The sequence below is a fragment of the Homo sapiens genome, chromosome 11 (assembly GCF_000001405.40).
Source record: "Homo sapiens chromosome 11, GRCh38.p14 Primary Assembly".
NCBI lineage: Eukaryota > Metazoa > Chordata > Mammalia > Primates > Hominidae > Homo > Homo sapiens.
In genome coordinates this window covers 128879347-129456062 of record NC_000011.10, presented here as the reverse complement: position 1 = coordinate 129456062, position 576716 = coordinate 128879347, and the positions used below count along the sequence as shown (strand labels likewise).

The 576716-nt window shown below is 40.5% G+C and overlaps 4 protein-coding genes, 5 long non-coding RNA genes and 3 pseudogenes across 39 annotated transcripts, besides 24 other annotated features; 9 read left to right on the top strand and 3 right to left on the bottom strand.

Moving 5' to 3' along the window:
* Nucleotides 2245-2746: an enhancer, noted in NCBI's record as "NANOG hESC enhancer chr11:129323212-129323713 (GRCh37/hg19 assembly coordinates)". NCBI's record gives its function as "activates a minimal SCP1, AML or CMV promoter by ChIP-STARR-seq in naive H9 embryonic stem cells {active_cell/tissue: H9 hESC(naive)}" and the evidence as "EXISTENCE:reporter gene assay evidence [ECO:0000049][PMID:30033119]".
* BARX2 (BARX homeobox 2) lies at nt 3784-80830 on the bottom strand. 3 transcript variants are annotated; one of them, XM_011543044.3, is made up of 4 exons: nt 80745-80830; nt 19012-19312; nt 13144-13228; nt 3784-4927 (listed from the first exon to the last, which is right to left on the bottom strand). In XM_011543044.3, exons 2-4 carry the CDS (start codon nt 19062-19064, stop codon nt 4661-4663), a joined length of 405 nt encoding a protein of 134 aa, XP_011541346.1. In that variant the 5' UTR covers nt 19065-19312; nt 80745-80830; the 3' UTR covers nt 3784-4660. The 3 variants fall into 3 exon arrangements, with proteins under 3 accessions (XP_011541346.1, NP_003649.2, XP_011541345.1); NM_003658.5 differs by lacking the exon at nt 80745-80830 and adding an exon at nt 79841-80215; XM_011543043.1 differs by lacking the exon at nt 80745-80830 and adding an exon at nt 37206-37269.
* Nucleotides 14879-15403: an enhancer, noted in NCBI's record as "H3K27ac-H3K4me1 hESC enhancer chr11:129310555-129311079 (GRCh37/hg19 assembly coordinates)". NCBI's record gives its function as "activates a minimal SCP1, AML or CMV promoter by ChIP-STARR-seq in naive H9 embryonic stem cells {active_cell/tissue: H9 hESC(naive)}" and the evidence as "EXISTENCE:reporter gene assay evidence [ECO:0000049][PMID:30033119]".
* Nucleotides 37932-37981: an enhancer, noted in NCBI's record as "active region_5747". NCBI's record gives its function as "activates an Ori minimal core promoter by ATAC-STARR-seq in GM12878 lymphoblastoid cells {active_cell/tissue: GM12878}" and the evidence as "EXISTENCE:reporter gene assay evidence [ECO:0000049][PMID:35858748]".
* Nucleotides 55936-56132: a silencer, noted in NCBI's record as "fragment chr11:129269826-129270022 (GRCh37/hg19 assembly coordinates)". NCBI's record gives its function as "represses an EF-1alpha promoter that drives an FKBP-Casp9 reporter gene in an ReSE screen in phorbol 12-myristate 13-acetate-treated (for megakaryocytic differentiation) K562 erythroleukemia cells {active_cell/tissue: K562(+PMA)}" and the evidence as "EXISTENCE:reporter gene assay evidence [ECO:0000049][PMID:32094911]".
* Nucleotides 110492-111374: an enhancer, noted in NCBI's record as "NANOG-H3K27ac-H3K4me1 hESC enhancer chr11:129214584-129215466 (GRCh37/hg19 assembly coordinates)". NCBI's record gives its function as "activates a minimal SCP1, AML or CMV promoter by ChIP-STARR-seq in primed H9 embryonic stem cells {active_cell/tissue: H9 hESC(primed)}" and the evidence as "EXISTENCE:reporter gene assay evidence [ECO:0000049][PMID:30033119]".
* On the top strand, nt 124848-148738 carry LOC105369572 (uncharacterized). Its single transcript, XR_948175.2, has 3 exons — nt 124848-124985; nt 130239-130316; nt 148556-148738. It is a non-coding gene; the product is annotated as an uncharacterized LOC105369572 (long non-coding RNA).
* Nucleotides 139878-140383: an enhancer, noted in NCBI's record as "H3K4me1 hESC enhancer chr11:129185575-129186080 (GRCh37/hg19 assembly coordinates)". NCBI's record gives its function as "activates a minimal SCP1, AML or CMV promoter by ChIP-STARR-seq in naive H9 embryonic stem cells {active_cell/tissue: H9 hESC(naive)}" and the evidence as "EXISTENCE:reporter gene assay evidence [ECO:0000049][PMID:30033119]".
* Nucleotides 139975-140269: a silencer, noted in NCBI's record as "tiled region #8920; HepG2 Repressive non-DNase unmatched - State 4:PromP, and K562 Repressive non-DNase unmatched - State 24:Quies". NCBI's record gives its function as "represses a minimal TATA promoter and a strong SV40 promoter by Sharpr-MPRA in HepG2 and K562 cells {active_cell/tissue: HepG2 | K562}" and the evidence as "EXISTENCE:reporter gene assay evidence [ECO:0000049][PMID:27701403]".
* Nucleotides 148739-153156: 4418 nt separating the features above from the next.
* LOC105369571 (uncharacterized) lies at nt 153157-156394 on the top strand. Its single transcript, XR_948174.3, has 3 exons — nt 153157-153205; nt 153322-153381; nt 156192-156394. It is a non-coding gene; the product is annotated as an uncharacterized LOC105369571 (long non-coding RNA).
* Nucleotides 159448-160860, top strand: ZNF123P (zinc finger protein 123, pseudogene; annotated as a pseudogene).
* Nucleotides 160905-171103, top strand: LOC124902791 (uncharacterized). The gene is made up of 2 exons (XR_007062950.1): nt 160905-161345; nt 169259-171103. It is a non-coding gene; the product is annotated as an uncharacterized LOC124902791 (long non-coding RNA).
* Nucleotides 172531-173032: an enhancer, noted in NCBI's record as "NANOG hESC enhancer chr11:129152926-129153427 (GRCh37/hg19 assembly coordinates)". NCBI's record gives its function as "activates a minimal SCP1, AML or CMV promoter by ChIP-STARR-seq in primed H9 embryonic stem cells {active_cell/tissue: H9 hESC(primed)}" and the evidence as "EXISTENCE:reporter gene assay evidence [ECO:0000049][PMID:30033119]".
* LOC399975 (uncharacterized) lies at nt 172899-222285 on the top strand. Its single transcript, NR_145484.1, has 2 exons — nt 172899-173037; nt 218815-222285. It is a non-coding gene; the product is annotated as an uncharacterized LOC399975 (long non-coding RNA).
* Nucleotides 176431-491003, top strand: ARHGAP32 (Rho GTPase activating protein 32). Of its 15 annotated transcripts, none has more exons than XM_047427927.1 (23): nt 176431-176572; nt 291636-291744; nt 331169-331260; nt 332134-332175; nt 332533-332617; nt 362356-362442; nt 389195-389332; nt 391130-391222; nt 392039-392161; nt 393706-393783; nt 415054-415135; nt 457595-457744; nt 467938-468040; nt 469395-469539; nt 469978-470060; nt 474127-474234; nt 474502-474647; nt 475315-475510; nt 477148-477293; nt 479429-479500; nt 481061-481939; nt 482631-483610; nt 484904-491003. In XM_047427927.1, exons 2-23 carry the CDS (start codon nt 291640-291642, stop codon nt 487154-487156), a joined length of 6186 nt encoding a protein of 2061 aa, XP_047283883.1. In that variant the 5' UTR covers nt 176431-176572; nt 291636-291639; the 3' UTR covers nt 487157-491003. The 15 variants fall into 15 exon arrangements, with proteins under 15 accessions (XP_047283883.1, XP_047283885.1, XP_047283882.1 ...); XM_047427926.1 differs by having other exon boundaries at nt 176545-176640; XM_017018595.3 differs by lacking the exon at nt 176431-176572 and adding an exon at nt 176893-176917.
* Nucleotides 195972-196116: an enhancer, noted in NCBI's record as "145 bp enhancer 230 fragment used in the MPRA reporter construct; PK_construct_1569". NCBI's record gives its function as "activates an SV40 promoter by MPRA in HepG2 cells {active_cell/tissue: HepG2}" and the evidence as "EXISTENCE:reporter gene assay evidence [ECO:0000049][PMID:23512712]".
* Nucleotides 196037-196050: a transcriptional cis regulatory region, noted in NCBI's record as "HNF4 motif; enhancer activity is reduced when this motif is scrambled". NCBI's record gives its function as "necessary for full MPRA enhancer 230 activity {active_cell/tissue: HepG2}" and the evidence as "EXISTENCE:site-directed mutagenesis evidence [ECO:0005528][PMID:23512712]".
* Nucleotides 202936-203436: an enhancer, noted in NCBI's record as "OCT4-NANOG hESC enhancer chr11:129122522-129123022 (GRCh37/hg19 assembly coordinates)". NCBI's record gives its function as "activates a minimal SCP1, AML or CMV promoter by ChIP-STARR-seq in naive H9 embryonic stem cells {active_cell/tissue: H9 hESC(naive)}" and the evidence as "EXISTENCE:reporter gene assay evidence [ECO:0000049][PMID:30033119]".
* On the bottom strand, nt 252993-253097 carry RNU6-874P (RNA, U6 small nuclear 874, pseudogene; annotated as a pseudogene).
* Nucleotides 312122-313321: an enhancer, noted in NCBI's record as "CDK7 strongly-dependent group 2 enhancer chr11:129012637-129013836 (GRCh37/hg19 assembly coordinates)". NCBI's record gives its function as "activates an origin of replication core promoter dependent on BRD2, BRD4, P300/CBP, MED14 and CDK7 cofactors, with strong dependence on CDK7, by STARR-seq in HCT116 cells {active_cell/tissue: HCT116}" and the evidence as "EXISTENCE:reporter gene assay evidence [ECO:0000049][PMID:35650434]".
* Nucleotides 393747-394946: an enhancer, noted in NCBI's record as "MED14-independent group 3 enhancer chr11:128931012-128932211 (GRCh37/hg19 assembly coordinates)". NCBI's record gives its function as "activates an origin of replication core promoter dependent on BRD2, BRD4, P300/CBP and CDK7 cofactors, and independent of MED14, by STARR-seq in HCT116 cells {active_cell/tissue: HCT116}" and the evidence as "EXISTENCE:reporter gene assay evidence [ECO:0000049][PMID:35650434]".
* Nucleotides 456161-457360: an enhancer, noted in NCBI's record as "BRD4-independent group 4 enhancer chr11:128868598-128869797 (GRCh37/hg19 assembly coordinates)". NCBI's record gives its function as "activates an origin of replication core promoter dependent on BRD2, P300/CBP, MED14 and CDK7 cofactors, and independent of BRD4, by STARR-seq in HCT116 cells {active_cell/tissue: HCT116}" and the evidence as "EXISTENCE:reporter gene assay evidence [ECO:0000049][PMID:35650434]".
* RNU6-876P (RNA, U6 small nuclear 876, pseudogene) lies at nt 462723-462826 on the top strand (annotated as a pseudogene).
* Nucleotides 484574-485073: an enhancer, noted in NCBI's record as "H3K4me1 hESC enhancer chr11:128840885-128841384 (GRCh37/hg19 assembly coordinates)". NCBI's record gives its function as "activates a minimal SCP1, AML or CMV promoter by ChIP-STARR-seq in naive and primed H9 embryonic stem cells {active_cell/tissue: H9 hESC(naive and primed)}" and the evidence as "EXISTENCE:reporter gene assay evidence [ECO:0000049][PMID:30033119]".
* Nucleotides 485074-485575: an enhancer, noted in NCBI's record as "H3K4me1 hESC enhancer chr11:128840383-128840884 (GRCh37/hg19 assembly coordinates)". NCBI's record gives its function as "activates a minimal SCP1, AML or CMV promoter by ChIP-STARR-seq in naive and primed H9 embryonic stem cells {active_cell/tissue: H9 hESC(naive and primed)}" and the evidence as "EXISTENCE:reporter gene assay evidence [ECO:0000049][PMID:30033119]".
* Nucleotides 513192-521332, top strand: TP53AIP1 (tumor protein p53 regulated apoptosis inducing protein 1). 10 transcript variants are annotated; one of them, XM_017018115.3, is made up of 5 exons: nt 513192-513269; nt 518229-518385; nt 518826-518923; nt 519230-519301; nt 519414-519519. In XM_017018115.3, the coding sequence occupies exons 1-5, from the start codon at nt 513220-513222 to the stop codon at nt 519427-519429; spliced, it is 393 nt and encodes a 130-aa protein (XP_016873604.1). In that variant the 5' UTR covers nt 513192-513219; the 3' UTR covers nt 519430-519519. The 10 variants fall into 10 exon arrangements, with proteins under 10 accessions (XP_016873604.1, XP_016873606.1, NP_001182124.1 ...); XM_017018117.2 differs by lacking the exons at nt 518826-518923; nt 519230-519301 and adding an exon at nt 521019-521332 and having other exon boundaries at nt 519414-519525; NM_001195195.2 differs by lacking the exons at nt 518826-518923; nt 519230-519301 and adding an exon at nt 521019-521332 and having other exon boundaries at nt 518169-518385; nt 519414-519525.
* Nucleotides 514849-515349: an enhancer, noted in NCBI's record as "H3K4me1 hESC enhancer chr11:128810609-128811109 (GRCh37/hg19 assembly coordinates)". NCBI's record gives its function as "activates a minimal SCP1, AML or CMV promoter by ChIP-STARR-seq in primed H9 embryonic stem cells {active_cell/tissue: H9 hESC(primed)}" and the evidence as "EXISTENCE:reporter gene assay evidence [ECO:0000049][PMID:30033119]".
* Nucleotides 516887-517387: an enhancer, noted in NCBI's record as "H3K4me1 hESC enhancer chr11:128808571-128809071 (GRCh37/hg19 assembly coordinates)". NCBI's record gives its function as "activates a minimal SCP1, AML or CMV promoter by ChIP-STARR-seq in naive H9 embryonic stem cells {active_cell/tissue: H9 hESC(naive)}" and the evidence as "EXISTENCE:reporter gene assay evidence [ECO:0000049][PMID:30033119]".
* Nucleotides 517388-517888: an enhancer, noted in NCBI's record as "H3K4me1 hESC enhancer chr11:128808070-128808570 (GRCh37/hg19 assembly coordinates)". NCBI's record gives its function as "activates a minimal SCP1, AML or CMV promoter by ChIP-STARR-seq in naive H9 embryonic stem cells {active_cell/tissue: H9 hESC(naive)}" and the evidence as "EXISTENCE:reporter gene assay evidence [ECO:0000049][PMID:30033119]".
* Nucleotides 526322-526371: an enhancer, noted in NCBI's record as "active region_5746". NCBI's record gives its function as "activates an Ori minimal core promoter by ATAC-STARR-seq in GM12878 lymphoblastoid cells {active_cell/tissue: GM12878}" and the evidence as "EXISTENCE:reporter gene assay evidence [ECO:0000049][PMID:35858748]".
* Nucleotides 526382-526481: an enhancer, noted in NCBI's record as "active region_5745". NCBI's record gives its function as "activates an Ori minimal core promoter by ATAC-STARR-seq in GM12878 lymphoblastoid cells {active_cell/tissue: GM12878}" and the evidence as "EXISTENCE:reporter gene assay evidence [ECO:0000049][PMID:35858748]".
* Nucleotides 528675-529675: an enhancer, noted in NCBI's record as "H3K27ac-H3K4me1 hESC enhancer chr11:128796283-128797283 (GRCh37/hg19 assembly coordinates)". NCBI's record gives its function as "activates a minimal SCP1, AML or CMV promoter by ChIP-STARR-seq in naive H9 embryonic stem cells {active_cell/tissue: H9 hESC(naive)}" and the evidence as "EXISTENCE:reporter gene assay evidence [ECO:0000049][PMID:30033119]".
* KCNJ5 (potassium inwardly rectifying channel subfamily J member 5) lies at nt 534900-564707 on the bottom strand. 3 transcript variants are annotated; one of them, NM_001354169.2, is made up of 4 exons: nt 564342-564707; nt 546123-546211; nt 543853-544799; nt 534900-539654 (listed from the first exon to the last, which is right to left on the bottom strand). In NM_001354169.2, exons 3-4 carry the CDS (start codon nt 544787-544789, stop codon nt 539332-539334), a joined length of 1260 nt encoding a protein of 419 aa, NP_001341098.1. In that variant the 5' UTR covers nt 544790-544799; nt 546123-546211; nt 564342-564707; the 3' UTR covers nt 534900-539331. The 3 variants fall into 3 exon arrangements, with proteins under 3 accessions (NP_001341098.1, NP_000881.3, XP_011541112.1); NM_000890.5 differs by lacking the exon at nt 546123-546211; XM_011542810.4 differs by lacking the exons at nt 546123-546211; nt 564342-564707 and adding an exon at nt 549883-550725.
* Nucleotides 549832-556498, top strand: KCNJ5-AS1 (KCNJ5 antisense RNA 1). 4 transcript variants are annotated; one of them, NR_045767.1, is made up of 4 exons: nt 549832-549914; nt 551452-551632; nt 552552-552696; nt 553350-556498. It is a non-coding gene; the product is annotated as a KCNJ5 antisense RNA 1 (long non-coding RNA). The 4 variants fall into 4 exon arrangements; NR_169217.1 differs by lacking the exon at nt 549832-549914 and adding an exon at nt 550034-550153 and having other exon boundaries at nt 552609-552696; NR_169215.1 differs by lacking the exon at nt 549832-549914 and adding an exon at nt 550034-550153.
* Nucleotides 550898-550967: a silencer, noted in NCBI's record as "silent region_4065". NCBI's record gives its function as "represses an Ori minimal core promoter by ATAC-STARR-seq in GM12878 lymphoblastoid cells {active_cell/tissue: GM12878}" and the evidence as "EXISTENCE:reporter gene assay evidence [ECO:0000049][PMID:35858748]".
* Nucleotides 553675-554433: an enhancer, noted in NCBI's record as "NANOG-H3K4me1 hESC enhancer chr11:128771525-128772283 (GRCh37/hg19 assembly coordinates)". NCBI's record gives its function as "activates a minimal SCP1, AML or CMV promoter by ChIP-STARR-seq in naive H9 embryonic stem cells {active_cell/tissue: H9 hESC(naive)}" and the evidence as "EXISTENCE:reporter gene assay evidence [ECO:0000049][PMID:30033119]".

Here is a 576716-nt window from a genome sequence, read left to right as displayed (position 1 = left end):
CAGCTTCTCCACGTCAGATTCCTGAGAACTTGTCATGGCTCTCTCCTTTTTCTGGAAAACTTCAAAACAGCAGCAGGGTGTTGCGTAACACCCTGAACTTGCAGGGGCCACTATCCTGGATGCCGGAAAAGGGAGAGGATGCTTTTGTTTGTCAAGGCCTGGAAAGGTAAATGGCCGTGGGAAAGCAAAAATTGAGACACCCAGAGAAAGAAGCTGAGAGAGGAAAGTGCGCTCCATGCTGGAGATCGCTGCGTAGCCCTGCTCCAGACCCACACAGGACTGCCTCCAACTCAACATGCTTCAGAGCAAAGCTGTGAAGCTGGTTTCTGGTTGCCAGTCACAAGCCTTGGGAACCGGGGGAAAAAAGGGAAGGATGAAGTTGGAGGAGCAGGGCTTGGCTCTTAAGCAGGGCTCAGACAGCAGGGTCCCTATTCACATTCAAAAGGCCAGCCCTTTCCTCAAAAAATTAAAAGTGGAACTACCATATGACCCAGCAATCTCACTCCTGGGTGTACACCAAAGGAAATTAAATCAGCGTGTTAGAGATACTTGCACCCCCATGTTTGCTGCAGCCGCAGTCACAATAGCCAAGCTATGGAAACAACCTAAGTGTCCATCACCAGAAGAATGGAGAGAAAAAATGTGGTCTATATACACAATGGAATGCTACTCAGCCTTTAAAGAGAAGGGAATCCTGTCATTTGTGGTGACATGATGGCCTGGAGGACATTATGTTAAGGGAAATAAGCCAGACACAGGAAGATAAATATCTCATATTGTCACTTTCTTTATTTTTAACTTTTAAGCTCCGGGCATAAGCGTGGGTTTGTTACAGAGGTAAACTTACGTCATGGGGGTTTGTTATACAGATTATTTCATCACCCAGGTATTATGCCTAGTGCCCATTAGTTGTTTTTCCTGATCTTCTCCCTCCTCCCACCCTCCACCCTCTGAAAGCCTCCAGTGTGTGGTGTTCTCCGCCATATGTCCATGTGTTCTCATCATTCAGCTCCCACTTATAAGTGAGAACATGTGGTAATTGGTTTTCTGTTCCTGCGTTAGTTTGCTGAGGATAATGGCCTCCATCCAGCTCCATCCATGTCCCTGCAAAGGACATGATCTTGTTCTTTTTTATGGCTGCATAGTATTCTATGGTGTATATGTAACACATTTTCTTCATCCAGTCTATCATTGATGGGCGTTTAGGTTACTTTCATGTGGAATCTAAAAAAGCTGAACTTACAGAAGCAAAGAGTAAAATGGTGATTGCCAGCGGTAGCGGGTAGAGGGAGGTTGGAGAGATGTTGGTCAAAGGGTACAAAATTTCAGTTAGGAGAAATAAGTTCAAGAGGTGTATTGTACAACATGGTGACTATTGTGAATTATGTATACATGAAAATTGCTGAGAGAGTAGATTTTAAGTGCTTTCACCATAGATAAATATGTGAGGTCATGCATATGTTAATTAGCTTGATTTAGCCATTCCACAATGCATACATGTTTCAAAACATCATGTTATACCCCATAAATATACACAATTTTTATTTGTCAATTAAAAAAATAACATTTTAAAAGGCCCAGCCTGGCCTCTCTGGGTCACCAGGCAAAGCTACGCATAACTGAGGCTGGAAGACAAGTCTTGGGCTTGGACCCTCCAAAACACAAGGAAAGATCATCAGAGGTCTTACCTTCACCAATGAATTCAACCCCTACAGGCAAGACACAAAAGCACAGGTCACATGCCAAGGAGTGAGAGTCGGAGGTCCGAAATAGCTCCCAGAACCCAGCGCTCAGGAATACCACTGTGTATGGACACGTATATTGTGCGGTGACAGTCACTGTCAGGCACCTCAGAAGAGGACATCATGAAAACACATGGACACATAGAGGGGGAAAAAAAATACACTGGCGCCTACCAGAGGGAGGACGGTGGGAGGAGGGAGAGCATCAGGAAAAATAACTAATGGGTACTAGGCTGAAATACCTGGGCAATGAAATCATCTGTACAACGAACCCCCATGACACAAACTTACCGATGTAACAAACCTGCAGATGTACCCCTGAACTTAAAAAAAAAGAAAAGGACATCATGGGAGCCCAGGGCAAGAGATGGAACACCATCCTGGGAAGCCAGCATCCAGACAGGAGGCCTCTCTGGGGTGGCGCGAATGGGACAGAACACTTCCTTAGGATTGACACAGAACTAACACTGACCCACCGGCTTACTTTGGCCATTGTGCACATTCTTTGGCTCATTGTGACACCACCTGGTAGGCAGATCATAAAACTGTACCATGGGGTGGGCTACAGGTGGAGGAGACAGCGTTCTGCCTGCTTGGTGCAAGCAACCTCGCACAGGCAGCTAGGTGTGGTCTGCTCAAACTGGTTCTCAGAAGCCAAATCCTCCCCTCCTTTGTCTATTCACAAGAGTTAAGAAAAAGACTGCTTTCTCTGTTGATCTCAATAACAAAGGGGATGAGGCACTGCCTTGGCAAAGTCAAAATTGCAGTCACTTTCTGATTGTTAATGGAGAAAAGCAGGCGGCCTGCCAGGTGATGGAAAACACGCGGATCTTTCCTGTTTAACTTTGAAATGAATTATGTGATTGTTTTACAGAAGTAGTAACAGATTTGGCTTCCTTGTTGAGGCCACTGTTGAAAGTTGGTATTCTCCAAGCCTGCAACTGGGCAGAGTTTGTGTGTAATTAATAACTGAGAGTCCACTAAATGGGCACTCGGCCCTGTAAGCCATCACAGGTGAGCACGCTGGGGCAGTGATCATAAAGGTGACCCCTCTGAGATCAGGCTCTGGGCCAGAATGCATGAGAATCAGACAAAAAAAAAACAGAGGCAGAGTCCTCCTGCTAGGAAATCTAGAGCCTCCTTCTTTTTGGTCTTAAATTAACGTGGAACACAATTTTTAAATTTAAAATCACCCAGCACATCTAGTCAAGTAGTTCTCAGGTCTTCTTTTGTTAAAAGTTGCAGAGCCCATCATCCAAATGAATACTTAGTCAAGAAACCCTGGAAAGATGAACAAGAAACCAATAAAAATAATTACCTACCGGGGATTCAGGGGAGGAGAGGGCAGGGTGGAAGCAAGTTTTTTTTTGTTTTTTGTTTGTTTGTTTGTTTGTTTGTTTTGAGACAGAGTTCCGCTCTTATTGCCCAGGCTGGAGTGCGATGGCATGATCTTGGCTCACTGCAACCTCCGCCTCCCAGGTTCAAGCGATTCTCCTGCCTCAGCCTCCCAAGTAGCTGGGATTACAGGCATGTACCACCACACCCAGCTAATTTTGTATTTTTAGTAGAGACAGGGTTTCTCCATGTTGGTCAGGCTGGTCTCGAACTCCCAACCTCAGGTGATCCGCCTGCCTGGGCCTCCCAAAGTGCTGGGATTACAGGCGTGAGCCACTGCTCCCAGCCCAAGACTTCTTTTTTTATAGTTTTGACTTTTGAAGCATATACATTTCTTACCTCTTTAAAAAAGTAAGACCATTGGACGCCCCAAATGTGAAGCGGCTGAGAAGGGAGCTGCTCTGGCAGAAGGCGGTGGGAGAGGTGGAAGGGAGAGCCTAGCTACTCTGCCCTGTCCTCATCCCGGAGGCTCGGTTCCACTCCCACAGCTCTCAGCACTTGGACACCAATGGCCTGGCCCAATCCTTTGTTTTATAGATGGGGAAAAGGTGGCCCCCCTAGTTTGGTTCACTCTCTGGATCTCTCTTCCCATAGGACACATTCAGGAAGGGTTAGATACACTCCTCAGAAGACACAAAACACTCAATCCTTTTGAAAGATTTATTTTTAATTAAAAAATAAAAGTTATCTGAACATATCTGCATTGCAGTTTCAGGGATGGCACCTTAACCCATTTATGCCGAAGGTCACAAATGTTTTTTATGAAAAATCAGATCTTGGTGATGACCTTGAGCAGTAGGATAGAAATAACTCCCACAAGCTTAGGGTTCCAATAATGGAACCCTAGGCATGAATGGGTAAATGAAGCAAAAAACAAAACAAAACAAAAAAAAAACCAAAGCTTATCAGTTCTTGGGTCTTATGACCATCTTATAATGGGTACAAAGGCACACGTGTCTTCAAACAAACTTGATTCAGAAACATTTCTAACAACTCAGAACTACCCCCATGTTTTTGCCCACCCTCACCCCCCCAAAAAAATACAACCAAAAACATTAAATTCTTTTTTAAAACTACAGAAATAAGTGCTGAGTCAGCAAGGAACCTGGGCATGCTGCCCACATGCCGCCACGTCTCTCTGCTTTGATGACTGGCTGCCCAGAGGTCAGGAGGGAGAGAGCTAAGCACTTTCCACTGCATGCTAGGATATAGGGCTTGCAACATAGACCCAGCCCTACAGCCGTCACCCCAGCTGGGGCAGGCAGCTCCTAGGCGCTCTCTCCCTTAATCAAGGGCATCCACAGCTAAAGCAGCCTTTCAGGAGGTGACAGGCCCAAGACAAGCAAGTCTTTGTCAAATGCTTGCGATGACAAGGCCAATGGTAACTGTGGGAGGGAGGGAGACGGGTAGATCTCTTCGCCCGCAGTTTACTGGGCTGCTGGAAGGTTTTCTCTCCCTACTCTCCCTGCCTTCTCTCTTTTCCCTTCTCCCCAGTCTCCCTCTTCCCTCAAAAGGGTTTTACTTTAGCTTAATGGTGGGGGTTCCGAAGAGGGTATTGGCAACTCCTGGGGCGGGTCTGGTGGCTCTGCCATCTCTAAGGGGACATCACGTGCTTTCGGTTCCTGTGCTTCACAGAGCTCCTCCTGCCCCTGAGAGGGCTCCAGCTGCTCCTGACCCTGGGCCTGGCTGTTCATCTTCTCTTCAGCTTCAATCTCTTCTGATGTGGGGATGGAGTTCTTCTTGGGGCGACCTTTGGGTTTTGTGGGTGCTTCCTGTCCACCTTTAAGAACCTACGTGAGTAAAAAATTGTTATTGAATCTAAGAAATAATTCCTTCCCTCCACCTTTCCACTCCCAGTATAACCTCACGTTGCATCTAAACCATCTGTTCCAGCAGTGAAATTGCAGGATTTGGCAAAATATATTCTCAACCCATCACCTCTGGTCTACAAAGACACCTCCATTTTTTAAATGCTCAACGCATTTTTGGTCAACATTATATATTTTGGCATTTAATACAACAATCATAGGCAGCTTCAGAATTCAACTTCAACAATAAGGAAAGAAATGAAAATTAAAATGTTAATGCAATAACTATCAAGTTGACAAGCTAAAAAGACAACAATAATATTTGTAGCAAGCAGGAAAAAAAACACACTGTATGAAAGTGTGATTGTTACACACTTTTCAAGACAACCTGAGAGTTCAAGTCAAAAGCCTTAAAATGTGCATGGCTTTTTGACACAGAAAGTCCTTAGGCTAAATTCTAAAAAATTATCTAAGACTGAGACAAAGATTGATCTGCAAAAATATTCATCACAATATTGGTTATAACAGCAAAAGTTGGAGGGGGGTGATATCCTAAAAGTTTAGCCATGTAATTGGGTAGAATTATAGTAAATCCCAAAGACAGAATACTTGACAACCATTACAATTACTATATAGGAGAATGTTTAATAACACAGAAAATATTATTCATATAGTTTTGTAAAAAACAGATTCTTAGCATAATCCAGTTTGGAGGCTAGACAACCTATACACCACCTTGTCTGCAGTGATCTGTACACCACCTTGTTTGCAGGATCATGAATCATTTTTAATCTTTGTTTTTTCTATATTTTCTAAACTTTCAACAATGATCAAACATAAGTATTTCTGTAATCAGAAAAAATATGTTATAAAACATGTAGTCTTGTAGCGTTCGAAGAAGTAGTACAGCAGAGTTTAAAAAGCATTTTGGCTTTGATAGTAGAAAAACTGGGTTAAATTCCAACTCTGCCACTTATCATCTTTGTCTTTGGGAAGTCCTTTAAAGGCCCTGAGTGTCCGTTTTCTAATCTGTAAAATGGGAATAATAATACCTTGTATTACAGGGTGACAGTGAGGGTGACCAACAGATAATGTGTATGAAAGGACCAGAACGGCACCTGAATGGTAGGTTTCCTTTGCCCAGAATATATATACCATCCGCCCTCCTTCTCCTGGCTAACTTCTCCTGGAAGCCTTCCTCATCCCCCAGGTCTAGGTTAAATGCCCTCTGCCGTGTGCCCTAGGAGCAGCCTCTACTGTTCTGGCCAGAGCACTTTTCAGAAACTATGGTCACTGCATGTTTACCTGCTGCCCCTCTCACTCAGCCCCTGCACATAGCAGGTGTTTGACAACTGTTACCAAATGAACTAGGCTTTCTCAACAAACCTTTCCCTAGAGTCGAGAAAAGATATAAAGCAAGCCAAATAACTGGACCCTAAATGGCCTTGGCTGACTTCAAAGGCCTGGCACCCTTATTATCCCAATTTGTGACCCACACAAGAGTCCCAGGAGGCAGACAGGGATAATTTTAAAAATATTTATATTTTGCTTTGGAATGTAGTAGACACTCCTTCCTCCACTGGCTTGGCATAGTTCTTGATTTTCTGGGCAGTTAGTGAGAAGGGCTTCCAGAGGACCTGGATTAGCACAGATGATTAGGGGTGGGAGATATTTTCGCTATTTATAAACCTAGCCTAATCTTCTTGTCTTCTATATTTGTATATAAGCTCCTTGAAGACAAACCCTGCTTCTCTCCATTACTCCATGCTCCAAGAATCAAACTTCCAGCTAACTTCTATGCAGTCCCTAAATATTTACTGACTGTTCCTCTTTCCTTCAAGAGCAGCAGAGGACCTCCAGGTGCTGAATTTTAAGGATAAAACCATAACTTACTTTGTATACAGCTCTGAGATATAATTCACATGCCAAATCCATTTAAAGTGCACTATTCAGTGATTTTTAGGATAGTCACAGAATTGTACAACTATCACCACAATGCAATTTTCCAACACTTCTATCACCCCAAAAAGAAACCCCATAGCATTAGCGGTCAGTCCCTATTTTCCCCCAGCCCCTACCCGATCTGCCCACAGCCCTGGGCAACCACTAGTCTGCTTTCTGTCTCTACAGATGTGCTTATTTTTGGACATTTTATATAAACAGAATCATATAATATGTGCACTTTTGTGACTGGCTTCTTTCACTTAGCATAATGTTCTCAATGTCTATCCATGCCGTAGCATTTATCAGTAAATAATATTCCATTTTATGGATATACTATGTTTTGTTCGTTCACTCATCAGTTGATGGACACGTGGGTTGCTTACTACTGTGAATGAAGCGGCTGTGAACATGGGAAAGAAGTGAAATTGAATTGCTGGATCATTTGGCAACTCTATGTTTCACATTTTGAGGACTGTTTTCCAAAGCACTATTTTACGTTCCAGCCAGCTGCATATGAGGGTTCCAATTCTCCACATCCTCACCAACACTTGTTGATGGCTGTTTGACCACAGCCATCCTAGAGGGTGGGAAGTGGTATCTCATTGTGGTTCTGCTTTGCATTTATTTCCCTGATGACTAATGAAGTTTAGCATCTTTTCATAGTGCTTATTGGCTAGCTGTATATCTTCATTGGAGAAATTGTCTATTCAAATCTTTTGCCCATTTCTAAATTTGGTTGTCTTTTTATTATTGAGTTGTAAGTGTTCTTTAAATATTCTGGATACATGTCCCTTATCAGATGTAAGCTTCTCTGATTCTGTGGGCTGTCTTCTCATTTTTCTAATGATGTCCTTCACAGCACAAAATTTTTAAATTTTGAGGAAGCCCAATTTATGTTTTCTTCTGTTGCTTGTGCTTTTGCTGTCATATCTAAGAAGGTTTTGTCTAATCCGAGGTCATGGATACTTACTCATATTCTAAGTTTTATAGTTTTCACTCTCACCATTTAGATGATGATTCATTTTGAGTTAATTTTTGAGTATGAAGTAAGAAAACCAAGAAGTTCTCAGTAAACACCTCCTTTTAGCTAAAACTCTGCTCAACCACTGTCCTTTCCGCATCAACAGCTAACACACAGATATTAAGGGGACCTTTAACGAGGTAGAGATGCTGACAGAAACCAACCCTGGGGAGAAGACGTTCCCTGTATTTCTTTTCACGTAAGTCATTATCTGATTTTGATTTCAGTCTGAGTGCAGGCTTTTGAAAGCACCCAATTGTGCCAAGATGGAATTTACATGTTGAAAGCAGATCCACTCAGTATGAAAGAGGTTATACAAAAGTAAGTTGCCCCATGTAGTAATCAAACTAGAAAAGGGCAGGTCTATGGAAGCCACCTAATTGGCAAAAGAAAGTCCAGCCCAGCAATTAGAGAACACCACCCACACGGTTTGGACGGACCCCACCTGGCTGTTTTCCTACTGCATGAAAAAAAAATCCCCAAAACAATTAGACCATTTTCTAAATGGAATAAAACATTCCAGCACAAGCAATAATTAGGAGATAACTACCCTCTTGGCTGCTTTCTGCACTCAACCTCTGGCCCCTTGCCTTCCAGCACACCTGAGACATGCAATTATCTCAGAACCACTCTCCATCAGGAGCTGCCCATTCACATGCACCCTGTGGCCTTCCTCCTAGGAGCCCTCTCCCCATTTATTCTTAGAGCCAGTTTAGTCCCGTTGGTCCAGAGAAGCCAGAGAGCTCCTTGTCTAAGAGGTCACATGCCTCCTTCTGCCTCTCGGAAGAACACCTAGGACACCATCCACTTTTATTAGCCGTGCCTGGTGACAGCCCTCCTCCAAACTCTGCAACGAGGTATTCAGATGTTCTGTTGCTGAGGGTGTTAAGACCGGATCTTTTGCTTCCCTCCAAGCAGCCTGGGTAGGGGGCAGGGAATGTCAGTGCAGGAAGGAACTCTCTCCTTCCCTCTACTTTTCAGATAGGAAACTGAGCTGACAGAGTTTGTCAGTATCAAAGAGCAAGCCAAGGGCAGAGCTGGGATTTGAACACAAACCTCCTGACCATTTGAGTCTAACAGTCTTAGCAGTATTGCATTCAGCATAATGCGCGAGGGATATGTAAAATGGGCCACTGTTCTACGTCTGGTTATTTATTTGCAATTACCCAACCTCCCAGCAGACTCCAGGCAGTAGACTTATTAGTGGGGGTGATCTTTGTTCCTTTTTCTCTGTCTCTCTCTGCAGCTTTATAGGGCAGCGAGGGCCACATAACTGATGACTGTTTCCATGAAGCTGAGAAACAAGTTTGGATTCCCCAGCATGAATCTCCTCCCAGACACTGCTGCTCCCATTAGCTGACTTTCTCAGCCTGAAGATGTGATGTTCCACTGGACCTCAGGCAAGGCCCCAAATGCCAAGGCGCTGACTTGGAGATGACTGGGGAGCAGGGACTGAGAAAGGACAAATGCTCAGGGCTGTGCGGAGTCCCTGAAACTCATAGAATTCACTTTTGGCTTATGTATCCTGGCCTCCAAATATTTGGATTCTCTGAAGACATGGATTTTGTGGCTAGGTAATAAAAATACTAATAATGATAATAATAACGGCAATAACATCTCTTGGCTGTATCCTATATGGCAGGTCCTATTTACGTGTTTTACAGAGATTAGCTCAGTTAATAACACAACCCTACAAGGTACGTGTTAGGCCTTTTACTGGAGAGGAAACAGGCACACAGAGGTTAAGTAACCTGCCCAAGATTACACAGAGAGCTACTGGTAACAATTCATGGAGTTGTTAACTATTTGGGGACTTTTCATGAGAAAGATAATGACCATGAATAGTGTGGGGCCCACGCAATTCTGTCACTAGGAGAGAAAGGAGGTATCTGTTTGGATCCTCTCATGGAAGAGAATTGCATTTTAGAGCTCAAAGAGACCACCAAATAATGAGGCTCTTTCAGCCTGTTGCAAAACACTGTGGGTCCTGCGGGAACTAAAGCCAACAGACATGGAATAGAGGGTGCGCATCCCATCTTAAATATGCAAGATTAAATTTACCCAACCCGCTATAGGTTACCAATGCTGACGGGTCAGAATTCGTCAGAGATGCTATCTCGGTTCTGGCAAAGTTACCCTTGGCAGCCATGTGAATAAGTCTGAGAATCAACTGCTAATCTTTTTCCAGTTCCAATTAGGTTACTAGCCTTGAGACATCTTTATTACTCAATTATCTTTTTCTTTTCCTCCCTGGTACCTAAACAGATAGCCTTGAAAAGAGTTTTACTGGGAAACTAGATGAAGCAATCAGGATCACAACACAGCCTTGCTATTCCACTCTCTGCGCTGATCCTATAAATTTCCCTGCTGCTGCCCTGACCGCTCCGTGAAATAATAATACCAGTTTGCAGATGTGTCTTCTGCACTTGACTGAGTACCTTTTTATAATTTTATTTTCTGGTGGACAGGCTCATGTCTTATCTTTGCATCTCCATGGCCTGATGAATGTTAAATGCTCAATGAATTATCTCAAAAGTGAACTGACAGCTTGGGCCTCTTGGCTCCTAAAGGGACCTGAAGGTGACTGGCTTGCAGAATGTTCTGAGGTTAGATCTGCTAAGTTACTCTTCCATTTTGGTTTACATGGCATTGATACCCATCAATAACTGGCCCACAACCATGCCAGCAACGCTGTTGCTGGTGAAAAACAAGTGACGTCAGAGACGAAGGCACACGCATTGGCCCACGGGCACTGGGCGGTGCTGGCAGAGGAGGCTGCCTGTCGATTCCTTAATCATCTGACTCACGAAAAGATTGCTGATAACCAATTTAAACAATGCCTCTGCTACTTAGGAGGCATTGATTTCAATGCTGATGACTGACGAGGAAGAAGGTGGGTGGTGGATCTTGCACAGAAAGCAGTGAAGGGACTTGCCCAAAATCAGCCAGGGAAGGGCAAGCATGGGAACACGGCCGGGTGCTTCTCACTCTCAAGTCTAGTTCTTTAGAGACCAATCCCCCAAAAGGTGTCCATGTGTGCTTGGCACTGTAGAGTTTTTGGAAGACTATTTAACCGAATCCATTCTTCCTTCAATTTCTTGGTTTTTTATTTTATTTTTATTATTTATTTATTTATTTTATTTTTATTTTTTGAGACGGAGTCTTGCTCCGTGGCCCAGACTGGAGAGCAATGGTGTGATCTTGGCTCACTGCAACCTCTGCCTCCTGGATTCAAGTGATTCTCTGGCCTCAGCCTCCCAAGTCGCTGGGATTACAGGCAACCAACACCACACCCAGCTAATTTTGTATTTTTAGTAGAGGCGGGACTTCACCATGTTTGCCAGGCTGGTTTCAAACTCCTGACCTCATGTGATCCACCCACCTCGGCCTCCCAAACTGATGGGATTACAGGCGTGAGCCACCGTGCCGGGCCACTTCCTTCAATTTCAACTTCTCCCGGCCACCTTCTCCATTACCTCTCTTCTGAACTCCGATGGGCTTATAAATCCGTAACAACCAGCACTTAATTATAACATGCTCGGCAGCTACCTCCTGGGCCTTGTTTCTCTGACTACATCATAAATTCCATGAAGGCAAGGGTGATATTTTATTTAATTACTTCTTATAGTGCCTAGGACAAGGAATGGCTCACAAGAGACACAAAATATATATTTGCTGACTCATGCAATATCCATATGTTTGAACACATAACTGGCATCTCTGTCTTAATTCGTGGGCACTTCATGAGCCAAGTCGCCTCCATTTTGAAAACCCTTTCATTTCAGGGTCAGGTCCCCCCAGAGGAAATTACAAGATTTGCCCAGGAATTTCTTTTTTGGGAATATAATAATTGCTGCTTGTTGACTTTTTTCCTAATTTTTCCCATTGATGTTCATCTGCAATTTACTTATTTTGTTTTTTTTTTTCTCCTCATTGTTAGCAGAAAATAGCAAGGAATAGCAAGAACTAAAAGCTTAAGAAAAAACAATATTGGACAAAACCACAACATTGAGAAAACATCTATCCACTGACTTTTTTTTTTTCCTGAAAACTGGGGTTGGCAGAACCCCGTAGTTATTTGATTATTGTGAAAAACATCATATTTTAGCCCTGAAACACCAAGACATAGGGCCTGTGACCAGACAGGTTAGCAAATTAGAATGTCATCATGAAGGCATGGCATGGACGAGAGGAGAAAGAGCCACTAACGTTTGGTGAGGGGGTAAGAAGCCTATGGCAGGTGGCATGGTGGCACCTGGGCTCCAGAGAACAGCAGGGCTTCTTCCCTTATCGCCACCCCTCCTCGTTTTCTTTTGCTCTGGGCTTTGACCTTGTCTCAGTGGTTTACAAAGCTGAGAAAGGAAACACTCAACTACTTTGGAAAATTTTGATTTAATAGTGCCCTTTTTAGTGAAAAGAATAAATGATAATGAAATTGAGTTCCTCACAACGTAGGGATGTATCTATTCTAATACTTAAAAATCAAAGATGGAAATATTCATTAGCTAGGCACTAGAGCAGGATGATGGAAACTGTGGTCATCATACCAGGCACTTCAGAATAACCAGGGCTCTTGTTAACACGCACATTCCCAGCCTTGGCCCAGACCTCTGGGACCAGAATCCTGGGAGGGGGCCTAGAGTTCTGCATTTAACCTGCTACCCAGGGGACGCTAATGCCCACCAAAGTTTGAGGATCACTGCGTTAGAGGACGCACAGCCAAAAGAACAGATGCATCCTCTACGTCATTATAAACAAAGAGTACTGACTTCTATTTTTAGCTCTTGGTGGGAGGAAGAAGGAAGTTGTTTGAAAAGGCTAGCAGGTAGGGTTAAAACTAGCAAGTTAGGAGAAATACCTAATGTAGATGACGGGTTGATGGGTGCAGCAAACCACCATGGCAAATGTATACCTAAGTAACAAAACTGCATGTTCTGCACATGTACCCTAGAACTTAAGTATAATAATAAAACTAGCAAGTTAAAAGCCTGTAAGCTTTTTTTCCTTTGATTTCTAAGGAAACAGAAAAAGAATATCCCTCTGTTTAGGAACTCCAGGTCAAGAGGAATAGCTCAACCTACAGATCCAACAGCTTCCCCGCAAGCCAGCAGCATAGAAGGCCTTCCAATCTCTGCAGCCCAAACTGCCAAATGGTCCGGCCTCCCTCCCAACAGCCCTGGAGTAAAAGTCCTTCCCATCAGGAAGGGATCATGGTTAGTCACTCCTTTCTTACCATTTTCTTCCATTTCATCCTGCGATTCTGATACCAGGTCTTCACCTGCAGCTGAGTGAGTCCCAGAGACTGAGCCAAGTCCAACCTAGAAGGCACAAGATACAAAGGAAAGGTGAGCAGAATGGGAGGCAGCAGGAGAGATGGGATCCTGCTGGCAGGCTCCAGACAGGCTCCAGCACTGGCTACCAAGGCTCGGACCTCCCCCATTAAACGAGGTCTTCCCCAAAGCGCTTTTCTTTCCTTCCAAGAATCCAACAGAGGAAACTCTGGGAAGCTGAGAAACAGATGCCCATGCCTGAGGACACCTGGGCCAGTCCCCATCCTGAAACATTCACGGTCTGCAAGGGACCTGAGAAGGATGCCTGGGGCTTCTCATCACACAGTCCTTTTCCTGGCTTGACAAGAGCATTCACTCTGACCCTCTGGCCCATCGTCCAGACTGGAAACAAAAGGCAAAGCCAGATGTTGCTGATGGGAATCCACTCATCATTCCAGACCCAGCCCCGGTCCCACCTCCGGCAGGTGATTCTCCTGGCTCCCACAGCTCGTCTCCTCTGCACCCTCCCACAGGCCAGCAGTCACCCAGATGGTCCCACGTTTCCTGCTGTTCTCTGATCACTCCAACTGTGTTATTTCTGCCTCCCTAACTCAGTAGCCAGGGCAGCGTATACCTTCCACTTCTTTTCTACCCATGAAAGTGCCCATCACACTGCTAAATCCAGAACCGGTGCTCAAAAAATACTTCTTAATGGATTGATTCAATCGCTGTAGCTGTCCTAAATTGTTATAACAATTAAAATGTTATAAATAAATAAATATTATAAAGATTCCAAAAGAAACATTAAATCCACAGCCCTTCCTGTTTTCCATTCTACTGCTAATCATGGTGCTGTACTTCTCTGTAGTCTTCTGAAAAGTCCTAAAAGTCAAAGCCATTTCTGGGGCTAAATCTAACACACCCACCATTTCCTGAGCACCACGGCATCCCAGGGTACATGCTAAGCCCCTGACATGCTGTCTTATCTATCCCATTCACAACGCAGTGAAGCAGTGTAATTGTTCCCATTTTACAGATAAGAGAGTTGAGGCTTGGAGAGATTAGACTCTCTCAGCAACTGTGGCCAAATCCTGTCTGCTACCTGGTTGTGTAAATAAAGTTTTATTGTAACAGGCCAGGCACAGTGGCTCATGCCTGTAATCCCAGCACTTTGGGAGGCCGAGGCGGGTGGATCACCTGAGGTCAGAAGTTGGAGACCAGCCTGGCCAACATGGTGAGACCCCCATCTCTACTAAAAATACAAAAATTAACTGGGTGTGGTGGCAGGTACCTGTAATCCCAGCTACGAAGGAGGCTGAGGCAAGAGAAGTGCTTGAACCTGGGAGGCGGAGGTTGCAGTGAGCCGAGATGGCGCCACGGCACTGCAGCCTAGGCAATGGAGTGAGACATTGTCAAAATAAATAAATAAATAAAAATAAATTACTTCTGTGCTACAATATCAGAATTGGGTAGTTGTCACAGACCATATGGCCCACAAAATGTAAAGTATTTACTGTCTGGCTCTGCCCAGAAAACCTTTACCGACCTCTGGCAGATGATCGTAGAGTTAAGAAGTGGGGCAGGATTCAAACCCACGATGTCTGACCTGTACACCAGCTCCTGCATTGGGGCTCACACCCACTCACAATATATCTGCACAAGTTGAACCTGTCAAAGGGGATCGCAGGGATGCTTCATCCCAGGAAGCAGCAAACAACCGGGTGGGACAAGTAGAATGAGAAAGGGAAGTCTGCAGTCAGACTTCCAACATCAGTCCTTGAGACAACAACCATTGACCTAATAGGATAAGAACCCCAGGTCTACCTCAGCACCAACTGGAGAGCCACCTCCTTAAGCCAACATAAGCTGCCTCACTGCCACGCCAGCCCTGCTCAGCAAAGCAGTGTGGACTTCGAATGCAGCAGCTTGGGACAATCACCCCTGACAGAGCTTGGGCAGCAACCCCCACTTTTTGAAAGGCCCTAGGTTTCTGAGGATTGCCGTCTGTGAATCTCGGGCCCACAGTCAGTCTCACTTGCCTGCTCCATGGGGAGTCTCAGGTGTGGGTTTTCAGCTGCAGCTCTCCACCTGGGGAGATCTAACTATCAGGGAGGCCCACAGGGACCGGCCCTGATGATCTCAGGTGCAGCTGCCCAGTTGCCCTGCTCTGACCAGGCTGCATAATTTAAAGCCCCAATAATACACAGAGTCTTCCTTCAGGGGACCCTGGAAGTGGTCTTAAATCAGTACTCACATCCCTCTGGTCATCCCTGTAGAAGAGCTACTAGAAGCTGGCAGTTTTATTGAAAGTGATTAACAGGCTAAAGCCAATAAATTCCCAGTGCCAACAGCACTTGGCTCTTCCCACAAATGAAGCACTGCTTCCCAAGCAGTCGCTCATTGAGAACCAAGAACCCAGGGGGCCACCCCACAGACTTCTGGTCTCCCAGGCCTCCCTGGAGACGGGTCCTCCATGGTTCTGGCTGGCGGTGCCTTCCCGAGCCCAGTTCACCTGAGGCCATCAGGTGCATTAGTCAATGGAAGGCTCAGTTCACAGCTCTGCAACTGCATTAGCAAACAGTGTTAGCTCACTTGGGAAAAATGCAGCCCTGACTCACTCTGGCTACAGAAACATGCTTCACTGTCATCAGCTTTCTCTCATTACCTGCCACCGTTACAAATTCTCACTTCCCTGCATATTCGCTTAAATGGGGTCACCTAGGAAACTGGAGAAACAAACACAGAGGAGGAGGGTGAGAGCTGTGGGAGGAGGGAGTGCTCATGGCCCTGGTCACGTAGGGAGGCGAGGAACATCTGAGAGGGCAGGTGAAGATGGCAGCTTCCATGCCAGCCAATGGTGTCCTCCCAGATAAGTGAATCAATCCTGTGTAGGTGACCTGAGAGATGCCTGGGCAGGTATCAGGGAGCCCCAGGAGGTTTAAGAAGAACTAATATTTCTGAAAAAAAAAATTCTCTGACTTCTGAAAAATCAGCCTAATATGTTAGTCATGCACGCTGAAGCCCGTCTGACATACCACCGTGCTACCATAGACAAAGGTGCCCACTCCACTGGGTGCACAAGTTCATGAGGCTCTCAATTATATGCTAGGGAAGTGGAAACAGCCATGTCATACCTGGAGAGCCCATCTACTAACCTCCGGTTCACAGACCTGTCTCCATCATCTGCCCAAAGACACTCCAAATGCACAGGTCTAGAACAGAACTCAACCTTTCCCCACCTAAGTCTACTCTGTCCTCTGTCTTCCTACTTCAGTTCATGGCGTCCCTATCCACCTGCTGGCCCAGTCCAGAAACCACAGAATTCTCAACTCCCTTCTTGCTTCCTTCCGCAATGTTGATTCTGCCAATTCTCTCTTCAAGATTGTCCTCTTCTCACACATGGACACAGGGAGGGGAACCTCACACACCAGGGCCTGTTTGGGGGTGGGGAGGATAGGGGAGGGATGGCATTAGGAGAAATACCTAATGTAGATGATGGGTTGATGGGTGCAGTAAACCACCATGGCACGTGTATACCTATGTAACAAACCTGCACGTTCTGCACATGTATCCCAGAACTTGAAGTATAATAATAAAAAAAAAATTGTCCTCCTCTCTATTCCTGCCTCTCTGTTCCCACTGCCACCCTTTAATTCAAGTCTTCGTGATGATCACTGGATTCTCTCCTAACTGGTCCCTGCTCCGTCTCTGGCCTCTCTCATCCATCATTTATGGTGCCACCAGAGAGACAGTTCTAAAATGTAAGTCTGATCATGTCACCTCCAGCTCATAAAGGCAGTGCCAACTGCTTAAACAACCAAGTTCACATTTCAGCCAGGCATACGAGGTCCACCATTTGCCTGTTCACACCTTAAGCTGGAGATGTCCTGGCTACTTGCAGTTTCCTCCACATACCCGGCGAGACACGCTTCTTTGCCTTGTGTGTGCCAACCCCTCAGTGCGGGACTTCCTGTCCCTCCTGGAATCAAAGCTCTTCTTAAATGTTACCTCCTCTGAGAAGCCTCCCCTAACCCCATCTCCCACGCTCAGCAATATCCTGTGTTCCTACTGCACTCAGCAATGCACAGGCACCAGCGCCTGGCTTGCTGCGTCTTTGTTCCTGTAGTCGTTCCTTCCCCATGATCCCTTTCTGTCACAACAGGACTCTCTCGACTGCTTTCTGGACCCGTAATCCCTGCCACAGTGCCCCAGTGGCACCCAGAAGGCCCTTACCAAACAGCTGACGGTGCCTCATTAACAGAATCAGAAGCTAAATTCCCTTTTAGTCGGTGATATGCAGACTCCTCTGTCACTTAAATTTGTATCAAAGAGCTACTACACAGCTTAAGAGATTCATTTGAGGTTCCTTCCTTTACTTTTTGATAGGACTGGTGTCCAACCTGGTATGTCCAAGGCAGCAGGCAAAAGAAGAGGAAGAAGGACCTGAGAAATCTCCCCAATAAATAGGATCACACATTATTAGCTCAGCCATCTCCAGAGTCAGTCTGAAAGAACAAGATGAGACACTGAGATACACACTTTTTTTTTTTTTTTTTTTTTTGAGACTGAGTCTCGCTCTGTTGCCCAGGCTGGAGTGTAGTGGCATGATTTTGGCTCACTGCAACCTCCACCTCCTGGGTTCAAGCAATTCTCTGTCTCAGCCTCCCAAGTAGCTGGGATTACAAGTACCTGCCACTACACCCAGCTAATTTTTGTATTTTTAGTAGAGACGCGGTTTCACCATCTTGGCCAGGCTGGTCCTGAACTCCTGACCTCGTGATCCACCTGCCTCGGCCTCCCAAAGTGCTGGGATTACAGGCGTGAGCCAACACACCCGGCTATTTTTTTTTTTTTTTTAAGGAGACAGGGTCTCGCCTAGAGTGCAGCGATGCAATCTGATGCAATCATACCTCACTGCAGTCTCAAAGTCCTGGGTTCAAGTGATCCTCCCATCTTAGCCTCTTGAGTGGCTGGGACTACAGGTGCATGCCATCACACCTGGCTCATATTTTAATTTTTGTAGAGACGGGGTCTCACAACGTTGCCCAGGCTGCTCTCAAACTCCTAGCCTCAAACGATCCTACTGCCTCAGTCTCCCAAACTGCTGAGATTACAGGTGTGGGCCACAATACCCGGCCCAGACACACACTCTGGCATATGTTTCAGTTAAAATAGTAAATTAAAGAAAAGGAGGTGAGGCATTGAGGCCTCCAAGAAAGCAAGGGTCACAGCCTCCCCAACATGGATCTCAGAGGGGTTCAAAGAAGGGGCTCTCAGCCAGGTCCTCCTGGGTCTCAGTCAAATGGTTCTGACTTGACATCCAGCAAATTCACTAACATGTCTGACCTCCTCAACTGGATCCCTCCAGTCCTTCCCAAGCAATAGCCAGGCCAGCAAACTGAGTCAGTGGGGAATCAGCTGGAGGCTGTGGAGAAGATTGAGAAGATCATGAATCCCAATTCCAAATCTAGTCCTGCTGCCTCCAATCCTAAGAGTGAGTGGCTTAAAAACCAAGCCTGTTTCCCAGCTGACCGCCTGAGCAACCATTTGCTAAACTGGACCTTGTTTATGATACTGAAATAGTTAAGTTCAAATATGGAGATAAAGTGGTGAGTTAAGTTTAGCCGCAGGCAGGCTCCAGGGACCGTGTGGTGGATTCATGTGGGCTGGGTTCTGTTAACCAAGGTTGAGATGATTTGAGCCAAGGAGTGGACTCCGCCATAGTGTCCTGCCTCACTGTACCAGTGCTGTGGCTCCACGGCCCACAATGGGAGCAAGTCTCCCGTTCCCAGGGGCCTTCACTGCGGAGAGTCCCTTCCCTGCGTCCTCACCTGTCTGGGGTTGACAAATACTTCTGCTTCTGGAATTTCTTCTCCAGGCCCATGAGCTGCAGCTCGGTGAAGATGGTGCGACTCCGGCGGGGCTTCTTCTGTCGGGGCGTGGGCTGTTCCGTCTCTGACTCGCTGCTGGCTAGGGCCTCGCCCCCTGGGGCCTCAGCAGAGACCGCCTCGGTGACCTGGTGGCAGGACAGTGCCTGGGCGATTCCCGGGGTGGCAGGGACCAGGTGGGAGATGACAGTGGGCTGGCGGGTGATCACCGAGAGGAGCGGATATGCCCGCAGGGAAGGGGAGCCTGGAAAACAAGCAGGGAGGCAGGTCACCACAGGGAACGGTGTGGGGAAGCAGGCCAGGACCTGCGGAGGGCCGCTGGCTGAGGTCTGTCTGACAGGGAGGGCCCTGCTCTTAAGGAGGTACAGATGGAGGAAGGGGAAGGAGAGGTAACTCAAGACCTACAGCTGCAGGGCAGGCACAGAGGTCTGCTCTGCTCTGTGTGGGAAGATGAAGCCCACGGCCCAGAAGAGGTTCCTGCAAGTCCTCTGGTTTTAAGCAGATCTTTCCCCTCTCTCCCTTCGGAATCCCTAAATTCTTGGTCCATGGGACCAGGCAGATGAAAAGAAGTAGTCAGGAAAAGCTAGAGACACATATTTCAGAAACCCGAAATAGATTTGTAATATGCAAACTTCCTGAGAACCACCTGTGGTCTTTATAAAAAGACATGCTTGTAGCTATGAATTCTTCCTGAGAAGTCTGTGTACCTTGAAGCATAGCATTTTTCAGAGCTTGACAGGATGCTTTCGGATTATTTAATTCAACTTTCTCATCTCAGAGGGAGTAAATTGCCCCAGGAAGGTTAAGTGAGTTGCCTAAGATAACGTAACTAGGAAGCAGCAGATGGAGGAGTCAAACCAAGTTCTTCTGACTTGAAGTCCCATGCTATCAGCACATCATGAATCACATGGATACATCATTCAGAAGAGGGAGGCAAACAGATTTTAAATCACATGAAAGCTCAGATCGGTATGACTGGCGCCTCCAGCACTATGTTAAGGAGGATTCTCAGGCTGGCCAGAGCTTGGCTGAGGAAAAGGTGCTGGGTCGATTAACAATGTCTGCTATGGGCATGTGGCCGGGGCAGGGTATGGTGGCATACATACCAGTTATATGCCACTCCTGCGTTAGGAATTTCAAGGCAAGAGTTCTTTTCTGTCCAACAATCTGTTAAATCTGTAAAGTTCAAGTAAAGAGCTTTTCCCTTTGATTATTCAACACAGAGCTTAAAATGTCTGGATCATTACCTATGTGAATCATTTTATCTCTCAGTTTCATCATCTATAAGGTGAGTAAGAAAACTAGCTGATTCTAAAGAATCCTTCAAACTCTAATATACTGATGCCACGAAAGGACCTCTCATCCTCCCCATTTGATATCTGATGAAAATGGAGAAGACCCAGGGACTGCCCTTTGGGACTCAGTCCAGCCCTGAAAAGTGACTTCAAGGCCACAGCCAGCATCTGAGCCAACCAACATTCACACTAGCTCTGAGTTGAAACCGACTAACATCACAGAAGCATCCAGGTACTACCTGTGCTCCAGCTCTCTTCTCTGGGTTGGCATTTCTCTTCTTATTCCTTCCCATGCCTTTGTTTGGCCCCCAGTCACAGTTGATAAAACAAATAGCTTCTCTTATTCTTTGAGTACACTTCTAGCTAGGCCCAGCAGAAACCACAAAGTGGTTAAATAACAATAAATCACCACTTGCTACAACTTCCATTAACTCTCCAGCCAACTCCAACACTTGATGTTTTGTGCTGTGGATTCTTTTTAAGAAAAAAAAATCACCTGGGAGTGATATTTTAGAGCAAGAAAATGAGGATATGTGGGCTTGTGGTTTGGATCTCACAGCACACATCCTGAAATGATACTTCTTGGAAAAGAAGTTGGAAGCTTCTTAAAAAGGCATAAGATGTTTCTCATCTTAAATCACCTTACTCCTTTAAGTCTGTCACTTCTTTCAAAAGAGACTATCTTTCTTTAGCAGGCTAATGTGTAATCTAGAAACTAAGAAGCTTATCATTATAGGAAATGACTAACAATCCACCTGTAAGGAAGGCTTTGTATCACCTTTCTCTTTTGTAAGAGAGTTAAATATTTTTTTACCCAACATTGAATAATATTTTGAAAGTGTGGTAATATCTAGCATTGGCAAGCATACGGGGAAATAGGCATTCATATATTGTTGGTGGGAGTATAAAACAGTATAATCCTTGAGGACAAATTAAGCAGTATCTACCAAGTCACTGACAGGGAATTTCGTAATTTGAGGTCTATGCGTACAAAGATTTATATACAAGCATATTCACTGCAGCCTTGCTTATAATCATGAGCAGGGGAAATAACCTATATATTAATATCTCTCAACAGGAAAATAATTAAATAAATTGTGGTACATCCATAGTATGAACTACAATGTAACCATTAAAAAGTACTATCTAGTTCAGGTGTGGTGGCTCAGCACTTTGGCAGGCTGAGGCTGGAGGACTGCTTGAAGCCAGCAGTTCAAGACCAGCCTGGGCAACAGAGTGAGACCGTGTCTCTGTTTTTTTTTTTTTTTTTTTTTTTTTACTTACTTTTTTTTTTTTTTTAAAGTAGAGACAGGGTCTCTGTTGCCCAGGCTGGTTTTGAACTCTTGGCCTCAAGCAATCCTCCAATTTCAGCCTCCCAAAATGTTAGGATTATAGGTGTGAGCCATCGTGCCCAGTCAGAGATTCTGTCTCTTAAAAAAAAACATATAAACTGATGAGAAAGAGAGATGAATAGATGGATAAACTATATATAAACTAATACGAGAAAATACCTAATATATTATTGAGAAAAATATGATGTAAAATCATTTGTATTATTCTTTAAAACTATGATTTTTTTTTTGTCTGCCTTTATAAATGCATTTTTAAAAGTCTAGAAGGCTAGTTATCAAACTGTTAACAGTGATAACCTCTGGGCTTGGAATAAAACAGGGTGAAAAGGAATCTACACATTTGCATCTAATCCTGCATTCAATCCAGCCATGAATATTTACTGAGCATCTACTATGGGCTACACTCCGCTCTGGAAGCTGGGGAGATAGCAACGAATACTATAAAGTCCTACCTTCATGGAGCTTACATCCATTTGGGGAGGCAGACAGCAAACAAATAAACAAGTAAATATGTAAATAGTGCCAGGTAGTGATAAACTATGATGAAAAATACAGCAAAGTGTGAAGATGGGGCAGGTGGGGCAGAGGGCAGTATTGGGGATGAGGAGTCAGGGAAGGCCATGGTGGGAAGATGACCCTTCTGCAGGTAAGCACCCCCACGCAGAGGAGAGCCTGGAGAAGGTACGGGACAAGCACCCCAGCCCCAGAACCAGCACAGGCAAAGCCCTAAAGGCCGAATGAGCATGGGTTGAAAGACCAGCAGAAAGGCAGAGTAGGCAAGGGCAGAAGTCACAGGAGAGAAAACTGGGAAGAGATCTGTTGGAGCCCGATTACGCAGGGCCCTGTAGGTCAGGGCAAATCACTTGGATTTTATTCAAAATGTGATTTTTAAAAAAGCCATTGGCAAGATGTGAGCTGAGGGAGGACATGATCTGACTGATGTCTTAAATGATCCCTAAGGAGGTTGGACTGCAGGGGCCAGGGTGGGAGCAGAGAAACCAGTGAGGAGGCCAGTAGACCAGAGGCAGCAGCTACAGCAGTGAGAGGGGGTGCATTTTATAGTTAAGGTTGAGAGGACTTGTTGAAGGACTGAATGTCAGGTATGAGAGAGAGAGTTGCCAGGAGAGGCCTGACGTTTTGGTCTTAGCAACTGGAGGAAGGATGGTGCCCTTTACCAAGATGGGAAAGACTGGGCAAAAAGCAGGATTAAGTGAGAAAACCATGATTTCTGTGTTAGGTAAGTTGCTATTAGACATCTTGCACATGTTGAGGAGTCAGTCAGATAGAGGTTGGGTTAGAGACACAATTCCTGGGAGTCTATGTGGCATATTGGACCATGGGATTGCATGAGATCACCAAGGGAGTGGGTGGAATAAAAAAATGAAGAAATACAAGGGCTGAACTCTGGGGCACGCCAACATCTCAGGTCACAGAGAGGAAGACGAGCCGGCCAAAGACACTGAGGAGGGGACAGAGAAGCAGTAGGAAAGCCCATGTCCCTTGGCATCCCCAAATCTAGATGATACTTCTGCATTGTTCACATTTTGCACAGGTGCGTATCTTTTTTTTAAAATTTTTTAAAAAGGAAAGTTACATTAAATGAGTTATAAGTTTCATTCCCATTCTAAAGTTTAATTTTATGTTCAGTTTGTCAAAAAGAATAATCTTTCATTGACCCTTGATCCCAAGGAGTGGTTAAAACTTCTTCTAAAAGCTAGGCAAAGAAAATCAGTCTAGAAATCCCAGAAATTGAGTATAAAATGTGTTTAGTTTTATGACACTTCTAGTAAAACAAACATTGTGGGTGTTCTCCTGGGAAAGGGGGGCTCTTTAGCCCATTCAGAATCCAAAGGTCTAGAGAATTTTCTCGCTTTATGTCAATTTTCTCCCTTTATGTCAAAAGATGTTTGGGTTCTTGAATCACATTCATTCTTTTAAAAGAAACATCATTTAATGTGGAGAAATAGTAGTCTTTTCAACAAATGAGGCTGGGTGTGGTGGCTCACACCTGTAATCCTAGCACTTTGGGAGGCCGAGGTGGGCAGATTACTTGAGGTCAGGAGTTCGAGACAAGCCTGGCCAATATGACGAAAGCCCGTCTTTACTAGAAATACAAAAATTAGCTGGTGTGGTGGCACGCACCTGTAATCCCAGCTACTTGTGAGGCTGAGTCATAAGAATCCCTTGAACCCGGGAGGCGGAGGTTGCAGTGAGCTGAGATCATGCCACTGCACTCATAACACTCCATTTCAAAAAATAAATAATAAGTAAAATAAAAATTTTTAAAAATAATTGCTTAAAAAAATGGTGCTGGAGCAATTGGACATCCAGATGCAAAAAATAAAAATAAAAATAAAAATAAATAAAATAATAAGAGCCTTGACCTCATAAATTATTTTAAAAATTCACTCAAAATGGATCATAGACCTTCAGTAGAAACACAAACCTATAAAATTTTTAGAAAGAAACATTAGAGAAAAATCTCTGTGACACTGGGTTAGGTAGAGAATTCTTAGCCATGACACCAAAAGCATGATGCATAAAATAAAAAGGCAAAAAACTGGTCTTCATCAAAATTAACAATTTTTGCTCTGTAAAAGATACTGTTAAGAAAATGAAAAAAGCTGCAGACTGTGAGACCTGACAAATCTCACACCTGACAAATGATTTTTACCCGGAATATATAAAGAACTCTCAAAGTTTGACAATTAAAAAATAACCCTATAACAACGTGCCAAAGTTTTGAAAAGACACTTTACCAAAGAGGTTCTACATATGGCAAATTAGCACATGAAAAGATTCTAATGAAGGAAATGCAAATTAAAAACCACAGAGAGGTACTGTTACACAGCTGCTAGAACAGTTGACGTTTTTAATGAACTGACAATATCAAGTGCTGGTGAGGATGTGGAGCAACTGGAACTCTCCTTCATTGCTGGCGAGAATGCAAACTGGTACGGCCTCTTTGGAAAGAGAATTAGTAGTTTCTTATAAAGTTAAACAAACGCTTACCATTTGACCTAGCAAAACCCCCCAGATATTAACCCAAGTGAAAAGAGAACACAAAACCCTGTATACAGATGTTTATAGCAGAATTATTAGTAATTATCAAAAACTAGAAACAATCCAAATGTCCCTCATTTGGGGATGGATAAACAAAAACTGGTACAGACACACAACGAAATACTACTCAGAAATATAAAGCAATAAAACGATTGATGCACACTGGGAGGCCGAGGTGGTAGATCTCTTGAGGCCAGGACTTTGAGACCAGCCTGGCCAACATGGCGAAACCCTGTCTCTACTAAAAATACAAAAGTTAGTCGGGCGTGGTGGTGCGTGCTTATAATACGAGCTACTTAGGAGGCTGTGGCATGAGAATTGCTGGAACCCGGGAAGTGAAGGTTGCAGAGAGCAGAGATCATGCCACTGCACTCCAGCCTGGGCGACAGAGCAAGACTCTGTTTCAAAAAAATAAAACAAAACAAAAAACTTGATGAATAGTGGATGAATCTCAAATGACTATGCTTAAGTGAAAGAGGCCAGACTCAAAAGGCTATATGATTCTATTATAGGACATTACAGGAAAGGCATAACTAGGAATAGAGAATAGACTGCCAGAGGTTAAGGGTCGGGGAAGAGCTTAACCACAAAGGGGAAGCACAGGAGAACTGGCTGGGACTGGAGGAGATGCCAGGGGAGGTGCTAAGATTGTTTTGTATCTTAACCACGGTGGTGGTTATATAATTTTTTGCATTTGTCAAAACTTGCTCTTCTACCAAAATAGTGAATTTTTACTAAATATAAATTAAAAGGAAATTTCAAAAAAAATTAAAATGTTACACACATTTGCTACAAAATAAATTTAAAACAATTCAAAACTACATAAAGTAGAAGACTCCCCTCACTGCTTTCAACCCCAAATCTTAGAGATAAACTTACAGAATTGTTCCTATGTACATATATATATATGACCTAAATCCAGTAATATGTATATTAATCTATTGAAACATATAGTTACAAAATGGTTATTTTACAAAATATAAGTATGTCACATTTTTTCTGAATGGATAGCCAAAAACCCTAACACCATATATTGACTAGTTCAGTGACTTAAAATGGCAGGGTTAAGATACAGTAAATTCCCAAAGAAATGAAGTTGGGAATTTTTGCTCATCAGAATTCTGGGAGTCTCCTGGGGAATTTCCATCAGCAGAATTCCGGGAATATCCCGCTCTCCAGAAAAGCAGCCAACTGGGGAAAAAAACTACCCTTCCCAAGGGCTGCCCTCTGTGGAGGTGGTCACAAATTGGGAACACAATGTATGGGGGGCAGGGAATGGTGGGGGAAGAGAAAGTTAGAAAACCACGAAGACCAGAGAGATGGGGACACATTTTTAGAGGCTGCCGTGAGTTTGCACCTTGCAGGAGAGTGAAGGCTATTTAGACAAGATTTCTGGAAAATATTTTAGGGAGTATACTTTGTGAAATCCATGAATATACTCCTTTAGGAACAAGTAAAATAAAGATCTTCATATTCAAGGCTTCCACAGTCAGATTTCTGATTTACATCCACTAGGCCATATGGGGCCCTAGAAATAGTTGGGTTATATTATGTATACATGGGTCTATTCCCAGATTTTGTCCTGTTCTACTGAACTAATATATGATCCTATTATAGGATCACTCCACTTTAATGATTGTGGGGTTTTAGGGAGTTTTCTTATCTGGTAGAACGAGTCCCCCCTTTATTTTGCTTACAGAATTTTCTTGGCTATTGACATTAATTTATTTTTCCAGTTGAACTTCCGTTTTTTTTCCTTAGAGACAGGGTCTCCCTCTGCCACCCAGGCTGGAGTACAGTGGTGCAATCATAGGTCACTGTAACCTTGAACTCCTAGGTTCAAACAATCCTCCTGTCTCAGCCTCCCAAGTAGCTGGGACTACAGGCACATGCTACCACACTCTGCTAATTTTTTTTTAGAGGCAGGGTCTCCCTGTGTTGCCCAGGCTGGTCTCAAACACTTGACCTCAAGTGATCCTTCCACCTCAGCCTCCCAAAGTGCTGGGATTACAAGTGTGAGCCACCATGCCCGGCCTCCAGTTGAACTTTAGAAATCAACTTGTTAGACTCTAAAGAAAGCAAGTCCCATTAAAAACTTGATTAGAGTTACACTAACCTTATAGATTAATTTATAGAAATGATTCTACTGATGATCCTATCCTTTAGTAGGCTGAAAAGCAATTGCTGGTTATTTAAAAATGACTTCCAGAGATTTGGGCAATTTGGTTCCATAAAGCTTAAACCTAATGAAAAATCTTCATGAAAAAAAAAAAAAAACACAACTTCTAATAAATAATAGTGACTTAAAGCAACATCCTAATCACCAAAGTCCATTGTTTCAGCAATCTTGACCCAACGTTCTGATGCAAATTCCGCTCTAAGAGTGTACTCTTCCCCACTGGCTGAGAGCGCCCCCGTGAAGTTGGAGGCGCACACACAAAGCTGCCGTGATGCTGAGAAACATTTCAGGATCTTAAAAGGATCACCATTGTCAACAAATAGAATCGCAATGAGGCACTGTCTTGAGCTCTTGGTATTTGATATGTGTCTCTAAAGTTCAGAAGAACAGGCACGGCTGGAATGGGAGTTGGTGGGTAATGTGTGTGCTACAAACCACTGGATCTCTCCGAAAAGCAAGCCCATGGGGAGCAGAAAAGTGAGACAAAATATACTTGAGCCAGCTGCTTGCTGTCTTTTCTAATTTTAATATATGACTTGATTTCCAACAAAGTAGCATTGACCCAGAGCTTTAATTTCACAAAGCGCTTGCATTCCAACATTTCCTACTCTTGCAAAAAAGTACTGTGAAATAAATCCCACCATAAATCTGTATTTTGACTAAAAATCAAACCCAGGTTTTAAAAACAGTGCCAAATTATAAATTAATGCATACATTAGGAGACACTTTGGTTACTGAGAAGACAGATAACGTACAACTCTTAAGTATGTCTTTCTCTTTCCTGAGAATTATCACAATGTGAAAACGTTGACTGGGGACAGCTGCCCTGCTACCCTAGATCATTTACATACACTTGTGAAATTCAAGCACATTATCTGCTACTGACAGTGTGATGACTGTAATAAACCAAAGACATTGTTTAAACACACAGTTTTAGTTGACAGAAGGAGCATAAACATGACCCCATTGAACACATTTTCTAATAGTTGTTTTTCTTCAACCAATCCTCTTAGCCAATGTTTCCCTCTGGGATGGAGATCACATAACTGTGCATATCATTTACCTAGAAATACTTCCCTGCCAAATGTTCGGCCTTTTTGAGAATCTGTTTTTGGATTCTGGAAAACCTGAGTACATGAGTGGTTGGTGGGTGCCGGAGACATCCTGGGAGCTTGGGGAGATGTGGAACATTTGGTAGGCTAAACAGAGTATTTTCAGTCATGCTGGTTCTGAAAGCTGTCAGTGAACTCGTGCATGTGAACATGCTTGGGCCAGGCATGTACCCACTCCAGGGTTGCTGGTTCTTGGCACAGCTCCTCCATCTAAGTCCTCCTTCATGGCAGAAGCCAGGTCCCCGCAGCTACAGCCATACTTGAACCTCAGGGCAAAATCCCCCAAGTACAGTTTCTGCCCTCACACACCTCCTGTGGGCTTCTCTTCTATTCTTCCAACATTCTAGTCCCCACATTGACTCTCCACACCCACATTTCCAGTTTACACAAGCAAAGGCCAAAGGTCTGAATGGATAAGAATTTCTAAGCTGCCTGCTTGACTGATTTACATTGCAGGAATGTGTGACCTATATATACACAGAAAGCTTCAGAGGGACATAAACAACGCACACACAAAGACACTGGTCCAGAAGTATGCAGATAACCTGGAAGATGTACGCCATGGATAACTGGGCAGCTATAGCTGAGTTTCCTAGAAAAAAAACATAAAATCACCCACACCGAAGTATTCCCCTAAGCTCCCGTTCCTACCAACTGGCTGGTAGTTTGAGGTAGTGGAAAAAATAAGGCCTCTATTCCTGACTCACACAGTGAGCAGGTTACCAAGTCTTTCTTGATTTCAATGTCCTATAAAGTTAGGCCAATAACAGTTCTCCCTCCTGGATTATCGTGAGGATTAACGGCATTAATGTATGTGAAGTGCCCAGGGGGCACTTGGTTCCCTTTCTTTCTCTCCCTTCACTTAGTTTCATAATGCTCAGTGATTGAGCCAAATTAAAGTAGATTAATTTTCTTATCAAGAAAGCACACCTACTTGTGAAGCATGCATACGTATCTTCTTATCATCTGTGCATTCACATGCAAAGCAAGATTCAGCAGTAGCAGAGTCGGCCAGTTTCTCTTTGCTCAATGGAAGTCTTCCAATGCCCTTGCAGCCATATACCGAGACTGACAGCAACCAGGGAGCTCAGAGAAGTCAGAGGAAGGGCTCACCTGGCTGGACATCTTCCTAAAACTACCAACACTCCCCAAATAGTTACTTGGGTTTAGTAGATCTGTTAAAAAAAAAAAAATCCACAGAAAAGTTTGAGGGTCCCAAGGCACAGCCCTTCTCAAGGTTAGTAACAGGCAAGGAAGGATGGAGTTGGGGGTCACAAGACAGAACCAAAGCCAATTTCTAAAAACTGCAGGCAGCGGGGCCAGGTGTGGTGGCTCACGCCTATAATCCCAGCACTTTGGGAGGCTGAGGTGGGAGGATCACCTGAGGTCAGGAGTTCAAGACCAGCCTGGCCAACCAACATGGTGAAACCCCATCTCTACTAGAAATACAAAAATTAGCCAGGCGTGGTGGTGCACACCTGTAATCCCAGCTACTTGTGAGGCTGAGGCAGATGAATTGCTTTAACTCGATAGATGGAGGTTGCAGTGAGCCGAGATTGTGCCACTCCACTCCAGCCTGGGCAACAGAGTGAGACTCTGTCTCAAAAAAAAAACAAAAAAAAACCAGCATGGAAAACAGATACAGGGTGGTTAAAGTAAGTTACTTTGCCCTGTCTTATGCTGAGAGCGAGCTGAGTGTTGGTGGTCACCAGATGTGAAAGTTCCATGACCGTGTCCCCATACGCATAATCTGTAAGCCTAGGAGAGAGGAGGACAGAGGGAGGGAGGAAATACAAAGAGATTCTGAGTAGCCTTTTAACTGTGATTCACCAAGTTTCTAGTCCAGCAAGAGTGAATGAAACAGATGCACTCTCTACAGATTCCAGTTTTGTGTGACTGAAGAAAACAGAAAATGTTTTAAGAGGCCAACTCAAAGGCTGACAAAATGTCTTAGCAACATTAACTACCTCATTAAAAAAAAAAAAAAAAGGAGGAAGGGCATTTTGTGAGTTAAATGTAAATGAATTAGAAACACGGAATAAATTTATTCTAAAATCCATATTAGACTACCATGATAGAGACTCTGGAATAACCCTCCAGTTAAATAAAAACTTAAGAAGTTTACAAAGGTTTAAAAATAAAGGGCAGAGAGGTGGAGTGGGGAGAAAAGATTGGGGAGATTTAGAAAAATGAAGAAAGTTTGGAAAATAAGCAAAGGACATCAGAGAGACCTTGGAAGCCTGATTGCTTCACACCTTCTTTTCATATTCTTCACTTTGCAGAGACAAGCCAAGTCTTATCACCTTATCCCTGCAATATCACTAGAAATGTAGACACCCACAAAACCACTCAGCAATGCTGGAGCTAAGTGAGATCGATTAAGCTAGCCCAACAGGTAGGTTTCTAGACTTTCTCATGCTGCCTAAAATGTCACATCACCTAATTCAGTCATCATCCAGCCCGCAGCCTCCACCACCCTTCACCTCCATTGGCCAGTTAGCACATGGACATGGTGTGGTCTTTCTCCTCCCGGCCATGCTGTTTTCCATATACACCCACACCTGCTTTCATCCATGCTTCACAAGCACTCCCTGACGGAAAGCTGCCAGGAACAGCTGCTGTTTAGTACAAAGACAGAATCACTCACTCCTACCTTCATGCACCCACACATTCTGTTTGTGTCCTGATTCACTCTTACTTAATTCAAACCTTGAATTAGGAGTTATGTTGTTTACCCATCTGTTTCTCACGAGATTGAAAACTTCTTTAGGAAAAAAATTTGAAACTCCATCTTCCTGGTGCTTAACTCCATGCTTTGTTGAATTGATTTTACCTGGAATCAGGATTTCAGGGCTAGAGATGTGGTTCTGACACCTTTGAGCTCTATGACCTTGGTCATATTTCGAAGCTTCTGTTTTCTCTTCTATAAAAAGGCAATAGTAATACTTCTCTACAAGCTTGTTGGGGGATAACATTGCAAATGAGTATGAAAGACAATGAAGAACTATTCCAAAAAAGGCACTGATTTTTTTCAATCACCCAACTTAGCAGATCCAGTGAATGTTCCATATTGTAAAGATGTCTCTATTCACTAAGAAGTCACAACACTGCTTTGTTGTGCTAACCTCATCCATCCCTCTGCCTCATAGCTTGTGCTCAATCATTTCTAGCTGACATCCTGGCATTCACAGAGGCAAAGTCCACACACAAAATTTCCTGGGAGGAATCCTCTGGTTCACTGTCATCATCATTAGGGAACTCTGTTGAACAGCTACTCAGCTCTGTGCTGACTGGTAGAGACAAGAAGAGAAGCAATTCCTGATCTCTGCCCTCAAAAAAACTAATTATTTAAAGGTAAAGAGGGAAATGAAGAAACATGTGGCAAAGGCTGAGTGGTGTAGGAAGTGTAGGAATTCTAGAGAGTACAGTGCCTGGTGACAGGGTGAGCTGTGAAAAGAGCAGGAACTGAGTTCCAAGAGGGGAAGGAAGGGATGGATTCCAGAGGCATTGTCGAGGAAAATCCAGTAGTATCTGGAAACAACCTGCAGGGTGGGGAGAAGACAGGCAGACACACAGGAAGGGGAAGACTCAAGACGCTCGAGGTGACTGCTGGATTTAGGGCCATTGAGAGAAATCTGATGTCTGCAACGTGGGAATGTTTTGGGAGAAAACATGAGGCTTACAGTTTGAAGTGACAATCACACATCCAAGTGTCAGAGACAGTCACAAGCTGATGCTCCCCAGAAGGGCTCTGAGATGAATGCATAAATTCACTCAAAACCAAAGTTGAAGGGTTGAAAGCAGAATTCATCTCCCAAGAAGAAAGATTTAAGAAACAAGAGGATGGACTGGGCGCAGTGGCTCATGCCTGTAATCCCAACACTTTGGGAGGCCAAGGTGGGAGGATCACAAGGTCAAGAGTTCGAGGCCAGCCTCACCAATATAGTGAAACCCTGTCTCTATTAAAAATACAAACATTAGCCAGGCATGGTGGCAGGCACCTGTAGTCCCAGTTACTCGGGAGGCTGAGGCAGGAGAATCGCTTGAACCTAGGAGGTGGAGGTTACAGTGAGCCAACTGCACTCCAGCCTGGGCAATAGAGTGAGACTCCATCTCAACAAAAAAAAAAAAAAGGAGAGAGAGAGAAAGAAACAGAGGATGAAGGACTGGACCTTGGAGTACATCTTCATCAACAGGGCTGGAAGAGGAAATCATCAATAGAAGAGACAGGCATTATATAGCATAAGAGGCAGCAGCACAAGCCAGAGAGTACAGGACTAGTAAAATGGCCAAAGAGAATTTCAAGAATGATAAACATTCAATGAGGTTACTCATTAGCCTTTTCACATAAGTTTTGAAACTTTCTCCCCTTCTCTGACTATGGCCCTGGAAGTGGACTATAGCCCTGGTTTAGGAATCTCCACCAGGCATGCTGGGGAGATGTGCACAATGTCAGGGCACTGGACCCAGTTACTAGAAAAAGCCACTGGAGATTACCTTTCTGCATGTGGCCCCCTGGGTCCACAGGCAAGTTCCTGATTACATGCAAAAAAATATGTAATTTTAAAAATCCAATCTGGGCCGGGTGCAGTGGCTCAAGCCCGTAATCCCAGCACTTTGGGAGGCCAAGGTGGGTGGATCAAGGGGTCAGGAGTTCGAGACCAGCTTGGCCAACATGGTGAAACCCTGTCTCTACTAATTATACAAAAATTAGCCGGGCGTGGTGGCAGGTGCCTGTAATCCCAGCTACTCGGGAGCCTGAGGCAGGAGAACTGCTTGAATCTGGGAGGCGGAGGTTGCAGTGAGCTGAGATCACGCCATTACACTCCAGCCTGGGTGACAGAGCAAGACTCCGTCTTGGGAAAAAAAAAAAAAATCCAATCTGATTTCATTCTTCTCCCTACACATTCTAATCCTGACTTAAATCTCTCTATGGCTTGACTTAGTTGCAAAGAATTAAAAACAAAGGGAGATAAAAGAGAATAAAATCTGGCTGGGCAGGGTGGCTCATGCCTGTAATCCCAGCACTTTGGGAGGCCAAGGCATGTGGATCATCTGAGGTCGGGAGTCTGAGACCAGCCTGGCCAACATGGTGAAACCCCATCTCTATTAAAAATACAAAATTAGCTAGGTGTGGTGATGGGCACCTGTAATGCCTATGACTTGGGAGGCTGAGGCAGGAGAATCACTTGAACCTGGGAGGTAGAGGTTTCCGTGAGCCGAGATGGTGCCATTGCACTCCAGTCCGGGCGAAAAGAGTGAAACTCCATCTCAAAAAAAAAAAAAAAGAGAATAAAATCCAATTCAACTAAATAAATTGTGGAATCCCTACTGTACACACAAGAGATCTACACACTAACTGGGGATAAAACAATACACGAGAAGACCATGTCCTGGCTGGACACGATGGCTCACGCCTGTAATCCCAGCACTTTGGGAGGCTGAGGCAGGAGGATCGTTTGAAGCCAGAAATTCGAGATCAACCTAGGCGACATAGTGAGACCCCATCTCAATGGAAATTTTAAAAATTAGCCAGGTGTGGTGGTGTGTGCCTGTAGTCCTAGCTACTTGGGGGGCTGAGGCAGGAGGATCACTTGAACCGAGGAGTTGGAGGAGGCAGTGAGCTACGATTGCACCATTGCACTGCAGCCTGGGTGTCAAGAGTGAGACTCTATCTCTAAAAAAAGGAAAAGGAAGAAAATTTAATTAAATAAATGCATAAAAGACAGACCAGGTCCTTGTCCAGCGTAGGGTCTAGCCAGGATGGCAGATGATTTAAAAAGCAGTAGTTCAGGTGCTATAAAGAGTGTTGAGGGGCTGGGCACAGTGGCTCATGTCTGTAAAGCTAGCACTTGGGAAAGATGAGGCAGGAGATCATTTGAAGCCAGGCAATCGAGGCCAGCCTGGACAACAGAGCAAGACCCCATCTCTAAGGGGAGGAAAAAGAGTATTCAGGAAGATCTAACCAAGTATAGGCCATCAGGATTCTCATGAAAGAGTGGCATTTAACTGACATTCTAAGAATGAGGTTAGCTGAGATTCCAATGTGATCCAAACTGAATGATATAAAGCAACAGGTAAAAGTTTAAGATATGCCAGTATAAAAGTATACAAATTTGCCAAATTATAACTGTCCAAAAAAAAAAGTAAAACCAAAAACCTGAGGAGTAGAGAAAATAGAGGAAAAGGCATTTGTGCCTCATTTCAACTTCTGATGTTGGAATTGGTTCCACAGAGTAAGGACAAGCAGGAAGAGCTCGTTGCTGGAACATGAAGGCAAGTCATTAAACCGGAGCACCTGCAAACAAACCAGTGTCTGGCAAGGCCCCCAAAATATAGTCAGTGATCGGAAGATTTCCCATTACTGTGATGACTGGCATCATACAGGCATTTCCATCAGGATGTTTCCATCTCACGCAGTCAGTTATATGACTTCTATGGAATCCCATTGATTTTCTCTTTTTGGTATTCTATTCATTTCTAATAGATGTGTATCCTTAGTGATTATGCATCCAATGCACACAGGGGTCATCAAACTATGTTACAAAAAGGATTCCAACTTTGAAGGAATCTACCTGTTGAAGTAAGGAGGAAAGGGAAGCTCTGTGTTTGATGGAAGGATTTTGTTGGATAGAATGAGAGTTCCTCTCCCTTTCTCTTTTATTTAAGCTGTTAAGAATAAATGGCAGCCAGTGCATCCCCAAACAGTTGAGGGAAAATTTTTACATGAGACATCAATATTTACTCATGTTTGAGTCTTCCTCTTGAAGACACTACTATAATAAGGGGTAACCACAGGAATAACAGCAATAAGATTTTGCAACACAATGCACATCGGTTCGCAAACCACGGTATCCAACTGGCTACCAGGACCAAAGACAGTTGCTCCCTACAGCAAGAAGGCCTTTCTCTTCCCTTGCACGGAGCCAAATCCTGTCTATGAAGGTTGAACTCTGGCCTTGACAACCCCGTTAAACTTGCTCAGCCTCTGGGCCACAGTGAGGTCTTTCTTGCTCTGAATATTCCTCATCCGTAAATGAGGGAATGAGATGATTTTGAAGGTCCCTTTTTGGTACCAAGGTACAATGATTTTATGACTAATATTACACTAGGAAACAATATGTCTCTCTAATATTTCTCAACCACATTTAAAGTTTTTGCCTTTTACTTCTATCTCCCACAGTGTTCTTCCTGTACTTTGCACAGGGTATCAACTGAACAAATATTAGTTGAATACGTGTGCAAAGAACAAAATATTAATGCATGCATATCAACTTCTCCAGCTCTGCTCAATCATCTCAGTTCACAAGGAGGTGAAGTAATAAACTATAAACTATTTACTTACCTGATATTCCCATGGGTGATCCAGACTGTAACTACGAAAGGCAAAAGACTATATTTGCACCATGCACAATTAAGACTTTGAGATTAGGTGATTTATAGCTAATAACACACTAAATAACAGAAGAGAGATTATTTTTTCTAATCCAGTCTTTGATGGATGAGGCAGAGGGCATTAAACAAAGTCACACAGAAGAAAGCTGAGGTCCGAACTAGAAACAGAGCTCAGGCCTCCAGAGGAGAGAAAACGAGTGTTCTGTTCACATCACTGTATTGCCTTTCTGGGCAAGAGCCACCAAATACTGAGTGCTTGCATGGCCTCGGGTTCTTATTTTCCTCCTTCATGTGGTCTATTTTTGGGAGAGCTTGAGTGTATCCAAGATTCACAGCTAATGATGTGATGTATTAACAGCCAATCCAAAAAGCTTCTGCTTGGAAAATTTCCCCAAATTTGGCTAATACATGTTTAGGAGGAGGGGGGAAAGGAACAGTAGACCTTGGATTGCGTTACAACCCAAAGGCCCACAACACTGACACTGATTTGTTCACTAAAAAATAATATTGATAGGCCGGGTGCAGTGGCTCATGCCTTTGTGCTCATCCCAGCACTTTGGGAGGCCGATGCAGGCGGATCACCTGAGGTCAGAAGTTAGAGAACAACCTGGCCAACATGGTGAGACCTCATTTCTACTAAAAATGCAAAAATTAGCCAGACGTGGTGGCTAATGCATGTAATCTCAGCTACTTGGGAGGCCGAGGCATGAGAATCGCTTGAACCCGGGAGGCGGAGGCTGCAGTGAGCCGAGATTGTGCCACTGCACTCCAGCCTGGACGACAGAGTGAGACTCCATCTCAAAAACAAGAATAATAATAATAATATTGCCAGTAATGCTGCACCTGTGGTGAGGGCCTCAGGAAGAGTCAACCGCCCACAAGCAGAGAGGCTCCACAAGACCTAAATCAGCCTGGTGTCTTTTAGATTCCCCCACAAGTCTCAAGGCCAAGGACAGAGGGACAAAAGGAAGGAACACTCACTGGGCACCACTAGGGGCTGGACTTTGCACATACATCCTTCACTCCACACAGAAACTATCCCATGATGAGGTCACATGTCTGAGATTTGAGCAGAAGTCTGTTGGATTCATGGCCATCCTCCTTTAAGTATATATCACGCTACCTCCCACAATTCTAAAATAAAGTCCTCACTTAATATTATAGAAAGGTTCTTGGAAACTTCGGCTTTAAGTGAAACCAATATAAGAAACCAATTTTCCCACAGGCCAATTGATATAAACAAGAGTGAAGTTCCTACAGCACGTTTCTAGCGACAAAAACATCAAACTTCCAAACAAAGGCCAAGAGATTTCTAATATGAAACACTGAAATAAATATGAACTACATAAACATTGAAGAATGATTAATAAAATGAAGTAGGGTAAGTATTTACCCAGTTTTTCCAGTTCAGGGGTGCAGGTGGCCAGAAGCTTCTCAGCAGCTCAGGGTGCCAGGCGGGGGCCGGCCCTGGACAGGACACCCCCCAACACAGGGCGCACTCACATGTACACCCACACTCACTCACACAGGGACCATGTAGGCACGCCTGTTCACCTCATGTGCGCAGCTTTGGGACATGGGAGGAAACTGAAGGACCCAGAGAAAACCCACGCAGACATGGAGAGAACGTGCAAACTCCACACGGACAGTGGCCAGGCCAAGATTAATGTTTTTCATCAACGTTATAATGAAACAACATTGAATGAAACGATGTTGTTTGAGGACTTTCTGTACAACTTACCAGAGACTTTCCTTTCTGACATTCTGTCTTCCAGGCAGTTGATGTGCATTCCAACATAGTTAAAACCTTGTAGGGTGTGTTAATAATGAGCTATGCCAGGCGTTCGTTATACTACTTGAGAATAGGCCCCCGTAATTCTCATGACAGGGTACCCAATTCCCAAAAGAAAAAGGCAGTATAAAGGATATGTTTTCATTCGTGATAGAGATCACATCAACTTCTTCCCAATAGGAAACAATATGTTTCAATGTAGAAAATTTCAAACTGTAGAAATGTATACACTAAAAAAAGCTATGTATGTTCCCACATACAGAAAAGCTAAGCAACTTCTACAAGATAAAGGAAGCCCTATTTGGAGAGGTTTCTCCCTGACTGGGAGAAAGAAGGCACTCTAGTTTCAGTGCTGGGAAGAAGAGGGCAAATAGTTGTGTTTCCTGGGGAACCGCTTGGGCTGAAATAACATGACATTCTGAAATCCATCGAATACAGAAATAATGACCCCATTACCAAGTCCAAAGAACTGAGCCAAGCCACACCCGTGGGCAGAGAACTCAGATTTACAGCCAGCTGTTCAGGTATTTTCTCATTTTCCATGAGCCATTTCCTTATTGACCACATGAGAAGCAGAGAGGCCTTTTTATAGAATTTGCAACCATTACGCCTAGAGATAGATATCAATAGTGCTTTGGGTTTCCCCTGATTAGTCAATTTACTTCCTCAGCTGGTAACAACCTACCAAATGTGGTACAAAACAAAGTGCAAAAACAAATAAATGCTTCCTCTTCTCCCTAGGTTCTAAGCTCAGGATTACAGGGTCAAAAATCATCATTCTCTCTACAGAAAGAAAAATAAGGTCAATAAGCTGCAGTGTCGAATTTTACCAAGATTATTTCAAAGCACAGAATTTTAAAGTATCTATTTTTAAACTGCAGGATCTCTTCTGCCTACTTAATAAGATGGGTACCAGAACAAGGTTTTGAAACTGCATCAGAAAATAGAAACTTACGAAAATGACAATGTAATATTTGACATATTTTATTGTATAGGCACTATTATAAACTGCAAAGGCCATACAAATGGAGGCTACTGTTATGATCTGACAGAGGAACTCTGGACTAGCACAATCCTTCGCCAAACATCTCCTCTCTTGCAGTCAGCATCGGAGAACCCAGTTCCCACACCAAGTGTAACAACCAACACAGACTCTGATTCTGCAGCAGACCTACACCCCTCCAACAGCTGTAGCGTGCTTTCATCTCTGCTATTCAGGTTTGGCACAGAAAAGAGGATTTTTGACAAAAGCAACTTTTAGGCCCTGAAAGAGAAGAGTTTAAAATGCAGTTTGCCCTGCAGGCACGCGTTCCTTTCGTTGGGCCCCAGCTCTCTTCTAGTGACCCAAGCCCACCACTCTCCATCCAGCTGCCACCTGATCCTTTCAGGAAAGATCTGCCTTCCCTCTTCACCGCACAGCTGAGAGCAGGAGATAAGAAATATTCCTGGGACGTGGCCTCCCTGTCCTGGGGAATGGAGCTGAGTCAGGGCAGAGCAGTGACCCTTCCCATCTAGCTGTGTCCATTTTATTATCCCACAACTTAGCAAAGCACTGGCAGAAGACAGGAGTGCTGTAATATCTTTTAAAATAAAAATAAAGACACTGGGCCAGGCACGGTGGCTCACACCTGTAGTCCCAGCACTTTGGGAGGCCAAGGTGGGTGGATCACGAGGTCAGGAGTTCGAGACCATCCTGGCTAACACAGTGAAACCCCATCTCTACTAAAAATATAAAAAATTAGCCGGGCGTGGTGGCGGGAGCCTGCAGTCCCAGCTACTGGGGAGGCTGAGGCAGGAGAATGGCGTGAACCCGGGAGGCGGAGCTTGCAGTGAGCTGAGATTGCGCCACTGTACTCCAGCCTGGGTGACACAGCGAGGCTCTGTCTCAAAAATAAATAAATAAATAAATAAAAATTAAAAAAAAAAAAAAACAAAGACACTGGATAGATGTACTCCTACGATACTCCAAAAGCCTCCAAAAATAGCCTCAAGCAGCAGCCGAATTACACCAGGCCAAAATCTCAGTGGAAACCATCCATCCAGTCGGTTACATTTGTGGGTCCATAATGAAGCTATGAGAGTCAGGTTCAAGTTTTCACATCTCTAAGGTAGTATTTAAATATAAACTAAAGGTGACAACTCATTAGCCCATTCATGACTCATTAGAGCTTCTAGCAGGTCAGAGTTCAAGGAGGAAATGACCAGCCCCCAACATATCAACAAACTCCAAGCATTTTTAATGGACTCTACTATTTCTTAATATTCAGAACTAGTAAAAGCTATAAATCCTTAGTGTCAAGATTCTTTGGGCATCATAGCCAAAGATAATCCATTGGAAACCCTGAGCCAACTCCTTCCTCCTGAGAAATTTCTGGGAAAGTTTCTGTAGGAAGAGGCTGTCATGCCAAACTTTTCCATGCCCAAGCACTGTTCCTGTTACTTCTCAACACACTAACATTTTGGTAGTCTTTCTCAACCAACATTCCCACCTCCGCCCCCTAGCCACACCCTCCTCACTCCTCAACAACCACTGAGTGTCAAGGCTAGGTCAACAATCTACGACACGATTCCCAAACACTGCAAGGTGAAATGGCAAAACTCAAGTCACAGTGCTAAGATTTAAAAAGCACATCCAGACTTCCTCTGTGTACAAGTCCCTGGCCCTGAACACACCCGAAGGCCAAGTTCGAAGGCCTTACCTTTCAAGTGCCCACACAGAGAACAGCCAGCCCATCCAATCCAACCTTTCCTATAAAAGTCAAAGATGAAACAGGGGTCTTCAAAAGGAATCCATATCTCTGAAATTGGCTGAGTCATTCTCAGCATGGACTCTGAGGAGCCTAAGAAGGGGGCTAAAAGCCCCAGTCACGTTGGATCCAATCGGAAGCCTCAGGAAAAAGTGTCATTTGGAAGACAGAGGAAAACTGGTGGGACTTGAGTCACTAATTTACTTCTAAAACACTTAGGATCATCTATGATTTCAGCTTAGACTTAAAGTGGAATGTTGGCACCTTTTCTTCAGGAGGAGGGTTACAAAGTAAAGTTGGAGCAAGGGAGGAAAAGTTCATTAAATTAAGTCTTGATAAATATCTAAATGTATTTTGTGCAACACAGGATACATTCATTCCTTGGCCTACAACTCTTTGAGCAATCTAGTCTTAAGAAGGGGCCCAAGAAAGATTCCAGGGCCCGGTGCTCTGTGATATGGAAAATGGTTTGCAAGCATCTGATGTTTCCTGGGGAGAAGGGAGACATATCAAAAGTAATGGGACATGCATTAATTAGACAAGTTATGACCAGTGGGCCCAGCAGAACCATTCTTATTGCTTATCCAAAATCTCTGAACCACTGTATGAAGAAAACTTGCTGCCTAGAATAGTCCTGTAAGAGTATCCCCCCATGGCATCCTGCAGGCTTTGCTGAAAAAATAAGGTGAAAGGCTTTTCCCGATGGCTTCTGGGGCTTAAAGGGAGAAAGGGCCATGAGGAGAACTGGCCAGGCTGACCCCATACAATGAAGTCATAGAGAACACCAGAGAATCTGTATTATTAGGCAACAAAAACGCACCTGAAACTCATCATGATCATCAATAACACCATCAAAACATGTAGTAAGAGCCTGATTACAGGACCTATCATAGGGAGTGAACTGAGAAAGTTCCAAAGCACCAAAACCACTCTTGCTTGTAAAGTTTATAATGGGGGGAAAGGAGAGGATCATTCCAATTTTTATATTAAAATAAAAGATTTAAGATTAAATAAAAAGTGAAATAAATTAACAGTACTAAATAAAAATATAAATGAGCAATATTGCACTACTTACCACAACTTTTAAAATGAGATGCTTAATGCCTAGAGCCAAAAAGAACAATGAGGCCATTCGTCCATTAATTACTATCTCATTATTGAGGAGTTTTATTGACAGCACTATTGTTCTCTTTAATTATTTTTGGCCTAAACTCTTTAGCCCTTATGAAAATCATTAGTAATAATGTATTTGGGCTTCTCACACCTAGCTTAGGTAGTATCTTCACATACCTTTGATGCCAGTCACAATGAAGGCACAATATCTTTCTTAAGCAAACCCATGGCTGTAATCAAAACAGAGCCATCAACAGGCTCTGATTCACTCCCTGCTTCTCCCCAGTGCTGTCATTTGCATGTAATGCTAATATGGGATTTGAGGACATGGGTTAGGTGTAACCATAGGGTTATGGAAGCCTAGGGAAAGGATTTATGGAAGTTTCTCATCTGAGACTTGGAGAGAATCTCATCCAGTAGAGAACGGCCTTGAGATCTGCACCCAACCTAGTGGCTATCATTAATACTAAAGAAAAGAAGGCAGGGGAACGGGAAATAAGGTTTATTGGCATACTGAGAAGTATTACCAGAGTCCAACATTAGAATGAAAGACTATACTTATGTAAATCCTTTATCTCGGTAGCTCTTAGATAAGCCATATAAAACAGCTTAGTCACAGGGCCTAAACTAAATTATATCCAGAACTGAATTGAGTCAAAGGTCATACAATACTTACAAGCCTAGAACTAATGTAGACAGAACTTAAACCGTGTCAGAAAAAAATCACAATTTGCCTTTTCCTTAAAAGTCTCTGAAGAATGTATTAATACATTCTGAACTCCAAAACCTCCCTTCCTCACGGTAATGTAAGGAAGTTCAAACTGATATCAAACCTAAATAATCCCCGAGCTATTACTGTCCGCTCTCTCTTTTTTTTTTTTGAGATGGAGTCTCCGTCTGCCTCCCAGGCTGGAGTGCAGTGGCGCGATCTCGGCTCACTGCAAGCTCTGCCTCCCAGGTTCATGCCATTCTCCTGCCTCAGCCTCCCCAGTAGCTGGGAATACAGGCGCCCGCCACCACGCCCGGCTAATTTTTGTTTTTGTATTTAGTAGAGACGGGTTTTCACCGTGTTAGCCAGGATTGTCTCGATCTCCTGACCTCGTGATCCGCCTGCCTCGGCCTCCCAAAGTGCTGGGATTACAGGCGTGAGCCACTGCGCCCGGCCTACTGTCCATTCTCACATCCCTGCTGTCTCTAGAAATAAAGAAGATTCTTCTCCAAGGTGCCGATGACACCTTTCCCCACCATTTTCCGTTCCACCCGCCTCTCTCAGGCCCCTAAGCTTCATGCCTTGACCACTGAGATATCTTTTTACCTGGTTCCCCTATCTCCGGCCTTTACGGTTTCCTAGAAAATGCTTTCCAACATTGTATCCCCTGCCTCAAAAACCTTCTGGACTCTCCAGCGTCCAGAAAATAAAGTTAAATTCCATGAAATGGTAGTCAAGACCCCTGACAAATTGAACTGGGCCCCAATTCACCTTTCCAACCAAATATCTACTCAGCATAACCTGCCACTTACTCAGTATTCAAGAAATACATTTGCCACGCTCTGGCCTCTCTCTGCTGCCGACTCTGGTCCTACAGATAGTGGTTACAAGCCCAGCTCAAGAGCCATACAGCTCTGCTTTTGAGTTTGGCTTCACCACTTAGTAACTTGCGTGGCTTTTGACAAATTCCTTTAAGTTTGATAAGCCTTGGTTTTTCTACCTGTTGAAAAGAGATAATAATAATGCATAGCTCAAAAATATATTACGAGAATAAGATAATTCATGTAAATGCTTAGCACGGTGCCTGGGAAGTAGCATGTACCCATTATTCACTTTTTAAATTACTAAATTAAATGAATTATTTGCAGTTCTTTAAGGCAAAACTCAAATTCTACCTACAGCTAGAAACTTTTTCCAAACATACCTAAGAATTCCTCTTCAAACTCCCACTGCACGTAAGTTTCCAAACATAATTTAGCATCAAATAGCTCTCCGGTTCTTTTTAAGCTTTATATTTTGGTTTTCCTCTACCTAAAATAGAAGTTTCTTGAGAACATATACTGTGTATTATTCTCTGAACCTCTTCAGAACTTATTTTAGGGCCAGACACATCATTGGCACTCAATTAATAGTCCCTAACTGAGGTAAGAGGTGGGACCTGGATACAGGACCAAAGTGAGGACTAGCTGCAACAGGGCCGAGACAGAAGCAGCTTTCCATAAGACACACCCACCAGTGTGTGCCACGTGTTTTCCATTGCCATGGCAACAGCTAGACGTTACCACCCCTTTCCACAGCAATGACCAGATGACCCAGAAGTTACCGCCCTCTTCCTAGAAATTTCTGCATAAATTGCCCCTTAATTTGCATATAATTAAAAGTGGGTATCAATGTGAGTGCAGACTGCCTTTGAGCTGCTGCTCTGGGCACACTGCCTGCTCTGCAAGGAGCAGGACCTCTGTTGCTGCTGTACACTGCTGTTTCAATAATCGTTGCTGTTTAATACCACTGCCTTGCCCTTGAATTCTTTCCTAGGCAAAGCCGAGAACCCTCCCAGGCTTAGTCCCAATTTGGGGTCTTGCCTGTCCTGAATCATAAACATTCCAAGTACCAAAGTAACTCCCTATTCAAAATCATCTACCTATATTTTATAAACTACTTCTTTTTTTGTTTGTTTTTTTTTTTTGAGATGGATTCTCGCCCTGTAGCCCAGGCTGGAGTGCAGTGACGCGATCTCGGTTCACTGCAAGCTCCGCCTCCCAGGTTCACGCCGTTCTCCTGCCTCAGCCTCCCGAGTAGCTGGGACTACAGGCGCCCGCCACCATGCCCGGCTAACTTTTTGTGTTTTTAGTAGAGACGGGGTTTCACCATGTTAGCCAGGATGGTGTCAATCTCCTGACCTTGTGATCTGCCTGCCTCGGCCTCCCAAAGTGCTGGGATTACAGGTGTGAGCCACCGTGCCCGGCCATAAACTACTTCTTTGGCACTTATAAACACTTTATATGTTGCTTAAATTTTGCATGTTAAATTTCAAGCTCCAACCGAGTTCCTCGAAAGGACAGGAGTCCTATTTTCTATCTGATGCTCTTCCAGAGAGGCGCCATTCCTATGAGTCTCGATCCCAGCTGCAATTCAAAAGACCTTGTGAGCCTTTAAAAAATATTAATGCTGAGGCCCCACCCGCAGAGATTCTAATTTAATTGGCCTGTGGCCGGGCCTGGTGATTCTGCCGTGTGGCCAGAGCTGAGAAGTAGCTCAGCTCCCAGCACACATCAAAAGTCAACAAATTCTTCTTGACTTGCTAATTGGCAAGTTGCAGACTATAATGAAGTCTCTCAGTGCTTCTGTCTTTGGGTATGTAAACCCTTTTTCTCTAACTTTCCTTTACATGGGCTTCATCCCGATTCTTACTATTTTCTTCCTGATATCATCCAGCCCATGAGCCCGCAATTCACTTACAGAATTGCCATGTAAGCAAAGCTCCCCTGAAAGTGCTATTTGCTGAGCATAACTTCTTCATGTCCGTATTATTTTCAGTAATATCCACTCTGCTAGTCTTTTAATTCTTTTTTTTTTTTTTTTTTTTGGAGATGGAGTCTCACTCTGTCACCCAGGCTGGAGTGCAGTGGCACGATCTCAGCTCACTGCAAGCTCTGCTTCCCGGATTCACGCCATTCTCCTGCCTCAGCCTCCCGAGTAGCTGGGACTACAGGCATCTGCCACCACGCCCGGCTAATTTTTTGTATTTTTAGTAGAGACGGGGTTTCACCATATTAGCCAGGATGGTCTCGAACTCTTGACCTCGTGATCCACCCGCCTCGGCCTCCCAAAGTGCTGGGATTACAGGCGTGAGCCACTGGGCCCGGCCCACTCTGCTATTCTTTAAACACTCTGCTCCACATAGAGTGTCACCATAGCACCAACAGAGAGACTGGGACATCTGTGTATTACAGACCTATTTCAAGCCTGTCTAAGAATGTACTTGGAAACAATCTTGTTATAATTTGGGCTTGGCTATACTGTGGCTGCACCGTGTATACTGTGAGGAGAACATGATCTCAATAGTTCAGGATCTGAAGAGGGTCTGGACCAGGCAGAGTCAGGCACAGCAGAGGGCAGAGAGTTTAATGGATGGCTGTGTGCAGAACTGTGGGGTGAACCCTGCTGTGACTCAACCCTCTCAATCCCAGAAGCAGACATGTATCTTCACCCCACCTGCTGGCAGAAAACTGGGGGATTCTTCTCCAGTGAAACCAAATGGCCACCGTAAATGACCTACTGGCTCTGGTGTTTATAGGCTCCCAACTAACAGCTTGCTCCCTGCCTGGACCCTATAGGGAGGCCTGCTGGCCCACAGGGTGTGCACATATTCATTCATGTACACACAGCCCCACACACCCCTCCCATTCAGTGTCTCAGAGCTTCATTCCTGCAGATAAAGAGACGGCCCAAGTCACTAAACATCTGAGGAAAGCCTCAAACATGAAAGACAGAAATCAAACAAACAGGTGGAAAAAAGGAAACTGGCATAATCAGAGGGAATTCAGGGGGTAGAAGAAAAACTTATAAAGAAAGCTGTCATTAACATCCTCAGAGAGATGAGAAAAAATACTGTATCCAGGAAATAGTATGTGATTTCAAAAAGGAAACAATTCGAGAACAAGAAATAACTTTTGGAAAATAAAAATATGATAGCTGAATTTTCAAAGTAGAAGACAGCTGGAAGATCAAATTGAGGAAAAAATAAAAAATAGATTAAAACGCAAGGATATAGAATATAATATTAACAATAGTAGAGCAAAGACAAATCTGTAGAAAGTAATATTAACAACACTAGGTACTGTTCCATAAACATTTTCTATTCATTTGTAAATGTACATTGACATTTGATCTTTGTAAAAAGGTACCATCAATAATTCCATTTTATAGATGAGGCTATTAAGGCCCATATAAGTTAAGTCAAGGTTCTAAGATAGGACACAGAGTCAGAATACAAAGTAGAGAAATGGGAAGAGAAAGATAAGAAAATTAGTGGATCAACCTAGGACTTGTAATATCCAATTGGTAGAAATTCCAAGAAAAAATAATGGAGGAAATTATAAATAAAAGACTATAACAGAATATTTCTTAACTGCAGGTGAATAAGATGAATTGGCCATCTTAACAATGAATGAAAAAAGACTCACCAAAATGCAGATCATTTTAAAGTTTCAGGAAACAGGATGGAAATCAAGTCCTAAAAGTTTGCAAAGAGGGGAAAAAATCAAACCAGGCCACGTGCACTTTTGATATCACAATAAAAGCACAATAAAAGAACAGCTACTGGTAAAAGTTTCTCTAAGGCAGAACTTAACCTTTACCAGCTCTTCCAAAGTTATCAATCCTAAAAATGGTGAATGGACAGCAATTATCCCATCAAATATATTCACTTTTCACCACGTCATCTAAAAGATGTTCCTGTTTCATAAAAGAGAAACAAGCCTATGGTTTAGTCAGCTTGGTTACCAAGCCCCTGGAGGGTGGGGGGAATGTGTATGTGGTGGGGGATGATAGAGATCCTAGAACAGACCGTTTAAAAATTGTGCTTGAGCCCTTAAAAAAAACACACTGAAGAATTCACTAAAAGCAAGTATTTGGTTGCTTTACTTTTCAGTAGCATCCTAGACTAGTAGATAGACTATCACTCACATCCTTAAACACAAGGCAGAGAACGGTGGGTGGGATGGAAAACATGAATCGCTCGCCTGAGAGAACATGAAATTTCAGAGCATGCTGACATTTGAGAGGTGGGGAAGTTATTCCATTATACTTCAGTTTTGAAAAGTAAATTAGCAAAGGGAGAGAGAGATTGCTCAAAACTTCCATGATTTCTCTGAGAGCTCTTGTATTATCATATGGGTAGCTAGCTCCTGGCCCACAAGGTCTAAGTTATTCTAGATTCTGGATGGTGAATATCACTCCCCTTTGATTAGTTTGAGGGCAACAAAGGTCACAGCCCATCTCTTAGGGTTCAAGTTCAATCGTATTCAATGGGTGTTTGCATGGAAACCTTCTCATGTAATAAATAGTCAAAAATATTTATTGAGCACCTGTGGTAGACAAAATAAACATGGTCTGCTCAAGGAGCTTGCAGTCTAGAGAGAGAAAAATAAACAAATAATCCAATAAAGAAATATATAAACAGATATTTAATCATGACTTGGGGTAAATACTGTACCATGAAAGGAATAAACAGGCTTCAGTGATGGAGCATGTATGGGGGAGGCTGAGGGTGGGGAGGCCGAGATAGTCTCCAAAGAGGAGACATTTCAGAAGAAATCGAAAGGCTGAAAAGCACCAGCCAGAGAGTGTTCCAGAGAGTGGAACAACATAGGTTAAGAGCCAGAAACACGGAAAAGCTTATGTTCTAGGAACAGCAAAGAGGATGTGGATGAAGCACAGTGAAGAGACAGGCAGGGCCAGGTCATGCAGGAACAAAACCGACGCACTGTGAGCTAAGCATCCCTGTGCGGGTTGATTAATGGCTATCTTCTAGGGCCTGTGAGGGGCTGTGGTCCTTGTTTTATTATTCCTTTTTCAATATTTTTACTAAATTTTTACTAAAATGTGTCTAGAAACAAAAAAGGTATTCTATCAAATCTCATGTCACAAAAAAAGTAATGTATTGCATGACATCATCGGGATTTTTAAAGCTTAAAATGGACTAACATCAACAGAACCGAATATATCTTCCAGTGGCTTTCAGGAATCCAATCTCTTTAGCTTCTTCTCTAATCACCAAATGTATTGTTCTAGTCCTTCTGTCAGTCCCCCAAATGCCCCAGGCCTTTCCATGCCATACTCCTGCAGAGGTTGTTCTGTTTGCCCGCTTCTCCTTCTTCACTTGGTTAGCTTTCATCTGTGCTCCAACTTTTTTTTTTTTTTTTTTTTTTTTTTTGAGACGGAGTCTGGCTCTGTCTCAATCTCCTTACCTCATGATCGGCCCGCCTTGGCCTCCCAAAGTGCTGGGATTACAGGTGTGAGCCACCGCGCCCAGCCTGTGCTCCAACCTTTAACAGAGGCGCCAAATCCTCCAGGGTGCTTCTCTGACCCCATCCACACCCTCCTCCACTGCAAGTGAGGGGTAAGAGCCTTTCCTCCGTGTTTGATGAGCATCTTGCATGCATTTTTATCACACCCCTACCACACTGTATGGATAATTTCTGTTTATGCATGTCTTTCCTACTGGACTGAACTTGAATCCAAAAACTGCATCTTAGTCCAGAATCATATTTTCGAGACAACATTTAGTAGAGTGCTGCATATTTAGTAGGTACTCAAAGTTTACTGAACTGTATTATCCACTAATAAGTATAATATGAAAAACATCTGATTTCACAGCTGTCTGTGAAGTGGGGATGAGTAAAACATGGGATTTGGGCTGATCCTAGCGCAAGTCTCAACAGAAGTGCAAAGCATAGACTGTGCATAAAGTGTTATGTCCAATTTTGAAGTCAGGTTTTAAATGACCTGTAACTCTGCAAAAGAGGGTATTGAGAGCAGGGATGGGTTTGGAAACAACGTCATCTAAGGAATTGCTAATAGAACTAAATGAGCCCCTAATGAGGGAAAGCTGTGTCTTCTTCAACTTGTATCACTAGTAAATAGCATCATACGCAAAACAGGTGCTCAACTGAGGTTTCTCAAATGTGTTACATGAAGATGTAGGAGTTTGGTCTGATGTGACTGAGTAGGGTTATAGGAAGCTGTCCTCTCCACCAGCCGTATTCAAGCAGAGACTGAGACCACCATGGAGGCTCTGAGGCTCTGTGGGTGAAGGCTCTACAGCATGCAGGAGGTTAAACAAGTGACTTCTGAGGTCCCATTCGCAAGCTGTAGGACTTAGAGTCTATACTGGAATATACGCAAGAGCAGAGGTGTGTGCCCAACATATCCTAGAATATCCTTCCCGTAGTAGGATATAAAGTAGACCACTGTCAGCTTTATTAATTAGCTGCCCACTAAGTGCTTCCAACTCCATGGGTTGGATACTTGAAAACAGAAGAAAGTCACAGTTGCATTTTTTTAACCTGATTTTTAAAATATTCCTATAAAACCAGTTCTTTAATTACTCCAGTGGTCCCTTTGCTCCCATTCTGTCATCATCAACATCATCATCATCAATTATTTCATGTGAATCCAAAAACTGAGGGTCGATGTCCTAGTTTGCCATGACATGCAGGCTCAACTGAACTAAAGAGGCAGTTATGAACTCAATCACCGTTGAGGCTGGTTAGCCCAGGACTGGGGGGTCCACCTCCTTCAGGGTCCCTTCTCAGAGAGCAGAGCCTTGGGAGGTGCCTGCAGTGTCCTCCCTCCTCCACCTCCCCAAGCACTGTCACAGCAGCCACCTCTCCTACACTAGCTATGTTACTGCAATACAACTGTTGCTTGCACATCTGTCTCCCCACTAGCTGGAGGCTCCTTAGAAGCTGGAACTGTGCCTTATTCACCTTGTATCTCTACATAGGTCACCCAAGGAACAATACAGCCCGGGAATATGAGTGTGCACTCTGGTGTCGGGTAGACCTGAATTTGTGTTTAGACTCTGCTACTACCAAGTTGGGTAGCCCTGAAGGAATTAATCTCTTTGAGCCATTTTTCTAAACTGTGAAAATGAAGACAAAAGTAATAAAGACAAAAGAAACTTGCTGTAGGATTACTGTAAGAATTAAATGAGATTTGTGTGACTTTTATGAATGAAGAGCTCCTTAAATGTTTGTTTAAAACAATGGGCACAAGGAATTTCAGATGAATGTGTGTTTATCATGATTTAGTACCATCCATTTATTATTTTTTAAATATTGATTTAGAGTTACCATAGGCGAGGCACTGTGCTATGCTCAGTAGGTAACAAATATGTTTAAGAAAAAAACCTCTTTGTCCAGGAATTCATAATCTAGTAATGAGATAGATAAGTAACATACATAGGTACCTATAAAGCAAGACAATCACTTAAATGTGGACTAAAGAATATAAGCATTCTAGAAATCAGCAGCAAGAGCAAATACTTCTGCCTGGAGTGGTCAGGGAAGGAGATGGTACATGATCTGGACTCTGAGTAACAGAGATAACTCTGATTGGTAGAAGAAAGAATTGCAAGCATTCTAGGCAGAGGGGACATCGCAACAGAGGCACAAATACAAAACCATGCATGACGTGGAGACTAGGGTCAGAATGCAAAATAGAATTTCTAAACTTTAAACCATTTTTGCCTATTGAAAGTCATCATTTCTTCTATGTTCTCCCGAGAGCCTAAAGGATATGTCAGTACTCTCTGTTCTGTCATCTGTATTCCCCAAACAATCACATTTTATCTATCATCTTAAAGTGTAAAGTTATATTGTCAGTTATGGAACTGCCACAATACTAGTGCTGGTAATAATGGCCTGAACTAAAAGTATCAATGAAGAAATAAACAAAAAAGAACTATAGTTTATAAAGACTAATCAGAGGTAAGGAGTGAAGGAGATAAATAAAGGGTACTTGGAGCCCCATGCCTATGTGAGGGGACAAATGGGGATCCCATTAAATAAATAGGGATGGATGTCAAAAGAAAGGGTTCCCTAGGAGGCAGCGGTAGCAGAAAGGTGATGAGTTTGGTTTCAGACTTGCAAACTCTATCATCACCCCTTCTAGAAAATTAACCCAAGTCAACTACCCTCAAGAGTGTGAGTAGCCTACTCTTGGCACATTAAGGAGAGTTATTTTATTGTGCTGTAGTCGGGATATCCCAGAATTGAGCCACATCCAGAGGAAAGAAATGCTTCTGTCCAAATGCTCTGAGGCCTTAAATCCCTTGGAGCATTAAAAGGGACTGGATATCATTGCATCAGATGGAAATGTCTCTCAGATCAAGCGGTGGTCACAAGGATGCAAAAGTCAGATCAAGAGGCTATACGTATGGATGTATATATAACCCACATATTTTTGCATACTTCCAAATTGCATTGTTTATGCAGCTGTTCACAAACTCAGCATCTATGTTTATTTTTGTCCTCAGAGGAAAAAGAGAGGAGAGTTCTGCCTATTAGGCACAGCAAGATCAAAGAGCCCCCTAAACAGGCTGAGAGAGTGCTCCATTCAAGTCTTCCATCTGAGAAAAGATCAAAACAAGACTGATGCCCTCGGAATGGCTCCTCCACCAGGAAGCTTGCAAGGGCACCTGTCGGAATCCTCCATTCACTGCTCACACCAAATGGACAGGCTTTGTGTCTTCCTGGGAATGAAACATGAAATAACAGCAAGGCCCTCAGAAGAGAAAAGAATTTCCCACCAGGCTTATTAGCCAACATTACTCTCGCAGAACAGGTAACATCACTGTTGTTTTATCAACCAAGTGGGAGGCAGGGAAAAGCCCGGAAAGGTCAACTGACAAACTAAAGGTTATCCAGCAATTTGAAAGTGGACTTAGGAAGTGGGCAGATGGCAGACACTTGCTTTCTCTCTTGGGCAAAAGGGGAAAAACTGATGCCCTTGTGTTTTCTTTCTCCATCTCTGCTATGTGTCACCCTCTTAATTGGTTCTAATCACCCAAAGCAAGGTGATAAGTGTCACATGGAGTGATACTGAGTCCCACCATCATTTTGGTTGGCGCATGAGACAGGCATGCCCTTGTAATCTGTGGATGGTGCACTGTTCACCCCGTCAGCCTGCAGCCTCCCTCGCTGCCCTCTCCAAGCTGACTGGGGTTTTCTTCAGGACGTGGCAACGTCATTCAGAACCGTGACCAAAATGGCTGTGTAGCAATGTGTGTAGGTATGGGTGTAGCAATGAGTGCAGCAATGTGTGTAGGTATGGGTCTCCACAGTGGTCCTTGTTGAAAATTTCAGGACAACATAGATACTGGATTATTTTTCATGAAATCTTTGATAGAATCATTCATTAGAGTGGATTTCCAGTGCAGGACTCCAAACCCTTGTTCTGGTGGTGTCCTTATACCTGCTGACCTTTCTGTGCCTTTCAGAAAAGTACTAGTTAGCCTGGGCAACATAGCAAGACCCTGTCTCTGAGATAAATCTTAAAAATTAGCTGGGCATGGCAGCACACATCTGTAGTCCCATCTATCTACTCAGGAGGCTAAGGCAGGAGGGTCACTTGAGCCCAGGAGTTCAAGACTGCAGTAAGCTATGATCACACCACTGTACTCCAGCCTGGGCAACAGAATGAGATCCTGTCTCTAAAAAATATTTAAAAAATACAATTTGCCATGTGATCCAAACTCCAATTGTAATGAAAGCAACCAAAGACTATTTCAGCAAGAAGCAGGATGAGGGCTAAGTTACTGTTTTCCCATCCAGGCACTGGAAATTCCACATAAAATCTATAGTAGGAAATGCCAGCCAGTTGTATGGCAAACGTAAAATGGACAGTCATAAGGGGAAGCGGGGCACCACCACCTCTAGCTGGGGAAACACTCCCAGAGTGCCGAGTGGGGACTGTGGCCTACGGTATGTTGGAAAATGGTGGTGCAAGAGTAAAGGCTGCCTCTCCTGAAGGCTGAGAAACCAGTAGCAGCCTCCTGGAGGAACTAGGAATAACATGCAGAGACATCTAGATTTCACACAAGCCTTTAAATATGAGCCAGTGCAAGGCCATCTCATCCCCATGATAAAAATTAAGTTTGCAACACTGCCCTAATATATCCACTTCAATTTCTTCCACCACCTATTTTATAAGCAATTAGGAGTGCAGTAGAAGAAACAATTTCAAAGTAAATGACTGACAGTGGCCACCTGACTGGGGAACCCAAAGGGGCTGGAAAAACCCACTTGAGCTGGGAGCTCTGTAAAGCAGCAGAGCCGCAGGTGAGGCCATTGCAACACGAGGACAGCTGAGCCTTCTTTCAAGGACACCATTAGTATTCCACCTGGTCTTACTACATGCCTACTTCTCCAAATATGCATTTGCATATAGAGTTGATTTGCAAATACCATTCTCCTCATCTGAATACCTTCTTCACTGTGTGCTGTTTGGCTCCTCACTTGGCCTGAATCACTTCCTTCCTGGAATGTCTTATGTTATGATAGACTTTAAGCTCCTTGAGGACAAGGACTCCCAGGGTTTTTGTTGTTGTTTGGTTTGGATCTCCCTCTGTGTCTACAATGGCATCTTCCATAGCTTAGGCATTCAAGTAGCAGTTGTTGACTGAGTGATTAATTCACTGATTTCTCCTTTAGAGGATCTGCTGGGAACCTGAGACAAAGAGAGTTAACCAACCAGTTAATCCTCTGACCACTGAAGTCTCCCCAGTATTTACAAAATAGTGGATTGATTGCTTTAATTTCTGAAACATTAAATTTCATTAACAGCATTTTCATGAATAGCTCATTTTTCTCTGTATAAAATACTATAAATGAAAGGGCACCATTATTAGCCCTTTTTTTTACAGATGGGGAAACAGTGACATTTGAATATTAAACGGCCTGCCTAGTCATGCACTGATTTTTACATTCACTCACTCATTTATGCATTCAAACAGCTGTTGGATGCTTATCAGGCCTATAATAGTATGATATCCCTGACAGTTTACATGCACACTTTGTCTTTTAGTCATCATAACAATCCTGTGTAGTGAGTATGCCTTTTTTTTTTGGAATGGGGAAACAAATGCTCAGTGTGTCTAAGCAATGTGCCCAAGCTAACATGCTAAGAAGTAAGGGACTGAGAATTCAAGCCAGGTCTGTGCCCCCAAAGCTGCAGGCTTCTGCTGGTATACAGCGATGCCTCTTAAGGAAACCCTGAGACACATAGTTGGATGGAAAGCCAAGCTTCACACCTCTAAAATGGCAGTCATTTCACCTCATCCCATACACTACGATGATTTATATTTGTTCATACACTTCTATGTAAGGATATTTATGTCTTTTGCATATTTATTTTATCTGAAAAAAAAAAAAACCACTGTCAACCACATGTTCTGGAAGTTGGCCTTCATTTCTTTGAATGCTTTTTTTTTTTTTTGAGACAGAGTCTTGCTCTGTTGCCCAGGCCGTAGTGCAATGGTGCAATCTTGGCTCACTACAACCTCTGCCTTCTGGGTTCAAGCGATTCTCTCACCTCAGCCTCTGAAGTAGCTGGAATTATAGGTGTCTGCCACCACACCTGGCTAATTTTTGTATTTTTCGCAGAGACGGGGTTTCACCATGTTGGCCAGGCTGGTCTCCAACTCCTGACCTCAAGTGATCTGCCCGCCTCAGCCTCCCAAAGTGCTGGAATTACAGGTGTGAGCCACCGTGCCCGGCTTCTTTGAATGCTTGATCCACTTATCACAAGTCTCTACCTACAAGGTGCTATGGACAACTTTGGCCAAATGGATCAACCTTGCAGAAGCCACTGTGTGTAAACTGCAGGCTGGAGTTAGTTGCTCTTTCTGATCTTGTGTCTACATATCCTATGTCAATTTATAGTCACTACAACCTCTTTCTAACCACAAAATTGCATGATTAAATTATTGAAGTCTAAAATTTTTAAAAAATAATTTAAAGAAATAAAGCCACTTTACCTATTTTCCAACCCCTCTGGTTTCCTCCAGGACTCACTATCACCCATTATCCAACTTCCTCATAAACCTCAAACTGTCTATACTTTGCTTTAAGCTAAAAAACAGGTGGTCAAGTCTCTGCCATACTAAAACTATGTCTTAACTTATATCCATCTCTAACAATTTCTCTCTTTCCTACCTTAGCCAAGTTTCTTGCAAGACTATATTATTTCCACCGTCTCATTTCCCATTAACTCCTAAATTTACTGCAATGTTGATTCTATCTCAACCATGCCAATGAAGATGATAATGTCAGGGTCATCAACAACCATTTTTATATCCAGAATATGTTTCTTAGTGAAGAGCAGGATCTTGCACTCCTAACAAGTTCCCAGATATCACTGGTACTGCTGGCCCATGAATCACATTTTAAGGAGCACGGCTCTGACCACTTTTCAGTCTTTATCTCATTGGATCCTTCAGCTGCCTTTAACACAGCTGATCACTTGTTCCTCTGGAAATTCTCTTCTTGACTCTCTTTTCTAATCTTTCTTTATCTCTCTGGGTAGGCTTTTGCTTAGACACCTAATTTTCTCCTGCCCATTATATGCTGGGAGTCCCTCTGCTCCATCCTTGACCCACGCCTGCCACCGCCCTGGGTCATCTCTTGCCTGGATGATGGCAGAAGCCTCCCAACAGGCTCTCCTGCCTTCAATCTTATCCCTGTCAACGTCATCCTCCACAATGATTCTCCCCAAACCCAAATCCAATTATGTTATTCTCTTGCTTAAACCCATTCAGTGATTCCCCAGAGCCTACAGAATAAAATCTCCACGGCACAAGCCTTCTTGAGTATAGAATGTATACTTTACATTCTATTAATATTGGCCTACCCTTAGTTCCCAGACACATACTATCTGTTTCCAGCCACTTTATCTTTGGTCACATTTTCCCCTCTTCTCAGAATGTCCAAAGCCTCACTCCAGAAGTCTCGTTCTCCTGGTTAACTCTCATTTATCCTTTAAGATTCAGCTTAGGTTTTCTCATCCAGAAGATCTTCCCCAGCCTCCCCTACAGACTGGGCTAAGTCCCACTTCCTTCATGGTCCCATGGTGCCGCCATGCTTATTACCTTTTTCACAGCACCGCCCAGGGTATTTAAATTGACTTCTAATATGTTTGTACCCCTTTACTACTCAGGAACTCTTTGAGAGGATAATGCATCATTATAGCTGCTCCCTCAACCTCTCAACCTGGCAAAAAGTAAGCACTCAACGAATGTTTTCAGAGCTGAGTTAAACTTCTACTTCTCCTCTCCCAAATGAAGGTGCTCACTAGATAAGCAGTCATAAGTACCCTTTGGCTCTAAAGGTCTACGGTTCTAATCAACGACCAAGTCTCAGCTGGGCATGGTGATGCACACCTGGAATCCTGAGGTAGGAGGTTGGACTCGAGGCCAGAGGCAGGGCTCAGACACCACAGGTGGAAGTTGGACATCAGACCAAGTTGAGGACTAGCTAAAACAGGTCTGGGGTGGGAGGCAGCTTCCCATAAGACATGACCACTAGTGTGCCAGGTCAGTTTACCATTGCCAGGCAGCACCCAGAAGGTACCACCCCTTTCCATGGCAATGACCCAATGACTTGTAAGTTACTACCCTTTTCCTAGAAATGTCTGCATAAATCACCCTTAATTTACATATAATTAAAAGGGGGTATAAGTGACTGTAGAACTGCCCCTGAGCTGCTATTCTGGGCACACTGCTTATGGGGTAGCCTTGCTCTGCAGGGAGCCGTCCCTCTGCTGCTGCTGTACACTGCCACTTCAATAAAAGCTGCTATCTAACACCACCAGCTCACCCTTGAATTCTTTTCTGGGCAAAGCCAAGAACCTGCCCAGACTAAGCCCCAATTCTGGGGCTCACCTGTCCTGTGTCAATCCTAGCTGCTGGAGAGGCTGAGACAGGAGGATTGCTTGGGCCACAGAGTTCAAGACCAGCCCGGATAACATACTGAGACCTCATCTTGTTTAAAAAGAGAGAGAGAGAGACAGAGAGGTAGAGAGAGAGAGAAGGTCTCTAGATTCAAGAGAAGCAGAAAGCAGCAGCCAACCTAAAGTCAAACTTGCTCTGTTGACATTCCAGACGACTTGTCATCCCACTTTGCCTCTCTGGTCAATATGAAGGTCTTCCCATAAGAACAGCAATCCAATTAAGAAGCTGCCTAATTAACTGCACTCCCAGAGAGCCTACAATACTGAAGTTCTAAATATTATGAATTCAATATTCCACTGACAGGCTAATCCATTGGGCCAATCTGAGCTGACCCAGGGGACCATCATATAGGTAGTCTGTCATGATGTTCCTTGAACATTGAGAAAAGTGTTTATGCTTTTTCCCTTGCTGAAAATATCCCTACGTTGAACTGCAATTCCAGAATGGTGCTCATGGAGGTAAAGAGTACAGCATGACTTTCTCTGAGCAACTGTATTATAAAGGAACAAAACACAGTTATCCCCAGGCTTTTGAGGTCAAGCAAACACAGCCACGTAGATCCCTTCTCTCACTGCCCTGCTTAGCTAGTTGGTTCTCCTAAGGTTCTATTAAGCCAACTACTGGAACTAAATCAAACTTAGCTTTTACTAACAATGCTGAACTGTGTTCTACACAAAGTGAGCTAACACATTTCCTGACCTCCCATGCAGAATTTTGATAAACCTAGCTAACCAAATGATGGATGAACCAGAATCGAAAATACTCAAACACAGGGTTCTAAATTTCCAATGGGAACAGCAACAAGATTTATTTTTTAGTTCACCTGTTGCAACTATTCCAATGCTTTGCCATGAACTGTGAATGTTTAAACTCTCAATTAGAATTACTTCAGCAAATATTTATTGAGCATGTGCTTGGAATAGGCAAATTTTACACATAATCATATCTGGTGTTTTCCTAAGTGTCTTATTTGATATTTAAGAATCTTCAGGCACTTCAGCAATTAGCATGATATCTCTGTCCAAAAAGAGAAACAGAGTTCAAAAGAAGTGAAACAACTCATCCATGCTACTCCAGGGGCGCATTACAAAACTAGAAGTAAACCCAGCCTAATCGAGTGAGCCTCTTTTCCTGGTAAAACACAAAGCCCTACCTAATTTCATCAAGACACATGGATCATACTCTGACCCTCCAAGGCAGCAATGATGAAGAGAAGAAAACAAAACAGCTATAAACGTATGGAGCAACAGTAAGTCCAAAACCACGTAACTACAGAAACACCCAAGTCACCATCACAGTCTGCATCATGCTTCCATTATACAAGTATTAGGTTGAGTTTACACAGGTTCATTTTAAAAATGCAACTTCTAAAGATGCAGTTGAGATCGTGTTATCAGTAATAGCCTACTACATCTTATACAGTGACATCCACAGCACTAGATAGCTAAAGATTGGTGATAAAAACAATTACCCTGAAGGTCATGAGATCCTCAACCATCAGAAAATGTTCAGCTGTATTCAACATAGTGTTCAGAAAAAGAACTCATTTCAGAAATGTTCTGCCTCTGCTAGATCATTCCTCTCGGCCTTCCTTTTCATCTTGTAGGTCTCAACTTAGAGGCTGCCCTCCCTGGGCCCTCACCAACTGCTCGGCCAAGTCTCAGTCTCAGTTAGGTGTCCCTCAGCACACCCACCTTCCCCCATCATGGAATTGGTCGTATGATTCTGGTAACTGCGTATTTACTCATCTGTGCCTCCCACAAGAACGAGGGCAGGGGCTCTGACGCTCACATCACCATCATCTGTGCAGTCTTCACATAGCGCCTGGTGCGTAAATGGTCCACAATATTTTTTTAACGAACTCTAGTTGAAACGATAAGTGTTGTTAGCTTTCCTTTGTTTTAATCAGAAAGTTCAGTGCGGATCACTGCATCATTTAAGGGTTAAATTTAATTCGTGAAAGCTTTTAAGGTGGATACTAAGTATTTGATAAACTTGTTTAGAATCCAATTTTTTATAAAAATAATCATAGCCACCTATACAATCTCCTGTGCACAAAAAGAGGCAAGTGAGCTCATGAATAATTTTATTTCAAATGGGTCAGCACTGTTAATTACTTCAGTTTCTTAGCACTTTTCATCTCTGAATTTTTTTTTTTTTTTTGGAGACAGGGTCTCTGTCCACCCAAGCTGAGTGCAATGGCATGACCACAGCTCACTGCAGTCTGGAACTTCCAGGTTCAAGAGATCCTCCCCATTTAGCCTCCCAAGGAGCTGGGACTACAGGCACATACCACCACGCCCGGCTAACTTTTGATTTTTTGTAGAGATGATGTCTCACTATGTTGCCCAGGGTGGTCTTGAATTCCCAGGCTCAAGCAATCCTCCTGCTTCAGCCTCCCAAAGTGTTGGGATTACAGATGTGAGCCACCGTGCCCAGCCTTGTAAGTTTTTAAAGGTTTTCTAGTTATTCTTATCATCAGCTTTATGGGACACTAAGGTGACAAGAACTACTCAGCCTCTACTTTATGGGAGTTCATTTGTGTGTGAGAATAGATAGGATGTAAAATCCATGAGCTGGTAACTCCACCAGTCTTTCTTCTGGGGCATCTTGGGGCAAAAGAGTTCAGGGGTTCTAGGAGACACAGTCATTGTCTACAGCTGCAAGTTCAAATCCCACGTCCTGTAGCTCTCAGTGTCCTCATCAAATTCCAGCATATTCTATTACTCCAATTCCTTTTTCATGTTTAAACTGTTGTGAAGAGTTGCTATGCACTGTTGAACAGCTGCCACCTCACCCCGTCCCCCCACCCACCACATGGGTTACACTTGAGTCGTGTAGATTAACTTGAAATGAACCATTATCCCTCATGATGAAGTACAGACAATATGAACTTAGAGAGTTTTCTTAAAAAGTAGACTGTTTACTACCTACAAATAAATCCTTTAATTTAAGAATTCCCAAGCTGGAAGAGATCACTGCAGAAAATATAGTCTACTAGCTAGGTGTGACAAACTGCATATTATAAATACTTAGACAAAAAAAAAAAAAGGTGAGTGGGGAGGAGTGGCAATATCAGAAAGCCACAGGTGTGGGGCCAAGGCGATCCCTAAATCCCAGGGCAGGGAGACGTCAAGTAAGAGAAAACATATTACCTACATCAAGTAAGAGAAGAAAAGTGCTGTAAAGAAACACGAGCAGTTTAGTAAGGTTCAAAACCATACTATTTTGACCATCTACTAAGTGCAAAAATGTATGCTGGTGTGAGGGGCCCCAAGATGAAGGAACAGTCTTTGCTGGAAGGAAGCTCAGAGCCCCATGGGAGAGACAGTCGATGTCATGCATTAAATAAGCCGGTGCTACCGGAGCACACAGAGAGAGGGCAGCTGACGGATGGATCTGGTGGTTATTATTACACCCCTAGCTTCTTGCAGATTGTGTTTCCTGGCTTTCTGCTGTAGAAACAGACAGAAACATCTAAGATTCTATATTTTTCAGAGGTGAAATCTTTTGTCCACACGAGATTCAGGAGACTGCGCTCAATCTCTATAGCAAACCCTGAGCACGGGTGTCGCTATACCCATTTCACCATGAGCAGCCTGCCCAGGTCACCCAGTGAGCGGCAGAACTGGAAGCTGAATCCACACCATCAGGCTCCAAGTCCTGCTGCCTTCCTATTACTTTCCTGAAACAGATTTTACACGTGCAGAGATTCTCTTTAAGGAGAAGACAGTCAAAACCCACCCCCAGGCAAATGCAGAGCTGACCAGCACTGAGAGATGAGAGGAGTGGATTTCTTCCATGCTGAACCATGGCTATTTCAGGATGGGTGCAGAGAGAGAGGGCTGAACGTGGCACTGGAGGGGTGTGACCGGGAGGGCCGGAGGAGATTTCAAGAACACGAAAAGCCTCACACACAACCCTAAATGCACGGAACTCACGGCCCACTAACTCAATCTAATCCAAACGACCTCACTAAAATCACTCTTGCAAAGCTGCTGCTTCCTTCAGACAGAAACCCTCAGGAGAGTTTGTGGACAAGCTGTCAGAGAGGCCTGTGCCATTATTTGTTGACACAACAGCAGGATCCTTCAAGGGTAGTGCTGGTCCTCGAACATCACTGGCGACAGCAGAGTTGTATGACAATGGAAATATTGTCAATCCCAGAAACCAGCCTACGGGAACTAAATAGACTCTCTAGGCTCGGCACAGTCAACAGGGTAGAGAAAAGCATTTTAAAAATCAAATCCCAAACTGTCATTATGGATTTGATTAGTGACTTTGTTTTTTAAATTATATAAAATAAATTAAGATGCACAGAAGCAACAAAATATATATTATTATAAAAAGCAACTTGTGGCTTCTAATTTAGAAATGGTAGTACAGATTCATATAGCTAGTTTAGAGTCATTGTATTTCAAAGGCATTGCAAGCCTCCGAGTGATCTTGGTTGAGCAATTTAATTACTCTGGGCTTTGGTTTTCTTTCCAGTCAAAAAAAAAAAAAAATGCTGAGTGGACTATAGCTTCCTGCCTGTCCTAAACCTCGGTGCCTTTGCACAGCTCTGCAGATTATTTCAAAAGGTTTCTAAAGTCTTTTGAAGCTAAAAATATGTTAGAAATAAACATTACTTTTCCAGTCCGCAAATAAATGTGAGTAGGGCAGAGGCCATTTTACCTATATAATGCAATTCTTTTGTTGCTCTGGATGAAAAAGCTTTATTAATGTTTAATTTAGAGAAGTACTTCACATTCTAACTAAAATTATTTAATATTTTAAAATTCATTTTATTAAAATATTTATAAAACATATGCTGTTAAATTGGGAAGACTTATTTTCTAGTGGTTTTACAATAAATGCCTTGATTTGGTTTAGAAATTAAAATAAATCATTGTTCAACTCTGGGGAAAAAAATTTAACCAAAAAAAAGCCACTAAAAATAAACCCACTTCATAGGTAGTTAGCATGCGTCCTAAAATAAAAACTACATCTGTTTGTTCAAGGCGCAGATATTACAATTTTCATTAAACTGTAGAACTATTTTTCTCATAGAAAAACTATTTCACTTAAGTGAGTCCTCCTGATCATTAGTTTTCTAAAAAGGAATTTAACAAGCATGTTCAAAGCAGCAAAAACAACCGCAAAGCCCATCAACAAAACAGATAAACAGTATGGTTTATGTACACACTGGACACTCTATCAATGAAAATGAGTGAACCGTAGGTACACACAACAGCAGAGAGGAATCTGGGAAATGCAATGCTATGAGAAAAAAGCAAGTCACAAAAAGTATAGTGTGATTCCATCTATATAAAGTTCAAAAATGACCAAAGCTCAACAACATATGATTTAGGGATAACACATGGCAAAACTACAGAGAAAAGCTGAGAACTGAAATACTGGTGACCTCTAATGGGGGAGAGACGCAGACAGCATCAGGGAGGGGAACCCAGGCAACCCAGAAGAAATGTTCTTTTTCTTTTGTTTAAATTTATTTCTTAAATGTTTTATAGGGATGAGGTCTCACTATGTTGCCCAGGCTGGTCTCAATCCTGGCCGCAAGCAATCCTCCTGCCTCAGCCTCCCAAAGTGTTGAAATTATAGGCATGAGCCACCCTGTCTAGCTGAAATATTTTTCTTAAACTGGGTGGTGGGTAGACACAAGTGTTCATTGTATTACTATTCTTTTTATCATACATATATTTTATAAACATTTTCCTTACTCAATATTTAATTTTTAAAAATATTAACAGTAAGATAAAATTCATTTAAATCATAGCCATTCTGGAATAGTTCCTAAGGTTGTGGATAAAATATTGAACTGTGTCCCTGTCATTAACTCACTTTGCAAATTTGGACACTAATACATTCCCTAGAACTTCAGCTATGTAAGAACTTTACTGCTCCAGGAAAAAAAAAAAAAGGATATCCTAATCATTCTAGGGATAGTTTTATATGGCCTACAAAGAAAGAACTAGATGAGGAAAATCAAATCAGTAATAATAGAAAATCAGAAAATATTTAAATATTTAATATTTAATATTTTTAGAAAGCATTACTGAGGATCTATCTACTCTGTACCCAGCACCATACTTTTCAAAATAAGAAATTCTTGAGTCTAAGCCACATTAGACAATAGAGTTCCCAAAGGGTGATCAGGACCGGATTTGTCTTCTGTTCCTCCACTCTTTTTGTTGCTGTTGTTTTTAGATATAGGATTTTCCTCTGTTGCCTAGGCTGGAATGCAGTGATGCAATCATAGCTCACTGCAGCCTTGAACTCCTGGGCTCAAGCAATCCTCTGGTCTCAGCTAATTTTTTTTAATTTTTATTTTCAGTAGAGACAAGATCTCTCCATGTTGCCCAGGCTGGTCTCAAATTCCTGGGCTCAAATGATCCTCCTGTCTTGGCCTCTCACAGTCCTAGGATTACAGGCATGAACAACCATTTCTGGCCTTCTATCTGTCTCTTTACCTGTCAAATGAGAATAATAATAGTATCTCCTCATATGACTGTGGTATAATTAAACAAGTTAGCCGGGCGCAGTGGCTCACACCTCTAATCTCAGCACTTTGGGAGGCTGAGGCAAGTGGATCGCTTGAGGCCAAGAGTTCAAGACCAGCCTGGGCAACATGACAAGACCCCGTCTCTACTAAAATACAAAAAATTAGCTGGGCACGGTGGCACGCATCTGTATCCCAGCTACTCAGGAGGCTGAGGCCCAAGAATTGCTTGCACCCAGGAAAGAGAGGCTGCAGTGGGCCGAGATCATACCACTGCCCTCCAGACTGGGCAACAGAGCGAGACTCTGTCTCAAAAAACAAGAATCAAACAAAAAAAAAGTTAATTCATATAAGAGCATTCAGAGCAGTTCCTGGCACATAGTATTATACCAGTGTTTCCTGTTATGTGTGTGTATTGTTATTATTATTGTTTTTTCAACATCATCTGTGATTTGGAGTAAGAAAATCAGGTGTCACCTGTACCACACATACTTTTCTTGGAAGTGGAATTTTACCTACCAACATCAGTCATCTCCTCTGACATTAATCGACCTTGCACTTGTGCACACTCCTCTCCATTTTATGGTAAGGGCCAGATCTCAAGGGTTCTTCAGCCTACTGGCTGGTAAGCCCGACAGTGCACAGGAAGTTGCAGCAAATCAGGTTAATTTCGCATCTCTCACCCCACAGTGGGTTTCATTAGCTCAAAGGCTACCTTGGAGACGCAAAGCCTCACCCTGACCCAAGGGCCTCAATGTAAATAAGAGAGCAACTAGAGAGAGTCGTGCTTCATCCTTCCTGAGAGGTCTGGCAGTTCCTGACCCTGAAGAGTTGAAAATTCCAAAGGCACATAGTCTCCTGCACTTCCCCAGCAGAGTGGACCATCCCAATTAAGTGTTCCATCCAGCTATGCAAGCCCTTCAGGACAGAGCTGTGGCGATGTGATTGTGTAACTTTTATTACCATTACTATTACTTCTAGGGATGGGCAGCAGGTTAAAGTCAATTAAGAAGCATATAAACTGTCATCCAAATCTCAAACTGAAAAATGCCAGTGATGCTGACACGCCCAGCCTCTCCTCAGGGGCCATCCTCAGATTCCCCCTGGGAAAACCGGTCGGGGCTGCAGCAGCAAAGAGAAAGTCCCAAAAATACTTTGTTGAATTCTACCACTTTACTATAAATATTTTTGACCCCCCTCTCCGTGCAGAAAATCCTGTGTTACTTCTAGAAAGGTCTGGAAATTTATCCTTAAAGCCCAGAGCCTGATCTCACTTTAAGAGAGTCCTTGCAAAATTCCCCACTAAACTCCCACTGTCGGGTCTTTCTCGTGTCACAGGATGACAACAGAACCCTGGATCAAAGGAGGTATTTTTGTGCCCTGGAATGACATCATAGTTTATGGATCAGTAAAAACCTTATTTCGTAACTGAGGAGCTCTGCTTCCAACAGTCTAGTGGAAGGGTTGGCGAACCTTCCTTGTAAAGGGCCAGCAAGTCAATATTTTAGGCTTTATGGGCCATGCTGTGTCTGTCACAACCTCTCCCTCCACTGTGACAGCATGAAAGCTGCCACAGACAACACGCAGACTGGTGCATGTGCTGTGTTCCAATAACATTTTTATGTACGGACACTGATGTCTGAATTTCACATAATTTTCACAGGTCACGAAATGTTCCGCTTTTGATTTCTTTTCCTCGGTTTACGAATGTGAAAACCATCCTTAGCTTGTGGTAGTAGAACAATTCGTAGTGGGCCAGATTTAGCCAATCCCTGGTCTAGCTTTCTGTGGAAACACCATAATACATGTAATCCCCTGGAGACTGCAAGGAGTCCCTCCCGAAAAGCAGCAAATTAATCCTCCTTCATCAATCACTGCTCCCCAACATACTGGGGAGGTAAGATGTGTTTTACCAACAGCAGAAACTGACGTATTGAAACATCACAGAATGAGGCAGTGGAGGCTCTGGAGGAAAGGTTTTTGACAGGAGTTCTACTTTAAATCCTGCTTCCACACCGCCTGTGCGTCAAGTACACACAATTTTCTGTGCGCCACTGCATGAATACCATTATTGTATTATAATACAGTCGTCATGATCTTTTGTGACCCAGGATGATGAAATTTTTGAATGCACCATTAATACATATGATGATTGGGCTACCTGTGTGGCTGGCCAGGCCATTGCCCAATCAGAAGTCATTGACTGCTGTCAGTTATGGGGAACGCCTCTGAAAATAAGCACGTACTCACAGGGCCATTTCCAAATGAAATCTTCCATTCTCATTTTTCAATTTGTTTTTCTCTTGGAGACAACAAATGCTGAGTAAGCATTTGGATCCCTGTTTCAGTGGACTAACTTGTTTCCTTACCCCTCACTCTCCCTTCCCCATTGGCCAACATTCCTTTTCCACTCCCACCCCATTCCTGCCTACTCCCCTCCTACTGGAACACAAACATATGCATTTTGTTTTTCTGAATCCACAGGCTGAATAGAATATTCTCAACAAGATGCCAACGATCCATGTCTCTGACTGAGTCCTATTTTCAACAATTCAGAAAACTCAGACTCTATGGTTCTGAGGACCCTAGGGGACAAAGTCAGCCTTCTCACTCTTCATAAATACATGCCACTCCGTCTCAGTGGTGATGACACATCCACCTGTCTTATCCCACTTGGCCCCCACCCACCACAGAACCTGGATGAGGCCACTAGAGATTGCCTGTCGGAATCATCATTATAAATGGCTGGACAGAGGCATCACCCTGTTCACTGGCGATGCCTTTGCACCATAGAAGGTGAGAACTCCTCATCAAGAGAATTCTTCTCACACCGTGGAGGGGATTCATCAATTAAAGTATTTCACCAGCAGATACTAAACTTCATAAGACACTAGTGACCAGCTGAGAAACACAATCCCAAAAAAATCCACATGGAACTCTTCCTCAGGCAGTTCCTCCACGTGACAGCCATCCATCATTACCACTTAGAATACATTCAGAAGCTAGCCCCACCAGTAATTTAAAAGCTGTCACAAAGGCACTTCATTTGGAACTCACTCTGAATCACAGACCCAATAATATACTAGGAAAGTGATTAGTTGTCATACTGCTACCATTTTCCATGCTACCTAATTGGAAAAGAACATCTCAGTGGAGTTATTTTCCTCTCTCAGTGCTCGAAAATAAGAAAAAAAGAATAGTTTCATTTTTTTTCAAAAAAAAAAAAGACTATCCCTAACTCTACTCTTGAAAGAAGAAAAGAAATCAAACGTGTTGAGAAATTCTGCCACTTTTCTAGGACAGTTCTTGAGACTCTTACAGCTGTGTGATGAAACATTTCCTAGGGGCAATGAATCCTAGGAAACTCTTGTTAAAAAAAAAAATAAAGTAACAAAGCACATCTTGTGATGTTGTAGCGCTGACCTGTTTGTGCCACTCATTTATGAATTTATAAAATTCTGAATTCATATTACAAAACAGAAAAGTGGGAGGAATGAAACATACCTAATTCATGAAGACTTGAACTCAAACAATTCACAGACCACCCAGGTTGCAAGGGGTCTTAAAAGCAGCTAGTGTCGCTGTAACCCAGAAAAATGCCCTGGAGTAAAGTGGGGTTTTTCAAGATTTAAATTTTTCTTAAGTTTAATTCACCAATAATGGTAATCTTTCCCTAAAGGGTTGTACTTCAGTGATGAGGTTACTATTGTAAGATAATTATTTTTAATAGAAGCTATCAAATACTAAGCACTTTGTTACCACAAACTATACTAGGAGTTTTATATACATTATCTCATTTAACCTCCACAACTAACCCTATCATGTGATTATTATTATCTTCATTTTACAGATGAGGAAATTACGTGTCATAGAAGTTAAGTTTACCTAAGGTCACACAGCCAATAAAATACTGAGAGCTTTATATACATTATCTCATTTAACCTCCACAACTAACCCTATTATGTGATTATTATTATCTTCATTTCACAGATGAGGAAACTGAGTGTCATAGAAGTTAAGTAATTTACCTAAGGTCACACAGGCAATAAAATACAATAAAACCCAGGACCGTCTGACTCAAAACCCCAACAGTAGGATTACTCCACTAAATGGTTTCATACATTTGAGTCGTGGGGTGCAAATTACATCAATCTCATATTTAAGCTGTTATCTACATTATTGTGGTTCCCAGAGTTGACTTTTCATTGCAATCATACAGAAAGGTTTTTAAAAATAGAGATTCCCAGAATCCACTCCAGCTCAGCCAGATATAATGTGAAAAAATAATCTCGTTCTTTTAAGTGATGCCAATCAACGACCAGACATTTTTTCTCACTGAACCTAATGAGTATTCCATGAAAAATATCCGAAGTGTTAACTCTCAAGGCATTTGGTTGGCTTTAGTTGTTCAGCACTTTCTCTCTAGTTGATAATGAATGAATGAGTAGGAATTCCACCCTTGATTCCCCTAGGAAAGCTTTATTCAAAGAATGACAGCTGATGGAAGCACCGTGACCCAGAGATTGGTAGCGAATGCTACACAGACACGGACACAGACCCCAGGGCAGTGAGGAGTGGAGAGTCACACAGCCAGATGGTAACAGGTCTGCAATCTCCCAATCACCTCCCTTCCCCGCAAAACCCCACCGCCTCTTGGAATCCCTCTGGAATCATTCAGAAACCCCAATCACCACAGGAAATGAAAGACGAACTGGCACACATTAAATTAGTATAAATATGTGTAAAAGAGTTGGCAGGTTCAAAATAAGTTCCAACAGAGCTGATGCATTAATTGGACCTTACCATATATATTTTTTATATCTACACACACACACACACACACACACAGTATGTTGCCTATATGTAATGAGACAGACATGTTCTAATTTACACATTTTCATATAATCATATCCAGTACTGGAGTCTATATTGAAAGAGACAGATGCAAGTTCCAATCTCAACCCTGCCACTTATTCGTGTGACCCCGTTCCCATTTCTTAACCTCCTTGAGATTCACTTTCCCTGCCTGAAAAGCAGTGGTAATAGTAACTATTTCACTAGAACACATTTATGTATACAAGCACCTAGCACAGTGCCGGGCACGTGGTTGCCATTTATTATTGTTGTTACTCCTATTTAGCACCTCCCTAAGAAATGAAATATGCTGTTTAGCCCCTGATTGTTCTAACCAGCAAAGGCCCAATCTCCCAGTAGAAAAAAAAGCAAGCACTCCAATAGGATGTTCCTTCATGCCTTGCTCTGAACTGATGATTGAAAACATGCTTCCAATAGCCACAGCTGTCTAATGTGCTGAGGTTCATTAATGAGTTACCATGATATCCAGGGATAACAATATTAACAACACCTTTCCGAAATATCTCCTCTGGGGTAACTTACCAATTATTTCAGTAAAATGTTTAGTCATGGAAAAGAAAGGTCTTAGATTGGAACCATATTAAAACACCTTCCTCTCTCTCTCTTTCAGTGAAACACATTTAAAATTTACCCTAAATATCCTAAATCCTTGCTTGTCTTTTCCTAAGTAGTTCCAGACAGAGGATTCAAAAGTGGATCTGTCAGATTTGTTGCAAGTGAACAGACTCCCCTGGGTTGCAGGAGGAAGTCCTCCGCATTTTTTCTGACTTATGTAGTCCCACGGCAGCTCTTTGGAATATCTTCCTTGATAATGTTTCCTATATTGACAGCCCCAAGCCTGGCTAGTTCATTTTACGAGGAATAAGGTTTCACTGGAGAGTTCCAGGAGGTCGAAAGAGTAAGGCACAAGCAAAAGTGTCAGTCTGTTTAACTGATCCCAGCCAGAGTGTGCGACTATCTGCGTATAATAAAATGCAGAAGGACTTTGTCCCGTAACCCGCGAAAGTCTGAACCCTGGTAATGAAACTGATAGAGCCACCATCCTTTCCATCACGTCCAGTTTGGGCACAGTCCTCGTGCTTAGCACCAAAGAAAATCTGGCCACCCTGGCCACAGATCCTGTGGGTGGGGTGAGGCCCCCCTCCAGAGCTTTAATTTGTTTATTTGTCTATGTATTTGTTTAGGCAGACAGGAGTGGTGGCAGGAAGGGAAATGCTTTGGCAAACTCTTGATTGTACAAACTGTTTCCTCCACACTAATACTTTCCCTTTGGAAGGACACAGAAAGATAGAGCTCCCAAAAGGCCACGTTTTTGCCAAAATGTCTAATAGCAACATTTCTAAATTGGGACTACTTTGCTGAGAAAAGAAAAACGTCTTTGGTGTTGGGCTGAATAAAGTTTCTGCCACTATGGTTGTCATTAGGGAGTAAAATGTGGTCCAGGTTTACTCCTCCAAACAATAGGATGCCCACTGATTGCTGGTAACAGACATCTCTGTGAGATCACCATGGTAACATTCATCCCTTCTAACAGTCCCCAATACCATATATTGAACAAACTTTTAAAATCAGATCATGATTATGGACTATAAAGAGAACTTGGACAGATAATAACATGCCAATATCAACATTATTCTTTCCTGCTAAGAAGCTACACGTTAACATTTTTAGATTATTTGGTTCAATCACAGCTGTCCTTAGATAATTTCTGTAAATGAAACTGTCAATAGCAAAGGACCACTGGTGAAATGCTAAGGGTAGTATATTGTCATATCAACAAATACTCATAAAAGCAAGGTGCAATCAGAGGCAGTTTATAATGATTTTAAACATCAGTAAGAAGAAGCAGAAAAACCCTGACAACTCTCTCTTGCACGACTGGGGGACCAAATACTTCACTAGTCATCCTTCAAGAGCATGTACCCAACTCAGAGACTATTTATTCTATGCCAAAGCATTACTGGAGAAACAGCAGTTATCTTGGTGATAAATAATACCCTCAATCAGCCAGGCAAGGTTAGTAAGATCCAAAAGCCACTTTCAGAAGCCACAGTGGTTGTTTCAGTGTGAGTTGTACATATGTTTAGTTATAAAGTGTTCTCAGTTTCCCACTGTGAGACTATGTACAACAAGCTCTGTATTTAAATGCTACTGTTTCAGGATAGAAAAGCTATTAAGAAAAAGATCAAAAGTTCCACAAGATTAAGAGTTCTGTGGACATGTGCGGTCTCTTGTGCTATCACTTTTCAATCTTCATGTTATGAAAAATTTCAGATATATGGAAAAGTACAAAGAATAATGTCATTAACTTCTATGTAGCCATGACCCAAGTTTCTTCACATCGTAATACTTAGCCATATTTACATTAGGCCTTTTTGTCTTAATAAATAAATAAATTACATAGGAAAATAAAAACCTGTGGTTAGCACTCCCCACTCCCATGCCCCTGCCTCTCTAAACAATATGTAGTATTAGTTTGTGCCTTTTCAACCATTTAAATAAATGGTATCAGACAGTAAGTATCAATCTACAACTTTTTTTCTCAACATTGTATTCCTAAAATGTATCCATATTAATACAAGTGTATCTGGTTCATTTATTTTAATTGCTGCATAGAATTTCATTGCATGGATATAGCATATATTATTTTAACCTTTTTCCTTCTGAAAGGACAGCTAAATTGTTTTTTATTTTTTACTAACATAACACACAGGTGAACATTTTTACAGGTATCCTTTTACACTCATACACTGGTTTCTCCAGGCACATACCCAGGAGTGGAACTGCTGAGCCCTAGGGTATGTGCGTCTGCAGCTTTGCCATTTGTTGCCAAATTGCTCTCCAAAATAATCGTACCATACAGCACTCCCGCCGGAGTGTGGAGAATGCCTGTTGCTCCATCTCCTTGTCATCAACCGATTTTGTCCTTTCATTTTGGGCTACCCAGTGAGTGTGAAATGGTATCTCATATTAATTCGGGTGTTCCCACTTATCAGCGAGGTTGAGCATCCTTTCATGTTTACTGGCCATTGAGATCTTCCTTTCTATGAATTGCCTGATTGTAGCCTTTGCCCATTTTTCTTATTGCTTCATAAGAGCTCTCTTTATATCTTGTGACTTTAGGAAAGTCATTTAGCTTCTAGGATTCCACCATTACCAAAGGAGATGATAAACCTATTTCATAGGGATATTTTGAAGCTGATCAAAAAGCACTGAGTCTAGTGCCTATTACATGTTAGGTAATTTCTAAACAGTCGCTATTACTATTATTGCCCTGTCTATGAATATGGTTTAGGGTATAAAGTATTTCTAGCATTTCTCTCAAGTTTGTGGCTCCCCTTGGATAAGTACTGTAAGACTCAGAAAAAGGAGTCTCAGCAACTCTTCTTGCCCATGATATTTCCTCAAGATAAGAAGATGCAATATCAGCATTCCATTGTCTATAAGTTACCATTAGGAAATGTGCAAAGTCAGCTCCCTTAGATATTGCTTAAACTAAGCATGGAAGTTACACTTCCTTCAATCCACACGAGACTGTGACCTCTTTTGGGAAAAGCCCATCATCCTGAGTCTCAGTGATGGTTAATTCACCGAGTGAAAAGGACTCTGGGAAAGAAAGGTGGGCAGTGGAGGTTGGCAGGTTATCAATATCAGGGACTTGCCAGTACCAGGTACTTCCCAGGACAGAAATATAGCCACTATTTCATGAAATTTCATCAGGCCCAAGACCACTCCATTTCTCCACATGGTAAGTAATCCTTGAATAAGAAAAACCAAAGGATAAGCATCATATCACTTACCAAATGCATATGTTGGTTTTTTAAAAAAAAAAAAAGATCAGAAATGATCTGACATCACCTAGGCAGCAGCCAATCCTATTCTATGCACATTGTGAAAATACTCATCTGGCCGGGTGCGGTGGCTTCCAGCACTTTGGGAGGCCGAGGCAGGTGGATCACAAGGTTGGGAATTTGAGACCAGCCTGGCCAACATGGTGAAACTCCATCTCTACTAAAAATACAAAAATTAGCCGGGCATGGTGGCAGACGCCTGTAATCCCAGCTACTTGGTAGGGTGCGGCAGGAGAATCACTTGAACCCAGGAGGCAGAGCCTGCAGTGAGCCGAGATTGCACCATTACACTCCAGCCTCAGTGACAGAGCGAGACTCTGTCTCAAAAACAAACAAACAAAAAAACAAAAAACAGAAAATACTCATCTTTCCTCAATACCCAGAAGAATATGTTCCTAAGGACATGTTGGTAAGCTGGAAAGACGCGGTAAAAAGGAATCCTGCAAGCGTGTCTGCTTGTACATGGAACGTAGTTAGTTTGGTGCTGAGATCCTCCCAGCTTGGCTTCTCTTCAGTCGTCTTTTGACCTGTGCATGGAGGAAGGCTGTGTCATCTGTGTGCACTCTGCCAGGAGGAAGCTTACAGAGCTGCCCTCCAGACTTCTCAACTAGCCCTGAAATCAACTTCAACTGGTGACTGGCAGGGGCCCTTTTCAGATGTACTTGAACATCACCTAATCTTCAGAATTCTCTCCCTCTGTATTCAATTTCAACTGGCACTCAAGAAACCAGAGTCTCTCCTTAGTGACTACGGACAGAGGCCCTCTCTTCTCTCTTCTTCAGAGCAATCATATGTAGGATTCAACTCGAGCCCAAATATAATTATACCGCCTTCTGATATCTATCTAGGTGCATGGCTTTCCTCCTTAAACGTGTGCCAAGTTTCCACTTTCAAGAAGTTAAATTGCCATATAAAAATGCCCTGGTGATGATGAGTAATTAGACATGGTAATGGAAAATTAACTGTGTTTTTATTTAGAGCATTTATTTTAACAAGACTTTCCTTCTTCTAACTGTTACTAAGCTGTAATAAAAATAAATTAAATCCTGAGGGTTTGCAAAGGTTTTCTGGTTAAAAAACAAACAAACAAAACACCTCTCTTCCTGGAGAGTATTTGTGAATGCCACCAAGTTTGTACAAAGTCCTGGTCTGACTCCCGTTACTAATAAATCCTAACGTGAATTCTGATTTTGCCATCTGTGCTGTGGAAAGAAACTACCGTTCCATCCTCTCAGGCAGCTAAAATGGAGGCAGGCACCGACAGGCAGGCCCAAGGTGCTTCTCCACGCTTGCAGTCTTTGCACGAATGCCCTCAATGCTTCTCTTCTTCTCGTCGTCATGCTGCTTCCAAGAGAGGGTGCCACCTGCAGCACAGTGGTCTTTTGCCCATCCTTTGAGCACCTGTGGGCTTTAGCAAGTTCTCGGGGAAAAGGTGGTTAATCCAGCTGTGAGTGCGTCCCTAGAGCCACACTAGAAACACCCATTCCACAAGACTGGAGTGTAAAACAGAACTGCATCCCCAACAGAAGATGCAAAATGAGGTGTTAATTTATGCATCCCACCTGAGTCCTTGCAGCCCTCTAACCATATTCCAGCTGAGAGCTTGTCAATGGGCTTAGCCATAGACCCACCAACTCTAGTCTGCTAACTACAGTCGTGGGCAGGACGTGTGGCAAGGAAGACCCTCAGGCTCCATAGCATGCACGTTCACGAGCTCAGTACAAATTAAGAGGCCTCGGCTGGGTGCAGTGGCTCACGCCTGTAATCCCAGCACTTCAGGAGGCCAAAGCGGGCAGATCACCTGAGGTCAGAAGTTCGAGACCAGCCTGTCCAACATGGTGAAACCCCGTCTCTACTAAAAATACAAAAATTAGCCAGGCATGGTGGCACATGTCTGTAGTCCCAGCTACTAGGGAGGCTGAGGTGGGAGGATCGCTTGAACCCGGGAAGCAGAGGTTGCAGTGAGCCAAGATCGCCCCACTGCACTCCAGCCTGGGCAACAGACCAAGATCCTGTTTCAAAAAAATAAAACAAAAACAAAAACAAATGAAGAGGCCTCAGCCCATGTGACGTACCTACCTTTGCATCTCTGCTGCTCCTCCTACCTGACCTCAAAACAAAGTGCAAATAACACCTAAAATTGCTTCTGGTTTAACATTTACTCAGTCTTCCAGAGCGAAGGCTAAATGCTGTGCAGAGCTTAAGCTCTGGATCTCAACCTTGAAGAGGCCCCAGCACGCGTCTAAGTAGAATCAACTTTAGCCATTTAGTACCCATGGAGCGACAGAATTTCACAAGCCAGCTTTGTTTTGCCTGTACAGCCCTTCGGAGGAATGCTGTGCTATGAGGCTGAATCTGTGCAGCCTCAAGAATTTCAAAGAAACCCACTCTTACTTTCCTTCTTCCCTTCTTTTTTTTCCTTTCAATCTCTCTTTATAAATAAAATAATCCTTTGCAATCCTAACTCCTTTTCATATAGATTTTTGGGATATGTTACATTTAATCTTTCCACTCTGATTTCTAGGATATGCTAAAACTAACAACTTTATACTATCCATGTTTCTATCACAAATTCAGTCTTGGATCCAGAAATACAACCAGCAAAAAACAAACATATCTGTAGGAAATCAGCCTCATAATAGAGTTTCATTTGAGTTGTATGTAGCAAAGTTGATTTGACAGTTTTGCTGGTGATAACACCCTGTAGGTAGAGTTCAAAGAGAAAATTCCACATAGTAAGCAAAAGTATTAGATGTTCCCCTATCCCAATTCCGAGCTGCCTCTCACATACACTAGGAAAAAACAACAACAAACAAACAAACAAAACAAAACAAAACAAACAAAGAAGGGCTTAGCAATGGTTCTACAAGTAGTTGAGAGGGATTTTTTAAACACCCTAACTGCTAGTCAACAGTTAGATTAAGTTTCAAAATAATAGACTCAATGACAATGCCATCACCAAGCAAATATAAATATTTGTTGCATGAAATTACTGAATTAAATGATAGTGAACAGTGGACATTTGGAGGGGCATTTCAACCCGTGAACGAAATTTCTAATCGTTTTTTCATTTGCTTTGAGAAAAATCAGAGCCAGAGAAGACACCGCTAATGAACTATTCATGAGTTAAAACCGACTTCACAGCGGGCGCGATGGCTCATGCCTATAATCCCAGCACTTTGGGAGGCCGAGGCGGGTGGATCACGAGATTAGGAGTTCGAGACCAGCCTGGCCAACATGGTGAAACCCTGTCTCTACTAAAAATACAAAAATTAGCTGGGTGTGGTCATGGGCGCCTGTAATCCCAGCTACTCAGGAGGCTGAGGCAGGAGAATCATTTGAACCCAGAAGGTGGAGGTTGCAGTGAGCCAAGATCCCGCTATTGGAAGAAAAAAAAAAAAAACTGACTCCTAAGGAATCCCTTGGTATCTCTAGCAAAAGAGTAGTGAGATAACAGTTAAGGATCCCAAAAGAGCTCAGTTCCAAATATATACTGACCCTGGATGAGTCCCAGATCCCGTGCATCCCTCTATTTATTTACCCTTACAATGGGAACAGGAGAAGCAGTTATGAGTAATTGCTACTAAAAGCCTATGTGCCTCTGGCAGAAATACAAATGCTTGTTGATAACGATCATTTTTCCCAGACCTTGGTTTATGTTTCTCCATTAACATTCCAGTATCCAACTCTCAGGTTCCTAAGATCCTATGAGTTTGGGTCTCTGACTGAAAAAGACCAAGCTGAGATTTGGAGAGTCACCAGAGCTAACTCCATGAAGCACTAGCCAGCTCCCTAACTCCCAAACGAGACACTATACATACCTGCACCGCATTTAATTTTTTGCTGGGATGACACCCAATGTTTGTGATAAAAACGCACCCAAGGACACTACCCCAAAGGACTTGCTTCTCTTGGATCCACCACAGGATAAAATGTTCTTGATGCCACCTCCTAAAAGATAAACACCCTTCCCCAAATGTCCCTTCTAACTGGCTGGTTGACTGTCCCCTGGGTGTGACTGCACGGGTTAGTCCCGGGTGTGTAACCAAGTTGGAAAAGTCTTCCTGATTTCTGAGTACTATGACAAGGAGGAGAGTGGCATACAGTGGACTGAAACTATAACGAAGCACTGACGTGACCCTGGCACTTTGCAAAAAATACCTTCTGCTTGAGGATATTGATCTATGATTTTATGAGCCTCTCCAGCTCTGTAGGTCTAACCACCAAAGATCAGACAGGTAAGAGATTCAACAGACCCATTCTGCCAGAGAAGGGGAAAAGAATTAGATTATAGGTTAGTGGAATAATTAAAAGTCTCATCCTATTCGCAGGCTGTAAAATGTCCAAGTATCTACACTCACCTCCCCACAAATGTGCATGTGTAAATGTAAGGTAATTCTAGGTTCTAAGTAGAAAAAATTGTAATAAAAGTAATTAGTACCATAGGTTCATTTATCAGTATCTTCATGTGAAAACCCTTAGGGTAATTGTAACAATCCTTATTTTTGTGAAGCAAGTTATCCATTTTTTCTCAACACGCCTCAAATTTAGAAACTGCCTGATTCTAAAGATCAGACAGAAAGGCAGAGGCTTCAAAAATGACCACGCCGATGCTTCCACAAACTATTCTACCCCAAGAAACCAGCTTTCTTCAAGTGGGCTTTTCCACCAAGAAACATTAATCACAACCGGAAAAAGAAAATAAAGCATCCTAAATGAAGTGTATTTATGATATCCTAAAATGCACCTCTCTTTTGGCCTTTGTAATGACGGTCAATGCTCTGAAGTTGGAGAGCTCATCGCTGATTTCTAAATGGCATTACACTGCCTTCTGAGTAGGGATTACTGTTTACAGATTTAAGAATAAAACCAACTTTTTATATACTAACTTAATTCTAAGCATATTCCACCCCTCACCAATGGCCTGAATGACACAACTCTTTTCAAATGGAGGCATTCTTTTGGGCTTAGCTGTTTAAATTTTAGTTTAAATGTGATGATAAACCGTTCTGTGGTGAGGCTTACAGGGAAAGGATTCCCTTTTGCAGTGTCTATTAGGATGATTTACGAGACGTACTAGGAAACCGAGAGAAATTTAGAGACATCTTTCCAAGACTAAAATTATTGTGTTTATAATAAGAAAGCGTCTGTTAAACAACAATTTTTGGAAGGTGAGGATTCCATCAAGGCTAGAATGTCGAACAATAAATTCCTGTCAGGTGATTATCTGCCTGAGATGAAAACTATTCCCATTTCTCAGTTTGCTTGAATACATGCTATTCTGCCTGATATTTGGTACCATAAATTGACCTTTAGGTTACTAAATCCACAGAGCATGAACTGTTTCATTATGCAGTGTTTTTTTTTTTTTTAATGCTGTAGTTTTCTTTCCATCCCAATTTTATGCACTTATTGTACATGCTGGTAACTTTTTAATTTTGAGGCCTTTTTTTTCTCTTAGTTTTCATTATTTTACCTGACACAGTTCACTTCTGTTACACGTCTTTAAATCTTAAATCAGCAAATGAAAGGCTGAGAAAGTTCAGTAACTTTAATTCCAATGTATGCCTTTCACTTGAACTTTTTATGCATTGCTTCCACCACCAGTGCTCAACATTTAGTTCCATCTAGCAAAAAAAAAAAAAAAAAAAAGAAAAAGAAAAGAAAAGAAGAAAATTACAGTGTCCTTTGGGATGCCAGCAACTTATTGTTGTTGTTTTTAATTAATAAGAAAAAAGATTACATTCATCTAATCAAAGATTTTTGTCCTGACCTTAACTGTTAAAAACAAAAATGCTTTGAAAGTATGGTATTTGCAAAACCCCTGAGAAGACACTAATGGGATTCCCATGATCTAATACATGTAAGGCTTTAACTGTAACTGTAAACCCACTGAAGGCTTATGATCTGAAAGTATGAACTATTGTAGCCAGTTTTTATGGGTTTAATTCCACCAGCAAATCCCAGTTTCTATATTTTAATTCTCAACTAGAGCAAAATAACGACACATTTTCAACTAACAATCCGAAAGAAGAAAGTACTGGAATAACGGAGCCAGAAAACCATTGCCAACAGCCACCCTCTACCACGAACCATCAGTGAACTTCGAAAAGCACAAGACTGAGCAACACTTAAGTCTGTGAAATACGTGCATTTCACTTATAACACTCACAAAACTACATATGAATCATTTTTTTTTCCTCTGATTTATTTCCCACACAAGGTTCAATAAAACACGACACTTACTCAGCCACCTCTGACTGAATGACTATTCTCTGCAGCTATTTATTACTCCTCTTCTGCCACGTTTTCTTCTATGATCCAATTCTGTGACTCCTATAAGCCAGGAAAAGCTGCCTTCAAGTCAACACAGCACAAAGTCACTGAAAATTCTGCCGGCACTAGGCTCTACCTAGGTGCTTAGAAGTTGTTCTGTTTTGTCCTGGGAATGTCCCATACGCAATGTTAATGACTGAAACAGATCCTCTCTTTTTCCTCGAAGGGAATTGAGTTATTATAACAAAGGATGATTTGTGCTCAAAACAATATTCAACTTATCACCCCTATTCAGTATGTATGTGTCCAAGGGTCCACAACCACCTATACACAAATGTAAAAATATCAGTTCTCAGGAGATCTATCTTGTTTCTAAAATTTCTTATTTGTTCCTTGTTTCATATATTTCTTGGTTTTAAAAATTCAGTATTACAAGGCTTGTTATGGGACATCAGGCCTAATTCTACCTTACAGACAAATTAACTTTAAAAAGGCATAACTGAATACAGTATACATTTTACAACCAAATACATGTAGGAACAATTTGGTTTTAAAAGAACTTCACTGTATGTATTTATCATATGTTTACTGATTGTCATATAGGGACTATCAATGGAACCAAGAGAAAATACAGGATTCCACGCATTGAGCATTAACAACTCAAATGTTCCAAAAAATATCTTCCAAAACTGTTGGCCCTTCATTTTTTCATTTTAAGTGTAATTTAATTTATCTCATGCCTCTCATGCAACTAACAATCTCAAAGGTTCTTTTGGTTTGGAAATACTTTATGCTTACCTTTAATGGAAAGCACACTCAATAACTTTTTTCTGATAAAAAGTGCTCCTACTTCTTTTTCGTTTTATTATACCCATGTTCCATAACCTAAATCCTAACAATGCCGAGATACTTTGAAACTTGGATCTTCTCTTAATGCATTCAAAATTTTAAAAGTACCTTGGATTTATTTTCGATAGAAACTCTACTACGTTTTCAATATATGTATTAAGTTCTCTTTATCTTTACTATTGCTCTTACCTCCCGTGAAGAGAGAAAACCAGGTGTGAGTAATGTTTTCATTGTTACCATTGCTGGTTTTGGTCACTTAAGACAAACGAGGGTGACCTTTTCGGCTTGACTTAAGACAAACGAGGGTGACCTTTTCGGCTTGTGCCACAAAGACAATGTACTTCAGAACTACTTTCTCAGAGGGCGATCATTGTAAGCAAAGCTCAGTGAATTCGAGATTTTGTTGAGAACCTCAGGATACTGATTTACTTGCAAAATTCACAGTGGAGACAGTAGGAGGCTGGACAAGTTAACTCAAGGTGAGATGCAAGGCCGCCAAGCTCAAGTTTGAAATTCACACACACCACCACTTCCTGAAACAACGATTTAGACGCTGAACCTGCTCAAGTGTTTGAACTTTCAGCAGGAAACGAGGAAGCGTTCTCCTCCGAGCAGGACAATCAGGCGTTGCGCGAGCAGCCCACTCCTAAGGCCCTGCCGCCTTTATTTCCACTCGTGCCATCCACACCTTGCGTGGTCCTTCCCGGCCACGTCGCAGATGCCTTTGCAATGCCCACCGCTTGCTGAGGCGCAGGAAAAGAATCCCTTAACTTAACCCTTCCTCTCGCCCTCGGATCGCAAAGCACAGGCCACCTACACGGACGTGAAAGCTACCGAACCCCACTTATCCCCTAGCGGAGCGTCTTACCCGTACAGGAATGCAGGGGCTTGGGTCGCACGACCAGCGACGGGCACACGGAGTAGAGGGAAAGTTTCTCAAAGTAATCGCAGGTCTCCTTGGAGAGGATCTCGTCGATCATGAAAGTCTTGTAGCGCCGCCTGGCTGCTTTGAGCTGGCCGGGCGAGCTCAGCCTCAGCTCGGCGTGGCAGTGCATGGTGAGCCGGCGCGAGCGTCCGCCGGCCCGAGCGCGGCTGCGAGTGCCCGGCCCGCTGGGGCCGCGGGGCTGGCGCGACGGCGGGGCCTGGGCCCCGCTCCCGGCAGCTGGGGAGGCGGCGGGGCTCGGGTGGCGCGCGGAGGAGAGCGGGTAGCGGGCGCGCCTGCCGCGCGTCTAGACCCACCCGCAGATCAGCATCTTCGCTGAGCCTTTTTGGGACAACGCAGCTGTCAATCAGCGCGAGCTTCCTGCAGGGCCGGGTGCGGAGTGTGTGCTGAGGGGCGTCCGCGCCCACCCCGCCCCCGCCCGCCCGTGCCACTCCGGCGCCGACCTGCGCGCCTAGTGCCCGGCGGCTCTCAGTCGCTGCCTCCCGCTCTGGTGTCTCGCGCTCCTCTGCCTGGCTCTCTATTTTAAGACGCTCGTTTTGGCTCTCCTCCCCCTCCCCCCCGGGACGCGCTCCAGGTGTGTGTGCAGGAGTGTGCGCGCGGTGCGGGGAGCGCGCACCGCCCCAGCCCGCGGCCAAGGCCCAGGCCGGTAGCTCCCCGGGGCAGTGTTCCCCATGAGCACCTTACTGCCTGTCCTGCCACCCGCCGGCCCGGCTCCCAGTGTCCGCAGCCCAGCGGGAGGGCACGTTCAGGTCTCTTACTAGAAAGAAGTCTAGTCCTCACTAGGCTCCCGGGACTTCGGGCCACAGAGCCAGTGCCCCCGAGGACCCACCGTGCCTTTCTCCTTCCCCGCGTGGACGGTTTCCCGAAGACCGCGGCTTCCCAAGCCCTCCACTCGCAGTCTCGCAGCCCGCGCTGAGCCTGCGCGCTCCGAGCGTAAGACTTTTGAGCTGAAGTTGCAAACTTGACTGCCCCAAGATCCCAAATCATAAATGACCCTGGCCCCGTCCGTTACCCTCATAAAAAACTGAGAAAAAAAAAAAGATAAGAAAAGAAAAACTAATAAAAGTGTGAGTTATCGCCGGGCGCGGTGGCTCAAGCCTGTAATCCCAACATTTGGGAGGCCGACGTGAGACGATAGCTTGAGGTCAGAGGTTCGAGACCAGCCTGGTCAATATAGGGAGACCCTGTCTTTACAAAAGAAAAATTAAAAACAGGCATGGTGGTGCACGCCTGTAGTCCCAGCTACTGGAGAGGTTGAGGCAAGAGGAAACCTGTAGTCCCAGCTATTGGAGAGGTTTAGGCAGGAGGAAATCTTGAGCCCAGGAGTTCGCGGCTGCAGTGAGCCGGGATCTCGTCACTGCACTCCAGCCTGGGCGACAAGAGCGAGATTCTGACTTTTTAAAAAAGTGTGCGGTTTTTTTTAAAACATTGTTTATAAAAACATTTTTTCCTCGTTGGAAAGGGTCAGAGCTGCACGATTCTAGGGAGCCGGCGGGCACTGGGGCAGCCTGTCCCATGCGGGCTTCTCCCAGCGCCCGAGTCTTCCGGCAAAGGGGCTTTCAATATCCGGATCCCTCGCGATACGACCGGGTTAGAGAGTCGCGAAGACAGGCGTTTATTGGGTGATTTGCCTTTTTCTTTCCAGGCTCTTAGTCTTAGGGTCTGTTCCAATCAAAATCTGTACGGACTTTAGTTGTTCATTGGAATTGCTGCGTAAAGGGGACCCCGCCGAGCCTCCGCGCCCGGGAAGCCTCCGGCAGCCTGAGTCGCGCCCGGTGTTCGGCGGGAACAGCCCAGTGCACGCCCGTTTCCACGACTTTATGTTGGAATGAGTGTGCATGGGGTTGGAAGGAAAACGCACGACAGGGACACTGAGAAGTATAGACGCGGATGGCCTTCCCTAGGGCCGAGTTTGGGGCCGGTGACATTTCCTCCCCGCTCCCAGCCTAGAAGCGTCCGCGAGTGCCGGCGGGCTCTCTGCGGAGCTGCTTGCCCAGGGGGCCCTGGTGGCCGCGGAAGCAAGTAAATGAGGGCGCCTGGGCCGGTGATTAAACTAGGAGGGAGGGACACGCCCAGAGGACTAATCATTAGGCTGTTAGAGAAAATAGATTTTTTCTTTTTTTTTTGAGACCGAGCCTCACTCTGTCGCCCAGGCTGGAGTGCAGTGGCGTGATCTCGCCTCATTGCAACCTCTGCCCCCCAGGTTCAAGCGATTCTCCTGCCTCAGTCTCCCGAGAAGCTGGGATTACAGGCGCCTGTCACCGCGCCCGGCTAACTTTTGTATTTTTTAGTAGAGACCAGGTTTCACCATCTTGGCCAGGCTGGTCTTGAACTCCTGACCTCGTGATTCACCCGCTTCGCCTCCCAAAGTGCTGGGATTACAGGCGTGAGAAAATAGATGTTAAGAGGCCAAGTCACAGCCTAGCATTAGACAAGGCCCGCAACGCGTCTTTGAGGAACTTCATTCCCGAAGTATTTGCAAACTGGCCTCCCCTCCCCTCCTCTCCATCTAGAATTGTTTTCTTTCATTCTCTTTCTCCATGCAGAGGCGGCTGCAGGGCAGGCGAGAACTGCTGCCAGGTGTCCGGGTGGCGCCGGGGGTCCTGCCGCCGGACTCTGGGGTCTACAGGCTGGCCCCAGGCGCGCCCCCTGCTTCCGCGGCGGGACCCTGAGGCTGGTCCGCGGTCAAAGCGCGGGACCCGGGACAGCTCACCGCTCAGCCCTGGCATCGCCGTCCGACGCCACGACGGAGGGGGTTCTCCCGGGCGCAAGCCGAGAGGGAAACCGCTGCGCCGAGTCGGGGCTGGGTCCCAGGGGCTCAGCGTTCGCTCCCGGGGCAATGCCGGGCGGGGAGCTTTAGGCGCCCCGAGGAAAGTGAGCCGCTGGTAGGCAGCCGCCAGTAAACTGAGTGCTTGCGGGCGATCTCACCCGCAGCGCCGACTACGAGGCGGGCTTGGAGCTGGGGACCAGCACCTGAGCGACAGCACCAGGACCCGACGCCCGACGAGGGGCCGAGCGCGTCGCGTCTATACTTTCTATCTGCCCGGCGTGTGCCCACAGAATGCGGCACTATTCGGGGCCCCGACTTTGCATTGCTCTTCTTTTCCTTAACCTCTTTTCTTCTCTCTGGTTCTTCCCCTTCCTTCCACCGCCACTGACTCCTCTCCTCTTCTTCCCTCCCACTTCTCCCTTCCCCGCATTGCTCCCCGCCCTTTGGGCCTCTCCTCCTCTGTCGAATTTCCCGCTTCTGTTTTCTCTCTTCTGCCCTCCCTTCTCCCCATCGTTCATCCTTGTTTTCTCTCTCTCTTTTTAACTTCCCTTCTCCTCCTCTCCTTCTTCCCTTTTTCCAAACCCGGGTCTGGACTCGCGTTCGCGTGTTCCTGGTCGCGGTGCTGCCCCTCGGAAGGCTGCAGGCGGCTCACGCGCAGGGACAGAGCCCAAGCCCGGGAGGGACCGGCCTCGCCTTGGCTGGCCGCGTCGCCCAGCGCTCTCACTCCTCTCCGCTTCCACTCGGCCACAGGCACAAAACTCACAAAATCCAGACACTCCCGCAGACGAGTTCTTTGATTTGAAATCTGCAGTGTTTTAATAGGTGAAGAAGTAAAAATTCCAATTCACCTCCTTGGATTTTCCATCTTTTCTATTTCGCGCTACAGAGGCAAGAAATCTCAGAAGGGGTCTGCGGGCACAAGTCCCCTGTGCAGTGGAGAGGGAGAGATGCCCGATCTTGGAGTCTAGAGCCTTGCGCTCTCTTTTGCTCCCTAAGCTGAGCCTCAGTTTTTTCATTTGTAAATGGTGACCACAAAACCTACTTCACAAGGATGGGCTTTCATAATCCATGCCTTTATACAAGTTTGTTCCCTTTCACTGGAATGCCCTTTACATCCTATCCCCTCCTTCTCTGCCCCAAAACCTAGAGACTTATCTCAAATGTCACCTCCTTTGTGAAGTGTCTCCCCACTCCCCAAGGCTGCCGATTCCTACTTCTGTGGTGGCATATCCTATACTGTATTGTCTTTTGCATGTTTATTTCACTCACTGGACAATGACCAGGTGGGCCTACGCCCTATGTTATATTATTCATTTGTATCACCAATACCCATAAAGCACACAGTGGGTTCTCAGTAAATGAGTCATGAATAAATGAATGAATGGGAAAATAATATGTTAGATGGGACATCAAATCTTAATTAGTTGTACTCAGTTTGTCTTTCTCTTTAAATGAGCCTCTCTCATTTCGGGTGTTTAGCAATGGCATCTAGCCCAATTCCCTTTTTGCCCCCCATCTCCCTTTTCTTTTTCCCACTCACTCTTTCCTGCTTTCAGACTGTAAAGGGCTTCTGTGGGAGGAAGCACACCCCAGCTGTCAATCATGAAGTGGGGCTTTGGTCAGAATAGTGAGGGGTTTTGTTTCCAACATTAATGAAGTGGCTGGAACAGCAAACATCTGCCAACAGGACTCAAACCTTTTCCAGCTGCTGGAGACCTACAGACACTTCCCAGCCTCCTGTGACTGTACCCAGGCAGCGTCTGCTCCTGCACCCTGGGGTGGAGGAGTGGGGACACACCACACACGGAGGAACAGGCGGGTATGCCCTGAGCCACACATAGGCAGACATGGAAAGGATAAAAATTCACACCCTCCATGGAGCTTCAGGGGAAGCTCCAAACCCCCAGCCCCTCACACTCACACCCCCATTCTAGCACCTGATTCCTAGGGACACAGCCCAACCAGAGAGAAGGGGACAGGGACATCTTTGCCAAGTTAGGACTGGAAACTCTAGATTTGGTTGCTTTGCTTTCTGTCAACTGGAAACCAAAGAATTTCCTCTTTAACATTTCAACTCACACAAGGCATCTCCACTTGGTTAGAACTCACGAAGTTTAATAAAACAAAATGGTTTTTAAAAATCCTAGGGTGACACTTAAGTTGCTTCTAGGATCTAAGTGTAGATGATCTTGGCTTGACTTTTAATTTAACTCTCCTTGTGTAATTTTGGGCTATGTGTCGATAGATATAGATATTCAGAAGCAGCCAGGACATGTCTTATAAGTACACTAATTCACTCCCCAACCATCTTTTCTCCAAAGAGTAGAGAGGAGGTAAAATACTTCTTAAAGTCTAGTAAAGTGTACTTAACAACTTGTATTTCAGTCGCTACGTTTTGAAATAGTTTCAGACAAGTAAAAGCAAAATAGGGAAAGCCTTGTAAGTTAATATTCCCCTGGGCCCCAGGGCCATGCCAAAACTGCTGTTGTGGAGCTCAGCACAGCAGCCTCAAATAACAACTTAAAGGAGGTATACATGGAGGCCAGCTTGTTTTTAATGATGATATTAATTTACAAAAACTGCTCTCATACACTATAAACCATCTTTTTAAGAGAAAGCACAAATGCGATTCACTTGACAAATGGGCTTGGAAAGGACTGAATAGATCTTTCTTTCTTTTTTTTTTAGACCCAGTCTCACTCTGTTGCCCAGGCTGGAGTGCAGTGGCACAATCTCGGCTCACTGCAACCTCCGTCTCCTGGGTTCAAGCGATTCTCCTCCCTCAGCCTCCTGAGTAGCTGGGATTACAGGTGTGCACCACCGTGCCTGGCTAATTTTTGTATTTTTAGTAGAGATGGGGTTTCACCATGTTGGACAGGCTGGTCTCAAACTCCTGACCTAGTGATCGGCCCACCTCGGCCTCCGAAAGTGCTGGGATTACAGGCGTGAGCCCCTGCGCCCGGCGAAGAAAGGAATGAATAGATCTTTCTATCCTTTCTCAAAACATCTTTCTGGAGAAAAAGTCTAAATTGAGAGAAAAAAAAAAGGCAATGGCTGTTTCTACAGAGCACCAAACATCTGCACAAAGAACAAAAATGCAATAAATCATTCAGATGTTTCCAAATTATTAGAAGCTTGGTATACAGATTAAAATTTGCTGAGTATCTCCCTTTTAAATTTGTGCTATCCTGACATCAAACAGCCATATTTCTGCTAATACTCCATGTCTTTATACTATTCCAACAGTTATGGCCAGGAAAATAAAAGTTAATCTCTCCTAAGTTTCTCATGATATTGTGAAAATAAATATGAATGTTTGGGGCATCATTGGTTTTGACTTTTTTTTTCCACCTGATATCCTTTCACTAATGAGAAAGCTGCCACAAGAGAGAAACAGCACTTTTATAAAAACACAACCGAACAGCGTCCTGGCTGCCTGGGGTAACAGGAAAGAACTTTTGAGTCAGGCAAACCTGGGTTCTATTCCTAGCACATTCCCTTGGTAACTTCCCTGACCTCTAGTCCTCAACCATGTCATGTGGATAATGACAGCCAACTCAGGGTTTGCTGGAGGATTTCACGGGAGATTGTGTACAGGACACTAACTTATGAAATGCCAGTCTCCTCACCACCTTTACTTTTTCAATAAAATAAGCAATTTGCTATCAGAAACCATGACAAAATAAAACTGCATTTTAAAAAGTACCAAAACCAGCTTCTGCTGATACTTAAGTGTGTGAGGCTGGGTTTGGTTCCATGTTCAAAATGCAGGATCAACCAAGAAATAGTGAGAGGGTCAGGAGTAGGAGGGTAGGACTATGGTTAACTGAAGGAAATGGCCCTGGCCGTGAGAGTCCCTAAGTGCTATTTAACATCTGGCCCCACAGCCACAGACTCAGCACATTTGCAGGTGTCGATTAGTCTAACCAGCACTTCACAGGGGACTGGGTCATTTGTAGTGCTGATGTTTTCTGTCTGCCAAAAAATGCCATGATCCTGCACCCACTGGGTGACAGCACATTAAATCATCTCATAAAGCATTTTCATTCTGTCCTTGGCCTCAAGCAGTCCTTGGTTAGGTTTTGTTTCTCTGTAGCCTTCCCTCACCCGGCAAGACAGGATTTCAAAGTGAACAAGCGGTCAGTCAGTCATTAGCATTGACTGTTATCAAGGACAAGAAGGCTCCCATGTCAGGCAGCACAGGGAAAGACTTGCAGAGCCAGTCTGCCTTCTGAACACATGAAGGAAAAACAACACTCAAAGAGAGCTTTGGATGATTAATGAAATCTGCTGGCATAATTGTTACTATGCTGATACAAAACAATATTTACAAAGAACACTGGGTGCAATATGCCAATCAGAGAACATAATGGTCTCTGCACTCCAAGCCCTTAAGAAGGAGGAAGTTTGTACAAACTCCTGGACACAGGTGCTAATCATCTACTTAGGTCAAAGTGTAGACACATGTGTGTATATGAGTGTGTGTGTCTCTCTCTGTATGCCTGCACATATACGCCCTGTGCATACTTCATAACTTTTCTTTCTTCTTCTTCTTTTAAAAAAAAAAAAAAAGAATGAAGAGAGGGCAAAAGGAAGTGATAAAAAGGGAAAAGAAAGACACTTGAAAATCGTGTTTATTAAACAAATTCAAGAGGAATCCTCAGTCTCATAGGGGGAAAAAAAGAAAAGAGAGCTGAGGGAGCCGTCCAGCCTGAGGTTTCACATTTGTAGTATCTTTCTGTCTTGTGCTCAGCCATGGTTAGCAGGCTTTCATGTGTGCAAAGAAAAGTAGACTGTTTCCCTTTCTAAGAAATATTCCACAACTTGAAATATTTCTTACAATTGTAGGCTTTTAAGAGAAAATTGATCTCTGTGAGCTATTTATAAAGAATGTTTTTATATCAGCAGAAATTATAATAACACAGCAAATATGCTAGAAGCAAAATAGAGAAACAAAAAATGATATGGAAAATTCTGGTATTGAATATTCTTAGGCAAAACACTCAAAAACTTAAGAAAATGCAAAATGTCATCAAGAAAATGATAATCTGAGTCAAGTGAATATTTGCTCAAGTTTTTCCATTTGGGGATTTTTACGTAGATAAATATTTTACCTCACTTTGAGCAGACAGCCACGAGGACAGTTTTTATAGATCTCTAATGCTGTGGCATTTCCTTCATTACTTTCCGAAGTTGCTAGGATGCTTGGATCTAAAGAGGCTATAAATTACTAAAGTAAATGAATGATATGGTGCCAATTTCTCTGCGTTTCAATTACACAAGCAGCCTGCCTTTTAAAATTGAATTTGAAGTCATCACAGAAGAGAATCCCCAATTCTATTGCCAGTCCACATCCTGATACGTTTACTTAAGTCAATTATCGAGTTGCTTAGATTATGTCTACAGAAGCTGCCAAAACATCTGGTCATTTCAATCAGTTCAATAAAAGATTCTGCCAAGTCAGGGGGGAAAATTAGTCAAATTACTCATTTGTATAGGCAGAGCAATGGGTTGTTTTCTCTGGGTAGACTGTACATGGATATAACTCAAAAGGTTTTGGTTTTCTCTTCTGAAACCAGAATACAGTTTATAGTTCCTGAAGGAGGTTGTGATATTTATCAGTGTTTGGGAGGTGCTCTGACAGATCTATAGTCCAAAATGTAATGGATATGAAAAGGACTTAATCACGTCTCTGAGACAATTCTGTACTCATTTGAATCCTATGTTCTCAAGGTTGGGACCAAGTCAGAATTAAGCCAGTGGGTTTTTGCTAAATTTTGAAAAATAAAAGTACTAGTACTAGAAATCACAGAATAGTGCCTTTTCGCCTAAAACCCACCGGCATTCCTGTGGATGTATGTCCTCACTTTAACAAAATCTGACACATGATTTGAATTACCAAATACATATAAATATACGGTGTTTCACGGGAACCTCCGCTGCATAAAATGCTGCTCTATAAAATCAAATTAATGCGGTCCTATTATTTCTTCAGTCTCTTCTATGGCGTCTTCGATGGATATTTGAAATTTCAAATGATTATCTTTACTGACCACATAGTGACAGCCCCAAAGAGAAATAAATGCTCAGAGACGGGGAGGAAGAGATTTAGGAGCCCGGCAAGGCTCCTGTTCCTATTACCCTGTTTTTCCTGTCGCATTTACATACTCACTCAATGTTTCAGATCAGAGGATTTTTAATGAAACATTCTAAATAATGATTTAGTTCAGAAGTCTGTATTAGAATACGAGCTCTCACTTGACTAAACATATTGGAAGAAGAAAACAGTTTCATTATTCATTTGGAGCAACATTAAGTACAAATAACCTACCCATGTCTAATTTTATGCGACTTTGTTCTCTGTACATAGATTTGAAGTTTTTTGAAACCTGAGATAATTAGGAACAATTATTGTCATAACTGAATAATATAAACTTTGTATTATGTCTGAGGTGACTCACCCTCCTACTAAATATTCCAGAGTACATGATCTGTTAGGCTGAGGTCTGTGTGTAACTTGTTAAATGTCTATAGCTTAATTGTTAAGAGTTGCTTGTTAATGAATTAGCAACAAAGTCTTTCTGTTTCCTTTAAGAGAGAAAATAGCTCTTTGTTTCAAGAACAAAGAAATTTTAAAAACTCAGTTTTCTAGGTAGGAGGAAGGTAATTTTTCTAAAAGAGAAAAAGGTTTATTTAGAATCTCAGTAGGAGTAGACTCTTGCTTTATGAAGAAAAAAAAAAAAAAAAAAGCCAGAAATTTTACTATAGCTCAACTGAACTGAAGAGTAAGATCTGGGGTCCAGTAAAGAATAATATTCAAGTAGCCAAAAGAGGATTTTAGTTTTGACACAGACAGATTAGAAGTCGGTAGGATCAAGACTTTTTGGAGAATGAGCAGAAGGACCCTGCACTAAGAATGGGATAAAACCAAGGTGGTCAAATGGGGGTTCACAGGGGTAGATCTTCGTTAACTTCTTGTGGACAGAAATAGAATTTGTTTTTCCTTTGTAAGAACTAATGATGCAGAGTTTATGCTTTTATTTATGCAGTATAATTTTGGAAAAGTAAGTTTGACTTCCATGAATATGATGGCTTGGAGAACAGAAATGGAGCAGGGCATGAAGAGAGGAGAGGGTATGACATTGCAGAAAATATGCAGATTCTGGGGTTCCAAAGAACCTCAAAATTATTAACACAAATGAAAAAAAGTGCCCAGTCTTGAATTCAGCTTTGGAATATACACACCCCACATACTTGTAGGTTAACAAGTAGTTTACTGTCCTGATGACAAACTAAGAAGTCATTTACAAGGTAATATTTTGGAGTGCAAAGACCCACATAAAAGAGACTGAATTAGTCACAAGCTGTTTGTGGGAATGTAAATTGGTATGATATTTCTGGAGGGCAGTTTGGCATTATATCTCAAACACAAAATCGATCCAGCAGTCCCAACCTAGGAATTGAAACCAAAGCTGTGGTTCTCAAATATGATTGTACACATAATTTCCTAGGAGTGCTTGTTTAAAAACTGCCCATTCCTAGATTTCCTCCCTCCAGAAATGTGTAGGTGTGACAGTTGACATTTTAAAACCAGCAGTCCTATTGATTTAGCTGCTGTTTAACAAACAGGTTGCCAAAGAGATAAAAATGATAAAAGTGGGACAGGCTGTAAGAAGAAAAAAATGTTAGTTGTAAGAATTCTTAAAATTTAAGGAAATTAGGAAATCTGTCATTTTACCTCTCTGAGCCTCAGTTTCCTTGTCTTTGAGATAAAAGTACATACCCAATAGTGTTATTGTAACACTAAAGATATATATAAATGGTTTAGACAATGACTGACACGTAAAGATCAATATATGTTAACTATTATTACTGCAATGCTGAGTGAAAAAGTCATTGATATAATAGAATGTGCAATACAATTCCAGCTTCAAAACATTGTTTATATACACATGTATATAGGTGCATATAGAGATGTCTAAAAGCATGTTCAAATACTAACAGTGATAATTTATTTTTAAAATGTATTATTATTATTAGAGATAGGTGTCTTGCTATGTTGACCAGGCTGGTCTTGAACTCCTGGCCTCAAGCAATTCTCCTGTCTTGGCCTCTCAAAATGCTGGAATTACAGGTGTGAGCCACTGCACTCAGCCCAGTGATAATTTATTCTATGTAGTTTTGAATATTGTTTACATAGTTTTACAATTGACATTTATCTTTTTTCCTACAAATTATATTTAAGTTCAAAAATATTATAATATTTTACATTCAAAAATAAAAAGCGAACTTCAATATCTTACATTTGCATAACATTTCCCATTTACAGAAAATTTTCAAATGCAGTACTTCATGTGAACTTTATACAGCCCTATATATGAAAAAAGACAAGTCTTACTATCCCTATTTTACGAAAGAGGAAACTGAGGAAAAGTGGTTTACTTGAGGTTACCCCACACAGCCACATCTACACTTGCAGAGCCAAGTCTCAAACCCGAGTTTTTTGAGTCCAAGTTTCCCATACCCTCTATGGGACAATGTTTTTTCACTGATCTCAGTTATATTTTTCAAAAGAAATGAAATTCCAGTTTTATGAGTTTCTATTTTTCGCTCATCCACCCCCTCATAAAAAATGCTAAGCATTTGATAAAACCGAGGTAAACTGAATATTAAGAGGGCTGACATAAAAACATATTAAAGTCAGGAAATATCACAGTTAGGTCTGGTAGGAAAACTTAACCATCTCATGTGTCATGAGCTTTGGTTACTAGGTAATCCTCTAAATATAGACAGTCCCAATCACTTGTTAAAAATTAACAGCAATTTCACGAGCAGGGAAAGTGAGTTGATAATTATGTGGAACATGGACTGTCCATTGGATTGCTCTGAGTTCTCGAAAGTTTTTCACCTCCTAGCAATCAAGCCCCGGCGTCTCACGGAGCCTTCCCAGCCAAGCCGCTTTGGCTCTGGACCACGTCTGCAATCAGAAAGGATCCTAAGGTACCCGCCACTTCTCAGGGTTGCAGCGTGGCCGCTACTGCCCTCTACCGGACAGCAGGGACGCATGGCGTGTGTGCTGTGGAATCCGGTCTCCCTCTATCGGCACGAAGCAGGTACATTATCAAAGACAGGCTCTCCAGAGGTGCTGCGTCGGCGCTAGTGACTGTCCCAGAACATTGTCTTGGGAAGGCCACCTGGGGGGCTCCTTGACCTCAGCACTGTCAGAAGTGTCACCTGTTGCTATTCTTCCCTAAAACAGATCAAGGGACTCTCTAGACTGGACAGGGAAGCCTCTTTGCCCGTCCTACACTCTAGGGTTAGTTCTGATCATTCTCACCATCAAGGACTTGAATTCTCCACCGAAAATCGTTGTACATGACTTAGCTCTACTTCTGATTAATAAGGGTATTGAACAAGGAGGATTTGAAAGCAGCACATAATACCGGTAGCAACTCTGTAGCATACAACTCTAAGATCTAGGACTGTGCCCTGATGTCACCATTTAAGAGCAAAGTCAGCTCCAGTATAAACAAGCTTTGTGGACCTCAACCGTGAGTAAAAGCTCCGCTTCTCTGAGTTGGTCTCAGGGATCTAATTAGTTTATGGTGGTAGATCTTGAATATGATCAACACTATGTTCATATATTGCATTTACATTAACTCCAGTATACATTTGCCTGCTCTAGATCATGCTTAAATATTTCTGGCTTTTATGGATTAGGTGCACTTACAGTTCCCTGAATTTATAGATGACACCTGGTCTCTTTTAACTTAGGATGTAAACCTTCTTGAGTAAAGGGAGTGGAGGGTCTGGCTGAAAAAGGAAAATGTAAAAGGTAAAATCTTAATAAGAGGATGAATATAAAAGAAGAGAAATAGAAATAATTCAATTTTTCCTGCCATTGATTTTTCTGTCCTGACTCTATGAATTACAAATACAAAGTCATTTGTAGTGACTTTGCTATTTTCCTATAAAAATATATTTCCTTATTTCCCCCCTGCCTGCAATAGAACACACAGAGCCAGTCAGTCTTGCCAGGTATGGAAAACAAGTTTATACATAACTAGAAACCTTTCTTCCCCCTAAAAAATCAAAACAAAACTCCACTTCATGGGACAGGCTGAAACTACCACAAAACTATGGGGAATGATTAAGAAGTTGGCTGAGGTGCTTTCTAATGACTGTTTAGTCAATCAGATAGCTGAGTTTGGGAACAGGATGTTGTTATATTTCTGGATATTTAAATACCACCTTCTTGAATGGCAACATTTTGTTCTTTGTATTACATTGCATTGTTTTCCTTGTAGCAACGTGTTGTAAATCTGTAGTGGAGATAAGTGTATAGAAATTGAATATAGAGATAATTCATCTAGCATATATTTATTGAGCATCTACTTTGTCCCAGGAACTGTGTTGGTCCAAGAAATGTGGTGGTGAACAGCACACACTCCCTTTCCTCACAGTAACAGACCTGTAGTGGAGATAGATGAGTCAACAGGTGCCTACACCCATAGTTAGGAACTGGGAGATTTAAGAGCACGAAGGAGGGGCACTTAGCCCAGTCCGAAAAGAAATAAGGGAAGGATTTCAGAAAGAATTGTTATATAAGGTGAGATCTGAAGGAAGAATATGAGTTAGGAAGGGGTAGAGAAATTCGAGGCAGACAAGAAAAACATCCAAAGCATAGAGGCAAGTGAAAGTGTCTCATGAAGCACCTGCAGTACTTGAGTGTGGCTGAAGTGCAGGTTTGAAGAGGAAAGTGTCCTGAGAAAATGAGAAAGAAGGGCCAGATCATAAAGCATCTTTTATGCTATGTTACTGATTTATATTTTATTCTGAAAACAATAAGAAGTGCTAAATGATTTATGGTAGGAAGGTGACATAATCAGATGTGCTTCTGAAAGTCCGGGCCATAATGTTATAGAGTGTGGATTCAAGGAGAGCAAAATAGAGAGGAGGGAAACCGGTTAAGAAGTTACTGTAGGCCGGGCATGATGGCTCACACCTGTAATCCCAGCACTTTGGGAGGCCAAGGTGGGTGGATCACCTGAGGTCAGGAGTTCGTGACCAGACTGGCCAACATGGTGAAACCCTGTCTTTACTAAAAATACAAAAATTAGCTGTGCGTGGTGGCAGGTGCCTGTAATCCCAGCTATTTGGGAGGCTGAGGCAGGAGAATCGCTTGAACCCGGGAGGCAGAGGTTGCAGTGAGCTGAGAGCATGCTGTTGCACTCCAGCCTGGGCAACAAGAGCGAAACTCCATCTCAAAAAAAAAAAAAAAAGTTACTGTATTTCTATGTTAATCCAAGGGAGAGGTAATTGACTTCTGAAGCCATAGGATGAAGAAAAAGGAGAGACCGAAATGATTTCAAGGAACTAGAATCCATGAAACCCAATAATTATTTTGAGGTAAGAAAATAAAGAAGTCTAAGTCAAGAATGACCCTATTTAATACCCAGAACATAAAAGCTCCTACAACTTAATAAAAAAAATGACTCAATTAAAAAACTGGGCAAATGACTTGAATAGAAATTTCTCCAAAGAATATATATATAAATGGCCATAAGCACATGAAGAGATGCTTAACATCATTGGTCATTAGGGGAATGCAAATCAAAGCCACGATGAGACATCACTTCACCCCTACTAGGATAGCTATAATTAAAGGAGACAGAAAATAGCAAGTGTTGGCATGGATGTGGAGAAATTGGAACCCTTGTACATTGCTAGCAGAAAAGTAAAATGGTACAGATGCTGTGGGAAACAGCTTGGCACCTCCTTAATAAGCATAGACTTAGCATATTACCCAGCAATTCGACTCCTAGGTATATGCCCCAAATAATTCAAAAACAGAAACAAACATATTTTCAGGCAAATGCTTATTGCAGCATTACTTACAATAGCTAAAAGTAGAAACAATCCAAGTGTTTACCAACAGAAAATTAGATAAATAAGAGGTAGTATATACATACAATGGAATAATATTTAGCCATAAAAGCAATAAAGTTCTGATACATGCTACAACATTAATGAATCTGGTAAACACTATGCTAAGTGAAATAAGACAGACACAGAAGGACAAGTGTTATATGATTAAACTTATACATAATGCCTGGAATAGGTAAATTCATAGACACAGAAAATAGAATTGTGCTTACCAGGAGCCAGAGAGAGGGAAAAGTGGCAAGTTATTGTTTAATGGTTATAGAATTTTTGTTTAAGGTGATCAAAAGTTTTGGAAGTAGATAGTAGTGATGGTTGTACAACATTGTGAATGTAGTTAATAGCATTAAATTATACCCTTTTAAAACTGCATAAATGGCACATTTTATACTGCATATATTTTACCACAATTTTAAGAATCAGTAACATAATAGACCAGAAAAATCTCACATTGAATTTGTACACCTTCAATGGGTGAATAATGGCATTGTATGTAAATTATCAATAAAGTCATTAAATTATCAATGATTAACAAAGTCATTAGAAAACAAACAAATAGCAACAACAAAAAGGAATAGAGCTCACATTTCTGACTTGGCAAATAAGTCGATGGGGCTACTATTCACTAATATAAGGTGAGAAAATAAGCAGTTTGAGGAGGAAGTAGTAAGGTCATTTTGGGTGTGTTAAATTTGAGATGTCCATCAGACATACAAATGGAGATGCACAGTGTACAGCTGAGTATGTGTGTCTGAAATTTGGAAGAGAAATCTAAATTAGAGGTACAATTCAGAGGCCATCAGTATGTATATAGTAATCAAAGCCCTGAGAGTAAATGGAATTATTTGGGGAGTATGAAAATCAGAAGATACAAGAACCAAGGAGAGAATCTCAAGCTTTATTAATATTTAAGGGGTGGGCAAGCAGAGACATCCACAAAGAAGTCTGAGGGGTAATATAGGAAGCAAAGCAATTTAAAGAAAAAAACACGTTGTGGGGAAAAGGGGCATTTTTTCCATATCTTTTACCACTGTAAATAATAATTTCCTTTATATTTAATGAAAGAAAACTAACTGCAGAAAAGGCTTAAATAAGAAGAAAAATCTTTCTTACCTCTTTTTGTCCTCATACCTAAAGTCCAAGTTGTTTCAAATTAGAAAGCTTGGATTATAAACCTTCAGAAAAACTTTGCAATGTGTACCAAACAAACCTAATCAGTTTGCTTATTCAGAGAGAGACAGACTGAGAATCAGTGGGAGAAAAAAGCAGGCATGTCACTACTGGTTGCAATGTAAAGAAAAAGAAGAAAAAAATGTCCTTTAATCTAAAAATCTTTTCCTTTTCTGCTCCTTGATGCTTGAAACTCCTAGAACAGAGAGTAAAGTATTTTAAAGTTAGAAATAAGGTCTTACAACCAAATACTCAAATCAGGAGACATATGACATGAAGAAATGCTGACCAAGAATGGATGAAAGACATGACACCACAGATTCGAGAAGTTCAGTGAACTCAAAGGAAGATAAATACAAAGAACCACAACTAAGCATGTCGTTGTAACATCCTAAATACTAAAGATAAAGAGAAATGTTTAAAAACAGTCAAATAAAAAAAGACACATTACTTTCAAAGGAACCATTATAAAAGAGAAGGCTAAAACTTGCAAATAATAAGAGACAAGCCTAACTTTTCAATAGAAACCATGAAAGGCAAAAGACAATGGAATGACAACTTTAAAATGCTGGGAGAAGATAAATATCAACCTAAGATCTAGCCTACAAAAATATTCTTGAGACTTTTCAGTATCTGCTTTGGGCCATTTCCAGCAATATGGATGACCCTGGAGGACATTATGCTAAGAGAAATAAGCCAGGCACAGAAAGACAAATCATCTCACTTACATGTGGAATTGAAAAAAAGTTGAACTCGTAAAAGTAGAAAGTAGAATGATGGTTACCTGGAGTTGGGGGGGTGGTGGGGAGTGGGTGGTAGAGATGTTGGTTAAAGGGTAAAAATTTTCATTAGACAGGAGGAATAAATTTTTTAGACCTATTGCACACCATGGTGACTATAATAATGTAACGTATACTTCTAAATTGCTAAGAGAGTAGATCTTGAAAGTTTGTGCCACACACAAAAAATATGTGAGGTGGTGGATATGTGAATTAGTTGGTTTAGTCATTCCATAATGTACACATACATCAAAATGTCACATTTTACCCCCATAAATACACACAATTATTATTGTCAATTAAAAATAAATAAAAACTTAAAAATTAATTTTGGGCCAGGCACAGTGGCTCATGCCTGTAATCTCAGCACTTTGGGAGGCTGAGGCAGGTGGATCACGAGGTCAGGAGATCGAGACCATCCTGGCCAACATGGTGAAACCCCGTCTCTACTAAAAAATACAAAAAATTAGCCGGGAGTGGTGATGCGCACCTGTAGTCCCAGCTACTCTGGAGGCCGAGGCAGGAGACTCACTTGAACCCAGGAGGTGGAGGTTGCAGTGAGCCGAGATTGTGCCACTGCACTCCAGCCTGGGTGACAGAGTGAGACTCCATCTCAAAAAATAATAATAATAATTTAAAAATGTTCTTTTAAGGAACATAAGGAAGAAAGGGGAAAATGGAATTAAAAATCATAAGATTCTAGTATTGATTGGGAAAAATATGTGACAGAAACTATCTGTGCCCTGTCAAGCACAAAATAATTACTCTGTGGTCTTTTAGAGAAAAATGTAGTCAATCCCTATTCTGTATAATAAATTTGGTCAAGATACTTAGATTTTAGTTGTGTTTTTCAAATCTTCTATATCATTACCACTTTTTCTGTCTTCTTATTCTGCCACTAAGAGAAGTCAATCAAAATATTTCAATCTAATTGTAAAACTCAACAATAGAAAGATGAATAACCCTACTTTCTAAATGGACAGATTTGAGTAAAACTTTTTTCCAAGAGAATATGCAAATGGCTAATAATCACATAGAAACACGTTCAACATTGTTAGTCATTAAGGAAATGTAAGCTGAAACAGCAATGAGGTTACCACTTCATACCCACTATCATGGCTATAATATTAAAAGAAAAAAAAGCACAGAAAATAGCAAGTGTCAGAGAGGATGTGAAGAAATTGGAACTCCATACATTGCTACTGGGAATGTAACATGGCATAGCCACTGTGGAGAACAGCCTAGTAATTCCTCAAAAAGTTAAACCTAAGAGTTACCAGAGTTACCATATGATCCAGAAATTCCACTGTTATGTATATACCCGCCCCCCAAAATTAAAAATCCATGGGGATACAAGTCTTATTTATAGCAGCATCATTCTATTTTTTTTTTTTTTGAGATGGAGTCTCACTCTGTTGCCCATGCTGGAGTGCAGTGGCACGATCTCAGCTCACTACAACCTCCACCTCCTGGGTTCACGCCATTCTCCTGCCTCAGCCTCCCGAGTAGCTAGGCACGCGCCACCGCATCCAGCTAATTTTTGTATTTTTAGTAGAGACAGGGTTTCACCATGTTGGTCAGGATGGTCTCAATCTCTTGACCTCGTGATCCTCCTGCCTTGGCCTCCCAAAGTGCTGAGATTACAGGCATGAGCCACCGGGCCTGGCCAGCATCATTCTTAATAGGAAAAAATTTGAAATACCCCAAATGTTTGACAACCAAAGAATGGATATGTAAACGGCATTACGTTCATACAATGGAGCACTACACAACAAGGATAAATAATTAACAACGGTTGGGTAAAACAACATGTATGAATTCCACAGATAAAGTTCTGAGTGATAGAAGCTGAACACAATTGATTGACAAAGTATAATTCCATTTCTATTATTTTTAAGAAGAGGTGGCCGGGTGCAGTGGCTCATGCCTGTAATCCCAGCATTTTGGGAGGCCGAGGCAGGTGGATTACCTAAGGTCAGGAGTTCAAGACCAGCCTGGCCAACATGGTGAAACCCCATCTCTACTAAAATTACAAAAAGTTAGCTGGGCATGGTGGTGGACGCCTGTAATCCCAGCTACTCAGGAGACTGAGGTAGGAGAATCTCTTAAACCTGGGAGGCAGAAGTTGCTGTGAGCCAAGATCGCGCCATTGCATTCCAGCCTGGGTAACAAGAGTGAAACTCTGTCTCAAAAAAAAAAAAGAAAGAAAGAAAGAAAAGAAAAGAAAAAGAAAGAAGAGGCTAAACCAATCTATAGTGAAATAAGGTAAAGAGTGTTTATCTTTGGCAGATGGTATTGCCCAGGCAGTGGATAAAGCAGCCTTCTGAGATGCTGGAAATGTTTAATACCCTAACTTGGATGGAAATTAAATGAATTTATACTTTTATAAAAATTCAAGGAGCTATATGCCTGAGATTTGTGCACTTTGTGTGTCTTATAATTTAGTTTTTCTAAAAAAAAAGTTTTTAAATGTCCTTACAAGTTAATGATTGGCTTTTTAAAACAAATTACAGAATGAGCAAAATATCCTAAAAAGGAGAGCCAACTTCAATTTTGTCTGCTTCTGACTTTGCTGATGATCTCTGTGTTAGGTTCTCAATTTAGAGAAGTCTAAAAACAGCATGGGGAAAAATAAAAGAACCAAATGACTCATATTATATAAATTCAAGAATACTTACTAGATGACACAAAAAAGTAAAATATTCCTTGGCAGGTGTGGTAGACAGACTTCTCAGATGTCCCCAAGGTTCCTGCACCCTGGTATACACACTCTGTAGTATACCTGGCACTGCACTTATGATGGGCTATTACTCCTGTGATTATATGGCAAATATGATTTTGCAGGTATAATTAAATTCCCAATCAGATGACCTTAAAATAAGGAGATAACCTGGGTAGTCCTGGCCAAATCACATGAGACTTTAAATTGGGGCCTGGGGTCAGAGACAGAGATTTGAAACATGAGAAAAATTTAATGCATTTTGCTGGCTTCAAGATAGAGAGGGCCATGTGGCAAGAAATGCAGGCAGCCTCTATAGGCTGAGAGAAGTCCCTGTCTGACAATCAGCAAGCAAACTGAGACCTCAGTCCTACAACTGCAAGGAACTGAGTTCTGGCAACAAGAATTGAGCTTGCAAGCAAATTCTTCACTAGAGCCTCCAGACAATAACTTAGTTGCCACCTTGACTGCAGCTCTGTGATACCTACAAAATGCATTTTGTAGAAACATTGTTACATTGTTGTCTAGTATCTGCCCATTTACTTGGGGGGAGGGGGGTAATAGCTACCACCTGTTGAGCACCTTTATTGTACTTGGTGTTTTACGTATATAATCTTTAAACCTATGACCATCTTGCCGCTTTAGCTTTCTTTTGATGTGTAGAAAATTGATACAAACTTAACTGCCTAAAACAGCATCCACATATTAGCTTATAGTTCCATAGGAGTACCGACTTCTGACCTACAGAACTGTAAACTAATACACGGATGCTTTTTGGGGCAGTTTAGTTTGTGGCAATTTGCTACACATCAAAACAAAATGAATACGGCAAGATGGTCATAGGTTTGGAGATTATATAGGTAAAACACCAAGTACAATCAAGGTGCTCAAAGAGTGGTAGCTATTCCCACCACGTAAACTGACAGTTACAAGACAATGAGATAACAACATTTCTACAAAATGCATTAAGTGAAGGGAATCCTATGTCCTTCTGGGGAATTCATGAAAAGTTCCCCTGAGAAAGTAGAGTTGGTGTTGAGATGGATGAACAAGTGAAGGTTTGTCAGTTACCTCAGCCTGCTTTGGCACTAAGGCTCAGAGAAGGAGAAGTTCCATATGCATAGAGCATCGAATGAAAAGTGTTGCTAAGGAACAGAAAGTAGGAGATAAATATAGTCAGGTTTTCAGGGTCCAGATAGTCCCTGCTTCAATCCTTCCTGTAGAATAATATCAAGACTCCTTAGGCACTACATGATGTGGTTTGTGCTTTCATCTCCCACCTCACATTCTTCCACTGTATTTTTCAGGTACTATTGTAGGTTGCATTATTAGCTGCCGTTATTCACCACTCCTCGTATTCATGCCACATTTGTCATGTAATTTTTCAGTACTGTTCCACTCAGCAATGTAATTTGGCCAATAAAATGAAGCAGAAGTCATGCCGTGACTATTCTATGTCTGTCTGGACTCAAGAGACCTGTCCCATTTCTACTTGTGCCTTTCACCTCTGATATCGCCGTGAGAAAAATATGGCTAAGCCACTGTTCCCAGAAGGAGAAGAAGGGGCACGCAGAGAAGAACCAAGTCACTCCACCAAGTTCAGCCAAAATTGGTCAACCCTCAGCCAACCAGCCAGCCTCTATGCATAAATGATTCTTGTTTTAAGCTACTAAGTTTTGAGAAGCTAAGTGTGGAAATAGCTGATGCTAAAAGAATTGTGGAAATCCAAGCCACCTGCTCATATAATTTATTTGTGGTGGCCACAAATTCTTTGCTGTTTCTCCTATCAAGAAGTGGAATTTATTTCCTTTTTCCCACGAGTCTGTGTTGGCCTCTTAACTCACTTTGACCAGTAGAATGCTGCAGAAATGACGCTGTCACAGCTCTAGGCCAAGCACTTAAGATAACTGGCAGGTCCACTTTTTCTCTCTTGGAAGCCAGCCACCATGTAGAAGTCCAGCTGCCTTCAGAGACCACTATGTTGGGAGGAGACCCAGACCAGCGATGTGGCGAGAGAGGGGCCATGTGGTAGAGCACCAGGCATGTGAATGGAACCCTTCTGGACTACCCAGCCTAACCAAGGTAGTAACCTCGCGACATAGAGGCACAACAAGGAGCAGATGAACCTCCCGGCCGAGCCTGCCTGAATTCCAGACCCACAGAATCTTGAGGAAAAAGAAGTCATTACTATTTTAAACTACTAATTTCTGGGACAGTTTGTCACACAGCAATAGAAAATGAAAACACTTGTGCCTTCTGGACCTGTTCAGGTTTGGCCTCATATGATACTATTTCCCTCCTACAGTGGCATGCTATTCTGCAGGTCCAGTGTTATAACTTAGTCAAGCAGTTAAGAATTAGTTCAAGGTGGGTCGTTCAGGTTGTATAATCACTTCATGTCTCATAGTCAGACATTCAGTCTCTGCCAGGGCCCAGTAGCAAGTCAAGTGCTGGTTTCAAATGGAGGAAATATTGCCCAAAGGAGAGGGCATGGTCTTTTCCTGTGGACTCCTATTAGAACTCACTGGATGATGCTTAACATAATTTTAGGTCTGCTGGATTTTACAATGAAATTGGTGGGGCAGTTTGAAACAGTGCCTGGACCTCCACCAAGACATTTCTTGTGCTGGGTCCCATTCAAGATTGGCAACTGTATGGATAACCCAGGGCTCCGGTCAGAGCAGCATAGCCCAGTGTCATATGCGACACTCCAGAATCCAAAGAGGCCCACAGACTGTGTGCCTTTTTCTTGTGGTGAGTAGTGCAAGGTGCAGCAACTTATGTCTCACCTAAAAAGATATCCCAAAAAGCCCCAGACCATTAGACTCCTAGTACTTTCACTGAGGCAGTGAGGACTTTTGAGCTCTCACTCTCTGACATGCATGTGTCTTACTAAGGCACTCAGCATGCTGGCTAATTCCTTTTTCCAGATGCAACTTTAAAAATGTCATCAATGTCAAGGGCCAGCATGATGTTCTGTGGGAGAATAAGATGATCAAGTTTTTCCAGATTATTTTATGCCACAGAGCAGAAGACTTGACATGGCTCTAAGACGGTCAAAGTAATGCTGTTATTCCCACAATGAGAAGGCAAATTGCTTCTAATTATCTTTTTTGGAAAGAGAGGAAAGGGGAAATGTGTACAGTCAGTAGTTGCCTGCCAGGAGCCAAAGATTATGTTGATTTGCTCCGGCAAAGATGCCAGATCCAGAAACACAGCCGTGATTGACATCACTACCTGATTAAGTTTGCCCTAACCTGTAATCATTCTCAACTACTCCTCTGACTCTTGCATGAACTAAACAGGAAAGCTTGAAATGGATATGGAAATCTGGAAAATATTACATGTAGTGACAGCATTGTTTTTTATTCTTTCTAAGTCTCTACATAAAAACAGAAAGAGGCCAGGCATGGTGGCTCACGTCTGTAATCCAAGCACTTAGGGAGGCTGAGGTGGGCAGATCATGAGGTCAAGAGATTGAGACCATCCTGATTAACATGGTGAAACCCTGTCTCTACTAAAAATACAAAAATTAGCCAGGCGTGGTGGCTAATGCCTGTAATCCCAGCTACTCAGGAGGCTGAGGCAGGAGAATCTCTTGAACACGGGAGGCAAAGGTTGCAGTGAGCCGCAATTGTGCCTCTGCACTCCAGCCTGGGCAACAGAGCGAGACTCTGTCTTAAAAAACAAAAATAAAAACAAACAAACAAAAAAACACTAAAAGAGAACTAATAGAAAAGCCAAAAACCCATAGGCAGCATATGCAGGGAAACTAAGTGACAAGGTATCCCCATGAACTACAAAATGCAATTGACGAGGGCAACCCAACAGCACAAGGGTGCATGGTATGGGCACATGTGTGACAGAATGCAGATGGAAGCAATATGGTATTTGACAAGTCGAGAACAGGTGAACTCCAAAATAGCAACTGGTATTCCCCAGAAAGCGTGGTGAGCTAACTTGAGCACAGCAGCTGAAACTGAGCAGTTCTTCCTAACCCAGTGGTAGGTGAGCAAGAAGCCCAAGGTAAAAGCCAAAAGGTCTGCAGCAACCTAGCATCTGTCACTCTCAAAACTGGCTCTCCAAGACCCCCTCCCAGAACTGGGCCCACACTGAGGAGAAAGTCCTAAGAGTAAAATCCACATTCCACAGGACAGGGATAATACAGACAAAGGGAGAAAAGTCCCAGATAAAGTGGAGGGAAAGAAAGAGAGAAAGAAAATTTTCAAAAGCAAGCCACCATATATTTGAACACTACTGTGAAGTTAGAACAGGCACTCTGAACTATGCCTCCTTCCAAAATTTCAGGAAAACTAATTTCACATAAAAATTAGCAACAGAGAAAGTATCAAGTTCAAATCCTTGGAAATTCTGACGAAGAAAAAAAGAATAAGGAGCAGAAGAAAACCTCCCACAGACAATAAAACATGCTACATCTTATCCACAAAAGAGGTCAAAACTTGCAAACTTCTATTTCAGAAGACGTTAAAAGACATTTTTAAGACAATACAAACTTCCCTCCTTCTTAAATAATTGAGTCTGAGAACCATTCATCAGGCCCAAGCAAAGGAGATTGAGCAGAGAGGTTATTTGGCAGGAACTGGGAACAGAGTGAGGAAGGTGGTCAAGTCACACCAGTGAGGTCCAAAGATTGGTAACAGAGGGCAATTGAGCAAATAACCTCAGTGAGAACCAGGCTTCTGATTATCAGAGAAAGAAGTTATAAACGTGTAATGAGGGAAAGCTAGAAGGAATACTCTGTTGTTGAACTGGAATTGGAGGTATTGGTGTGAACTTCTGGTTTTCCATATATAGAGAATAGGCAAACACAGGTGTGTGTGTGTGTGTGTATCGATATAATTCCTATCTCTGTCCACTAGGACTGCGTGAGAGCAGCAACACCCAAATTTGCAATGAGCGCACATAGCACACCCAGACATTGGGTTCCAAATGCCATTCTCCACTAAAAGGAGAAGGGGCTAAGTCTAGGACGGTGGCAGAAAAAGTACAGGATGAGCCTGGAACATCCTATTGTGATCAAAAGTAACAGAATTAAAAGAATAATGGGACACATCAAAAGGGCACAGAAACCAGCACAAAGGGGCTTCCACTGGACAAATTTGAGGCAAATTGAGAATCAAAATAAATAACGATAGTAACAAATAATACATCCCATTGCATAATACAGAAATAACTGAGCCAACACAATACATTATAATGTATATAAATATACACATTAATAAATAAATAAGGAGAAGAGAAAGCCCTTCTTGTGGTAAATGCTAAGTAGTAAATGTAGAAGGAATGACGGAATAAGAAAATCACTATTTGGGAATCATCATGGTAATAATTAATTCAGATAAGAAGCACCAATACATCCTAAACTGATGGATTAACATTGAACGAGGAAAGGGACATTTACATAGGTTCAAAATATCTCATCACAAAATAATTATTAAGTACAGAGGGGAAAAGTATAACTTTGCAGTGGAGAAACTTGGTAGATATCACTTCAATCAAGGGGTCAAAGTAACACCACCAGAGGTGCAGCAAGTCAATACCAAGTGCTACCTGATGGAATGCAGAGAGAAGAGTGCAGCATCACTATTGTGATGTTCCTAACACTTCCAAGAACACACGGAGGATCACTCTCATGAGCCCTGCTTGAAGACCCTGCAAGAAAACCAATTTCAGGCAACGGTGATGACTAGAGACATTGATAGAAGCACTGGTGGTCGACATTAAACATATGCTTACTTGCAGAGTGAAGGCTAAATGAAGATTGAATGGAAGAGGATAGTATGTAATGGTTATGTGCTATATTAGTCAGAATTTTCCAGAGAAACAGAACCCGTAAGATATATACAGAGAGATAAATAGATCTAAATCTACATCTAGATCTAGATAAGAGGGGTTTTAATTGTGAGAGTTGACCCACTTGATTATGGAAGGTGAAAACTCCCATGATATATTTTCCACAAGCTAGAGAACCAGGAAAGCCAGTGGTGTAATTTAAACTAAGTTTGAAGATGGGAGAACCAGAGTAGCCAGTGGTCTGACTCTCAGTCCGAGGCCAAAGGCCTGAGAATCTGGGGCTGTAATGTCCAAGGGCAGAGGAAGATAGATGGTGAATGGCCCGGCTCCAGAAAAGACAGCAAATGTGTCCTTCCTCTGCCTTTTGTTCCATCCCAGACCTCAAGCGGATTGGATGATGGTCACCCACATTGTTGAGGGCAGAGCTTCTCACTCTGCGCTAATTCAAATGAGAATCTCTTCCAGAGCATCCTCACAGACACACCCAGAAATGGTGTTTTACCAGCTATCTGGGTATTCCATAATCTGGTCAAGTTGGCACCTAACACTAACCATCACATATGGGTGAAAATATAGTACAGCTATATGAGGACATTTTCAACTCGTTTTCAGTAATTAAATATGTGGTGATCATTTTAGTGTTGTTATTCCATGACTGTAAAGTATATAATGTGGACTAAAGCTTACTTAGCCCTATTAGAGAAGTCTAGAAACAGTCACCTAACCTGTAGCAATGAGCATTAGACTTCAATTTAAAACATCATGTCCCACTAAGAGAAACTAGGGCTTCTTGGAGAAATCGCTGAATTTCAGATCTAGGGAAGGAAATGTACAAGAGGAGCCTAAAACATCTTGTCTTTCTACATAGCAAGGAAGCTATCAAGTACTGCTAGGATCCTGCAAGGAAAGAATCAGGAATCAAACTGAAGAAGCTTTTATCGGCAAAAGAAGGTACATTCAGAGCTTCAAAAAGGAAAATACATAATTGCAAGTGTCTGGAATTCCTCAACTATGTTCAAACCTATAAGTTCAAAGTGATATTTTAGAAAACTAAAGCATGTCAAAGAACAAATTCATTATACTGAAAACTGGTAAATAAAAGAAAAGAATCAAAAATTTGCTCTGCCTTTCATATATCAACTGTGTCACTGGGTAACAGATAGTAGACGAGGGGAACTGTCTCCTTATAAAAGGAGTCTAATAAGTAAAAAAAAAAAAAAAAAAACGATAGAATATCACCATTGGGTGGGCACAGTGCCTCACACCTGTAATCCCAGCACTTTGGGAGGCCGAGGTGGGAGGATTGCTTGAGCTCAGGCGTTCAATACCAGCCTGGGCAACATGGTGAAACCCCATCTCTACAAAAAATACAAAAATTAGCCAGGCATGGTGGTGTGCATCTGTAGTCCCAGCTACTGGGGAGGCTAAGGCAGGAGGAGCGCTTGATCCCACGAGGCTGGAAGCTGCAGTGAGCCGAGATCCCACCACTTCACTCTGGCCTGGGCAATAGAGCGAGACCCCATCTCAAAAAATAAGATAGAACTTAAAAAAAGAATATCATCATTTAGCCACACCCAGTGAATTAATAGATCTGATCTTTGAGCATCAACAACTGCTAACATTATAAAACGGGATACTACCAGACCCTATGGTCTTCATCATGAAGACCACAACACTTCCTGTACCCTTGCTGAAGGGATCAAACCTGAAGGAGATCAAGCTCTGTATCCAGCTGTAAATGTTTAGGAAAACAGAGGAATATTTTGAACTGTGCCTGAGTATTCAGCCAACAAAATCTAGATTGAGAGAAACTCTACAGGAATCTATGGGTCAGGAAACCCATGTGAGGACTCTGCCACTTACTAAGTATGTCTGCTCCCTATGCTATACATACAGTCATGCATGGCTTAACTATGGGGACATGTTCTGAGAAATGTGTCATCACATAATTTCACTGTTGTGGGATCATCATTGTGTGTACTTACACCAGCTGGATGAAGTAGCCTACTACACATCTGTGCTATGTGGTAGAGCCATACAGGATACAAATCTATACTGCATGTTACTGTACTGAACACTGTAAGAAATTGTAACACAATGGTAAGTATTTGCATATCTAAACTTACCTAAACATAGAAAAGGTATGGTTAAAAAAAAGGGTATAAAATATTTTAATGGTACATCTGTATAGGGCAGCTTCACTATAATCTTATTGGACTATAGTCATATATATGGTCTGCTGTTGATCAGCATCGTTATGCAGAAATGACTGCACTTGGACTGGGAAAATAACCACAGAACGGGACTGCAATCCCAATGGACTCACAGTGAGACAGACTAGGGCAAGACACCATCATTTATCTGTCTGGAATAAGTTCCCCTTCAGACCAGTGGACCATAGCAGCATTTCAAATCTCAGTATTAGCATCAGTTCAGAGACAATATCTAACAGCCCCTGGATCTTCCTTCCCCTAATTCACAGTTGCCCTGGCAAATGGCTGACGATCCTACTGGAAAACACTTAAGATTCATAGTACACAACTGTGGAAGGTTACATAGTGCTTTCTCAAAAATACCTGGCCAAATTCCCAGTCAAAGGGTTCCGGTGGTTGGGAAGTGGTTTAGGCCTGGAAACCAAGAAAGAAGCAATGAATGCCCACTACAGCAACTCAAGTTAGATTTATGCCCAACAGACCCAGGGTTTTTTCATTTATGCTTGCAGTACCTTAGTGGGCTGTCCATCTATTTCATTTTACATGTCTCATGATTAGTTAGCTATCACTATACATCTTTTTGAGACAAGATGCTCTGATTACTATTCTGATTGTGTAGCTTTTGGGGTAAAGTTGTCCACGTAGTCTGATGTTTAAGCATTTCCACTGGCCTCTCCCACTTTGAGACCCTCATTGTTCACACTGAGATCAAGAAATCTAATTACATTGCAGCATCTCCCCACATCATCTACAGTCTACAGAGGACAACTGGTCATTAAAGAGATTCTCAAGGATGGCAGTAACCCACACCATTGTATTTCTTTTTTAACAGCCTTATTGAGGTATAGTTCACATACCATACAATGCACCCAATAAAGTGTAAATTAAATGTTTTTGAACATATTAGAGTTGTGCAACCATCATCCCAATGAATTTTAGAACATTTTCCTCATCACCGCAACCAACCCCTAAAAAACCCATAGCCATTAGCAATCACTCCCTGTTTCCCACTAACCTCAGACAGAGGCAACCATTAATATACTTTCTGTTTCTATAGATTTGCCTGTTCTGGACATTGCATGTAAATGAAATCACCTGATAAGATTTCATAATATGATTCAAAAGATCACAGTATGATCTTTTGTGACTGGTTTCTTTTACTTTGCATAATGTTTTCTAGATTCATCCATGTTATAGAATGTATCAGCACTTCATTCCTTTTTTATGGCCAAATAATATTCCATTATGGATATACCTACCACATTTTGTTAATCCATTCATTACTTGATGGACATTAAGCTCTCTTCACTTGTTTGCAATTATTAATAATGCTTCTATGAGCATTAGTATACAAGTTTTGGTGTCGACCAAATATATGTGGACATATATTTTCATTTCTCTTGGGCATATAGGAGTGCTGAGTAATATGGTACCTCTATGTTTAACATTTTGATGATCTGCCAAACTATTTTACAGAGAAGTTGCACCATTTTACATACCATAAGCAACATATGAGGGTTCCAATTTTTCCACTGTCTTACCAATACTTGCTATTATCTGTCTTTTTTTTTTTTTATGATAGTCATCCTAGTGAGTATGAAGTGGTATCTCATTGTGGTTTCACTTTGTATTTCCCTGATGACTAATGAAGTTGGGCATCTTCTCATATGCATATTGGCCAGTTGTATATCTTTGGAGATGTGTCTATTCAAATCCTTTGCTCATTTTAAAATTTTGTTCTTTTTTCATTATTGAATTATAAGAGGTTTTTTTGTTGTTTGTTTGTTTGTTTTGAGACGGAGTTTCGCTCTGTCACCCAAGCTGGAGTGCAGTGGCATGATCTAGGCTCACTGCAACCTCCACCTCCCCAGTTCAAGCGATTATTCTGCCTCAGCCTCCCAAGTAGCTGGGACTACAGGTGCGTGCCACCATGCCCGGCTAATTTTTGTATTTTTAGTAAAGACGAGGTTTCACCATTTTGGTCAGGCTGGCCTGGTCTTGAACTCCTGACCTCATGATCTGCCTGTCTCAGCCTCCCAAACTGTCAGGATTACAGGCGTGAGCCACCACGCCCAGCCGAGTTTCAAATATATATTCTGGATACAAGTTTCTTATCAGATACATGTTTTGCAAATATTTTCTCCCATTCTTTGATTTGTCTTTTCACTTTATTGAGTGTCCTTTGAAGTACAAAAAAGTTTTAATTTTTATGAAGTCCTAGTTTATCCACTTCTTTCTTTTGCTACATGTGCCTTTGGCGTTGCAGCTAAGAAGGCATTGCCTAACCCAAGTTCACAAAGATTTAGTTATGAGTTTTATAGCTTCAGTTCTTGCATTTTGTATATCGTGTAAGGAAGGAGTCTAATTTCATTTTTTTTTTTTTTACCAGTTATCTACATCCCGTTGCTCTAGTATCATTTGTTGAAGACTATTTTTTTTTTTCTTTGAGACAGGGTTTGCTCTATCACCCAGGCTGGAGTGCCATGGCGCAATTATGGCTCACTGCAGCCATGACCTCCTGGGTCCAAGTGATCCTTCTTCCTCAGCCTCCAATGTAGCTGGGACCACAGGTGTGCACCACCACACCCAGCTGATTTTTTATTTTTTATTTTTATTTTTGTAGAAACAGGATCTCACTGTGTTGCCCAGGCTAGTCTCAGAGTCCTGGGCTCAAGCAATCATTTTACCTCAACCTCGTAAAGTGCTGGGATTACAGGTATGAGCCACTGTGCCTGGCTTGAAGACTATTCTTTCCACATTGTATTGTCTTGCTGCCCTTTTAAATAGTCAGTTGGCCATAAATGTGAGGGTTGTTTTCAAGACTTTCAATTCTATTCCATTGACCTATATGTCTACCCTTATGAATATCCCACTGTTTTGATTTCTGTAGCTTTGTAGTAAGTTTTGAAATTAGGAAGTGTAAATTCTTCAACTTTGTTCTTATTTTTTCTGTATTTTTGGGGTGGGGGGGCTGTTTTGGTTCCTTTGCATTTTCGTATAAATTTTAAGATAGGCTTGTCAATTGCTGCCAAGATACCAGCTGGGATTTTGATAAGGATTGCACTGAACCTGTAAATCAATTTCAGGAATGTTGCCATTTTAACATTAGGACTTCCAATTTATGAACATGCAATGCCTTTCCATTAATTTAAATTTTCTTTATTTTTCTTTTCTTTCTTTCTTTTTTTTTTTTTTTGAGACAGATTCTGACTTCATCGCCCAGACTGGAGTGCAGTGGCGTAATCTCGGCTCACTGCAGCCTCTGCCTCCTGGGTTGAAGCAATTCTAATGCATCAGCCTCCTGAGTAGTTGGAATTATAGGTGCACACCACCATACCTGGCTAATAACATTTTCTTTCCTGTATTTCAGCAATGTTTTACAGCCTTCAGAGTACATGTCTTGTATTTCTTTTACTTTTTTTTTTTTTTTTTGAGACAGAGTATCACTCTGTCACCCAAGCTGGAGTGCAGTGACACAGTTGGGGCTTACTGCAGCCTCCACCTCCCAAGCTCAAGGGATCCTCCTGCCTCGGCCTTCTGAGTAGGAGTCCCCATGCCTGGGACTACAGGCATGCATCACCATGCCCAGCTAATTTTTAAAATTTTTTTTGTAGAAATGGGATCTCGCCATGTTACCCATCTGGTCTCAAACTCCTGAACTCAAGTGATCCTCCTGCCTCAGCCTCCCGAAGTGCTTACAGGCATGAACCACCACACCTAGTGTTGCAGAATTTTGCTCCTTAGTTCAGCTAAAACCGGGTTTTTGTCACACGACCAGGAAAGATTAGGAATGCAGACACATTGGAGGGAGGAGCCAAGATGGCCGAATAGGAACAGCTCAGGTCTACAGTTCCCAGCGTGAGCGACGCAGAAGATTTCTGCATTTCCATCTGAGGTACTGGGTTCATCTCACTAGGGAGTGCCAGACAGTGGGCGCAGGTCAGTGGGTGCATGCACTGTGCGTGAGCCGAAGCAGGGAGAAGCATTGCCTCACTCCGGAAGCGCAAGGGGTCAGGGAGTTCCCTTTCCTAGTCAAAGAAAAGGGTGACAGAGGGCACCTGGAAAATCGGGTTGCTCCCACCCAAATACTGCGCTTTTCCTACGGGCTTAAAAAACGGCACACCAGGAGATTATATCCGGCACCTGGCTCGGAGGGTCCTACACCCACGGAGTCTCGCTGATTGCTAGCACAGCAGTCTGAGATCAAACTACAAGGCGGCAGCGAGGCTGGGGGAGGGGCGCCCCCCATTGCCCAGGCGTGCTTAGGTAAACAAAGCAGCCTCCGGAAGCTCGAACTGGGTGGAGCCCACCACAGCTCAAGGAGGCCTGCCTGCCTCTGTAGGCTCCACCTCTGGGGGCAGGGCACAGACAAACAAAAAGACAGCAGTAACCTCTGCAGACTTAAATGTCCCTGTCTGACAGCTTTGAAGAGAGCAGTGGTTCTCCCAGCACGCAGCTGGAGATCTGAGAACAGGCAGACTGCCTCCTCAAGTGGGTCCCTGACCCCTGACCCCCGAGCAGCCTAACTGGGAGGCACCCCCAGCAGGGGCACACTGACACCTCACACAGCAGGGTAATCCAACAGACCTGCAGCTGAGGGTCCTGTCTGTTAGAAGGAAAACTAACAAACAGAAAGGACATCCACACCAAAAACCCATCTGTACATCACCATCATCAAAGACCAAAAGTAGATAAAACCACAAAGATGGGGAAAAAACAGAACAGAAAAACTGGAAACTCTAAAAAGCAGAGTGCCTCTCCTCCTCCAAAGGAATGCAGTTCCTCACCAGCAACGGAACAAAGCTGGACAGAGAATGACTTTGATGAGTTGAGAGAAGAAGGCTTCAGAAAATCAAATTACTCTGAGCTATGGGAGGACATTCAAACCAAAGGCAAAGAAGTTGAAAACTTTGAAAAAAATTTAGAAGAATGTATAACTAGAATAACCAATACAGAGAAGTGCTTAAAGGAGCTGATGGAGCTGAAAACCAAGGCTCGAGAACTACATGAAGAATGCAGAAGCCTCAGGAGCTGATGCGATCAACTGGAAGAAAGTGTATCAGCAATGGAAGATGAAATGAATGAAATGAAGCAAGAAGGGAAGTTTAGAGAAAAAAGAATAAAAAGAAATGAGCAAAGCCTCCAAGAAATATGGGACTATGTGAAAAGACCAAATCTATGTCTGATTGGTGTACCTGAAAGTGATGGGGAGAATGGAACCAAGTTGGAAAACACTCTGCAGGATATTATCCAGGAGAACTTCCCCAATCTAGCAAGGCAGGCCAACGTTCAGATTCAGGAAATACAGAGAACGCCACAAAGATACTCCTCGAGAAGAGCAACTCCAAGACACATAATTGTCAGATTCACCAAAGTTGAAATGAAGGAAAAGATGTTAAGGGCAGCCAGAGAGAAAGGTCGGGTTACCCTCAAAGGGAAGCCCATCAGACTAACAGCAGATCTCTCGGCAGAAACCCTACAAGCCGGAAGACAGTGGGGGCCAATATTCAACATTCTTAAAGAAAAGAATTTTCAACCCAGAATTTCATATCCAGCCAAACTAAGCTTCATAAGTGAAGGACAAATAAAATACTTTACAGACAAGCAAATGCTGAGAGATTTTGTCACCACCAGGCCTGCCTTACAAGAGCTCCTGAAGGAAGCGCTAACATGGAAAGGAACAATCGGTACCAGCCGCTGCAAAATCATGCCAAAGTGTAAAGACCATTGAGACTAGGAAGTAACTGCATCAACTAACGAGCAAAATAACCAGCTAATATCATAATGACAGGATCAAATTCACACATAACAATATTAACTTTAAATGTAAATGGACTAAATGCTCCAATTAAAAGACACAGACTGGCAAATTGGATAAAGAGTCAAGACCCATCAGTGTGCTGTATTCAGGAAACCCATCTCACGTGCAGAGACACACATCAAAATAAAAGGATGGAGGAAGATCTACCAAGCAAATGGAAAACAAAAAAAGGCAGGAGTTGCAATCCTAGTCTCTGATAAAACAGACTTTAAACGAACAAAGATCAAAAGAGACAAAGAAGGCCAATACATAATGGTAAAGGGATCAATTCAACAAGAAGAGCTAACTATCCTACATATATATGCACCCAATACAGGAGCACCCAGATTCATAAAGCAAGTCCTGAGTGACCTACAAAGAGACTTAGACTCCCACACATTAATAATGGGAGACTTTAACACCCCACTGTCAACATTAGACAGATCAACGAGACAGAAAGTCAACAAGGATACCCAGGAATTGAACTCAGCTCTGCACCAAGCGGACCTAATAGACATCTACAGAACTCTCCACCCCAAATCAACAGAATATACATTTTTTTCAGCACCACACCACACCTATTCCAAAATTGACCACATACTTGGAAGTAAAGCTCTCCTCAGCAAATGTAAAAGAACACAAATTATAACAAACTATCTCTCAGACCACAGTGCAATCAAACTAGAACTCAGGATTAAGAATCTCACTCAAACCACTCAACTACATGGAAACTGAACAACCTGCTCCTGAATGACTACTGGATACATAACGAAATGAAGGCAGAAATAAAGATGTTCTTTGAAACCAACGAGAACAAAGACACAACATACCAGAATCTCTGGGACGCATTCAAAGCAGTATGTAGAGGGAAATGTATAGCACTAAATGCCCACAAGAGAAAGCAGGAAAGATCCAAAATTGACACCCTAACATCACAATTAAAAGAACTAGAAAAGCAAGAGCAAACACATTCAAAAGCTAGCAGAAGGCAAGAAATAACTAAAATCAGAGCAGAACTGAAGGAAATAGAGACACAAAAAACCCTTCAAAAAATTAATGAATCCAGGAGCTGGTTTTTTGAAAGGATCAACAAAATGGATAGACCGCTAGCAAGACTAATAAAGAAAAAAAGAGAGAAGAATCAAATAGACGCAGTAAAAAATGATAAAGGGGATATCACCACCAATCCCACAGAAATACAAACTACCATCAGAGAATACTACAAACACCTCTATGCAAATAAACTAGAAAATCTAGAAGAAATGGATAAATTCCTCGACACATACACTCTCCCAAGACTAAACCAGGAAGGAGTTGAATCTCTGAATAGACCAATAAAAGGAGCTGAAATTGTGGCAATAATCAACAGCTTACCAACCAAAAAGAGTCCAGGAGCAGATGGATTCACAGCCGAATTCTACCAGAGGAACAAGGAGGAACTGGTACCATTCCTTCTGAAACTATTCCAATCAATAGAAAAAGAGGGAATCCTCCCTAACTCATTTGATGAGGCCAGCATCATTCTAATACCAAAGCCGGGCAGAGACACAACCAAAAAAGAGAATTTTAGACCAATATCCTTGATGAACATTGATGCAAAAATCCTTAATAAAATACTGGCAAAACAAATCCAGCAGCACATCAAAAAGCTTATCCACCATGATCAAGTGGGCTTCATCCCTGGGATGCAAGGCTGGTTCAATATACGCAAATCAATAAATGTAATCCAGCATATAAACAGAGCCAAAGACAAAAACCACATGATTATCTCAATAGATGCAGAAAAGGCCTTCGACAAAATTCAACAACCCTTCATGCTAAAAACTCTCAATAAATTAGGTATTGATGGGACGTATTTCAAAATAATAAGAGCTATCTATGACAAACCCACAGCCAATATCATACTGAATGGGCAAAAACTGGAAGCATTCCCTTCGAAAACTGGCACAAGACAGGGATGCCCTCTCTCACCACTCCTATTCAACATAGTGTTGGAAGTTCTGGCCAGGGCAATTAGGCAGGAGAAGGAAATAAAGGGTATTCAATTAGGAAAAGAGGAAGTCAAATTGTCCCTGTTTGCAGATGACATGATTGTATATCTAGAAAACCCCATTGTCTCAGCCCAAAATCTCCTTAATCTTATAAGCAACTTCAGCAAAGTCTCAGGATACAAAATCAATGTACAAAAATCACAAGCATTCTTATACACCAACAACAGACAAACAGAGAGCCAAATCATGAGTGAACTCACATTCACAATTGCTTCAAAGAAAATAAAATACCCAGGAATCCAACTTACAAGGGATGTGAAGGACCTCTTCAAGGAGAACTACAAACCACTGCTCAAGGAAATAAAAGAGGATACAAACAAATGGAAGAACATTCCATGCTCATGGGTAGGAAGAATCAATATCGTGAAAATGGCCATACTGCCCAAGGTAATTTATAGATTCAATGCCATCCCCATCAAGCTACCAATGACTTTATTCACAGAATTGGAAAAAACTACTTTAAAGTTCATATGGAACCAAAAAAGAGCCCACAACGCCAAGTCAATCCTAAGCCAAAAGAACAAAGCTGGAGGCATCATGCTACCTGACTTCAAACTATACTACAAGGCTACAGTAACCAAAACAGCATGGTACTGGTACCAAAACAGAGATACAGATCAATGGAACAGAACAGAGCCCTCAGAAATAACGCCACATATCTACAACTATCTGATCTTTGACAAACCTGAGAAAAACAAGCAATGGGGAAAGGATTCCCTATTTAATAAATGGTGCTGGGAAAACTGGCTAGCCATATCTAGAAAGCTGAAACTGGATCCCTTCCTTACACCTTATACAAAAGTCAATTCAAGATGGATTAAAGACTTAAACGTTTGACCTAAAACCATAAAAACCCTAGAAGAAAACCTAGGCATTACCATTCAGGACATAGGCATGGGCAAGGACTTCATGTCTAAACCACCAAAAGCAATGGCAACCAAAGCCAAAATTGACAAATGGGATCTAATTAAACTAAAGAGCTTCTGCACAGCAAAAGAAACTACCATCAGAGTGAACAGGCAACCTACAAAATGGGAGAAAATTTTCACAACCTACTCATCTGACAAAGGGCTAATATCCAGAATCTACAATGAACTCAAACAAATTTACAAGAAAAAAACAAACAACCCCATCAAAAAGTGGGCAAACGAAATGAACAGACACTTCTCAAAAGAAGACATTTATGCAGCCAAAAAACACATGAAAAAATGTTCATCATCACTGGCCATCAGAGAAATGCAAATCAAAACCACAATGAGATACCATCTCACACCAGTTAGAATGGCAGTCATTAAAAAGTCAGGAAACAACAGGTGCTGGAGAGGATGTGGACAAATAGGAACACTTTTACACTGTTGGTGGGACTGTCAACTAGTTCAACCATTGTGGAAGTCAGTGTGGCGATTCCTCAGGGATCTAGAACTAGAAATACCATTTGACCCAGCCATCCCATTACTGGGTATATACCCAAACGACTATAAATCATGCTGCTATAAAGACACATGCACACGTATGTTTATTGAGGCACTATTCACAATAGCAAAGACTTGGAACCAACCCAAATGTCCAACAATGATAGATTGGATTAAGAAAATGTGGCACATATACACCATGGAATACTATGCAGCCATAAAAAATGATGAGTTCATGTCATTTGTAGGGACATGGATGAAACTGGAAATCATCATTCTCAGTAAACTATCTCAAGAACAAAAAACCAAACACCGCATATTCTCACTCATAGGTGGGAATTGAACAATGAGATCACATGGACACAGGAAGGGGACTATCACACTCTGGGGACTGTTGTGGGGTGGGGGGAGGGCGGAGGGATAGCATTGGGAGATATACCTAATGCTAGATGACGAGTTAGTGGGTGCAGCGCACCAGCATGGCACATGTATACATATGTAACTAACCTGCACATTGTGCACATGTACCCTAAAACTTAAAGTATAATAATAAAAAAAGAAACATTAAAAAAATAAAATTAAATTAAATTAAAAAAAAAAAGGAATGCAGACACATTGAAGAGTGAGGGGAGTGGAATTTATTGGGCAAAAAGGAAAAAAGGGAAAAAAACCTCTCAGCAGAGTGAAAGGAGATCCTGCCAGCGGGCTCCCATCTCACAGATTGAATACCAGGCCGCCACGTAGGAACTGAAGAGGCCAGGCTCCTCCCCTCTGCGAATTTCCCACGGCTCCTCCCTGTTCTCCCAGTACACAGGCCGGTTAGAGATTCTCCAGGGATGCCCCCCTTTATCTTCCTACTACAACTATCACTAGCCTTGTATTTCTTTTGTTACCAGTGCAATTCTTAATGCTTTAGTGAAGACAGTGGCCTTTTGGATTTCCAAGGACACGCGATTAGTGCATGGACAGGCAGGTTGTGCAAACATTCTATCTAAGCTTTCATATGCTTTCCTTTACAACACTCTTAGTAAAGAGTGGTTTTATCAAAATCACAACAATGGACTCCTATAGGAATTGTTGGAAATACATATCTCAGGTACTGCTCAGATCTACTGAATCAAAAACCCCAGCTCACTCGTGCATAATTAGCAGTTGAGGTACATTTCTATGCAGTAACCTAGGGAAGCTACAGCATTTGAACCTCATTGACCATGGGCTGCCTCTGCTTCAGTTAGCCAGACTAGCAAACTGCCAATGCCTCTTTCAAGTGCCTAAAACAACATCTTAAATATCAAATATTGAGCAAATAAATGCATATTAACAATTTTGCCTGTTCAAACTTTATGTTTCATAATCCTTAGTTTTCTTCTCTTAGTATCCACTCCTGTGCCTGCTCCCCAGATTCATGACAATGTCAAGAGCCAAGATCGCGCCATTGCACTCCAACCTGGGCAACAAGAGCAAAACTCCGTCTCAAAACAAAACGAATCCCTGAATGATAGTATTCAGAGACCTTCTGGATTAGTGAATGCATCCATGTGCTGCCAGGAGGGTGGCGCACTCCAACTCCATGGGGACAGGAGCCCCTATGCTCAGGACCCTTCTGGATCTTGCTCTATGTACCTCTTTATCTGGCTGTTCATTTGTATCCTCTAAAATATCCTTTATAATAAGCCAGTTATAGTAAGTAAATGTTTTCTTGAGTTCTATGAGCCATTCTAGCAAATTATCATACCTGAGGAGGGGATTGTGGGAACTCCTGATTTATAGCCAGTTGATCAGAAATACAGTCAGGCCTTTGTATCCTCTGGTTTTGCATTCCTGGAAACAATCAACCAAAGTTTAAGAAATCAGTCTTACCCCTTAACTTTGCAACAAGAAAAAAAAAAGAAAAAAGAAAAGAAAACAGAAACAACAATAAAAATAACAATACAACAATTTTAAAAACACAAATAAAAATACAGTATAACAGCTATTTATACAGCATTTCATTGTATCAGGTATTTTAAGTAATTTATTTATTTATTTATTTATTTGGGATAGTCTCGCTCTGTCACCCAGGCTGGAGTGCAGTGGCATGTTCTTGGCTCACTGCAACCTCTGCCTCCCAGCTTCAAGCGATTCTCCTGACTCAGCCTCCTGAGTAGCTGGAACTACAGGCATGCACTACCACGCCTGGCTAATTTTTGTATTTTTGTGGGAACGGGGTTTCCCCATATTGGCCAGGCTGGTCTCGAACTCCTGACCTCAAGTGATCCATCTGCCTCAGCCTCCCAAAGTGCTGAGATTACAGGCATGAGCCACCGCACCCGGCCGGTATTACAAGTAATTTAAAGATGACTTAATGTATGTGGGAGGATGTGCTAGGTTATTTGCAAATACTACATCATTTCATATAAGAGACAAACGTCCAGTGGATTTGGGTATCCATAGGAGGTCCTGGAACCAATCCCCTGTGGAGAATGATTATACAGAAGGCCCAGGCTTTGATTGGTATCTGAAATAGTATCTATAAGTATTCAGTCTTGTAGACCTGAGTACTTAACCTGTGGAGTCTGTACCAATTCCAGGAAGTTGGCTTCAGGATTGAATTGTAAGTTACCTAGTTGGTGTCGATAGAGAACTGGAGAATCTCTTGGTGTGGAAAATCCACAGAACTGATGTCAGAAATGTTGTGCGAGAGTTGAGTGGAAACAGTTTTTCCTTTTAGTAATTATGGGTTTATAAGAGAGTTTAAGTGCATAGTTTTTTCTACTTTCTTCTATTAACTGATTTAAAAATTAATTGGATAAAATTATATATATATATATAATGTATTGTTGGGCCTACAACATATAAAATCTATTGGTTGGTGCAAAAGTAATTGTGGTTTTTGCCATTGCCTTTAATAGCAAAAACCATAATTACTTCTGCACCAACCTAACCTGTGTAATATATCTGTCAACTACAGCACAAAGGTGATGGAGGAAGCAAAACTGTATGAGACTAAGAAAATGACCACAGATGGTAAAGTAATAATTATAACAATGTATTGCTACATTTATAACATTAATAGATAGAATAAGCATATCAATAATAACACAAAAAAAGAGGGAATGGACAGATATATAGCAGTCACATTTCTATATATCACTGGAATTGTATATATCACTGCATAAGTTAAGATGTACATGCTAAACCCTAGAGCAACCACTAAAAAATAGAGTAGTTCCCCCTTATCCACAGGGCATATGTTTTTTGTTTTTTGTTTGTTTGTTTTGTTTTTTGAGACTAGCTCTGTTGCCCAGGCTGGAGTGCAGTGGTGTGATCTCGGCTCACTGCAACCTCTGCCTCCCAGGTTCAAGCAATTCTCCTTCCTCAGCCTCCCAAGTAGCTGGGACTACAGGCGCCCACCACCATGCCCAGCTAATTTTTGTATTTTTAGTAGAGATGGGGTTTCACCATATTGGCCAGGCTGGTCTCGATCTCCTGACCTGTGATCTGCCCGCCTTGGCCTCCCAAAGTGCTGGGATTACAGGCGTGAGCCACCACGCCCAGCCACAGGGCATATGTTCCAAGACCCCCAGTGAATACTTGACACTACAATACTACTGAACCCTATATACACTAAGTTTTTTCCTATACACTAATGGGCTGATAGCATATACGATGTGGATACACTGGAAAAAGGGATGATTCACATTCCAGGCAGGACGGAGCAGGATGGTATGAGTTTTCACCATGCTACTCAGAACCACACACAATTTAAAACTTATGAATTGTTTATTTCTAGAATTTTCCATTTAATATTTTCAGACCATTGTTGACTGCAGGTAACTGAAACCATGGAAAGTGAAATTGCAGATAAAGGAGAACTACTATATCCTAAAATGAAGTGAAAAAATTACTAAATAAATCATTAGGGAATACATTAGAAAATATTCACTTAATGTAAAAAGAGAAAGAACAAAGTAAGTAAGAATAAAGGGGAAAGAAGGCATGACATATATAGAAAACAAAAGTAAATGGCAAATATAAATCCAACTATATTAATCATAACATTAAGTATCAATAGATTAAGTAATCCAATCAAAAGATAGAGATTTTCACCAACAAACATATGAAAAGAAGCTCATCATCATAGGTCATTAGAGAAATGCAAACCAAAACCAAAATGAGATACCATATCACGCCAGTTAGAATGGTGATCATTAAAATGCCAGGAAATAACAGATGCTGGAGAGGATGTGGAGAAATAGGAATGCTTTTACACTGTTGGTGGGAGTGTAAATTAGTTCAACCATTGTGGAAGACAGTGTGGTGATTCCTCAAGGATCTAGAACCAGAAATACCATTTGATCCAGCAATCCCATTATACACCATGGAATACTATGCAGCCATAAAAAAGGATGAGTTCATGTCCTTTGCAGGCACATGGATGAAGCTGGAAACCATCATCCTCAGCAAACTAACACAGGAACAGAGAACCAAACACTGCATGTTCTCACTCATAAATAGGAGCTGAACAATGAGAACACATGGACACAGGGAATGGAACATCACACACCAGGGCCTGTCCAGGGGTGGGGTCAGGGGAGGGAGAGCATTAGGACAATACCTAATGCATGCAGGGCTTAAAACCTAGATGACAGGTTGATAGGTGCAGCAAACCACTGTGGCATATGTATACCTATGTAAAAACCTGCATGTTCTGCACATGTATCCCAGAACGTAAAGTAAAATTAAAATAAATAAATAAATACAAATCAATAAAAAGATAGAGATTTTCAGACTGGATAGATGAATATGATTCAACTATATGCTGTCTACAGGAGCCATGCCTTAATTCCAAAGAGATGAAGAGATTAAAAGTAAAAGAATAGAAAAGAGATATATCATGCAAACAACAACCATAAGAAAGCTGAAATGCCTATACTAGGCCCCATCTCAAAAAAAAAAAAAAAGCCCACCTCTCAACTGTGGCATTGGGGATTAAGTTTCCACACATGAACTTTGGGGGACACATTCAAACCATAATACCTTGGCTTTGGCAAAAGATTCTTAGCTATGAGACTATGAGCATGGGCAATAAAAGAAAAAAAAATAAAATGAACTTCATCAAAATTAAAAGCTTTTACCGAAAGACTGAAAGAAAATATTTGCAAATAATGTAAAGAACTTGTATCCAGAATATATAAAGAACTCTTACCACTCAATAATAAAAAGATAATTAGATTAAAAAGTAGGCAAAGATTCTAAATAGACATTTCTTCAAAGAAGTTACAGAAATGAGAGGTAGCCACATGAAAAGATGCTCAACATCATTAGTCATTTGGGAATTAAAACCACAGTGAGATGCCACTTTGCACCACTAGGATGACAGCCCTGCTGACAAGGTCCCCACTGTGGGAAGTGCCTCTGAGAGTTCAAAGAGGGTCTCATAAGTACTCACAAATAAGTCCACTTTAACTGGGTACTTTAAGGCTCTTCATAGAACTAGGCAGGCAATAAATTCAAGTGACAGGCATCCTGTACATTACTTGTCCCATTAGGAGGGTGAGTAGGGCTTTCTTATAGGGTGAAGCCTGTGGCTGTTTTCTTTTCTTTTCTTGCCTTTTTTTTTTTTTTTTTTTTTTTTTGAGATGGGATCTCACTCCGTCACCCAGGCTGGAGTGCAGGGGCACAATCTCGGCTCACTGCAACCTCCCCCTCCTGGGTTCAAGTGATTCTGGTGCCTCAGCCTCCCGAGTAGCTGGGACTACATGAGTGTACCACCACTCCTGGCTAATTTTTGTATTTTTAGTATAGATGGTATTTCACAGTATTGGTCAGGCTGGTCTCAAACTCCTGGCCTCAAGTGATCCACCCACCTTGGCCTCCCAAAATGCTGGGATTACAGGTGTGAGACACTACACCTGGCCTGTTTTCTTCTTCCTTAGGATAATTTCTCTTCCAGGAAACTCCTTCTAACTCCCTTCATACTATCCCTGGAGGAATGAATCTCTGACAGGCTTTACAACCATTTACCAGATATTCCCAGCACCTCTGAACCCCAGGACTGGCCATAGCTCCTGTTCCCTTCCAGCAGTTTCCTAAGCTCCAACACAATTACTTTCTGTCTTTCCTGATGTGTTCAATCAAACATATTTCAACTCTACTTAGAGACAAACTAAAACTCCTCCCACTCCATGGTCCCACATTACTGTTTGTTGTTTGTTTGTTTGTTTGTTTGTTTGTTGATATGGAGTCTTGCTCTGTTGTCCAGGCTGGAGTTCAGTGGCAGGATCGTGGCTCTCTGCAGCCTTGACCTCCTGGGCGCAAGAGATCCTCCCACCTCAACCTCCCAAGTAGCTGGGATGACAGGCCCATGCCACCATACCTGGCTAAATATATATATATATATTTATATATATCTCTACAAATATAGATGGGGTTTTTGCCAAATTGCCCACGCTGGCCTTGAACTTCTGGACTCAAGCGATCTGCCTGCCTCAGCCTCCCAAGTAGCTGGGACTACAGGCCCACACCACCACACCTAGCTAAATATTCAGACATATATATATAACATATATATTTATATTTATATATAAAATTATATATATATGGAGAGAGAGACAGGGTTTCACTAAGTTGCCCAGGCTGGTCTTGAGCTCCTGAACCCAAGCAATCTGCCTGCCTCAGCCTCCCAAAGTGCTCGGATTACAGGCATGAGCCACCATGCCTGGCCAGCAGCAGCTTTTATATGCATGATTATCTAATTTTATTCCTGCCTTTCCCAAGACGGCGTTACAATTTTTGTGGGTCCTGGAGAATTTTGCCTTCATGGACTTCTTCCTCCATAAAAATATTAAATGTTATAATTTAAAAATACTAAAATTGTGTTAAAAATTTGCATTGGCATAAAGATACTCATTTTTCTTGCACCTAAAATTTCATGTTTTCTTATATTTTAAAAGAAATTAAAACATCTTCATGGGATTCTAAAAATATTGTGGGCTTCGGGTACTGGGCCTTCTGTAACCATGAATTAAGTTGGCCCTGGTCTTTCTGTCTTTGTAACCGTAGTTCCCAGTCTGAGTACAATCAATATTCAATAAATTTTTGTTGAAGGAGGTTAATATTCTAGTCCAGCACACTCGAAAAGTTGTTTGACTATCAAATGGGAGAGGAGTTTCAGAAGCAATGTATAAACTGTGAGGTCTATGCAAATAAAATAAATTTGGGGCAGGGAAAGAGGTGTTAATTTGTGGAACAGAATTCAAGATTTCATCCAGAAGAGGAAGCACACCAGGCTGTGAGTATCGCTGATAGGGAAAGCAGCAGAACACCGAAGCAAATGTTTGCCTCCTTCAGTATTCTGCCAAGGCCTGGGCCTGCATGGTGCTCGCCCCTGGATTTGGACAGCTGTCAGGAAAATCAGCAGGAACCGGGAACAAACATATGTCGAGACACAGGCAACATCAGACTGTGAAAGCTGATCCGCCCGCCCAGCTCCACCAGATGGCAGTATGTCAACGGGGAGTCTGACGGAGCGTCTCCAATGGGCACCAATTAGATGACCTTGTGCTCATGCCAGAGCCGGGGAGCTGCTTGTTAAGATAATTGCTGATAATTTTTCTTCTCATTATCGAATGAGGATTTTTTTTTAATTAACAGCAAAGGATGCAAAATTGAGTATGTTATTGTACTCCTTGTCCACAATGAGGCTACAACCAAGATAGAGAGTTCAGACATGCAAAAAAAAAAAAACAAAACAAAACAAGAAAACCCAAAAAAACAAATAAACAAACAAAAAAGTAATGGATATTGATAATAGGTATTGATAGTCATTGTACACAAATTAATTCATCATCATCATCATCAATTACAAAATGCTACTGACGTTGAGTTTTCATTCAGCCGACCTTGGTGCATTTCTTCAAGTCTTGTAAATAGAAGTTAATTCATTGGTGGATGTAAATTGTGCAGACATGGTCTGTGATAATACTCACTCCAAGAGTCACCCAGGGCTGGAAAAGTGCTTCCGTGTCAGAGGCCACACCCTGCAGCCAAGCACAAGGTCCAGCCTTCCCTCAGCAGCTGAGGACTTGCAGACAATGCGTGCTTGCGTTCCAGCCACATCTTACTCACCCTGGAGGCTGCCAAGCAGCTATGAGAGCATGGGCCTTTCCATTAGGACACCTGTATTAGTTTCCTCAGGCTGCCATAACAACCTACCACAGATGGGGTGACAAACAACAGAACTTTATTTTCTCACAATTCTGGAGGCTGGAAGCCTGAGATCAAGGTGCCAGCAAGATTGGTTTCTTCTGAGACTTCTCTGTGTAGCATAGAGAGAGCCTCCATTCTGTGTCTTCGTGTGGTCTTCCTTCTGTGCTTGTCTGTAACCAATCTCCTCTTCCTATAATGACATCAGTCAGGTAAGATTGGGGTCCACCGTAATGACCTTATTTTAACTTAATTATTTTTATAAAACCCTATTTCCAAATAGAGTCACATTCTGAGATACTGGGGCTCGGGAGTTCAACACTAAATTTCGGAGGGACATAACTCAGTCCATAGGAGCACCCAAATTCTTGTCTTGGTTCCCCCACTTACTAGGTGGGTGAAATACTAACGTTAGGCAAGTCATTCACTGGGCCTCAGGCTTATTGGCTATAAAAACAAGGCTGTTGGATTATGTCATCTCTGTGGTCTAAAAATCTGTGATCACTACAATCAATACAAGGCTGAATTTTGCAAGACCAAGAGCAGGATGATTTCCAAGCCAGCCACAAAGGACAATTGTCTCCTTGCATGGATGTCAGCATGTATATGCACATACATGTTTCTATACACTCTTTAATCTGTAAAAACAGCTTTCATCGACTTACGAAGACCACCTTCCACACATGCCCATGCACTTAGTGCTTAAGGATAGTATCAGAACAAAGCATCATAAAAATGTATTTTCTCCAAGCAAGTTGGTCATTTTTCTTTTATTCCATCTTTGAAAGAAAACTGCAAGCAGAGAGTCTACTCCATTCTCTCTTTTGAGTCCTTGTCTATGTGGCTATTCTCTGCATGGATTTTCCACTTCTGCACTCACCCCTGCCCTATTTCCGCAGGACAAGCTGCTATACCAAGGCTCAACTCAAATGTCACCACCTCCATAAAACCTTCCCAACATTCCAGAAAGAGCTGTCTGCTCTTTTCACTACCTCCATAGCATATGGTATACTTTTCTATGATGATAAATAGAGCCAGACGGCAATGCTACCCAACCAGGCCTATGCAATTATTCTTCCTAAGTCTAATTTATTCACTTAGCAGGACTCCAGCAGCCACCATACTAAGCTTCACTGTTTAGGCTGACACAGTGTAACCAACCCAGACCTGGCCTCAGTAAGGAAGAGCCTTCAGTGATCACTCAGGGCTGCATGCTTTCTTGTCAGAGGCTAGCAGCGTATTATTTCTGAACATGCCAAGGAGATTAAAGGTAGGACAATATTCCCAAAGGCCCCTTCTGCCGAGAACACCGATGAGTAATGGGACCAGTACTACATTCGCTACCAGTCATCCAAGGAACAAAATGAAAAACACAGGGGTCTTATTCTACCCTCTTCCTGCTCTCTCCTCTCCCGCTGTGTACAGCAGATAGAGGTACCAAGAGAATAGCCAGAGACATAAAGCACACCCAGATACAAACCAGGCTACTCAATACACTCATCTTGGCTTTTTCTCTTGAGAGTCCTCCTCACCAGTCCTCCCCTCCAGTTGGAAATAGGCCCTACCAGTGGCTCACACCTGTAATCCCAGCACTTTGGGAGGCCAAGGTGAGTGGATGACTTGAGGTCAGGAGTTCAAGACCAGCCTGGCCGATATGGTGAAACCCCATCTCTACGAAAAATACAAAAATTAGCTGGGCATGGTGGCTCACCCCTGTAGTCCCAGCTACTTGAAGGGCTGAGGCAGGAGAACCTGGGAGGTGGAGGTTGCAATGAGCCGAGATCGCACCACTGTACTCTAGCCTGGACTACAGAGTGAGACTCTGTCTCAAAAAAAAGGAAAAGAAAAAGAAATAGGCCCTACCTCTGGGCTCCTTGTGGCCTTCACATTTCTCACAGAAGAGGCAGAGCCATGATTCAGCCAAGGTGTGTACATCTGTGAAAATTAGAGAAGGCCACACTGGAGCTCTGGAGGAGAGATGGAGGACTGTCTTCTAGCGTGGAAGACAAATTACCTGAACTTAAACACCGGAAGTCCAAGAACTAGGAGTAGAACATTCTCTAAGGGATTAACACTTGGCTAGCAACTAACTGTGTGACTGCAAGCAAAGCAAATCAGCAGCTTCTCTGGCTCTTTCATCTGCATAAAATAAGGGTTGAACTCCATGATCTGCAAGATATCTCCTCCAGCCATGGCAGCCTGATTCTACTAATCCATCCCAGGCAGGTTTTGCTGAAGAGAAATTTTCAAGAGAAAGGAGAGGGAAAGAGTGTTAGGGAATTACAGCCCAACAGCTTTCTCTTGATGAAAAGGGACCATTTAAATTCACAGCAAATTTTCCTACCAGCTGACTTGGAAAAGAAACATAGATGTGAAAACACATATTTATTTATATTTCAGCTTTTTGCTAGTGAAAATTCTTGTCTGTTTCAATTAAATTGAAAACTGAATTTGCTTAACTAGTGAATTTGCTTAATAGGCTGACCTGAGAGAATAAAAGATTAACAGATATCTCTAGATATATCACTTTTATTCTGAATTTAATCATACATTTTGCATAAGTGCAAATGTAAAACATTTTGAGATGAAATTCATAGAACAGAAGCATATTAAAATAAAATTAAAATGGAATCATTTTTCTTTGACAGCTAAATTCAGAAACTTGAGTCTTAGATTTAGTTCAGAAGCTGCCATTTCAAATAATTTTTAAGCATTGGACTATGGAAAGTCGAGGTAAAATTGTGAGTTAGAAAGGTTAACCTCCCACCCTTCACCTTTCCTGGCACCCATGCCATTTCTCTCAGCAACCTCCCTCTAAACCCCCCTCCAAGCATCCACGCCTCATTTTGCCCTTCATCTATGAGGGTTCCGCTCTTTTTTCCCATCTGTTCACCTATTGTCATTCCCAACCTAGCTTTGCTTTCCTCAAAACATCCAGTACCCAGCGATTTCTTCATCTACTTTCATCAAAAGTAGGCTGCCCTGTCCTCCATTTCTGGATGGCTACGTTCCTGAGAATCGGTGGTCAGCTGTGGTGGCCTCCTGGGAACCTAAGTGACCTTACAGGACACCAGGAGAGGCAGAAAGCACACAGCAAAGAGGGGATATGTCCTGGGCAGGCCATCCTGAAGCATGCAGGGCAACTCCTGGAGCTCACCTTAAAAGGCTTACGCTATGGTATGGCTCTGTGTCCCCACCCAAATCTCATCTCAAATTGTAATCCCCACATGTGGAGGAAGGGGCCTGTAATCCCCAGGTGTTGAGGGAGGGAGGTGATTGGATCATGGAGGCTGTTTCCCCCATGCTGTTCTCATGACAGTGAGTTCTCACGAGAGCTGATGGTTTTATAGGTGTCTGGCATTTCCCCTGCTTGCACTTCTCCCTCCTGCCACCATATGAAGAAGGTCCTTGCTTCCCCTTTGCCTTCCGCCACGGTTGTAAGTTTCCTGAGGCTTCCCCAGAATGCGGAACTATGAGCCAATTAAGCCTCTTTCCTTTATAAATTATCCAGTCTCAGGCAGTTCTTTATAGCAGTGTGAAAATGGACTAATACAGCTTAGTAATAATAGGAGTCATTTCAGGACAGTGCTCTGACATGGGCTCATTAGCACGAAGAAATGTTTAAAGAGAGCCATCAAGAAAATTTTGGGGTGGGATTGGGGAATGGGCAATGGGAAGAAGGTGACCAAAGTCTATCAGCTTCCAGTTGGATAGGAGGAATAGGTTTTCCAGATCTATTGCACAGCAAAATGGCCAAAGTTAATAATAAATGTATTGTATTTTTCAAAATTACTAAAATAATATATTTAAAATGTTCTCACTACAGAAAAATGAGAAGTATGTGAGGTGATGGCCATGTTAATTAGCTTGATACAAACTTTCCATAATGTACACAATATCAAACTATCACATTTTGCCCCAAAATACATAACATGATCATTTGTCAAGTACAATTTAAATTTAAATTAGAAATTATCAACTACGAGAAAAGTCAAGGAATTAGAAATGTTTAACATGGAAAATAAGAGACTTAGGAAAACAAGTATCACATGGGAAGACATAGCTGATTTTGTTGTTTTGACCCTAGAGGGTAAAGTAGGGAGAATGTTTAAAAGTTACAGAAAGGCAGATTTCAACTCTCCATAACAGGGGTCACCAACCCCTGGGTCAGACTGGTGCTGGTCTGTGGCCTGTTAGGACCTGGGCCACATAGCAGGAGGTGAGTGGTGAGCAAGCAAAGCTTCATCTGTATTTACAGCCACTCTCCATTGCTTGTGTTATCTCCTGAGTTCCACCTCCTGTCAGATCAGCGGTGGCATTAGATTCTCATAGGACAGCAAATCCTATCATGAACTGCACATGTAAAGGATCTAGGTTGCATGTTCCTTATGAGAATCTAACGCCTGATGATCTGTCATTGTCTCCCATCATCCCCAGATGGGACCATCTAGTTGCTGGAAAACAAGTTCAGGGCTCCCACTGATTCTACACTATGGTGGGTATGTAATAGTATGTAGTAGTAGAAATAAAGTGCACAATAAATGTAATGGGCTTGAATCCTCCTGAAACCATCCCCCACCACCCCCTGGTCTGTGGAAAAATTGTCTTCCATGAAACTGGTCCCTGGTGCCAAAAAGGTTAGAACCACTGCTCTATAAGAAAAGTCTCCCAAAATGTTAAAAGTGTCTATTAATGGAATCGGCTAGTCAATGGAATGGGTGGATCAAAAGCCTGCCCTTGGCCGGACACGGTGGCTCACGCCTGTAATCTCAGCACTTTGGGAGGCTGAGGCAGGCGGATCACGAGGTCAAGAGATCGAGACCATCCTGGCTAACACGGTGAAACCCCGTCTCTACTAAAAATACAAAAAATTAGCCATGCGTGGTGGCAGGTGCCTGTAGTCCCAGCTACTCATGAGGCTGAGGCAGGAGAATGGTGTGAACCTGGGAGGCGGAGCTTGCAGTGAGCCGAGATCGTGCCCCTGCAATCCAGCCTGGGAGACAGAGCGAGACTCTGTCTCAAAAAACAAAAAACAAAAAAACAAAAACAAACCAAAAAAAAAAAAACCCTGCCCTTTGCTGAAGATGATCAAGTAAAGGCTAACTAGTTACCTGGAGGAATTATTTTTGAAGAGGAAAATAATCCAATCATTATTGAACACTTTCTGTGGTCAAACAGGGGACTAGGCCCTGGAGACATAAAGCTAAACAGGTTGCAGTCTTAGACAGGAAAAAGATATCAACAGTTTACAAGAGTATGAATAACTTATATATCACTGGCCTCACCAGCCTATAACAACAAAATAAAACTAAACTTACTTTTTATATACTAAAATTATTTTAGCACAAACTCCTACCCGCTCTGCCCCCTCAACCCCCACCTAAATTCTAGAAATTAGCCTCCTATAAAGGATCTGCAATTATTTATCTGTCTCCTGGGGTAAAGCCTTCTTATCTGACCAACAGGGGAAAGAAGGAGCATAAGGACAGAAGGCAATGACAATCATGACAGAGCAAGCTGTAGAATTATAATCACGGCTGGGGGTAAGCCTGTTTTGGAATTTGGCGCAGGGTTGGAGGGAGGCTACTTCATGGGTGAGGTCGATCAGGAGAATTTGAGGGTGGCAAAACACGTTCAGAATTTAGGGGCTGAATGCATCGTTTTAACCTGGAACTGGGCATGGTACCTGAATATGAACCCTAAAGGACTTGATTTCCCCTAGAGAAGCGGGCCAAGAATGTTGGCATCGTGCGGGAGAAGCGTGGAAGTGAGAAAGGCACCTGTGCCTGTTAAGCTATGTATTAGACTGTTTTCAAGTCAAGAAGAGTGATTGATCTCTCTCCATAACCCCAAGTCCCTCCCTCTTTTTTTTTTTTTTTTTTTTTTTTGAGACAAAGTCTCGCTCTGTTGCCCAGGCTAGAATGCAGTGGCATGATCTTGGCTCACTGCAACCTCTGCCTCCCAGGTTCAAGTGAGTCTCCTGCCTCAGCCTCCTGAGTAGCTGGGATTACAGGCGCCTGCCACCACGCCCAGCTAATTTTGTATTTTTAGTAGAGATGGGGTTTCACCACGTTAGCCAGGCTGGTCTTGAACTCCCAGCCTCAGGTGATCTGCCCACCTCAGCCTCCCAAAGTGCTAGGATTACAGGCGTGAGCCACTGCACCCGGCCCCTGCCTCTTTTGTCTATTTGTTAGCAGCTAAACGAGCAGAAATGCACTAATGACTCCATTCTGCTAAGGAAGGTTATGGGAGGAGATGAAGAGAACAGGCCTCATTGGAAGGTACAAGACTAGTGAGGGCCAAACGCTGACAGCAGAAGAACTGGCCAGAGACCTCATCTGAAAGGCTGCTGCCATTTGAGGTTGCTTGGGCTCAGTTACTGGGGCAAGAGAACTGATTTTCAGAGGAAGCCTCTGGAGGCTTTTCTTTATGCATGAGCCCCAGAGCGTGGGTCCAGCCTGTGCTATCCATTCCAAGTTCATGACACTCCCTGGTGAACGGCATGTCATTACCTCTGGCCCTGTCTGCAACGTTCTTGCTGGTGTTTACTCACAGTCACTACTCAAACATGATCCTAAAAGGTCAGCGTTGACAGTGCGAGTGAATTTCCCTGCCAGTCCCAGCCCTGTCCCCAGGGCCAGGATCTGATCCAGGACAGATGGGATTCCTTCAGCAGAAGTGTCCCCGAGGTTCAGCTAGTGATCCTGAGGGGGATTTTATTTTACTGTTTGCAGCACAAACAGGATGCCACATACTTCAAGCACAACCGAATAACAAACCTCACGGAAATGCCAAGAAGTCCTTGCGGGGGGAAAACAGCCTTGATTCTGGAGAAAAGGAAAAATTGTAATAATGTTATTAGCCCAAAGAAACCGCTTAGAGACGTCAGATGATTTTCTAACCCAGAGAGATGAAAGTAAAACACCATGAACTAGACTGAATGCCAGAAGGAGGTCCCTTGCAATAGTCAATATTGCAACACGACTCTCCAGATGGCTCTCTCTGGGGCAAGCGGACTCTGTCGGAGAAGGAAGTGGGTAGGAGGGAGAGGGAGAGAGGCCACATTCACACCAGGCAAGGAAAGGGAAATGAGCATTTAATTTTAAACTATCCTCATGGGCTCCCCACTGCTCGAGCCCACCAGAGAACAGAGAGAAGGAAAATAGTCGCATTGTGCACTGTGTATGTGTGTGTTCTTCTCTCTCCAGCTCTGTTTATACAGTTCACACATGTTACTTCAGGGCAGTGTATTCCAGAGGGGGTCCTACCGATCGCTGCTTCTTCGAGATGTTAAACTGTGTTATCAACAGTGGAGGGGGGCAGAGATGTCCTGTGATCAAACTAGTTCCGAAACACTGCATTTATCAAATATTGACATGTTTTTCTACTCTAGCGCTTCCAGGCTCTTTTAGCCTTCTCCTGTACAGTGTGACTTTCCAAAAAGGGAAATATGTGGTATTTCCCAAATTTATTGGTTTTATTATTATTATTTTTTTAATAGAGATGAGATCTCACTATGTTGTCCAGGCTGGCCTGGAACTCCTGGGCTCAAGCAATCCTCCTGCATAGGCTGGGACCACAGGCCCTCACAACCACAACTGGCTTAGACGTTTCCCAAATTTAGGTAAAAGGATACTTCTCTCATGAACTGTTTTCTGGACTTAGTGTTCCAGCAAATCTACCTTTTATGGAACCTGTCATTCGGCCTTAAGATCATTCTCATATTTGTCTTTTCCTTCTAATGTCGCCCTCGCTACCCTAGTCCCAGCAGCTGCCTCCTGCCTGGCTGGCCAGCTCAGGATCTTCAACCTGAATTCTATTCTGTATGCTACTGACATATTACCCAGTCGCTCTCCTCTCTCTGCCTTTGAGATACCACAAAATCTGCACTCATATACCTCTGCTCTTGTCCCAAAATAAGAATGACCACTTCTTGAGTACTAGCTATTTTAAGCACTTTACTTGTATTACCTCGTTCAGTGTTTTCCACAACCTCATGCAGTAAGTGCATTCCTTTAAAATTATACAAATAAGAAAACAGAGATATAGAGATAGATGTTCAGTAACTTGCCCAAGGTTACATGGCTAATCAGCGGCACAGCCATGGTATGCACCTGGGCGTTCTGGCTGGAGAACTAAGACTCACTTGTAGCTCCCACCTGCGTGCCTCTGCAGATCAGCCCCTGCAATCCACCTGCCTCATCTCTACTTTCCAGGCCTTGCTGACGAAGCGTCCCCAGCCTGGAACGCCATCTCTCTGGTGCCTCATTTACTGCAAATGCAGGGTTAGCCCGGGCAAGGCTGGAAGGCTTAGCAAGTCCTGTTGAGGAGTTTGGACTCTGTCCTGAGGACAACTGGGAGCCTTTAGCAGATTTAGGAAGATGTGTGACAGGATTAGATTAGAAAGAGTGCAGAATAGATTGGTTTAAATTTGACAAAATCAGAGAAGGGTAAAGGATAATAATGAAGGCTAACACAAATAGACCTAAATGAATAAGTTTAATTCTCACAAAAACCTATCAGAGGCCAGGCATTGTGCTCATGCCTGTAATCCCAGTGCTTTGGGAGGCCCAGGTGGGAGGATTACTTGAGGTCAGGGGTTTGAGTTTGAGACCAGCCTGGGCAACATGGTGAGACCCCTTCTCTACAAAAAAAAAAAAAAAAAAAAAAAGCTCTATAAGGTTTATACACTGCTCTTGTCATCCCCATTTTCCAAATGAGGAAACTAAGCAGCAGAGAGGTTAAGAGCTCATCCAAAGTTAACCTGTCTAGAAAGCAATCTGAGCTGAAGCCATTTGCTTCTAAGGTGATCCTCTCTTAATATTTCTAAAGTGAGCATTACTGCTTCTCCTGAGTGTTTTTTCACTATTCTCTAAACTTTCATCTGTGCTCGGAATATTCCAAAATTGTTTTAAAATGGTCTGGGAGGGGACAGATTAGATGCAGCGAAGGTGTGAGGCGGCTGTTGCAGGGGAGCCCTCATGGTGTCCTGAATGTGGGCAGAGGCCGGGAGGACACAGACAAGTGGACAGATTTGAGAAGGGTCCAGAAGGAGACCCCGCAGGGACTGGTGCTGAATAAGGTGTGAGGAGTAAGGAAGAAAGACAACCCCAAAACCAGTCCAGTGTTCAGTTTGGAAAACTGGGTGCTACTCCAGGTTTCCATTGCTTTATGTGGGATTAGCACAGCAGCCTTCTGGATGGGCCACCTGGCTCCCAGTACTTCAACCTAAACTCCATTCTGCAGACTACTAATAGCCTTCTCTTTACCAGAAGGGCAGAAACTGTCATGGGAGCTGTTTAAGGAGAAATTACTTGCTTAAAGCAAATGAAAAGTCAACTAGGAATATTTACAAAACATCTCATTTTTTTTTTTTTTAAACAGAAACCTAATTACCAGGAGGCATATGTTATATGTCAGGCACAGAGCTAGGAATCAGACATAATACATAAAGTACATCAAAATATATTGATCAAAAAAATCTGTTCCACTGATAGCCTGGAAGATCAGTGAGAGACAATGTTGCCTACCTATGATTAGAAAGGGAAAGGAGTCCTCTCTGCCCCAAAATATCCCCCTGTGGATATTTGCAATCCATCATTAGAGATTCCATAGAACCTCCAAATAAGAGATCTTGGAACTGACATATTCAAACATTCTAGTATTTCTTTCGAGAAAACTGGACTGTGAGAGGTTAAGTGATTTGTCCAGCATTACCCAGGTTGCGGCTGGTCCCCGGTCTAGGGTCCCCGAATTCCCCCTGATATTCTTTCGAATCTTCTTTGATAATTGAAATATGGGAGGGAAGGCGAGGCAATACTTTGGCATCCCTAAGGCCTTGGAGTGACAGTCCTACGACCTCCTAAGAGGCTTTCCTCTGTTACCAAAAAGAATTGCACAGGAAGCTTTGCTGAAGAGGCCACTGACATTTTACTGTAAGAATTTCTTTCTTCACTGCAGGCAGCTAGGATAGTGCTTCCTGGTTTCTCTCCAGGTTGCAAAGAGACATTGTCCTCAGGGACACTTTTGGTGCCTCTCCTCACCCATTTAAACATCCGGGGGCCAGCTACTGCCTTTGCCCAGAGCAGATGGGCCCCAAGTTACTGAATCACAAAACTTTAGCCAGAGCAATCTCTATCTAGTCCAGCTCCCTGCCTTGAGATCAGATTTTATTATCCCAAATTTTGCACATAAGGGCCTGAATCCCAGAGAGTTTAACCAACTTGCCCAAGGTCATAGAGCTAGTAATTAGAACAGTCACTTAAGGCTATTACCTACTTAGAATCCTAGTGGCTGAAAGTGATCTGAGAAATACAGTGACCATATTTTCAGAACCCAAAACTAGGACATTTAGCCTGACAAACCCAAGTACATTTACAGGGACAGTGAACAGATTATGTGAATTGGTCCTCTCCCAGAAAAGGGGATTTATGGCTGTGAATGTTAGAGATCATACAGTCCAATCCCCTCATTTCATAGTTGAGGCAACTGAAGCCCAAGGAGCCTGAGTGACTTGCTGGAGGTCGTAGGCAGAAATGTTTTCTGTTTTCCCAACTCTGAAGGTTGAGTCAACAGGGCGTGGGTGGGAGAGGACAAAAAGGGGCCATTGATCCAGGGCGCCTTCCCTCACACGGACTGACCTAACCCCACAGTGCCTGCTTTAATCCCGTATGGGTGCGGCTGTCCCCTAAACACCAGAGAAATAACATATGAAACCAGATAAAGCTCAGGGTCTTCAGCTCTTGCAGGCCTGGGCAGCTAAGGAAAAGGAATTTGGAGACCTAAAGTACTTTTTCTTCAGAAGCATAGCACTCTGTGGTAAGTAGCTGTAGTTTTCTAAGGTTTTCTTTTTTCCCCCAGAAATAGGATGCTAAAATGACAAGATATAAGCTAATTACCCTCCTGGCATTCTAAATTCTAGTGTAAATCAAGGCAAAATGTCAAACAGGCAGGTATTTTAAAAGGATCTGCATAAGCCCTGTAATGAGCTCGGCACCATAAATGTTTATTATTAAGCCTTCAATTTGCTTCTGACCCCTACTTCATGCACCGTTTGACCTCATTTTATATTTAGTAAGAGGAAAGAAGGCAGCATAAAGAATCAGCTCCAGGGCTCAGGGCAAGTCCATTTCCAGCCAGTGCCTTTGGCCTTGAAGCCCCCAATCTCTACATCAATACTCCTTCCCAATATTAAAAAGTGCTCTTCATGGTGTCCTTTTAACACTGCGGCTATCCAAATTAGGACTCGAAGGAGCAGGTGGAATCCTTCCAACTGCCAGCCTAACCTCTCCTCTATGCCAATGCAGAACTACTCTGCTGATAGAGAAATTGCTTCCCGGAAAACCAATTTCCTCCTTATTGTCCTGCAGGCTGCTGTGAGACACCCTGTTGGGTGGGGTGGGCTCCTGGCCTGTTTATTCCACCAAGAGAGTGAAATTGCAAAGAACATGTTGCTGGGGCCGAGATTTAGAAGACATGTTTGAATGGGAGTTGTGTTCCTGAGCTCCCAGTTTAGACATTTTTTTCCTGATGCATATTTTCCATTGATCTAATTGCTTTGCATCCGCCGAGGGATGAGAGCTAGCGTTCTCAAAGCCTCGCTGCCCACGATACACCCACTATTATTAAGGTCCAACAATTATTTCATTCATTGCTTCGTTCATTCATTTCCTCTAAATTTGTTTCTAAAGAACTGTAACCTGCCATTCAAGCTCACTATTCCACTGGCAAAGAGTCCAGATAGGCAGTGAATGGCCAGCCTCTACAAAGTGCTCCCAACATGCTGTCCAAATTGGAGCACTTTTCTATGCCCCGCTCCACCCAACCTTCAATCCTGCCTTGGAGGAGAGCAAGTGACAGTGAACTTGAGAAGAGCTAATAAAAACCTGATCTCCCTGATAGCATCTTCTTTAATTATTTAAAGAAAGGGACAGCCTGTTTAAAAACACTTCCTGTTCCAGTTCTTTTGTTAAAACTCTCTTAGAGTCAGTGACAGGTTTTAGAGCTGAGAGTAGGAAGGGCTGGCATTGTTGAGAGAGTATGCAGAAAAGATGCTTTTAGATAGAAAAAGAAGGACGATGCAAAACACCCTTTGATTGAAGAAAGTTATGCACACATTTTCTTTTCCAACCAAAAATATCAGAAAAGACAGCTTACATATTAAAGAGTCGATTTCAGAAGGCCAAGAGAAGGGTCAAGTTTAACTTGCTCTTACCTGTGAATACAGCAGAATGAGTGCAGGATTTCAAGTCAGATCTGAGAACTGCGTCTATCACTCAGTAGTTGTGTGACCTAGGACAAGCTATTTAACTGGCCTAGCCTTCAGTTTCCTCATCTGTAAGACAGACATAATCACAGCTACCCTATCAAGGTAATTCGAGGATGAAATAGGGGTTGCGGGGAGGCATGCAAGAGCTTAGCAAAGACCTAGTACTTAGTGAATACACAACACCTGTGATCTTAAAACAACTAGGGCACTGAATGAATTGAGACGAAAGAAAGGCAATAGGAGTAACTACCCGGACTGCTCCAACATGGTTTCTGGTGGATTTATTTCCCTGCTGGACTTTATTCCCTGGAATATACATTTCAATTCCTCACACACATTTAATGAATAGGTACTTAATTAGGATTAGACACTGCACTCATTGGAACCACTGGGTCTTTTTGTTTTGTTTGCTCGTTTGTTTTTTGAGACAGGGTCTCACTCTGCTGCCTAGGCTGGAGCACAGTGGCTAATCGCAGGTGTGATCATGGCGCACTGGGCTCAAGGGATCCTGCTGCCTCAGCCTCCTGAGTAGCTGGGATTACAGGTGTGTACCACCATGCCCAGCTCTCTGGGTCTTTCAATCAGAGATCACAAAAGAAAGTTTAGATGGAAGCTGGACACTAGGAGAGAGACACAAAAGGTGTAGGTAGAGCTATGGTGTCTGCTCGGACTCTTTCTTAGTAAATGTGGGGCCTTTGGGAATCAGTTTCTGTTCCTTTTTTGGAAGAGGAATTATGGAGCAGAGAGAATACAGAGCCAATAGAAATGGATCTGTCTTAGTTCATTTATGCTACTATAACAAAATACCTGAGACTGGGTAGTTTACAAACAACAGAAACTTATTTCTCACAGTATGGAAGGCTGGGTGGTGAAAGATCAAGGTGCCAGCAGGCCCAGTGTCTTGGTCTCTGCTGGTCCTCATACGGTGGGAAGGCAGAAGGGCAAAAAGGGCTAGTTCCCTCCAGCCCTTTAATAAGGAATGAATCCAGTCCATGAGGTCAGAGCTGCCATGGCCTAATCACCTCCTCAAGGCCCCACCTCTCAATACTGTTGCATTAGGGATTGAGTTTTCACGTGAATTTTGGAGGGAACACAAACTTTCAAACCACAGCAGGGTCCGAAATGAGAAATCGGTAATAGGAAAATAAACAAGGAGAAGGGAGAAACAGAAGTATGCTACTCAGCCTAACCACCAGCTTCCTCTTGTGAGTATCCACCCTTGTCTGTTTCCTGGCTCTAGCATATGCATTGGACTAATCTCAGCAATATTTACAAAGCACTTACCTGGGCAAGGCAACGTCTAGGTATTGTGGAAAAGAACAGGATGATTCATTTTCTTTAGTAACACTTGCACAGAGCTCACTGTGTGCTAGGCACCTTTCTAAGGACCTTATAAATATTAACTAGGTTAATATTCAAAACAACTCAGTGAGATGGGTATTTTATTACCCCTAATTTACCAACGAGGAAACTGAAGTATGATCATAATAGCTACTTTTTAGTAAGTATCTAAAATGTGGGCAGGGCTTCAGTGGTTTTTTTTTTTTTTTTTTGAGACAGGGTCTCGCTCTGTCACCCAGGCTGGAGTGCAGTGGCGTGATCTCGGCTCACTGCAAGCTCCACCTCCCGGGTTCACGCCCTTCTCCTGCTTCAGCCTCCCGAGTAGCTGGGACTACAGGTGCCTGTCACCCACCTGGCTAATTTTTTTTGTATTTTTAGTAGAGACGGGGTTTCGCCGTGTTAGCCAGGATGGTCTCGATCTCCTGACCTCATGATCTGCCCGCCTCAGCCTCCCAAAGTGCTGGGATTACAGGCGTGAGCCACTGTGCCCAGCCTCAATGTTTCTTCAATGTAGTCCTCAGAGCCCTATAAAATAAGGTTAGTATTGCTTGTATTTTACAGAGGAAGAAACTGAAGCTCGTTAAGCTTAGGTGACTTGTTAACAGCCATGCAGACACTAAGCAGTGGAACTCCACTGCATCACACCAACTCCTGGATCTCCAAGTCACAGTCACTATCTTCAGGAAGCTGAGATGAGACATGGGATAACCACGCCTTATAGACAGATGCAAATGCCCAGCAAGAAGTTCCTAAGTCCTATCCTTCCTCCCCACTCCCATCGCCACAAGCGTCTGGGATTGAAGCTCCCCGTCTTGCTGTGGGTGGAACAGAATAATCAGACTTTCAGAAAAACTTACAGAAAAACTGAAGTGAGACCCCCACCCTCCAAACGTGGCCTCAGGCCTGGAGGTTTAAAGACAGACTCAGGTTTTATTCTGTTACTGCCACCTTCTTAACCCCTGCCCTCAGCTGCTCATGCCCCAGCCTTTCTCTGCCCTTACTCTTCCTTTATCTCCAAGTCTACGTGATTGAAAAATAATCATCCCTGGAAAGGAAAGAAAGGGGTCTCAATGAGACAAGAGAGGGAGGAGGTGAAGGGTGGCTGAGTAAGTGGGGAGGTGGAGGCCCCAGGGGGGAGCTCAGAGGCCTCATTCCCCCGGAAGCCCACCCTAGGCAGAGGGGCCATGGCTCAGGCTGTGCAGGGCAAACAGCAGCATGGCTTCCAGAACCTGTGCTGGGGATTTGCACTGGCAGGTGCCTTCTCCAGGGTCAGGAAATTCTGCAGCTCCAGGGCAAAGGGGATGGAAGCTGGGAAGAGCCTGTGAGTTGAATGCTGGTCCGACCTCTCCCCACTCTCTTCCCCTCAACACAGGAGCCAGAAGCCCAGTGTTGTGGCCCAAATTGCTTTGAAGTCCTGCCCTTTGTCCTCTTCTTCCTGAACAGATCCGTCTTCCTGGGGCAGGACATGCATTCCTCACACCATCCTTTTTGAAGGGGGTGAGGTAAACCTGGCCGAGCCGGTTAGTGCTGGGGTGGAGCCCAGCGACGGCCCTGATCCGGAGCCTCTGTTACCTGGGGCAGCAGAAGCGAATGAGAGGACAGCTGTAAATCATGTCTGGCCTGCTGATGACATTCTCCTCTCTCAGCTAAAGGACTGAGGATGGTCCAGCCCCTTGAGTGACTCTGGGCAGGGCTGCGAGAGGGAGCCCCCTAGCCAGTGCTTGGGGAGGAGGAATTCAGATCCTGGGAAAAACAGCAAGCAGCAGCAGGTGTGGAGTAAGCTGGGAGTGACCCATCTGGGACAACTGCCTAGAATAAACACTATTGTCTGCCACAGGCTTTTCTCTGCCAGCCTGGGCCTGCTGAGCTGACCGTGTTTGAAGGGCCAGTCGTGGGCTAAGCTAGGCAAGCTGAGATCAGTCCTGCAGGAACCTGAGGTCATCACAGGATGTGAAGACAGAGGGCAGGAGCTTGTGGGACCAGGAATGAGCGAGGAGATGGAAAGGAAGTCTCAAGGGAGTGAAGACCCAGGAGGAAGGCTGGAACAAGGCTGGGCAACATTCGTTCTTACCAAAGGCTAACTTCCTGGTGTCATCTTGGATGGTCCAGTTTAAAAGAACAAGACCTGACCAGATACTGCAGAGCCTCTCTCCAGACATCGGGGCTGGCTTCAGTCACACCCACTCTCTTCCACTGTCTTAGCCCCTGGGATGCACACGTTCATGCAGCCACCCCTGCTCCATCTGTCCCTGTGACCCTCTGATTTTCACCCACCTCCTGGTGCTATTCTTCTCTATCACAGGAAACTTGCATCCTTCTATTATTATCTTCACTGTTCAGAAACCCAACAAAATTTTAACCACATGAAAATCCACATTATACCCTCATTCTACCCAAAGTGATGTAATTCACCTTGTCCTTCGGAGATGGGGGGAGACTTACAACCTCATTCTCTCGTCTACCTTTAGACACTGAGCTTTAGGAAACTGTTACCTGGAGGAAAGGCCCATTGTGGAGGGTACCGTGGTGACCCAAAAACAGCCCTGGAGGAAACATGCCATCCAGAGCAGGCTAGGACCCACTGATGGGTGTCCTGGGAAAATGGCCCCACTCCACTCCCCACCCTGGGACCTCTGTGAGGTATTTTAATTCAGGAATGATTAGCACAGATCTCTAGCAAAGCTCTTTCTTGACCACAGCCAGAGTTAGGTAAGAATGCAGCCACAGGGAAGAAGGGAGCAGCAGGCAGAGTCTCTGGCAGCCACCAAATTGAAGCTCTTACTTCTTCTCCTCCAATCGTCTCTCGTGGAACCTAGGCCATCTATTTTCATTTGGGAACAAAGAAAGCAAAAGAAAGGAGGGGGAGGGAGAGGGGAAGGGGGAAGGGGAAGGGAAACGAAGGGGAGGGGGTGGGGGAGGGGGAAGGGGAAGGGGAAGAGGAAGGGGAAAGAGAGGGGGAGGGGAAGGAAAGGAAGGCAGGGAGGGGAGGGGAAGGGGAGGGAAAGGACCGGAAGGAAATTGGGGAAGAATAAAAAGGTGCAAGACAGTGGTCATGGAGCGCCCCCTAACTATAACGTGTCCACATTTTCTCAAGTTGCTGCTTTCATCTGAGAGTTAGACAGTTATAGATGAATGAGGAACAGGGACTAAATACAGCCAAGAAAAAGGAAGTGGAAGGGAGAATCATGGCTGAAGCAGTGGGGGTACATTTCCTTTTACTTATTTCCCAGGCAAAGGCCAATTGGTACAAGTCTCCATGATTGCCTTTTGTTCATGTATTAGGAAATGTGTATTACTTGCTCTGCTGTCCTAGTGTTTCAGGTTTTTATTTGTATTTCTTCACATAATGTGAATAACACATAGGCCAAGAGAGCCTGAATGCATGTTTGTGACTTCCTGGAAGGCAAGGGCCCACCTGCCCAGCCTAATACATTGCACACAAGCAATTAATAAACATTTCCAACTTGAAGACTTTTCATTGCTCCCTGAGCTCCTGTAATTTGGTTCCACAGTAGCCTCTGTTATGACATTCCTTGGCTGCTGCTCAAAATCACCATTGCTGTGTGTAATTGGAAGGCCAGTGACAGAAGGAGTAATAGTTTCCTCATTAAGCCTTGTGGTGTCTCCTCACCTACCGAGGCAGGGTACTTCCAGCACAGGGGTGGCTCCTCTGTTGTTCAGGAACAAGCAACCTCAGAGTTGTTGACAGAAGTTCCAACAGCAGCAGCCTCCTAAAGGCCCCGCGTGCTCATTATTGTACTAAAGTATTGCACTAAAAGGGGAAAACTAAATATGGTGTCTGGTGCCCAAAAAGGCTCTTGGAAAAGTTTTTGCTGCCAGAAATGGGTCTTTCCTTGAGGATAGACTCAGCCAATCAGAGTTTTTTCTGATGATGTAATGCTTTGCAAACAAATTGTATTGGTGGGAAAGCTCTTAGTTAATTGTGAGGTGTAGAGTTTCCACTGTAGCTCAGGAAAAATTGTCTGTGGCTTCATTTAAGTTTCGACTGAATTCCATTGTGCTTCTATTTCCAACCAAGCTGAACTTGTGTCTGACACTTGTTAAAAAATTGGGAATCAAGAAACTTTCTTTTCCTCTGATGTCGAAAGCTGCTGATTCCTTGTCTAAGATGTGTCCGTTTAAAAAACAAAAAACCAAAGCTAGCTGCTGATTAATCAATGTCTGCTATGTGCCGTTGTCATCATCTCACAGCTGTACTTATCGTCAGCAGAGGCCCTAGGAAGCTGACCAGCAGAGCATCAGTACGCAACAGCGGGTAGGAAATGATGCCCCGACAGGTTAGGCTGTAGAAAAAAAGAATCTTTGGGGTGGAAAAGAAGTTAGAGCGCAGGCTACACATGCCTGTGTTTCCATCTGATGAATTCGCATGCACGCGCTTGCCATAAGTCCGCTACGCACAGCCATGCAGCACTAAATATAGCTCAGAGCTTATTTCCCTCCTTCAGAATGTGTCGTCCCCAGCTCTAGAGCTTTTCCTCCCCCAGACAGAGCCCCTGCTGTCTGCCAGTCTGGGCTGGAATTAGCACACCGCCGCTGCGTAACTGGGTGTCTCTGCTGCTGGAGGCTGATTCGGGTGCAGGCGGCTATACCTGCAGTTGTGTTCCTTGGTTACCTGCGTCCAGGAGCCTAGGCCACCCACCCTTCACCACATATGCAAAGGATGTCATCGCCTGATTCACTGTCTCTGTTATTTCAGACAGCAGGCTGTTCCTGTCCCCACCACCCCTCCGCCACACCACAGCCTTTCTCTCTGGATCATCCGCCACACCCTCTCCTCATCCCGGAAACCTCAGGCCGGCTCCACCTTGCTTCAAATCCTCCCGTCTCTGCAGTCGATTCCTTTTTCTCAGCTTTTATCTTTGCCACTCTTCCCAAATATGGGACACTTAAGTATGGCTGACTCAAACTGTGTCAGTGACTCACAAATATGTTTCTGTATTTCATTCTATGTACCACCTATGTTTCTTCCCTCCGCTCCCCACCGCAGCCTAGAAGAAAGAGCGCTGGGCTTGAATCCAAATGCAATGTCCTGGGAATCAAAATTGGGATAGTAAAACTTCTACTGCAGGGATTTTGTAAGATAAAATAAGATAATATATACCTGGCACATAGTAGGAGCTTCATAAAGATTGGTTGAATCTGCCCTGGCATATAAACTCTTTAGACATTCTCCTTCCCTTATGTACAATGTACATACTTTTCCATTTCCCCAGCACCCAGTCCCTCTGAGAATAGGGACATGTATCAGTGCCAATTGACATACCTTAATTTTTAGTGCACCTTTTTGGATCAGGAATCCTTAGCAAATGGGTAATTTTAGGCATCAACAAATTACAATGACAATGAAATAACCTCATAGGTTGGGAGGGGAAGTGGGAGCTACTTTCAGTGAGATATTCAAGGCCGACACAGGCAAAACTGCACGGGGCACACTGCGATGCCATTACTTGTCACTATAAAGAAACTTTCTTCACCTATTTCCTCTTACTCCTCTGGTCTGTTCTTACTTTCAGCTGACATTCAGCTAATTAATTCCTACAGGGGTGTTAACGGATAAGGCAGTTCTGATAGGGTGTCAGCCGATAATGGCCCTAAGGGCCCAGCCTGACTTGTTTTGCCAGGCCTCCTATCACATCTGAAAAGCAGCCTCCAAAAGATGGAAACCCTTTGCAGGCCCACAGGAAATGTTTTCCTTGGGATCAGAAAGGATCAGAAAGGAATGGGAGTCAGGCAGTGCTGTTCACCGCTAAGGCCAGTGATGATGTGGCTTGAAGGCAGAGAGGGGTTTCTTGGGCTGGAAAGGTAGGCAAGACCTCGGCTCCTAACCACCCCACCTTTCCCATCCTCACCTCACTAGCATCTTTTTTTTTTTTTGAGACAGAGTTTCGCTCTTGTTGCCCAGGCTGGAGTGCAACGGCGGGATATCGGCTCACTGCAACCTCCACATCCTGGGTTCAAGTGATTCTCCTGTCTCAGCCTCCTGAGTAGCTGGGATTACAGGCGCCCGCCACTATGCCTGGCTACTTTTTGGTATTTTTTAGTAGAGACAGGGTTTCACCATGCTGGCCAGGCTGGTCTCAAACTCCTGACCCCAGGTGATCTGCCTGCCATGGCCTCCCAAAGTGCTGGTGTGTCCAGAATTTATTCATTCCAGTGGGTTCTTGGTCTCGCTGACTTCAAGAATGAAGCTGCGGACACTCACGGTGAGTGTTACAGTTCTTAAAGATGGCGTGTCCAGAGTTTGTTCCTTCTGATGTTCAGATGTGTCTGGAGTTTCTTCCTTCTAGTGGGTTCATGGTCTCGCTGAATTCAGGAGTGAAGCCACAGACTTTTGCAGTGAGTGTTACAGCTCTTAAAGGTGGCACGTCCGGAGTTGTTTGCTCCTCCTGGTGGGTTCCTGGTCTCGCTGACTTAAGGAGTGAAGCTACAGACCTTCGCAGTGCGTGTTACAGCTCATAAAGGTAGTGCGGAGGAAAGAGTGAGCAGCAGCAAGATTTATTCTGAAGAGCAAAAGAACAAAGTTTCCACAGGCTTGAAGGGGACCCCAGCACATTGCCGCTGCTGGCTCGCTTATTTGGCCCCACCCACATCTTGCTGATCGGTCCATTTTACAGAGTGCTAATTGGTCCATTTTACAGAGTGCTGATTAGTCCATTTTACAGAGTGCTGATTGGTGCATTTACAATCCTTTAGCTAGACACAGAGCGCTGATTGGTGCATTTTTACAGTGCTGATTGGTGCATTTACTATCCTTTAGCCAGACACAGAGCACTGATTGGTGCGTTTTTACAGAGTGCTGATTGGTGCATTTACAATCCTGTAGCTAGACACAGAGCGCTGATTGGTACGTTTTTACAGAGTGCTGATTGGTGCATTTACAATCCTTTAGCTAGACAGAAAAGTTCTCCAAGTCCCCACCTGACCCAGAAGTCCAGCTGGCTTCACCTCTCACTGGGATTACAGGCGTGAGCCACCGCACCTGGCCGGCATATCTTAATCTGCTGCCAGGGGGCCAAACGACAGGGACACAGGTGATGGGCTATTCACAGCATCCCAACGACCTCAGTTCTCAGCAGCTTCTGGAAGGGAAACTTTTCAAACTCTGACCCTTCCAGACAACCCCCATCTTCCACCTTCCTCCTTGAGTATCAGACAAGGGCAGCTTTTGTGAAAGACACACTGGTCTTGCTGTGCACAGCTCTCATTTTGCTGGCTGGGTACTTTGCATAATCCTGAGAGTGAGCAACCCCTAAAGCTTACACCCTAGACACCTCGTTTGTCTCACCCCAATCCCAGCTCTGCAAAGTTGCTAGATGGGGAGATATATACATGCAATCTCATTTTTCATTGCTTCGGGATATTTAAGGCACATTCCTAATCACTTTATTTGAGCTGCAGTGAAGCCATATTAGAATTTGGAATCTTTGACTCCTATTCTAGAGTTTTCCCTCCATACTAATGCTCCCAGAGGCACTGAAACCCAGCATCCATACACAAACGATGCATTTAGCTACAACGGTAAAAAGTTCACACTTTTTTCTAAAAGTTCTCTGTGTTTTGAAACACATTTCAAGGAGGCAAAACATGGGGTTTTGAGTTTTCACCCAAGGGGCCCAATACCTTGGTGATATAGTTTGGATGTTTGTTCTCTCCAATATCATGTTGAAATGTGATCCCCACTGTTCGAGGCGGGGCCTGGTGGGAGGTGTTTGGATCATGGAGGCAGATCCTCATGAATGGCTTGGGGACATCCTCCTGGTAATGAGTTACTTCTTGCTCTATGAGTACACGTGAGATCTGGTTGTTTAAAAGAGCCTGGAAGGCCGAGGTGGGCAGATCACAAGGTCAGGAGATTGAGACCATGGTGAAACCTCTACTAAAAATACAAAAAATTAGCCGGGCGTGGTAGCGGATACCTGTAGTCCCAGCTACTTGGGAGGCTGAGGCAGGAGAATGGTGTGAACCCAGGAGGCAGAGCTTGCAGTGAGCCAAGATCGCACCACTGCACTCCAGCCTGGGCAACAGAGCGAGACTCCGTCTCAAAAAAAAAAAAAAAAAAGAGCCTGGAACTTCCTCCCTCTCTCTCTTGCTCTCCCTTTTGCCATGTGACACACAGGCTCCCCTTCACCTTCCAACATAATTGGAAGCTTCCTGAGGCCTCACCAGAAGCAGATGGTGACATGATGCTTTGTGTACAGCCTGCAGAACCATGAGCCAAATAAGTCTCTTTTCTTTATAAATTACTCTCTCTCAGGTATTCAGTGGAATAGCTGATATTTATAGCAATGGAAACCGACTAACACACTTGGCTAATCTAGGTGTTTCCCCCATCCTATTTCTCTGCGTCACTAACTAACGTTACCTGTGCACCTGAACACTGCTTTTCCCAGTAGAAAAGGGCAGGTGGGCGAGCCGTGTACCTGTTTATGAGGCTGTCTTAGGAAAGCCTTTCTCAAATGATGTGCAAGTTCTGTTAGCAGTTCCGCATCCAGCCTCACCAAACCTGCTTTGCTTCAGGCACTGATGCCTTCAATCCATAGGCTCAACACTACATTCTCAAGCTAGTGCAGACCAAGTTAGGCAAGAGAAAAATTGTAGGTCTTTCTGTCCTAGTCTTGGCGTTCACTTTCTCAGAGGTGAGGCCCCAGGCAACCACATATCCCCAAGGCTACAGTCTCCTTCCCTTCTTCCTACGTGCTTAAAATGACTATTTTCCTCGTTTTCATACCAGTTCTACTTCTGGAGCGCCACCTGTTGTGAAGCCCTGTCCTTTAGTGGGGCCCCAATCACAGTATCTCTTGCTAGATCCTTCTTTCGAGGGGCTGGACTTTGCTCTCGCCACCCCCAGCCCCCTTGCTGAGATCCTGATTCATCCATTCCTATCATCTGGAATACCTGCTGCCTCCCTGATGTCAACCATCTTCAGCATGTCTCCACTGCCTGTCCCCAGTTTATGTCTGGATTTATGCCCAGTTCAGCCGGGGATTTTCCATGCAGCGCTGCTCCCTAGTTTAGACTGTGGGCTCTTTCTGTGGGCCATGGTACTGCTGGGGTGCTTTCTGTTGGCTGTCTTACCCCATGATCATTTAAATCAAACTGACTACACATCACAGCCTGCTGTTTCTTGAGAAAAAAATTGCTCGAATCCCACTTCCATCCACACCCTACATTCTTGGCTATCTATTCTGACTGTAATTCCTGCCTTTGGCACTGCCCAAATCTGGCAGTCTTCCTTTCTCCGTCCTCTTTGGACCTTGGCTCTCCTCCCCACTTTCTGGCTGGTTCACCGTTCTTCCTGGTATTCTCACTGTCTCAGGGGAGAGGTCTGTATCATGCTTCCTGGCCCCTCAGAAATCCTCATTTCTTCTTCTGGTCAGCCCTTGTCATGTCTCAGTCCTCGGTCTTCCATCTTCTAACTCCCACTATGGTTTGAAACCTACTTTTGTGCATTAACAGGAGCATGATGCATGGGTAGGTTGCTTAACTTAAAGAGTCAGGAGGGAGAAGAGGGCAACTTTTAGTTTTGGCCTCATCTCAGCCCAATTTCCTCCTCCTTCCTCATGGACAAGTCCATTTTTGACTATTTAAAAACCTGTAGCGGCCAGGATCAGTGGCTCATGCCTGTAATTGCAGCACTTTGGGAGACCGAGGCAGGTGGATCACCTGTGGTTAGGAGTTCAAGACCAGCCTGGCCAACATGGTGAAACCCCGTCTCTACTAAAAATACAAAATTAGCCTTGCATGGTGGTGCACACCTGTAATCCCAGCTACTTGGGAGGCTGAGACAGGAGAATCACTTGAACCCGGGAGGCCAAGGTTGCAGTGAGCCGAGATCGCGCCATTGCACTCCAGCCTGGGCAAAAAGAGTGAAACGCCATCTTAGAATAAATAAATAAAAACCTGTAGCAAATATGCAACCATATATTCAGTTATATGCATATTTAAAAAAATGAACCCTAAACCCAACTATTTGCTTATCCTCCCATAAATTTAATTTTTGGTTGAGAAAACATAATCACTGAAGGTGTATGTGGCAGAGACTGTGCAATCGAATCCTGTACACGTCCTCCAATGTCCCAGCAGCCTCCCTTGCAGTTAGGTGATGTAAACTATGGCTGTAAGTATCTTCTTCATCCCTCTCTCCCGCTGCAGTGACCTTGATAGCTACAAGTGGAGATGGATCTTTGAGCTATCAGATGGAAGGCTGTCTCTGCAGACCCACACTGGATTCTACATAAATAAGAAGTATAAGTGTAACTTCGTTGTGCTAAGTCACTGAGCTTTTCGGATTTGTTTGTTATTGCAGCATAGCTTAACATTGCTCTGACTAATGCCATATACAAACCTTAAACATGTGCAAGGGTTTATTTCTTCATCTGCCCACACCCAAGAATTGCTTTCCTAAAAACTTAAAATGTATATAAATTATATGTGTTTATTATGGAAAATTATGAAATACAAATAAACAGAAAAGAAGAAAGTAAAAATCATCTATAATCCTCTTGGTCAGAGTTATCTACTGTTAACATTTTCATGTCTACACATCATGTTTTTTCTATGTATATAGAAATATAAATTTATGTATATATGCACATAAACTTATATGTGTGTTTACATATTATTGTAGAACCTACTTTTTTTTGAGAGAGGAAGAGAGCGTCTCTCTCTGTCACCCAGGCTGGAGTGTAATAGAGTGAGCACAGCTCACTGCAGCTTCGACTGTCTGGTCTCAAGCAATCTTCCCGCCTCAGCCTCTTGAGTAGCTGAGATAGCTGAGACTACAGGCATGCACCACCATACCCGGCTAATTTTTGTATTTTTTGTAGAGATGGGGTCTTGCCATGTTGCCAAGGCAACTTCTGGGCTCAAGCTGTCCGCCCGCCTCGGCCTCCCAGAGTGCTGGGATTACAGGCGTGAGCCACTGCGCCTGGCCACAACCTACTTTTTTATTTGACAAAATATTCTGTTAATTTTCTCAAAGCAATAAATACTATTCTAGAACTCAATTTTTTTAATTTTTTTTTCTGAGACAGAGTCTTGCTCTGTCGGCCAGGCTAGAGTGCAGTGGTGCGATTTCACTGTAACCTCCCCCTCCCGGGTTCAAGCAATTCTCCTGCCTCAGCCTCCTGAGTAGGTAGGATTACAGGCTTATGCCACACATGCCAGGCTAATTTTTGTATTTTTAGTAGAGACAGGGTTTCACCATGTTGGCCGGGCTGGTCTAGAACTCCTGACCTCATGATCCACCCGCCTCAGCCTCCCAACATGCTGGGATTACAGGTGTGAGCCACCGCGCCCAGCCTAGAACACAATTGTTAATCATTGCATAGCACTGCATTATGACAGCACCATGATTTATATACTGTTAGACAGTCTACTATTTTCTTCTACTGAAATTGCTGCAGTAACATTTCTACTTCTTTTCTACATATTTTATCACTTACTTCCTCTCCTACTCACAGACCAACTCTTAATCATCGACATTCATAGAATGCAAATGAGGTAATCCAAAAATAATAAAAATGTTCATGAAATTCACAGTGTGATCATTTGGATGGGGAAGGAAGAGGCAAAGTTTTTGCAGTGCATTCATCCTCATAATCGTAATGACGATTATCAAATTTTGGGTTTCATTCTGTGTAGTAATAACTGACTTGGCGGTTGCAAAGGAGATGGTACAGTAGGTAACAATAGGAAGCTGCTTTAATTAGCATTCCATGAGGCTGCAAGAAACAAAAACAACAATGAACTCAAACTTATAGTAGCTTAAACAAAGACAGAAGCTTATTTCACTCTCAGATAAAAGTCTGGAGATAGACATCCCCATATCGCACTCCCTGGGGTATCAGAGACTCAAGCTTCTCCTACTTATTCCCTGTGGATTTTTTCCATTCCCAAGGTCACTGAGCAAGATCTGAAATGATTGCTCTAACTTAAACCATCACATCTATATTCCACCCAGAGTAGAGGATGTAAAGAAAGACGAAGAGAATGTCTCTTCTAAAACGCATTTTTTTGGAGGTTGAACATACCAAGTCTAGTTAGACACTTGGCCATATGTGGGTCCAAGGGAGGCTGGGAAATGTTGTCTTTATTCTGAGTGTCCCTGTGCCCAGATAAAAATTGGGGATGCTGGGCCGGGCGTGGTGGCTCACGCCTGTGATGCCAGAACTTTGGGAGACCGAGGCAGGTGGATCACTTGAGATCAGGAGTTTGAGACCAGCCTGACCAAGATGGTGAAAGCCCTTCTCTACTAAAAATACAAAATGAGCTGGGCATGGTGGTACACGCTTGTAATCCCAGCTACTCGGGAGGCTGAAGCAGGAGAATTGCTTGAACCCAGGAGGTGGAGGTTGCAGTGAGCCAAGATGGCATTATTGCACTCCAGCCTGGGTGACAGAGTAAGACTCCATCTCAAAAAAAAAAAAAAAAAAAAAAAAAATTGGGGATGCTCTTGCAATAGGAGAAGGGAAGAACGGATATTGGGTGACAACCACATATCGCTGACATAAGAACCACCAGGTGACTTATAATGCCCACAGGTAAATAATTCAATCCAGCTTCTGATGGAGGAGGATCCAACAAAAGGAAAATATCTATTACATCAACAATAAAATGTAATCAAATTTTCACAATGAACAGATGGACTAAAAAAAAATACACATTCGGTACTTTAATTCCTGCTGGATTTCTGAAATCAGCCAGCTCCTTCTGAATGAACATGTGCTAAAGAGAAGGGCAGCTGATAACCTCTTGAGCATCTTAATTAGCACTGGATTTCATCAGAATGGTGCTGTGTAATACATCAGAAGCTGAGCACAGCAGATTCCAGAACACCTAGGTCTAACTGCCAAGTCCCTCAAATAAAGCAAGTGAGAAGAGCAGGCCATATACGTAGGGGGAGAAAGCTAGTCACCTTCACGCTTCCAAGCTTTTGCTCTCGTGGCTTCAGCTCCCTAGAATCCGTTGTCTCTTCTCTATGTGAAGAAGTGCTGCTCTGCCTTCTCATTATTTATTTATTTATTTTTTTTTTTGAGATGGAGTCTCGCTCTGTCGCACAGGCTGGAGTGCAGTGGTACCGTCTCGGCTCACTGCAACCTCCGCCTCCCGAGTTCATGCCATTCTCCTGCCTCAGCCTCCCAAGTAGCTGGGACTACAGGCGCCCGCCACCACACCTGGCTAATTTTTTGTATTTTTAGTGGAGACGGGGTTTTACTGTGTTAGCCAGGATGGTCTTGATCTCCTGACCTCATGATCGGCCCGCCTCAGCCTCCCAAAGTGCTGGGATTACAGGTGTGAGCCACTGTGCCCGGCCTCTTCCTTCTCATTCTTGAAGAAACTAGTCAAATATTTCTTGGGATGCCTGTTCTTTGACCCTTTAGTTTTGTGTGTCATTCATTCATTCATTCATTCATCAAATACTGATAGAATCTACCATGTACCAGGCAATGTACTAGGCATTGTGGGGTGGAGTGGGGAGACTCAAGGACAAACTAGTTAAGACTGTGGCCTCAGGCTGCATATAACACTAATTCAATTAGATTTGTTTAGTCAGACAGCCCAGCACACTGGGGCAAGGGCTAGTAGCCCCGATATGCTGTGCTCTCTGACTAAACAAAGAATAGATAGCTCCAAGAGGGCAGAAACCTGGTATTTTAATTAGCACATATTTACAGAGCTCTCACTATGTGCCAAGCACCTTTCTGCTCTATGTGCTTAGAGTATATTACTCTTCTAAATCTTACGACAATCCGTGAGTGTGTACCCATCCTCACCCTATTTTGCAGATGGTGAAACTGAAGCATACACAGGTTAAGTAATTTGCCTAAGGACATGTGGCTAGGAAGCAGTGAATGTAAAACTGAATACAAGGAGACTGGCCCTAGCGTGCATGCCTAACTCATATTCTTCACTTCTTTACTATTCACACTTTTCTGCATTTCCAGTATTGAATAGGATGCCTGGGATCTCGTGGTTATTCAGTAAACGTATGTTGAATGGAAGTGAGCTGGCTGCTCAACACTGGCCAAGTTATCCTCTCTGAGCCATAATTCCTACAAAGATAAAAAGAAGTTAGACTGGAAGACCTCTACGATCCCTTGAAATTCTCAACTATGGAATTGTAATTTTTTTCCTTATTCATAGCCTAAATAATCTTTTAGCTGAGGCCGGGAAGAGATCTTGTGGGATCATATGTGGAATTCTGGATTTTAGCCAGACTTCCTCCATAGTAACTAGGTGAGAATTCTTTTAGTTTATCAAATCCTTTAAGATGTCCCACCTTTTTGAAGCTAAGTAGTAGGTGATTCACAGATTTTATGAATAATGATGATAGACAAGATATCCAAAAAGTTTCTTCATAAGGTGGAAAGGTAAACTGCTTTCCTCCTGCATATACACCAGTTTGGTAGCAAAGAGTATTTTGGTAACACCTTATTTCAATTTTAGTAAGATTGTGTCCTTAGCCACAAAGAGGTATCTAAGAGTGGACACTGTAATATTTCTCAGGCCAGTATTCTTTGTAAATATGGCTACTAACAATGCATCACCTCCAATAAACTGCTCTAAATTACTCTTTCAGGTTATGCTATTGCATGACATTGTTTCCAAAAGACCTAAGCGTGCAGTGCCAGGCGTTTGAGCAAAGGGCCAGAAAATCCCCATGATCTGACCAAATGCCAGTTTAGGTCATTATACTTTGGCCAGTTCTCTCCTCCCTACGGTGTCAGTTGGCTACTTTAGCCTTCACCACCCAGCGCATGCTGCTTGGTAATCACTGAGTTGGCTGGACTGTCTTCTCTGGTGAGTACTGTTCAGAAAGGGGCATTGAGTTGGGCTAACACTGACTGTAGGGAATAATATTGCTGGTAATAAGCTTCTCTAAGCTGAAATCAACAGAGGTATTATTTTCTCCGTAGGGCTGAAGTCAACAGGGAGCAGGACTGTATACTCTTGCATTTGAGGATTTAACCTACTGCGTATGTTTTTGACTATTTGCTTGACTTTGAAAGTCCCTGATGTAATGATTTATCATTTTGCTGAGGCAGGGATTGAACACAAACACTGTGAGAGTGGCAGAAAGTTCACAGTGAGTCACCTCACCAGCTAGGGAGCCTAGTCAACCACCTTGCATCTGGGTATGTCTCCACTTGGGTATCTAATATATGATTTCTTTTAATTTTCTTGACAGCCTTGTAAGACTCTTATTATTATCCCCATTTTATGCATGAGAGAATTACATGTTCTAGTGCTGCTCACACATTTAAAAATATTTGGAGATCTAAGAATGTTTTTCCCTTAAAGGTTTATTTTGTGGGAGGAGGGCTGGAGGCAAACTTAGGTAGAGAGATGTGAATTCATAGCACACGCATCATAATCAATGTATGGGGGGTTCCTCTCTTGACTGACAGATTGATTTCTTCCTTCATCCCCAATCTCTGCTCTCATTCTCTTCCCTTATGAATTCTTGCAAATGATCCATATAAATACAGAATTCAATATGTATGTGTTTTTAATTTACATAAATGACATTGTGTTTACATCTCATTCTCTTTCTTGCTTCTGAAACTCAAAACTATGATGTTAATGCCCATCCAGGTCACTAAATGTGTATCTAGTTCAATGCTTTGAATTGCAGAGTATTATTCCATAGTATGCATGCCTGATATTTTATTTAAATGTTTCCCTTGCTGTGGACACCAGGATAATTTCATATACATATATATGATTATTACTCTATGTAATATATGTTGTATATCTCCTATCTATATATGTGGGATTGATGTCATAGCACATATGTACATTCACTTCATTAAGTACTGCCAGATGGCTTTCCAAGTGGTTGTACCTGTTTACACTCCCACCAACAATCCATGTCACATTCTTGATATTATTCACCAAAGTTTTATTTGAGCTGATTTACTGATTTTCTTAAGTCTTTGTATAGTGGAGCAATTAACTGGAAATCTTAACAAAAGAAAGGTAGGAAGGAGTTAGGTGAGCTGTGACTTTCCTGGCCCCCTCCTCAATAATTTCCCTCTCCCATTCTCCTCTCCTGTCCTGTGTTCCTTATTCCTTTCAAATTGTTCCAGAACCTGCTACAGGAAATTACTCTGAACTTTCTCCCTGAACCACTTCCTTCCTTTTCAACAGCGTTCTTTTTTCCTTCCCTCCCTCCCTCCTTCCTTCCTTCCTTCCTTCCTTTTCTTTTTTTTTTTTTAACAGAGCCTTGCTCTGTCACCCAGGTTGGAGTGCAGTGGCACTATCTCAGCTCACTGCGACCTCCACCTCCTGGGTTCAAGCAATTCTCCTGCCTCAACCTCCCGAGTAGCTGGGACTACAGGCATGCACCGCCATGCCCAGCTAATTTTTTTATTTTTAGTAGAGATGGGGGTTTCGCCCTGTTGGCCAGGTGGGTCTCAAACCCCTGACCTCAAGTGATCTGCCTCCCAAAGTTCTGGGGTTAGAGTCATAAGCCAATGCACCTGGCCTCATCAGAGTTTTCTACGCACCTCAATAGAATTTTCTCCAACTCCTTTCTAAGTATCCAAATTCCTCCTATTTTGTGAGGTACAACTTAAGAACCAGTTCCTCCATGAATCCCTCTCTAATTACTCCAGCCTACACTTGTCTCTCCTAATTTTGACTACATATATCACATTTGGGGGTTTTATTTTTATTCAGTTTAACTCTATTATATTCCATGTTGTTTCCAAAAAAGAGAAATTGGGCAAATAAGATGTATAGTGTTTGGTTAGCCTCATTCTTCCAGGAGGTCACTAGTTTTGGACCACAGCCTACATCTGACTTACACTCCCCAAGTTCTTGTGGGAAAATCAGATACATGCACCAGGTAGTCTTACCTACCACCTTGAGTCAATCTTCTATAGGATTATAAGAAAGATTTCACCAATAGTAGAAATACATAACAAGCATTACATCTGCAAAATACATAACCAGGCAGTCTTACAAACTCTCTCTCTCACTGGTTATATATATCTTTATTGACTTCGAGTTTGTGGAGGTAAAAATATGAGGTGGATCCCAGGAGCATCTGTGGCACTCTCTGCAGAGCTGTAGCCTGTTCCCAGAAGGTGCTGTCCTCATTGACCTTTCAACAACCACCTGCTCATTACCTGAACAACAAGGTTCCTAGAAGACACTGATCTTCTTTTTTCGTCTCTTTCCCATAATTGAGCCACCAAAATTAAATGAATTCAGGGAAATACTCTTACCCACCACTGTTACACTATACTATTTTGCATTCTCTGTTTTCCACATAAAAACCCTACATTGCAAAGGAAATGACTAATTGCTTTACCAAAATTTACTTTCTTCTTTCTTACAGTCAGAACTTTGACGTTATCCAGGATGGCATGGGTCTAGCCATAAAACCACCTTTCCCAGTCTGTTTGGCAGATGGAAGTCTATGTGACAGTTGTTGCCATTAAAATAAAAGCCACAGATATGGTGTAAGACTTTCTAGAATGCTATTTTTCTTTTGCTTTTTCTTTTTGAGACAGGGTCTCACTCTGTCACCCAGGCTGGAGTGCACGATCATGGCTCACTGTAGCCTGGAATTCCTGGCCTCAAACGATCCTCCCACTCAGCCTCCCAAGTAGCTGGAATACAGGCATGTACACCATGCCTGGCTAATTTTTTTTGTTTGTTTTTTAGTAAAGATGAAGTCTCACTATGTTGTCCAGCCTGGTCAAGAATGTTCTCTAAAGTGAAACAACTCAGTTGGCACCCACCGATGCCCTTATCCTTCCTTTTTCTTTCTGCTTAGAATGTGGTCATGATGGCTGAGGATAGAGGTGGAACAGGTGCCATGCTGCTATCACAAGACGGAGACCACATACTCTAAGAATGCTGAACAGAAAAATAAAAGGAGTCTGAGTCCCTGATGACATAATAGAGCTACCATAACCACCATGGATATTGTCTAGGTGCTTTGTAATATAAAAAGAGTAAACCCTCTAATTGGTTCAACCACTGTGTTTGCATGTTATTTACTGCATGCAGTCAAACTCAAATCCCGATTGTTATTTGTTTGCTTTTGACAAACCTGTACTCCCAAAGAATCTTGCAGTGGTTCAAAGGCAGCCTGATAGGGAAACCATCTGTTCATCCTTAAGGAGAGCCCAGTAGTTCTGCAGGTCAGACCTGTGGTGCTCATTTATCAAGCTTGTGAGCTCTGCTTCTCTTCCATCTTACCAACTTTCTATGGCTGATATGGGATATCACCCCTGGTTAGAGGTTTGTAACAGACTTTCTTTCTTACTAGTGGAGACTTCCTTTAATGAGAAAGACATTAAGTGCCACATGCTTACTTTCCTAGTTTCCTTTATGGTGAGGGTATAGACATGTGACTTAATCTGGTCCAAAGAGACCATAACGGAAGGCAACTGGGATACGTGGAAACAAATGTCCTTTCTTCTTCACTGGAAATGATGCCTAGAAATGCTGAGTCATCTGTGGTCAGTGGCATGGACAGGATGGCAAGACATCAATGGGAAGCACTTGGATGCCTGGCAGACCTCCCTGTCACATCCCCAGCCCCAGATGCCAACTGCCTTTGAACATCTGCCTATTGTTTACACCACTTCTAAGGATATTCTGTTCTTGGCACTTAAAAGAACTCCAATGATACAGGGGTGTCAGAACAGGGCTGGTCACCTGCTTCAGCATTTTTTTTTTTTGAGATGGAGTTCCACTCTTGTTGACCAGGATGGAGTGCAGTGGGGAGTGCAGTGGCGCGGTCTTGGCTCACTGCAACCTCCACCTCCCGGGTTCAAGCAATTCTCCTGCCTCAGCATCCCGAGTAGCTGAGATTACAGGCATGAGCCACCACACTGGGCTAATTTTTTTGTATTTTTATTAGAGACAGGGTTTCACCATGTTGGCCAGGCTGGTCTTGAACTCCTGCCCTCAGGTGATCCACCCTCCTCAGCCTCCCAAAGTGCTGGGATTACAGGTGTGAGCCACCGCACCTGGCCCCGCTTCAGCATTTCTAGGTCTCTTTATTTAAAGTAAGCTTCTCAATGCCTTAGCCAGCTAGACCTCTGGGTACCTGCTTGGCTGGTCATTCAAACATACCCAGACAGGTCTGAATCTGCAAGAAGTATAGGGTAGACGTCATGCTAGGACTCCTCCTTTGCATACTTAATGTAACCCCCATTTAGTATTGCCCATTTTCATACAATGACCACTATGTGGTATGCTGTTATTTTTTAAAATAGTAAAACAATTTTTATGCTTGATGAAAAATATTTATAAGGAAAACTAATTGTTAAAAGAAACCAATAGTTTATTTTAAAAATCCACAAACATGAATTAAAATATGTGGAGTCAAACATAGCCCTAAACTTTTATCACCTAAAATATTTGAAAATACTTTTGGGGTTTTTTAGGAACAATCCATAGCACTCAAAGAGGATACCAGAGGATACATATTTTAGTTGCTACAAATAAGTATTGTATTACCATGGCCACACTATAATATTTCTTCAGATGAGATATTTACTCCTAGTCAATCTGGTGGTATTAATTTGCTTTCTAAATCAGGTAGGGACTGCAGGACAGATAGGCTGAATATTTAATATTTCTGTTCAAAACTTCAAGATACATGTACCTTTCAAGTTGCTCTTCAGCCTCTTTCCTGCCACAGCAGGAGTGCTGCTTAGATGGTCAATTCTAAATGGAAGAACTCCAGCCCTCTCTAACTCACACAAAACACTTGGTTGAAAAGAGAACCTGGCCGGGCATAGTGGCTCATGCCTGTAATCCCAGCTACTCAGGAGGCTGAGGCGCAAGAATCACTTGAAACCAGGAGGCGGAGGTTGCAGTGAACCGAGATCGCGCCACTGCACTCCAGCCTGGGCGGAAGAGCAAGACTGTCTCACAAAAAAAAAAAAAAAAAAAAAAAAAAGTGAAAATTTCAGCCAGTCATCTGAATGGTGTCAGCCTCATAGCAAAACATTGGAATGATTATTTTCTTTTACTTCTCACAGAGATTTGGGCAAGGTAGAGATACAGTTTTTGTTTTTGTTTTTTTACCTGAAGAAGATACAAAATGACCAAGAGGAAATCTCTGATTTGAAATTGCTAGAGAAAATTAGCCAATACCTTTGTGTATTATAACTACACATTGTTATCAAGAATGTTAAGACTTCTGAATGATGAAGTGGTATACCACGAAGAAAGACTGCTAAATAGCAATGTGAGGATTCTCTTTTAGAAGAGACTAATTTGGTAAGGAAATAGTTAGACTTGGATTCTGGGTCAATCAGAAACCAACCCTGGTCCAAATAAGAATGAGGTAAATTCTTTGTGTAGCTATCACTAGAGAGCTTTGACCCCCATTCAGACTGCATTTTGATTTTTATTCTATTTGCAAGAACCCTGGGGAGGGGAGAGTCACTGGCATCCCTAACGTAGCTCCCAACAGGGACACTGCCCATATTAAACAAGTGCAGGAGGGCTGGGAGGAAAAAGAGCTTTTGAGAACATCATGTGCCTTCCTTAGCGGTGCTCAGGGCATCGGTGGACATGTGACTGGAGAACAGTACTCACAGAACCAGGGCAGAAAGGAATCTGAAAAGGCAAATCATCCTAATTTGCACAAATGAGATCAGGGTTTTCTCATTATTGGCAGATTCTGGGTGAAATCTCAGATCTCCTGATTCTTTCAGTTCAGTTTTCTTCCAGGATATCATTTGGTCAAAAGCTATTGAGAAAGTGAAGAGGAAAAAAAAAAAGATGTTGCAACTTTGTGTATGAATGATGGGTATGAGTTTGCTCCTAGAAGCAAGGGAAAATAGGTATTTGCTACGGGTCTCTAAATTGAAGAAAAGACTTCACCAAAAATGCCAAAATAATCCTCAAAATAGCAGTCTAATTTGGATGAGAAGGACTGCTACAAACATGATGACTGTAAGAAATGTCCCTCACTCCTCCCCACCTCCAGCGCTCTGGCCAATGATAAAGACAAAGAACTGGGTTAAACGGGAGCCAAAGCATAAGCATTATTAGGGCCTCAGTGGGCTTTCCTTGTGTCTGTGCCGCATGGGGTCAGTGGATGCCATGAAATGGACTCAGGGTCCGGTCTTACTTCTCCCAACTCCAAAGGAGAGTGTGAGGTGGGGATGCCAGCCATACTCTAGACCACTCTGCCTAGGAGCCAGTGACCTTTGAGGAAGCACTTGCATACCTCACCAGATTGAAAGGGCCAGCCAGGACCCTGTGCAGAGGGCCCTATACAGAGAGGTGATGCTGGAGCGTTATGCAGGGGTGGCTTCCCTGACTTTTTCATTCAGCTATCCTGTTCTGGTCTCCTAGCTAGAGAAAGGGGAACTCCCATGGAACCCCTATCTCTGAGAATCTCAGAGTGAAACCATAAATGAGAAGGAAGGACTAATTCCAAAGGAGCATAGGTCCAAAGAAACAGAATCCCTCCGACTGACACTGGGAGGGCTGCCAGAGAATACTCCCCAGCACCTAGATTTTGGGAGCAGCCTAGAGCAGCCCCAAGGTCACTGGATGGTCAAGATAAAGTCAAAGAGGGGAGATTTCACAGATGGGTCCACCAGGCATCAGGAGGCCTGTGCTGATGAGAGAGGGGAAAGTGTGAGAAATTAGGAAAAAATGTTAGCGTCAGCACACAACTCTACGAATCAGACAACTCCTACCGGTCAGATAGCTTATGAATGTGGAAAATGTGACAGGTATTTCAGTCAAATGGCAGACTTCCACTGACATCAGAGAGGTCACGGTGATGAAAAGTTTTGAATGCAAAGAATGTGGATGACTTCAGATGCAGCACATTACTTGTTTGGCATCAGATAATGCACACTAGAAATAAACCATTTAAATGGAAAGAATGCGGGAAAGGTTTAAATTCAGATGCAGCCTTGATTCAGCATCAGAGAATCCACGCTGGAGAATCGCCCTCTGAACGTAAGGAGGGTGGCAAGGCCTTTGGCAATAGCTCAGTCTTCCTTTAGCACCAGAGGTTCCACACTGGGGAGAAACTCTGTGAGTGTAACAAACATTGGAAAACTTCTAGTTGTAGCTCAAGCTTCATTGTCCATCAGCAATGCACACTTGGAAGAAACCCTATGAATGTAAAGAGTGTGGGAATCTATTAAGCACGGCCTTGACTCAGCATCACTGAATTCACACTGGAGAGAAGCCCTTTGCATGTAAGGGTTGCAAGAAGGCATTCGATCAGAAAATAACCCTGATTCAGCACGAGGGAGTTCACACTGGTGAGAAACCTTATGAGTGTAGAAGGTGTGGGAGCCCCTCAGCTGGTGTGGAAACTTCGTTATGCATCAGAAGCCACACACTCAAAAGGCACCCATTTAAGCATAGGGCTAGCCACTATCAGGCTCACTACACCCCTCTTTGTTTCTCCCTGTTGCATGATTTTTAAGTGTCCCCACTGTCTCTCCTGGACTGTGTTGATTCTTAACCATATGCCTCTGTCCCCACAGCTCTGCATATCTGGAATGCCCACTTCTCCACCTGTCCAGTCATATATTTAATTCAGACTCTTGGCTTCCATCATGAAACGTTCCTCAAATTCTCTGAGCCCTTGCCTCCCCAACATGAACTCTCTTCACAGTTAGAAAAGAAATAAAAAACAAACTCCAGAACTTTCAAACATAAGAGGAATGTAAGTTTCCAGATTCAAGAATACACCGAATGCCCAGCAAGATGGATTGGGGGAAACCTACATTAAAGAACAACACCGTGATTTATGAAAACACCAAGCTTAAAGAAGAAATCCTAAAAAGTTTCTAGAGAAAGGAAACAAAAGATCAGAAATGAGCATGGCTTTAGATTTCTCAACAGCAACCTTGAGAATTAGGTGACAATGGTGTATGCCTTCAAAGTTCTAAGGAAAATGATTTCCACCCAGAATTCTATGCCTTCAAGGGTAAGTATAGAATAAAGGCATTTCAGACGCATTAGTTAGGCTCATGCATCCTTTCTCAGAGAGCAACACTAAGTAAGGGATAAACCGGGAAATAAAAAGACAGATATGTGGACACCCTATTTCAGTCTGTATATCAGAAGTCTCCTAAGTGCAAAAACAGAGGGGTTCTGTCCATGTGGAGCTGTATGCATCTTGCAGGACACCCTTAATAGGGTGAAACTTTCAGAGATCTACCCGGGGCACGGTGTCCACCCACCCTTCTTACTCTGTGCTACTCAATCGCAGTCTGTGCCTTTGTAAAATTCAGGGTGTACATATCCTTTGAATTAGATGCAAGGCCCTATTTGTCTTAATTTTTTTTTTTTTTTTTTTTTTGAGACACGGTGTCACTCTGTTGCCCAGGCTGGAGTGCAGTGGTGCAATCATAGCTCACTGCAGCCTCCATCTCCCAGGCTCAAGAGATCCTCTCACCTCAGCCTCTCGAGCAGCTGGGACCACAGGCACATGCCACCATGCCCCGCTAATTTTTGTATTTCTTTGTGGAGATGGGGTTTCACCATGTTGCCAAGGCTGGTCTCAAACTCCTGGATTCAAGCGACCCACCCGCTTCAGTCCCCCAAAGTGCTGCTGGGATTACAGGCATGAGCCACCAGGCCCAGCCTGTCTTAAATTTATCTCACCGCTCTTCCAAGTGACCTCAAGGCAGGAAACATTTTCTTGCAACTTCATCTAGTTATTTTTTATGAACAGGGAAGAACCTGCCATTATTTTCTGTTACCTGCGGAAATGAGGGAAGATGTGAATGTACTCTTTTGCCCATCTGCCACTTTTGCAGGCAGCCTGATTTTGCCCATTGCAGGAAGCAGAGGGTAGTGGTTAGTATAATAATAATAATAATACACAGCAAGGATGACTTTGGTTTGAACCCAGGTGCGTGACCTTGCTTAAGTTATAGCAACTCTGTGTTCTAATTTCCTTATCTGTAAAGTGGGGATGACAATTAATCTACCTCATAGGTTTGTGTTGAGTATTTAATGTATTGATGCACGTAGAAGTGCTTTGAACAGAGGCTATATGTAATAAACCAAAGTGTTACCTATTAGGGCTTTAGTGATAGCTAGATTGGAAATGGTGGGACTGGGTGTAGAGGAAGGGGTAGAGAGGAGAGCCAGCTTTCTTGATGGCAGCAGTTCTAAGTAACAGAGAGAGAGAGAGAGAGAGAGGGAGAGAATGAGAGCGTGCTATGCACGGGCAAATATCCATTGCCCAAGTTTCAAAGCAGGGATGGCTGCTGAAAACGGATGCCAGACTTTCAATAATTTCGAGAAGGTAAGACTGTCATCCTCCTCCTTTTATTACCAGCCTTGTTTTAATAAGTAAAGCAAATTGTTCTTCCTTTGTGTTTGCTGTTGTTTTTCAAAAATTACCTAGTGACTCTCAAGTTGATTTTTTTCAATGAAATTTAGAATTTTTAGAAAAATTCAAATTCTAGAAATAAGTTGAGCGCAAGCAGCACATCCTTTTAATGTCATATGGGAACAAAGGCCACCTTAGGATTGTAGGGAAATGTACTTAGTTCATTGTTTACTATTGATTAAAGGTCCCAGACTAATTACCTGCTAAGTGAAGTGCTTGCTAAATTGTACGGAAGTTACCTGCTAAGTTGCAGATTTCTGTCCGGTAGAGATGCAGATAATTTCTGTCATTTGAAACAGATCACCTCAAAGAGTTATGGTCTATTGGGCAATAACCAGTTTGTTTGTTTTTTTAAATCAAATTTGGCAATCTTATCCTAACATTTCTTTGTTAGATTGCTTATAAGAAATGAATTGTTCAAACACTCTCAGAATCAGTCTTAATACCTTACTGGTTTCCTCATTAACTAATGAGTTGAATAAAAGTTTTGACATGAGCTTAATATTTGCTGGGTAGTCAGGATGTTACCTTTCTGAAAATTATCTGTTAATAGATTATGTTTTTCCTAAAAATATCTTACTGGGATTTTGATTGGAATTCATTCCATTTATAGCTTCACTGGGGAGAACTGACATCTTTACAATACTGACATTAACTATTCAGCACCTTGTCTGTTTTTCCCTCTCCTCAGAGTTCTATAGTTTCCTTCATTTAAATAATACACATTCTTGGGTAACTTACCTTTTGGTTGTTGTTAATAGGAGTTGTTTCAGTTTTTATTTTCCAACTGGTTATTTTTTGGAATATAAGAAAGTTTTTTGGTGTGTATAACCTAACTTCTTACTGTATTGTTAGGTTATTTTTAATAGATTTATTAAAGCATTTCCATATTTGATTATAATAATGTTATAATCAAATAATGATAATTTTGCTGCTCCTTCACCAATATTTGTAGCTCCTTTATCTTCTCATGAAGCACCTTCAGAACGGTGTTGAGTAATGGAATGGTGGGCGCTGTTGCTTAACATTATCAGGCTTATTGTGAGGTAAAATGTTTAAAAGGCACTGGAGGAAAAGCATATTTTTAGCAACTTAGACACAAGAGAAAGGTATCTTTACTAGCTCCATCTCTATTTTCACCTAGTTCCTTTCTCCTGCCAATATCTCCAGCCTTGAGTCCCCTATGTATTGGAGACAGGAAGGAAGTTTCATTAGTTATTATTGTATTAACCATCTCCATATGTAGCAACCGTAATGTGCTCTGAATTTACCCGGCATCTCAAAAAAAAAAAAAATGCTGCTTTGATTGAGAGATAAAAGGAGGTGATTTTTAATGTTGGAAGTGAACTTAGAGGAAGTGAGTTGGAATAGGATATACAATTCCTGCAGGACAGGGCACCCTGTCCAGGTGAAGAGAAGGGGCCAAACAGCATTCCTGTTCCTGCCAAATGGCCCTGGTCATTGCTTTGGCCTTGCCAAGGGCAGGGCCCCCACTACAGACTATGTGGAGCTGCGAGCTGAATACAGAGCACTCTTCTGTGCCTCTCGCCTGTGGAGCAGGCTTGTCTGTCCCAGATCACACTTGAATAGATGAAAAGAATCCGTTTTTCCCTTGGCCCGAGGCCTGCAGTGGAGGCCACAAAGGCGCTTACAGACAAACTGGAGTGGAAGTGCAGCAAAGAAAGGCTAGAGAAGACTTAGGAAAGTTTAAGAAGACATCAACAAGAACATGTCTAGCTAATGTAGATAATGAGTTATTCAAATGGCCCCTTTGCTCTCATTTGGAGAAATGAACGTTGCAAAGAAACTAATTACGGCCAGCTCCTGTAGTTTTACTGGAATCCTATCTCTCAACATCTTTAAGAAAATCTAGGTAGAAAGAAAGTTATTGGCCCTAAAGGTGGGACCCTGGGAGATGGGAAAACACATCTTGAGCAAGACCGATTTCTCTCCCTCAAGCTTGATACAGGAATTCAAGAGTTTAACCAAAGGAAGAGAAATGCCGGGTTAATGCATGATAATGACACCCAGTTGGGAAACCTAGTAGTGATTTTTATCAAAGCACTTTGTTTGGTGGGTAATTGTGAGAACGGGTCCCTTTGTTTAAAAGTCGTTTTGGGGAATAGCTGGAAAGACAAGTCCTTCCTCTCGTTCTACTCTGGTTAGAGCCAGTGAAATGGGACTGTCACATCTGAGAAATGATCTCTCCTCATGTTCCTGTCCTGAGTGCTTTTTAAAGTACAGTCCTAAGATGTTTCGGAGACATCTGTCTGTAGTCCTAACCCAGCGTTCAACAAGGAGTAGGATCCACAGGACCTAAGCTGCCAAGGAAGCCTGATTTTTCTAGGTACCAAATGAGTTAACTTTTGGAAACACGTATTTTGAGAAAAAAAATAAGTAGACTATCAGGACTACCATAGGGTATCAGGTCTACGATTTTAAGGGTGAAAGTTCTTCTACACTTTTTCCTACAATTTTATTTCTGCCCTTGTTTCCTAGCTGGCTGTTTCTGGCCTTTGGTGGAGGATGGTGTTTTGGAATGTCTGGCTTAGGGCACCTATGTCGACACCACTAGGGATGCGTGTTAAAGTGCAGACCCCCGGGCTCCACACTGGAACTACTAAATCAGAATATCTGAGAAAGAGGAGCAACGTGTGTGCCTAATTCTCTCAAGTTTGAGGAGAACTGGGGTTCTGAAGGCACAAAGACCTGAGTTTAAAACACAGTGTTACTGGTTACTGTATAATGTTAGGCAAATTATTTAGCCCTTGTCTTCAGTTCTCTGGGCTGCAAAGCAGGGATGATTCTATCTACTTGAAATTGTTCCAAATACTGTCATATTTATAATTAACATGAACCTTTAGAAGGAGCAGAAAATGTTTGATACACGTTATTGATTATGTTTGCTATCTTACATCAAATATTTACTCTGCTTCATCCCTAGCTGTTAACATTGATGCTATTCTCCCAGCCTAGCTGCCAGAGACTCCCGAGTGGCTGCAAATCAGCGTGGTTTATTTACATCTTACCCGTCCTTCCTTAGCGCTAGGTAATGAGTCTTCCTATACACCCTGCCTTATAAGCAAAGAAGAGCCAGTCGATGTGTCCCAGGGTTACCCAGGACCCACAATAGGGACAGGCTTCCCTATTGCTCTTGACCCCACAGTTTCCTGCCTTGGTTTTCTTGTCTCTGCCCACTGGCTCTGTTTCTATCCGCAGCTATGCTCAACTTTTCGGTCCCTTCAGGCTCCTTTTGCTGGCCCTTGCTGCTCTTTGAAGTGCAGGCTGTAGTTATTTTCTTCTTACTCCCAATTCTCCCATCCAAGTACTAACCAGGACCGACCCTGCTAGCGAGATCAGATGAGATCGGGTGCGTTCAGGGTGGTATGGCTGTAGACATATTCACAATTCTCTATTAAAGACTCTCCCTTGTTCATTCCCTTTCCTGTGGAACTCCCAGTGGTGCAACAAGGTCCTGCATGTCAGAGGAAGGGGATCCAGATAACCCACACTCAAATTCCCGATGAACACATTCAGAATGGCAGACATATTCAGAACGGCAGAAACATTCAGAATGGCAGGAAACAACTGGACTATTTGCTTAGAAATACTGGTCTTCTGGAGTTAGAGACTTTCGTCCTTACTCCATTTTATGAAAGTCTTCGTGTTTGCTCAAGTCTACTCTTTTGTCTTTCAAGGCTGAAAAGTGCGTCTGCGACAGCCTTTTCTGGAAGGAAGGTGTGTTCAGTGGGTTGTGTGGGAACAGTTCAAACAGCATTGTGAGCATGACAGCTTCCAAGTCAAGGAGTTGGTTATTAATTGCTCAAAGCTTGAAATGCCAAATATATGTGAGTGGGAGGTTATGATTTCTCATTCTCTGTCTCTCTCTTGCTCTCGTTTTTCATACGTAAGTTTCAGCAGTTGGACACTCTCCCCAAGAGAGCAGCGTAGAAAAGAAACATCCGTGGCACAGTTGTCCCTCCTTAATGGTTGAGTGCACAAAAGTTACATATAAAAAAGGTAGCATGAAGTAATAATGCTCCCACAGACTCTCAAAACACCAACTGTAAGCTACTTCATTCTTATGCCATTGTAAGGGAAGGAGTTGGGCAATATTATCATCCCCGGTATTCAGGTGTGAGATTGGAGGAATGGAAGCATTCAATCATTTCCCCAAGGTCGCTCTGTGAGTCTCTGGTGGAAACTGAACTTCAGTAACAGCGCAATTAGCACTTCATAAGCACCTGGTAGACCTTGACACTGCTGATCCTGGGTCCCTGGAGATGTACAGCTATTCTCCAGATAAATACTCTCTCTCTCTCTCTCTGTCCCTCTCTCTCTCTGTGTGTGTGTGTCTCTCTCTCGCTGTCTCTCTCTTCTTCTCTTTGTCACACACACACACACACACACACACACACACACACGTACATACCTATGGTTGCATAGAAACAGGAACCTTCACTCTTCCTGGGCTCTGCTTTTCACAGGGTAACCAGGTATGTTATACTGTGATAACACACCTCACAGACATGTGTGTTGGGTTAAAGAAAATCCTGGATTTGTAGATAAAAAGAACTATACCATCTCTGTGGGGATTACAGTACCAGTCCTGAATTCTGGGATATGACTGATCACAGTTATATTGCTTAGAAGTGAAATGAAAAATTGAGGTCTGAATAAGTTTAATTCAATGAACATGCAGTAATAAAGATAGGCTACAAGGTAAATAGATTTATATTTACAGAAAACCATACAAATATAAAGTATTTGGGAGTAAAAATTAATGAATATGTGGACCAGGTCCTGAGGGAATATGCTAAGAACTGAACCTATTTCCTATAATAAACTGAATTTAGGCAATAATTAGTACCAGCCAGCATTAATTGTGTTCCCAACTGCTCAAGGAGTTTAGTCAATTATAAAATTGTAACGGTTCTACCAGAACATGCGTGAACTTGGGGACTTTTCTGGTTTCATCAGCCAAGGCCCAGGGCCAAGACCTCAGCATAAAACCAGTCTTTGCGACTCTCCTCGGGACTTCCCAAGGAAAAATGGGAAATCAGTGTCAGATAGTGTTTTAAGAAACAGCTCTCCTGGGACTCACTTTTTAACTAAACAAAATCCTTAAGGCAAAGGACTGAGGCACTAGGCATGGAATTCTAAGTATCAGCCGGTGGGTGTGGGAAGAATTCTGACTCTCAGAAGTCTGTGTTGTGCACACACCTTTAGTGATAAGATTGCTCCACCAGCCATTACAAGTTAGAGAAAAAAAAAAAAAAATCATGACACTAGAAATGTCCAACAACAGGGGACTAAAAAAATATGGCATAGACATATGATTATATACAAATAATGTAGAAATATTTATTGGCAAGAAAAGTTTAAAAAGCATTAAGGGGAAAAAAGCAGATTGCATGCATTATTTTCAGTATGATCTTGTTTCTGTTAAAATTTTTTATATATATCCATGTACATGAAGACATGTAGAAGATATGTACCAAAATATTAATAATGATTACCTCTGAATTGTAGTTATGAATTTTTCCATTTTACTGCCATTTCTAATTTTTTTAAACCAGGGGCTTGTGTTGTTTTCTCTCTTTTTAAATCTTTTTGTTTTCCTCAAATATAGAACACTATACAGGCTACTCTGAATAAAAATGGTATTTTAATTTAACATAAACACAAAAGGCTATCCTCCCTTTTATCTCCTAAAGTAAGGAGAGATTCATGAGCTGCTTAGTAGTTCATCAATCATTCATGTGTCCTATGTTCCAGGTGTAGAGTATGGGAATCTAGGCTAAACAAAGCTGCGCTGCATCCTGTGTTCCTCCATAGAGAAGACTGAGGAAATTTCCACAGCAGCAGGATACCAGGCAGAGTTTCCAATGGCAGTGGGCTACTGCCATTCATTTTATTTCTCCCACCCTGGACACATGTAGAATATCAAGGTAGTCTTTGAGGTAGGACAGTTCTTGTGATCTCTTAGGTCATCTCATTGGGTTCCTGCTGTTGCTGGCCATGGGGCCATCCCTGACACTTTAAAATTAGTTACTGACACAGATTCCTAAAAGCATAGTCTGAGATATAAAAGTTATTTCTGAGAAACAAAGTTGCTTCATTCTGAAGACTACGTTTAGAGGTTGTGCACCAGCAGACAAGAGTTTATGTAACAGTTTGTCTTTGTTCCTCGAGCCATGTGTGACCTTTCTGCTCCTTCCTGCTGACACCATCCCCGACCGAAAAAGACAATCTGCTCAGCTTAATGTCCCTCCTTCCCTCTGGAGCCTTCGTGGAGTGTAGTAACAGCAGCTGCATGACTTGTACATAATGTAAATACTTTATTTACTTTTGTATTTAATTTATGCATCTGTCCAATGTTTGCACAGCTGTTTGATGTCTGTATACTCGGAGATTAGCTTTTGTGGGTTTTGTCGATCTTAAACCCAAAGCATAGAGAAATGGAAGGGTCTCATTATTTGCTTTTCTTTGCCCAGCCTCCAGCATGGTACCATACAGATGAGAACTTAATGAAGAAGGATGCTTCTGAGTAAGATTTAGTCATCTCCTTGAAGATACTTTTCTCCTTTGGAAAAGGAAGAATCAAACTTTCCTGAACTTCTCAGGGAGAACATGGTGGTTGACTTTGTTTCTTCTGTCAAAGGACATCATTATAGTACCAAGGTGACATCGAGGAGGTTTTAACTCTCCCAAAAAGTTGCACCAGAGGATTTGGGGAGGTGTAGGATGTGACAGCCAGCCCAGAAGCAGGGCTAGTAATTATAAAATGGGTGACGATGGAAAAATTGCTCTCTTCTTCGGGGTTACTTGCCCATCAAAGAACAGCAAGGACTGGGCATGTGAAATGCCAATGGTTTGGCTAATCAACACGCCACAGCTTAGCTGGAGTCACTGTACTTGAATGTGGTTTTGTTTTTAATGCTGTGTTCTTGTGGGCATGGAAAGAGTTACAGCCAACTGCCCCAGGTATGGTAACTAGAGGCGGTGGTGGAAATGTAAATGTAAGGACCCTTTGTCTTCTCCCCTCCAGTAGTAAAGGGGACGAAAGAGAGTGGAGAAGGATTGCACTCTTCTGGTGGACTTTCTCCTGTGATGCACAGAAATGCACGGATAACGTTAAAAATATTTTAAATTGTATTTATTTATATATTTTAGAGATGGGGTCTTGCTATGTTGCCCAGGCTGGTCTCAAACTCCTGACCTCAAGTGATCCTCTTGCCTTGGCTTCCGTGGTACCTACCTGTAATCCAAGCTATGATCGCTTGAACCCAGGCATTTGAGATGAGACTGGGCAACACAGTGAGACCCCCATCTCTAAAAAAGTATCGTCTTGTTTTGTGTGACCTGGCCATCAACACATATTTACAAAAAAGAGATATCTCTCTTTTATTATCATAAAGCATAGACTGAATTTTAGATAGGTTTTGAATCTCTCTGTGCCTGAATTTCTCTCAAAATTAATAGTGCCTCATATTTGATAAAGCACTAAGTTTTCTTTTGAAAGGTGCACAGAAAACTCTGCATTGCCTAAATTATAATTTTCTCAACTATTTGACCCAACCTATCACTGTTGTAGTATTCTTTAACAGAGCATTCTGTTACCATGAGTAAGGGAGTTGCTGCTTTTTTTTTTTTTTAAATCAATCAAGAACTACAGATAAGTACTTTTAAAATCAGACCATGACTGGGGAAAGCAGGAGTCAACGAGTCAGTTTGAGTCTGTTATCAGCTCTGCCTGAGACTGGCCTTTTATATCACTCTGAGGAGTAATGCTGTTTGTTTTCAGCATGAAATACATAAGAGAAAAAATTAAGTAGGGAACAGGAGAATAATATTTGGATAGGGTAGTTTTATTATTTTGTCTGACACATTATGTCCCCTAGCCCTCAGTATATCCAGGGATCATCTATGCTTAAAGTTAAATACAAGATAACTTCCCAAGCCAAGTACAAGTGATTTTAAAAAATAATAAAATGCCTTATAGGATTACCTACTACAGTTCTTAAGTTGCCCAGGAAACATCACATCACTGCATGCAGTGTCAGAGACATCGGTAAATCCTCCGCCAACAAGTATTTTGAATATAGCAGAAAAACACAGATGTTTTAGACCTTCTGAGATGCATTAAGTTCTGGAAACTGGAAGCCATAAAAGACAAAATCGTGGGAGGGGAATTGCTGGGAGCACCCTGGGAAAGCAGCCACCCTGGAGTTGAGTGACCTCTCTTTGATCTCTAGCTTTCCCAAGTCACTTTCCCATGCATTTCCTCAACACTGGTTTCAGTTCTTTAGATCTAATAAAAGCCTTTGGGGTTGGGAGCATCACTGAGTAGAGTGCTGATTCAGGCCAAGCTTGGAGGGAGGAGTGGAGCATTCAATGTGTTTACAGTAAAGTGTGTGTGTGTGTGTGTGTGTGTGTGTGTGTGTGCGCGCTTATGAGTAATAGCAACTTCTCACCACTGTCACAGCCACCAATGGGAGATTTAGCTTCCTCCAAGTCACCTCAATTAAACATACGCTCTAAATAAAGCAGCATGCTTGCTGGAGACAGAGCTTCAAAAAGTCCCCTAGATCTCTTTCTCCTTCCAAACATTTTGCTGCCCTGAAGCATGTCATATATAGAAATGTTATAGTTGCCTCTTTGTTCATTCATTCTTTCAAGGATCTCCACATTATATTGTTTGATAAGAAGTGGAATTAATACTTTACACAAATGCTTGCATTTCCGTGCTATTCCTTTCACTTCCTGATCATAGTGCACTCTGACTATAAAATGGATTACGTGTTGTTCCTCCTAATGCTTCAGTATATAGAGCCTCCCATGGTAGGTGATATACTTGGGTGACTCTACAGGTTGCTTCGCGACTTCCAAAAGTTTTTTCTGATAATTTTGGAAGTGCTGCATGATTTAGAAATGCTGATTCACTTCAGTCTTTAGACACATTGAAAAAATATATTATTTCTTCCTCATTTTCAAAATATTACACAAAGAAGTTTGGAAAGTAATAATAATCACTGTTCACTTGCAAAATTCCTTTCTTCTAAAACATTTTTATAATAATTAAGTCATTCTATCTTTATGATACCCAACTAAAGAGGACAGCGGGCAAGCCCATTTTACAGATGGGAAAACAGATGTTAATTGCCTTGTCCAAGACTACATAGTGAGATAAGATAAAAAATGAAAGGGAAACTTGTCCTCCTAAAATTTATGTTCTTTCTCACCATGGTGATTATTTCAGTTTGGATTGAGAAGCCAATTCATATAATTTGGCTTTTTCTGTGCCTTTAATTTCTACATATTAAAACCTAATTGCAAGGTTAGACTGTGATTTTGTCCTACGGGCACTAAATTCCTCATGTAATATGTACCTTTCTCTGCTGAATCTTGATATTTTCTTAGATTTTCAGTATAGTTTGTCTTGATTTGACTTGCAGTGCACTGCAAATGATATAATTTTATTGTGGAATATATGAGGCTGGAGGGCTGGGGAGAGGTCAGAGCTGAAAGTACAGGAAATTTAAATTACATAATGTTACACTTTGCAATTGTTTCCACTTGTACTAAGTATAAAGATAGATCCATGGCAATACACAACAGCAGGTAAGAAGTGTGTATAAAGACTTTGCACCCTGATAGTACCATTTATGTATTCATTTGGCATAAACATACCCATTTGTGAATAAACAAAGTCCAGGCCCTCATGGTGCTTACATTTTAGGAACAGAGTCCAATAATAAATATTGATTACACAACATAATCATGTAGTGATAAGTGCTATGAGAAAAAAAAGAAGCAGAGTAAGGGGACAGAGAAGGCAGAACTATTTTATATAGTAGTAGGAAGGTTAATTTAAAAGCCAGGAAGGTGGAGTCTTCCTGGCAGGTCTGAGAAACCTCAGGAGGGAGGTGGGTGTGGCTGAGGCAGAGTGAATGGCAAAAGGTAAAAAACTGAACTGGTGAGTCAGGGCTGAAAGGACTTGAAAGGCTGGGAAAGGACTTTGGATTTTATTGCAGTGTGATTAGAAGCACAGGGCCCTGGAGTGTTTTGGGCAAGAACAAGGACATTATCTTACCAATGCTTTACAATAAATTCTCTGGTGGCTGTGTAGAGGCTAGACCGTGGAGGGGAAAAAGTGGAAGCAGGGTGATGGTTCGTCTGTCCCAGTCACCCAGGAGAAAGATCACGGGGAGGGCAGACATGGGTGTTCGTGGTTAAGAGAGAAGGATGCGATTGGCTTCCGTACCATTTGAAGGTAGGCTAAAATGAACGTGGTGATTGAAAGGAAGAGATATTTTTTGTCCTGTGATGAGGCAGACTTGGAGGAATCAGTTTTGGGTTTTGTTTACAATATGGAAATCAAAAGTTCTGTTTGAGACACATTAAGTGGGAGATATTCAAATGGAGATGCCTGGAGGCAGCAGGATATAAGAGGGTGGAGTGCTGGGGAGGGGCCAGGGTTAAAAGTAGAGGCTACTTAAAGCCTTGCTGGAGGATGCTGCCTAGGGTGGCAGTGTAGAAAGAGAACAGGAGGGGCCCACGGTCAGAGCCCTGGGGCAGGCAGCAGATAGAATCACAGAGGAGGCCAAGGACCCCATTCAAAAGTGGACATGTCAATAGGTGGAGTTGGTGTTAAGGTTTAAAGACTGAAAAAAAAAATTTCATAGGAGAATAACACAAAGTTCTGAATTACTATGATAGAGGTTCATGATGAAAATGTGATAGGGAAAGGAGAGAAGATGGAAAGTTTATCATTTCAATGAATGCATCAGGGATTAATAACATCTCAGTGAACAGCAGTACTGGTGTTCCTTAAAATGTTGCCCATGGTAGTGGGCATGGATTCCATGTTTACAGGGGCTGTTTCACGAGCGTCAATATTAGCAAGGAGTATGCTACAGACAGACAACACATCTTTTTTTGACATCTCTTTTTAATAGGGACACAATATGCAGCTGGCGCTTTGGCCAGGAAAGAATAAATAAGCAAGACAATGTCAATTGTCGCTTTGGGAAAATTCTGTGTTAAAATTCTCTATGAAACCTGGCCTACTTTCAGCAACTTTTCTCAATACAGCTGTTGAGCATTCTCAATTTGGGGATGCAAATAAGCTTCTTCTCTCTCCCTTGCTCAATTCCCAGGCCATCTTTCAAACTCAAGGTTAGGTACGTATTGCAGTCCTCTGTGTGGCTGCCCTCGTCACTGGCCCTACTTGTCTGCACCGTGACGCTGCTTCAGCGTCTAGAGGGGACTGCAATGCAACAGATCTGAGATGCCAGGAGTGAACCCAGATGCTACCTCCTGGCAGACAGCAGTGCCAAGACTGAGAAAGGAGGCCAGCCTGAGGTCTCCAATAGCTTCGGCAAGAGGGGGAATTTGTTTTTTCCCCTCCCCTCCTACCCCTCACCTTGTACATATTGAATCAAACCATACATAAGCTACACATTCAGTTATTTAACATTGGACAGACTTTTTCTTGTATAAGGAATGTTGCAATTTTTTGTGATTTATGTATTTAATCATTAAGGGTGTTATTAGGACAGAGGTAATTGATTACAAACATCTGAAACGCCAAGGGCAGATGGCTGCAGAGTTACCCAGCAATCACAACTTCCAGTTCATATGCAGGTTTGGCAATAATAACTAGGACACAGGACATTTGGACAGTGTGGCCCAAGGAGAGGGAGTGCTGGCTCAGAATGAGGTTAAGGAGCATCACCAGCACCCTTGAACTTGCTCAAACACCTCTAATCTTTGGAAAACACACATGGCATCCCTTTGTTCTCTTCTATAAACTAGATATACTACATATAAGGAGAGAAAGTTACCAAAATGTTTAGAGGCTCTAAAGTAAAATATCTGTGTCATCCAATGTATGCATAATCCTAGCTCTTTTATATATTATGTACCTCCACCACTTAACCATAAACCATTTAACATCCATTCAGCTGCTGTGGCTGACTTTCAGGGTGCGGTGGTGAAACTGTGGGATGTGAAGGATTTCTGAAAAGAATGCATATTGTCATCGAGTAGCCAAGAGACTGGGGCCTTGGGCAAAACTTGCTTCTCATAGTGACTTGGTTTTCTGTCCCACACGACTTCCTCTTGCTATCACAGGATGTTTGTGTTTAATGCTCAACAAACCCCTAGAACAACAAAAGCTACCTAATCCATACCTGTCCCTCTCTGGCAGAGATGGCTCTCTGTGGCCCAAAGATGAACCCCAGGGAATTGCTGCAGTTTGGTGAAAGAAGAGTTTTAAACTATGGCCTTATTATGCTGAAGTCGAAGGTCTCTAGTTTTTGTTCTTTACCTTGCTGTTTCTGTAGCACTTAGGAGGTATCCATGAAGACCCTTATGAATCTCAGGTGCACCTGACTATTTCCAGCAGAGGGCTGCCATGCATTTATTTCAAGTTGGCTTCTTTCAAATTTTCCCATCCTAGTTTGTGCTTCTAGGCAAATCTTCTCATTCCATCCCTTCCCTAGTACTTGTTCTTTAAAGCAACTTTGATTACACTGAAGCTGGAAGAGTGGGATTATTGTGCATGTTCACTCTCTAATTTCTCTCCAGGATGTGGTGAAATCCTGCTTCACGTATGCCCTTGACATTCTGCTAATCGCGGTCAAGGCCACGTTTTATATTCAGTGACTCCCACTGAAATGACTAAATGCTGAGTGGACCCAAATTACTGCAGTGACATTAGATGATGCAGTATTTGGCATCGGTAGACTTGAGAATAAGAGTGAATTCTGTAGGTTAATCACCCCCAACATTTATTTAGATACCAAACTGAGTCAGAAGTGAAAGGTACACGCTTGAAAGAAAAAAATGAAAATAGAACGCGGTAGAATGTCAAGATATCTTTCCTGTATTCTGTGACACAGATGGTCGTTGCAGGTGGAAGTGCTGCACCGCCTTTGGGGGCTGAACAAAAGGAACAGGGGAAGCACCAAGGGCAGTGCCATCCACAGGCAGGGGGTTCCCAGGGAGCTCCTTCCCTTGTCTCCAAAACCTCTTTTCAGTCTAGCCACGCACCTTCAGTTTGGCCACTCTTTCACCCTTTCTTGTCCTTTCTCTCCCCTGCCATGCCACTTTCAATTTTCTGGTCCATAACTCTGAATGAAGAAGCCAACTGAAGGAACTTTTAGGCCCCCGGATTCCAAATAATAACCGGGGCGCGTCCATTCTAGACCCAAATGTGCAAGGGATGGAGAGGCGAGGATCTTCCTGACTTGAGGCAAAGCCCCCTCTCCTCCGCGGCGCGGTGACAGTGTTCTGGGGGTCAGCTGGGAGTAGAGAGGAGCCACTGCCGTAGTCTCGGAGGATGCCTCTTCCCGGTGCTACTGCTGCTGCTGCGGCGGCGGCCGGTTTTTTATTTTTGCACCGCAGCACAATGCCGGGGCCGAGGCAACAGCCTACGTCGGGACCTCTCAGGCAGCGTCTCTACCCACTTCGCGTTCCCTGTCCCCCAGTCCCCTAGGGGCACCCGCCGAACGCCCCTCGGCGCCCCACCGCAGCGCACGTGCGCTCCCGGGACAACAGCAGGCGAGGCTTCGGCGCGCCCCCGCCCCCTCGGCCGCGCGCGCGCTCCGCCCGCCGCCCGCCCTCCTCGCGCGTGCTCGTGCCCGCGGCCGCGGCGGCGCGCCTCTTCTCCCCGCTGCGGGCGTCGCGGGTGCAGGAGGAGGCGGAGCGGAGGAGGCGGAGGCTGGGCGGGCGGCGGGCTCCGGCGGGGGCACGCGCCGGCCAGCTGGGCGGGGGCGCTGCGGGGGCGGCCCGAAGGCGTCAGGGTGAGAGGCTCTGGAGCCCGAGGACCCGCGTCCCCGGGGGCCGACTCCGCCGCGGGAGGGCGAGCGCGGTGCGTGCCGGAGGTGGGGACTTGGAGGCCGCGGCCCGGCGCCCCCGCCCCCGAGCCTGACGGGGCGCGAGGCGGGATGAGGCGCTGGCGCGGGGGACGCCCGGCCGAGCCCCCGCGGCTGCCCTCGGCGGCCAGGCGCTAGGCTCGGCGGCGCGGGCGGCGCTCGGCGGCGGCGGCGGCGGGCGGAGGGCGTCGGGCCCGGCCCGCGGAGGGCAGACACGGAGCGGCCAGCGGGGCGCAGGGACGCCGCGGCGGCGCGGCGGGGCCGCGGGGCTCGGTAAGGCGGGCGCGCGGGAGGGCCGGGGGCGCCGGTGACGTGGGCAGGCCCCGCGGGGAAGGCTGCGGGGGGCCTCTCTTTCCTTCTTAAAATATTCTTTTTAGAGTGAGGGTTCCGGATCGCATGCTCCCGGAGGAGCCTCTCGGTTGTCCCCCCGCCCCCGGCCCCATCTCCCCGGCCTCCCGGGGCGGACGGCGCTGCGGGCCCACCGCCTCCCGCGCCCGCGCCCCGCGCTCCCCGCGGCCTCCGCGAGCCGGGCGTTCGGACGGCGTTCTGGCCTGCCGCAGCGCTCTCCGCCCCGGGCCCAAGGCGGGCGGCAGCCGCGACTCCTGGGAGCGGCCGAGTGGGGGCTCCAGGGACACCGGCGCTCCCGGAGGAGCCGCGGGAGCGTTTCCCTCCGCTGCCCGCGGGCGACATCGCGGGTCCCGCCCCCAGGTGTGCGTGGGCCCCGCGGGGCCAGAGGTCTCTGCTCCCTTAGGCTCCCGTGGAGTTCCCCCCTCGTCTTTCCGATTGACTGAAGTTGCCGCTGCATGTTGGACGACGGTGGTGCATTAGTGCCTTTTTTCCCCCTCGCTTCCTCGCCACCCCTGTACCTTGGTTTCCCGTTTTTTGACTTTATCAAATATTTATGTTAAAGATTTTCTTAAGCAGTACACAAGAAACGGTAGGGAGAGAAAATCAGACTTGGTTTCTTAGCTTTAGTCTACCTTGGACCTTTTGTAGCTTCACCTTCTGTTTGTGAAACTTGAAGATGGAAGGAAGGAGGAGACCCAAGCAGAATGCTTGGGATGCAGTTTAATAGTCATCTTTTAGGAAATAGAATTTGGATAATTATAATTTTGATCTGAATGCAGAGTTACAATCTGTCTTTAAAATGCTTGGGGCACTGCGTGATGCTACATGGCTAGCTGGCAGCTGGGCCATAGCATTGTTGTCAGCATCTCTTTTATTTTCTATTCTTTCAGAGTTTTATTTGGCACAGATTTAGACCTTTTAAGTCAGTCTGAATGGGGATAACTTTTCTGATACATTGGTTGCTTTTGTAAACATTGTCTATGTTTGTATTTCTATTGGAAGAAGAAAAAGCAAATGGTGCTGGAGTGCGGTGGCTCTTAAGAGTCTCCACAGTTTGCTAGTTTGAATCAGTGACTGGATTTGTTGTAATATTTTTGAGTATTTATGGTTGTGACTCAATATATCCTTCCTTATTGGATACATTGAAGTCTAACTGAGAATCGATATTTGTTCCTTGGACTTGAGTGTGAAGGAAAGAGAAGCTTTAATTACTACTACAACATGACCTCAAAGTTTTTCAAGTACTCAATGTTGTGTTTTCTTTTTAATGGGGCTGTTTGTGAAGATGAGGCATTAGGATGTTGTGATTTCCATTTTCAGGAATGTCTGGAGTCTGAGTCATTCTTGGAATTGGATATATGGTGATGCTTCATAGAGCAGGTGTCTCTATGGAAATGTCAGGTTGGAATTGTGTTTAAGCCAGTTATCTTCGTACCGTGGTCCCTATAGCAGTCCGTGTATAAAGCAGCACTTTGGACAGAGACTTGTCTGGACACAGCTAAGGTGGAAGCCCAGTTTACTGTATGATCGTTCACATTGAGGTGGGTGACAGGGTGAAGTAGTGGGGGAGAAAAACATAAGTGGGACAGAGAGGAAATGTTAGTTGGAAGAACCTTCTCCAGTTATGTAACTGTTTTGTTTTCTAGGGAGAGACTAAGAACCAGCAAGACAGGCTCAACTGTCTTCTTTAGAGCCTTTGATGTTGGTTTGAATTCCAGTAGTTATGTTCCTTCTGTGTTCATTTCCTAACCTCCGTATCATTTTCCAGTCACCAAAAGCTTTTCTGAAGTTGGCCTGCGACACTAATGGCAATACATTCATCTCTACTTTCTCTCTCTCTCGGTGCTATATAAACGATGTTTTTATTGTTGCTTGTTCTCTCTTGACTTATTCAAGTGTTTTCCTTCCCAAGCTGACCTGAGTATATTATCTGCACACTGTATGTTGATCGTAGACGCATGTAATAAATGTTAAGGACTAGGCATCTGTTTTCTTCATAAGGCTGTGGTAGCAGAAGAATGAAACAAAAAGGAACTTAACATAGTTGAACTTTTAAAGAGTAAGACTAATATTCTTGAGAATTTTTCGGATTTAACCCATGATTGTGAAGTCCAATGTCCATGGAAGTAGTCAGGAGGCAGCAAGGACTTGAAGTTAGGTTGTGGTTGCAGTTCTGCCCCATAGTAGCTGTGTGACAGCGTACCTTCCTTGGACAAGTTATTTACATTTCTGAGCTTGTTTGCATTTTATAAAATAGGGATCAGAAGGCTTGCATTGTTTTTCTTACAGAGCTGTGAAGGATCAGATGATAGAAAGGATATGAAAATGCTCTGCAGAACTGTTTTTAAATATGTAAAGTATTGTCATTACGTATAAACTTAGTTACTAACCTATGTTACCTGGTAAATTGGCCTAGCAAACTCTTTTAAATGTTGTAACAGAAATTTAAAAAACATGCATATAAAGGCTGGGCAGGGTGGCTTACACCTCTAATCAAATGCTTTGGCAGGCAGAGGTGGGAGGATCCCTTGAGGCCAGGAGTTTGAGACCAGTCTGGGCAGCATAGAGAGGCCCAGTCTTTACAGAAAATCAAATAAAAACCATTAGCTGAGTGTAGTGGCACACACCTGTAGTCCTGGCTACTCGGGAGGTTGAGATGGAAGGATCACTTGAGCCCAGGAATTAGGGGTTACAGTGAGCTATCATTGTGCCACTGCCCTTGAGCCTGGTCAACAGAGTGAGATCCTGTCTCAAAACAACAACAACAACAACAAAAACAGATAAGGAATGAGAACGTGTTAGATTTCTTCTAGTTCCAAAATTCTGTGCTCTGTCTTATTTAGAAAATCCACCGGTAGTACTTGCAATTTTGAACTCTCTGGAATTTTCAATTACTTGGAGACAGATCAAATTTATTGAGACTGTGAGCTACTGCTGCTGCTGCTTTTTAAAATTTAATAGAGTCAGGGTCATGCTATGTTGCACAGGCTGGCCTCCAAATTCTGGGCTGAAGCGATCTTCCTGCGTTGCCCTCCTGAGCAGCTGGGACTACTGGCCTGTGCCAAGGCTGGACAAGACTTTGAACTTCTTTAAAGTATCAGTTCACAATACCAAAGGAGGTTACAAGTTAATGATTTGTAAGAACTGTTTAGTAAAAAATATTTTAAATTTGTCTGCATTATTTAGGGAAGGGATGGGCAAACTGTAGCCTGCAGGCCATATCTGGCCCATGGCTAAGAATGATTTTTATATTTTTAAATGGTTGAAAACAATCCAAAGAAGGATAAAATTTCATGTCATGAGAATGATATAAAACGCAAATGTCAGTGTCCTTCAGTAAAGTTTTGTAGGAACACAGTCGTTCATTCTTGGGTCTGTGGCTACTTTGGCAGTGCAGCAGCAGAGTGGAGTACTTTCATAGCTCGGCCTGCAGAGCCTCAAGTATTTATTATCTGGTTCTTTAAAAGAAAAGTTTTCCAACCCCCGATTTAGGACTTAACTTTTTTTTTTACTTTAATTAGCATATGTGCTATTTCCTATCATAGCCATTATAAGGTTAAGAATCCTGGAAAGGTACTAATTTTTGTTTTGGAGCCAGATAGACTTGAGTTCACATACCAGCTATGATATTTATAAACATTGATCCTGGACAAACTAATTAATGTCGTGGGACCTCAGAGATTTCCTTTGTGACCAGGGAATATCAGTAGTATCTACCTTGGAAGGTTGTAGTGAGGATTAAATGAAATGGTACATATTAAGGCTTAACACAATCTCTGACATACAGTAAGCACTCAGTAAGTGATAGATGATGATGATTAGAAACTCTAACCTGAAAGTATGCCTAAAATATTTTATATTACCATCACCTCCAGATTATAGAGTTATTTTCCTGAGTGTTATGCTGTTTGCTATAGAATTTTCTCCTTTGCTGAAACTTAGTTAACAGCTGATAAGCGGAATAACTTGAGAAATTTCCTGTATGCTGTAGTGTATTTTTATTAATCACTTGCTGACTTCAGATCATTAAGAATGGGTGGAAAGATACTTCTGTTTTTTATAGATCCTGATTCTTGATAATTTCCCGATAATGTTCTTAAGTTTATAAATTGGATTTAAATACCACTTCTATTTTGGTACTGGTACTGGCTTTTTTTTTTTTTTAGAAAGATGAATGAGAAAAGTCGGTTTTGATTAGGCCAGGGTTGGATAATTTTCCCCATATGTATATGTACTCTAAAGTCTTCCTTATGATTTGCATTAACATCTTTATGGCATGCTTCTCAGAGTTGAAATAATAAAAGCTAATTTTTTTTTTCTAAATAGATCTAGTTTACTATCCAGAGACTTTTATATTACACTGCTTTTTGAAGTATTTGATTTAAATTATCTTACAGTTGAGAAATTTGGTGTGCCTCTCAACTTCAAATGCTGGTTTATTAACATTAATCTCAAACTAAGAGTGAGCAAATAAAAAAGGCCATTGTTCTGAGTTAAACAAAATAGAATTGGGGTCATTGTGGCTCTTGCAGTTCTACAAACTGTACAGTTTCTTGGCCTTAGCTGATGCTTCAGTGAAGTGAGATGATCCAGAGGAGACAGGGGAGGGCACTGATGTTCCCACGCTGTCCTCGGTGGAACAGTGAGATGGAGGCAGAAGGGCTCTTCCACAAAACCAGGGAACAGCACCTGGAAAGGTGTTCTGATTATAGCACCTCAAAAAAAGTAGACCTAAAGAAGATGAGATGCGACAGAGTTTTCTCTTGAGGTTAAAAAACAAACCAAACCAGACGTTTCCTATCTGGAGAGATGAAGCTTGAGCAGGAATATTCCCCAAGGTAGTAAAGTGTAAGGATTTTATAAAGTAGATATTTTCAGTTTTACTGGACAAGGGAGGGCTAGTCTTGTATTTAAAGGAGATTGTTGTAGGACAAGTAAGAGGAAGTGAGAAATGGGTGTTTGGTTTAATTTCTCATGAGAAAAACATGAATCTGAATGTTCAGAATAGAAGTAAAATTCTGGCTTTCAAAACACAGTTGTTTTTTTTTTTTTGCTTCCGGCTATGTATCTATTTACTATTTTATTTTATATCCTGGATTATAATATACATAATATTGGAGGCTGTGGAGATGGAAAGCATTGAGAGGAAAAGCATGTGTGAACCATTCATTATGGAAATGTTATGTCCAATTTGTCTCTGTTTGAAAAGATAAGCATCATACTCTAGGAGAGAATCTTCTAGAAAATTCTATCAGTTTGCCCTAAAAATAGTAAAATCCTTATTTGGATTTCAGCCTTGTGATGTGAAGCAAGCCATTTGACTCCACTGCTTTTATTCCCTGTGTGTAGCATGGAAACAGTAATTCCTGTTCCTCCTTTCATTGGAGAAATATAGGTGGTTGAAGGACTCTTAAGATGAGTAGCATCTTCAGTAGCTGTGCAGAATATATCATGTGAAGTTCAGTAATTACCCAGGATATCAAACACAGACCAAAAAAGTGAAGCAACTTTTAACAGGAAAATGAGTTTTGAACCTGGAGTCAAGAGGACCTGGATGTTTGTCTTGGCTCTGTTGTAAACAGCTTGTGACTTTGGACAAGTAATTTCTGTCTCCAAAGGTCCAGTTTCCATTGACCTACCTAAGGAGAATCTGACAGACCTTCCTTCTTGTTTTATATTCAGTGGCCCTCCAGATTAAGTAGGAATAGCAATCCTGACACAGTAGGATAAGGGAAACCACATCTCTTTGTATCTGTGAACTGACAAGTATCCACTGAGTACATCTGTGTGTCTCCTGCCATGCTTCAAGCAGTGGAAGATAGATAGGTAAGAAGGTGTCATTGAGTCTTTGCCCTCAGGAGGTGTTCATTTCATGGGGAGACAAACTATTTTATGAAAAGGAATATTATAAGTAAGCAAGGAGATAGTGGAATGATCTGGCAGTTTGAGGACTTGTGATGTACTATTGGAGAGGATACTTTGTAGCCTTGTGACCTTGAACATGTAAAATGGGCTTTGTAGACTCCCTCCAACTCTGAAATTTGGTCATTCTGTCTTTGATGGAGAAGCAGCAGCTCTGAATCAACCTGTTGGTAGACAACCCAAGTAAGAACTGCTCAATTAAAGCCAGATTTTTACACACATTCTGCGTAATTGATTTAGTAGATGGAAGGAAAGGTTTACTTTAATTTACTAGAAATGCAATCAACGGATAACCCTTCTGAAAAATAAAGCGTGCGAGAAGTGACAAGAGACCAAAGTGAGCTTGTTCCTGAGGCAGTACATTTGTGCCTGGATCTCATTTCTTCTTGCCTACAGGTCTTCTATTCTAGCAGTTTTCTTTCCTAAGATATCATTCTCTCTTTACTGAATCCTCTTTCAGTTAGCATCCATGCCTTTTGTTACTTGCAGCAGTGATAGCTAGTTGTCTACCCAATGCCATTCTCTGTGGCTTCCTTTTAGTATATAGGATCCTCAGGGTTTATCTGGGCACATGTTGGCCCAGCTAGAAACTGCATTTCCTAGCTTCTCTTTTATAGTTGGATGTGGACTAAATTCTGGCTAAATGGATGTGGACATAAGTGGTATGTGTGATTTCTGGGTTGTAGCCTTAGAAAGGAAGCTAATCGTTTTCTATTTTCTCTTTATCCCCTTTTGCAGATGAGAGTGTAGGATGTTAATGCACTGATGGGGCATATTATTCAACCTGCAAAGGTGAGGGCAATACCTTAGCGGGGGATGGATGAATAAGATGGATTTTTAGATGATCTTGTGGAGCAGAACTGCCTCCTAGCCTTGTACTTCTCATTTATCTTTGGGTGGTTAGGTGAGAGAGGAATAAAGTTTTATCTCTTGAGCTACTGATGCCTTAAATGAATAAATCACACCTTTTAAACCACCTTTACCTTGGGATCCCCTTCATTTACATTTATTGTCCTTTTTTTGTTTCCTTTTGCAGCAGAAATTTCAAGAGTTGTTTATATTTGCTGTACCTTCTTCTTCACCAGTGATTCTTTAGCCTGATCATTTGAGCTCATCATATGAATTACTCTTCCTGCCAGTGACTTCTTCCTCTCTCTCCCCCAAGTCTTTACCATTTCAGTAAGTGGCATCATCAGCCACCACTTGTGCAGGCCAGAACCCCTGGAGTCATCCTTATCCTTGATTTCTTTTTTTAATTGCACTCCAATGAAATTGTTTTTAATCAAGACTGCAGTGACCTGGATCTTGCCAAAGCTAGTGGTCAGTTCAATGTTTGTATCTTATTTGACCTCTCTCACCAGCATTTCACAGTGGCCAACTTTACTAGTTTTGACCTCTTAGTTGTTCATTCTCATTTTCTATATGCTTTTGCCAGTTTATCTCTACTTTCCCACTCCTTGAAAATTTGGAATGTCCCTCAGGTGATTTCATCCAATTTTTGGTTTCAAATACCATTTATATGCCGATGAGGCTCAAATTCTTATTTCTAGTACTGACTTTTTTCCCCCTTGCGCTCTAGACTCTTGTAACTCCATGCCTCTCCTTGGATGTCTAATGGATACCTCAAAGGCAGCATGAACAAAGGAGGGCTATGAATTACTCTTCCTGTTGGTGACTTCTTCCTCTACCTCCCCCAAGTCTTTACCATCTCAGTAAGTGGCATCATCATCCACCACTTGCGCAGGCCAGAACCCCGGATTCTTCCTCCTCCTTGATTTCTTTTTTTCCTCCTCATCTCATGTTAAGTCTGGTCACCTCCACCTTTATAATATAAACCGAACCTGACTACATCTCACTTTTTTCACTGGCAAAAACCTAGGCTAGGCTAGGCTAGTAGGCTTTGTCGTCTGGCAAACTGCCAGCAGACTTCCCTGCTTCTACTCCTGTCCTTGTCCTTCCCCTCATTCTTACCATACACGGGAGCCAAAATAATGTTAAACGTTAATCAGATCGTATCATTCTGCTTACTGGCTTTCCAATATACTTAATGCTAAAACAAAAACTTAACATTTTACCGTGGAAATAAACCCTTCATTTTGGTCGCTTATGAGGCTCCATATCAGTGGTTCTTAACCAGGGAAGATTTTCCCCTCAGGTGATGTCTGGAGACATTCTTGGTTGTCACAAATTGGGGTAGGTTGCCACTGGCATCTAGTGGGTAGAGGCCAAAGTGGCTGCTAAACATCCAACATCCAGTAATGCACAGGACAACTCCCAGCAGCAAAAAATTATGTGGTCCAAAATGTTTGTAATGTGTGATATGGCTCCTGGCTGCTTCTCTGCTCTCATCTTCTGCTCTCTCTTCTTTTCTTCTTTGTTCACTGAGCCACAGTCTCAGTGATGTTCCTTTTTTTTTTTAAGTAGACTATTTTTACGTTCACAGCAAAACCGAGCTAAAGGTGCAGAAGTTTCCTGTATACCCCTTGTCTTTACACATATGCAGCTTCCCCCATTATCAGCATCCCACATCAGAGTCGCATATTTGTTACAGTTGATGAGCCTACATTGAAACATCATTATCACCCGAAGTCCATAGGTTACATTAGGATTCACTCATTTTTCCCACTTGTTCTGAGAGGAGAAAAAAAAAAAAGACTGACTCTTGGTGTTGTACCTTCTATGGATTTGGACAAATTAATAATGACATGTATCCACATCATAGTATCTTATAGAGTAGTTTGACTCTGCTGAAAATCATCTGTGATTTGGCTATTCATCCCTCCCTCTCCCCAGCCCCTGTCAACCACCAGCCTTTTTACTGTTTCCATACTTTTGCCTTTTCCAGAATGTCATATAGTTAGAATCATAGAGTATGTAGCCTCTTCAGACTAGCTTCTTTCACTTAGGATAAACATTTAAGTTTCTTCCCTGTCTTTTCGTGGCTTGATTGTTCATTTCTTTTTTATTGCTGAGTAATATTCCATTGTCTGGATATACTACAGTTTATTTATTCATTCACCTGCTGAAGGACATCCTAGTTGCTCCTAAGTTTTGGCAGCTCTGGATAAAGTTGCTACAAGCATCTGGGTGTGGTTTTTTTTTTTTAATAAGTAAGTTTTCATCTTGTGTAAATACCTAAGCATGCGATTGCGGGATCATATGTTAAGAATAAGTTTAGTTTTGCAAGAAACTGCAACACTGTCTTCCCAAGTGGCTGTGCCATTTTACAACCTCACCAATAGTGAATGAGAGTTCCTGTTGTCCCACATCCTTGTCCACATTTGGTGTTGTCAGTGTTTTAAATTTTGGCCATACTTATGGGTGTGTGGTATATGACATTGTTTCTTCCCTTTGAATAAAAGCACGTTCTGTCTTAGGGATTTGTGTTTGCTGTTCCTTTTACTTAAAATGACTTATTTTTAATTTTTTTTAGAGACAGGGTTTTACTCTGTCACCCAGGATGGAGTGATCATAGCTCGTTGTAACCTCGAACTCCTGGGCTCAGGTGATCCTCCTACGTCAGCCTTCCAAGGAGCTAAGACTATAGGTGCGTGCCACTGTGCCGGGCTAATTTTTGTAATTTTTGTAGAGACGAAGTCTCTCTATGTTGTCCAGGCTGGTGTCAAACTCTTGGGTTCAAAGGATCCACCTGCCTCAGCCTCTCAAAGTGTTGGGATTATAGGCGTGAGTTATGGCGCCTGGCCATGTACTTCTTTTAAGTCTCGTCATGGCTGCCTTCGTCCTCTCCCAGAGAGACCATCATGATTACCTGTATATGTAGCACCCCCACCTCTTTCTTTTATATCATCCCATTTTGTCTTCTTCATATTCATTTATTATTTGCTTATTTGTTTAATTAATTAATTAATTTATTTTTCGAGAGAGGGCCTCATTTTGTCACCCAGGCTGGAGTGCAGTGGTGCGATCTCAGCTCACTGAAGCCTCGACTTACTGGGCTCAAGCAGTCCTCCCACCTTAGCCCCCAAGTAGCTGGAATTACAGGTGTGCACCACCACGTCTGGCTAATTTTTGTATTTTTAAATAGAGATGGGGTTTCACCGTGTTGCCCAGGCTGGTCTCGAACTCCTGGACTCAAGTGATTCAACTGCATTGGCCTTCCAAAGCTCTGGGATTATAGGCATGAGCCACTGTGCCCGGCCATGTGTTTAATTTATAACCCCCCTCTCTCTGAGCTACTCAAGGGGTGAGGGCTTTGTCTAGGCTCCTGCTGTATCTCTAGCATTCCTACTTAATAAACATTTGTTGATGATAGAGAGGTGCTAGAGTCACTTTTAGAAATGGAGCAGGGTTTTCAGCAATAATGAGAAGTCACAGGATCCAGCTGGTAGCAGTAGAGAAAGTTGTGATTTGCTGGAGGGTGAAAAATCCATTGAGACAAGGCTGCTTTGGTCTTCTATTTAGTAACTAATTTTGAAGAATGGAGGAATTCACCTTTTTTTTTTTTTTTTTTTTTTTTTTTTTTTGGTGAGGAGGCAAATAACGAAAGAGCAAGATGACAGGAACTTTTAAAGAAAGAAAGGTTACTTCAGGGTGTAACTTTGGTTTTGCCTGTGTCTCATACCACTAGTCTCTGCATATAGAGCTATATCTTCATATTGCCGCTATATAGGCCCCCAGGGAATATGCCATCTGCCTTTCTCTAATATCAGAATTCCTTCTACATTATCCTTGGGAGGTACTTACCCTCTGCTTCTTTATTTTTACTGTCTGAAAACTCAGTTATTCACATGACCGATTAACTTTTTAAAAAGAGTTCTTATTGTTAGGAAATGTATCTCATTCTATGAAATTGGAACACTACTCCATGCATTTCTGACTCCACACAGATCTGCTTTATTTTTCACATGATAGCTCTTTAGCTGTCTGTGAAAAATGGCTAGTTCTTTTATCTTCCCACCAGTCTTTTCTCTTTCTAGGCTCAATGGATTCATTTTCTTCAACTATTCCTCATAGGACAAGGTTTTTAGATTATTTTTCAGGCCCATCCCTAACATTTTTGGGACTCGGGGTAGGGATACAAATTGCAGATCTGCTATGGTTTGGATATTTGACCCCTCCAAACCTAATGTTGAAATTTGATCCTCAGCATTGAAGTTGGGGCCTAATAGGAGGTTTTTGGGTCATGAGAGTGGAGCCTTCCTGTCTACATTAATGCCTTCCGTGGGTGGGGGGTGAGTGAGCGAGCTGTCCCTCCGTTAGTTCCCCACAGAGAGCTGGTTGTGGAAAAGAGCCTGGTACCTCCCTCCACTTGCTTCCTCTCTCACCATGTGATCTCTGCACATGCTGGCTCCCCTTTGCCTTCTGCCATGAGTAGAAGCAGCCTGAAGCTTTCACCAGATGCCTAACCTTCCAGCTGGCAGAATTGTGCACCAAATAAACCTTCTTTATAAATTACCCAATTTCAGGTGTTCCTTTATGGCAGTACTAAACGGACTAAGACGAGGTTCATATGTCTATGCAAGTTATGAATCAAGTTAACTGATAAATAGAAAATGTTCCATTGCTGATTTTATCAAATAAAACTCCATAGTAACCTAGATCAGAGTCAAACAGAGAATTCAGATTCCTCTGAGTTTGTTTTTTTTGTTTTGTTTTTGAGACGGGGTCTCGAAACATATGTCTATACAAATTATCAGTCAAGTTAACTGATAAATAGAAAATGTTCCATTTGCTGACTTTATCAAATAAAACTTCATAATAACCTAGATCAGAGTCAGAGAATTCAGATTCCTCTGAGTTTGTTTTTTTGTTTTGTTTTTGAGACAGAGTCTTGCTTTGTTGCCCAGGCTGGAGCGGAGTGCAGTGGCATGATCTTGGCTTACTGAAACCTCCGCCTCCCAGGTTCAAGTGATTTTCCTGCCTCAACCTCCTGAGTAGCTGAGGGACCACAGGTATGTGCCATCATGCCCCGTTAATTTTTACATTTTTGTTAGAGAGACGGGGTTTCACCATGTTGGCCAGGTTGGTCTCGAACTCCTGATCTCAAGTCATCTACCCTCCTTGGCCTCCCAACTCTGAGTTTGTTTTTAGAACAAGCTGAGGTGCAGAGAGTCAGCCTCTGACCTGAGGTCTTCTTCTCTTCCCCAGGCTCCTTGAACTATGAAGTTTGCATGTGCGTGTCTGTGGAACTCCAGCCTGTACACCCTCCAAACAGCAGCTCTTTGGCCATTCTTTGGCCTAGGGTTGTAAATACTGTTGGTTGGGTCATCTGTCCTTAGGAGAACTGACTCAGGGGAGAGGCCTGAGCAGACCCTGGAAGAGGTGGGAGATTTTGGGGTCCCGGTCAAGATGAGGGCTGGGGCACGTAGGCTGCAGATGGGCACATCCTTTAGGCCCTTAGCATAGCTGGCCCCATGGTCAGGGGTATGGTTAGAGGAAGGCCAGTGCAAGGCCCTCTAAAGCTTGAGGCCCAGGATGGGTGCCATTGTTTAGGTCTAAGCAGTACTGTTCTATGCAAGTAAAACTCTGGTTTTGGTCCTATTGCTAGAGTTGGTTATTGTGGAAAATGGTACAATCTCTCTTATGGTGCCTCAAATTAGATGTGATGTTTTAGTTAGAGCTTCCTAACCAGTGTGCCAGCAGTTCTCTGAATGTGTTACAGATGGGCCAGAAATACTGATTCCCTTAGTTCCCAGGATTGTCAGGGGTAGAGTGGCAAGAGCTTCTAGGCTGATCACTTTTCCAGCAGGATGACCTATTTACCCCAGGGTGCCTGTACCAGTGCTACTATGCTACCAGTATCAGGTGCTTTATGGGCAGGTTTAGGAGCATATATATATATATTTTAATGAACATTATCACTTGGTCCACCTGAAAGAGTAAGAGGTGTCACAGTAGGTTTTGTGCCCTTCTTATTAGTAGGGAAATAGATCCAGGTTAAGTCACTTATCTAGTGACATTTTCTTACTCAAGTAGGCCAGTTGAAACTAGAACTCCGTTTTTATGACTTATTTTGGTATTTCTCTCTACTAACCCAAATTGTGTTCCGTGTACCTTTTTTTGGGATAACTTGTCACTCTTATTCATCTAGGGCTTGTAGGAAATTACATTTTTTAGAGCTTTTCTCTCCCAAATTTTGTTACATTGTTTTCCTTTTATTGTTATTTTTTAATCTAAATATTCAGTTTTATGTTTAATCCCTACTAAACAGAATTATTTTTATGAGATTCAACCAATTGATGGAGCATCTTGAAACTGGATTTTATGTGTTACTCATTTTTTATAGCTCTCTTCTTTAGATTAGTATTATATTTAGTTACTACAGTAATGTTTGTGTGAAATGTGTGAAATGGTCACCTCAAACTCATTTATATAAGGTTAGATTACATAAGACAGGAAAGTGTGCAGTACATTTTAGAAATATTCCTGTTGTAAAACAGTTAAAGTTCTGGTGCTTACATGTAAATTCACTTGTTTTTTTATCTAATGCCTACTTTGTACTGATCTTAAGGAGTGTTATTTTATTGAAACCTCCCAGTAACTCTAGTAGTAGTACTATCATAGAAGGGAACTGGGCCTCAGAAATTGTGGTCACTTGATCAGGTTTACTCAACTATGTGGGGGATTGATTCATACTTTAAATCCAGGTCTTTTTGCCCTTCAAGTGCCTGTGTTTTCCTCAGTACTACTTTGTAAATAATGTGAAGTGATTTCTGAACACTTAACTCGGGTTGAGAAGGGGATGTTTTCCACATTTATATTCTTAACATTTAGAGTAACAGATTCTTTGCTATTACTCCTGCACAGGACAACCTCTCTCTCTTCTCTCCCAACAGAGAATTACCATCTGGTCAAGAATGTCAGTAGCGCCAAGGTTGAGAAACCCTGCTGTAAGAGTTCTGAGTAGTCAAGGTTTTACTTTGAGTGCGTTTGTGTTTGCAGTTTTAGCTCTTTACCGTGATGATAGGTACTAGAATGCACGAGAGACATGAACTACTTGTGCCTCCATAGTTTATATTCTTAATTTGTCCACTTCCCTCCCAGTTTGGAAACAGGTTGACAGTGAGTGTAGAGCAAGATGTTTATCCATTTGTATTCTGTGTTGTTTCTAGAGAATCAGGGATTTTATGTTAGAGACTTTCTGAATGGTGAAGGTTAGGCTTTTTAGGTTTTCATGCTGATTTTTATGATAACTTTCAATAGGAAAAGGTTGTGAGACATGGGCAGTTAAGCTGGCTTTCATGTACTGGCTTGCTAACCCACCTACTCTTATGAAGAGTTGTGTTGATTGATTAGAGCACAGATTTGAAGGAATGGTTGCTCAGTATTCTCATACAGGTTCTTTGTGTTTTCACCTGTTTTTGAGTTCCAAGGCATGATCAGAACCTCATTATAGCAGTTTTCCCAATTTCTTTTCAGTACCTTCCCAGACCTGATTTTATGTCCCTTTGATCTAGATTACCGTGCCCACCTCCTTAAACTTGTTTCAGTGTGTCATTCTAAACTATCAAGAACCATCAAAAGTTCTCTGTCTCCTATGGTTCTATTCAACTCTCTTGCTTGAGCTTCAAGGAGAGCCTTTTTAGAATCCTTCTTAACTCAGGATTCTGTTTCACCAAATGATAAACATCTGTCCTATTAATATTACCAACAGCTACTGTTATTGCTAACTGTTTAATTGTTATGGACATGCTACGAACTCTTCTAAGCCCCTTACATGTATTATCTGATTTAATCATCACAAGTGCCCCCATGAGGTAGTTACTTATAGTGATATTTTTATTGCAGTAAAATATACATAAAATAAAATTCGCTATCTTAGCCATTTTTTAGGTGTGCAGTTTAGTAGTGTGAATATATTCACATTATTGTGCAATAGATCTCCAGAATGTTTTCATCTTGCAAAACTAAAACTCTATGACTGTGAAACAACTTGCCATTTTCCCCTTCTCCCAGGCCCAGTAACCACATTCTACTTTCTGTTTCCATGATTTTGGCTACTTTAGATACCCCATATACATGGGATTATACTGTACAATATTTGTCTTTATGTGACTGGCTTATTTCACTTAGCATAATGTCCTCAAGGTTCATCTATGTTGTAGCATGCGGAAGGATTTCCTTCTTTTTTAAGGGTGAATACTATTCCATTGTGTGTCCATACCACATATTGCTTATCCATTAATTGTCAGTGGATGCTTGAGTTGCTTCCACCTCTTGACTATTTTGAATAGTGCTGCTATGAACATGAGTATGCAAATACCTCTTTGAGTTCCTGTTTTCAGTTTTTTGGAGTATACATCCAGAAGTGGAATTGCTGGATCACATGGTAATTATATTTTTACACTTTCTGAGAAACAGCCATACCCTTTTTCCATTGCAGCTGTACCATTTTATATTCTCATCAAGAGTGCTCAAAGGTTCCAGTTTCTTCACATCCTTGGCCACGCTTGTTTTCTTTCTCCTTTCCTTTCCTTTCCTCTTTCCTCTTTCTTTTTCTCTTTCTTTTCTTCCTCCTCCTCCTTCCTTCTTCCTTCTTTCTCCTCCCCCTCCCTCTCCCCTCCCCCTCTCCCCGCTCCCCATTTTCCTCCTCCTTCTCCTCCTCTTCCTCCTTCTCCTCCTCCTCCTTTTTTTTGCCAGTAGCCATTTTAATGGGTAAGGTGATATCTTATCATGGTTTGGTTTGCCTTTCCCTAATGATAGTGATGGTGAGCATTTTTTCATATGCTTGTTGGCCACTTGTATGTCATCATTGAAGAAATGTGTGTTCAAGGCCTTTGCTCATTTTAAAATAGTTTTTTTTGTTGTTGAGTTGTAGGAGTTCTTTACATATTTTAGATATCAGTCCTTTTAACAGGTATAAAATTTCAAATACTTTCTCCCATTCTGTGGATTGCCTTTTCATTCTGTTGATAGTGTCCTTTGATATACAAACATTTTAATATTAATGTTGTCTAGTTTATTTTTCCTATTGCCTGTGCTTTTGGTGTCATGTCCAAAAAATTATTGCCAAATCCAGTGTTATGACATTTCCCTCCTATGTTTTCTTCTAAGACTTCCATAGCTCTTATGTTTAGATCGTTGATCCACTTTGAGTTAATTTTTGTATATGGTATAAGGTAAGACTCTAATTTCATTTTTTGTGTGTGAATATCCAGGTTTCTCAGAACCGTTTGTTGAAGACTGTCCTTTCCCAGTTAAATGGTCTTCACACTCCTGTAGAAAATCATTTGACTATATATACTAGTACTCATACTAATTTTATAGAGGAGGTGATTGACATTGAGGTGTGACTGATAGACAATATTAACATATTTTTAAAAAGAATTCGTTAACCTTGAAGTAATTTATATTTGGTACAGTAAAATAAAGTGAAGGTTTTTAGGGTTGTGAGGTTTTTTTTTTGGTGTGTTGCAGTCTTCTCCCAGGATTTTTGTAGTTCTGCCAGGCCTTATAAAACGACTTTGAAATGGTTTTAAAATAGTAGTTTTGGGCTGGGCCTGGTGGCCCGTGTCTGTAATCCCAGCACTTTGGGAGGCCAAGGCAGGCAGATCACTGGAGGTCAGGAGTTTGAGACCAGCTTGGCCGACATGTGAAACCCCCTGGTGAAACCCTGTCTACTAAAAAAAATACAAAAATTAGCCAGGTATGGTGGCATATGCCTGTAATCCCAGCTACTAGGGAGGCTGAGACATAAGAATCGCTTGAACCCAGAAGGTGGAGGCTGCGGTGAGCCAAGATTGCGCCACTGCACTATAGTCTGAGCGACAGACAAGGGCTCCATCTCAAAAAAAAAAAAAAGTAGCTTTTGCTATATTTAAAGCTGTTTATTTGTAAGGTGGGTTAAATGAATATATCAACATTAATTCAGTAGATATTTACTACCTATTAGAAGTGGTTTTGTGGGGAATAAAAATTAGGGGCTTCCTTTATGCCATTTATATTGTTAGGAATTAAAAAAACATGAGAGACAGAATGATTTGAAGATAATACAGACTTTTTTTTTGGCGCATGAGGAAAAATTAAAAGTTTGCAAGATCTATTTTAATTCTATTTTATTAGTCTGGCATGCCAGGTTTATTCTTTCATAAGTAAATATTGTTCGTGAACATTTTGTCAGGTTTCCGTATTTTCTCTTAATTTGTGTGTTTTAAAAGGCAGACATTATTTCCCTGTGTATATAAAACTCCACCTTCATGTGTCATTTGGTGTTATGGTAATCGCTAAACATAAACATCTCTAAGTTTAGCTGTAAAAATCATCAGAACTTGAAGATTTTTTTCTTGTTACAGCAACAAAGGGATTTCTATATACTATTGCATTTTATTGCCAAATAAGATTCTAATATGTTTTGGTTTCCTTTTTTAACAGTTGCACCATTAATATAGGGATCATTTACTGAGATGTTTAAGTCAAAATTACCTTTGATTAACAGAACAAATTGCCTTTTCAGCTGTTTGCTCCCAATAAGAAGCAGTTTTCATCCATTTATTTACTTAAGAGTATTTCCTGAAAACTCTGGTGAATTCCTCAGCACCAAGTTGTTTAACACAGAAGAGAGGTGGAAACAAAAAATGCTTGGTTTTTACTGGCTTTCTTTTAGCATTTCTGTCTAGTCGAAATGGGGGCCAGGCTTGCACACATAGACAACTGAATTAATGTAACCGGACCTATTCCATCTAGGCTGACCTCTTGAAAGATAGGAGGGGAAGTCTAAAACAGGAGAAAAGTTTTAGAAATCCTTTGGATTAGGCTTACCCAGATTAGTGGTATGTAAAATATTATGATATTCTTAGTGTTTCAGGATTATGGATTTTAGTAAAAGCAGAAAAAAATAAATTCTTGTTTAACTGAATCTATAATGGCACCAGTGGTTTGGAAACATTTCTGAGTTACTTGATTTTATGTGAAAAAATCTGGAATAACTTTTCCTTTTTTCCTTTAGACCATTTTTCTTTTATTTAACCTAATCCGAGCCACTTTATACCAATTTCAACAATATTTCTGAATTCCTGTGATCTTTTATTTCCTTTTTGCTGCTTTCAGCTGTGTTTCTCTCCACTCTAAGCTCATTAAAGTTAAAAAAAAAATAGGAGATTGGACCCATTTTTTTTTCTGAGGAGTGTGGCGTTTAGCACCCTGTGGTGGCTCAGGATATTTTAAGTAGTATTTTCAGCTTTCTAGAAGTGTTTGCCTTATTTAGAAATAGTTATGGAAAGTTTTCTGTTTGGAGGAAACTGTTTCTTATCTTTGTTCTGGCAAAGTTGTTTGATCCTTTCAGCATCATGATTCAGTTGGTTTGTGTTCATGTAGGAGTTTGCAGCCTAGCTGCTAAAAAAGTTATTTCAGAGATGCTTATGTAACCCTTTTTAGATTAATTATTGGCTAATATTTTTGGGAGTAATTATTTTTTGATTGCTCAGCTGTAACATATTTTATTGTGCTAAGATTTTGGAGGTTGCCTTTAGCGCAAGAAAGTAGTAGGAATTTATTTTTAAAACGGATGCTTTAAGGTAGACAGCTTAAACAGTTAAATGTTTGATTTTTATGTTTAAAGAGTTATTAAAGTATATAGATAAAGACAATATTATATTTTACATGATCATACTAAGGTGTTTCGCAGTTACAGAATGAGGAGCTTATTTTTTAAGACTTTTTTCTATTTGAAAATAAATGTCACAACTGAGATTTCTTATTTAAATATATTTATTATCACATTTTAAGAAAGAAGTTTTAGTTTATAACTCTGTATGAAAGCCCGTAATAAATTTATTCACTTTTTATCTTTCATGATTTAAGATAGAGACAGGGTGAGAAAAACCCTGAAGAACAGTCAACAAAAGCTTTCAAAACAATGTTATCAGAGGTATGATAATTATGATAAGAAATCATAAGACCATTGCCGCCAGTGATGTTATTTGTGTTTGACTAGAATTATCAGTTTTTTATGCCCACGTAAACAAATTGTTTTATTTCACAAAGGAGGTTTAATAATTTATGGTTGAAGTGTAAATGAAATACTATGGCTCTTCAGTTGTGTAATGCTCATGCCGGTCTCAGATGTAAAAGTTCAATCAGTGAGTTGTTGCAGCCCATTTCATTGAAGGAATGGAGACAAAAGTTTGTTTGTAACTACCATGGAACTGAGCACAAAGATGCCAGTGACCTTTGAACTTCTGTGGCTGTGCATCTGAACAAGGGATTGTTTGAGAATGGGAAAAGCTGCCAGTAGACTTGGGATATGCTTTCTCCTTGTTTTCTACAGAATTGTTGAATGACCCTACTCCAGAAAAACAAAAAAACAAAAAACAAAACAAACAAAAAGCTTAATTGGAAGAAATTCTTACTGGTCTCAGAAGAATCTCATGTCTGCATAGCAAAATCTAATTAGATATTCATATCCCAAAGTGATAGTCATTAAAAATACTGTCTCCACTTACAAAAATGGCAACGTTAATTACTGCCATTTTATGCATTGACAAGGCTGGTAGGTGCTTGTGGTTTCTTCCTCTGCAGTTCTTATTATGTTCTTATTAAAAGCTATCTTCCAGTTCTATGGTTGGAAAATGCTTCTATATCTGGGTCACACTAATTCCTTAGCTTATTTTTTTTTTTTTTTACATTGCTTAAATGTTGGGCATTATTCTGAGAGTGAAACCTGTATTTGTCAAATGAATGAGTGAAGTAATAAATGTACAGGAAAAGTATTTTTTTGTGTGTGTGTGAGAGAGGAATAATGGCATTTGCAGTACTCTTTTTTTTCTTCCAAAGTGCTTAACAAAAAACTAGTAACATCTCTCAGTATGAAAATATCATAAATAACAGTATCTCTTTTGCAGCCATTGTATATAGTTCTCTTATTTGCCCTAGCCAGTGTTCAAACTGGGCCCAAACACGACTTTATTTCAGTTTTGTTGTCTTTAGAAAGAGCTGAGTATTCAATACTAATCTTTCCATTTTGGAGAAAAAGCTGGTTCTAGTTTATATTGTTGCATATCCTGTCTTACACATGATTAATAAATTATGAAGATGTTTATATTTGAAGTTAATGTACCAATTTGCCATTACATAGTGCATGTGTTTTGAAGTGGTTCCTTTTTCCCATCAGTAATGCATTTGTGCGTATTATTTCATATACTTTTAGGTAGTTCTCTTTATGACTAGTGGCTAGCACCATAATTTAGCTCATAGGTTATGATAGAGTGCAGAAATCTGTCATCATATTGCTTAACTGGAGTCACTGGGATTGAGTTTATGATTTCATTAGCTGTATTGTCTTGGTACCTGATAGGGGTAAGATGGGAAAAATTAGTACAGTAGTTATAATAAGAAAAGTGGTTGACTATTAACTTTCCAGTATGTGTTAAAATACTGATTTATCAAAAATTTAAAATAAAATCTTAACTGGTTGATAGTTGGAGAATTTGTTCATCATAGTCCTGTGAAAAATTATTTAGGAAGTTTAGCTTTGAGTCTCGATTTATCAGCTACTCTTAAGAAATACAATAATTTACTGGCAGAAGTTCTTTAAGCTCTTTTTGTGCATCTGTCTTAAATGCCTAAGACAACTAGGGCCTCCAGGAGTGGGTTATCTGGGAGGCTAGTTCCTTAGTGGAGGCAGAGATTTGGGGTGAAGGGGACTGTGACTGTGAAGGAGAAAGTTTGGCTGTAGGGAAAATGGTGGATAGAGTGGGAGCTCGGAGCTGGAAGAAGTTAAAAAGAGGGACGTGGCAGGCACATACTGCTGCAGATAGCAGGCTGCCTTTCAGATCCCAGTCTAAAGGAAACGAGAAGGAATCAGAACACCGGGGTCTGCAGCCATCAGATCGCCTTACCTGATGGAGGAGACAATCTTTAAATGGCTCACAGATTCAGAAAGTTAAACTCAACCACCTGGGGTTGATCAATGTATCTTTTACTCAGTTTTAGTTTTGGTTTATTTTGATTAAATTCTCTCCTCTGATGGTTGAATTTGGTTTAGATTTTAATATGATAGTTGTTTAATAGAGAAAAAACAAACCATAGCACAGCATAGAACATATATTTGACAAAGTGCTATAAAATTGCCATATAACATTAGTGAATTGAATATTCCCTTTAAAGAAATCTTAACATGAAATGTATTACATTGCTATTTTAGACAAAAATAAGACTTTTTTGAACTGTTCATTTTATTGACATGTTTTATGAAGGGAAAAGATAAAGAAGACTGAAGAATATGGAAAATATTAGGTAAATAATAGCATTTTTCACACCTATTCTAAGAGTAAAAGTTTACATTCTGATGACTATATATCATCAGATAAATGCCACATTACTTGATTTTATGAAATGGCCAGTGTTAAGTTAATTTGGATGAATAGCAAATAATGCTTTGGGTCAGAAGGGGTAGACTGAGATTTCATTGTTCATTCTGAAAAAAATTTGTCAGGAAGTAAGTACTCTGTTTAGGATTTAAGAAGTTCTGTTTTTTTTTTTTTTTTGGTTAATTATTAACTTACTGCTTCTAAGAACTGAGTATTTAGAAAACTTATTCAATGTTTTCTGTAATTTTAAAAATTAATGAATTATTTATTTTTAAGCAACAAAGTTTTGTTATGTTGCCCAGTCTGGACTTGAACTCCTGAGCTCAAGTGATCCTTCTGCTTTAGCCTTTTGAGTAGCTGGGGTTATAGGCATGCATCATCATGCCTGGCTGTAGTTGTTTTTTTAAATACTAAAATTGAGATCTGAAATGAAAACAGTCTTGACATTGCTCTATAGCTACTAACTGAAGAAATGGTGACTGTGCCCTGCCTTTTATAGTACCTGAACTTTTCTACATTTTCCTCCTGTGGTAAATAATATGAAAGATGCTTTAGAAAAATAGTTCCCAGACTTGTACCACAGAGAATTGCTTCTAGTGCCATAAGTCACAAACTTGTAAGTTGCTAGACTTAAAAAATATTTCAATATTGGTAAACATTATCAAGTGCACACCATGGTATAGCAGATTTTTCCTACTTGTCTGAGGTTCATTTCTTCCCTTTTCCTTTCTAATAGAATTTAAATTTTGTTAGAAGCAAAACACAAAGCTTTTTGTGCCTAGCTTAAAAACTATCAATGTCTTAGCTTCCCTTCCTACTGAGGTAGCCATGTGATCTAGTCCTGGTCAGTGAGATGTATGCAGAAATTTCTAGACGAAGCTTTTGGGAAAGCCCTTTTAGCCATTTCTCTTTCCTCCTGCCTAGAAATTAGACATGATGACAAGCTGTAGCAGTATTCTAGAGACTTTTAGGGAAAGGCTAAGAGATTCGCGGAAGTCTTAGCCCTTATGTTCTTGAACTGCCAAACCAATGTCAGCAAGCGCTTCTCTCTGAACTTACATTTCGTGAGGAAAATAAAGCCCTATCTTAAGCCACTATAGTTTGGACTTCTTTTTACATGCATCTAAACATTATCCCTAACTGATATGATAATTTACATGCCCGTTATGATATTCTTTCAGGAGATTTGGATTCTTCTTACAGTTTAACAAGGGATGTTATCCGACTTCAAATCCAGAAGTCTCTGAGATTTTTGGAATTATTTCCTTTAGACTTGATTGGACCAGCTGGATATCCAATTGGATGGATGTTGGTTACTTCTGGAGGGTTTCTTGCCTTTCAAAAATAGCCTGTAGCATTTCTCACTGTCATTTCATCCTCTCTCAGTTTAAGTCCCCGGCTTCATCTTGCTACATAATCTATATTGAAACCATAGAGCTCCCTCTGATTGGAGAGAATGTCCATGTAGTTATAGCACAATTAGGGTCATTTGGATTGGTCAAGGACAGGAATTTGACTGCTGACCTTATCTCCCTCCATACCAGAATTAATTGCGGTCTTTTTTTTCCTTTTTAAAAATTTTAAACTTTTTCATGTATCATACACATGTTGAGTACGTGCATAGAACATACATATTCAACTCTATGACTTCTCACAGCCTGAACATATATGTGACTAGCATCTGATCAAGAAGTGAAGCTTGATTGTCCTTGTGGGTTGTCAGCATGCAGGCTTCTAACAGCATGGATTTGTTTTTGCCTGTCTTATTTTATATGCTGGAATTGCGCAGAACATATTCTTTTGTCTCTGGTGTCTTTTGCTCAGCATTGTCTATAAAATTTATCCATATTATTATATGTAATTATATACATTCTCATTGCTGTATAGCATTCCATTATGTGACTGCATCTCAACTTATCTACTGTTGGTGGGCATTTGGATTGTTTTCAGTTTTGACTTACGAATATTACTCCTGAGAACATCCTACAACATATCTTTTGGTAAACATACGTAAGCATTCTGTTGAATGTATACTTTGGAGTAGAATCCCTGGATCATAGGGTATCAGTAACAAATGAGAGTTTAAGCTCCTCTGCATTCTCATCAGCACTTGATGTCATTGTTTTTAACGTAGTCCTTCTGGTGGGTGTATCTTTTGTGAAGTGCCTGTTTATGCCTTTTGCCCATTTTTCTGTTGGGTCATTTGTCTTGTTTGTGAGAGTCTTTTTTATATTCTGACTACTAGTTTTTTGTCAGATACTTGTATTGTGAGTATCTTTTCCTGCTGTCTGGGTTACATCTTTGTTTCTTTAAGTGTCTTTTGAGGCCTAGGTCTTAATATAGTCCAGTGTATCATGTTTTTCTTTATGGTTAGTGCTTTTTGGATACAGTTAAAAAAGATTTTTGCCTACTCTAATGTCTGAGAGATGATCTGTTTTATTTTCTTCTGTAAAAGCTTTATGGTTTTATCTTTTGTGTTTAGATCTGCATTTTTTCTGTAATGCTTTTTGTGTAGGATGTGAGTTGGGGGTCACAGTACCTTATTTTCACATGAGATTTAGTAGAGTCAGCACCATTTATTAAAAAGATGATCCTTTTCAATTGCATTGCAGTGTCAGCTTTGTTGTAAATCAGGTAAACCACATACGTGTGGGTCGTTACTCGACTTTGTTTATTCTCTTCTGTTATTTTTCCTACCCTTCAGCAAATACTGTGCTGTTCCAATTATTATAACTTTATGACACGTTTGGTTACCTGTTAGTTTTAATGTATCCAGCTTTATTCTTCCTTAAGATGGCCTTAGCTAACACTGAGGATTGTCAACTGGTTAGGTGGAGTTAATATTTATTTTGTATGTCTTCTAACTTTGACCATACAGCATCCCTCAACCAGCTGACTGAAATACTGGCATTAATCCAGTTAGCCATCAAGAGAACCTAGCTAGACTTCTAGCCTCTTAATGGATTTTCAGATTTATTGAGTGAACAGAAAATAATTTATTGGTGTACACACAATACATCACATTTAAAATCATTGCTCATTTTTAGCATAAATCACTGCAGTGTTCAGTAGTAAAATATCTAGTTCAAATGTGTGCATTTCAGTGTGCTGATACTTAATTTTCTCATTTGTAAGTAACCAGTTGTTTCCTTTATCATTATGACCAGCTCCGTAGATGCCATGTTTGGAAATTAGTTTGCTTAAAAAGGTGAAACAGGAATAGTGAAATAAAAATAAGACTGAATCTATTTGGAAGAATTAATTATCTGTGTGTGACATTTAAAGGCAATGATCTTTGTTAGTACCAACTTGATATTGACAGTTTAAAGAAGTTTGTTCTCAGTGCCCTGCCTTCTTTCCCCTTCCATTTCACATTGCTTCTGTTGGAGGAAATGCTAAGGTTTTTATGTAAAATAGTTACTATTTATCTTCAAAAGTGACCATTTTAAAATCATGTTTACTTATTTTCTTTGTGGGGTGGAGAATGGGAAGGAGGAAGGGAAGCAGTGAGCCTTTGGGATGCAGTGACTGTATTCCAGATTCCCATATGACATGTCATCAAATATGATACATTCTTTAAAATTGGGACTATCTTAGGAAATTGAAAATATATGATCCCTATACTAACTTTGGGGAACCTTTTTTCTACTTTTAAAAATAGGTTACTAATGATCACAGATCTATGTGCACATGGGCTGTATAAATATTTCCCCCCCTTTCAATTAATAAATGGTGAGTTACAAGGGCGTAGGGGTCATGCTTGTCAAATATTTGAACTGAATGTGAGTTAGGCATCTAAAGCTATGATCACACTTATTTACTTCTAATTACAAATAAAGATGCACCATTTCATTTATAATGTAATTTTAATGGAATTAAACTTGAACAGTTAACACCACATAATTATATCCTATTTCAGTTAGAATAACTAACCAACCCGACTTTTCTATGATATCGGTCACAGTGTATTTATATAACTGTATTATGGGCAGAAATTTTCCTCTGTTAGTGGATCAGGTACATATGGTGACCCAGTGATCTCAGTGACAGCATTTGTTGAACAGACCTTTATGGAGTGCATATTAATTTTCAAACACTTTGTAAGCACTAGAATATAAAGATAATTAAAATAGATATGATTCCTGTTACCACAGAACTTTCCAACCAGAGTTGGATACCTCAGGTTTATAAACATATTGTACTTGTACTACTTGAATTTGCATACTAATAATAATAAGTAATTTTTGATTGCCCTATGAGGATTCAGGCTTTCTATTCCAATTAAGTATAAGGTTCTTAGTACAATGTGTTAGTATCAGATTTTCACATATTGTGGGCTACTTTTCCTCAACATGTAATTTAGTTAATAGTGTATAAACTAGTTAGATTTAGACTTTTGCACTCCATGCAAAGCGTATTCTTTCTGAAAATATTGTGGCTCTGTTTATGAGTGCTTGTGGAAACAAGAGCATCTAAAATAAACATGTGCTACATGTTCTTTATGTATTATGTTTCCTATCTATCACTCTTTTTGCTAGGATTGAAAAATAGTGAGAGTGTGTACCTACCTAGCCATACATTATGACCATATTTGGTAACACAAAATATGTCCTTATTCACAGACATAATTTGTCTACTTAAATATCACTAAGTGCCTGTTTAAGAAGCAAAGCAAGATAGTGAATAGAGTAGGGAAGAGACTCTTAATGGATCTTTATCTGGCAGTTCCTTCCCCCAAAACATATCTCAGCTTATTTGATCTGTAGAGTTATACTTTTATACCTTTTAAACCACTCAAATTTGTCTGCCTCTCTCCATCTCCAGTGCTGCTACCCTAGTTGTGAAAGATATTCTCTCTCCAGTTGTTGCTGCAGCCTCCTTATTGTTCTGTTTGGCCAAAACCTAACTGATTCCAGTTCATTCTTCCTCTATTTTCAAGCCAGAATAACTACTAAGATGCATATGCAAGATTCAGGGAGCTTCTCTAGGTGGGGATTCCCTAGTGAGTTTAATGTTTAGTCCAGAAAGGAGCTAGCCCATGCTGAGTAGAGGGATTAGCGTTTACAAAGGCTTTCATGTTGTGAACCACAGCAGCAAGCTCCATTGGAACAAGGAGGTAGCCTCCCCGAGACTGTGGTTCTTTTACGGTTAATAGTCATTTACCTCTTTGCATGCTGGCATCAGTCGTAGTACTTTATGGCAGTATATTCTTGCTTTAATGCAAATTCACGTAGCAAAATTGTATGCAAATCCAGATACACTTGAACCTTGCCCCTCCTACTCAGATGAATTTGGAAGACCTCTTCTGCTGCCCTTTATATCTAATCGCTTGCTTCTATTGATGCTTTACTGGACTGTTTTACTCTTTTGTGTGTGTTTAGTTAAGAAGAAGAGCTAATTCTTAATGGTGATCAATATTTTGCCCAGTTCAGTAAATATCTTTAATGAGTTGGAATCCGCTCTCAAGGACCGAAGTTGCCAGATAAACTGTTAAGTGAAAACAGTGTATTATTAGCATACCCATTGTCCTGAAAACAGTACAGTTAGCACAAGTACCATCTATTAATTAGCTAACCGTTCTTGCCTCTTACCCAGTTTTCGAGAGTAGGAGTTTGTTGTGTTCTTCTATTGCTAATCAAAATTAGACACGACTACAGTTGAGAGTAAAGCTGTAAAATTGGAAATAAACCAATTAGTGTAAGTGATGGTAAAGGTGTTAAAGACGATACAAGTATACTGTAGATGTAAAGTTAAAGTTAATTTAGAATTGGTCTAAAACTATAAATTGATATTACTACTTTTAATAATTGATATTTAAATTATATTTGAATTATTGTAATTATAATAGTTGATATTATTATTTACTTTTTCTGTAGTGGTGACAATACAAGGCTGAAGCACATAATCATACTGGCTTATTTGTGGTAATGGTACTTTTTTTTTTTTTTTGAGATGAAGTCTAGCTCTGTCACTAGGCTGGAGTGCAGTGGCACAATCTCAGCTCACTGCAACCTCCGCCTCCTGGGTTCAAACAGTTCTCCTGCATCAGCCTCCCCGAGTAGCTGGGATTACAGGCACACCTCGCCACACCCAGCTGATTTTTTTTTTTTTTTGTATTTTTAATAGAGTCGGGGTTTCACCGTGTTGGCCTGGATGGTCTCAATCTCCTGATCTGGTGATCCCCCCACCTCGGCCTCCCAAGCTGGGATTATAGGTGTGAGCCACCGCGCTGGGCTGGTACTTTGTTGTTTTTAACCTTCAGTATTTTCTGCTTTATTTCTTTGATAAATGTGGTTATAAATATATGTAATTCATATATTGTTGATGTGTTTCAGTATGATCATTAGACAGATTTCTGTCAAATATGTCATGTTAAAATTTAGTTGCACTTAAACATTGAGCTTAAGCAACTTAGATGTCATTTTCTGTTTTCCTAAATACATTTTCATATATTTATATAGACTGCTTATTTTTAGAAGTTTACTGTTTTCTACCATATGTTTTTTATAGTCAGAGGCACAATTTCTACTTAGGCTGTTCTAAGGTTCTGTGATGTAGGGTGATGGAAATGACTCATTTAGTTAGAATCGTATTTCATAGCCTAGGTTTTTGGAGCACATCGTATTTCATTGAAAGAGAGAAGAGATGCTTGAGAAAAAGGAGAGTCTGTAAACTAGATAAAAGTAATGGCATTTTTGCCAACTTCATTACCTCATCATCAGCACCTTTGGAGTTACTTAGTGGTGCCTCATCAAGATAGGATCCGTTTACTTTCTTGTCTATTGTTTTAGAATTCTCTTAACCAGTATCTGAGAAATTGCAACTTGCTGATTTAAATTCTTAGATATTTTCTTGATTTAAGCCAAATTTGAGGTTGGATTTTAGCATGCAGTGTAACTTTTTAGTATTTGTTACTTGGATAAATAACTATTTAAAAGGCAAAAATAGTAGAATTCATACACTGCTTATGGGTGTGCTGAATGGTGTGATTTCTACGAAGATTAAGTGTGAGGTATGACATATGTAAGCTAGTTAATTTTCTTCCTTCTTGCTTTTCTTTTTAATGTCATAATAGTTAAAACTCTTTCAATTGAATGAAAAATACCATGGAGCTATTAACAGAAATACAAATGTGTTAAAAAATGAGACTGTTGAAAAGCTTATGATAGTTTCAGAAATAATTCTGCTACAGGATAGAAAGTGAGAATTTTCATTAGAGCCAAACAAAGAGGTATAAGGTTTCACTTTGGATGGTAGGAGGAGGCTGGAATGAAGCCTCAGTGTTCTGTAGGAACCAGTTGTTAGTCAGCAATAGCATGGTTTTCAAAGTATGGTTTATTAAAAATTTCCCACAAATTCAACCTGATTAATTTTTTAAAAGTTGTGTTGTAGATAAATTGCTGTCCTTATTCATCATGGCTATCAATATTAAGAAATAATAGTATTCAGGGTTCCAGGATAATAAGTTTTGCGGTAGTAATTCAATATGTAAAATGAGTTATCATTTCACAGGTTATAGTTCAGTGGCATAAGATAATTAGGGAAAATAGACACCAACAAAATCTTCACAGCAGTTAGTGATTACATTCCTCTTAACACATGTTTATCAGAAGTATAACAGAAAATACAGAAATTTGTGTTTTCCCTGTTTTTCAGGGGGGTATCACTGACAGAGGCTTGCTCTGTTGCCCAGGCTGGAGTGCAGTGGTGTGATCATAGCTCATTGCAGCCTCAACCTCTTGTGCTCAAGCAGTCCTCCCACTTCACCCTCCTGAGCAGCTGGGACCACAGGCATGTACTACCACACCCAGCTAATTAATTTTTTTTTTTTTGTAGAAATGAGATCTCCCTATGTTGCCCAGGTTGGTCCTAGAACTCCTGGGCTCAAGTGGTCCTCCCGCATCAGCCTCCTAAAGTGCTGAGATTACAGGTGTGAGCCACCACGCCCTGCCTCACAGTCTTAAAGGGGAACATTAATTGACATCAAACAACCAGTTAAGTGGCAAAGTTGGAGTCTAATTCTGGATTTACTGGATTTCAGAGTACCAGCATTGCTGTTTCTAGTATTGCTGCCTCTAGATGTTTTCATTAAAAAAACCCAAAACTTTTTTAAAGGACTAAATTAAGGTGTGGTGGATATCAAATGTTTCTGTTATTCCATTTGTTTCCTTATTTAGTCATTTCTTGAGTGAATAAACTTGATCTAGTTTATGGCTTTCTTCTTCTTATAGTCTCACTCTTGAATTGCAGCCCTTCAAGAATTCCACATATTGGAAAACAGTTCGGGATAGATTTTCATGTGGTAGAAAATGAGTCTACTTTGGGAAACCGCTTTAATTGTGTAACAGTGAGTCAGCAGCAGTGTCTTAGATTGTAGTCTGCAGTTGAGACCTGGCATTAGCATCTGTCTTTATAAGTATCTACTGGTAATAAAAAAATCTCAGTATTAATACCAGTGCAGAGTACTTTTTATAGATATGCGAAATCCTTTCGAATTGATACTTCTGAGTTGATTTGCACTCTGGTGTATGTATATATGTATGTGTGTGTGTATATATATATATGTATGAGTATTACTTTTTTTAATACATACTGTATGTATATAAAGAGTATTACTGTTTTTTTAGTGAAACCCAATCCTCTTCACCTTATAGACTGCAAAGTTTTTTTTTGGTGTGTCTCAGTAGTGTCTTTATATTTTTAACTTGCCATGTAGTTGCTTTACTCATTGGTTATCTAGGATATTTTGTGCTGTTCTTAATGAATTCTAGAAAGATTCTCTTTTAAATGTATCCTCTGTCTTATGGAAACCTGTTAATCTTTTTATCTAATTCATTACCATTTGCACCATTTGTTGTAAGAGCTAATTCGTGTGGCATTGTGTTATCTTTTTCTTTTGGTTTGCTAAGTGACCACGTTTAGAGGAAATGGACTCCAAGCTCCATGAGGACAGAGACCATGCCTGCTTTATTCACTATATACTATGTTTTGCACAGTACCTGGGACACAATAGGCACACAGTAAAGCTGAGTACACAAGGTTATGGCTAAATGCAAATACAGCAGAAAAAAACACATGGTCATAGTTAACTCTAGCTTGAGTCATCAGCAGTACTGATGGGGAAGCACGTGTACAGGAAAAGGAGGAGAGGAGGATTCAGTCAGGTTTTTGGAAGTATATGAGAAACTAATAATAGTGATAACATTTTTAAAGACTTATATTCCAGGCACTGTGTTATGACGTTTATATGTATTATTTATCTGTAGACAGCACAGAAAACAATACCACAACAAAAGAATAATCAAAAGGTTGGAAAATGTCCTAGTTAGCTTAAGTAAAAGGAGGCTGGGGTGATTTAGGCACAGAGCACTACTTATAAAGATGTTTTGTTCAGGAGTTGTTGAGGTGTTGGTGAAGCATAGAATGATTTTCACTTAGATTTTGATTAAGAGTAAATTTTTAAAATTTTAAATCGAAATAACGGGAGCCAAGACATAAATAAAAACACTGCATCGCATCGCAAGGAAGTCATTCTTGATGTAGAATGCTTTGAGTTGGATATTAGGGAATGTTAAGCTTATAGAACTTCTAGAAGGAAACAAATCTTTCCTAGATGGTCAGATAGGCTGGATCAGATAAGCTTTCACTTTCCTTTTTTTTTTTTTTTTTTGAGACAGCCAAGTAGCTGGGACTACAGGTGCCTGCCACCACGCCTTGCTAATTTTTGTATTTTTAGTAGAGATGGGGTTTCACCGTGTTAGCCAGGATGGTCTCGATCTCCTGACCTCGTGATCTGCCCGCCTCGGCCTCCCAAAGTGCTGGGATTACAGGTGTGAGCCACCACGCCCGGCCCTCACTTTCCTTTTAATCAGATGCTATGATTTGGTCAGATTGTATATAAATAATTCAGGGGGAAGATGTTTGGGTTTTTTAATTTTCTTTTTGTTGCATAAATTTAGAGTTTATTTAATTTGAAGGTAGAATAAATGAGTAAAAGAAAAATTTCCATTGACTGAATTTCATTTTATGACCCATAGAGGGATCAGCCCATTGCATGCCTCTCCCTGTAATACTTGGAGAATTCTAAGTTATTTGTAGTTAATGCTTTGAAAACATATATTTTATTCCTGTTTTGCTATTACAAGAGTTTTTTTTATCCTGAAAACATTTCTACTAGAATGCAAAGGTTGTGCTTATAAATTCTGCAGTGTTTTAATGTTTTAAAAATGTGCTTCAAAAGATGGATGGAAAATTGCTGTATCATACCTTTCATATGATGTAAAAGAAAGTCTTTTTTTCCTTTAATATAAACTGGAAGATGAAATAAACATATTTTTAAGATAAATTTCTTTGAAGGCAGATTAATATAATTTGGTACATTTTTATTTTGGAGGAAGTATTGTCAGAATAGTTGTATATTTCTCCTCCTTTGATGTATGTTGTTTGTGAGGTGTCTTTAAAATCCTTAAAAAAGTAGTTACTGGTTACTTTGAAGTCATGAAACAGGAAGTATGAATACATGAGAAGACAGACATAGGAATGAACTTAATCAGTTTAAGATCTTATCACTGCTGGCAACTTGCCTCATATCCAGCTTTGAATGATGAACAAAACTGGGTCTGCACATCATTTATACTTTTAGCATGTAAACAGACTTGATCTTTAACCAAGAGTTGTTTATATGGGGGCGTAATAATTTTCTACTCCTGAGAATTGTGGAATAAGCATTTTATTGTTTTTAATCATTTAATATACATTATTAACAATTTACTAGATGCAAAGGATGGCTGGGCCTGTGGCCAGATGATGAATGAGACTTGCTACTATGTCAGTGTATTTACTATAGAGCGTGGAAGGTAGACCTAGTGAGGAAAAAAGAGGTACTCTGTGGGAAATGCTGCCTTTAAGCTGAAATGAATGTGAAGGTGAAATCAGCTACCATCAGGTTCCAAACTGAAACACTGATATTATGATACACATCTTCTCTTAAAAGACCTATTTTAACAGCATGGTTCATGGTAGAGACACGTTTGAGAGGAGGAAAACAGGCAGAGGATAGGCCCTTTTAAAATCCCACCCCAATGTTATAATTGATCACCCTGCAAAATTAGTTTGAAATGCCTACAGAGATAGAAGGTCGAATAGAAATTGCTAAAATGGATCAAACCAAAGATTTAATCTCAGCATTCAATTGCCACTAGTGACCTATAGTCAAAAATAGTCTACTGCTATGGGAGAGCATGATTTTCATCTCTGATTGTCGCGTAAAGGTTAAGTATTGCCCTGGTTCTTTGACTAGTGATTTATAGCTTTGTGTCAATTTTTTCCAGAACCTTTTTGGTTCATTTTATTGGATTTCGAGGTATTGGCTTTCATAATTTTATTTCATGCTTTGGGAAGTAAAATTTATCTTTTTCTTACTTATCTTATTCATTATCAAAACATTTTACTAATTTATATTTTTGAATTTGATGACCCAAAGTCTATGGACTATTCATGCTTTTATAGATTGTGTTATCCCAGCTATTACTTTTTCTAACTGAGTCCCTTATTTGATGATACTTTGGTTGAAATTTTTGACCTTTCGTTAGTTCTGCCACATTTGGGTACGTTTCTCTGTATGAAATAGAATACTTTTTCTTGGAATCTGTGTTACAACTGACATGAGGGGGACCCCTCTTTAAATGAGTTTCTGATCTTTGAACCAATTTCCCCAAGCTCAAGATGACTCTGATGCTTAAAAAATTCTCATTCCCCTTGAAGGCAGGGATTGTATTTTATTGATTTATTCCCAGGGACTAGTATAGTTTTCTGATTCCAATGAGCTATAAATAAATGTTTAATGAATAGCTAATCTATTGAATAATATCCATTGAATAAATGAATGAATCAAATATTATCAAAGGTTTAGTGAATATCTTTGTAGGTTAAGTGATTTCCTTTTATCTGAGAAAATACTGTGAAATAACTTCCAATAAATTATTTAGGCATAGTAGCTCTTAAGATATTGTTTATAACACTAGCAACAACCACCCCTAAACACTGGTCGTAACCTTAAAGGCACTATTATTTAACACAATGAATTATGCATGTCATTCTTTGGCTACTTGAACCAGGAGAATGGGAAAATAATGGTGATATACTAAGCTGATAGGAGGCAATAAAATTGTTACCTTCATACATTATTATTATTATTATTATTATTATTATTATTATTATTATTATTTTAATCTGTTGATAATTCTGTTGTGATCTTTATTTATTTATTTATTTATTTATTTTTATTATACTTTAAGTTTTAGGGTACATGTGCACATTGTGCAGGTTAGTTACATATGTATACATGTGCCATGCTGGTGCGCTGCACCCACTAACTCGTCATCTAGCATTAGGTATATCTCCCAATGCTATCCCTCCCCCGTCCCCCCACCCCACAACAGTCCCCAGAGTGTGATAGTCCCCTTCCTGTGTCCATGTGATCTCATTGTTCAATTCCCACCTATGAGTGAGAATATGCGGTGTTTGGTTTTTTGTTCTTGAGATAGTTTACTGAGAATGATGATTTCCAATTTCATCCATGTCCCTACAAAGGACATGAACTCATCATTTTTTATGGCTGCATAGTATTCCATGGTGTATATGTGCCACATTTTCTTAATCCAGTCTATCATTGTTGGACATTTGGGTTGGTTCCAAGTCTTTGCTATTGTGAATAATGCCACAATAAACATACGTGTGCATGTGTCTTTATAGCAGCATGATTTATAATCCTTTGGGTATATACCCAGTAATGGGATGGCTGGGTCAAATGGTATTTCCAGTTCTAGATCCCTGAGGAATCGCCACACTGACTTCCACAATGGTTGAACTAGTTTACAGTCCCAGCAACAGTGTAAAAGTGTTCCTATTTGTCCACATCCTCTCCAGCACCTGTTGTTTCCTGACTTTTTAATGATTGCCATTCTAACTGGTGTGAGATGGTATCTCACTGTGGTTTTGATTTGCATTTCTCTGATGGCCAGTGATGGTGAGCATTTTTTCATGTGTTTTTTGGCTGCATAAATGTCTTCTTTTGAGAAGTGTCTGTTTATGTCCTTTGCCCACTTTTTGATGGGGTTGTTTGTTTTTTTTCTTGTAAATTTGTTTGAGTTCATTGTAGATTCTGGATATTAGCCCTTTGTCAGATGAGTAGGTTGCGAAAATTTTCTCCCATTTTGTAGGTTGCCTGTTCACTCTGATGGTAGTTTCTTTTGCTGTGCAGAAGCTCTTTAGTTTAATTAGATCCCATTTGTCAATTTTGTCTTTTGTTGCCATTGCTTTTGGTGTTTTAGACATGAAGTTCTTGCCCATGCCTATGTCCTGAATGGTAATGCCTAGGTTTTCTTCTACCTTCGTACATTATTGATAGCTTTATAAAATGGTTAATCCTTTTAGAAAACGTTTAAAAAATAAATGTGAAAGACCATTACAACATCCATACTATTTGACTGAATGTTATAATTTTTAGAGTCTAAAGAAATAGTGCAAAATATGGAACTAACCATATATGCAGATACATTATTTGCAGAATTATTTATACAATTGAGGAATAGTGTTAAATGTTGACAAAGTTAATTATCTCTCTGACTCAGTTTTCTTTCTTTTTTTCTGAGACAGGGTTCTCACTCTGACTCAGTTTTCTTATCTGCAAAATGGAAATAATAGTACCATCCTCATGGAGTTGTTATGAAGAATAAATGAAATAATGTTATAGTGCTTTGAATAGTATCTGGTATTTATAAAGAACTCAAATTTGCCACTGCAACTGCTGTTGTATTTTATTATTGATGCACAGGTCTCTTATTTTCTGTTGTGCCAGGCATTATATTAGGTATAATAGGAGATAAATAAGTAAAAATTCTGTACTTGTTCACAAGGAACTTAAAATACATTTGGTAGTAAATGCAACATATTGAGAAATAATTTTAATTCCAGATCACAATATGGTGACACAAGAAAGTGTCACAGTGCTACGAGAGCTCTAATACAGGAAAGTGCGGGTTACTTTGGGCTTGTGGGGGTGGAGAAGATGACATTTTCGCTGGGCTTTGAATGGTAGAATTCTGAGAGGTAAAATTCTGATAATGGCATTTTATGGGGCACATGAACAAAGACAGAGATGGGAAAACAAAGCAGGTATCTAGTGGATTAGAATTGGGATGTAACTTGGAGGAGAGACAAAGAGTCCTCATATTGGAATGGTTGAATGCCAAGCTGAGGAATTTTTATTTTATTCATGTGACATTGGTAAATGAAGGTTCTTGTGACTTGATGAGAACTATGTTTTAGGAAGATGGAATATCTGCAGAATGGTTTGGTGGAGGTAGGAGAGATAGGAGCTGGGAAGACTATTTTTTTCCACTTATTATTCAGAAACATTTGTTGCTTACCTGTTCTTTGCCATGTTTTATGCTTTGTATTGAGGATAGTACTGTATCATATTTACTTATTTATGATTGTTAGTAATATTTCAGGACATAGATTATGAAAAGGAAACTAATGTGTTTCTGGGAATGAGAGGTAGACTAGATGTCAAATTACAGAAGTTGGATGACAGATTTCTAAACCTTATATATGGAGTAAGGGAGAGGTGGAAGTTAAAACTAGCTCTTGGGTTTTAAACCTGAGGGACTTGGGGATTTATTGCATTAGTCTTAATGCACATTGGAAAATAATGAGGATGAGCTAGTATATGTGGACAGATGATGGTTTATTTTTGACTGACTTTGAATTGCCAGTGAAACATTCATTTGGTGCTATGTAGGGGGTAATTGGCAATGTGGAAGTGAAAGTTGAGGGAGTTGGGTGGCTAGAGAGTTGAAGAATATGGATTTGTACTTAAGTTGCATGCGTAGAGGTGGTAGATGAAGCCATTGAAGTGGATGAAGTTGTCATGGGAAAATGTGCAGGTAGGTGTGTGTGTGCAGTTAGTAGAGGTGGTTTGGGAGCTGAACGTTGTTTATTTTAAAAGAACCACTTTATTACAATTTCATATGCTCATTATTTAAAAAATCTTTTGGTACAGAGGTGTGTCCAAAAAAAAAATCTTACTACCTAGAAAAAACTGTCATTAATAACCAGAAAGATCATTCTAGATTTCTTTTTTCTTTATCTTTTTTTTTTTTTGAGGTGGAGTCTCGCTCTGTCACCCAGGCTGGAGTGCAGTGGTGTGATCTCGGCTCACTGCAAGCTCCACCTCCCGGGTTCATGCCATTCTCCTGCCTCAGCCTCCCAAGTAGCTGGGACTACAGGCGCCCGCCACCACGCCCGGCTAATTTTTTGTATTTTTAGTAGAGACAGGGTTTCACTGTGTTAGCCAGGATGGTCTCGATCTCCTGACCTTGTGATCTGCCTGCCTTGGCCTCCCAAAGTGCTGGGATTACAGGAGTGAGCCACTGCACCTGGCCTAGGTTTCTTTTTATGTATATTTGTAGGTAGTAATTTTAGAAATGTGTTATGTATTGAACAGTATATTTTATTGCATACCATAAGTGAGTGTAACAGCTCAAATCCCTCAGTTGTTTGAGGTTATGACATTTGTGTTGAGTTCCTAAAACACTAGCCCTCTGAACAGGGCTAGGAGGAGGTATCACTTGCGGGGTTGAGTAAGTATGTTCAAGTACTTGGCCTTGAGAGTGGTGACTCCTAAAATTTTGCACCATAGGTGGTTTGCTTGTCTCACCCTAACCAAGGTCCTGCCTGTAAAACAATTATAATAATAAACATTCCTTTAGAATAAGTTTGTATTATCATCAACTAAGTTGCAAACATAATTTTAAAAAGCAATACTCCCATGAGACTTTCAAAGAAAAGCAACAGTCTCCTGACCCTATCCCAGCTTGCCTCCCATTTCTACTCTATAGAAACAATGTTTTTCAGCTCTTTCAGCTTCCTCCCTACCAGGATTTACCACCCTATTTGTAAATACTATGTTTTTATTGGTCATTCTTGCTTTATTATATTTACACAGTCTAAATTTATTTGAACATTACTGAATACTTTTTAAAATTTTTGTCTTTTTCTGGAGAGGCAGCATCTTGGATTTAGTATGTCATTGGGATTTTTATTACTGAATGATCCAGTCAAAATTATTGTTTTGTGACTTCGAAGGGCTTCTGTGTGAGAACTTGTTACATAGACTTTGTTTTTACTAAATCCAGTAGAGTATCTACTTACCTGTTTTTGGTTTCTTGTTTTTCTGCATGGGGTCTTGCCCTGTTGCCCAGGCTGGAGTGCAGTGGTGTCATCACGTCTCACTGCAGCCTTGACCTTCTGGGCTCAAGTGACTCTCCCACCTCAATCTCTGAGTAGCTGAGACTACAGATGTGCGCCAACACACCCGGCTAATTTTTACAAAATTATTTGTAGAGATGTGGGCTTGCTCTGTTGCCCAGGCTGGTCTTGACTTCTTGGGCTCGAGTGATTCTCCCACCTCGGCCTCCCAAAGCACTGGATTATAGGCATGAGCTCTTGCACCTGGACTACTTGTCTGTTTTTATAGTATCAAAATTGGCTATTATAACACTTGATGCAAATTTTATTTTTTCTTACCTTTCCAAATAAAAGGAAATTTAATGAAGTTTTAATGAAGTGTAAGTTACCATGTATCTATGTCCTTTAATTAAAATATTTTTTGTTTTAAAATTTTAACTTCATTTATTGAATGTAAGCTGTGTATCAGGTACTGACATATACATTTTGTACATGTGAGCTCATTTATTCCTTACATCTCATAGGTACCAAGATCCCCATTTTATGAGTGAAAAAATGAAGTGTTAAGGAAATTAAATAACTTGCTCAAAGCTGCAGTGATGGTAAATAGTGGAGCAAGAATTCAAATTCAGGAATGTCTCATTCCTAAGTCCATATTCTTAACCACGGAGTTAAACTGTACATTGTCCTCTCTTTTGGATTCCCAGATTTCTCCAGGAACCTTTCTTTCTATTTCCTCTGTTGAAATGTTACTTTTAAACTTAGTCTTTAAAATTTACATAAAATTAGCTTTTGCAGACTCAAAATTTTTTTCAAACCATATTAAAGATAGAAAAGCTTTATGCAGTGGTTTCTTATGATATAATGACAAAAAATATAAAAGAAAATATTAATCTCACTCTCAAGCATTTAGGGCTTGTGAGAAGGAAGAGGAAAAACTGATATCATCAGATTACTTACTTTTTGCTTAGTTCACAAATACTTAATACTTGTTTAAGGTCTTGTGTTGTGTATCTAAAGGAATTCAGAGACAAGACAGCTTTGGCCCGCAAGAGTAATTCAACTAAAAGTAAGTATACCACAAGGCAATATAAATATCCTGTGAGAAGGGTAAACTAGGTACTGTGTGAATTTATTGAAGACCTAGGGAAAGCTTGTAGAAAAGGAAATTACTTGAGATGGGCCTACTGAAGGCTGGGTAGCACAATTAGGGAAGGGTCATTCCAGTAAGAATTTACAGAGGCAGAAAACTACTGGGAGTGTGTTTGTGGAACAGCAAGTAGTTCAGTTTGACCAGATTTTTTTTTTTCCCCAAGGTCATATAGCTAGTAAGTGCTAGAAATGGAATTGGAATCCGAGGCAGTCTGACTCCAAAGTCTGCAGTAATAGCTATCTTGCTAAACTGCTATAACTTTACCAAGAAATTTATATGTCTAGTCACCCTTGGCTGTGGGGGTATATTGTATGATGAGGTTGGCAGGAGAATCACTTGAACCCAGGAGGCGGAGGTTGCAGTGAGCCGAGATCACGCCACTGCACTCTAGCCTGGGCAGCAGAGTGAGACTCCGTCTCAGAAAAAAAAAATGAAAAAGTATAGGGGAAATTATTTAATTTGTCACTGCGCATAGTAACTGTGCAGTTGCTGTGTAGGAAATGAAGATTACAAACAACAGTTCCTGCCTTAGAATTTGTAGTCTGAGAGATAGGAGAAGAAATTTGGGATCTGCTGGTGCAAAAAGTCTGTTTTTTAAGTAATTGTGTGTGTGTATGTGTTGTAAGTTTTGGGAAAAAATTTAACTGAGAGTGGCATTTGAGTTGGATTTTAGAGAGTTGGCTGTTTGCACAGATTGAGGATGGAGGGGGAAGGCTTTGGATTAGCGTGAGAGTAGACACAGGTGGAATAGTATAGAGCATATTTGGAAAATGGCCAGTAATCTATATTAGCAGCAATGTGGGAAGTGAGGGGGTCCATTAGAGATGATGCTAACCCTAATGTGCTAAGGAATTCGGACGCTCTTTTATGGGTGTCGAAAGTGCTTCTAGGTATTGTATTTTAGCAGAATTGGTATCATCCAATTTCTATTTTAGGAGGGTTATTCTAGGTGAACTAACTAAAAGGTGGTTAGTGTAATGCTAGTTTGGAAAATGAGCTTCTAGAGGCCTCACTTCTGGGACAGCTCCTGGCTCTGTCATTCTGGGTAATTTTGGTCATCTGACCAATCCTAAAATTACTCATCTGCAAAATGTGGGTAATGCTAGTACCCTCCTTACAGCGCTGCTGTGATGCATAAATGAGATTATGCTGCAGAATGCTTACTGCATGTTCTAACAGAGTAAGTGCTCACACAAAAAAAGTTAGGTATAAAATAATGTTCTGGAAAAGGGCAAAGACTAGAAGTAGAAAGACTATATAGGAAATAGGAAAGTCTGTACTATTTAATAAGCTGTACAATATGCGAGGGCTTAGAAAAATTATTATCGTGGCCTGGCATAGTGGTTCACACTTGTAATCCCAGCACTTTGGTAGGTTGAGGTGGGAGGATTGCTTGAGCCCAGGGGTTTGAGACCAGTCTGGGCAACATAGTGAAACGTCGTCTGTATAAATAATACTCTATAAATAATAAACAAAATTAGACGGGCATGGTGGTATGTGCCTGTAGTCCCAGCTATTGGGGAGGCTGAGGTGGGAGGATCACTTGAGCCTGGGAGGTCGAGGCTGCAGTGAACCGAGATTACACCACTGCACCCCAGCCTGGGCAACAGAGTGAGACCCTGTTTCAAAAAAAATTATTATTGTGAAAATAACACTTTATTGCATCATCAGAAGTCTTAATTATGTTTGGTTAGAGGTGTGTGTGTGTGTGTGTGTGTGTGTTTAAAATAAGTTCTATGATTATGCAATTGGTTGGTTTATTTTTTTGAGACTGGGTCTTAGCATCTTAACCAGGCTGCCCTGGAACTCCTGGGATCAAGCAGTCCTCCCACCTGAGCCTTGTAAGTAGCTGGGACTACAGGTGCGTGCCACCACACCCAATTTGCAGTTGATTATTTTAAATCCCATCAGTGTATGTATTACTCATGCATGTAAGAATAATCTTAAGTGTATAAGAGCACCTGTTACTGACATTTATAGATGTGTGGTGGTAGTGGAGGCTGAAATGACTAGTAAATCCAGTAGTGCATGAAATCCCTGATTGTAAATGGCCATTGGTAGATTTTTCACTTACATGTCCTCACTGTGCAACATTTTTCTCTGACTGGGTCATGAGAAGTGTGAAGAGAGGGGAGAAGAAAGGGCACAGAAAGGCATAAGCACCATTTATGTGGGTTAATGGTTAGGAATTATTCCTGGGAGGGTATAAGAGTTAGAAGGAAAAATCTTTTAATATGAAGGTGCTCTGTATCCTCAAAGTTTGCAAGGACTATAAATAAATTCCATGATATTTGGTCTCTAGGATGGCAGATTCAGGATTAATTAATTTCACTCAAGCTTAGAAGAGAAATTAGGGTTAGTCAGAACTATAATTGAGAAGATTGAATTTTTCCTTGAGTCATCAAAAACCGCTGGCACTGTGGTGACTTGACTTTTTCTCTGCCCCATACCTACTACCTCACCAAACTCCCTTGTCCCTACCATCAAAATGCGTCTTCAGTTGGGCCACTTCTCACTACTTCTATTGCTACCACCCTAGTCTAAATCACTCTCACTTCTTTGGATCAATGCAGTAGCCTTAAACTGGTCTCTTGGTGTGATTTTTGCCCTACTTGGTCTAGTCTTTATAGAGCAGCCAGATTATCCTTCTCAGTGTAAGGAGAGTCATGTTCCTCTTTTGCAAAAAGGCTCTCAGTAGCTCCTCATTTCAGGGGTTCTTTGCATAGCTTGGAAAGCCCTGCCTGGTTTGGCCCTATTTCTGGAGCCTTTTCTCCTATCACTTTGTTGCCCTCACCGTACTGTTGCACCACACTGGACACAAGTGTGCTCTTACCCCGAGGCCTTTGCAGCTGTGCACCCATCTGCCTAGATCCACGTAATGCACTCAGTTCATTTAGGCCTCTGTTCATGTCCCCACCTCACAGAGGAAGGAGTTCTCTGAAAGCCTTATCTAAAGCAGCAGTCCTGAGCATTCTTCATTCCTTTAACACGCTAAAGCACTTATCACTACCCAATAAATAATCCTTTAAAAACATTTGTAATCCCCACTAGAATGTAAAGTCCCTGGGAGCAAAGATTTTGTTTTCTGAAGTTTTCTCATCAGCTAGGATGTAACAAATGACCAGTAAATATTTGTTTAACTGATGAATGAGTTATAAACAAAGGGAAATTTGTATTTCTTTAAATGTGAGATTTACTATTCACATCAACATTTATTTTGATCTGTGTAGGCAAAATGAAAATAAGAAAATATTAAGAACAAAAAAAGAAGACTACAGACCAGTACCCCCGATGAACATTGATGCCAAAATCCTCAACAAAATACTAGTGAACTGAGTCCAACAGCATATCAAAAAGATAATCTACCATGATCAAGTGGGTTTCATACCAGGGAATGCAGGGATGGTTTAACATACTTAAGCCAATAATTGTGGTACACCACATAAGCAGAATGAAAAATGGAAATCACATGATCATCTCAATAGATGCAAGAAAAGGATTTGACAAAATCCAGCATCCCTTTATGATGAAAACCCTCAGCAAAATTGGCATAGAAGGGACATACCTTAAGGTAATAAAAGCTATCTACCACAAATCCACAGCCAACATTATACTGAATGGGGAAATGTTGAAAGCATTCCCTCTGAGAACTGGAACAAGACAGGGATGCCTACTTTCACCACTTCTATTCAGTATAGTACTGGAAGTCCTAGCCAGAGCAATCAGAGAAAGAAAGAAAGCGCATCCAAATCGGTAAAGAGGAAGTCAAACTGTCCCTGTTAGCTGATGATATGTGATTGTATACCTAGAAAACCCTAAAGACGTATCCAAAAAGCTCTTAAAATTGGTAAATGAATTCAGCAGAGTTTCAGGATGCAAAGACATCATGACTGAGAACCCAAAAGTGAATGCAACAAAAAAGGTTTTGCACAGCAAAAGAAATAATCAGCAAACAGACAACCTACAGAATGGGAGACTGTCTTCACAATCTGTACATCAGACAAAGGACTAATATTCAGAATCTACAAAGAAGCCAAACAAATCAGCAAGAACAAACCAAACAATCCCACAAAAAAGTGGGCTAAGGACATGGATAGACAGTTCTCAAAAGAAGGTATACAAATGTCTAACAAGCCTATGGAAAAATGCTCAACATCACTGATTATCAGAGAAATGCAAATCAAAACCACTGTGCAATACTACCTCACTCCTGCAAGAATGGCCATAATCAAAAATAAAAAAATAATAGATGTTGACGTGGATGCAGTGAAAAGGGAACAGTTTTACACTGTTATTGGGAATGGAAACTAGCGCAACCACTATGGAAAACAGTGTGGAGATTCCTTAAAGAACTCAAAGTAGATCTACTGTTTGATCCAGCAATCCCACTACTAGGTATCTACCCGGAGGAAAAGAAGTCATTATTCGAAAAAGATACTTGCACATGCATGTTTATAGCAGCACAATTCGCATTGCAAAAATATGGAACTGGCCCAAATGCCCATCAGCCAATGAGTGGATAAAGAAAATGTGTGTGAGTGTGTGTGTGTGTGTGTGTGTGTGTGTGTGTGTGTGTGTTTATGAATGACATAATGGCATTTGCAGCAACCTGGATGGAATTGGAGACTATTATTCTCTGTGGAGTAACTCAGGAATGGAAAACTAAATAGCCTATATTCTCACTTATGAGTGGGAACTAAGCTATGAGGATGTAAAGGCATAAGAATGATATAATGGACTTTGAGGGACTTTCAGGACTCGGGGAGTAGTGGGGAAGGGGGAGAGATAAAAGTCTACACATTGGGTACAGTGCACATTGCTTGGGTGGTGGGTGTACCAGAGTCTCAGAAATCACCACTGAAGAATTTATTCATGTAACCAAGCGCCACCTGTTTTCTCTTATATGAAGACCAAGCTCAGTAATGCTGTGTTTTTATGGACCTATAATTGTGTCCATGCTGCCCTGTCATTTTACCAGTTCTTGTATTTGAGCAGATAATACCAAAAATGGTGCAAACTTACTTTTGCTACAGATGATGACAATTTTAGACTAGGTTACACATATTTATACATATAGTACCTAAGGGTAGGAGCTCAGGCAAGAGTGTAGGGAGGAGCCCAGTAAATGTGAGATGAAATTCTAGAGCAGGTAAAGTCAACGTGGGGTGAAATTCTAGACCAGGTAGAGCTCGTGGCAGGTGCTGTGTTAGGTAGCTAGTTGAATTGGTAGGGAAATGTTTCAGAAGGTAAGATAACAGGTGACCACAAACTTGGTAGCTTACAGAAGTTTATTTAAGTTCCGAAGGGCTAAAGTCCGAAATCAAGATGTCAGCAGGGCCACACTCCCTTCACGTGGCCTTCTCTTTTGTATTTGTGCCTCTTCTGTCTCTTATAAGGATAATTATTGTTGGATTTAGAGCCCACCTGAAATGCAAGATGAGTTCATCTCAAGATCCTTAACTTAAATTTGTAAAGTTGTTTTCTAAATAGTGCAGTCTTTACAGGGTCCAGGTATTAGGATGTGGATATATATTTTTTGGGGGCCACTGGTCAAAACCAGTGAAGTCCTACTTAAAAGCCTGGTAAACTAAGGGAATGGTGAAATAGGGATTGAAATAGAAGAACAACTACCTGTGTTTTTTTGTTTGTTTGTTTTTTCTGTTGCTAGGTTTTTGTTGCTAAAAACCTAGTTGTCCTGACAGAGACGCCCCTTTAAATAAATAGTTCCTGTGCTGAGTATCCCCACCCTACTCTGGAGGGGTGGTTTTGTTTCTCTAAAAATTGCCAGATTCATTCAGGTGGCAGATTAAAAATAAGTAAATGATTTTCTTTTTGAGTAAGTAGTAGGGAGATCTTTGGGAAAAATAACCTAGAAAACAGTATATGTATTTTTGCCATTCTTCTTGCAGATATATAGATTATATTGATATATTTTAACTTTGTCAGTGTTTTCAACATACACAGAAAAGTACAAGATAATAGGTCTTAGCACTCATGTGCTCGTCACCTAAACTTAATAAAATTTTACATTTTTCATATTTCCTTAGGATATATATTTTAAGGAAAAATATATAGTAGACTATTTTACATATATATTTTTATAGTTTCAAAATATTTGGCACAATGCTTAGACTACATTTTTGAGAGTTAGTCATTTTTTATAGTATATACATTATTGGTGTTGTCAGGAGGACTTCTTTCAGATCAATATTTAACTGTGGGTATTTTGAAATGTAATAGTTTACAGTTCTGAAATAGCATGAAGTTCTTAAAAGGAAATCTTATTTAAAAACTTTAATGTTAGATAGTTTGTCAGTAATCTCTTCTTTGAATTATTGCAATAGCCTTTGTTTTTTTGTTTTAAAAAAATTTTGAGATATTTAAAAACAAACAGGAAAGTACGGCAAGGAACATGAACCAACATACTTGCTCCATTAATTCCTTTTGCTTTACCATCTTGCTTCAGGTTTTTTTAAAATGAAATATTATACAATTGAACCCCTGATATTATTTTCCTTTCTTTTTACCTAGAAGTAACAGTTATCCTGAATTTGTTGAGACCTCTATTATGTCTATCCGTAAAAAATATATAGCATTATATGATAAATATTAAAACTGTATATTGCATAGTATTAGACTGTATATTGTATATTATCATGTAATATTAAAACTTTAGTATATTAAAACCTTATATAAAAAGTATATCACTCTGCAGGCTTTTTTTCTCATTTATTCCGTGTAATACATGGATACAGTTCATTTTAACTATTACATATATTTTCATTGTATGAATATACTGCAGTTACTTTTTCCATTATCCCCAAAACATTTAGATTGTTGCAGGTTTTTTTTTTTTTAATATTATAGACCATGCCACATTGATCAGTCTTGTACACGTTCAGTTGTGCATGTGTGCATGACTTCTCTAAGGCATCCGAAAAGTGAGTTGCTGGGTTGAAAGGTGTGTGCCATTTCAGCATTGGTAGAGTTAGACAGAGCCCTTTCTTAAAGAGGTTTTATTATTTTGTATTCACACCAATTGTGTATTAGAATTTTTGTCATTTTGTATCGCCTGCTGTGAGTTGGTTAGGTCAAAAATCTTTTTATTATGGAAATTCTCAAACATATACAAAAGTAAATGTAGAATATAATAAACTCCTATGTACCCCCCACTTAGTTTCAGAAGTCTTTAATATGTGACCAATTTTGTTTTATCCAAAGCCACTCCTACCACCCATGATTATTTCAAAGCCAATCCCTGACATCATATCATCTGTTGCTATTTCAGTGCACATCTCTAAAAGATCAGGATTCTTTTTTTAAAGTAATGGTTACATTTTTTTTAGCATTACTTGTTTTCATTGGAGTATAATATTATACTCCAATAAAAATAGCATTATACTCCAGTAAAAATAAATACTTTATTGGAATATGATGAAATTCATGTCTTAAGTGTACAGTGTGAAAAGTTTTGACAAATATATATGTTTAAGTAATCCATACCCCAATCAAGTTAGAGAACAATTCCATCTGCAACTGGAAGAGATCTATGCAGGCCTGACCCTTGTGGAAGAGAGAGGGAAGTAAAAGAGAAGTTTTCTCAGGCTGGTAGCGGAAAGAGAAGTCAGAGAGATTGGAGGCATGAGAAGGACTGGTCATGCATTGCTGTCTCCAAGATAGGAAGGGGACATGTGATGCCAGTGTCTAAGCAGAGAGTGGCCCTGGTCTGACAGCCAGCAAGGGACCTTCATCCTACAACTGCAAGGAAGTGAATTTAGCCAACAACCCGCATGAACTTGGAAGGAAATTTTTCCCCCCAGCCTTCAGATGAGAGTCAATCTTGGCTGACACCTTTTTTTTTATGGCCTTGTAAGATCACTAGTTAATATCATTAACATCATTACTGATCTCATCAAGCTATCAAGTTCCTAGTATCAAATACAAATTCTCCAGAATCTGACTTTTACTTGAAAGTTCAAATTTTATCATTTTCAACAATAACGCCAGTTGTTTTCCTTGAAATGACTGGCTCACTTCATTTTTTAAGGAAATATCATCATTTGAGTAACCCTAATTTGTCTACCATTCTTTCAAATAGAAATAATATGCCATGAAAAGTGGGGCTAGATGAACTCATCTTCTAGTTCAGTCACTCAGGTGCTTTTCTTGGAGACAGCCCTCTGTTGTATAAAGTGTAAAGTGCTTTATGCCTGTTTCCTAGTTCATCACCCAGAATATCTGTCTAACTGATACGTAGATAATCTGTAGCTACACTAATGTCACCCGTGAGTGTGGTTCTCAAACTCTATGGGACCAAGATTAATACAAAGGATGTTTATTAGGATAATACTGGTATCAACACCTGTGGGAAGGAAGAAATGGGAACAGAGAAGTGAGTAGAGGGAGAAGTTGAGTGTGATGCAGTCTCTTTTTTTTTTTTTTTTTTTTTTTTTTTGAGTCCGTCTCACTTTGTCACCTAGGCTGGAATGCAGTGGTGCAATCATGACTTCACTGCAGCCTTAACCTCCTGGGCTCAGGTGATCCTCCCACCTCAGCCTCCTTAGAAGTTGGGACTACAGGTGTGTACCATCAGGCCTGGCTAATTTTTGTATTTTTTATGGAGATGGGGCTTCTCAATGTTGCCCAGGCTGGTCTTGAACTCCTGGGCTCAAGTGATTCGCCTGCTTCTGCCTCCCAAAGTGCTAGGATTACCGGCATGAGAGGCAGTCTTAAGAAAGGCCTTAGCTGACTCTAGGGAATTCTGAATTGGGATGGCCCTTCAAAGTTGTCTTCAGTTGGGATGACTGACAAACCTTTATACAGTATCCCATTAGGTGTACTACTTTTATAGTTGGCCTCTGATTTTCTTAAGTGGTTGTGTAATGTTTTGTCCACAGTTGACAGTTTTTGTAAGATGTCGGAGAGCTAGAATCCATTGAAGAACTAGAATTTGTTGGAGAAATACAAGCTACTCCACTGTTACTGGAACCAGGACTTCCCTAGGTTTTTTAAAAATTTAAAGTTGTATATAATTTGTTTGCCGGTCACACATCATACTTACATTTGAGAATGTTGAAGATATTCCAAGCATTTTGCATTTTCTTTGGAAATACACTAACTTCCTTGTTAGTGTATTTAACAAAAAAGTGCGTCTGTACTGAGATTTCATCTGTAATCAGAAAACAAAATTATTAGCCACATGTTTAATAGCTGTCAAAAATAGGGCAGGATGTCTCAATAGAAAACCGTAACAATAACAAACAGTAAATATTTGCACAAGAAACACAAAGTATGTGCTATGTAAAAATGAAAAATTACTTTTTAAATTTAAATTTTCTACTTTTTGAGATGGCGTCTTACTCTGTTGCCCAGGCTGGAGTGCACTGGTGTGGTCTGGGCTCACAGCAGCCTCTGCTATCCAGGTTCAAGCGATTCTCCTGCTCAGCCTCCCGAGTAGCTGGGATTACAGGCACCCACCACCATGGCCGGCTAATTTTTGTATTTTTAGTAGAGATGGGGTTTCACCATGTTGGCCAGGCTGGTCTCGAACTCCTGACCTCAAGTGATCCGCCCACCTTGGCCTCCCAAAGTGATGAGATGACAGGTGTGAGCCACCGTGCCTGGCCAAAATGATTACTTTATGGTATTGGATAATATATTAAATTTTGGGCTCTTTTTTATGGATTTTTATATTTTACAAGTTAACCAGTTATTGATTTGATGTATGATGTTTGATATGGTTCCTGTTGAAATAATTTAGCTCAAAGATATTTTAAAAAGTTTTACTCTCAGGCACATACTTATTGTGAAATATTATACATGAGAAATAATATTTTAAAAATATATTCTAGTTTAATTTGATGTCACTAATATAGCTTGGAGAAGACACAATGCCTATACTAAACTTGTTTGCTTTTTCCATATTTAACAAAATATTGTGAGATATTTTATAACCAAATTTTAAAAAAGTAAGTAGAATAAAACAGTAAATATGTTATGGAATATAATTGCATCATTGTATGTTTCTGCTTGTATTCTCACTGTAAACTCAAATGAGAGAGATTAGGGAGAGGAAAGACAAATGCTTCCTGACTTTTATCCACGTCCAAAAACAACTACTTTTTTCAATAACATCTGAAACATTTCCTCAAAGACATGGATGGTGGATTTGGGAAACAAGTAATTTCTTTTAAAGTAGATTTTATTAAATAATTTGGATTGGCCAAGCAGTATAATGTTAAACTTTAGGTTTTTCTCAACCTGTATGTTACAGTAATTATTTCTTTTACAAGAGTGCCACCCAATGTCCCAATTCTTCAGTAGCATATAACTTCGTTTTTCATTTAGCAGCTTAAAAATATATTAAGGCTGCGCACAATGGTTCGTGCTTGTAATCAGCACTTTGGGAGGCCGAGACAGGCAGATCGCTTGTGCCCAGGAGTTTGAGACCAGCCTGGGCAACATGGCAAAACCTTGTCTCTATAAAAATTACAAAAATTAGCCAGGTGTGGTGGCATGCCTGTGGTCCCAGCTACTAGGGAGACTGAGGTGGGCAGATCACTTGAGTCGGAGAAGGTTGAGGCTGCAGTGAGGGGATCGCGCCACTCTACTGCAGCTTGGGTGAGTGAGACCCTGCCTCCCACCCCCAAAAAAATTGTTGCTTGGAATTGGGCCATATTAATGTTATGCATATATATATCTTAATATTCAGACTGTTCTACCAAAAGTGATGCAAGTGAAAATCCTTAAGTAATTGGATTTTTAAAAACATTGATTCATTTTAAGGGATTCAGATATATCGTGGTTTTCCTGTGGCCCCTAGCCTAGTCGATAGCCTCTCCACTACGCTACCTTTTGTGTTCTTAGAGCTCTATAGACTTTTCAGCCTTAAATTTGCAGTTAAGGCAGCATTGGGATTGCACAGTAGTGGTGATAGTGGTGGTATAGACTTAACATAGTGTAAAAACGATATGAATTAGCTCTTTGATAATTGGTAGCATTTGATAATTGAGCGAGTAGTAAAAAGTTTAATTAGGGGAAAAAGTTTTTTCAAAGGTTCACTAATTAATATAAACATAACTTCCAGAAAATTATTTAAATAATATAATTTGTATATATTTTTTCAAATATTTCAAATATTTACATGTGACCTCTGCCTTAATTATAAATAAATTGCATCTGTTTATACAAATTCCCTTTGGTTTTCTGTCAGTACACACTTTATAAGTATGTGAGGTTAGTAAGTTAATGAAGACTAATGTTTTGCAATAATGCCCAAGTTAAGCCAAAAGAATAGTATAATTAAAAGCCTATATTTGACAAAAGCAAGTTCAGTTAAGATAATTGTATTCTTTAAAATACAGAGTTTAGATTTTTGTAAATCCAGAAACTTGTCCAGGTGGTACAGCATTCTGTAAAAAACATAAGGCTTAAATTTTAACTTTTTTCCCCTTGTTCTGCGTCCTAGGGTAAGTGATGTAATAACTCACAACCTTATGTGAATTGGGCATAGCCAAATGTACCTTCATAGGTGGTTGTGACTATTTAATAAAATTACGTGTATTATTTAATGGAGTTTATTGCCAATTTTGTTATCTTTTTTTACATTTAATTTTACTTTTAAGTTCTGGGATACATGTGCAGGACATGCAGGTTTGTTATGTAGGTAAACGTATGCCATGGTGGTATCCTGCACCTGTCAACCCATCACCTAGGTATTAAGCCTGCATGCATTAGCTACTTATCTTGATGCTCTCCCTTCCCCCACTTCCCCAACAAGCCCCAGTGTGTGATGTTTCTCTCCCTGTGTCCATGTGTTGTCATCATTCAGCTCCCACTTAATAGTGAGAACATGTGGTATTTGATTTTCTGTTTCTGTGTTGGTTTGCTGAGGATAATGGCCTCCAGCTCCATCTATGTCCCTGCAAAGGACATGATCTCTTTCCTTTTTATGGCTACATGGTATTCCAATTTTGTTATCTTTTAAATGGGTTAAAAATAGTTAATTTTGTTGTCTTTTAAAAGGAAGAATCAATTTTGTTACCTTTTAAAAGGACTAACTTTTGGTTTTGTTGATTTTACTCTTATTTTTTTCTGTTCTCCATTTCTTTCTGCTCTGATACCTTTACTATTTTTATCTGCTTGCTTTGAATTTAGTTTGTTCTTTTACCAGTTTTTAAATTTTAGGTTATTGATGTGAAATCTTTCTACTTTTTAAAATACAGGCATTTACAGCTATACATTTCCTCTAAGTGTGGCTTTCATTACATCTCATTAGTTTTGGTGATTGTGTTTTTGTTTTCATTTGTCTCAAAGTATTTTCCTATTTCCCATCTGAATTCTTTTTTGACCTATTATTTAGGAGTGAGTTTAATTTCCACTTACTTGTATATCTCTCAGATCTCCTTGTTATTAATCTCTAATTTTGTTCCATTGTTTTTAGAGAGCGTAGTTTGTGTGATTTCAGTCCTTTTAAATGTATCAAGATTGGTTTTATGACCTACCACATGTTCTATCCTAAAATGTTCCATGTGCACTTGAGAAGAATGTATATATTATTGTTGTTGGGTAAAATACCCTGTAGGTGTCTGTTAGGTCAGGTTGATTTACAGTGCTGTTCAGGTCTCTATTCCTTGTTGACCATTTAATTATTTTATCCAATACTGAAAGTGGGATACATGTCTCTATTATTGTTGCATTGTCTATTTGTCCTCTGAAATCTGTCAGTTTTGTTTCATGTATTTTGGGTGTCTGTTGTTGGATGTCTGCTACAAATTTACCTCTATCATTCTAAAGTATCCCTTGTCTCTAGTAACAGTTTTTTTCTTAAAGTCTTATTTTGTTAGATGTTAGTGTAGCCATTTTCATCTCTCCTTTTGGTATTGTTTTCATGAAATAGCTTTTCCATCCTTTCACTTTCAACCTATTCATGTCTTTATATTTAAAGTGTGTTTCTTGTAGAAAGCATATATTTGGATCATGTTTAGTTCAGTTTTTTTTTTTTTAAACTGTCAATGTAATGTTTAATTGGAATATTTAGTCTTTGTACATTTAATGTGGTTACTGATAAGATAGGATTTATTTCTGCCATTTTGCCATTTGTTTTCTATGTCTTACGTAATTTTTTCCCATTTTTCCTCCGTTATGGCATTCTTTTTTGTTAGATATTTTCCAGTGCATAATTTTAATTTCCTTATCTTGTATTTTAGTATATTTTTTGAGTTATTTTGTTAGTGGTTGCCCTGGGGATTATAATTAACAATTGAAAATTTAATTTATAACACTCTAGTTTGAATTAATACTCACTTAATTTCAATAGTATATAAAAACTTTGTTCCCATATAGTGCCTTCCCTTCCCCTTCCTTTGTACTGTTATTTCATACAAATTATTCTTTATACATCATGTACCCGTTAACCAAATTTATGATTTGCTCTGTGCAACAGTCTTTTAAATTAGGTAGAAGAAGAAAAGAAAAATAAAATATAAGCAAAAATACATTTATACTGTCATTCATACTTACCTATGTAGTTAGCTTTACCTGTGCTTTTTATTTCTTCATCTGCATTTGAGTTAATCTAGTGTTCTTTTATTTCAGTCTGAAGGACTCCCTTTATTATTTCTTGTGGGGCAGATTTTCTAACTACAAATTCTCTTAGTCTCTGTTTATCTGAGAATGTCTTAATTTCATCATATTTGGTGGATATAGTGTGTTGTGTGTCTCTTGTAGAAACATATACTTGGATCATGTTTTTTTCTTTTTTAACCATTCTGTCAATGGAATGTTTAATTGGAATATTTATCCATGTACATTTAACGTAATGACTGATAAGATAGGATTTACTTCTTCCATTTTGCTGTTAGTTTTTTATGTGTCTTGTTAACAATTTCTTTTTTCCCTTTTTTGTACTGGAAAATATTTAACAGAAAAGAATGCCATAATGGAGGGAAGAAAGGGGGAAAATGACATTGTTTCACAAGTCTTGATTGACAGTCATTTTTCTTTCAGCACTTTGAATACGTAATTCTACTGCCTTCTGGCCTCCATGATTTCTGATCAGAAACCAGCTGTTAATCTTATGGAGGATCCCTTGTATGTGATGTGTCACTTTTTTCTTGCTGCTTTGTCTTTGGATAGTTTGATTATGGTATGTAGGTGTGGATCTTTTTGAGTTTATCCTACTTGGAGTTTGTTTTGGATATACAGATTTTAATGCTTTTCATCAAAGTTGTAAAGGTTTTGGCCATGATTTCTTTAAATAGTCCTTCTGTTCCTTTCTCTCCTCCCCTCTCACTGTATGTATGCAAGTGTGCTTGATGGTGTCCTACAGTTCTCTAGGCATTGGTCCTTTATCTTCATTTTGTTTTCTTTCTGTTTTTGGATTAGATAATCTCAATTGACCTATCTTCATATTTGAAGAATTAGATAATCTCAATTGACCTATCTTCATATTTGAAGAATTTTTCTTCCATTTTCTCAGATTTGCTGTTGAGCCCTTCTAGTGAATTTTTCATTTCAGTAATTGTACTTTTCAATCCTGAATTTCCGTTTGGTTCTTATAGCTTTTTAAAAATATTCTCTATTTGGTGAAGCATCATTCTCATACTTTCTTTGCACAGTTTCCTTTAGTTCTTTGAACGTATTTAAGATAATTGATTTAAAATATTTGTCTAATACAGCCAACATCTGGGTTTCCTTAAGGTCAGTTTCTATTGATTGTTTTTCCCTCTATGTATAGGCCATACTATTTTATTTCTTGGCGTGTCTTGTAATTTTGTTGTTGTTGTTGAAGACTGGACATTTTATATAATATAGTGGGGTGGCAACTTTGAAAATCATATTTGGCTCCAGGATCCTTATTGTTGCTGTTTGTTGTTTTTTATTTGTTAGGTGACTTTTCTGTAATCTGTAAAGTTTGTATTCTCTGTGCATGGCCACAGAAGTCTGTTCAAATGGCTTTGTGGTCAGCTAGTGATTGTACAGATTTCCTTAAACTCCTGGGACCAGTCATTTTCCCAGTTTTTGCTGAGAGGCTCTTTGTGTGTGTTGGTACACTCCTTTAACAGTCATCCAGACATTTGATAACTTTGCTTAGCCATCACTTCCTTCTTGCACAGAGCCTCTGAGTCAGTCTTGTCCGGACTTCTTTGAGCATGTACACAGTTCTGAGCATACACACAGCCCTGTACATGTGAATAGACTTTGAGATTTTCAGGAATATGTCTAAACTTTTCAAAGTCTCCATGGGCATCTTACTTCTCAGTTTTTTCTTTTAAGCTTTTTCATTAGTGTATTTATCTTTGTCCTACTGCTTTCTACCATTTCAGGCAGCCACAACATTAAATAATTGCCTCAAAATACTTTTTTTCTTTGCAAAACAGGCTCTCACCCTTCACTCAGGTTGGAGTGCAGTGGCATGATCATAGCTCACTGCAGCCTTAAACTCTTTGAAGGTATCCTCCTGTGTCAGCCTCTCAAGTAGCTGGGACTACACGTATGCACCATCATACCTGGCTAATATTTAATTTTTTATAGAGATAGAGTCTTGCTATGTTGTCCAGGCTGGTCTCAAACCCCTGACCTTAAATGATTCTCCTGGTTCAGCCTCCTAGAGTGTTGGGATAACAGGCATGAGCCACCCCACCTGGCCCTCTAAATATTTTAGGCAAATGCTTGTGGGGAAGAGATTTTTTTTTTTTTTTTTTTTTTTTGCTCTAGCCAAGCTGTGAGTCAGGTCAAATAAAGACAGTCCAAGTAGCGTGTTTGAGGATGTCACCGGATAGGTTGATATAATGACAGTTCTCTGGGAATGAGGCTTTGAAGGCACTTAAAATCCGTTGGTGGCTGCCAGGCTCCTGGCTTTCAGTGGTATTATGTGTTGCTGGTTTTCATGGTGACTGTGGAGCTGCAGATCAGAGGGAAGGAATAGGGTAAGTTGAAATACCATTAAATTTGCTGTTCTTACGGAGATTCAGCTGTTTTTCTTGAAAAAATGTTCCATGGATTGCTGCAAGCTTTTAGTTAATTTCCAGAATTTTGAAAAAGTTAAGGAGAGAATTTTCAGAGGTACTCACTCTACTGTTTTCACTGATGTAATTCTTATGGCTGTTACTTAAACCTCAATAAATGTAGGTTCCTTTCCTTCACTGTCATTGGTTTGAACTACCAAGATTTTAATACATGACCATTCTGTTTTAGATATTTTACAATCTGGATTTAGATCCTACAAGCCTTCTGAAATTTGAATCTCTTGCCATATATTCCAGCCCAATTCTGAGAATTCTGCAACCATGACAGAATGTGGATGGTGTAGTGCATAGGACATTGGTGCTGACATCTGTTGTCTTTACTGCTTTCCTGTCTGAATGCAAAACCTCAGTTAATGGACAACAGTGCACTTAGATCAGCTGTTTCTTGGTTTTTATTTCATTATTTCGTCATCACCATGGAGCCTATCAGCTCTTCACTTGTACTCAAGAAGAAAGCCAACAAGTGAATTGAGTTGGTATCTTTTTATTTCCACCCTGACGTTTCTGGTACTGCTTCTTCATATTTACTTCAAGTAGTCCCAAAATGTGATTTAAGTATCTTATCTGGGCAGATGTCTAGTGGATTCTTTCTTTGGCTGAAACTTTGTTTCTGGTGAGTATCATAGACATTATTCATCTTAATTGCTTAATGTTCTTTGGGAAATCCTGGCATGTAGAAATCTCTTTGGCTCTCTCTGACAGGAGTATTGAATTTACTTTTTGTTTTGCTGTGGATCAGCTGTCTTTTACTTCTTTAGCTGTTTTTTAAAAATGAATATTTGGTATTTAAATTGGTATCTAAACCAGATCTTTATTTTAGATTTTTAAAAGGTTAGTGAAAACATCTGTATTCATAAAAGTAAGCAAACATCTTTTCCACATTTTTCTCCTAAACTATGCCAAGATTATATCTTGAAAATACACTAACTTTCTGTTTTCCCACTACCATTCCTGCCATCACCCAGCCTTCTGCCACCCCTCCCTAGAGTCTATTTCACTGCCTATTATATCCGTCCTGTGCTGCAGCACTCAGTCATGAATTGTCAGGACAAAAGGAAAATGTAAGAAACAAATAAAAGCACTCTTCAATTCCACTGGTACCACAGCTAAGCTTTATGTAGTTGGCTAATGATAAATTTTGAACTGTTTAAACATTCCAAGCAAGCTAGAGGTACAGAGTAGCTAAAATTCAGTCTACTTATATTTGTTCAGTAAGGAAGCCACTAGCCATATGTGGTTATTGAGCCCTTGGGATGTTGCTATTCTGAATTAAAATGTGTACTGTAAGTGGAAAATTCAAGCTGTGTTCAAAGACTTAGTATGAAGAAAGAATGTAAAATCTCATTAATTTTAGAATATTGATTACACATTGAACTGATAATGATTTGGATGTATTGAGTTAGACAAAATATATTACAACAATTAAGTTTACCTTTTAAAAAAGTTTTATTAAAGTAGCTACTAAGAAATTTAAAACAATATATACCACTTGCATTATTTCTATAGTATGACACAGCACTGCACTAGATCCTTGCTAGTCAAGGGGATACTGCAATATCCTTTTTCTACCCCCAGAATACAGCATCTCCCGACTCCAGCCATACTCAGTCAGAATCTGCATTTTAGTAAGATCCCCATGTGATATCTTTTTACATTAAAAGTTTGCAAACAAGAAGTATTGCACTATTAGATTGCTGCAGGATGAACAGATTTACAGGAAAAATTTTGCATAAAATCAGTTACCAGAGAGGTTGCACTTAAAGAGTACTAAAAAGTAGGTTGTGAATGAGAACAGTGACAACAGGTTTTCCCAGGTGTATTTCTGTTTAAACTCTTGGAAACGAGGGTAACTATCTTTCTCTTCTCCCTTTTGCTATATCAGTTTATTCCCTGGATATAACCTTTCTGGACCATGCAGAAATTTATTTCCTGTGAATTATTTTTACACTTAATTAGGGTGTAATTCTACTTAAAATTTGAGAAAACTTCCTGTGTCTTGTAGTGTAGCAGGGCATAGCTTTTGGCAATTAAAACATCAAGGTTGAAGTTCTCCGGCTTTTTTACTTAGTAGCGTTGTGTCCTTGGGAAAGTTGCTTAACCTGTCTGAACCTATTGCTTAACCTGTCTGAACTTGGACACTGAAGAAAAAACACTAAGATACCAGCTTTCATATACTTGCTGGTAAAACTGGACCAAGTTAATTATCACTTGGTCTCTTTGAGGGTTCTGTAACTCTTAGGTTCACTTGTCACGTTTCTTCTTGATGAGGGAATATGCTTTAGAGTAGCAAAAGAGACCAGTACTGCTTAAAATATTTGATCAATGCTGAAGGTAAATGAATGCTTCAGATGCTGCTGTTTCTTCATCCTGTTGCTCAGTAAACTCCAATAGTAGCTATAGTTGTCAATATTTCAGAAGTAATTGGTCCCACAGTGCCTATCTGCAGGATTCTTTGGGTCCTGCATATTCACAATGTCCCTGAGTAAAGAGGGCCAGTGACTCAGTGAGGTCTTGGAAGGAAAGAGAAGATTCGAGTGTCCACAAGTAACATACTGTGGGTACGTCCAGGAGGAGCAGAAAGAAAGAAGAGGGTTGGAGCATAGGGTCCCATTGCCTACTATTTAAAAAAATTTTTTTTAGAGGCAAGATCTTCTTCTGTCATCCAGACTAGGGTGCAGGGGTGTGATCATAGCCCACAGCAGCCTGGACCTCCTGCCCTTGCCCACTATTGGCCTCAGCTTTAGGTTGAGGCTCTCCTCCGGAAAGCCTGTTTGTCCTCTACTGCTTGTACTCTTCCTCATTTCTTCAGTATTCACCATTGCAGGATGGGTGCAGAGAGCCCTGGAGTTTCTGGGGCGCAGCTCAGGACTGGGATTGGTTCCACTCATCTCTGCTGCCTATGAATTTTTACCATAAACACACACACACACACACACACACACACACACACACACACACACACACACACACAGTAATGACAATTACAAAGCTTGTTTCGATTGTAATGGGGTTTTAGGAGGGAGCAAAATTAAAATGCATATTTCAGCCCACCCCTTCCTTTAGAAGTCTAGTTCATTGTCTGATTTCTTTTAAATTTGTTCTTATTCATTAATAAATAGAAGTTTGTGATGTTTAATTGACATTAAAAGTTCTATTCAATTAAAATGGATATGGTGGTTATCTTATTATTGTCTTTGCTAGAAACTTTGCCTCCTTAAAATAAGACTTCATGGCTTCGCATAGATTTTATTTTTGCGGGCAGTATCATTTTCCAGTTTTCTTTATATCATACTGGGAAAATTATGTGTCTGAAAATATCGGTGTCCTCAGCTTCCAGACATTATTTCTTTCATTTTTTTCTGTAGACTTTTTTTTTTCCTAGTTAGAATATATAGCATCTTCTGAGCTGTATTTGAAACATCGCTTCACATTAGAATCACCAAGGGAGCTTTTAATAAATAATGATACCCTCTCTTTATCCCTAGAGAATCTGGTGTAGTTGGTGAGATTCAGGTTTTGGTATGTTTTAAAGGCTCCTTAGGGAATTGTAATGTGTAGTTAGACTTCAGAACTGTTGTGCCATTGAATTGAGTTTAACCTGTAAAATAGTTGTAAAAATGAATAAAATATAACTTGGAGCAAATATGTTACCATTACAGAGTCTACACAAAAACAGTTACTAGGCTTTAATGTAAGAGAATCACCTACAAGTTCTTAAACAGTGCGGCTTTCTGAGTCTTAACTAGTTTACTAGTTCTAGAGTGGAGCCTAGAAACCTGCATTTTTAATTGCTTTGCAGGTCATTGTGATGCAGATGGTTCACAATCCACTGCATCAAACCAAACTGGATTCTAATCAGAGGGTATGTGTTTATTGAGGAATCTGTATCTTCTCATGTTGAGAAAACTTGACCATGGCAAGTAAAAATTTATGTATTCTCCTGTACTTGGGGAATATGTACTCTACTTAGGTTTTGGACAGTTTTTGAGTGACCTTTTGTTTTCTGTTGTACTGATGCATTAAAGCTAAAATATATGTATTTTTCCATTCCCCCTTGCTTCCAAAGTTTATTCACGGATTTTCATTGTTAGTATCAGTCACACTTAGAAAAATTCTTAGTTCTGTGCCGTATACAGACCCTTCCTTTTGCCTTAAAATTTAACTGTGTTGATTTATCTTTTTTTCCTCCCACATTCTCTGTGCTCCTGGACACTCCAAATGGTGAATAAACATACTGAAGGGATTTAAGCTACATTATCTCAGTTAATGATATTCTGGTTTAAAAAAAGTTGATCCATTCTGGAGAATGTTTCAGATATAGGGAAAACATATTCATTGTTAAGTGATCTGGTCTGTCTGATCTAGTTTTCTAAAGTAATTTATGCAAGTGCTATAGTTTCAGGAACCTCATTTGCCCAAAGTAGAATTTCTTCTCACTTTTTGTCCTTGAGCTTTAGGGTAGAGAAATGTGTTTGAAAACTGTATGGCCAGGTTTTATTTTTTCATGTCAAGATGGTTATGGATTATTCTGCTTGAAGCCTGGCAGACTAATTATGTGGGATTGAGAATGAACATTGTGTGTGTGTGTGTGTATGTGTGTAGTTAATGTGAATATTAATAACCTCCAGATGTTATTTTTGTTTGTAAGTAGGAGCATGTCTCTACTTTTTTCACTCTGGGAGACAATTGTGTGGCAGAAAAAGTGCTCTTGTGAAAGCGTCAGGCAAGAAGTCTTAAGTGCTTATCTTTATGCATAGTATGCTAATGTTACTGAAATTATAAAAAATGAGAAAAGTTTGAAAAATTACTGTAGAAATATTTCTGGGCCAGAAAAATAGAGACTATGACCAGCTAGTCTGAGAGATTGCCAGACAGTGTGATTTTTGCTGGTTTGCAAGACTTTAGTTCTCTACTCTTGTGTGCTGCTTATGTGAAGCATAAATTGCATGACAGATCTCAGAAACAGCCAAAACATTAGTTTAAATTTTCTCGTTTATCATTTGTGAGGATAGGAATACTAGAAAAGTTACCAAAAAGGTGTCTCAGCTTGAACTCAGTAAAACAGAATGGAAGGAAAAGATATGCTTTGTAAATTCATAACCATTTTTATCATTGATAATTACAACTATCTCAATAGCATGGATAAAGAATGAGAGAATGATTTTTGTATATATAGTCCTAGGTACTTGCAACTGAAATTTGTATTTATTTCCTGATAGGAAAAAAGCACACCTTTCAAAATAAAGGTATTTCTATTTGAAATAATGCCCCAAATGGGAGAAGAATTCTAAAAAGTCAGCGATCAGGTTCTCAAGATCATAATCTGAGGTTGAAATCTAATTGAATGCAGCACCTCATCCCAATGTGGCCCAATGGCTGGTTGATGTAGGGTGGCTGTCTCTCTTGCCCTTTCTCAATTCTGAAGGGCCATGCTGACTTTAGTGCTCCCTGAAGGGTTGGCCGTGGCTCTCATTGGGTCTGCAGTGAAGTTCATCTGTTCAACTTCTTTCTTTGCTCAATTCCTGTTTCTTCTCCTCCTTACAACAGATGTTCTTCTCACCCGCACTCCCTCATTAACATTCTACTTGACAAATGTGTCAGAGTCTGCTTCCTGGAGAATCTAACCTGCAGTATCCACCTTGTGTTACTATAAGGTTTTACTTTTTCATTGGCTAGGCATTGTCATCCTGAATAGTTTTGTTGTTGTTGTTGTTTTTTACATTCAGCACTGGGTGGAAGTTCTCCAGTGCGTCAGACGCTTTCATTTGGAAAATATTTTACTCAGGCTCCTTTCCCCCGTTCTGTCTTCCTTTGGTATGTATTCTGTCCCTTTTCTGTCTCATCTCTCCTGCCTCCTTTTATAGTTCTGACATTGCCATTTATATTAATATCAATTTATATCTGAGGAGATCAGGGAAGGGTTCTTAAAGGAGATGACACTTGAGCTAATTTAGGACAAGTAGGATTTTGTGTAGGGGGCTTTGTGTGTGTGTGTGTGTGAGATTAGCTGCAGTGGGAGATGGAATGCATTGAAGGTGTAGGGAACCATCTCTCTAAAGAACTTGAAACAGCTTGATAAACGTGGAGAGTTATAAACAGTTCCTATGACTGACAGAAGAAACAATGTTAAGTATAGAAGGACCAGGGCATGTTTATCATTTGAGGAAGTTTGCACTTCATTAGCAGTGGGCTACTATCGATAAGTTTGTCTTATGTTCTCAGGATCAGCTTTATAATAAACAGATATTATTTAACGTATTTAATATTTCACAGTATATTTAAAGTCATGAAATGATATTTAAAAGGTTTTGAATTTGCATAAAGCTAATGACTTAAGTGTCAACAGATTTTAAAAGTAGATATCACAGTTGGTTTTGATGTTTTACCTGAGTCTGCACAGTGACAAGAGCAACTTACAAGCACTGTGTAGTTGGTACTGTGTTAAGTCCATTGTGTACATTGTCACGCTTAATTCTCCCAGTGTCCTTCTCAGTTTGTTCCTATTAGTCCAATTTTGCAGGTAAGAAAATTGAGGCCTATGTTAAGTAGCCTGCCCAGGGTCCCACAGTAATCACCACGTTTGGGATTTGAACTTAGGTTTAAACTCACTACCAAGCTAGTGCTTTTAACTATTTTGCAAAGCTGACTTCAGTGACGTGTATATGTCTATTTCTTTGACTGGTGTATTTATTTCAAAAATTAGAATAATCCTTGAGGAGTATTTCAAAACTTGTTTTCTTAGTCATTTCTTAAATAAAAATCTTCAGAAATCAGAAATGGAGAATAGACAGTACTGAGCTTTTTACTTTGAGTATATTTTTCTAGAGGAGGTATAAAGACATCTCAGGCAGTTCTGTGATTCATGATATATAAATTACAGAGTATATATATACATGGTTATAAAAGTTAGCTCTAGAAAATGCTCATAGAAGAGAGATATCTTTTATACTGAACTTTTAAAAAATAAATACTGCCTGGGATTTAACATCTTCCTACCACTTAGGCAGTGTTAGATTTTGGCAAGGCATACCCCTTGGCATGACATGGCCCCAGGGTGACCTATCTTGCACTACTGTTGTGTATCAGTTTCTTCATTAACCTTATATATGGTTTGTGTTACTGTGGTGGCAGCTTAGTTTTCAGAGCATAGACCACAGGTTTCTGGATTACTTATAACAATAGCTAACAAGAAAGGGGGACATACAGGTTTTGATATCAGACAGGGTGAATTTAGAGCAGAAAAGATTTAAAGAGGCAAAGAAGGAGGTTTACAGTAATAAAGAGTGCACACTGATTATTCATGCTCCAAATAACATAGCATTAACAAACATAAAGTCAAAACTATAAAAAATAAGGAAAAATAAATTATTGGACAAAGCAGTAGCCAAAAATTAAGTAAAGATTTAGAACAACCTGATTAATGTGAGGTATATTTAGTTAAAATATATTTAACTTTATGCTCAATAAACAGAGCACACCTTATTTTCAAGTTCTCTTGGAACATTACAAAAACTGATTATATATTGGGCCATTTAGAAAAAAAAACTTCAGTAAATTTCCCAAAATAGAAATAGTTGAGGTGGAATAAAAGTAGAAATTAATAATTTTAGAAAAAAACTTATAAAAACAAATCACTATCACTGGGCAATTAAGAATCTTTAAATAAATTTTTGAGTTGAAGAATTTAAAAATTGTAGAAAATGATGATAAAATGTATTAGAACCTATGGGGACTCAGCTAAAATCTGAAAGATTGTCTTTTTTTTTTTTTTTTTTTTTTTTAAAGACAGTCTCACTCTGTCGCCCAGGCTGGAGTGCAGTGGCGCAATCTTGGCTCACTGCAGCCTCTGCCTCCTGGGTTCAAGCGATTTTCCTGCCTTACTCCCAAGTAGCTGGGATTACAGGCACCAGCCACCATGCTGGGCTAATTTTTGTATTTTTAGGAAGGTCAGGATTTCACCAGGCTGATCTCGAACTCCTAACCTCAAGTAATACACCTGCCTGGGCCTCCCAAAGTGCTGGGATTACAGGAGTGAGCCACTGCCACCGGCCTTAAATATACATATTAATAAAGAATTAGAATAAATGAATTACCCATGTAACTCAAGGAGAGAGAAAAAGAATATCAAAATATATTTTTCAAAGAGAACAGAGGAGGATTTGAATAAAGACTGGTAGTCTGAATAGTGGCCTGTCAAATATGTCCGCATCCGAATCCCTGGAACCTGTATGTTACTCTGCATGGTGTGTTTGTTGCTGCTGCAACAAATTACCACAGACTTGGCGGCTATAAGAGTAGAAACTTACTCTTCTGGTTTTGGAGACCAGAAGTCTGAAATAAGGTGTGGGCAGGGTTGTGCTCGCTCCAGAGGCTCTAGGTGAGAATTCTTTCCTTGCCTTTTCTTGTTTCTGGTAGCTGCTGACATTCCTGTCGTTCCAATTTCTGCCTCTGTTTTCACATCGCTCTTTTCTCCTCTGTGTCCAGACCCCCTCTGCCTCTCTCTAACGAGCATTTAGAGACTGCCTGCATAATCCAGGATTATCTTCTCATCTCAAAATTCTTCATTTATTCAAGTCTGCAAAGACTCTTTTTTCAAATAAGGTAGCATTTATAACTTATAGGGATTAGGACATGGAGGTATTTTTGGGAGCCATATCGGTTTGCCACACATGGCAAAAGGGACTTTGCAGATGTGATTAAGCTAATGATTTTGAGATAGGGAGATTATCCTGGATTATCTGGGTGAGCCCAAGGTAATCACACGGATTCTCAGAGAGACAGGAGAGTCAGGCTGAGTAGTAGATGTAATAACAGAAGCAAGAAGTTGGAGTGATGTGAGGGAGGGGTCATGAGCCAAGGAATGTAAATGGCCTTTAGAAACTGAAAAAGGCAAGGAAATAGATTCTCCCCTCTCCAGAAGGAACCAGCCCTGCTGAAACCTTGATGTTAGCCCACTGAGACTGATTTTGGACTTCTGACCTTCAGAATTGTAAGAGAATACATTTCTGTTGTTTTAAGTCATTGAATTTGGAGTGACTTGTTACAACAGCAATTGGAAACTAATACCATGATCAAAGCAGAAATTAATACATATAGAATGCCCTGAGTGCTAGGATGTGTTCTAGCACATACATGAACTCATTTAGTTCTGACAATTACCTTATGAGGAAAGGAACTGTTATTGCTAAACTGAGGCACCAAAACCCTAATCCTAACCAAATCATAAGGAAACCTTAACCCTAGGTTTAAGAAAGGGTAAAATTAAAGAGAGATGAGGGCTGGGGGTTGTGGTCACCCTGTGGTTGTAAGAATAGCAGCACGTGAGTTACTGTGAAGTGATGGAAGGAGGCTGCTCAGAAAGAGGAGAGAAAGTTGTTAACACCTGAGTAGAGGATGTGGCTCATTGTCTTGTGAGGTATATCCATTTTGAGTGTTCCTAAGCGGCTGGGGTCAGCTGCATGCAGTTTTCTTAATTCACTTGGTTTAGTGATGGACAAACTGTCCTGCTTGTTTTGGTCAATAAAGTTTTATTGAAAAACAGCCATGCCCATGCATTTGCTATTGTCTGTGGCTGCTGTCCTTCTACGAAGATGGAGTTGAGCAGCTGTGATAGAGACCATGTGGTCCACAAAGCCTAAACTATTTATTATCTGGCCCTTTACAGAAAAAGTTTGCTGACCGTACCTAGTGCTCTTGTCAGATGAAGTCACGCGTAAGCAAATGCTGAATTCATGCTGTGTTCACATTGTTCCCTCATGTATCAATTTGAAACAAATTTGCATCTTCAAAGCAAATGTTGTGGCAATATTGTCTCTACATGGAACTTAAGACTGTAGTCCACCTCTGGAGAGCAGAGTGAAGGCAACAAAGGAGAGACACCTTCCTGGAAGCCCTTTGAATCCCCTCAATCTCTCTGTGCTGAAAGTGAGACCACCCCTTAGATAGTTTCCATTATATGAATCAATAAATTTATTTTCATTCAAGCCAGTTCTAGTTATGTTTTCTGTCACTTAAAATAGCAATTAAAAAACATTTTTATTTTAGAATAATTTTAGATTTATGGAAAAGTTGCAGATATAGAACAGAGACTTCTCGTTGACCTCATATCCAATTTCCCCTACTGTTAACATCTTACATTAGTGTGGTACGTTCATCTTACGTAAAGAACCAATATGGATATATTATTGTTAACTGAAGTCTATACTTCATTTGAATTTCTTTAGTTTCTTCATACTTTTTTCTTCTATTCCAGGATTTCATCTGGGATGCCATTACCTTGAATCATCATTTCTCCATAGGCTTCTTTTTGTTGTGACAGTTTCTCAGACTTTCCTTGATTTTGATGAACTTTACGATTTTGACTAGTACTGGTCAGTTATTGTGTAGAATGTCCCCCAGTCTTGGTTTGTCTGATTTTTTTTTTCTCATGGTTAGACTGGAGTTACGGGTTTTCCGGAGGGGTCTGCAATTCTCTTTTAAAAATTACTACTTGAGGTATAAGAAAACAAAACAAACATTCTTACCTGCAGGATTTTTTATAATTTTTATTAAAAATTATTTAAAACACTGACTTTTCGCCCTACAAAACTATTTATTCTCCTTTCCTGTCTCTTCCTGACCTCATTTAATGCCTCAATTTATTATCCCTGTAGTGTCTTCGTATGATTTGTCATTTTGGCTGTCACAGAGCACTGTGTCTATTTGAAGTGTTTTAAAATGGCTTATGTAGCATTATGAAAATGTTGCACTATTAAAAATGTTATCTACATCAAAATTCAAGATAAGGGAAGCTGACATTTTCAGTTTTGTCTATTTATATTACATTAAATGTTACTAACATCATTTAATATTATCATATAATATTAATAAGATAGCATTCATTTACTGTAATTGAGATTGGCCACACTATTTTTAACATGTCCTGCAGTACCTTATAAGGGTACTGTGATGACATCTTGGACTCATGTATCAGTGACTTTTCTCCATTACTGTTACGCACCTGCTGCCAGTTGCAGGGAATCTCATATTATTACCGGCTGTCAGTTGCCTTTGGCAAGTAGTTCTGACAAATGGAAGATTAAAATGTAACTACTATAGGTGGCAAGCTATGTTCCTTGTGTCAGTTAAAATACCTCCTGAGTATTTTTCTGGTTTAACTCAGGAAGCAGTGATTTTGTCCATTTTCGGTGAAAGGTGAGTTTCATTGAACATTGCAGCCTGTTAGTGACTTGGGGACATCTCTTGATTACGCTGTATCTTAGTTTATATCATTTAAATTTCAGATAGCGGAACTACGAAGTGAATACAAAAGTATGAGGCTAGACAAATGGAAATGCATATGTCTTATACTATATTTTATTTGAAATATAATATTATGAAAGATAAGTTTTTGTGGTTTGGAGAATAATAAAGTATATATATTCTTGGGACAACAAGGCAAAGGCCAGATACACATATAATTTGAGACTCAAATTAATCATGTTTGGTAGCCCAAATAAGGTTTGTTTATTTATATGAAAATTGAGCTTTTTTTTTTTTGCACCTACATTAAAATTTTGTTGTCTTGTAAGAATTCTGGATCACAATTTAAAAAAAAACTTATTTTGGATACATAATAGTTGTACATGTTTATGGGGTACATGTGATATTTTGATACATGCATACAATGTTTAATGATCAAATTGGATCACAAATATTTAAGTACACAACAAGTTATGCTATGAAGTTTTGCAGACCATTTCATTTATGTAGTGTAACTTGCTCTAATTGCCATCTAAAACATTACAATTGTACTAGACTATGTACTATTGGAGCAATAACATTCTGCCAACTGTGGTAGATTCATATAAGTATTTAGGAAATATTACTGGGAAAAACATAAATTATGTTGAGGTAAATTAAGCAGTATAGTTAGTATAGTGATATTGGTACGGCTTAAATAAGAATAATTTGCTCCAGCAGACTGAAGAATTCCAGAATAAAAAAGTCAAAAGATGATTGTGACTTGCCATCTTTCAGATTGACAGAGCTGAAATAAAACTTTCTGTATGTGCATATATCACAAACACCAATATTTTTGCTTGTTTCCCACAGTGAGAGCCTTATTTTCATATTAGGCAACTAGTTGGAAAATACAGTTGATAGTTACATTTTTATTTCCACTCATTCAAGCCTCTTATTAATCATATATGGCTAATGAACAGACCTTCCATATTTGAATTGATCATTCTGAGATACATGATTAAAAATGGGCATTTATACGATTTCAGTACTTTTATTTTCTTTTTTCATATTTTGAGACAGGGTCTTGCTCTGTCACCCAGGCTGGAGTGCAGTGGTGTGATCATAGCTCACTTCAGCTTTGACCTTCCAGGCACAAGCAATCCTTCCACCTCAGTCCCCCAAGTAGCTGGGACTGCAGGCATGCACCAGGCATGCCTGCCTAATTTTATATTTTTTGTGGAGACCAAGTCTCACTATGTTGCCTAGGCTGGTCTTAAACTCCTGGACTCAAGTGATCTTCCCACCTCATCCTCCCAAAGTGCTGGGATTACAGGTGTGAGCCACCACACCTGGCCAATTTTAGTACTTTACATTTAGGAATGATATTTCTTTCACTTGAATTATTTGTCATTGCAGAAAGTAAAAGCATATTTTTGGGGCTTAATTTTTATGCATTTTTCTTTCTTATGTAAATGCCTGATCATTAAACACAATCAACTGTGGAAGTTTTCAAATGTAGATTCTGGAATCAGTCTCTGGAAATCCAGGAGGTCTGTGTGAGGGCAGGGGAACCTGTATTTTCTTTAAGTTACACAAGTGGGTGGGTGATGCCTGGTCAAGTTTAGGAGCCAGTCATAGCATGTTTATGCATTTCTCTTCTAACCTTCTGAGGAACTCCTGACTTTCGGCTTGCATAGAAGGCACTGAAAAGAGTAGGGAATGAATAACTGTTCTATTGTGTTAGATGCCCAGCGTTTTTGATGGAAGCAATTTTATTCTGCAGAAAAACTTGAAAGATCTGACTGGCTCTAAAGGAATATATAGTAAATATTGATATTGGTTCAAAAACATTTTTATACAATTGTTTTTGCTATAATTGTGATACATTTCTGAGAAATCTTGTGGTTGTAACCATCATATACTAGAAATTAAAGGTCTGGGAAAAATGGAGTTGCACAAATCACTCAAAATCTATACAGCATTATATCCAGATCACTAATAAAAGCAATAGCAGTCTAGTAAAACAGTTAGTTAAAAACAGTTAGTTAAAAAACATGTCAGAGTCCTAATAAGTAAAGAAATATTACAGTAAATATAGGATTTTATCTTTAAAGGTGGTGGTTGCTGATGGAAAGGGATGCATTGAAGGTTTGAGGCTGATAGACTGCCGAAGATTAGGACAAAGTACACAAAAAATGAGGAAGTGCTATGCAAAAAGCCCTACCAGGACATAGTAAGTGACCAAATTGAAGTAGCAACAGAGTGGCATGAATGAGCGCCATGAACAGTGCAGCAGTCCCGTGCAGTTCACTGCATTGGCTTGTGTCAGTGAACTTCGTGTTAAGCTGGACATACACGGCCAAAAAGTGTGGGAAAAATAGTTATATATAATCTGAGTTATATTAACATCATACCCCATTTACTAAGCTTATATGAACTAATTCACTTTATGCAAAGGAGTTATAGCAGAAAAGATCATACTTGGTTAGTGATCATTTCGGGAAATAGTTGAGTGGTTAATTGCATAATCTCTGAAGTCAGACTCAAAGCTCCACCAGTACGTCCTTGTGCAGATCGCTTAATGTCTCATTGTCTGTTTTGTGTTTTTGGAAGTATTTGAGAGTGGTATTTTTGCAAGTATTGTGGGAAAGCAGAAAGGAGAATGCTTTGGACTGGGTAATAATTTGAAAATTTCTCAGAGGAGGAGACATTTAAAATGTTTGTTCAAAGATAAACTAAAAGGCAACTACCACTTGTAAATTGTGTGACCTTGGGCATGCTTCAGTTTTCTCAGCTGTAATACAGGGACAGTGTTGTTTATTTTATCACATCACTAGGTTCTTCTGGTTATCAGAATTAAAGTGAAATACAGTGTGAAAATTTCCCATACAGTTGTAAGGTAGAAGAAACAAATATGAATTTCTAGAGTTTAGTTTCCTAGCTGACTTCAGAATAGACTGTTTTCAAGGTTTCTTCTCCCTTTGGAAATAGTCAAATGTATGAAATCCCGGTAAATGCTAATAGTAGTTTAAAGTGTTTGTCTTCTGACATGAATGCTTCTCTGGCTTCTCATTCTTTTCAGCAGTCGTAGCCATTGACTTAATTCTTCTTTATTGTCATAGACATCTGCATCAGCTGTTAGGCAAATGTTCCTAATTTCAGAGATGGTAGCCTCACAAAATTGTGAATAACAGCATAAGAATTACCCCCACATTGATTCACAACCAGAGTTCGTGCACTTGAGCATTCTGTCACCTTGGTGTTATTTCAAGAATATTTTGAGGAAGCATATTGGTACCCTTACTGATATCCCCCGACATTCTGGTTATGATTTATGTCGATTTCATCTGTGAAGTTTTAGAGTTACATACAAAACTTTTCAGCTTTTAAGTGGTATCCTTCGTGTTCTAAGTTTATTATATTTGATAAAACATTCATACACTGAATTGATTTTATGATCTTCAGTTTTGTGCTTTTAAGAGTTAGAGAAGAAAAATCTTTACTTTCTTTGCCATCATGTATTACATTTTTCAGAACTTTTTACAATTTTTTTTTTTTTGCAAAATTTGTAAACCAGGAATAGAACCAGTGTTTCAGTTTTGAGAAAAATGATGGCTTTGCCTAGTGGGTGTTTTCCGTTTGCAGTCTTCCAAGCCATTTCTGACATAAGAATTCAGCTCCTGTCAAGGCATGTGCAGTAAAGGTACCCTTCCAGGTGCCTAGACAAATCCTTAGTGCTGTCTATTTGTATTTAGAATCCTACTTTTTTTTATATTTACTTTTTTTTATATATCTTACTTTTTTTTTGTATTTAGAATCCTACTTTTTTTCTTCTTTGTCCGTCTTCTTGTTATTGCCCTTAGCTGACCAGAGACTCCGTGCCATCCAGCCCCTTTCCTCTCTTGCCTCTCTCTAACTTCTTTTGTGCTGCAGATTTCAACTAAATTAAGTTCTAATTAAAATAATTTTCACCTTAAGGTTTGAATGCTCAACCAGCTTGACACTTTCAAAGATAATTTGCTTTTAAAATTGTTTATCAAAATAAATCTCTAAATAGGTTATGAGTCATTGTTATTAATGAGATTGTGTGTATCCTCGAACTGTTTTGGGGCAGAGAAAAAATGTTGAGAATCTCTCTTCTAAAGCCATGCTTTTGAAGAAACAGTCTTAAGAGTTTTTCCTTGGAAAACAATGCTGTTTAAATTACCATTCTTTCTTGTGGCATACTCATATCTTGGAATGTGTTACAACTGTTTTTGTTATTAAGCTCTTGAATGTTAGACTATATAGTTATTGAAGGATTATAGTGAATTCAATTCTGAATACTTTCTGTTCTTTGGAAAGTTTAGAACTCTAAAGTTTCTATTTTAGATGGAAAATTTCCACTCTTTTTTGTCACTTGTTTTCTTTGCAGTATGTCAAATTGCTTTGAAAATAGTAAACTGCGATATTAGTTTAAGGTGGTATTTTTATTATGCTGGTATGTATTTTGTAATTTATGTTCCACTGCATTCCAGCCTGGGCAACAAGAGCAAGACTCTGTCTCAAAAAAAAAAAAAAGAAAAGAAAATGACAGAATGGATGGTCATCCACTGTCCGGTTGTTTGAAGGTGGCCAAACAAGCAATGCATGATTAATTGTCTTTTCCATTTGTTTACTTAAGAACTCCTCCTTAATTTGTGGATATATTTGATCCTTTCAGAATCTCTTATTGTCTTAACTGTTGTTTGATCTGAAGGTTCTGGTACACTGGCCAAATAGTATGTTTTCTTGTTGGGTAGTCGGTGGGAGGAGATCTAGTTCTCCTTGACAAAACTACATTACTTGGAACTAACATGCTGGACGCCCAGGCTCAGCAAGGTTTATTAATGTCTGTTTCTCTGCATTAATATCATCTCATGAATCTGTGTTTTCTGAGGTGTGCAGCCTGTTACAGTTAAATCTTTTCTTGATCTCTAGAGTTGGAGAATGAAGTTTAATAGACTAGAATGGGATGTTCCTGCATTTTATGAAACTGATGAATTCATTCTAAGATAAGTTGTTTCCTCTTTCCTGACCAAATAGGAGTGCTTGTAATGTTTCTGTCCTCTACTTTAAGGATATTTCGAAGTTCACATAGCTTTTATATTATTCTTTTAAAACGGTAGGAATGAATCAGAGTGGCAAACATACTAGGTGGAATCTTAGTAATAGTCATAGATTGTTCAGTTGTGTGCAGGTAATGCCCTTCTTCTTAGTGGATTGTGTGGGAGGACGTAGAAATGTTGTAGATGGTGGGAGAGGACAAAAGAGCCCATTTTGGTTACAAGAGAAACATTCAAAACCTCTAAATGTGCCATGCCTTGGATAGCTGCCCCATGTATACATTCTTAATATGTTGCAAGAACAGATTATTTCTGGCCCATTGGTTGTTTTTTTCTTTGTACTTTCTATTATTTTATCATTTTTGTTATTCTTTTGATTAATATTTATTTTAGAAGGCTTGTAGAAATGGCAGAAAACATCAGGGTAAGCCATTCAGTAAAGCTAGAGTGAAGAGGCAACCTACAGAATGGGAGAAAATTTTTTGCAACCTATCCATCTGACAAAGGGCTACTAACATCCAGAATCTACAAAGAAATTAAACAAATTTATATAAAAAAAAACCCATAAAAAAGTGGCCAAAGGATATGAACAGACACTTTTCAAAAGAAGACATTTATGCAGCCAACAAACATATGAAAAAAAGCTTATCATCACTGTTCATTAGAGAAATGCAAATCAAAACCACAGTGAGATACCATCTCATGCTAGTTAGAATGGCGATCATTAAAAAGTCAGGAAACAACAGATGCTGGAGAGGATGTGGAGAAATAGGAACGTTTTTACACTGTTGGTGGGAGTATAATTTAGTTCAACCATTGTGGAAGACAGTGTGACGATTCCTCAAGGATCTAGAACCAGAAATGCCATTTGACTCAACGATCCCATTATTGGGTATATACCCAAAGGATTATAAATCACACGCACACGTATGTTTATTGCAACACTGTTCACAATAGCAAAGACTTGGAACCATCCCAAATGCCCATCAATGATAGACTGGATAAAGAAAATGTGGCACATATACACCATGGAATACTATGCAGCCATAAAAAAGAATGAGTTCATGTCCTTTGCAGGGACATGGATGATGCTGGAAACCATCATTCTCAGCAAACTAGCACAGGAACAGAAAACCAAACACTACATGTTCTCACTCATAAGTGGGAGTTGTGCGGTGAGAACACATGGACACAGAGAGGGGAACATCACACACCGGGGCCTGTTGGGGGGTGAGGGGCTATGGGAGGGATAGCATTAGGAGATATACCTAATGTAGATGATGGGTTGGTGGGTGCAGCAAACCACCATGGCACATGTATACCTATGTAACAAACCTACACGTTCTGCACATGTACCCCAGAACTTAAAGTATATTCATAAAAAAAAAAAAGAATGGCTTACAGGAAATATAAGAGCTAGAGGAACCCATAGAACAACACTACTGAGACATAATCAGCAAGATAAAGACTGTCAGAGAATATACCGAACCTGTTTTCTTCAACCATATATGATAATAAAAAATGGAGGAAGGGGAAACTTTAAAGAGACTTAAGAGACTTATTTACCAAAATATCATGTGTGGACTTTCTGATTCAAATGAATGAGCTATTTAAAAAAAGAAAAAATCAATGGCTGGGTGTGGCAGCCCTCGTCTGTAATCCTAGCAGATTAGGAGACCCAGGCAAGGAGGATCCCTTGAGACCAGGAGTTTGAGACCAGCCGGGACAACATAGCAAGACTTTATGTCTACAAAATATTTAAAAACTAGCCAGGCATGGTGGCACATTCCTGTAGTCCTAGCTACTTGGTAGGCTGAGGCAGAAGGATCCCTTAAGCCCACGAGGTTGATGCTGCAGTGAGTTATGACCGTGTTGCTGCACTCCAGCCTGGGTGACAGAGTGAGACCATGTTTCAGTAAATAAATTAATTAAAAAGAAGGTTCAAGGCAGTTGGAAAAGTTTACCTTGAGTGGATATTTGTGGTAATTGAGTGATTAGTGGATTCCTAAGGTAAGATAATATTTTTATTTAAAAATACTATATTTTAGAGATACATGCTGAATTATTTACGAATGAAATGATATGATATCTAGGATTTGCTTACATATAATCCAGTCAGATGGGGGTGGGGAGTAGAGATGAGATTTGCCCTTGTTAATTGTTAAAGCTGAGTAATAGATACCTATTGGTTCATTATTCTATTATATATACTTTTGTATATGGTTGAAATTTCCCATAATAAAAAAGTTAAAATATTTAAATTAAATGATATTTGAGTACATACTAAGTGTTTAGGAGTGTGGTAATTGCTTTGAAGGATAGCATCATAGTATCTAGCATATATATTGAAAAACTAAAGTAGTAAGTTAAATAAATGAGAATTTTGTTTCCTTTTCCAGAAGAGTTAAACATTTTAGTAGATCCAAACCTAGATTCACCAAGTACTTTTCTTTTATTGTTATATTATACCTTCCATTTTTTGAACATCTATATAGGACTTTATCCTGTTTCATGTAATTACTTCAACAATATGACTGGGTATGATTATTCTGTTCAGAAGAGGAAATTGATCTTCAGAGATTTTTGGTGACTTGTGCAAGTTCACATAGGTAATAAGTGGCACAGAAGGAATTTGAATTGTCTGAGCCCAAATTTCTTAAATTTAAAAATCCAGCATTATTTCTAAATGGAAACCATGGATACTCAAGGATAATACTGTTGTTTCCAATTGCTGTGTATCTTGTAACTTGAATAGTACCTGTAATAGTGAAAAAGTAACTTAATGAATTGTATATCAGTAAGCAAAGTCAGAACAGTGATGTAACTTGAAAATTCTCAGTTGACACTTAAAAACAGCCTTATTATTTTTCAAGTAATGTTTGAGGCATCAGAAAATGTACTTTGTATTCATTGTTCATTTTGAAAATATAACATAAAAAGCCCCAGAGATGATAATATTGATATCTGGTTCTAGCAAAATCAGAAGAAGTAGACAGATATTAAATTCCTAATTTATGCATCATTCAAATTTAAACATAAATCTGTGTATCTTTTAAAGAGCTGCATATATTAAACTTCTTTTTACTTCCCTGTTATATTTTATTCTTCAAATGATTAACTTTATTTTTGCAGTGGATAAAACTTAGCAGAACAAATTTCAATAAGAAAGGATAATGGGAAAAATGCTTCTCTGTTTCCAGAAATAAATGAGCAGGCAGGAACTTAAATTCTCCTTCCTAGGAAAATAAAATTGAAGAATTACTGATACCAGAATAGTAGTACACTTACTTTAAATCAAAATAAGATACCCCAAATTAAAGTTTAAAAGTACAGCATTTAGCTTCTGTTACTTGAGGATAAGATGTTTGTGATTTGAGAAAAATGCCTGTAATTTTGTAAGTAGTTGAATGGTCTCTAGTACTTTAAGTAAACTAGTCATTGTTGATTCTCATTTTTACTCTTACAACCCTCTCTGAGAAATAGCAGAGGAGCAGTCAGAATAAGATAAGTAGCAAGTTGCTAAAATTACTTCAGTCTCAAACCAACTTCAAAGCAGAGTGAACTATACAGGTAAGGATACCAGTAAGTAAACGGCAGATTGAAAACATTGGATTTATTTCTATTTCTTCAACTAGTTTCGTGGGAGAAACTCTACTGAATGTGTGCAATACCTTGAGCTTTTCAAGCATGAAAACTTAGTACAACTTTTTTTTCTTTTCTTTTTGCATAGCCTTACCCCTATTGATTTCATCCTAGTCTCTTCCTGACCTCTCCCCAGACTTGTCACTGAGGGCGAGTCTACTTAGACCATTTGCTTTCTCCCCTGATTATGCATTCAATTTATATTTAGAGTTTTTATTTGCAGTATCATTAACATTAGGAGGAAGTCCAGTTACAGCGGTGAGCAGGAATATGGTTATATATGTATAGTTTTTATATGTATACAATTTATATGTATGATAAGACCACAATTTTCTAAGGTCCTAAAATGTGTAATATAGCTGATGCCTTCTGTATCTCATGGACTATAGCATATTCAATCAAATTTTTAACTCAGGAAATATTACTTCCTTTAATTCAATCTTATATATATTTTATTTTTATAAATTATGTAATTATATATTTTATATAGTATAAATATATATTATACATACATATGTATATATGTACTTTTATATGTATAATTTATATATGTATAAAATTATATATAATTATGTATGCAATTATATATATATGCAATTTTTTTAGATGGGGGTCTCACTCTGTCGACTGGGCTGGTGTGTAGTGGCACAATCACAGCTCACCACAGCCTAGAACTCCTGGGCTCAAGCCTCTCACCTCAGCCTCCCGAGTAGCTGAGATTACAGGCGTGCACCACCATGCCCAGCTAATTTTTCTTTTTTCTTTCTTTTTTTTTTTTTTTTTGTAGAGACAAGACTTTGTTCAACCTGGTCTTAAACTCCTGGCCTTAAGGGATCCTCCTGCCTCAGCCTCTCAAAGTGCTGGGATTGCAGGGTAAACCACCACACCTGGCTCAACATTATGTTTAAGAATTCTCAACCTTCATTATTTTTACAAGATCTTTTACTAAATCAGTCCCTAATTTTCAACACTATACTTTTACCTTAATTAACTGTAGCCTGTTTTCTTCTTTCAGTCCTATAGATTCCTTTTCAGATAGAGATACTTTTTTAATATCCAGTGTTCATTTAAAAAGATGACTGATTCTGATATGTTTTATTCATGTGTTACTTTACTGGTGTTTTTTGTTATTGTTTACTACTTGCACATGTTGAATAAGTTGCTAGAAAAATTATCACTTGCCTCAGATTTTATTTAGCCAATATATGTAATAGTTTTGATTTACTTTATCTGTAGATTGAAGGCAAAAACGGGTCGTCACTTAGACTGATAAGATGGTTGCTTAGCCAGTGAGAGGGATTTCCTAAGATCACTAGATTCGAATGTATCTGATAAAGCAAGTGTTTTTGTTATTTGTTGAGTCTGCCAGTGGAATTCTGAAGTTGATACAACTTGCTTGTTCCGTGTGCCCATAGCTAGGTAGGTGTATGAATTGTTCTCTCTAGCCTCTGACTACTTGAATTTCATCCTTGCGCAGGGGCGGTGCTAATCTCTGTATTGTTCCAATTTTAGTATATGTACTGCTGAAGCAAGCACTGCTTTGATTTCATTCAGTAGAATCTGCTACGCTGGTAGCGTGTTTTTCTTTTCTTTTCTTTTTTTTATTTTCCCCCCCTTGCACAAGAGCACTTTGAGCTCTTTAGTGTTAGAACAAAGTATTTCTGAGTTGGCTTTTGTGACCTTTTTGAGAAAGGAAGCAATGAGACAAAGTGATGTGGCGTGTGAATTCAACAGTAAATATTGGGTTGGTGCAATCCTTGTACTTGTAGATATTGTGGTTATTGTATCTTTTTATTAATGTGGTTTAAATACCATTGATTTTGGTTCTTCATAGGTTAGGATGGGAAACATTTAGAAGGGAAATTGACTTAATTCCTGATATATAAATTTATTTCATGATTCTGAGATCTTGATATGAAAAGAATCTGTTTAAGTTTTCTTATTTATATCGCATACATGATTTTACTTCTTGTCTTTGCTTTTTTTCATATTCTATTTTTGATTTATCTTGGTCAGTATAAGAATATTGCCTTCTTTATGCACATTGCCTTCATTTATTTTTGAACTTATATTTCCTATTCCTGGGACCTAGATTTTTCAGTCGTTCAATCCTATGTATTTATTCAGTAAACATTTTCATTGACTTCTGTGGTATACAGGGTAGAAAAACAGCATCCACCTACTCAAGAGAAGAAACTGTAGAGTGGATCTTTTAACTCATGCTGTTAACTTCTTTAAAACTAAAAAGTTAAACAGTGAATACATCTTTATGTTAGAAAGTTAAAAATATGTAAATAAGTTTAAGGAAGTAAAAATCATCTGCATTATCTTTGTTATTTAGTTTTCCAAACTTTCTTCTTTGCATGTGTGTATTAAAAATACTATTTTTATTACCAGTATATATATGTGTGTATATGTATATGTATATGTACTTGTATATATATATGTATATGTGTGTATATATACACACACATATATATATAAATAAATAGAGACACAGACAGACAGACAGACAGACAGAGACAGGCTCTTGCTCTGTTGCCCAGGCTGGAGTGCAGTGGCATGATTGTAGCTCACTGTAGCCTCGAACTCCTGTGCTCAAGCGATCCTCCCACTTCAGCTTCCTGAGTAGCTGGGTCTACAGATGTGCATCACAATGCTTGGCTAATTTTTAAAGTTTTTTTATAGAGATGGAGTCTTGCTCTGTTGCTCTGGTTGGTTTTCAACTCCTGGCCTCAAGGGATCTTCCTGCCTTGGCCTCCCAAAGTACTGGAATTACAGGTGTGAGCCACTGCACCTGGCTGTGTTTTTGTTTTTTTTGTTTTCATGTAACCACTACATGTAAATGTTGTATTTTAGTGGCTGTTTACTTTTACTAGAAAAATCATCACTGGCCTCAGATTTTATTTAACAATTATATACAGTAGTTTTGATTTATCCGTAGATATAAATAGTAGAATCACACTCTGTAGGGTTTTCTGATTATTTTTTTGGTTACTGATATCAGGCTCTAGAACAGTGGTTAAAAATTGTCTGGAGGGGATCTAGTTAGGTATACCGTTATAGTATTTTTCTACAATATTTACATGAGATGATGATTATAGAATGTATAATAATGAAAAGTTAGTGATCCAGTGAAACCATAGGCTGAGATTATGTATTTGTTGAAAGCAGTTTTCTACATCGATAAACATTACATACTTTTCAAACTTGAATACCAGAAAGTATACTTATAATCTTTGCTTATTACAGTGAAAGATACAGGACTCAAAAACAGAAGACCATGTCAGTTGAATTTTGAGAGTTCTTATTCATACGGTTATGAAATTTCCACTTAATATCCCTTATTAACACTGGAAATGACATGTTGAATTGTCTTATGATCTGATTTTATATGTTCTTTGTAATCCTTGTATTAATGTGATGAAGGAAGAATATGGGTTTCTGTTGTAGTTGTTAATTTTCCATACTTCACATTCATGGAAATAATTCAGATAATTAGAAAATAACTTACTGGCTTAATAGGGACTTTTTTCTTATTTTTTAGATTAGCACTCTCTTTTAAATAATAATAAAAATTACAGAGTGATTATATTTTTTAAAAGCCAGAGATTTACAGATTAAGATTTTTTTTCAATTTTTCTATAATCACAGTAATGAAAACATTTTATGGTTCAGGGATGATAATGATGACAATGGCTATAATTTATTGAGGACTTTGTACTGTATACTACTATAGTTTCATTATATGCATTGTTTCTATTTTATACATTAACATCATAAAGGTATTATTTTTTCTATTTTAGAGATTACGAAACTGAGACTCAATTTAAGTTGCTTGTTGTATTAGTCCATTTTCATGCTGCTGATAAAGACATACCCGAGACTGGGTAATTTATAAAGAAAAAGAGGTTTAATGGACTCACAGTTCTATGTGGCTCGGGAGGCCTCACAATCTTGGTGGAAGATGAAAGGCATGTCTTATGTGGGAGCAGACAAGAGAAAGAATGAGAACCAAGTGAAAGTGGTTTCCCCTTGTAAAACCATCAGATCTTTTGAGACTTACTTACTACCATGAGAAAAGTATGGGGGAACCACCCCCATGATTCAGTTATCACCCACTGGGTCCCTCCCACAACGTGTGGGAACTATGGGAGTTACAATACAAGATGAGATTTGGGTGGGGACACAGCCAAACCATATCATTCTGTCCCTGGCCCCTCCCACATCTTGTATCCTTACATTTCAAACCAGTCATGTCCCCCAATGTCTTAACTCATTTCATCATTAACTCAAAAGTCCACAGTCCAGAGTCTCATTTGAGATGAGGCAAGTCCCTTCTGCCTATGAACCTGTAAAATCAAAAGAAGGTTAGTTACCTCCTAGATACAATGGGGGGTACAGGCATTGGGTAAATACAGCTGTTCCAAATGGGAAAAATTGGCCAAACCAAAGGGGCTACAGGGCCCATGTAAGTCCAAAATCCAGTGGGGCAGTCAAATCTTAAAGCTCCAAAATGATCTCCTTTGACACCATGTCTCACACCCAGGTCACACTGATGCAAGAGGTCGGTTCCCATGGTCTTGGGCAGCTCTGCCCCTTTAGCTTTGCAGGGTACAACCTCCCTCCTGGCTGCTTTCACAGGCTGGCATTGAGTGTCTGCAGCTTTTCCAGGCTCACAGTGCAAGCAGTTGGTGGATCTGCCATTCTGGGGTCTGGAGGACGGTGGTCCTCTTCTCACAGCTCCACTAGGCAGTGCCCAGTGGGGGCTCTGTGTGGGGGCTTCAACCCCACATTTTCCTTCTGCACTGCCCTGGCAGAGGTTTTCAGGAGGGCCCCGCCCCTGCAGCAGATTTCTGCCTGGACATCTAGGTGTTTTCATACATCCTCTGAAATCTAGGTAGAGGTTCCCAAACCTCAGTTCTTAACTTTTGTGCACCTGCAGGCTCAACACCTTGTGGAAGCTGGCAAGGATTGGGGCTTGCACCCTCTGAAGCCATGGCCCAAACTGTATCTTGGCCCCTTTTAGCCATAGCTGGAGCAGCTGGGGCACAGGGCACCAAGTCCCTAGGCTGCACACAGCAGGGGGCCCTGGGCCTGGCCCATGAAACCATTTTTCTTCCTAGGCCTCTGGGCCTGTGATGGGAAGGACTGCCACAAAGATCTCTGACATGACCTGGAGACATTTTCCCCATTGTCTTGGTGATTAACATTAGGCTCCTTGTTACTTTACAAATTTCTGCAGCTGATTTGACTTTCTCCTTGGAAAATGGGTTTTTCTTTTCTGTTGCATGGTCAGGCTGCAAATTTTCTGAACTTTTATTCTCTGTTTCCCTTATAAAACTGAATGCTTTTTAACAGCAACCCAGTCACATCTTGAATGCTTTGCTACTTAGAAATTTCTTCTGCCAGATACCCTAAATCATCTCCCTCAAGTTCAAAGTTCCACAAATCTCTAGGGCAGGGGCAAAATGCCACCAGTCTCTTTGCTAAAACATAGCAAGGGTCACCTTTACTCTGGTTCCCAACAAGTTCCTCATCTCCATCTGAGACCACTTCAGCCTGGATTTCATTGTCCATGTCATTATCAGCATTTTGGTCAAAGCCATTCAACAAGTCTCTAGGAAGTTCCAAACTTTCCCACATTTTTCTTTCTTCTTCTGAGTCCTCCAAACTGTTTCAGCCTCTGCTTGTTAACCAGTTCCAAAGTTGCTTCCACATTTTCGGGTATCTTTGCAGCAGTGCCCCACACTACTGGTACCAGTTTACTGTATTAGTCTGTTTTCACACTGCTGATAAAGACATACATGAAACTGGGTAATCTATAAAGGAAAGAGGTTTAATTGACTCACAGTTCCACATGCATGGGGAGGCCTCAAAATCACGGCAGAAGATGAAGGAAGACCAAAGGGACATCTTACATGGCAGCCAGCAAAGAGAGAATAAGAGCCAAGCGACAGGGGTGCCCCTTATAAAACCATCAGATCTCGTGAGACTTATTCACTAGCATGAGAACAGTTTAAGAGAAACCACCCCCATGATTCAGTTGTCTCCTACCAGGTCCTTCCCACCACACATGGGAATTATGGGAGCTACAATTCAAGATGAAATTTGGGTGGGGACACAGCCAAACCTTATCACTTGTCTAAGACCACACTATTTGTAAATGACATAGTTGATATTTGAGTCTGAGCTTGTTTGACTTCAAAATACAGTACCTCCATTTCTATTTTTTCTGGTTTTATAAGAACAGCTTTTTGAAAGTGATTTTTATTCATATATCCTTGCAATGGTGATGATGTATTTTAAGATAGCCATTTTAACTTTTTTATAGAAATATCATTTAGCTTCTATGAACAGTTGAAAGTTAGATCTCCCTTTGAATACATGTGTTTAGTGAAGCAAAATCTGCTCTAACATGAAATTGTCAGTTTTCTATTCAAGTAGACCTTTTCTGTTATGTTTAAAGTTACCTGTAGAGAATCATATTAAATTAACTGGATTCTTTATTTTTGATATTTTCATGAAATAAAGTTGCCATAGTATGCATAAGAATTGTTTCCTCTTTAGATACCATTGTGAATTAAACCAAATGTCAATGTATATATAATGATCCAGAATACATCAGTGTTCCATAATAAAGAAGGAAAGAGTTGTTTTTTCAAAGTTAATTATTTCAGTGGAGGAAACGCCTACAAAAATGATTGTTATAAAAAAATCTAAATTTTGAATGAATGTATAGATAGTATAAAAATGAATAATGATGAATGACATTTTTACATTATATATATTGTGCTCCATACATTTGGAGGAAAATCTTCAGTCATTGGAAATATTTTAGAAGGATTCTTGCTTAATTTTTCTTTCTGATACAATTATATGATACATACATATATATTACACAGAGCACACATTATTCACATTTAGAATACAAAATTTTCTGAGAAATTTTATATTTATATTTATATTCATATTCATGAAGCAGTCTGTGGACAAAGCTTGGTGCCCAATTAAGGAGACATTTATTGACCCCTTGGCTATGTGCCATGCACTGTATTGAACAGTTTTGAAAAAAACAATTATTATGATGGGAGAACAGGAACAACGATGTCAGAGCATCAAGATCTTGGTTCTACTGCTTTGCTATTGTTTTGCTGTGTGATATCCTGTCCATACCCCTCCCCTGATAGTGAACCCAAATGTATACTGCATTCAGCCATGTAGATAACGGGTATTGGATATAGAATTAGATGTAGGTCAGCATTTCAGCAGTATCATGGCCCATCCCCCAAAAAGGAGAAAATAAAAAACTGTGAGATCAGAGACGTCTAGGCTAATAAGTGGAATGTGGACCAAAATGCAAACCATATAGTCTTCCCACAGAAGTAACATTTCATATGGTGTGGTTAGGTTTGGATTTTTGAAAAGTATTTTTATTTTTTTTTGAGATGGAGTCTTGCTCTGTCACCCAGGCTGAAGTGCAGTGGCGCGCTCTTGGCTCATTGCAACCTCTCCCTCCCAGGCTGAAGCTATTCTCCTGCCTCAGCCTACCAAGTAGCTGGGATTACATGCATGCATCACCAAGCCAGGTTAATTTTTATATTTTTAGTAGAGACGGGTTTTCACCGTGTTGGACAGGCTGGTCTCGAACTCCAGACCTCAGGTGATCTCCCTGCCTTGGCCTCTCAAGTGCTAGGATTACAGGCATCAGCTACTGATCCTGGCCTGAAAAGTATTTTTAATGCAAGTTTATGAACTGGATAATCCTGGAGAAATTATGATGCTAAGTCTCAGTTTCTTCACCTGTAATATGATGGCTCCTGCCTCATGAGGTGGTTGGGAGAATTATATAATTCGTTATGTTTGGGCCTTAATCCAATGCTTGGCATATAGAGTCAGTGCTCAGCATATGCAGTCATCAGTTGGTATCCATGGGGAAATCGTTTCCAGGACACCCTGTGGATACCAACATCTGTAGATACTCAAGTCACTTATATAAAATGTTGTAGTATTTACGTATTACCTATGCACATCTTCTCATACTTTAAATCATCTCTAGATCACTTATAATAACTATCAATGTAAATGTTATGTAAATAGTTGGCATACAGTATTGTTTAGGGAATAATGACAAGAAGAAGCCTGTACATGTTCAATACAGATAGGACCATCCCTCTTTTTTCCCTGAGTATTTTTGATTCAACCAAGAGGTTGAATTCATGGATGCAGAACCCATGCATACGGAACCTGTGGGCCAACTCTGTTGCTGTGATTATTACTACTTACCACTGCTACTAGGAAAGTCAGCACTTTTAACAATGTTTCTCTTCGAAAAAATTCATTCTGACTTGCAGTGTTTAAATTGTTGCTGTAAGAATGCTTCTCTCTTTGCTGCTGTGGGATTAGCTATTTCCCTTCCCCTCAGGTTCCCTACCTCTTGGAGGTAGAAGATGAGAACCAGCTAGTTCGAAATTACTGCTGGTGACTCCTGTGGTTTCAGTCAAAGACTTCAGCTCCATAAAAGCTTGTTGGGAAAGTGAAGGCTGATCAGGGTTTAAACAAATCAGGAAGAAAAGGAGTTAAAACCACCTTGTGGTCTTCAGCAGTATCTAGTCTCTCTCACACACTGGTAGCCAGAGTGATGGACTCGGCTGTGTTCCATCCCTGCCCCCGCTGTTAACCATCACCTGTTGATTCCGCTGGATTTTCATTTACTACTGGAGAAGGGAACAGAAAACAGAAACACATGTAGGTTTTGAATTTAAAAACTTTTTTTCCTTTTTTTTTGAGACGGAGGTTCGCTCTTGTCTTCCAGGCTGGAGCGCAATGGCGTGATCTCGGCTCACAGCAACCTCCAGCCGAGGCGGGTGGATCACTTGAGGTCAGGAGTTTGTGACCACCCTGGCCAACATGGTGAAACCTCTTCTCTACTAAAAATAAAAAATTAGGCGGGTGTGGTGGCGGGTGCCTGTAATCCCAGCTACTCGGGAAGCTGAGGCAGGAAAAACATTTTTAAAAAACTTGTGATGGCAGAGTCAAAACAGAACAAGCCTCGGAAGATGTGCACATTTAACTGTCCTTCAGTATTCTGTGTAAAAATACCACTCACAGTTCACGTTTTCACTTTTGAAAGGCTCGAAGTGAGGGAAATCAACCATCATAATGAAAGAACAAAAGAATGATTAAAAGAAAAGGTGAATAGGATTCATGAAAACGCTTTGAGGCCGGGCACAGTAGCTCATACCTGTAATCCCAGCACTTTGGGAGGCAGAGGCAGGCAGATCACTTGAGATCAGGAGTTCGAGACCAGCCTGGCCAACATGGTGAAACCCCATCTCTACTAAAAATACAACAACAACAACAAAAATTAGCAGGTGTCGTGGCACACACTTATAATCCCAGCTGCTTGGGAGGCTGAGGCAGGAGGATTGCCTGAACTGGGAGGTGGAGGTTGCAGTGAGTCGAGATCGTGCCACTGCACTCCAGCCTAGGTGACAGAACAAGACCCTGTTTCAACAAACAAACAAAACAAAACAAAACAACCCCCCCCCCCACAAAAAAACAACACTTTGAAGGAGTTAGAGTTGTTTAGAAAAAAAAGAACTAGATTCTTAATGAAATAATATTTAAAAATCCAATTCTTTACTGAAGGTCATGAAAGATTCTATTTAAAATTAGTTAATATTTTGGTAAGGATTATATGTGCATGACATAGTGAAAAACTATCTTTCTTTCTTCTTTTTTTTTTGAGACGGAGTTTCACTCTTGTTGCCCAGGCTGGAGTGCAATGGCGTGATCTCGGCTCACTGCAACAATCTCCACCTCCCGGGTTCAAGCGTGTCTTTCTTTTATTCCTCTTCTCCAGCTGTCTGTTTTCCTCCGTGGAGACAACTACTGGTACTAGTACTGATCCTCTTCTTCCATAGATAGTCTGCATTTGTTTCTCCTAACTCCTCATTGAAAACACAGATGGCAGCATAGCATACTGCACATACTGCCCTATACTTTTACCCCTTTCTTCTTTGCCTTAACAGTATTCCTTAGGCTTTGTTCCGTATTGTGACCTGTAGGGCTGCCTTGTTTTCTCATATACTCACTGTGTAGCATTCCATTCTATGGGTATTCTGTAATTTGCCTAGTTTTCTATTCCTCAGGAAGTTAGGTTGTTTTTGCTATCCTATTTTGCTACTATAATGTCTACCAGAATGAATGTTCCTGTTTGCCTCTTACTTCTACTTGTGAAAGTGAGATAATTTCCTAAAAGAGAAATTGCTGGGCCAAAAAGATGTGCATTTTGAATTTTGGTAGATTTTGCTAAATTGCCCTGAACACAGGTTGTACCAGTTTAAACTCCCACTGACAGGCATGTTTCTTTTCCCATGTCCTCTTTCAGTTTGTTAAAACCTTTTAAAAGCTTTGCCTATGTGATAGATTTTTTAAAAGTCATCTTATTATGTATTGTTTTACATTTCTGTTATCAGTGAAGTTACTTTTAACATCTTTTAAGTTTCTTTTATGTTTATCTCTGAGTATTATATTTTTGCTCTTTGCCTATTTATCTTTTGAGCTCTTGGGTCTTAGAAGTTTTTAAGAACTTTTTATATATTAAATAAATTAACCCTTTGTGATATGTTTCAAATATTTTTTTCTCAACTTGTTTGCATTTTGACTTTGCTTATAATGTTGTTCTGTTGTTTTTGGTTTAAAAAATTTTTTTTGAAAAGTTTTTAAAATTTATATATGTATTATATGTATTATATAATATATATTATATATAATATATAATATATAATATATATTATATATTATATAATATATATTATATATTATATATAATATATATTGTATATGTATTATATAACATATATTATATATATTATATAACATATATTATATATTATATATAACATATATTATATAATATATATATATTATATATAATATATATATATTATATATAATATATATATTATATGCTCTAGGGACCTGCATATATATATATTTTTTTTTTTTTTTTTTTGAGACAGGGTCTTGCTGTGTTGCCCAGGCTGGAGTGCAGTGGCGTGATTATGGCTCACAACAGCCTTGAACTCCCAGGCTCAGGCGATCCTCCCACCTCAGCCTGTTGAGTAGCTGGGACTACAGGGTGCACCACCACACTTGGCTGTTTCCCGCCCCCCCCCCCCCCCCCCCATAAAGATGAGGTCTCGCTAAGTTGCCCAGGTTGGTCTTGAACTCTTGAGCTCAAGTGATGCATCCACCTCAGCCTCTCAAAGTGTTGGGATTACAGGCGTGAGCCACTGTGCTTGGCTCTTTATTTTTCAAATATGAAAATTCAAGAAGACTTCAGTAGATGTCTTCTTAATTTTTGATTAAATCAGATACAGTGGAAAGTCAGGGCTTTGCAGTTTGTTGCTGCTTGGTAAAAGACAAATAGCCATGAATATCCAGCAGGTCAGTAGTTTCTGTCAACATGGCTCTTTTCTAAGTAACAGTTGTGTTGTTGACAGTCATAGATGCTATACCTTTCACTCATTTCCCAGCAAGTCATTTTATTGCCACCATGACTGTTTGCAGTTTAAATGTGTAAAACTTTGCATGCTTTTATTTGATGTGATTGTCAGCATCTTTGAACTTGGGACACTTAAACTTTTTTCTTTCAAGGACTGTGGACAAGCCCAGCTTTTATGTCTCACTCTGGATACTTGAGCAGAGATGCATATGGCAGTCCTTACTGAGAGGAAGGAAAGATGGGTGTAATATTGGAAGGCATGAACCTAGGCAGGTCCCTAGAGCATACTTATCTTCTCTACTTATTGTGAGCCTCCTTAACTGTGAGATCTATAACTGTGCTTCTCATGTGCTTGGCCAGTGGATGGTGTTATTCTTTCTAGTTTTCTATTTACCTTTCTGGAGTCCGAGATCAAAAAAGGATACAAATAAAGCCTGCATTTTGAAAATACCTATTTTTAACTTATTAAGTGGAAACTTTGAGAAGAGTCATTATTACAGAATAATTAGTAAAAAATCACCTTCATTTAGATTCTGCTTTTGGTTATGTAGGTCACGCAGCCTAAGGCAGTGGGAGGGTCTAGGTGTCACCAGTATGGCAGTCAGACGCAGTGACTGTGCTGCCTGTGATTTCCTGTCTGTACCCTGACTGTAATTAAACCAGCACCAGTACCTGTCACTAGGGCACCAGACACACATCTGAGTATACATGAGTAGAGCTGAACAACCTGAATGTTGGTGCTTTTTATTCCATGCCTGGAGGTTTAGTTTTTTTTGTTTTTTAAGTACAAGATGGAGACTGAAAGTGAGAGTAGCACTTTAGGGGATGACAGTGTCTTCTGGTTGGAGTCTGAAGTTATAATCCAGGTGACTGACTGTGAAGAGGAAGAAAGGGAAGAGAAGTTCAGGTGATTATGGAATTCACAGTTCCTTTGTCCTGTCCACTCCCTACCCCCACCCGCACCCCTTTTTCTTCTCTGCATTTCGGTCTTTTTTCCAATAAGACTTTCTGTTTTCTGGGGGAAGGTTTGGAGCTCAAGGGAGCAGGTTTTGAGTTGTATATAGCACTCCTCATTCCACAACTTGCCCTGAACTTGTAAAATGCATTTTAAAGGACTTGTTAGAACGCCAGGAGGAGAAGGTGTTAGACAGGTTTTGTAGTAGCCTTTCAGGAATTTCAAGTAGACACTCATAATGAACTACTACCCCTTCCTGTATCTGATTTGTATCAAATAGATTTGATCTGAATTTGTATCTAATAGATTTTTCTTCCTCTTTTTCTTGGAATGTGGTGTGTGTGTGTGTGTGTGTGTGTGTGTGCGTGCCTGCCTGCCTGCCTGCTTTGTTTGCCTTATGCATGGGTATGAAAAATTCCGATTAAGTACAGATTGGTTATTTTGTGGCTTTGATCTTTACCCTTGTCTCTGATCTTGTATCTCATGCCCCCTTTCCCCCAAATCTCTCTTGGTTTTTGAATCTCTGGTAGTATTAGTAACTTCATAATTGAAGTTTTTAGAGGATGCCTCCTGATGAAGCAGCTCTCAGTTTAGTGTCTGTGGTGAAGAAAGATGTCTTAACCAGTTTGTGAAAACAGAACCAATGTTTCATTCATTCTGTTGTACTGTTGCAAATTTTAGGGGGCTTTATTCTGGCTTTTCTTTTTCTTTCAGAGTTAGCGATGTAATACCTTTGAGTATCACAAAAATCTCTTGATGAAGTTTGAAGTTTGTTGCTGCATATTATCACTGCCACTCACATGTGCAATTAAACATCTTTTATAAGTTTACCTATGAGAACTTGGATAGGTGAATATACTGTTTTCATCAGATACTGTCTTTGTGTTTAATGCTGAAAAAGAGTTTCTCCTTTTCTCGAGTCAAAGGATTTCTTTATCCACAAATTTTATTTTTTAAAGTCTAGGTTAAATGATGGAAGGGATTGAATATTGGGAACTCTTGATAACCCTCACTAAATTTTTTACTCTGGGGTTCAAATAAATGAGAAGTATATTTAAAATTTTAAAAGAATAATTTTCAGAGTATAAAAATGAATTATTAGCATATGATTATTTTTTGTCTGAACTTTTGTCTCATTTTCCCATAATTTTATCTAGCCTTTCAAATTTGAGTAAGTCCCTTCCCTTCCAAGGTATGCTAATTGTTAGTCACATGTTCTGCTTTTTAATATGGTTTGTGTCTTGCTAACAATGAGTAGGACTGAAGTATTTGTTTTGCTTGTAATAAAACTTTTTGACCTGGTATTCAAATTATGGAAGTTATTTGGGTATTTGTCAAAGGAAGAAACAACTTGGAACTTATTTCATTGTTGTTTTTATAACAGATTTGGTACTGTAATCCTAGATTTACTTGTAAGGCAGTGGGCGTCTCTCTGGGATTTTCTTTTGACAGTTAAAAGCAAATTTGTGTAAGGATGAGCTCTTCTTTTCCTTGGGAGTATGTGACAGCATTTTCACTCTGAGAAACTGAGCTAGTGATGTGTTGTTTAAGGAAACTATGATACCATAGGGCATTTCTCTTCTGTTTATATTTCCTATCTGAATAGCACCATGGCTCTCCTAAATCAATTATATCTTTGTGATTTGATCTGATTTTATTTACAAATGTAACAAAGAGGTCTGGGCAAGGCCCAATTTCATGTAGTGTCTCTCACGCATTCAGCAGTGAGGCATGAGGAAATGTGGCAGCAGAGTGGTTTCACAACCTCGTGGTGGTGTTCCTGCCGAGATGCCCTACAGGAAAATGGAGGCATGGGTGTGGAAGGGGAAGGGTCGGATAGGAGTTGCAGCTGTAACCTTGGGAGGACCAAATAGTAGACTCAGTGTGGTATGACAGTTGTTTTTGTAAAATCAATGTAATAATTTTAAAAATGTCTTACTGTGTTTTTATAAAAATCTCTGCAAATACATGTGACATCAAGCTGTCGTATTGGTTACATTTCCATTCACATACACACACATAGCTGAGATGAGGGCAAAAGATTGTGCACTTTTCTTTTTCCCTGAATAGCTTGTAAACTACATTTTAAATGCACTCTTAAAAGCCTGCTCTTGTGTAACTTAAGGCACCATGGCTAAGAGAGTAAAGTCATACCACACCTAGAATGTAGGCTTCTGGTGCTTCCAGGTGCCATCTGCTTTAGGAGGAAGTAGTCTCAGAGACAAGTTAATGTTTGTCCAGTAGCTTTTGAAATAGCATTTATTTTTGGACTCAGTTGGAGGAAAGGATCCTTTTTATTAACACTCTTTCACTATGGGAAGTTGCCGGTCTCCTTCATGGTGGTAGTTTAAATTTGTCTGCCATTGACTCACAGATCTTTCATTTTCTGATTTCTTATTTGTAGTCGGTATTATTACCTACCTTGTCACTGTGGTAAAATAGTTATTAGACTAGAATATTTAGTCCTTAGAATAAAATAGTTCCTAGAGATGATTAGAAAAATCCATCCCTGGATAAGAAGGAGGAATATAAGGCAGAAAAGGAAAAACATAAATGTTTTAATTCTATCAAGAAAGAAAAACTTTACTTAGAAATTGTTATATGTAATGTACTAGGCCATATATATGCTTTATACAGTGTATCAGTTAACTGCTTATCACTCCTATAAAGCAGGTATCATTTTTCCTATTTCCTCGGTGAGGAATTTATGGCTCAGAGAGTCACACAGCCCACATTTGTCATGGTGGAGCAAAATTTTGCAAGTGGTAGCACAAAAATTTGAACCCAGATGTAACTGACTTTGAAAGTGAAGACTTTAATGAAAGATTTTTGGGGCTATCTTCTGCTAAATGCTATTTTCTGCTAAGTGATAACTTATAAGAGGCTACAGCTGATATCTCAAGTTTTGAAATTCCTTTTTTTTGAGGAGGTTATGAGCATCAATGACATATAGATTATGTGACCATCATAAAAATGAAGTAATGAACACAATAATGTGACTTTTAAAAAATGTGACCTCTAGGACACCTAGGAATCATGAAAGGTTCTAGTTCTTTGGCATTTGAAGGTAGAAATGTTTATCATATGATTTTGTTTAGACTTCCCTAATACCACGTTATGGGCTGATAGACAGCCTGGCAAATATGACATATAATTTGAAGCAGCTACAGAGATGATATAGTGCTTAATTGAACCATATTTTTGATCACGATCTGTAGATGCCCAGATCGCTGATCTTCACGTATATCTCCATTATTAAGGCAATTCATTTTAAGTGACGAGAAAGTTCTGACTTTAGTTAAACTGGATGATTTGGTGAACATATTTTAATTGGGGGGGACAATGCCTTTATTGATTTATAGCATTATAGAACTAATGATACTTCATGCACTTGACTCGTTGGTTGGTTGCATTATTCATCCTCTACCTCAGGGGTTCCCAACCCCTGGACCGTGGACCAGTTATCTTATTTGGAAGGATGCCACAAGTTAGAAGCTATTGTGGCAGTCTAAGTAGGTAGTAAGGGTCTTGACTGTGGTATTGTACATCTTCTAGGCTCAAAACAGCTTTGAACTCCCAGGCCCAGGCGATCAGATCAGATCTAGATGATTTCTTTTAATGGCTCATTTCCCCTGGAAGCCCATAAAACAATTTCAAGATTTTCTGTTTTTATTACTCTGCCTGTTCTTTTATCTTCTGCAGAAATTCTTGATTTCAGGCTTCCCAGCCAGTTTTAATGATCCTGGAAGTACAGAGAGGTAGTATTAACAATTAACTGAGGCTGGGCATGGTGGCTCACACCTGTAATCCCAGCACTTTGGGAGGCTGAGGCAGGCAGATCACCTGAGGTCAGGAGTTTGAGATCAGCCTGGCCAACATGGTGAAACCCTGTCTCTACTAAAAATACAAAAATTAGCTGGGTGTGGTGGCGGGTTCCTGTAATCCCAGCTATTTGGGAGGCTGAGGCAGGAGAATTGCTTGAACCTGGGAGGTAGAGATTGCAGTGAGCTGAGATTACGGCACTGCATTCCAGCCTGGGTGACAAAATGAGACTCCATCTCAAAAACAAACAAACCTCAACAAACAAAAAAACCACACAAAAAAACCAAAACAAAAAAACCCAATTAACTGTATGTCCATAAATACCATATCACACCCAGGCCCATTTTATACTGTGTGGCTTTTCAAAGGCACCACATCTTTAATAACCTATTACTTATGATGTCAAAAAAGATGTATATTTTGCCCAAAAAGCTACAACTTATATTGTTTTGTAACCTTGAAGAAACATCTGGGATTTAGTTTAGCCCCTAAAATATTATTTTAAAAAATTATTTTTAATTTTAGGGGGTTCATAGTGGGTATATATTTTTATGGGGTACATGAGATGTTTTGATATAGGCACACAATGTGTAATAATCATATCATGGAAGATGGGGTAACCATCCCCTCATGATGGGATATCCATCCCCTCAAGCATTTACCCTTTGTTTTATAAACAATCCAATTATACTCTTTTAATTATTTTTCAGTGTACAATTAAATTATTATTGACTATAGTCACCCTATTGTGCTATCAAATACTAGGCCTTATTCATTTATTCTAACTACTTTTTGGACCCATTAACTATCCCCACCAGCCTCCCACTATGCCCCCACCACCCTTCCCAGCCTCTGGTAACCATCCTTCTACTCTCTGTGTCCATGAGTTTAATTGTTTTGATTTTTAGATCACACAAATAAGTGAGAACATGTGATGTTTGTCTTTCCGTGCCTGGCTTATTTCACTTAACATAATGACCTCTAGCTCCAACCATGTTGTTGCAAATGACTAAATCTCATTATTTTTTATGACTGAATAGTATTCCATTGGGTATAAGTACCACATTTTCTTTATCCATTCATCCATTGATGGACACTTAGGTTGCTTTCAGATCTTGGCTATTGTGAACAGTGCTGCAACAAATATGGGAGTGCAGATACCTCTTCAGTAGACTGATTTCCTTTCATTTGGGTATATGTCCAACAGTGGGATGGCTAGATCATATGGTAGCTCTATTTTTAGTTTTTTTGAGGAACTTCCAAACTTTTCTTCATAGTAGTTGCCTAATTTACATTCCTGCCAACAATGTGTGAGGGTTCCCATTTCTCCACATTGTTGCCGGCATTTGTTATTGCCTTTCTTTTGGATATAAGCCATTTTAACTGGGGTGAGATGATCTCTCACTGTAGTTTTGATTTGCATTTCTCTGATGATCAGTGATGTTGAGCACTTTTTCCTACGCTTGTTTGCCATTTGTTGCCGTCTTTTGAGAAATGCCTGTTCAAATCTTTTGCCCATTTTTAAATCGGATTATTACATTTTTTCCTATAGAGTTGTTTGGGCTCCTTATATATTCTGGTAATTAATCCCTTTTTGCAAATATTTTCTCCCTTGCTGTGGGTTGTCTCTTCACTTTGTTGATTGTTTTCTTTGCTGTGTAGAAGCTTCTAAAATATTCTTTTAACAGTAAGTATAACATTCACCCAACATACTCTCATCAGTGAATTTAATAGTAATCAGCAAAGTCTGATATGAACATCCCTTAATCTCAGAACATTTTAGGCAGTAATGGAGTCTAGCCATTAGGCTGTCTTCATAATCTGTGAAATGAATCTGTCTTAACCGTGAGGCATGCCAGTACAAGACTTTCTTGGTATTTTAGTAATTAAGCCCTTTGGGATGGAGTCCAAGGTGGGCCTTTCTTGTATCTATCTGTATGAGTATTTTGATGTTCAAGAAAGGCCCTAGAGTACACAAACGATATAGACCTGTATAAAAGTTCCTGGTTATTAGGTTGTTTAATTGAAGTTAAAAAGTTTAAACCCAAACCTAATTTTTCTAACTCTTGCATTTCACTTTGGCACTGAACTCTCTTAAATAGTCAATAGGACTTTCAAAAATAAATTGAAATCCCTGAAACATTTAAAGCTCTATTTATAAATTAGTTAATTTTCTTTTTTTTTAAATTAAATATGTCAAGTGACTAGCTTAGCAAGATGATATTCAGAGCAGGCAAAACCTTCCCAGATACTTAATTTTGGAAGTTGCGCTATACTTTTCTTTACATTAATGATTAGTTTCCATTTCCATGTTCTCATAATCATACATGTATTTTCTCTATTTGAAAATAAAATGATTTCTTTCACCCAGGTTTTCTCTCTCTCTTTCTGTGTATGTATGTTTGTGTTTTAAATCATGGTTCTCTCTTCTCCTCTACTTCTCTTCCTTATAAAATAAGATCTTTAGGAAACTTTAACTTCCTCCTTCTCTCAGTCTCATACTTCTAGATGAGACTTTTGAAACTCTTTTATTCACCCATTCTGCCTCCGTCAGTTTAATGTTTTTTGCTTTTCATTCAGATTTAATTATTTGTGTCATTTTTTTATTATTATTATACTTTAAGTTTTAGGGTACATGTGCACAACGTGCAGGTTTGTTACATATGTATACATGTGCCATGTTGGTGTGCTACACCCAGTAACTCGTCATTTACATTAGGTATATCTCCTAATGCTATCCCTCTCCTCTCCCCTCACCCCACAACAGTCCCTGGTGTGTGATGTTCCCCTTCCTGTGTCCAAGTGTTCTCATTGTTCAATTCCCACCTATGAGTAAGAACATGTGGTGTTTGGTTTTTTGTCCTTGTGATAGTTTGCTGAGAATGATAGTTTCCAGCTTCATCCATGTCCCTACAAAGGACATGACCTCATCATTTTTTATGGCTGCATAGTATTCCGTGGTGTATATGTGCCACATTTTCTTAATCCAGTATATCATTGTTGGACATTTGGGTTGGTTCCAAGTCTTTGCTATTGTGAATAATGCCACAATAAACATACGTGTGCATGTGTCTTTATAGCAGCATGATTTATAATCCTTTGGGTATCTACCCAGTAATGGGATGGCTGGGTCAAATGGTATTTCTAGTTCTAGATCCCTGAGGAATTGCCACACCTACTTCCACAGTGGTTGAACTAGTTTACAGTCCCACCAACAGTGTGTCATTGTTTAGTGTTTATGTTGCTTCTTCTCTGTATCACATTCTATCTTAATGTATCAGTTTTGGATCATTTGTATTTGCCTGATACGTTCTTAAGTATTTTTGTTCAGTTAAGTTCTCTGGGTGATATTCTCTGATTTCTTGTATAAGCTCAAATGCCAATCTGTTTTTTTCTTTTCCTTTGTAGGTAACATGTTCTTTTTGCCAGACTACTTGTTAAGAGTTTCTTTTTTATTGTTATGTATATTTTGTTACCCGTTCTTTAGTTTGGAGCTTAGTGAGTTCTTTATTTTGGAACTTAGTGACTTTCAGTCTACAGAGTCAAACCTTTGTGTTAGGGAAGAAATTTTTTTGTTTCCTATTATTGCCTTTGCCTCTATTAAGTCCCCTTAATCTTTTATTTTATGATATATTTCTTTTTACATTTTACTTTGTGAATTGAAGTTTTTTTGTACTTGTTCTCTTAGCTAATTTCATCTTCTTTTTTAATTGTTCAAATTCAATTTGAGTAGATAAATTATTTTTAAGGGTTCTTCACGTATAGATACATACACACAAGGTATTTTTATAATAAATTTAGGTTATTTTCTTTCTTTTTGAGCTTTGGAGCTTTATTCATTCAGTGTACATGTTCTGTTTTATTCTGACTGTTCAGAACCTATCTTTTAGCTGCTAAGCAAAGTATCTGCGCTTCTTTGCCCTTTCCCCTGCTGTGTTTTCTTCAGTAGCCCCCATGATGCATATGGCTCTGCCTTGCTTGTCTTAGGTGCACACACCCACATTAGGAGCCCTAGTCCTTCTGGTCAGTTGTTAAATTACTTTACAGGGTAATTTTCCAGTTTTTGTTAGTACCCTGGGGGCAAGCATCTCTCTTGTTGTGGAAAGGGGTGGGGTATAGCCTTTGAACTTCTGTTTTTCTCTTTAGGTCAGTATGATACCACTTGCTTTTAAGTTTTTCAGTCTTTTAGTCTTTCAGAAGTGTATCAAAGTCTGATCTCTGGCCTTCTGGTGCCATTCATACCATTCTGTTAAGGATTTATTTTTTCCTATTTAACTTAATGATTTTTGAGACACTTGGAGAAGGAGAGATTTGCTTCCTCACATATATGCAGTCTAGGATTGGAAGTCCACTGGGAAGTTTTTTTCATAGGTTTTGAGAGGAAACTTTTCTGCAGGGAACATTCACTGAGGCAGAATCGTGGTGCCTTTCATGCAATTTGGTGGGTCTTAGGAGTGTGAATGGCTGCTTCAGTGTCTTCTTCAGCTGGCAGGTGGGGTCTTCCAGAAAAAAATAGTTTACCACATCAGGAATGATGAAGATATGGTCAAGCATTCCACTTTTCCTATCTGCAAAACAGGGCTTAAAATAGTATATCAAACAATAACTAGTTAGAAGATACAATGGAAGAAAAAGTGCCACTTTCAGGAGCAACAAAGATGAGATACCAGAAATAAACTTAACAACAAACTCTAAAACCTACATGATAAAAATGTAAAACATCATTGAAGAACATAAAAGAAGTTTGGAACAATTGAAGAATATGTCTTCTTCATAACTGGAAATACACAGCACCATAAAGATGTTAGTTTAAGGTAATTTATAAATTTAATGTGATGATAAGAATCCTTTTTAAAAAACTAAATAAATTGATCTTGGCTAAATAATTTAACCAAGAAACTTTGTAGGAAAAAGAAAAAGAACAAGGGTAGTGGATATAGAGGACTTTTGCAACTAGATGTTGTATTGTGAAGTCTTAGTCTCAGTAATTAAAACCCATTGGTTGTGGGACATGAAGAGAAGTATTATGGGGTAGAATGGAAATCCTAGAAAATATACCCACGTTCATAGGAATATTTAGGTATGGTAAAGATGGCTTCTCAAAAGCTAATGGAGATGATATGTACTATTCAGTAAATAGTTTTGGAGAAACTGAATATTCACCTGTGGAAGTAAAGAAAATAGGAATCCTACCTCATACCAAGGATGAATTACAAATGATCAAAGATTTAAATGTACTAAATGAAAACATAAAAAATTTTTTAAGGCCGGGTGCAGTGACTCATGTCTGTAATCCCAGCATTTTGGGAGGCTAAAGTGGCAGGATCCCTTGAGGCCAGGAGTTTGAAACCAGCCTAGTCAACATAGCAAGACCCCGTCACTACAAAAGAAAAATAAAAAACTTAGCCTGGCATGGTGGTACCTGCCTGTAGTCCCAGGTACTCAGGAGACTGAAGTGGGAGGATCTCTTGAGCCCAGGAGTTTGAGGCTATAGTAAGCTACGATTACACCACCGCCCTCCAGCCCTGGAAATAGAGCGAGACCCTGTCTCCAGAAAAAAAAAAAAGGTAATAGAAAACATAGAGAATTAACACAATTTTTTTTTATAATAGGAAGGCATTTTGAACTATGATTTAAAGCAGTAAAAGAAAAAGCCATGAAGGAAAGGGTTGAGAAATGAGGCTACATAAAACAAAAAACATCTACATTACATAAAATATCTACATTACAATATATAAAACATCTGCATTACAAAAAACAAAGTAAGCAAGGACATATGACGACCTGGGAAAAATACCTGAAACTCATATTACAGATGAAGGATTAATCTCCTTGATATACAAAGAACTAAAAATGGTTAAGAAAAAGTCCAACAACCCAATAGAAAAATGGGCTAATATATAAAAATATTTTTTTTACTGTAGAAAATTTGTTTTTCAGATATATTTGTACATATATAGAATGACATATAAATGCACAAACTTATTGTAGCATTGTTTGTAATAGCAGTAGATTGGAAAGAATTTATTCAAGTACTCATCAGTAGGGGATTAGTTAAATAAATTAAGGAATAGCTACACAGGGGAACATTATATAGTTGTAAAAACAGCAAAGAAGTTCTATGTATTGATATGGAAAGTCTCCAGGAAAAGTTAGAGGAAAACAAGGTATACAACAATGTGTAAACCTACTAAGAAGCAGCATATTTACACATTGCTTTTATACTCTGTGTGGCTGTATTTTTTCATACATATGAATAATTTATGTGTGAATATATGCAGCTATAGTAATAAAGTTTAGAAGACTCTATTGGAAATTGATTACCTTGGCAGGTAGAGAATTTAATGGGTTGGAATTGGGCAGATTGGAGACAGGGATGGGAATAATTTTTCTTTATATGCCTTTTTGATTTGTGTATGGTTCAATTGTAATACATATGAAGAATTATAGTATATAAGACATTTTGAGTGGGAAGTGACCAAAACTGAATTCCAACTGGCTTCAGCAAACCTCTGTTCCATAGTCACCACCAATGTAACTGTCCTCATCGGTGTTAGAGGGTTAGTTTCTTTATTTTTTAGGAATTCTGGGAATATTAGATTTATGTAAGTGATTATTAGTCCACATAGGCTAACCAGAACAGAGTTCCTGTATTTTAAGAGGCTTTACAATTTAATTTATTAATATCCTTTGAAAAGTAGGAAAATTTATTGCACCCTATGATAAGCAGATAATGACTTTTATCAGTTCCAGGCACACAGAACGCTGGTAGTCTCAGATTTATATCATCAGCCGTGGGTAAAATGAATAGAGAACACCAAACTGAGCACTTCGGACATATCTCAAAGAGCTGTTCTCTCCAGTGGAATTGAGGCATATTTGTACACAGACAGACAAAAATTGACTAACAAACCAAATTCTCTGTTGCTAATAGAGAGTAGATATCAAATGGTCTGACCATAAAATGGACTTCCAGCCATTGTTGCCACCAGTGGATAGTAACTGGCGACAACTGTTGCAGAGCCAGAACCAAATTTGGCGAAGAATAAGAAATAAACAAAAACCGATCGGAAGAATAGAAAGAGAAAGATATCCTGCTTGGAATTTATTCCAGGGATGAAGAAAAGATATTCCTGGGAGTGAACAGTCCCTGAGGTGCAGTTCCTGGGTAATATGCTATATTTGTCTTGAGAAGGAAATCCGCTTGGACTTCTCTGTGGAACTTCAACATTGTCAAGTGTAATTTTTCATAAGTTATGAGCAAGAATCTCATACAAATAAAGTGAATATGTGACAGATATTTACATAATTTCTTAGTGAGGGAAACAGCAAGATGATAAGGCTGGTTCCCATAATCTTTCAATTTGGGGGAAGTAGTTTTCTCTCCTATTTTTCATTTTCATTGAATGCATTCAGGTTTAAGTCTGAAGATGTTTTACAGAAAACTCTGGTAAAAAATACAGCAGTAGGTTACTTAGGTATTATGGTTGGCAGCCCTTAACTACAGCTTTTTTGTTAGATATGAAACTACAATCAAACACTTTAAGCATAAAATTTGTCCATAATTTTAAAAGCATAGAACAAGAGAGTCAAATAAATGGATACTAAATTTCTTATTGAGTTGGTTCATCATTGCATGGCCCATAATGTATATATAAATATAATTTTTATACCTCTTAAACTGTGTAACATTTACCAATAAACTTTTACACTTTGAGGTATAACACATATAATAAAGTCTACAAATCATAAATGTACAGCTTGATAAATTTATACAAAATATATACCCAGATAATCACAACCCAATCAAGGTATAGATTATTTCTAGCACACACAAAACCTTTGTCCCTTCTAGTCAGTACTTCTCCCAAAGGTAACTTATTCTGACTTTGTCACAATAGATTAATTTAGCCTGTTCTTGAACTTAATGCCAATAGAATTATATAGCATGTACTCTAATGTCTGACTTCTGTTGCACAACATTTATGAGATTCATCTACTTTTTGCAAATTCCTTTTTATTTATGAGTAGTAGTCTATTGTATGAAAAATATTAAAACTAGTATTGTTGATTTATTTTTTCTCTTAATAAATAATTGTATATAGTGGTATATGTAAATACACGATTTTTTTAATATATTGACCATGTAAACCAGTGATCTTGCTAATGTATTAATTCTAAATTGCTTATAGAGTCTTTTAGATTGTTTATTTACATGTTATGTCTTCAAATAAAGAAAAATGTTTTCTTTTCCAATTTTTTTTTATTATTATACTTTAAGTTTTAGGGTACATGTGCACAATGTGCAGGTTAGTTACATACGTATACACGTGCCATGCTGGTGCACTGCACCCACTAACTCGTCATCTAGCATTAGGTATATCTCCCAATGCTATCCCTCCCCCGTCCCCCCACCCCACAACAGTCCCCAGAGTGTGATGTTCCCCTTCCTATGTCCATGTGTTCTCATTGTTCAGTTCCCACCTATGAGTGAGAATGTGCGGTGTTTGGTTTTTTGTTCTTGAGATAGTTTACTGAGAATGATGATTTCCAATTTCATCCATGTCCCTACAAAGGACATGAACTCATCATTTTTTATGGCTGCATAGTATTCCATGGTGTATATGTGCCACATTTTCTTAATCCAGTCTATCATTGTTGGACATTTGGGTTGGTTCCAAGTCTTTGCTATCATGAATAATGCCGCAATAAACATACGTGTGCATGTGTCTTTATAGCAGCATGATTTATAATCCTTTGGGTATATACCCATTAATGGGATGGCTGGGTCAAATGGTATTTCTAGTTCTAGATCCCTGAGGAATGGCCACACTGACTTCCACAATGGTTGAACTAGTTTACAGTCCCAGCAACAGTGTAAAAGTTTTCCTATTTGTCCACATCCTCTCCAGCACCTGTTGTTTCCTGACTTTTTAATGATTGCCATTCTAACTGGTGTGAGATGGTATCTCACTGTGGTTTTGATTTGTATTTCTCTGATGGCCAGTGATGATGAGCATTTTTTCATATGTTTTTTGGCTGCATAAATGTCTTCTTTTGAGAAGTGTCTGTTCATGTCCTTCGCCCACTTTTTGATGGGGTTGTTTGTTTTTTTCTTGTAAATTTGTTTGAGTTCATTGTAGATTCTGGATATTAGCCCTTTGTCAGATGAGTAGGTTGCAAAAATTTTCTCCCATTTTGTAGGTTGCCTGTTCACTCTGATGGTAGTTTCTTTTGCTGTGCAGAAGCTCTTTAGTTTAATTAGATCCCATTTGTCAATTTTGGCTCTTGTTGGCATTGCTTTTGGTGTTTTAGACATGAAGTTCTTGCCCATGCCTATGTCCTGAATGGTAATGCCTAGGTTTTCTTCTAGGGTTTTTATGGTTTTAGGTCTAATATTTAAGTCTTTAATCCATCTTGAATTGATTTTTGTATCAGGTGTAAGGAAGGGATCCAGTTTCAGCTTTCTACATATGGCTAGCCAGTTTTCCCAGCACCATTTACTAAATAGGGAATCCTTTCCCCATTGCTTGTTCTTCTCAGGTTTGTCAAAGATCAGATAGTTGTAGATATGCGGCATTATTTCTGAGGGCTCTGTTCTGTTCCATTGATCTATATCTCTGTTTTGGTACCAGTACCATGCTGTTTTGGTTACTGTAGCCTTGTAGTATAGTTTGAAGTCAGGTAGTGTGATGTCTCCGGCTTTGTTCTTTTGGCTTAGGATTGACTTGGCGTTGTGGGCTCTTTTTTGGTTCCATATGAACTTTAAAGTAGTTTTTTCCAATTCTGTGAAGAAAGTCATTGGTAGCTTGATGGGGATGGCATTGAATCTATAAATTACCTTGGGCAGTATGGCCATTTTCACGATATTGATTCTTCCTACCCATGAGCATGGAATGTTCTTCCATTTGTTTGTATCCTCTTTTATTTCCTTGAGCAATGGATTGTAGTTCTCCTTGAAGAGGTCCTTCACATCCCTTGTAAGTTGGATTCCTAGGTATTTTATTCTCTTTGAAGCAATTGTGAATGTGAGTTCACTCATGATTTGGCTCTCTGTTTGTCTGTTGTTGGTGTATAAGAATGCTTGTGATTTTTGTACATTGATTTTGTATCCTGAGACTTTGCTGAAGTTGCTTATCAGCTTAAGGAGATTTTGGGCTGAGACAATGGGGTTTTCTAGATATACAATCATGTCATCTGCAAACAGGGACAATTTGACTTCCTCTTTTCCTAATTGAATACCCTTTATTTCCTTCTCCTGCCTAATTGCCCTGGCCAGAACTTCCAACACTATGTTGAATAGGAGTGAGTGGTGAGAGAGGGCATCCCTGTCTTGTGCCAGTTTTCGAAGGGAATGCTTCCAGTTTTTGCCCATTCAGTATGATATTGGCTGTGGGTTTGTCATAGATAGCTCTTATTATTTTGAGATATGTCCCATCAATACCTAATTTGTTGAGAGTTTTTAGCATGAAGGGCTGTTGAATTTTGTCAAAGGCCTTTTCTGCATCTATTGAGATAATCATGTGGTTTTTGTCTTTGGTTCTGTTTATATGCTGGATTACATTTATTGATTTGCTTATATTGAACCAGCCTTGCATCCCAGGGATGAAGCCCACTTGATCATGGTGGATAAGCTTTTTGATGTGCTGCTGGATTCAGTTTGCCAGTATTTTATTAAGGGTTTTTGCATCAATGTTCATCAAGGATATTGGTCTAAAATTCTCTTTTTTGGTTGTGTCTCTGCCCGGCTTTGGTATCAGGATGATGCTGGCCTCGTAAAATGAGTTAGGGAGGATTCCCTCTTTTTTTATTGACTGGAATAGTTTCAGAAGGAATGGTACCAGTTTCTCCTTGTACCTCTGGTAGAATTCGGCTGTGAATCCATCTGGTCCTGGACTCTTTTTGGTTGGTAAGCTATTGATTATTGCCACAATTTCAGCTCCTGTTATTGGTCTATTCAGAGATTCAACTTCTTCCTGGTTTAGTCTTGGTAGAGTGTATGTGTCAAGGAATTTATCCATTTCTTCTATATTTTCTAGTTTATTTGCGTAGAGGTGTTTGTAGTATTCTCTGATGGTAGTTTGTATTTCTGTGGGATCGGTGGTGATATCCCCTTTATCATTTTTTATTGCGTCTATTTGATTCTTCTCTCTTTTTTTCTTTATTAGTCTTGCTAGCGGTCTATCCATTTTGTTGATCCTTTCAAAAAACCAGCTCCTGGATTCATTAATTTTTTGAAGGGTTTTTTGTGTCTCTATTTCCTTCAGTTCTGCTCTGATTTTAGTTATTTCTTGCCTTCTGCCAGCTTTTGAATGTGTTTGCTCTTGCTTTTCCAGTTCTTTTAATTGTGATGTTAGGGTGTCGATGTTGGATCTTTCCTGCTTTCTCTTGTGGGCATTTAGTGCTATAAATTTCCCTCTACACACTGCTTTGAATGCGTCCCAGAGATTCTGGTATGTTGTGTCTTTGTTCTCGTTGGTTTCAAAGAACATCTTTATTTCTGCCTTCATTTCGTTATGTACCCAGTAGTCATTCCGGAGCAGGTTGTTCAGTTTCCATGTAGTTGAGCGGTTTTGAGTGAGATTCTTAATCCTGAGTTCTAGTTTGATTGCACTGTGGTCTGAGAGATAGTTTGTTATAATTTGTGTTCTTTTACATTTGCTGAGGAGAGCTTTACTTCCAAGTATGTGGTCAGTTTTGGAATGGGTGTGGTGTGGTGCTGAAAAAATGTATATTCTGTTGATTTGGGGTGGAGAGTTCTGTAGATGTCTATTAGGTCCGCTTGGTGCAGAGCTGAGTTCAATTCCTGGGTATCCTTGTTGACTTTCTGTCTCGTTGATCTGTCTAATGTTGACAGTGGGGTGTTAAAGTCTCCCATTATTAATGTGTGGGAGTCTAAGTCTCTTTGTAGGTCACTCAGGACTTGCTTTATGAATCTGGGTGCTCCTGTATTGGGTGCATATATATTTAGGATAGTTAGCTCTTCTTGTTGAATTGATCCCTTTACCATTATGTAATGGCCTTCTTTGTCTCTTTTGATCTTTGTTGGTTTAAAGTCTGTTTTATCAGAGACTAGGATTGCAACTCCTGCCTTTTTTTGTTTTCCATTTGCTTGGTAGATCTTCCTCCATCCTTTTATTTTGATGTGTGTCTCTGCACGTGAGATGGGTTTCCTGAATACAGCACACTGATGGGTCTTGACTCTTTATCCAATTTGCCAGTCTGTGTCTTTTAATTGGAGCATTTAGTCCATTTACATTTAAAGTTAATATTGTTATGTGTGAATTTGATCCTGTCATTATGATATTAGCTGGTTATTTTGCTCGTTAGTTGATGCAGTTACTTCCTAGTCTCAATGGTCTTTACACTTTGGCATGATTTTGCAGCGGCTGGTACCGATTGTTCCTTTCCATGTTAGCGCTTCCTTCAGGAGCTCTTGTAAGGCAGGCCTGGTGGTGACAAAATCTCTCAGCATTTGCTTGTCTGTAAAGTATTTTATTTGTCCTTCACTTATGAAGCTTAGTTTGGCTGGATATGAAATTCTGGGTTGAAAATTCTTTTCTTTAAGAATGTTGAATATTGGCCCCCACTGTCTTCCAGCTTGTAGGGTTTCTGCCGAGAGATCTGCTGTTAGTCTGATGGGCTTCCCTTTGAGGGTAACCCGACCTTTCTCTCTGGCTGCCCTTAACATCTTTTCCTTCATTTCAACTTTGGTGAATCTGACAATTATGTGTCTTGGAGTTGCTCTTCTCGAGGAGTATCTTTGTGGCGTTCTCTGTATTTCCTGAATCTGAACGTTGGCCTGCCTTGCTAGATTGGGGAAGTTCTCCTGGATAATATCCTGCAGAGTGTTTTCCAACTTGGTTCCATTCTCCCCATCACTTTCAGGTACACCAATCAGACATAGATTTGGTCTTTTCACATAGTCCCATATTTCTTGGAGGCTTTGCTCATTTCTTTTTATTCTTTTTTCTCTAAACTTCCCTTCTTGCTTCATTTCATTCATTTCATCTTCCATTGCTGATACCCTTTCTTCCAGTTGATCGCATCAGCTCCTGAGGCTTCTGCATTCTTCATGTAGTTCTCGAGCCTTGGTTTTCAGCTCCATCAGCTCCTTTAAGCACTTCTCTGTATTGGTTATTCTAGTTATACATTCTTCTAAATTTTTTTCAAAGTTTTCAACTTCTTTGCCTTTGGTTTGAATGTCCTCCCATAGCTCAGAGTAATTTGATCGTCTGAAGCCTTCTTCTCTGAGCTCGTCAAAGTCATTCTCCATCCAGCTTTGTTCCGTTGCTGGTGAGGAACTGCGTTCCTTTGGAGGAGGAGAGGCGCTCTGCTTTTTAGAGTTTCCAGTTTTTCTGTTCTGTTTTTTCCCCATCTTTGTGGTTTTATCTACTTTTGGTCTTTGATGATGGTGATGTACAGATGGGTTTTTGGTGTGGATGTGCTTTCTGTTTGTTAGTTTTCCTTCTAACAGACAGGATCCTCAGCTGCAGGTCTGTGGGAGTACCCGGCCATGTGAGGTGTCAGACTGCCCCTGCTTGGGGGTGCCTCCCAGTTAGGCTGCTCGGGGGTCAGGGGTCAGGGACCCACTTGAGGAGGCAGTCTGCCTGTTCTCAGATCTCCAGCTGCGTGCTGGGAGAAGCATTGCTCTCTTCAAAGCTGTCAGACAGGGACATTTAAGTCTGCAGAGGTTACTGCTGTCTTTTTATTTGTCTGTGCCCTGCCCCCAGAGGTGGAGCCTACAGAGGCAGGCAGGCCTCCTTGAGCTGTGGTGGGCTCTACCCAGTTCGAGCTTTCTGGCTGCTTTGTTTACCTAAGCAAGCCTGGGCAATGGTGGGCGCCCCTCCCCGAGCCTTGCTGCCGCCTAGCAGTTTGATCTCAGACTGCTGTGCTAGCAATCAGCGAGACTCCGTGGGCGTAGGACCCTCCGAGCCATGTGCGGGATATAATGTCCTGGTGCGCCATTTTTTAGGCCCGTCGGAAAAGCGCAGTATTTGGGTGGGAGTGAACCGATTTTCCAGGTGCCGTCTGTCACCCCTTTCTTTGACTAGGAAAGGGAACTCCCTGACCCTCTGCGCTTCCCGAGTGAGGCAATGCCTCGCCCTGCTTTGGCTTGTGCACGGTGCGCGCACCCACTGTCCTGTGCCCACTGTCTGGCACTCCCTAGTGAGATGAACCTGGTACCTCAGATGGAAATGCAGAAATCACCCGTCTTCTGCGTCGCTCACGCTGGGAGCTGTGGACCGGAGCTGTTCCTATTTGGCCATCTTGGCTCCTCTTTCTTTTCCAATTTTTACATTTTTTCTTGCTTTTTTTCCCCAAGTGAATAAGACCTCAAGTACAGTGTTGAATAGAAGACAACATTCTTGATTTGTTCATGATCTCAGTGGGAAATCATTTAGTATTTCAATGTTAAGTGTGATGCTTAGCTGTATTTGTGTTTTTCAATAATTTTCATTAAAATATTTTAAAGAATTTATGAATAGGTATTAAATTTCACCTATTGAAATCATATGTGATGGATTACATTTATTGATTTGCATATGTTGAACCAGACTTGCATCCCAGGAATGAAGCCGACTTGATCGTGGTGGATAAGCTCTTTGATGTGCTGCTGGATTCAATTTTCCAGTATTTTATTGAGGATTTTTGCATCGATGTTCATCAGAGGTATTGGCCTGAAGTTTTCTTTTTTGGTTGTGTTTCTTTCTGGTTTTGGTATCAGGATGATGCTGGCTTCATAAAATGAGTTAGGGAGGAGTCCCTCCTTTTTAATTGTTTGGAGTGGTTTCAGAAGGAATGGTACCAGCTCCTCTTTGTACCTCTGGTAAAATTTGGCTGTGAATCCGTCTGGTCCTGGGCTTTTCTTTTTTTTTTTTTTGGTTGGTCTATTAATTACTGCCTCAATTTCAGAACTTGTTATTGGTCTATTCAGGGATTCAGCTTCTTCCTAATTTAGTCTTGGTAGGGTGTATGCATCCAGGAATTTATCCATTTCTTCTAGATTTTCTAGTTTATTTGTGTAGAGATGTTTATAGTATTCTCTGATGGTAGTTTGTATTTCTGTGGGGTCAGTGGTGTCCCTAAACATTTTTTATTGTGTCTGTTTGATTCTTCTCTCTCTTCTTTGTTAGTCTAGCTAGTGGTTTTTTGTTTGTTTGTTTGTTTGTTTGTTTTTTCAAAAAAACAGCCCCTGGATTTGTTGATTTTTTTTTTTTTCTTTTTGGAGGGTTTTTCATGTCTCTATCTCCTTCATTTCTTCTCTGATCTTAGTTATTTCTTGTGCTTTGCTAGCTTTTGGATTAGTTTGCTCTTGCCTTTAGCTCTTTTAATTGTGATGTTCGGGTGTCCATTTGAGATCTTTCTTGCTTTCTGATGTGGGCATTTAGTGCTATACATTTCCCTCTTAACACTGCTTTAGCTGTGTCCCAGAGATTCTAGTATGTTGTCTCTATTTGTTCTCATTTGTTTCAAAGAACTTCCTGATTTCTGCCTTAATTTCTTTATTTCCCCAGGAGTCATTCAGGAGCAGGTTGTTCAATTTCCATGAAATTGTGTGCTTTTGAGTGAGTTTCTTAATCTTGAGTTCTAATGTGATTGCACTGTGGTCTGAGAGATTGTTTGTTGTGAAGTTAGTTCTTTTGCATTTGTTGAGGAGTGTTTTACTTCCAATTATGTGTTCGTTTTTAGAATAAGTGCCATGTGGCACTGAGAAGAATGTATATTCTGTTGATTTGGGGTAGAGAGTTCTGTAGACTTCAGAACCAAAGACAAAACCACATGATTATCTCAACAGATGCAGAAAAGGCCTTTGATAAAATTCAACATCCCTTCACGTTAAAAACTCTCAATAAGCTAGATATTGATGGAACATATTTCAAAACAATAAGAGCTATTTATAACAAACCCACAGCCAATATCATATTGAATGGAGAAAAGATGGAAACATTCACTTTGAAAACCAGTACAAGACAAGGGTGCCCTCTCTCACCACTCCTATTCAACATAGTATTGGAAGTTCTGGCCAGGGAAGTCAGGCAAGAGAAAGAAATAAAGGTTATTCAGGTAGGAAGAGAGGAAGTCAAGTTGTCTCTGTTTGCAGATGACATGATTTTATATTTAGAAAACCCAGTCATCTCAGCCCAAAAACTCCTTGAACTGATAAGCAGCTTCAGCAGTCTCAGGATACAAAATCAATGTGTAAAAATCCCAAGCATTCCTTTTTGTCAACAATAGGCAAGCAGAGAGCCAAATCATGAATGAACTCACATTCATAATTGCTACAAAGAGAATAAAATACCTAGGAATACTGTTAACAGGGGATGTGAAGGGCCTCTTCAAGGAGAACTACAAACCACTGCTCAAGGAAATAAGAGATGACACAAACAAATAGAAAAACATTCCTTCTTCATGGTTGGGAAGAATCAGTATTGTGAAAATGGCCATACTGCCTGAAGTAATTTATAGATTCAGTGCTATTCCCATCAAGCTACCATTGACATTCTTACAGAATTAGAAAAAACTATTTTGAATTTCATATGAAATCAAAGAAGACCCCATATAGCCAAGACAATCCTAAGCAAAAAGAACAAAGCTGGAGGCATCACGCTACCTGACTTCAAACTATACTACAACGCTACCGTAACCAAAACAGCAGGGTACTGGTACCAAAACAGACATATAGACCAATGGAGCAGAACAGAGACCTCGGAAATAACACCACACATCTACAACCCTCTGATCTTTGACAAACCTGACAAAAACAAACAATGGGAAAGAGATCTCCTATTCAGTAAATGGTGCTGGGAAAACTGGCTAGCCATATACAGAAAACTGAACCTGGACCCCTTCCTTTCACCTTATACAAAAATTAACTCAGGATGGATTAAAGACTTAAATGTAAAACCCCAAACCATAAAAACCCTAGAAGAAAACCTAGGCATTACCATTCAGGACATAGGCATGGGCAAAGTCTTCATAACAAAAATGCCAAAAGCAATTGCAATAAGAGCCAAAATTGACAAATGGGATCTAATTAAACAAAATACCATCTCCACAGCCAAAGAAACTTATCATCAGAGTGAACAGGCAACCTGTAGAATGGGAGAAAATTTTTGCAATCTACCCTTCTGACAAAGGTCTAATATCCAGCATTTACAAGGAACTTCGAACATATTTACAAGATAAAGATAAATAACCCCATCAAAAAGTTGGCAAAGGATATGAACAGACACCTCTCAAAGGAAGACATTTCTGTGGCCAACAAACATGAAAAGAAGCTCAACATAACTGATCATCAGAGAAATGCAAATCAAAACCACAGTGAGACACCATCTCACGCCAGTCAGGATGGCGATTATTAAAAAGTCAGGAAACAATAGATGCTGGCGAGGCTGTGGAGAAATACAAACACTTTTACACTGTTGGTGGGAATGTAAATTAGTTCAACCCTTGTGGAAGACACTATGGCAATTCCTCAACGATCTGGAACCAGAAATACCATTTGACCTAGCAATTCCATTACCCAAAGGAATATAAATCATTCTACTATAAAGGCACTTGCACACATATGTTTATTGCAGCACTGTTTACAACAGCAGAGACATGGAACCAACCCAAATGGCCATCAGTGACAGACTGGATAAAGAAAATGTGGTACATATGCACCATGGAATACTATGAAGCCATAAAAAGGAATGAGATCATGTCCTTTTCAGGGACATGGACAGAGCTGGAAGCCATCATCCTCAGCAAGCTAACACAGGAACAGAAAACCAAACACTGCATGTTGTCATCCATAATTGGGAGTTGAACACTGAGAACAGGTGGACACAGAGAGGGGAACAACACAGATCGGGGCCAGTTGTGGGGTGGAGGGTGAGGGGAGGGGACGGAAAGTAGAGGACGAGTCAATAGATGCCACAAACCACCATGGCACATGTATACCTATGTAACAAACCTGCGCATTCTGCATATGTATCCCGTTTTTTTTTTTTTTTGAAGAAATTAAAAAGAAAGAAATTATATATATATATTTCCCTTTAATAGTGTAGTGTGATCAATTATAGGGCTTGATTTTAGAACGTTTAATCAATTTGCATTTTGAACTAAAACTCATTCGGTCACTATCCTTTTTGTATATTACTGGGTTTTTGTATATTACTGGGTTTGATTTTATATTTTGTTTAGGAGTTTTATAACTGTGTTCATTATATCAACCTATAATTTTCTCTTCTAGTAATGTCTAGCTTTTGCTCTAAACTCTGGCTTGGCCTTATTGGATGGATTGGGAAGTGTTCCTTTTATTTTTATACTTTGGAAGAATGTTTATACAATTTTTATTATCTTTGGCTTGTATGTTTAAAAGAGTTCAATGGATTCATTTGGGCTTGGAGTTTCCTTACAGATTAATTTTGTTTAATAGCTGTAGGACTGTACAAATCTTTTTGTTTATTGTTTCAGGTTTGGTGAATTGGGTTCCTCAGAGGATTTGTTCATTTCAACTAAATTCTCAACTGCATTGCAGTGAAAATGTTCATAATGGCCTCACAATCTTTTTTTTTTTTTTTTTTTTTTTTGAGACAGAGTCTCACTCTGTGGCCCAGGCTGGAGTGCAGTGGTGCGATCTCAGCTCACTGCAAAGCTTCACCTCCCGGGTTCACGCCATTCTCCTGCCTCAGCCTCCTGAGTAGCTGGGACTATAGGCGCCCGCCACCACGCCCAGCTAATTTTTTGTAGTTTTAGTAGAGACGGGGTTTCACCGTATTAGGCAGGATGGTCTTGATCTCCTGACCTCGTGATCCACCCGCCTCAGCCTCCCAAAGTGCTGGGATTACAGCCTTGAGCCACCATGCCCAGCCCAGCCTTAGAATCTTTTTAATGTTCACAGGCTTTCTGTTTATGGCTCCCTTTTTATTATCTATATTGTAGATTCTCCATTTTTTTATTGGTCAGACTTATTCTAGGGATTGTTCATTTTATTAATCTTTTAAAGAATCAACCTTTGGCTTTGTTTTCTTTTTTATGCATTTACTTTCTATTTTATTGATTTGTTATTTAAACATTTTTAAATACTTTCCTTGAATTAATTTACTATTCTTTTTCTAGCTTCTTGTGATAGAAGCTTAGAAGTAGTAATTTTTCAACTTGTCTAATTTCCAGTAACATGCATTTAGAGCTATGAATTTTGCTAAATACCTCTTTAGTTGTATCCCACACATTTTCATCTATTGTATTTTCATTATCATTCACATAAAAAGACTTTCTAATTTCCATTGTGATTTTTATGTTTGATTTATGAGTTATTGAGTATTGTGTTTCTTTATTTCCAAACATTTAGAGGAATTTCTAGTTATCTTTCAGTCATTGCTTTTTAGTGCAGTTCTGCGGTGGTTATAAAACGTGATTCATGATTTAAATTTTTTTAATTTGTTGAGACTTTGTCTTCTAGCATTTAGTCTATTTGTAAATGTTTCATATATGCTTGAAAAGAATGTGAAAGAAAAAATGAGTTTTGTAGTTGTTGGGTTTAGTGTTCTGTGTTAGTTCACATTGGAAAATTGAATTGTTCAAGTCATATACTTACAGTTTTGTCTGCTTATTCTATCAGCCATTGAGAGGGATTTGCTAAAATCTACAACGGTGATAGTGGATTTATCTGTTTTTTAGTTCTTTCAACTTTATGTATTTTGAAGCTGTTATTTTTTGCATACAAATTTTGTTTACAACTTATTGCATATAAATTGTGTTAACCTGTTAATTTGATGCTTTTATGAAACGTCTCCCTTTATTTCTAGTAATACCTTGTGCTTAAGGTCTACTTTGCCTGATGTAATATAGCTACGCTAGCCTTCTTTGGCTAGTGTTTACATGGTATCAGTTTTTGTAATCCTTCCATTTTCTACCTTTTGGTGTTGTTATATTTAAAGTATGTCTCTTAGGATATAGTTATTGCTTTTTATTTTGAGACAAGTTGCTTTTCTGTCACCCAGGCTGGAGTACAGTGGTGTGAACATGGCTCACTGCAGCCTCGACATCCTGGGCTCAGGTGATCTTCTCACCTCAGCCTGTGGAGAAGCTGGGACCACAGGTGTATACCATTTCACCTGGCTAATTTTTGTATTTTTTTTTACAGATGGGGTCCAACTGTCTTGCCCAGTCTGGTCTTGAACTTCTGGGCACAAGTAATATGCCCACCTTGGCCTCTTGAAGTGCTAGGATTATAGGTGTGAGCCACTGCACCCAGCAGTTGTTGGTTTTTAAATCCCTGCTTATAGTCTTTGTATTTTAATAGGGATCTTTAAGTCCATTTACTTTTTTTAACTAAAAGAATTCACATGCCATGTGATTCACTTTTAAAGTGTACAATTCAGTGGTTTTTAATATATTCATGAAGTTATACGAAAACCACTGTTATCTAATTCTAGAACATTTGAGAAAGAAATCCCTCACCTGAAATCCCTCACCTATTAGTAGAACTCTCCATGTTTCCATCTCCTTAGCCTCTGGAAACAACTAATATAATTTTTGTCTCTATGGGCTTGACTATTCTGAAAATTTCATATATAGAGAATTATATGATTTGTGGTCTTTTGCCTCTGACTTATTTTATTTAGCATAATGTTTTCAATGTTTATCCCTGTGGTAGCATGAATCAGCACTTCATTCTTTTTTAATGACTGAATAATATTTTATTATGTGTACCTAGTGCATTTTGCTTATTTATCCTTCAGTTGCTGGGCATTTTGATTGTCCCTACTTTTTGGCTATTATGAATAATATTGCTATGAATATTCATGTACAAGTTCTTGGTAGACGTGTTTTTATTTCTCTTGATTAAATACCAGGAGTAGAATTGCTTGGTCATTTGGTAATTCTCTGTTTTAACATTTTGAGAAACTGCCAGTCTTTTCCACAGTGGCTGTGCCATTTTACATTCCTTCTAATAATGAATGAGGGGTGTGATTTCTCCGTATCTTTCCCAGCTAGTCTGTTTGCTTTCCAAATTATTAATGTGCTTGAATTTAAGTTTACCATTTTAATATTTGTTTTTATTTGCCTTGTTTTATTATTTCTTCTCTTATTCTTTATTTCCTGCCTTCTCTTAGATTAATATGTATGTTTTATTTTTCAAAAATCTTTTCCTCTATCAGCTTTTTAGTTATACATTTATTTCTCGTTCTTCTAGTGTTCACTATAGAGACTGCAACATATATTTGACTTACATACAGTATTCCATAAAATAGAGCTTTTCTCACTTCTCAACCAATAGAGAAATCCTAAACTGTTTGACTGAATGTACATTTCTTATCCTTTGTGTTTTTAATGTGTATATATTGTTAACTTCATAAGACGTTATTTTTATGTTTATACAGTATTTACTTATATTTCCCCACTTTTGTGCTTTATTCTTTTCATGTGTTTTTGTAGTTTTGGAATCAGTTTTCTTCAATTAGGAATTCTCTTTACTATTTCTTTTATTGCAGTCTCTTGGTGGTAGTTTTTTTCAGCTTTCATTTGTAAATAATTTGTTTTACCTGCTTTCAAAATGGTTACTTTGGTGAGGCAGAAGATTCTAGGTTGGAAATATTTTTTCCTTTTAGCACACTGAAGGTTAATTTCATTATTTTCTCTTTTCCATTGAAATGTCTTCTCCCATTGTAATTATTGCTTATTGGAAGTCAACTTTAAAAAATTCTCTGGCTGCTTTTAAGGATTTCTCTTTGTGTTTGGTTTTTAGCAGTTTGACTGTAATTTACCTATGGTTTTAATTTTTAAAAATTCTGCTTGAGGTTTATAGAATTTCTTTGAATCTTTAGTTTGATGATTTCATCAGTTTTGAAAACTTTTAGCATTTGTTTTCAAATATTGCTTTTGTCACATTCTCTTGTTTTAAAAAATTATCTCCCTTATCTCTGTCATCAATTTAGACATATTTGAGATCTTTTTTTTTAAACCAAGTCTCTCATCCTTTATACTATTTTGTGTATTTTCTGTTCCTTTTTTTCTCTGTGTTCTTCAATGTGGATATTTTCTACTAAACTATCTTCTAGTTCACTAACCCTCTCTTTAGCTATGTTTATTGTTCTACTAAATGTATCTGGTTAGTTCTTAATTTCAGATACTGTATTTTTCAGTTTTAAAATGAACATTTGATTTTATGGCTTCCAATTCTCTGTTGAAATTCATCATTTCTCTCTTATTTTTTACTTTCATTCAATTGAACATATAAATCATAAATGTTTTTAGCAATTTGATAAAAATTTAACTAAATTCTTCTTATGTATTCCTCTTCTCCCCATACTGTGTTCAGAAAAGTAACTGCTTGTCATCCATCTAATCTCAGAGAGGCTTGTGTTTCCATAGTGTTTAAACTAGTTGGTTGCCCTGAGACCTCAGTTTTCTGTTGTGTCCTAGAAAAGTTAAGATTTTCAGATTATCTATTTTTTTTTTTATTATTACTAGGCTAGGGGTGATGCTCTTTACAGCTTTCTGCATCATAGGCAGAAAATCACAAATGCCATTTTAAAGTCTCTTTCTGATAATGCTAAGATCTGAATGAAATGTGAGTCTTTCTGGTTTGACTATTTTTTTTCTCAATTTTCACTAGTTCTTGTTTTTTTAAGCATGCCTCATAATATTTACTGGATACTAGATAATGTGAACGAAAGATTTGCAGAGAGTCTGGAGAATGTTTTTTCCTCCAAAGACAGTTAATTTTTCTTCTCGTACTTCTGATTCTGTCAAGGCTTGGTTTGGGGCTTTGTTAGAATTTTTCTATTGCTATTTTGTCCATACTCTTAAGGCATGGCTTTTTTAGAGTCACACATAAGAGCTCAGGGGTTTTTCAGTGCTCCTCCATCTTGGCAGTGCTTGCTTGCCAGCCCATCTCCTCACCATTGATGGGCTGCCAAAATGTCTACTTGCCTCTTTACTTGGTTTGTTTTGGGTTTCTTGGCATCCTGTCCTACATATTTGTAAGCTTAGGACTCAGTTAATAATTTGAGGTGAATTTTGCTGTAGATTTCTGGGCTCTTTCTCTTTAGGTCTTTTTTGGGGGCATTTTGCATCCTGAATTCCTCCCTACTTTGGTAATCCCAGCCTCCAACCTCTGCCTTCTCATCCCACTAAGATTACAGTTATTATCTTGGGCTCTATTTCCCATGATTGATTTGAAAAGTTATCTTATACAGAAAGAAGGATTAAATGTGGAAATTGCTTGATTGGGCTTTCCTTATCTCAAAGCTTGTAGCCCTGGATGTCCCATCTGTATTGGTTGCTTTCTGTTGCCTTCAGACAAGCTGTTTTATATGTTTTGCCCAACATTCATAGTTGTTCTCATTGAAAATGCTTATTTGCTGCACTCTGCTCCATTGATTGGAACCAGAAATACCATATCTTTTCTTTATTCTGAAATGATACTAATGCTTAGCACAGTTCTGTAAATATTGATTCAGAGTAACTAATTGCTGTTGCAAATCTTTTCAAGGTTCAAATTGTGTTGAACTGATAAAAATCAGTTTTTATATAATAACCATGGACCATAAAGGTTAACTAGCTGTAAACCTTATTTTATCTTCTGGAATAAAAGCAGGTGTTTGGTACATTAGGAGAGACCTCTGAAAGCCAGAGTAGAAATAAAGGATCACTGCTATTCAGTTAAGCTCTTTTAGCTAAACTTCAAATCTGACATGTAGTTTTTCTGCTCTTTCAATTGTGATCATTGGAAGGCTTTCATAGAATTGGAAATTCTTATCAGAATCTTTCGTGTTTTGATCTCTAGGAAGATGAAGTCCTCAGTACATTCTGAAGAAGATGATTTTGTTCCAGAGCTACATAGAAATGTACACCCTCGAGAGCGGCCTGATTGGGAAGAAACTCTTAGCGCAATGGTAAATCAGTTTTATACAATTGTTCATATATACATATATATGTATATATAGCACTTATATAAGGAAAAGGAACTGAGGACACATTACACAAAAAATTTTGTTGCTTTGTTCATTTATTCAGGAAATATTTATTGAGTGAATACTGTATACTTGGCACTGTCGTAGAGTCTGTGGGCAGAGTAATAGGGTTACAGAGTGGTAAAAATACAGTGTGAAAGGATAGGTGCTAATTATATAGGGTAGTCACAGATGGCCTCTGTGGGAAGATGAGGTTTGATCAAAGACCTGAAGGAGGTGAGGGAGTGAGTAGTGTGTTTATCTGGAAACACATCATTTTAGGCAATGGAAGAACAAGTTACAGGCTGTGGCATAGGATTAGAGAACAAGTCGGAAGAAACACAAATAGGATAGTGTGGCTGAAACTGGATGAGAAAGAAATGAGGTCAGAGAAGTGGTTTGGGTGGGTGGAAAGCAGATCGTGCAGTTTCTTGTACTTTATTGATGAAGACTTTTGCTTTTTATGCTTAGTGAGATGGGAAACCATTGGAGGATTTTTGGCTGAGCAGTGACACAATCTGACTTAAAATGTTAAAGAAGTCTCAGGTTACTGTGAGTAGGAGGAGGCAAAAGAAGTAAAGAGAATCTGTGTGTTATAATTAGTAGGTAAATAGTGATGGTAGCTTGAACCAGGATGATAGCACATATGGTGAGAATTGGTTAGATGCTATAGTTTTACTGATAAAGACAGCTGTTGTCAATGAATGGGTAATAAGAGTATGAGATGAAGATATATTAAGAATGGCTTCAAGTTTTTTGGCTTCGTCAACCTGAAGAATGGAATTTATAGTACTGAGATGCTGGAAAAGCAGTTTTTGTTGGGGGATAGGTGGAAAAATCAGCAGTGTAGTTTTTCACGTAATACATTTGAGATACTCATTTAGTTTATTAAAACTTTTTGTAACAGATCTATTAATAAGAATGAAGAAATTCTTCTTTTGTGGGAGAGGACATTTTACTTAACTGTGGTTAAGAGTCAGTGTTCTCTGTCAAAATAAAATGGAAACATTCATCTATCAGTGCTGATCTGTAATGATATTTTACTTACTTCATTTTTGAAAATGTCTTTCACTCAGGCACAGCAAATACTGACATAAATTCACAAACATTTTAATTGAACATATTTGTCACTAGGAAGGCATTTATAGAATTCTGTTAGATTCTCTTCTTGATATTTGCCTTTTAGCATGTTATTGTCAGTTAATCAATTCCAATTAAAGATTAGGTGGAAGTTCTCAGTTGCACAGTTAAATGGAATTTGCAGTATGGAAATTTACTTTGCATTTTCATGTGATCTGAAAAACCCTACTGGACCTGTAGTTTGAGCTCAGAAAAAAATATTCACTACACATTTGTATGGGAATGGAAATCTCCCTTCTTGTTTTAATATTTGATAATTTGGGATGCATGGACAGTAGCTTGTGATTACTTGTGATTCTCAGAATACTAGTTGTCATTAAGATGACTTTATCGTCAGTGTTTCTTATATATAAGCTATGTTTTCTCTTGTAATTGTACATTAAGTTCACCAAGAAATATCATCAAGTCTGCAGTAAAAACTGATTAGCAAAGTCATTTAGTGTTCCGTAATAAATGTCAAAAATATGTATATCTAAAGCCTTTTTGTATTCCACACATATTTTTACCAAAATTGGTTATAATGTATCTTAGTAGATTCCACTTCAGGTTTTACTGAATTAATGTTTGCTCAAGTTATGTGAGAATATTCTTGCCTGTAGTTGTCCCATGCTGACTGTTCATAGGAGCTAATTCTTCAGTCATTTCACACTCAACATTGACTCCTCAACAACAATAGCAATATTGGTTCCATTTTTTGACTTACCAAGAGTCAAGGAAAACCACTGAAATCATTTGCCTTGTTTTTTAAGTGACTATTGATTTGCTTCCAATGTCCTCAACATTTTAAAAATATTATTATGTGTAATTTATTTTAGATTTTTTTATTATTATACTTTTAAGTTCCGGAGTACATGTGCAGAACATGCAGGTTTATTACATAGGTATACATGTGCCATGGTGGTTTGCTGCACCCATCCACCTGTCACCTTCATTAGGTATTTCTCCTAATGCTATCCTTCCCCTAGCCCCCACCCCCTGACAGGCCCCGGTGTGTGATGTTCCACTCACTGTGTCCATGTGTTCTCATTGTTCAACTCACACTTGTGAGTGAGAACATGCAGTGTTTGGTTTTCTGTTCCTGTGTTAGTTTGCTGAGAATGATGGTTTCTAGCATCATCCATGTCCCTGCAAAGGACAAGAACTCATCTTTTTTTATGGCTGCATAGTATTCCATGGTGTATATGTGCCACATTTTCTTTATCCAGTCTATCATTGATGGGCATTTGGGTTGGTTCCAAGTCTTTGCTGTTGTGAACAGTGTTGAAGTAAGCATACGTGTGCATTTGTCTTTATAGTAGAATGATTTATAATACTTTGGGTATATACCTAGTAATGGGATTGCTGGGTCAAATGGTATTTCTGGTTCTAGATCCTTGAGGAATCGCCGCACTGTCTTCCACAATGGCTGAACTAATTTACACTCCCACCAACAGTGTAAAAGTGTTCCTGTTTCTCCACATCCTCTCCAGCATCTGTTGTTTCCTGACTTTAATGATCACCATTCTAACTAGTGTGAGGTGGTATCTCATTGTGGTTTTGATTTGCATGTCTCTGATGACTAGTATTGATGAGCTTTTTTCATGTTTGTTGGCCACATAAATGTCTTCTTTTGAGAAGTGTCTGTTCATATACTTTGCTAACTTTTTGATGGTTTTTTTTTTCTTGTAAATTTGTTTAAGTTCCTTGTAGATTCTGGATATTAGCCCTTTGTCAGATGGATAGATTGCAAAAATTTTCTCCCATTCTGTAGGTTGCCTGTTCACTCTGATGATAGTTTCTTTTGCTGTGGAGAAGGTCTTTAGTTTAATTAGATTCCATTTGTCAATTTTGGCTTTTTTTTTGCTATTGCTTTTGGTGTTTTAGTCATGAAGTCTTTGCCCATGCCTATGTCCTGAATGGTATTGCCTAGGTTTTCTTCTAGGGTTTTTATGGTTTTAGGTCTTATGTTTAAGTCTTTAATTCATTTTGAGTTAATATTTGTATAAGGTGTAAGAAGGGGTCCAGTTTCAATTTTCTGCATATGGGTATCCAGTTTTCGTAACACTATTTATTAAATAAGGAATCCTTTCCCCATAGCTTGTTTTTGTCAGGTTTGTCAAAGATCAGAGGGTCGTAGATGTGTGGCGTTATTTCTAAGGCTTCTGTTCTGTACCATTGGTCTATATATCTGTTTTGGCACCAGTACCATGCTGTTTTGGTTACTGTAGCCTTGTGTAGTTTGAAGTCAGGTAGCGTGATGCCTCCAGCTTTGTTCTTTTTGCTTAGGATTATCTTGGCTATGCAGGCTCTTTTTTGGTTCCATATGAAATTTAAAGTAGTTTTTTCTAATTCTGTGAAGAAAGTCAATGGTGGCTTGATGAGGATAGCATTGAATCTATAAATTACCTTGGGCAGTATGGCCATTTTCACAATATTGATTCTTCCTATCCATGAGCATGGAATATCTTTCTATTTGTTTGTGTCCTCTCTTATTTCATTGAGCAGTGGTTTGTAGTTCTCCTTGAAGAGGTCCTTCATATCCCTTGTAAGTATTTTATTCTCATTGTAGGTATTTTATTCTCATAGGTATCATCATCCTAGGTATTTTATCATCCTAGGTATTTTATTCTCTTTTAGCCATTGTGAGTGGGAGTTCACTCATGATTTGGCTCTCTGTTTGTCTATTATTGGTGTATAGGAATGCTTGTGATTTTTGCACATTAATTTTGTATCCTGAGACTTTGCTGAAGTTGCTGATCAGCTTAAGGAGATTTTGGGTTGAGACGATGGGGTTTTTTAAATATACAATCACGTCATCTGCAAACAGAGACAATTTGACTTCCTCTCTTCCTATTTGAATACCCTTTATTTCTTTCCCTTGCCTGATTTCCCTGGCCAGAACATCTAGTACTATGTTGAATAGGAGTGGTGAGAGAGGGCATCCTTGTCTTGTGCTGATTTTCAATGGGAATGCTTCCAGCTTTTGCCCTTTCAGTATGATATTGGCTGTGGGTTTGTCATAAATAGCTCTTATTATTTTGAGATACATTCCATGAATACCTAGTTTATTGAGAGTTTTTAGCATGAAGCAGTGTTGAATTTTATCAAAGGGATTTTCTGCATCTATTGAGATAATTGTGGTTTTTGTCATTAGTTCTGTTTATGTCATTGGTTCTGTTTTGTTATTGGTTCTGTTATGATGGATTATGCTTATTGATTTTCATATGTTGAACCAGCCTTGTATCCCAGGGTTGAAGCTGACTTGATTGTGGTGGATAAGCTTTTTAATGTGCTCCTGGATTTGGTGTGCCAGTATTTTATTGAGGATTTTCACATTGATGTTCATCAGGGATATTGGCCTGAAATTTAGTTTTTTTGTTGTGTCTCTGCCAGGTTTTGGTATCAGGATGATGTTGGCCTCATGAAATGAGTTAGGGACGAGTCCCTCTTTTTCAGGTGTTTGGAGTAGTTTCAGAAGGAATGGTACCAGCTTCTCTTTGTACCTCTAGTAGAATTTGGCTGTGAATCCGTCTGATCCTGGGCTTTTTTTTTTGGTAGGTAGGCTATTAATTACTGCCTCAATTTCAGAACTTGTTATTGGTCTGTTCAGGGATTCGACTTCTTCCTAGTTTAGGAAGGTGTCTTCCTAGTTTGGGAAGGTGTATGTGTCCAGGAATTTATCCATTTCTTCTAGATTTTCTAGTTTATTTGTGTAGAGGTGTTTACAGTATTCTCTGATTGTAGTTTGTATTTCTGTGGGATCAGTGCTAATATCCCCTTCATCATTTTTTATTGTGTCTATTTTATTCTTCTCTCTTTTCTTCTTCATTAATCTGGCTAGCAGTCTATCCATTTTGCTAATCTTTTCAAGAAACTAGCTCCTGGATTCACTGATTTTTTTTAAGGGTTTTTCATGTCTCTGTCTCCTTCAGTTCTGCTCCTTAGTTATTTCTTGTCTTCTGTTAGCTCTTGAATTTGTTTGCTCTTGCTTCTCTAGTTCTTTTAACTGTGATGATAGGGTACCAATTTTAGATCTTTCCCACTTTCTCCTGTGGTCATTAATGCAATAAATTTCCCTCTAAACACTGCTTTCACTTGTCCCAGAAATTCTGGTATGTTGTGTCTTTGTTCTCATTGATTTCAAAGAACTTATTTATTTCTGCCTTAATTGCATTATTTACCCAGTAGTCATTCAGGTGCAGATTGTTCAGTTTCCATGTAGTTGTGCGGTTTTGAGTGAGTTTCTTAATCCTGAATTTTATTTTGATTGCCTATTGTTTGGGAGACTGTTATGATTTCCATTCTTTTGCATTTGCTGAGGAGTGTTTTACTTCCAATTATGTGGTCAGTTTTAGAATACATGCGATATGGTGCTGAGAAGAATGTATAGTCTGTTGATTTGGGAGTGGAGAGTTCTGTAAATGTCTATTAGGTCTGTTTCATCCAGAGCTGGGTTCAAGTCCTGAATATCCTTGTTAATTTTCTGTCTTGTTGATCTGTCTAATATTGACAGTGGAGTGTTAAAGTCTCCCACTGTTATTGTGTGGGAGTCTAAGTCTCTTTGTAGGTCTCTAAAAACTTGCTCTATGCATCTGAGTGCTCCTGTATTGGGTGCATGTATATTTAGGATAGTTAGCTTCTTCTTGTTACATTGATCCCTTTAGCTCTTGTCTTTTTTGATCTCTGTGGTTTACAGTCTGTTTTATCAGAGACTAGGATTGCATTCTCTGCTTTTTTTTTTTTTTTGCCTTCCATTTGCTTGGTAAATCTTCCTCCTTCCCTTTATTTTGAGCCTATGTGCGCATGTGAGATGAATCTCCTGAATTCAGCACCCCGATGAGTCTTGACTCTTTATCCAGTTTGCCAGTCTGTGTCTTTTAATTGGGGCATTTAGCCCATTTACATTTAAGGTTAATATTGTTATGTGCGAAATTGATCCTGTCATTATGATGCTAGCTGGTTATTTTGCCCGTTAGTTGATGCAGTTTATTCATAGTGTTGATGGTCTTTACAATTTGGTATGTTTTTGTAGTGGCTGCTACCGGTTTTTCCTTTCCATATGTAGTGCTTCCTTAAGGAGTTCTTGTAAGACAGGCCTGGTGGTGACAAAATTTCTCAGCATTTGCTTGTCTGTAAAGGATTTTATTTCTCCTTTGCTTATGAAGCTTAGTTTGGCTGGATATGAAATTCTGGGTTGAAAATTCTTTTTAGAATGTTGAATATTGGCCCCCTACTCTCTTCTGGCTTGTACGGTTTCTGCAGAGCTCTGCTGTCAGTCTGATGGGCTTCCCTTTGTGGGTAACCTGATCTTTCTCTCTGGCTGCCCTTAACATTTTTTCCTTTATTTCAACCTTGGTGTATCTGACAATTATGTGTCTTGGGGTTGTTTTTCTCGAGGAGTATCTTTGTGGTGTTCTCTGTATTTCCTGAATCTGAATGTTGGCCTGTTTTGCTAGGTTGGGGAAGTTCTCCTGGATAATATCTTGAAGAGTGTTTTTCAGCTTGATTCCATTCTCCTCGTCACTTTCAGGTACACCAGCCAAAGATAGATTTGGTCTTTTCACATAGTCCCATATTTCTTGGAGGCTTTGTTTGTTCCTTTTCATTCTTTTTTCTCTAATCTTGTCTTCACGCTTTATTTCATTATGTTGATCTTCAATCTCTGGTATCTTTTCTTCTGCTTGATCAATTTGGCTATTGATACTTGAGTAAGCTTCACGATGTTCTTGTGCTGTGTTTCTCGGCTCCATCAAGTAATTTATGTTATCCTCTAAACTGGTTATTCTAGTTAGCAATTCCTTTAAGCTTTTTTCAAAGTTCTTAGCTTCCTTGCATTGGGTTACAACATGCTCCTTTAGCCTGGAGGAGTTTGTTATTACCCACCTTCTGAAGCCTGCTTCTGTCAATTCGTCAGACTCATTCTCTGTCTGGTTTTCTTCCCTTGCTGGCAAGGAGTTGTGATCCCTTGGAGGAGAAGAGGTGTTCTGGTTTTGGAATTTTCAGCCTTTTTGCTCTGGTTTTTCCTCATCTTCATGGATTTATCTACCTTTGGTGTTTGATGTTGGTAACTTTGGATGGGGTTTATGTGTGTACGTCCTTTTTGTTAATGTTGATGCTATTCCTTTCTGTTTGTTAGTTTTCCTTCTAATAGTGAGGCCCCTCTGCTGCAGGTTTGCTGGAGTTTTCTGTATGTCCACTCCAGACCCTGTTTGCCTGGGTATCACCAGCAGAGACTGCAGAACAGCAAAGTTTGCTGTGTGTTCCTTTCTCTGGAAGCTTCGTCCCAGAGGGGCACCCGCCAGATGCCAGCTGGAGCTCTCTTGCATGAGGTGTCTGTTGACTACTGCTGGGAGATGTTTCCCAGTCAGGAGGCATGGGGTTCAGGGACCCACTTGAGGGGGCAGTCTGTCCCTTAGCAGAGCTCCAGCGCTGTGCTGGGAGATCCATTGCTCTCTTCAGAGTTGGCAGGCAGGAACGTTTAGGTCTGATGAAGCTGCACCCACAGCCCCACCTTCTCACAGGTACTCTGTCCCAGGGAGATGGGAGTTTCATCTACAAGCCCCTGACTGGGGCTGCTGCCTTTCTTACAGACATGTCCTGCCTAGAGAGGCAGTCTGGCTACAGTGGCTTTGTGGCTCTGTGGTTGGCTCTGCACTGTCCCAACTTCCCAGGGGCTTTGTTTACATTGTGAGGGGAAAATTGCCTGTTCAAGCCTCGGTAATGGTGGACGACTCTCCCCCTACCAAGCTCGAGCATCCCAGGTCGACTTCAGACTGCTGTGCTGGCAGCAAGAATTTCAAGGCAGTGGATCTTAGCTTGCTGGGCTCCTTGGGGGTGGGATTGGCTGAGCTAGACCACTTGGCTGCCTGGCTTTAGCCCCCTTTCCAGGGGAGTAAATGGTTCTGTCTTGTTGGCATTCCAGGCGCCACTGGGGTATGAAAAAAATACTCCTGCAGCTAGCTCGGTGTCTGCCCAAATGGCTGCCCAATTTTGTGCTTGAAACCAGGGTCCTGGTGGTGTAATCACCTGAGGGAATCTCCTGGTCTGCAGGTTGTGAAGACCATGTGAAAAGCGTAGTATTTGGATCAGAATGCACCGTTTCTCACGGCACAGTCTTCTCACGGCACAGTCCCTCACATCTTCCCTTGGCTAGGAGAGGGAGTTCCCTGACCCCTTGCCCTTCCCAGGTGAGGCAACGCCCCACTCTGCTTTGGCTCGCCTTCCATGGGCTGCACTCACTGTCTAATCAGTCCCAATGAGATGGGTCGAGTCCTGCAGTTGTAAATGCAGAGATCACCCGCCTTCTGCATTGATCTCGCTGGGAGCTGCAAACTGGAGCTGTTCCTATTTGGCCATCTTGCCAGCCACCTCCCAGTGTCCTCAATCAACTCTTTAAGCAACTATTCTCACCAGTAGATTTAAACCAATTTGTTTTTTTTTTTGACACATTTCTTTTACTGCTGCAATCAAATGTGATTTGATAAACTCACCATTGGTAAATGACTTTCCTTGCTTGCTGATAAATGAACTACTAGGAAATGTACTTAGGTTGCAATCTTGTTATTTTTTATGAAGAAATTCTGTGTGGTGATGTACTCAGTTTTAGAATTTTCTAATTTTTCAGAGTGTTACTTTCCTGTGAGTTGAGAATATTGTAATGAGTGCATAGTTTGGTAGTGTCAATGTATATTCCATTATTTTAGCACAGCTGTGGTGTCATTGTATGATAAACACAATGTTTTGTGATCTAATTTGATAACAAAATAATAGATATTCACCTGTGCCTTAAAAGTATGACACTCAAAGTCCACCTCTTTCTTCTTTTCTTATTTTTATTCCTATGTATATGTATTGGTAATTTTAAAAAATGTGGTATGATAATACACGTGGAAATTGAAATGCTGTTCAGTTGTAATTTGATACTGTATAGTGTGCCACGTAGCAGTGGGGATTGATGGGAGAGCCACATGTGGTCTTTTTGCAGCTATTCACCTCTGCCATTCTATTGTGAAAACAGCTGGAAATAATACATAACAAATGAGTGTGACAGTGTTCCAATAAAACTTTATTTATGTATACCAATGTTTGAATTCCATTTAGTTTTCAAATGTCAGTAGTCATTGTTTTTTGACTTTTCTCCCCAAACATTTATAAATGTAAAAACTACTTTTAGCTCAAGGGCTATACAAAATAGGTGATGGACTGGATTGACTCTTGATTTTCAACTCCTTCTTTATCATACAATTTTTTTTTAAATGTTATTTCAGTAGTTTTTGGGGAACAGGTGGCTTTTAATTACATGGGTAAGTTCTTTAGTGGTTGTTTTCTGAGATTTTGGTGCACCTGTCACCCTAGCAGTGTACATTGTACCCGATGTATAGTCTTTTGTTCCTCACTCACCTCCCACCCTTCCCCTCGAGTGCCAAAGTCCATTATATCAGTCTTATGCCTTTGTGTCCTCATAGCTTAGCTCCCACTTATAAGTAAGAACATAACGGTATTTGGTTTTCCATTCCTGAGTTACTTCACTTAAAATAATGGTCTCCAAACCCATCCAGGTTGCTACGGATGCCATTATTTCATTCCTTTTTGTGGCTGAGTAGTATTCTGTAGTGTATATATACCACATTTTCTTTATCCACTTGTTGGTCAAGGGCCAGTTAGGCTGTTTCCATATTTTTGCTGTTGCAAATTGTGCTGCAATAAACATGTGCATGCAAGTGTCTTTTTCATATAATGACTTCTTTTCTTCTGGGTAGAGATCCAGAGGTGGAATTGCTGGATCATATGGTAGTTCTGCCTTCAGTTCTTTAGGGAATCTCCATACCATTTTCCATAGCGGTTGTACTAGTTTACATTCCCATCAGCAATGTAAACGTGTTCCCTTTTCACCACATCCATGCCAACATCTATTATTTTTTGATTTTTAAATTATGGCTATTGCTGCAGAAGTAAGAAGTTATCTCATTGTAATTTTAATTTGTATTTCCCTGATAATTAGTAATGTGGAGCATTTTTTCATGTGTTTGTTGGCCATTTGTCTATCTTCTTTTGAGAACTGCCTATTTATGTTCTTTGCCTACTTTGTGATGGGATTTTTTTTTTCTTGCTGATTTGTTGGAGTTCTTTGTGAATTCTGGGTATTAGCTCTTTGTCAGATGCATAATTTGTGAATATTTTCACCCATTCTGTTAGTTGTCTATTTTCTCTGGTGATTATTTCTCTTGCTGTAGGGAAGCTTTTTAGTTTAATTAGGTCCTGCCTATTAATTTTTGTTTTTGTTGCATTTGCTTTTGGGTTCTTGGTCTTGAACTCTTTGCCTAAGCCAATGTCTAGAAGAGTTTTTCTGATATTATCTTCTAAATTTTTATGGTTTTAGGTCTTAGATTTAAGTCTGATCCATCTTGACTTGATGTTTGTATATGGTGAGAGATGAGGATCCAGTTTCATTCTTCTACATTTGGCTTGCCAATTATCCCAGCACCATTTGTTGAATAGGTATCCCTTACCCAATTTATGTTTTTGTTTGCTTTATCCAAGATCAGTTGGCCATAAGTATTTGGCTTTATTTCTGGGTTCTTTATTCTGTTCCATTGGTCTACATGCCTTTTTTTAAATACCAGTACCATACTGTTTCTGTAACTATAACCTTGTAGTATAGTTTGAAGTTGAGTAATGTGATGCCTCCATGTTTGTTCTTTTTGCTTAGTCTTTCTTTGTCTATGTGGGCTCTTTTTTGGTTCCATATAAATTTTAGAATTGTTTTTTGTAGTTTTGTGAAGAATGATGCTGGTATTTTGATGGGAATTGCATTGAATCTGTAGACTGCTTTTGGCCGTATGGTCATTTTCACAATATTGATTCTACCCATCCACGAACATGGGATGTGTTTCCATTTGTTTGTGTCATCAGTGATTTTTTTCAGCAGTGTTTTGCAGTTTTCCTTGTAGAGATAGTTCATCTCCTTGGTTAGGTATATTCCTAATTTTTTTTTTTTGGCAGCTGTTGTAAAAGGGATTGAGTTCTTGATTTGATTCTCAGCTTCGTTGCTGTTGTTGTACAGCAGTGCTACAGATTTATGTATATTAATTTTGTTTTCTGAAACTTTACTGAATCTATTTATCAGATCTGGGAGCTTTTTTAGATGAGTCATTAGGGTTTTCTAGGTATATGATCATATCATCAGCAAACAGCGACAGTTTGACTTCCTCTTTACTGATTTGGACACCTTTATTTCATTATCTTGTCTGATTGTTCCGGCCAGGACTTGTAGCACTATGTTAAATAGAAGTGGTGAAAGTGGGCATCCTTGTCTTGTGCCAGTTCTCAGGGGCAATGCTTTCAGCTTGTCCCTATTCAGTATAATGTTGGTTGTGGATTTATCATAGTTGGCTTTTATTACCTTGAGGTATGCCCCTTTTATTCCAGTTTTGCTGAGGGTTTTAATCATAAAGGGATACTGGATTTTGTCAAATGCTAGTTCTGTGTCTGTTGAGATGATCATATGATTTTTTCTTATAAATTTTGTGTATGTGGTGTATCACATTTATTGATTTAGATGTGTTCAACCATCTGTGCATTCCTGCTGTGAAACCCACTTGGTCATGCTGTATCATATTTTTGATATTCTTTTGGATTTGGTTAGCTAGTATTTTGTTGAGGATTTTTGTATCTGTGTTCCTCAGGGATACTGGTCTGTAGTTTTCTTTTTTTGTTATGTCCTTTCCTGGTTTTGGTATTTGGGTGATGTTGGCTTCATAGAATGACTTAGGAAGGATTTCCTCTTTCTCTGTCTTTTGGAATAGTTTCACTAAGATTGGTACCAATTCTTCTTTCAGTGTCTTATAGAATTCAGCTGTGAAAACATCTGGTCCTGTACTTCTTTTGTTGGCATTTTAAAAATTACTGTTTGAATCTCACTACTTGTTGAACTCTGAACAGACTACTTGGTGTGTACAGAGTTTCTGATTCTTCCTGGTTTAATCTAGGAGGGTTGTATATTTCCAGGAAGTTATCCATCTCCTCTAGGTTTTCTAGTTTGTGCACATAAAGGTGTTAATAGTAGCCTTGGATAATCTTTAGTATTTCTGTGTTATCAGTTGTATTATCTCCTGTTTCTAATAGACCTTATTTGGATCTTGCCTCCTCTTTTCTCGGTTAATCTTGCTAATGGTCTATCAATTTTGTTTGTTCTTTCAAAGAACCAGCTTTTGGCTTCATTTATCTTTTGTGTGGTTTTGTTGTTGTTGTTTCCACTTCATTTAGTTCAGCTCTGATATGGGTTATTTCTTTTCTTCTGCTGAGTTTGGGTTTGGTTTGTTCGTGTTTCTCTGTTTCCTTGAGGTGTGACCTTAGATAGTCTGTTTTCACTCTTAGCCTTTTTGATATGGGCATTTAATGCTATGAACTTTTCTCTTTGCACCGTTTTTGCTGTATACCAGAGTCTTTGACAAGTTATGTCAGTATTATCATTCAGCTCAAAGAATTTTTAAATTTCCATGTTGATTTCATTGTTGTCTCAAAGATCATTGAAGAGCAGATTATTTAATTTTCGTGTGTTTTTACAGTTTTGGGTGTTCCTTTTCGAGTTAATTTCCAGCTTTGTTTTACTGTGGTCTGAGAGGATACTTGATATAATTTAGATTTTTCTTAAATTTATAGAGACATGTGACCTATCATTGGTCTATCTTGGAGAATGTTCCATGTACTGATGAAAAGAATATATATTCTGCAGTTGTTGGGTAGACTGTCCAGTAAATATCTGTTAAATCCATTTGTTCTAGGGTTTAGTTTTAAGTCTATTGTTTCTTTGTTGACTTTCTGTACTTTGTAGTACTGTCAGTGGAATATTGAATTTCCCCACTATTATTGTGTTGCCATCTATCTCATTTCTTAGGTCTAGTAGTAATTGTTTTATAAATTTGGGAGACCTCGTGTTAAGTGCGTATATATTTAGGATTGTGATATTTTCTTGTTAGATTGATCCTTTTATCATTATATAATGTCCCTCTTTGTCTTTTTTCTACTGTTTTTGCTTTAAAGTCTGTTTTTTTCTGGTATAAAAATTGCTACTCCTCCTTGCATTTGGTTTCCATCTGTGTGGAATATCTTTTCCCACCCCTTTACCTTAAGTTTTGTTGAGTTGTCACCTTAGGGGAGTCTCTTGAAGACAGCAAATAATCGGTTGGTGGAATTTTTTTTTTTTTTTTAATTCATTCTGCCATTCTCTGTCTTTTAAGTGAGCATTTAGGCCATTTACATTCACTGTTAGTATTGAGATGTGAGGTATTGTTCTATTCATCATGCTAATTGTTGCCTTAATATGTTGTTTTTCATTATGTTATTGTCTTATGGGCCCTGTGAAATTTATGCTTTAAGGAGGTTCTATTTTGGTGTCTTTCAGTGTTTTGTTTCAAGATCTAGAACTCTGTTTAGCATTTCTTGTAGTGCTGGCTTAGTAGTGGCAAATTGCTTCAGGATTTTTTTGTCTGAAAAAGACTTTATCTCTCCTTCTTTTATGAGGCTTAGTTTTGCTGGAGATAAAATTCATGGCTGACAAATATTTTGTTTAAGGGGGCTAAAGATGGGAACCCAGTCTCTTCTGATTTACAGGGTTTCTTCTGACAAATCTGCTGGTAATCTGATAGGTTTTCTTTTGTAGCTTATTTGATGCTTTTATCTCACAGCTCTTAAGATTCTTTCTTTCGTCTTAAGTTCTGAGTGGGGCACTGCAGGAGCCAGGCCAGCCTCACCAACTATGAGGGATTTAGATAACCTGATGACTGTGTGTGCAGGTGATTTTTTTGCGGTGAATATTTCAGGTGTTCTTTGAGCTTTTTGTATTTAGATGTCTAGATCTCTAGGAAGGCCAAGGAAGTTTTCCTCAATTAACCCTACAAATAAGTTTTCTAAACTTTAGATTTCTTTTCTTCCTCAGGAACACCTATTTTTCTTAGGTTTGGCCATTTAACATAATCCCTAATTTCTTGGAGGCTCTGTTCATTTTTTTATTCTTTTTTTTTTTTTTTGTCTTTGTCAGATTGGGTTAATTTGAAAGCCAAAAGTTAATTTGGGTTAATTTTCTTCAAGCTCTGAACTTCTTTCTTCTCCTTGTTCTCATATATTGTTGAAACTTCTCAGGGTGTTTTGTATTTCTGTAAGTGTGTCTTTCATTTCCAGAATTTGTGATTGTTTTTTCTTTATGATACCTATTTCTCTGGAGAATTTCCTATCTATATCCTGTATTTTCTAAAAAAATTTCTTTACATTGGTTTTCACATTTTTCTGGTGTCTTCTTGATTAGCTTTACAATCAACCTTCTGATATTTTTTTTTTCTTCTGGCAAATCAGAGAGTTCTTCTAGGTACAGATCCATTGTTAGGGAGCTGGTGTGATCTTTTGGTGGTAGTGTAGAATCCTGTTGTGTCATATTCCCAGAATTACTTTTCTGGTTCCTTCTCATTTTGGTAGTCTGTTTAAGTGGAAAGGTGTGGAACTCAAGTCTTAATGTTCAGATTTCCTTGTCCCATGGGGTGATCCCTTGATGTGGTGCTCTCCCCCTTTTCTTGAGGATGGGGCTTCCTAAGAGCTGGACTGCAGTGAATCTTATTTCTCTTCTGGGTCTAGCCACCCAGCAGGACTACCAGGCTCTGCGCTGGTGCTAGGGAATGTCTGCAAAGAGTCCTGTGATGTGATCTGTCTTCAGGTCTCCCAGGCATGGATGCCAGCACTTGCTTGGATGGAGGTGGCAGGGGAGTGAGGTAGACCCAGTCCTTGGTTGTAGATACGTTTAGTGTGCTGGCTTTCTCGAATGCTGGTTATGCTAGCAGTAAAGTTGTCAAATGGAGAGACTAAGGACCATTGGTTAGCCAGGATGTTGTGGGCAGTGGAATTAGCTATTGTCTTCTTCTTCCTGGCAGCAAGATTATTCTGTCATAAGTTGCTGTTATGGCCCAAGTAGATTGGCCTCCAGCCTGTGGGTGGCATTTTCAAAAGAGCATCAGCTATAGTAGTAGTAGGGGGATCTGTGCTTGCCCTGCATTGGCCAGGATAAGGATTTTAGTTTGTCAGGTGATGGATGGGGCCATAAAGCCCCCAAGAGTTTCTATCTTTTGTGTTTGGCAACCATGGAAAATAGAGAAATACCATCAGGTTGGGGCTGGTTTAGGTGGGTCCAAGCTTAGACTTTCCTTGGGTGAGGCTTGCTGTGGCCACTGTAGGGGATTGAGGGGGTGGTTCTCAGGCCAATGGGGTTATGTTCCAGAGGGGCTTTTGGTTGCCTCTGTTGTTCTATATAGTTTCTCAGGGAAATGGGTGATAGCTGTAGCAAGAGGCCTTACCCAACTCCCTCATAGTTGGTGAGGCTGGCCTGGCTCCTGCAGTGCCCCACTCAGAACTTGCCCCAGGCTGTGAGCTTTCCTGCTGAGAAAGCAAGCATGGCTTTCCCACCTTGCCCCTCCCTGTCTGTCACCAGTGGCTCCTACGTTTGTATCTGAAGCAATTCCTGTTTGCCTCCCAGATTCTGCTCAAGGAAATTCACGCCCAGTCAGAATTACTACTTATTTCAGTAGGAAGCTTTCTCTGTCCTGTGATCCCTCCCTAATTCTGCTGCCTGCCTTCCCTGAAGGCCCCTGTGAGGTATAGTTGGGGATGGCTTCCCTGGGCTTGAGCTGGAGACTGGGAGTACATGCAAGTCACTTCCTCTCACTGCTGTTTCCACTTTTATGTTTTTCATGAGTCCTTAAATTTGTTTAAGCTCTAGGTAAGTTTAAATCATTTTCCTGTAATCTGGATTTATGGATTCTCCAGTGGGGTTGTGTGTTCAGAGGCAGGTTTTCTCCCTCTCATACTTTGGGAACTCAGTTTTTTGCCTGTCCTGTGCAATTTGCAGTGGCATGCTGCTTCATTCAAAGATCTTTGAATTCTTTTGATTTTCCTGATACATTTCTTTGGTGGTTCTTGGAGCAAAAGATCATGGTAAAGATCATGGTGTTCTCCACACACTGTTCTGTCTGTCCAAGTGGGAGCTACACGTTAGCATTGTCTGCTATCCACCATCTATCTTGTCCCTAAGTCTATTCATGTAAGTAACTTAAGATGTAAGGCTTTCCTAAAAGTTTCAGATGGGAAATAGTTTTATTTCACTTCTTATAGTATGCTGTTCCTATCTGTATCATGATGCTTTCCTTATTGTATTAATCTAGTTGAATAGTAATGTCTTTGTCTCCCTACTAGGTTGTGAGCTCTTTGAGGAAGGGTAGGGGTCATCTTGTTTTCATTTTATTGAAGGATAAAGTTTAAAAGAGGATATAATCATGACTCTCATAGAAATATAGAATGAGCACAAGCCAAAGATATTTAACTCATTATTAATGAAAGAACAAGTCAGTTGTTAAAAGTGGTTCAAAGGAGAATTCAAAAATTACCATACTCTTATAGAGCAACCATTCTAAAATGCATGCATATGGATGTAAATCTGGCAAAACTGTTCTGTTTCACTGGGTACAGTTTGCATTTCTGTGGATAGGAATGATCTGTATTACTCTCATTTTTCTATAAGGCAAGTTCCATCTCTGCAGAGTTGTAAAATAGCTGAATCAAAAGACAAACAAAATCCCATACGCCTATGGAATCAGGCAATCCTCAGAGGTGCCAGCATTCCAGGGAAAGAACATTCAGTAACTTTTTTTGCCTCTTTTTCAATCCCCTACTTTTCCTACAATTTTTAAATCTTCAGTAAATCTGTATTGAATTTACTGAATGGAACAAAGGTGACATTAGTATTTCATGTGATGGTCTGTTTACTCTGTATTAAAATGTCATATGCTGTATACATATGAAATTACTGATTTCACTTCTGGAATCCACAGTGAATTGTCTAAGCACTTATGGAAAATACTATTTATATAATACATTTTAACATCTCATTATATTCTTATTTTATACTCTTATTAATTTCTTTATGTGTAAGCTCCTTGAGGGCAGGTGCCATAATCTTTCTTCTATTTAAAAAAATAAAGCATCACTCTGAATAAATAAGTGCAATGCTAGGTTGCAAAAGTGTGTAGTGAATGATGAAAACAGTATAAATGAGATTAGAGCCACAATTTTACTACCATTTCTCTCAAAAATCATACTGATTTTAAGCAATAAGTAAGTTAGGGACCCTTTTTTCTCAATAATAATCTAAGTGAAATATAACTTTGAGAGTGAAATTTTTTATTTAGGGAGCCCTTTATGGAGTATTTACACTCAATTCCATTTGGTTAATTTTTTAAATTACTTCAGAGATAAAAGGGCTTAAGTATTACATTTTTATTGATTTGTGTTATGACATCAGAATATTAGTTTTTTAATAAACATATCTAAAAAGGAGCTGGAAATTTTGGAACTTAAAAATTTAAGGAGTTTTATATTTATTATAGTCATTTAAAAATCAAAACAATGGTAAAAACCTAAAATGGGGCTCTATCCTTTTGTAATTTATGGTTATGTACTCTTCATAAATCTGTAACTAGATTCAGTATTTCAAGAAATCTAATAAAATGCTATAGTTTTTCTGAATTACTAAAAGTAAAATATTTACAGTTTACAGTGAGATTGTTTATCAATTAAATATTAGGCTCTTTCAGAAAATAAGATATTAAAATTATGAAGAGAAAGAAACCACGGAGAGTACTGAACCCTGTATATACTAATGTATGTGTAGCATATACAATGTGGATATGCTGGTGATGATTCATGTCCTGGCCAAGACAGAGCATAATACTGCAAGATTTCATTGCACTATTCGAAATGGCACACAGTTTAAAGCTTATGAATTATTTCTGGAATTTTTCATTTTACATTTTTGGACTGCAGTTGACTGTGGATAACTGAAATCATAGATAAGGTGAAATTTAGACTGGTTCTTTTTAACCCATCAACTTGTAAAAACATTTTCAATTTGAATAAAAGAAAAAGTATTTGCAAATGTTTTTTAAATCAGTATCCTTAGCTCTTTTATTCCTGTGTGATGTTTAACTGTTTATTTTGATTTATGAGTGAATTTTAATTCAGAGGACCTAGTGATGTTTATCATCTCAGTCTTTAAAAGCGGAATGTTTTATGTTATGTTGCTTTGTGAACCATCACAAATGTAACCATTGATTAATATGCAAAGCCCAGGTTTTGAATTTTTGCCAGTTTGTTTGGAGCTCTTCAGTAAACAACTGTTAAGTCTGTCTCTATCCTATCCTCTCCCGTGGTACGTCTTCTCTGGCTAAAGATTCTATGACTTCTCTGGCTAAAGATTCTGTGACTTCTCTGGCATGAATCAAGTGGTATTAATTATTGAAGTTATTTAATACGTTACTGAGAACTCTGATAGTTGGAGTCTATGAAATTGATAATTTTATAGGTCAAAATTTTAACAATTGGCAGTTTCATAACGTAAGGCCTATAACCGTTTGAATTGTTGAACCAATGCTTAAGCATGTGACTATTGTTAATCATTAAACTGAAAACTATATTTCAAGCATGCTCTTTAAGTTGTTAGGTGATCTGGATGTTGCTTTTACTGATATGATTTGTTGTATAGCCTTTCAAAAAATTTTTAAAACTTACAAGATATTCAAGGAAAAAACTACATGAAACATGCAGGTGGAGGGACAATGGTTCTTCTAGGTCTTACTTGGAGTGTCATGGTGGTCTAGGATCTTGCTATTTCTTCCTTTATTAGAAATTTTTCAAAATAAACATCTAGTTTGTGGTCTTTCTTTTCTTCTACCCTTCTTCTATTCATACTCTTTTCCCAGAATTTATATCATTTATATTTATAATATATCTTTAAATATTGCATGCACATTTTTACTAGTAAATCTAATGTACACAGAATTCAAGTGTAGAAAGAGATCAGTATCATTTTCTAGCAGCGCTGAAGACTGACAATAACTTACCATAATAAAGTACCTGTAAAGGTAAAGTTCTTAGAGTTTCATAGGAACCTTTGTATAAAATGTCTGGTAAAATTATATACATTGTTGGAACCCTGTATTTTTAGCGAGCCTTCTGAATTTAGGAGTATCTTTAATGATAAGGGACTGAGATGAAGGAAAGGATGAATCTCAGTTATAGAAAAGTATAACATTTAAAAGCTTTGCTAATATGTAAATGTGTTAATTTTAGGTTGATTAACCAGCTGTTGCCTAGCAGAGGAGTTGTGATTATTATGCTAATGGTGCTTTCTAATAGTTTTTTCCAAATTATTTTAAATATCGCCTCCGAATAATTTTTCCCTGTGGTTAATTGGCTCTCTGAGGAGATATTTTCTAGAAGTGAAGTTTAAGGCAACACCCTTGCTGCAGAAGAGCTAGTTTTATAATCACTTTCAGAAATCATGTTTTTTCCTTCAGTCTTCTCATCCTGTTGTTCCCACTCAAAATAGAGAATTGAATAAGAATAGTGATACAATTTACCCTTGGGGCTTATTTGATGGCTATTTCTGTGTTTGTGAATTACCAGCTACTGAAATTTACCTGTCACCTTCTTTGATTCCTGTTTCTGGTTTTTGGCACTTCCACATTGGTGGTGCTAGATAACACATGGGAGGATGTGTTCCTGAGCCTGGTCTGTGGTGCCCAGATATTAAGACATTAGGAAATATTCCCCATTTAGCACTATTTTTAGTTCAGAGCTCTTGAGTTTTCTTATATGTGAAGTGTTTTTTTAGTAAAATTGCTAGGCTGTTATCAAGTCTGATGGAGGTGCATAACGCTGAAAAGAATTTTGAGAGAAACCACTAAACAGCATTCACAGATTCGATTTAGAAAGTGTCTGTGTATTTTAAATAATTATTGCCATATTCTGTGGAGACTCATACCTGAACTCACAATATATAAACATGTAAAAGCCTAATTATTTTTTTCCTTAGTACTGTACAGTGATGATTTTTCTAAGGACCTGCAACAATTTTGAATAAGTAAAGAAAATTGTAGTTTGTTTTTAGCATTAAGTCTATTTTGTTATATCAAAATTCTTTTGCGGATATTCACACATGTAACTCAGTTATTTGAATTCCTTGTGACATACTTATTTTTTAAGAATCACTTTAGTAACATTGTTGTTCAAAATAATATAACACAGTTTTAATAAATCTATCTTTCTGATGGTACAATAGTTTCCTTCCATCCAAGGGGAATATGTTCCAAGACCCCCAGTGGATGCCTGAAACTGCAGATAGTAATGAACACTATATATACTGTGGTTTTTCTAGTACATATGTACTTGATAAACTTTAATTTATAAATTAGGCACAGTAAGAGATTTACAATAACTAATATAAAACAGAACAGTTATAATGATATACTGTTCACAGTTTCATGGATAGAAGGTTCATTCTTCCTGTAGATCTCAGCAGCCTCAGTGTATGATTTCTTTTCTTTCCTTATTAAGTTGAGAACTTCACCTTTTCACTTACAGAAGCACTTTCCAGCTCCTCTTTGTCATATCCATGTTGGCAGCATCACTCCTCTTGTGCTTTGGGGCTATTATTAAGTCAAAGAAGCGTGAGTTGAATACAAGCACTGCAATACCATGAGAGTTGGTCTGGTCACTGAGATGACTCCCAAGTGAGTCACCGGCGGGTAGTCCACAGTGTAGATGCACTGGACAAAGGAATGATTCATGTTCCAGGCGGGACGGAGTGGGGCGGTGCGGGACTGTGTGAGATTTCATCACATTACTCAGAACTGCATGCAGTTTAAAACTTATACATTGTTTTTTTCAGGAATTTTCCATTTAGTATTTTTTGACCGAGGTTGACCATGGGTAACTGAAACTGTGAAAAGTGAAATAACAGATAAAGGAGGACTACTTATTGGATTTCCCCTACATTGTCTCTGTTCTTTTTAAGAAAGGGGACAATACTTAGACCAATGGTAAAATCTTCTAAAACATGTCATTTCAGAAATTCATTATGTGTGTTTCTTATGGTTAAACTGCAGGAAACTGGCAGTCCTGTTTGCCTTTCTTGACAGCACAAATTTTGTATCAAAATCTCGTTTATTCAGTTGATTATATATATATATATATGCAGTTTTACCAGCATATAGACAGCTGCTATTTTTTTTTCTATTTAAGAGGCCAAATTTTTTTCCCCTTCATCACTATATTTTAAGCAGAAATGATATTTTTGTCACCATTTCAAGAAATATTTATAACATTAATCTAAAGCTTCTGTGACCTCTGTCAAATTCTGACTACAAATGATAAAGATAATACAATAAATAAAATTTGAATCTGTTAAAAAAAGTGAAAAGTGGCAAAAAGTCACTTTTTCCTCAGAATTATTTTCAGATGCTTTTTGTTAGCCTTATACAGAAAGAACACTTTGATCAAGTCTTATTATACTTTCCCCATGCATATTTTAGTGGTTTTTTTTTTTCCTTTAAGAAAAAGAGCAATCCTGGTCCACTTTGATAGCAGCATATACTTAACACTGATTGCATTTTGATGTCCTTTATGAATGTGTATTGGGTGATATTATTTCTGATTTTCCATGGCAATTTCAGATGTTTTATTGTTCTTAATTATTAACTACTCATTTTGATTAGTAGTTTGCCTTTCATGACAGTACAAATTTAGTATTGAAACCTTGTTTATTCAGTTGATCTCATGTATATAAATATACATATGTATGTTATTTGACTACGGTGCCTTGTCAAAGTATGAGAGCGTTTTATGTAAATGAACCTGTACTGTATATGTAATTATGTCTGTACTGTTCAGTAATTAATGTCATAGATCTGGAGTTGGGACATCCTACCTTCTGTCTGCTCTGTTCTCTACTGTAGGAGGCCGATCCTGGCAAATAACATTTCTCAGGCTCCTTTGCCAGCAGGCTTTTGGCTCGGTTTGGCAAATGGGAAGCACACGTGGAAGACAGGAGGGCGGAAAGAGGGGAAGAGCCGGGGTATTTCTTCCTCTCTTTTTCTGCCTTGAGAGGGGTCTCCACTACTGTTCAGATAGCTTATATCAGATAACTCATAATTTGGTTCAGTGATTAACAAAAAAATCTTTTTTACTACTATAACATGGGCAAATTTCTTCATAGAAGCATTTTTATTCTTGTTCTTTCCTGACCATAAATATGAATGCCTAGCTTTGCACATTGTAGTTATATAGATTATCTAATCTCATTGATTTATGACAGGTTGTTTTACATTTGCAAATGGTTGCTGTAAGTAATACGCAGAGGAGGAAGAAGCTAGCTTGTGACTTTCTCTTTCTCTCTTTCCTTTTTCTTTCCCTTTATCTCTTTTGCCCTTTCCCTTGTAAAAATAAAACATACAGAAAAGTGAAAAGAAAAAAAAAAGAGGCTTTCCCATAATCCTATTTCCCATGGTGGTGAGATTATTTTGGTATAGGCTTTTTACAATGCAGAGAGTTTTTTTTTTTGATTTTATATATTTTATTTTTAATTGTAATAAAATACACATAGTATTTACCATCTTAACCATTTTTTCTTTCTTTTTTTTTTTTTAATTATACTTTAAGTTCTAGGGTACATGTGCACAACGTGCAGGTTTGTTACATAGGTATACATGTGCTGTGTTGGTTTGCTGGACCCATTAACTCGTCATTTACATTAGGTATTTCTCCTAATGCTGTCCCTTCCCCATCCCCCTACCCCATGACAGGCCCCGGTGTCTGATGTTCCCTGCCTTGTGTCTATGTGTTCTCATTGTTCAATTCCCACCTATAAGTGAGAACATGCAGTGTTTGGTTTTCTGTCCCTTGCAATAGTTTGCTCAGAATCATGGTTTCCAGCTTCATCCATGTCGCTACAAAGGACATGAACTCATCCTTTTTTATGGCAATGCTGAGAGTTTTTTAACAGAACATCCGTATAAGCACATTTTTCCTTATACAAATGTCTTCAAATGGTTAGTTTCAAAGAATATTGCTTTGGGATATATTCTCCTTTCCCATCATGTCTGGGAATATGATTTTTAAAATAATTATGGACAATATACAATTTTATATTTCCTTGCTTTTCCATTTAAACATAAGCATTCTACCTGATTATTAAGGTGCTGTGCAGTGCAGGTGAAACTTCATATTCCCTATTGTATATTATGGGAGTTGCCATAGGTAAAGGAATTGGCAGTTTCACTGGAAGGAAAATATCTCTGAAAAAGACTGGCTAGTGGACACAGTGGTAGACACCTTGGAAGGGGGAATTAAAAAACGTTGCCATGGAAAGGGAAAGGAATTAAATTTTCCTCCCTTTAGGGGGAAAGAGTGTTGTCTTGAGAACTGCAGAATGGGATGTGGAACAGATTGTAGACTTCACACTTAAAATGCAAGATTGCCAGGGAGATAGGAGAGCTGGTTATTGAACTGTGTCAGATCTGTGTACCTCCCTCCAGTTACCTATCTCACCTGCAGAATTTGCTCCTTCCTCTAGGATTTGCCTTCAAGTGCATAGCTTACTCCTTTGAGGAAGCCTTAAGAAGGTGGTTTGGGATGGTACTGAAGTCATTGCATTCAATGGGGTCCTGGGAGTGCTGGGAGGCAAAAGCTTCTGAGGCTTTACATCCCAAGTCCTGGGAAAGAGTTTTACTTCCATGAGAGATAAAGGAGCATATAAAATCTGAGAGCACTCAGAAATTCCTAAGGTCTTAGATGTTGTTAGTATTTGTTTTTTGTTGAATATGTATAAGAAATTATCACAAGCTTAAGGGCTTAAAAGAATACCCATTTATTATCTCACAGTTCTGCATGTTAGAAGTCTGGGCAGGCTTAACTGGGTTCTCTGCTCAGGGTCTCCTAAAGCGGAAATCAAAGTATTGGCTGGGCTGGGTTCTCATCTGCAGATTCTGTTGGCAGAATCCAGTTCCTTATGGTTGTAGATCTGAGGTCCCTGTTTCCTTGCTGGCTGTCATTGTGGGAGGTGTGGTGGCATAACTTTTAGGGGCTGCATGAATTCCCTCTCATGTGACCCCCTCAGGCTTCAAAGCCAGGGGTGGTACTTGGTGCTTCAAATCTTTGACTTTCCCTTCTGCTACCAGCTGGAGAAAACTCTACTTTTGAAGTGCTCATGTGATTAGATTAGGCCTATCCAGATAATTTTTATATTTTAAGATCGACTGACCTGGGATTTTAATTACATTTGCACCCTCTATTCTCAGCAGTACCTAGATTGATTGAACAACCATGGGGTGGGAATCTTGGGGGGCAAGGGAGACCCTCTTTAGAATTTTGCCTACCACAGTCTTACATGTTTTCTCTGGTATTTATACTTCATAATATATTTAACGTGATAACATTGATATATTAGTTTGTTTTCATGCTGCTGATAAAGACATATTCGAGACTGGGAAGAAAAAGAGGTTTAATGGACTTACAGTTCCACATGGCTGGGGAGGCCTCACAATCATGGCGGAAGGCAAGGAGGAGCAAGTCATGTCTTAACATGGATGGCGGCAGGCAAAGAGAGAGAGCTTGTGCGGGAGAACTCTTTATAAAACTGTCAGATCTCGTGAGACTTACTCATTATAACGAGAACAGCACAAGAAAGACCCGCCCCCTATGATTCAATTAATTACCTCCCACTGGGTCCCTCCCATGACATGTGGGAATTGTGGGAGTTACAATTCAAGATCAGATTTGGGTGGGGACACAGTCAAACGATATCAATTGACATTTGTCAATGGAAATTACAGATATTTTAGAAATTTTAATTTCACTAATATACCATAAAATCGATTGGGCAGGGGAAGCATATATATAATCTGTTGTTGTTGATGTTAAATGAAAATGTTGATAAACATATTTAATGACTATACAGTAATAGGACATATTATTGCTGTTTAATTAATAAGACTGAGTTTTGTTATATATTTTTCATTTAGATTAATACCTTTATGATGAGTTTTGCTTTTTCTTTTTACTATTATTTTATAGGGAATTACTTAACTAATTAATATGGAGATTCCCAAATTACTTGCCAAAAGGGTTTTATTAATTCATATTCTAATAAGTAATGTTTAGCGACTTTTGTGCCATTGTTTTCAGTCTTAGAAAGTTTTAAAATATAAAATTTTGATAAGAGGAAAGCTATTTCTCATTGTTCTAATTTTTTATTTTTAAAACTTCATTGTTTCTGAACTTTTTATATGCCTGTTTTAGACATGGTAGGTTTTGTGATAAAAATCCAGTTCAAATTCTGTGATTAACACACTATGCAAATCTCTTCTTTCTTGGTCTCAGTTTCCTCTTTACAGTGGAATGTCTAAATGAGTTATCTTTCAACTCTGTGATTATGTTGAACATCTCTCAATACGCTATTTTGTTTTCTTAGTTAAAAATTGGTAATACTCATTGGTGTTCTGTTAATACCTGTCAGTATGGAGTTTATAGTGTTTTGAAAGGGTTAGACACATAAATAATATGGAGAGGATGGGCTTGTGGTGGGGCTGAATGTAGAAGTAGCCAGCTTTGTGGTTCTGTATCAGAACACAGTGTGTTAAACTACTTTTAAGTCAGTTTACAGTTACCCAGTCAATATTAGCACTTTGAATATGGGACCAAGATAACAAGCTATTTGAAAGATTCTTTAAAGGGTCTGTACAGTGGAGGAATGGTAGAATATTTTTTTGGATTAGGAAACAGTGAAGTAGACAGAATAAAACATTGCTAATTCCTAGTTTTGCAAGTTTTCCATATCAAATTGTATTTTCCTGAAATGGATGAACTGTTCTCTATGTGGTTTAACTGGTTCAGATTATAGGGATACAAATATTTCCCTTGTTAGAGATGCTCTACTTTTTAAGACGGCATTGTTCTTTTTTTTTTTTTTTTTTTACCAGTAAGGGTATACTTGTGGCTTATATTAAGCTTGTGGTAAACTATAGATCTCAGATCTTGTTACATGAATTCTTGTCAAACAGTTTGCTCCCCATCCCCATACTTATATAATTGAATTTTGAATTTAAATTCAGGGCTTCAGTTTTTATTATTGATAAACTTCACATTCATTTGGTTTGTCTTGGCAGCTTTTAAAAATCTCTTTGAATTCTGTCACTCAGTTTGTGAATGTCCATTTCAGTTTTCTTTTATCTATAAATTTGATAAATGTATGTCATATATTTTAATGTGCTTTTATTAAAATGTTAAGAAAAGAATAAAAAAGCCCTGTGATATTCTACCTCCTTCCTGCTGCATGTTAATGTACAGTAATTGACACTGAACATTCTTTAGTATTTAATCAGCTTCAAATTTAACTGTATTAGTATTGAATTCTCATTTTATAATCTTACACACGTGTATCATAAAACACTATATGCTGTGCCATAATCAAGATTTAATACATCATCTGCATGTGACTGTCCACTGTCAGTCTAGCTGCCTTATTTAAACACACAGACACACACCCTCAAAAAAGAAATGAATATGGGTTTCTCCTTAATTTCTTCGATTTTATATTTGTATCTCTTATGATTAAAACCTTAGTTTTTAGTGACATTAACAACTATTTGTTTGCTTTAATCGTCTTCTTTTAATAGTTTCAGAACGATAATGTCACTATTCCCAAACAGTTTGTTTCCTTTCATCTCTAGGACATATCCCACTAGGAATATATTATTAGTACTTTTCTTCACTGTCATTTGAGGTAATTGTTCTCTGTGTGCTTAAGGTACCAACTTATAATTAAGTTCATTTGTTTTATTTGTTTTTTGATCTTAGGGATTGCCCTTTCATCCCATTTTAATTTAATTTAATTTAATTTTACAAATACTTATAACACTTACATGACCCCAAAATCTGAACTACAAAACTGAGACATTCAGAAAAATCTTCCATCCCTATCTCTTTGTTCCCTCCTAGGTAAGCATCTAAATTAGTTTTTAGTTTATCTTCCCATTTTTTTTAAGTGTAAGAAAACACATATATATATTTTTATATTTACAGTCTTTTAGTTAGAAGGTAACCTGTTTTTGTACCATGCTTTTTTTTTTCAGTTCATATATACTGAAGACTACTTCATAGCAATAAATTGAAGTATTCCTCATTCCTTTTATAGCTAAGACTATTCCATTGTGTGGATGCAATATAGTGTATTAAACTGTTTTCTTATTGATAGACATCTAGGTTGTTCTCACCCTTTAGTTACTAGAAACAGTCCTGCAGAGAATAACCTTATACTTATGGATGCATATGGCATTTTGTACTTTTGTCAGTATAAGAAGAAAATGGTTTAAAAAAATCAGTGTTAGTTTGGTAAGATACAAGAAAGAGCAGAGGTAAATATGTTTTCAATCTACTACTCTGCACCAGAAGTCTTGCTAGGTAGTTCTTATCATGAATGGGTGTTGAGTTTTATCAGACAATTTTTCTGTTATCTATTGCAATAATCTAATGCTTTTTCCTCATTTTAATTTTAATTAAAGACTTAATAGATGTTCTATTAAGCCATCTTTGCATTCTTGAAACAAATTTAATTCACTTATGATGTATGTTTTTAACACAATGATAGATTTGATTTATTATTCTATTTAGCTTATGTTTTTTGCATTTGTGTTTAATGAGATTAGCCTATAATTTTCCACTTCCTTGCTATTGTCTGTTTTTCCCATTTAATTTTATTTACTTTGTTATTTAGGTATATCTTACATACAGAGAAGTCACAAACCTTATCTTACAGCTTTATGACTTTTTGCTTATGTTTTCTTCTTATGTGATCACCACCCAGATTTAAACATAGAACTTTTCCTGAAATTCAGAAATCTCTCTTGAGTACCTCTCAGTCATTATCTTTCCCACCAAAGGTAATCGTTGTTTTTATACATGAAATCCTGCAATATGTAGTTTTTGTGCCAGGGTTCTGTGTGTAATAGAATCTTACGTGGGCCTTATTTCTATGATGATTATTTATGTTTGGCACCATTTCATATTCTTATTGACCCTTGAGATATCCTCTTTTGTAATGTGCTCATTCAAGTTTTGCCTTTTTTTTCTGTTAGGTTGTCTTTTTTTAGGTTAATGTTTAGAAGTTCTTTATCTATTATGGGCACTAGTCATTTATCTGAGACATATCTTCCAATTTCTTCTTTTAGACTCTGACTTATCTTTTTGAATGCTTAATTTTATCATTTGGTAATCAGAAATGCTTAGATTTAGTGAAGTCCACTTTATTAAATTCGGTAGGGTGTCGGAATAATTGTTTTTTCCGTGTGTGTCCTTTTAAGAAATCTTCGCCTATCCCAATGTCATGAAGGTACTTTATAGAAGAACATGTTAACCTTTTATGTTTGGGTCTGTGAACTATTTAAAATTGATTTTTGTGCATGATGTGAGGTTTGGGTCAACATTCTTTTTTTGTTTGTTTTTTTTTGAGATGGAGTCTCGCTCTGTTGCCCAGGCTGGAGTGCAGTGGCGCGATCTCAGCTCATTGCAAGCTCCGCCTCCTGGGTTCACACCATTCTCCTGCCTCAGCCTCCTGAGTAGCTGGGACTACAGGCACCTGCCACCACGCCTGGCTAATTTTTTGTATTTTTAGTAGAGACAGGGTTTCACTGTGTTAGACAGGATGGTCTCGATCTCCTGACCTTCTGATCCGCCAGCCTTGGCCTCCCAAAGTGCTGGGATTACAGGCGTGAGCCACCACGCCCGGCCAGCGTTCATTTTTATTCATATAGAAATCAGATTGACTTAGTACAGTTATTGAAATGGCCATCTTTTTTCTGACTTAATTGCGGTGGTGCCTTTGTCATGAGTCAGATAACCATATTGTTGGCTGCTGTCTGAATTCTCTATTGTGATCTTTTGGTCCATTTTTCTAGACTTAGACCAGATACCACACTGTCTTAGTTATTATACTTTTACAGTAAAACTTGATATCTGATAAGTAGTGTCTTCCAGCTTTGCCCTTCTTATCTTGGTACTTCTGTGTCTTTTGCATTTCTATATACATTTTTAGAATTAGTTTCCCAATTTCTGCAGATAAGTCTACAGATAATATTGGGGAAGAATTGATGCCTTGACATTATTGTATCTTCTAATCTATGCAAATGAGGCACATGTGCATGTATAATATATCTATTTAGATTGTCTTTAATTTTTGAACAATGTTTGTAGTTTTTAGTGTAGAGTTCTGTCTCAATGTGTTCTGGCTGCTATAACAGAATACCTTAGACTTGGTAATTTATAAACAATAGAAATTTATTGCTCATAGTTTTGGAGGCTGGGAAGTCTAAGATCAATCCAGCAGATTCAGTGTCTGGTGAGGGTTTCTTTCTTAGATGTGGCACCTTTTATGTGTTCTCACATGGTGGAAGACAAAACAGGCTCCCACAGCTCATGCCTCTTTTATAAGGGCACTAATTCCATTCATGAGGGCAGAGCCATCATGATGTAATCACTTCCCAAAGGCCTGACCTCTTACTACCCTCACCTTGGGCGTTAGGTTTTAATATACACATTTTGATGGAACACAGATGTTCAGAACATAGCAAGGTCTTTCACATTTTTTATTAGAAATGTTCCTAGGTATTTGATGTTTTCTTCAATGCTATTATAGTTGGAATTTTAAAATTGGTTTTAAAATTTTATATTCTGCATGTTTATTGCTAATATGTTTCAAATCTAGTTAATTTTTGTGTATTTACTTTATGCCTAGAGACCTTGATACATTCTTTGATTAATTCTGAGTTTGTGAATTCTTCAAATTTCACATGTGCACAGTCTTTTATTTCTTTTACTTTCCTGATTACGCTGGTGAGGCACTCCAGAATAATGATGAATAGATGTGGTACATACATCCTTCTCTTGTTCTTGGTACCAAATTTGAAACTTTAAATATTTCATCATTAAGTACTATAGACCTTTAGTTTCTTTCTGGATACTTTTTCAAAAATCACATTAAGGATGTTCTCGCTCTCTTTTTTTTTAATGAACAGGGTTTGGAATTTTTTCAGATGTTTTTACTGCCTCAGAGATGACTATATGATTATTTTCTCCCCTACAGTCTTGGGATGATCTGTTTGATCGTAGTGTTTTTATCTTTTTTACATACTCTTGGTTCCAATTTACTAAACTTTTCATATTATACTTAAAATTATTATTTTATACTTCAAGTAGAATGTAGAAATCCTACCACCATCGAGGTTCCCTTATCTACCATCGTTATGTTAAAGTTTTTATATAGATCACATAAACTTTCATCAGACAGTTTTATAATTTGTGCTTTCAACTGGCACATATATTTTAAAGCATGTAAGTGGAGATTAATAATCTGTTATATTTGCCTAATTATTCACCATTTCTGTTGTTCTCTCTTCATGCCGGAAGGGCCAAATTTCAGTTAACCTGAGTTATTTTCCTTCTCCCTGAAGAGCTTCTTTTAGCATTTCTTTTAGAGCCTATCTACTGGTGACAAATTCTCTTAGTTTTCTCTTATCTTAGTATGTTCTTATTTTTACATCATTTCTGAAGGATATTGTCACTTGATGCAGATTTCTGGGTTGAGAGTTCTTTCCGAATTGTATAGACGTTGCTCCACTGTCTTCTGGTTTCTGATGAGAAATCCACAGTCATTTAAATCCTTATTACTCCATACCAATACATAATGTATCTTTTTTGTTTCTGGATGCTCTCAGAATACTTCCTTTATATTTGGTTTTCAACAGCTTGATTATGATGTTTTGGTTTGTAGTTTTCTTTGATGTTACTTGTTTTGTTTTCTGTGATCTTGAATCTGTAAATATATATCTTTCAATAAATTTGTATTGTTTTCAGAAATTTCACTTTTTTCCTGTATTATTGTGTTTTTTCTCATCTTCAGAGACTTCGAAGACATGAGTGTTAGAGCTTTTGATATTGTCCGTTAGCTATCTATAGGTCTGTTCATATTTTGTCAGTCTTTTAAAAAAATTAACTATCTTTTCTTCAGATTGCATGATTTTTTGTCTGTTATCAGGTTCACTGACTCTTTTCTCTGTCACTCTTCCTCCTGCTCACTCTTCCCCCTGCTTACTCTTCCACCGGCTCTAAACATGTAAGACGTGCCTCCTTCCTCTTTGCCTTCCGCTGTGATTGTAAGTTTCCTGAGGCCTCGCCAGTCATGCTTCCTACACAGCCTGTGGAATCGTGAACCAACTAAACCCCTTTTCTTTGTAAATTACCCAGTCTCAGGGTATTTTATTAAGCTAAGCCAGTATTTTTTATTTGGGATGCTACATTTCTCTGTTCTAAAATTTATATTTGGGTTTTTTATAGTTTTTATTTTCTTTTTGTAAGAGAATTTCAGTCTTTCCATTGGTTCCAATATCTAATGCAGTGTGTTTATAATACCTGTTTTAAAGTCTTTGTCTGATTAGTCCAATCTGTTTCATTTCAGATTTGACATTTCTAGGTTGTATTTTCCTATGGAAATAGCTCATATTTGTCTGGTTTTTGATATAGCTAGTAATTTTTAATTATGTCATGGACATTCTGAATATTATGCTGTGAGACTCTGACTCCTTATTGAAATCCTCTGGAGAGTGTTGATTTGTGCTTTATTAGACAGCAGCCTGGCTGGGTTCAGATTGAAGTTTCATCTAGATTTTTATAGGTGGTGTTTTCAACATCAGTTCAGTTTCATGGGGATCACTGTGGTCTTATCCTGCTTTTTTTTTTTTTTCTCCCCCTGATCTTGCTCTGTTGCTCAGGCTGGAGTGCAGTGGCATAATCATGGCTTTCTGCAGCCTTAACCTTAGGCTCAAGCAATTCTCCCACCTCAGCCCACTGAGTAGCTGCAACTACAGGCACATGCCACCATGCCTGGCTAACATTTAAATATTTCTGTAGAGATGGGGTCTCCCTCTGTTGCCCAGGCTGGCCTCAAACTGCTGGATTCAAGCGATCTTCTTGCCTTGGCCTCCCAAAGTCTTGGGATTACAGGCATGAGCTACTGCGCCCAGCCTGCCGTTTTTTATTGGGGACTTTGCCCACATTCTCTGGCTCTCCAAGACTGCTTTTCTTGTTTTCTTTCGTGAGAAAGATGAAATTCTTTAAGAGTTTTAAAACTCTTGCACTGAGCATTAGGAAAAATAGCTCATGCATGCTAGGCTTAACACCTAGGTGATGGGTTGACAGGTGCAGCAAACCACCATGGCAGATGTTTACCTCTAACAAACCTGCACATCCTGCACATGTACCCCAGAACTTAAAAATAAAAATTAAAAACAAAAAAGTCTTGTCTTGCACTATTTTTCCTGATTTGGGCTGCTGTCAGGTCTAAGTAATGCAAGAAGAGAGAGAAAATAATACCAAGGGTTATCCCCACAGACTTTATACAGTAGGGTCTTCCTTTATTGTTTCTCTACTCAAAAATGGGTTTTCACTCAGGCTCTTAAGTACCCATACCACCACTCACCTGGTGATGTGGTTTGGATTTGTGGGCCCATCCAAATCTCATGTCAAATTATAATTCCCAAAGTTGGAGGAGGGGCCTGGTGGGAGGTGATGGGATCATGGGGAAGGATTTCCCCCTTGCCGTTTTCGTCATAGTGAGCGAGTTCTTACGAGATCTGGTTGCTTAAAAGTGGTTTTGGGTGGTTTTTTATTGGAGACTTTGCCCACATTCTCTGGCTCTCCAAGGCTGCTTGTCCTGTTTTCTTTGGGTGGTTTTGATATCTGTGGTTAACTGGTATTATAAAATGAGTGTGAAAGACATCATTCTTTTTCAGTTCTATGGAATATTATTATTCTCTCATTTCTCATTGTTTCCGTAGTTATCATAACTATTCCAGACGAATGTAGAACCAGCTAAAGTTCTATAAAAATTCCTCTTGACCTTTTTACTGTTAATTTTTAATTGAAGTTTAACACACACACACATAAGTGAGTAAAATGCACTAATGTTTGTCCATTTGATGTCTTGTATACTTCTGTGAAACCACCACCCACACCGAGATATAAAACAGTTCTTGGTAAGGTTTTTTCGTATTTCTCACCAGCCAGTTGTAACACTTATTTCTATGAATAATTTTACCTATTCTTGAACTTCATATAAATGTAATAAGACAGCAAGATTTTTTTCTTCTGTCTTCTTTCATGTACTATAACAACTGTTAGATTTATTCATGTTGTTTAATATATTAATAATTATTTTTCGATCACAGAATTCCATTGCATATATATGTATGCCATAATTTATTCACTGATTCTGCTCTTTGTGTATTTGTAATGTTTCTATTTTTAGTGGTTATGAATAAGCTTCTGTTAATATTTATGTACAAGTTTTTGTTGTACATGTGAAATAATTTAGGGGGATACATATTTGGGAGTGTAGTCATAGGATCATGGAGTATGCTTAGTAGGAATTACCAATTAATTATCATACAATTTCCCAAATGGCTATGCTGTTGTATACTCTAACCACCAATGCATCTTTGCCAACACTGGTACCCTATTCTACTTTATTTTTAATTTGGGCTTTTTGGCAGGTGTGCACTGTTACTTCATTGTGATTTTATTTTGCTTTTTCTTGATGAATAATGACACTGAGTAGCTTGATTATTGGCTATTAGTATTCTGTTCTGTGAAATAACTGTTGAGGTTTTTTTTTTGCAAGTTTAAAAATTGGATTATTAGTTATTTTGTTACAAGGATTTCTTTATATATGTTGAGTATAACTTCCTTGTTTGTAATTTTGATGTCGTTGAATGTATTAATTTTTTTTGCTTATGAGTTTTTTTTGCTTCTTGCTACTTACCTCAGATTTATTATTGTGTTTATTTTTAGAATATTTATTTTTCATAATGAATGAATTTCCATCCTGAATTAATTTTTGTATATTATTTAAGAGAAGATTGAAGTTTTATTCTTAATTTTTGCATACTTTTAAAAACTGTACTGTTCTGATTGATTGACAATGCTGTTCTTTTGAATTGCATTGGCTCCTGTGTCATAAATAAACTTTTATCGTATACGTGTGGGCCTTTTTTGGATTGCATTATATTTCATTCATTTGTTTATCCTTAACTCCAGTGGCACTTTGTCTTACTTAGTATTGCTTTATAATAAGTCTTGAAATTAGAAGGTCTAAGTAAGGCCTCCAATTTCGAGGTTTATAATTTTAATGGAAAGCTATTAACTATGTTGGCATATTATGTCATACAAATATGACTAGCTTTAACTTAATTTTTAAAAAATCTTGAAGATAGAGAATATAAGTTGAAAACAGTATTACACATACCAATAACTACATACCAACCAAAATGTGAAGTTATGTTCAACTCTTTTGTTAATTATAAAAGAAAGGTGAAGAAGTAACTATCAGAATGAAAAAAGTAAAGATTGAATAATATTTAATGTTTGTGAGGTTGTCAGAAAATAGGCACTCTTGTGCATACTTGGTAGCAGTGTGAATTAGATCAGGCCCTCTGGAAGATCATTTAGCAGTGTGCTTCAAACAGTAAGGGTAAAATATATATATATATTTTTGGAGTCTCCCATGTCTACTTCTTTCTACACAGACACAGTAACAATCTGATCTCTCTTTCTTTTCCCCATATTTCCCCCTTTTCTATTTGACAAAACCGCCGTCGTCATCATGGCCCGTTCTCAATGAGCTGTTGGGTACACCTCCCAGACAGGTGGCGGCCGGGCAGAGGGGCTCCTCACTTCCCAGACGGGGCGGCCGGGCAGAGGCGCCCCCCACCTCCCAGACGGGGCAGTGGCTGGGCGGGGGCTGCCCCCTACCTCCCTCCCGGACTGGGCGGCTGCCGGGCGGAGGGGCTCCTCACTTCCCAGACGGGGCGGCTGCCGGGCGGAGGGGCTCCTCACTTCCCAGACGGGGCAGCTGCCGGGCGGAGGGGGTCCTCACTTCCCAGACGGGGCAGCTGCCGGGTGGAGGGGCTCCTCACTTCCCAGACGGGGCAGCTGCCGGGTGGAGGGGCTCCTCACTTCCCAGACGGTGCGGCTGCCGGGCGGAGGGGCTCCTCACTTCTCAGACGGGGCGGCCGGGCAGAGACACTCCTCAGTTCCCAGACGGGGTCGCGGCCGGGCAGAGGCGCCCTTCACATCCCAGACGGGGCGGCGGGGCAGAGGCGCTCCCCACATCCCAGACGATGGGCGGCCAGGCAGAGACGCTCTTCACTTCCCAGACGGGGTGGCGGCCAGGCAGAGGCTGCAGTCTTGGCACTTTGGGAGGCCAAGGCAGGCAGCTGGGAGGTGGAGGTTGTAGCGAGCCGAGATCACGCCACTGCACTCCAGCCTGGGCAACATTGAGCACTGAGTGAGCGAGACTCCGTCTGCAATCCCGGCACCTCGGGAGGCCGAGGCAGGCAGATCACTTGCGGTCAGGAGCTGGAGACCAGCCCGGCCAACACGGCGAAACCCCGTCTCCACCAAAAAATGCAAAAACCAGTCAGGTGTGGCGGTGCGGGCCTGCAATCCCAGGCACTCTGCAGGCTGAGGCAGGAGAATCAGGCAGGGAGGTTGCAGTGAGCCGAGATGGCGGCAGTACAGTCCAGCCTCGGCTTTCACAACTTTGGTGGCATCAGAGGGAGACCGGGGAGAGGGAGGGGGAGGGGGAGGGGAGGGAAATATTTTTAATCATAAAATTAGAGCTATTAAAATGACTTTGTTAACTGTAGACTTTCATAGATAATAATGTCATCTAGGGGAATTAAAAATCAGAGATAAAATCTTTATGTGCTTTTCTAGGGTAGTTAACAATACTCAGTTTCTTTGTTTTCCTTGAAGGCTGCTAAATTTTAGTGTTTTAATGGGGATTGTGGATGTCAAATACTAGTAAAATATGTACACATGTTATTCCATTGGCTTCATGCTCAAGGAATTTATCCTCTTGATGAATGGAAAAGTCTTTTATTAGAGAACACTACATGGCAATTTGCATTAAAAGATGAATAAAAATATAATGAAATGCCCCAATATACTGTATACAGGATAAATCCTTTGAAAGATTAATGAAGGAAAGTATCAGCATTTGGCAAAATTATCGGTATAGGATTAAACAGACTAGGTGGATTTGAATTGGATTTTGGGGACAGGGTTGTATAGGCAGGGATAATGAACATGTTGAATTATATAGTGTAAACAAGTAGGGAAGAGTGAGGAAATAAAAATTGTTATTGAATCCATTAATTTCCTTAATGTTTTTGTCTAATTTTCCAGGAAGCCAGTTAATTGCTAGAGATAGACACATAGAGAGTTTAAATGTAAATGGTGCGTGCTTTTATGAACATATGTTCAGTTGCCTTTTGAGGTCTTTTGAATGTTCTGTTGATGAATGATGCTGTTACTGTGTTGATGATATTATAAACTCTTATTTTAGAAGCATAATTAAGTGATAATTATAACATGAAAATAGGAAAACTTGTTATTTTTATGAATAAATATCAGTTAATGAACTATTTTCTAAAAAAGAACTTTCTTAATCTTTGGTTTGGAGCAACAGAATAAGTAACTCAAGCTATGTGCTCTCAATAGAAATTTAAGATAATTTGTTTTATTTTTAAAATATGTAGGTGAAAATATTAGTTCATCAGGTGATTGAATAATAGTACAGTATTTTCCTTTCAGTTCTACTGGCTTCATCTTGAAAGAGTAAATGACAAAACCTTGTTATGTTAAAGTGTATTGTATTTGTTCATTCACAAAAATATACTGAGAGGCTAGGATATTCCTGGAACTTTTCTGTGCTCTAGGAAAATATTGCTGGACAGAACATACATGGGCACAGACTAGTTGAACTATTGGTTCAAACATATTTTCTTGAATCCTCTGAAGCTTTTTGGACCGTTGTTTGGTTCACTGGCCTAATTATTATCATTTTGTCTTTTTAGGCAGAGGTTTTCCCGTCAGGCCCTTTTGCATAGCCTGTGGATTTACCTTTGGGTCATGTTTCCATCTACAGTCCAGTCAGTTGTGGTTGCAGAGGTGTGTGGTACATGATGTTCCTCCCTCATTCGGATTATAGGCTGGGCAGGTTTTCTCGTTTTCTCTTGAGATGTATTTAGGAACAGTGGCCTCCCCAGCTAGCACAAAGAGCTTGTTTTCAAAAGAAAGCTAACGTTTCAATTTCCAGTCTACCAAATAAAGTCATCACCATTTATTAACTCAGTCTAGTGGATTCTTTTTTATTCTTTTATATTTTTAAGTCAATTTATGAACAATACAGAGTAGTGAAAAGCCACTTTATTAGAAATTTTAGTAAGAATCTAAGCTTGGCGAACCTGTTAAGTAAATTTTGGTGCACAAACATCATAAAAGATGAAAGAGTATTGTCACACTTTCACTTTTTTTTAATGGCAAAACCAGGTGATCCAGGTTGTCGCAGAATATTGCATGAAAAAGTACTTTCAGTTGAATGACCAACTGGAGAATACTGTATTTCCTTTTTTGTCCTTAGAAATATATTGTTCACTCAATTCTTAATACTCAATACTATATTCATCTAGGATATTATAATTAGTCTGATATATCATGTACGTGGTTGTTTTGCCGTCTTTATTAGAGTCTAGAGTGCTGTTGTCTCTTTGTACCCACCTTTTCATGTATCTGTTCATTATAAGGTATCTTTCTTTGTCAGTGTTTTTCTCTTTTCTATAAGTGAAAGAAAATGAAAACTATTGAATTAGTGAATATATTAAATGAAAGTGAAATGCAGACTAGAAAGATGGTGTCTCCAAGCTTTTTAAATACCTTCTTGAAGATGAGGCAGTTTAGGCAACACAGTATAAAAACTGAATGATAACTTATTTCACTGTGGCATCAACTTTGTAGGACAGGGGTTTGCGAACTTTACCTTGTTGGATGCCTGTTTTTGCATATCAAGTTTTATTGGAACATGGCTGTGTTTGGTCATTTATAAGTAGCTACTTTTACACTGCAATAGCAGAATTGAATAGTGGCAAAGATAATGTGGCCCACAAACCTAAAATATTTACCGCCTGGCTCTTTAAGAAGTTTGTCAACGCTTTTTCTAGGATATTATCTCATTTTCCCTTTTTAAAAATATACTTTTTATTTTAGTCTTAAAATTTTTTTCTAGTATGATAGGGTATAATTGAATGATGATGAGTACTGATGAAATAATACCTAGGATTATGAAGTAACTTTGTTTCAAGATAGAGGAAAAATAAGACAAGATGTTACCTCATATTTATAAAAAGTTTCATTGAATCCGTGTGGTAGCCGCAAGATGGAATGAGTTCTGTTTCATTACTAAAGAATCTAGTAATACTCTGTTTTCTTTGGGAGACCTCTAAGAAGGAGTAAAAATATATCTAAGAAGTCTTGATCATGAAATACCAACCCTTATAAATAGTTAAATTTGCTAAGAAAAAAAAAACCCTCAAAAAGGAAAATTGAACCCAGCACACTGTGATGATGTAACAAGGTTTAATTCTCATAAGTTCATGCATTGTTACCTCATATCTTTGAAAAGTCCTATTTAAAAAAAAAAGTATGTAAACTGTCTGGCTTTTTTGTTTTCTCACAAGAAAACATTGCAAAAGTTAAGGTTGTGATTCTCCTCCCAACTTACTTTAACTGCTTATCTCACATTATTCGCCCCTATTGAATCATGTGGCATGGGCTATCATAATTCAACTTAAGTTTTTTTAAAATTATAAGTCATAGGTATTATAGCACAAATTTATTTTTAAAATAGATATTTGGACTTGACTTTTATTTTGTCCAGAGTGTTAAGAACTTTTTGATTTTTCATTTTGTTTTTTAAAAAATGATATACTTGATTGTATCACTGAAGTTAAGAATTCACCACTATGAAAACTGTGACAGACTAAGGAGTAATTTGGAAGTATTATATACATGTCATGTTCAGATTTTGGTGTGAGAAATACATGTTTTAATCTCCTAATTTCTTTTTTTATATTAGCATTTTAATGTTTATTAATTATTTTAACAAAGGTTATTTTATTCCAACAACTTCCAGGGGAAATTTTAATTCGTATTGAGGTATATAATAGCTGGTTTTGAAATTTGATTACAAAAGCATGAAAATTCTTATTCTCACAGAAAAATTTCCCTTATACAGTAAAGCTGAATATTTAAATCAGGTGAATAATTTATATTCTTAATAATTAAAACTCAGTAATTTTAAGATTATTAAACCAAGATATATTTTGTAGGTAAAAAGTCAGCAGAACTATTAACATAAATTATAACCTGCTTTTTAAAAAAGTGTAATACTAAAGTAATAGCCATAAATATTTTGTCTTTATTTTTTAAGGCAAGAGGCGCAGATGTTCCAGAGATTCCTGGAGATCTTACTCTTAAGACGTGTGGCAGTACAGCCAGTATGAAGGTTAAGCATGTGAAAAAGTGAGTATAACTTTACAGTGGATTCTAAATGAATTCCTACGAATGGAAATCAGTTCTTCAATTCTCTTAAAACTTTTATTTAGACTTTTTACAAAAATATGCTGTTACTGTGCAACTGCTAATCCTTAAATTATGACTCAGCAGTCAGTGGAATAGGCCTATAGATTATCCACTCCTCTAAAATATACTTTATTTTTGTTCTTGAAGCAACTTATGTCATTTTCTGTTATTTTACAGTTGTTTGATAGGAACAGTCTAACCATGTCATTCTTGGTACCCTTAGTGCATGCTCTCATTCATTCAGAAATATCAGCTTTATTGTTTGAGTTATGAGATTATTAGATTTCAGGTTTGCCTTTGAGGAGCATGAAGTAGATGCCAAGAGTTGACTGTTAAGTGAAATACAGGTTGAGCATCTCTAATCTGAAGCTATGAAATCCAAAGTGCTCCAAAATGTGAAACTTTTTGAGTGCCAACATGGCAGCACAAATGGGAAATTTCACACCTGACCTTACGTGAGTGTTCACAGTTAAAATTTTGTTTCATGCACAAAATTATTTAAAATGTTGTATAACATTACCTTCAGGCTCTGTATAAAATGTATTTGAAATATAAATGAATTTTGTGTTTAGACTTGGGTCCCAGCCCCAAGATATCCCATAGATATATGCAAATATTCCAAAATCTGAAAAAATCTGAAATCCAAAACTCTTCTGGTCTCTGTGCCATTTTGAACAAGGACTATTCATCGTGTACCTGAAAGTAATCAGTTTTAAAGAGGAAAACCATCTTTTCACTTAGTAGAGTTAGATAGTTATGCTTCATGTGTAAGTAGAGGAAAGACAAGGATAAAAATGTTCATTCTGCGTTCAGGTCCACCACTCCAGGACTGATGGGCTGTGACAACATTCACAGGTAAAATCTGGTTTTCTACTTTGTGTTGGGAATGCTTCTGGTTAGAAGCTGGCTGTCCACAGTTTCCATAACATTTGCCGAAAATAGCAGTTTTTCTATGGACATTGATTCGGGTCAAAATTAGGAGATAACGGTGATGCTTTTTTTATTTTGGGTTTTGATCTGTACACTAAATGTAATACTCATCTGACTCAGTGTATTTTTAAGAGGATTTGTGCGGATATGTGTGGCTCATGCGCATGTGCTTACGAAATATTTTTGCTTGCATGAGCTCTTAAATCCACTGTATTTTTCCCTTAAACTTAGTAATTTTTACTGTTTCACTATCTCGTTTCTTATTTATTTCATGTGTTTCAGGTTACCCTTCACTAAAGGTCACTTTCCGAAGATGGCTGAATGTGCGCATTTCCATTATGAGAATGTTGAGTTCGGCAGCATACAGGTATACTGAAATATTTCTTACATCTTGAATTAAGATTTACACATTTACCTTTATATCTAGATGCTTATCTATATATCTGTATCTAATAGATGACACTTTGAAGTAGTTTTTTTTTTAATTGATGTCTTATTGGTTGAGGTAAAATCTTTCTTCTCTTCTATTGACAAATACTTGATGTCACGTTGACATATGAAAGTAACCATCACACTAACATGTATCAGTTAAGGAAAATCAGTCCTGTCCCCCTCCGTTTTCCTGTATCATGTCCATATGTCCATGGCTTTGTGTAGTGACTTTCTATTCTGAAATTATGTAAACTTGTCTTAATTAATTGTTGTGAGCTTTGATACTTGGTAGATTAAAGTGTTCTCACTTTATTCTTCTTTTTCAGAAATGTTTTTACTGTTACTGCCTTTTCATTCACATACAAATTATTGAATCTAACTTGACATCAACCTACATACTTTGCTCTTATATCATTGGCAGCTTAATGTCCTTTGTACATTATATATATATTAATGTGAAAAAACTATTAAAAACCTAAAAAATAGCTAGATTGTGGTTATTTAAAAAATTATATTTCCCCAGGGGAACAAAAGCCACCCTTTACATTGTCTTTCAAATTAGGCTAATAGAAAAAAAAGTCTTGATTTCTACACACAACATGTAGAGGTAGTCCACTTCCTGTCCTTGCCCTAACCACTGTCTCTCCAGAAGAAAACTCCTGAGACATGACTGATTTGTGTCACAGTGTGCTACTTTTTGTAATTTTATTTCATAAACAAGTGAGATGAATTTGATCTATAGGATTTATGAAAGTGAAGGACATTTCTATTTCAAATAAATTGACAGTTTAAAATAGCACTAGAGATTTATAATGCTGTGACATCAAACAAAGGATATTTTGTTCCATTAGTGTGTATATCCTTGAGATTGCAGTTAACATGATAAATTTCTTAGGTCAGGAAGAACTGATTAAGAAAACAGTAATGAGTACATTTTTCATTTTGTGACTGTTAAGCATTTGATATATCTGTTTGAGTGATTTAGTTTACTCAGCTTGCAATTTAGGTAAATTATTTTCTACTTAATTTATTTTGCTTTTTTTTTTAATCTTTACAAGGTTGAATGAACTCTTTTGGGGGCAGTAAACATTGTGAGGAGTTTTAGCAAATTGAAAAGAAATAGGAGGCTAGAGATCTAAAAACAGTCCAAAGAATATTTAAATGTTAACATTATATGAAAGGTTAGGAAATCTCTAAAGCATCTGATTTAAAATAAAAACAAAACTGTTAATGGTAAACATTGTATAATGAAATAGAAAAAGCACTGGCCTTAGTTCACAAACATAGATTCTAATTTTCTTTTTGCTTCTTAGGAAATTTATGACCTTGGGCAAGTAGCTTAGCCTCTTTGGTTTTATTTCCTTTATGAGGTGAATGAGGTTGTGCTAAATAGTATCATAGTTCTAAACTTTTATTATTTTATATTTAAAGAGTTTATAATGGCTGCATTGAAGATGTGGGTAGGGAATAGACAGTTGTTATTCAGCTGCGTTTGGCTCTCCTGAGATTTTGTTAAATGCTGGTTATTAGAGTCCAGTCCTCTTAATTGGAGGACTGTGTCTAATTTTTATGGGAGAACACATTTGGTAGACTTTTACCAATGAACAGACCTGTAATCTTCATTTTAGATTACACACCATGTTTCACTTTCCCCATTGCACTTACTTCAACCCTGTAGAATTCCATTACTCAGGCAGAAGAAGGAAAAAAAGATGTGATACTAACTCAGTTTGTGACCCTGCTTGTATGAGGTGTATGAGTGAGATGTTTCAGGATTGTATTGATTGACCAGGAGGCCTGGAGTATGGAAGATAGGGGTGGTTCAAAGGAAACCAGCCCAGCTGCACCTTGCCAGTCCACACCAGAATCTTCTTTCTGTGTTTATGGTCCTCTACTTGGCACAGCTCTCCTGCCCAGTTTTGTCCTGCCTCTGTTCTGTGTCTTTGGAGACTGGCCTCTACATATCACATCTACCAGTTTTGCTTGCCTTCTGCTTCTGGTTGAATTCAACCCATGTTAGATACCATCAGGAGGAAAACATTAGTTTCCATTAACTAAGTTGTGTAGCAAAAGAACTATAATAGCATCCTGGCTTGACTTACATGCTTATGTTTTTTATCTTGGGTTGCTGTTCTCTCTTTGGCTAGTATAAGGTTTTACATTTTGATGGACTGATTGAATGCCATTTAAAGAAAAAAAAAACAATCATATTAACCTCTAAACAATCCTATGTTCTATCTGCTACAGGCAGTTAAAATAAAGTTCCTATGTCTCAGTTCTTATTCTTTATCATTTTATAAACATCTTGCTTTTTACATAGGTAAAAATTAGCACATTTGATTCTAAACGTGTTTATGGGAAATGAATCCTTTATTTTCAATATAAGGTTGGAATATGTTCTGAAGAGAAAACAAGTAAGAAAACTTAGTAAAATGTGTCAATAATAGATCATCAGTTGTATGCTGGGCAGCTCTAGTATAAATCAGTAGGTTATTCATACTGTCAATTGGCCAACTTGGTTGTTGCTTTTTAATATGTACCAATTCTGGGACATTCTGCAGTGACATACCTTCTCTTTTTCACTCTGATCTTAGAAATTTCTCTTAGATTTACAGATTCATTGTCTTTATGTTTATAGCTCTTTCTTCTCTTCAGATCTTGAAAGTTTATAATTGCAGTTGGCCATCATATCCTAGTATGACAGAGATGTTAACGTCTTCTACATTTTAAAAATCCAGACAAAATAATCTTTAACTTTCTGGCTTTTAGTTCTGGAATGAAATAGTTATTTTTAATCCTATATGTTAGAAATTCCAATGATCAATTTTATTTAGTCTGAAAGACACAGTTGCTTAAAAAACAATTTAGACATGTCAGTACTTTTACTGGGTCAGTACTATCATTACCATATAATGATATGTAATGTACAAAGGACAATTTTATGATCTCTTCTTTGAATTCCAGCCTTGTATATCCAACTGACTTCCCTGCATCTTCACTTGGATGCCTAATAACACCTCAATCATTGCAGCGTGCCAAGAACAGTCTTTCAGACCTGCTCTTTCTGCTGACTTCCCATCTTGGTAAATAGCAACTCTATCCTTTCAGTTCCCGAGGCCAGCCAAGAACCGTGGAGCATCTTGGGCATCTTTCTTTCTGTCAGTCCTCACATCCAGTCCATCAGCAGATTTTTTGGCTCCATCTTTAAAATAAATCCAGGATCTAACCATGCCCACCTGCTTCTCTGCTATCACCTTACACTAAAGCATTGTCTTTTGGGGAGGATTATTTCAATAGCCTTCTATATTTGGCACAGCAGCAAGAATGATTCTTTTCAAATGTAAGTCCAATCATGTCACTTTTTAAAAACTCTCCAGTTAGTTTTCATCTTATTCAGAGTAAAAGCCAGATTTCTGAAACTTCTCTACAAGGATTTACAGAGTGTACCCTTACCTTTCCGACCTCATCTTTCTTCTCTTCCCCTCAGACAGGGTGATCCAGCCACAGTAGCCTCTTTGTTTTCTGCCAGTATGCTCACCCCCTTCTCAGGGCCTTGGTACTTTTTGTTTCCTTTACTTAAAATGCTCCTCTAGGACAGCCACACACCTTGCTACCTCCTCTTTTAAAAGTACTGGCTCCAGTGCTATCTTCCCAGACTGCACCTTCCTTACATAAGATTGCAACTATAGTCACCAGCATTCCTCATCTCCCTCTCTTTGTTTTATTTCCCTCCATACCACTTAACACCATTCGGCATGCTAAATATTTTATTATTTATTTTCTTCCCCTCAACATCTAGAACAGTGATTGACACATAAAAACTACTCAATAAATATTTGTTTAATGAATAATAGATGAATGAGATGAATGGATGAATGAGTTTATATTTGAAGAAGAGATACAATTGGTTTTTAAAATGCTGTTTTACTATTTTGTTTTTATTAATCATTTTAAATTTGTTCTTATATGATAAGAATATATATTCCTTATGAGTATTTATTATAAAACAAATTATGTAACCATCCTGTTTAAGTCTCAATTTGGTACATTCAGTTGTAATGTGTAGTATAGGAGAGATAATATGCTGAGGAGAAAGGTGCTGGTGTGGTGTAGAATGGGTATGACCAGCTGGTGCAGTTAGCCTTGGTCTTGCTTTCCTTATCTTCACACTGAAAAGGAAGTACGGTTCCTAGATACCCTAGAATACTAGGTGACAGCTAATGTTCCTTCAAGCTAAGAAATTGTAGATGAACTATGAGTTCTGATTGAGGTTGTGATAAGGTGGAGAGGAACAGAGATATAACAGCACGGGGGAGGATAGGTTGTACCATGCCATATTCTTATTTTAGTCTACTTCCATGGAGCTTGAATAAGCTATTAATATCTGTAAAAATTAGTACAGATAATTGCTCATGTAATAGAAGTAGCTTGTTGAAACATCTTTATATTCCTGAGACACATTATGCTGAGTTATATATATATTTAAAAACAAATTCCTTTTTTACACTCTACTAAGATTTTATAATTTCTGCATCTGTGTTTGTTGGTGAAGTTAACCTGTGTGCTATACTTGTCCCACTAGCCTAAGTCTGGGGAATTTCTGCTCCCCTATCCCATTCTCCACCCCTTTTAAATAAATGCACTGGAATAGTTTGTGTAAATGGGAATTACCTGTTCTTTGAAGGGTTAGTAGAATTTTCCTGTTAAAACCTTTTGAAACTGGTTCCCAACTGGGGACTTAATCTTTGCCATCTTTACTTACCATTTCAACTTATGATTTGATTATTGCTCATTAGGTTCTTTTGTATCTCCTTAGATCAATTTTTATCATTTATATTTTCTTAAAAATTGTTCATTTAATTTAGCTTTTTAAATTCATGGGTTATAAGTTGTACACAAGATATTATTAAATCTTGGTCTTATCAAGGAACCAGCTTATGGTTTTACTGATCAACCAAATTTTTTTTTCTGTATTTTTCATACCATTAATTTCTAAGCATAAACTTTCCTTTTGTTTCTTGAATTGAAAGTTTAGTTTTTCTTATATTTTTTTTTCCAGAAAAGAGTTGAGAATAATGCGTATTGCCTACTAGGATTTGCCTCTCAAAAACTAGCTTCGTCATAAACCAACTTTGTCAAATATTAATATTACACAACATATACTACTTAATCTCTGCTTTAGAGAAATAGAATGCAACAGGTATTGTTAATGATTCATTTGTTTTTAGGTATTACTTTTTAGTAAGTGCATTTAAGTTTGGATATTTTCCTGTGAATAGTAGTTTGGCCAAATTCTACAGGTTTTGATTCATAAATGTCTTATGTTTAGTTTAGAGAAATTTAAATTTCACAAAAAAATAATTACTAGAAGGGGCTTTTTGTTTTAAGTAAAGCCACATGTAGTTTAAAATTCTGCAAATTTATTGTTACTGCACTTATTTTCCCTGTTGTATTATTCTGCAGTCCAAAAACAAAGGTTAATTCACATTTCACAAAATATTTTTCAGTAAGAAGCGGGGGGAATCTCTTGTAACACGCAAAGAAATGATGAGTTTGAGGCAGCGCTGTTCCTGCTGTGCTTTGTGTTGTACCGCCATCTAGTGTGTAGGGGGGGAAAAGGATATGTTTGATTTGTATTTTCTTTATCATCTGGTTATCTGAAGTTATCACTTGATGTGTTTCTTTTTATCCAATTTCATACAAAACATTAAGTTAAATTAACCTGAATGGTAGAGTTCAGGTTTTTGTATAAATAAGGAATAGGAAAAGTATGAATTTAATATCTGTGTCTCGAGCTTTCTATATGCAAGCTGCCTGCAAGGGACTTGAAAATGCTGTCATGGCTTTCTATCATTACATGCATTTCTGCCTTGATGCTGGGAAGGCGGAAAGAAGTAGTAAAGTTTGACCTGAGTGTAGGAATATTGAGGGGTAATAATGCAAACAATTTTAAAAGCCTGAAGTTTCATTTAAAAAGTAGTAATCAGAATTACAATAAAAATACAAGCCAATATTTATTGAATGTTTTGTCTGAGCCAGGCATTATATCAAATACTGTTTCCACATTGTCTCAATTACGCTCCACAACAATTTCAGGTACAGAAATTTAGGTAAAAAGAGTTTAAGAACTTACTCAAGTTCTTAAACCGTTTTGTGGACTGTATTTGAATCAAGGCGGCCTGACACTAGAGCCATTCTGCATGTTCTTTTGTATTGCTAGAAAAGAATAGACTGACTCAACTAATACTTTAACAAAAAGGAGTAAATGATGGTTCTAGAGTATCTCGCATCTTTAATGTAGTTGAAGGTTAAAAAGTATGATACATAATACTGCAGTGTAACCTTAAGTAATTTCCATTGTGATCTTAAGTAAATTCTTAATGTCTCTGGTCGTCAGTTTCCTCATTTGTAAAATAGAAACAAATATATCTATTCTAACTATATCATAAAGTATTATGGGAATTAAATGACATAATAATTGTGCAGTACATTTTAAAGGGCTTTAGAGAAAGGCAGAAGTTCTAGGGAAGCACTTAGGTAAAGTCAAATAATCATCTTTAAAATGTGGGAAGTCATACTTGTCCTGATGACCCAAGGACAGTGTTGTCAGGATTGAGGCAGTGGATACTGACTTCACCTGAGTACTTCCTATCAGTTAAGCCTTCATCATTAATAAAAATAAATTAATGAAAAGGTTATCTCTCCCCATTTTGTTAAGACACTTGCAGTTTGAAAAATTAACTTGTACATATTTTCAGTTTAAAAAAATCTTATACAGAAGTACTGTTACTACATGTGTAATCATTTGAAATAAAACCCATGCTAATTTTATTCTCACCCTGGCCACAAAGTTTAGTTTTCCTCAAAAGAAATAAAAATCTTAGCCTTACTTTTCTGCATGTTCTGCAGTATACTCCCTCTTATACAAGGAAATCATTGTCCTTTCAGGAGAGAATTTGAAATGAAATGTTCAGATAGTGAGTCATCAGTTCCACTGTCATCTAAGTACTGGATTTTCACTGTATCTCGTTTGAGATTATTCAGTCCAAGAATTAGATGTGTAAAAGTGGTTGGACTGTGAAAAAATATATCTATAGTGGAGTCAGCCATAATTTACAGGCAGTTTACTTATAGTATTGTTGAGTCTGAAACTGTGAAGAGTCTGAGATGTTTTCCTACTAGTAAGCTAACAAGTTGGCTTCCCACAACTACAGACACACTACACACATTCTCACTCTCTCTTTCTCTGTCTCTCTGTAGCCTCCCTTTCCCCCAGCAGAAACATCAAGTCTCTGGACCAGAAATTAAGCCCTTGTTTACTTGAAAAGTAACTTATGTTGGTTCCCTAGGCCCTGGTTCTCCATAAAGTGATATGGTGACAACCAGAGATATCCTGTGTTTACAAGTGGGATTTGGTACCACAAGAGAACTCTGCACTTATGAAACTTGAAGCTTATACAGGATAGCTGGCATTCCTGCCCATTCTCCTTTCTCGAGATGGAGAGAGAGAGAGACCTTTGCTCTGAAATGTAAACAAAATCTCTGGGAAAAAGAAGCAAGGATCTGTATTTCACAAACACTCTGGAATGTAAACATGGCTTGGGGGAGAGAGAAAACTTTTATCTCTAGAGGGCTCCATCTTTAGGGTTACTGGGTTAAGTTCAGTCCCTTAGCCCAGGTGCCAGTGCTCTTTGCTTAGAAAGCCCTGACCATGCTGAAATGTGAAAATATGTATGAAGCAGTTTCCTGACAAGTATATGTTCTTGAGTGAGCATCAGTAAGATGAGGGCTGTGATTCTGCTGTCGTGTTATTTGGTCTCATTTTCCATGTATTCTTCATATGATGGGCATCACAGTGAACTGATGGTGATTCTAGTGTTTAAAGATGAGCACATCGGTTACTTTATCAGATACTCAGCTGAGAAAACAGTGCTCTATTCCCATTCTGGGAAGAAAAACTCTTAGGTCTGTTAAGATGCTTGTAGGTCTCTAGCTTTTTCCTGGTAAATCTGAAGGGTAATTTTGCCTTTTATTGATTTTCGCCTTATGTGCTGGAATTAGAACTTATTTCACTTATTAACCATGTAAGATGTAATTCTGCTGTAGAATTATTCTTCCTCTTGGCGTCCTGAACTCAGTAGTTTTAAAGTAGTATTTTCAGTGTCAAATATTAGGAGGTTGAAGGTAGGGTGGGTGGACCACATAATATTATACAACAGAAATCATTTTTTTGTGTCTCCACGTCTGCTACACAGGCTGTGAGGTGAAAGAAAACTTGTTTACAAACCCCATAGGTATGACACATGAAATTGCAGCCATTATAGAACTACAAAAGATGAATAAAAGAAAAGAACTCTTTCCGTGTTCCATTTGCAATCCGTTGATTAGGCTTTGGTGAATGGTTTCTTCTGTGGGTGGGTGGTATATTTTTACCCTGCTCTATGCTACTGATTTCCATTCTCCATATGGAGAAAGAACTTTTCTGAACATTTGAAGACTTGCTGAATAGAGTTGTATTTTTAAAGATCCTAACAACACTAATTGTAATTGGTTTCCATGGTGATAGAAAAGTGAACTCAATACAGGAAAAATAACTCCAAAGATAGATTTGGAAGAAATTTAGAAATGTGGGATTTGGAAATCCTGTTTGCCATTTCTAATAGATGAAGGACTGAAATATTATTAAATTGAGAAGTGAAAATTATTTAAATCACTGAGTTGCTGTCATAAATTTCTACAGGCAAATATAGTTCAGTCCTTCATAGTGTATAGTCTTTGTACATGTAGTTCAGGTACTGCATAAAATACATTAATATTCAGACATGTATAGGGTGTATTAAAACCCACAGTTCTCTTAGGATAGTTTTATTGAATATCTTGTATGTGCTAGCCACCTATGTGAGTACCACTGATGAAGCAGATAATCTTTCCTCAGAGAAAACAAGTAATATACCAATAAGTTTAAGAGAAAAACAATGTTATAAATGTTATAAAAGTGCTTGTAGGTATTCAGTGGTGAGAGAGATTATGTCCTGTGGCATTCAAAAGTCTTCATCTTTATTGAAGATTGAATAGAATTTGGATATGCAGAGATAGAAGTGAAGAACCCTCAGCCAAGGAAAAATAGTACAGACAAAGGTGCTTGTGTTTTCATTGTTCAGCTCCCTCTTATAAGTGAGACCATCAATTGCTTTCTTAGTAAGAACTGAGAAAGTATTGCAGGATTTTGAGAAGGGAGTACCATGATCAATGTGTGATGGAGATGGAGAGAGACCATTTGAAATACTGTTGTAATTATCCAGATGTAAGGGGGCCTAGAACCAGGGAATTAGCAGTGGGGAGTAGGAAAAAAGGGGATGACTGTAAGAGATAAGTGTTAGCAGACATGAGAGACTAAAGAATCAAAGGTGAAAAATGAGACCTTGAGCCTGGAAATGTAAAAAGAGAGCATGTGTGGAAAGGAGGAGAAGTAGCAGAATCTAGGGCGATTAGGTTGGTCAGCTGGGTGAATAGTAGTACAGTTTGTTTTGTGAATTCAGGAGGAGGAGGAGAATATGTGAGGAAAGATGACGAATTCAGTTTTGAAACTAAGCACCATATTTCAGGGAGAAGACAATGTTTGTTTATTCATTAAATACATAGCGATCCCTACTTAAATCTCAGGTACAGCTGACCCTTGAACAACATGGGTTTGAACTGTATGGGTCCACTCATATGTGAATTTTAAAAAATAAATATATTGGAAATTTTTTTAGAGTTTTGCAGCAATTTGAAAAAACTTGCAGATGAACCATGCAGCCTAGAAATCTGGAAAAAAACTAAGAAAAAGGTATGTCATGAATGCAAAATATATATATAAATACTAGTCTATTTTATAGCTTACTACCATAAAATACACAAATATATTATAAAAAGTTAAAATTTATCAAGACTTACATAAACACAGACTGAACATGGTGCGATTCCTAATCAAGAGGAATGTAAACAAACATAAAGGTGCAGTATTAAATTATAACTGCATACAGTTTAATGTAGTACATACTGTACTACTGTAATAATTTTGTAGCCACCTCCTGTTGCTATTGTGAATTCAAGTGTTACAAGGATCCACTTAAAACACTGTGTGATACTTAATCATCTCTGTATGTGCATTGTGTATTGCAGTAAAAAGTGATCTCTTATGGTTCTTCCATACTTTTCATTGTATTTGGTGCAATACCATAAACCTTGAATAACACCACGAGACTCATACAAAATGCTACTAGTGATGCTGGAAATGCTCCCAAGAAGCAGAGAAAAGTCATGACATTGTAATAAGAGGTAAATTGCTTGATATGAACTATAAATGAGGTCTACAGCCACATTTGTCTGCCATTTCAATCTGTTGTAAGGACTATTATTTTTTAAAAAAGAAAATTAATGAAGCTGTTATTGCAGCTATAGCAGTAGGTGTGAACATCTTGCACTTTTTGTGAAATACCTTTTTATCTCATATTGAAAATGCAGCTTTTATGTCGGTGCAGGATTGCTATAAGAAGGGCATACTTATAGACTATAATATGATTTGAGAAAAGCAGTCATTTGCTTTTGATTGGTATTTTGATTTATATTTTGACAATGTAAAGTAAAAGGAAGGTGAAGAGTCTAAAGCTGGAGAATTTAATGCCAGCAAAGGATGGTTTGGTAATTTTAGAAAGAGGTTGGCTTTAAAAATGTCAGGGTAACAGGAGAACCTGCTTCTGTCACCCAAGAGGCAGCAGATGAGTTCCCAGATAACTTTAAGAAAATCACTGAGAAGAAAGGATATCTGCATGGAAAGTTTTTAATGTACCATGAAGCAGCCAAATATTTGAATTTTTGGTGTCCCAGAAAGTGAAGAGAAAGTGAAAGGGATAGAAAACTAATTTAAAAAAAAAACAAACTAACTAAAACTTTCTAGTTTTAGCAGGAGATTTAGATATGCAGATACAGGAAGCTCAGAAATTCCCAAATAGATACAATTCAAAAAGGCCAAGGCACATCATAGTAAAACTGACAAAAGTGAAAGACAAGAATTCTGAAAACAGGCAGAGAAAAGCATCTAGTCACTTATAAAGGAACCTCCATCAGTTCCTCAGACTAATGGTGAAATTTTTTTTTTTTTTGAGTCTTGCTCTGTCACTCAGGCTGGAGTACAGTGGTGCAATCTTGGCTCACTGCAACCTCTGCCTCCTGGGTTCAAACAATTCTCCTGTCTCAGCCTCCCGAGTAGCTGGGACTACAGGTGCAAGCCACCATGTCTGGCTAAATTTTGTATTTTTAGTAGAGACGGGGTTTCACCTTATTGATCAGGCTGGTCTCGAACTCCTGACCTCAGGTGGGAGGCCGAGGCAGGCAGATCACTTCAGGCCAGGAGTTTTGAGACCAGTCTAGCCAACCTGGTGAAACCCCATCTCTACTAAAAATACAAACATTAGCCAGGCATAACGGTATGTGCCATAGTCCCTGCTACTTGGGAGGCTGAGATAGGAGAATCGCTTGAACCCAGGAAGTGGAAGTTGGTGGTGAGCTGAGATCACATGCTGCTGCACTCCAGCATGGGCTACAGAGTGAGACTCTGTCTCAAAAAAAGAAAGGGGGAAAAAATAAAAGAAAAATAGACATTACAATGGATGCTACGGAAATACAAAAGGTCATGAGACTGTCATGAACAACTATACAGTAAGAAGTTGGAAGACCAAGAAGAAACGGATAAATTTCTGGGCACGTGCAGCCTACTAAAATTGAATCAGGAAGACTTAGAAAACCGGAACATACCAATAAGGAGTAATGAGATTGAATTAGTAACAAAAAGTCTTCTAACAATGAAAATCTCAGGAATGGATGGCTTCACTGCTGATTTCTACCAAGCTTACAAAGAACTAACATCACTCTCCTCAAACTATTTCAAAGAATTGAAGAGGAGAGAATTCTCCCTAACTCATTCTATGAGGCCAGCATTAGCATAACACCAAAATCCGAAAACTACAGATCAATATCCCTGATAAACATAGATGCAAAAATACTTAACAAAGTACTTGCAAACTGAATCCAACAGCACATCAAAAAATAAGACACCATGATCATGTGGAATTTATTCCAGGGATGCAAAGATGTTTTGACATACACAAATCAATAAACATGATACATCACATCAGCCGACTGAAAGACAAAAACCATCGTTTCCTCTCAAAGACACAGAAAAAAATTGAGAGATTCAACAATCCTTCATGATAAAAATTCTCAACAAACCAGACACAGAAGGAACATACTTCAACATAATAAAGGTCATATATGACAGACCAACACCTAACATCATACTGGATGGGGAAAAGATGAAAGCCTTTCCTCTAAGAACTGAAACAAGACAAGGATGCCAACTTTTCCACTCCTGTTCAACGTAGTATTGGAATTCATAGCCAGAGCCATCAGGCAAGAGAAAAATAAAAAAGCATCTAAATTGGAAAAGAGGAAGTTAAATTGTGCCTCTTTGCAAATATGATCTTACATTAAGGAAAACCTTAAAGACTTCACAGAAAACTTTTTGATCTGATAAATAAATTCAGTGAATTTGCAGATACAAAATTAACATACAAAAATCAGTAATATTTCTATATAGCAGTAATGAAATAGCTGAAAATGAAAAGAAGAAGGCAATCGTATTTACAATAACTAAACAAAAAACCTAGGAATAAATTTAACCAAGAAGGTGAAAGATTTCTATGAGTAAAATTGTGTAACACTGATGAATGAAATTGAAGAGGACACAAACAAATGGAGACCTCCCATGCTCATGGATTAGAAGAATTAATGTTGTTAAAATGACCATACTGTACAAAGCAATTTGTAGATTCAATACAATGTCTATGAAAATACCAATGCCATTTTTCACATAAATAGAAAAAACAATCCTAACATTTATATGGAACCAAAACAGAACCTGAATAGCCAATGAAATCCTTAGCAAAAAGAACAATGCTGGAGACATCACACTACCTGTCTTCAAAATATGACAAGGGCATTGTAACCTGAACAGAATGGTATTGGTATAGAAACAAACATGTAGAGTAATGGAACAGAATACAAAACCCAGAAAGAAATCCATGTGTTTACAGCCAAATTTTTTTTATAAAGTTGCCAAAAATATACATTGATAAAGGACACACCCTCTTCAATAAATGTTGCTGGGAAAAGTGGATGTCCACATGTAGAAGAATGAAACTAAACCCCTATCTCTCATCATATAAAACAATCAACCCAAGATGGATTCAGGACTTAAATGTAAGACCTGAATCTATAAAACTACTAGAAGAAAACAGGGGAAACACTTCTGGATATTGGTCTTGGCAAAGATTTTATGGCTGAGAACTAAGCACAGGCAACAGAAACAAAAATAGACAAATGATACTCTATTAAACTAAGAACCTTTTGCACAGCTAGGAAACAATCGACAGAGTCTCTGAAGAGACAGCTGGTGGAGTGGGAGGAAATATTTGTAAATGATATCCCACAAGGGAGTTATACAAGGAATTCAAACAAATCAACAGCAAAAACAAAAACAAAACAAACAAAAACCAAAAAATAAAAAAACACAAATCTCATTAAAAAGTGAGCAAAGGATAAGAATAGAGTTCTCAAAGAAGATATACAAATGGCCAACAGATACATGAAAAATACTCAACATCACTAATCATCAGGGAAATACAAATCAAAACCCACAATGAGTTATATTATCTTACTCCTGTTAGAATGGCTATATTTTAATACAAAAAATAATAGATGCCAGTGAGTATGCAGAGAAAAGGGACCTCTTAAACACTGTTGTCAGGAATATAAATGAGTACAAGCACTATTTAAAACAGTATGGAGATTTCTCAAAAAACTAAAAAAGGAACTACCATATGATCCAACAATTACACTACTGCATATGTATCTAAAGGAAAGTAAATCAGTGTATCGGATTGATACCCACACTCCCATGTTTATTGCAGCACTATTTACAATAACAAAGATATGGAATCCAATAACAAAGATATGGAATCAACCCACATGTCTCTCCACAGACGAATGGTTAAAGTATGGTATATATATATATATGCAATCGAATACTATTTGGCCACAAAAGAATGAAATTTCTGTCATTTGCAGCAACATGGATGGAACTGAAGGTCATCATGTGAAGTGAAATAATCTAGCCACAGAAAGACAAATATTGCATATTCTCACTTACATGTGGGATCTAAAAAACTTGATCTAATGGAGGTAGAGAGTAGAATAACAGTCTGAGAAGGGGCAACATGATGAAGAAGTTTGATTAATGGGAAGAAACATGCAGTTAGATAGAAGGTGTAAGTTACAATGTTCAATACCAGAGTAGGATGACTATAGTTAACAACCATGTATGTGTATTTCAAAGTAGCCGAAAGAGAGATCTTGAAATGTTTCCAGTACATAAAAATGGTAAATACTTAACGTGATGGAAACCCCAAATACCCTGATTTGGTAATGACGCTTTCTGTGCTTGTAACAAAATATCACATGTAACTCACAAATATGTAAAATATTATGTATCAATTTAAAAATTGTGCATTCAAAGACACTATCAAGACAGTGAAAAGAACCCACTGAATGGGAATAATGCAAGTCATATATCTGAAGCAAATTAAATGTAGAACTATTACAACTCAACAACAAAATATCAACAACCCACTTCACAAATCAGCAAAGGGCTCGAGCAGATATTTTTCCAAAGAAGATAGAGAGGTGATCAACAAACATATGAAAATATTCTAGCCTATACATTATCGAAAGGTCATATTGAACTCAACTAGTGCTTTTGTAGAACTGCCTATTTCTCCCTTCACTTCTGTCATGTTTGCTTTATATATTTTGGTGCTCTTTTGCTTGGGGCCTCCATGTTTATAATTGTTATATGTTCTTGATGAATTTTCTCATTTCATCAATATATAATGTTCATTTTTGTCCTAATGTCTATTTTGTCTGATACTAGTATAGCTACCCAGGTCTTTTTGGTTGTCATCTACACGGAATATAGTTTTTCATCTTTTCATTTTCAACATATTTGTATCTTTGGCTCTAAAGTGAGTCTCTTGTAGAAAGCAAGTGGTTGGATTGTGTCTATTTTTAATCTGTTCTCCATCTCTGCCTTATGATTGTAGAGTTTACTCTGTTTACATTTGTAGTAATTACTCTTAAGGAAGGACTTATGCCATTTTGCTGTTTGTTTTCGATATGTCTTATATTTTTTGCCCCCATTTTTGCTGTTACTGCCTTCTTTCTTATTTAATTGAATTAGTGACATTTTGATTCTCTTCTCATTTTTTCCTCTGTATATTTTATATGGCTGTTCTCTTTATGGTTACCACAGTGATTACATAGAACATCTTAAAACTATAACAGTTTATTTTGAATTTATGCCAACTTAACTTCAATTCTATACAAAAGCTCTACTTTTTTTTTTTTTTTTTTTTTTTGAAACATAGTTTTGCCCTTGTTGCCCAGGCTGGAGTGCAATGTCATGATCTTGGTTCACTGCAACCTCCGCCTCCTGGGTTCAAGCAGTTCTCCTGCCTCAGCCTCCCAAGTAGCTGGGATTACAGGCATGTGCCACCAAATCTGGCTAATTTTGTATTTTTAGTAGAGACGGGGTTTCTCCATGTTGGTCAGGCTGGTCTCGAACTCCTGACCTCAGGCGATCCGCCTGCTGTGGCCTCCCAAAGTGCTGGGATTACAGGCGTGAGCCACCACGTCCGGCCCAAAATCTGTACTTTTATACAGCTCAATCGCCATCATTAAGTCATTGATGTCACAGATTACATCTTTATATATCATGTGCCCAATAACATACATTTATGAATGTGTCTTTTAAATAACATAGAAAGCAAAAAGTGGGGTTCTAAACCAGAGTTTCGGTATTACTGGTGTGTGTTTGCCCATGTATTAACCTTAACTGGAGATCTTTTTATTTTCATATGGCTACAAGTTACTGTCTAGTGTCCTTTTATATCAATGTTAAGAACTTTGTTTAGCCTTTCTTGTGGGGTAGGTCTAGTGTTGGTCAACTCTTTCAGTTCTATTTTTTGGGGGAAATCTGTGAATGTCTTAATTTCTCCTTTATTTTTGAAGGATAGTTTTGCTGGATATAGGATTGCTAGTTGACTAGGTTTTTCTTTCAGTATTTTAAATGTATCATCCCTCCACCTTTTGGCCTCAACATTTCAGCTGAGAAAATAGCTTATAATGTTTTTGAGGATCACTTATATGTGACCAGTTGCTTCTTTTTTGCTGCCTTCAAGAGCTTCTCTTTGACCTTGTCTTTTGAAAAATCTGATTATAGTGTGTCTTGGTGTGGAACTCTTTGGATTTTGGATGTGCACATTTATGTCTTTCATCAAATTTGGAATGATTTCAGCCATTATTTTAAAAAATAATATTTGCCCCATTCTCTTTTTCATTCTTAGATTTCCATAATGCGAGAGTTGGTCCACTTGATGGGTCTCATAGGTTTTTTAAAGCACTGATTAATTTTTAAAATTATTTCTTCTTTCTGTTCATTACATTTTATCTACTTGTCTTATCTTTAAGGTGACTGATTCTTTCTTCTTCTTGATCAAATCTGTTGTTGAGCTATCTAGTGAATATTTATTTTCTTTTTCAACTTTTATATTAGATTCAGGGAGTACATGTACAAGTGTATTTATTACCTGGGTATATTGTGTGATGTTGAGGTTTAGGGTACAAGTAATCCCATCACCCACGTACTGAGAATAACACCCAAAAGTTAGTTTTTAAATCTTTTCCTCACTGCCACCCTCCCCTATCTAGTAGTCCCCAGTGTCTATTGTTACCATCTTTATTTCCGTAAGTACCTGATGTTCAGCTCCGACTTATGAGTGAGAACGTCTGGTATTTAGTTTTCTGCTCCTGTGTTAATTTGCTTAGGCTAATAACCACTGTCTGCATTTATATTGCTGCAAAGGACGTGGTTTTTTCTTTTTTATAGCTGTGTAGTATTCCATGGTATGTGTGTACCATATTTTCTTTATCTAGCTCACTTTTGATGGGCACCTAGGTTGATTCCATGTCTTTGCTATTGTGAATAGTGCTGTGATGAACAAGTGAGTGCATGCGTCTTTTTGGTAGAACAATTTGTTTTCTTTTGTATATATATCCAGTAATGGGATCGCTGGGTCAAATGGTAGTTCTGTTTTTAAAGTTCTTTTGAGATATCTCCAAACTGCTTTCGACAATGGCTGAAGTAATTTACATTCCCAACAACAGTATATAAGCAATTCCTTTTCTCTGCAGCCTCACCAACATCTGTTGTCTTTTGTCTAGTCAGATTTTAACTTTAGTTATTGTACCTTTTGGCCCCAGACTTTGTTTTTTTAATACTTTATAACTTCTTGCTAATATTCTCATATGTTCATACATCAGTTTCTTGATTTCCCTTATTTCTTTGTCCATGGTTTCTTTGAACTTTTTGAATGTGTTGAATACAGTTTATTTAGTGTCTAGTTAAGTCCCATATATAGACTTCTCAGGTACAGTTTTTGTTTTTTCCTCTGATGAATGTGTGCTTTCCTGTTTCTTTGTATAACTTGTGGCTTGTGTGGCATACTGTACATTTGAATATTATAGTGTAGTAACTCTGGAAACTGGGTTTTCGTCTATCCTTAAGAGTTTGATTTTTTTCATTGTTCATGGCTGCGGTTTGTTTGGTGATTTTTTTTTCCAAACTGTTTTAGTGAAGACTGTATTCCTTGTCATATGTATTTAGTAAAGTCTTTCTTCTTTTAGCTTGTGTTTAGGTAGTGTTTTGTCAGGGATTTTTTTGAATGCCAGGAGTGAAAAATAAAAATCAATGAAAAAGCCACTTTCTCCGGTCTTTACGTGTTGCTTCTGTACTGGAATACTCATTCAACACCTAGCGAAGCTGTTTACAGGTCTGCCTTCGTCTTCCCTTCATGTTACACTTATCCTAGAGGTCAGCTGGAGGTGAAAACCTAGGGACTTCTTAGCTTTTTGTGAGTATGTGTCCTACCCTGTGCGTGTGCATGGCTTTCAAAATACTTCCATATACCCAGGCACTTTTGAATGCTGTCATTTCCCAGAGACCTCTCTACTCAGCTTTCCCTCTTAGATTTTAGGTTGTTTACTTTATGTCTCAAATATAATTTTTTTGCTCCAGATAGTTGTAGAGTTTTTGTTTGCCTTACTGTATTTTTAAGCAATATTTAATGGTTTTCCTCCTTGAATGAGTTCCATATTAGGTGAAATGTAGGTAAGCACCTTGCATCAGTTCTTCAGGTAGCCTCTAGACAGGTTAGAAGAGACAAACAATAGTTTGTGAATAGGGTCTGTCTATTCCTTTCAGGCCCGGTGAGGGTTGGCATCATTAAGACTACTGCTGAGCCAGAGAGGTTTGGGGCAAGCACAAGTAAAAATGCCACAAAGCTTTCCTATTTTGAAGTGGCTTTTTCCTTGATTCAGTGATCTCTTGGTTATTCTAAACCCTTTACTGTTTTCTGGAGTACTGAGAAAGTTGACTCTGAGAGATTGTGCTTGTTTTTTGTGATTTTTGGAGGGATTGAAGCTTGTAGCCACCTACTTTACCATTTTATTGACACCATTTGGCCATCTTCTTTCTCTTTTAGTTTTTTCTTTTCTTCTTATCTCCTTGCTTTTTTTTTTCTGAAATGTTCTCTCTCCTTATGCCTTCCTCCCCATTTCTTCCTAGAGAGATTAATTTTATTTCTAGTCTTAATTTCTTTTAAGGTTATTGACATTTAAAAATTTTATCCTCTTCCTTTTGGTTTGGAAACCAGAAAATAGAAAATATGTATCATTTTTCTATTCTTTTTATGGCTGCAATTAAAATCATAACTCAAAAACCTAATTTAAAGGCTAAATTTTTTGGTATCTCTGATTCTGTCATAAAGTATCAGCATTTAGAATATTTTAACTGTGATCACTCTTTCCTCCATGTTAGTGTTGTTCAGGATGATAATTCTAACTTTTCATCTTTCATAATTAAATACTATTCTTATATAGCTAAATTTGTTTCGATTTATAAACTTATTTCCTGAATTTCTTGTTCAATATTTCTACCTTACTTCTCAGTTTATTCTTTTAGAATCCCTTTTCTTCTGAGGTACATATTTTAGAAATTTTTTTTGGTGAGGTTTTGTTGGTGGGAACTCTTCAGTTTTTGTTCATCAGAAAATGCTTTTTTTGGCTCTTATTTTTACATGATAGTTTAGGTATGAATAACATCTTGGTAAATCTCTTTTCTCAGAACTTAAAAGATATTCTTAAACCGTTCCATCTGTTACTGTTGAGATGTTAGGTGTTTTATAGTTACTTAGATATTTCCTATTTCTGGAACTGTTTATTCCTTCCTGCAGTTCTGGGTTTTTGTCTAGTACCATTTCTCTTTAGCCTGAAGAACTTGTTTTAGTTTTTTGGTTGGACTAGTCTACTGGAGACAGATTCTTTCAGATTATTTTTATTTGTGAATATTTTTATGTTGCTTAATTTCTGATGGTTATTGGCATGAATTATATTAATAGTATTGACAACATTTCTTTCAGCACTTAAAAGATGTTTTCTTTTTGTCTTCTCCCCTCTCTTGTTTCTGATGAGAAGTCAGCTGTTATTTATACTTTTCCACCATGAGTCATGTATGTTTTTTTCTTTATAGATTGAAAGTTTTTTCTTTATCTTTCCTTTTCAAAATTATAATTATGATATGTTTAGTACTGATTTATTCATTTAGTTTGGGGTGCACTGAGTTTCTTGATTTTGAAGCTGATGTTTTCACATATTTTGGAAAGTTCTCATCTGGTATCTCCTGAGATATTCTGCTTCATTCTCTCTTATCTCCTTCTGGTACTCCAATTATATCTATGGTTATATGTGTTTGACATTCTCTTAGGGAGCTGAACTGTATTGTTATTTTTGTTTATTCTTTTTTTCTCTTAGTGATTCAGTGTGGATACTTTTCATTGACCTGTTTTCAAGTTCACTGCTCCTTTCATTTACTGTTGCCAGTTTGCTCTTAAAATCTGATACAAAAAATCATTTTTCGCATTTTCTATGGAACTTTTTTTCATAGTTTTAATCTCTGCTGGATTTCCCATATTTTCTTTTGACTGCTGTAAGTACCACACATATGTAGAATCAAGTATCTGTCTTTTTGTGTTTGGTATATTTAACATGAGCACAGTGTTCATCCCTGTTGTAGCATATGTCAGAATTTTTTCTTTTTAAAGGCTGAGGCTGAATAATATTTCATTTTGCCTGTTTGTATACATGTGTAAATGTGTGCACCACATTTTGTTTATCCAGTCATCTGTTGATGGGCATTGGGTTACTTCTGCTTTTTAGTTATGATGAATAATGCTTCTGTGAACATGGGTTTACAAATGTCTCTTTGAGACTCTGTTTTGTCTTTGGGGGGTGTATACCCAGAAGTGGAATTGCTAGGTCATATAGTAATTCTTCTAGGTCATATAATAATTCTCCTTTTAAGCTTTTTGAGGACCACCATTCTCTTTTCCACAGTGGCAGTACGAATACCACCAACAATGTACAAGGGTTTTAGTCACTCTAATTTGAAACCAGCACTTGATGTTTTCTGTTTTTGGATAATAGGTGTCCTTATGTATGTGAAGTGGTATCTCATTGTAGTTTAGATTTGCATTTGCTAATGATTAGTGATTTTGAACATCTTTTTGTGTGCTTACTGGTCATTTGTATATCTTCTTAGGAGAAATGTCTATTCTCTAGTACTTTGCCCATTTTTAAATTGTTTTTGTTTTTGTTGTTGTTAGGTGATAGAAGTTCCCTCATTTTGAACCTGTGGTTCTCACTGCATGTGACATAGGTGTCTTGAAGACAGCATACCAATGGGTCTTGGTTCTTTATCCAGTTTGCCACTGTGTGTCTTTTAATTGGGGTATTTAGCCCATTTACATTCAAGGTTAGTAGTGATATGTGTGGATTTGATCCTGTCATCATGATGTTAGCTGGTTATTTTGCAGACTTGTTTATGTGGTTGCTTTATAGTATCATTGGTCTGCTTATTTCAGTGTGTTTCTGTAGCAGCTGGTAACAGTTTTTCTTTTCCATATTTAGTGCTTCCTTCAGGAGCTCTTGTAAGGCAGGTCTGGTGGTAACTAATTCCCTCAGCATTTGTTTGTCTGAAAAGGATCTTATTTCTCCTTTGCTTATGAAGCTTAGTTTCACCAGATATGAAATTCTGTCTTGGAATTTTTTTAAGAGTGTTGAATATTGACTCTCAATATCTTCTGGTTTGTAGGGTTTCTGCTGAGAGGTCTGTGGTTAGTCTGATGGGCTTCCCTTTGTTGGTGACCTGACCTTTCTTTCTAGCTGCCTTTCACATTTTTTCTTTCATTTCGACCTTGGAGAATCTGACAATTATGTGTCTTGTGGATGATCTTCTTGTGAAGTATCTTACTTGAATTCTCTACATTTCCTGAATTTGAATGTTGGCTTCTCTAGTTAGGTTGGGGAAGTTCTCATGGATGATATCCTGAAATACGTTTTCCAATTTGGTTCCATTCTCTCCACCTCTTTAAGGGCCACCAGGGGGTTGTAGATTTGGTCTCTTTACACAATCCCATATTTCTTGGAGGTTTTATTTGTTCATTTTCATTCTTTTTTCTCTATTCTTGTCTGTCTGTCTTATTTCAGAATGCCTGTCTTCAAGCTTTGAGATTCTTTCCTATGCTTGGTCTGTTCTGCTGTTAATACTTGTGATTGCATTATAAACTTCTTGTAGTGTGTTTTTCAGCTCTATCAGGTTGGTTACATTATTTTCTATACTGGCTATTTTGTCTGTCAGCTCCTGTATTGTTTTATCATGCTTTTTAGCTTCCTTGGATTGGGTTTTAGTGTACTCCTGTAGCCCAGTGATCTTCATTCCTATGCATATTCTGAATTCTATTTCCATTTCAGGCCAGTTCAGGACCCTTACTGAAGAGAGGATACATTTGTTTGGAGAATAGAAGGCACTCTGGCTTTTTGAGTTTTCAGGGTTCTTGTGCTGATTCTTTCTCATGTTTGTGGGCTTATGTACAGTCTTTTAGGTTGCTGGCCTTTGGATGTTTTTTTTCCCCCTTTTATCCTATTTGATGACCTTTAGGGTTTGATTGTGTTATGAAGGGGATTCAGCTGATTGGCTTCATTTCTGGAAATTTTTGGGGGGACCAGCGCTCTGCTCCCAACTGTATTACATCCAGACTTTGTTCTCTGTCTCCTTGAGGTTAGGAATCCACTGTGTTGGTGGGGACCAAAGTGCTCCTGGACTGCTGGTCACTACACTCCAATGGGTGGTGACAGTCAAAGCATTTCATAGTGTGGTGATAGCAGGGTCCATCCTTGTAACAGCAGCTGCAGCAGAGTGCTAGTGGGTGCCAGGGTGCTTGGCTCCCTATGGGCATTCACCACAGTGGCAGGGGCAATGCAGCTGGGTGGTGGGTGGAGGCCCTCTGTTGGTTACTGTGCACACAGTTGTGCTGGAGGTGGTGTTGGCTTGGGAGCTGGTGGGCGCAGGTCTAGGTGCCTTCTCTGTGCCACATAAGCAGAAGTGGTCACTCAGGGTGGGAGAGGATTCGCTGTTCTCTGTGCAGTGTTAGTATAAGGGCAGGGTGCAGGCAGGGTTGGGGTTGGCTGGCTCTGCCCACCAAGGCTCCGTCTACAGTGGTGGTCGGCAGGTGGAGGTAGGGTGGATTGCACTCTTGTTCACTGGTGGAGAAAGGAAAGCGAAACCTGCCCATACTGACATGTGCCAGCAAAGTGATGTGTGGAGTTGCCATGGCCTCAGGGGAAGCTGACATATGGGGAGGGAGTCTGGGCTGATGCATGGTCATAGATGCCACCCCTCTGCAGCTCTCCACAGGTCAGGCATGGTCCACCATTGCAGAAGCTGTGATATAGCTCCCAGGACATGTGAGGCTGCCCTGCAAGCATGTGTGGCCAGGCTGGGTCCTTGGGAGAGGCCAGCACACCAAGGGATGGTCAGATTGAACTGGCCCCATCTGATGGGCAAGACCATCTTGCAGAGATCAGGTCTAGCAGTTCCCCTTGAAGTAAAGCCACCTATGGTTGCAAGTTGAGCTTATGGGCATGACCACTCCTAAATGTGCTCTGCTATGGATGCTCCTGCATCAAACCTTCTGGGCTCCACATCAACTGGATTGCTGCCCCTACCACTTCTCTAAGAAGCTCTCCCTGCCAATTCAAGTGTCCATGGTGGTCAAAGGGGGGTCTCTGCCTGCCAGGGTTTCAGAGGCCTGTAGCGAGTGCAGGTTGCTCCTTGCCAGTTCAATTCACCTCTTCCCCGGGAGCTGTTGGGATCCAGGAACGAGTCCTGGTGCAGTGCACAGTAGCCCCATGCAGGGTTCCCAGCTTTCTCCCCCTTCAGCCTAGCTTCTGTGTCTTCCTTGTGTACACTCTGGGTGCCTTCCCTCTGAAGATCTGTTAGAAGCACGCCAGTCATCTTGGTCTCTCAGTGGGAGCTGTTTCACCTGGCTGCATCTAGTCAGCCACCTTGTTCTCCCCCACTGCTTATAATTGTATCTTCTTTGTGTATTGAACCTTCTATTATCATATACTATTCTTTTTTGTTTCTAAACTTTTTGGTTTAGTGTCTGTTTTATTTATTTTTAGTATAGTCACCTCCACTCTCTTTTGGTTTCAATTTGCATGGAATATCTTTTTCCATCCTTCCACTTTCAATCTATTTGTGTATTTGGGTCTAAAGTGTATCTCCTGTAACCACCATATATAGTAATGCATCACTTAACAGGGTTATTTTCAGAGGGATATATTATTAGGTGATTTTGTAGTTGTGAATATCTCTAAAACATACTTAGAATAGGTATAGCCTACCATACACCCAAGCTATCTGGTGTAGCCTATTGCTTCTAGGCTACAAACTGGTTCAGAATGTTAATCTGCTGAATACTATAGGCAGTTGTAACACAATGGTAAGCATTTGTGTCTCTAAACATGGAAGAGGTACAGTAAGAATGTGGTTTTATAATCTTATGGGCCCACTGTGATATATGCAGTTTGTCATTGACCAAAATGTTGTTATGGTGGCACATCACTGTAATTGAATTATGTTACTTTGTTATTCTGCCAATCCCTGTCTTTGATTGTACTGTTTATTTCATTCACATTAAAAGTAATTACTGATAAGGAGGGACTTCTCTCATTTTTCTATATGTTTTCTTTATATCTTATAGCTTTTTTCCCTATATTCCTGCATTAATGCTTTTTAAATGTGTTTAGTTGATTTTTTATTGTGAAATGTTTAAATTTCTTTCTTATTTTCTTTTGTTCACATTCTATAGCTATCTTTTTGTGGTTGCCATGAGGATTACATTTAACATTCTAAAGTTATAACATTCAAATTTGAATTTATGCCAGTTTAAATTTATTAACATAGAAAAACTCTGCTCCTGTAATAGCTCCATGGTCTCCTCTTTTGGTTGTTGATTATCACAAAATTACATCTTTATACATTTTTCTGCTCTGAAACATAAATAATTTTTAAAATATATTAGCCTTTGAAATGATGTAGGAAAGAATGTGGAATTAAAACCAAAGTTAAAATAATGCTAGCCACACTTTGGGAGGCCGAGGCGGGTGGATCACGGGGTCAGGAGATCAAGACCATCCTGGCTAACACAGTGAAACCCCGTCTCTACTAAAAATACAAAAAATTAGCTGGGCATGGTGGCAGGCACCTGTAGTCCCAGCTATTCAGGAGGTTGAGGCAGGAGAATTGGTGTGAACCCGGGAGGCAGAGCTTGTAGTGAGCCGAGATCGCGCCACTGCACTCCAGCCTGGGAGATGGAGCAAGACTCCGTCTCAAAAAAAAAAAGAAAAAAGAAAAAGAAAAATAAATAATGCTAGCCTTTAGACTAATAATTTTCTTTTAAGTATTAGTCTCTTAAATCATTTAGATAACAAAAAGTGGAGTTACATATCATTGTACAGTAATACAGGCTTTTATAATTGCCCATATATTTACCTTTATTGAGTTCTTACTTCTTCATTAGGGTTTGAGTTAGTAGTGTTTGTGTGTATGTGTTTTAATTTATTTTACCCTGCAGGTATCCCTTGAGAATTTCTGTTTGGCAGGTCTAGTGGTAACTGACTCCCTCAGCTTTTCTTTATCTGGGAACATCTGAAGTTGGGATTTTTAAAATCTAGGAACATCTCCCTTACTTTTTAAGGACAGTTTTGCTGGTTATAGAATTAGTGGTTGACAGTTCTTTTAGCACTTTGAATATATTTACCTGCTGTTTTTTGACCTTTAAAGTTTCTAATGAGAAATCTCCCAGTCTTACTGATGATCCCTTGCAGGTGTTGAGTCACTCCTATCTTGATTCTTTCAAGATTGCCTCCTTGTCTTTGTATTTTGAACATTTGATTATCGGGTGTCTTAGTGTGGGTCTCTCTGAGTTTATCTTACTTAGAGTTCATTGAGCTTCTTGGATGTTGATATTCATGTCTTTTATCAAATTTGGGAAGTTTGGGGCCATTATCTTTTCAAATAATCTCTTTGTCCCTTCTCTCTCTTTTTTTATTCTGGTACTCCTACATGTGTATGTTGGTTTGCTTGAGGGTGTCCCATGGGTCCCTTAGGCTCTTGTTACTTATCTTCAATTATTTTTTCTTCCTATTACTCAATCATCTCTTTTGTCTTATCTTTAAGTTAACTAATTGTTTCTTCTGCCTGCTCAAATCTGCCTTTGAATCCCTCTAGTGAATTTTTCATTTCAGTTGTTATACTTCTCAGCTACAAAATTTGATTTTGGTTTCTAGGCTTTTTATCTCTTTATTGATATTTCTATTTTGTTTATATAATGTTTCCTTGACTTTTTCCACAACTTCCTTTAGGTCTTCGAACATCTTTAAGATAGTTGTTTGTCTAGTAAACCTACTATCAGATCTTTTTCAGAAACAGTTTTTTATTTCTATTTTTATTAAAAAAATTTGTAGATTTGTAGAGATGGTGTTCTATGTTGCTCAAGCTGGACTTGAACTCCTGGCCTCAAGCTATCCTCCTGTCTCAGCCTCCCAAAGCACTGGATTACAGGTGTGAGCCACCATGATTCATTTTGATTCATTTTTTCCTTTGAAAGGTTCATACTTTCTGTTTCTTTATATGCCTTGTGATTTTTTTTTTTTTGAAAAATGGACATTTGAATCTAATGATGTGGTAACTCTGAAAACCAGATTCTCCTTCTTCCCCAGGGACTGCTGTTTTTATTGTTTTTGTTTGTTTTTTATTGTTCTTGTCCGTCTCTGTGCCAAAGATCAGCCTGAGTTGGAACTTAATGTCTTCTTTTGTCTTTCCTAAGTCTGTACCTTTCTCTGAGAGTGTGCAGTCACTTTCTAATTTTCTCTGTAAGTCTTTTGAATAGGTCAGTTGCTTTTGAATGCCCTAGTCTATTATATTTTCCCAAAGGAGGAAAAAGAGAAAAATCAAGGGGGACAGGGAAGGAAAAGGGCGTTGGCCCTTTATGTCTGCTGCCAGTCACTTTAGCCAGAGGAGCATGGGCCTGCAAACAGTGGAGCTAGGTGTAATGGACACATAGCTATTTGTCTGCACCTCTGCAATCCAAAGCAGTGATCCGCAGCCACAGCATAGATCTCTGAAATTTGGAGGCAGTGTTCTTTTTGTCTGTCTTGACTCTTGTAAGGTATGTTTATGCTGCTCCAGGAGTATGTGCACAGCTGCCTGCTATAGGGGTGGCAGGGGCGGGGCGGGGCCGGGGGGGTATAGGGAGCTGTTACTTTCTTAAGTGCTGATGTTGACCAAAATGAACTACAGTTTCCCATCCAAGCCTTCCCTTGGAAGTAGCAGGCCTTCAGTAGATACCAGAGTTGTCAAAATAGTTATCCACCGGACAGATTCTGCCAGTGCAGTTATTGTCTAGGTGGAAAGATCGATTCCTGGTGAGTCTGCCGTTTTTCCAGAATCTTCTCTTTCTCGTGTGCTTTTGCGTGTTGTTTGCCTGTTGAACTGTATTTTAGAATCTCAATTATATTTAATTTACATTCTCTTTCTTATTATTTTTATATCTGGCCCAATTCTGTGTCTGCTTTATTTTACCCTTGCCTCTCATGACCATGTGTCACATTTGCTTGCTTATCTGTGTGTTTTGTAATTCTTTAATGTGAAATATATAAGAAACAGCTGAGACTAAAGTCAGTAAACTTACCTCCAGGAAAGGGCTTATCTCTTCTTCTTTCAGTCTGTTGAAATGAGGTGCTGCATCAGGCTGATCTGTATTTGATAAGATCTGGTCTTTTATGACAGCTTTACTTTGATTGAGTTTATCACTACTTTAAATATTTTGAAGTTAAGGTTCTGAGATTTCTTTCACAAGGAAAACTGAAGAGTGGTGAGATGCTGAAGGTATCTTTGTGCTTTGCTATGAAGCCCAGATCTTCTGAACTGAGGGAGAACATGTTCTCTTTCTCTGCTTTGCAGCCTGGATGCTTATTCTCTTGTCTGTCCAGTTCTTTCCCCCAGTATTTTGTGCCTCTGGAGAGCACTCTTCCCCTTGCCCTATGCAAGAGCTTTGAGGGTAGCTGTGAAGGCCTGCAGTTTCTCCCAGCTTTTCTGTGCCACCTCCATCCTTCAGTTGTTGAGTGTCCTGAGTGCCTTCAGAGGGGTATCTTCCAGTTCTCCTTTCCTCTGTTTCACTGCCCTGCTCCCAGTCAAGGGAGGTTAGCTGCCTTGTCCTTGGGGAGGCTTCCCATACTTCACAGGTTCATTCTCTCAGTTCTCTTCCTCTCCTGCAGCCTTGGTTTACTCACCCGATATCCCTGGTGAGTACCTGTGGGAATCAGTTGATGGGTGAGTGTCAACTCTCTGCTACAGAGAGTTGTAATTTTAGTTTATCACTTTAGTGATTACACTACAGTGTAATTTTAGTTTATCACTTTAGTTTATATGCAGTTACTCAAGGTTTGGCTGGCTTCTCCTTACCCTGTCTAACATAGATTCTTTTTTCTCTTGTATCTCTGCCAGGCGTCCAAGCACATCTTTGAGTCACTTCTGTCTCATGAAAGTGTTGTCACTTTCTGAAAACTAGTTCATGTAGGTTTCTTTTCACCCTTAATTATTTTATTTCTTTTTTAAACTATGCTTTTATCATTAACCTGGCTTTTTTGGGCTAATGGGAAAATGATTGTTATCTTGTGAACAACTTGTACTTAATATCTGAAGTTTAAAAAAATACTTTGTGATACCACTTTCCTCAATAGAGAATATATCTTCATCAACCTTGTACTTCATATAGTATGAATTATAATGGTACATTACATTTATTAAGTATTAGTTACCTGGGTGGACACTGTCCATGCATCATCTCATTTAATACCCACAAACTTGAGAATACATAATATTATATCATCCTCATTTTCCAGTTGAGAGCCTAAGCAGGTAGGTCAATATTACATTGCAAATTATAAACACATTTGAACTCAGGGTTGTCCATCTCTGGGACCGCGTTTGCAAATTGACGTCCAAAGATGGGGCAGGTGTGTAACATAAGTGAGTAAAGCAAGTGGGGTATAAGAAAAATAACAAAGCAAGTAGCATGATGAATGACAATTAATACTCAGCCTAGATACTGGCAAAAAAACTACAGGGTAGTCAGTTCTGTGACAAACTTTCTTGGGGAATATACACCTCATTTAAAGGTGATGGTCATTTCTCAGCTGTAGCTAGTTGTTGCCCGTGTGAGAATGTAGGTCCAATCTTCCCAATTTTCTGATTTTTCAGTAGAAGCCAGAAATCTGTATTTTTCACATGAAACCTCTTAGCTTCTACATGTCGGTAGCTGGTTTAAATAAAACTAAAATCCAGTATGCAGACCTACATGGTGAATTTTTTTTTGAAATTTTAAATTTCAAATCTTTGTGGATACAGAGTAGGTTTATATATTTATAAGGTATATGAGATGTTTTCATACAGGCATGCAATGTGTAATAATAGCATCATGGAAAATGGGGTATCCATCCTTCAAGCATTTATCCTTTGTGTTACAGACAATCTAGTTATACTATTTTAGTCATTTTAAACTGTACAATTATTATTAACTATAGTCACCTTGTTGTGCTATCAAATACTAGGTCTTTTTCATTCTTTCTGTTTATTTTGTACCCATTAACCATCCCCACCTCCTCCCCACCCCACTACATGGTGATTTTGAAATTAAACACGTCCATAGGCCCAACCTGTTATCTGCAGCCAGTTTTTAATCTATGTAATAAGGTCTGAACTCTTTTAAACTGTTATGTCATACTATCTCTCAGTGCTTAGTTTCATGTATGTACTAAATAGATTAAGGAAGTGAAGACCCTTATACGTAAGCTACACAGATACAGATATATATTTTATCTGAAACACCAAGTCCTTCATTCATCTGCCTTAAGCAATGAAGTTCTCATATAAGATATGTCTCACATTAAGCTGATGCTCACCCGGAGATGATGCTCCAGGTATTATGAATGCTTAGTTTATTCTCGTTTACTAATCATGACTTTCTTTCCCCCTCTTCTTTTTTTTCTGTGATGTAGCTTTCACTTTCAGAAGAACAGAATGAAGTAATGAAAAATGGCTGTGAATCTAAAGAGCTGGTCTACCTCGTGCAGATTGCTTGTCAGGTGATTTTGTGAATGTATTCTCCATTTCATATGAAGTTAAGAATTAGGTTGAGTGATGATTAAATTTATTTCTATAACGTGATTTGCCTAAAGGATATAATCCACAGAAAAATACTTATATAATACTGAAATGAGATTGTGCAATAATGACTATTGTAAGAAAATAAATGGTATTATTTTAAAACAGAAATAAGTGTATTCATACAATACTACATGGAATGTAGAGTTGAGCATTGCAACTTGCATGTCTCCTCTTTGCACTTTTAGAAAGTTCCTAAGGCTTTTGACACTTATGAGTAAATAACAATGACTGTGGTAATCAAGATTTTTTGTTTCATTCTTTAATCTATACCCTTAAGTGAAAATACTTTTATTAAGACTAAAGGAAAGATATTTATTGATCACTACATTAAATGATTCAGCTATTGATCACATATTATGGCAAAAGAGTAGATTATGTTATCTCTGCTTCAGATGCACACTTTTTCTAACTGAGACATTAAGTTTCTCTTCGGTGTAACAATAGGATATGTGCATGTTTTTGTAGCTTGTTATTTCTTGACTTTTAATATTGGAACTGTTTTGAAGGTAATGACCATGACTTGTTCTTAATGAGACTTAAAATATGTCATTTGTAGCATTGATTATTTCCCCCATCATGTAAGCACTTAGTATAGTTCTTTTATTCACTTATTCTACATTCTTTGAGCTTTTTGCCTACTGGTGAATTAGTCATTGTAAAGAAAGCATTTAGGAGGAAAGCTTTCTTCTATACAAAGTTTTCAGCTATCTTTGGGAGAGAGTAAGATATGGGCATTTATATTTTTTCTCAAAAAGTATTAATCATGTACCTGAAGCTAAATGATCCAAAAAAGTCCAATGCTTTCATCGTGTGTGATATACTGAAGTTTTTAGTTGTGGTCACCTTAAGGAAAACTTACCAGAATTAAGTGCGTTTCTTTTTAGGTGTCAGAGTATAGGATTGGAAATCAAATTTTAGCTTGTATATAAATAAGTAAGATGGCCAAATTCACGTATTGTTTATATATGTTTTATTGCATGTCACCTTGGCTTCTTTGAGAATGTAGGGAAGCTCTTAATTACTAAGTTTCATGTCATATTTCATAAAATGCTTCCATTTGGTGAGTTAATTTTTAAGTGAAAATATTGAGTGCATTTATGATAAGTGATTACTAATAGATGGATGAAAATCATATCTTTTTTATCTAGAGTACATCGTTGGTATGTCAGGAATGAATTTCTTAATCCCTCTACAACCTAAGACATTTTAGCATCTCTTTTTTCTCACTGTTAATTTCCATATGCTTCGAGAATGCAAATGTTCTTTTTCTTATGAACAAAGCATAACATGAAAAAAATAAAAAAAAATCTGTGCTGTTTTTTAAAATGACCTTCAGAAGGCAAGCATGGTATTTTGGTACCAAATATTATAACGTATAATTGTTACTTGATTTTTATATTCATGTACAGTATTAGTGACCTAGATAGATAGTTCGTTTCCTGGTATAAGTATCTTGTCAAGCTTCTTAAAAAATTTCATACTACTTGGTATACCATTTGTTATATCAAAGTAGTAATTTAGTGCATTGTAATAATGCATTTGCACCTGTTCTTTGCCTCATTGTATGTAATCATTGATATATTCCCATGGCTTACTCCTGTATTCTTGACATATTGTGTTAGCCATAACCCATATTAGCCTAGAATCATACTTTTTTATAACTAAGAGAGAAAAAGACATACAATTAGACCCTCTAATTTTGCAAGTGAGGAAACTGAGGTCCAAATTACTGAAGTTGGTGTCCTAAGCTATACAGAGTGTTAGCAGTGGGGACTACAAGGATTTCAGTTTCTTGACTGCCACCTTTTTCTGTGTCTATTTCACTCTATAACAAATTTGAGAAACTGCTTAATCTTCAGATAAGACCACCATTATACACTGATGTAATCTGTTTCAGAGTCTACTTATTTACAAATTTTATATCTCTGTCAGTTTCTACTTTTTAATAATATCACTTGATGTTCTTTTTATTTAACCAAAATTCTTGGTCCTTCATCTTAACCCTTTCTTCTCTTATTCTGTTAGCTTATAAAAGTGACAGATTGATTGGCTGTGATCTTTTTTCTTTCTGTAAGTTAAGTGATACTGATTTCTTTCAGTCTTATCTTGGAAACTTTGAAATGTGTCTGTGCCTGCCCTTAAAAGTTTTTATTTCTTTCTAAATTGTGAGCCCAGAATTGTAAACTGTCTTCCAGTTTACATTTGGAACCTTCAAATCTAGAGCCCCTAAGGGAGCACCCAGGCCAACTGGGGACTGTAATCTTAGTGATAGTAAAAATATTTAAACAGCTGATACAGCATGGACCCAAAGCAATAGAACAGATACTAGTTATACCGATCTCATTTACCCATATTGGTGTGTCTTAGCTGAATACTAGCCATGGATAAAATGCTTTTTAAGATGTCTTGAATAATAGGTCTGTGATGCTGTGGTGAGCCCACAACTCCCTCCCTTTCATAGTAATTAATTAGAATTACATGTCGTGCTGCAGATATCCCCTCCCTTATCTTTTTATTCTGTTCTCTGAGTAAACGAACAAAGGTGTCTGTTGAGAGAACAAACAGATCAGCTACTGTGGATGAGGAACCTTCTCAAGAAAGTTAATGTATTTAGTTTGAAATTAATGGAAATTAATAAAAATTCTAGTAATCTCAGGAATATGTCACAGTAGATATAAAATTTAATAATTTTAAAAGGCCAAAATTAGATAAACCCTGACACTAATTATATTGAGCCCCACTACACAGAATAAAACGTTTTGTGAGTTTAACATCAGTGTTACCAGGTCCTAAAAGTATTCTGTCTTTTAGTGCTTTATTCTTTAGCAAATAAGCATCAGCTTTTAAATGTTCATTTTAAAATGGCAAATTTAAGCCCATCTGTGGTGGGCGTTTTTTTCTACCTGTGCTGTAATAAAAGTCTTGTTTTGATCTTTTCCTTCTGTAAATCTAGTTTTGTTGGTATAAGAATAATTGTTGCTTAGTAAAATACTTAGGATTTTAATGTTTCACTGTCAGCTTTATAGTAGTTGATATTAATGGTTCCTATTCAAGTTAAGAGTGTATTAACTACCTTTGTATTTTAAGCAGAATTCATCAATATTTAATAGTTTGATTTTTCTGAAGATCAAGTATTTTATAAATATATACAGTAATCTGAATGCTCTTGTGTCATGGTAGGTGGGTTAATCACTTGGTTTCAGGGGAATGCTTCCTTGCCTCAGAATATCTCCTGTGCTCTAATGTTCTCATGCTTGAAATTCCATCATCAAAAATGCATTCCTTGATATTAAGTAACTCCTTTTCCATTCAGGGCATTAGAAAATGCTGTTAACTACAGGAGTGGGAGTAAATATTAACATTTATAGAACATATGTGCATGAACAAAATATATAGGCAGATTGCCAGGATTTTTATTTAACCTCATAATGCTTCTGTGAAAGGTAGGTGTCATTTATTCCCATTTCATAGATGAGTAACGTGCTGTTCATTGATGTTGAGTAACTTGCATACATTTCTGTATTTAGGATAGGGCCAGGCTGAGATTTAAGTCTCTCCCTCTCTCTCTCTTTTCATTGAACTTCATCCATTTAAAAAGATAATTGATAGCATCCATTGTTTTTCAGATAATCCCATGACAAAGGGACTTCCAAGGACATAAGCAAAGACTGTTCTTAGAATGACAGTTATTTCTAAAATTTGTCCATTTCTTTCCATTTTTATTGTTACCAAGCTAGCTCAAGCATGATCTCTTGTTTGGGCTGATGTTTGCATCCTATAATCTATTATAACCTTATAAACTGCCAGAATGGTATAAAATGTAAATCAAATATTGTTAGTATCGTGGTTGAAACTCTTGGATAGATTCCCACTGCATGTGGAGCTAAACCCAAACTGCTTACCGAGGTCTACGAGGGTCCTACACAATCTGGGTATCCCTGCCTCTTCTACATCATGTCAGGACCATCCCTCCTCACTCGCATGCTGTGGTCACACCAGCTTTCGGGCAGTTTGTAAAAGGGCCTGAGTTCTTTCCTGTACTTTGATCATCCCATGACTCCGTTCACACTGTGCTCTTGCTACATCTGGTAGCTTCCCAGTCTTTAGGACTTGATTTAGATAACACCTCCTTAGAAAGGCTGTTTCTGACCCTATGTGAAGTAGATCCCTCCTTATTTCTTCAGAGTATGAAACTATCATTTTATTTATGTGTTTGTTTACTTTAAAAAGTATTTGTTTTCCTCACTAGAAACAAATTCTAAGAAGTCAAAGGTTTATTGTTTATCATTTCTGTATCGCATCTCTAGTGCTTACTACAGTGCTTAGCACCATGTGAGTGGTCAGTAAATAGCTAGTGAATAAATGAGTGAAAGAAGAACAAATTCTTATCATAGAAATCTGATCCTACATATGTTGGGATATTTTTTTCTCATTCTGCATCCTCAGCCTTATCAAGAATTGTTGATTTTTGTCATGCTTGGATAGTAGTAGTTGGTAGTAATTGGTAGTAATGCTTGCTCTTTTTTTTTTTTTTTTTTTTTTTGACAAGGTCTCTCTCTGTCACCCAGGCTGGAGTACAGTGGCATGATCACAGTTCACTACAGCCTCGACCTCCCAGGCTCAAGTGATCCTCCTGCCTCACCTGGCTAATTTCGTACTTTTTGTAGAGACAAGGTTTTGCTGTGTTGCCCAGGCTGGCCATGAACCAGCTCAAGTGATCCACTTACCTCTGCCTCCCAGAGTGCTGGGATTATAGGCATGAGCCATTGTGCCCAGCTGGTAGCAATAATTACTAAGATGAAAAATTAGCAAATTAAAATTTTGGCAGGAGTATATAAGGAAGAGATTTTGATTTATTCCTTTACAAAGTCATTGAACTTTAAAAATACTCTGATTGTTTATTCAGTCTGTTTGGAAATTGGTTGATCAAGGCTCTATTTTATTGATTGATTGATTGATTGAGAAGGAGTCTCGCTCTGTCACCAGTCTGGAGTGCAGTGGTGTGATCTCGGCTCACTGCAACCTCCAACTCACAGGTTCAAGTGATTCTCCTGCCTCAGCCTCCCGAGTATCTGAGATTACAGACACATGCCACAGTGCCCAGCTAATTTTTGTATTTTTAGTAGAGACGGGGTTTCACCATGTTGGCCAAGATGGTCTTGAACTCCTGACCTCGTGATCCACCCACCTTGGCCTCCCAAAGTGCTGGGATTACAGGTGTAAGCCACCGTGCCCAGCCAATCAAGGCTATGTTTTTACATATGAAAGTACTTTACATTTAAAGTTCTTGTTTTATATCTGCTGAAAATACAAAGTATTTACTAGTTTTATAATTTTACTCAGTGAATTTAACGTAGTTTTAGATGATTTGCAAATTATGTGTTAGAGTTTTAATTTTATAAATGGAGATGTATATAAAAGATTAGACTTTTTGCTGGCCTAAAAATATTTTTAAGAAGTTGAAAGAAATCACTTCATGAATATATGAGGAACTACATTTTGAAATCTAATTCCCTGCCTTAACTTTTTGAAGCTCCCGAAGGCATTTGTGTGGTTGGCAGTTGACACTTATTTTTTTGAGTAACACTACTTAGATGGAAGATGATTATTTTTCAAAAAATTAATAACTTTTTATTTTTCAGACAAGTTTTACATTCACAGCAAAATTGAACAGGAAATATAGAGTTCCCATAAGCTCCATGTTTTGACACACATGCAACATCCCCCACTATTGACATCCCACACCACAGTGGTACATTTGTTATCATTGATGAACTTACATTGTTACATCATTATCGCCCAACTTTATAGTTTACATTAGGGTTTACTCTTGGAGGTGTATATTCTATAGGTTTAGAAAAATGTGTAATGACATGTATCACCAGTATAGTATCATACAGAATAGTATTATAAAAATCCTCCGTGTCCCTCTGATTCATCTTTCCCTTTTCTCTAACCCCTGACAACCACTGATCTTTTTACTGTCTCCCTAGTTTTTGCCTTTTCTAAGATACCACATAGTTGGATTCATACAGTATATAGCCATTTGGATTGGCTTCTTTCACTTAGTAATATGCATTTGAATTTCCTACATGTCTTTTTATGGCTTGAGAGTTCATTTCACTTTAGCACTGAAAAATATTCGTTGTCTGGTTATACCACATTTTATGTATTCATTCATCTACTGAAAGACATCTCAGTTGCTTCTAGGTTTTGGCAATTATGAATAAAGTTGCTATAAACATTTGCACGCAGGTTTCTGTGTGGACATAAGTTTTCAGTTCATTTGGGTAAACACCAAGGAGCATGATTACAGGATTGCATGGTAAAAGTGTTTTTAGTTTTATAAGAAACTGCCAAACTGCCTTTGAAAGTGACTGTGCCATTTTGCATTCCCAGCAGCAATGAATGACAGTTCCTGTTGCTCTACATCCTTGCCAGCATTTGTTGTCAGTGTTTTTGGATTTTGGCCATTCTAATATGTTATGTAGTAGCATTTCATTGTTTTAATTTGGAATTCCCTAATGACATATGATGTTGAGCATTTTTATATGCTATTAACCATCTGTATATCTGTCTTCTTTGGTGAGATGTCTGTTCAAATCTTTTGCCTGTTTTTTAATTAGGTTGTTCATTTTCTTACTGTTGAGTTTTATGAATACTTTGTGTATTTTGGTTTACAGTGCTTTATCAGTGTGTCTTTTTTTTTTTTTTTTTTGAGATGGAGTCTCACTCTGTCGCCCAGGCTGGAGTGCAGTGGCGCAATCTCGGCTCACTGCAAGCTCTGCCTCCCGGGTTCACGCCATTCTCCTGCCTCAGCCTTCTGAGTAGCTGGGACTACAGGCGCCCACCACCACGCCCGGCTAATTTTTTGTATTTTTAGTAGAGACAGGGTTTCACCGTGCTAGCCGGGATGGTCTCGATCTCCTGACCTTGTGATCCGCCCGCCTTGGCCTCCCAAAGTGCTGGGATTACAGGCGTGAGCCACCATGCCCGGCCATCAGTGTGTCTTTTGCAAATATTTTCTGTCGATTTATGGCTTATGTTCTCATTCTCTTGACATTGTCTTTTGCAGAGCAGAAGTTTTAAATTTTAATGAAGTCCAGATTATTATTTATCTTTTTCATGGATCATGCCTTTTGTGTTTTTTAAAAATATCATCGCTGTAACTAAGGTCATCTAGATTTTCTCCTTTATTATCTTCTAGGAGTTTTATAGTTCTGTATTTTACATTCATTCAGTCTGTGATCCATTTTGAGTTAATTCTTGTAAAAGGTGTAAGGTCTGTGTCTAGAATCGTTTTCTTGTTGCATGTGGATGTCCAGTTGTTCCAACACCCTTTAACAAGTCTGTATCATGTGTCCATTGTATTGCCTTTGTTCCCTAGTCAAATGTCAGTTGACTTTTATATGGGTCTGTTTCTGGGCTCTCTATTCTGCTCCATTGATCAATTTGTCTGTTCTTTTGGCAACACCATGCTGTCTTGATTAGTATGGCTTCTTTTTTTTGTTTTTTTTTTTTGTTTGTTTGTTTGTTTGTTTTTTTGAGATGGAGTCTTGCTCTGTTGCCCAGGCTGGAGTGCAGTGTCATGATCTCAGCTCACTGCAAGCTCTGCCTCCCGGGTTCACGCCTTTCTGCTGCCTCAGCCTCCCGAGTAGCTGGGACTACAGGCGCCCGCCACCACGCCTGGCTAATTTTTTTGTATTTTTAGTAGCGACAGGGTTTCACCATGTTAGCCAGGATGGTGTCAAGCTCCTGCTGCCCGTCTCAGCCTCCCAAAGTGCTGGGATTACAGGTATGAGCCACCGCACCCAGCCTAGTATGGTTTTATTATAAGTCTTGAGGTCTGGTAGTGTCAGCCTTCCAACTTTGTTTTTCTTTTCTTTCAGTGTTGTCTTGGTTTTTCTGGGTCTTTTGCTTCTCCATAATACTTTAGAATCAGTATCAACAAAATAACTTGCTGGGATTTTGACTGGAATTGTATTGAATCTGTAAATCAGGTTTGGAAGAACTGGCATCTTGACAATATTGCCTTCTTATTCATGAACATGCAACATTTCTCCATTTATTTAGGTCTTTGACATCTTTCACCAGAGTTTTGTAGTTTTCCTTATATAGCTGTTAGGTGTATTTTGTTAGATATATAGCTGTCTGTGTAGTTTGTTTTTTGGGTGCTACTATAAACATTAATATATTTTTAATTTCAAATTCCCCTTGTTGTGTGCTGGCTCATGCCTGTAATCCCAGCACTTTGGAAGGATTAGTAGGAGGAATGCTTGGCGACTGAGGCTAGGAGATTGAGATCAGGGCAACATAGTGAGATCTCATCTCTATAAAAAAATTAAAAATTAGCCATGTGTGGTGGTGTGTGCCTGTGGTCTCAGCTACTTAGGAGGCTGAGGCAAGAGGATCGCTTAAGCCTAGTACATTGAGGCTGTAATGAGGCATGATTGTACCACTGCACTCCAGCCTGGATGACAGAGTGAGACTTTGTCTCTAAAAAAAAAAAATAATAAAACCAAACAAAATTTCTCTTGCTCATTGCTGGTATGTAGGAAACTGATTAGGTTTTGTATATTAACCTTATATTCTGCAGCCTTGCTATAAATCATTTATTAGTGCCAGGAGTTTTTTGTCAGTTCTTTTGATTTTCTGTATAGATAATCCTGTCTTCTGCAAACAAAGTTTTATTCCTTTCCAATCTGTATACCTTGGGTTTCCTTTTCTTATTGTATTAGCTAGGAATTCTGATACTATCTTGAAAAGAATTGATTACAGAACATCATTGCTTTGTTTTTGATCCAAGCGGGAGAGTTTCAAGTTTGTCACCATTAAGTATGATGTTAGCTGTACGTTTTTTGTAGATGCTCTTTCTCAAGTTATGGAAGTTCCCTTTATTTCTGGTTTGCTGAGAGTTTTTTATGAATGGGTGATGGATTTTCTTAAATGCTTTTTCTGTGTTTATTGGTGAAATCATGTGATTTTTATTCTTCTTTAGCCTGTTTATGTGATGGATTACATTAGTTGATTTTCAAATGTTGAACCAGCCTTGCATTCCTGGGATAAATCTCACTTGGTAGTGGCATGTAATTGTTTTTATATATTGTTGGATTATAGTTGCTAGTACTTCATTGATGATTTTTGCATGTATGTTCATGAGAGATATTTGTCTGTAGTTTTTTTTTTTTTTTCTTTTTTCTTAGAATGTCTTTGTCTGGTTTTGGTCTTAGGAAAATGTTGGCCTCCCAGAAGAAGTTAGACACTTCTCTCTGCATCTGTCTTCTGGAAGAGATATAGAGACTTGCTATAATTTCTTTCTTAAATGTTTGGTAAAATTTACCAGTGAATACATCTGGGCTTACTGGTTTCTGTTTTGCAAAGCTATTAACTGTTAATTAGATTTCTTTAAGGCCTATATCTTTTTCTTCTTGTGTGAGTTTTGGTGGATGTATCTTTTTAAAAATTGGCCAGTTTCATCTGTGTTACAAATTCACAGGCATAGAGTTGTTCCTAATATTTTTTATTGTCCTTTTAATGTCCATGTGATCTGTAGTGACGGTCCTTATTCATATGTAATGTTAGTAATTTGTGTATTTCTCTCTGTCTTTTTAAGTTAGTTTGGCTAGAAGCTTCTCAATTTTATTGACATTTTCAAGCAATTCACTTTTGGTTTTGGTAATTTCTGTTTTCAGTTTTGTTGATTTCTGCTCTAATTTTTAGTATTTATTTTCTTTTCTTTACTTTGGATTTAATTTGCTCTTCTTTTTCTAGTTACCTAAGGTAAAACTTAGATTATTGTTATTAGATGTTTCTTCTTTTCTATTTCAATAGCTTTTTGGGGAAGCGGTGGTGTTTGATTATATGGATAAGTTCTTTAGTGGTGATTTCTGAAATTTTGGTGTACCCATCACCTGAGCAGTGTACACTGTGCACAATGTGTTGTCTTTTATCCCTTCTTCCCATCATCCCCCTGCCAAGTCCCCAAAGTCCATTGTATCATTCTTATGCCTTTGTGTCCTCATAGCTTAGCTCCCACATTGTACGAACATACAATGTTGGGTTTTCCATTCCTGAGTTATTTCACTTAGAATAATGGTCTTCAACTCCATCCAGGTTGCTGTGAATGCCATTATTTTGTTCCATTTTATGGCTGAGTAGTATTGCATGGTATACCACATTTTCTTTATCTACTCATTGATAAATGGGCATTTGGGCTGCTTCCATTTTTTGCAGTTGCAAATTGTGCTGCTATAAACATGTGTGGGCAAGTGTCCTATAATGACTTACTTTCTTCTGAGTAGATACCCAGTAGTGGGATTGTTGGATCAAAAGGTAGATCTACTTTTAATTCTTCAAGGAATGTCCACACTGTTTTCCATAGTGGTTGTACTAGTTTACATTCTCACCAGTTTTCCCTTTTTACCACATCAATGCCAACATGTTATTTTTTTATTTTTAAATTATGGCCATTCTTGCAGAAGTAAGGAGGTATCACACTGTGGTTTTGATGTGCATTTCCCTGATAATTAGTGATGTTGAGCATTTTTTCATATGTTTGTTGGCCATTTGTATATCTTCTTTTGATAACTGTTTATACCCCTAGCACACTTTGTGGTGGAATTATTTGTTGTTGTTGTTGTTGTTGTTGTTGTTGTTTTGTCTTGCTGATTTATTTGGGTTCCTTGTAGATTCTGGATATCAGTCCTTTGTCTGATGCATAGTTTGTGGAGATTTTGTCTCACTCTGTGGGTTGTTTGTATACTCTGCAGAAGATTTTTAGTTTAAGTCTCATCTGTTTATCTTTGTTTTTGTTTCATTTGCTTTTGGCTTCTCGGTTATGAAGTCTTTGCCTAAGCCAGTGTCTGGAAGAATTTTTCCAATGTTATCATCCATAATTTTTGTGGTGTCAGGTCTTAGATTTCAGTCTTTGATTCATCTTGAGTTGATGTTTGTATAAGGTGAGAGATGAGGATCCAGTTTCATTCTTCTACATGTGACTTGCCAATTATCCCACCACCATTTGTTGAATAGGGTGTCCTTTCCCCACTGTATGTTTTTATTTGCTTTGTCAAAGATCAGTTAGCTGTATTTGGCTTTATTTCTGGGTTCTCTGTTGTTCCGTTGGTCTGTGTGCCTATTTTTATACCAGTACCATGATGTTTTGGTGACTGTGGCCTTATAGTGTAGTTTGAATTTGGGTAATGTGGTACCTCCAGATTTGTTCTTTTTGCTTAGTCTTGCTTTGGTTATGTGGGCTCTTTTTTGGTTCCATATGAATTTTAGGATTGTTTTTTCTAGTTCTGTGAGAAATGATCATGGTATTTTGATGGGAATTGCATTGAATCTCTAGATTGCTTTTGGCAGTATGGTCATTTTCACCATATTGATTCTACCCATGAGCATGGGATGTGTTTCCATTAGTTTATGTCATCAATGATTTCTTTCGGCAGTGTTTTATAGTTTTTCTTGTAGAGATTTTTCACCTCCTTGGTTAGGTATATTCCTTAGTATTTTATTTATTTATTTATTTGCAACTATTGTAAAAGGGATTAAATTCTTGATTGTATTCTCAGCTTGGTTGCTGTTGGTGTATAGCAGTGCTGTTGATTTGTGTACATTGACTTTGTATCCTGAAACTTTACTAAATTCACTTATCACATCTAAGAGCTTTCTGGATGAGTCTTTAGGGTTTTCTAGGTATACAATCATATCATTGGTGAACAGCGACAGTTTGACTTCCTCTTTACCAGTCTGAATGCCCTTTATTTCACTCTCTTGTCTGATAGTTCTAGCTAGGACTTCCAGTACTATGTTGAATAGAAATGGTGAAAGGAGGCATCCTTGTCTTGTTCCAGTTCTCGGGGGAATACTTTCAACTTTTACCTGTTCAGTATAATGTTTGCTGCGGGTTTGTCATAGATGAGTTTTATAAGGTATGTCCCTTCCATACTGATTTTGCTGAGGGTTTTAATCATAAAGCAATGCTGGATTTTGTCAAATGTTTTTGCTGTGTCTATTGAGATGATTGTGTGACTTTTGTTTTTATGTTTATGTTGTGTATTACATTTATTGACTTGGTTATGTTAAACCACCCCTGCATTCCTGGTATGAAACCCACTTGATCATGGTGTAATATCTTTTTGATATTCTCTTGGATTCAGTTAGCTAGTATTTTGTTGAGGATTTTTACATCTGTTCTTCAGGGATATTGGTCTGTAGTTTTCTTTTTTTTGTTATATCTTTTCTTAGTTTTGGTATTAGAGTGATACTGGCCTCATAGAATGATTTAGGGAAGATTCCCTCTTTCTCTATCTTTTGGAATAGTGTGAATTAGGATTGGTACCAGTTCTTCTTTGAATGTCTAATAGAATTCAGCTGTGAATCCATCTGGTCCTGGACTTTTTTTTGTTGGCAGTTTTTAAAATTACCATTTGAGTATTGCTGCTTGTTATTGGTATGTTCAGAGTTTCTATTTATTCCTGGTTTACTCTAGGAGGGTTGTATAATATATTTCCAGGAATGTATCCATCTCCTCTAGGTTTTCTAGTTTATGCACATTTAAAGTAGTTCATAATATCTTTGAATGATCTTTTTATTTATGTGGTTTTAGTTGTAATAGCTCCCATTTATTTCTAATTCAGCTTAGTTGGATCTTCTCGTTTCTTTTCTTGGTTGATATTGCCAATGGTCTAGTGATTTTATTTATCTTTTCAAAGAACCAGCTTTTTCTTTTATTTTTCTTTTGTATTTTTTTTTCTTGTTTCAATTTCATTTAGTTCTGCTCTGATCTTGGTTATTTCTTTTCTTCTGCTGGGTTTGGGTTTGGTTTGTTCTCGTTTCTGTAGTTCCTTGAAGTGTGACCTTAGTTATCTATTTGTGCTCTTTCAGACTTTTTTGATGTAGGCATTTAATGCCATGAGCTTTCCTCTTAGCACCACTAGTGCTGTATCCAAAAGGTTTTGATAGGTTGTGTCTCTGTTATCGTTCAGTTCAAAGAATTTTTAAATTTCCATCTTAATTTCATTGTTGACCCAACAATCATTCAGGAACAGATTATTTAATTTCCATGTATTTGCATAGTTTTGAGGGCTCCTTTTGGAGTTGATTTCCAATTTTATTCCACTGTGGTCTGAGAGAGTACATGTTATAATTTCGATTTTCTTTAATTTGTTGAGATTTGTTTTGTGGCCTATCATATGGTCTGTCTTGGAGAATGATCCATATACTGATGAAAAGAATGTATATTCTGCAGTTGTTGGGTAGAATGTTCTGTAAATATCTGTTAAGTCCATTTGTTCTAGGGTATAGTTTAAGTCCATTATAGCTTTGTTGACTTTCTGTCTTGATGACCTATTTAGTGCTGTCAGGAGAGTATTGAAGTCCCCCACTATTACTGTGTTGCCATCTGTCATTTTTTAGGTCTAGTAGTTATTATTTTACAAATTTGAGAGCTCCAGTGTTAGGTGCATATATATTTAGGATTGTGATATTTTCCTGTTGGATTAGTCCTTTTATCATTATATAATGTCGCTCTTTGTCTTTTTAAACTGTTCTTACATTAAAGTTTGTTTTGTCTCATGTAAGAATAGCTACTCCTGCTCACTTTTGGTGTCCCTTTGCATGGAATATCTTTTTCTACCCCTTTACCTTAAGTTTATGTGAGTCCTTGTACTTAGGTGAGTCTCTTGAAGACAGCAGATACTTGGTTGGTGAATTCTTACCCATTCTGGTGTTCTGTATCTTTTAGGTGGAGCATTTAGGCCATTTACAGTCAACATTAGTATTGAGATGTGATGTACTATTCTATTCTTCATGCTAGTTGTTGCCAGAATACCTTATTTGTTAGTTTTTCATTGTTACTGTTTTATAGGCCCTGTGAGATTTATGCTTTAAGGAGGTTCTATTTTGGTGTATTTTGAAGTTTTGTTTCAAGATTTAGAACTCCTTTAAGCATTTCTTGTAGTGCTAGCTTGGTAGTGGTGAATTCTCTCAACATTTGTTTGTCTGAAAAAAACTTTTTTTTCTTTCATTTACGAAGCTTAGTTTTTCTGGATGCAAAATTCTTGGCTGATAATTGTTTTGTTTCAGGAGGCTAAAGAGAGGCTTCCAGTCCCTTCTAGTTTGTAAGGTTTCTGCTGAGAAATCTGCTGTTAATCTCATAGATTTTCCTTTATAGGTTACCTGATGCTTTTGCCTCACAGCTCTTATGGTTCTTTTCTTTAGAAACCCTGATGACTATGGGCCTAGGTGATGATCATTTTGCGATGAATTTCCTGGTTGTTCTTTGAGCTTATGTTTGGATGTCTGGCTCTCAAGCAAGGCCAGGGAAGTTTTCCTTGACTGTTCCCTCAAATATGTTTTCCAAACCTTTAGATTTCTCTCATTTCTTGGGAATACTAATTATTGTTACGTTTAGTCATCTAACATTATCCCAAACTTCTTGAAGGCTTTGTTCATTTTTTAATTTTTTTTCCTTTGTCTTTGTTGGATTGGGTTAATTGAAAGCCTTGTCTTTGGGTTCTGAAGTTCCTTCTTTTACTTGTTTGAATCTATTGTTGAAAATTTCCAGTCTATTTTGCATTTCTCTAAGTGTGTCTTTCACTTCCAGGAGTTGTGATTTTTTTTTTTATTTATGTTATTTCTCTGGAGATTTTTTTGTCCATATCTTATATTATTTCTAAAATTTCTTTAAGTTGGTTTCACCTTTCTCTGGTGCCTCCTTAAGAAGCTTAGTAATCAACCTTCTGGCCGGGTACGGTGGCTCACGCCTTTAAACCCAGCAGTTTGGGAGGCTGAGGTGGGCAGATCACCTGAGGTTAGGAGTTTGAGACCAGCCTGGCCAACATGGTGAAACCCTGTCTCTACTAAAAATACAAAAGTTAGCCACGCGTGGTGGTGTATGCCTGTAATCCCAGCTACTCGGGAGGCTGAGGTGAGAGAATCACTTGGACCCAGGAGGCGGAGGTTGCAGTGAGCTGAGAACGTGCCACTGCACTACAACCTGGGTGACAGAGTGAGACTCTGTCTCAAAAAAATTAATAAATAATTAGCCTTCTGAATTATTTTTCTTGCAATTCAAAGAGTTCGTTTTTGTTCGGATCCATTGCTGGTGAGCTGACGTGATCTTTTGGGGGTGTTAACCTTGTTTCGTCATCTTACCAGAGTTGTTTTTTCTGGTTCCTTCTCATTTGGGTGGACTATGTCAGAGGAAAGATCTTGGCTTCAAGGTCTGCTGTTCAGATTCTTTTGTCCCACAGAGTGCTCTCTTGATGTGGTGCTCACCCCCTTCCCCTAGGGATGGGGCTTCCTGAGAGCTGGACTGCAGTGATTGTTATTGCTCTCCTGGATCTAGCCACCCAGTGGAGTTACCAGGCTCCGGGCTGGTGCTGGGGAGTGTCTGATGTGATCCATCTTCAGGTCTCTCAGCCATGGATGCCAGCACCTGCCCCAGTGGAGGTAGCAGAGGAATGAAGTGGGCTCTGTGAGGGTCCTTGGTTGTTCTGTTTAGCATACTGGGTTTTTTGAATGCTTGTTATGCTAGCAGTGAAGTTGTCAGGTGGACAGACTCAGGTCCTGTGGTTAGCCAGGATGTTACAGGTTGTGGAATTAGCTGTCATTTTCTCCTTTCTTAGAGCAGTTTTTTAATGAGTTGCTGTAATGGCGTGAGTTGGTTTGCTTCCAGCCAGGCGGTGGCGCTTTGAAGAGCATCAGCTGTGGTAGTATAGAGGGGATACAAGCTTGGCTAAGGTCTCCTGGATAAGTAGTTTGGTTTCTCAGGTGAAGGGTGAGGCCATGGAGTTCCCAAGGGATTATGTCTTTTGTCTTCAGCTACCAGGGCAGGTAGAGAAAGACCATCAGGTGGGGGTAGCGTTAGGCGGATCTGAGCTTGGGTGAGGGTTGCTGCAGGTGCTGTGGGGGATGGGGTGTGATTCTCAGGCCATTGGAGTTATGATCTAAGGGGGATTATGACTGCTTCTGCTGCATCATACAGGTCGCTAGGGAAGTTGGGGAAAGTTGGCAGTGACGGGTTTCATCCAGCTCCCATGCAGCCAGGAAGGCCAGTCTCATTCCCACTGTCCCCCATCAACAGCACCAAGTTTATATCCTGTCAGCTGGTGAGCAGGACTGAAATCTTGCCCCAGGCTACAAGCCTCCCTGCTGAGAAAACACGCAGGGCTTTCAGGCTTCACCCCTCCCCATCTACCTTGTCTTCTGTACTCCTATCTGTGCTTCCTGTTTACCTCCCAACCCAACCTGGATTCTGCGTAGGAAAATTTGCGCTTCATCAAAGTTATTACAGAATTGAGCTGGAACTTTCCTTTTTCCTGTGGTCTATCCCCAGTTCCACTGGCATCCCTCCCAAAGAACCCCTGTGAGATAAAGTCAGAAATGGCTTCCCTGGGCCTCTCTAGGGACCAGGAAGTGCCCAGGAAAGTGTCTACAGGGCTCTTCCAGCTGCTGCTTCTACTTTTATATTTCACTCAGCTCTCTAAATTCATTTCTGCTCTAGGTAAGGTTAAATCTTTCTTCCATGATCTGGATTTTCGGGTTCCCCAGTGAGGATGAGTGTTCAGAGGCAGACTTTCCCCCTTTCACACTTGGGGCACTCACAGTTTTTCAGCTGTCTCATGGAGTTTGCAGCAGCCAACTGCTTTTTTCCAACGGTTTGTGACTTCTTTTGGTTTTCCTGGTATGTTCCTGGGATGGTTTTGGGAGGAAGAGTTCATGATGTGAGCCTCCACATGCTGTTCTGTCTGTCCGAGTGGGATCTGCAAGTTAGTCTTGCCTCCTAGCCACCATTTTTCTCCTCTCTTCTTTTCTGATGCATGCGTTCAATGCTATGGATTTTTCTCTAAGCACTGCTTTCACTGCCTCCCACAAATTTGGGTAAGTTGTATTTTTGTTTTTATTTGGTTCAAAATATTTAGTAATTTCTCTTGAGATTTCTTCTTTTACCCATGTTTTATTTAGAAGTGTGTCATTTAATCTCCAAATTTTTTGGTATTTTTCAACTATTTTTTCTATTATTGACTAATAGTTTAATTCCTTGTGGAAATTTTTTCTATTATTGACTAATAGTTTAATTCCTTGTGGTCTCATTACTGAAAAGAGGTCCTGATCCAGACCCCAAGAGAGGGTTCTTGGATATTGCACAAGAAAGAATTTGGGGAGAGCCCATAACGTGAAAGCAAGTTTATTAGAAAAATAAAGGAATAAAGAATGGCTACTCCATAGGCAGAGCAACAGCATGGGCCGCTCGTTGGCTATTTTTATGTTATTTCTTGATTGTATGCTAAGTAAGGGTTGGATTATTCATGGGTTTTCTAGGGAAAAAGGGTGGGTAGTTCCCAGAACTGAGGGTTTGTCTCATTGTTAGATCATATAGGGTAACTTCTTGACGTTGTTATCTCATTTGTAAACTGTTGTGGTGCTGGTGGGAGTGTCTTTTAGCGTGCTAGTACATTATAATTAGTGTATAATGAGCAGTGAGGATGACTAAAGGTCACTTTCATCACCATCTTGGTTTTGGCGGGTTTTGGCCGGCTTCTTTACCGCCTGCTATTTTATCAGCAAGGTCTTTGTGATCTGTATTTTGTACCGACCTGTCTCATCCTGTGACTTAGAATGCCTAACCTCCTCGGAATGCAGCCCAGTAGGTCTCAGCCTCATTTCACTCAGCACCTCTTCAAGATGGAGTCCTTCTGGTTCAAACACCTCTGACACTCTGTGAGCAGACATATTATGAATTCTGTTTTTTAAAAACTTGTTATGGTATGTTTTATGCCCCAGAATGTGGTCCCCAAGATACAGTGACTGTTCCATATGAGCCTCAGAAGCATGTGTAATCCGTTGTTGTTAAGGTATTCTATCAATATCAATTATATCCAGTTGATTGATGGTACTGTTAAGTCAACTATTTTCTTATTGATTTTCTGCCTACTGGATCTATTCATTTCTAATAGGGGGGTGTTAAATAATTTCTTATAGAGGGTGTTAAATAATTACAACTGTAATTATTTCTCCTTGTAATTTAATCAGTATTTGCCTCACAGTACTTTCATAGTCTGTTTTTAAGCACATAAATATTAAAGATTGTTTTATGTCTTCTTGGAGTATTGATCCATTTGACATTACTGAGTGCCCCATTTATCCCTCATAACTTTCTTTGCTCTGAAGTCTGCTCTGACTGAAGTAAATATAGCTATTTTTGCTTTTTTAATTAAAAAATTAGTATGGCATCTCTTTATCATTTTATTTTAATCTATCTTATATTTAAAGTTGATTTCTTTTAGACAGTTGGGTCCTGTATTTGATCCACTCTGACAGTTTGTCTTTTAATTGGTATGTTAGACCACTGATGTTTAAAGTGATTATTGATGTAGTTGGATTAATATCTGCCTGTCATTGTTGCTGTTTATTGCCCTTGTTCTTCGTTCCTATTTTTGTTTTCCATACTTTGTCTCCTTTTTGTGTGTTTTTTTCCAACTTTATTGTGATATATATAATTGTCAAATAAAAATTACATATATTTAAGGTGTAGAATGTGATATTTTGATATGTGTATGCGTTGTGCGATGATGACTGCAGCTGAGTTACATATCCATCACCTCACAGTTACCTTTTTTTGCATGTGTGGTGAGAACACTTATGATCAATTCTCTTTTTTTGTTTTTAATTGAGCATTTTATATGTTTCCATTTTGTCTCCTTTCTTAGAATATCAATTACATTAAAAAAAATTTTTTTAGGCCGGGTGTGGTGGCTCATGCCTGTAATCCCAGCACTTTGGGAGGCCAAGGCGAGCGGATCATGTGGTCAGGAGATCGAGACCATCCTGGCTAACATGGTGAAACCTGTCTCTACTAAAAATACAAAAAATTAGCCAGGCATGGTGGCAGGTGCTTGTAGTCCCAGCTACTAGGGAAGCTGAGGCAGGAGAATCGCTTGAACCTGGGAGGCGGAGGTTGCAGTGAGCCGAGATCAGACCACTGCACGCCAGCCTGGGTAACAGAGCGAGACTCCATCTCAAAAAAAGAAGAAAAATTTTTTTTTTTAGTGGTTGCACTACAGGTTGTGATATACATTACAACTAATCCTAGTTCACTTTCAAATAATTATACTGCGTCATGGATTGTGCAGGTGCCTTGTAATAAAAATTATTTGTAATTCCTCTCTATCCTTTGTATTATTACTATCATTCATTTTACATATAGAAATCATACATAAGTATATACATATACACATACCTCCATACACATATATATGTAAAACACACATAGTCAAGTACATTGTTGTTGCTATTATTTGAACAAACTGTTATCTGTTGTATCAATTAAGAATAAGGAACCAAAGTTGTATTTTACATTCACTTATTCTTCTCCATTACTTTTCCATTCTTTATGTAGCTACAGGTTTCTGATCTGTGTCATTTTCTTTTTCTTTAAAGAACTTCTTTTACATTTCTTACAGAGCAGGTCTGCTGGCCACAAATTTTCTCAATTTTTGTTTGACAAGCTTTATTTCTCTTTCATTTTTGAGGGATAATTTTGCAGAGTATGGAATTCTAGGTTGCTGGGTAGGGGTTATTTTGTTAATACTTAAAACATTTACTCTACTCTCTTCTTGCTTCTGTGGTTTCTGAGAATATGTTATATAATTCCGATTTTGACCCTCTATAGGTAAGGTGTTTCCCCCGCAAACTCCCAGCTTCTTTCAAGATATTTTCTTTATCTTGGATTTGCTGAAGGTTTTTTTTTGTTGTTGTTGTTTTTTGTTTGTTTTTTTTTTGAGGAGGGTGATGCAATTTATCCTGCTTTATGTTCTCTGAGCTTCCAGGACTGGTGATTTGGTGTCTCGGTCATTATTGCTAGAAATATTGGTTTTGCTCCTTTCTCCATTTCTTCTCCTTCTGGTATTTTCAGTATGTATGTATCATACCTTTTATAGTTTTCCCACAATTTCTAGATGTTCTGTTCCTTTTCTTTAGTCTTTTCTCTCTTTGCATTTCAGTTTTGGTTGTTTCTATTGTGATACCCTCAAGCTCCAATTCTTTCCTCAGCTGTGTCCAGTCAACTAATGAATCCATCAAAGACATTCATCATTTCTGCTTTTGATCTCTAGCATTTTTTTATTCTTTGTTATAATTTCCAATTCTCTGCTTACATCTGTTCTTGCATATTGTCTACTTTTTCCTTAAAGCTTTTAGCAGATTAATCATGTTCTTTTAAATTATTGGTCTGATAATTCCAACATTCCTGCCATCTTTGACTCTTTTTCTGATGTGTCTTCAGTCTTTTTAAACGGTGTTTTTTTCCTTTTAGTTCACGTTGTGATTTTTTGTTGAAGGTGGACATAAGGTGGGTCAAAGAAGTATGTTAAATAGCCCGTTAGTAATGTGATGGTAAGGTGTGTGTGTAGGGGGAAGCATTCCATAATCCTGTGATTAGGTCTCAGTCTTTTTGTGAGCCTGTGCCTCTGAACTGTGAACTTCACACGTGAATCTCAGTTCACAGCCCTCCATCCTGCACCTTTAGGTAGGACACGATGACTGGAGTGGGCTGGAGTTTGGTATTCCTCTTCTCCCCAGTGGAAAGCTTGAAGAAGCTGGAGCTGTATTTTCTTCTTACTCCAGAAAATGAGGCTGTGGTAAGAGTTTTTCCTGAGGGCAGACTTTGTTGAAAACATAGTGTTTGGGTGTGTTTCAGAAGTTTATTTTCTCCTGTCCCTCTTAAGAGCACAAGGAGATTTTTTTCAGATATTTACTGTGAGGACCTAGTAGAGCTCACAAAAGTGTGTGGCTCCCGTGACGGGGTTCTCTGGGAGTTTTTATTGCTCAGACTTGTCATCCCTGAGCCTCTAGCAATTTATCAATTATAGATTAAGTTTTCCTACCCTAGCACTGGTTCCCACAGAGGTTTCTGCGTGTGGATTTCTGCTGTGGGTAAGTGCAATTCTCTGTATTTACCTGTCTGCCTCTAATTTGGGAGGGGGATAGTGATTTGTTCCGTGACCCCACTTCTGTAACAGATCTAAGAAAGATCTGTTGATTTTCACTTTGTTCAGCTTTTTACTTGTTAACCAGTGACTTCTGAGCTCCTTACATAGCAGACCAGTAACCAGAAGTCCAGTGATTACTTTGTAACTAGACGGACATTGATCACTTCTGAAATGGAACTGTATCATGAATGTATTTTTGTATGGCCTGTCATTTCCATGTGGTACTTGGTAACACAAAACCAAATGAACTAGAAGTTGAGCTGGCAGAACAAATAAAAAGCGTATAACAAAAAATATTTTAATACCTCTTTTAAAAATATATTTTAAATACCTCTGTGGGAAGAATGCCTGAAGCAAATGAGACCAACACATTTCTTTTTTTAGTGATTCATATTCTGAAGTTATTTATTTTTTCTACCTTAACTACTTATTACTTATTCCTCCTAACTACAACTTTGTACCCATTGACCAACATCTCTTCACTTTCCCTATCCTCAGCTCATGTTAATCACCATTCAACTCTGCTTCTATGAATTCAGTTGATTCAGATTCTACATGTGAGACCATGTGATGTTTGTCTTTTTTTGCCAGGCTTATTTTATTGCGCATAATGTCCTCCAGATTTATCAGTGTTGTTGCAAATGACAGGATTTCCTTTAAGGCTGAATAGTATTCCATTGTGTACGTATACCACATTTGTTTTTATCTACTGATCCAGTGATGGACACTTAAGTTGATTCCATAACTTGGCTATTGTAAATAAGGCTATAGTGAACCAAGGAGAGCAGATATCTTCTTGATATACTGATTTCAAGTTCTTAGGATATATATCTAGATGTGGGATTATTGAGTCATATGGTAATTCTATTTTTAGTTTTTTGAGGAACCTCCATATAGTTTTCCAAAATGGCTGTACCAATTTATATTTCCAATAAAAGTGTATGGGGAGTCCCTTGTTTCCTTTTCTCTACAGCTTTGCCGACACCATCTTTTGCCTTTTTGATAATAGCCATTTTGACGGATGCAAGATGATATCTCATTGTGGTATTAATTTGCACTTGCCTAATGACTAGTGATATTGAGCATTTTTTCATAATATCTGTTGACCATTTGTATGTTATCTTTTGAGAAATGTCTGTTCAGTGCTTTTGCCCATTGGTTAATTGGGTTATTTTTTTTTTCTGTAGAGTTCTTTGAATTTTTAAAATATATTTCAGATATTAACCCCTTATAAGATGTATTTTTTCCCAATCTGTGGAGGTTTTCTTTGCCCTGATAATCATTTTCTTTGCTGTGCAGAAGCTTTTTAGTTTGATATAATCCCATTCAAGACTAACTAATTTCTCTTTGAGATCTTTTAAGCAGAAAGTTCAATATTGTGTAATAAACCATTTAATAAATAACATCAGTATACATTCAAGGAATTTTCTTGATTGTAACTCACTGAGTGTTACAGCTCTCAAAGGCCTAAGTAGGTTACAGCTCTCAAAAGGCTAATAGTTCCATCAAATAATTTGATTAAACATACAATTATACTGTAGTTTGATGATATGTTATAGTAATATACAATATACTCAGTAGAAAGGTTGGCAAAAATATGAATTTTTTATAAAAGAAGAAATAAAAGTGACTGAGAAATATGAAATTGTGTTTAGCTTCATTAAGTCAATAAAAGGCAAATGAAAGAAGATACAGTTTTTCACCTACTGGAAAATTTTTAAGTCATTATTTTTAGTATTTGTGAGGATGCATTTGAAATAGACCCAAGCAGTAAAAATTGGTACAACGTGTCAATTTTTAGGAATTTTGTATGTATTTATTTTAACTTTTCATTTCACAACGATTTTAGACTCACAGAAAAGCTATAAAAATAGAACAGAAATATCCTATTTACCCTTAACCCAGTTTCTGCTAATGTCACATTTTTAGGAATTAATGCTAAGAAAGTATAAGACATTGCAACATAAACTTAAATACAAATGTGTTATTTATAATCTTGTTATCAATTATTGTACTGTCATCTTAGAACTCCCAAATCTGTCAGTTTGGAAGTTTAAACACCTTTTTCAAAATCAGTCTTTATTAGTGGAGGCATTGTTCTAGTGTCTGGCTGGGCATGTTAACAATTTAACCAAACTAATATTTGCCTGCTATACTCCATGCATGATAGATGCATGAGCAATATAGCATGCAAAAGTTATTTTTATTCCAGACAGCTTTAACAGTGAGAAAAATACCAATAGTGATAGCTAATATTTAATGAATGGTTTCCAGGGAGTCTGTTAAGCACCTTACGTGGATTATTTCACTTACTCTTCTGACAACCCCAGTTACTATTAGCCTCCCCATTTTACAGATGAGGAAACTGTGGAATAGTTATATATGGTCAAGTGATTAGCACATAGCCTAGGGTAGTATAAATTCAGATCTTGCATTCTCAATTACTGGCTGCTGTTCTCATTCTTTCTCTTTTTCTTCTTTCTTCCCTCTGTTTCACACTTATGTAGCTCTAGAAATCTATTATGTAAGACAAGGGAAAATGATATTCCAACTAGCAAAGATTACCTTATAATACACCAGAACACTCTCTATTTCCTAAAGAGTGTTGGCTGAAAAAGGATTAGAAGCAAAGCCAATTTCTCTTCTACAAGCACCAGGCACCAAAAAATGCAGGACTACATTTCAGTGATCTTGACCACTTCTTCCAAAGGAGTAATAAATGTGAGCCTACCAAATTGCAGATCATTTCTCTCCTCACCTTTAATACCATGGAATAATTGTACACATGTTTGGAGTTGAAGCCTAATACATCTTCTCGTGAAAAGGAGCAGAAAAACAAAACATAAGTGAATGATCACCAGGGCATGCTGAATTATTCCAAAACAATAATGTTGAATTTGAGATTTTATTCTCCAAAGCTGAAGCTGATGATTCAGCCAATATGGAAAGCAACCTTTGATCTCTAAAGATATATTAACTTTTAGCTGACTGAAACCCTGATGCACTAAAAAGTAATTGTTAAGAATGTTCTTTTGTCTTTTGAGTTGTTGAACATTGGTGACTGGTTGCTTGTTCTGCTAAATATCCTGAGAATTTGTTTGGAAACCTTGTTTTCTACTTTTGGTAGGTTCAGCCCAGAGTAAGTTCTCCAAATTAATAGAGAGTAATAGCTAGCATGTATTGAGCAATTTCTATCTGCCTACTACTAAGCACTTTACATTGATTTATTTGATTTAATTCTTAAATAACCAGGATTCACAATTGGGACATTGTGGTCCTAGAGCCAAGCTATTAGCTGTGTATTTATTTCAGGAGTTGGTAAATCTAAATATATTCAGCATCTGTATAGGTAATGTTAGTTAAGGAAAATGGCTGGGTGTGGTAATGACATTGGCAAACTTGTGCTTGCTGTGCTGTACCTAAATGTTTTCAAATGCAGTTTCTAAAAACACTGTAGGCCACACCCAAATCAGAAGATATAATGGATAAATTTGAAATACTATGGGTGATGGCTGTAAGGCCTTCTCTTTCAGATGAAAATTTAAATTATTTTATTGGATACTTATTTTCATACTTGTTCTTTCACATACCTGTGTGAAAATTTCAGCAAACTACCTAATCTGTGATTATATTCATAAAGAAGGAAATAAAGTTTTATGTTCCTTCTTTTTGATGAGATACTGCAAATTGAGGGGACAGTCTCAGACTTGGATAAAGTGTTTTACAATACATGTCAATTATGAAGATTATTTTTCCAATATATTAGTAAACAAATCTTCTAGAAGTCAATACATAAAAGTCATTGTAATAGAGAAAATGAACAGGATTTTGGTAGTAATAGGCAATTCATACAAAAAGAAATCTTAATAACAAATGAAAAGATGCTAAGCTTCACTCATAATCAAGGGAATGTAAATTAAAAGAAGATACCATTTCAACTCTATCTGGTTAGCAGTGCTGTAAATTCTGATGATGCCAAGAATTGCAAGGATTTGGGGGCAGTGGGAACTCATATGCTACTGTTGGGTGAATAAATTGGTGTTACCACTTTGGCAAATTTGAAATAAAATGATGCTTGTACATCATAACTTGGCAGTTCCCAGGAATGCTTTGGGTAGAAGGTAGTGATAGAACTGAGAAAATAAAGGAGTTTGCTTGAGCAAAGCATCAAAGAAAGAGCTAACATGACAGGAAGAACAAACAGCACTTACAGAATCATGAAGGCAAGGAAAGGAACATTCAGCTCATGAATCGAATACATGCAAATCATTCAATATAACTGGAAGCCAAGAAAGGGCATGGAGTAATAGCCAGTAAGATCAGTCTGGAAATTTAGACAGGGCCCAGATGATAAAAGCTGTGAAATGTGGGGATAGTTTGGGTTTAATCCTGTAGACCAGTGGCCCTCAATTCAGGCTGATCGTCAGAACTAACTGGATCCCTTTCCAGACTTAGTGAATTAGCATCTCTTAGAATAGGGACCAGGACACTGTTCTTCAAAAGTCTCAGTCACATTGCTTCTCTGCCTTTCAGCCAAGGTCAAGTGTAGAAGTCTTGACCACATCTATTATTTCATTCTTAGAACCCTCTGAAAGAGGGAGCTGGTAATGACTTTTTGTCTATGTCGTGGAGGATTACAGTCCAAAGTGGGATTATGCAAGTTTATCATGTTAATTTTTGAGACACTAGTGATTAGAAATCAGCACCCTCTCATGAGGTGATACCCTCTGTTTCTGCTCCAGTTGTCTGGGGCAGATGGAGGAACTGGTGTCTCTGAAGGCTTTTTCTTTCAGACCCTCCAGATTTTTATGAGCCAAAAGGCTCTACATAAAAATTAAATTACATTGCAAAACTATATGCTATACAGTCGGGATTTGCTCATCATTACTCACCACAGGAGCTTTTGAAGGACTTGTTGTTGTTGCGGTGTGAGCTGATAAACTCTGTATTTTGTAGTTGGGGGTGCAGGGGAGGAGTTCAAAGGCAAGGCACATTAGCAATATTTCAGGTAAGAAATGATGATGGTTCTTACTGAAGCTTGGGCTATAGGACTGAACAAGAAGTGATAGATTCAAGAGAAGATTAGAAGATAGTATCTAATAAATATCCTTTATGAGTGTAATTTTAAAAAATGAGCTTGTGAGATTGGGCAAAGAAAGGAAGGCCTGAGAGGCAGGGAGAGCTGAGGTTTCTAGATGCTGTATGAATATCAAATATTTATAGAGGAAGACTTCAGTAGTTTTGGTTTTTTAGTATATTTCCGATCTCAGTCACAGAAAATGTTGGTAGTAACAAATCAAAACCTGATTTTATTTTTCTTTAATTTCAGTTAATATTCTCCTACCTATGGTTTTTTTCTTTTTGGTAGATTTAAAATCACATGTTATTTTAACCATTTAGCAGTTATTGTTCTGAAAGTGAGGCAGTGGATTTTGACCAGCAGTAGGAAGAGGGATGGTGGAGAGTTCTATCTTATTTTCAATTATTGGCCTTTTAATGTAATATAACTTATTAGAGTGTTTCACAGTTTTAGCTATTAACTATCAAGTTAATAGAAACTTCTCATTAGAAAATATAAAATCTCATGAATAAAATCACATTATAGAATATGGCCTGATTCATAAGTATTTCCCAATAGAGGTGAATTATATGAGTTTCTTTTTTCTACCAATAGGGAAAAAGTTGGATTGTTAAAAGAAGTTATGAAGATTTTCGGGTACTTGATAAACATCTTCATCTGTGTATTTATGACCGAAGATTTTCCCAGCTCTCAGAACTTCCCCGTTCTGACACCCTGAAGGACAGTCCAGAGGTAAGCATTTAGTACATTTAGTACAGAGGTAATCACTATATATGAGTTTGCAGAAGTTTTTGTCTGTATACTAAACAAAAGCTTATACTGAACACGCAGGGTGATTCCTGGGACTACTTGCCTGTTTCATAACTGAAAAGTTAGTAATGTTAAATATAATGTTTAGAATGAAAGTAGGTTCAGTGTGTAATTTTATAAGGGAAAACAACTCATAACAATATATCAACAAGCAATATATATGAGCAAAACATTCTCCAGAGAGCACATAAAAGTGGAAGCAAAAATATGGAAAAACATTGCCTTTCATGATCAAAGGGATCCATATTAACAGTGTTGAGTAGTTTATGACAGCATGCTGTGTGTATGCACCTACCTTCACCCCTACAAAAAAATAAATAGTAAAAACGTAAAAGATTTCTAAACAGAGATTCTTTATAGCATCATTAAACCAAAAGTACCATTGGGAATCAAAAATTGTAAGGAATCTTAAAAAGTAGATGGGATAAGGTTTATGGGGAAAAGTAAATATAGCCTAAACATGTAAGTGCAACAAGACCGCAAAACACAAGGAAACTAGAAAGTTTACACATAGAAACTGAATAAATAAAATAACTGAGAGGTACAAACAAGGCTTTTCGAAGGATGATTACTATCCTCTGAGAGAAAGTGAAGCTGTCACATTCATGAAATGGATTTAAATAAACTAAAATCAGAGATGTTGTAAACGAATATAGGATCATTTAAATTAATTTAGTAAGAGCAAACCTGAGTAACTGGACTCCATACAGAATGTACCCAGCTGAAGAGAAAGTCAGGGAGTTGAATGATCAAGCCAAGTCATTTATAAGAATACAACCCCTGGAAGGGACGGAAAGTTAAAAAGTTGTGAGAGAACAGTTGGGAGTCATGGAGAATAGGTCCAGAGAGGTTTCTACTGATGGGAGTTACAGGAGGAGAGAGTGGATGCAAGGAAATAATTAAAAATTGGTGTAAGCCACTCCCCCTACCAGATCTAAATAAAGTGATGTTCTGAGATTCAGTGGGTTCATTAAGTGCTAAAATATAACGGACACTGCAGCAGGGTCTCAGGAGTGTCTTAAAACACGGATCTCTTTGTACCATAGAAAACCTGAAAGTCCCTTTATCTGCATTTCCCATTTCTGCTTCATTTCATTTTTTTTCTGTTTCATTTTTTTCTCTCAGATTATCCTAAAACATGGCCACTACCAAGAGGTCCCAGGTTTTTATCCCCTTTTAAGAGAGCAGCCAGACTGAGCTAGAATCTGTGTCACAATTCCTAATTCCTGGGTTAGCTCTTGATTGGTCCAACTAATACTGGGGCATATTCCTGGACCAATCGGCTGAACCATGGTATAGGATCACGTATGAACATGGCTGCTCCTGCCACAGGCCATGTGCATGGAAGATTACAGTGGGTCTTGGGGAAAAGGGTTTCTGAGTAGTAGGGGGAAATTTAGGCAGAAAAGCCAAATATGTATCTGCTATAGTTATCTTTTTGCATATTCAGTACAAAAATAGAAAGTGTCAAAATTAGAAACCATGGAATAGTATGATCGCTGATGATAAGGGGCTAGAAATTGAAGCTCTGCATGAGACAGGGGCTGACTTGCTATGTAAGTGCCCATAGTGCTACTGGTAAGTTTCTGTGAAGAGTCCTCTGTAACTATTAAAATGCCTAAAGATCTATAGATTTTTTTCTTCCAGAAACCATCCAGTTTTCCCTGCCAGAGAGCATAGTATCTTTACTCAGAGTTACACTGATCTTTTTCTTTTCAGTCGGTCACTCAGATGCTTATGGCTTACCTGTCACGCCTTTCAGCTATCGCTGGCAACAAGATCAACTGTGGGCCCGCCCTTACCTGGATGGAGGTATTTCCTAATTCACTTTTCATGAAAAATGTATATTTAAATTATCTACTTAAGAAATTTGATATTAACATAATTTTGATGTCTATTGAGCTTCAGGAATCAAAGAAATGAAGTATATTCTCAGCATCTGGGAGGATAGATACGTGATACACGAAATATTTTTTCATCTCAAATCTTTCTTTGATAATCTTGGAAACTAATCTTAATATATTTTATGAATCTCGATGATACCTGTTATTTTGGTGTTTAGTATACTAATGTATATATTCAGCAAGGTGTACATTTTTTTAGTTGACTTAGTAATTGAAAATATTTTTCAGTTATTAGCAAGGGACAACTTTTTAAAGGGTCCTTTTTAAGAGTAAGTATTGAGTGAAACATTATTCAGTAAATAGATTACATATTTATTCTTAATGTGCATATGTAGAGTTATATTGTTTTCTCCTCCCACTGGAAATTGGGAATGCAAGATGGAAAGTGGAAAGAATATAGAACTATGGGCCAACCTGCGTTGAGATCTTGGAAAAAGTATTGAATCTCTTGTAAATTACATAGCCTCTTTCATCTTTAGCATCTCACCTTTAAATGATGATAAGTATTTTTTTTTGGAGTTATGAGGATTAAATTAAACTGTATATGTTATAGGCACAGCACAATGACTAGCATATTTTTACTACCCAGTAAATGGTAGTTTTTTTTTTTAAGACTCTTTGGGTTATTGTATCTCTAAATTAAAATGAATTTCTTTTATAGATAGTCAAAGAAGCATTTGCAAGTCCAGTGTCTTTATCTCATAGTACATTTTCTTTGTGATAGATTGATAATAAGGGAAATCACCTTTTGGTTCATGAGGAGTCATCCATCAACACTCCTGCTGTCGGTGCTGCCCATGTTATCAAGAGGTACACTGCTCGGGCCCCTGACGAACTGACCTTAGAGGTAAATAGTTAAAGTGGTTGTTTGTTATTTGGTTCTTGCTAACTTTCTGGCCTCATCTTTGACTGTTCTTAACCATTTCCTTAATTTTTAAAAAAATGAAAAGCACCAGGTTTTTCCATAGTCTTTTATATTTCAGCCTGTAATATCTTCTATTTTTGTTTAAGTGACAGTACTCATCCTTGAAAACTGAGGTTAAGTGTCTCCTGTTTTGTCTGGGAAGTCATTCTTGATCTCCCTCCCCTCACTCCATGCAAATACATACCCCCCAAAACCTGAATTGAATGTCATTCTGAACTGTGCTCATGGCTTATTGCTGATATATCACTTATTATATTTAATCATGATTGTTCTCCTCTTTGTCTCATTGAGCTTCTGGAAAGCAAGGTCTGTCTTTTTGTGTTTTTGTACCTAAAAACAATACCCAATGATACATTTTTTTTCACATATTGTTGAAAGATTGAGTTAAAGAACAGATAAAAGGTGAAATGAACACATCTTGCTACCACATATAAAAGGAGGGGAATTAAATTTTTTCCTCTAAAGATATATATTGGCTAATGAGAGAAAAAAAATGCTGACAGTTACTAAATTTAAGAAATAACAGTATAACTTTTTACTGCATAGAATCTGAACTGTTTTCAAACTTTTAGGTTCTGTACAGAAAGAAATGTAGGTCTTGGAATGATGATGTTAGCATATATGGCTTTACAAAATGGCTTATACATGATATGTAAGATCAGTTGTGAATATACAAAAGAAAAATTCCTAAAGCTCTATAGTATATGTTAGTAACATTGCTCTGAAGTTCTTAACTATGTTTTATCATAGATATCAGCATTTCTTTTGATTGAAGAATATAACTTCCATTGAATATATTATTAAAAACTATTGTAATTTTTATATTTATGATTTTATATGAGTTTAAACTCAGTAGTTTTTCTTTTACAGTGAAGAAAGTTAGCTCTTTAGTGGATATAATTATATTTTACTATCTATTGAAAGAAGTGTAGTTGTCATCAAATTTTATACTTACTAAGAATAACCCATCCTAGGCCCTTTTCTGTATGATTAAATAAGATATGTCAAGAGCTCAGTACAGTGCCTGGCACATGGTAAGCACTCACTAAATGTAATATTAAGGGAATCTGTTACTGTTTCTAAACATGAATATTTAAAATTATCTTTTATAAGTGAATCTGATCACTCTCAGTGACAGCAGTAACAGTATTTTAACAGAAGTGATGATAATGGTGTGATGCCTAGCATTAAAAATCTTATGCTATGAATCTGGCTTTCTGAAGTTACTGCACCTGTGTTAGTTGAATCACAGTCTTTGTGCTGCTTAACTTTTTGTAGACCTCTCTTTAACAAATCATAAGATAATTAAATGATTTTTAAAAAGAAATGGTACTTTTTTTGGAAATTACTGGCCAGAGCATGAATAGTACTTTACCTTTTCATACAGTTCGGATTTAAATTCTAGGTATAACAATTGGTTTAAAATTTAACTAAAACCATTTTGCTTAAAATTTTGATTCTCCTAGGTGGGAGACATTGTTTCTGTTATTGACATGCCCCCGAAAGTGTTAAGCACATGGTGGAGAGGCAAGCACGGATTCCAGGTAGGCAGCAGCAAATTAGGTGTGGGAAAATTCAAAGGAAAGTTTTTTTATGATTCAGTAATACTTTTGTTTACATGTGCTGGTAATGGACTTTGTCATCAGAAATTTTGTCTGCAACGATAGAAAATGCAGATAGTAATGATAATAGATTTAGATTTCCTTTTCTAATTACTATTTTGGTTGTTTCTTATCTCCTTTTTCATCTTTAAATGGTGGTGAAGCCAAAATGTGAATAGCATCTCAGACCTCATGGCCACTTTTAGGTTACAAGGCCTGTGGAGTGACCTTGCTTTTAATACAGGTTGTTAATCGGGATTCACATATATTTCCTCTCTGGAATTAAGTCAGTTTGATTAATATTTCTCTATAAAAAGGCATTGTAACTGTTATGTAAACTTACTTTTAATTACAGAACAACAGAATCTAAAGCAATCTCATTTCTTTTTCTATATTCAGTAGTCCCTTATCTACGGTTTCCCTTTCCATGGTTTCAGTTACCTGAGGTTAACCAAGGTTCGAAAACATTAAATGGATAATTCCAAAAATAAATAATTCATAAATTTTAAACTGCATGCTGTTCTGAGTAGTGTGATAAAATCTCTCTCTGTCCCACCCCGGACGTGAATCATCCCTTTGTCCAGCATATCCACACTGTAGATGCTGCCTGCCCCATTAGTCATTCAGTAGCCCTCTCAGTTATCAGGTTGACTGTTGAGGTATTAAGGTGCTGTGTTCAAGTAATCCTTATTTGACTTAATTGTTTTAGTCGATTATTAGTTATTGTAATGAATCTCTTACTGTGCCTAATTGATAAATTAAACTTTATCATACGTATGCATGTATAGGAAAAAGTATCCTAGGGTTTGGTACTATCTGTGATTTCAGGCATTCCCTGAGTGGTCTTGGAACATATTTCTTGCAGATAAGGAGGGACTACTTTATGGCTAAACAGTTTTGAGACCTGATAATAACATCTATTAGACTGACTTAGCAACTACTTTTTATGAGGAGTCTCTGAAAATGCCTTAAAGTTGTATCCTTAACATATAGCCTGTGGTTTTTTGTGGTCTACTTATACAAGTGTTACTAAATACTACATAAATAAAATGCTCCTGCTATATTGTTAGAAATTTGATAAGCATTGTATAAATACTTTGAGTTCTAACTACATATTAAATAAAAATGAATTATTAGCTTTTTATAAAATATATTTTTTATTAAAACATAATAATACAATTTAAAACATTATAAGATGGTGGATAAGAGTGGGCTCTGGCTCCAGATTGTCTGGGTTTTAATCCTGTGTTGTCTCGGGCAAATTGTTTAATTCTCTGTGTCTCAGTTTCCTCATTTGTAAAATGGGGATTATGGGACTATTGTTTACCTCACATGATTATCTTGAAGATTAAATATGTGAGAATAAAAATAGAACATGCTTATTAGACCAGGTCTGATGTATAATTTTTTTTTAATCAATAAGTGTTGATTTTTAAATTTAAAGAATTCTGGTTTTTATTTTACAAGTTTAATTTTATCTATCCCTTTCCCTATTATGAAAGCATCTATAGTAATTTAATTTGGTTGTTAAGACCAGAAAAACCCTATCACATTACCCCAGAACTCTTCTTGTTTGTGCTATTGGGATCCCCCTCCATCTGTGCTCTGATTTCTTACCAGCTATGAATAAGTGCTTTTGATTAAATATAAAACTAAATAGAAGACTACAGTTATCTTTTTCCTATTAAGGAGTCAGTTCTTCATGTTAGTGGAAATGAACAATAGACTTAAGGGTCTCAAAGATGATCAAAAGATTAATTTGGCTTTAAAATAATAGTTATGTTGTGGTCTTGATGTTACTACTAACTTTCTTCTGTCTGTCTGTCTGTCTGTCTATCTTATCTATCTATCTATCTATCTATCTATCTATCTATCTATCTATCTATGTGTAACACCTTAGGGAAGTCATTTGCTTTTTTTGGATTTGAGTTTCTTCTTAAAATCAGAGGGTTTCACTTAAAATCTCTCTATTCCTTCTCAACATTTAAATTCTATGATTGTCTTCCCTTTGTTTATGTAACAGATATTTATTCAGTACTGATTGTGTGCTAAGTGTATAGCTTTATACCCCAAAGTTTTGTTGAGACGCACACAATTAGTTCATTGCCTAAACAAACTAATTCTTTTCAAAGTGAGTATAAATTAACTAGTCTAAAACTAGTTAAACATCAGTTTATTGCCAAAACAAATTATTGAAAACAAAAACGAAATTTCTAACTTCAAAGATTGATTTGTAACCGATAATGAAAAATCTTTCCTATAGGAATGCTATTTTTCATCTTGATTGGTCTTAGAAAGGCAATCGTATCTCCATGGATCATGTTGGAGTGTGCCTGTGAGAAGAGGTATTGATGTGGGGGGTGCCCGTGTAACCAGGAACAAGTCTTTAAATGTTACTGTCAAACTTTTTTTAAAAAGAAATTCAGGCTAGGGGCAGTGGCTTACACCTGTAATCCCAGCACTTTGGGAGGCCGAGGTGGGTGGATCATGAGGTCAGGAGTTCAAGACAAGCCTGGCCAACATGATGAAACCCCATCTCTACTAAAAATACAAAAATTAGCTGGGCTTGGTGGCGCATGTTTGTAATCCCAGCTGCTTGGGAGGCTGAGGCAGGAGAATCTCTTGAACCCGGGAGGTAGAGGTTACAGTGAGCTGAGATCATGCCACTGCACTCCAGCTTGGGTGACAGAGCAAGACTCCACCTCAAAAAAAAAAAAAAAAAAAAATTGCAAATCAGTATTTTAAGGCAGGAATCCACAGTTCAGCATTCCTTGCTGTTTCTACACATTAGTCCATTTCTAAGAGCACTCATGGTTAATTGCAGGGAAAGGTGTGAAAGAGGAGACATGTTGAGCATCTGTTACCTGCAAAGTATAGCTCAGTACTTTACATGCAGTGTTTTCTTTAATTTCACAAAGCTTCTAGGTAGTTACTGTCCTCCATTTTTATGGAGAGAAAACAGTTTTTGAGAGGTTTAATAAGTAGTCAGGATGCTAAGTCAGTTAAGTGAAGGGAGTAGGGACTGAGATCTAAGTCTGCTCCATCTCATTGCCTGAAGAGCACTAAGCATGATTTTTACATTCACTCTCAGATTATTAACGTTCTTCATGTCAGTTTTCTACCATATGGAAAGGAACATCTTTCCTGCTCAACCAGCAAGAAATATAGTGTAAAGATTAGCCAACTGTGGACTGCAAAGCATACATGTTTACTGGTGGGAACATTGCTGTTACTGCGTGTTATGTTTTTGTGTGATGATTAATCAATTGTATGCTGGAGAAAAACTCTTCAGACTGTTCATGATGTCCCCTACCTTTGTTAGGTATTTTTAAATTGTAAGCGTGTGCTCCTCCTGGGAGACACTCTGTTGAGAGAGGAAGACAATCATGGTAACTGTACATCAGACATCTTTCCACATCCTGATTTTCAAGTTTAACTGAAATAATAGCTTAGTTCGGTGGTTTTTATACTTTTTCTTTTAATCCAGTGGAATTACTAATCAAACAGAATCATGCGCAGAACCTCAGTGCAAGAAAAAGTAACCATGGAGCTGCCCTGATTGGTTTAAGTGGGAAACGCTGGGCCTTATCCCCATGCAGCCCACCTGGCTGGCCTCCTTCAGGCCTTCTGCAGCAGCCCTGAGGGGCCTCAGTAGGGGTGAAAACCATGAGTTTAGCTTACTAGTGGACCTCACTTTGTGTAGTAGATACATCAAAAGCTATTTTAAAATTTTAATTTTGAAAAGCCAGCCAACAGTCTAAAGTTAATAGGGAAACATGTTCTTTATAAGAAGATTTTTCATGACTCCTGTTAGAAGGATAATATCTAGAGTTATAAAATTTCTCTAATGTAAATTATGTCTGAATTCCTGGTACTTCATATATTCTGATATGGATGGGGGATATCATATATTCATATATTCTGATATGGATGGGGGCAAATAATCACATATATATGATTGTATATGAGATATATATATATATAGAGAGAGAGAGAGAGAGTGTGTGTGTGTGTGTGTGTGTGTGTGTGTGTGTATATTTTTTTTTCTGTTATTGGGCATAACAGATGACCCACTGATACTTCTGCCAGTGGGAGCTGTTTCTAGGATTTATTCATCCCTTAATTGGTCTGTTAGGTACTGTGTTCATTTGCTAGGGCTACTGTAGTAAAATACCACAAACTGGGTGGCTTAAAAATTAATAGCAAATATATTTTCCTACAGTTCTGGAAGCTAGAAGTTAAGGTACCAGAAGGTTTAGTTTTTTTCAAAAGGCTTCTCTCCTTGGCTCACAGATGGTCACTTTCTTGCGTGTCCTTACATGGCCTTTCCTCTCTGTGTTTGTCTGTGTCCTAATCCCTTCTTCTTGTAAGGACATCAGTCAGATTAGGTTAGGGGCCACCTCATTTAACCTAATTACCTCTTTAAAAGTTCCCATCTCTAAATACGCAGTTAATCCATGAACAACGTGTGTTTGACCTTTGCGAGTCCACTAATACACAGATTTTTTTTTTTTTTTTTTTATCAAACGCTATTGAAAATACAGTATTTGTGGGATGTGAAACCCTCATATATGGAGGGCAGGCTTTTGGAATATGACGTGGGATTTGAGTATGTGTGGATTTGGCTATATGAGGGGGTTCTGGAACCAATCCCCCAGCTATGTTGAGAAATGACTGTAGTCGCATCCTGAGTTTCTGGGGGTTAGGAATTCAACATTATGAATTTTGGGGGAGAGGGGCACAATTTTTAGCCCATAATAGATGTCAACCAGTCCTGAATGGAGAAGCTGGTTGAGCCACCTTTAGGGCTGGCCTGAAGGCACCTGAGGGACTCTCTTACATAGACTTGGTGGGGAACAGGTCCCTACCTGAGCCAGGCTGGTTTCAGGCTCAAGGCAGGCAGGACATGGAGGACTAGCAGACCTCAGTACTCTCCTTGGGGTCTCTCTGATGAGTAGGGAGTAGGGCTCACCAGGATTCCCTGGAAGGTGCAGGAGGGCTTCCTAGAGGAGGTTACACTGGAGCACAGTGTTGCATATGTCTTCTGCCGAGAGGATGTCCGATGACCCACTGATGCTTCTGTCAGCAGGTGCACAGGCCAGGCGGGGAACAGCATGCACCTCGGTCAGCCAGCTCGCCTGGCTCTGGTTACATGTGAACCCTGTCAACTGGGCTCCGGCTGCAGAACACGGAGGAGGCTGTGCGTCACAGAGGTGGCAGTGTCTTCCCTAGCAGTGTAAAGGAAACGAGGGCCTCGTCTTGGTGTTGGCTGTCACCGGTGGTTTTCCTAGGGATTGAGATGACTTAGTGCAGGCCTCTCTCAGGAGAGAAGGGAAGAGGAGCAAGGATGTGGGCTACTGCTTCCCATGATGGAGGCTGAGTGAGCTGAGGTGTCACCCTCTTGAGCGCTGCTGCAACACTTTCTGAAGCTCGTTGTTGACACCCAGGCCCGATATGTCTGCATTTGCAGCTCTGCTCAGCTCGATGTGTTCATGGCATGTGATCTGGACTCCAGTTTTCTTTTGTCAAGGTCACACTATGTGTGTGTGATCTCCTTTCTGGCCAGCTGTCAGGGCATGAGAAGGCACAAGTCTCTGTGCAGTGGTCCTTCCTTAATATTGCTGTGAACTCATGCTATATAGTGGTGGTATTGTGATTTTAATATTTTAAAAATAGAGCTGGATGTGGTTCCTCATACCTGTAATCCTAGCACTTTGGGAGGCCAAAGTGGGAAGATTGCTTGGACCCCGGAATTTGAGACCAGCCTGGCCAACATGGTGAAACCTCATCTCTACTAAAATTATAAAACTGACCCAGGCGAAGTGGTACATGTCTATAGTCTAAGCTGCTTGGGAGGCTGAGGCAGGAGGACCACGTGAGCCTGGCAGGTGGAGGTTGCAGTGAGCCAAGAGCCAGACCTTGTCAAAAATAAAAATAATAATCAATAGACTTGATTTTTGTATAGTTACAGATTTACAGAATAATTGAGCAGATAGTTCAGAGTTTCATGTAATACCCCTGCCCACTCCCCTCACCTATACCTTCCCGTCATTCACATTTGCTTTACAGTACATTGAATAGAATCAGCAAAATGCTGATCTTTACCAACCATCAGCTGATTAGCTGAGTTTACCTACAGCACTGACTGAGCACTGTTTCTAGAAGAGTGGTCTAAGGAGCACCAGGGCCAGAATCACACAGAAAAAAATACAGTCTCAAATCATACCTTGCAACTGTTGAAACAATTTTGGGGCTTACTTTTTGTTATAATTAATGAATCAATATTGATATACTATTATTAACTAAAGTCCATTGTTTATGTTAGAGTTCCCTCTTGGTGTGCATTCTCTGGGTTTTGACAAATGTGTAATAGCATGTATCCACCATTATAGTTTTCATACTGAATAGTTTTATTGCCCTAAAAATCTCCTGTGCTTCTCCTATTTTTCCTTTCCTGCTGAACCCTTCACAACCTGTGATCTTTCACTGTCATGTCTTTTCCAAAATATCCGTATTGTTGGAATCGTATAGTATGTGGCCTTTTCAGACTGGCTTCTTTTACTTAGTAATATGCATTTAAGGTTCCTCTGTGTCTTTCTCTGGCTTGATAGCTTCTTTTTGAATCACTATCTAATATTCAGTGTCATGGATATGCCACAGTTTATATATTCAAGTATTGAAGGACCTTGTGGTTGCTTTCATGTTTTTAGCAATTATGAATGAAACTGCTATAAACATCTATGTGCAGGTTATTGTGTGGACATAAGTTTTCAAGTCTTTTGAGTAAATACCAAGGAATATCATTGCTGGATCATATGGTAAGAGTATGTTGAATTTGGTGAGAAGCCACAACACTGTCTGCCAAAGTGCCTGTATCATTTTGCATTGTTACTAGCAGTGAATGAGAGTTTCTGCTGTTCCACATCCTCACCAACATTTGATAATTGCCAGTTTAAAAAAAATAGCCATTCTAATAGGTCCAACACATAAAGTTAGTTTGAGGAATAGTGTTTACCAAATGTATTGAAGGGTGCTGTTCTGCTCTCTTCATTTTGTTACCAGTAATTCTTTTTATTCTCCCTTTGCCACTGACTCTTAAACTTGAATGTTTAAAGGAGGCTATGTTTAAATATCAAATCCCAGGGCCTAAGCCCTACAGTTCGTTTCAGTCGTTGTGGGGTAGGATCTAAGACTATTTTGGTCCATGTGTGCTGCAGGTCAATTCTGCTACTCACCTGCATTTTGCCAAGTTCTATTCTAAGTATTGCACTAGCCCAGACCATAATTTAGCCGTGGGAACAGAAGGATAAGTTCATCCATGTGTTTAAATTATACTGTGACTCTCTTTCTTTTCTTAAACTTCTGGGAGTAGGAAGTGTGAAATTATATTAACTACAGTAATTTGAAATTTTGAAATCTGTGTTTTTTATTTGTCACCTAAGGAGTATATTGAATCTCTCATCTTTGTTGTCTGAGGTATTTCATCATATAATATACTTCAGAAAGTAAAAGTAAAAACTCTTCCCTTTTTTTTATTTTTAAACTAACTGGCATTATTAATAGATTTGTGTTCTTGTCTGTAAATGATTGTTAGAAATATGAGGTGATACCTCAGAAAACCCTTTTTTCTAGGTAAAGGCATTACACAAATACAACATGTTAATATATTTTAGGATTGTTTGTTATGTGCAGTGTCTCTCAGAGTTTTAGCTAGGAGCCATTGGTATCTGAATGAGAGAAACGTGATAAAAATGGGTATTGATCATCAGAATCTCAGGGGATGGGGTCAGGAGTCTGAATTTTAACAGGTTTTTCAGATGATTATTATGCACAGAACATGAGAACTGCTGATGTAGGCTCGCACTGTTTATCTTGTGTGCAGGTAAAGGGAGCAATCAGACACAGTTTAGAAATTGTGTTTTGTTTCTCCCTCCCCTCAGAAAATCTTCCGTAAAGCACATCTGGGACACAGTTAATCTAATGGCTAGAATCTCACTTAGAGAGTGACAGAATTTTATATACCCCATGTTCTCTTGGTTTTCCATGAGATGATCAAGGATCACCTATTTCGTTTTTCATAGTTATCCCCAAATATTGTGAGTTTTCGTGCACAAGTATCAGAGAAGCGATTCTTGGACAGCACAGTTTTTTTTTTTTACCTCAAGAGTATAATGTGGCTCCAGGTAACTTAGTTTTAGAGAAATCATCTTTATTTCAAGGGGCAGATATTCAGAAACCTTATCTTGTATAGTAGCTTAATGGATTTGCTTATTTCTCTGCTTATTTATGTAAAAACTATCATATTCATGTAATATCCTAGAATCCAAAGCTGCATCTTTTCATTATTCAAAATCAAATAGAGCAAAATGTTTACTCTCCAGTTAAGTAATGGGAAATCATATTATACTGTGAGTTTTCATCTGTGACATAATTTCAAGAGAAGGGGAATTATGTGATAATGCAAATGAAATAAATTGCTAACATTTCTTGAGTACTTAGGTGTGCTTTTCGAAGTGCTTACCACTAACCTTTTAATTCCACAACTCCATGAAGGTACTATAATGATCTCATTTTAGATGAAGAAACTAAAGCATAAAGGGTTAAACAACTAGCCCTTTGTCATTACACTGTATATTGCAGAGTTTCTGTTGAAGCCTATGCATTTTAGGCATATAACAGAGCATGGTAATAATTTAATGAATAATAGTGGCTCTGCTTGTTTACTTGTGTGAATCATAGATTTTTCTATAGTGGATGATGATAGTGGACCATCTGGTTCTAAACTATCATTTTAAAATGGTAGAAATCTGGAGACAAATTTAGATAAATTTTTCTGTTTCACAAAGACAGTAAGTACGTGGTATAGCCAGGACCAGAATACAAGCGTGATGACTTTTAATTTTGTATTTCTTTTCCTTTTGGGACATAGAAATAAATACATTTTCTTAATTTATGTTTTATTTGTTGCTACTTTTTCTTATTAGTGCCATTAGATATATTGATGTTGGAGATAAATTTCCTACTTGATAGCTTTTTGTTAATTTATAACATCAGAATATGTCTTACCAACCGAGGCTTAAACACTCAATTTTTTAAATCAGCATTAAAGAACACTTTATTTGTTTTTAGTTTTTTTCTTTTTTTTATTATACTTTAAGTTCTAGGGTACATGTGCACAATGTGCAGGTTTGTTACATATGTATACATGTAAAAACTCAATTTTATAGAAATTATTGACAAAATGGCTGTGGCAGTAGTTCTTAATCTTATTAAACCCTAATACCCCCTCTTTATGACAAGTATTTTCTAAAATCCTTTTTTGTCATTCTAAAATGGAATTTACAAATTATTTAACTACTTCCATTAATATACACTTTCAAAAAAGTCAGCATAAATTTTCAGATATAAAGGAGAAATAAAAGGAAAGTAATTTATGTATTTAAAATACACAGTATGTTTTTAAATATAAATACTTGGGACAACTATGTGAAGACCTTGTTATCCTAAATGTAGTCCACAGACTTGCAGCATTCACTTCAGTCAGAAAATGTATAAAACCCATGTATAATAGTACTAAAAATAGGAAATACTTAGGACTGTATCTGAAAAAAAAAAAGATGTGAAAGAGCTATATACTGAAAACTACAGAACATTGCTAAGAGACATTAAAGAAGATCCAAATAAATGGAGAGATATACTGTTTTTATGGGTTGGAAGACTGTATATTTTTTAAGATGACGTTTCTTCCCATATTGATCTAAGTCAAAATCCCAGGCAGGCTCTTGTGTAGAAATATACAAGCAAGTTAAACAATTCAAATGGAAATGCAAAGGACCTGGAATATAATAGCCAAAACAAATTTGAAAAAGAACAAAGTTGGAGAACTAACACTAACTGAAGATTTACTACAAAGCTACAGTTTTCAAGAGAGTGTGGTATTGGTGGAAAGATAGATAAGTAGATCAGTGGGAAAGAATAGACAGTCCTGAAATACATACATACAGTTGTACACATGGACAACTGATTTTCAGCAAAGTTCAAAAGTCAGTTCAGTGAAGAGATGTAATGGCAGTGGAACACTTGGATATCCAGACGTCTCCAAAGTAAACTTTATTTATTTTACCATCTACAAAAATTAAAATAGATAATATACCTAAATGTTTATAAAGTATAAACTATAAAACTTCAAGAAGAAAACTTAGGAGAAAACTTTTGTGGCTTTGGATTAGGTGAAGATGTCTCTTTTTTTTTTTTTTTTTTTTTTTTTTTGAGACAGAATCTTGCTGTGTCACCAGGCTGGAGTGCAGTGGCCCAATCTCGGCTCACTGCAACCTCCGCCTCCTGGGTTCAAGCGATTCTCCCACTTCAGCTTCCCGAGTAGTTGGGACTACAGGCGCAGGCCACCACGCCCAGCTAATTTTTGTATTTTTAGTAGAGACAGGGTTTCACCATGTTGGCCAGGATGGTCTCGATCTCCTGACCTTGTGATCTGCCTGCCTCAGCCTCCCAAAGTGCTGGGATTACAGGCGTGAGCCACCACGCCCAGCCAATATACCTAAATGTTTATAAAGTATAAACTGTAAAACTTCAAGAAGAAAACATAGGAGAAAACTTTTGTGGCTTTGGATTAGGCAAAGATTTCTTTAATGTGACGTCAGAAGAACAATTCATAAAAATAATTTAATTTCATCAAAATTTAAAACTTCTGCTCTTAAACAAATTTACAAGAAAACAAACCCATCAAAAAGTGGGCAAAGGATATAAACAGACACTTCTCAAAAGAAGACATTTATGTGACCAACAAACATAAGAGAAAAAGCTCATCATCACTGGTCATTAGAGAAATGCAAATCAAAACCACAGTGAGATACCATCCCACACCAGTTAGAATGGCGATTATTAAAAAGTCAGGAAACAACAGATGCTGGAGAGGATGTGGAGAAATAGGAACGCTTTTACACTGTTGGCGGGAGTGTAAATTAGTTCAACCATTATGGAAGACAGTGTGGCAGTTCCTCAAGGATCTAGAACCAGAAATACCATTTGACTCAGCAATCTCATTACTGGATATATACCCAAAGGATTATAAATTATTCTACTATAAAGACACATGCACATGTATGTTTATTGCAGCATTGTTCACAATAGCAAAGACTTGGAACCAACCCAAATGCCCATCAATGATAGACTGAATAAAGAAAATGTGGCACATATATACCATGGAATACTATGCAGCCATAAAAAAAGGATGGGTTCATGTCCTTTGCAGGGACATGGATGACGCTGGAAACCATCATTCTCAGCAAACTAACACAGGAACAGAAAACCAAACACCACGTGTTCTCACTCATAAGCAGGAGTTGAACAGTGAGAACACATGGACACAGGGATGGGAGCATCACACATGGGCCTGTTGTGGGGTGGGGGACTAGGGAACGGATAGCATTAGGAGAAATACCTAATGTAGATGACAAGTTGATGGGTGCAGCAGACCACCATGGCACATGTATACCTATGTAACAAACCTGCCTGTTCTGCACATGTATCCCAGAACTTAAAGTATAATAAAGAAATAATTAATTTTTTTAAAAAAACTTTCGGCTCTTTGGAAGTCATATTTACTAGTACAGAAAGACAAACCACAGACTGGGAGAAAATATTTGCAGTGATTATATCTGATAAAGGATTTGTATCAGAACATACAAAGAACTCTCACTGGGCAAGCTCAGTAGCATGTGCCTGTAGTCCCGGCTACTTGGGAGGCTGAGGCAGGAGGATTGCTTGAGCCCATGAATTTGAGGCCAGCCTGGGCAACATACTGAGATGCTATTTTTTAAAAAACAAAAACTCTCAAAATTAAAGAAGAAAGCAATTCAATTTAAAAAATAGGCAAAGATTGGAAGAGATATCATCAAAAGGATATGTGAATGGCAAATTAATACATAGATATCCAACATCAATAGTCATTCGAGAAATGTAGGTTAAAACAACAATGAGGTATTGATTCATACTTATTAAAATTGCAAGGATGTGGAAGAATTGGAATTCTCATACAGTGCTGGTGGGAATTTAAGATGTCACAACTCATTTGAAAACAGTTTAGCAGTTTCTCAAGTTAAACACTCAGTAAGTCATCACTTAATGTTGTTGGTTGGTTCTTGGAAACTGCAACTTTAAGCAAAATGACATACTGTCTAATGAAACCAATTTTATCATTGGCTAGTTGATATAAATAAGAATTAAGTTCCCACAGCACAGAGTAAGTCAGTTCACAGTTTCCAATGTGAACATCAATGACGTTAAGGGAGGAATTACTGTACACTTACCACACGATCTAACTGTTTACAGAAAAAGCATGTGTCCATATAGAAACTCATACATGAATGTTCATAGCATCTTTATATGTAATAGTTTAAAACTGGAAACGACCCTAATATCTGTCAACAGCAGATTAATAGACAAATGGTGGTGTCCATACAATAGAATATTACTTAGCAATGAAAGGAATACACAGTTGATAAATACAGCAACATGAGTGATCCTCAAAGATATGCTGCATGAAAGAAGGCAGACAAAAAAGAGTATATTACATAAGACTTCATTTATGTAAAATTATAGAAAATGGAAAGTAATATATCGTGATAAAAAGTAGATGAGTAATTGCCCGAGGAGCAGTGATGGGAGGATAGGGGGAAGGAAGGATTACAAAGAGATATAAGGAAACTTTTGGGGTTGATGGATATATTATAATCTTGATTGTGGTAATAGTTTCATGGGTGTTTTATCAAAATGTACATTTTAAATATGTGCAGTTTACTTTGGGTTAACTATACCTCAGTTAAGGTGGAAGCAAAAACTGCAGGAGCATTCTTGACTTCATGTTGTTCATGCATCCAATCCAGTTGATCATATCTGTCTCTTCTACCTCTGTGTCGTTTACATTCATATACTGTCCTTCCTTTTTCATGCTGTTGTCATACACTGTAGGTTTTATTCTCTTTCCTAGCCTATTTTGCAAATTCCTGAAGTGGTGTACTGCTTCTTATCTTCCTCCCTTCCTTCCAGCTTGAAAGGTATACAGGCGAATGCTTTTCCTTTTAGAACATGCCTGTTCCTGTGCTGCTTCTGCTCAGAATGTGTCACTTTTATTTCCTACAGAAGGAACTTAAAACTCCTTGTGACGGTATACAAGATCATCCAGGATCTCCGACTTTATTCTCACTTACCAGTCTTACTTTGCACTGCTCTGTTTTAGAAACTGGATGTTCTGCCAGATGTAACTATTATTTCCCCTCTTAGTACACAAGTTGCTTTTTTCTACTCTTGTGTCTTTTTTTTCTATGTGTCTTTCCACTTACAATGCCTACTCTATCCTTTTCTTACTCCTTCCAAGGCTGAAAGGTATTACAAATTAATTAAAACTTTAAAGCAACCGTAATCTAGTTTGTCTTATTTGATATTGTATTATGGCAACTGGGAAAAGAAATTTAATCCCCTCAGCTACTTGCTGTACAATAAACAATTATGTTCAATATTCAGTATTATGCTTAGTATTATCATTCCACTGTTCCTCCCAGTTTTTGCCCATCAATTACTTCTTGCCTTTACTATCCTTCTTTTCCAGTGTAGATTCTAGAGCCTTGATTACATTCACCTGTCACAAATATATTCTTAAACCCTTCACCCTTTGGTTCTTCTCTTTTATCACTAGTGGTCTCTGTTTGGCTTAATGAAAAAAAAAAATAGATACTTTACTACTCCTTACTTAAACTATCATTAGTATCTGATTTTCTTTTTCCAGAGACTTTTTTCTCTTAACTGACTTGACACAGTCTCCTTTGCCAGGACACCCTCCTCTACTAGACCTCTGACGTTTGGTGTTGGACTGCCTTCTTATTCTACACTCTTTGTCCCTTGCTATCTTACTCACTTTCTCAACTTTAAAAACCATATTTATGCCCAACTCTCAGATTTATGTCCTGATCTTTAGCTTTGTTTTTGACTCTCAAACCTGCATATCCGGCTGCAAGAGTAATTTTTTATTTAAATGGAAATTAGGGAGTTGACATTCAAGGGGACAGTATAAATAAGGCAAAGAAACCAGAAGCAATGTTGTGCTTTTGGGGGACATACAAGGAGAGTGGGGGGTGGGGGAATTGGTAGGAATATCTCAAAGAGCCCAATACAAGAATTACTAGGCTATAAGTAAATGGAACCAGAGCTAAAAAGTAAGGACCTGAGGAACTTATTTCTGGTTTTTGCTTCCTTTGGTGTGTAGCAACTGTTGTTTCTTTGTCTCTTCTCTTCTTTGTTTGGAAAAATATTTCCTAATTCTAACAATTCAATGGAGATCATTGAAGATTTGGAACTAGTTCCAAAATCATAGCAGACAAACTAATTGACTCATTGACTTACCGTCTATTTGATCAACTGTGCTGGGATGGTGTTGGCAGGCCATGGTAGTCAGACTGGGCAGAGACTCTAAAGAAGATTAGGTTCTTTAAGCATGTTTCGGGAGTGGGGAGAAAATAATTGGCATTTCTGGACAATAGCCTGTGAATTTGTATTGGTTCAAATCTCCTTAGTGATGTGATTTTTTTTTTTCTCCAGCAGTACACAGACATGCAAGTATGGTAGTGAATTGATTTAGTTGTGGTGGTTTGCTGGATTGGTTTGGCAGGAAGTTAATATTGCAAGGAAATTAAAGGGTACTGATTTAAAACAAATGCTCAATCACAGGGTCCATATTGGGTAGCAAACAAAACAAAAAAAACCTGGAATTGTGGGGATAAGTACCTTGGGGGGAAATGTGAAGGGGATGGGATGTCTCTGTTTGTACTTTTGTTGTTATAGAATATCAACACTAGAGACCTGAGAGGATAGGAAGTTGTAGTCAGAAAATGAAAAACTGGAGTTTTAACACTCTGAGGCCAAATAATTCCAATTGAAAAATCTGTGATATATTTTGAGGAGTGAGCAGTGCTTCTACTAAGTTTAATTTGAAAAATGTTTGGCTACGCCAACAGTGCTAAAGATTCGCTAGCCATAAATTAAATAAATAAACCAATAGAAGAGAATTTTTTTTTTTTTTTTGAGACGGAGTCTTTCACTCTGTCACCCAGGCTGGAGTGCAGTGGCTCGATATCTGCTCACTGCAAGCTCTGTCTCCTGGGTTCACACCATTCTCCTGCCTCAGCCTCCCAAGTAGCTGGGACTACAGGCACCTGCCACCATGCCCGGCTAATTTTTTGTATTTTTTTTTAGTAGAGACGGGGTTTCACCATTTTAGCCAGGATGGTCTTGATCTCCTGACCTCATGATCCGCCCGCCTCGGCCTCCCAAAGTGCTGGGATTACAGGCGTGAGCCACCGCGCCCGGCCAAGAATTTTTTTTTTTAAGTCAGCGATAAGCACATGATCGTTATGCTGAATTCCTTTTTAGGTTTTTGTTGATTGCCTCAAAGAGACTATAGTTAGGATTAGGTTCTGTTGTTAACTCTACTGTTTCCAAAGCTCCAGGCTTATTTTATTGCAGTAGTTTCTTCTCTAATATTCCTTTTAAGTTACACCAAAGTATTTTTCAGCACATACACTCACTTTAGAAGCCAAACCGGGTTTTCTTTTTAGTCTGAGTATTCCCCAAGGTAGAAGAAGATCAGAAGAACCAGATTACAGTCTGTTCCCTTTACATCTCTCCTGGTTCTCCTAGAGTCAGAGGGTGAGCCATATGCTTGCTAAGCTACTAGAAACTGATTATCAGAAGCTGTTAGAGGTGGATAGGCGCAGGACGAAGTGTATGAATATACATCAGTGGTCAGCTGGAGCCAACTGTGAAATTTTGTAGGACAGTTGTTAAAAACAGCCATTATTAAAAATTAAGGTATATATATTTACAATGAAATGAATTGTATTAAAAACAAAGGTAATAATCAAATATATTTTGTAATTATTTTACCACATTTTACCATTTATGCTCTTGAAGTTATTTCCAGCTACTCTATCTGTATGCTTTCAATACTGTATAACTGAGTGCCCTTCTGCTTCTCTTTCCAATTTTGTGTTCAGTTGTATCAAGTTGGTAGCTTGAAACCAGCCATGATGGGAGTGTGTATACGGTGGGCGCTGGAAAACACTGGAAATGAAGGCCTTTCCCCCGTGGAGAGCTAGTTGTTAAACATTTACCAGCACACCATGGTATAGATTAGCATGTCTGGTGGCTTTTTGCTTTATTTCAAAGACTTGAGTGAAAACAGTCAACAGGGAGGTCTCCTCTTTTCAAGACCATTCCTAACCTGTTCCAGCCCTGTCTCTACATTGTTCTTTTCCTTCTATTACTGTGTTTTTATTACCTACTTCTTTACCGTCATGGGCCCTAGATGCTGGCTTTTTCTCCATCTTCCATTCTCTTCCTGGAGTTGAATCTCATTTTGACCCCTGCCAATATACCCAATTCTGCTCTCCCTTTCCAGCCATGTAAATTGAAGCTTTAGAAATTGCCACAGCTGCAGAAAGAATAAGATACAGAACAAGATGACATAGCTAATAGATCATATTTTCAGAGTTCCAGTCACTTTTTACCATTTGACATTTTATCAAAATTGTTACTATTTGGTGAAATCTTAGGTGAAGTATTCATTAGAAAAGTATAAGTGTTCATTAACTGTACTTTTAAAGTTAGTTCCATTCTCGTGTGTAATATTTTCAAGAGAACACAATTTTTTATCATGAAAATTTTGTGATGGTAAAATGGAATCTGTTTGCCTTTCACAAATTCATAGAACTGACTCTTTTAAAAGACTCCTTGATGTTTAGGAGTGATTTTGGCTTCAAGAAACAAAAAACTGAGCGGAAAAGATGATGGATTTCTAGTGCTGAGTCAGCAGCTTAATGATGCCAGGCAGGAGTCTCTAAGGTTCTCTCAGCTTTTCACTTATGGTCAAGTGATGACCACGACAGATCTAGTCATGACACCTGTGCTCACGGCACAGAGGAGGAGACAGGATAGTAGCAGAGCTGTGTTTACATGTGTTGCGGCTTTGCCTGAATATAGGGAGTCTGGGAAACTGTCTAGTTTAGCTAGTAGTTAGTGATATTACACTTATGATAAAGTAAAACAAGAGGGCAGGGATTGGAGTTAGGTATTAGGTGAGCCTACTGTAGATCTACCTCTGTATAGTATGCAGTGGCATTTCCCCATATACCTAAACCTAATTCATTGTGATGAATTTAAAAGGTGAAAATGTAACTAATGTATGTGATATAGTTCCCTGAGAAGTGCATTAAGCTCTCTTTGTTCAGTCTTTGTGGGAAGTGATGGAAAACTTTTTTTTTTTTTTGCCAAAAGATACTCGAACTTAGAAACTAGGCAGTTACTTTCACATAAACTCTTTGAGGTATAGGTAGTGTTATCCCTAACGTTACAAATTAGGAAACTAAGACAGAGATGTTAAGCAGTTTGCCATAGATCACAGAACCTAGTAAATGGGTGAGCCAAGTTTAGAATCTGGACTTTTCTCTCAGGCAGTTGCAGATTTTATATATTGAAATGAATTAGAATGTTTTAGAAAGAATGATATTTGAGAGTCAGGAAACTTCAGCAGATATATCCAAAAGGTGGCATTTTGTGTAATATCCATTTGATGGAGGAGCTAGAGCCCTCTAGCAGTTCTGGTAGCCAAATACTGGGATAATAATAGCATTTACTTATGCATTAACCCATTTATGCTTAGTGTTCCATTATTGGAACGCTAAGCTTGTGGGAGTTATTTATATCTTACTGCTCAAGGTCATCGCCAAGTTCTGATTTTTCACAAAAAAATTTTGCAACCTCTGCCATAAATGGGTTAAAGCTTTAGAAATTGCCACGGCTGCAGAAAGAATAATGTACGAAACAGGCTGCCGTAGTTAATAGATCATGTTGTTACTAGACCATTTAGTTAACAAATCAATGCATTTTACTCTATGCATTTTATTTATACTAGCCCATTTAATTCTCATAACATCCCTTATGAGATAGGCATTATTATTACCATGTTTAGACGAAGAAACTAAAACACAAAGAGGCTAAGTTACAAACCTAATCTAGTGAGTGGCAGACTTAAGATTGAACCCAGATACTTCTTTTTTGTAGCCATGTGTTAGCTTTATATATAAAACATGATGAAAACTTGTTTAATATAAAACACTTTAATATAAAACATGATGAAAACTCAATTACAAGAGTTCGAAAGGGCAAGAAAAACCAATGAGTTTCCACTTTATTGCAAGTTTTAAAATCTGAGACTAGTTAAAAAAACTGATATGTTAATTTCAGATGAGGGTTAATTTTTTTCACCAACTAAAAATTACTATATGGGAAGATCAGTGCAACAAACAGTACAGTTTGCAAACCCAAGCCACAAACTTATTGTTAATAATCATGGTAAGAAACAGCCAAAGAGCAACTGATGCCTCAGTTAAGTTTGAAAGAAACTCTGCCTTCTGTGAAGGCAGAGAAGAAATATGCAAGCAATTCTCCTTCAAGAAATTTGCATAGAGTCAGGATGTGGTGACTCACGCCTGTAATCCCAGCACTTTGGGAGGCCAAGGTGAGTAGATCACCTGAGGTTGGGAGTTCACGACCAGCCTGACCAACATGGAGAAAACCCATCTCTACTAAAAATGCAAAAAATTAGCCGGGCATGGTGGCGCACGCGTATAATCCCAGTTACTTGGGAGGCTGAGGCAGGAGAATCGTTTGAACCTGGGAGGCGGAGGTTACAGTGAGCCGAGGTCGCGTCGTTGCACTTCAGACTGGGCAACAAGAACGAACCTCCGTTGCGCAAAAAAAAAAAAAAAAAAAAGAAAAAAAGAAATTTGCATAGAAAGAGAAAATGTTAGAGCCTTTACCACAAGTGAAATTGCAAAGCTTGAACATAATTCAACTCAATCCAGAGAGCACCAAACATCAAATTGGGGCCAAGGTAGAACTTGAACATTTAATTTCCAGCTATGTGACTTGGAGAGCACTATAATTTCAGATGTGGAAACCAGCTGCAGGTAGGCTCTTTTAGAAACATGAATTGTATACTCCATAAATTCTGAAACAAGGCAGATATTTGTACATTGTTACTTGAATTTCAGAAGGGTACCTCAAGGCATCAGGATCTTTTTCAGAGTCACTCTTGAAATAGTTGTATCTTCCCAGCCTTGGTAACCACCTTTTTACAGTTCTCTAGCCTTTGCATTGAAACACACCACTTTGTGGAATGACTTTTAACATTCTATCCGTCATGGCTTAAGATCCTGAAGCAGCTATTTCCAGGGCACCTCCCATCTCCTCGGCATGAGCAGTTTCCCAGTCACTTCTTCATCCCCCCAAGTCCTCTTCATGAGAGTCTCCAGAGCTCATAGCATCAAGGTCTCCATTGCTGGGACTCACACCGGAGACTACATCTGGAAGCTCCACTCCTCCAGCTCTCTCTGCTGGAGACCAAACTGACAGTTTATTGCAAAGACTTGTAAAAACAAAGATTATTTACAAATGCATTTTTGTATACATTTGTTTAATTTACGACCTGAGACTTTTATAATCGCTTTCCAAACCCTTTTATGGAGGGTGGAACACTTACTTGAGGCTACGCTGTTAACCATGTCCCATATCCCCTCTCATAACTGACTTGTGTAAGAAAAAAAAATGAAGATTTTTTTAAGTTGACTCTTACCTGGTTCTAATCAGTCTTGGAAGCATTTCTACTTGTTCCGTAAAATAGGAAGTTGAGTAGAATATATTAAAGAATTTCACCAGTAAAACAAATACCTAAAGCATCATTTTGGAAGGCAGTGCATAGGAATCCCAAATTCACATCTTGTGAACAAAACTGATAGTCTGATAATGATACCTCATCTCTACACAAAATAAACAAAATTAGCCAGGTGAGGTGGTGCATGCCCAGAGTCGCAGCTACTCAGGAGGCTGAGGTGCGAGAATTGTTTGAGCCTGGGGGATCGAGGCTGCAGTGAGCCTAGATTGTGCCACTGCACTCCAGCCTGGGTGACAGAATGAGACCCTGTCTCAAAAACAAAAAACAAAAAAACTGATAATCTGTTAATACCCCTTTTCAGCTCATGATAACTGGTTTATATCTTCACAATTTTAACAACTACCATAGAATATGGATCTAGAAATTGAAATAAGAATGTAGCAAATGAGTATGTGAAAATAATTTCACACAGATGGAAATTATACAGCTCAGAACTTGGTGATGAATCATACCCTTGGAAAACTATTCCATTCTTCCCCAGAGTCTGTCAACAGAGGGATACACAAAGTGATGGAGCTTTCATATTTCAGCTTTAACATCTGCTGCATGGCAGCCCATTTATATTTTTATCTAAGGAAACATCTATAAATATTGATAAAGATTTCCTCTTTGCTTTTGTTTCCAGGCTGTTTATCTCGGTATTTATCCTTTTGGCTATACAGTATCTCTGGATGATCTGGAACTCAGCATTTTCCTAATACGGCTTGTTACAATGCCAAAAGCAATGCCTGCGGTTCTGCTACTAGGTCACTGTGGTGTGTTCCTCAAAGCCAGAGTCTGTTGACACTGCTGAGATTGGCTGTTTTCTTCTCTCTTACTTTCCCTCTTTTCCATGCGCTACTAGTTTTTAAAAGCAGTGAATACCAGGATTTTAAATGAGAGATTATTTTACACATTTATTTTAGTCATGTCTTTTTTTTTTTTTTTTTATGAAACCTGGGAGAGAGTGAAGAGAAAATTCACAAAAAGTTTGAGTTGTGGCTTAGTGTTGATTTAAAAAACCCATAGAGAAGTCAATAAACATAAGTTGGCAACAGAGGTATCAACATAACTGGATTGAGATTTCAGTAAAGCGCATTATTAAATTATAAAATTTTACCTACTTGCATGCATAGCTCATTGTCAGACTAAATATTTTAATTCATGTAAAAAAAGATTGGGAAATTAAAAACTAAAAGGAAAAAAGCAGACTTAGATATTTGGACAAATAAAACAGATAACTTTATGTACTCATAGCAACAGATTGTTTTATTATTTGTTTGTGTAATTGGCATCATCTGTTATTTAGAGTCTTGGAATAATAGAATCATTTGGGAGGGACTGTAGAATACATTACTGGAATTCAGTTGGCAGTGTTCACATAATTGGTCTGTTTGCTGGTTTAGAATCCTTTCTTTGTTGCTTTTCATCAGGTGGGACTCTTCCCTGGACACTGTGTTGAGTTAATTAACCAAAAAGTTCCCCAGTCAGTGACCAACTCAGTGCCAAAACCAGGTGAGTACACTTTTTTCACTAGTGTAGTTATTTTATCAACTGCTTGAAGACACAGATTTTCTGTCAGTCAAGTATTTAGCTTGTTTTGCTAGTTTTGCATTTATAGGCATAATAATTAACATTCTTAATTTTATATGGTTTTGATTTTTAAATGTATTCTTATATCTCTGTTGATCATTTTGAAAAGGTTTACATGCACTCAAATTTTTAGGCAATTGCTCCATTAAGCTTTGTCATTATTTACTTTTATAGTTGCATAATAGCATTGTAACTTAATGAATAAAATGATTTAAAAAATAGGTTTAAAGAACTAACATAGAAATTGTAGGATTAACTGAAAATTAATAAATGAAAAGTAAGTATATTTTAACAGGGCATATGAACATCAAAACTATTTTAAACAGCATTTCTTATTACTTATACAGTATACTTACAGTGCTGCATAAATATCTAGAATATATTACAAATAAAGCATTGTTGAAGGGGATAAAAATCAAGAAAATGTGAATTTCGGTGTTTATTGAGGTGATTTAGTTTTGGGAAGATTCAACAGAATGCCTCATCTGAAACTTTTTGATGATGTCGATTAAAAAAAAATTCAAACAAAGTCTAAAAAGCTTTGGAGAGAAGAGGGAGTCATCCAACTTATTTTTCCTAGCTATATTACATTTCTTCTGTCCTTTCCCACCTCCCAATAAAAGGAGAAGAAAAAATTTCTGGGCCTCAGAATTAATTTGAACTGTTTACCTTATGATAGTATTTTCTAGTTTTAGGACCTGTATGTAAGAGTTAAGAAAAAAAAAACAGTTATTCTTTACTCTTTTGGTATTTTCCCACTTCTGCTCCCAAAGCTTACATCCAACAATCTTTGCTAATAGTATTTAAGTAAAGGTTAATAATACCTTTCAAAGCTTATTTCTTCACAGGAGACTAGGGAATCATTGTTCCCATTTCTCTCATTGGAATTTGTTTATTTTAGACTAACTTTATTGTTCAGTAGAGAAAATGCTTCAAAACAGTGTTTTCTGCAGTTCTACTTGAGTCAGGATTCTCAGTTCTTTTTGAAGCAATTTTATCCTTCTTGGGTAAACTTTTTTAAAAAGCTCCTAAGTGGGTACTTGTTTGGTAAATCTTCATTCGTAACTGTAGATTTCATTCTTTTTAAAAATACGGCGTTATTTTAAACTTAACTTTTTGAAAACTCAGCTTTATTAAGATAAAATTCGCATATCGTGCAATTTACCCTTTAAATTGTGTAACAGGGTTGTGCAGCCATCACCACAGTTAATTTTAGAACACCTTCATCACTTCATGAAGAAATCCCATATCCATTAGCGGACACTGCTCCCCTCATACTGCTCCCAGCCCTAAACAACCACTTGTCTACTTTCTGTCTTTATTGATTTCCCTATTCTGGACATTTTGTATAAATGGAATCATATAATGTGTGGTCTTTTGTGATGGGCTTCTTTTACTTAGCATAGTGTTTTCAAGATTCACCTGTGCAGTAGCATGTATCAGTACTTCTGTTTTAATTCCTTCTTTTTAAATAGCTGGATAACATTTCATTGTATGCATATGCCACATTTTATTTGTTTATTCATTTGGAGTTGTTTCCATTTTTGGCTTCTCTGAATATTCATGTACAATATTACATGTGGATATGTTTTAATTTCCCTTGGGTATATGTCCAGGTGTGGGATTGCTGGGTCATATGGTAACTATATTTAATCTTTGAAGAACTGCCAGCTGCACCATTGGTGTAACTGTACCATTTTGCAGTTCCACCAGCAGTGTATGAGACTTCCAGTTGCTCCATATCCTTGTCAACACTTGTTTTTATTTGGATTTTTTTGATTATTGCCTTCTTAATTGTGAAGTAGTATCTCACTGTGGATTTGACTTGCATTTTGTTTTTGGCTAATCATGTTTAGTCATTTTATATGTGCTTATTGGTTATGTGTTCATCTTCTTTGGAGGGTATCTATTCATATCCTTTGCTTATTCTTTTTTCTTTTTCTTTTTTTTTTTTTTTTTTTCGAGACAGGGTCTTTCTTTGTCACCACAGGCTGCAGTGCAGTGTTGTGATCATAGCTCACTGCAGCCCTCAACTCCAGGCCTCAAATGATCCTTCTGACTCAGCCTGCTGAATGACTGACATTACACGTGCATGCCGCTGTGCCCAGCTAATTTTTAAATTTTTTGTAGAGATGAGGTCTTGCTTTGTTGCCCAGATTGGTCTCAAACTCCTGGTTTCAAGTGATCCTTCCACCTCAACCTCCCACTTTTGCCCAGTTTTTAATTGGGTTATTTGTGTTTTTTTTAGTGAGTTGTAAATGTTGCTCATATATTCTAGATACAAATTCTTTACCAGATAATAATGATTTACAAATATTTTCACCTGTTTTGTGGTTTGTCTTTGACTTTCTTTGGTAGTATCCATTGATGCATACAAGTTTTTACTTTTGATGTTTCTTTAGTCATTTATGCTTTTGATTCCTTATTTAAGAAGGCTTTGGCTAACCCACAGTCATGATTTACTCCTGTGTTTTCTTCTGAGAGGTTTACAGTTTTAGATGTTACATATTAGTCTATGACCCATTTTTTAAAGTTAATTTGTGTGTATGGTGATGAGGCAGGGGTCCAACTTCATGAGGTTATCCAATTGTTCTAGCACTGTTTGTTGAAAAGATTATTTCTTTCCTGTTGAATTACCTTGATACCCTTGGAAAAATCAATTGACCCTAGACACAGTTGACCCTAGATTTATTCCTGAATTTCCAGTTTTCTTCCATTGATTTATATGTCTTTTTTTGTTCGTTTTTTTGAGGCAGAGTCTTGCTCTGTCACCCAGGTTGGAGTGCAGTGGTGCGATCTCGGCTCACTGCAACCTCCGCCTCCTGAGTTCAAGCAATTCTCTTGCCTCAGCCTCCGGAGTAGCTGGGATTACAGGTGTGTGCCACCACACCTGGCTGATTTTTATATTTTTGATAGAGATGGGGTTTCATCATGTTGGCCAGGCTGGTCTTAAACTCCTGACATCGTGATCCGCCCACCTCGGCCTCCCAAAGTGCTGGGATTACAGGCATGAGCCACCGTGCCCAGTCTCTATATGTGTTTTCTTATGCCAATAGTACCCTGTTTTCATTACTGTTGTTTTGTAGTAAGTTTTGCAGTGGGGAAGTGTAAGTCATCCTACTTTTTTCTTCTTTTTAAGGGTTGATTTGGCTTTTCTGGGCCCCTTGTAATTCCTTATGGCTTTAGAATCAGCTTGTCAGTTTCTACAGAGTAGGATGGGATTCTGATAGAGAGTATATTGAACCTGTAGATCAACTCGGGAAATATTATTAACAGTATTAAGTCTTCTAATCCCTGAACAAGGGATGTTTTTCATTTATTTAGATATTCTTTTGTATTTTTAATTTTTTTTCTTTGGAGACAGTGTCTTGCTTTGTTGCCCAGGCTGGAGTGCGATGGTGTGATCATAGTTCACAAGTCCTCAAACTCCTGGGCTCAAGGCATCTTTCCACCTCAGCCTCCTGAGTAGCTAGTACTACAGGCATGTGCCACTGTGCCAGGATAATTTGTTAGTTTTTTGTAGCAATGTCTCACTGTGTTGCATAGGCTGGTCCTGAACTCCTGGCCTTAAGTGATCCTCCCGCATGAGCCTCCAAAAGTGCTGGGATTATAGGCATGAGCCACTAGGCCCAGTCAGTCTAGACATTCTTTAATTTATTTCAATATTTTGTAGTTTTCAGAGTATAAGTTTTATATATCTTTTGTTGAATTTCTTTATAAATATATTCAATTCTTTTTAATGCTATTGTACCGGGAATTTTAACATTTCATTTTCTTATTGTTCATGGCAAGTCCATAGGAATATAATTTTTGTATGTTGATGTTATATCTTGAAGCCTTGCTGAACTGTTTATTAGTTCTAATAGTTTCATAGTGGATTCCTTGGGATTTTCTATATACAAGATTATGGTATCTACAGTAGCCACTTTTTACTTCTTCCCTTCCAATCTGGATGTCTTTTTATTGTTCTTGCCCAGTGGTCCTTGTGAGAACCTCTAATACAATATTGAATATAAATCTCAAGTACAAGCATCCGTGTCTTGTTCCTGATTTTAGGGGAAATCATCTAGTCTTTTACCATTAAGTAGCTGTGGGGGTTTCATAGATGTCCTTTATCAGGGTTGAGAAAGTTCCCTTCTGTTTCTTGTGTGTCAAGTGTTTAAAAGAGTGCAGGAATTTTTCCAAAGGCTTTTATTCATCTGTTGAGATTATAATGGGTTTTTATGGTCATTATTTTGAAGTTACTAAAATTCAACATCAAACATTTAATTTCCTGCACATATTTTTATCCATCTTTCTGTGGTGTAAGCTTAACTTATATTAGTTATTATGTCTCATCTTTGATAGTATTGACTCAGATGTACTATAAATTGGGTTTTTAAAACTTAGCCTAATATTGGCATTAAAATAAACTGTGTTAGTATCAATCAAGTGCTTTCTCTCTTTTTTTTTTTTTTTTTTTTTTTTTTGAGACGGAGTTTCGCTCTTGTTGCCCAGGCTGGAGTGCAATGGCGCGATCTCAGCTCACTGCAACCTCCGCCTCCTAGGTTCAAGCGATTCTCCTGCCTTAGCCTCCCGAGTAGCTGGGATTACAGGCATATGCCACCATGCCCGGCTAACTTTTTGTATTTTTCATAGAAACGGGTTTTCTCCATGTTGGTCAGGCTGGTCTCAAACTCCTGACCTCAGGTGATCCGCCCACCTCAGCCTCCCAAAGTGCTGGGATTACAGGTGTGAGCCACCGTGCCTGGCCCATTCTCATGTTTTGAATGGAGAAATGACACTTCAAGTAGGGATAACCTCCAGAACCATTTAGCATTGGGAAAGTTAATCAGTTATTGATAGTTCTGGAAAACAGGTTTGTATTTGTAGACCTGCATAGCATTGTTATTTCTAAATTAAGAATGACCAAGAAAAACCTAGCGTACCTTCAAAAGCTAGTATTTTGTCTTCTGTGAGCAGCATTGCAGAGTTGGCATAAGGAAATGTGCTTTTTTTTTCTTTTTTTGATGGAGTCTTGCTCTGTCACCCAGGCTGGAGTGCGGTGGCGTGATCTCGGCTCACTGCAACCTCCGCCTTCCAGGTTCAAGCAATTCTCCTGCCTCTGCCTCCTGAGTAGCTGGGATTACAGACACATGCCGCCACGACCTGCTAATTTTTATATTTTTAGTAGAGGTGAGGTTTCATGTTGACCACCTGGTCTCGAACTCCTGACCTCAAGTGATCCGCCTGCCTTGGCTTCCCAAAGTGCTGGGATTACAGGCATGAGCCACTGTACCCAGCCAAAATGTACATTCTTAATACATTTTGAAAAGGATGATGTGAATTCTGTCAGCCTTGGGCTTGTTTCACACTTTAAAACTGTCTTTGCCTACGGTATAAACAACTTGAATGTTCTATTTATTTTTAACATTGCCATCTGTCACTGTTAGATGCCAAATCTGAAAGATACAGCTATAGTTTGAGACTGAAAATTTCAAGTTCCTATACTATTACACAACAAGGGTAACATAGGAAAAATATTCTCTTTGAATCTGTTCTTAAATGTTATTAATATGTTCAATTATTTGTGTGTACAGAAAATTAATCACCATATCCTGACCAAGATAGAAAGTACCCATGGTACCTTAGGAAAAAGAAGGTAAGAGTTTGATAGAGAGAGAGAGAGAGAGAGAGGAGAGGAAACAAAAGAGGGGGAAGCTTGTCTATAAGAAATTGTCATTTTATTCAGTCACCCTAGGGCATGATATAGTGGAAGATGAGGTCTAGGTGGGGAAAGGTGGAAGGGGAAGCACATGTTTTTCTTTGTGTTTGTTTTGCTTGCAAGTCACTGAGGAGCTATTTACTGACACTTTTCTTGAAGGCTTTATGTTCATAGCTATTCTCTTTTCAGATATTTCTTTTTCCGAATTCTCTTTCTCCTCTCCTTTACATATCAGTTACATTATTTGATATTGTCTCACAGATCTCAGACTCTGTTTTTTCTTTTTTTTTTTTTACTCTGTTTTCTTTTTCTTCTTTTTCTTTTTTTTGAGACAGTTTCGCTCTGTCTCCCAGGCCAGAGTGCAGTGGCACGATCTCCTGTTTTCTTTTTTTCTCTCTCTCTTTTTTTTTTTTTTTTGTTTTCAGTTTGGATACTTTCTGTTGTCCTATCATCAAGTTCAGTGATTCCTCACTCTGCTATGTGTGGTCAGTCTTCTCTTAAGGCCACCTAACACATTCTTCAATTCTCGTATTTTTCTTTTCTCGCATAAAGCTAAATGGTCTTTTTACAATAATTGCTATGCTGGAATTCCCCATCTTTTTGCATCATCCACCTTTTCCACCAGAAAGAAAGAAAGAGGAGGGGTGGGGGATAGAAGAGAGAAGAGGGAAAGAGTGGGAGAAATGGAGAACAGAGAAGAAAAGCAAGCAGAGCTTATTTTGAGGCATTAACTTCTGGAAATAAAAGACTAGTGATTTAGGCAACCTTCCCTCTGAGGACAGTTAAAAAATTTTGACAGAAGTATAAAAACATATCTTTGAAGCATTAGAGAGTTAATAAAACTGTAAGCAATTATTGTGATAAGGTGATGAAACAGAAGGAAATCTGAAGAGTGACCCCTGCATATGGAGACATTATTCCCCTAGGATATCTGCTGATGGAGTAGAGGAGGTCATCATAGTGCTAGGGGAACAAAAATTGGAGGTCAGAACCCATCAAGACAGAGTTGCTGAAAAATGCCCCAAGCTTTGAGTTGGAATCTATGTAGAAATTGATGACTGATTCTAAAATGTATATGGAAATACAGAGCCAAGAATACCAAAGACGATTTAGAAGAACAAAAAAGTGGGAAACTTACTGTAATAGATGTCAAGATATATTGTGAAAGCTTCACTAATTACGACGTTGGTATAGATGTGTACAGATAGACCAATAGATCAATGGAACAGAATAGAGTCCAGAAACAAACCTGTGTCTATATAGATACTTGATTTATGACAAAGGTGGCATTGGAGGGCAGTTTCAAAAGAACAGTCATTTCAATAAAGAGTACTGAGTCAGCTGGACATCTGAATATAAAAAAAGAGAAGCCTGATCCTTATTTAACCCCATACACAAAAATCCATTCCAGGAGAATTACAAATCTGTATGTGAAAGACGAAACAATAAAACTTTTAGAAGATAATACTATAGAATATCTTTATGACCTTGGCTTTAGACATAGTATTAATTATAACTGAAAAGCTTAATAATTAAACAATTAAAAGGAAGAACTTTATCATAATATGCCCTTAAGACAGTGAAAGGGCAGATTACAGTGTGGGAAGATATTTGCAGAATGCGTATCTGACAAAGGAGTTGTAAAGAGTCTTTAGGAAAATGCAGATCGAAGCCTTATTGACTCTTTAGTACATACTTAACCAGAATAATTAAAATTTAAGGATAATGATATCTAAGGTTGGCAAGAATATACATTAATAGGAATTCTCATATGCTGATGATGGGAGTATTAATTTGGGACAATCATTGGCATTATCTATTGAAGTTGATACACAACTGTAACCCAGCAGTTCCACTTTTAGATGTATATAGAGATTCATGTACACAGACTAAGACACATGCATAGAAATGTTGATAACAGCTTTATTTCCATTTGTTAAAAACTGGCAAAACTTATGGGTGTATACATGGTGGAATGAATAAATGAAGATATATACAGTAAATTCCCCTACACCAGTAAAAATGAATGAGTTAAAACTGTTTGCAACAACATGATTGAATCTCACAAAAAATAGTATTGAATGTCCTGATATACACACTTACACTGTAAAGTTTCATGTATACATGTAGAGAGTTCAAAATCCTAAGAGTTCAAGACTGCTCTGTGGTATTAGAACTTAGGATAGCAGTTACCTTTGGAGAGGAAAGAGAAGGTCAGTGATTGGGATGGGCAGGAGAGAGGATTCTGGAGTACTGGTAATGTTCTGTTGATCCAGGTGGGAATTATACGGAAATGTCATGATATTGAGCATCTTTTTGTGTGCTTATTGCCCATTGTATATTTTCTTTGGATTAATGCCTATTTAAGTCTCTTTCTATTTTTGAATTGGTCACTTTGCATTTTTAAAAAATATTTTTTCCATCCAGATGAATATTCTTTGCAGTATTGCTTTAATACACAAATGTTGGAAATCATATTTTCAAAAAATACTTTTGGTACTTTTATACTGTAAATTACTTTGCATCCACCACAAAGTAAGTAGAAGCCTATGTACTAAACCAGAGAACTTTTTCTCTGATATATTGTTAAATGAAAAGGCAAATCACAGAACAGTAAAATCCCATTATAAATTCATAGAAAGAGGATCTAGAAGGCTATGTACGTAACTGCAAAGGGGAATGGGATTATGGAGACAGTAAGAAACATTTCATTTTTTCTCCATTTGGTTGTGTATTATTTAATTTTTTTATAATTGAAATGGAATAGTTCCCTTGGCCCCTTTGCAGGATTCAAAGCTCAGGGGCAGCACGCAGGTGAGTGGGTGCAGAGGCAAGGATGAGCACCTCTGGGCAACTGGTAGGAGCAGAACTCTGTGCAGGCCCATGGCAGCATCTAGAAGTTACCCACGACCCTTGGCGCCCCAGAGGGCATGTGTTACAGTGTGCTCTTTTACCGTTGCCATCCATGGGTGGCTCAAATGTTAACTCAGTGGAGGGTCAGTGTGACAGCCTCTTGCACTTGTATCCAAGTCCTTGTCTGGGGTCCAGGAAGAATCAGGATGCGCAAATGAATTGAAGGGTGGTGAATGTGGAGGATTTTATTGAGCGGTAGAAGTGGCTCTCAGAGGGATGGGGAGCTGGAAAGGGGATGGAGTGGAAAGGTGGTCCTCCCCTGGAGTTTGACCATGCCCAGCTGAACTCTCCTCTGAAGTCCTGCCGTCGAGCCCTCCCTCTGAAGTCAGTCTGCTTCTCTCAAACGTCCGGCTGCTTCTCTTATTCTCTGCTGCTCTACGGCTCTACTGCTCTGCTGGCAGGGCCTGGGGTTTTTATGGGCACAGGATAAGGAGCGGGTCAGGCCAAGGTGGTTTTGGAAAAGGCAACAATTGTAGGGGTGGGAAACAGGAATGCATGTTCTCACTTTGGGTCATAGGTCCAGGCTTGAGAGTGTGGCCCTTGCCAGGGACCACCCTCTTCTACCCAGTGTTTCCCTTTCTCCTGTCCGTATCACAATGAGCATGTATTATTTTGCAGAATATGAAGAAATAGATTGTAATCTCCTGTTAACTCTACCCTGCCCAAACAGGTAATTTCTAAGATCCTTCTTAATGCATCTACCCCATAAAATGGACACTAGTGACACTAGATTTAATGCAGGTGTTAAATTTATATACCTGTGTGAAAAGCAGCAGGGTTAAAGGGACAAAAGCTCAGGCAACCTTGGGTTCAATCCCTATGCCACATTTTATTGTCTGGGTATACACATTTGGCCTCTCTGATTTTCAATTTCCATAACTGAAAAGTGAGGCAAGATTATTATTTCAAAGATTATGGATAAGGTACTTAAGACCCCTGGATACTTAGTGAATGTCAACTGTTATTTATTGATTTGTGTTTATTTACTATGTTATTTAAATTCATGAGTATCAGAAACTATATTTAATTTATATAGATACTTATTTAAGATACTATTTATTGATATAAATCTACATGCCAAGATATCACAGTTGTGTTAGTCTATTCTAGCGTTGCTGTAAAGAAATACCTGAGATTGGGTAATTTATAAAGAAAAGAGGTTTAATTGGCTCACAGTTCTGCAGGCTGTCCAGGAAGCATGGCACTGGCATCTGCTCGGCTTCTAGAAAGGCCTCAGGGAGCATTTACTTATGGTTGAAAGCGAAGTGGGAGCAGGCACCTCATGTGGCAGGAGTAGGAGCAAGAGAGAGTGGCAGAGAGTACCACATACTTATACAACCAGATCTCACGAGTATTCACTATGCAAGTACAGCTCCAAGCCATGAGGGATCTGCCCCTGTGACCAAAACACCTCCTGCTAGGCCCCACCTCCAGCACTGGGGATTACAATTGAACATGAGATTTGAGTGGGGACAAATATCTAAACTATATCACAGTACATGAAGGAAACATTCATTACAGTAGTTTTCACAGAACCATGGTGGGGGAAGGAGCTTCTTTGAATGGTCTAAGAATTTGCATCACAAATTTCTGTTTTATTTGAAGATAACTTTTTTTTTGTTAACAGATATACATTAAAGCTGAGACCTTTTTTTTTTCTTTAAGACTAGTTAAGTGCATGTGTGAGAAGACAGAAAAGAGTAGAACAGGGAAATAGATCTGTAACTGACATGGGTACAATCTATTGAGATAACTCAGTAACTTTGGACCAGCCGGGCTTTTATTTGTAGTGTTGTTTCAGGAAACCAGTCCTCTAGTATCTTGCTTTTTATGTTATTTTACATTCAGTATTACCTAATTCCAGTTGTTTTGTTCTAAATTTTCACTTGCTTGCTCCTGGATTGTTTCTATTTTCTTTCTTTTTTCAGTTTCCAACACTTTTTGCTCTTTTGTAGCCATGTTTCTTTGCATGTCACTTTAGTAAGAAGTGACCACACATTTATATGTCAACTAAAAGAGGTCCAGGTTTTTACTTACTCTATTTGGAGTGTTGCACCGAATATGAATATGCTTCCCATTGAACAAATGCTTAAGTGTGTTAAGAATCAGATTGTTAAAATCCCTACCTTCAGAGGCACTGATGAAAGAGTCAAAGGAGTACTAAAATGCTAAAGTGCCTTGGGAAGCTTTCTCCCCAAATACATTGCAAAGGATAGATCAAGATAATATTTTCTCACTCTGTATCAGGGGAAAACAGAAAATTTATAATACCATGTATTTATAAAGTGCTTTAGGGTTTATGAATACTTACATTTCCATTGTTTAAACTGGACATGAATCTGGTCACAACCCTGTGAGCTTGCTAGGGATAGGGAATGTATTTCCATCCCCTCCCCTTCCTACCCGTTTTTTTTTTTTTTTTTTTTTTTTTGAGACGGAGTCTCCCTCTGTCCCCCAGGCTGCAGTGCAGTGGTGCGATCTCGGCTCACTGCAAGCTCCGCCTCCCGGGTTCACGCCATTCTCCTGCCTCAGCCTCCCGAGTAGCTGGGACTACAGGCGCCTGCACCACGCCCGGCTAATTTTTTGTATTTTTAGTAGAGACGGGGTTTCACCGTGTTAGCCAGGATGGTCTCGATCTCCTGACCTCATGATCCACACGTCTCGGCCTCCCAAAGTGCTGGGATTACAGGCGTGAGCCACCGTGCCCGGCCCCTACCCTTTTTTAACAAATGGAGCAACTGGAAGCTTAAGACACCTGCCTGAGGCTTCACAAGTAGGATTTGCTGAAATCTCCTGACACCTGATGGTAATCACAGCCAGCGCTTACATATCCCTGACTGCGCACCAAGCCCTGTGCCATGCACCTGACATGGGTTAACTAGCTTGTGTGCAGGTAGTTAATGCAAAACCCAGAATTCTGCCCACTATAGAACCTTGAATAGACATAAAGATTTTTGTTCTCTCTGTCAAAACAAAAATTTAATTCCTTTTGCTTTTACTACAATAGGAGTAAATAAAATGTGTTTACATTTTTATAAGGCCTATATAAACAGAACAGAAATTAGGGCAAAAGATGGGCTGAATTGAGGTTAAAGAGAATTGCTTATAGGAACCTACTTAATTTGCTAATTTTGTTTTCAGTCATCGTCCCTTCCTAATGCCACTTTAATTTAAAAAAATCTTTTAATTTTTCTTCACTATGCATAAAAAATATCCCCAAACTCTCTTACATTGTAGCATTTCCAGTCATTCTTTTCCATTTTCTTAGTATAGTATTTCTCCCTGTGTACTTGACTGGAATCTCCTTGTGTTTTCTGAACATGGCATGTGGCTTCATAGCTTTCACTTTGCTCCTGCTGTTCCTACACCCTGAAATGCCTTCCCCATTTTGGCCAGTTGAAATCCTGCTTATATTTCAAGACTCAGGCCAGAATCCACTTCTTCCATGAAAGCTTCCCTGACCCACCTCTCCCTAATCCCATCTCCTCTCCACCACTAGTCCACTAGTGCAAATTTAATAGCAGTTATTTCACATATTCACTAAATTGTACTTTCTTCATAAGTGACAAACATGTCATTCATCTTCATCTCCTCCCCAGGCTGTGTGTGTAGTGGTTACACAACGAATGCCTGTTGAATTAATCCATCCTAGTATTTACTATCAAATTAAAATTTTGGAGTACAGCTTTCATCATGTAACTCTTATCTTCAGAATATTTGGGTGAATCCTCCCTCTATGCCAGAATTAGATACAAAATTTTCAGTGTAGAATTGAAGGTGTTTCACAAATAGTGGAACTAACTTATCTTTGCAGCCATTTTTTCCCCCCATTTCTTACCTATATTCAGCTTCACTAACGTGTTTCCTTACTCTCTTCCCAAGGTACTCTGGGCTTCCCCCTTCCCTCGCTTGTGACTGACTTACCATTTTTTTGTGTGAAGGTTCCCTAGGCCACTCTTTGACAAACTTGAATTTGCATTCAGCCCACCTGAGTTCACATTCATTTCTCTCAAAAAAATTTTGAGTTTGATACTTCACTTTCTATATGTCTTTTTTCCCCACCTGCGTGGTTTTGTTTGTTGGCAGATGTTGTATTTTATAGTAATTTGCGTCTTTTATATGGATGCTCCAAAACAGTTCTTGATTGGTAATTATAAGCATGAACAGTTTTCATTATAGTTACCAAAAATGTTTCCTAAACCCATATGCCCTTTAGTCAGTGCTGGGAGTAGCCCCCTAATCAGTCTTTTTCTTGCCCTGAGTAAAGAGGCTTTTCCGCTTTTGGCCATTTCCGATATTCATTCATTAATTGATCAAGAATTTATCGAGTGCATACTAAGTGCTATGGCTAAAACAGTGAACACACCAGACAGAAATTCCACCATTTTGGTGTTTGTATTCACGTGTGACTAGAAGGAGAGCAGTAAATAAATAAATAAACAATATAGTATGATAGATAAGGGCAATGAAGAGAAATAAACCTGAGAGACGGATGCCAAGACTAGGAAATGCTGAGAAGTGGCTTATGTGGGGTTATAATTTTCAAGGGAGGGTAGGGTGGTCCGGGAATGGCTCATTAGAAACCTACTTTTGAACAAAGACCTGAAGGAGATGAGGAGGGGAGATCTGCATGTAATCTGGAGGAAGAGCTTTCCAAAGACGGAACAGCAGGTGTAATGATACCGAGTTGAATGTGTGTCAGACTTGGTAAAGGGTCAGGAGGAAGGCCAGGTTGGCTAGAGCAGTGGGTGAAGACATAAGATGAGGTCAAGAGGGGAGAGGGATCAGATCTTCTCTGGGGCCTGGGTGTCACCATAGGGGTTTTGGCTTTTATTCAGAATTAGTTGGGTAGGCAGTGGAAGACTTTGAGCAGTTTTTGTTTGGTTCTTGTTAAGAGGATCACTTTGCTTGCTGTGTTAAGAGGAAAGGCAGAGATAGGTAGAAGAAGAGGGGCTGGCAGTGGCTGTTGAAATGAGCCAGGTGAGAGATGATGGTGACTTAGACCAGTATGGTAGCTGTGTAAGTGATGAGAAGTGATCTGCTTCTGGATATATTTTGGCCATGGAGCTGGCAGAATTTGCAGACATGCTGTGAAGGGATTGAATCATCCAGGTAATTTTTTTTTTTTTTTTTTGAGACAGAGTCTTGCGCTGTTGCCCAGGCTGGAGTGCAGTGGCGTGATCTCGGCTCACTGCAAGCTCCGCCTCCCGGGTTCAAGAGATTCTCCTGCCTCAGCCTCCCGAGTAGCTGGGACTACAGGCACCCGCCACTATGCCCAGCTAATTTTTTGTATTTTTAGTAGAGATGGGGTTTCACTGTGTTAGCCAGGATGGTCTCGATCTCCTGACTTTGTGATCTGCCCTCCTCAGCCTCCCAAAGTGCTGGTGTTACAGGTGTGAGCCACTGCACCTGGCCTTTTTTTTTTTTTTTTCCAAGATGGAGTCTCACTCTGTTGCCCAGGCTGGAGTGCAATGGCGCTACTTGGCTCACTGCAACCTCTGCCTCCCGGGTTCAAGCAATTCTCCTGCTCTCCTGCCTCAGCCTCCTGAGTAGCTGAGATTACAGGCATGCGCCACCATGCCCGGCTAATTTTTTATTTTTAGTAGAGACAGGGTTTCACCATATTGGCCAGGCTGGTCTCAAACTCCTGACCTTGTGATCCTCCTGCCTCGGCCTCCCAAAGTGCTGGGATTACAAATGTGAGCCACTGTGCCCAGCCCCACTCAAGTAGTTTTTATGATAGAATGATTAGAATAAAGCCATTCCTTTTCCAGTGAATTCTCCTTTTGCCTCTCCCACCCATGCAAAGATACATCCTAGTCCAAAATAGGGGGATAGTCACCAAACATTTTGTTAAATATGAGAGAAAAACAAGTGACCTCTCCTACACAGTCACTAGATGGCACAGCATCTTTTCAGTCAATTATATTTTTTGACTTTTTATTTTGAAATAATTGATCTCAGAGGAAGTTGCAAAAATAGTACAGAGAGATCCCCTGGATTCATCACTCAATTTCTCCTAGTTGGAACATAACTATATAGTAGTACATTATCAAAACCAGGAAACAACATGGTCACAATACAGTTAACTAGATGCAGACCTTACTCCAAATTCACCAGCTTTGGCAGCACTCTTTTTCTTACCATGTATTTTTATATGGCATTAGGGTACAGCTTTTTGGGTTTCAGATGAGAATTATCATCATTAATCTCCCACACACAGGCCAATGATTGTGGAATACAGTTATTCCTATCAATGTTTATATGTTAAGTAATATATAACATATATTACTTAAATATATATGTCAAGTAATAACATGTATTACTTAAATATATATGTCAAGTAATATAACATATATTACTTAAATAATATGTTATATATAATATGATAAAATAATATATATTAACATATATATTACATAACATAAACATGGATGTTTATAAGTTAAGTAATATATGGGGCTTACAGATTGTTCTAAGTATTCCCAAATGGCTTTTCTACAGTAAAAATATGTACTTTCTTTTTTCTCACTCTCTTCCCTCATCCCTCCTTCTCTTCTTTCTCTTTTTTCTTCCTCTCTCTCTTTTGTTTTTCCCTTGCCCTCCCTTGCTGTCTTTAGTACTAAGGAAGAGGTTGGGAGGGAGAGATGTTATTCATTTAAAATTAAAGAAAAGAAGAGTGGCTTTGCCTTCTCCAATAGGAGTAAATTTTAAGAGCCTTGTTTCCTATTCAGCTAAATTCAATAATCTGCAGATGTCCCATTGGTAAAGATCAAAATGTTTTGTTCCTGCCACATACTGGAATTCTCTATGATCTTTCTTATTTTAAAATCACATAAATTTATTGTTTTTTATTGTGGACTACCATTTATCAACAATTCTATGTTCAGAGCTATGTTCAAAGAGGAAGGAAAGAATAAATTCAATCAACAGCAGAAGATTTTGGAATGGTGCATGATGAATCCTCCCTGGATATCTCATCTCTTGCCAGTTACTGTTATGGGACCTTGGCAAATTGCTTCATCTCTCTGCCTTAGTCTCCTCATCTATAAGATGAGATAATAATAGAACTGCCTTCATTAGATTAGGATAAATAATGTTTTTAAATACCTAGAATTGTGTCTGGCACATAGTAAGTGCTATAACATTATTTTGTAAATTAAAAAATACCTGAGGGTAGAATTTACATTAATATTAGTAAAAAGTCATTGGAATGGAAAATATGTAAATATTTTCCAATTCATTTGTTTCTTCAATAAATACATAATTGGGTTAACACAGTTCAGTATTATTATTTAGTAGAAGTATTGAATCTCAGTATTTATATTGTATTTATGCAAATAACTAATAAGAATCTTTAAAGCTTTAAAAAGTCACGAATTGAGATTGATTGTCAGTTTGATAATAGTTGCCAAAGATTTTCACTTTTGCTAATGAATGTCTCTGGTAGAGGAAAAGAAGTACCTTGGGACTCCATGGGTGAAGGAGAGTTACATATTTAACATCTGTGTAGTGTATGAAGGAGAAGGTTGTACTTGGGAAAACTTGTTTAATTCTGGATTTCCCATTCTGAAGAAACCTTTTTTATTTTTTTCCCTAATAATTGCATAAGAGATTGTCTTAGAATTTTTCACACAGAGACTGTGTAAGTTGATACTTAAAAAAATGTGTTAGTAGAATAACAATCTTAGCTCAGTATCAGCAAAGATATTAAAAGATTTGTTTTCTCAGCCTATCCTGTTGTTTTAGTGATTCAGCCTTTTACTGGCAGTACTTCCTACTTGATCAATTACTTTTCTTATTTTAAAGGAGCCTAAAGTGCTATCATTTTTATTGGATACACTGTCTCCCACCTACTTAGCAAACAACTGAAAAGCAATTAACTTTTAAAAAGAGAAAAGACATAATTTAATATCAATTTCATACTGGTGTTTTCTGAGCAGGAAGTGCTCACCTGTGTGGGGTTGATGGGTGGAGCTCTTCTGGTGAAGCCTGTTCTGCAAGTGTGAGTTTAGGCTGGGGCGTTTCTGTGGTGTTGCAAAGCAGTATGTGCTGAGAGAGGAGGATTAAGCTCCTGGAGGCAGAGCTCTCCCACACACTTGCTGGCTTGCTGGGCTCCACTGACTGGACTGAAAACAGGGCCAAGAAAACTGCTGCTGCAGGGGGTCCTGAAAACAGCTGGAACCCGGCAGTGATGTGGGACCTAACTTGAAGTTAACCTGTGGTGGTGAGGTTGGAACCAGTTGGATTATGATTTATTTTCTACACTCTTGTACGGAATGCAGAGCTGTTGTATCCTGATGAATCTACTGCTAAATATAGTCATTTGGAATAATTTTAAGTATTGATCTTAAAACTTGTACCACAACAAGAGGTAAGGAGATCTCAATCAGTCATTTAAATATTTGACTCAAGCAACATTCAGAATTTTTCACTGAAACTATGTTTAGATTATATTTGGGCACATGTTACCTTGGTTGCTCTCTTAGGTAAATGGTTAATTATTTAATTATCTAGAAATTCAGCACTTGAACATTAGTATTTGTCATGTTTGTCAAAAAGTTTATACTTTTTGAAGTAGGCTTTGCTGATTGTACAACACAGATGTTCCCAGTCGGTTTCAAGAAATATCTTTTTTTCTCCTATTTCCAATCAGCTTATTTCTTGTTTTCTATACATTAGTTTAATATAATAAAAGTTTTTATGATTAAAAGAACCTGCCTTTATTTCTTAAGCAGCCAGCTTATATCATCTTTTTAATTTTTTTCCTGGTGGGTTAATAATATTTCAATTATTGATTAATGGAAATGGGCAGTGCTAATGCACTTAAAATAATTTGGTAGACTGTGTAAAGAGGCTCCTCAAGTTTGCACGAAGAAGTAACCTTTCTGGCCTTTTCCCTTCAAGTATGGTTCTTCCCCGCCTCTTTGGTATTGGCATTGGTAAGGATAACCATCTCCATCCATAAAATATTTTGTATTAAATCTCAGAGATTTTACCACTAAGGTGGTGTTCCGTATGTATATGGTGTTTCTTTAGACCTCGGTAATAAATGCCTTTCATTAAAATAACATGGAGACCAGAATTTTCTCTGAATCACAAATCAGCCCTTAATAGGGCTGATTAGTATGTTCAACTTCTTAACAGAGGTTGAACATTTTTCTTTCCAGGATTGTTGCACTAGTGCTTAAATGACAGCAATATTTTAATTTTTAAAACCATAAATGGGGGAATTTCAGAATTTAGAGCTCATTTTCATAGTCAGCTTTTTAAAAAAGCATCTACTGCTCATATAATAATGGTTTGAACTATGATTTCTTTTTTTAAAAAAGAATGCTATATGGCATTTAGTGGAAGATAGAAATCTAAAATGTCTTAGGTTAAGTTTATATTTAAGAAAATTAGAGCAGGAAGGACTAGAAAGTGATGCCATGTTCTCAGTGCTGATTCCAGGATAGATAGCCAGATTCCAGGTTCTGGAAAGCTGAGTCAGTTTTCTGGTTAGCCCTGTACCTCAGGGATTCTCAAAGTTTTCAGATGAAATGTAACAAGAAATTGTAGTAGTAATAATAGCTCCTATTGATTGACACAGAATTTAATGTTTGGCACATACACTTCATGTAAGCATCATAGTAACCTTAGTGAGAGCTGTTGTTAGGGTCATTTCCATTGTGAGTGAAAGAATTGAGACTTAAATAGGTAATTTGCTCAAGATCTTGCAACTGGAAAGTGATTAGGGACTGAATTATAACCCTTTGGTCTGATTCCAAAGCCTATTTCTTTAACAAGAACTCATTGTCAGTTCCATACTCACCAAATATAGAAACTTTCCCCTCTACTTCCTGCAAAACAAAACAAAACCCACAAAATCAAAAACCACCTCTGATAGTATCAAAGTTCCACACCAAACTTCATAGCTTAATAAAGTGCAGAGGACTGTGACATTAAAGTACATGTGATTACAATTTAATCTGACAAAAATTTATCTCAAAAGAGAGTTTTTACACCATTAAAATTAAGGTTCTAAGTTTTCCAATTTCTAGAACTAATGTATATTTTGGTAGTCCTGTTACCTTTGATGTACCTGAATTCCTAAGAATTTGTGTGTGTTATATTTAATTTTTGTAAGAATACACAAGCATGTCTTCCTGAGATAGTACTAGCTTTTAAGCTTCTTATCAAGTAGTACTAGTTCATCCTGGAAAAATAAGAGCCCAGACAATTTAAAATTTCTTAGCAGGTTTTAAAATCTATATTCTGTATATAATATCCCATTCCAATTTTAAAATACTTTAAGTGTCAGGAATTTATATCTACTTCATGTTTTTTCCTCCTGCTTCTGGTAAAATGCAAATCTTCCTTTTCTGTTTTTAGAAATGAAATTAGTCATAGTCTCTTATATAATAACCGAGGTGGTAAAGTCAGCAAGTTAAAAATACTTCTTACTTTGATTTTGTACCAAGTCGAGAAACAGAACCAATCGTATTTATTATTTTAAATTTGTAATTTAAATTTCGAAATAAAAATTAGTATCACTTTTAGCAGGAAAAAGGTGTAACTTATTTATATCAACCTAAAATAACATAATCTAAATTTGAACCTTCTTTGATATTTATAACTGAAATCTGTAGCTTCTAGAAAAGTAAGTGTGTAATGTAGATAATAATAGTCTTATCTTAACCGTATGACCATTTTCCCAAGGGAACTATGATTTTTAAAGGTCTAGCATGAGCAGGTTCTGTGTTGTAACAGTTTGTGTACTCCTCTAGGAAGGGCAGCAGCATAGTGATGTTGCTTTGGTTTCATCTTTAACCCTGGAGAAGAGATACAGTTTTATTCAAATATCCCAATATTTTAGTTAACCATTGGTATGCCATTCAACATGAGTTGTGCTGGATATTCTGAAGAAGCAGTTTGTGGCCCATTTTCTGCTCTCTTTCTCTCAGTGAATTGTTGTTACCTCTTCTGTGTCTAAAAGATTCTTTTCTAAAATCTACTACAGATTTATTTTCTAGATCCCTTAATGTTATTCATTTGCATTCCAGTCAGTAATGCCTTTTGAAATGTCTACTCTTCTCTCATAATTAGATAGAACCCTGTTTGAATTATATAACTGTTAGTAGCTTTCCCATTTTTCAGTCAAGAGCCATTACTAGTGGTGCTATTTTAAATGTGGCCTTGCATGTATATGAATTTCTGAGATACTTGGTTTTATTCCTTTGAGGTTGGAATAGCAAACTGTTTCATTTAATTCCTGATCCGGTCCCAGATAGCTTTTCTGAGACAGCCCTTGCAGCTGTTATATACATCAGTTAAAGAACTGTGTTTTTTTCCTCTTACTTCCAAAGTTGTTTGTGATATATTGATCAAAAGTGATTCTGTACTTTCCTACTCTACAATAGCTTTGTAGTACATTAAAATTCAAGACTCAATTTATCTAAAAAAAATTTTTGACATATACTTGGGATAGGAGTGGGGAATGAAGCCCAAGGCTGAAAAACTGTTATATTCCTGATTTTAAAAAGTGGTTCCTAGAGAGACACTGAGAATTTTGCTTTGTGAGCGTCAACCTGATAGATTATAAGTTTTCAGAAGTTCAGAACATACAGATGATATTTACCTTATTTTTCTTTTACTGCAGTAAACTCTTGAAACCTATGTCAAAAAATAATTTTTATAAAGTATGTGGCATTTTCTAATACAAAGAATATTATAAGTGACCATTGTACTGTTGACCAAGGACTTGCAAGCAAATAAAGAAGTAAACAACAGTATACCATATGGCATGACCAGCAACTGTGAATGTCCTTAGCAATTAAAGGTAGTACAAGCATCAAGTCCAAGAAACAGTTATAAGCATGTTATGTAAATTAGTTATGTAAGGACTCCTTATTACTACTAAGCATTCATGGAACTAAATAATTAAAATTAATTTAAAAAGTGTTAAACCTAATATGCTTAATAACCTTTAACAGTGATTTTTTTATCTTAAATTTTTATACCAGCCTTTTTCCAAGATGATTTAGAGAACCTAATTTTTTTTGACAAAGTTCTCCAATGACGTTTTAAATGATGTCTTTTTTTCTCCTGATAAATTTCCCTAAACTAAAGGTATGTTTCTTAGATTTTAGAGCTTTGTATGCTATTGACACTTCATACATTCTCAGAGTACTTTATGATTTCTCAGGTATTTTCATTAAAATCTAGAATCGTATTGTCTGGTTAAACTTCTCATTTTTCATATTACTAATCTGAGGTCTAAACTGCTTAATTTCCTTTTCTAAAATCTTATAGTGAGTTATTGGCAGAATCGGGATTAAAACTGTCTCTCCACATTCTTGGTCTGGTACTTTTTCACTAGCACATACCTTAGCCAATGATGTCATGATTGGATGGATGACCTTAATTAGACTATATGTCTTATTATTGGAAAACAATAAAAGCTTTCAATGACTAGGTCATTGGTTCAAGGATGTATTTTTAAATCTTCAAATAGGATTGCTAACATTTTATGCTTACTACATGTTTTTACCACACACACAACTGTGTATTTAGATATTATAGGATATTACCGAATAAACTAAAGAAAATGAATTGAAATATGAATAATAAATTATCTTGATAATTAGAAATAGATATATAGAAGAGAGGAAAGGAATAAAGTTTTGTAATTCTGATAACTTATTACATTTAAGTTATTACACAGAATGTGATGGGAGATAATTAGAATTTATTTAACATACCTGTTCTTTTGATATCAACTTTTAAGGAGGTAATTCGGATGATTAGAGACTTGTTTATATTTTGAATGTGAATTATTTTGAATGTGATGTTAATACAAACAGATTAAATTAGTTAATACATGTAAAGCCCTGGCACACAGTAAAATAGTAAGCACTCAATAATCATTATGTATACAATAATTATCGTTATGGTATTACTGTAGCATCTAGATTTTCCTTCAATTTTTGTTGACTATCTGGGTTAGGATTTACCTTTTCCTTCATACTGCCTTTGTAGGACTGGGAGCAGGTCAGTGGGTGGTGCCAGAGAGAGGGCAGAGCTATCACAAAACAGACCAGAAGATTCACAGAGATAGGAATAGTCAGTGACAGAATTTCTTCAGCATGTCCTTATTCCATCAAACAAAACTTGGCTGGGTTTACTTTGCAAGAAACCCCTTTACTCTGATTTGAATGATATTTTTTGTAAAACTGGAAAAACACATCGCCAGAGTTATTCATGTGTATTTTTAGTCATTGGCTTAAAGAACTTTTATATCATTAGTCATAATGATATGAAAGCCTTATTTATGTTAAAGTCTTTTTGTGTTATAAAAAGGAAAAGTTTCAAAAGGGTATATTTTTCTATAGAATACTTGTAATATTTCTGTATTATTGGAAAAAGTATTTGTTCAGTTCCTTTAATATTTACATTGCATATTGAAATCTTGCCCAACTACCTACAAATTTTTATTTAAAAGATTTGTAGAGTTATTACTCTAGTGAATCACAGATTAATTTGAGTCCAGTTATTTGTAAATAAAAGCTTTGTTGGTTAAGCTTACACTAATTTAACTGATATAATCAAGGCTATAGACTGAGTAAGATTCATATCACATATTTCCCAAGATGAATGCGAACTAAAGTTTTTCAGAAACTTTCTCAGTTGCCTAAAGATCCTTTTGGGTCATATAACAATGCTTGCTAAAGATAAGTTTAGTTTTACAACTCTTGGCAATATTCCTTTTAATAAATTTGAAAATACTAAGTACACAGTTCACTTCAACTACTTACTTAAGACTCTAACTGTAAATCGATGTCATTTTTCTTTGCTGCTATTTAAGGTATTTGCTGATGCCTATTGTTGTTTTTCCATTCTTTCTTGGTGCTTTCACCCAATACAGTTCTTCTGTGTTTGTCTTCCTTTACTAGAAGTTCACATCTAATATGTTTACAGTATTCTTACATTTATTACAGTTGCTAAGACGGAACTTTGCCCTGGCTTAAGGCTGTTATTTTTTTAAATTGCCACTTGCCTTTTCAAGTCTATTGCACTCATTTATGTCACTGCAAAGGATACAAGGAAAGTAGGAGTATAAAAGTATTTAAAAATATAAAAGCATAAAAGCAAGCCTTCTGCACGTTCTGCACTTGTATCCCAGAACTTCAAGTATAGTAATAAATAAATAAATAAAAATAATAATAAAAAACAAAGTCAGAAGCAAGAAAAGAAAGTAGTTACAAATTTAGTGTACCTCATTCAAAACTTAAACAAGACAAACTAAAATATCAGCTTAATAGATGGAGAGAAATCATTTGATAAAGGTCAACACTTGTTCCTTTTATATATCTTAGCAATTGGGGATAGGTAATTTCTGTATATTTAAGGTTTCTACCCAACAAACCCAAGTGAATTTTATTCTTAATGGTGAAACATAAGAAATAATCTATTTAAAGTCAGGAACAAGAGAGGCATTTATTGGAGGTCCAGTGAAGTTAGACAAAAAGAATTAAAAGGATTGGAAGGGAAGAATCAAATGTGTATTATTTGCAGATTTATAAATCCAGATGATTCTACAGTCAAATTTTAAGAAATAATAACAGAGTTCAGCAAGGTTGCTGAATAAAAGATAAATAATACAAAAATAACAATAGCACATTTATTAAGTTTTTCTGTCTAGCACTAAGTGCTTTATAATTTTAACTCATTTAATTCTCACAATAATGCTGTTCAGTAGTTATTATTTTAAACTTTTTTTTTCTTTTTCTTTTTTTTTTTTTTTGAGACCGGGTCTTGCTCTTGTCACCTAGGCTGGAATGCAATGGCACGATCTCAGCTCACTGCAGCCTCCGCCTCCAGGTTCAAATGATTCTCCTGCCTGCTGAGTAGCTGCGATTACAGGTGCCCGCCACCACACCCGGCTAATTTTTGTATTTTTAGTAGAGACAGGTTTTCGCCATGTTGGCCAGGCTGGTCTCGAACTCCTGACCTTGTGATCTGCCCGCCTTGGCCTCCCAAAGTGCTGGGATTACAGGCATGAGCCACCATGCCTGGCCTAAACTTTTTCATAGATGAGGAAAATGAAATACTGAGAATTTAAATATTTCTCCATAATCATACCGTTAGGAGCTGCAGAGGCAAGATTGGAACCCCAGAGGTCTGACTCCTGAGTCTACCCTTTGCAACCATGCTAATTGCATTTCTGTACACCAATAATAAATGATTAGAAAATGTAATTTAGAAAACACCATTTTATAACATCAAGAAAGTCATAAAGTTCCTAAGACTATCTACAACAAAAGTTCGTAAGACTTTTATGAAAGGAAATTTGAACAATTTATTGAAGGACATAAGCAAATTGTAAATAAGTGGAGAGATCTATTATGTTCATGGAAAAGAAAGCTCAGTATCATAAAGAAGTCTGTCCTCCAAAATAATCTATAATTCAGTGCAGCTTCAATGAGATTCCAAAAAGTTTTTTTTCTCCTTCTAATTTGACAAGCTGATTCTAAAATTTATGTGAAATGGGAAATGGCTAAAAATAAGGCAGTTTTAGAAAATAATAGTGAATGAAGGGACTCATCTTTCCAGTTAAGACTTACAAATTAAGAAAGTGAGGTATTGATAGAGAGAAATGAGACAACTCAGAAACAGACGTCTTACATGCTATATGCATTTTTCACGTAAGATAGAATCAGTCTTACAATTCAGTGATAAAAAGGTTATTCGATTAAAGATGGCAGAATAGTTGATTATACATATGGAAAAAAGTATATATCTCTCCCTAAAAAACATGAAAAAGCAAAAGTTTTTAGAAGAAATAGGGCAATATGTTTATGACTTATAAGGAAAATCTCTTGAAGTACAGAATGATTTCTGTACCTAAAGACATTTAAAAATTTGTGCAATAAAAGATAAACCATAGACTTGGAGTCAGTCTTTATAATACGTAAAGGATTCATTTCTGTATTATGTGAAGAATTCTTATTCATCAGTAAGAAAAAGACAACAAAATAGAAAAATGGGCAAGGATATGATCAGTTATTTCACTGAAGAAGAAAACTGAATGGCCATATGAAACATATGAAAACAATGCCTATTCTGATTAGCAGTCACAGAAATGCGTATTAAAGTGAAATATAATTTCAGAAATTTGACAGAGCTAAGTAGAACAAAGATTTGAAGAATGAGGACTGAAAAATACATCTAATTAGAGTGTATATTGATAAATCATTTTAGATAATATTTTAGCAAAGTTGAAATATGGTTGAAAAGTAGCATATTCTATAACCCAACAATTTTCCTCCTAAACGTGAGTGCCAGAGAAGTCCTGTCACTTGTGCCCAGGGAGACACTTACCAGATTATACAGTGTAGTCAGGATTGTAAGAACAAACACTTGTAAACTCTGACAGCAGGAGAATGGAAATATAAGTTGTGGTATATACTTAAAAGAGAATATTGTAATGTAGTTTAAGTGATATACTGAACCACAAGTGCCGTGGATAAATCTCAGAATACACAGTTTTGCAGAAAGTTTGATATCAGATGATTCCATTTCTGAATTTGAAAAACATGCAAAATGTTAGTATTGTTTATGGCTACATACACATGTCGTTACAGTATGTCGTTACATGGATGGAAATGATAAATGCTAAATTCAGGATACAGGTTCTCTCTGTAGGAGAATAGGATTGCGGAAACAGTGGCTTCAGCTCTATCTTTTATACTTAAGGGAAAATAATCTGAGGAAATAATGTGGCACAATGTTAAGATTTGAAAAACCTGCATGATGAGGACATGGATATTTATCATATTATTCTCTTAAATATTTCTGTATAATCAAAGTATTGAGCAATTTTTAAAAATAAGTACATTGACATTGGGCTCTAATACTTTCTATCAGTACGTTAGCTCCTGATTTTCCAGGGCAGTCATACCCCAGGCCTGTGTCTTCTGGTCGTGTTTTCCAGTTAGTGTATCCTAAAACTGGTCTCTAGAGACTTATGTGAATACAAAGCTGATTAAGCATTAAGCCAGTAGGCTTTTAAATAGTAGTCAGGTTAAAACTAGGTATAATACAATAGGAGTTTTGTTTCAGCACTTTTTTCCAATTCTTAACATTTGTTATATTTTCTTTTGAAGAGCAGAATTTTCAGAACATTTTTAGTTCATTAAATGGATTTGATAGTTGTCTAGAGAAAAATTCTTTCTTCATATTCATTAGCGTGAATAGATATATTGTCGTGCTTTAAATAAAAGCAATTTATGGAATTTTAAATTAAAATTCAAATCTTTTAATATCTGTTTAACATAAAGTACTTTAAGGTATGCAACAGAGACTGAGAATGATAGAATTTGTGAGATTATAAGAGAACCTTAAACATTATGTAATCCAGTTGCCTGTATTTGTATTCTCCTCACTTAAATTTCTACCCAGTGGTTATCTAATCTGTTTGGGAACTTTGAATAAAAGACAGGATATTATATACAATCTGTAAAAATCCACTGGACATGTTAAACATTACAGTCATACCTTATTATACCTTTGGTTTAATCAGAACAATCTGCACAGGTATTAATATATTCCCACTACTACATTCTAATTTTGTCTCCTTGACGTTGTGAATTTTTTACCTTTCCTAAAATTTGATGTATATAATCAAATAAACTTACTGCTGAGGCCATTATCTTGGGACAGACCATTTTCCTATACACCCTCAGAAATTAATCCAAGCCCAGATTTATCTTAAGTCAGTCTAGAACATTTCTGGGAACCAATTCCTAGAACTTTAGAGAAAGTATTATGAGCAAGCAAGAATTCGTTGGGATTGCTGGGGAAGTATTACGCTGGTGTAATTAAACAGCACTGCCCTGCCTCTCCATGCCAAGGTTCACTATGGCTTAACGAACTGCATGTTTTTTAGTATCTCTCTATAAACTGGTTATTGGTATCATAAAGATTTACCTTGGAGATACTAGGTCGTGTGTCATACTGCAAAGGCTTTTAACTACTGGAAAGACTGGCCTGGTAGGGTTTGTCTTTGGTTTAAAAAAAGATTGCAAATATAAAGTGTGTCATGTCTAAATAACATTGTGGCACATGTTGTATTTTAGCTCTGAAGTAGGAAATTTGAATACAAAGTAGTATGGTTTGCTTTTGTCTAAGTATTGTTTGCATTTTATTTTTTATATATTTTATCTGTGGAAATACCATTGGTATCATTTTAGTGTCTCTAATCCAGGATGTTTGGTGGACCTTAATCCTCACAGCCTTGCTTGCCAGTGTTCTGTAGAAATGGGTTTGTAAGCACTTAATCATCTAACCCCACATCCTGCCTTCGTCAGTAGAAATCTTCTGATAGAATTAACAGTATTAGATACTTTCCTCCTCAAAAGGTAGTAACTAGTAATATTGAACAGGAAAGCAACAGGTGGGGATCAGTGCTTGTGTCCCAAATAAGCTCTTTTTGGTTACTTTAATGTCTAAGAAATGGGAAGAAAGTTTAAAATGAAGAAAACTAATTTAAGAGATTTATATTTGGAAGTGTTACTAGATCCTCAAATTTGAGTATAATTAAATTGAATAGTTTTATTTAAATCTCCAAGGCAGGGAAATTAATCTATCTTGATAAATAATTGATTATTTAATTATGTATGCCAGAACTTCTTACTGTCTACCACAATGAAGAGGAGTCCAATTAAAATAACATCACCAGCAGCGCTGAAACTATGCAGAACATAGTTTAATCTTCCTTTGAAGGCTTTTGGAATCACGTAAGACTTTATGACTAGTCACCATTATGAATATCCATTATTTCAGTGTCTCAGATTGGGATGTAGATGGGCAAGAAGAGACCATATCCACCCCTCCCACTCACACACCCAGTTTAGATGTGAAGTTCTAATCTACGTAGCAATGTTTTGTGGAAAGGTGACAATGCAAAGTGGCCATTCAGAGTAGAAGCCAGAGCTGCACGTATGTCAGCACAGTTTCCCAGAGCCCTGGAGTGCCAAATGGGGGCACAGAGTTGCCAGTGACACCCTCCATTATCTTAATTTTATGCTCTGTTGCAACTCTTACTTAATTGCGCCTTGTGTCACTATTTAGGAAAAATAAACATGAATACTCTTTACCCTAACAGGAAAAGATAGCCACGTTTCCTTGTTCCTGATCTAAACTTGCCAAACCAAGAAGCAGAGTCAGTTACCTAATGTCCTGGGAAGTCCAGTTGTGCACAGACTGCTTTTGACTAGTGAGGTGTTATTGTGTAGTAGAGTTTGTTTGGAGGATCATAACTATAAATATGTTTCCGTTGACTTACCACTGAATTGTGAAGATGTATGTTTATTGGTCAGTATATAATTCCAGTTATAAAATTGCTAATCGATGTGAAGGAAATGAATGTGTTCTTTTCTCTACTGTTGAGAAGCCTAGTTCAATATGGCAGACTACTGCTGCAGTTTAAAAAATGTTCTCCCTTCATTTGTGTTGAAAATGGTCACTTTTTCCCTTTCTTTCTTTTGGATACTATTACTACTGACTCAGGATTTTTATTTATTTGATCTTTTATGATCAGTTATAACCATTCTTTATGATGTGTGGATCGTCCCAGATGTGTCCACAAGAGTCTGACTCAGGGATCCCTCAGCTGTGGGCATCCCCTTGCTTTCTGTGACAAGCTTTCCATTCTCATCTTCTGCTTTGCCTGCTTCTGACTTGCATTCTGGGTTTGTTTTGATAAGGAATTTTATTTAGCACCCAAGATCTGAGACCAGAGGTCTTCATTGCAACCAATATATCATTATTTCTAAGCCTTTTAAAGTGGATAGAGCTTCAGGAAAGTGTGTGAGTGTTTTAATCATGAGTTCATGTTGATGTTTCCAAGTCAAAGTTGACATTACAGGTTTTTCTTCTTAACCTTTTAGATCTTATAATTGTATCTCATTTTCTCTCACATGGAAAATCTTTGTTTTGTCCCACAATATGTATAAAGTTGTTACCAATATTATTACCAATAGTAAAGGAGTTGGATGAAGTTAAATATTACTTTGCAGGAGTTTTTTGGTCCTTAGAATATATCCCACTAAGCACGTGGTCCTTTTTTAAATATTTTAAATTTAGTTTTGAACATGTAGAAAGAACATTAACATGATTCAGAAGTCAAGCTATATAAAAAAGATACACTCAGGGAAGTTTCACATCCTATTCTTACCCTTTACCCTTTCCCCACCTGTTGTTTTTAACCCATTTTTATTAGCTTCTAGTTTATCCTTCTAGTATTTCTTTTTGCAAAAATAAGCTCACATGTACATGCATATTTGTGTGGGTGAATTTGTGTGTGATGTGTGTATTCCTCATCCTTTCTTATGCTAAATATGCTGTTCTCTGCTTTGCTTTTTTGACTTAATGTATCCTGAAGATTACTCCCTATCAGTAGGTAGAGATCCTCCTTAAAAATAAAAAAAAAGCCAACCAATAATCCTCTGTGCAGATGTACCATAATTTATTCAACCAATTCCCTATTAATGCTCTTTTGGGTTTCTGATAAACATATTTGGTTATTTTTAAAGGAACCCAGTGTTTTAAAATGTTTTGAAATGTTTAAAATTGTTTATTTGTAAACTCTCTATTCTGGCCTATGCTCCCAGCCTTTACATACCCCTTGAGCCTCATTTCATACCACTGTCCCGTGGCTCCCTACCCCTCTCATGGCTTCCAGCTCAGATATGACTTCCTCAGAGAAACTGTTCCTTAACTCTCTGTTTAATGCAGTTTCTTTCAAGTCACTAATACGTCACCCTGTTTATTTTTTTATTAGCCACTATAAATAATCTGATATTACTTTGTTGCCTTCATTTAGGCAGTATCATTTAGTGGATAAGAGTTTGGACTCTGTGCTAAATGCCCTGATTCGGAATCCTGGTTATGTGACAGTGGGCACATTAACTTAGCATTCTCTGCCTCAGTTTATTCCTCTAAAAATGGGTATAAATATTTTCCTAATAGTGGGCTGTGAGAAATGAATGATTAATAAATATAAACACTTAGGTAGTTACTTGCACATACTAAGTGTAAAGTAAATGCTGGCTATATCCGTATTACTATTTAATCATTCATTGTCTGCCATCAGTAAGCTCTGTGACAGCAAGGACCTTGTCTCTCCTGTTCCCCATCGTAATCTCATGACTTAGAGCAGTTCCTAGGTTATGGCAGACACTTACTCATTTGTTGCTAAATGATTAATAGTTAATATTCACTTTCCATTCCTTTGAAACATTCTTAGAAATATGTTACTTAAAGAATGCTTTCTTATATACATCATATGCAGTTACCAAATTTGACAATTATTTTCATCAGATTCAGCATCAAAATATAAATGCCTACTGTTAACATGTATTTTGGAAGTTTTGGACAAAATCTGAAACAGAAATCAGAAGCTTTTACTATCAGACAAAAGCTAGAATGGCCATATTTACTTTGACACAGTTACATATCCATGAAATTCAAAAGAATCAACTAATATCCTTCTAAAATTATTGAGAGTTTAGTAAATGATCAGATGTGAGCTATGCATTAAGAAATTGTTTTCCCAGAATAGAGAACTCAGAAATAAGATTGCACACCTACAACCATCTGATCTTCAACAAACCTGACAAAAACAAGCAACAGGGAAGGTATTCCGTATTTAATAAATGGATTGGGAGAACTGGCTAGCCATACGCAGAAAATTGAAACTAGACCCCTTCCTTACACCTTATACAAAAATCAATTCAAGATGGATTAAAAACTTAAATGTAAAACCCGAAACTATATAAACCCTAGAAGAAAACCTGGGCAATACCATTCAGGACATAGGTATGGGCAAAGATTTCATGACGAAAACACCAAAAACAATTGCAACAAAAGCAAAAATTGACCAATGGGATCTAATTAAACTAAAGAGATTCAGCACAGCAAAAGAAACTATCATCACACTGAAGAGACAGCCTACATAATGGAAGAAAATGTTTGCAGTCTATCCATATGACAAAGGTCTAATATCCAGAGTCTACAGGGAACTTAAGTTTACAAGAAAAAAACAACCCCATTAAAAAGTGGGCAAAGGATATGAACAGACACTTCTCAAAAGAAGACACTCATCCTGCCAACAAACAACACTGGTCGTTAGAGAAATAGAAATCAAAACCACAATGAGATACCATCTCACGCCAGTCAGAATGGCGATTATTAAAAAGTCAAGAAACAACAGATGCTGACAAGGTTGCAGAGAAAAAGGAGCACTTTTACAATGTTGGTGGGAATGTAAATTAGTTCAACCATTGCAGAAGACAGTGTGGCAGTTCCTCAAAGATCTGGAAGCAGAAATACTATTTGACCCAGCAATCCCAAACAAATGTAAATCATTCTGTTTTAAAGATACACGCACCCGTACGTTCACTGCAGCACTGTTCACAACAGCAAAGACACAGAATCAACCCAAATGCTCATCAGTGATAGACTAGATTAAAAAAAAGGGATACATATACATCATGGAATACTATGCAGCCATAAAAGGAACAAGATTATGTCCTTTGCAGGGACATGTTTGGGGCTAGAAGCCATTATCCTCAGCAAACAAAGGCAGGAACAGAAAACTAAACACTGCATGTTCTCACTTATAAGTGGGAGCTGAACAATGAGAACACATGGATGCATGGGGGGAACAACACACAGTGGAGCTTGTCGAGATAGTTACGGGGAGGGAGAGCATCAGGAAGAATAGTTAATGGATACTGGGCTTAATACCTAGGTGATTGGATGATCTGTGCAGCAAACCATCATGGCACATGTTTATATAATAGACTTGCACATCCTGCACATATACTCCAGAACATAAAATAAAAGTTGAAGAAAAAAAATTGTTTTCCAGCATACTAGTAATTACCAGTTAAGGGCATAATTGAAGCAAGGTGTTATTCTACTAAAGCAGAAAAAAAAATTAAGTTACCTAGCAATATTCCTAATAAGAAATATGTGGAATGTGTCCTTTATGAGGAAAATTAGAAAAATCTTTTGAGAGATAATAACAGATTTAGAAAAATTATGACATACTCTTTCCATGTAGAAATATTGAATATTATAGAAATTAAAATTCTTCCAAATTATTGTATAATGTTAAATTGTTGCAAACCAAACTTATTAGTTTTCTGCGGATCTTGTCAAAATTATTTTAAAGTTCATATGGAAGATGTCTAAAAATGAACATAAATGGTTTGATGGCCACTCTATAACAAAGATTCATAATACACAATCTGCTAGCAACTAGAGGAGAATAATTACACCAGCCTGTAACTTTTAATATAGTGATATTATATGTGACAAACTTCTGAAGTTAACCAACTATACTATAAATGTCTCATTAGTAGAAAAGTGAGCATGTAATTTAATTTTACTGTGAGGAATCTCAGATACAACAGAGGTTGTAATTTACCCAGAGTTTCAGAGCATACATGTCAGAGATAGCATCAACATTATATTGAGATTGCAAGTAAGTTTTAACAGGTGGTATAGAAAATAATAATTTTTTTTCATTTAATCTGTGTTACGGTCTAGAATAACTGCTTTGTTTTACTTTGTCCAAGACTTTTACTGGTTTTAGCCTGGAAAGTTCCATGTCTCAGGAAACTTGTCAGTCATGGACTAACCAGGATGGTTGGTCACCTTGTGTAGTCTATAAAAAAGACACTAATGTCTGTAAATAATGTTTTCCATAAAATGAAAAGAAATGGATGGCAGATGTCTAATCTTGTGTAGAATAGCCCATCTAGTGTTCTATCTAGGCCATAAGTTACTCTAGGCACACAAGGTTCCCTCAGGAGTCTTCATCTGTTCAGGAATGTTAAGGTTTGGATTCACTCACTACTGTATAATAGGGGAGGGGCAAAGGAAGATGGCCAAATAAAAGGCTCCACTGATTGTTTCCCCTTGAGGAGCACCAAATTTCACAACTATACGCATAAAAAAATACCCTCAAAGAAACCAAAAATCAGGTGAGCACTCATAGTACCTGATTTTACCTTCCTATTGCTGAAAGAAGCACTAGAGAGGGTAAGAAAAACAGTCTTAAATCACCTTTGCCACCCCCTCCCCCATCCCCTGGTAGTGGCCCTGTGGCACAGAGAGAGAATCTGTGCTCTCTCTTGAGGGAGAACTTAGGAATTTTGGGACTTTGCCTTGAATCCAGTGCTGCCCTGTCACAGTGGAAAGCAAAACCAGCTTGAACTTAGGTGATGCCTACCCATGGAGGGGCCATTTAGACAGCCCTAGACAGAGGGGAAATCTGTCCCAGCCGTCAGAACTTAGCTGCAACAAGCCTCACCACTGCAAGCTAAAGTGCTCTGGGGCCTTGAATAAATTTGAAAAGCAGTCTAGGCCGCAAGGACTGCAACTCCTAGGCAAGTCTTAATGCTGAACTGGGCCCAGAGCCAATGGACTTGAGGGGCACATGACCTACTGAGACACCAGCCAGGGTGGCTAAGGGAGTGCTTGTGCCACCTCTCCCCTTACCCTAGGCAGGACGGTTTGTGACTCCAAAACAGATCCCTTCTTTCTGCTTGGGAAGAGAAGAAGGAAAATTAAAGAGGACTTTGTCTTGCATCTTGGATACCAGCTCAGCCATGGTAGGAAAGGGCACTGGTGAGAGTTGTGAGGCCCCCATTCTAGCCTAGCTCCTGGACCACATTTCTAGATACACCTGGGGCCAGAAGGGAACCCACTGCCTTCAAGGGAAGGACTCAGTCTTAGCAGGCCTCATCACCTGCAGACTAACAAGCCCTCGGACCCTGAATAACCAGCAGTGATACCTGGGTAGTATGCCATGGGCCATGGGTGAGACTCTGAGATATGCTGGCTTCAAGTGAAAGCCAGCTTATTCCTAGCTGTGGTGGCTATGGTGAAAGACTCCTTCTGCTTGGGAAAAGTAAAGGGGACTTTGTCTTGCACCTTAGGTACCAGCTTGGCCACAGTGGGATAGGGCACCATGCAGACTCTTGGGGACTCTGATTCTAGGCCTTGGCTCTTGGTCAGCATTTCTAGACCCGCCCTGGGCCAGAGGGGAGCCCACTGCCGTGAAGGATAAGTTCCAGGCCTGGCAGCATTCGCCACAAGCTGACAAGAGCCTTTGGGCCTTAAGTGAACATCAATGGTAACCTGGCAGTACTCCCTGTGGCCCTGTGGTGGTGGTGGCCATGGGATGGGGCTCCTCTGCCTATGGAAAGGGGAGAGAAGAGTAGGAAAGACTGTGTCTCATGGTTTGAGTGCCAGCTCAGCTGCAATATAGTAGAACAACAGGTAGATTTCTGAAGCTTTTGACTGCAGTCCCTGGCTCCTGGACAACATCTCTGGACCCACCTAGGGCCTGGGGGAACTCACTGCCTTGAAAGGAACAACACAGCTTGGCTGGCTTTACCACCTGCTGATTATACAGTCCTAGGTCCTTGAACAAACACAGGCAGTAGCCAGGTAGCAGTTACAGTGGGCTTTGGGCAAGACCCAGTGCTGTGCTGGCTTTGGGTTTGACCCAGTGCCGTCCCAGTGGTGGTGGCCACAGGGGTGCTTGTTTCACCCCAGCTCCAGGTAGCTTATCACAGAGACAGAGAGAGACTTTGTTTATTTGGGAGAAAGTAAGAGAAGAAAACAAAAGTCTCTGACCGGTAATCCAGAGAATGCTTCTGGATCTTATCGAAGACCACCAAGGCAGTACCTCTACAAATCTGCAGGAACTACAGCATTATTGAATTGGGGTGTCCACTAATGCAGATACAGCTTGCATTGTGATGCAGATCACAACACCCAACTTCTTTTGAATACCTGGAAAACTTTCCTAAGAAGGACAGGTACAAACAAGCCCAGACTGAAGACTACAATAAATACCTGACTCTTCAATGCTCAGACACTGACAAACATCCACAAGCATCAAGACCATCCAGGAAAACGTGACCCCACCAAATGAAGTAAATAAGGCACCAGGGACCAACCCTAGAGGTGTGTGACCTTTCAGACAGAGACTTCGAAATAGCCATTTTGAGGAAACTCAAAGAAATTCAAGGTAACACAGAAAAGGAAGTCAGAATTCTATCAGATATGTTTAAGAGATTGAAATAATTAAGAAGACTCTAGCAAAAGTTCTGGAGTTCAGAAATGCAATCGAAATACTGAAGAATATATCAGAATATATTAATAGCAGAATTGATCAAGCAGAAGAAAGATTAGTAAGCTTGAAGACAGGCTGAAAATACACAAAGGAGACAAAAGGAAAACGAATTAAGCATGCCTATAAGATCTAGAAAATAGTCTCAATTGGGCATATCTAAGTTACTGGCCTTAAAGAGGAGACAGAGAAAGAGATAGGGGTAGAAAGTTTATTCAAAGAGATAGTAACAGAGAATTCCCAAAATGAAAGATATCGCTATCCAAACACAAGAAGTTTACAAAACACTAAACAGATTTAACCCAGAAAAGACTACCTCAAGACATTTTAATAATAATACTGCCAAAGGTCAAGGATAAAGAAAGGATACTAATAGCAGCAAGAAAAAAGAACATACAATGGAGCTCCAGTATATCTGGCAGCAGACTTTTCAGTGGAAACCTTACAGATTGAGAGAGAATGAGTGGCATGACATATTTAAAGTGCTAAAGGAAAAAAACTTTGCCCTAGAGTAGTATATCTGGTGAAAATATCCTTCAAACATGAAGAAGTAGTAAAGACTTTCCCAGACAAATGAAAGCTGAGGAATTTCAGCTTGTAGACCTGTCCTATAAGAAATGCTAAAGGGAATACTTCAGTCAGAAAGAAAACGACATTAATGAACAATAAGAAATTATATGAAGATACAAAACTCACTGGTAATAGTAAGTACACAGACATGGAATATTATAACACTAACTGTGGTGTGTAAACTGCTCTTAAGTAGAAGACTAAATGATAAACCAATAAAAAATAATAACTAGAACTTTTCAAGATGTAGACAGTATAAGATATAAATAGAAACAACAAAAAGTTAAAAACAGAGGATGAAGTTAAAGCATACAGTCTGTTAGTTTTCTTTTTGCTTGTTTATCTATGCAAACAGTGTTGTTACCAGCTTAAAAATGAGTATAAGGTAGTATTTGCAAGCCTCATGATAAACTCAAATCCAAAAATATACAATGCATACACAAAAAGTAGAAAGTAAGAAATTGTATCATACCACCAGAGAAAATCACCTTTACTAAAAGGAAGACAGGAAGGAAGGAAAGAAGGAAAAGAAGACCACAAAACTACCAGTAAACAGATAACAAAATGGTTGGAGGAAGTCTGAACTTACCGATAATAACATCAAATGTAAATGGACTAAACTCTTCAATAAAAGACATAGAGTGGCTGAATGGATGAAAAAACAAGACCCAGTGGCCTGTCGCCTATAGGAAACACACTTCATCTATAAAGATACACAGAGACTGAAAAGAAAGGGATGGAAAAAGATATTCCATGTCAATGGAAACCAAAAAAGAGCAGGAGTAGCTATACTTACATAAGACAAAATAGATTTCAAGACAAAAACTATAAGAAGAGACAAAGAATGTCACTATATGGTAATAAAGGGGTCAATTTAGCCAAAAGATATAACAACTGTAAATATATATGCACCCAACACTAGAGCACCCAGAAATATCAAGCAAATATTGTTAGAGCTAAAGAGAGAGATAGATCCCAATACAATAATAGCTGGAGACTTCAGCATCCCACTTTCAGCATTGTACAGATCTTCCAGACAGAAAATCAACATAGGACCTAATCTGCACTATAGACTAAATAGACCTAATAAATATTTACAGGACACTTCATCCAACAGCTGCAGAATACATATTCTTCTCCTCAGCATGTGGATTATTCTCAAGGATAGACCACATGTTAGGTCACACAAATCTGAAAGTATTCAAAAAAAAAAAAAAAAAAAAGGAAAGCATTGAAGTGATATCAGGCATCTCTGGCCACAACAGACTAAAATTAGAAATCAGTAACAAGGAATTTTGGAAACTATACAAACACATGGAAATTAAATAATATACTCCTGAAAGACGGTGAGTCAATGAAGAGATTAAGAAGGAAATTGAAAAAATTTCTGGAAACAAATGATTACAGAAACAACATACCAAAACCTATGGGATACAATAAAAGCTGTACTAAGAGGGAAATTTATAGCTATAAGTACCTACATGAGAAACAAGAAAAACACCCTAGCAATGTATTTTAAAGAATTAGAAAAGCAAGAATAAACCAAACCCAAATTAGTAGAAGAAAAAGCAATAATGAAAGATCAGGGCAGATACAAGTTAAACTGAAAATAAAACAACAAAGATCAACAAAAGAAAAAGTTGATTTTTTGAAAAGTTAAACAAAATTGACAAACCTTTAGCCAGACTAAGGAAAAAAAAAGAAGACCCAAATAAAGAAAATCAGATATGAAAAAGGAGACATTGCAACTGACACTGCAGAAATTCAAGGGATCATTAGTGGCTATTATGAGCAACTATATGCCAGTAAATTGGAAAATCTAGAATAAGTGGATAAACTCCTAGACATGTTCAGCCTACCAAGATCAAACCATGAAGAAATCCAAAACCTGAACAGACCAATAACAAATAATGAGATCAAAATTATAATAAAAAGTCTCCCAGCAAAGAAAAGCCCAGGACTCAATGGCTTAACTGCTGAATTTTACCAAACATTTAATCAAAGAAGAACAAGTACCAATTGTACTCTAACTATTCAGAAAATAGAGGAGAGAGTACTTCCAAACGAATTCTACAAAGCCAATATTACACTGATACCAAAACAAATGACACATCAAAAAAAGAAAACTACAGGCCAATATCACTGATGAATATTGATGCAAAAAATTCTCAAAATACTAGCAAACTGAATTCAATAACACATTAACAAGGTCATTCATCATGGCCAAGTGGGATTTATCCCAGGGATGCAAGGATAGTTCAACATACATAAATCAATACATGCGATACATCATATCAACAGAATGAAGGACAATACCATATGAACATTTCAATTAATGCTGAAAAAGCATTTAATAAAAATTCAACATCCCTTGGCCGGGCACGGTGGCTCACGCCTGTAATCCCAGCACTTTGGGAGGCCGAGGCGGGCAGATCACGAGGTCAGGAGATCGAGACCAAGGTGAAACCCCGTCTCTACTAAAAATACAAAAAGTTAGCCGGGCGTAGTGGCGGGTGCCTGTAGTCCCAGCTACTCGGGAGGCTGAGGCAGGAGAATGGCGTGAACCCGGGAGGCGGAGCTTGCAGTGAGCCGAGATCGCGCCACTGCACTCCAGCCTGGGTGACAGAGCGAGACTCCGTCTCAAAAAAAAAAAAAAAAAAAAATCAACATCCCTTCATGATAAAACCCCTCAAAAAATATATATAGAAGGAACATGTGTCAGCATAATAAAAGCCATATACTACAGACCCATAGCTAGCATCTTACTGAATGGAGAAAATTTGGAAGTCTTTTAACATCAGGAACATGACAAGGATGCCCACTTTTACCACTCTTCTTTAACATAGTATTGGAAGTTCTGGCTAGAGCAATCAGAAAAGAGAAAGAAATAAAGGGCACTCAAATTGAAGAAGCAGCAGCCAAATTATCCTTGTTTGCAGATAATATGATCTTATATTTGGAGATCCTAAATACTCCACCAAAAAACTATTTGAACTGATAAAACAAATTCAGTAAAGTGGCAAATACAAAATTAACATGAAAAAATCAGTAGCATTTCTGTATCCCAACAGTGAACAATCTGAAAAAGAAATCAAGAAAGCAATCCCATTTATAGTAGCTACAAATAAAATAAAATACCTAGGAATTAACCAAAGAAATGCAAGATCTTTATGATGAAAACTATAAAACACTGATGCAAGAAATGGAAGAGAACACAAATAAATGGAAAGGTATTCCACGTTCATGGATTCGGAGAGTCCATATTGTTAAAAATGTCCATATTACCCAGACCAAACTACAGATTTAGTGCAATTCCTATCAAAATACCAATGACATACTTCACAGGAATAGAAAAAAATATACTAAAATTTATATGGAACTAAATAATAGCCATAGCAATCCTAAGCTAAAAGAACAAAACTGGAGGAATCACATTACCTGACTTCAGATTATATTACAGAGTTACAATAACCAAAACAGCATGACATAAAAACAGACACATGGACCAACGGAACAGAATAGAGAACCCAGAAACAAATCCACACACCTACAGTGAACTCATTTTTATCAAAGGTGCCAAGAGCATACATTGGGGAAATAACAGTCTCTTCAATAAATAGTGCTGGGAAAACTGGATATCCATGTGCAGAAGAATGAAACTAGACCCCTCTTTCTCACCTTATATAAAAATTAAGTCCAAATGGATTGAAGACTTAAATCTAAGACCTCAAACTATAAAACTACTAAAAAAAAATGGGAAAAATCTCCAGGACAATTAGAGGGGGCAAAGATTTGTTGAGTAACACCAGACGAGCATGGGCAACCAAGGCAAAAATGGACAGTGGGATCACATCAAGTTTAAAAGCTTCTGCACAGCAAAAGAAACAATCAGTAAAGTGAAAAGACAACCCACAGAATGGGAGAAAATATTTGCAAACTACCCATCTGACAAAGGATGAATAACTGGAATATATAAGTAGCTCATACAACTCAAAGGAAAATAATAATTTGATTAACAAATGGGCAAAAGATCCAAATAGCCATTTCTTAAAAGAAGGCATACAAATGGCAAGTAGGTGTATAAAAGATACTGAACATCATTGATCATCAGAGAAATGCAAATTAAAACTACAATGAGATGTTACCTCACTCTAGTTAAAATGGCTTTTATCCAAAAGACAGGCAGTAACAAATGTGGAGAAAAGGGAACCCTTTTACACTGTTGGTGGGAATGTAAATTAGTACAGCCACTATAGAGAATAGTTTGAGGGTCCTCAAAAAACTAAAAATAGAACTACTATACAATACAGCAGTCCTACTGCTGGGTATATACCCAAAAGAAAGGAAATTCGTATATAGAAGAGATATCTGCACTCCCATGTTTGTTGTATCCCTGCTCACAATAGCCAAGATTTGTAAGCAGCCTAAGTGTTCATCAGCAGATGAATGGATAAAGAAAATGTGGTACATATACACAATGGGGTAGTATTCAGCCATAAAAAAATAATGAGATTCAGTCATTTGCAACAACATGGATGGAACTGGACACCATTATATTAAGTGAAATAAGCCAAGCACAGAAAGATAAACTTTGTACATTCTCACTTATTTGTGGGATCTGAAAATCCAAACAGTTGAAATCATGGAGACAGAGAGTAGAAGGATGGTTACCAGAGGCCAGAAAGGGTAATAAGCCAATGGTGGGGGGGTGGGGAATAGGGATGGTTAATGGGTACAAAAAATAGAAAGAATGAGTAAGACCTAGCATTTGATAGCACAACAGGCTGACTACAGTCAAAAATAATTTAAACGTACATTAAAAAATAACTAAAATACTATAATTGGACTTTTTGCAACACAAAGGATAAATGCTTGATGGGATGGATACCCCATTTACCCTGGTGTGATTATTACACATTGCATGCTTGTATCAAAATACGTACCCATAAATATATATACCTACTGTGTACCCATGAAAATTTTTTTAAATGTATAGTAGGCTTCAGTAAGACTCTCAGTAATCATCTGCAAACTTAGTAGGGGGATTTAGGCCATCTGGCTTAGTCTTCTATCTAACAGCTAATCTTTGAGCTCATGATATTGTTGTATGTTGACTTTTAGCATAATTATCCCTATAAGCTGCACTTCTCAGCAAAAGTCATTTTTAAGGGATTTACTTTCAGTTTTTTTAGTTGTCTTTCTAATGTATCAGTCGGTGGAATTATTTTTTCAAATATTAATTTACTCACCTTTTTCCTTGATCTATAAAGGATTTAAGATGATGTACTTAGTATATTATAGACGAATGTTAATGGACTATCTGATGCTTGTGTGGGTGTGTGTTTTGTATTTATATAGCCATTAGGTTGACAAGTGTGTTCTGTGTCATTATGGGATTGTCCTCTTTGCAAAATGAGAAAGAGTTTTCTTTTTTCAGTTATATTCAACAGATTACAAGTGCTACGAAAATTTCTAACCATCAAGTAAAATAATTTAAAAATTGACAAGAAATGCAAACCGCTTTTACACCATTTTAAGTCTTACTTATTATAAAGATCTCCAAAGTAATATATTACAGTAAAACTCAGGTTCCTCTTATAATCCTGTAACATCCTTAAGTATGCATTGGGAAGATGACTGGTTTACCAAGCTTGATTCAAACGTCATGGGTTACAACATTTAAATTTGCTGACAGTCTCATAAGGTAAGGTGGTGAGAAGATATCGGGGGAACCAGCCCCCAGTATTTTAATGTAGGTTCTTTTCTATTTTCCCAAAGTGTCGGCTGGTCTAAGAAATAAAGGTAAAGAGTACAAAAGAGACAAATTTTAAAGCTGGGTGTCTGGGGGAGACATCACATGTCGGCAGGTTCCGTGATGCTCCCTGAGCTGCAAAACCAGCAAGTTTTTATTAGCAATTTTCAAAGGGGAGGGTGTTTACGAATAGGGTGTGGGTCACAGAGATCACATGCTTCACAAGGCAATAAAACATCACAAGGCAAATGGGGGCAGAGCGAGATCACAGGACCAGGGCGAAATTAGAATTGCTGATAAAATTTCATGTCCCGCTGTGCATGCATTGTCATTGATAAACATTTTAACAGGAAACAGGGTTCAAGAGCAGGGAACCGGTCTGACTAAAATTTACTAGGCAGGAATTTCCTAATCCTAGTAAGCCTGGGGGCACCGCAGGAGACCAGGGCGTATTTCATCCCTTATCTACAACTGCATAAGACAGACACTCCCAGAGCGGCCATGTTAGAGACCTCCCCCTGGGAATGCATTCTCTTTCCCAGGGCTGTTCCTTGCTGAGAAAAAGAATTCAGCGATATTTCTCCTATTCGCTTTTGCAAGAAGAGAAATATGACTCTGTTCTGCCCGGCCCCACAGGCAGTCAGGCCTTATGGTTATCTCCCTTGTTCCCTGAAAATTGCAGTTATCCTGTTCTTTTTGGATGCCCAGATTTCATATTGTTCATACACACATGTTTTACAAACAATTTGTGCAGTTAACACAATCATCACAGGGTCCTGAGGTGACATACATCCTCAGTTTACAAAGATGATGGGATTAAGAGATTAAAGACAGGCATAGGAAACCACAAGAGTATTGATTGGGGAAGTGATAAATGTCCACGAAATCTTCACAATTTACGTTCAGAGATTGCAGTAAAGACAGGCATAAGAAATTATAAAAGTATTAATTTGGGGAACTAATAAATGCCCATGAAATCTTCACAATTTATGTTCTTCTGCCATGGCTTCAGCCAGTCCCTCCATTCAAGGTCCCTGACTTCCTGCAACAAAAAGAAAGTACAAAATTATGATGTTATTTATAACACAACTCTTAGCTTAAACTTGTACTGACATTTTCCTAAAGATTATAAAGTATATTCATAATAGATTATTTTGCTGTCAGCCTCTTGAGATATGTTTGTTTTTATGCTAAGTAAAATGTAACCTCTTGCCACAACTAAGATCTTTTCTCTTTATTGATTTTTAGTGTCTAAAAAGCACGGCAAGCTCATTACGTTCTTACGAACATTCATGAAGTCTCGTCCAACAAAACAGAAGCTGAAGCAGCGGGGAATCTTGAAAGAGAGGGTGTTTGGTTGTGACCTGGGGGAACACCTTCTAAATTCTGGTTTTGAAGGTAAAAATAAAATGTGCAAGCTTATACTCTGAGTTTCTGACCTCTCCATATTGGTTTGCTATAACCAATTATGGAGTAGATTTAGTCAAATGATACCTGTTTCATTTCAGTTCAATGCATGTACTAAGCTTTCTCAGGTACTCAGTTCTGGATGGAGCTGAGAATGAAAAGTCTAAGAATGCACTTTGGCATTAGAGATGTTCGTGTTCTATTCGGGAAGAGTAGGACATTCACACAAAATATATTACAACCACCCTGTTATTTTGCCTGAGTTTCTATTTCTCCCTAGATAGCTTCTTCAGCCAGTTTTGCCACCCACATTTTATCCTAAAATATTTATCTAATTCTTCTTATGGAAAAAAAACTGTCAGAGTTTTGAGACATAAAATGCCAAAATCAATCTTCCAATTTTTTTTGTTTTTAAAGAGACAGGGCCTTGATTTGTTGCCCACGCTGGAGTGCAGTGGCGTGATCATAGCCGACTGCAGCCTTGAATTCCTGGGCTCAGGCAGTCCTCCCAGAGTACTGGGACTACAGGCATGTGCCACCACACCTGGCTAATTTTTATTTTTCATTTTACTTTTGTAGAGAATCTGTATTTTATTTTTTATAGGAATCTATATTCCTTTCTTTATAAATTAAATTATGAATCAAGAATTTAGTTGTTGGATGGGGGGATGGATAGGAGGGAAAGAAAAAAAGGAGTTTTCCTTTTATATTTAAAAATAGCACTTTCCTCTAGCATCTCTTTCAGAAATGCCAGAAGATGAAGGCAGGATCTACCTGTGATGTTGCTAAGTACCAGAAATAGGTGATTATGAAATTCCAAATTAGTATGGGAAATACCCATTGTGCCTTTTGAGAAGACCATTAGTGAAAAACAATGGTAAAGTAATAATAATAATACTGAGTTGATAGTATCAAGTTCAAATTAAGGTCTTGCTCATTGTTTAAAGAATATCAGTGGACTTAGGAATTTAATGCAAACTGTACCATGTTTCTTGAGAGAGTAGACAAAATGTTATTTCAAACAGATGTTATTCCCAAATTAATACCAACTTAATGCAGATCCCTAAAAAAACAAAAACAAAAAAAACCCCTGAGGATTACTTTTGCAACTAAATGCACATGGAAAACTCAACCAGTGAGAATGTCAAAGAAAAAAATCAGTAATAGGATGGGAGACATCTAGTTTTACTATATATTAAAACAATATTCAAAACTAGAAAAGCAGAGTTTTCACTGGGTGCAGTAGCTCACGTCTGCAATCCCAGCACTTTGGGAGTCTGAGGCAGGCAGATAGCTTGCGCCTAGGAGTTCGAGATCAGCCTACACAACATGGCAAGACCTGGTCTCTACGAAAAATACAGAAATTAGCCAGCATAGTAGTACGCACCTGTAATCCCAGTTACTTGAGAGGCCAAGGTGGGAGAATCATCTGAGCTTGGGAGGTGGGGGTCGGTAAGCTGATTTCACGCCACTGCACTCCAGCCTGGGCGACGGAGCAAGACCTTGTCTCCAAAAAAAAAAAATTTTCTTTTTAAAGGCAGAGTTTTGTGCTGAGAATGAAATGTGAGTGAAACAGCTTACAGTGTTCAGAAATAGTTCTTACTGTACATAAGAATCCATTGTGAGAAAAAAGTATGGTTTTAGAACCATGTCACATGGAAGAGCTATTTATAATACATACTGAGATAATTAAATAGCAGTTTTGAAAAAAATTCACACTTCATCATACTGAATATAAACTTCAAATGTATAAGTTAACCATTTTAAACTTACAAAATTGCCAATGTGAATTGATTTTGTTTTGAGATAAAATAAATAATAGCTTTCTCAGATTTAAACAAAAAACATGAAGAGATGACTTAAATATATATATACTTTTCATATAATGAAAAATAACAGTGTAGAGGGAGAGGTACCATAGACAAGGAAATATAATCATTTTTTGGATATGATGAAATGCTGCTATTACAGTGTATGAGAATATCATTTCAGACTTTTTAGAAAATTAAAGTAATTTTAATTACTGAGTAAAAGAATGGAGAATAGATACAAACATTAAACTGTCACAGGGCTATAAATAATAAACAAAATACAGAAAAATGTTTATCCTTATTTGTAATCATGGAAATGTATCTTTAGGCGATTTTGAAATACCATTTTACTTTGGTAAATATTAAAATAACAAAGCTATTTTTCTAAATTATGATATCCAGTGCCATAAATATAGTAGTGATTTTTACCAATAGGTTCAGAATCGTTGGTTTCAGAAGGTTCTGAGTTAGCACTACCTTTTTGGAAAACATTTGACATTTCATAGCAAGACACTTTATAGTGTTCCTTTCATCTAATGAATCCATCCTTAGGGACTTATCTTAATGTTATAATTAAATAGAAATAAAAGTGTTCATCATAGCATAATGTATGAGAACAAAGAAAACGAAATACCCAACTTTGGGAGAATGTTCTTTTTTGAGATGGGGTTTCACTCTGTCATCCAGGCTGGAGTGCAGTGGCCCAATCGCAGCTCACTGCAACCTCTGCCTCCTGGGCTCAAGCTGTCCTCCTGCCTCAGCTTCCTGAATAGCTGGGACTATAGGCATGCACCACCACACCCAGCTAATTTTTGTATTTTTTGTAGAGGTGGGATTTTGCCATGTTGGCCAGGCTGATCTCGAACTCCTGGACTCAAGCAATCCACCCACCTTGGCCTCCCAAAGTGCTGGGATTACAGGCGTGAGCCACCACACCCATACAGGGGAATGTTCTATAAATGTTGAAGCTGTTAAAAATTTTAAGTTTGAGCTGTGTGAGATGGCTTATGCTTGTAATCCTAGTATTTTGGGAGGCCAAGGTAGGAGGATCGCTGGAGGCCAGGAGTTTACACCAGCCTGGGCAGCATATAGCAAAACCCCATTTATACAGAAAAAAATACAAAACGAGCTGGGCATGGTGGCACACACCCATACTTCTAGCTAGTTTGGAGGCTGAGGTCGGGGGATTGCTGGACCCCAGGAGTTGGAGACTACAGTAAGCTATCATCTTGCCACTGCATTCCAGCCTGGGCAACAAGGCAAAACCCTGTCTCTAAATAAATAAATAAAATAAGTTTGAATACAGTGTAGGAACCTGAAAAATATTATCTATAAATGGTAGATACAACTTTTGAAAGTCTGGATACTTAGGTGATATGAGAAATGAATATAATTAAAGTATTAGAGAATATTGTTGAGATTTTTTTTTCTTAGTTGTCTTGCTTTTTCAATTAAAAAAATTAGAGGAATATTAGAAATGAATTTAATAATCCTGGAAGATTAATCCCTCTTTGCCAAGTTAAACTCAAATGACTAGAAAAAAAATTAACTTGTGACCTTAAAGTGTAATTGAAATTCAGTAAACTTTAGGAGCTAGAAACCTCAAAGACCAAGGCCAGATATATTATACTTGGCATATTAAAATAATTTCCTGTTTCATCAGGGTTGGTAAGAAATGAATAAATATTCATAAGAAGGATATTCATTTGAACATTCAAATGAAGCCTAAATTAGCAGGAGAAGGGAAACCTTTGAAGTTTATTAACTAAAAATTAGGAAATAAAATGGTTTTTTAATAGCTGAGTGATTTAGTAGTTTGTCTTTGATTTAATGAATATGTGAGGAATTTCAGTTTTTTCAGATTTTAAGACTTCATAGGGGGCTGGGTGTGGTGGCTCATGCCTGTAATCTTAGCTCTTTGGGAAGCCTAGAAGGGAAGAGCACCTGAGCCTAGGGGTTTGAGACCAGCCTGGGCAACATGGCACGTTTAACACCATGTAACATGTTAAACCTTGCTTAGATGTGATCATTAATATGAAAGAGAGGCCCAGCAGGGTGGCTCATGCCTGTAATCCCAGCACTTTGGGAGGCCGAGACAGGTGGATCACCTGAGGTCAGGAGTTCAAGACCAGCCTGCCCAATATGGTGAAACCCTGTCTCTACTAAAAATACAAAAAGTGGCCGGGTGTGGTGGTGCATGCCTGTAATCCTAGCTACTCAGGAGGCTGAGGCAGGAGAATTGCTTGAACCTGGGAGCTGGAGGTTGCAGTGAGCCAAGATCATGCTATTGCACTCCAGTCTGGGCAACAAGAGCGAGACTCCATCTCAAAAAAAAAAGAAAAAAAAATGAAAGAGAGTTTTCCAATTTGTCCTGCCATGCTCATTAGCTTTCAAATATCAATTCAATTTTAGTTGTACTTAGAAGTTTCAGTTATGTTTCCATTCTTCATAAGGATGATAGGGGAGGACAGAGGCTATTATATCACTTCTTTCTGAAAAATAGCAGGTTAAACTACAGTGTTCATCTGTTCCCTAATTATGATAAAATCTATTTGAGTGGAACAGAGTTTTTTGGTATCATTGATTTTTTGTCATTGATTTTTTTGTAGGGACAGTGTCTCTACAAAAAATTTTAAAAAATTAGCTGGGCATGGTGGCACGTGCATGTGGTTCCAGCTCCTTGAGAGGTTGAGGTGGGAGGATCTCATGAGCCCAGGAGGTCCAGGATACAGTGAGCCATGATCACACCATAGCACTCCAGCCTAGGCAACAGAATGAGACCCTATCTCCAAAAAAAAAAAAGACTTCATATGTATTGTCCATGACCTATAACCACAGTTATATCATATGTGTGTATATATTTACACATACAAATATATATAGAGACTATTTTAAAGTCTAAATTAAAACAATGAGAATTGATTATATATTTTAAACTCTAAAATAATTAGAATAAAATGAAGAAAAAATGATTATATATTATATACATAATTGTGAGGAGAGATGAGACACATACAGTATATATAATATTGATATATATCATATATAATTGTTCTTTCTCAAAGTTTAGACTTTAATATAGTGTCTTTACCCTAAATAAAATTAACCTTGCACTAGATTTTTCTGAGAAGGAAGCTCGTATCAAAATTACGTTTTATGTGCTTGCTTCGACAGCACATATACTAAAATTTGAACAATACAGAGATAAGTGTGACCCCTGCACAAAAATGACACACAAATTCGTGAAGCATTCCATATAAAATAAAAATTTTTTTTAAATTTTGTTTTGCTAAATGGTTAATTCTCTGAATATTTCCTAGTGAAAAATCAGCTTTATAGGGAGATTATCTTATTATACTTTCTAAACTTCTGAGTACCTCTCTGTTGGAGCAAGTGACAAACTTGACCTGTGTCTTCTGTACAAAGTGTTGTAAGAAATCACATAGGAGCCTGACAAGGCAGTTGTCTTTTTATTCTTTTATGTGTGGTCCCTGCTGTTCAATCAGGATTATCATAGAGTTTTAGCTATCACAAACCGGTGTTTATAATTGAGTGTATTAAACATTATATCACAGTTATTTGTAGAACTGATTGTTTAAAAATCTGCCCACAAAAGAAGTAAATAAAAATCTGCCCACATAGTACTTTTTTTGAGCATAGATTATACTGATTTGTCATTTACTTTGGCATCCTTTTGTTTTGTTTTGTTTTGATACGGAGTTTTGCTCTTGTTGCCCAGGCTGGAGTGTAATGGCACAATCTCGGCTCACTGCAACCTCCACCTCCCAGGTTCAAGCAATTCTCCTGCCTCAGCCTCCTGAGTAGCTGGGATTACAGGCGCCCACCACCATGCCTGGCTAATTTTTTTTTTTCCTGTATTTTTTGGTAGAGACAGGGTTTCACCATATTGGCCAGGCTGGTCTTGAACTCCTGACCTCAGGTGATCTACCTGTCTCAGCCTCCCAAAGTGCTGGGATTGCAGGCATGAGCCACTGCCCGCAGCCTACTTTGGCATCCTTATCTATAGCTTTAAAATGTTGTGTTGTTGTTGGTGGTGGTGGTGGTGGTGGTGATGTGACGTTAATTTCTTTTTCTGGTATCATTGATTTTTTTCATAAGAGTTAGTATTTTTTTTTGGTGTACATATTTAAAACTGAATTTCATTAAAAGTTTGAATTGAGATCACTAAAACAAAATAGTGAGAGTTTTATAGAAAACTAGGTAAAATTATGTTTGGTACAAAATATTACAAATATTTTGAAACCCTCGGAGAGGACTCTCTGTTGCCTGAACATATTTCTGTGTTGTATGATATGCACAAAACTTTAAATGAGAGCACAGTAGGAAAAAGCAAGGCCCAGATAACACCAGAAATTAATCCTTTTGGTAGTCATATTAGGTAGAATCATGATGCACATTCTAATAAGTCACACTGTACTCATGTCCCTTTAGCCTGGAAACCATCTCCCTGAAACTGGAACTCAGCTTTTTCGTCTGTATCTGTAATGCTTTCATGATGCCTGGAAAATAGAAGAGACTTAATAAATACATGATTGATGAGTGAGTGAGCGAGTGAATGAATGAAGAGAAAAGAGCAGAAACGAAACCAAAACTGTCAAGAAAAAAAAATCAAAGATCAATTCTTGTCATACTTACTTCCTACTTCTTTTAGCCATATTCTAATCTAAAGGATCATCGATTTTAATTTAAATATGTACTTCTTATTCTGTTGTCGTATGATGATATTTTAAAAACTAAGAATGTAAAATCAAAGTAAATCAGAAGTGTATTATGTGGAGAATGTGGGAATGATTCTGAAAGTCATACCGTCTTTTGGAGGAAGCATTTTGGAGGTTTCTAATGTTATATTTTGACTGGGTCATTATTCGCTGTGCATTTGGCTGGTTTGTTAGATGGTTTGGGGGTAGCTAGTAAATAGCCTTTTTTTAAAACTAGGATTTTTTTTACAAAATATATTGGATTTCTTATATTGCTTTCCTACTCTTTCGTGAAAAAATAAAACAGATCTTTTCTTCTTTTTTCTTCTGACATTGTTTTTCAGTTTTTGCTCCTTTTCTTCAAGATTCAAGTTTATGCTTTTCTTTCATTTTGCCACCTATTTGTATTAAATGACTCATTTGTTTCCCTTAAACTTATAAGTAATAGTTATGTAATTTTATTTATTAAGCTCATTATGTGATTTTTGTGTAGACATTCAGTCCTTCTACTCAGGGAACACAAAATATAAGAAAACGATTCAGATGCTTGCCATGAAGTATTACGTGTGTAGAGACTTGGACATATTATCAGGAAAAGACCTCTAATTCTCCATATTTTCAATGTTTTCCTACTTATTTGGAAGAATAAACAGATATGAATCTAATAACACACAGATATACACATCCAATGAAAATTACCGATACTTTTTTTTATAAATGGTAGCTTATTTTTATGAAAAATTTATGTGTGCTCGGAGAGCCTGATAATATGGAAATAAAATACTGTGCTCTGAAGGGTTTTTCTTGAAGACAAACCTTTTGTGTACCTGGGTGAATCAGCATGCTCATTTGGAGCATATATAATGAGAAGCATCTTCTCAGTGCTTTACAGGAAAGAATTTTAACTATTTTCCTAAGTAATGATGTTAATTATCCCAGTAATCTCTAAATACATTCCCTTTGAAGCAGAAGACTGAAATTTTGTAGCCCCAAATTTTATTATTCCACTTCCAGTTTTTAGAATTGAAACCTAAGACACCAAGTTTATCATTGGTGGGACAATGTGAGAAATAGAACCCAAGCTTTTATAAAGATGCTATGTATTTTGCATATCATTTCGACACAGAGGTTGCTTCTAATATCAATTAAATCCACAAGAAGTACCCAGCAATTCTACCTGCCCTTCATCTTTACTACATAACCATAACCTTTTCTTGTTACTGAAAGTCTTGAATATTTTTAGAGGTAGAAAGCATGTAGTTGAAAATGTATTCATATGAAAACTAAGGTTCCTTCCCTGCTAACTTGACCAGATAATGACCATTTCAGGCTCTCAGGGCACTGGTAAATTAATTCACTTGCTAATTTTATACATTGTGTCAGGACGGTGTTCCTGAGTTTTAAATATACAAAGATGGACGATGCATGGTTTTGCTCTTGAAGAGCCCACAGTCAGAAAAGGGTAATAGTTGTATGAACAAATAAATGATAATTTTGAAATATTTTTCTATGAGCACATAGAACACAGTGCTCAGCCACCTCTACTTGTGGGTATTCAATGAAGGCTCGCTAAAGAGTGATAGTTTACCTGGATTTTGAACAATAGCCAAGAATTTTTTCTATACGAAGAGCGTTATGGGAGAGAGTCCAGCTAGAGGAAATTGTTTTGTGAAGAAGTCATAGCATGGTTGGTTTGTATGGCAAAAGGTAACACTTCACTTGGCCTAGGGTTGTGGAATATGGAAATACAATAATAATTAAATGTAAATTATGAAAGGCCTTCTCTGCCAGGCAGTATATTGCAGTAGTCAAAAGCATTGGCTCTGACTGGATAAAGAAAAATGTGGCACATATATACCATGGAATACTATGCAGCCATAAAAAAGGATGAGTTCATGTCCTTTGCAGGGACATGGATGAAGTTGGAAGCCATCATTCTCAGCAAACTATCACAAGAACAGAAAACCAAACACCACATGTTCTCACTCATAAGTGGGAGTTGAACAATGAGAACACATGGAATAGGGAGGGGAACATCACACACCAGGGCCTCTCGGGGGGTTGGGGGGCTAGGGGAGGGATAACATTAGGAGAAATACTCAATGTAGATGATGGGTTGATGGGTGCAGCAAACCACCATGGCATGTGTATACTTACGTAACAAAACTGCACATTCTGCACATGTACCCCAGAACTTAAAGTATAATAAAAAAAGATATATGTATGTGTGTGTGTGTGTGTGTGTGTGTGTGTGTGTGTGTGTGAAATAAAAAACAAAACAAAAGCATTGGCTCTGTACTTGGACTGCCTGAGTTGGAATCTCTCACTTCTGCCAGTGTTTCCTGCCTGCCCTTGGGTAAAACTTACTCTCTCTAAGATACAATTTCTTCTCTGTAAAAATTGGGAATATATAGTACTTTCCTTGTAGGATATCTCTGAAAATCAGAGAGTATGCATTGTAAAGTACTTAGCCTGGCATATATTTAGTACTTAATACTATCAGCTGCTGGTTTTTGTTTTTTGATTTTTTTAATCAAAGATGAGGTTAAGTTTTAAATGTTGTTATAGGATCTGACAGAATTTAAAGATGGATTGCATGAAGGACAATAAAAGTCAGGAAAACCAAGGAAAAGTTGGTTATAATAATAAAGGAATGACAATATACTGTTAATGAAATACATTCACTAAAATTATCTTATTAAAATGCCTTATTTGTTTCATTTGCCACTCTGAATGTTTCATCTCTAGTATAGTAGCTCTTTGCAGACCAAATTTTCCAAGCATTTCTTTTCAAGGATTTTAATTAACCCTATCAAATGATCATACTAAAGTCTGTAAACTCATCAATCTGCATTGCAAAACAACTATTGTTAAATTCTCAGCTGCTGTAAATGTTTGAATGGTTATAAAATGCTTTATCATATATTTTGAAAATTCTGTTTTATACTGCATGCCCCAGCATAGCTGTCCAGTGTATATTCATAGAGCTAACCAGAGAGAGTGCCCTGTATTACAAGCTGATAATATAAAGTCAAAATGTCAATAAAGTTAATGTAAATATGGCCAGGAAATTACAAGATTCCATCTGTTTGAAATTGCCTTGGGCTTTGCATTATATTGGTGTTTTGTTGATTGAATAAAGTCAGAATTTGCATTAACTATGAAAATATAGAAGATCCTTTTCTAGAAGCAAAACTTTGTAGCACTTACAAGTAATTATGTTGTTGGGACAAGCATTTAACTTTATATATTCATTTGCTATATATGAAAGTCAGCTGAACAGCTGTATTTCTTAAAAATCTGGCATGGTGTTAGGACTAAACAGTTCACTTTGCTGTAATGTGTAACTGTAACATGATCTAAATGAGTCTACTGCAGAAGAAAGACTGTCCTAATAATGTATGAACTCTCTTACTCACTTAAATATCATGACATAGAACCAGTCTTGATTATTCAGGAATTAGTTATCTAATTTAGGTGGGCAATTAAATAAATATACCCTCATCATTTTTTGTAGTGGATTAATTTTTGCTCCTTTTAACTTTAATTTACAAATTTTATTTTACTTTTGTAAACTAAGACAATCTTATTTTTTGGCAACTTTGGTTCCAGTGAATACTACAATTTCATCTGTTTCTTTACAAATTCTCTTTAGTGCCGCAGGTTCTTCAAAGCTGCACAGCATTCATTGAGAGATATGGCATCGTGGATGGAATCTATCGCCTTTCTGGTGTTGCCTCCAATATCCAGAGACTACGGTAAAATCTTATATGGCACTTTTTCACTCCTTCTTAACTAATTAAAATGCAAATATTTTAAAACAGATTCACTTACTTTGATAACCTATTTTCATTAAAGATAATTTAGATAAAATAGGAAATAATATACATGTTATTGTCTCTGTATACTTTTCTAAATGGCATTTTTTTCATCTGTAGTATCAGAGAACCATGCACCTTAATCTCTTCAGTACTTGTATTTTGCCTCTTTATAGTGTTTGAAGATTTTAACAAATTGAGTTTGAACCGATGACAGCCATGAGAGAGGAAATTTGCATTATAATAAAATTATTCTTTAGGTGTTAATTAAAATGGATGGGAATGGAACATTTTCTAATCTCCTTTGACCCTGATTCTGTGTTTATGTTCAAGTATGCATCTCTACATATTTCACATCCTCCCCAAATCTTCTCTGAGACAAAAACAGTGACAAACTCTGTGCCTGCAATATTTTATTTTTGCTTAATCTCTTGGATTCTAGACTATTCTTGACATGCCATTACCCTTTCTTTTTTACTGTAGTACATGATAACTGCCATTATTCTGTAGAGATTTTAATACTTTAACAGATCATAGAGCCCATCTCAGTTTTGGGAAATACATGCTTGAAAAATACATAAATTAGTCCTTGTACTAAAGACAGTTTCAGTCTTCAGTTTAAGACAAAGTAAATCTCATATTGTACACACACATTAATCCTCTAGGTAGATGATAAGTGGTCTCATGCCCGTGGATGAATATTAATTAACCTCCTGGAGAGTGAGCTTACTCTGCCTTACTATTCTGCGTACAACTTTTATTTTACTCATTCTAATGATACAGATTTTCCTGCCTATTAAAATTTGTTGTTAGCTAGGAATTGCTTTATGTTGTTTCTGACTTTTTTATCCTGCTTCGGGAAAGCATTTCTGTGTTGTACAATCTGTATCTGAGGAATTTCTGCTCATAATTGTTCATAGATCAATTGCCATTCAACACTAGTCTCTGGAATTGCCAAAATATTGGATATTCAAGTCATTAGCAATTAGGAGTCCTGTTTTCAGACTGTTGTACTATAAGAGCTGTTCATTCATATGTATCTCAGAGGCTATTGTCCATTTTAATATTAAAGCTGTGCCCTTAATTTCCACATAGAAAGACATCTATCTTGTACTAAGACATCCAGTTGTTGCTGAAGTCCAAACACAACTTAAATGAAATATAATTAATGGAAGATAATAGCAACTCACTGAGATAGAGCTGAACACTTTTGGAGCTTATGCTTTCTGTTTTTAAGACACATATTTGCTCTCCTCAATCAAATGATTTGCTTGTCCTCTTCTGTCTACGTCAGCCATGAATTTGACTCTGAGCACGTCCCCGACCTGACGAAAGAACCGTATGTTCAGGACATCCATTCTGTGGGTTCCCTATGTAAGCTGTACTTCCGGGAACTCCCAAACCCTCTGCTTACCTACCAGCTGTATGAGAAATTTTCTGTGAGTACAGGCTACTTTTGAATCTAATTCTTTGTGGAACTTTGCTGTGCTTTTGTTCAAAACACATGAACTTTGGTTTGGTCACATGTAAGAAATAGTTCTGTGACTGAAATGACTCCTTAAAAAAACAAATATTGCCAGCTAGTCGGTGGTCTTTGCTGTTTTCACATTGTCATTCTTGTGCTTTCTGACTTTGAGCTGCTAGTCTTGTCACACTTAATACTGATGACCATCAAGCCTTTTTAAAATTAGTTTCGTAGATCTCAGTGTTCACACTGTGTGGAAACAGTTTACTTCCTGAATACAATGTTGTGTTTCCTCGCCATTTCACATCCAAGAGCAAAGCAAGTTGATCTCAGAGTGAAAACTGAATTGTAAGTGAACTTTCATTTTTACTAACAGAGCTCACTAGTTTATTTTGTACTGTGACTCTTCTAGGATGCAGTTTCAGCAGCAACAGATGAAGAAAGGCTGATAAAAATCCACGATGTCATCCAGCAGCTCCCCCCACCACACTACAGGTCAGCCACAGTGGGTAAATACCAGGCAGAGGTAGAAGTCGGTTGACCTGTAAACGTTTTTTTTTCCTTTGGATTTCTATTTAAACTTCCTTGGAGTTCTAATTAAACTTCCATTTCATATATATATATATATATATATATATACACACACACACACACACACACACACACGCACACACACACACACTATATGTATGTGTACCTATATGTATATGTATATGTTTATGTATAGATATTCATTTGTCCTTAGATCCCCAGGGCCTGGCACACTGTTTAGCATTCCATAGGTACTTAAAGGTTGAATGAATGAATGGATGGACAAAGGGATGGCTGACTAAACTTGGGGGTTTTTTGTTTGTTTGTTTTAGTTTCTTCTTTGGTTTTATTGTTGTTGCTACATTTTAAAACCTAATTTGATTTGTGTGTTAGTTTGGAGTGTTGGAAATATTTATGGTTATGTCTGAGAAAGCCAGAATAAAATTGAAAGTTACTTTGCCAGTTAGAAAAAGACAACAGTAGAAACTAGATTCCAGTATGCAAAGAAACAAAAGATACATTTTAAAATTCCAATTACTGACAAGAAATTAAACTCAGCGGATGTTCTAGTAATATGCAAATTAAGTAATTTAATTTTTTTTTTCAAAATGACATTGCTTATGTATATATTTCAAAAATCAGCACTATAGGCCAGGCGCCATGGCTTACACCTGTAATCCCAGCACTTTGGGAGGCCGAGGTGGGTGGATCACCTGAGGTGAGGAGTTTGAGACCAGCCTGGCCAACATGGCAAAACCCCGTCTCTACTAAAACTACAAAATTAGCCGGGCATGGTAGCACGCGCCTATAATCCCAGCTACTCGGGGGCTGAGGCAGGAGAATCACTTGAACTTGGGAGGTGGAGGTTGCAGTGAGCCGAGATCATGCCACTGCACCCCAGCTGGACAACAAAGCGAGACTCCATTTAAAAAAAAATTCTAATTGTGGTTTCTGTTTAATGTTTATCACCTTTGCACCATCATAAACGTCAAAAAATCATAAATTGAACCATTGTAAGTTGGAGACTATCTGTATACAATCTTTCTAAAACATAAGGTACTTGAGGTCATGAATTCTGTCTTGTTTATCACTGTATTTCCAGAATAGAGTCTTGCAGATAGATGTTCAATAATATACACTGCATATATGTTTTATATCTTCTGCACACTATTTTATAGCTTGACTATAGATACTTATATGTATATATATCCTAATATTATCCACTTTGCCTGTCTTCTAATATATATTATATTACTTACCATGTATGCCCTACCTGGATTTCATACCTTGCCTGCTATTAATATGTACATGTATATCTCCTGCTTTATAATGTATACAATATCTTGTGTAACTCTTTTCTTCACTATAACTTATATGTGTGTGTATCTCCTACTTTGTATATCTTTTGATATAGACTTTTTATCCAAAATTTTAACATTAACATTTCTGAATTCCTTAGATGTTCTTGAAAAGCGTAATTTTCCATCATGTTCTCTCATTTGGATATGCCATGTTATTTAACCTTTCATAATTTGCATATTTAATCTACATATATGGTGGTATGGGGTGTTTTCTATTTCCTTTTTTTTTTTGAGGCAGGGTCTCACTCTGTTACCCAGGCTGGAGTGCAGTGGCACAATCTTGGCTCCCTGCAGCCTCTGCCTCCCAGGCTCAAGTGATTCTCCCACCTCAGCCCCCCAAGTAGCTGAGACCACTGGCACACACCACCATGCCCAGCTAATTTTTTGTATTTTTGGTAGAGTTGGGGTTTTGCCATGTTGCCTAGGCTGGTCTCAAACTCCTGAGCTCAGGTGATCCACCCACCTCAGCATCCCAAAGTGCTGGGATTACAGGTGTGAGCCACTGTGCCCGGCCTTCCTTTTCCAATTTTGAATATTACTATGAGGGCCATCCTTTTACATGGTATCTAGATTATGTTTTTTATTACAGGATAATGACCTGGCAGTGAAATTCTGGAAATCTAAATTATTATTCTCAATATTAGACAATAATATCCAAATTACGTTCCAGGTTGCGAAGTTTTATACAATTCACACTCTCATCTGCTGAATATAAAAGTGCTCATTTTGTGGAATCCTGACTAAAATTCTACATTAACTTTTAAAGACATCCTTATAATCAGATAGGCAAACCAAATAGATGTCTTTGGTTTTTTAAATTTGCAATTCTCATAAAATACATTCCTGAAGTCCTTTAATCATTCCCTTCATTCACCTTCCTCAAGTAATAAAATTTTACATGGTTTTCTTTTTTTTTTGGCTGAGGAGCCTGGCTTTATTCTATTTTATTTATTTATTTTTTTATTATACTTTAAGTTTTAGGGTACATGTGCACAATATGCAGGTTTGTTACATATGTATACATGTGCCATGTTGGTGTGCTGCACCCATTAACTCGTCATTTACATTAGGTATATCTCCTAATGCTATCCCTCCCCCTTCCCCCCACCCCACAACAGGCCCCGGTGTGTGATGTTCCCCTTCTTGTGTCCATGTGATCTCATTGTTCAATTCCCACCTATGAGTGAGAACATGCGGTGTTTGGTTTTTTGTCCTTGCGATCTAAATACGTTTCTCAAGCTTCTCACCTCTATGTCATACCCAGGCCAGCCTCACTTCGGTTTGTCTTCTCTTAATTATATACAGCAGAGACAGAGAATTACCATTTTAACTGTAAAGCAACTACAATGCCCTTGAACGCGCAGGCACTTTGGAGCCACTCTGACCTTGATTTGAAATGCAGCACTGCCACTGCTAGTCTGTGGAACCCCAGCAACCTTGACTTTGTCCTCGGTACAAGGGGAATGGTAATTCTGTGCTTGTTAGAGCTATTATGAGAATTAAATGAGACTGCTGGTAAAAGCCTCTTGAACAATGCCTAATGCCGAGTCTAACTATGATATTCCTTTTCCTCTCAAATTCATGTTAGGCCCATCTGAATCTTTGTGGCTCGGATGTAGACCACATTTTATCTTTCATTACTGTTTCATATAATACAGCCTTATATTTCTGTCTCCCATTCATTGTCCTTTTTTTTTTTTTTTTTTTTTTTTTTAAAGACAAGGTCTCACTCTGTCACCCAGGCTGGAGTGCAGTGGCATGATCACAGCTCACTGCAGCCTCAACCTTCCTGGGCTGAAGCAATCCTCCTGCCTCAGCCTCCCGAGTAGCTGGCACTACAGGCATGCACCACCACACCCAGCTAATTGTTTTTACACTTTTTGTAGAGATGGGGTTTCACTGTGTTGCCCAGGCTGGTCTTGAACTCTCGAGTTCAAGTGATCTGCCTGCCTCAGCCTCCCAGACTGCTGAGATTACAGGCAATAGCCATCACACCCAGCCCGTTGTCTTTAGTAGTTTTACTCTGGGCACTATTAGGTAGGACGCTTTGAGACATGCTAGGTGATAGATAATACCTCTGTGTGTGCATGCGCACAGACACACACACACACACACACACACACACACACACGGCACTTACCTGGTTTAACTTACATTTAAGGTGATCATGTCTTGTTTTCAAAAGTACTCTTCCCTATTGTTTAATCACAATATATGTGGAATTGTTTAAGTAAAGCAAATTTTAAGTAGTCAAGATAAACCAGAATATGAGGATTTGAATTAGGCTCTTTATTTCAAAAGCATATCCTTTGCTCAAATATTCTCCCCTTGATGCCTATTGGAATTTTTCTTGTAACTGTTTTAAGGCTTTTGAGACATTACTGTTTTCTTTCATAGAAGTGTTGAAATCCTTTCCTGTTAGTATGTCTGCTGCAAGTAGAATGGCATAACTTCAAAATATTATTTGTTCCAGAAACTAGCTTTGGTGGAAGATTCACTTCTAATAGTAATATTTCAACCTGTTAAGCAGGAAAAAAAAGTTCTCTTGGGTTTGTATGGTCCCTTTCTTCATTTTGCTATTGCAAACTTAGGAATTAATTAGCAGGCTTTTATGTTCTATACTGCTGCATCATGTTTCTTTCTGTTAATATGTTGTATTTTATTTCCAGAACACTGGAGTTCCTGATGAGACACTTGTCTCTTCTAGCTGACTATTGTTCCATCACAAATATGCATGCAAAAAATCTAGCAATTGTTTGGGCTCCAAACCTGTTAAGGTAATTTGCATTTCACTTATTAATTTTAGTAGAACTAATCCTAAATAAAAGGCTGATTCATCAGTGTTCTTTAAGGAAACTTTTAAAAGATTAAACAAATCTGTTCTTTTTATTTGCATCTCCCTAAAACAGGCAACTGGGCCTTAGCTAAGGGACAGTAAAAGTATGATTTCTTCCTCTGTTTGTCTGAGATTTACACGTTTAAAAAAAGAGGCCCTTGACGACTGCTATCTTTACAACTCTGTGATGAAAATGTTTACCTCACAGATCAAAACAGATAGAATCTGCCTGCTTCAGTGGAACAGCAGCTTTCATGGAAGTGAGGATTCAGTCTGTGGTTGTTGAGTTCATCCTGAATCACGTTGATGTGCTGTTCAGCGGCAGAATCAGCATGGCCATGCAAGAGGGGGCAGGTACGGCTCCGATGGCCCTTCCTACCAGGAGGGTGTGTCTCAGCTTCCAGAGGAGTAGCAAACCATGCATTTCTTATTGCAACAACAAAAACGTGTCACTGGTATAAGGCAGCTAATAATGTATGGCTGCTTACCAAAATGCACAATTTGACAGTTATTTTGTGTGTATATAGTGAATACTACATATGAGACCTATTGTGATCTAAGTTCATGACACATTAAAAAACTTGTCGTTCATTATTGATGTGTATTAAAGTATAAAGTGGAACAGAAGAAGAAAAATTGCTTCCAAAACTAAAAATATCTGAGTGATTGATCACCTTTCCTCATATCTTTTAAGAAAGGAAAACAGTTATTAAAGAGTTTTATATGTGTGTATGTGTGCCACTGGTGTATCCCCTTCAGTTTTTTATTTAATATAAAGCTTTTCTCATATCTTTTAAGAAAGGAAAACAGTTATTAAAGGGTTTTATATGTATGTATGTGTGCCACTGGTATGTCCCCTTCAGTTTTTCATTTAATATAAAGCACTATGGTTTTTGCTATTTAACATACTTGAAGAAAATTTGAAACAACAGATAGGTAGATAGATGGAGAGATAGATACTAACAAATTGAATACACTCACGTAGTTGACTCTCTTCATCAGCTTCCTTTTCTTTTTGAAGCTTCTCTATCAAGGCCCAAGTCCCTCCTGGTATCCTCTCCATCCACCAAACTGCTGACATTGGAAGAGGCCCAGGCACGAACACAAGCTCAGGTCAATTCTCCAATTGTGACGGAAAATAAATATATCGAAGTAGGAGAAGGACCTGCTGCACTTCAGGGGAAATTTCATACCATAATTGAGTTCCCACTTGAAAGGTAAAATTTGTTAAATCCTATTTTGGGATATGATTTTCATAGCTATGTCCTATTATTTTCTTTTAGTTTGCTTTTAATTTTGTATTTTAGTATTACTCTATTGAATTCTAGGCTAGTCCCAGAGAAACCTGTTTATTCGAATATGGATGATACTTACCGCTTCATGGGGAATGATGCAAATGATTCTTGCTTTACAATGTCATGTAATTTTATAAAAGAAGAACATCAGTGGTATAGGGAAAATTGTTTGGAAAAATAAGGATATACTGTCACTATATGGGTTGATTTTGCTCTCTGAACTATGTTGTTTATAAAGTTGTTTAGAAATAAGCTGTGTTGGAAGAGTTTGTTCAGAAAGTCAGGAATGGACAGTGACTTGTTTGACATTGGTTTCACATTAAGGTTAGAAGAGATTAATAGTGTGGTCTCCCAGCCAACAGCATCAGCATCACCTGGTGATAATTGCTAGAAGTGCACATTGTGCAGTCGTCCAGTCACACCCCAGACCCGCTGAATCAGAAACCCTGGGCGTGGGACCCAGCAACTGGTCATTCATCTAACTTTCCAGGTGATTCTGATGTCTGCTAGGACTTGAGAACCACTGCAGCAGTTCACTCTTTCAATGTCCCTTCCAGCTCTGAAATTCTATTACTCTAAAGAAATGATAATAACATGGTTTCTGTATCTTCTTTACTAGGTTATAGTAGGAAGACTAATGTATGTAAAAGTTATTTTTGATGTCTCTGCTACTCCTTTGGCTATTACACATGAATGTAAGGATTTTGATTCTCTGGATTGGGTAGTACTAATATAACTTTAGAATTTGTTCTTCCCGTATTTTAGTATACTCCTCTAACTTCCTTTCACTTCCTGTGACTAAAAACATTCTATCAGCAAAAAGTTGGAACATACTCTTACTTTGTCATCCTGAGTTTGTCTTTAGCATCTTGATTTTATATTCTAGTTCCATAATTTACTCAAAGATTTATTTATGGAGTAGTAGTTAAGAGAGTAGATACTGGGATGTAGATTGGCCTGGGTTCCAATTCTGACTCCATCATTTAATAGTTTTATAATGTTAAAGAAGTTATTTGAACTTCTTAGTGTCATAATTTCCTTGGCTGCAAAATGAGAATAATAGTACTTACCTCATGTGGTTGTATCTGATTTAAAGGAGATATTACATATAAGGCAGGTAGCACAGTGCCTGGCATTCAGTATATGTTTGTTATTATTCTTAATCCTTGTCTTCTTTGTTTGCCTTTATTCTCTACTCACACCTAAAATCATTTTCTTTAACTCTGTGTTATTTTTGGACACTTAATATTTCCTATTCCCAGATACGTCTTATTTTCACTTATTTTTCAGTTTGTGAGGTTGGATCCAAATATGAAGATATATATAAAAATGATCTTTGTGAAAATATTTACTAGTACTAAAATCTGCATGTTTACTATCCATTTTCTGCTTTGGCTGCACTGTGTAGAGTGTGCTGTCTGGAAGGTGGATGTTTGCTTACTGTTTCACTTATGCTTCTCCAGCCTGTTTGGTTCTTTCTGTCATGTGTTCATTTCTTTTCTGTAAGAAAAGACAGACCCATGGCTATCTTAATGTTGATTATTTTTTCTCTTTCATAGAAAGAGGCCTCAAAATAAGATGAAAAAGTCTCCTGTGGGTAGCTGGCGTTCCTTTTTCAACTTGGGGAAATCATCATCTGTTTCTAAACGAAAGCTGCAGCGGAATGAGAGTGAGCCTTCAGAGATGAAAGCCATGGCTCTGAAAGGTGAGTGCCTGGGAGATTCTCACTTCTGCTGCTGTCATGATGGTCTTCGGTTGTTCTGGGCACGTTCTTCACATATTGTTATGATCTGCTTCCATAACGTGTTCACAGTTGTGTCACACATACAGAGTGTCTTCTCTCACCGATTCTTTATTCCTAAATTGAAGAGTAACATAAATTATATATAAATATGTAGAAGTATGCAATTTCTTTTCTTAAGGAAACTATATAGATTATATATAGTGTAAATGTGATTAAATTCACATATACCTTGTATATTGTTGTAAATAAATACTGCTATGGTATCTAAATTTATTGATCTGTATTTTTACAGATCTAAAAAATTTCAAAACTGTTTCAACATAACTTTCAAGTTTATAACTCTTTTAACTAAAGAAGGTATTTTTTATTAGATGTCTCATTAATAGAGTATCTTATTAGATCAAATAAATCTATTACTGTCGAAAAAGTACTCTTTTAAAAATAGTTTAAAAGCCATATTCTATTGATATTAACAACTTCTGAATCTAGGAAGGATAGTAGTACTTCTTAGATAATGTTAGAAGTATAATGTTCAATTCATTTAATTCGTCATTCAGTTTGCAATCATGTAGAGCATGTGCTAGCTATTTTGATAGCAGGCTCTGCAGATAGAAAATTAGGGTAGTACCTCTGCCTTCCAAGTCAAATTGGGAAGTCATACGTGTGAGAAAGTAAATTTTAGTGCAGAATCATAGTTATTGAAATAGTGGTTTAGGCTAGGTACAGTGGCTTACACCTGTAATCCCAACACTTTGGGAGGCCAAGTCAGGAAGATCGCTTGAAGCCAGGAGTTCAAGACCAGCCTGGGCAACAAAGTGAGGCCCTGCATCTACAAAATAATAATAATAATAATAATAATAATAATAATAATAATAATAAATTGCAAATAAGCGAGGCTTGGTGGCACATACCTCTAGGCTTAGCTACTCCGGAGGCTGAAGCAGGAGGATTACTTGAGCCCAGGAGGTTGAGGCTGCAGTGAGCTATGGTTGTGCCACTGCACTCCAGCCTGGATGACAAAGCAAGACATAGTCTCTTAAAAAATAAAAGAAATAGTTACATGAGACAGTTGTGGTAGGAATTGTCAACTCTTGTAGAGGAGGGACTAGTGGTTAGGAAATAACAACCTTTGATATGGGTTTTCAAGGAGAAGTAGGGATTCACCTAACTGACAGGAGACTAAGAATGGTATTTCAGGAGATGGGAGCAGAGTGAAAAGAAGCCAGCTGAGGGCTGAATGCTGGAGAGAAGCAATGTTTAAAGGTGGGAAAGGAAGAATTGTCATGAGAGGAGAGTAAGAAGAAATGATTACAAAGGTAGGCAGAGAAAAAAAGAGATGCATGCTATCCTCAGCAGGGGAGGAGGGGGTTAAAAAGAAAGTGTTCGTAGTGCTGCCAAGGGGTTAAAGAGGATGAAGATATTTAGCGAATAAGATTCACATATGTACGTAAAGTTACCTGTGTTAGTATCCCAGAGTTCCCATAACAAATTACCACAAGTCAAGTGGTAAAAAACAACAGAATTTTTTTCCCTCATGGTTCTAGAAGCTCAAAGTCTGAAGTCAAGGTACCAGCAGGGCTGTGCTTGCTCCAGAGGCTCCAGGGAAAAATCCTTCCTTGCCTTTCCAAGCTCCTGGTGGCTGCTGGCATTCCTTGATGTGTGGCAGCATCCCTCCAATCTTTGCCTCCATCTCCACATGGCCATCTCTGTGTTTTCTTACGAGGACACCAGTCATTGGGTGTAGGGCCCACTCTAAATCCAGTATGATGTCATTCAAGATATCATATTGGTCTTTAGGAAATGTAAAAGAAAGAAGCATCTTAGTTAATCTCTCTGCTCAAATTCATAATCCTTTAGAAAAGAGATTTTTCACACGGGAAACCATTTGAGAACAGTATAACACATTATATAATAGAGTACTAAATTGCTGTCAAAATGTGCAGTATAACACATTATGTAATAGAGTACTAAATTGCTGTCAAAATGTACAGCTAATCACTCTCAAAAGTTTAAATGTATCAAGAAAAACACCGATCCCATTAACCACATATGTAACAAATAAGAAATCTTCACACTATGTGTTTTTTATTCTTCAGGTGGCAGGGCAGAAGGAACCCTCCGTTCAGCTAAAAGTGAGGAGTCTCTTACATCTCTCCATGCAGTTGATGGTAAGACTAAAAGCATCAGTCATTTTATTCTATAATATATTGCATAAAGGAATACTGCAATTGAGTATATTTTTATATATCTGTGCTTAATAAATAGGCTATTAACTCATTTCCTAGGAATACTAGTGTCTATTTAGTATTATTCAGATTAAAATTCATTGATGCTTTCACATGGAAGCAGTCTTTAATCTTTTCATTTTTGGCATGACTGCTATTCAGTTTACATAAAAGTAGCCAAAATATTTCAAGTTAACTATTTATATTTATTAATATCTAGTGAAAACTTGTGTTATTACTGTTTCCTTTAGATTTTACAATGGGAGCATAAGAGTTTTCCAAGATTTTCAATTAAACTAGTCAAGATAACCTACAAAACAATGCAGCAAGCTAGGTGGATACTAGTGTTAAGCAGAAGATATTTGTAAGGAATTAATTTTATGGGTGATCAATACATTTGTGAATATATATATATATATATATATATGTTAGACAGAGTCTCGCTTTGTTGCCCAGTTTGGAGTACAGTGGCGCAATCTTGGATCACTGCAACCTCTAACTCCCGGTTTAAGTGATTATCTTGCCTCAGCCTCCCAAATAGCTGGGACTACAGGCATGCGCCACCATGCCCGGGAGCATAATTTTATAAAGTGTATAATTAAGCAGTTTTTATATTTTTAGTAGATACGGGGTTTTGCCACTTAGGCCAGGCTAGTCTCGAACTCCTGACCTCAGGTGATCTGCCCACCTCAGCTTCCCAAAGTGCTGGGATCACAGGCATGAACCGCTGTGACCGGCCAATATATTTATATTTATTAAGATAGTTTCTGCCTCTTTAAATTACTTTTTAACTATGGCAATTAAAATAATCCTAATAGAATAGAGAGTTTCTTTTTTACCAGTTGGATATTTAGCAACATCGTAAAATTATGTAATACTCTCTGCCACTCTTGAAGACTGCTTGGGAAACTTAAAACCTATTCTTAAAGAAAAAAATGAAGTTCTTGTTTAGTATCTGAAAGGAATTTTTTACTAAATATATGTAAATACTTTATGGGATTATGAAGATTTTTTAATTGAGAAGTTCAATTTATTTAGAAATTTGAATATTGTAAGGATGTTTCCCCACAAAAAAAACATCCATTTTGCTATTATAGATTCAAAATGCCACTCAAAGTGATTAATTCCACCTCATAAGTCATATGAGGCCAGTGATAAAATAAGACACAAAGAAATGAAAAACTTGCCCAAAGTCACACCAAGAATCAGTGTTGGATTAGTAATAGAATCCAAGCATTCTGAGTTCTTTTCCTCTCCAGACCATGAAATACTGCATTCGCCCTCTGATTCTATCACATGTTTGCTATTTAGCATTTGGTTTTGGAGTTCTGTTATCTCAAGTGTAAATGATCTGTGTGCACTGAAAGAATTTTCAGAAAGAAAATGAGAAGTAACACTTCCTTCACCTAGATAGTAAGTTACTGCTGTGCTGAGTAGGTGACTTACCACAGCATTCTGTATCTACGATGTTCTTACTTTGACACTGTTATTCATTTTTTCCAGGTGATTCTAAGCTCTTCCGACCCAGAAGACCCAGATCTTCCAGTGATGCACTGTCTGCCTCTTTTAATGGAGAAATGCTGGGGAACCGCTGTAACTCCTATGATAATCTGCCTCATGACAATGAGAGTGAGGAGGAAGGAGGGCTGCTTCATATCCCAGCCCTTATGTCTCCTCATTCAGCTGAGGATGTTGACTTGAGCCCACCAGACATTGGAGTAGCCAGCCTGGATTTTGATCCAATGTCATTTCAATGTAGTCCTCCTAAGGCCGAATCAGAATGTCTGGAGAGTGGTGCTTCCTTTTTAGATTCACCAGGATACTCCAAGGATAAACCAAGTGCCAATAAAAAGGATGCAGAAACAGGTAGTAGCCAATGTCAGACTCCAGGAAGCACAGCAAGCTCTGAACCTGTCTCTCCTCTTCAGGAGAAACTGAGTCCATTCTTTACCCTGGACTTGAGCCCAACTGAAGATAAATCATCTAAGCCATCCTCCTTTACTGAAAAGGTCGTCTATGCTTTCTCTCCGAAGATAGGACGGAAATTAAGCAAATCACCTTCTATGAGCATATCTGAGCCAATTTCAGTGACCCTACCACCACGGGTGTCAGAAGTCATTGGTACAGTCTCAAATACCACAGCTCAGAATGCATCATCTTCAACCTGGGACAAATGCGTTGAAGAAAGGGATGCCACAAATAGATCCCCCACCCAGATAGTAAAGATGAAAACAAATGAGACAGTTGCCCAAGAAGCATATGAATCTGAAGTCCAGCCCCTGGACCAGGTGGCTGCTGAAGAAGTAGAATTGCCAGGGAAAGAGGATCAGTCTGTCTCAAGCAGTCAGAGTAAGGCTGTAGCTTCTGGACAGACTCAGACAGGTACCGTTTGTTTTCCTCCATTCTTTCTTTAAGTTAAGAGGGATCTTCAATCCTGTGTGCCATCTGTGCCTTTTAAGAGAGAAATTTGTCCACAGCTAGCCTTTAATCAAAGAGAATGCTTTTCTGGGTGGTGCTGATGGCTCAGAGCCCTAAATTAAAAGCAGTCCAACAAAACTCCCCAAAAGGGCCAATGGTCCTGCTTCAAATCTTCACAAAAGTCCCCTTATCTCTTTGGACGGTGAGAATTCGTGGATAATTTTTGCACAACTGCGTAGCTCTTGATTCTGTTTTTCTCTTCTAATAAAATATCTTTATTGTAGCCTTCCAAGTTAACAAGCCAGCTACACCATCAAATGTAAAAACTGTTCATAATAACAGTCTACAAGCACTTGAAGCTTGTTTTCTAAGCAATCTTTTCTGAGCCAGGTGAGGGACATGCTTTTTTTCCCCCCCATCTCTGTAACAATTCAAGAAGAGATTGCAGTCTTTATACACTGTTTGTTTTAGTTTTCCTTCTGAACCAGATGTGTTTTCAACAGCATTTGCATGTGGGATAGAAGATCATGGATTGCCATTTTGAAATATGGAAGGCACCTATTTTTTAATGATCACATGGGGAGTGTTTGGCTTTCCATTTAGGATAACGTAAGCTACCTTTTCACTCTCATTTTTTTTCCCAATTTCCCACTAGGAGCAGTTACCCATGACCCCCCTCAGGATTCCGTTCCTGTCAGTTCAGTCTCTCTTATCCCACCACCACCGCCTCCGAAAAATGTTGCCCGAATGTTGGCGCTAGCATTAGCTGAGTCCGCACAGCAAGCCTCAACTCAGTCATTGAAGAGACCAGGGACCTCTCAGGCTGGGTATACAAATTATGGAGACATAGCGGTGGCTACAACTGAAGATAATCTGTCCAGTTCTTACTCTGCAGTTGCTCTAGATAAGGCCTATTTCCAAACCGATCGACCAGCAGAGCAGTTCCACCTCCAGAATAATGCACCAGGAAACTGTGACCATCCTCTACCAGAGACAACAGCTACTGGGGATCCTACCCATTCCAACACAACTGAATCTGGGGAGCAACATCACCAAGTAGACTTAACAGGGAATCAGCCACATCAAGCATATTTATCTGGGGACCCAGAAAAGGCCAGAATTACTTCAGTTCCCTTAGACTCAGAGAAGTCTGATGATCATGTAAGTTTCCCTGAAGACCAGTCTGGGAAGAACAGTATGCCAACTGTCTCCTTCTTGGATCAGGACCAGTCTCCACCCCGTTTCTACAGTGGAGATCAGCCTCCTTCTTATCTTGGTGCAAGTGTGGATAAACTCCATCACCCTTTAGAATTTGCAGACAAATCTCCCACACCTCCTAATTTACCTAGCGATAAAATCTACCCTCCTTCTGGGTCCCCCGAAGAGAATACCAGCACAGCCACCATGACTTACATGACAACTACTCCAGCAACAGCCCAAATGAGCACCAAGGAAGCCAGCTGGGATGTGGCTGAACAACCCACCACTGCTGATTTTGCTGCTGCCACACTTCAGCGCACGCACAGAACTAATCGTCCCCTTCCCCCTCCGCCTTCCCAGAGATCTGCAGAGCAGCCACCAGTTGTGGGGCAGGTACAAGCAGCAACCAATATAGGATTAAATAATTCCCACAAGGTAAGAAGGGGAAGATATCAGTGAGATGAAATATACTATTACCAAAGGTATGTCACTTTTCAGCAGGGTGTGTTGTTATCTTTGAGTCAGACACAACAATTACTTTTAAGCCCTGTGGCTGGTTTCCATGAGATAGTTCCCATTTGAGGTTGGAGTCTGCCATTACCTTGATGCTGGCTTTTCCCCAGGAAAGGAGTAGCTCCTAGATGACTATAGCTTAACTGTACCTGCTCCCTTTTCTTCCTAAAGTGTCTCGGTAGTTTATTCCAGTAACACAAAGAGATCAGGATCAAATGAGACAAAGTGGGCTTTACGGTTGTGGGTTGCTTTTTCTTATTTTTTTCCAACTCCATCACTGACTCATTGTGACTTTGGGCAAGTCATTTACCTACCCTCTGCCAATTATTCACAGTTACACAATGAAAATACTTCATTCTCAAAACATTCGTAAGACTGTCTGCCTTGCAGACTTTTTGGAAGTATAAGAGATTATAGTGCCTTGGGATTTTTTGTTACTTTCCTAGCATTCACCAGCAGTTTGTCCCATAGTCAGGTGCCTGTTTCAATGAGAGAATGTAGTATGCAGAATGCTAAGGTTTCTTCCTGAATTTCCTCATATTTTAAGAAAGTGCCACAGGTTGTTTTTCTTCTATATGGTCACCTTGAACTATTAATAGGACTTAAGATTTTAGACCTTAGTGGAGGATGCTGTGTTTACTGCTTCTCAAGGATAGCATGTTTTCAGTATGAGGATTATCTTTGGCCAGACTAAGGTGGAATCAAAGGTAGGAGAGAGGCAGTAGCTTCTGATTTGAATATTGCCTTTCCCTATGTTTGAAGCCCTAAAACTGCTAACTGTGTACAACTGTGAATTTCAAAAGTCTCCCCAGATGATAGAATTAACTCTTAATTTAACAAGATGTCCTTTGTGTTGAGACTGAGCTAGACTAATAGACCGGGTATGTATTTTTAAGCTCTACAGCATTACTTGACTAAACCTCTCTTTTGGTTTGTATATTAAAATTATGCCATAGGCAACCTCATCTCGCATTTAAAACCTCTCATAAATTAGAAAACTTTGAATGGTTCTCCAAAGATAATACTGGGTGTTGTACAAAATAGCAGCACAAGCCTTCTTTTCCTAGAAATGGGTACAGATTCATTGCAACCACATGGCTTGGGAAAGTTCAAGCTGCTACCCAACCAGCCTTAATTTGTGAGTTACAAATTTAATAGTACTTGATTCATAGAGGGAACAAAAAATAGACCCATAGTATTATCATCTTTCAATAGGTTCAAGGAGTAGTTCCAGTTCCAGAGAGGCCACCTGAACCTCGAGCCATGGATGACCCTGCGTCTGCCTTCATCAGTGACAGTGGTGCTGCTGCTGCTCAGTGTCCCATGGCTACAGCTGTCCAGCCAGGCCTGCCTGAGAAAGTGCGGGACGGTGCCCGGGTCCCGCTGCTGCACCTGCGCGCCGAGTCTGTCCCTGCGCATCCCTGTGGCTTTCCTGCACCACTGCCCCCCACCAGGATGATGGAGAGTAAGATGATTGCTGCCATACACTCCAGCAGTGCAGATGCCACCAGCAGTTCAAATTATCATTCCTTTGTCACTGCTTCATCCACCTCTGTGGACGATGCATTGCCTTTACCACTTCCTGTCCCACAACCTAAGCATGCTTCTCAGAAAACAGTTTACTCCTCCTTTGCTAGGCCCGATGTCACCACTGAACCCTTTGGTCCAGATAACTGTTTGCATTTCAATATGACTCCAAACTGCCAGTACCGTCCCCAGAGTGTACCTCCCCATCACAATAAATTGGAGCAGCACCAAGTGTATGGTGCCAGGTCAGAGCCACCAGCCTCCATGGGTCTTCGTTATAACACATATGTGGCCCCAGGAAGAAACGCATCTGGACACCACTCCAAGCCATGCAGCCGGGTCGAGTATGTGTCTTCTTTGAGCTCCTCTGTCAGGAATACCTGTTACCCCGAAGACATTCCACCGTACCCTACCATCCGGAGAGTGCAGTCTCTCCATGCTCCGCCGTCTTCCATGATTCGCTCTGTTCCCATTTCACGGACAGAAGTTCCCCCAGATGATGAGCCAGCCTACTGCCCAAGACCTCTGTACCAATATAAGCCATATCAGTCCTCCCAGGCCCGCTCAGATTATCATGTCACTCAGCTTCAGCCTTACTTTGAGAATGGCCGGGTCCACTACAGGTATAGCCCATATTCCAGTTCTTCTAGTTCCTATTACAGTCCAGATGGGGCCCTGTGTGATGTGGATGCCTATGGCACAGTCCAGTTGAGACCCCTTCACCGCCTTCCCAATCGAGACTTTGCTTTCTACAATCCTAGGCTGCAAGGAAAGAGCTTGTACAGTTATGCTGGTTTGGCTCCACGTCCCCGGGCCAACGTGACTGGCTATTTCTCTCCCAACGACCATAATGTAGTCAGCATGCCTCCGGCTGCTGATGTGAAGCACACCTACACCTCATGGGATCTTGAGGACATGGAAAAATACCGCATGCAGTCCATCCGGAGAGAGAGCCGTGCTCGGCAGAAGGTGAAAGGGCCTGTCATGTCCCAATATGATAACATGACCCCGGCGGTGCAGGACGACTTGGGTGGGATCTATGTCATCCATCTGCGTAGTAAATCAGATCCTGGGAAAACTGGACTTCTCTCAGTGGCAGAAGGAAAGGAGAGCCGCCATGCAGCCAAGGCCATCAGTCCCGAGGGAGAGGACCGCTTCTATAGGAGGCATCCCGAGGCAGAGATGGACAGAGCCCACCATCACGGAGGCCATGGTAGCACGCAGCCGGAGAAGCCATCCCTGCCTCAGAAGCAGAGCAGCCTGAGGAGCAGGAAGCTTCCTGACATGGGCTGCAGTCTTCCTGAGCACAGGGCACACCAAGAAGCAAGCCATAGGCAGTTCTGTGAGTCAAAGAATGGGCCCCCTTATCCCCAGGGAGCTGGCCAGTTAGATTATGGGTCCAAAGGGATTCCAGACACTTCTGAGCCAGTCAGCTACCACAACTCTGGAGTAAAATATGCTGCATCCGGGCAAGAATCTTTAAGACTGAACCACAAAGAGGTAAGGCTCTCCAAAGAGATGGAGCGACCCTGGGTTAGGCAGCCTTCTGCCCCAGAGAAACACTCCAGAGACTGCTACAAGGAGGAAGAACACCTCACTCAGTCAATCGTCCCACCCCCTAAACCAGAGAGGAGTCATAGCCTCAAACTCCATCATACCCAGAACGTGGAGAGGGACCCCAGTGTGCTGTACCAGTACCAACCACACGGCAAGCGCCAGAGCAGTGTGACTGTTGTGTCCCAGTATGATAACCTGGAAGATTACCACTCCCTGCCTCAGCACCAGCGAGGAGTCTTTGGAGGGGGCGGCATGGGGACGTATGTGCCCCCTGGCTTTCCCCATCCACAGAGCAGGACCTATGCTACAGCGTTGGGTCAAGGGGCCTTCCTGCCCGCAGAGTTGTCCTTGCAGCATCCTGAAACACAGATCCATGCAGAATGAGCCCTGCGAGCAATAGAGTTGAAGCAGCCTCTGCTGGACAGTGGACTGTTCTATTTTTTTCAATAACCAAAAAGATTAAACAAAAAATACTATAAAACCCCTGACCACATTTAAAAAATGATAATAAAAGTAAACAAATCAGCATCTTTTTCCCCTTCCCTGCTTCATTACCCCCTCTTCCATCTATAGACTTTGTCATTTTTGTCTTTAGAAAAGATCTGAAGGATGGTAAAGCCCCGTGCTGAAACCCAGTAGAGAAACCTGTCTCAGGACACACTTGCCATCTAGGGCTAGCTTGAAAGAGCCTGAGGACTGCCTTTAACTGAATTTGAATTCAGCATTGTCCTTTCTTCTTAGTATTTGCTGCATAATTGAGAGCAGTTCACATCGATTTCCTGGTAGGCGTCTGCATTCCCTGTTGTGTTCCTGCTTCTCCTTCAGTAGCTGCACAACTTGCGCAGATCGACACACTGTTGTCACTTCATTCTCCCCGTCTGAGAAGGATCTTGTGTTCAGTTAGAGTCGTGGAAAAATCCCTGATCCTTCAAGGTCAGTCAGACAGTTGGCAACATTATAATTAAAAATAAGAAATTAAGACTTTAAATTAAACATTTGGTAGAGTCATCATAAAACACCAGACCACTTAGACTCAGGCTGAACCATACTCTTTCTATTCTTATTTTTCATCCTTGTTCCTCACGGTTCAGTGAACAGGCTCATATCATGACAGAATGGACTTTTAAAAGTTAGTACTTAAGGAAACTTCTTTAGGTGGAAGAAAGTAAAGTTCTTATTGTCAGTGAACTTTATTAGCACCAGAAATCTCTATTGATGCTTTTAATGCATTGCCTGCCTTCAGGTTTTCTTCTTACCCCACCCCTCAATAAGATTTGGTGAATTGTAATTCTAGTAAAACATGTCATACCATTGGTTTTCCTAAATTATCAACTTTCTTTCATTAAAAAAAAAAAAAAAAAAAAAAGCCCAGCATGGTTTGACTGGATAGACACGCATAATTTATTATGAATATAAATTTCCATGTTTGTTTCTGTTCCTAAACCAGAGTACGAGGTCCCTGGGAATTTAAGTAGCTACGCATTATCTATTATTAGACTGCAAGTTCCTGCAATAACTGCTTAGTTCACAGCCCCGTTTCACCAGTGGAGTTCTGGGCAGTTATTGCTGTCCTAAGGCATTACTGTCGTTTGCTTACTCTATACTTGTGTGGTCACAGTCTTCTTGTAATTACCATCTACACCAGCATTTCAGGTATAGCTCTTTATAACTCTGGAGACATGTAAAACATGTTTAACACCCACGAGTTTTGAAAGTTGCATTCCTTATTAGAGTAGGAACTCTCTAGCCCAACTCCATTCTATGTTCTCAGCTCCCTCCACCCCCCAAAATACATCAGACTAGCAAGGCAGTCCTATGTTTACAAAACGAGTTTAGATTGTCATTTCATTCCATAACTCTTAATAATACTCAAGTTTTATACATTCACGTATTTTAAATGCTCGGTCTGTAGAAGACACTAGGAGAATTGCATTCCAATTACTGGATGGTTGCTGCTCTGGCTTTTTAGAACTTGAAATTAATTTTTATTTAGAGCAAAGGAGGAAATCTTTTAAGAGGCTAAAATCATGCTGCTATTATTGCTGTGAAATTGTATAAAGATTAGGATTCATGCCAGTTTTTATTTTAAAAAATAATGTGCATTTTAAGGGTTTATATTTAGAAAAAAATAAAATGTTTCAAGAACAACACATTGATATGTGGAAATATTCTATAAGGTTTTCTTTTGTTCCCTTAGAATTCATTGGAGGGATGCAGTAAAAACTGTAGTAGAAACCTTGAAACACCCATATGTGAAAAGGTCTGTGGAAATTGAGGCCTCTACATTAAAAGTGCAGAACCAACTGTTTTACAGTCAAAGTGCTAGGAAACCTGATAGGATACTTCCCTTTGGCACAAAAACACCCTGGGTGCTACATACAGGAGTATGACCTTTGGTGAATATGTGGCACTAATTTTTTTTACCTTAATCATATTCTTGTCAAGTAGGCAACCCATTGCCCCTTGGAGACCACACCAGCCCTGTAAGTTCTCACCAGCAGCATGGAGATTAGGAAGAGGGGCTGCTGTGACCAGGAGATACACACGGCTTTAAGTAACTGAGAGCCTAAAGAAAGTAACCCAGGGAGTCCGGTCCAGTTTTAATATTTGTGGATTTGTTGTCACACACATTGTTTAGTCCTGAAACTAAAACCTATTTTATAAATAGTAGGGTTAATTCCTCGAAACAATTTCTTTATTAATAAATGTCCTGTGGGTTTAGAAATATCAGGTAAATATTTGAATACAGAATGATGATTGCAATTACTGTTACAAGCGTGAAACACAAACTTCAGATCAAATCTAGAGTTGCTTCATTTAATGCATGCTAGCAACAGCCTTAACTTTGGATTCAGTTATTTGAAACACTTTTCCGGCATCTTTCCCTTTCTAATGTTGTGGGGTGGAAACCGGATGGCAAATCACTGTGAGCCGGATACCTCAGCACAGTCCACCTTGTGTGTGACTTCACAAATGGGGGACTTCACAAATGGGGTAACTGAATGTTATTACTTTCAAATTTTGACATGGAGCATTATGATCAAGGAAATGGAGCTGCCTTATACATTAAACCCGTGATTTAATCCTATTGACATTTTCATAGCCATGCCTCCAGATTTTATCTTTTTGGCAAAATTCTGATTCCACAGTTTGGTCTGATTGAAATAAATATTCCCTGGACGTCTGGCTAAAAATTTTGCTAACAATCCCAGAGGTGCCATTTTCTTATTAATAAATTTCATTGGAGCCTTATTTCTTACTATATTCAATTTCGTTTCAAACCTGCAAGTCCCTGGGATGGTCCCACGACTAGGGCCTGCACATTTCTTACAATGGCAAAGCATTTTTTAAAATTTAGGGTCAGGTTGAAAAATTCTAGGACTAATTCTGTAGAGAGGAGGGACTGTTAACTAACGTGAGTGGGGACGGAGGAGTAGGTTACCACATTTGGAGCAGTAATAGATGCAAACGATGTAAATTTGAAATTTGCCCCTTTAGTTAAAGAAGGAGCCTGCAAAGTCCATTTCTCTGTTTTCAGCCCTGTCAGTCACCCATTTAGGATGTTGGCAAAGTACTGCTTGAGCAGAATGTGTAAGAAAGTAATAATGAAAGCAAAAGTATGTCAGACAGTTACTTCTTCCACATGGTTAGAGGCATGTGATTTTCAGCACTGTGTGTTACAGAAATGTCAGGAATGGTGTATTATAACGTGTGCAAGATAATGTCAGTGTGCACAGAGGGTCTTTTTTCCTTATCTGATTAGTACTGTTAATGTTCAAAGAATAAAAATGGTTTTACAGTTTAGATTCTGAGATAGCAAAACCTGATTTTTCAACCATGACCTGCATGAGAGAAGCATCCTAGGAAGTCTTAGATCATACTTTTGAGTTTTTAATTTTAATTTATATAGTGTTTTTTTATGTCTTAATATTTTTGTGAACTGGTGTAAATTGTTAATGCATATAAGCTTGTGTATTTTTGTAAATAGTTTTGTGATTTATTTCTTGCCCCATATGTAAATATTTAGAGTCTCATTTCTTGCAAACTTATTTGAAGCTGAGTTGTGGGTTTGGGTTTTGTTTGTTTCTTTGGTTGCAGGGTGGGGTGGGGGGTGGCAGGGGAGGGAGGAAGGGATTTTTGTACCTGGAGATGGAGATATCTTGTGGTTTAAAGCAAATGTCCCACTGAAAGTGATTCAAATATCAACAGAATTATTTCAGGTTAAAACAGACTGCTTTGTGTATGTGTTTCCTTTTTGACCTAATATGAATTATAATGAGATAGTGGGGGTGATTGATTTGGGGAATTAGGACCAAAGGACACATGTTTTCATGACACATCCTGTTATGCCCAGGGGTACGCTATTTGAGGAAAGGGGTTAAGTGTCTCCTGTCGTTATCTATTTACCACCTTTTGCTGCCTGGCCAAATTTCCCCCAAGTCAAACACTGTTCCCTGTAGAGCGGTGGAGACCTCTTGATCCATCCTGGAGAGTCTGGGCTGACTTGCTGCTTCCTGCTCCTGAAGGAGTCCACACTCCGCTCTTGGAGCCTGGTTCCCGAGTGTGCACTTCTCAGGAAACTGAATCAGCTTATCTCAGGATCCTTCAAAGGGGATTCTGAATAAAACCATATCTTTACAGATTCCCAGGAAACATCTTGGACATCCTGTTTTCTCTCTCTTAAGGGTGAAATGACCATAAAAGAATCATGCCGCAGATGAGGCCACCTGTGGTGAGCTGGCTCGCAGCAAGCCCAGATCAAGTGTTAGTGAGACGGTGACTCTAGGTGTGAAGCAAGTACTGCAAGTGGCCCAGCTGCCCAGCAGGGCTCCAGAGTTTCTTCTGCTGCCACAGTTCTCAAAATAAATACTTCAGTATCAACCAGGACTTAAAGGTGAGGCGGGGAGGACCCTCAATATTCAGCTGTTGAATATTGGTTTTCCTATTGAGAGTCAAGTTGCAAATCATTCTTCATTTTGAGGTGTTAGGGCCCTATTTTTTTTTCTTGCCAGCAATAGGAAAAGTTGCCTGTTTATTCCAGATGGCCCTAGTAAGCCAACCGTCTTTTCTGTGCCTGCATACCACACTCCAGACCTCAGCAAAGATACAGCATCTGCTTTGGTAAGCGTCCTCAGACCTGAATAAGTGTTCCCATGGAAACTGCTCAGATGGGATGAAAGAAAAGATACAGCCGCAGCTCCACTGGGTCTTCTCAGTTTTCAGGACTCTGCTTTCCATGCCAACTATTTCATCACCAAACTTATGTTATACTGACAAAAATATGGTACCTACCTCTTAAAATGTGTATCACTGAGGAATCAGTAACACATACATTCTTGGTGGTTGAGATTTTAGTCATTTGTGGTTGTACAGGAAGAGGCACATTTTAAAGTAACACTGACTCCCCATCCAGTAAAACCTTGGGCATCTGGAAACACCAGAAATAAGACATTTTAGTTGGTCATGTTTTTCATACAGTTGACAGTGTACCTCTGAAAAAGTATAAGGTGTAATTTTATTTTAGACCCTTGAATCAAAATACTTCCAGAATGTATTTCCAACCACAAATTTTGTGGCCAGTGTAGTTTCATCACTTGTATCAATAGATTACTGCACCATGCATAACTTAGGGATATCCTCGGGGGCACACTGAGATAAAAGATCTGCGTTTATACCAAGTGGTTTAACACCAGTTCTTTTTATATTTTTATACCCCTTTTTTTCAGTTTCGTATGTCTTTGCTGCTGTCACTTTGTGTTACTGTCTAAGAACTACCTATAAACCCTCCTCTTCCTTTTTCTCTTTGTAATTCTAATCTGGGGAGCAAAAGTAGTTCTGAACTGGAGTCCTGAAAGGTTATCCTGAATCGTGTGGACTTTGTATTGTCTATTTTTTGTTACTCTGAGGCTCTTGTTTTCTCCTAGCAAAGGGCTTGGATAGCTGAGTCTCAGGAAGGAGATGTTAGTGTATAAGATGCTCAGAAGGGAGAATGAAACCAAAGCTGTAAGACTTCACCCTTCATTTGACAGTCTGTGAGAAAGCGATGTGATTAGACGCAGTGGCATTTCTCCTGTTAATAACTGCAGAGTGTTTCTCCCCATAGGAGAATGCTAGGCTAGAAGACAGTTTGAGCATCCACAATTAAGAAACCAGAATATCATGTAGACAGCTTCAGCTGTCACTGAGTCATTTGCAATTCGTGTTCTTAATTCTCTAAAAAATTTTTGAAAAGCATCCTAGATTTCTCAGCCACTAGTTATGTTTTAAACTCGGCAAGTATTTCTCAAACTTCAGAATCCATTTAGAACACCTGGAGAGCTAAGCTAGTTAAGATTCTTGAGCAACCACCAGATGGTCTGATCCAGTGCGACTGGGATTGGACTTAGAATCTAGTTTTGGTGTCCACTCCATGTAATCCTGGTGCAGATGGCTGAGAAATACAGATCTAGGCAGCACATTTAATATGCTTGCAGAGGGAGCCGTCTCTTGTTCATTGAAGTTACCACCTTTTCCCATTCACACTTTGGTTCCCCTTCACTTCGGTGATAGGGTAACAGAAATGTATCCTTAATTTCTCTCTCCCCTTGGTATAAATATTAAGCCCCAGACTCAATAACAATGGCATGCAAAAATTAGAGCTAATTGAACTGAACAAACTATAGAAAATGCAGCATTCTTTAAAAAGGAGATAAAATACTGCTGGCTGAATACTCTAATGCCTCCTATTATATGCTTATATAATATTAAGACGACCTGAGACATTTGGTCTTGTTAGGGAAGTGTAGCTAATTCACATTTGCTTTTTGACAGCTAACTTTTTCAAATACTGCACTCTGGCTGGGTGTGATGGCTCATGCCTGTAATCCCAGCACTTTGGGAGGCCAAGGTGGGCGGATCACCTGAGGTCAGGAGTTCGAGACCACCCTGGCCAACATGGTGAAACCCTGTCTCTGCTAAAAATACAAAAACTAGCTGGGTGTGGTGGCACACCTGTACTCCCAGCTACTTGGGAGGCTGAGGCAGGAGAGTTGCTTGAACCCGGGAGGCAGAGGCTGCAGTGAGCTGAGTTCATGCCACTGCACTTCAGCCTGGGCAACAGAGGGAAACTGTCTCAAAAACAACAACAACAAACAAAAAAATCAAATACTGCACTCATGGAAAACAAATAGCTAGGACCAAGTGATGTTCCTTCTTTTCTCATCAAAACTTTTACAAGAACTATCGTCACATAATTAACTTAAGTTTTTTCATATTTTATCAATTCTGGGCAATGGTATAGCAATGTTTTTAACAGCAGTAACAAACTATGCTTACTATAGTGCCAGTTGTTGTGAGCCTTTTGTGTCTGTTAACTCATTTATTTCTCATAACCCATCAGTTTGTAGATGAAACCAAGGCTCAACCAAAGGTTCAACGCTCTGCCCAGTGGCATACAGTGAGTAATCCATGTGGAGCTGAAAGTCAAACCTGCACACACTGACTCAAAGCAGACTTGAGAGTTGGCTGGTTGAATCTGGACTGCTACTAACTCTAAAACCTCTACTGACCCACTAAACCCTCTAAAATTATTTCTAAAACTCTGATGAAGCCATGACTTCCTGATCTCTAAAGTGGGAATAATAGTACCTATGAAGGGTTGCCGTGAGGATTCAATTAGATAGTAGGTGTTTGTACAGGGCTCAGCAGGAGAGCAAGTGCCAAATAAAAGTTACCCAGAACTTTTACTTGGAAATAGCACAAGACCATGCAGCAATAGAAGGGAAGAGGGCTATATTGTGCTTGTATCATTAAGTATTTAACCACTTTCTATTGTATCATTAAGAATTTATTAAGGGTCAACCCTTCTGAAAAAATAACCGGAAAGTTCTCCCATGGTTGGATCTCGCAGGAAGAGAGCCCTGGCAGTTAAAATGGGACTTCACAGGGAATCCTATAGCGTGACGTAGTAGTGGAGAAGGTCCTTGCTTACCATGAAGTCCGAATAACAACCAAAAAGTCTTGTGTAATTATTCAGTGGAAACCATTATCCAGATAGCACCTATTATGACGACTGAACTGTGTCTACATTTCAGAACAATGTCTAGTGCTAGGTTATCTATTGCATCTGTCAACTTTCCAGTTCAGGGAAGTGGTCCAGGAACCTCTGTGAGCTTCACCTTCTCTTCTAGTGGATGGTGCCTTCTGCAGGTATCGCTTTCCTGTATTGCCCTAGTTACTCACAGGCTCATTCAATACACGAGATGGCAGGAGTAGAAGCAACATGGTGAATTTCTGCAAAAGAAGTAATGAGGGAAAGCAGGCCTGGTATTCTACAAAACAGTTGCTAAAGAGAGGGATTTGACTGGCTCTCCATTTCTGGATAGTAAAACTTGGTAAATAATGAAGTTTTGTTTTGTTTTTTTGAGACAAAGTCTTGCTCTGTCACCCAGCGTGGAGTGCAGTGGCACTATCTTGTCTCATTGCAACCTCTGCCTTCCAGGTTCAAGTGATTCTCCTGCCTCAGCATCCTAAGTAGCTGGGACTACAGATGTGCACCACCACACCCGGCTAACGTCTGTATTTTTAGTAGAGATGGGGTTTTGCCATGTTGGCCAGGCTGTTCTTGAACTCCTGACTTCAAGTGATCTGCCTGCCTCGGCCTCCCAAAGTGCTGGAATTACAGGTATGAGCCACTGGCTCTGGCCTCATTATTCTTAAACACATATATATTTTCCTGGTTCAAGATCAGTTAAAGCAAAATGCATTTCCAGAGAAAAGAGCATAGTAATTGCACTGATAGTAGCTAATATCATTAAAAATTTATTGATCAATTATCATGTACCAGGCTATCCTAAGTATTTTGCATATGTTAATATTAACTCATTCTTCCTAACAATTACGTGAGGTAACATTTTTTCTTTTATTGCCACTTTACAGGTAAATCAAAGCCTAGAAAGTTTTAAGTAATGTGCCTGAGTTTATATCTCTGAGGTTAAGTGGGGTGCAGGCCCAAGCTCTGTGACCCCAGAGCCTGCAGTTCTTACCACTGTTAGACTGTATGCCCACTGTGTATCCTCAAAGATCATGAATCCCTAACGTAGTTGTGCCTGCGAGGCTAGGGCACTGTGTTGTTGTTGATTTGCAGGGAACACAACTCCTCACATTAGTCAGGTTAGGCTAGGGTTATGCTGTAGTAACACAACCAAAATCTCAATGCCTTAGACATGAAAAGAGGTGTTTTTCCTGCTCAAGGCAAGCCTGCTGCAGGTCCAGGCAACTGTCCTGGGTAACAGTCCTCTGAGCAGCCATTGGCATCCCTTACCCCCATCACCTAAGACTGAACTCCTAGGATGGTGAGGCAAGGGAGGAGAACACTGGAGGAGCTTGCAGGGATAGTTAAAATGTGGTCCAGAAGTCACACATGTCGTTCCTGCTCACAACTCATCAGATAGAATGAGTCTGAAGGCCATGCCAGTACAAGCAAGGTGCGAGTTAAAGGCAGTAGACCCCCTGTCTGGAAGGAGAGCAGAGCTGGGAGCAGTGCACAGCATGGACATCTACCTCCCACTCCACTCTCGACTCAGGTTCTCCCATGACATCTGTCACTGACAAGGGCAGCAGCATGCGGAAGAAGAGTGCTCTAGCTTCCTGAAGCAGAGAGCGACAATTATAGCCCCCAAGACAAGCTCAAGGACTGGCAGTTTATAGGGCAAAAGAAATTGAGGGGCAGCATAGGTTGCCAGATGAGGTGTCACTCTTGAGACCTCATAATGGTAGCAGAAGGTTGGTCCTGCATCCACAAGCTTCTAACCATATATTGGAGAAGAAGAAGCTTCTGGAAATAAAGAGAGGGTGTGTCTTGTTCCAGCTGCAGAGATATGGAAGATATGCAAAGGGGCGGGGGGCTCCATGAATGCTGCTGGAAGTCAAGTACAGCCACCCTCCCTCTGCCTTGTACTGCCGCCTCATCAGCCTCCTTGTCCTCCCGTAAACATGCCAAGTCCACTTCCACCTCAGCCTTCGTGCTGACTGACACTCCTCCCCCTGGGGTGCATAGGCCCCAGGTATCTATGTGGTTCGCTCCCGCACTTCAAGTCTTTGCTCAAACACCACCCCCTTAGAGAAGACTTTCCTTGACCATCCTATCTCATGTAGCATGTCACTACTCTTACCCCATTACTTGCTTTATGTTATTTATTTTTTATCTATAGTTTCTCTGGAATGTGAACTCCAAGAGGACAAGAGCTTTGTCTTGCTCATTTAAATCCTAGTGCCTGAAATAACACTATAGCATAATATGTGCACCAACCTTTCCTGAAGGAGTGAGCTGATGGGTCCCTAGTATCCATGTGCAGGTGTGACTTTCAGCTCCACATGGATTACTCACTGTGTGCCACTGGGCAGAGCGTTTAACCTTTGTATGCCTTGGTTTCATCTACAAACTGATGGGTCGTGAGAAATAAATGAGTTAACAGATGCAAAAACTCACAACAACTGGCACTATAGTAAGCATAGTTCATTACTGCTGTTAAAAACATTGCTATACCGTTGCCCAGAATAAGACACGAAAAAACTTAAGCTATTTATATGATAGTTCTTGTAAAAGGCAGGGGCTGGGAACCCCTTTGTACTGGGTGTTGAAATATAACAGGACATCTTACTTCAGTAGCAAGGATGAATCCCATCATTTGTTTGGTTTACTTTCATATGTTACAAGCACCGGGACTACTGGTGTTGGTTGCTGGTCACAGAAGCAAAGACAAGTAGGCTTACATGATCTAAAATTCAACTGCCAGATGACTAAACACTGGTAGAAGTAGTCATAAAAGGAGAGCAGTTTTGAGCAGTGCTTGGAAAGTAGGGAAGGGGGTTACTTGCAGGAGAGGAAGGGTGATGTTCTAGGTGTCTGGGAAAGACTTTCTTCCCGTACTCACATCTACCCTACAAAGCATCTTAGGGTGTGGAACTGAGAAGGTGTAATGGGAACTCTCTTCCAGGCCGTAGCAACTTCGGAAGAGAAGGAACAATGAAGGTTTGGATCGTTTTCAACAAGCATGTAGAATCTATGTACTAAGAGATAGTAAAATCTAGGAAAACTTGAGTTCCTGAATGATCTGCTTCTCTAAGTTACGTGAGTTTTAGAGAAGACAACAGTGATGTTACCTACACCCTATAAAGTTACTGGACTCCCAATACCCCATATGCCCTTGAATCCCAGGAGCCACAATAACCCTCTGAAAGGAGTGGCCATGACGGAATTTCACAGTTGCCTGGTCCTGCAATAGAGACGCCCCCCTTCCTGGGTGTTCCTCTCGGTACCACTTTGCAAGTATTTTACTTTGATTATGGTGGGAGATGGTTCTGTTCCTGCCAGTGTTTTGTAATTATTAGGTTCCTAAAGGCTATACTGGCTCTCTTATTTTTACGACCCTTCTCCTAAAAAGCTAAAACATGCAGGAGTAGCTTCCTTGAGGCTAGGAAAAAGTATCCAACATTGGACTCAAAAAATACTTTGCTACACTAATCACAGATGTAGGTTCCAGAACAATGTCCTCTCCCACTCTTGGGTCATCTCCTTGGCTTTCTGGTATGATTGCCTCTTGCAACGAGTGGCACCTTTGGTTCCCCACCTTAGAGAATGTGACTGACTGCTAGTCCAAAGCCATCCATATTGTCCAGTGAGGCACCTGACGAGCTCCTTTGGCACCTCTCGAGCTCCTCAGCAGCACATGCAGCTAACCTATAACTCATGTGGCAGTGAAAGAGAGGAGGCTTGGGAGGGAAAGGAAAAGCATGAGAGCCAGCCCAAGTATATGCAGGGCTCACAGAAGAAAAGGACTTAGGCTTGTTCTGATGGACCTTAAGCGGTGGAAGCGATCAGAGATGGGTGACCATCAAGCAAAGGTGGTGTTGGGGGATGGAGACACGGAATGGGTAATTGGAGCAAACCTGGAAGTCCCTCCCAACCCTGAGGTTGTGTGATGTTTGTGGAGCCGTAAGGAGATGTCCTGTGCCGCCTGGAGGGGAGCTGCCTGCCCAGCTGCCCAGTGCACGCAACTCCTCCCCTCTGGGGCACCGTTCTCCCCTCTCGCTCCTCTTGGCACCTGCCCCTCCGAAGACTTCCGGGAGCCTTAAATTAAATCCAAATGGTTCAGTTTGGCCTGTGAGATCTGCCTCTCTGATTTCATCTCCTCTTCCAGGTTCCTGTGCAAGCTGTGCCCTCTGCCTTGAGTGCTTTTCCTAGCCAGGCAAGGCTGCTCCTCCTCCCTGTCTTGCGTCAGAGGCCTGCCTTGATGACCCAGTTTGGTGTAGTCACTTGATCACATCACCCTCTTCATTTTCCAAACAGAACTTCTCATTCAGAAGTATTTTTACTTATTGGTTTATCTATTAATTGTCTCTATCCCTTCGCTAGCTCATAAGCTCCATGAGAGCTTGACACATGGCATGCACTCACCTATGTTTGCTTATTAAATACATACACACATACATAAAGCTAAGAAAGGAAGGGGTTGCTGGAAACAGTCACTTTAACAAACTTTATTATTTTGCCTAAACTCAGCCTTTGGAAAGGAAAGGAATGTCCTTTGTAACCACAAGGAGTCCCTTCATGTGTGGAGACTCAACATGCCTACTGCATAGAAATTGGTATTTTTAAGAAGCCACCAGATGGTGCTAGTGACACGCTTTTTACTCACCAGTGTTCCTGTTGATTGGAAAGATTCACTGAGCTTCCTGGTAAGATAGATATGGGATGGAATAGGTGACTCGGTGTGATTCTTCCTCATCTCTTGATCCCACTTTTACAAAGGTAGTTTTAAGGGCAGTGACCAGGCAGCAAATGCTGGACGCTGATCAGGATAGCTGATACGCTGCTTTTTTTTTTTTTTTTTTTTTTTTTTTTTTTTTGGAAGTTGCCCTGAAAAAAAGAAGGGTAAGATGAACAGGTTGGATAAAAATCAGAAGAACTCAAGCGGTGGTTTGCTTTCATTATGGGAGTCCATGATTTCTAAGGATGATTTCATGCTTTTAAATTCTCAAGTGTTGTTTATTGCCATTTTTAGAAAATGGTAGGAAGCATCTAGACCCTGGCTTTTTAGTTTCAGATGCTAAGTCCAGGCAGGGCTTCAGAGCCCCAGCAGAGTTTCCAAACCTGGAGGCTTCCGCGTCCCACACAGAGCTTTTCAAAAATACAGACTCCCAGGCTTGCGCCACCAAACCGTCGTCTCTTCGTGGGCCCTGGAACCTGTATTGCCAACAGAATTTCCCAGGTGATTCCATTTCATCTGCACATTAGGAGCCACTGTTCCTGGGGAAGATTGATCCCTCCAGTCTCCCTTCTAGGACCTGCCACTTCTGCTCACTGGTTCTGGGCTTGAACGTGGCCCCAGTCAGAATCATCCAAGTTTCACTTCATGGAACTTCAGTGTTAATGGGAATCTCTCCAACCCCACCCCTCCCCGAGAAGGTGGCATGATCTCATAGGTTTACAAAATAAGGGATTAAACTGGTTTGCTTTGAACTGCATCATTTCTTAGATATCCACACGACACCATAGTACTTTCTCAGAGGAAGTATACAGCAGGGATCCCATAGTACTTTCTCAGAGGAAGTATACAGCAGGGATCAAGGAACACTTTATTCACAGAGCAACTCTTCAGAACAATTTCAGGGGGCAGGCACAGTGGCTCACACCTATAATCCCCACACATTGAGAGGCCGAGGTGGGTGGATCACCTGAGGTCTGGAGTTCGAGACCAGCCTGACCAACATGGGAAACCCTGTCTCTACTAAAAATATAAAAATTAGCCATGCATGATGGAGGGTGCCTGTAATCCCAGCTACTCAGGAGGCAGAGGCAGGAGAATTGCTTGAACCTGGGAGGAGGAGGTTGCAGTGAGCCAAGATAGTGCCATTGCACTCCAGCCTGTGTGACAAGAGCGAAACTCCATCTAAAAAACAAAACAAACAAAAAACAAAACATTTCAGGATACATCATTTAGTTAAAAATAACCTGGACTAAGTGTCAGAAATTTTTGGTTTTAGTCATAGCTTCTTTATTAAGAACTATGTGACTCTTCTATTTATACCTGCTGGATTCCACATGGAATTGAGGAAGCTGACCATGTGACCTTGGTAAGTTACTTCTTTTCAAAGCCTCTACCGCTCTATCTGTAAAATGGGGATAGAAACTGTGTCATGACTCCCACAGGGCTGTTGAGGGACGCATCAAGTAACCTACGAGAAAATGCTCTGAGAAGAGTGAAATACCGCACAGTGGAAGGTAAGGCCATGGCCAGTGGGATGTGAGAATTAGTCCAAAGTGCCATAGAATTGAAGATTTTCACACCATCACAGCTGCCATCTGTAGCACAGCTTTTCTGTAATGAAAATAATGCAAGTAATTAGTTTTAAAAGTCAAATCGAATCACAAGGCTTATGATAAAACAGCAGTTCCCATTTCTCACTTTCTATTGCTCAGAGACAAACTTTTCAAACTCTTTTGGATGTTTCTTCTGGTATTTACCACCCTATGTCTAGACAATATGCTAGTTCTAGATTTTTCCGTGTTAGACGATCTGTACCGACTTCCTAATAAGGAGGAAGAGGATAACACTCTTCACTAATGCAGGCCACTGCCCTCCGCAGCCCGCCAACACACACAGGCTTCCCCATCCCCATTTTCCTATGCTAGTTAGTCCAGAACCCTTTAATCAATAGTATTTGTTGTGTGCCAGTTCCTCCATCCTCAGCCTCTGCTGTGGAAGTGTACATTTCCGCCCAATATCGGGGATCTGTTTCTTCGTGTTCTTTTTCTTAGAGGCAGGTAAGAGAGCTCTCTCCTGGAGTGCTTGCTGATGCTTCACCCTCCTGCCAAATCTAGAGTAGCTCTTCTCTGGGCCTGAGTCACAGCTGGTATAACTGTGGGGTTCCCTTTTCCTCTCTGGAGAGGAATCCCTGGTTTCCTGGATCCCATTTTCCTCTGTCTTATGCCATTCTCTCTTTATAGTGGGAAAAGGTGCAAGGGAAGTAATTTTTGTAACCTTTCATGTCTGAACATACCTTTTTACCCCGCTGGTCTTATATTCTTTGATGGTTTGGCTTAATACAGAATCCTAGTCTGAAAATCATTTTCCCGCATAATTTTGATGATACTCCTTTTTGTCTTCTGCAGCAAATCTAGCTGTGGAGAAGTCTGATGCCATTCTGTTTCTTGATCCTCACATGTGAACTATTTTCCCTTTGGAAACTCTTAAATCTCTTTTTTCCTGGTGTTTCTGTGTTTTAATGATGATGTTTCTTTGCGTGGGTCTTTTTGCACTAATAGTGCTGGGCAGTGGCCCCTTCAATCGGTCTCCAGTTTGGGGATTTACAGAATTCTTTCCTTGGTATTTTCTTCTCAGCCTTCTGAACATCAGCTTAATTGGATGCTGGAACCTCGTGGGCCACTGAACCTATATTGATCCTCAATTTCTCTTATCCTTTCTTTCCTTTTGTCCATGTCTGACATTTTGTTTTACTTTCTGGGATATTTACTCATTTATGAAACAACCCTGATGTGGAATTTGTTTACATCTTCTATATTTTTAATTTCCAAGAATTCGTTCTTGATCTTGGGATGCTCTTTTCTATATTCTTGTTTTGTTTGATGGATCCAGGCAGCACCTTCCTCTCTGAGATATGAGAGGGAATTATTACTATTATTTTGTACCCTGCATTTTTTCCCCTTAATTTCCTTTGCATCTGTTTTTGTTCCTCTTCCGTATGTCAGAAACTTTCCTCATGTCTGACAATCAGTGGCTACCAATTCAAATTTGAATTATATGCCCATGTGCATGCACACGCGCACACACACACACGCACACACATGCACACACATGCACACGCATGCACACACGCACATGCACACACATACACTCGCACCCACGCATGCACCACACACGCACATGCATGCACAGATGCACACGTACACCTGCACGCGCACCCACACACACTGTCGCACCCATGCATGCACCACACACGCACATGCATGCACAGATGCACACACACCTCACACACAAGCACGCACACATGCTCATGCACACACAAGCACACACACACACGCACACACACACACAGCTGACTGGAAGGTGTGTTGAGCAGGCAAGCCTGGTTAGCTAGTGAAGCGCCGTGGTAGGGAGAATAATGGCCCCCAAAGATGTCTATGTTCTAATGCTCAGAACCTATGAATAGGTTATGTGGCAGAGAGAGGAATCAAGGCTGCAAATCAGTTCATTTTAAAATAGGAAGATTATTCATGGGCCCAATGTAATCACAAGGGTTCCTAAAAGTGGAAGAGGGAGGCAGAAAAAGACAGAGAAGGAGATGTGAACTGGGATCCAGGTCAAAGTGTTGAAGGACTCCACTTGCTGTTGCTGGCTTTGAAGATGTGGAAAGACTGCCATGAGCCCAGGAATGTGGGCTGCCTCTAGAAAGTGGGAAAGGCAAGAAAATAAATTCTCCCCTAGACAGTACAGAAAGGAACACAGCCAGCAGACAACCTGATTTTAGCCCAGTGAGACTCATGTTATACTTACGAAGTTTAGAATCGCAAAACAATAAACATGTGTTTTTAAAACCACTAGGTTTGTTACAGCAGCTATGAAAAACTAATACATTTGCAGGTTAGGGACCCACAAGTATTACAGCTAAGGAGGGAGGGAGGGTCAAAGCAGCCAGGAAAAGGTGCTTGAGACCTCAGCTAGGGAGAAGAGCAAGAACTCCCTGGACTTCAGCAGATTTCATGGCTAGGTCCACCGTGTCTGCTGTGTCTGTCTGCAGAGTTCCACTGCCTTCTCAACAGCCCAAAGGGCATTCCCTTGGAGAAGAATTTGGGGGTTCAGATTCTAATCCTGAACGTACTTCTTTCTCCAGTAATTTTTTCAGGGTTTACCTCAGGCCTCAGGCTCTGCAGAAAAATAACAAGAAACCTTTAGAATCCACATGCATTCTGTCTCTTGGTCTGTTTCTATGAGTTTGGGTGGAGATTGATCCACCTGATTGAGGCCTCAGCAGAACATCATCCGATTTCCCTGTGCTTCTTAAGGGTTTGGATTAGGGAACAGAGTTTGCCGGCTTTTTCATCTTGAATCACTTATGGGTGGATATAAATGACTATATGTATTTCTAACATTTTGTCTTTTTAAAATTAATTTTTAAATTAAAAAACCAAATAACTAGAAGCAATTTGCATAGTTGTTAAACTATAAAGCATAAGTAACTGAATACTACGAAGTTATGACTCAATTTAAAACAAGCACATTAGCTAAAACAATTGAAGTTCTTTGTGTGTTTTTCCAACAGCTCATCTTTCTAACCCCTCCCACAACCCAGTATTTATCCTTTTTTTTCCAGTTTCACTCTTTTTTATAAAAACTTTTGTATTGTAGAATATAATATGTTGAGAAAGTGCCAAGTAAGGCTTATTCCAAAGTGAGTACGCATGTGGCCATCATCCAGATCAACAGAAACATTCTCGCACCCAGAAAACCCTTTGCATTGCCCTTTCCATTTCCTTCGCTAATTTAATTTAACATACTCTCTTCTGTATTTTACATTGTTTTATCTTTCCATGTTTTCTTCTGGGTATTTTTCATCAGTCTATAAGTTCAGTGAGTTGCCTGTTACTCATTTTTTCAGTGCTTGTCTTGTCTCTTAATTTCAAGGAGTGCTTTGCCTAAGAATATGTAAGGAAAGATAGGCATCTTTTGTTCATTTCATGTGTTGTGTAAGTATCTTCTCCCAGTCTGTGGCTGATCTTTTCACTCTCTTAGTGATGTCTTTCAAGGAATAAAGTCTTAACTTTAAAATATTTAGATTTATCCAATTTTTCCTTTATAGCTGGTCTATCTTTGAACTTCCACTTCGGATCATTTCCTTCTGCATGGATAACATCTTTTAGAATGTCCTTTAGTATGGGTCTGCTATTAATGAATTCTTTTAGTTTCTGTTTATTTGAAAATGTTTCTATTTTATTTTTATTTTATTTTATTTTATTTTATTTCTTGGAGACAGGGTCTCACTCTGTGGCCCAGGCTGGAGTGCAGTGGCACAATCTCGGCTCACTGCAACTTCCTCCACCTGGGTTCAAGCGATTCTCCTGCCTCAACCTAGCTAGTACTACAGATGTGCACCACCATGTCCGGCCAACCTTTGTATGTTTAGTAGAGATGGGGTTTCACCATGTTGGTGAGGCTGGTCTTGAATTCCTGACCTCAGGTGATCTGCCTCCCTCGGCTTCCCAAAGTGCTGGGATTACAGGTGCGAACCACTGTGCCTGGCCAAAAGTGTTTCTATTTTGAATTCATTCTTGAAGGTCATTTTCATCAGGTACAGGCTGGCTCTTATTTTCTTTCTATTGTCTTCTAACTTCTGTTGTTTCTGTTGAGAAGTCAGATTTAAGTCTAATTGTTACTCTTTGGAAGGTAATTGTTTTTTGTTTGTTTTTTTACTCCCTCAAGCTGCATTTAAGATTTTCTCTTTGTCTCTGTTTTTTGTTATTTAGCATTTTTACTATAATGTGTATAGATATGGAGGTGATACATATATGTATGAATTTAAATATATATATATTTTAAATGTTTTTGGCTTAGAGTTGTAGAACTTCTTAAATACGTGGCTTAATATTTTTCAGCATTTTTGTAAAGTTCTCAGCCATTCTCTTTAGATTTTGTCTCTGCTTCATTTTCATTCTCCTTTCCTGGAATTCCAAGTATAGGTATGTTGGATTCTCTTACTATATCCTCTCTATCTCTTACTCTTGTTAAAAGGAAGAACTTTTGATATATTTCACAGAGTTTAACTGAGCAAAGAATGATTTGCTTAGTTGTGAATTGGGCAGCCCTCAGAACGTGAGGAGGTTCAGGGAGCTCACTCTGCAATGTCAGCAGGGAATCTTTATAGACAGAAAATCCCAAGTGAGTTACAGTAACAGTTTGATTGCTGATGGCTTGGCACTTGCTTTATTTGAACGCGGCCTGATCACTTGGCTGCCTGTGACTGGCTGAAGGTTGGCTGCTGTTATTGGCTGACACCCAGCTGTTTGTTATGAAATACTCCTAAGTTAGTTGCAAGTTTGTTTACATACTAAGTTAGGTTGCAATTTTTTTATGTAGGGACTTAAGAAAGGAGTCAGCCTCAGCCCAAATTTAATTTAATTTAACATTCTGTCTCCTGTATTTTGTCTCTCCATGCTTCATTCTGGGTGTTTTTCATCACTCTATAAGTTCTATAACTATTTTTAGATTTATTGATTTATTGATTCATTTTAGACGGAGTCTTGCTTTGTTGCCAGGCGGGAGTGCAATGGCACAATCTCTGCTCACTGTAACCTCCGCCTCCTGGGTTCAAGCGATTCTCCTGCCTCAGCCTCCTGAGTAGCTGGGCGTGTGCCACCACGCCCAGCTAACTTTTGTATCTTTAGTAGAGACGGGGTTTCACCGTGTTGGCCAGGATGGTCTCGATCTCTTGACCTCGTGATCCACCCACCTCAGCTTCCCAAAGTGCTGGGATTACAGGCGTGAGCCACTGCACCCGGCCACATCCATTGAGTTTTAAAAGTATAATCAGTTTTTCAGTTCTGAAATATTCTTTTTTTACATATATAGTTCCAGTTCTCTGCCAAAATTCTCAATACTGTCTTTTGTCATCTTAAACATGTATACGTGGATGTTTATTTTTATTTTTGTTTTTTTGAGACAGAGTTTTGTTCTTGTTGCCCACACTGGAGTGCAATGGCATGGTCTCGGCTCTCTGTAACCTCTGCCTCTCAGGTTCAAGCGATTCTCCTGTCTCAGCTTCCCGAGTAGCTGGGATTACAGGTGCCTGCCACCACGGCCAGCTACTTTTTTTGCATTTTTAGTAGAGATGGGGTTTCTCCATGTTGGCCAGGCTGGTCTGGAACTCCTGAACTCAGATGATCCGCCTGCCTTGGCCTCCCAAAGTGCTGAGATTACAGGCGTGAGCCACCGCACCCAGCCACATAGATGTTTTAAAGTCCATGTCCAATAGCTCCTATTTTTTGAGTCCTTGTAAGCCTGTTTGTATTGCCTGTTTTCTCTTAGCTCATTTCCTTTTCTTATTGTGTGCCTGTTATTCCTCATTGTGTGCTGAACATTATTTTTGAAACATTGTTTATTAAAGCAATTTGAGGGCTAGGGTAATATCACCTTCCTCCAGAGAGGATTTCAGCTTGCTTCTGCCATGCATCTCAGGATGCATAACACTGGGAGTTACGCATAGGATGACTCCAAGCTATCCTTGGAAATACCCTCTTCCAATTTCAGAGGTACAGGATAACTCTTGGAGTTACCCTCCTCCAATTTCAGAGATTGAGATAGCTTAAGGCTGAACTGCAGTTGCCTTGAAAGGAGTCTTCTTCTGTTCAGTTTGCTCCTAGGGTGCAGCTTTTCCATGATCTCAACCCAAAAGGAAGAGGGTTCATCAGGCCACCAGCCACACACAGGCTCACCCTACACCAGGGGCCTCTGCACTCCAAGGCAGGTGCACTCAGCCCCGCAGGCAACCACCCGCCTTTCATCCAGCTCCTCTAGAATCCACACAGGCCTCGGGTGGAAAAGTGGTCCTGGCTGCTGGCTCTTCTCCCTGGGCCTCTGGTCTCACTCCTAGATCTTTCCCTACTAATTCATCATTATCTTGTTACCACACTAATGAGCTAATAATGCCTTCAAGAGCAATTTTTAGAAGACCTTATCTACCTCTTTAATTTCTTCTCAGATGGAAGGTTGTTCTAAATTGCTGAATTCTGCACGATCAGGAGCAGAAGTTCTCTTGGGACTTTCAGCAAAAGGGCTCTGACCACTAGCATTTATTCTTTAACACTTAATACCAGGTCGTTGTCCAGGAGGCAGGCGTTGCAGCTGAGAATACCCTTGATGGGGGTGGGGGTATTCAGTGTGCTGCGAAGAGATTCTGAAGAAACTTTGGGTCATGGTCAAACTTCAGTTACAGCCCTTTGGTTCAGAGATCGGCTCAGGAAAAAAAACTTGTTGTTTTCTTTATACATTTTTAAAAGGCTCTTAATACTATGGATTCTATAGGGTTCTTTCAACTGGAATTGTGTCTATGTGGATACATTTCTCTTCAAGTTATAAAAATGTAGTTAAATATCTTCTAAAAGAGAAATAAATGCCCCAAAACATATTTTAGATTTAGATTTCCCAACTTGGAAAATAGCTAAAAATATTTTTGTGAACTGAAAGCTGCTCTCCTGAGCTCCCCTGCATAACGTGACTCAGCCATGAAAATGCATCACTGGGCTTTCTCTGGCTTTCTGTGCCAGGGCTCCAAATATTGGGAGTGTGCACTTCTTAACCTCAGAGAATGTATAATCTAGCTAAAAGCAGACACGTGAAACCATCTAAGGTGATAAATATGCATAAGATGGTGTAGTGAAATGTACATATTTTATAGCATCCAAGTCTTCTAATAGCAAGAAAGAACACTTATGAATTATTCTGCTTCACTGATTGCTTATTTATCATAAATGCTACAGTCAGTGCATTATTGGAGTTGTTGACTACCTTTGGCTTCCTCTGAGAAATTTTAATGTACATGTACAATCCAAAGAGTTGTATTTATTAATAACCACTAGGACCTATAAATGTGGTATAAAATAACAGGCAAGAGAGTAGGCCCAGGAGCCAGACTGGCTGGGTGTGAATCCAGGGCTGGCTACTTACTAGTGTGGTGAGCTTGGTTAAGTCATTTGACCTCACTAGCCCTCTGTTTGCTGTTCTGTAAAGTAAGGATAAAAACACCTATCCCGTGACATGTTTTGCAGAACAGCTGGGTTCGTGTACATTATGCATTGAGAATAAGGTCTGGCACATGGCGGAGCACTCCATATAAATTCTTATTCTTCTTAGGCAGGCATCCCCAACCCCTGGGCCACAGACCGGTATGGGTCTGTGGGCTGTTAGGAACTGGGCTGCAGGAAGTGAGTGGTGGGTGAGCCAGTGAAGCTTCATCTGTATTTACAGCCACTCCCCGTCGCTCACCTTACTGCCTGAGCACCACCTCCTGTCAGATCAGGGGCGGCATTCGATTCTCATAAGAGCGCGCATGAATTCTATCGTGAACTCCACATGCGAGGGATCTAGGCTGCATGCTTTTTATGAGAATCTAATGCCTGATGATCTGTCACTGTCTCCCATCACCCCCAGATGGAACTGTCTAGTTGCAGAAAAACAAGCTCAGGGCTCCCACTGATTCTACATTAGTGAGTTGTGTAATTATTTCATGATATATTAGAATGTAACAATAATAGAAATAAAGTACACAATAAATGTAATGCACTTGAGTCATCCTGAAACCATCCCCCTCCTCAGTCCATGGAAAAATTGTCTTCCATGAAACCGGTCCCTGCTGCCAAAAAGGTTGAGGACCGCTGTTCTTAAGGTGCAATTATGGTTAAACATTTACCAGGGGGAATTGAAGCATAAACAGAAGTATACTTTGTGAATTATTACCAACAACATCCACATAAAGTGGGAAAGAGGAAAATCCATTTTATTCCCAGCCAAGAGACATTTAAAGCACATACCCTCCCTGCCCCTACTCAAATGGGAGGTGTAGAAAGCACCCTCCTCTTTGTCCTTCCAGAATATCTTTTTGATGTGTCTTATACTCACATCTGAAAAGGTCAGCTGGTGACATTTCTTTCTGGAGGCAATTTTACTGAAAGCATTTTCACTTTCTCAGTGTGCAGGGACTGGAGGCTCAATGAAGAGGATACAGCTATGTCCACATCATGTCAACTCTCACTGATTGTAGAGCTGTTCTCCCACCCAACTCAGTCCTCTCTCCCTCTACCCCTAACAGGAACATTTAACTCTGGTTATTGACTACATCTCATTGTGATTACTGAGCAAATTTATTAAATAGCCTGGGATAATACTTTTTTTTTAGATGGATTATTGCTCTGTCGCCCAGGCTGGAGTGCAGTGGTACAATCTCGGCTCACTGCAACCTTCACCTCCTGGGTTCAAGTGATTCTCCGGACTCAGCCTTCTGAGTAACTGGGAATAAAGGTGTGCACCACCATGCCTGGCTATTTTTTTTTTTGTATTTTTAGTAGACACACAGTTTCGCCAGGTTGGCCAGGCTGATCTTGAACTCCTGACCTCAAGTGATCCACCTACCTTGGCCTCCCAAAGTGCTGGGATTACAGGTGTGAGCCACCGTGCCCGGCCCTGGGACAATACTTGAATGGGGCTCCAGGGACTGATTACTATCCATCAAAACATTCTGTCCTATTGAAATATAAATTTATCTGAAGCAGACACATGAAAACATGCTTTCCCATATAAGCCCCCATGCACTGGGCAACTTCCCTTCTGCCTAGCCCTTTAATGTTGGTGTTCTTGAAGCTTTGGCCTCAGTGCCTTTTCTTTGCTCTCACATTCTTCCTGAGAAATTGCATCTACTTTAAAGATTTCCTTTCCCACCTATTTGGATCTTTTGCTTGGAACTTTCTCCTAAGCTCCAGGTCCATGGATCCTACTTCCTGCTGGACTGCTCCCATCTGGAGATCCCACAGGCCCCTCAACTCAGCCCCTGTTTCTGAATCCCCTAATTATCCTCTATTTACTTGGTCACTCAAGCCAGAGACTTGCCCTGGCCTCCTTGTCTCGCTGTACCCCGCCTGATGATTGAGCTCAGCTCATCAAGGTCTGTCACCTGCAGCACTACAGCAATCGCTTGTCTGGCCTCCAGTTTTTAAAATCCGTCCCACAAAACATGACCAAAGTGGCCAATCTGATGACACCATCCCTTGGCTTAGATTCTTCAGTTAACATCCTGATCAGTGACGTAGGCACAAGAATCTCCTAGAATGGAAGTTCCTGGGCCCCACCCACAAAGATTCTGATCCAGCAGACCCGGAATGCGGTTCAAGAACCAACACATTTAACACTCAGACTGCTCTGGGGCAGGTGGGCTGTGGGCATGTTCTAAGACGCACAGCACTGCAGGATGTTCCAGCGCCTCGATGTGGCCCGGACACTCACCGTCTTCTGGCATGCAAACACCTCTCTAACCTCATCCATGTCTAACCCCTTCATGTCCTAAAGTCCAGCAGGCAGGGTCAAGGACTAGGGTGACATTAGGCCAGGCCTGGGAATGCCTGGATCTTGGCCTGCTGTTCACTCATTGTTGCTTTGAGGGTCTAATTGGAGGAGCTCTGTCCCCAAGCTCTAATAGGCAAAAGTAAGAAAAGTAACCCATTGTTAGTAGCTCAGACTAAGCCCAATACCCTTGAATTCATGGTTCTCTTATAAAAACTGAAATGCTGAATATGGCTTAGCAGAGGATAATTGGCAGGAAGCAAGACTTTCCCGCTGTGTCAAGAGATGGGAATAGGCCAAGTCTACAAAGCTGACCTGAATCCATTTGTCCAATTGGTGAGCCTGTCTGGCCTATCCCCAGGGGCCAGACCCTGCCCTCGCCCCAAGCAGTAGATGCAAGAGCAGAGAAGGATGGTCAAGTCTATCTAAGGAGACAGGCTGTATAGAAGTGTTCTGATTGCATGGGAGCAAATTTTAAGAGAAGTACCATGCATGGATAACAATGTTCAAGCCACAGTAACCGCACACTGGTAAACTGTGGTTAAACTTGGTGCAAAAGTAATTGTGGTTTTTGTCATTATTTTCAAATGGGTCTTAAAAAGGAGTGTTGGGGGCCAGGTGCGGTAGCTCATGCCTGTAATCCCAGCTCTTTGGGATGCTGAGGTGGGCAGATCACTTGAGGTCAGGAGTTCGAGACCAGCCTGGCCAACATGGTAAAACCCCATCTCTACTAAAAAATACAAAAGTTAGCTGGGTGTAGTGGTGGGTGCCTATAATCCCAGCTACTCCGGAGGCTGAGGCAGGAGAATTGTTTGAACCCAGGAGGTGGAGGTTGCAGTGTGCTGGAGGTTGCGGTGTGCTGAGATGGCACCACTGCACTCCAGCCGGGGTGACAGAGTGAGACTCTGTCTCAAAAAAAAAAAAAAAAAAAAGATTGCTAGGGGAAGGCTGGAAGCCCAGGGAGGAAGCAGGTGTTCCCTGCCCAGCAGTGATTGCTCCCTGGTTGCTGGAGGAACGATGGAATCAGAGTCACCCGAGGACCAAAGCTCCACACCTCTTGCTATCCCAGACTCTCTGGAACACCAGGAAGAAAACATATTTGGACAAAAATTATTCTTTGCAACATTAGAACTTTTGATTCTGGAATGAGACAAGGAAATATGTATGTATCTCAGAGAGACAATGAATTTTTAAAAGGAAATTGGGACCGTTTCTCAGGGTGAGATGTCTTATCCGGTTAACTGCGAGCCCCCAGGGATTTCTACTCAGAGTGTTCATCACATCAGGTTTCCATTCTCTACAATAAAAACATGGCTAGGGAGAAATTACCCAGCACTGGCAAGAAAGAGCTCCAAAATAGAAGCAGCTTTTGAGGAATTTGGAGGGATAAAACGGAATAGTATGTCTGAAAGTTGGCAACATGTAAAAAGGCTAAAAATGACAATTCTGCCTGTGATACTATGTCTAGTGTGCAACGCTTCATTCAAAAGGCAGGCACGTCTCCCCTCCAGGCGGGAGTGGGAATCTCAGTGGGGAACCGGGAACTGCGTTTGAGCTGATGCAGACTCAGGGTCAACTCGACAAGGGAGCCCGGCACCCAGACACAGCGGCGTTCACCTCACCTTGCACCGTCTTTGTCGGTCTTACAGGCATCAGCTTTCCCAGCCTCATTTGAGCCGGGATCTGAGTTGCATTTCTTTCTGGGTCAGGCCTTGCCATTAGGGAGAGATGAAGTCAACTGATGAGCGTGCCAGCCTTGAGGAAGGACAGAGTGCGGGAAGCAGAGTGTGGGAAGTTGGAAAAAATAATCTGCAAGGTAAACACCTTCAAGTCAATTTCAAGAGGCTGGCTAGAAACCGCCAGGACTTCAGGGGGCCCTGTCTCGCGGGTCTCCCTGCGCCCTCAGCACTTTGGCTTGGTATAAGGCCACCTTGTCCCTGAAGAGAGGCCTATTTTAAGCTGAGCAAGAAAAGGTGAGAAAGACTAAAATCAGCTTTGTGCAGAGACGCCAATTTCTGCTGCACACATGGAAACGATGTGCACATACAGCGAGCTGGCCCAGCTCCCGGCCACGTGGCTCACACTGTCCGTGCTCACCCACCCGTTGCCTTCACCCCCAGCAGCACTGGTTGTGAAAAGGGTAACTGCCTGAGCCACCCCACCACTGCGGGCCTGCCAAGGACAGGCAGGAACTCAGCCATGCCCCGCAAGGAGCCCAGGGGCATCTCCAGGGACGGCTCCCCAGCCTATGGGCTCGCTCCCTGAGAGGCCGTGCTCGGGCTCGCCTGCTCAGCTCACTCCGAAAGCCTCTGCTCAGACCTGCACCCAGTCACAGCAGCACAGATGTGCAGGAGGAGACCATTTCCACGGACCCTCCGACTCCTAGGAGGCAGGTGAGGAGAGGGGGAGGGAGGGGACCAGCGCTGGTGCTTCAGGTATGCTCTGGCCACTGCGATTCACTCTGCTTTGTGCTTGGGGTTTCACACGCATCTCGGCGACTGTGTGCGGAAAGTACAGTCGTGACCATGCGCAGGTGAGGCCTGGAGGAGGTCAGCTAAACTGCTCTCTCTCAATGGTTCTGAACCCTGAGAGTACATCAGAGTCACCTGGAGGACTTACGAAAACACACACTGCAGAATTTCTGACTTGGTCGATGCAGGTTGGGGCCAAAAATGTGTATCTCTAACAGGTTCCTGGGCGATGCTGACGCCGATGCTGTGCGTCCTGAGCCACACTTGGGGAGCTACTGCGCAAGCTCGCACAGCTAGCCGACCGCTGAGCTGGGGCTCAGACCTGGGTCAGTCCTGGTCCACAGGCCAGCCCCTTTCTCACGTCCCCTGGTGAACGGCGGCATGGTGGCCTCATGGACACTGAGCAGGGCCCCTAGGGAAGCCTGTATGGAGGCCACTTCACTTTGAATGGATCTGGGATAGAGGAAGGACGCGAGCTGTGGGAGCCTGGGTCCTGGGCACAGCGGGCATGTCATGGCAGGGTTCACCAGCCTCCTTTCAGCAGTTCCCTAGTTCTGCCCCAGCTACCTGTGGTTGGTGGTGGGAGGTTTATTTGTTAGTTCCTTCAGCAGTGACTCACCACACTTACTGAGAGCTTACCGTGTGCCAGGACTGCCACAGGTATGGGGATGCAGAGTGTCCACAGCCCCCCAGAAGATTGATGATAGCACCCTCCATGTAGGAAGGGCTGTGACTGCAGACAGGGCATGGGGCGGGGCACCTGTGTTTGCCACAACCTCTAGAGGGTCCCTTCATATTCACGTCTGTGCGTGGGGCCCTCCTCCACCCAGATCTGCTTCCGCAGCACAGCCACACAAGTCTACAGCTGGTGACTGTGGCTGGCAAGCAGGGGAAGGTGGGTGGGGGCGGCAGCCGTGGGCTTTCCACTGGGTCCCAGCAGACCAAGTCCTGGTACAAGGAAGCACGGGCTGGCACTGGCAAACCCTCCTCAGGGAGCAGCAGGCCAGGAACCTGGGCTGGGACTAATTATTGCTGAAGAGAGAACAGGGCCAAGTGTCCCTCATGTCCCCCCAGCAGCCGGGGCAAGCAGAGAAAGAAATGTCGGAACCGGGGAGAGGCCCCTGCCTCTGCACAGGGCTAAACATCATGCCAGCTGGCAAGGGAGAAATGGGTACAGGGCCCAGGGGCATTATCACAGAAGAAGGCAATGAAAGGTGCGTTGGGGGCTGAGGCAACCCATTATAACTGCACACATCACACACCAGGGATCCACTAATTTAGACTACAATGTGAATGGTCTTTTGAAACTGAGATGTGTGGGGGCCCAGAGGGAGGGATCCACCCAGCTGGGAGGAGGTTAGGGAGGTCTTCCTTAAAATACTTCCTGTTCCGTCTCAGAGAACCCATGGACACTGGCCAGGGGAGGGAGAGGAAACACGTCGCAGGTGGAGAGAATCGCTTGTGTGAGGGCACAGAGCGGGGCAAGAAGACAGTGGTGGGCTTTCCCCAGGAGCTGTTCGGCAGAGGGAAAGTGGATGCTGAGCTCTTCCTCTTCCCTGGAGCAAGTCCCATTTCCTCAGAGAACACGGCCCCCTTGGGCCAAAAGGACATGAAGAAGCTCTTGCTAATGCCAGCCTGGCTCTCCTCATCCCGCCCCCTGCACCCCTGCCCTTCTGGCTGCCCTCCCTTCTCCTAGCTCTGTCCCCTCTCACTTCAGGAGTCTCAAGTCCTTCAGACTACTCCAAAGTCGGGGGATCTCTGGATGGGTAGGAGGTGATCTCACCGCCTCCTCTCTTGCCCGGGCTTGTCGAGATGAACTTCCTGATGCTGGCGGCGCTGAAGCTGACACTAGCGGGGGCACCTCCCTGACATGAACGCCCCTCGAGACTGGGCCAGTGCTCCTGATGCCTGGGCACCTGCGGAAAGGCACCCAGCGTGGCCGCCGTGGCATGCCTTGAGTGTGTGGGTGGGGACTGTTGCAAACTGACATTCCAGCTGTCCCAGTCCATTTTGTGCTGCTCTCACACAACCCCGGAGAGTGGGCGATTCACAAAGGACAGAAATGTATCTTCCCACAGCTCTGGAGCCAGGTGCCAGCAGGTTCTGTGCCTGGTGATGGCTCCAGTCTCTGCTTTCATGATGGTGCCTTGCTGCTGCGTCCTCCAGAAGGGACAAAGGCTGCCGTCCTCACATGGCTGAAGGTGGAAGGGCAACGAGTGAATGTACTCCCTCCACACAGCACCTACATCAGGACACCTGATTCCATTCATGGCCTAATCCCCTCTTAAGGCCCCACCTCTTAATGCTAGCACATTGGCAACACCTGGATTTTGCGGGGGAAACACGTTCAAACCATAACACCATCTAAGGCTGCTTCTGCCTGAGACAAGTGTGCTCATGTCTGCCTCAGAGACGGGGCCAAAAGCAGCTTGCTCTGCCCTGCCCTGGAAGCAGGACAGAGGATAGCTGTCATCTCTCCCTTCCAATGCCAGCTCATTGTCTCAAACAAAACTTGGCCCCTTGTGCCCTCTAAGGAGTGGGTTCCTGTGCAGGGGCTCCAAGGTTCTTTGTGATAATAGACCAGGGAGGGCAAGTTGGTTCCCTCTCATGCTTGGCATCCAGGTGTTTGAGGGTAGCTGCCCAGGGCCCTGTGTTGAGGGCACTATGGTCAGAGCTGGAGCAAGGGGGGGCTGGGTGCATGATGAGTTTGCATGGCAGCTGGAAGTGTCCCCTCTGAGTGGCTCCCTGGATATCCCGGGACCACTGGCCGTGTGCAACCTGAGTCCCGGCATGAACTCCGCTGGGACCCTCCTTCGTGTTAACGCTTCACTTTTCAAACAGGAAATAGAAGGAAAACAAAGCTGCTTTCTAACAAACACTTTGATTTTAAAGCCAGAGTATGAGTCAGAAACATCATCCATTGCAGCCAGCTTTACATGGGAATAGCCCAGTTCTTCAAAAGAAGCAGCTGTCATTTCATGGCACCGAGGCATCGTGTTTCCAGAAGAGCCACAGTCCCTCTTGCATTAAGATGGGTTGTGACGGACCTCTTAGAGAATCCGACAGTTTCGGGTTGGAAAGGGGATCCCTTTTGTTCTGTCTGGACAGTAAGGCAGTGCATCATCTACAGGTGCATCCGCTGCATGGCTGCTGGCTTGTGGCCTGACAAAATGCCCAGCATTGAACCAGATGCATAGGTGTGAACTCTGGAGAATCCTGTTTTCAGTGGCTGGAAGACGGAGGTGTAGGCACCAGCTCAAACTCTTCACCTCACGCCTTCTATCCTGCAGACCCCAGCAGGCCACATGGTGACCTTCTATGTCCATCTGGGACAGCAGTCAGCTGCCCCTGCCTCTGCGGGGAGTGAGCAATGGGCCGCAGGATCACTTGTCCTGGGCAGCTCTTCTGGGGGTGGCTTTGCATTGCTGCTGGGATTTGGGAGTCCAGGGCCTGTGGTCTCCTGGGGGCTGCGTGCAGAGTGTCTTCCCCAGAACCAGATGGGGAAGGGAGCCGCAGGGAAAGAACGTGACCTTTGGGCTCAATCCTGGTATTGAAGCCGTGTTCGTTCTTTTACATTTTCGTAACGTGCAGCATTGGGTAAATGCCTTCTGAGTTTGGTTAGTGCTTGTTAAATTGGGCGAGAACTTCATAAGGTTGCAGGAAGTATTCCGAGAAATGGTACACGCACAGTACTTAGCGTGGTCACCGCACATGGCCAGCATGTACCAAACTGGTCCGAATTGACTAGAATGGGGAGGGTGGGAAGCGACAATCTCTACGTTCTCTTTAACCTGAGGTGTCTGATGCTACTTGCTGGGCTTCTGGCCTGTGATGAGTGCTCCCACTCCCTGCTGCCCTGAGACCTGTGTGGCTTTCAGGGTATTCTTTTTTCTCAGTGCCTTTGTGTGGAGAGCCGCTGTCTCCCTCCATTCTGTGGGTGATGCAGGTGGCGCTGCTGTGAGCTGCCCCTGGAGGTCATGGATAGGCTGTCAAGGACGGGGCCTGCCATTCCAGAGCTCCCGCCGCCCTGGGGAAGCGATGTGGGCAGTAGCTCAGAATGCAGCTTCTCCCTAGACCCTGGGCCACCGGGGACTTGCGAGAGAAAGAACAGGGACGGGGAAGACTGGATGGTCCTGAAAGCTGAGAGGGGCCACAGAAGCCCAGATGACACAGGACTATGGGAGACAAGTGAGGGCACCAGCTTCCCTGGGTTGAGGGACCGTGATACCCAGGAGGGCAGAGAGGGAGACAGGGCCCGGCTGGCAACCTCTGAGCAGGTGAGTGGGAGAGAGAGCAGGACAGAGAAGGCAGCTCTGTGTTCTGCTCTGATCCGTCTGACTCCACACGGATGTGGAGTTCTCTGAGACTCCTTTCCCTGAATCTGAGAGCTTACTAACAGAAGGCCGGGCCTCTGAGATAGAGATCAGGCATGTAATGAATGAATGTGAATCATGAATACAGCTGGAGCACCCCTCATCAGGGTAGCCCACACCTTACAACCGTGGACACAGAGGCCTTGTTGCTTCCCCGAAAGTCTAGTTAATGCCTAGTTAATATCTAATTAATGACCAGTTAACGACAACGCTCCTAACTCCATCATCCCACCCCCTTTCCCCAAATTCAGCACAAATGGCTTCAGTTTGAGTTTCCCAAAGCATCTCCTCAGGTGTGTGGTTACAGCCCAGCCCTAGGGTCTCTGGGTGCATCGGCTTCCCCCTCCCAGATCCAAGTACAACTGAAACCCTAACAGTAGAAATCATCATTGCTGGCCCAGCGCTGCCACCACTGCTTCTGTTCATAGCCTGTTTTGTTTGTTTTTAGTCCCTTAGGGACTGGCCCTAACAACAAATGAGGAGAAGCCAAGTTCTCTGCTTTCTGCAGACAGGGCCTCCCCTGGATGGGATCTTCCTCTGAGGCGAGCTTCAGATCTGCTCAAGCTTCCTGCAGTGGGGCCAGGAGGCAGGGCCTGGGCAGGGGAGACCAGAACCTCTCGGTGATGCCTCCGAATGGCAGGGCTCAGACACACACACCTGGCTGGGTAAGTCCCTGCAGTGAAAACCGAGACGGTCTTTTGCCTGCCACAGCCCCGGGCAGACTCTGCTCTCACCGTGGTGCCGACATCCCAAGTTTTCAGACTCACCAGGACCCAGTGACAGCATCTGGGTCCTCAGAGCTGCATGCGGACTGTCCCCAGTTCAGAGCATTGGACAGAGCTGGGAACTGACAGCCCTGATCAATAGTCCCAAGAGGAAGGCCAGCCCTCCTCCTCCTCGGAATCCTGGGTTTCTAGGAGGCAGAAAGGTTTTCTGAGAAACAAGGCTTTTGGAAGGAAGGTGGTGCCTGGCTGCATCCAGAAAGTGAGAGCTAAATGGAGAGGCTGAACAAAGGACGCATGTGGAGCGCATGGGGAGGGAAGGCTGGGGTGCAGGGCTCCGGGCCTGCTCTTCTGCGTCCACCCCGGATCCTGCTTTTGTCCAGATGGGCCTCGGAGCACCAGTCACTTACTCCAAGAAGTCGTTTCCTGTGGCCAATAATGAAGATGACGCACTCGGAAGCTTGTGGGCTCTGAGGAGGGGGTAAGGATGCAGGGGCCATGCATTCATCCCAGCACAGGCAGCGCATGGCTCCGGAAGCAGACACAGGCCAGGCCTGGGCCAGGAGTCTGCCAGGAGCCAGGAGCGCCTACACCTCCCTGGAGGCCCACACTTCTCTCCCCAGAAGCTCACACGCAGCGTCTGAGGTGCAGGGCCCAGGTGTGCTGGGGTGACAAAGCCCCGAGCTGTGGTGATGGGAGGGAGGAAGCGCCGGTTTATGTCTGTTCTTTGGGCTGATTTGCTGTCTCTGTCTTTGTCTCTAATGTCCTTTGCACCACTGACCTTGAGGAGCCTTTTGTTCCTCCTGTCCCAGTTTGGTTTCCATGGGAACCTGAGTGGCAGCGTCATCACTTTGCTGAGGTGAAATGCCCCTGGATGCCATGAATACCTAGGGGAAAACCTGCCAGAGAAGAATAAACCATCCAAGAGACGGCGCTGCAGGGCCTCACAGTCTGCTTCCATTTCCTCTCAGGTTTCAGATCCCTTAGTTTTGGGTGCCCAAGTTCACGGAGGGTGCCGGGGAATAGAAGCTCTGTCAGTCTCGTCTGGATCTTGGTCCTCAGCAACTGTCTGGATCCTGACAGGTGTGTGATAATTACTTAGTGAATTCATGGGTGTGGGCCGTGATAGAATTAAGTGATTTGATGTCCTCTCGATAAATCCAGGTAACGACATAGGGTTTTTTGAGTTTGACCCTCTCCTGAAATTTGCCATCTGACAAAATGACATCATGGCAGAGTTGTAAACTGCTGTGGATGTATTTTATTTAATTTCTCAAATTAAAATAAAAGGTAACGGTACACTTAAGAGTGGTCACTACAGCCAAGCTAATTGACACCCACTGAACTTTCTGGAATGGGCCATAGGATGCTGGACAATAGGACAGATTTGGAATGAGCAGTCTTCCATTCCAACTTTAGTTTCTGCAAAGCTGTTGAGAGCATGGAGCCAGGCTGCGGGGTCTGGGTTCAAATCCTGACTCTACCACTTAGGAGCTGTGTGTACATGGGCAGGACAACTGGCCTGCCTGAGTCTCAGTGTAGGTGTCTGTAAAATGGAATGATAATAGCTTCCATCTCACAGATTCACTGTGTGGGTAAAATGATAGATATGAAATGCTAAGAACAGCACCTGTACGTAGTATGTCCTACATATCTTACTGTTATCATTAGCATATTTTGTTTATTCCAAGATACATTTTTGTTGGCCCATTTGATATCTATGAAATCTAAAGATTTTTTTTCCTGTCTTGGGAGATAGAATAATGATGTGCCTTACAATGGATTGTGTTTTAGATTCACTGAAATTCATTATTGTTGTTTTTATCCCTGGTCTGTAACATGATATTTGGTAAATAACAAGGACTCCATACGTTTTGCAAAGAGTAAATTCTCTCCCTCCCTACTGAGGCCTTGGTCTAGGTCTCTCCAGGCCTTTCCTTCCTGGAGCCACAGTGCTTAGAGACAGGCCACTGGGGTCAGCATTTGAGCTCAGCTATGATCAGAAAAAAGCACCGTTGAGGTTGCAGTGAGCCGAGATCACGCCACTGCACTCCAGCCTGGGCGACAGAGAGAGACTCCATCTCAAAACAAAAACAAACAAACAAACAGAAAGCACCGTCGAGAAATGGCTCCAGCGCTGACTAGCGGCCACCTCATTTCCCCCCTTGACCACTGGGCCAGTTGGGTGGCTAGGTTGCCTCATTTTGCATCCTTCTGTATCCCCAAATCTGAAATAAAAGCTGGAAAAAAATTCTTGTGAAGTTTGCATTCCAATCTATAATATCCACTTGCTAAAAACTAAAAACGATGCATCTCCACAAAACTCTGCAAGGAAAAGTATGCTCCAAGCGTTGTCTCACAGCTATGGCACGCCCGAGGGCACTCCCAGTATGCACTTCCAAGGACGGTTTGAGAAGTGCGGGTTTGATCATCTATAGCAGATGCTGCTGATGCCAACCAGCAAGCCCCGGGCCCCCGCTGGGTGTCCCCCAGCTGCAGTGGACAGTCATTCCTGCTGACACGTTCCTACCACAAGCCCCGGCATTGATAGCTTGGTTTTGTTTTGTGTTTTTCAGTGCAGTAAGAGCTTGCCTGGCCTGTGTGCAGAGCTGCCTCATCCTGAAATTCTGGGAGTTGAAAGCCCCAGGGCAACCCTTAACCAATGGGGGAAAAGCATTGGTGTGTAAATCCCCCAGCTTCCCTGGGTGGGCTGCAGCTGAGCCATAGTCTACATGACACTTCCGAGGATCCCCAGTGGGCATGACCTCAATCGCCCACATTGGATGCCACAACCTGCACTGGCTTTTCTCCCTTCCCTGTGGGTCTCTCTCTGCACTTCCTCCCTTGTGCATTCTAGGTTCACCTTCCAAATAAATGATGTGCACTCAGGGCCTTGTCTCAGTCTCTGACCTCGGGGAAACCTAAACTAAGAAAGTCGATACCAGAAGCAGCCCTGCGGAGTAGCCCCTAAAATGAAATTCTGAGCTGGGATCGCTTGCTGGACACCCTTTGGCTGGTGGTGTGCAGGGTGGTGAGATCTTACTAAGCCTGTGGTGGCTTGAGATGAGGTCCAGGTATAAAAGGACACACTGGCTCATGCAGCAGCCCTGGCAACAAAAAGGCATGGAGGCAGCGGGGATGGTCATGGCCGTGAAGTGGGCTGGTTTGGCTCATTGCAGTAGGAACCCCATGGAGACAGAAAGATGGGCTTAAGCCCACAACTATCAACTCAGGGCTCGCTTTGAGGCCACAGGTCTCCATAGCAGTATTTAAAATGACTCTCATCTGCTACTGACAGAGGACAGGCTGTACTGAAAATGAGGTCTGGAGTTGATCACATGTGTAGTGGAGCTACCAGACGCTGAATGCAGAGCCCCAGCTAACTCCCCACGCTAACAGCAGGGCCCTCATAGGGGAGGATGGGGCCCTGAGATGGGATGATTCATCAGCTGGGTCCTCAGGAAGAATATGCCAAGATGTCGTTAGACGTGCCAGAGATTTACAGGGGTAATGCCTGTGAACAAAATGGGGAACTAAGCAGAAGTAGGCAGAGGGAGCCTCAGGTCACGATGCAGGTCTGACACCTACGAAAGGAGAGGGAGGAGGAAGGAGGGTCAGGCAGGAAGATCCTCAGACTGCAGGCTGCTCAGAAAACTTTTGGTGAGTGGCACAGGGGCTCCAGCCCAAGACTGCCCGTAGAGGAGCCCACCATGGCAGTCATCATCAGCTGGGCTCTGCCTGGGAAGCACATGGCCTTGATGTGCAGGCCCCTGTCACTGGAGGCTGTCAGCTCATTGCATTCCTTGGGGCTGGGTCTGTCATGAAGGGAGACCATTATCTGTATTTTGCAAAGGAGGTTAAGTAAAGGACATGAGGTCACTGAGCAAGCTGTAGATCCAAGGCTTGCTTCTGGGTTAGCCGGCTCCAAGACACATGTGCTGAATCTCTGACCCTTGTGGCTTTGGAGAGTGAGCCGGCAGTGGGCAAGACCAGGCTCTTGATAACAGTAGAAGTTAAAGTGCACTTGGAGTCTTGGCTGCAGGTGGGACAGTGCCAAAACCTGGAGATGCCAGCTTGACTCCAGATGGCAGTGAGAAGTGCAGGACACATCTGCAAGGGCAGCCTGAGGCCATCTGTGTAGGGGGGACATTGCAGAGCTCTGTGAGCTCAGACTGGTCTCCCTCAATTCCCTCTGCTCACATCAGTATCCATGATCATTTCCAAGAATCCAGGCCCCCAGTGCGGCTGCAGCCCACACCCCACCTCCCTACCGCAAAGATGGCTCCCTACCCAGGGCCAGGCTACCGTGTTGTGCCTACCTGTCTGTTTGGGGACAGACCTGAGTTTTCACTTCTGCAGCTGCATTCTGTGCAGATGCTGGTTGGGCTGCCCCGTCCATGGGGTAGGGCAGGGACCCCACCACCCAGGTCCACAGATGGTGACAGGTGAGTGAACAAGGAAATCGGAGGGACCTGAGGAAGCTCCGAGCATGGGTGGCCTCACGACAATTCCTGACAACCTTTCACTAGGGTTAGGTTGCACTTTCACCCTGGGGGCCTGTTTTAAAAATGAAGCAGCCCCTATGGACCCACACACATGCACACCCTGCAGAGGAGGATAAACGCAAGACCAGGGTATCCCAAACTGTCCTTTTCAGATCATCAACATCTAAATGGCAGAGGATGCACTTTTTTTTTTTTTTTTGAGATGGAGCCTGGCTCTGTCACCCAGGCTGCAGTGCAATGGTGCCATCTCAGTTCACTGCAACCTCCGCCTCCTGGGTTCAAGCCATTCTCCTGCCTCAGCCTCCCGAGTAGCTGGGACTACAGGCATGCACCACCACACCCAGCTAATTTTTGTACTTTTTTAGTAGAGACGATGTTTCACCATGTGGGCCAGGCTGTTCTCAAACTCCAAAGTGCTGGGATTACAGGTGTGAGCCACCATGCCCGGTCAGGATGCATGTTTAAATGCAGACTCCGGGGCCCACATCAGACATACTGGATCTTCACGTCTGCACCCAGCGTTCTCTAGGTCACACTCACACTTTCCAAACTCTGACAACAGCTCCACAAGGAGGCTCCGGATGTCAGCAGTGAAGGGTGTTAAGGGGTCATCTGGTTAAATGCCTGCATTGCAGGGGTGAGGAAACCGAGTGTGAGATAGACAGTCAGCCCTCTGGGCTCAGGCTCTGTGACTGCTGCTCTGCCTCACAAGCGAGAACCTTTTGAGTTAACACTCTAATATGCTGATCAATTTATCATATCATTTCCCCCTCGTAGGGACAGCCTAAGGGCATAAACTGTCAAACTGCTCCCTCCTAGTGATCAGATGGGCTAAAGTGGGCATAGGTCCCAGATTCAGCAAATAAAGATACAGTACACCTAATTCAATTGAATTTCAAGTAACCAACAGAAAACTTTTCAGTATAAGTAGGTCCCCGGAACTGCATGGGACACACTTATGTTCTAACATTAGTCATTGATCAGCTGAAATTTCAATGGAGCTGGGAAGCCTGTATTTTTATTTGTTAAATCTGGCAACTCTACTCCCAGGAGTTAGCACCCCTATTAAGGCAATGAAATGGATGCAGTGTGGTGGCCTCTACTGAGATGTGGTTATGCACAGGGGATCTTCTGTGGATACTGCAGGGGTAGGAGGAGGAGCAGCTGTCAACCCCGCAGGCTATATATAACTCGACAGGTGGAGACACGGAGGAAGATCATGTGTGTCTGGAGAACACAGGGATTGGCCATAAGCCCCCAGGAATGCTCTACTGCCTGTCCTTGGAAGTTGCCTTAGTCAGCTTGGGCTGTATCATAGAACACCATAGATGGAGTGGCTTCAACAATAAACAGTTATTTCTCGCAGCTCTGGAGGCTGAGAAGTCCATGATGAAGGTGCCAGCAGATCTGATATCTCGTGAAGTTTCACGTCCTGGTTTGCAGAAGCCCACCGTCTCCTTGTATCCTCACATGAAGCAAAGAGAGAAGAGTCTTGTCTCCTCTTGGTTCTTTTTTTTTTTTGAGACAGAGTCTCACTCTGTCACCCAGACTGGGGTGCCAGGACCTCCCAGACCCAAGCGATTCTCCTGCCTCAGCCTCCTGAATTGCTGGGACTACAGGTGTGTGCCAGCACACCAGACTAATTTTTGTATTTTTTGTAGAGATGGGGTCTTGCTATGTTGCCCAGGCTGGCCTTGAACCTCTGAGCTCCAGTATATGCCCACCTCAGCCTCCCAAAGTGCTGGGATGACAGGCATGAGCCACCATGACCCGCCTCTTCCTCTTTCCACTAAGGCACTAATGCCACTCCCAGGGCCCCAACCTCCTGACCTCATCTAAGACTAATCCCTTCCCAAAGGCCCCACCTCCAAATCCCATCACATTGGGGTTAGGGTTTCAACGTGGGAATTTGGGGTTGGGGGACACAAACATTCAGTCCAGAGCAAAGGCAAAAACCGATGTCCAACACATACATAGAGGTTGAGGGAGGGGAGAGAAAATCCACTCCATATGACAGGGAGAGTGGAACAGGAAGGAAACAGGCAGAGATGAGAACGCCTGGCTGGGATGGGGAGTAGGGAGTGCCAGGTTTACAACCCCTGCCCTCCTGAACCCTTGCCCTCCCTAATCCCTGCCTCCATAATCCCTGCCTCCATAATCCCTGCCTCCCTAACCCCGGCCTCCCTAACCCCGGCCTCCCTAACCCCGGCCTCCCTAACCCCAGCCTCCCTAACCCCCTGGCCTCCCTAACCCCGGCCTCCCTAACCCCGGCCTCCCTAACCCCGGCCTCCCTAACCCCAGCCTCCCTAACCCCGGCCTCCCTAACCCCGGCCTCCCTAACCCTGGCCTCCCTAACCCCGGCCTCCCTAACCCCGGCCTCCCTAACCCCGGCCTCCTTAACCCCTGGCCTCCCTAACCCCAGCCTCCCTACCCTGGCCTCCCTAACCCCGGCCTCCCTAACCCCAGCCTCCCTAACCCCGGCCTCCCTAACCCTAGGCCTCCCTAACCCCGGCCTCCCTAACCCTAGGCCTCCCTAACCCCTGGCCTCCCTGACCCTTGGTCTCCCTAACCCCCAGCCTCCCTACCCCGGCCTCCCTAACCCTAGGCCTCCCTAACCCCCGGCCTCCTTCTCAGTGGCAGTTTTCTCCTTGTACCTCCAGGGAGGGTGGGGAGAAGAAGGGATGGGAGCGGGGAGCGGGGGAGGGAATTATCTAGACAGCCAATTCCAAATTTGACCTCCAAATGCACTCTCTAGTTCCTCGCTCTCCTCAGGAAGTGCTTCAGGTGCCAGGGCAGCTGGCCCCCCGAGAGTCTGCTCAGCTCTCAGGACAGATGCCCGGCTGCTCGCAGGCTGCAGCGCCCTGGGGGCTGAGGTCATTGTTTTGCTGTATGACCTGACAAATGATTTCTCTGGGGGCGCTTCTGCTCTAGAAGAATGTGCTATAGCCTTCCACCGTGACTAATTCCACGTCTCCCTCAGATCTGAAGTGTATTCATCACTGCAAAGCAGCCGTCTGCTTCATGAGCAGTGGCTCCACTGGGTGCCCGTGCAAGTAGGCAGAGAATCCCATTTCTAAAGGTTCTGATGGGTTCCTCCCCCATGTGAACGCGGGATCCCTCCCCCACCAACAAACCTCACAAGCCAAGGGGGCAGGGGGAGCTTGCTTTTCTAGAAAGGGCGCTCATCTGATCTCTCATGTACAGGGTCAGAGGGGAGCTGAGCCTTGTTAGCCAGGATGGGCCCTTGGCCCAGCATCCTGCGTGGAGCATGTGGGCTGCATGGTTGGCTCTGACTTGGGTGCCTACCAGAAGCCCCTGAGCCAGGACCTGGTGTGGTGGTGCTGGGCACAGGGCGGCCAGGTGCTTAGTACGTGCTCAGCAAATCAATGCAGGATCAGGCTGGGTGAGTTGTAAAGGAGGAGGAGGGAGTGTCCTGGGAGAGTGTGGGGGAGGGGGGGGCTCCCCTCGGGGGAAAGTCCCTCTCAGAGCAGCACTAACAAGAGCACAGCTGAGTGGTGCTGGAGAAGATGCCTGGCCAGCTTGGCCCAACAGGTTCTTGGAAAGCCAAGGATGATGGGGAAAACACCGGGACAGTGACACAAAGGAGGACAAGAGTGGAAGAGCTGTGGCCTCTCTCCACACATGGCCCCGATTTAAAGGGGGAGAGGTGGTAATGTTTACAGGGATGCCACTTTGAGTAAAGCCGAGCCCAAGAGATCTTATTTAATTCTGTAATAGTCCACGAGGTAGTTACCACTGTGCTGCAGACAAAGAGACTCAGAGGCTGAATCTGGGTCTGTCGGATTGAAAAGGCTTTTTTGGCAGGGCACAGTGGCTCACGCCTGTAATCCCAGCACTTTGGGAGGCTGAGGCAGGGGGATCAGTTGAGGTCAGGAGCTCGAGAGACCAGCCTGGTCAACATGGTGAAACCCTATATCTACTAAAAATACAAAAATTAGCTGGGTGTGGTGGCGCATGCCTGTAATCCCAGCTACTCGGGAGGCTGAGGCAGGAGAATCGCTTGAAACCTGGGAGTCGGAGGTTGCAGTGAGCTGAGATCTCACCACTGCACTCCAGCCTGGGTGACAGAGTGAGACTCTGTCTCAAAAAAAAAAAAAAAAAAAAAAAAAAAGGCTTTTTTTCTTCCAAGATAACATGGACACTTGAAGTGCAGCTGAAAATGCTTGCAGCTCTCCATCTGGGTGGTGTTTGAAGAAGATGGCAATATGCTTATGCAAGGGTAGAATATTAATATAATGTGTAGGTTTTCCATGTATTACTCTAATTGTAAACTAGTGAATAAGGCAGAGGTGATTGTAGTCCACTGGAAGGTCAGTAAGAAAGAAGTGAGCTATATAATTAGGAATGTATTGCTATGAATCTTGGAGGGGGTGTGTCTTGGTGTGCATGTTGTAGATGTATGAGTGAAAATGTCACAGTCTGCCGGACATGTCTGTGAAACCTGGCTGAAGGGTTTTGCTAAAGAAACTGAAAGCTTTCTTGAGAAAGGCAGGGTAAGGAGGGAGGGGCACCCGGAAGTGATGGGCACTGACTCCTCAGATGCACAGACCGTCCTGTAGCAAATAAGACGAAATGGAACCACATGGGACATGCCACTGAAACTACAGCCAAAGCTGCTTATGAATTATCTTCCAGAATCGGCTATCCTAGGCAGAGGCAAACACAAATTAAGGGCTATGGGGTGCATTGGGTGACAGTGATGTAGGAATGTAGGAATCAAAGTTTATATTAACTACGAAGTTCTTCCCCCACAGCTGGCGTCTGAGATATTCCCCCCTGAGATCTCATATTGCAAAAGGAGCCAGTTGTTTCCTTCCACACACCTTTCTGCCCACCAGCTATTTCATTGATTCAACTGTCTTTTCTCCAGTTGATGGGAAAATGCAAATCTGTAAGGAGAATATGGAAATTCACTCTTTTAAGCCAGCTACCTGTCAGACATCACAATAGAAACCAACGCAGTGACAGGAAGTTTAAAGGAATGCTTCAAAAATGAAAATAAGGCATTTAAATGGACAGTGGAAATCAAGGGAAATTGCAAAGCTACAACATGAAAAGAGCTAATTAAGAGGAAGTCAGAGCAGCCCAGATCCTGTGATGAGCAAGCCAGCAGACAACATGGCCGCACTCAGAGGGGAGGAAAGCGGGGTCAGTGAAGCCCAGGGCTGCAGGAGAGGTCCTTTGGCCGTCCTCGGCGATGGTGGGTCTGCGGGGAGCAGATGGGTTGCGGTGGGGATGGTGAGGGCTGCTCTGCTCAGGAGGTGCATAAACCAGCGCAGCCTCGGGCTTGGCCCTGGCATGTTCCCCACTGATGACCCTTCCGTGGGATCCTTGCTCAGCATCCCCCAGAATCACAGGGACCATGGAAGCAGCAGTTGTGCTGGTTTCTGGGAGGGTCTTGCCTGTTAACACCTGGAGAGTGCTTGAAGGCCGGGGCTATGGGGATTTGAGAGTTTAAAATCAATAATTCGCAGAATGATCGGATCAAGGCAGAGGGGAGTGTGAGGGAGGAACCCGGGCCTCTGGCTTGCAGAAGCAAATGGACAGAACATTTGAATGGACAGAGGCATCCTCCTTTCCAGCCTCTGTCCATTCAGTGAGTGAGCCCTTGAAGCGTCAGTCCCAGCCTTCCTCTCTGTCCATGCTCTGCTTCCTTCGAGGACAGTCTTAGCTAGGAACTCAGCTTCAGGTCCCACTTACAGCCTGATGACTCCCAAACTTAGGACTTTCACCGTTCTGTCTTCAGAGGTCTAGGTATATGCAAATGCTGGCTTTTGAGGGTCCTCAGATGCAAACGTGCAAATGCAGGGGCTTGGCTCAAAGCCAAACTCACGCAATTCTCCTTCCAACTCCTTTAAATTAGATTCTACTCCAGTGCAGCTGGGCTCAGGGATTGTGCAGCCTCCGTCCATTTGCTTCTGCAAGCCAGAGGCCCGGGCTCCTCCCGAACGCTCCCCTTTGCCTCCATCCGATCGTTCTGCGAATTATTGCCCTTAAACTGTCAAATCCATCTACATATCTGTAGCTCCACTGCCTCCTCAGTCCAAGTGGCCATCACTTCTCACCCAGCTGGCCCCCGCATGCCTTCTCTTGCCCCTTTGGAGCCACTGTCCCGCATGGCCAGTTGGCAAGTGCAGTCCCCTGCTGGTCTCTGGCAGGAATGTGGCTAAGAGGGCGCAGGGGGCCAGCAGGGTGGGGCAGAGGACACAGAAGCGGGATGGCAGGTGCCTCTCAGGTCCGCAGGGGTTTCTCTCAGGTTCACAGGGGCCTCTCTCAGGTTGGAGGATGAAGGGCAGCGATTCCTTTTCATTTCTGTTTCTTTTTTTAAAACTTGGAGCATGAAAGACATCTTGGGAACTGTGTTCACTGTAACCTAAGAAAGAGGGATGCCTGTGCTGTAGCCTGGAGGAGCCCAGTGGAAACCCTCAGGAGATCCAGAATAGCTCTCCGCAGACAGACCTCTGCGCACAGAGGCGGCGAGGAAGGCCCCCGGCAGGGTGCTGGGCACGGCTGGTTCCCGAGATTCAGGGGAAGTCTCCTACAGAGCGCGCTCTGCAAGCCCTAGCTGCGGAGAGGATGAAGGTTTTGCCTGGAATTGGCACTGTCTTTTGATGGCAGATTTTAAACGTGTAAATCATAAATGCTGACCTGATGGCAAATCATTGCTTTTGTTGACAACACCTGCATGTTTAGTCTCTTCTTTCACTATTTTTTTTTTTAATGAATGTGTCCATGTGTTTTTACCCAGTTCTTGCCTCTTGTCCAAGAACCTGGTTCTTGGTTCTTGTCCAACAATGTGGACATTTGTCTTTATAAAATAGAATGATGTTTCTAAACAAACAAAAATTATTCTATGCAATGAATCAGAGCAATCAGCGCAGAACCCTCCTTCCAGCTCGGCTGCAGGCTCCCAAAGGGCAGGGACTGAGTCAGCTTTGTTTCCCCAGGTCCTGGTGGGGTGCTTGGGACACAGAAGGGGCTTGGCAAATGTTTGCTGAGTGTACATCTAGCCTAAAAAGATGGCCTGGAAAGGCGTCTAGGAACACCCTCATTGTACATGAAAAGAATCAGCTCCCAAATCCCTCCACCCTGAAAGGGTTTTGTCTGTTTGCCGGTTTTTGTTTTTTTAAAGGAACAATCTGATTTCTTTTCTTTCTTTCTTTTTTTTTTTTTTTTTTGAGATGGAGTCTTGTTCTGTCATCCAGGAGTGCAGTGGCGCGATCTCAGCTCACTGCAACCTCCGCCTTCCACGTTCAAGTGATTCCCCTGCCTCAGCCTTCCGAGTAGCTGGGACTACAGGCGTGTGCCACCATGCCTGGCTAATTTTTTGTATTTTAGTAGAGACGGGGTTTCACCATGTTGGTCAGGATGGTCTCGATCTCCTGACCTCATGATCTGCCTGCCTTGGCCTCCCAAAGTGCTGGGATGACATGCATGAGACACTGCACCCGGCCACAATCTGATTTTCATACACGGAGGAAGATGGTTAACATGGCTGGGAAATGGGGCATTATGCATAGAAGGTAGGAGGGCTGCAGGCAGAGGCCAGGGCCCAGGGAGTCCAGGATTGGAGCTGGGAAGAGGATCATGAAAGGGAGAGGGTGGGAGGCAGAGGGGGAGCTGGATTTCACTGGGCGCCACATAAAGCAATCCCAGTTTTCCAGATGTACAAATGTCAGATGCATGAGCAGTGCTTTGCAAAATGCAATTTCCCTTTCAAGATGAACACTTTAAGGGCCTTGAAAAGAGACTGGTTTTCTCTTTCAGATGCTGCCTATTGAAATGGATGTGGAAGCAGCTCTCAAGGTCAGGGCTGTGAGCTGGAAGCCTTCTCCACGTTGGTAAGGAGTCTGCATGCCGCCTGGCACCCCACGTAGGCGGGTGGCTGAGCTCATTCCCCAGGTGCAGGCAGGCGAGAAATGGAGCAAGTGATATTGGCCATGGACCCTGACCCTGGGAAGGGTCCTCGAACAGTCTGACCAGCTTCTGACACAGAGGGCATGTGCAATAATACTTAGGAGGGATTTGTCCAGGATGGCTCAGAAATACTCCTGGGTTTACAACTTGGAAATATTTATGAAAAGAACTTAGATTGACCTGTGGCTTTTAGACCTTAAAGGACAGGGTTGAGGACAGCCAGATAGAGCTGTCAGACCGTGCCCCAATGTGGCTGATGACCCGTGACCTACAGGAGAAAGGACGGGTCACACCATCTCAGGTTGGACTCACAGCGGGTCGCCCCGGATAAGCCCCCTGGTGTGCTTTCCCCTGAACTTGGCATGAGATCTGAATTCAGCCCTAGCTCCCAGCCAGGCGTGGGCTGACTCCCTGCTCCCCCTCCCCAAGGCTGCTGCTTCCCTGGGCTTTTTTCAGTTCTTTGGATACAGCTGCGCCTTCCACCCCAGGACCTTCACACACGGCTGATCCCCCAGAGCCCTTGCCGGAGGAGCTCATTCCTGCTCCTGTTTCAAGTCCAGCTTCCAGGCCCCCTACAGCCTCAGTCCCTGTGGCCTCCCCAGGGGCAGCCCTGCTGTTCCTGACCTCAGCCCCCTGTTAGTTTCCCTCATAGCCCTTATTGCGAACTGTAATTCTTTGATTTGTGTATTTTTTCTGTCTGTGTCTCTCCCCGTCCCCACCAGACAGAAAATTTCATGAGGGCAAGAGATCATATTGTCTCTGCTATGGTCTAAATATTTATGTCCCCTTAAAATTCCTTTGTTGAAACCTAACCCCTTAGGTAACGACATTAGGAGGCGGGGCCTTTGGGCAGTGATGAGGTCGTGGGAAGAGGATCCTCGTGATGGATGAGTGCCCTTATGGAAGAGGCTTCAGGGAGCCTGTTGGCCCCTTCCGCCAAGTGAGGACACATGTAAGGCACCATCTGTGAGGAACAGGCCCTCACCAGACACCCAATCTGCTGGCGGCCTGATCTTGATCTTGGACTTCCCAGCCTTCAGAACTGTGAGCAGGAAGTCTCTGTTCTTTATAAATTACCCACTCTAAGGTATTTTTGTAATGCAGCCCCAGTGGACTAAGACAGTCTTATCACTGCTGAGTGTGCAGTGCCTCTTCCTGCTCTGGGCACATAGTAGGTGCTCATTAAATGTTTGCTGAATAATGGATGTGTGGGAAAATTGAAGTAATGAAAAGTCAGAGACCCTTTGGACGTTGTGTGGAGTTGGCTCTGTGTCTTCTGAGATGTCATTTTAATCCTTTATCACAGTGAGATGGTTGTTGGAATGCCCTGCAAAGCTCCACCGATTCCAAAGGGAATGATCAGGATGATCAGCTCCTGGACTAATGTCCAGGTACTGCTGCTGCTGTGGGGTTCTGGGAGACCTAAACAGGAGCAGCTTCCCTGCAAGATTTTATCTAATATTTGAAGACAGGGTGTGTCCATGGGGTGCTTCATCTGAAGAGGAGGAGTGTGAAGCCTCTCCCAGTGCACTTACTGAATGGGAAAGACACCAGGAGATTAAACAGCCACATTCTCATCCATCAGGGCACAGTCTGGGTTCAGTAAATGCTTTTCCCCCTTTCTTAGCTGTTTCCATGAACCAGAACCAGCGGGCTCTCCTCTGTAAGGAGAGAGAAGGTGGGTGCATTCCTGAGTGGTCACGCCTTCCCACTTCCCCAGGTAACTACATGGTGAGGCAAAGAAACAGTTACTCCCTGGACGCTTCAGATCACACAGGGCTGGTTGCAGTCTCTTCCATGAGCATGTTTATCTAACAGGTGATTTGGGGGCTGGGCGTGGTGGCTCACGCCTGTAATCCTAGCACTTTGGGAGGCCAAGGTGGGTGGATCACCTGAGGTCAGGAGCTCAAGACCAGCCTGGCCAACATGAGGAAACCCTACCTCTACTAAAAATACAAAAAATTAGCTGGGCATGGTGGCGGGCACCTATAATCCCAGCTACTCGGGAGGCTGAGGCAGGAGAATCGCTTGAACTTAGGAGGCAGGGGTTGCAGTGAGCCAAGATTGTGCCATTGCACTCCAGCCTGGGCAACAGAGCAAGACTCTGTCTCAAAAAAAATAAATAAATAAATAAAAGAGGTGATTTGGAATGTGGCATCCAGTGGGTGCACACACACGAGTCCTCAGTCAACCTACACGTCACCTCGTCCTCGCTCACTGCTGCAGCCTCACCCAGCACAGCCGAGGATCTCTCCACTTACACTTTTGCTTACTTGGTAGAAAAATGAAGCTCAAAGTATATGTTAATGTGCCCAATTCTCAGTAATTTCTCCTCTGGGATGTAGGATTTTTGCCTCCACCAAGTGAGCCAAGGTTATTTGAATAACAACTTCTGAGTCAACATAAATACTCACTTAGAGAAAAAGTCAGCAATGTTTCTGTTTTCAAAACTCCTTCCTAGACATTTATTTACCATAAGAAAGTCAGCACGCTTTATTGCTGGGATCTAACAAGGCCTAAGGAGACATCTGCTCTGCATGCGTTGGCGTTGGTCTTCTTCTGACTGGAACCGGCAGAGCGCATCTTCTGGGCCTGGGTGGGTTTTCTCTTCATTTTTTCTTTGTTTTCTTTTTTTTTGAGACGGAGTCTCGCTCTGTCATCCAGTCTGGAGTGCAGTGACGTGATCTCGGCTCACTGCAAGCTCCGCCTCCTGGGTTCATGCCATTCTCCTGCCTCAGCCTCCTGAGTAGCTGGGACTACAGGCGCCCGCCACCACGCCCCGCTGATTTTTTTTGTATTTTTAGTAGCAGCGGGGTTTCACCGTGTTAGCCAGGATGGTCTCGATCTCCTGACCTTGTGATCCGCCCACCTCGGCCTCCCAAAATGCTGGGATTACGGGCATGAGCCACCGTGCCCGGCCGGCCCTGAGTGGGTTTTCTAAGGGTAACATTCAGATTGTTGCTTTTATTAGATTATATGTCTAGTTCTCCTTCCTCAAATTGCAATCCGAGCTTGACTGACAAATGTGCAAATTCACAGATTCATCGTTTCTCCTGACCTCATGTCTCCATTCTGACACTGAGCAGTAATTGTAGTGCAATCCCCAGGCAAGGGCCATCCCCAGAGCTCCTGGCCTTTGCATGGGTCTTTCCCACCCTGAAGGCAATTCACCCTCAGAGTCATCAGGTAGTTTTGCTCATGGCTGAATTTGAGGCTCAGCACGTGCTTTTGGCCCAAGTCCCACGCACAGATTTGCTGATGCCTGGTTACTGTGGGTGGGCCATGGGGCCAGATGTGGGAAATGCCCCCACACACATCAGAGCTGTTCTGCCTTTCCCAACTGGAAATACTGCTTCTCATTTTGAATCAGAGCCCTGGTGAGCCACTTTATCCTTTCAGTATGGTGTACCTGAGGGATTTTCAGTAAATATTGGCTCTTCGATATTGCCATTGGGTGACCAGAGCAGAAGAGAATCCAATCTTACATCCTCTACTGCTAAGGACATTTTCAACAGAAACTTTGGGACTTCTCTCGAAAGATCCTGAGATCCTTTGCCAACATTAGATATCACAGACTCCTCTGCCCCTTTCCCACTGTTAAGCAAGAACGATCCTTTTGCAAATGTATGCCCTGGCAGCAGAATGCTAGTCCAAGGGCCCCCTGAAGTAGATATTTTTAAAGTTACTCATTACATAGGTAATGTGGGTTCTGAATATTTGACATTAAAGAATGTACAGAAGTTATTTGGGGGTGGCATGAATGACTTAGTGTGAGAACCCATGCTGCCCATAGCTTCCGCAACTGCCGCCTGCTCTGCCTGCCAACACCTGGTTGCAGCTGCCCCTATCCGGCTCTCTCCTCCCCACCTTTGCCCATTCTCCCACCTCGAAACCAGTCTAGATGTTGATACTACATTTTTAGGCTAACAAAACCAAGAAGGACAAGGTTTCTACAACTGGCAATGAGTTTAAACGGGCAACTAGTGGCCGTCCATTTAAAATGAGAAAGAGCTCTGCAAGTTAAAGTCCATTTTATTGTGTGAATTTTTAGCAGTGCAGTGCAGTGGTGTTCTTTTGCATACGAAGATTGATGAATCCTACACAGGGAGAAAAAGATTTGACAGCAGTTTAAGGAGACGTTGTTAGCAAAAACCAAGGCGAGCCGAGTAAGTGGCTTCTCCCCGAAAGCAATTCTTCCCTGTCTAATCTCTTTTTGCAGCTCATTAGTTCTCTGGGAATCAGAAAAAGGTTGTTTCCCAATTATCCCGCCACAGGGGCACATCATGGATGGAAGCCGGGGCTCCGTGGCACAGCATGTGAATCGGCGCGACCCCATCCCAAGAGCCAGGGCTCTCCTTATCTCTGTTGCCTGGGCCCAGCGTGGTGCCGTGGATGTGAGAGTTTAGGCAGGACCACGGCCCCGGCTGTTTGTTTGGGAGGCACTTGGCACCAAGGCCATGCCTCTTATTACTACCCGTGGCCTTGAGCAAGCTCATGAACCTCTCTCAGCCTCAACTGTCACGTTGGTAAGAGCTTCTCGGCAGTGTTTTGAGAATCAAGTGCCTGACCCACGGCAGGCACCTAACACATGCTCCATGGCGCATGGGCAGAGGTGTGTTCAGGGCACAGTCTTAAAAATGACAACGGGCAACTTTTGGTTTTTGGCAACTTCAGTACAAGCAATTTAAGTTTCTCTGGGGCTCACCTCACATGAGGCACAGGATTGATGGGGGCTGGAAGCAAGCCGTGAGATAAGGGGTGTGAAAAAGCGCCCCACTGTTACAGATCACGAGCAGGGACAGTGCTCCCCAGATGGCAGGGGCTCCTCTTCTCCAGCAAGGTAACTGCTCAAGCCAGGACCTCAACCTCAAAGCAGCAGCAGGAGGCGATGGGCAGTGGGTTCTCTGACTACACAGGAGGCCGGTGGGAGGGGAGTCTGAAGGGGAGAGTCAAAGGCAATGCCCATTCTGCCCTGGCCTGGGGACAGGATCCTTCAGGCAGTGGTGACATCTGTCAGGCGTCAGATTGGTGGAGCAAGGAAAATGAGTGGGAACGAGTTCTATTCTGAGTTCCTGGAGGCTTCTCCCTACAGGGGACATTCTCAGAGAGCTTAAATTAAGGCAAGAAACCAGCTCTCCAAACTTTCAGGGTCCGAAAGTGAAATATCACTTTGGGATTTTGGAGATACTCAAGACTGTGGGAATGACCAGCGCATGACCCCATCTTAAACCACGGCTCAGCTCTCTGGGGTCCATCAGATGTGATGGCATGGGCTCAGAGCCATCACAGAACCAAGGGCAGTGGCCTCTGAGTGGTTTGTATGCAGGAGCAGTGTTTTGAAAATGGCTGGGCGTGGTGGCTCATGCCTGTAATCCCAGCTACTCAGGAGGCTGAAGCATGAGAATCGCTTGAACCTGGGAGGTGGCAGAGGTTGCAGTGAGCTGAGGTTGTACCACTGCACTCCAGCCTGGGCGACAGAGCGAGACCCTGTCTCTACATAAATAAATTAATTAAATGTTTTGAAAGTGACCCCTTGAAACTCTGTCCATCATCAGACTCTGCATTTAGTAAGTCCATGTTTATTCAAGAACTTCTAGAAAATGAAGAACTTTTCAAACTTTCATTGCATCAGTTGGTCACCAGGAAGGGGATTTCCTCAGGATGTGAAGGGGGAGTCTTCTTGCTTTTAAACTGGCATGATAGAAGGCAGAGGAGGCACACTGGGGCGGTGTTGCACTAATCCCAGCATGCCCGGGCTCGGGCCAGGCAGGGAGCTTTGGCAGAGGACCCTCTGCACGCTTCCTCTCCTCTAGCCAGAGCTTCTAGACTTGGCTGAGAGATGTGACCTGGTCCTGGCTCACGGAGGGCCCTGGTGGAGTGAGAGAACTGGAGAGTGGCTCCCTTGGTCAGGTGGGGGATGTTTCAGAGTCATAAATGAAGGCAGGTGTGGGGAGGAGCCAGGCCGCTGTCCAGGTGCAAGGCCAGCTTTGCCTTCGCCTTCCCTCCCTCGCTTAGTTGACCCCCATGAGCTCTAACCTGGGGGCACTGACGGTCCTAAGACAGGCTTAGATCTGGCAAGGGGGTGTGGAATGGTTTTGCTGTTAGTAACCCTGGGGTCCAGGGAGTCCCAGGCGAGTGCTGGCCTCAGCCGGAGGGCTCCAGCTGTAGCTCTGCTGAAAGGCATCCAGCCTTAGTGATGGGCTGCCTTTCTGAGACTCCTGGGGGCATGCAGCTCCCCTGCTGGGGCACTGTCTGCTTCTGCTTTCCCTGAGCCGGGTGCCAGCCCATTCCCCATTCCCTCCAAGGCTTGGGACCACAACTGCACACCCTGCCACTGGTGGGAAGACCCTGCCCACCTCTCAAGATCCAGCCCAGGAGCAAAGCTTATGGAGCCCCTCCCTGGGAGTGGGGAGCCCACAGAGGCAGTTCCCGTCCCAGGCTGCCCCACCCCTCTTCCTTTCAGCCCCAGGCCTAGAAAACACTTCTGAGATGAACCGGGCCTAAGCTCTGAAGCCTTCCCTTTGCTCTGCCTCAACTTCCTACCTCTCTGTGGCTCTGCTCCTCTCCCAGGAAGAAGCGCCATATCCAGGGCAGGAAAAGGCTTCCATTCTCAAAGGCCAGTTGAGAGCTGTGAATACTGTGGGTGAGGCCTCCATAATTCTGTGGCCTGGGAACATTGGCACTCTATCTCCATGTCAGGCCAGCTAACCCGAAGCCCGTGTGTGTCAACACACATTTCGGGACCTGACAATCTGCCCCCCTCCACCCTTGCTCTTGGGCCTCCAGATCAGAAAAGCCCTGGAAGTTGCTGATTTTCAGGCTCTTCTCTACTCTTTTTTTCTTAACACTCACCCTGCCCCCGAATTCTCCTGCTGACCCCGCTTGCCCTCTTGTTTCCAGCCTGGGAGGGGCAGCCATTCCCTTTGCCTTCCCCAGGCAATCTCCCTGCCCTCCCTGCCCAGCCCTCCCGGTTGTAACTCTGCCTGTGGAGGGAGGCCCAGGGGCTTTTCAGCAGTGGGCTGGGAGCTTGGCTCAGGCTGAACTTGATGGTGAAGGTGCTGAGCCCTGAGGTCAGAGTGTCTTGGCCACAACTGGGGCAGATGCTGATGTTTTTTTTTTTTTTGAGATGGAGTCTCGCTCTGTCGCCCAGGCTGGAGTGCAGTGGCATGATCTTGGCTCACTGCAACCTCCACCTCCCAGGTTCATGCCATTCTTCTGCCTCAGCTTCCCGAGTAGCTGGGACTACAGGCACCTGCCACCATGCCTGGCTAATTTTTTGTATTTTCAGTAGAGACGGGGTTTCACCGTGTTAGCCAGGATGGTCTCGATCTCCTGACCTCATGATCCACCCGCCTCGGCCTCCCAAAATGCTGGGATCACAGGCGTGAGCCATCTTGCCTGGCCCAGATGCTGATTTTTAAATGCTCCTGGCTCTCCTTTCTCTTTGCCCCATTCCTGTTTCAGGGCCAACTGGCTCATCATGTCCCCTGACACTCAACTTTCTCCCCAGGTCACACCGCAGGCTGGCTGAGATTGTGAAAAAAACAAAACAAAACAAAACAAAACAAAACAAAACAAAACAAAACACAAAAACTACTGTGATGATTAGAAGCACTCTGAGATTCTTGGGCCAAAAAGCACTCGAAAAGCCCCAGCTGCTGGGGTTCCCCCTTGGTGGGAGGTGCAGGGCACAGTGTGATTGGGAGTAGGCCAGGAAGCTGCTGATGCCACTATGCATGTGCTCAGAGGGGCTGTCTAGTCCCAGGCCACCTTCTAAGAGTCACTCTAATGAGACCGATTCTCCAATAGGCTACACTGGACACACAGAACACAGCAGAGGAAAAACACACACATTTGGCAGATAACAGCAGAGAACACCAAGGGCTGTACGCTCTGTACCTCTCAGTAATGGGTCGTTGGTATCTGATTTAAAAGGAATTGCCTATGTGATATGGATGGATCTTAACTCATGAGGGCTCTGTGAGCTCATCCCAGACTAGAGGTTTGAGCTCTCATCAGGTAAGTCTCCTCTCTGAGTCCACAGCAAGCCTCAGGGTGGAAGGAATGAGGGACAAGGTGATGGTTCTCTCTAGGTGTCAGCCCCTGGAGGGGTCTGTGAGACCCAAAAAAGGAAGTGACCCAGGGCATGGAGAGAACAGATGCCATCCGGTAACATTCACCATGGGGAAACTCATCCTGGCCTGGCCCTTAGCCAGCACCTACAAGAGGCAGCACTGCCATGGGGGGCCCAGGCAGGATGCCACTGGCTCAGGGAGGCCCTGTGCTGGGAGCTGTGAGGGCTGGGTTTATGGTTCCTCCCCACAGCCTTGATGGCTCCTGAGCCCCCAAACAGCACACTCAACTATTCCCCTCCCCTGCTCCCAGGCTCTGCAGTGTCTGTGTTCACTGAAGCCAGTGACAGGAGGTCTTAGGGAGGCTGCACCCCTCACACCGAGCCCCTGGCCTCCCTGGACCCACCCAGCCCCTTGGGCTCATCTTCTTCATTCTGCTCAGCCTCTGCATCCAGCCCTGCCTCAGCACAGCCCCCCAGCAGTGGGGGGCTGGGGAGGTACTGGAGGAGCCGGCCTTCCCTCTTCATTTCTGCCAGCTCCTTGGCACAGCAGCTGGGTGTGTTGGTCTCATAGGTATCATGGAAGGTGTTGTAGTCCACCTCATAGAAGCCCTTTTCCAAGGTGAGGACTGGTGTGAATCGGTGGCCCCAGAGCACCTCTGTATCCATGTAGGAGCTCCGGGCTTGGCAGGTCATGCCTGGGGAAACGGAAGTTACATGCATTATGATGCAATCATCCATCCATCTATCCATCCATTCATCCATTCATCCATCAATCCATCCATCCATCCATCTATCCATCCATCCATCCATCCAGTCATCTGTTCATCCATCCATCCATCCATCCATCCATCCATCCATCTAATCATCTATCCATCCAACCATCCATCCATCCATCCATCCATCCAACCATCCATCCATCCAGATATGGAAAAAAAGGCAGGAAAGGGCAAAGATATATCCATCCATCCATCCATCCATCCATCCATCCATCCATCCATCCAATTATCTATCCATCCAGATATGGAAAAAAAGGCAGGAAAGGGCAAAGATATAGCCATCCATCCATCCATCCATTCATCCATCCATCCAATCATCCATCCATCCATCCATCCATCCAATCATCCATCCATCCATCCATCCAATCATTCATCATCTATCTATCCACCCAATTATTTATTCATCTATCCTTCCAATTATCTATCCATCTATCCTATCACCCATCCATCCATCCATCCACTCATCTACCTAATCGTCCACCCATCCAGTCATCCATCCATCCATCCATCCATCCATCCATCCATCCATCCATCCAATTATCCATACATTCATGCATTCCTTCAACCATCCAATCACTCATCAAGCATTTCATGAACATCTACTTTGTGCTAAGCATAGTGGAAATGTAAAGCTGAATAAGACACAGTCCTTGCCCTGGAGGAGTTCAAGGCGTAGTGGTGGCAGAAAATTAGAAATCGACATGCAAGATTCTGAAAGTCATTTCCTAGAGATTGGAGTGAATAGATGTTGGAATAGTTGAAGGTAGGGACTCCGTTCCTGAAAACAGCATTCAGGTCTAGAAGATTAAGATGGGAAAAAAGGCAGGAAAGGGCAAAGATAAATTCAGCATGAATGAACACGGAGAATCTGACAGGCATTTGGAACATATGGGGATTGTTTTGGGCGGACACATACGGAGAGAGGGCTCCACACTCACATACACACACACATACACACAGGAAGAGGAGCAGACGCACACACAGAGCTTGGCTTCTTGATTTGAGGCTGCTCCAATGCCTCGTTTCCCTGTCTACTCAGCCCGTGCCATGCCTATGCTATTTTTAGGTGTTGCTTTCTCTCCAGAGAGGAGGGCAGCTTTGTTTATGGATGAGGAGGCCTCTGTGCTTAGGGTCACAGGAAAGCAGCTTTCTGATATTTAATCTTCTGGCCAAGGAAGGCATTAACTGTGTTGGTTGGGTGCTGAAGGCAACCGTCTCCAGCTCCCACTTTGGGCTTTCTCTGGGAGGGGCTCATACAAAGCAGACCCAGGTCCAAGGCTGCTTCTCAGCCCCAGCGCACCCACACAGGTGCGCCCACAGCCTGCTCTCTGCTCTCAGTGATGCCTGCCTGGGCCGGGCCTCTCCCTTCAGTCGTTACCCTTGTTGTCCCCACAGCCTTGGCAGAGAGGCCCAAACCGGGCCCTGAGCAGCCTAGACCATGCCAGACGTCTGCAGCCTCCCAGGGCCTTGGGAAAGGTATGGGCAGGACCTTTCCCCTTTGGGATCCTCCTGCTCCTCATGGGGTGTGGCAGCGGCTGCCCTGTAGCTAGAGATCCTGGTGTGTCCCTGTCATTGCTCAATACGTTTGGAAAGGATTCCCCAGGTGTCAGGTATAGTGATCAGCACAGCTCCTTTTCATCTTGAATCCTCCCAACAGCCCTAAGAGATTGATTTTCCTCACTTTGCTGACAAGGTAAGCAGCTTGCTCAAACCCGCTCAGGCAGGATACGGCAGAGTTGTGCTACTCAAGCTGAGGCATGGATTCCCAGCCCACACCTGGCTGCATGTGCTTGACAACCAAACCACCCACATCCAGGACAGATGTGGGCCAGGGTCTCCTGCCCTATCTCCCTGGATCTCCCCTACAGTTTGTGGGACAGAGCAAGCATAGCCCGGGTTGTGGGAGGGGAAGGAGGCCAAACCGTGAGGACAAGTGAATGGCGGGCCCCTGACTTTGAGGGAGGTGTGGTTGGGGGTGCAGCGGGGCAGCGGGGCAGATAGCACTGGCTCCCTCCACTACGAGCCTGTGGGCGCTCTCCCTGCTGCATGGCTGGGGAGTGAGGATGGCCTTGGAGAGTGGTCAGGTGTGCTATGATTTGACCCCATGTCTCTCACCCAATCCCTTTTTTGTGGCTTCAGAGTGGAGTTCTTCCCCTGAAATGCAGCCTGTGTCCTGATTCTGACCCTGGAGGCAAGGGCAGGGTGACCTGCAAGCCCCTAGCTCTGTGGGGGAAACCTTCCTGAGTCCTGACTGTCCTCGGCCCCGGGGCTGCCCACCTGCCACCATATGCTGCCTGCCAGACTCCAGCCCCCAGCAGATGGCCGAGCAGCCACCTCTGGCACCAGTCCCTGGAGCTTGTCATTGCCCTCTCCTGGTTCCACCAACTTCAAAATGGGAAGGCTTGTGCAGTCTGGGTCTGAGTCCCCTGCCCGGCAGCCAGCTTCCTGGGGGCTGGAATGTGTGCTTGGCCATCTTCCTGACAGGCCGCTAGTATTTTAGTGGGGCAGAGTGGTGAGAGAAGCTCCAGATTTGTAAGTGGAAGAGCTGAATATGAACACTCACTGTCTACATAATGCTTTTTAGGTTCAGCCTCGACATCTGTAAAATGAGACTGAAGCCAGCCCTACACTGTCATTTGCAAGAATTGGAAAAATAGACATGCATCATTCTGAGCGTGACTGAGTTTCTAGAACCCATCCTTAGGGCCTGACCAGCTGCTCATTGTACCTGGTTGAAAAAAAAAAGAGAGAGAGAGAGAAAGGAAGGCACGAGGAAGAAATGAAATATGCAGGATGTGGGGTTTTGCTGCGAGTGGGGTGGGGACTAGGGTCCTCTGCCAGAGTTCAGGCGGTCCCAGGCCTTGGACTCCCTGGAGCCACCTCACAGAGGTCTGCCATGGCTGAGTGGCTGAGGAACTGGGGGGTCCTTGGCTACCAGCTGCTGGTGAGTCAGTAGCTGAGCAGGGAGGTGCCATGCTGGCCACACAAAGGGCATTTTCTTGGGCATACATGGATGTTGATGCCTCAGCATGGATGCACTGTTTTTTTGTGAGAAAGGAGCCTCACCTGCCCTGCGTTCACTAAACCAACCTTCTGCAAGAATGCTGAGGGCTGGCTGCCCCAGAGGGAGCCCAGCCACAAAAGCCCTTCCCCTGCAGCAAAGGTCTCTCCAAGTAAGGGGTTGGTGAGAACCTTTTGAGTTTAGGAAATTCTGCATCCCCTCCTCTCCCAGTGATGAGACTCAGTGGGTAAGGACAGCGAGAAGTCCACTGTAAAGAAACCAGTTCGCTTTTGTTTCGCCCTGTGATTACCAGAGCTATCTGACCAGGGAGCTCTTCTGGGTAGAACACTTGTTCCAAGAAGGGGCAGTTTGTCCTGTTGGAAACAAGTGCTGGCTCTGGGGTCCCTGGTCTCAATTTCCATCCTAGCTCTATCATTCGAAAGTGCTTGCTCTTGGGCAAATAATTTAGCCTGTCTGTGTCCCTGTGTCTTTATCTGTACCTTAATAAAAACTATCTTGGCTGGGCACTGTGGCTCACGCGTGTAATCCCAGCACTTTGGGAGGCCGAGGCAGGTGGATCACAAGGTCAGGAGTTCGACACCAACCTGGCCGACATGGTGAAACCCTGTCTCTACTAAAAATACAAAAATTAGCCAGGCGCAGTGGCGGGCACCTGTAATCCCAGCTACTCCAGAGGCTGGGGCAGGAGAATCGCTTGAATCCGGGAGGTGGAGGTTGCAGTGAGCCGAGATCGGGCCACTGCACTCTAGCCTGGGTGACAGAGCAAGACCCTGCCTCAAAAATAAACAAATAAACAAAACAACAACAACAATAACCCACTATATCTCATAGGGCGTGGGAGGACATTTGGCCAGATGATAGATGTTTATTGTTTAGGACAGTGCCTGAAAGTTGGGAAGTTCCTGTCAGTGTTAGCTATTGCTATTACTCAATCTTGAGTACCAGTACCCCTCAAACCACAATTTAGGGATTGAATGTGTTGCCTGCGCCACCCCAGGACTCTCAGGCACAGACCTGCATCTTCTGGAGTCACAGTTGCCTAAGTCTGAAGTGTAGGTAGGGCCACCTGTGGCTGAGGAGGACAAAGCGCCTTACCTGTGGCTTCCACCATCCCTTCTAGAATGACCACAACTTCAAACTCTTCCTGATGCAGCTGAGCCTGAGACATCTCCCAGAAAGGGCTCTTCTGGTTGATCTCATGGGAGATGATCAGAGGAGACACAAGGAAGAGGCGGTCGTCGCCCGTGTCAAAGCCCACGTTGATGTCTGTCTGGTTCAGGGGGATGAACTCCCCCTCTTTGGTCTGCCGGGACTTGATGAGCTTGGCCCGGATGGAGGCCTCCACGATGTGGGAGTTGCGGAGGTCGCCCACCCGGAACATGAGGCACAGCTTCTCGTCCCGCATGGAGATGACTGCGTTGTTGGAAAACATGAGGGTCTCCGCTCTCTTCTTGGGCTGGCTGATCTTGACAAACATGCACCCCACCATGAAGGCATTGACGATGGAGCCCAGGATGGCCTGGACCAAGAGGAGTATAATCCCCTCTGGACACTTCTCTGTGATGACTCGGAAGCCATACCCAATGGTTGTTTCGGTCTCAATGGAGAACAGGAAAGCGGACACGAAGCCACTGAGGTTTTCAACACAAGGAATCCACTCTTGGTCGCCAACATGGTCCAGGTCACCCCGGATATAAGCAATGAGCCACCAAATGAAGCCGAAGAACAGCCAGGTGACAGTGTAAACCATGGTGAAGACGAGCAAGTTGAAGCGCCACTTGAGGTCCACCAGGGTGGTGAAGAGGTCACTCAGGTACCGGTAGGTCTCCTGGACGTTGCCGTGGTGCACGTTGCACTTGCCACTCTTCTCCATGTAGCGCTGGCGTGGCTTCTTGCCCTCGGCCAGCAGGCGCGTACGGTCTGTGGCAATGGGGACATAATCGCGGGCCTGTTTTGGAATCTTCTTGGGGTCCCAGGGAGTGACTCCAATCTCCATGTCCTGGTTCATGGCATTCCTAGAATCGCCAGCCATAGCTGGGATGCTTTGAGTTAAAAAGACACCATCAGTGAAGTGGGCTGTTCTGATTCACTAGAACACAAGATGGAAGGCCACCCCCACCCCGGGGCTCTCCCAGGCTTCTCTTCTGTTATCCAGGGGTCAGGGCGTGAAATCCTCAAGGGCAGGGGCCTCACTCTCTTATAGGGTTCTTTTGTATCCCTGGTGCCTAGTACAGAGTCTAGCACAAAATAGATGCTTGCTAGCTGTTTGTTGAATGAATAAATGAACAATATCTAGGTGCAAACTACACATTAAGTGTTGAAAGGGTTTGAGAAACCTGGGAGCAATTTAAAAAGAATAATCACAATAGTTTATTAAATACCTACTGTGTCCCACGCATTACATGTGGATTGTGGCTTCTTATCGCCACAGCAATTCACTGGCATTAGATATTGGAATCCCCACTATATAAATACTATATTGTTTGCTTATGAATCAGGCTTAATTCAAACAGTCTCTCTCCCACCATCAGAATGTAAGCTCCACAGGGGCATAAGTTTGTGTTCATTTTGTTCTCTGGTATTCCAAGCACTTAGAACACAGCCCGGCACATGGATGTATTCAAAAAGTACTTACTGAGTAATTGGATGGATAAATAAAAAAACAGGCTTCCAAAGAGGTTAAGTGACACCCAGGCCACCAAATATCAGGCAGAGCTGATTTTTGGATTCCTGCTCATCTGGCCCAAGCCTGTGCTGTTTCTTTCATTCCTTGCTGTCTCTATTTATCTTGAGGTCTTTTAGCAGCAGACAGAAAGGAAAAGGCAGCATGTATCTGATTTGTCAATTGGTCACCCCTACCGTCTGAGTGTGAAGTCTGCAGCCATCTGAGTGCTTATTAAAATGACAAATTGCTGTGTAGGCCCGCCATTAGAAAATTTGATTCCCTGTCCTCTAAGAAATGGAACTGGACAGGATGTTAATGGCCCCAAAGCTCTTCAAAGGGCGTAATGTGTTTGTGGGGGTGCCTACCACACTTCCAAGAGATACCCACACACCTGCAATACAGGTGTCTGATAGTCCCCTCAAAACCCATTTAACGAGCTTTAAGACTCTCATTCAGTTGGGAAAGACCTCTTTAATTAACAATAACAGACAACATTTCTGAGCACTCAGAAGCCAGGAACTGCACTAGGAAATTTTTATCCATTGGCTGATTTAATCCTCACAACATGGTTAGATAAATACCATTATTATCCCCCCATTTTTCAGAAGAGAAGAATGAAGCTCACTTAGCATGTGACCAAGTGAGGTTTTGGGTCTAGGTTTATCTGGCTGCAGCCCAAAGGCTGACCCACAGCACTCACCACACAACGGCCAGCAGACACTGATGCTCCGGGGCTCATGCTAAGGCTGATGACCTGCTCCCTTCAGAAAGTTCTATGAGCTTCTGGCCCTGGGAAACATCACCTTAGGGATACTATCTTTCAACCCTTCTTCCTCTTTATAAGTAAGTCTTCCTTGAATTCGCAGTTACCCTCCCTCCCGGGTATAGGGTCCCCCAGGAACCCCCACTTACTTATCTGTCCTGATCGAGAAACACAGAATGCCTAGACTGCTCTGTCACTTGGCCAGCTGCATGTCTTTTCCTGCAGGCCTGAGCCCTGGAAACATTCCCTGGCACTGAAACCCTGTTTAGGTTGTTACCTGAAATACTGAAAGATTAAACATGTTGCTAAACATGTAGGAATTAGCCCAACCTTGGGCCAAATAACTCCATAACCCAGAGCCCTTGCCGCAGACATACTTAAGCGGAGCACCTCTTTTCTTGCTGTCTGTCATGAGGACCAGTGCAGCGCTCTACATGTAAGTTCCCCTAATAAGTGCTTTGGAACTTGGTGATTTCTTCTTTGGAATCTCAACTGACCCCATTTGGGGATGGTTTGGGCAGTCCCTTGCAGGAATTCCCCTGCCACCATTCTGAGGGTGACTCCAGCTGCAGGTTCCACCAGGCAGAACACCGGGAAGCTGTGTCCCCAGTAGAACAACCTGGAAAAAGGCCTGTCAACCACTGAGCTGACTGCCTAATGGCAAACCAAGGTAGATCCCAGCTGTCCTGGGGAGTCAGATGACCCTGGCAGGCCTTTTCCTGTGCTGCCTGGGTGATTATAGCAATTTCAAGATAACCTTTAAAACATCATATCAAAAGGTCATCTGAAGGGCTTTGTCCCAGATGTCCATTGGCCATTTCCCATTCTGCATAGGGCCACCTGCTTCCTGCTCCTTCATGTGGCAGTTAACAAGGATAAATGAGACAAGGAGGAAAATGCTTGGGGCTATCTTTGCAGAATCCCAAGCAGGAATTTGCTCTGCCTTAAGTGGGAGACTTCATCCTGAAAACTCAATCACAGATGCTCAGAGATGATGGAAAATGCTGCTGTCCCGAGGCCCCGTGTATTCTGGACACCCCAGCTGTTGGAACCAAGATAGGCTTCCAATGGGGGTGCCGCTGCGGACTCCCTGAGCCACTGAGGTTGGGCAGGGCAGGCACAGTGCCACAAGAATGAGTCATTGGCCGGGGCACATGGGAGCTCACATCCTCCTGTACTCAGCTCTTTGGGGAAACAGCTTGCTGCTGATTTTCTGCACTGTTTCCTTCTTTATTTTTAAACATACTTGCATACATTCTTGTAGGCGAAGGCTTTGTGCCGTACTAGAAACGGGAAAATGTTTTCTAGGAGACTTCAGCCCAGATAGGAAAACTTTTTGCGTCTGGCAGATAGGAAAGGGTGGTTTACTTTTGATTTGATATTGGGACGCATTCCTGTGCGCTGGAATCATCCGCAGAAGTCATCCCTTGCTCAACCCAGGGTAACATCTGGATTCTGACTCAGTGTCCAACAAACCAGCTTTGTGGTCCAAATACAAACAAACTTAACTTTCTTTGCCTCAGTTTACTCTGCTATAAATCCCAGATAATATCCTCTGCTCCTCCAGCCCTGGGAGCCAATTGTAGGGATTCATGGAAAGAATACATGATACAAACATAAGTATAAATAAAATAAACATACGTATTCATAATCTCTCCTCAAATTGAAATTTAATGCAATATCCCATTAACCCCATTTTAAAGATGAAGAAAGAGAGGTAGAGATTATCTAAGACAAATAGCTAAAGGCCCAGTGGGCAATTTGCAGGGCAAGCATTGAGCTGACCAGCATGCAGCCTCTACTGTTTAGATTTCTTTTAAGGGTAAGTAAAATCCCCATCCTTGAAACCCTGGCTTCCAGTGTTGTGTGCCTATCAAGTCAAAAGGATTTTCAGGGACAATGGAGATGAAATTCTTTAATCAGGTTTTCGAGATCCGTTCTATTAATTATGCACTCATTAAGCACACATTAATTGAGGAACTACTATAGCCAAACCCCTGTGCTAGGAGCTGGACATAAAGCAGTGAAGAAGATAAACGCAGAGCCAGCCCTCCCATAGTTGATATTCTAGCATTTCCTCTTTGAAGCTAGGGTTTTTGCAGAACTGTCTGTAGAGGACAGACAGGGAGGAATGCTGTGGCTGGCCTAGGTAAGCTGAGCATCCTAGCTACTCTCTGCAGGACGCAGGGAAAGGCACTGACTTGAGCAAATCCTATTAAGCCTCATCAAGCCTGATACTTCTCTTCTTCCATCCTCTCCTGTGTCTGTGAATGGGAAGCTGTGTTGAGACATGATGAAAGCTTTTGGAAAAGACAGAGCTTCAAGTCCAGCAAAGTGGTTTAATCCCTTTGATAGGAAAACACAAGTGGAGAAAGACTCAAAAGAGGCAAAATCAAAGGAAGTTGTATTTCAGATGATGCGTTAGTGAATGTGACATCCATTTAGATGGACCTCTGAATGAAGAATGTCAAACATCACGCACCCACAGGGAGGAAAACTTGGTGTCATGGCGTGGTCTAGAATGTCAGGAGTCAGGGCCCTAACAACTTGGTAAGAGCCTTGCTTGGGGGTCAGCAGGGCTTCCTGGAGAGACCACTGGCTTGGGAGTCTTTTCACAGACTCAGTCTCCCTATCTGTGATCACAAGCATCTTTATCAATTTCCTACTTTCTAAGATATGCTGGATCAAAATGTACCACTCTCTGAGCTTTGAAACACGGGATGAAGTTGGAGGAAGAGGAATGGAGGAGGGCGTGCTTATGTCTCATATGGAGATATTTGTATACTCTTCTGTGGGAATATATATGACTGTACTCATAGGAAAATGCTCCAAACTGGTTGGTGAACAGGCTGCCCCAGTCCCCTCAAGGCCCTTTAGGGTTAGCAGGAAGCATTCGAGGTGTTACACTTGAATGTAACACCAGAATACATGCTGGGGACAGAGAAGGCACTTGTAAGTAGGCAGAATTCCAACACACCCTCGTGATTCCTGCCCCCTGGTATACACCCCCTGAGGAACCCCAGGAAATCCTCACTCCCATGACTGGGGCATGTCATATGGCAGAGCTGAACTGAAGAAAGAAAGTTCATCTGGGGTGAGCTTGACCCAATCACAAGCCCTTTGAAGGGATTGGGCTTTTCCCGAAGTAAGAGATTCAAATTATTAGAGGAATTAGACAGAGGGGGCTTCTCCTTTGCTGGTTTTAAAGATGGAGGGGGCCACACGGCAAGGAATGTGGGTGACCTCTGGGAGCTGAGAGCAGCCCCCAGATGATAGCCAGCAAAAAAGTGAGGACCTCAGTCCTACAACCACAAAGACCTGAATTCTGCCAGAACCACAGGAGCTTGAAGGGGGCCCTGAGTTCCACATGAGAATGCTGGCCTCGCTGACACCCTGGTTTTGGCCTTGTGGGAACAGAGCAGAGGACACAGTCGCATCAAGCCTGGACTTCTGACCTACAGAACTGTGAGCTGATAAGTGGGTGCTGTTTCCAGCCACTATGTCTGTGGTCATCTGTTATGGCAGAAATAGAAAATCCAGTACAGAAAGGGAAGTCGGATCATAAACAGTTAGGAAGGCTGACTCTGGCATCAGATGACCTAGGTTCCTATTTTGCCTGGAGCTGAGGCACATTTGGAAAAGTTACTTCTCTAAGCTTCCGTTGCTTTATTTGCAAAATGGGGATAACAGTACTCACCAAAAAGAGCTGCTGCGAAGATGAAATGAAAGGTGTGTGTACAGTGCCTGGTTTACAGGAGCCCTCCTGAGAGGTAGCTCTTAGGATTTTCCACCAGGGGGCAGGGCTGGGAAAGGGGCTGGAGGGGTGGGGGTGAGGGGCAGGAGTGCTTCAAACGCCTTGAGGATAAGGAAGGAGAATCAGCAAGTCCCGAGTTCCTACGGTGTGTCAGCATCGTGCTCCCACTCCCGGGAGAGAGGCATTATCTTCAGTTTACAAAAGGGGAAAACAGGTGAGAGTTTAAAAACCTCGCCCGGAATCGCACGGCTAGTGCTGCAGGCTCCCCGGATTCCGCAGCAGCTGCTCTAGATGAGGGCATGCCTAGAGGCTCTGCTCCGCTGCAGCGTCTACGAGACCGGGAACCCGTGCCCCTTTCCTCCCCCCGCCCCGCCCCCCCAGAAGCCACGCCTGAGGAATTTTCTAAGACCTTTCCCTTTCGTCCCTCCCACGCCTAAGGTCCAGGTCCCAGGGCTTTCCCTTGCACCTTCATCCCTGGCCCTGCAGAGGCCTGCTTCTCGCTTCCGGGGTCGCCAGAGCGCCCCTCCCGCCACCCCGCCATCTCTTGGCCGGATCGTGCGAGAGAAGGGGAGGAGGTTGGGACGGGGGAGGGTGGCTGCGACAGGGGAGGGGAGCCTGGGAGAGGTGGGGAGGGAGGCTGGGACGGGGGAGCCCCAGCGCGGCAGGAACCGGGAGCCCTGAGCGCCACAACGTCTAGCGTGGCCTCGGAGGGTGACACAGGGGAGACCCCTCACCCCGCAGGGGACGAAGCCCCCAGTGCGGCTGGATAAGGCGGTGCTCGACGCCTGGGTGTGGCCCCCTGGCCAGCTGCAGCTCTGCGGCTGCGGAGGAGGCGGGGCTGGGGGATGCGGGGTGGGAGGGTGAGAGCCAGGAGGGGCCTGCGGAGGGGAGACAGAGGCCCTGTCCCCAGGGAACGGGCGTGGGGAGGCCGTTGGCAGTGCCGGGGACTCCCCGCCAGCGGGTCTCTCTTCCTGGAGGAAGGGCGGGCCAGCGGCCCCAGCCACCCAGAGACTGTGCCCAAGCCACACCGGTGGACAGGATCCTCCCAGGGGCCAGTCCTGGTTTCCCAGCTTTTCACAATTACCAACCTTAAAACAAAACAAAATTATCCTCTAGTGTACTCGGAGGTTTAATGGCACAGAGCCCGGTGGTAATAAATCTTTAAAAACCCGTCAGGTATTTCATTTAAAAACCGCACCATTTTGCAGCTATTTGTTCTATCAACTTAGGTCTGTGTCTATTTTTGAATTTCTGAACGTTTTACGGGTTTGCTTTTTGAGCCTGTTTGTTTCATAGCACATGATGGAGTAGGTGTGAAATCCCAGTGGAAGCTGACACAGGGCTTCACTCACTCAGTCAATTAGTCAGCGAACCCCCACTCAACACCCACTGGGTGTTTGAATTATGTTGAGCTCTGGGGATAGAAGGAGGTCGACTCACACTTCACTGGCATTCGTTCCTGTGCTTTCCCTTCCTGGGGATCTGGCTAAAATGCGGGTTCTGATTCTGTAGGTCTGGGGTTTCCAGAGTCCGCGGTTTTGCTAAGAAGCCGCAGTGATGTTGACGCGGCTGGTCCTCAGTGCACACCTGAGTAGCACGACCTCTCCGCCCTGGACGCACGCTGCCATCAGCTGGGAGCTGGACAACGTGCTGATGCCTAGTCCCAGAATCTGGCCCCAGGTGACTCCAACAGGTAATGAGATTGACGACCCTTGATGCGTTCTCTGTCCGCAAGGAGTTCCTGGTCTGGTGGGGAGTACACAGGCAAAAAAAATCAGTGCAGTAGAGAGTGAGAGAGAGGCCAGGGTGCAGTCCTGAATTTGGCTTGTCTGGGGTGGGCGAGGAAGAGTCAGGAAGGCCCTGGTGAGGAAGGCGTCCAGTGAGCAGGGTGAGGTGGCAGAGCCTTGTGGGCCTGAGAACAGGGGAGCAAACAGTAATAATAGCTCCAGCATGGAATCCCTGTTCTGTGCCATCTTTGTGCTGAGTGTTTTTCATGCATTGTATCATTTAATCCTGAAACAGATCTATTAAGTCCGTTTTAGTCGCCTCATTTTACAGGTCACAAAAGCAGAGTGATGTGGTAGCTTGCTTCAGGCCACACAGTTACTAAGCAGCGGGCTAGGTTTTGTCTGATTCCAAAGGCTCTAAGTGCAGCCACCGCTGCCTGGGAGGTTGGTTCCTCCTGAGCCCTCTGGGTGTGATGGGGTTGTTCTGAGTCCCGGGGGGAGCACCAGGGAAGGAACTCATGATTTCCTGCCATGTGGTCCGCTGTGCACAAGCTGCCCGGCAGCTCGGGTCACTTCCCGCCAGCCAGGGCTGTGTTCTCCCTCTCCCTCCTGCTCCCCTCCAGCATGCTCCCTACTCATCTAACAGCTGCTCCTCGGTGTTTCTAAGCACAATACTTGCCCCCAGAGGTCCCTGATTGCTCCCAGGAAATAAGATGTCCATGCATCCCAGGTAACACCTGTCATTCTGGCATCATCACCAAGAGTGCCCCGTCACTCTCTGAAGGTCTGCTTGGACAACGGCCCCCGCAGTAGAAACAAGACCACTAACTAGCAGCCACTGATTTCATTCTTAACACCCCTTCACTGGATTCTCCTTCATCTAAGGCAGGTCTGCCTCTGTCAGGAGTGAGGGTAACACCTCCTCACTCTGGAATTTCTCAGCTGGGCAGGATGTGCATGCCATAGTAACCAGAACCTGTGAGTCTGTGCTGAGCTCTGCCGTCTACACCCACGGCTGTGGCTGTGTGAGGTGAGTGCAGCTGCCGGATCGCGTTCTTCCAACACAGACACACTCTACATCCTTCTTGGTCACGTGCAATTAGTAGGCTTTCTCCTATTTTTATTTAAATGGGATGTCTTAGAGCTTCATTTTCATATTTTGATGTAGAGAAACATTTAAAATGTTGCATTCTCTTTATTTTAGGAAAAGCACATATACAAACCCATGATAAATGCAACCAAAACTTGCCCTGGGTTTGGGGGACATGGTAGGGGGTGGTGGGGACTGTGGTGAGCTGTACACACACGCAGTTCTAAAGCGGCAGCTGCTACTCGGCTCTAGTTCATTATTGCCTTGCCATGCCGTGGAGCCAGTACTGCAAGATCCTCCCTTTGCTTTTTCCAGAAAAGCCAGAAATTAAACTTTTGAAGATGAAATTTTTTTTCCATGTTGACCACTAATTCAACAATTTTTGAAAAAGTGAGCAAGCCATAGAGAATCTATGTGTGAGTCAGATTCAGTCTGTCAGCTGCCGGTTCGTATTTCTGGGCTAGGGAGTCGGAGAGAGGCCTTTTCTGCCCATGGACATGTTGGGCTGCGTTGTGAGTTAGGCTGAGAGTGCTGTTAAGAGTTGTGGTAGTGCCACTGAATTCCTCTCACAGCCTCCCTGTTTGCACCAACAGGTCTGCCACAAACATTACCTGTCAGTCCTCAGGACAACAAAGGCAGGCGGCCCGGCAGGAAGAGGAGAACTCAATCTGCAAGGCCCATGATAGTAGAGAGGGCCGCCTGGGCTACCCCCTCAGTGCCCATCAGCCTGGTTCCGGTGGTCCTAACTAGCCCTGTCTCCTTGCCAATAGCCCTGTGCTCCCCAGCCCCCTCCCCCATGCAGACGGCTGCTATGACATCCCTGTTCCTTAAAGTGCGGGGTTCCTCGCTGCCTTCTCCTCCCTAACTGGCACCCTGTGCAAACCTGCTGCAGAGAACAGTGTCTTGGGCAGTGCGATAGTCCTCCAGTTCACCAACAGTAAAAATGGTCTCAATGGGGAGAGATGTCTGACTGCAAGCGCTGAGTCCTTCCAGAGGAGGGCTGGAGGGACAGGAGGGCGGATCAGGTGGCCTCCTGAGCTGGTTCCTGGCGCCGATGTAATGGATGCTGATTACCAGCGGTGAGGGCATCGTGGAAGGGACTGCAGAGGTGTGCGAGATGAGTGGAATGAGGCCCCAGGTGCTGATTTTTATGCCCAGGATGCTCCTGGCTGTCATGGGCTCCCAGGGGCTCCAGGCATGCACAGCTCTTCCGCCTCTTCTCGAAGCAGAATGCCCCAGAAAGGGCACCTTTACTATCCAGGGTGGCTAGAGTCGCCGGTGGCTGTGCGTGGGGGCTGAGGGCTAGAATCAGGGCAAGGGGCTTTCAGTGAAACGCAGAGCCAGGCAGGGACAGCGCGGATCTCAGAACAGTCTTTGTCAGATGGGACACTTCATCCCCGCGGAGCTGTCCGTGCACACAGCGTTCTCTGATTGCCAAGCTGTTAAGCACTCTGCGGAAGGGAGCTGCTGGGAAGGCGGACGAGGCATCTCAGGTGGGTGAGGGGCTCCGCTGCATCAGCGTTGCTCAGACCCACCATCCCTGGGGAGCTGTCACTGACGCCCAGGTTTCCCCTTCTCAGTACATCCTGTGCCTCCTTTCTGGGCTGCCTCAGTCCCTCAAAGGGGAGCTCCCCACATGGGTGGGATTATTGTTGAGAACAGTCAGGGTGTTGACGAGGATGCAGGACTGAGGTTGCTCCCAGAGTCACTCAGTGTCCCTCGTTTTGCTCGGAGACATCCTGACCTGGGCAAGCTCTTTAGGGAGCATCTTTCCTGTCTGTGCCGCATTCTCCATGGCCTTTGCACTCTTTTTGCTTTTGTTTTAAACACGTCATCAATTCATTGCCTGCAGCAGCTTGTACTGCCTTTTGGTTTTTCTTTGCAGAACAGCTCTGGAAGTGAAGTGTGTGTGTGTGTGTTTGCGTGCACTACTCTGGACTGGGTGCCTTACACGTGTTAACACACTTGATCAGCTCAGCAACACTGTGGAATAAGTGTAATGTGTCCATTATTCAGATCAGGAGACTGAGATTCAGAGCAGGGAGGGAACTTGCCAGAGACCACATGGCTTGCAAGCAGCAGAACCTGGGTTTGAACTGACAGCGGCCTGACTTCAGAACCCACGCTTTCCCACCCTCCTACTTCACACCCATTTGAGTCCAGCCATCTTGGTTCTGAATCATAACCCTGACTCTCCTGGCCACATCCTATGCTCCACATTACATGTTACTCTACAGGTTACCACCCTGGGTCTCTTTCCTATATAAGAAATAGAAATATTTGTGGAAATCCTAATGTTCATGACATCTCTGCCATTTTATCAGGAAAAATTCTATCCTACCAAATACTGGTATAATGTACTTGGCCCCCCTGGATTGGATTGGTATAGGTTAAGAGCAGATATAAGGTCTGAAATAATCCCGGTATTCCTAGTATGTGGAATTATTATCATGGAATCATAATGGCAGTTTGCACCTCTGTTGGGCTCTTTCAACTCCTGTGTTGGCTCAGGAGAATCCTATCACATTAGTCCCCTTTTGTAGTTGGATAGTTGGGCTTGCCAGAAGGCACACAAATTTGGGTTAACTCATTTCCAGGATTCTGGCATTGTAGACACAGAAACACCGACTGTGAAGTTTTATGTAATACAAACACTGGGAGATTTAGCAATAGGCCTGCCAGGCGGCCCTGGCTTCTGGCTGCACAACAAAGGGGGGTGGCTGGTGCTGAATGGGGCAACAGAAGGTGAGTTTGGGGCCTGCAGAGCCTCGGGTAGCCCAGAGGAGCGAGAGAGTATTGGCTGTTCATTTTAACTCCATCCTTGGAGGATTCCCCACCACAAGCCTAAGGAAGTAATAAAACCTCATGCATTATTTTTTGATATCTGGAGAGAAACACGTACCCTAGAAATGCTGTGGACTAATTCCATGGTTACTTTGTCATTAAAGAAACCAAAATACTGAGAGGTCACCATAAACACAAAAAGGCAGAGAGAGAAGGATTAAATGGTGTTTCATGTAAGGATCTTTAAAGGGAGACAGAATTCTAGTCTGAAAGGAGCGCAGGCAGATCTGGCATTTTGCTTGGGGAGTTCAATTCTTTGGAGAAAATACAGAGACAAAAAGACCATTTTGATGGTATTTAAAATATCCCTCTGCCCAGTGTATCTAAGTGAGTCTAAATATATTCAGCAATTTTTTAAAGGGCAGATATTAGGCCCGATTCAAGGTATGGAATATAGATTCGAAAGGGTTAGTGATAGGTGAGTGCCTTTCAGGTAGCTTTGCATCACAGACCAAGCCCATTATTGAGGACTGTACGTATGGAGCAGGCCCGTGAGCTTGTGACTGAGTTTCCCAACCTGCCAGGCTCCCATTTGCTTAGGATGAATATTTTTCTGCCCTCCCTGGTGAGCCACTGTGGGCCACTCGCCACTCCTTACACCCCTTCCCTTTAATACCTCGCTTGGCTTACTTGCAAAATCCACATGCATCCTCCTGGATCTCACAGAAGATGTATGAAAAGTCATGGCCATGAAAAGGGCACGGAAATCAAATTAATTAATTTTGCTTTTTCCCCACGTTTGTTTCTGTCTGTCTGGTACTTTTCCTTTTTAAGCCTGCCATCTCTTTGAAAGTGAGCCGCACAGTGATAATCCATTTTCTTCATTGTAACCCCACAGTGTATGTATTCCACATTAAATAATAAAAGGGATTAATAATTAAATCAAAATGAAAAACCACTTGTTTCCTGTCTATAACCCAAGGGACAGATTTCCTGGGCTGGTGCCAATTTATCAGTGATGATTAGGGAAGATGAGGTAGAAGTGCACAGAGACAACAGCCTGAAAGCAAGATAATGTGAGTTTGAATATATTCATATACAAGTGAAAAGGATGAGATGGTGAGGGATGGTAAATGTGAGAAAGAGCCACAGAAACTGGACATAACAGGTAAAATCCCAGTAATTATCGTCACCTACTGGGGCTGTACCATATACCCAATTTTATTCCAAATGCTTTACATGTATAAACTCATTTAATCATTTCAGAAAAGGTACCAGGTAGATACTGTTCTCCCCATTTTATAGATGAGAAAACTGAGGTGCAGGAGGGTGAGTCAACTGCCCCAAATCTAGTAAGTGGTTGATCTGGAGTTGAACCCAGGCTGAGTGGCCCTTGACTCACACTCAGTGTCTGAGCAACTCCACAAAAATGGAATGCTTAAATGATTCAAGAAAGAGGAGATAGACAAATATCATGGGGTAAGAAATGAAACAGAAAAATCCATTGAGAATAAGAGAAAAACAAAGTGAAAGAAATAGGAAAGGCCAGGCACGGCGGCTCACGCCTGTAATCCCAGAACTGTGGGAGGCCAAGGCAGGCGGATTACCTGGGGTCAGGAGTTCGAGAACAGCGTAGCGAACATGGTGAAACTCCATCTCTACTAAAAATACAAAAAAAATGAGCTGGGCGTGGTGGTGAGTTCCTGTAGTCCCAGCTATTCGGGAGGCTAAGGTATGAGAATCGCAGACAGCAGAGGTTGGCAGTGAGCCGAGATTGCGCCACTGAACTCCAGCCTGGGTGACAGAGTGAGACTCTGTCTAAAAAAAAGAAAGAAAGAAAGAAATAGAAAAATCAGAGTAAGGAGTTGAGAATGAAAGAAGGATTTAAAAAAGCAAAGGACAAAAAGGAAAGACAAAGTGAAGTGTAAGTGGATGTGGGCATTAGAACGAAAGCTGAGGAGGAGGAAACAAAGAACAGATGAGAGACCCAGCTGAAGGGAACTGCATCTTGGCGCTTGCCATGGGGCACTGCTCATGCGCTAACTTATTTGACTTTCCCATGGCATTTCAAGGTAGGTGTTATTAGACACATTTTACAGAAAGAGAACTGAAGGTCTGAAAGACTAATGTCCAAGGCGACACAATTAGTTCATGGCAGAGCAAAAAGAACTGCTGACAATTACAAAATGCCAAAGAAAGAAACTGAAGAATAGCAAATAAATGGAGAAACATACTGTATTCATGGATTGGAAGACTCAATATAGTAAAAACGTTGATTCTCTCTGAATTCATATACAGATTCAATGCAATTTCTATCAAAATCTCACAAGATTTTTTATAGATATAGATAAAATTATTCTAAAACTTATGTGAAAAGGGAAAGCAACTAGAATAGATAAAACAATTTTGGAAAAGAATAAAGTGGAAGGAATCAGTCTACACAAGTTCAAGACTCATTACATAACTGCAGTTATGAGGAAACTCCAGACTATGTGGTATTGGCAGAAGGATAGACACATAGATTGATGGAACAGAACAGAGAACCCAAAAATAGACCTTTGCAAATATGCCCAACTTATTTTTGACAAAAGTGCAAAAGGAATTCAGTGGAGGAAAGACAGCCTTTACAACAAATGGTGCCGGAGCAATTGCACATTTTTAGGCAAAAAAAAGAACCTTGACCTAAGTCTCAGACTTTATACCAAAGTTAATTCAAAATGGATCATGAACTTAAATATAAAACAATAAAACTTTCTAGAGAAAAACATGGGAGACACTCTTCAAGATCTAGGGCAGGCAAAGAGTTCTTAGACTTGACAAGAAAAGCACAATCCATAAGAAGACAAACTGATCAATTAAACTTCCATCAAATTAAAAACACTTGCTCTGAAAAAGACTCTGTTAAGATGAAAAGGCAAAATTACAAAGTAGGAGAAAATATTTGTAAATTACATATCTGACTGACAAAGGACTGGTATCTAAAATATATACTTAAAAATTCTCAAAACTCAACAGAAACAACAACAAAAGCCAATCAAATTAGAAAATGGGCAAAAGACATGAGAAGACATTTTGCTAAGGAGGATATATGGGGGGCAAATAAGCATATAAAAAGATGGTCAACAGGCCAGGCGTGGTGGCTCATGCTTGTAATCCCAGCATTTTGGGAGGCCGAGGTGGGCAGATCACCTGAAGTCAGGAGTTCGAGACCAGCCTGGCAAACATGGTGAAACCTTGTCTCTACTAAAAATACAAAAATTAGCCAGGCATGGTGGCACGCACCTGTAGTCCCAGTTACTTGGGAGGCTGAGGCCGGAGAATCACTTGAACTCAGGAGGCGGAGGTTGCAGTGAGCCGAGATTGCACCACTGCACTCCAGCCTAAGTGACAGAGTAAGACTCTGTCTCAAAAAAAAAAAAAAAAAAAAAAGTGGTAAACGGTATTAGTAATCAGGGAAATGCAAAATGAAACCCAATAAGATAGCACTAGAATGGCTAAAATAAGAAATAGTGACAATAACAAATGTTGGCAAAGATGCAGAGAAACTGGATCACTGATACAGTGTTGGTGGGAGTGTAAAGTGGCATAGTCACAATGGAAAACAGCTGGACAGTTCTTCGAAAAAAAATAAAAAAAACTAAACATACAACTACCAGATGACCCATCAATTACACTTCTGGGCATTTATCCCAGAGACATGAAAACCTGTATACCTATGTTCACACAAGAACCAGTACACAAATGCTTATAGCAACTTTATTCATAATAGTCCCAAAGTGAAAACATCCCAGATGTCATTCAGTAAGTGAATGGTTAAACAAGCAATGGTACCTTCCCACTATGGACGATTCCCACTGTGGTACATTCCCGCTACTCAGCAATAAAAAAACCACACACACACACACACACACACACCCCCAACAAGCACACATGCACACTCCTAAATGAATCCCCAGAGAATTTTGTTGAGTGAAAAAAGCCAATCCCAAAAGATTACATACTGTATAATTCTACTTACATAACATTCTTGAGATGACAAACACAGACCAGTGGTTGCCAGAGGTTAAGGAGAGGGTGGGGTGGGATGGAAGTGGGTGTGGCTATAATAGGGCCACATAAGAGGTCCTCCTGGTGATGGAAATGTTGTTTTCTTATTGGCTATGTATTCGTTTTGATAGTGTACTACAGTTTTGCAAAATATTACCGCTGAGAGAAACTGGATGAAGGGAATGGCAGATCTCTGTTCATTATTTCTGAAACTGCATGTGAATCTATAATGATCTCAAAATCAAAGCATTTAGTGGAAAAATAAAGAATGACTGCAGCAGACAAAGAGATTGAGTTAAAGAAGCATAAATACACTAAACGGCATTTATGATCAAGAGAATGAGTGAAAAAAGACAAAAATGGAGGGGAAAAAAAGAACCAAACTGAGAAAGAGAGAGAGGGAGAGGAAGAGAAAGGAAATAAAATGTGACCAAGCGTGAGTGTCTAGGAGGAGTCAGGGGAGATTGAAAGAGATGCAGGAGAGGTGGTTGGGGCTGGGGGCAGGTGCCCTGGGACAGCCGCAGGCCCAGGCCTCCCTCCTACTGCCCTGTGTCTGGCCTTGGCTCCCTCCTTTCCAAACCCCTCCCTGGGCTCCTTCTACCCCTTCACCAGCAAACCTGTTTCTCAAGCCCCCTTAGAAGCCTTCCCTGCTCCATAAGAGCAGCCTGCCTTCGCCCCGGCGATGCCTGTGCCTCTCCCTAAGGGCGCGCAGCACGGATGCTGGAGTCTCTCCAGCAGCTCTGCCCGCCCCCAGGCAGTGGTCTGAGAGCTCAGAGGGCAGGCAGGCCCGGTGTGGAAGATCCCCCTGTCTAGCTCAGGTGCCTACACAAGGTCTGGCCTGTGTTAGGAGCTCCCTACTCATTTTTGAGGGAGTTCTTCTGGAGAAGGACACTTCACAAAGCAACCTGACTTGGCCGGGGAAGCCTTCATACTGTGATGTCCAGTGGGCTGGTTCCTGGGGCCTGACACCCATGGCTTCTGCTGGCACTGCTGGACAGCCCCCTTGCTGAAGCAGAAGCAGCACCTCCCACTGCCCAGGGTTCCAGGCACCAAGTGCTCAGCAGTGCAGTCATCCCTGGGGTTGGGGGGGGGGTGGGGGCACACTCTAAGGGGAAGACACAGGTTTGGTCCCAGGAGGCATCTGAGGTCCTCTTGGTTCTTGCACTGCACCCCACTCCCATTTTCCTTTCTGAGCAGCAGGAAATAATGTAGGATGATGGCATTGGACCTCCCTGACTGTAAAGTCGGGTGCCTGAAATCTGGGAGAAGGTGTAGGGTGAGCAGTACACCCAGCCCCGGACCGCCAAGTCACAGGGGATGAGAATGAGACTCCAAGTTTGCTCTCTCCTTCCCTCCCCAACCCCTCCATTTCTCCCCCACCCTCACCCTTTCCTGTCCCCCATACTATCTGGCCACCCTATTGATTGATCCCTGGTGACCAGGAAGTGCCGTTGCCACCTGCCAACTGTTCAGATGATCCATGACCTTTGCCCTCAGCTTGCTCTGGCCTGGAACGATAATGGAAGTTAACATTTTAAGCACTAGCCAGGATCTCCAGGGTCACATATTAAAGCTTTGGCTCTACCATTTAACTTAGCACGGCTCTTGGCAAGGGTTCCCGCCATCCTGGGCCCTGTTGACTAGAATAGCTCCCTTATCAGAATGTCAAGGTAGGAGGAACTAGATAAGCTGCTGCTGCACAGGCAGGGCCTTCAGAGGCAGCCGCTCACGCCAGCCCTGGCTGGCAGAATGTCAGAAGTGGAAGCTGTCCACTCTGTTTTAAAACAATTCCAGGGAAAGCCACTTCACAAGTCTTTTTGAGAAATACACTCAGGTATTCTTACTCAAATACCTCACTACAATCTTTTGAACTGGAACTCCCATTCTTCTTGTTTTTTTCTTTAGAAAATAAAAACAAAACACAGAAAGATTCCTTCGTGGCTGACGACTATCTTAACAGTTATCTGATGACAGATCCGCACTTGGAAACACTGCCAGCCCTCAATGACCTGTCTATAGCTCATACACAGTGAACATTTTCATCCAAAAATGGCCCCTTTGAACTACCTATGGATTCCCTGACCCCTGCCTTCTCTCCACCATCCTTCCACCTCCAGCCTAAATAGTCAATCAGTATTGGCTCAGAAAATGTGAGTGTTTGCTAACATTCTCCTAAACAAAAAGCATAACGCTGCCCCAACGATCACATTCCAAGGTTTTCAAAAATTAATGATTGCTGGCACATGATAGGTGACCAAATGAATGGTTGTTGAACAAGAAAAAAAAAAAAAACAATGCAGAAGTGGATGCAGTTTTCAAGTACATGAAAGCACAGGACACCTGTTTGTGGCTTCGCCCACCGCAGGCAGGAAGAATCAGGTCATTTGAAGGGGAAATGGAAACCAGAGAATGGGCATTCTAGTCGTTTCTTCCCTCCTTGGGGGTTTACTTCATCACGGATGACTAGAGCAGCCTTCAGAGTCTCCCAAATTCCTGGACAAGAAACCCAGTCAGGTGCTTGCAGAAAGCCCCAAAGGGATTTTGCTTGGCACCAGGGACAGCGAGGCTGAGTACTGCTGTGACAGGGCCACACACGTGTCTCTGCTGGACCCACAGACAAAGAGCTCTGCACTGCTCAGGACTTGCCAGCAGACTCCAGGGAAGCCATGGTGGGGAACCCCACTAAGATCTGACTTCATCCCAGAGAAGACAGCTAAGCTTTGGGGACAGCCCTGGGCAGAGTGAATGTGGCCCAGGTTCGCTTTGACCCCCCCCCTCACCCTTGGCTCCTCCTTTAGCTGAACTGCTCACTGGATAGAGCACAGGCAGGCTACTTAAAAAATGCTGCCTGTGAGTAATGCCGGCAGTTTATAGCAGCTTTTGGAGAGGCCAGAAAACAGCCATGCCTGAGTGGCTGGTTCCCTTTCTGTTGGAGAGCTAGGTAGTAGGTCTAGAACGTTGTTCTGGGGACAATCCTTGTGCTTTGTGGAATGTATAGGCAAATTTTCTATCCTTTCTTTTTCTTTTTTATTTCTTTTTTTTTTGAGATGGGGTCTTGCTATGTTGCCCCAGTTGGTCTTGAACTCCTGGGCTCAAGTAATCCCCTTACCTCAGCCTCCTGAGCCAGCAATTTCTCTATGTGTTGTTTCCTGTCTTTCAATGGTGGCCCTGCTGCTGCTCTTCCAAGAAGCACATACGCTGTGCCCCAGGCCTCCCACTGAAGGCCTTATGCCTCTAGGCAGAATGGTGCCATCTCAGGTGGGGTCCATAGATAGTTTAAAATACCAGCCAAGCTGACCAAACTCTTTATGCCAGAGTCCAACCATGGGCCTCTAACTCCCACATCATTTGCTCTGCCCTGTTCGTTCCTCAGATTCCAGGAAGCCTGAGCGCCTCATTCAGCCAGATGATGCAATTTACACCTGGCTTTGAGGAAAAGCAGGGATGTGGAAAGACAAGAGCAGCTTTCAGAATTAGCTTTTGTTAGTGGAAAGACCCTGGATTTAAAGCCAGAGGACAAGAGTTTTGGAGATAGCAGTGCTGCTGCCACTTAGTGCCTGGAATTCTGTTACCCTTACTCTCATCTATAAAACAGAAGAAATAAGCTCTGCCCCACAGGACTGGTGTCAAGATGAACTCATGTAAACGTATATAGCTCGGCACCTTGGTTTCATAAATATTAGCCTTTTCCTCACATGGAAAAGTGCTTTGAGAACCAGAAAGCCCGATAAACCATATGGCTTTTGATGAAAACGAGGCACATTTTGGAGTCAGATATAGGAGAGAATCTCCCTTTATGAGCTGTGCACCTGAGGCAAATTGCACAGCCTCTCTGGGCTTCAATTTTTCACCTGTAGAATGAGGATGATAATCTCAGCTTATTAAAAGGATTGAAACAGAGTAAAATACTTGGCGTGTTCCTGTTGATCTTCTTCTGGTGTTTGAAAAGGCTCCTGGAACAGGTTTTGGGCTGGTGTTGCTCACCCTGATGTTCAGGGTAGGCCCTAGAACTTTGGGGGCCGGACCTGAGGCCCTCCACAGCCCCTGGGGTTGGAGAGCCCTGTTTGAGGGAAGGCACAGATAAAACCAGGGGGCCAACAGCTCTGCAGGGAGAAGCACTGACTTGAAGAGAAGGGGAGCAATGACAAGGCCGGCCTTCTCTGTTCCCTATCCTCTGTCCTCACAGGCTTGACCCCTGGCCTTTCTGAACCATTTGAAAGCTCTTTAAAAGGAGATAGGGAGGTACGCAGGAAGTGACTTGGGCAGCGAGGGGGGCAGAAATCACAAGGCCGTGTTTCCAGTTTGGCCACACTTAAAAGAGAAAGCAAGATTAGGCTGGGGATCTAAGGCTGAGGGGGGCACCGCCCCCCATCCTGGCCCTCCCTGCTCCCATTTGAAGGAAGAGTCCTACCAGGTGAAAAATGTCCTCCACACCCCACCCACTCCTGGCCACTGTTGCCTCTCAAACCACTGCTGGGAGATCTGGGGCACCCCCAGGTAGCCCTGGTCTAGTGCCAGAAGTGAAGGTGTTTATGGCTGGGCTCCCAACGCACAGGGCAGCCTGCAGCCACGGAGATCTCCAATTTCCTAAACTTGGACCTGCCCTAAGCTTTTCCTTATCCCCCCTGGCTCCCAGTCTAGCAGGTTCCCTGTGAAAGCCTGCTGCCCAGGTGATGGACACCTGAGGGTGTCATCCTGCCCTCCAGAACCCGCGAGCTGGGGGAGAAATGGAGGAGGAAAAGAAGACAACTTACTTGTTGAGATCGGAGCTTCCGAGTCCCACTGATGCTAACTTCTGGGGTGTCCCTTAGCGGCGGTGCAGGGGGGCTCAGGGCTTTTGAGGGGACTCCCCAGCCCCTGCCATGACCCCACGGAGGAGCTGTAGCTGGAACCTCTCCCTGTTGTGGGGTCCTGTGGGCAGAGGTACCTAAGCCATCCTGTCCCTTCACTCGCGGCCCCTTGGGTCACTCCCTTTCTCTAGCGAGAGCAGCTGGAACAATCTCTCTCTCTCTCTCTCTCTCTCTCTCTCTCTCTGTGTGTGTGTGTGTGTGTGTGTGTGTGTGTGTGTGTGTGTGTGTCCCCTCCTCCCTCTCCTCTCTCCCTCCGTCCCTGGTACAAATGAATCTCTGGGTAGTAACGCGACTGGAAGGGCCACCGGCGTTGGCGGCGGGGGGCGGGCTGGGGTGGGGCGGGGGCTCCATGTGATCCGGGACGCCGTCAGCTCGGCAGGACTGGGAGGGAAGAGGAAGGCGGAGAGAGAGCCCGGCAGGCATCCAGCCCTCCGCTCGCGTCCCCGCGGCCCCCTGCGCCCTCCCCCGGCTCCCCCTGCCCCCGGCTGCACCCCTGCTGCGGGGTGCCAGGGACGGAGACCCGCGCGCGCGCGTGTGAGCGTCCCATGCCTGTGTGTGAGCGCCGCGTGTCACGCGTGTCCGTGTGTGAGCGCCGCGTATTTAGTGGGTGCGGTGGAGCAGACAGAAAGAAGGGAGAAACTATTAGGGCAGAAATCTTGGCTCGGAGCCTCGGCGGGGCTGCTCAGTCGCTCCGCGGTGCGCTAAGCGGACGGTTGGCAGCATTTCGCCGTTTCCCGAGAGGGATGGAGCAGATGGGGGGATTCCTTTGGGAAGGCGGGGGAGCCACAGTCTGGGCGCTGCATCCCCCGCCCGACGGCTCTGATTCCCGCCGTGGAGTGAGGGTCCGGGGGCCTGATCCGCCAGCTGCAGGGGGAGTAGGTCCAGGGACAGGACCCAGGCTAGCTGTCCCCGGGCTCGCTGCTCACCCCGGACGATCTCTCCCCGGCGTGCGGCGGCGGCTGGGCGGCGATGGCTGGAAACGCGCCCTGCACGGACAGGAGGCGGGAGCAGCCCGGAGGGAACGGAGCTCAACCTTGCCCAGGCGTGGGCAGAGCCGGCGTCCTCCGCGCCACCTCCCGGCTCTCCCTTTTGGATTCCTACCTGCCTTGAGGACAGATGATGACCAGAGTGTGTTCTTTAATTCGTGGAAGCCGTAGGAAAGGCAGCTGCCAGGGCAGGCTGAAAGGGAGGGCTGCTGTCTGGGGAGGGCCGGCAGGTGCCTCTGAGGACCGGTCTGTTCGGGGTGGCCCTTCTCACCCGGTGGTGTTCCTTCTGGCCCCTCTCCGTTACCCAGCCTTTTGGGGTCAACACCCCCCCTGCCAGCCCCCTCTCTCAGGGCAGACACAGCTGGTCAAACGTGGGGTGCCCTAGCACCTAGCACAAGTGCTAGGTGAATGATGTCTACGACCAGAAAACTGGTTTATTACGTTGCAATGAGAAAAATGCTTGTCACTAATACTGGAGGGCACCAAGTCCATCCTCTCCTGTAAGGACAGTGACAGGGAAACTTAGTCTCTAACAGTGGCCTGGGGGTCCTCTTGCCTCGGAGACCAGCGTACACACAGCCCGTTGCCCAGGCACCCTCCCCTGGGACAGAGCACAGAGCGGTCCGGCCAGAGTGGGCCTCCTGATTGCCCCTCTTCTCTCTGTAGAGGGGGTGATTGTTAAATGTGGCTGCAACAGGCCCTAACAGGAAAGCTCTGTGTCCCCTTAGGGGACTCAGCTTGCCTAGGTGCTCACGCACTGCACCATATGTTGTTTGACCTCAGGGCTTAACACTATTGTGGAGAAAGTTCTTAATTCCCTAATTGCCTAGTTCTTGGGAGAGGCTTTGGCTGTGCAGTTCTCAGGTCCAGATAACACACACTATAATCATCTGCTGAGCCCTGAGGAGGGGCTCTGTCCTGGGGCAGCAGTTGCTTTTGGATTAGGTATAAAGACCATGATATTCCTTTTGCCATTACGGGGTGGGGGTCAGGGGACCTGGACTGACTTTAAAGCAAAATATAGGGTGCTCTGGGAAATACTGTTTTGCAAAGATTTTCTCAGTGATGGGACCTTGGATCGGGAGACAGAAAAATTTGTGTCCAGGTCTCACCTGAGAACTGAAAAACGCGAAATTTGGGGATTCTAGTCCTGAGCAATTGTTGCAACTTGGAGGAGCTTTGAGAGGCCCAAGCCTCTCAAAGAGCACAGACAACATCTGAGGATAGCAATGCAATAAAAGAACTACTCAGGGAGCGGTACAAGGTGCTAAGTATGTCTTTCATTGTCTGAAAATTGCTGAGGCGGTGCTTGAAAGCAACAGAAAATGTGTATGTATTATCACTGTTAATTAGAGTACAGCCTCACTTCTTCTGTTCTCTTTATCTGCTTCTCTTACCTTCTTTCATCGAGCGGGAGATGGGTTCACAATTAAAGATGTTCTCTTTAGAATATAAGACTTGCAGAAAATTATTTTTTTCTCCTATTTATAGAAGTTATATTTGCATTAGGAGCCTGGTAATGTCTCATAAATATTTCCTTTTAGATAAAATATTAATTAAAGGAGTTTGTTGAGTTATACTCTGAAATCCTAACTAAATAGCTTCTAAAACAAATATTTTAAGCATTTTTTCTCATGTCAGGAGAATTCTTCATACGTCCATAAACAGCAGATATCTATCGAGTAAGGACATATTATTTTGCAATATTTAACATAATACTGTAGCTGCTACCCAGTTTAAAAAAACAAAACCAGGCATTGCCAACACTGCCAAATCCATGTGAGATTACCTCCTCTTCCCTCAGGAGAGAACCAGCCACCTGAGTTTGGTGTTTCTCTTTCCCATGGCTTTTAAAATGCTAAACAGACACACACACAAACACACACACACACCCCTACACCTACACCTACTCAGTTAGCGAATGTTGACTGTATGTATTTTTATGTCCACACACTCTCTTGGTTGATAAAGGCCTACTATGTTTGAGACACTTTGATAGGTGCTATGAGAGAGACCAAAAGGTATAATGGTGGGCTTTGATCTCAAATGTCTCACATCTAACAGGGAAGGTGGCATGTCTGCGGGTGGGGGGAAGTCAGCAGACAAATTAACAGCATAGGATTTTAATTCCTAGGTGTTAATTGGGAGCTGGTGTGGAATTGACAGGAATGCTAACACAGCTCGGAGAAGAGGAGCTGGGACTGACTTCTGACGGCAAGGCTACGCAGAGAAGGAAGGTCTGAAGGACTTAGGGAAGGAAGACTAAGGTTTGAATGTGATGAGAGGGAGAGGAGTCAAGGAGCCGGGCTGGAAATCAAGGCTTGGGCAGGCAAGGCTCAGGGTGCTCAGGGACCACAAGAAAGGGAAGGGTTGCTGCTGGGGGATCTGGGCGGTAAAGTGGTGATGCCAGTGGCTGTAATTAACGCAGTGCCTACTATGTGCTGAGCTCTGCTCGATGCTTCACGTAAGTAATTGCTTGTAATTTTCTCGACAGCCTCGGGAGGGAGGTAGCTTTAGCACCTTTCTCCGGAGAGAAAACAGGCTCAGACAAGTCAAGTCCCCTCACACTGGCAGGAATTTCAGACCTGCTAGCAGAACCCAGTTTTGTTAGTTTCCAAGATCATATTTCTAATTGTTATGAGATGAACGGTGTCTCTCCCAAATTCAGATGTTGAAGCCCTGATTCCCAGTGCTTCCGAATGTGACTGTATTTGGACATGGGGCCTTTAAAGGGGTGATTAAATTAAACTAAGGGGCCGGGTGTGGTGGCTCATGCCCATAATCTCATACTTTGGGAGGCCGAGGTGGGTGGATCACCTGAGGTCAGGAGTTTCAGATCAGACTGGCCAACGTGGGGAAACTCTGTCTCTACTAAAAATACAAAATTAGCTGGGCATGTCTGTAGACCCAGCTACTCGGGAGTCTGAGGAAGGAGAATCCCTTGAACCTGGGAGGCGGAGGTTGCAGTGAGCCAAGATCGTGCCACTGCACTCCAGCCTGTGCAACAGAGTGAGTCCATCTCAAAAAAAAAAAAAAAAGAATTAATTAAACTAAGACCATTAGGGTGAGTCCTAATCCAATCTGACTGGTATCCTCATAAGAAGAGGAACTACTTTGAGGACACTAGGAGAAGGCAGCTGTCTCCCAGCCGAGCAGAGGCCTCAGGAGAAACCAACTTTGTTGACAACCTTGATCTTGGACTCCTAACTTCCAGGGCTGTGGGAAATCAATTTCTACTTGAGCCACCCCGTCAGTGATGTTTTGTTATGGCAGCCCTAACAAACGAAGACATTAACCACGCATCTCTGCCTCTCAGAAGAGCCTCATATCCCAGGCTGTGGCATCTGGATTTTCTTCTGCAGATTGAAAGCAAGTATTAAGAATTTCTGAGTTGGGGAGAATTATGAAAATCATTGTGAAGATTTCCCTGGGGGTTGTCTGTGTATGATTCATTCATTTATTCATTTCAGTGAAGACTTATGGAGCACGTGCTTTGTGACCTCTGCAATGACAGGGACCCTGTTTGTCTTGTTCACCTCTGGGTGCCCCTTAGCAGTGCTAAGCACAGCATCTGCTACATAGGAGATGATCAATAAATATTTGTCAAATGAAAGAAAGGATATGGGGTAGGTTCTGCACTTAGAGAAAAATGACAAGACAAATACAGAACTTGCCTTCAAGGAGCTGAGAGTGTGGTGAGGCTGGTAGTCAGTTTGTGGTTAGTTTAGGTGGAGCTGAGATTATTGTGCAGTGCCACCCAACAGAACTTTTGCAATGAAGAAAATGCCTGATATCTTGTCTGTATAATGTGGCATTGTGGCTACTGCCTAGGTGTAATGTGGCTACTGTGAATAGGAAAGGGAATTTTAAATTTTAATTAATTTGCATTTAAGTAGGCACTATGGCTGGCAGCTACTGTATTGCACAGTCTAGGATTGGAGGCAGGGAGAGCGTTCGTGGGCTGGGCCCTAGTGCTGGCCTGAGGTGATAAGGCTGCAACAAGGCAAAGGAAGAAAGAGCCTTGGGACGGGTAGTGGGTTGCACAGTCTGGCGGCAACAGTGCCACCCCCTGGGATCATGTATGAAATGCGGAATCTCAGGCTCCACCCTCCACCTGCTCAAAGAGAATTTGCCTTTTAACAAGCTCTCCAGGTGACTATGCACACTGGGGCTTGGAAGAGCATGATGTAGAAGATGTGGCTGAGAAAGGGTCAACAGGAGCCCAAAGGAGAAGAGGAATGAAACTGGATGGCTTGGAGCTGAGCTGGGCTAAGCTCCCCTGAATCTCCAGAGGCACTGAGATCCCCTCCTCTGTGGACACCTTGACCCCTCCGCTTCCCTCTGATAGAGCGCCGATCACATGTGTTGGGGGTTCTGTGACCTGTCTCTCTCCTCTACCTGCAATCTACAAGTTCCTTAAGGGTGTAAACCTTGTTTTTTAAAACCCAAGTAAATGTTTATTGAATGCGTGCATGCCTGATGTCAGGAATGAGAAAATTAGCAGGAGTAGGTGACTGGGACGGGAGAGCTGCTGAGTTTGATTCTAGACATGCTGCATGCATGTCTAACTGAAGGTTGGTGAGAACTCCACTAATTGCAACTCCACTAATTGCAACTCCACAAAAAGTGGCAACTCCACTAATTGCCTAAGTGGAGTTGTCTGAGAAGAGGCAGGAATGGATGTCTGGTGATGACGGGGGAGTTGAGGATGGGGTGGAGATTTTGGAATGTCATCCGCAGAGAGGAGAAGACTGAAACTCTGAGAAATAATTTAGGTATCTGGAGGAGGGTGGAGAGAGAAGGAGAAGAGGCAAGAGCTGGGAACTATGCTCAGATCTGGGACAGAGGGAGAAGGATACAGAACAGGAGATAGAGGAGTGATCAGGATGGCTGGAGGTCAGCAAGGCTGGGGTGGCAGAATGACCTGGAAAGGAAGAGTGGCAAGAAAATTGAGTGGCCAGTGTGCCGGCGTCCCTCGTTAATAGAATATTTCTTTCATAGTATTTATCCCATGAAACCTGTGTGCAACACAGCAGAGGTCCAAAGTAGGTAAGTACAGATCCAGAAAAGTCATGGAAAATAGGGCCAATGGGAAAAAAAACCCCTAATCATTGACCAGGCCATCAAGCTGTCATTAGTGACTTTGCAGGATGTGTTAAAGAGGCCTCCTATTCATCTCACAACTCAAAACAGACATGCTCTCTGGGAAAGTGGCCTGATATTCATGTTGATGCCTTGACTTCTCCCAGTGCATAAGCTTCCCACTTGTCATTGGATGATCCCAAATTCACTGTTCCTTTAATGCCATTGAATTCTGACCATAGGGAGCACCAATGGTAGCTTCAGCTTCCCTGAAACAAGCTTCCCGTTCCTGAATTTCCTCTCACTCTTGAGTCCAGGCCCAGGTGCCTGAGAGAGGCATTTGCCACAGCTGGCCATACAGTTGACTTTATCGAGTCAACATCTGTTTCTAGAGGGCACAGCACTTAGCCCCAGGACTCAGCTTGGTGCCCAGCGCTGAGCTTCCAGTTATTGCACCGCTAGGGGCAAATGATGTTTTTCTTCCTATCCAGTGAAGTGGGCTCCTATTTGGCAAGGAAAGAAAATGAACAACTTTAATTCCTTCCTAACTTTTTTCATAACAACTCTCTTAATTCTGTTTTGTGGAAAACTCCATAGACATGCTGACCAGCAAGCACCTGCCCTGCCCCGGTGTGGTTTCCACAAGGGGGGCAACAGCACCATCTAGTGTTTGAAAGAGATTTCACACTAGGTAGAACACATGTATTTACTTACCTTGATCTTTAGTTTTTGTTTTATTAAGGTAATATATTGGCCGGGCACGGTGGCTCACTCCTGTAATCCCAGCACTTTGGGAGGTCGAGGCGGGCGGATCACGAGGTCAAGAGATCGAGACCATCCTGGCCAACCAACCCCGTCTCTACTAAAAATACACAAAATAGCTGGGCGTAGTGGCACATGCCTGTAGTCCCAGCTACTCGGGAGGCTGAGGCAGGAGAATCGCTTGAACCCGGGAGGTGGAGGTTGCAGTGAGCCGAGATCGTGCCACTGCACTCCAGCCTGGGTGACAGAGCGAGACTCCGTGTCAAAAAAAAAAAAGTGATATATGAAAGTAATATATTTGAAGCATCACATTTTTCTAAATAATTTGAAACAAAAGCAGTTGGGTTTCCTCTTTGACCATCTTCCAATCTGCAGAGGTCATCACTTTCATTTCTTTTGGCTATTTTTTCCCTTTGGTTTTTGTCTGTAAATGACACCCTTCTAGTAATACTTATAGATGCTTCCATCTTCAGAGACGACCTATGAACTTTCTACCACTGAAGATGGAAACGTGGCTCCCTTTCCTCCCCTGAACCCACCACGTGCTCACATACTTCCCATTTCTCGTCCAGCAAGGGAGCTGTGTCACAATTTTGGTTGGATGAATACTCAGTTTTAATATTTTTATGTCTATAAAGTTCTGTTTGTATGTAGCTGATCCATGCAGCAAACCAGATTGCTTTGTCTTTCCTGCACAACTCTTTTTCTTCTCTGGAGGGACTAATTAATTGTCTTGGTTTGGTTTGTGTAGTTGTGTTTGCTCTCATCGCCAATTTCTTTTTTCTTTTTTGGGGGGATGGAGTCTCGCTCTGTCACCCAGGCTGGAGTGCGATGGTGCGATCTTGGCTCACTGCAACCTCTGCCTCTTGGATTCAAGCAATTCTCCTGTCTCAGCTTCCTGAATAGCTGAGATTACAGGTGTGCGTTACGCGCCACCATGCCTGGTTAATTTTTGTATTTTGGATAGAGACAGGGTTTCCTCATGTTGGCCAGGCTGGTCTCAAACTCCTGACCTCAAGTGATTTGCCTTCTTCAGCTTCCCAAAGTGCTGAGATTACAGGCATGAGCCACCATGCCTGGCCTCATCACCAATTTCAATGCAAAAATTTCCACCTACCATTTCAATCTCCTCTCAAGATGTCCAGATGCACCAGAAGTCCTACTGATTCCATCTGGAGAAATCTCCCTGGTGCCTTCTGCTCCCTTTGGTCTGGCCTGGTTGCCCTCTCTGCCTAGCGCACAGCTGGCTTCCTGGCATCTCTGTTTGCTTTGCCTCACTCCCATATTGCATCCCCTGTTTCCTGAATCCCATGCGTGTTTCTTTCTTGGTTCACTCTCTTACTTTTTAGGAAGAACACGTCCTACCATTGCTTCCTAGGAAAGAGAGTGGGCAAGGTACAATTTTGAGATTCTGCATATCTGAGAATATCTCTATTCTATTCAATTGACAACTTGGGCAGGTGTAGAATTCTAAATGGGAAATTATTTTTCTTCGGTATGTTAGAGGGATTTCTTCTTCTTCCACATTTCAATTATATTGTTAGAAGCCCGAAGCAAGTTTCATTCCTGATCCTTTTGCGGGTCCTCTTTTTCCTTTCTGGAAACTAGCCAGATCTTCTCTTAGTGAGTAGTGGTGTGAAATTTCACAACGATGTGCCTTGGTGTGGGACTGTTTTCATCCACTGTACGGAACACTGGGTAGCCCTTTTAATCATCGCCTTTCCTTCTGGGTGAGTTTCTTGCGATGCCTCTTTGAGGATTTCCTCCTTCCTATTTTCTCTGTTTTCTCCTGGAATTCCTCTCACTTAGGTGTCAGATCTCAGAAGCCTCTCATTTCCTCATCTTTTTTCTCTACTTTCGTCTCTTTGTATTTTTGCAGTATGTTCTAGTAGATCTCCTCAACTTTTTTCTTTCAACCCTTCCATTGAGATTTTTATTTTTCTATCATATTTTAATTTCCGAGGGCTCCCCTTTTTTCTATTCCCTGAAGGATTTTTGGAGCATCCTCTTTATTTGAAGCGTTCTTCTCCCTGTACAGACCCTGTTTCCTCCAAGATGCCTTTTCATGCTTGTGTTTTTGCTCTGTCTTTCCTCAGATGCCTGGTAACCGGGCAAGAGGAGGCTCTGGGCCTGTGAACTTGACATCTGTCGGGTTCCCTGTAGGGTGTTCTGGCAGGCCATTTTGTTACAGGAACACTTGGTATCAGATTTTGCTTGCGGGAAAGTCAGATTCCTCAGGAAGAGCTCTTTCAATCTCCTGCTTGGAGGACTGAGTCCTGACCACCAGCCTTCTGAAACCAAGTTGAAGGAGAGAGCTGGGAGTCTTGACATCTAGTATGGATATGTTTACTTAGTCATCCTTTGAGGGGGTCTGATAAGCCCATCCTTAATGGTTCTGTGTGTTTTTCAGTCAAGAGACCCTTTGTTTTCCACTTTTGAGAGAACAAATCTCCAGGCTTCTGCCAGGAAGGGCTGGGAGAAGTCTCTTTTTTGGGCAGAGTCCGGGAGGGGAACAGGAGGTCTAACTAGGGTGCTTCCTGAATGGACTCTCAACCCATCTCCCCCTTCTTTTGGCTGCTTCCTTCACCCCCCACTTCCAGGGGTAGATAGGGTCATAGACATCTAAACCTTTTGGGAGTCTGAAGTGTCAATTGCACTGGTTCTTGGTTTGTTTTTTTTCTTGCACAAGTGTAGAATGCATCTGCTTTCTGGGTTTCAAGAAAGTTGCTATTGTTTCCTCTCCAGTTCTTGTCACCCTTCAGGGTTTATGCTTTTTTAAAAAAGCTGTTGTTTTATTGGGATTTTGGATGGGAGCAAAAGTAGAAGCATTTCTTTAACTTGCCATCTTTATGCTGAAGTCATTCATTCATTTTTAATCACCCATTCTGTAAACATTCTTGACCTTCTCCTATGCAGTAAGCTCTCCGGTAGATTCTGATGTGCACTGATGAAAAAGGCTGTGTTTACTGCCCCCATAGGCATATGTATTTTATGTGGTATCAGATAAATAAATAGCTATACAAGCTTAAATCTCAAGGGGACACTGCTAATGGTGATGGTTGGGTGTCTCCATGAGGGTCATCTGTCTTCCAAGAGACCCCGGAAGGTGATGTAGCTTAGACCATTTGCCGAGGTGCTCTTACAAGTTTAGACACCTAATTTCAAGCACAGCCATCTCCCGAGAACGCCCATCTCCACCGACTGAAGTTCAGCCTCCTGATATCTAGATGAAAATGTGAATTCGTTAATTAGCTGTGTGACTGTGCTGGGAGCCAAAATACACAAGATGGCACGATCAGCACATCTCTCCCTACAGGGGGGCTGGACAGGAAGCCAAATCTTGATTGAAGCATGGCTGGGTGAGTCTGGAATCCAACAAGGGCGTGAATTGTAGATGCCTTATGGCCATTTTTCGTGGCTCCTGAACAAGAAGTAAGGGCATGTTCACTGGACTGGACTGTGGGAGCCTGCTGAATGAGGCTTACCCTTCCTGGAAAGTGCCTGATTCATAGCCCTGCTGAGGCCTTTTTTTCCTTCGGGTACATCAGGTCACATTGGGGGAAGACACAAAGGAATTGGACTTTTTCTAGATGGGGTCAGACTCCCCCACCTGCCTCCAGCTGATCAAGCTGTCCCCCTGACACTCTGGCAAAGACAGATCTTACTGGGTCAGGGGACACTGTCCCTCACTAGATGCAGGCTCCAAGTGGGTCACCCCACATCTGTCTGTTGGTGGACACACCTGCTGGGGGAATTGAAGAATTGCATGAGGGGCCTGAGGAGCTCTAGAGGGTCACAGAAAAAGACCACCCTGCCTCACTTCACAGTAGCATCAGGGAACATGTATTGGACAGTTGTTCCCAGAGAATCCCTTTCCCCAGAGAACCTGGCAGTCCTTAGCCCCTGTGCCCTTTTGAAAAAAAGAAGCCAAGCCCCAGAGCTGTGGGGGTGGGGAGTAGCCAGGATGGGATCTTCCTCCTCTGTTAGGATTTGCAGGGCATGGCTTCTGCTTACTGAGCCAGGAAGGACAAGGCAGGACTGGGGTGTGGGTGGCACAGGTGGGCATGGGGAATAGGAATTGGGCATGAAAGTGCCCCATGTCACTTCTGCTCCAAGGCACCAGGGCAGGCCAAGAGCTTGGGCACTGGACTTGCCCGCTGCGTCCAGGGAAGAGGCAGCCTGGCCAGAGGTGGGCCACTCTGGGGGCCAGGGTACATGACCACCCAATTGAGCAGAGGCTTTGGTCGGGGAGCTGCTGTCCCCAGTCCCCCTACCTGCCCCCACCCTCCCACTCCATACCACCCTCCCCTTTCTGGTGTCCCCAGGCCCCTGACCCCGCCTGATCCTCGTGGCTGGTGGACATCACCAGAAGGGCCTCAGCTCTTTTATCCAGCAGCTCCACCTCCCGCAGGCTGGAGCCCTTCCCTGTGTGAGACTGTAGTTCCGAGGAGGCTGCAGTCCCCCCATGAAAGCCAGGGAGAGCAGCACAACAAACACTTAGGTTTTTTTGTAGGATTAAACATAGTTTTGTATTTTTTTAAAGGGGTTTACAGGAGAAGATTATTAACCTGACCAAGAGCCAGGAGGCCAGGGCCAGTCTCCGCCCTCCTCTTCAGCTGCCTTCTCATGCTAACGTGATCTCATAAGATACCGTCCACCAGAGCGCTGTGGGAAGGGCCACACAATGAAGGTCGCTATGGTGACTGTCCCCTAAGCAAGACCAACAGCACTTTACAGAGCAGAGTCCCTGTTGGGATTCTCTTGCCTGCGGGCAGGTACAGCCCTGCATCCTAGTACCAAGCCTAGGCCAGGCCTTCTGTGCTGTCTGATCTCCAAAGAGCATCCCAGCCACCCAGCCCCTCTATTTCCACAGCCCCTGCGGCCCTCAGGGTCCCTGGAGACAGCTGTCTCTACCCGCAGGTTACAGCCGGGGAAGGCTCGGCGTGGCCTCCGCTGTGCATTGGTAGAGGACTCAGAACTGACACTGGAACTTCCTCGTTCCTGGCTATATTTGACTTTAGTATTACACATAATAATAATAGCAAGCAATGATATTTTATATAGTATTTAGAAGCTGCAGGGCACATTCACACAACGTTGTATATGGCAAATAGAATTTGTCCCTTTTTCCAATGAGAAAGCGAATACGCAGAGAGATTATATAACCATTCAAGGTCAGGCTGCTGTGACATAGCAAAGGCGGACCTCAAGCCCAGATTTGCCGATCCAAGTTCAGTGTTTTTCCTACTACCCAAGCTCCCTGAGGCTGTCACCCTGAAGTGTGGGGCCCTTATTCTAAAGCACGTTTCCTTCCCCTGAATGGAATCTTCATGACATAGCCCCCAAGGCACCGCAGGCTCAGAAAGAGTGCAGGGACCCTGGCCAAAAGGCCAGTGAGACCCGCTCTTTGGAAGTTCTAGGACATTCTGGAGAGGCCTGGGGTTTGCAG

Excerpts from the sequence above, each read along its gene's own strand:
- TP53AIP1 (XM_017018113.2), top strand. The coding sequence starts at position 513,220 with ATGTGCAGGAGGAGACCATTTCCACGGACCCTCCGACTCCTAGGAGGC. Across the intron at positions 518,386-519,413 it reads AGACACACACACCTGGCTGG|GTTTCAGATCCCTTAGTTTT; the intron begins GTAAGTCCCTGC and ends ATTTCCTCTCAG. Across the intron at positions 519,526-520,350 it reads AACTGTCTGGATCCTGACAG|GCCTTGGTCTAGGTCTCTCC; the intron begins GTGTGTGATAAT and ends CTCCCTACTGAG.
- KCNJ5 (NM_001354169.2), bottom strand. The coding sequence starts at position 544,789 with ATGGCTGGCGATTCTAGGAATGCCATGAACCAGGACATGGAGATTGGA. Across the intron at positions 539,655-543,852 it reads AGGGATGGTGGAAGCCACAG|GCATGACCTGCCAAGCCCGG; the intron begins GTAAGGCGCTTT and ends CCGTTTCCCCAG.
- ARHGAP32 (NM_001378024.1), top strand. The coding sequence starts at position 263,865 with ATGGAGACTGAAAGTGAGAGTAGCACTTTAGGGGATGACAGTGTCTTC. Across the intron at positions 332,618-362,355 it reads TTGAGTTCGGCAGCATACAG|CTTTCACTTTCAGAAGAACA; the intron begins GTATACTGAAAT and ends TCTGTGATGTAG. Across the intron at positions 479,501-481,060 it reads ATCTCTCCATGCAGTTGATG|GTGATTCTAAGCTCTTCCGA; the intron begins GTAAGACTAAAA and ends CATTTTTTCCAG.
- BARX2 (NM_003658.5), bottom strand. The coding sequence starts at position 80,027 with ATGCACTGCCACGCCGAGCTGAGGCTGAGCTCGCCCGGCCAGCTCAAA. Across the intron at positions 13,229-19,011 it reads TATTTGTCAACCCCAGACAG|GTTGGACTTGGCTCAGTCTC; the intron begins GTGAGGACGCAG and ends TGTGCCTTCTAG. Across the intron at positions 4,928-13,143 it reads GGATGAAATGGAAGAAAATG|GTTCTTAAAGGTGGACAGGA; the intron begins GTAAGAAAGGAG and ends TTACTCACGTAG.